We start from the raw sequence: 575,357 nt of genomic DNA, 5'->3' as shown, positions 1-575,357 counted from the left end.
CACTACATAAGAAGTGACCAAATAAAGGCTTTGGGGCAATAAAGTTGATCTGATGAAGTTATTGTGTGCAAAGTGAAGCCAAAAGAAACAAAATGTTTTCTGAAAAAGACTTGATAATTCTAAAAATGTATATTTTTGAATATATTTAGAAATTTCCATCATATCTTGGAATAATGCTTTCTAGGGAAAGCTGTTTCTGTGGTTTCATAGGATTACATTTTACTTTAGTCAGAGGATTAGATGTTTTAAAGTGGCACTTTCATTAATTCCCTGAAACTGTTTCTTAAGAAGATTATCAAATCTTATAGAAAACTACAAACAGGTGCTTTTTAACCATCCTTTGGGCATGTCCTCTCCTGAAATACTGTAAACGGTTTTGATTTTTCTAAAGTCTGAGAATGACTTTGTGAGACAATGAGCTGCAGGTATCCGAGAGGTGGGAGACTCGGCAAAGAATTAACTTCCAAGGATAAACTAAATTCAGCCTTGTGGCTGTATAAGTTCAACCCTTCTGGGTCTTTCTAAAAGGAATAACCCTTATGCCAGTTCTAAAGCTCCTAAGCGCTATTCTATTTCCCATGGGCTCTTTATTAGAAACGAGAATTAGTCGTGAAACTCTCTTTTTCACGCCTACTAGTCAGGTTCAAGTTTTGTGGGCAAACAACAGCCAAAATAAATTCGCTGGAGCCAACTTAAAATAAATTCGAGCCTCCGCCCCACTTAGGGGCTAAATTATGTGTAGACTTGTTAGTTAAACAAGTCTGATAGTGGGTGGAGGAGGGAAAGGGAGGAGCGCGGAACAGCCCGCCCCTTCGGAATGGGATTGGTTCCCTCTCTCCCTCAGCGGTTCATTTTGCATCTCGGTTGGATACGCTGAGAGAAATATGTCATTAAGGTGTCATCAAAATTAGTCCTGTAGGTGTGGGCTGCTTCCTAGGTTTGTGGTTTTAGATTTTCAAAGGGACGAGCTTCATTGGCTCTGGAATCAAGTACCTGAAACTGGTCTTCTGTAGCTTGAGAAATGTCATTGTAACAGGAGGCGCCAAGGAGCTTAAGGGTAATGCACACACAGTCTAGAAAATGACGAAAGTTCCTCAGGGGTTTGATTGCAGTTTCCTAAATGATGAAGAAGCCAGGAAGATCCTTCAGGTGCTGGAAAGAAATGAGAAGCTCCAGAGAGCGGAGAAGGAGAGGATCAGGTACCGAGCTAACTCTTTGTTCCACCGGGACTGCTGCACGGTTGAGGGGGGCGTCCGCGGCGTCCACCGAGCCCGGCGGGCGCGGAGCTTTCGCGGGGCACCTGTCTGAGGCTCGGGGACGCGCAGCCTCCGCCCGGGGCGCACGGCGCGGCACGGGGAAATCTGAAAAGCCTGGGAGGCCTGGCGGGTGCTCTTTCCAGACACCGCCTCCCGGGCAGGCTGGTCCGCGAGCTCCGCTCCAGCCGCGCGGGGCGCGCCCCTCGACCGCGACACGTGGGCGGCAGTCGCGGCTTGGGGTCCGTCCGGGCGGGGTGGCGGGTCGCTCAGGTGTCCTCCCAGCTGCCGCGTGGCGTGGGCCGGGCGGACCGGTGAGACGGGGCGGGGAGCGCGGTCTTGGCCGGCGCGGACACGCTTGCGGAGCCCTCCGGGTCGTCCGCTCTCGCCGCACACGCTCTTGGAGAAACCTCCCTTCTCCACCCACGGGGGCAGTCAGCGAGGCCCAGGAGAGCTGGCACCTCACTGAAGGCCAAGTGTTTCCCTCCTCAAGGGCTGGAGTTCGAGGAACTAGCCAAACGGTGTGGAGTGAACTTAACTGGGACTGGGGACGCTTGGGGTGGCTAGAATAGTTTGATCCCCTCGTGTGTGGTGCTTGGGAAGATGAGTTGCTGCAGACCCTCACCCTTGAACTTACTGTGCGGTGTTATAGTTGAGGGATTAGTTACCAGGGAATGAAATCCAGAGATAATTGCCTGAGATGTAAAGTAACCATTTCTTTTTTCTGCTGGGGAAGTGTGGGATAACTCCTGGAATGAATTAAAGACTTTCTCATCTGTCCTGGATTAAACCCACCCAAGGCCTTCTCCAGTGGACTATGGAAGAAAATTCAAAGTATCAGTCTCGGACCAGAAAGTGTGACATTGATTGGAATTTAGAAAGCCGTTTTTTTTGTGAACAATTTGGTGATTTAAGTTCTGTGTTGCCACTTTCTTCCAGGCATCACATTTACCCACCTACCAATACTCCAACAAAAAACCTCCAAAGATATCTTCACATAGGGAAACCCTTGCTGGTTTTGCAGAAGCAATTAGAATACACTGGGCTCAAAGCCCTGTCTTCACCAGATATGGCTAAGCCCACCCCCAGCCCCCAGAAATGACTCCTGTGGGGAGAAATGAATATTTGAAGTTTGAGAATGTGAATTTCATACCATCATAATCTGCCATTAGAAAAACAGGCTCTATCATTTCCTCAGATTGCAGAAATGTGCCCTCCTGAGCCCAGTATACACACACACACACAGATGCTTGTACCCACATGTGGGCACATGCAGTGTACACAGGCACACCCAATCTTGGAAAGGAGAGTTTCAGAACTGCATGCAGTTTGTTTTCAACACATACTCCAAAAGGACTAAGATACTGGTTGTGCTTAGTGTGTGTTCTTGGAAGTGTTTGTTGTTTCTGGAGAGGATTGGACTTCTTAAGTGGACCTGGTATATTTGGGGGGAAAGTGAGGGGAGAATTAGGAAATAATGTGGAGGGTAGCTTCCATTTAAGATGTTATTGACATCCTGCTAACTGTTCATGCTGTATAGTTTTTAGAAATAGTAAGGAGATCCAACCAGTCCATTCTAGAGGAGATCAATCCTGAGTGTTCATTGGAAGGACCGATGCTAAAACTGAAACTCCAATACTTTGGCCACCTCGTGCGACGAGTTGACTCACTGGAAAAGACTCTGATGCTGGGAAAGGTTGGGGGCGTGAGGAGAAGGGGACGACAGAGAATGAGATGGCTGGATGGCATCACCGACTCGATGAACATGAGTTTGAGTGAACTCCGGGAGTTGGTGATGGACAGGGAGGCCTGGCGTGCTGTGATTCATGGGGTCGCAAAGAGTCGGACACAACTGAGCGACTGAACTGAACTGAACTGAATGTCATTTATTTTAAAATTGAAGGAAATTTTGACTTTTTGTATTTGACCTGATGCTTGCCTTGTTGTATTTTCTCTATAATAGCTCATGGTGCCCATGGCAGCTGACTTTAGAGGGAAGTAGAATTACACTTGGGTGGCCAAGGCCCTTAGGCTAGGCCTTAAAAGGAAGCCTAAAACACATTTCATGGCACTCATATCCTAACTGGAGCATCAGCAGAAAAAGCCATAATGCAAAGACAAAATCAGTACTGTTAACTACTAAACAAACTTTGAAAAATAATAATAATAAATAATTAAATGACACCACTAAAACAGAAAAATAAGGAAAGCAGATACTTGAGCCCAATGCCCAAGACAGTTATTTCCAGTATTTTATTTTCCTCTGGTTGATTCCTGGGTCCATTGTCAAATACTTATCACTGGATAGCGGTCTCCATGGGATTGCTCTACTAATGAGCTCGCATGCATCAGTTTTAATAGCAGATACTGGCATGCAGAAAAGGCCTGCGATGACATATCAACTTGGTTCTTCTGCTCAATTTTTTATCATCATATTTTCCTAATCGAAAGTCAAGACACGTGGCGTATAAATCAAGGGTATTATTTGGGAGAAAGTATAACAGTCCCAAGGGATGCTCAGAGGCCTTTTTAACTATACTGAGAAACAGTCTCCAGATCTCTTGACCAGGACAAAAAGAGAAGGGGTTAAATGCGGAAGCTTGGAATGCTTGCTGTTTGAGGCCTATCTATCATAGCATTGAGCTGTCTACAAGACAATTAAGAAGTATCCTACAGTTAGAAATATAGGACTACAGTATCATGCAAGGCCAGAGGTATCCAGGGGTGGATGTTAATGGCATAGAACTAGCTGAGTTCACTGCACAGGAGATTGTAGCCCCACCTATAGAAGTGAGCTTCCCCTGATCTTCCTTCACTGGTACCAGAACTCTCTGACTCCACCTTACTGGGGAAGTATTTGCATTAAATATTATAATGTTTCAAATATATAAAGAGTTTATTCAAATTTTTAAGAAAACACAAAGATTCAAATTGTTAAATAGGCAAAACATAGATATAAGTCATTTATACTTCCAAACAGTAAACAAAACATGGGAAAATGCTCACCCTAACAGTAATTTTTAAAAAAGAAAATTGAAGTAATCTCATCATGATACCATGTTGCACTTTTAAAAATAACAGAAAAGACTTGGTGAAGTGAAATGGATACATTCTGCATGTTGTTAGTGGCATTCTAAGTTGAATACTATCTTTTTGGTGAACAATATACCAGTACCTATGAAGACATACTTGCTGTTGACCTAGTCATCCAATTCTTGGATGTTTCTCATTAGTAGGAGATTGAGGCAGAGAAGATGATCACACCAACATTTATTAAGTGCTGCCTTTTAGGTAATAATAGTTATTATTGTGATAATAATAATAATAGCTAACATTTATTGGTCTCTTACTATATACTAGGCACTGTATTAAACATGTTATATATATTTAGTTAATCCTCTCAATAACCTTAGATACACTTTAATTCCATTTCACAAAGCTGGAAACAACTTAAAAACAAAACATAGCATATGTTATGTTATGTTATGTTATGTTATGTTATGTTAGAGGAAAAACAACACATATACTCTCAGATATTGCAGTTTTACCTGTAAGCAAAAGAGTGGGAATTTTCAAATCTAAGTGCAGTCATTACAAAGGACATCATTATGAAGACATCATTATGTCCCATCCAGTGTGATATTTTAGTTCCATATTTCTGACTACCTTGGTTGTTTTGTATGCACCGCAAGCTTTTCATGAATGCAGTGGTGGAATAATATGTATGAGGCATTGTTCTGTGAAAAAGTTGAACATAAAATACTGCTTATGTTATTATTTCAGTTTCTTCCGGGCATCTGGGCACGTGCTTAGCAACTAGAAGAAAATAAGTAAAAATCCTTCATCTCCGTTCTGTGACTCTCTAGGGCCTGCCATAGCTCCTGGCCTATGGGGAACATTCAGTAAATGTTTGCTGAAAGGTGTGGGCTTGCCCTGACAGCTGGGGGCTGGGCTCTGCTGCCCTCAAGCCCAACACTGCCAAAATGGGAAGGCAGACCTGGGGGTAAGGATGCAGGAATCCTGGGCACATGCCACCTGGCTCTGGGAAGGCAGATGAGGAGGAGGGTGTAGGATTTCATGGCTTAAAGGAGAGGGAGGCCCGAGTCACAGGGTTCCTGTCTGTATGCTGCTGCTACTGCTGCTGCTGCTAAGTCGCTTCAGTCATGTCTGACTCCATGCGACCCCATAGACGGCAGCCCACCAGGCTCCTCCGTCCCTGGGATTCTCCAGGCAAGAACACTGGAGTGGGGTGCCATTGCCTTCTCCAATTCCTGTCTGTATGCTGCTGCTAAGTCACTTCAGTCCTGTCCGACTCCGTGCAACCCCATAGACGGCAGCCCACCAGGCTCCCCCGTCCCTGGGATTCTCCAGGCAAGAACACTGGAGTGGGGTGCCATTGCCTTCTCCAGTTCCTGTAATTTGCCCCTTGTGAATGCTTGATGCAGGAATTAATGGTCTGCACTGGCTGGAGTCAGAGGTTTCTGCAGTCCCTTGCTTTTCTTCCCAGTTCTCAGTCTCTGTTTCTTGCCCGGCACCCTCTGCGGGATGGGGTTTCTCACTCCTGGACCCTGTCATGGACTACAATCACTCTGTTACATGTGTCCTCTTCAATCCTGAGTTTGGGATCTGAGCTACAGAAATCCCCTGAGATCCAGTGATAGAAGTGAAAATTACCACTTGGATTCCAGTCTGTCAGTTATACTTCGTTTCGGATTGTGGAAAGGTTTTTTCCCTGGAAGTATTAACTTGGGTATGACTTTTGGGGCCCGGTGCAGTCTGTGGTTCTAGCTGCAGAAATGAGCTAAGAGAAATGGCTGAGAGTTTAAATCATGATCGGCAAGTGAAAATTTTCCCCTGACTGCTCTCATACCTTGGAGAAAATATACATCTGTGTGTATGTATACATATATATATATATATACACACACACATATATATATACACATAAATATGATAAATAGAATAAAATGTGAAAAGCATCTTAATTTTACATGTCTTTGGAAAACACAACTACCTATTACCCTCACCACGCCCATCTCATAAGTGTGACTGAAAGTACTAAGAGATTATATCAAGTAGTCAGCTCACTGAAGAGATAACAATAAACCAAAATGTGTGTTTTTTTCTATTGCAGAAAACTTATAAAGTATAAGATGTTATAGCACCTGATGTAATTAAGTTAAAAAAATGGCATGTCTAGATTTAGACTATCTTTGCTCAGTGGCAAGATTGCAGCCCAGGAGGGTTTTCTCACACTTAGCTGTTTCAGTTGATTTACACTAGTGTACCTGAGCTGTGGCTCAGTCTTGAGGAGGTCTGTATATATCAAAATGATGAAATAATTGATAGCTGGTTACAATTGCAGCATCCTGCAGAGATTAAAAGCCAGATACACAGGTCTCCTGTCTCTCTTAGGCTTTCTGCCTGCTTTCTCCTCTCCCAGCAGGTAAAATCTGCCTCTGGCAAGGACAGACTCAAGAAACATTGGATACCTATTTATGGGGCATCTGTTATGTGCCAGATACTGTGCTGACCTTAAGGATACAGCAAAGAAATTCTGCTGCAAATGGCTTCAATCTATGAAAGCTTTTGGTTGGTGGTAGACCCTGTAAGATGAAGAGTTCATATATATATGTATAGCTTGCTCTCATGGCTTGCCTGCATGGCTGAGGAAGGGACCGTGAGGACTGCCTGGAGGTCATAGGGATGGCCTATAGGCCAGAGTGCTCTGATAATGTAACAAAGAATGGGGTCAACATCATGGATCTCTGAGGTGTCTGCACTTTTCAATAACATCCAGTTTAGTTAATTCCTTTAAACTGAGGGGAAAGCTTTCTTTCTGACAAATTATCCTGTCTAATTGCTCCTTAGGTTGGTCTCTGTGGGCAATACATGTGGAACTACTATACTATTATAGTTCCACACCTAATCTGTAAAATTAATTAAAAGAGTTAATGCTCAGAATAACCAAATAAGGTGAGTTTACAGCTTATTGTACAAGTGAGTTTGTTTTAGTGACCTTAGGAATTATTGACCTTTCATAATTTTTACTTTTTGAATTTTTTTAAAATATAGTCAAACTGAAAATATATTCAGTCAGTTCAGCTCAGTTCAGTCGCTCAGTCGTGTTCGACTCTCCGCGACCCCATGAATCACAGCAAGCCAGGCAAGTAGATCAGAAGTGAGATGTGGCTTTTCAACTGAGAATGGAAAAAAAGTTGAGACACTTAAAAGAGATGAAAAAATATGCTTGGCTGCATTTTGTTCTTACAATGAAGAGGGGTGAAATGCAGCCATGTGGGAAGCCTGCTTCAGAGAGTGCTTTTGGCAGATAATGACAGGAGCCTGGTAAATAAGGGCTTTCCTGGTCGCTCAGCAGTAAAGAATCTGCCTGCCAATGCAGGAGACATGGTTTCAATCCCTGGATTAGGAAGATCCCCTGGAGAAGGAAATGGTAACCCACTCCAGTATTCTTGCCTGGAAAATCCCATTGGCAGAGGAGCCTGATGGGCTACAGTCCATGGGGTCGCAAAAGAGTCAGACATGACTTGGCAACTAAACAACAACAAATCCCAAGGTTGACGATTAGTGCCCTGGTTAGATTTTGTGACATTATAACTCTTAAAGTTAGTTTTTATCCTCATCCTAATCTAATAAAGCAGGTATTTTTTTTCAAAAGCTAACAACAATGGCAACAGTAATAATAGCTCTTATTTATTGAGTACTTGCTCTGTGCTAAACTCTTCATATGCATTATCTCCTTTAATTATTTTTACAACAATCTGATGAATTAAGGGATATTTTTAGTCTCCATTCAGAAGAAGTTTAGGGAGGATAAGTAACTTGATTGAGAGAATATTGCTAAGAAGCACTGGATTTGTGGACTCCATCAGCACTTAAATAACTGTGCAGTACTTCTTTCTACAATGAAGTTGAAGTGATTATCTTCACATTGTCATGTAGCTTGTAACAGAACCAGAACTGAGATCTTTGCACTTACAGATCTTGCTACTCACTGACCATGAAAATAGAGAACATACAATTCTAGATAATCATGTGTCCTTACTAAAAATTGGGAATATTATTACTAAGGAAAAGAACATAATGGATATTGGAGGACCAGCAATGGTATTTGCCATATATGCAGGAAAATTGCCAGCAACTGTTGTCAAGGGAAATAATCAAGAAACAATATAATAGGAATAGAAAGGAGTTTTATTTGAGCCAAACTAAGGACTTATAGCCCCCCCAAACAGCCTCTCAGATAACTCTGAAAAACTTCTCTGGAGAAGCATGGTTTTCAACACAGTTTTGTATATTTTCAGAGAAAGGAACATCAAACAAGTCAAAGATATATTCCTTCAAATAAAAAAAAAAAGAAAACAGATCAGCATGTATGTAGCAGGTCAGTACAGCCTTAGCACCTGGGAAAGGAGTCTTATCGTTTAAATAGTACTAGCAGCAGCAGCAGCAGTATTGGTATCCCAGGAAGGGAAGCATTTAATCTTTATTTTTAAATGCACATTCTTTACTTTTGCACATTCTGCCCTTTTCTTTAATAATTAAAGCAGATATACAATGTCTGTACACACAGACTGTTTTAGTTAGCACAAAGTTCAAGTTTACTCGTGCATAAGCCAGAATGACTTCCCTGTACCTCAATATGTGAAATTTTCTATCACTGTTTGTTTTTTTAAAAAGTATATATGCATTTTGGAAGGATATACTGTAAACTACTAAGATGGTTATCTCTTGGGTGTGATGTTTATAGGAACTCTAACCATTTTATTATTATTTTATTCCTTAAAATTATTATAGATTTTTAAATTATTTATTTTGATAATAAATGCAAGAGATACAAAATAACTATATTTTCCTTCATAAATATGACTTTAAATATCTGAATGTTTTTCTGCCCTTTTCCTGACAATGTTTTATACATTTTGTAGTGTTAATGTATTCATGAGTAGGTTCATTTCTGTACATCAGTCTCGAGTTCCTGTGGTCAGTTATCGTCTCAGGGATGGAGAGCCTCATACACCTAGTTGGTACTTAATTCCTAGTTAAGTGAACCATAACTTACTTCTGTGAGGGACCACAAAGTAAGGGTAGGATAGATCTGGGGATCTATCCAAAGGACAAAGAAGGTCAAGTTAAGGTTAGTCAGAAAATATTTTTCTTCCTATTAACACATTTGAATTTTAAAACTGAGAACCAGTTGGCTAAGAGCCTTGCTGAAGCAACTCAGGTCTGTTTTTCTGTAGTTAGTTACTGCACAGGCCATAATATTGAGAGCCTTAGGCTCACTTCACTCTCCTCGGGAATGTTTCCTTATTGGCATTGCCAATGGCCCTGTCTAGAGGCTGTACTCAAAACACCAACTTGGCATACCACAGGAGCCAACTTCCTCATTCCTCTGCGTGTTAGGCTTTCTAATGATGAAAGAGGAAATTGGGGGCTACAGCGACACTGAACTCACCACTTTCCAAAGAAAGGTTGTGGTGTTTTATATTTATATCAAGTTTGCCTTGGTTTCAACTTTAAAACAACACACGTAATGGCAGTTAAGGAGGGAGAGGTCTGATCTGAGCTGGGGAGAGGGTAACCTGGCAACCACTGCTCTGTTCTGCAGATCTGTGGTAGAGAGTTGTCCTCCAGGTGTCAGGAAGGGTGCGCCCTCTGAAGGCACTTGAGTAGACTCTGTTCCAGGTCTTTCCTAACCTCCATTAGTTCCTGGGCTGGTAGCAGTGTAACTCCAGTCTTCACATGGCATTTTCCCTGTGTGTGTATCTGCCTCTGCTATCTAAATTTTGCCCTTTTCATAAGTACACCAATCATACTGAATTAGAGCCCACACTAAAGACCTCATTTTAGCTTGATTACCTTTGTAAAGACCCTGTCTCCAAATAAGGTGCTAAAGGTTAAGACTCCAACATATCTTTTTTGGAGGACACAATCTAATACATAACAGTAAGGCTCATTCTCTATTTTAAAATAAATTAATGTAAACCACTATATCAACAATCTAAAGAAGAAACACATGTGATCATATCAACTGATGCAGGAAAGCCCATGGTAAAAACTCTTGGCAAGGAAGAAATAGAACCTGATAAAAGACATCTACAAAAAATCTTTTAGCTAACATAACACCTAATGGTGTAAGACTGCTTTCCCCCTTAATATTGAAAACAAGACAAGATGTACAATCACTCTTACCATTCCTATTTAATGTCATACTTGAGGTCCTAGCCAGGCAAGGAAGTAAAAGATACACATATTAGAAAGGAAGAAATAAAACTATCCATATTTGCTAATGACATAACTGTTTACAAAGAAAAAAATCTAGCAAAAGAAAAAAATCCTAGAACTAATAAGTAACTTTAACAAGGTGGTAGGATACAAGATTAATATATAAAAACCTATTGTTTTACCATATACTAATAATGAACAATGAGAAATCTAATTTTTATGGAAGAACAAAGGAACTGAATAGACAAAGCAATTTTGAAAAAAAGAAAATTGAAAGAATCACACTAATTGATTTTAAGACTTACTATAAAGTCATAGTAATCAAGATATCATAGTATTTTTGAAGGGGAAAATATATGCTTTAATGGAACAGAATATAGTCCAGAAATAGAGCCCCAAAATATAGCCAATTGATTTTTTTCACAAAGGTACGGAAAGCAATTCAATGAAGGATAGTCTTTTCAACAAATGGTGTTGGAATACTTGGACACAAGGCCAAAAAAATTTCATCACCTCAAAATTAAACTAATTAAATAGTTACTCTTTGAAAGATAAATACCATATGCTATCATGTATATGTAGAATCTAAAATATGACACAAGTGCACTTATCTATGAAACAGATTCACAGACATAAAGAACAGACTTGTGATTGTGTTGCCATGGGGGAGAAGGGTGGGGAGGGATGGATTGGGAGTTTCAGATTAGCGTATGCAAATTTATGTATATGGAATGGATAAACAGCAAGGTGCTACTGTATAGCACAGGCAACTATTTTCAATAAACTGTGATAATGGAAAAGAATATGAAAAATAATGAATCACTTTGTATATTAACAGCAGAATTAATACAATATGTATAAAAAGCCATGAGTATTATACTTCGTGGGCTGCTGCTGCTGCTGCTAAGTCACTTCAGTCGTGTCCGACTCTGTGTGACCCCATAGACGGAAGCCCACCAGGCTCCCCTGTCCCTGGGATTCTCCAGGCAAGAACACTGGAGTGGGTTACCATTTCCTTCTCCACTTTGTGGGCTACTTCAGGTATTTTCAAAGATAATCTGAAAACCCAGTTTTCATTTATATGCTGACTTGAGAAGCTAACCCCTCAACAGAATGTTGCATTACTGTGAAGGTAAGGAATCTTACACACCCAGTAGAGAAAACAGTAGCATGATAGTCGGGAGAAGGCAATGGCACCCCACTCAAGTACTCTTGCCTGGAAAACCCCATGGATGGAGGAGCCTGGTGGGCTGCAGTCCATGGGGTCGCTAAGAGTCAGACATGACTGAGCGACTTCACTTTCGCTTTTCACTTTCACACATTGGAGAAGGAAATGGCAACCCACTCCAGTGTTCTTGCCTGGAGAATCCCAGGGACGGGGGAGCCTGGTGGGTGCCGTCTATGGGGTTGCACAGAGTCGGACACTACTGAAGTGACTTAGCAGCAGCAGTAGCAGCAGCATGATAGTCAGAGAAGGCAATGGCAACCCACTCCAGTACTCTTGCCTGGAAAATCCCATGGCCAGAGGAGCCTGGTAGGCTGCAGTTCGCGAAGAGTCAGACATGACTGAGCGACTTCACTTTCGCTTTTCACTTTCATGCATTGGAGAAGGAAATGGCAACCCACTCCAGTGTTCTTGCCTGGAGAATCCCAGGGATGGGGCAGCCTGGTGGGTGCTGTCTATGGGGTCGCACAGAGTCGGACACAACTGAAGTGACCTAGCAGCAGCAGCAGCAACACAACATTGTAAACCAACTATACTTCAACGAAATTAATTTTTTAAAAAGTTATTATTTATTCCTGCTCCCTCCAATTGCTGGCAGCCACTAATCAGCTTTCTGTCTGTATGTGTCTGCCTCTACTGGACATTTCATATGACAGAACCTTCCATGTGATATGTAACCTTTTGTGCTCACTTTACTCAGCATGTTTTCACATCTGTCTACCTTGTAGCATCTATTACAGATAGATGTTTAAGTTGTTCTGAATGATATTTCATTATATGTATCTACCACAATTTGTTTATTCATTCTTCATAAACATTTGGGTTGTTTCCACCTTTTGTCTATTGTGAATAGTGCTGCTATGAACATTTATCTACAGGGATTTTGAGTACCTGTTCTCCTTTCTTTTGGGTGTATACCCAGGAGTGGAATTACTGACATTTCCTAATTCTGGGTTTAACTTTTTAGGAACCATCAAAACTATTTTCATCCACACTCACTTTGATATAATTATAATAGTATTATGTATATTTTTATGTGTAATATCTGACATAAAAATAACCCCTTCAAATTAAAGACTCTTAGTCAACATTTTTTGTGGCTGTATACTATTCTTCTATGTGTATTTTATAATTTAATTAATCATTCCAATATTTTAGGTACTTCAATTTTCTCTTATTCTTTTTTGTTTCTCATTGCTATTGTTAACAAGGTCAAGCTCATACTGCTTCCTATACTAAAGGTCTATAAATTGAGAGACAAGTTGTTGGGGCTACTTTACTTAGAAAGCTAGCAGATCAAGAAGATGATGGACTAGTATCCCAAAGAATCATCTTACCTGAGTTAGAATTTGGGCTTCTTTTATATTAGGAGAGGAGGGGATATAGCTGGTTGTTGCAAACTTCTTGATGCCAGAATTCTTTGTTTTTGCATCTGTACATTTAGGTGTGGTCACAATGTTCTTACAAACCTCCAACAAGACAAATATTATTCTCTGTTCTGCAGCTTTTTATCTCTATATGAGTGGGGAAAGTGTTACGCCTTTAAAGATAAGAGCCTTGAGAATGGGCTATCCTGTATATTTCAAGTTACAGGCAACATTATTTTACAAATGGTTCAGAACCAGCATGACTAAGCACAAGCAACAGAGCACAAAGATTAGAGATAAAGGAATAGATTCAATATGGAGTCAGGTTTGTTATGCTGTGTTACACTATGTTACATAATGTCATTACAAACATTTGTGCTCACATCCTTAATTCAATTGAAAGTGTGTCGTTCAGATAAATTCTGGGCTTCCCTGGTAGCTCAGCTGGTAAAAAATCTGCCTGCAATACAGGAGACCATGGTTCAATCCCTCTAGAAGGGATAGGCTACCTACAGTATTCTTGGGCTTCCCTGGTACCTCAGATGGTAAAGAATCTGCCTGCAATGTGGGAGACCTGGGTCTTGTATTCTTGCCTGGAGAATCTCCATGGGCAGAGGAGAGTGGCGGGCTACTGTCTGTGGGGTCACAAAGAGTCGGACACAACCGAGCTACTAAGCACAGCCAGGTAAATTCCACAGTGTAGAATCATTATTCTATAATATAAACATTTTCTAAATTCTTGTTATATGTTGGGAAATGGTTTCCAAAAAGTTCTACCAAATTGTACTTTGACTAGCAGCAGAAACTGTCCTTCCCAGGACTGAATTGTATTATTATTTTTAATCTTTGCCAATTTTGTAGGCTAAAAATTCTTATACTAGATTTAATTTCTGAAACTGTGGTTATAATGAATTTGAACTTTTTTCATATGTTTACTATTAATTTGTATTTCATAATTTATGAATTATCTATGTATACCTTTGCCTATTTGTATTTCAGAATTTATATTCAGAATGCTTCTTGTCACAAACAACAAATCTAATCATGGCTTGAATCCATTGGGAATAAAATTTTTGGAAATAACAAGGTATCTGGAAATAGGTCTGCTAGCTGGCTTGGTGGTTTAGGATGTCAGGTTAGTTCCTTTGCAAGGAAAGATGGTTACCACTGCTCCAAGCATCACATCCATGTTCAAGGAGGGAAAGAGGGGATAAGGTGTAGCCAACTACATCTGTCCATTTGATTATGAAAGTGAAAGCTTTACTGAATGCTATCCCAGCACACCTCCCCTTAACTCTCATTGACCAAATCCAGGTCATAAAGCCACCCGTTGCTGCAAGGGAATTGAAAATCAAGGAGTTGGATTTAAATGTTAGACTTAAATAATTTGTGATCCATCCTCTGGAACTGCACATTTTGATGCCCACAACAAAATCACAAAGGGGGGAAACTAGGAGAATGGATTCTAGAAAGCAAACACCACTATGACACAGAGTCTTAATGGGGTTTTTTTCTTATTGCTTTATATGTTTCTCTATACATGAAGGAAACTGACTTTTGTCCTATTTATGACAAATATGGAGAAGGAAATGGCAACCCACTCCAGTATTCTTGCCTGGAGAATCCCAGGGACAGAGGAGCCTGGTGGGCTGCCGTCTATGGGGTTGCACAGACTCGAACATGACTGAAGTGACTTAGCAGCGGCAGCAGCAGCATGACAAATATATTTCACAGATTTCATTGCATTTAATTTCTACTTATCTAAGAAAAGGATTTTTTAAATTTTTTATATAATAAAATGTAACCAGTCAGTCCTAGAGGAAATCAACCCTGAATACTCATTTGAAGGACTGGTGCTGAAACTGAAGCTCCAATACTTTGGCCACCTGATGCGAAGAGATGACTCATTGGAAAAGAGCCTGAAGCTGGGAAAGATTGACGGCAGGAGAAGTGGGCAACAGAGGATGAGATGGTTGGATGGCATCATCGACTCAATGGACATGAGTTTGAGCAAACTTTGGCAGATAGTGAAACAAAGATCATGGCATCTGGTCCCATCACTTCATGGGAAATAGATGGGGAAACAGTGGAAACAGTGTCAGACTTTATTTTTTTGGGCTCCAAAATCACTGCGGATGCTGATTGCAGCCATGAAATTAAAAGACGCTTACTCCTTGGAAGGAAAGTTATGACCAACCTAGACAGCATACTAAAAAGCAGAGACATTACTTTGACAACAAAGGTCCGTCTAGTCAAGGCTATGGTTTTTCCCGTGGTCATGTTTGGATGTGAGAGTTGGACTGTGAAGAAAGCTGATCGCCCAAGAATTGATGCTTTTGAACTGTGGTGCTGGAGAAGACTCTTGAGAGTCCCTTGGACTGCAAGGAGATCCAACCAGTCCATCCTAAAGGAGATCGATCCTGCGTGTTCATTGGAAGGACTGATGCTAAAGCTGAAACTTCAATACTTTGGCCACTTCATGCGAAGAGTTGACTCACTGGAAAAGACTCTGATGCTGGGAGGGATTGGGGGCAGGAGGAGAAGGGGACGACAGAGAATGAGATGGCTGGATGGCATCACCAACTCGATGGACATGAGTTTGAGTGTACTCCGGGAGTTGGTGATGGACAGGGAGGCCTGGCATGCTATGATTTATGGGGTTGCAAAGAGTCAGACACGACTCAGCGACTGAAATGAACTGAACTGAACTGAACTGAAAGACAAGGAAGCCTGGCATGCTGAAGTTCATGGGGTTGGACAGGACTGAGTGACTGAAGAACAATTAAGTTTAAATTTTTTTCTTTTTGTTTTTTTAGAAGCAGGCAGTGTTAGCCAAGCCCTACAGATTAGGATCCTTCAAGAGAAACTGGGACCTTGGCAGACCTGTCTGGGGATTTGAAAACCTGGGAGAGACAGTCCCTACCGGAAGTTCTTCATAAGGCAGAGGGAGGAGGAGAAATGTCCTGACTTTTCCCTTCTAGACCTCCAGTTCCTGCCAGTGCCTGGCTGAAGCCAGCTGGAAGCCTCTAACTTCTGGTTGAGCCTGAGAAATGTACTTATAGGGGTCATCTCCCAACAGGCAGAGCAGGGAAAGAAGTTTCTCGTCCTCTTCTTTTCCTTCCATCCCTGTTGCCCTCTTCTATCATCCTGTAAATTCTGCTTTTTCTCACTTCCCAGTCTTATATTGCTAAGGCTCTGTTTCCCTGCCAGAAAATTCTCTTCAGTTTTCTTTCTGATTATCCTGCACTCACTGTTCATGCTCCATCTGCCCTTTCACAATTTCTGTCTCTTGCTTCAGCATCTTTTGGGAGTTGTCCTGTTCTTCTTTTGCTTCTCTGTGCTGTTGCTTCTCCCCATCCTTCTGGGTCATTGTCAGTCTCCATCATGCTTAGGTTAGTCAGGGTCTTTGGATGGAAAGGAGGAATCACTCAGGGCACCTTAGATAGAGAGGGCTTTGTCCAATGGTTACATGTGGGCTGAATCTGGAATTTGAAGGATTTGGGAAACCAAGGCAACTCTAGGGACCAGCTACGCTGCTTCCCTGTCACAGCCTAGCCTGTCCTTCTTCCAGGATGTCTTTGATTCCCTCATTTCATGCTGCTGCATTTTCAACTGGCTGACTCTACACGTTCTCTGGTCCAGATTCTGATGTTCATGGCCATTATGGCAGGTCACCTGATGCACCTCTAGCCTGCCTGTGAATGGGCTGCCCTAGGATCAGGAATCCAACCTGTGGCACCTCCTAGGGAAAACTTATTGCTGCATTTCCCAAGTGGGAGCTGTAGACCATTCCAGTTCAGCTCAAGCTGATGAAATGTTGATTTGGTAGGTACTTAGGTTCACCTGTCTGGAGGGGGTTGCACCTGGGTTGTCTGTGCTCACTCTGTGTCTCCTCTCTGTGTGCCTTCCTGGGCACTAAGATACATTTGATGTGTCTGCTTGGCTTCTGTGATGACAAGTCTTGAACTGTAGGCTCTGCCAAGGCAGAGATTCTCAACCCTGAAATGACATTCTGAAATAACAGCCACCTGGGGAACTCTCAAAACGCCTGATGCCATGTCCCACCCTGCCATTCCAGCCAAATTGGTCTGTGAACAGGGAGGCATAGATGTTTTTCAGAGCTTCCAAATGACTCTAATATGCATAAGAGATCCCATCTTGGTTGCCAGGACATTAGGTTGTGACTTCACCTGTCATCTCTTCCCTACAGGCCACTCCTTTACATAAGTTGAGGGACTGTTGATGTCTCAGGAAATCCTGCGGTTTGGGAAGAGAAAGCTTGGAGTCTTGGAGGGCTATGCCTGACACAAATGTAAAAAGCCTCATTTCTAGTACTTTCCCACTTAAAAATTACTTGGCAGGATCAAAAGGACCTTCTGCCCCTGGAGCTGTTTAGTCTGACAGTTGGAAGAATTTCTTTTTCACTTTCTGCTGTTTTTCTTTTCTTTTACTGCCCACTGTGTGATTACACAAATACAAATGCTGTAATATTCAGGAACTGATTACCTCCTGGCTGTGAACTCCCTTCCCTGAAATGAGCCCTGGTCATACTTCACATTAGCTGTTGAGTGGTTATGTTCAATATGAGAAAATAGGACCTAGTTAAAGAAGGACAACACAGAAGTCCAAAGAGTTTCTGAAAAGGTAAAGCATCCTGCTTTCACTGCAAGTTGGTCAAAAGAAAGAGGAAGGAATTAGATCTCTTTCTTTGCTGATTCTGTGATTATTCAGGAATACATTTTAAATGTATGCAGTACTTTAAAGCTTCCCATACTCACCGGATCCTCTCAAATATCCTTTAAAGTAGAAAGATGGAGAGGGAAATGGCAACTGGAGAATCCCATGAACAGAGGAGCCTGGTGGGCTACAGTCCATGGGGGTCACAAAGAGTCAGACACGACTGAGCGACTGAGCACAAAGTAGAAATATAAGGAATTATTTCCTTATTTTCCCAGGTGAGATATTATTATCCTTATTTTTCTCTTTTCTCAAAATATCTCAAGACCATAGTAACATGAGTGGTGGACATGAGACTGGAACACAAGACTCTGTGCCCTGTGGCAGCTGAGCAACATATCCTGTGGTTTTACGGGTGAATTGACCCAGACACTGAACGGTGGAGATGTGTGGATTCAAAGGGAAGTTAATGCCTTAGCTTTGAGGGAGTTAAATAGCCATTGAGAGAATGTGTGGGTTGTGATCCTAGACTGTGATGATGTGTGGGGGTCAGTGTGGGACCCCTGTGATCTCCCTCACCCCCACTGCTACAGCTGCACCAAATAAACCCACAGTCTAGGTGAGACCCAAGTGCAGTCCACATGACACAGCTTCTTGACAAGACCCCCCCAACCCCTTTTCTGCTGCTGATGGCTTGCTGCTCTTTAGCTCCTCAATAAGCCTCCCAGAGGTGGGGCTCTGAGACAGGCAGGAGTGACCGTGGGGCCAAGGAGTACAGCAGACACAACCCCCAAAGGCTCCAGAGTGGCCTGAGGAACATCCTAGGGGTCCCCATTAAAGCCAGCATTTTGATTTAAACAGTGTCAGAGCCCAAGTAAAACAAAGGTTTTTCTTTTCATTTGTCAGTTTTTAAACTGCAGAACTTTTTGCGATCTGTTATAAAATTTCGGTCATGTATTTTACATGTGGTCCTCTTCCTTTCTTCCCGATGCCATAAGGTAGATTCTCATGACTTTTGGATCATCCACACTTGAATTGCTAAATCACTGCATTTGCCCTTGAGCCCACACTTTGCAGCCCCCTTCAGAATCACTGAAGGCCAAGTGAGAACTCTGTCTGCTAAAAGTTGTCACCTCAGTAGCTGGTGTTGGGTCCTTCACTCCTCAGAGCAGAAGAATCACTGGTGCTTGGCAAGGGGACTGCTGACGATGGGCTTCTCAGAGAGGGAGTAGGTCAGGAGGGTCCGGTCATCCCTGCACTGGGCCTGCTTGCTTGTACTGTTAATGCAGGTTTGTGTGCCTGATGCACAGTAAGGCCAAGCAGACTTTGGAGTTTGGAGCAGAAAAAGGTTTATTGCAAGACCAGGCAAGGAGACGGCTCATGCCCTGAAAACCCTGAACTCCCTGAAGGGCTTAGGCAACGCACTTTTAAAAGCCAGGTGAGGGAGCAGGGTCTGTGATCAGCTTGTGCACAGTTCTCTGGCTGATGGAGAGGTAGCAGGGTAGTGTCACAGGGGTTAATATTGTCAGTCCTTAGGCTCCAGGAGACCTGGGGCTATGTGCTGATGGTTGTCAAGTAGTTATCATCTTCTGTTTGTTGGAGAGGGGTTTTTTTTTTTTATATCTGCAAAACAAATTAGGAAATGTGTGTCAAATGCTATCTAGGTACTTGAGAGAGGAGCTAAAGAATGCCCCATGTCCTGGGAAGGCCCCATGGGGTCCTGCTTGGCTACAGTGCCTCTTCTTCCTCAAGGACATGTTTCTCCTCTAATCTCAGCAACCCCCAACCTTGCACCCCACCAAACACTCTTAGTTGCAGGTTAGGCTATAGCATCAGCTGCACCAAAGACAACAGGAAAGGCCAATAAATTAGGTCATGTCTGTCTGTCCACAGCTGTTTAATTGCTTTGCCGCTGACATCCAGGCAAAACTCTTTAAAAGGTTTATGAGTAACACATTCCCTCCAGGGTAACTGTCTCCACCTTCAAAGCCACACAGTCCCCACCCTTACCTAGCTCTACTTTGCACTTTGTACAGTCAGTTCCCCTGAGCTCTGGCTCCAGCTGCTACCCCCGCTTTTTTCACTTCTATCAACTTGTGACATCTTGTTCTGGGCCTCCCAGATCCTTAAGGAGAGGCAGGGGGAACAAAATGATACATTAAATGTACATTTTTTAAAAATTATAAGCAATTTTAATGTGTCTAAAAGCCAACAAAGTATTGTGTCACAATTTCCAAACAGTGCTGCAAAACAATTACAGTTTTATCATCAAAGTGATTAAACTGCTTTTCTCTCCTTACCTCATCGGAGCTTATCTCTGATAAGCTATAGAGCTTACAGGTAGCAGTCCCTAAAGACGGAAGGTTCTACACCTCCAGGAGCCTAGGTCTCTTGGGGCAGTAAGCCAGATCCTCACTATTCATTTGGATCTGCCTTCCTTCTTAGGAGATTGGTTGCCATCAGGGTTTTCTTTTTATTGTTGTAGAACAGTCAACTGTCAAAGTTAAGTGTTGAGGGTAGCATTGCAATTTCACCTCTTTCTCTTGGACCTGCCAGATATGACAAGTTTCTCCGTTTGCAGCATTACGTCAAGTCTTGGGAATATGCCTCTGCCTCAAGACTCGTCTCATAGCACCTCACAGCATCGGAACTCAGAGTCAGATCCTCTGTGATCCTTTCAAGAGTGAAAGTCCCATCAGTTCAGTTCAGTCGCTCAGTCGTGTCCGACTCTTTGCGACCCCATGAACCACAGCACACCAGGCCTCCCTGTCCATCACCAACTCCCGGAGTTCACTCAAATTCATGTCCATCGAGTCGGTGATGCCATCCAGCCATCTCATTCTTGGTCGTCCCCGTCTCCTCCTACCCCCAATCCCTCCCAGCATCAGAGTCTTTTCCAGTGAGTCAACTCGTCGCATGAGGTGGCCAAAGTATTGCAGTTTCAGCTTTAGCATCAGTCCTTCCAATGAACACCCAGGATTGATCTCCTTTAGAATAGACTGGTTGGATCTCCTTGCAGTCCAAGGGACTCTCAAGAGTCTTCTCCAGCACCACAGTTCAAAAGCATCAATTCTTGGGCGATCAGCTTTCTTCACAGTCCAACTCTCACATCCATATATGACCATGGGAAAAACCATAGCCTTGACTAGACGGACCTTGGTTGGCAAAGTAATGTCTCTGCTTTTTAATATGCTATCTAGGCTGGTCATAACTTTCCTTCCAAGGAGTAAGCGTCTTAATTTCATGGCTGCAATCAGCATCCGCAGTGATTTTGGAGCCCAAAAAAATAAAGTCTGACACTGTTTCCACTGTTTCCCCATCTATTTCCCCATAGAATATAATTTTTTCCCAATGTGTTGACTCAACAACATGTCTGTTAGGTAGCAACACTCATTTATAGATTCAAGGGATTAGATCTGGTAGAAAGAGTGCCTGAGGAACTATGGATGGAGGTTTGTAGCATTGTACAGGAGGCAGTGACCAAAACCATGCCAAAAAAAAAAAAAAAAAAGAAATGCAAGAAGGTAAAGTGGTTGTCTGAGGAGGCCTTACAAATAGCTGAGAAAAGAAGAGAATCAGAATGCAAACGAGAAAGGGAAAGATATACTCAACTGAATGCAGAGCTCCGAAGAATAGTAAGGAGAAATAAGAAAGCCTTCTTCAGTGAACAACGCAGAGAAATAAAGGGAAGCAATAGAATGGGAAAGAATAGAGATCTCTGCAAGAAAATTAAAGATACCAAGGGAACATTTCATGCCAAAATGGGCACAATAAAGGACAGAACAGCAAGGACTTAACAGAGGAGAAAAGAATAAAAAGAGGTGGCAAGAATACACAAAAGGACTATACAAAAAAAGGCCTTAATGACCTGGATAATCACATGGTCACTAACCTAGGCTAGACATCCTGGAGTGTGAAGTCAAATGGGCCTTTAAGAAGCATTCATATGAACAAAGCCAATGGAGGTGTTGGATTTCGAGCTGAGCTATTTCAAATCCTAAAAGAGGATGCTGCTTAAGTTCTGCACTCAATATACCAGTAGATTTGGAAAACTCATCAGTGGCCACCAGATTGGAAAAGGCATTTTCATTCCAATCCCAAAAAAAGGCAATGCCAAAGAATGTTCAAACTACTGTACAAATATGCTCATTTCAAATGCTAGCAAGGTAATGCTCAAAATCCTTCAAGCTAGGCTTCAACAGTATGTGAACCAAGAACTTCTAGATGTGCAAGCTAGATTTAGAAAAGGTAGAGAAACCAGAGATCAAATTGTCAACATCCACTGGATCTTAGAAAAAGCAAGGGAATTCCAGAAAAACATCTACTTCTGCTTCATTGACTACCCTAAAGCCTTTGACTGTGTGGATCACAACAAACTGTGGAAAATTCTTAAAGAGGTAGGAATAACAAACCACCTTGCCTGCCTCCTGAGAAGCCTGTATGCAGGTCAAGAAGCAACAATTAGAACCAAACATGGAACAACAGACTCATTCAAAATTGGAAAAGGAGTAAATCATATGCAGAGTACCTCATGTGAAATGCCAGGCTGGATGAATCACAAGCTGGAATCAAGATGGCCAGGAAAAATATCAACAACCTCAGATATGCAGATGACAGCACTGTAATCACAGAAAGTGAAGAGGAACTAGAATGTCGACGTTCACTCTTGTCATCTCCTATTTGACCACTTCCAATTTGTCTTGATTCATGGACCTAACATTCCAGGTTCCTATGCAATATTGCTCTTTACAGCACCGGACCTTGCTTCTATCACTGGTCACATCCACAACTGGGTATTGGTTTTGCTTTTGCTCCATCCCTTTATTCCTTCTAGAGTTATTTCTCCACTGAGCTCCAGTAGCATACTGGGCACCTACCGACCTGGGGAATTCCTCATTCAGTATCCTATCATTCTGCCCTTTGTTACTGTTCATGGGGTTCTCAAGGCAAGTATACTGAAGTGGTTTGCCATTCCCTTCTCCAGTGGACCACATTCGGCTGTGGTCCATGTGATCAGATCGGCTAGTTTCCTGTGATTATGATTTCAGTGTGTCTGCCCTCTGATGCCCCCTCGCAATACCTACCATCTTATTTGGGTTTCTCTTACCTTGGTCGTGGAAAATCTCTTCACAGCCGCTCCAGCAAAGTGCAGCCGCTGCTTCATTGACTATGCCAAAGCCTTTGACTGTGTGGATCACAATAAACTGTGGAACATTCTGAAAGAGATGGGAATCCCAGACCACCTTACCTGCCTCTTGAGAAACCTGTATGCAGGTCAGGAAGCAACAGTCAGAACTGTACATGGAACAACAGACTGGTTCCAAATAGGAAAAGGTGTACGTCAAGGTTGTATATTGTCACCTTGCTTATTTAACTTACATGCAGAATACATCATGAGGAACGCTGGGCTGGAAGAAGCACAAGCTGAAATCAAGATTGCTGGGAGAAATATCAATAACCTCAGATATGCAGATTACACTACCCTTATGGCAGAAAGTGAAGAGGAACTCAAAAGCCTCTTGATGAAAGTGAAAGAGGAGAGTGAAAAGGTTGGCTTGAAGCTCAACATTCAAAAAACAAAGATCGTGGCATCTGGTCCCATCACTTCATGGGAAATAGAAAAACAGTGCAAACAGTGTCAGACTTTATTTTTTTGGGCTCCAAAATCACTGCAGATGCTGATTACAGCCATGAAATTAAAAGATGCTTGCTCCTTGGAAGGAAAATTATGACCAACCTTGATAGTATATTAAAAAGCAGAGACATTACTTTGCCAACCAAGGTCCTTCTAGTCAAGGCTATGGTTTTTCCCGTGGTCATGTATGGATGTGAGAGTTGGACTGTGAAGAAAGCTGATCGCCGAAGAATCGATGCTTTTGAACTGTGGTGTTGGAGAAGACTCTTGAGAGTCCCTTATACTGCAAGGAGATCCAACCAGTCCATTCTAAAGGAGATCAATCCTGGATGTTCATTGGAGGGACTGATGCTAAAGCTGAAACTCCAATACTTTGGCCACCTCATGCGACGAGCTGACTCACTGGAAAAGACTCTGATGCTGGGAAAGGTTGGGGGCGGGAGGAGAAGGGGACGACGGAGAATGAGATGGCTGGATGGCATCACCGACTCTGTGGACATGAGTTTGAGTGTACTCCGGGAGTTGGTGATGGACAGGGAGGCCTGGCGTGCTGTGATTCATGGGGTCGCGGAGAGTCGGACACGACTGAGCGACTGAACTGAACTGAACTGAACTGAACTGTATCTAAAGCTCTTCTTGATGAGGGTAAAAGAGGTGAGTGAAAAAGCTGGCTTAAAACTCAACATTTGAAAAACTCAGATAAAAAAAAAACTGAGATCATATCATCAGGTCCCATCACTTCATGGCAAATAGATTTGGAAACAGTGGAAATGTGACAGATTTTATTTTCTTTGGCTCCAAAAGTCGCTGCAGACAGTGACCTCAGTCATGAAATTAAAAGACGTTCCTTGGAAGTAAAGCTGTGACAAACCACTGCATATAAAAAAGCAGAGACATCACTTTGCCAACAAAGATCCACGTAGTCAAAGCTATGATTTTTCCAGTAGTCCTGTATGGATGTGAGAGTTGGACCATAAGGAAGGCTGAGCGCCAAAGAATTGATGCTTTTGAACTATGGTGCTGGAGAAGACTCTTGAGAGCCCCTTGGACTGCAAGAAGAACAAATCAGTCAATCCTAAAGGAAATCAAACCTGAGTATTCACTGGAAGGACTTCTGCTGAAGCTCTAATAATTTTTCCCCCTGATGTGAACAGCTAACTCCTTGGAAAAGATCCTGATGCTAGGAAAGATGGGGAACAGGAGGAGAAGGGGGCAACAGAGGATGAGATGATTAGATGGCATCACCGACATAATGGATGTGAGTTTGAGCAAGTTTCAGGAGATAGGGAAGGACAGAGAAGCCTAGTGTGCTGCAGTCCATTGGGTTACAAAGAGTCAGACATGACTTAGCAATTGAACAACAATACTTAAGATCCTACCGTGAGCTTAGTATCAAACATACTGAAGTTCTGTCTACAATCTCTTAATGTAAAGGAGATGGATTTGAAAACAGTATATTCACTATAATGTGGTGGATAAGACACTTTCACACAGGGACAAAGAGATCATTTAACCCTATGTGTGGTCTCAGGGAAGACTTATTTTTAACAGCTGGACATGGGTACCAAATCATTATGCTATTTAGATCCTTGTGGATTTTTAAAATTAATTTATCTTAATTGGAGGACAATTATTTTACAACATTGTGGTGGTTTTTGCCATACAGCGATATGAATCAGCCACAGGTGCACATGTGTCTTCCTATCCTGAAGCCCACTCCCACCTCCCACCCCACTGTACCCTCTGGGTTTTCCCAGAGCACTGGCTTTGAGTGCCCTGCTTCATGCAAGTACTTGCACTAGTCCTCTATTTCACATATGGTAATATACATGTTTCAATGCTATTCTCTCTTATAATCCCACCCTTGCCTTCTCCCACAGAGTCCAAAAGTCTGTTCTTTACATCTGTGTCTCTTTTGCTGTCTTAAATAGAGGATCATCATTACCACCTTTCTAAATTCCATATATATGCATTAATATACTGTATTGGTGTTTCTCTTTCTGACTCACTTCACTCTGTATAATAGGCTCCAGTTTCATCAACCTCATTAGAACTGATTCAAATGTGTTCTTTTTTATAGCTGAGTAATATTCTGTGTGTATATCTACCACAACTCCCTTATCCATTCATCTACTGATGGACATCTGGGTTGCTTCCATGTCCTAGCTATTGCAAACAGAGCTGCAATGAACATTGGGATACATGTGTCTCTTTCAATTCTGGTTTCCTTGGTGTGTATGCCAAGCAGTGGGATTGGGTGTTCATTGAAAGGACTGATGCTAAAGCTGAAGCTGCAATACTTTGGCCACCTCATGCGACGAGTTGACTCACTGGAAAAGACTCTGATGCTGGGAAAGGTTGGGGGCGTGAGGAGAAGGGGATGACAGAGAGTGAGATGGCTGGATGGCATCACCGACTCTGTGGACATGAGTTTGAATGAACTCCGGGAGTTGGTGATGGACAGGGAGGCCTGGCGTGCTGTGATTCATGGGGTCGCGGAGAGTCGGACATGACTGAGTGACTGAACTGAACTGAACTGAACTGATGGCAGTTTTAATTTCCATTTTTAAAGGAATCTCCACACTGTTCTCCATAGTGGCTTTCATTCATTTCAGTTTGCATTCCCACCAACATTGTAAGAGGGTTCCCTTTTCTCCACACCCTCTCCAGCATTTACTGTTTATAGACTTTTTGATGGCAGCCATTCTGACTGGCATGAGATGGTACCTCATTGTGGTTTTGATTTGCATTTCTCTGATAATGAGTGATGTTGAGCATCTTTTCGTGTGTTTGTTATCCATCTGTAAGTCTTCTTTGGAGAAATATCTGTTTAGTTCTTTGGCCCACCTTTTGATTGGGTTGTTTATTTTCCTGGTATTGAGTTACATGAGCTGCTTGTTTGGAGATTAATTCTTTGTCAGTTGCTTTGTTAGTGGGCTTCATTCCAGGGATGCAAGGATTCTTCAATATTCACAAATCAATGTGATACATCATATTAACAAATTGAAAGATTAAAAACCTTATGATTATCTCAATAGATGCAGAGAAAGTCTCGGACAAAATTCAATACCCATTTATGACAAAAAAAATCTCCAGAAAACAGGCATAGAAGGAACATACCTCAATGTAATAAAAGCCATACATGACAAACCCACAGCAAACATTATGCTCAATGGCAAAAAATTGAAAGCATTTCCTCTAAAATATGGAACAAGACAAGGGTGCCCACTCTCACCACTACTATTCAAAATAGTTTTGGAAGTCCTCACCACAGCAATCAGAGAAGAAAAAGAAATAAAAGGAATCCAGATTGAAAAAGAAGTAAAACTCTCCCTATTTGCAGATGATATGATCCTCTACATAGAAAACCCTAAAGACACTACCAGAAAGCTACTAGAGCTAATCAGTGAGTATAGTAAAGTTGCAGGCTATAAAATTAATACACAGAAATCCCTTGTATTCCTATACTCTAACAATGCAAAAACAGAAAGAGAAATTAAGGAAATTAAGAATGGTCCCATTCACCATTGCAATGAAAAGAATAAAATACTTCAGAATAAATTTACCTAAAGAAACAAAAGATACATTATCTCTCGATGAGTATTATCTCCTAACAGTTAAATTCATTTTGGGCCTGTGACCAGGATTGGGGGTGAAGGGAAGAGTAAGCAGATTTCAAAACAGAATTCTGACAAGGGAGGTTGAAACTTATTCCCCTGCTCCAGATGGCCTGTAAAGGAATCTGGGGAGAAGGTGAAAGCAGGAGAGGGGGGAGCTGATTGGCCTACAGGAGCCACACCATGGCCAAGCCAGGGTGAACAGCCTGCCGGACAGCAGGTGCTCAGTCAGCAGAGGAAACTGCAAGGGGTTTCATTTCCTCCCCTTCAGCTCTGGACTTCTGTCAGGAGGTTTATTTCTCTCCAATTGCAAGTAAAAATAATTAAGACTGACTGATCATTAAAATACCTTTTCCTCCTCTTCCAAAAAGAAGCAAGCCATTTTATTTCGAGTGTCTGTTTCCCTCTGAAAAGTGGCAGCAAGCTGCTGTTCAGCAGTACCATTCTCTTCATTCTGGACTCAGCAGAAGTGTATTTCACCTTCAGCAAGTTGGGGGATGATCCCCTGTTTTCCTTGTGCCCTGCCCACCAGCCTAGGGCGTTGGAAATCTTGTCCAGACGCTGTCTAGAGTCACTGAAGAGAGGCAAAGCCATCATTCTGCCTTGTGCTACTCAGCACCCATCAGGTAAGCTGCTTACACCAGGCTGAAGGCCCTGGCAGACCGTTTGGCCCTGGGTCTTTCAGACTTTGCTTTAATATGTTGAACGCACACCTCTCGGTTCAAAGCAGCAAGACTGAGAATGGTGTCTTCAGCAGGAACGATGATAAAGAAAAAGTATACCCCTTTGCAAGTTTATTATAACAGTAGTTTATTTAAATAAATCCCAACATATTTTAGGATCAAGATTAGTGATATTTTTATTAAAATAAGAAATCATTGACAAATATTTTGAAGACCTACTATTTGTATGGGCTATGCAAACTTCTTTGGTAAACTCAAGGTGCAGAACCCGAGAAATTTATAACCTATCATTTGGGTGGACAAGTTGTGAAAATTTAAATAATATTATAAGGTTACACATGACTGAGTACCTGATGGGTGGTACAGACAGTAGGATTTTAGCACTAGAGAAAGATGGATAGTAGCTGAAGTTATTAGGAAAGACTTAATAAAGAAACTGGCCTTGAAGGGTGGTTGGATGTGGATAAATGGAAGGTGTATAAAGGGAAAATAATTTTCAATTATGACTTGTTAATGCTTCCATTGAATCAAATCTACATAACAAACTAATTGAACTTTAATTTCTAGCTGGAATATGTAAATCTTCAATTCAGGAAAGCTATTCATGTCAATATTATAAACAAAAGTCCTAAGGAAAAAGGCTGATGTTTATGTATTGTGGGAAACCGCTGGCTTGCTAGGGCATTCTGTCGTTTGAATTCGTTTCCTCCTCCTCCCCAGAGATCCATTCACCGTTGGTAACTTCTGCTGAATGTTCGCTAATTTTTAGCAATCTTTTGCATGGAAAATTAGATTTAGGTTAACTGTTTATATTTTTTCTGTGTATGAAAAATACACAAAATCACTTCTGATAAAACTTCTGTCTTATCAGAAGATATGGAGAAAGGGTTACACATCACTTTCTCCATATCTCAGGCTTTCAGCTGAATCTGCTACATCAGGGAGCAGTCACTAGCTGTGTAAGTGATAGGCTGGAGGCCACAAAAAGAAATCTTTAGCTTCTCCTCCAAGGCCTGTTCTTTACATGAGAGCATAGGAGTCTCCACAAGACTTGCATGATCTTAGTATTGAAATTTATGTGTATATGTACAAAAGAATTGAGAGAATTTCAGGTAATTCTTCTCTATAATCCAATGACCAGGACAGTATTAAAAATATTAATAGATAGTGGTTGATCTCCATGAGTAAATTTGGATAATCTCTCTTGATGTAAGGCCAGCAAATGTAAACTCCCTATGACCATTTAAAATAGAACAAACAAACAAAAAACAAAGTTCTTTACTTTCCTACTTCACGTCCTTTGCTCAGATTACTTTCTGCCAATGATGGTCTGCGTGCATCCTCCTTCCCTGGCTCTACACACACACACACCCTGTACCTACTGTCCAAACTATTCCGTCATTCACTGGGGAATGAGCTTCACTAGTAAGGAACAACCATGGATTCAGACTCTGCCCTAACAGGACTTATACTCCAATCTGTATTCTACCTGTCTTTTTTTTTTTTTTTTTTAATTCTGTGCTCAGCCTTCTTTATTTTTTATTTTTTTCTCCACTTTTTTTATTTTTTCAAAAACAATTTTAGGAATCTTTACTTAAAAACAACCTTATCTTAAAATGGAGTAACTTTGGTTTTACGAGCAGCAAGCAAATTACAGAAGCAAAAATGCATTACAGGAGCATTAAGTTCTACATTAGGTCACAGCGCCTAATCTGAAATCACACCCGAAATATCATTTTTCAGGATATCTGGGAAATAGTTATTTCTCAGGATGTCTGAACCATAGCTACTCTATTTTGACTTTTAATTGTAAAAAAAAAAAAAAAATTTTTTTTAATAGCCAAAGCAGATTTCACCATTAATGACGTCAGTGTTTTTCTTGGTATAAGAAGATGCAAGAATTGGAACTCATAAAACCTTTTTCTGAAAAGATCTAACTATCTGAAGGCCTGTTCTGCCAGTTTTTTGTTTTTTCAAAGCACAGAGTGTCTCATTCCTGATTTTCACCCTGAACTTCTTTCAGGAGGTGTTGAAGGTCAGCAGCTTGCAATGGTCATGATGTAATCTTTGTAGAGGCAGCTGGCAAGTACCAACTTCCAGTGAGCAGGGTCCCTTCATAGCCACATATCTGACCATGTGACACCATTTCATGGCCATTGTGTCCCGCGGTGCTGGGAAGGCTCATTCCCAGGTCTAGGGAAGTGATGGGCCACTCAGTGTGCTAAAATTGGACCAGGTCTTGCAAGTAGCAAAAGTCTCTGGACCACTGTCTTACTAGCCTCCTGGTCCAGGAAAATATTTCCTCTTGTTGCTTTTTCCCATACCCAGAGTCACATTATTACAATTATTGATCTCATATGGAACTGGCTCAGTGAAACAAGTGACATAGAAAATAATATAGCCATAGCTAGCAGTTATTAGTAAAATAAGAATTATAAGTCAAGAACTTTCATTAGATAAAGCCTGGCACACCCCAAGTCACCTGACTTCATTCGTTAAATGATTATAGTCTGGTGTTAATCTCCTGGTTGTACATTATGGAGCATCCGACCTTTATCTGAAGATTGGTTTCTGAGATAAGCCTTAGAAACTAACCTAGAATGTCCTTTTTAATAACTTAATTAAATCTTTTAGCAGTATCACGTAACAAGGAACTGTCTCAGCAGTGAGTCTTAGTAAACACTAGACATTAACAAAACTAGAAACTTAATTTAACAATTTACAAAACTTAATATTCCGTGATTTTTCATTATGGAGGCCCTATAGCCAGGGAGGCTTTAACCCACCAAATAAAAAATGAGGTTTGTCAGGGAGCTGGGAAAAGCCAAGCAGCCATCTTGGATTTCCCATAGCCCTGACTCTGATTTCCAGCAAGTGTTTTTAATTTTCCAATTTAGAAGCAGACTGTTGCCATGGTTTAAGGACATTAGGATGGCACAAGTCTAACAGAGTTTTTGTATAAGCAGAATGAGCCTTTACATGTCTACAAACCCGACAATTGGATTAATGTCTAAAACTAGCATAGGATCAGGCCTATGGTAGAAAAGCATTTGATTTATATGCAGAGGGCTAAGAAGTCAAGAAAACATTATAAATGATCATACGAATCAGGTCCAGCATCTTGGGCAAGCTGTCTACCTCTGATGTCGTCGTCTTCTCATCCTGGTGTAGTGTAGTTTCTTCTGAAAAAAGTCCTTCCATCCAGGTTGGAGACAGTCCTTTAAATTATGTCTTTTTTTTTTAGTCCTGGTTGCAGGTCACGAGGCATCTGATCTTTATCCAAAGATAGATCACTGAGATAAGCTTCAGAAACAAACTTAGGGTGTTCTTTAAGAATTCAATTAAATTTTACATTAATATCACATAACAGCAAGGAACTATCCAAGAAATGAGTCTTACTACCTCCATTGGTAGACTGCCATTAACAAACTGGGATTTAACATTTATTGAAACATCCTTTTCTCCCTAAAATCACACTCATTTTTACCAAATATAACCAAATTAAGACTTCTTTAAAAAATAGATCTGTTCTCAATAAACTTGACCTAATTATTTATATAACCATAGACCCCCCTTTTTTTTTTTTGCTGAGACTTTTATGGAGTCTCAAACTTAACTTTATTATTTTTTTTTATTGGAGACTAATTATTTTACAATATTATATTGGTTGGTTTTGCCATACATTGACATGAATCCGCCCCAGTGTACATGAGTTCCCCCTCCTGAACCCCCCTCCCACCTCCCTCTTCCCTTTATCCTCCCTCTGGGTCATCCCTGCACACCAGCCCCGAGCATCCTGTAACATGCATCGACCCTGAATTGGCGATTCATTTCACATATGACAACATACATGTTTCAATGCCATTCTCCCAAATCATCCCACCCTCACCCTCTCCCACAGAGTCCCGAAGACTGTTCTATACATCTGTGTCTCTATTGCTGTCTCGTATACAGGGTTATCATTTGCATCTTTCTAAATTCTATATATATGCGTTAGTATACTCTATTGGTGTTTTTCTTTCTGGCTTACTTCACTCTGTATAATAGGCTCCAGTTTCATCCACCTCATTAGAACTGATTCAAATGCATTCTTTTTAATGGCTGAGTAATACTCCATTGTGTATATGTACCAAAACTTTCTTATCCATTCGTCTGCAGATGGACATCTAGGTTGTTTCCATGTCCTGGCTATTATAAACAGTGCTGCAATAAACATTGGAATACATGTGTCTCTTTCAATTCTGGTTTCCTCGGTGTGTATGCCCAGGAGTGCGATTGTTGGATCATATGGCAGGTCTATTTCCAGTTTTTTGAGAAATCTCCACACTGTTCTCCATAGTGGTTGTACTAGTTTGCATTCCCACCAACAGTGTAAGAGGGTTCCCTTTTCTCCACATCCTCTCCAGCATTTATTGCATGTAGACTTTTGGATAGCAGCCATTCTGACTGGTATGAAATGGTATCTCATTGTGGTTTTGATTTGCATTTCTCTGATTATGAGGGATGTTGAGCATTATTCATGTGTTTGTTAGCCATCTTTATGTTTTCTTTGGAGAAATGCCTGCTTAGTTCTTTGGACCATTTTTTGAATGGGTCATTTATTTTTCTGGACTTGAGCTGCAGGAGCTGCTTGTATATTTTGGAGATTAATCCTTTATCAGTTGCTTCATTTGCTATTATTTTCTCCCATTCTGAAGGTTGTCTTTTCACCTTACTTATAGTTTCCTTTGCTGTGCAGAAGCTTTTGATTTTAATTAGGTCCCATTTGTTTATTTTTTCTCTTATTTCCAATATTCTGGGAGGTGGGTCTTGGAGGATCCTGCTGTGATTTATGTCGGAGAGTGTTTTGCCTACGTTCTCCTCTAGGAGTTTTATAGAATCTGGTCTTACATTTAGCTCTCTAATCCATTTTGAGTTTATTTTGGTGTATGGTGTTAGGAAGTGTTCTAGTTTCATTCTTTTACAAGTGGCTGACCAGTTTTCCCAGCACCACTTGTTAAAGAGACTGTCTTTTCTCCATTTTATATTCTTGCCTCCTTTGTCAAAGATAAGGTGTCCATAGATGCGTGGATTTATCTCTGGAATTTCTATTTTGTTCCATTGATCTATATTTCTGTCTTTATGCCAGTACCATACTCACTTGATGACTGTGGCTTTGTAGTAGAGCTTGAAGTCCGGCAGGTTAATTCCCCCAGTTCTGTTCTTCTTCCTTAAGATTGCTTTGGCTATTCGAGGTTTTTTGTATTTCCATACAAATTGTGAGATTATATGTTCTAGTTCTGTGAAAAATATCATTGGTAGCTTGATAGGGATTGCATTGAATGTATAAATTACTTTGGGTAGTATACTCATTTTTACAATGTTTATTCTTCCAACCCACAAACACGGTATATTTCTCCATCTATTAGTGTCCTCTTTGATTACTTTCACTAGTGTTTTATAGATTTCTATGTACAAGTCTTTTGTTTCCTTAGGTAGATATATTCCAAAGTATTTAATTCTTTTCGTTGCAACAGTGAATGGAATAGTTTCTTTAATTTCTCTTTCTATTTTCTCATTATTAGTGTATAGGAATGCAAGGGATTTCTGTGTGCTGATTTTATATCCTGCAACTTTACTGTAATCATTGATTAGCTCTAGTAGTTTTCTGGTAGAGTCTTTAGGGTTTTCTGTGTAGAGGATCATGTCATCATTGAACAGTGAAAGTTTTACTTCTTCTTTTCCAATTTGGATTCCTATGTCTTTTTCTGCTCTATTGCTGTAGCCAAAATTTCCAGAACTATGTTGAATAGTAGTGGTGAGAGTGGGCACCCTTGTCTTGTTCCTGACTTTAGGGTAAATGCTTTCAGTTTTTCACCATTGAGGATAATGTTTGCTGTGGGTTTGTCATATATAGCTTTTATTATGTTGAGATATGTCCCTTCTATTCCCACTTTCTGGAAGGTTTTTATCATAAATGGATGTTGAATTTTGTCGAAGGCTTTCTCTGCATCTATTGAGATAATCATATGATTTTTATTTTTCAGTTTGTTAATGTGGTGTATTACGTTGATTGATTTGCAGATATTGAAGAATCCTTGCATTCCTGGGATAAAGCCCACTTGGTCATGATGTATGATCTTCTTAATGTGTTGTTGGATTCTGATTGCTAGAATTTTGTTAAGGATATTTGCATCTATGTTCATCAGTGATATTGGCCTGTAGTTTTCTTTTTTTGTGGGATCTTTACCAGGTTTTGGAATTAGGGTGATGGTGGCCTCATAGAATGAGTTTGGAAGTTTCCCTTCCTCAGCAATTTTCTGGAAGAGTTTGAGTAGAATAGGTGTTAGCTCTTCTCTAAATTTTTGGTAGAATTCAGCTGTGAAGCCGTCTGGACCTGGGCTTTTGTTTGCTGGAAGATTCCTGATTACAGTCTCCAGTTCCGTGCTTGTGATCGGTCTGTTCAGATTTTCTATTTCTTCCTGGTTCAGTTTTGAAAAGTTGTACTTTTCTAGGAATTTGTCCATTTCTTCCAGGTTATTCATTTTATTGCCATATACTTGCTGATAGTATTCTCTAATAATCCTTTGTATCTCTGTGTTGTCAGTTGTGATCTCTCCATTTTCATTTCTAATTTTATTGATTTGGTTCTTCTCCCTTTGTTTCTTGATGAGTCTGGCTAGTGGTTTGTCAATTTTATTTACCTTCTCAAAGAACCAGCTTTTGGCTTTGTTGATTTTTGCTATGGTCTCTTTTGTTTCTTTTGCATTTATCTCTGCCCTAATTTTTAAGATTTCTTTCCTTCTACTGACCCTGGGGTTCTTCATTTCTTCCTTTTCTAGTTGCTTTAGATGTAGAATTAGGCTATTTAGTTGACTTTTTTCTTGTTTCTTGAGGTGTGCCTGTATTGCTTTGAACTTCCCCCTTAACACTGCTTTGACAGTGTCCCAGAGGTTTTGGGTTGTTGTGTTTTCATTTTCATTCATTTCTATGCATATTTTGATTTCTCTTTTGATTTCTTCTATGATTTGTTCATTATTCAGCAGCATGTTGTTCAGCCTCCATATGTTGGCATTTTTAATAGTTTTTCTCCTGTAATTGAGATCTAATCTTACTGCATTGTGGTCAAAAAAGATGCTTGGAATGATTTCAATTTTTTTGAATTTACCAAGGCTATATTTATGGCCAGGATGTGATCTATCCTGGAAAACATTCCGTGTGCACTTGAGAAAAAGGTGAAATTCATTGTTTTGGGGTGAAATATCCTATAGAGATCTATTAGGTCTAACTGGTCTATTGTATCATTTAAAGTTTGTGTTTCCTTGTTAATTTTCTGTTTAGTTGATCTATCATTTTGAGGTGGGTCTCTTGTAGACAACATATATGGGGTTCTTGTTTTTGTATCCATTCAGCCAGCCTTTGTCTTTTGGTTGGGGCATTCAACCCATTTACGTTTAAGGTAATTATTGATAAGTATGATCCCGTAGCCATTTTCTTTATTGTTTTGGGTTCGAGTTTATACACCTTTTCTGTGTTTCCTGTCTAGAGAAGATCCTTTAGCATTTGTTGGAGAGCTGGTTTGGTGATGCTGAATTCTCTCAGCTTTTGCTTGTCTGTAAAGCTTTTGATTTTTCCTTCATATTTGAATGAGATCCTTGCTGGGTACAGTAATCTGGGCTGTAGGTTATTTTCTTTCATCACTTTAAGTATGTCTTGCCATTCCCTCCTGGCCTGAAGAGTTTCTGTTGAAAGATCGGCTGTTATCCTTATGGGAATACCCTTGTGTGTTATTTGCTGCTTTTCCCTTGCTGCTTTTAATATTTGTTCTTTGTGCTTGATCTTTGTTAATTTGATTAATATGTGTCTTGGCATATTTCGCCTTGGGTTTATCCTGTTGGGGACTCTCTGGGTTTCTTGGACTTGGGTGATTATTTCTTTCCCCATTTTAGGGAAGTTTTCAACTATTATCTCCTCAAGTATTCTCTCATGGTCTTTTTTTTTGTCTTCTTCTTCTGGGACTCCTATGATTAGAATGTTGGAGCGTTTAACATTGTCCCAGAGGTCTCTAATATTGTCCTCATTTCTTTTAATTCGTTTTTCCTTTTTCCTCTCTGTTTCGTTTATTTCTACATTCTATCTTCTGGTTCGCTTATCCTGTCTTCTGCCTCTGTTATTCTACTGTTTGTTCCCTCCAGAGTGTTTCTGATCTCATCTATTGCATTATTCATTGTATATTGACTCTTTTTTATTTCCTCTAAGTCCTTATTAAACCTATCTTCCATCTTCTCAATCCTTTTCTCCAGGTTATTTATCTGTAACTCCATTTTGCTTTCAAGATTTTGAATCATTTTTACCATCAAAATTCGCAATTCTTTATCGGGTATATTCCCTATATCTTCCTCTTTTGTTTGTGTTGGTGGGCATTTATCTTGTTCCTTTACTTGCTGGGTATTTCTCTGCCTCTTCATCTTGCTTATATTGCTTTGCTTGAGGTGGCCTTTCCCTCTTCTGGCAGCTTGTGGAGTTCTCTTTATTATGTAGTTAACTCGCTGTGTGTGGGGTTGGACAGGTGACTTGTCAAGGTTCCCTGGTTAGGGAAGCTTGTGTTGGTGTTCTGGTGGGTGGAGCTGGATTTCTTCTCTCTGGAGTGTAATGAAGTGTCCAGTAATGAGTTATGAGATGTCAGTGGGTTTGGAGTGACTTTAGGCAGCCTGTATATTGAAGCTCAGGGCTATTTTCCTGTGTTGCTGGAGAATTTGCGTGGTATGTCTTGCTCTGGAACTTGTTGACCCTTGGGTGGTGATTGGTTTTAGTGTAGGTATGGAGAAGTTTAATGAGCTCCTATCGATTAATGTTCCCTGGAATCAGGAGTTCTTTGGTGTACTCAGGATTTGGGCTTAAGCCTCTTGCCTCTGGTTTTTGGTCTTATTCTTGGAGTAGCCTCTAGACTACTCTATCTGTCATTTCCAAGGTGGTTCCCTCTGTTTTAGCTTCTGTTTGCTGGTCTCTTCAGTGTCTAATTTCCACCCTGACACTAGGGTGCAGGTGGACACTTTTTAAAGGCTCAGTTGTTCAGTCCTGTTCTGGGAAGGGAGGAACGCTGCAGACAAATATCTCTGGTGTCTGTGGGGAGTGATCGCAGCGTCTCGGCCACACTGGGTTTGCCCCCGCTCACAGCGCGTGTGCTGTCCCAGTCTACACTGCACAGGCTCTAGGTTGCTCTGCCGGGAACTGTCTGAGGCTGGTGCTGGGTTGTATGCACTTCCCAGGTCTGAGCGGCTCAAGATCAGGTTCTCAGGTACTCCACAAAGGCGCAGATTTGGTTGGGCCTGCGTTTTGTGCCTTCCCCGGTCTGAGCAGCTCAGGTGACCAGGTGTTTGGCAAGCATAGTTGCTGCGACTTATCGCCTCCCCAGTCCCTGCCACTCGGTTTTCTGGGTGTACAACCTGTGCACCTTCTCAGGCAGATATTGACCGGCCCGAGCCCAAGAAGTCTTGATTAGCAACAAGCCTGCCTGCAGTATGTATCCGATGCCTTTCTGGGGCCACGGTTGCCCCCTCCGGCTCTGGCTGCCCTCCCTGCCTGTCTCGGCGGGGGATGGGGGATGGGCCAACTGCAGCCAGCTTGCTCTGCTCGGTCCTTTGTTTTGTGAGTGGGGCTGGTGGAGTCAGGTTAGAGCTTTCCGCCTTTTCGCGGGGAAGGTATCCCAGTCTGCTTTGCTATCCCCAGTTCTCTCAGATTGCCCTTGCGGCATTCAAGCCCAGTCCTCTCTCTAAGCAGTTCAGCCAGCTCCTCCCTGCCCAGCCCCCGCTTGCTAATGGCATATGCAGGCGTCTGCACTGCTTCTCCACTGGGAGTTACCGTTTGGTGGGTAATCTGTGGATTTTAAAAAAATCTTAAAAAAAAAAAAGAGGGTTATGTGGCCCTCTGTGTTTCCAAGGCTCGCCACAGATTCACCAGTGAGAGTGTTTCCTGGTGTTTGGAAACTTCTCTCTTTTTAAAGCCTCCCTTCCCGGGATGGAGCTCCGTCCTTACTTCTTTTGTCTCTCTTTTTATCTTTTATGTTTTTTCCTACCTCCTTTCGAAGACAATGGGCCACTTTCAGGAATGTTTTTCCAGCCTGTAGCCAGAATTAATCTTATCTTTCTTTATGATCCCAAACCAAGAGTCTCGGTTTTCTATTACGTGATTGTGCTATAGTAGGAAATATATATATATTTGGTCTTCATCCAAAGTTCCTGGCACTGATTGTCTAAAAACCTTGATATTTCCTGGGTGGGAGGGGTGAGAGGAGTATTTCTTGTTATTAATTATAAGCCCCTTTCAACCACCTGAGCTTACATAATGCGGTAACTCTTGGAGGATGGGAGTTAGTTGTGAGAGGCACCAATCATGTGATGAGAGGGCTGGAAATTTTAGCCATCCCCCTAGTTGCCTCCCCCCGCCCCTTAATCACCATGGCTGGTGATTTAATTAGTCATGCCTACATAATGAAGCCTCCATAAAAACAATAAACAGCAAAGTTCAGAGAGCTTCTGGGTTGGTGAACAAGAATGCCTTTGCATGCCAGGAGGGTGGCATATTCTAAACACCATGGGGACAGAAATTTCTGTGCTCAGGACCCTTCTGGAGCTTGTCATATGTGTCTCTTCATCTGGCTTTTTATTTGTAACCTTTAAAATATCCTTTGTAATAAATTGATGATAGTAAACTATTTACCTGGGTTCTGTAAGCTGTTCTAATAAATTGTCAACCCTAAAGAGGGGATTTGGGGAACCCTCAATTTACAGCCAATCGGTCAGAAGTACTGGAAGTCTGGACATGAGGTTGGTGTCTGAAGTGGAGTTAGTTTTGTTGGACTGAGCCCTTGACTTGTGGGGTCTGCACTGACTCAGTGTTGTTATTATCAGAAGTGCTGTGAATAGAGAATCTATTGGGTCTATATCACAGCTATTTTGTGTGTATCTTTTCCCACTGTTAGATCTTAAATTTCCTAATGTCTTCAAATCATTCTTACAAATTTAGATTCTCATTATAGTTTAATTGAATTCTTTTTTTCTCCACTCAAAGAATGTTTTTCAAACATTTAGCTAACAGTCAATCCTGGTTCTTTCAAACATTTAGCTAAGAGCCAACCTAGTTTTTTGGTCATGCAACCAAAAAAAAAAAAAAATGTGAAAGGAAGGGCATTGCAAACAGAAGAGAAACTTGGAAAATGGCCCACAGAGCATGACAAAGAGTTTGGGGTGGCTGGCACATAGTATTTAAATGAGAGCGTAATGGAAAACTAGTCCAGATATGTGCAATCTGATCATAAAGTTTTACAGATGAGGAGAATGAGACACAGAGATGTTATTTGATCAGCCCCAGCAACAAAGGGATCAGAATGCATCATCTGATTGTCCCCACCATCCAAACCTAGCACTTTTATATAAGCACAGACAATAATGTTAGGCAACCATGCCAGTCTGAGGCGAGTGGCTGGGAAAAGATGAAGATAGCGCTGGAGAGTATCTATGGCAATAATGTCTGGACATCGGGCCACATGATGCTTCTCTTTTTACTTCCACAGAAGCAAGAGCAATAGGAGTCAAACAACCAAGAAGGGTAGGTGCACTGAAGGCAACAGCTTGCACTGCTCTGTGGCATGTCCTTGTGGCCAACTTGACCTCCACTTATGATACACAGACTGTTCTGTGAGCTACACTTTGAAGTAAACACCAAGAATTACCAGCTCTGCCATTCTTTTGGCCTTTGCCTTGAGTTTAAAAGAACTAATATTTTCAATGACACCTGTTAATTACAAATAATAAGCAAAGGTGTTAAGCAGGTAAGTCATTAAAAAATGACACAGAGCCTATAAACATATGAAATTAAGTTCAACCCTCTGCAATAATCAAAGAAAAATTTTTGTGAAAAAATTCTTTTTTCTTATTAGATATCAGATTATCAAGACTAACAACAATAATAACTACTGTTGGCAAGAACATGGGATAATTGATACAGATATAGAATCTGCTAATTGGAGAAAAATTTGGTACAAGCTTTCCACAGAGCAATTTGTCAATATGTTTCACTAGTCATTAAAGGGTGCTTATCCTTTCTGGCAATTCTACTTCAAGGAAATTTATCCTAAGACATTCATCAGAGAGGTGCACAATGCTAGGTTGGAATTCTGTTCATTTCAACATTATGGCTATGAAAACTTAGAAACAACTCACGTATATAATATTAGGGAAGTTGTTACATACCCTGTGGCACAAAGTCACAATGGTAAAAGGATACTGCTGTAGTGCAGCATTCTTAATATAATCCTAAGTGGGACATGCTGGCTGCAAAAAAAAAATATTTGTAGCTTAAAAACATTAAAATAAAAACACATACATGTATAACAGTCATGTTGAGCAATCAAGACTCACAGAATATAATCAGAAAACACCTTTAGTTTTGCCTTGAAATGTCATTGAATAACAACCTGGGCTGTCCCATGACTTTTCTGCCCACTCTCAGGTGATAAGCATCCTTTGGTCACTTGAGGACACAAAACAGCCTCAATTCAATATGATGGCTATATTGTCCAGTCCCTGATGAATTCTAGTGTCTTTCAGAGAGCAGCCATTTCCCCTGGTACAGCCACAGCTTGTGGCAGTGAGAAGCTGGGGACAGTGAGGGAGAGTTTGATCCTACCTTACCCTGTCAGCCTCTCCCCTCCATCCCCTCAGAGATGGCTCTTGACCATTCCAGAGCTGAAATAGAGGGTGGATGGGAGGAGAGGTACATGTTTGGGTGGGGACGGGGTGTCTGTTAGAAAGCTCTTGCTTGCCTGGGATAGTGGTAGCGTGGCTTCACGCTCTCTGAAGCTGGCCTGATGTTTAAATTTTCTTCTTGTGGGATCAGGTGGGGTTTTCACGCTCTGTTCTGCAGCTCTCTTGATGTAGCAATGTGCCCTCCCCTGCTCTCTGCCAACTCCTCCATGTCCCTAGGAATCCAGTGACTCACTCACAGCCTTTCTACTAAAATTTCTTCACCTCCTGAGCCAACTCTCACGGACGTGAATGAAGAGGTTTCTTTCTCCCACCCCAGCCTCTCCTGTGACCCAGGTCTTATCTGTGGGAAACGCATAGAACTGTTTGTGCGTGAGAAACTCTGGAAGTAAGGACTGAGCAATCTCTCTTCCATCTCCCTCTACTTCCCTCATTCTGGGCTGGCTGGCCCCAGTTTCTCAAACTCCTGCTTCTCAGGCACGAGTTGACACCAGTTGTCCTTTCCCCAAAATTCTAAGGGACATACGTTAAGCTCTTTCAGTGGTACTGTTGAAGTCTATCTTTAAAAAAACGACTCTGTGTCTTTGCTCTCCTGAATGTGGGCAAAGGGACTTGTTATGCTACCATGAGATCCACTCTCTTTAACAGATTTTTCGGTACATGGTACAGTATTGTTATCTACAGGCACAGTGTTATACAGCGGACCTCTAGAATTTATCCATTCATGAATCAATGAAGTTTTATACCTTTAATTAGCAACTCCTCATCTCCCCTTCCCCCAGGCCCTGGCAACTGTTATTCTATTCTTTGCTTTTATGAGTTTGACTGTTTTAGAAACCTCATGTAAGTGGAATCATGCATTATCTGTCCTGTGACTGGTTTATTTCATTTGCTTATTTCATAATGTCCTCAAGGTTCATCCATGTTGCATATTGCAGGATTTCTTTCTTTTTTACGGCTGAATAATATTCTATTATATGTATATACCACATTATCTTTTACCAGTTCATTTATGGATGGGCATTTAGATTGTTTCTGCATATTGGCCATTATGAATAATGCTGCAGTGAACATGGGAGTGCTAATATTTTTTTCTAGATTCTGATTTCAATTACTTTGGGTAAATACCCAGAAGTGTGACTGCTAGATCATATGATAATTTTATTTTTTAAATTTTTTGAGGAACCTCCATGCTGTTTTTCATAGTAATGGCACCATTTTGGAGTCCCATCAATAGTGCACAAGGGTTGCCATTTCTCTACATCTTTGCCAACACTTGTCTATTGCTACTACCACCACTATCACTACTACTGCCACTATCTCTACCACCACCACCACCACCACCACCACCACCACTACTACAGTGGCCATCCTAACAGTGTGAGGCGATATCTCAATGTGGTTTTCATTTGCATTTGCTAATGATTGTTGACACTGAGATTCTTTTTATATGCCCATAATTTTACTTGTATGCCTTCTTTGGAGGAATGTCTATTCAAGACATTAGCCCATTTTTAAAATTAGATTATTAGGGGTTTTGCTATTGAGTTTTAGGAGTTCCTTATATATCTTTTCATTCTGTTCATGGGGTTCTCAAGGCAATAATACTGAAGTGGTTTGCTATACCTTTCTCCAGTGGACCATGTTTTGTCAGGATTGGGGGCAGGAGGAGAAGGGGACGACAGAGAATGAGATGGCTGGATGGCATCACCGAATCAATGAACATGAGTTTGAGTGAACTCCGGGAGTTGGGGATGGACAGGGAGACCTGGCATGCTGTGATTCATGGGGTCACAAAGAGTTGGACACGACTGAGCAACTGAACTGAACTGAACTGAACTGAACTACCAGGGACATGACCTTCAGCCAGCAACAATATATCTTAGAAGTTTTAATCCTTTATCAGAAATATAATTTGCACATATTTTCTCCTATTCTGTAGGTTACTTTATCAACCTACTGAGTGTCTCCTTTGCTGTGAAGAAGATTTTTATTTTGATAAAGTCTTTATTGTCTACTTTTGCTTTTTTTGGCTATATTTATATTTTGTTGGCTTTTGGTGCCATACCCATGAAATCATATCACACGTCCTGTTGTCAAAATATATTACAAAGCTACAGTAATTAGAACAGTATGATACTGGTGTAAAGGTATACATATAGACCAGTGGAACAGAACAAAGAGCCCAGAAATAAATGTATGCATATATGTCAAAAAGAGTGTCAAGAATACACAAAGTACAAAGCATAGGTAGTCTGTTCAATAAATGATGTTGGGAAAACTGGATCAGTTCAGTTCAGTCAGTCGCTCAGTCATGTCCAACTCTCCGCGACCCCATGAACCACAGCACGCCAGGCCTCCCTGTCCATCACCAACTCCCAGAGTTCACTCAAACTCATGTCCACAGAGTCGGTGATGCCATCCAGCCATCTCATTCTCGGTCATCCCCTTCTCCTCACGCCCCCAACCTTTCCCAGCATCAGAGTCTTTTCCAGTGGGTCAACTCATCGCATGAGGTGGCCAAAGTATTGCAGTTTCAGCTTTAGCATCAGTCCTTCCAGTGAACACCCAGGATCGATCTCCCTTAGAATGGACTGGTTGGATCTCCTTGTGGTACAAGGGACTCTCAAGAGTCTTCTCCAGCACCACAGTTCAAAAGCATCAATTCTTGGGCGATCAGCTTTCTTCACAGTCTAACTCTCACATCCATACATGACCACGGGGAAAACCATAGCCTTGACTAGAAGGACCTTGGTTGGCAAAGTAATGTCTCTGCTTTTTAATATACTATCAAGGTCGGTCATAACTTTCCTTCCAAGGAGTAAGCGTCTTTTAATTTCCTGGCTGCAGTCAGCATCTGCAGTGATTTTGGAGCCCCAAAAAATAAAGTCTGACACTGTTTCCACTGTTTTCCCATCTATTTCCCATGAAGTGATGGGACCAGATGCCATGATCTTTGTTTTCTGAATGTTGAGCTTCAAGCCAACCTTTTCACTCTCCTCTTTCACTTTCATCAAGAGGCTTTTGTGTTCCTCTTCACTTTCTGCCATAAGGGTAGTGTCATCAGCATATCTGAGATTATTGATATTTCTCCCAGCAATCTTGATTCCAGCTTGTGCTTCTTCCAGCCCAGCATTCCTCATGATGTACTCTGCATATAAGTTAAATAAGCAAGGTGACAATATACAGCCTTACGACGTACTCCTTTTCCTATTTGTAACCAGTCTGTTGTTCCATGTCCAGTTCTGACTGTTGCTTCCTGACCTGCATACAGGTTTCTCAAGAGGCAGGTCAGGTGGTCTGGGATTCCCATCTCTTTCAGAATGTTCCACAGTTTATTGTGATCCACACAGTCAAAGGCTTTGGCATAGTCAATGAAGCAAAAATAGATGCTCTTCTGGAACTCTCTTGCTTTCTCCATGATCCAGCGGATGTTGGCAATTTGATCTCTGGTGCCTCTGCCTTTTCTAAAACCTGCTTGAACATCTGGGAGTTCACGGTTTACATACTGCTGAAGGCTGGCTTGGAGAATTTTGAGCATGACTTTACTAGCGTGTGAGATGAGTGCAATTGTGCGGTAGTTTGAGCATTCTTTGGCATTGCCTTTCTTTGGGATTGGAATGAAGACTGCCCTTTTTCAGTCCTGTGGCCACTGCTGAGTTTTCCAAATTTGCTTGCATATTGAGTGCAGCACTTTCACAGCATCATCTTTCAAGATTTGAAATAGCTCAACTGGAATTCCATCACCACCACTAGCTTTGTTCGTATTGATGCTTTCTAAGGCCCACTTGACTTCACATTCCAAGATGTCTGGCTCTAGGTCAGTGATCATGTTATCGTGACTATCTTGGTCGTGAAGATCTTTTTTGTACAGTTCTTCTGTGTATTCTTGCCACCTCTTTTTAATATCCTCTGCTTCTGTTAGGTCCATACCATTTCTGTCCTTTATCGAGCCCATCTTTGCATGAAATGTTCCCTTGGTATCTCTAATTTTCTTGAAGAGATCTCTTGTTTTTCCTGTTCTGTTGTTTTCCTCTATTTCTTTGCATTGATCACTGAGGAAGGCTTTCTTATCTCTCCTTGCTATTCTTTGGAACTCTGCATTCAGATGCTTATATCTTTCCTTTTCTCCTTTGAAAACTGGATACCCACATACAAAAGAATGAAACTGAACCCTTGCCTTACTGCATACACAAAAATCAACTCAAAATCAACTCAAATGGCTTTCACATAAGACTGGAAACTATAAAAGTAGAAGAAAACATAAGATAAAGTCTTTGGCTTTTTTTTTTTTTTTGCTTTGTTATTATAAATTCTACCAAGCAAATTCTCCTTACTAGTCTTCTCACAATTCACTTGGGTATGTGGAATCTGTAGCTTTCATGGCTCAGCTAAAACTAAGACAGGCCAAGTCCCAGTGTAACATCCTATTACCCCTGTTTTAAAATGCTCAGTGGACATATGCACACACCACAGTATCTCTGGTTGTGGAAACTGAGTGACTTTTCCCCCCGCCCCAAGATTTTGCAATTTTCAATTCTTCTGAACTGAGTGTAATTTCACTTTAGTAATTAGAAAAAAACTGAACTTAAAAATTATATAATAGCAAATCAAATCAGTTTTGTTGACATTTGAAATTTCCTGCCCCCACCCTTGTAAACAGTTTCCTACATGTTGCTATGGCTGGCTGTTTTCATTATACTCTTTCAGATGACAAGGAGCTTGCTCTAATTTATCTTAAGTGATGAGTAACACTCTATTGTAAGTCTGCAGTGGGGAAGTAAGGAAAAAAACTGGCTCACCCTGTACAACCAGTCCTTGGGAATGGACACAGTGATTTCAACATAGCAACATTCTGGTGCCAATCCACCAAGCTGAAAAGCTACCAGAGTTGTGGCTGAGCTCCTTTGCTCTGCTTTTCCCTGATCACATCCGTGGCCACAACTTATTTTCTTCTTGCCACTTTCCTTTCTGCTGCATGCTGCTGCTGCTGCTAAGTCACTTCAGTCGTGTCCGACTCTGTGTGACCCCACAGACGGAAGCCCACCAGGCTCCCCCGTCCCTGGGATTCTCCAGGCAAGAACACTGGAGTGGGTTGCCATTTCCTTCTCCAATGTGTGAAAGTGAAAAGTGAAAGTGAAGTCGCTCAGTCGTGTCCGACCCTTAGCGACCCCATGGACTGCAGCCTACCAGGCTCCTCCATCCATGGGATTTTCTAGGCAAGAGTACTGGAGTGGCTTGCCATTGCCTTCTCCGTTTCTGGCGTCTGCCTATTCCCGATTCTGTTGCCTCATGGCTTCTACTCATGGTATTGCTTAACACCTTCTCACTGTGTATCTCAGTCTTTGTGTCACTTTAGTTCGTTTTACTTGTAATAATGATTTCAAGACATATCAAGAAGAAGGATGTGATTAATCACTTTCCAAAATAGAGCACATCAGTTAGACAGCATTCTTGCTAATGATTAGCTTTGGGGTCAAGCATAAATCCCTGGTTTAGTTGATTAGGGCCAGGAATGTGAAGAATTTTGAATCACATGACCCAAAGCACAGCAACTACCCATGACTATTTTGTTATAAGTGGAACAAGCTCCCAACACATCATGGACTGCCAGTATGCTAGAAGAGCAATCTATGTTTCTCAGACATATCTACCACCATGTTTAATTCATTGCCTCTATGGCTTGAGTCCTATTTTTGGATATCAGTAAAACGTCCATTCCACAATTTACAAAGCAAAACAAGAGGAAGGAAACCAGATATCTAGATTTCTTTTTCTATGCTATACGTTATTTCATCATATCCTACCTAAAAGAAAACAAGCATTTTTGCAAAGTCAAAGTGATTTAAAACCAAACAGAGAATAACTTTTAAAATCTAAAGCAATTGGTAATAAAGAATAGGCCATACCCATCTACAATACCAAGTAAAAAGTTCTTTTCATTTCTACTTTTCTTCTGTAAAATACATCTGGCATTACTGCTTCATTACGACTTATATTTCTGTTCATTTTTGACCACTGATTGTTTACAGGTTGAGAACAATTCTGTACCTCTTCTTGATACATGGAGACATATCCATGTAAATTACATAATAGCTTCTGATGGTGGGTTTCCCTGGTGGCTCAGATGGTAAAGAATCCGCCTGCAATGTGGGAGACCTGGGTTCAATCCCTGGGTTGGGAAGATTCCCCTGGGGAAGGGAATGGCTACCCACTCTGGCCTGGAGAAGTCCATGGACAGAGGAGCCTGGCAGGCTGCAGTCCACAGGTTCACAAAGATTTGGACACGACTGAGCAACTTTCACTTCACTTCACTTCACTTCAGCCTCTGATGTACATGTCATTTTTATTGTGGAACAAAGCTTCATTTAGGTCTTTTCTCCAAAGACCATTGAGATTTTATAATAAAGCATTTAATACATTATAAAGAATGATCACAATTTTTTTTGTTATGAGAAAGAAAAAATTTAGACATTAGAATCTGAGTTAAAATGATAGTAAATAATGCATAATAACAGTATTGCCAATAAAATTCCTTTTACCTAAGTGTAAAGTTTCCAAAAATAAGTTACATAATTTGGAGTAGAGACAAATATTTGTACTGCTGGCATTGCTTCATTTCACCCCAGGTACTGATTTTGTTATGGAATATTTCTAGGAGTGCTTCTTAGGAGTATGTTTGGGTAAATAAGTGAAACTAAATCTAAAGGCAAAATAAGATCTTATGAATAATACCATATGAACGCAGACATAACTGATCATATTAATAATAATAATTATCATTAATAATATTCAGCACAAAGATTCAAGGGGAAATTTTCAAAGATTCAAGGGGAAATTTTCAAAGTAAAGCCCTTTGGGATGTGATTCTTCAGTAATTTCTGATGAAATGGAATATTGGTTAGTCAGGTGAGTAGATGGAGGAAAGCCCTTTAAACCCAAGCTGATCATTGTGAGGCAAGTTTGCTAGGGAGGACTTGGAAAAGCAGCAACCCTTTGAGTAAGGGTTACTTCAAACTGTATTACAAATTGTAATCCAAACCAATGAACTTTAACTGATGTCTGTGTCAAACTTTCTTTGAATCTTCCAGTGGGTAATGGTTTGCAAGTCATGGACTTTCTGAAACTTCATTATACCTGATGAGAACCCAGGGGCCATTCATGGTGGTGGCATTTAGGAAGCCTCAAGCATTTTCTTAAAGTTCTGTGTCCCAAAGCAAAAACTGAATAACCATTTGAGAACTATCTTTCTTTCCCCCTTGGCTTACTTATTTGGTCAGTATGTAGGAAGGGGTCTAGGGGAGAGAGTCTCATATAGTAACATTAAATTCTTTAAAGATAAAGCTACTTCCAAAATACTGGATTTGAGTTGATTTTCTAACATCTTTAACCTTTTATGATACAGAGAATGAATTAGTCAAGTATGATAATTGTGGGTATTAATTACAATGAAGGCAATATAGTCTTGTGACCGTTCTGTCTGGACCCAGAATGAAACTATGGGGGCATCATTTTCTTTCGTAGAAAGAAAAAACTGCCTAGACTCCTGCCTAGGCTCCTCTGAGACCGTTTCTCTTTCTGTATGTTTTTCCTGTCAGGACACATTATAAGAATTAGCATTAAATTGTCTGGATATGAGAAAAAACATGCTCTGCATTCTTACACATGAAAATGGAGGAAGGATGCACCAGATTTGCATGCGTACAGTTGTCTTGCTATGTAACTAGCAGTGTAGAGAGTGTGGTCAGAATTTAGGATTAGTTGTTTTCGGGAAGAAGCCATGGATAATATAAGAAACAAATCTAGATGTTGAGATCATATACTTTATCTATTGATCAGAATTTATTGGCACTAACCTGCCTTGCAGTTGTCCTAGTAGCATAACAGCCTTACAAGAGGCATTCATATCTGATTCTGTAGCTCTGAGCAACTTTCCTATACTTGTAAAACCATAACAGTCAACTTGAATTAATTAACAATTTCCTTACAAGTTCCAGTGGAAGATTTCTGAGCATCTGTGTAAAGAGAATAAGGGAGAAGCAAAGGCTATAAACTCTAGTTTTTAATTCTCTTGTATTCCTTTGTTGGGTTAGTCAACAAATACTTCATCATTGTTTGCTGTGTGTTCAGAATATCTGGCACTTTGCTTAGGGAAATGGCGATTCAGCAATAAGACACCCATTGTGGGAAAAAATTTCAGAGAGAAGTGAGCATTGATAATTCAGACTCTGGAAAACAATCCGGAAATAACTATATTCACTCAACACATGTTATCCTAGGTAGTAGGATCTGAGCCTACGAGGAAGCCTAGCTCTTTCACTTACCACTGTATAACCATGGGCAAGATTTTTCATGCAGCCTTAGCATAATAAAATACTAGAAAGCATCCTTGAAAACATCTAGTTCAAATCCCTTGTATAACAGAAGAATAAATTCTGGTCCATAGATAAGAAACAAATCATATTTGTTTGTTCACCAAGGGCTTGCTGAGCCCCTGCTCTATATCAGACATCATTCCAGAAGACAGGACAGGCAAGGTCTTTCCTTTTATGGACTATATCCTCATCAATAAAAAAGTAAATAAATGAAGATGATGATTTCATATGATGATAAATGAGATTAAGGAAGGTAAGCCAATTAATTTGATAGAAAATGATCTTGGAGGGTCATGGAAGGCCTCTCTAAGGTTGTGACATTTTAGCTAAGGCCTAAATGACACAAAGGAACTGCCATGAGACAAAATAGGGAAGAGTATACCACGTGGAAGAAATGGCAAGTGGCTTGCTGGAGAAACAGAAAGAAGGCCAAGTGCTGAGTGGTGGGAAGAGGAGTATGAGAAAATTGAAGAAAAGGCCAAGGGCCAGATACTGTACAGACTTGAAGACCATGGAGTTTGGAATTCTAAGCATGATTGAAAGGTTCTGGAGAGACTGAAGCAGGGAAGTGGAATGCATGATTTAACTAGCATTTTTAAAACATCACTCTGGCTGCTGTGTGGAAGCTGGATGGAGGGTCAGAGTGGAAGCACACAGAGAAATAGGGGGTACCTATGTTTGTCCTAGTGAGTGGTGGTGTTGGCTTGGGCCAAGGAGATGGCCATGGAAATACTGCTAGAAAGACTACAAATTTCAGAAAGGCTTGGAGCTGTCTCTTTTGTGCACTTATGTATCTCAGGCTTCCTGAACAGTGCCTAGAGCATAATATGCACTTTAAAAATATTAGTTGAATCATTGAATGAATAATCACTTTCTGAAGTCAGACTGGAATCAGGTTTAAGAGAACTAAAAATATAGGTTCTTCTCATTTCGTGTATGTTTGCCTTCAGTTCAGTTCAGTTCAGTTCAGTCGCTCAGTCGTGTCCGACTCTTTGTGACCCCATGAATTACAGCACACCAGGCCTCCCTGTCCATCCCCAACTCCCGGAGTTCACTCAAACTCATGTCCATTGAGTCGGTGATGCTATCCAGCCATCTCATTCTCTGTTGTCCCCTTCTCCTCCTGCCCCCAATCCCTCCCAGCATAAGACTCTTTTCCAGTGAGTCAACTCGTCGCATGAGGTGGCCGAAGTATTGGAGTTTCAGCTTTAGCATCAGACCTTCCAATGAACACCCAGGACTAATCTCCTTTAGAATGGACTGGTTGGATCTCCTTGCAGTACAAGGGACTCTCAAGAGTCTTCTCCAGCACCACAGTTCAAAAGCATCAATTCTTGGGCGATCAGCTTTCTTCACAGTCCAACTCTCACATCCATACATGACCACGGGAAAAACCATAGCCTTGACTAGACGGACCTTGGTTGGCAAAGTGATGTCTCTGCTTTTTAATATACTATCAAGGTTGGTCATAACTTTCCTTCCAAGGAGTAAGTGTCTTTTAATTTCCTGGCTGCAGTCAGCATCTGCAGTGATTTTGGAGCCAAAAAAAATAAAGTCTGACACTGTTTCCACTGTTTCCCCATCTATTTCCCATGAAGTGATGGGACCAGATGCCATGATCTTAGTTTTCTGAATGTTGAGCTTCAAGCCAGCTTTTTCACTCTCCTCTTTCACTTTCATCAAGAGGCTTTTGAGTTCCTCTTCACTTTCTGCCATAAGGGTGGTGTCATCTGCATATCTGAGGTTATTGATATTTCTCCCAGCAATCTTGATTCCAGCCTGTGCTTCTTCCAGTCCAGTGTTCCTCATGATGTACTCTGCATAGAAGTTAAATAAGCAGGGTGACCATATACAACCTTGACGTACTCCTTTTCCTATTTGGAACCAGTCTGTTGTTCCATGTCCAGTTCTAACTGTAGCTTCCTGACCTGCATACAGGTTTCTCAAGAGGCAGGTCAGGTGGTCTGGTATTCCCATCTCTTTCAGAATTTTCCACAGTTTATTGTTTATGTTTGCCTTAATAGAGTTTAAAACAATAAATATTCTTTAGACCTTCTACTAAAATTGATGCAGCGTGCTTAGCAAACCGTGTGCCCAAATCCTGGCATCAGCCAGTGCATTCAGTGCAGTGTGAGGGCCAGTCCAGTGACATCATTGAGTCTTACCCAGCGCCCCTCACACCCTATACCCCCACTGCTGTCTTTAGCATGGCATTTAGGCTTTTTGTGAAATCTGCAATGCAAGGTTTGGTTTTCTTACAATCCTACTATAAATTTAAGTGCAACTTGGAGGTCCAAGAGGGATGTGTGGCCAACAATAAACAACTGATGGTTTTGAGTTTCTCTACAGGAAAAGGAAAAGCCTCAGGGAAATTCTCTTTACTGCCTGCCATCCACCTCTGTTGAGGAAGGAGATAACCCAAGTTCCACTCCCCAGTCTCCATCCATCCACCCCTTCACTGCCTGTTCTGTCATTTTGCAGATCACCCTCACTCAGCATTTCATTTGTGCCAGAACAGGTATATAGGCCTTACATGCATTAACTCTCTTAATCCTCAGGAAAACCCCATGAGGTATTGTTATTGCTTTTATTTTTTCCTTACAGATGGGAAAACAGAGGCAGAGAAAGGTTTAAATCACACATTAAAGATCAGGGACTGCATTCCAACCAGTGAGTCTGACTTTAATTTAGCCTCTCAGTATTTTAATTTCCTCATTTCTAGAATGAAATAAAAGTATCTTCCTCACAGAGTTCTTATAAAGATTAAATTTAGTAATTATGCCTGGCCTAGAATCATATAGTAATATATATTATATATTATAATATAGGTAATATAAGTTAATATAAGTAATGATGCCTAGCCTAGAATCAGTATTGCACAAATCTTACCTGTGACTAAATTTCTAGTGTTATCCCTATGGAAAAATTACTTTTTGCTTACATGACTTTTTGGTTTTTATGTTTGTTTTTTATTTTAATTTTTTTTAACACCAAAAACATTTTGTATTTGGTATAGCTGATTAAGAATGTTGTGATAGTTTCAGGTGAACAGCAAAGGGTTCAGCCATCCGTGTATCCATTCTCCCCCAAACCCTGCTTCCATGCAGGCTGTCTCGTACCATTGTCTCAACATGGATTAAAGACCTAAATGTGAGACAAGACACTATAAAACTCCTAGAGGAAAATATAGTAAGAACACTCTCTGACATAAATCACAGCAACATCTTTTTCAATCCTCTCTCAGAATAATGGAAATAAAAGCAAAAATAAACAAATGGAACCTACTTACACTTAAAAGTTATACAAAGTTATACAATGTGTTATACAATAGGCTTTCATTGGTTATCTGTTTTAAATATAGCAGTGTATACATAACTTTCTGAAAGTCTCTAACTATCCTTCTCCCCAACAACCATAAGTTCGTTTTCTAAGTCTGTGATTCTCTTTCTGTTTGTAAATAAGTTCATTTGTATCATTTATTTTTAGATTCCACTTACAAGAAATATCATATGATAATTTCTCCTTCTCTGTCTGACTTACTTCACTCAGTATGACACTGTCTAGGTCCATCCATGTTGCTGCAAATGGCATTATTTCAATCTTTTTAATGGCTGAGTGATATTCCATTGTGTATATGTACCACATCTTCCTTATCCATTCCTCTGTTGAAGGACATTTTGGCTGTTTCCACATCTTGGCTATTGAAAACAGTGCTGCAAAGAACATTAGGGTGCATATATATTTTGGGGTCATGCTTTTCTCTGGATATATGCCCAGGAGTGTGATCGCAGGGTCATATGGTAGCTCTATGTTTAGTTTTTTAAAGAACCTCCATACTATTCTCCATAGTGGTTGTAACAATTTATATTCCCACCAACAGTACAGGAAGGTTTCCTTCTCTCCACACCCTCTCCAGCATTTGTCATTTGTGGATTTTTTGATGATAGCCATTCTGAGGAGATCCAACCAGTCCATTCTAGAGGAGATCAATCCTAGATGTTCATTGGAGGGACTGATGCTAAAGCTGAAACTGCAATACTTTGGCCACCTCATGCGACGAGTTGACTCACTGGAAAAGACTCTGATGCTGGGAAAGGTTGGGGGCGGGAGGAGAAGGGGACGACAGAGAATGAGATGGCTGGATGGCATCACTGACTCTGTGGACATGAGTTTGAGTGTACTCCGGGAGTTGGTGATGGATAGGGAGGCCTGGCGTGCTGTGATTCATGGGGTCGCGGAGAGTCAGACACGACTGAGCGACTGAACTGAACTGAACTGATTCTGACTGGTGTGAGGTAATATCTCATTGCAGTTTTGGTTTTCATTTCTCTGATAACCAGCGATGTTGAGCATCTTTTCATGAGCCTGTTGTCCATCTGTTTGTCCTCTTTGGATAAATGTCTATTCAGGTCTTTTCCATTTTTTGAGTGTTTTTTTTTTATGCTATTAAACATCATAAGCTGTTTGTAAATTTTGGAGACTGATCCCTTATCAGTCACATCATTTGAAAATATTTTCTACCAATCTGTGGGTTGTCTTTTCTTTTTGTTTATTGTTTCCTTTGGTGTGCAAAAGCTTGCAAGTTTAAGTAAGTTCCATTTGTTTATTTTTGCTTTTATTTCCATTATTCTGAGAGAGGATTGAAAAAGATGTTGCTGTGATTTATGTCAGAGAGTGTTCTTACTATATTTTCCTCTAGGAGTTTTATAGTTTCTTGTCTCACATTTAGGTCTTTAATCCATGTTGAGATTATTTTTGTGTGTGGAGTAAGGAATGATCTAATTTCATTTTTTTATACGTGACTGTCTAGTTTTTCCAGCATTTCCCACCCTTTCTTGAAGAGATTGTCTTTCCAATATTGTATAGTCTTGCCTCCTCTATCATAGATTAATTCATCATAAGTGCATGAGCTTATTTCTGGGTTCTCTATCCTTTTCTATTGATCTATATTTCTATTTTTGTACCAGAAACATACTGATATCATGACTGTAGCTTTGTAATACAGTCTGAAGTCAGGGAGACTGATTGCTCCAGCTCTGTTTTTTCTTTGTTTTGGCTATTCAGGGTCTTTTGTGTTTCCATACAAATTTTGAAACTTTTTGTTTTATTTCTGTGAAAAATGTCACTGGTAATTTGATAGAGCTTCCATTGAATCTGTAGATTGCCTAGGGTAGTATAGTCATTTTGACAATATTGATTCTTCCAATCCACAAACATCTTTCTATCTGTCTATGTCATCTTTGATTTCTTTCATCATCATCATACAGTTTTCAGAGTACAGGTATTTTATCTCCTTCAGTTCAGTTCAGTTCAGTCGCTCAGTCATGTCTGACTCTTTGAGACCCCATGAATCGCAGCATGCCAGGCCTTCCCTGTCCATCACCAACTCCTGGAGTTCAATGGAATTGTTTCATGAATTTCTCTTCCTGATCTTTTGTTGTTAGTGTATAGAAATGCAACAGATTTCTGTGTATTGTTTGTAACCTGCAACTTTACCAAAGTCATTGATGAGTTCTAGTAGTTTTCAGATCTTTACAACCAAGATAGTCACGATAATGTGATCACTGACCTAGAGCCAGACATCTTGGAATGTGAAGTCAAGTGGGCCTTAGAAAGCATCACTATGAACAAAGCTAGTGGAGGTGATGGAATTCCAATTGAGCTATTTCAAATCTTGAAAGATGATGCTGTGAAAGTGCTGCACTCAAAATGCCAGCAAATTTGGAAAACTCAGCAGTGGCCATAGGACTGGAAAAGGACAGTCTTCATTCCAATCCCAAAGAACGGCAATGCCAAAGAATGCTCAAAGTACCACACAATTGCACTCATCTCACATGCTAGTAAAGTCATGCTCAAAATTCTCCAAGCCAGGCTTCAGCAATATGTGAACCATGAATTTCCAGATGTTCAAGCAGGTTTTCAAAAAGGCAGAGGCACCAGAGATCAAATTGCCAACATCCGCTGGATCATGGAGAAAGCAAGAGAGTTCCAGAAAAACATCTATTTCTGCTTCATTGACTATGCCAAAGCCTTTGACTGTGTGGATCACAATAAACTGTGAAAAATTCTGAAAGAGATGGGAATACCAGACCACCTGACCTGCCTCTTGAGAAACCTGTATGCAGGTCAGGAAGCAACAGTCAGAACTGGACATGGAACAACAGACTGGTTCCAAATAGGAAAAGGAGTACGTCAAGGCTGTATACTGTCACCCTGCTTATTTAACTTCTATGCAGAGTACATCATGAGGAACACTGGGCTGGAAGAAGCACAAGCTGGAATCAAGATTGCTGGGAGAAATATCAATAACCTCAGATATGCAGATGACACCACCCTTATGGCAGAAAGTGAAGAGGAACTCAAAAGCCTCTTGATGAAAGTGAAAGAGGAGAGTGAAAAGGTCGGCTTGAAGCGCAACATTCAGAAAACAAAGATCATGGCATCTGGTCCCATCACTTCATGGGAAATAGATGGAAAAACAGTGGAAGCAGTGTCAGACTTTATTTTTTTTGGCTCCAAAATCACTGCAGATGCTGATTGCAGCCATGAAATTAAAAGACGCTTACTCCTTGGAAGGAAAGTTATGACCAACCTAGACAGCATATTAAAAAGCAGAGACGTTACTTTGCCAACAAAGGTCCGTGTAGTCAAGGCTATGGTTTTTCCCGTGGTCATGTATGGATGTGAGAGTTGGACTGTGAAGAAAGCTGATCGCCAAAGAATTGATGCTTTTGAACTGTGGTGTTGGAGAAGACTCTTGAGAGTCCCTTGTACTGCAAGGAGATCCAACCAGTCCATTCTAAAGGAGATCTATCCTGGGTGTTCATTGGAAGGTCTGATGCTAAAGCTGAAGCTCCAATACTTTGGCCACCTCATGCGAAGAGTTGATTCATTGGAAAAGACTCTGATGCTGGGAAAGGTTGGGGGCGGGAGGAGAAGGGGACAACAGAGAATGAGATGGCTGGATGGCATCACCGACTCGATGGACATGGGTTTGAGTGAACTCCGGGAGTTGGTGATGGACAGGGAGGCCTGGTGTGCTGTGATTCATGGGGTTGCAAAGAGTTGGACACGACTGAGTGACTGAGAGGAACTGAACTGAACTGACTGATGTATAGTATCATGTTATCTGCAAACAGTGACAGTTTAACTTCCTTTTCTATTTGGATTCCCTTTATTTCTTTTTCTTCTCCTATTACTGTAGCTAGGATTTCCAAAACAAAGTATGTTGAGTAAAAGTGGTGAGAGTGGACACCCTTGTCTTGTTCCGGTTCTTAGAGGGAATGCTTCCAGCTTTTTACCATTGAGTATGATGCTCGATGTAGGTTTGTCATGTATGGCTTTTATTATGTTGAGGTATGTAGACTCTATGCCCACTTTCTGGAGAGTTTTTTATTATAAATGGGTGCTGGATTTTGTCAAAAGCTTTTTCTGCATCTATTGAGATGATCATATGGTTTTTATTCTTCAGTGTTTTGATGTACTGTATCACACTGATTGATTTGCAGAGGTTGAAAAATCCTTGCATCCCTGGGTTGAATCCCACTTGATCATGGTGTATGATCTTTTTAATGTATTGTTGGATATGGATTGCTAGTATTTTGTTGAGGATTTTTGCATCTATTCATCAGTGATATTGGCCTGTAATTTTCTTTTTTGTGGTATCTTTGGCTTTGGTATCTGGTTGATAGTGGCCTCATAAAATGAATTGGGAAGTTTCTTCCCTCTGTGACTTTTTGGAAAAAGTTTCAGAAGTATAGGCGTTAATTCTTCTCTAATGTTTGATAAAATTCACCTGTGAAGCCATCAGGTCCTGGACTTTTGTTTGCCGGGAGGTTTTCAATCACAGTTTCAATTTCAGTGCTTGTGATCAGTCTGTTCGTATTTTCTATTTCTTCCTAGTTCAGTCTAGGGAGACTGTACCGTCTAAGGATTTGTCCATTTCTTCCAGGCTTTTATATGTCCATTTTATTGGCATATACTTGTTCATAGTAGTCTCTTGTGATCCTTGGAATTTCTGTGGGGTCAGCTGTAAATTCTCCATTTTCATTTCTAATTTTACTGACTTGAGTCCTCTCCCTTTTTTTCTTGATGAATCTGGCTAAAGGTTTATCAATTTTGTTTATCTTTACAAAGAATCAGCTTTTAGTTTCATTGATCATTGCAATTGTTTTATTTGTCTCTGTTTCATTTATTTCTGCTCTGATTTTTATGATTTCCTTCTTTCTACTAACTTTAGGTTTTGTTTGTTCTTCTTTCTCTACTTGTTCCAGGTGTAAGGCTAGGTTGTTTGTTGAGATTTTTCTTGTTTCTTAAGGTAAGATTGTATTACTATAAAGTTTCTTCTTAGAACGACTTTAGCTGCATCCCATAAGTTTTGTACTATTGTGCTTTCTTTTTTCATTTTTCTTTAGATTTTTTAAAATTTCTTCTTTTTTTCAGTGATTCAATGGTTGTTCAGTAGCATATTGTTTAGCTGCCATGAGTGTGTTTCTTAGAGTTTTTTCTTGTAGCTTATTTCTAATCTCACAGCATTGTGATCAGAAAAGTTGATATGATTTCCATTTTCATAATTTACCAAGGCTCACCTTGTGGCCCAGCCTGTGGTCAATCCTGGAGAATATTACTGGTGCACTTGAGAAGAATGTGTAGTCTGCTGCTTTTGCATGGAAGTGAAGTGAAGTGAAAGTTACTCAGTTGTGTCCGACTCTTTGTAACCCCATGGACTATAGCCTGCCTGGCTCCTCTGTCCATGGGTATTCTCCAGGCAAGGATACTGGAGTGGTTTGCCATGCCCTCCTCCAGGGAATCTTCCCAATCCAGGGATCAAACCCAGGTCTCCCACATTTCAGGCAGATTCTTTGTCAACTGAGCCATGAGGGAAGACCAAGAATACTGGAGTGGGTAGACTGTCCCTTCTCCAGGGGATCTTCTTGACCCAGGAATTGAACCAGGGTCTTTTGCTTTGCAGGTGGATTCTTTACCAACTGAACTTCTGGGGAAGCCCAACTTTTGCATGGAATGCTCTATATATATCAGTTAAGTCCAACTCATCTAAACTATCATTTAAGGTCTACGTTTCCCTATTGATTTTATGTATGGATGATCTGTTCATTGATGAAAGTGGGGTATTAAAGTACCCTACTATTATTGTGTTACTGTCGATTTCTACCTTTATGTGTGTTAATATTTGCCTTAAATATTGTGGTGCTCCTCTGTTGGGTGCATATATATTTATAATTGTTATATCTTCTTGAATTGAACCCTTGATCATTATGTAGTGTCATTCTGTCTCTTATAACAGTATTTGTTTTAAAGTCTTTTTGTCTGATAGGAGTGTTGCTACTCCAGCTGTCTTATGGTTTTCATTTGTATGAAATACCTTCTCCCATTCCCTTACTTTCAGTCTGAAAGTGTCCATCGGTCTAAAGTGGGTCTTTTGTAGACAACATATATATAAGTCTGACAGGGAGGCCTGGCGTGCTGTGATTCATGGGGTTGCAAAGGGTTGGTCACGACCGAGTGACTGAACTGAACTGTACTGACTGAGCCAGTCTATTGCACTCATCTCACACTTTAGTAAAGTCATGCTCAAAATTCTCCAAGCCAGGCTTCAGCAATACGTGAACCATGAACTTCCAGATGTTCAGGCTGTTTTTAGAAAAGGCAGAGGCACCAGAGATCAAATTGCCAGCATCCGCTGGATCATGGAAAAAGCAAGCAATTTCCAGAAAAACATCTATTTCTGCTTCATTGACTATGTCAAAGCCTTTGACTGTGTGGATCACAATAAACTGTGGAAAATTCTGAAAGAGATGGGAATACCAGACCACCTGACCTGCCTCTTGAGAAACCTGTATGCAGGTCAGGAAGCAACAGTTAGAACTGGACATGGAACAACAGACTGGTTCCAAATAGGAAAAGGAGTGCGTCAGGGCTGTATATTGTCACCCTGCTTATTTAACTTCTATGCAGAGTACATCATGAGGAACACTGGGCTGGAAGAAGCACAAGCTGGAATCAAGATTGCTGGGAGAAATATCAATAACCTCAGATATGCAGATGACACCACCCTTATGGCAGAAAGTGAAGAGGAACTCAAAAGCCTCTTGATGAAAGTGAAAGAGGAGAGTGAAAAGGTCGGCTTGAAGCGCAACATTCAGAAAACAAAGATCATGGCATCTGGTCCCATCACTTCATGGGAAATAGATGGGGAAATGGTGGAAACAGTGTCAGACTTTATATTTTGGGCTCCAAAATCACTGCAGATGCTGATTGCAGCCATGAAATTAAAAGACGCTTACTCCTTGGAAGGAAAGTTATGACCAACCTAGATAGCATATTAAAGAGCAGTTACTTTGCCAACCAAGGTCTGTCTAGTCAAGGCTATGGTTTTTCCAGTGATCATGTATGGATGTGAGAGTTGGACTGTGAAGAAAGCTGATCACCAAAGAATTGATGCTTTTAAACTGTGGTGTTGGAGAAGACTCTTGAGCGTCCCTTGTACTGCAAGGAGATCCAACCAGTCCATTCTAAAGGAGATCAGTCCTGGGTGTTCATTGGAAGGACTTATGCTAAAGCTGAAACTCCAATACTTTGGCCACCTCATGAGAAGAGTTGACTCATTGGAAAAGACCCTGATGCTGGGAGGGATTGGGGGCAGGAGGAGAAGGGGACTACAGAGAATGAGATGGCTGGATGGCATCACCGACTCAATGGACATGATTTTGAGTGAACTCCGGGAGTTGGTGATGGACAGGGAGGCCTGGCGTGCTGTGATTCATGGGGTTGCAAAGAGTTGGACACGACTGAGTGATTGAACTGAGCCAGTCTATGTTTTGGTTGGTGAATTTAATCCATTTACATTTAAGGTAATTATGATGTATATAATCCTCTTGTGCAGATCATAATGACTTATTATGACTGTGTGGATCATAGTAAACTGTGGAAAGCTCTTAAAGAGTTGGGAATACTCTTTATAATACTCCATTTTATCTGTCTCCTGAGAAACCTGTATGTGGGTCAAGAAGTAACAGTTAAAACCCTGTATGGAACAACTGATTGGTTCGATATTGAGAAGGAGTATGACAGGGCTGTCTGCTGTCACCCTGTTTGTTTAAGCTATACACTGAGCATATCATGAGAAATGTCAGGCTTGATGAGTTACAGGCTGGAATCAAGATAGGTGGGAGAAACATCAACAACCCCAGATATGCATATGAAGTGAAGTGAAGTCACTCTTTGTGTCCGACTGTTTGCGACCCCATGGATTGTAGCCTACCAGGCTCCTCCCATGGGATTTTCCAGGCAAGAGTACTGGAGTGGGTTGCCATTTCCTTCTCCAGAGGATCTTCCCTATCCAGGGATTGAACCGGGGTCTCCTGCATTGTAGGCAGACGCTTTACCATCTAAGCTACCAGGGAAATCAGATAGGCATATTAATACCACTCTAATTGCAGGAAATGAAGAGGAACTGAAGAGCCTCTTGATGAGGGTGAAGGAGGAGAGTGAAAGAGCTGGCTTAAAACTAAATATTAAAAAAACTAAAATCATGGCATCTTGCCCCATTACTTCATGTCAAATAGAGGAGTAAAAGGTAGAAGTAGTGACAGATTTCATTTTCTTGGGCTCTAAAATCACTGCAGATGGTGACTGTAGCCATGAAATCAGAAAATGTTTGCTTCTTGGCAGGAAAGCTATGACAAACCTAGACAGTGTGTTGAGAAGCAGAGACATTACTCTGCCAATAAAGATCCATATAGTCAAGGCTATGGTCTTCCCAGTGGTCACATATGGTTGTGAGAGCTGGACTGTAAAGAAGGCAGATCACCGAAGAATTCATGCCTTCGAACTGCGGAGGTTCTGGAAAAGACTCCTGAGAGTCCCTTTGAATAGCAGAGAGATGAAACCATTCAAACTTAAGGGGAATCAACCCTGAATACTCACTGACAGAAATGTTGCTGAAGCTGAAACTCCAGTATTTAGGTCATTTGATGTGAACAGCTGACTCATTGGAAAAGCCCCTGATGTTGGGAAAGATTGATGGCAGAAGGAGAAGAGGGTGTCAGAGGATGAGATGGCCAGATGGTATCACTGATGCAATGGACATGAACTTAGGCAAACTTTGGGAGATGGTGAGGGCCAGAGTCAGGGCATGCTGCAGTCCATGGGGTCACAAAGAGTTGGACATGACTGGGCAACTGAACCTCATGATCCTCTTACCATTTTGTTAATTGTTTTGGGGTTATTTTTGTAGATCTTTTCCTTCTCTTATGTTTCCTGCCTAGAAAAGTTCATTTAGCATATGTTTTCAGACTGGTTTAGTGGTGCTGAATTCTCTTAACTTTTGCTTGTCTGGAAAGCTTTTGATTTCACCATCAAACCTGAAGGACAGTCTTGCTGGGTAGAGTATTCTTGGTTGTATGTTCTTCCCTTTCATCACGTGGAATATATTGAGCCATTCCCTTCTGTCCTGTAGAGTTTCTGTTGAGAAATTGGCTAATAATCTTATGAGACTTTCATTGTATGTTATTTGTCTTTTTTCCCTTGTTGCTTTTACTATTTTATCTCTGTCTTTAATTTTTTGTCTGAGCATTCTTTGCCATTGCCTGTCTTTGGGATTGGAATGAAGACTGACCTTTTCCAGTCCTGTGGCCACTGCTGAGTTTTCCAAATTTGCTGGCATATTGAGTGCAGCACTTTCACAGCATCATCTTTCAAGATTTGAAATAGCTCAACTGGAATTCCATCACCTCCACTAGCTTTGTTTGTAGTGATGCTTTCTAAGGCACACTTGATTTCACATTCCAAGATGTCTGGCTCTAGGTCAGTGATCACGTTATTGTGACTATCTTGCTCATGAAGATCGTTTTTGTACAGTTCTTCTGGGTATTCCTGCCACCTCTTCTTAATATCTTCTGCTTCTGTTAGGTCCATACCATTTCTGTCCTTTATCGAGCCCATCTTTGCATGAAATGTTCCCTTGGAATCTCTAAGTTTCTTGAAGACATCTCTTGTTTTTCCTATTCTGTTGTTTTCCTCTATTTCTTTGCATTGATCGCTGAGGAAGGCTTTCTTATCTCTCCTTGCTATTCTTTGGAACTCTGCATTCAGATGCTTATATCTTTCCTTTTCTCCTTTGCTTTTCGCTTCTCTTCTTTTCATAGCTATTTGTAAGGCCTCCTCAGACAGCCATTTTGCTTTTTTGCATTTCTTTTCCATGGGGATGGTCTTGGTCCCTGTCTCCTGTACAATGTCACAAACCTCCATCCAGAGTTCATCAGGCACTGTATCTATCAGATCTAGTCCCTTAAATCTATTTCTCACTTCCACTGTATAATCATAAGGGATTTGATTGAGGTCATATCTGAATGGTCTAGTGGTTTTCCCTACTTTCTTCAATTTAAGTCTGAATTTGGCAATAAGGAGTTCATGATATGAGCCACAGTCAGCTCCTGGTCTTGTTTTTGCTAACTGTATACAGCTTCTCCATCTTTGGTTGCAAAGAATATAATCAATCTGATTTCAGTGTTGAACATCTGGTGGTGTCCATGTGTAGAGTCTTCTCTTGTGTTGTTGGAAGTGTGTTTGCTATGAACAGTGCTTTCTCTTGACAAAACTTTATTAGCCTTTGCCCTGCTTCATTCCATGCTCCAAGGCCAAATTTGCCTGTTATTCCAGGTGTTTCTTGACTTCCTACTTTTGCATTCCAGTCCCCTATAATGAAAAAGACATCTTTTTTGGGTGTTAGTTCTAAAAGGTCTTGTAGGTCTTCATAGAACCATTCAACTTTGGCTTCTTCAGCATTACTGGTTGGGGCATAGGCCTGGATTACTGTAATATTGAATGGTTTGCCTTGGAAACGAACAGAAATCATTCTGTCGTTAATAAGATTGCATCCAAGTACTGCATTTCGGACTCTTTTGTTGACCATGATGGCTACTCCATTTCTTCTAAGGGATTCCTGCTCACAGTAGTAGATATAATGGTCATCTGAGTTAAATTCACCCATTCCAGTCCATTTTAATTCTCTGATTCCTAGAATGTCTATGTTCACTCTTGCCATCTCCTGTTTGACCACTTCCAATTTGCCTTGATTCATGGACCTAACGTTCCAGGTTCCTATGCAATATTGCTCTTTACAGCACTGGACCTTGCTTCTATCACTGGTCACATGCTAGTAAAGTCATGCTCAAAATTCTCCAAGCTAGGCTTCAGCAATATGTGAACCGTGAACTCCCAGATGTTCAAGCAGGTTTTAGAAAAGGCAGAGGCACTAGAGATCAAATTGCCAACATCCGCTGGATCATGGAGAAAGCAAGAGAGTTCCAGAAAAACATCTATTTCTGCTTCATTGACTATGCCAAAGCCTTTGACTGTGTGGATCACAATAAACTGTGGAAAATTCTGAAAGAGATGGGAATACCAGACCACCTGACCTGCCTCTTGAGAAACCTGTATGCAGGTCAGGAAGCAACAGTTAGAACTGTACATGGAACAACAGACTGGTTCCAAATAGGAAAAGGAGTACATCAAGGCTGTATACTGTCACCCTGCTTATTTAACTTATATGCAGAGTACATCATGAGGAACGCTGGGCTGGAAGAAGCACAAGCTGGAATCAAGATTGCTGGGAGAAATATCAATAACCTCAGATATGCAGATGACACCACCCTTATGGCAGAAAGTGAAGAGGAACTCAAAAGCCTCTTGAAAGTGAAAGAGGAGAGTGAAAAGGTTGGCTTGAAGCTCAACATTCAGAAAACAAAGATCATGGCATCTGGTCCCATCACTTCATGGGAAATAGATGGAAAAACAGTGGAAGCAGTGTCAGACTTTATTTTTTGGGCTCCAAAATCACTGCGGATGCTGATTGCAGCCATGAAATTAAAAGACGCTTACTCCTTGGAAGGAAAGTTATGACCAACCTAGATAGCATATTAAAGAGCAGTTACTTTGCCAACCAAGGTCTGTCTAGTCAAGGCTATGGTTTTTCCTGTGGTCATGTATGGATGTGAGAGTTGGACTGTGAAGAAAGCTGATCTCCGAAGAATTGATGCTTTTGAACTGTGGTGTTGGAGAAGACTCTTGAGAGTCCCTTGGACTGCAAGGAGATCCAACCAGTCCATTCTAAAGGAGATCAGTCCTGGGTGTTCATTGGAAGGACTGATGCTAAAGCTGAAACTGCAATACTTTGGCCACCTCATGCGACGAGTTGACTCACTAGAAAAGACTCTGATGCTGGGAAAGGTTGGGGGCGGGAGGAGACGGGGACGACAGAGAATGAGATGGCTGGATGGCATCACCGACTCTGCGGACATGAGTTTGAGTGAACTCTGGGAGTTGGTGATGGACAGGGAGGCCTGGCGTGTTGTGATTCATGGCGTCGCGGAGAGTCCGACACAACTGAGCGACTAAACTGAACTGAACTGAACTGAATTTTTTGTCAGTTTGATTACTATTTGTCTCAGAGTGTTCCTCCTTTGGTTTATTCTGCCTGGGACTCTCTGTGCTTCCCGGACTTGGTTGACTATTTCCATTCCCATGTTTGGGAATTTTTCAGCTATTATGTCTTCAAATATTTTCTCATGTCCTTTCTCTCTCTCTTCTCCTTCTGGGACCTCTGTAATGCAAATATTGGTGTGTCGAATGTTTCCCCAGAGGTCTCTTAGGCTGTCCTCATTTCTTTTCATTCTTTTTTCTGTATTCTGTTTTGCAGCATTGATTTCCACCATTTTGTCTTCCAGGTCAATTATCCTTTCTTCTGTCTCAGTTATTCTGCTATTGATTCCTTCTAATGTATCATTCATCTCTATTTGTTTGTTCTTTAGTTGTTCTAGGTCTTTGGAAAACATATTTTGCATCTTAAACTCCATTCTTTTTCTAAGATCCTGGATCATCTTCACTATGATTATTCTGAATTCTTTTTCTGGGAGATTGCCTATCTCCACTTCATTTAGTTGTTTTTCTGGTGATTTGTCTTGTTCCTTCATCTGGGACATACTCCTTTGTTTTCATCTTGGTTAGCTTTCTGTTAGTGTGGTATTAGTTTTAGAGGCTGCTGCCCTTTGGTGGATGAGAATAAGAGGCTTGTGCAAGCTTCCTGCTGGGAGGGACTGGCTGTGTGGAAAACTGGGTCTTACTCTGGTGGGCAGGGACTTGTTCAGTAAAAGTTTAATACAATTGTCAGCTGATGGGTGGGGGCTATCTCCCTCCCTGTTAGTTGTTTGGAGGCTTCAGGCTCTATGGTAGGGGCTATTGGTGACCTACAAGAGGACTTATACCAAGACACTTATACTTATCTCCCAGAACTGCTGTACCAGTGCCCCTGTCCCTGTGTTGGGCCACTGTCAACCTACGCTCTTGTTGGAGACCCTCAAACACTCACAGGTAGGTCTGGCTCAGTCTCCTGTGGAGTCGGTGTTCTTTTCTCCTGGATTCTAGTGCACACAATGCTTTATTAATGTTATGTTAAGAGTGGACTCTTTGTTTTTCCCAGTCTTGTGGAGGTCCTGTAATCAAGTCCTGCTGGTCTTCAAAGTCAGATTCCTTGGGGATTCCCAGTTCCTTGGCCAGATCCCTGGGCTTGGGAGCCTGATGTGAGACCTAGAACCTTCACAACAGTGCAATAACTTCTTTGGTATTATTGTTCTCCAGTTTGTGGGTCACCCACCTGATGGGTACAGGATTTGATTTTGTGGTGATTGTGCCCTCCTACCATTTTGTTGTGGCTTCTCCTTTGTCCTTGGATGTGGGGTATCTTTTTTTGGTGGGTTCCAGTGGTTGATGGTTGTTCAACAGCTAGTTGTGATTTGGGGGCTCTGGTAGAAGATGAGCACACATCCTTCTACTCTGCCATTGTGAACCAGTCTCCTGCATACATGACATTTTGTGTATGCAGGATCATGTCTCTCACTTATGTTAAATAGTGACTGAGTTGCTTCACAATGATAAATGTAGAACTCATTCCTTACTCCAAATATTAAGCAAATATGTATTGAATGATCCCAGCTAAGAGAATGTTAATGGAAGTTTGTGTGTCCAATGCACAGTGAGGCCAAACAAGCTGAAATGTCAGAGTTTGGAGCAGAGAAATGCTTATTGCAAGGCCAGGCAAAGAGACAGGTGGCTCACACCCTAAAACTGCCAAAGTCCCCAAAGGGTTTCCACAACACAGTTTAAAAAGCCAGGTGAGGAAAAAGATGTCTCAGGGTCTGTGATCAGCTTGTGCACAATTCTCTTGATTGGCTGATGGTGAGGTAGCAGGTTGATGTCACAGGGGTTAACATGATCAGTTCTTAGGCTCCAGGAGGTTTGGGGCTATGTGCTGATGGTTTTCAAGTAGTTAACATCTTCCATTTGTTAGATGTTTTTGTTGTTCAGTCGCTAAGTCATGTCCTATCTTACTTGAGTCTCCTGGAGTTTGCTCAAATTTGTGTTCATTGAGTCAGTGATGTTATCTAAGCATCTCATCCTCTGCCACCCCCTGCTCCTTTTGCCTTAAATCTTACCCAGCAAGAGGGTCTTTTCCAATGAGTCAGCTCTTCCCATCAGGTGACCAAAGTAATGGAACTTCAACTTCAGCATCAATCCTTCTAATGAATATTCAGTGCTTATTTCCTTTAGGATTGACTGGTTTATTGGAAAGGGGGAGGTTTTTTTTTTGTGTGTGTGTGTGTGTTTTTTTTTTTTTAATATCTGCAAAACTGCTCAGGAACTGTGCATCAAATACTATTATCTAGGTACTTCAGAGAGGAACTAAAGCAGAGGATATGAGAGAAGGCTTGTCCTTGGAACGTCCCATGGTGTCTTGCCTGGTTATAATTACCCTCCTTTTCTTTGATACTCCTCATTCTTGAGGAGAACAAGTGTTGAATAAGAAAAGGAATAAAGGTTCAAATGAGAAGGTTAATCATAAACTTGACAGAGGTACCCACAGGGTCCTGCTCAGTTACAAGACCATGCTAAGCCCTAAGAGAAATGAGACACAATACTTGTCCTCAAAGAGCTGATAGCTAGTGAAACAAACAGGAGCATGACAAGCGATTCAATATGATTTGGCAATTATAGAGGTGACACTGGATGCTTTCCCAGGTGATTCAGGTAAAAGGTATAAGTGGATTGTGTGTGTGTGCTCTGCCACTCAGTCGTGTCTGACTCTGTGTGACCCCCATGGAATGTAACCCACCAGGGCTCTTCTGTCCATGGAATTTTTCAGGCGAGAATACTGGAGTGGATTGTCATTTCCTACTCCATAAATAGGTTAAGAAAGAGATAAGACAAAACTAGAAAGACAGAAAGCCATGAGGCCAGATGTGGGGATGGCACTTAAACTCTTAGGCCTTGGTGTGGCCAGCTGGTCTTTTCTAGGCACCTTCCTTAGGGTGACTAATCAATAAGAAATGACTTGCTGTGACCTGAACCAGTAAAGGAATTACACATCCTTTGTATTACTTAGATCATTTTTACCTTTTGTTGTGACTTTGTATCACATGAGAATAAGCATTCAAGAAGATTTACACAGGTCAATTTTTAAAATATAGAAAAGGTTGTCTTTTATTCTAGGTTGGATCAATCACAGCCATTCAGGGATATTAAATGGTCTTTATTATCTAGCTTGGCTTGAATGCTGGTGCCATTATTTCCTACCACTCTTAGAGTTCTAAATGTTTATTGTTTTTTGTCGTCTCTTGCTTGCTTTTATCACTTTTCCTTATGTGAGCTTCCTTCCTCAGATTTCCTTCTATGGTTTAACTTTACTAGGATCAAAAGGACACATTTTTCCAATACCCTAACCGTTTTTACCTAATCCTTGTCCCTTTCTGAGTCTTGGCCTTGGGCTGAGCCAAAAAATAGACTCTGATATCAAGGGCAGTGGCTGTTAAAAAAAAATCTTTTCAAAAGAGCAAACAAAGAGAAAAGCGGCCAGGCCCTGAAATGGAAAACTGTAGTTACAGCCACTGAACAAGGGCTTTTGCATTCTTTATTCTGGCTGGCTGAGAACTCAGAGTAGTTGTCCTAAAGCTTTCCCGAGAGCATAAGTGATGAGAAATCTAGACCTGGAAGTATCACTTTTGGCGCAGGAAAACAAAAGGCAACATTTTCCCCAAATGGTGAGTTTCCTTGGGGTTTCAGGGTTGGAAAAGCCCTTGCTTGGACAGACTGATTCTGTCTGCTGTTACACTAATTCAATGTTTAGACTTTGACTCGGACACAGTTCCCACCCCCTGCACTCATGTATGTTGTGGTTTTTCTTTTCTGTGTGTTGTGGTTGCTAGGCAATATAAAACAAAAATGTATTTGAATTCCTCTGTGAGAGGAAAACTTTAATGCTGCTTTGATCTCCTATAATTCAAGTGACAAATACACTTTTACAGGATTCAGTGTAATTGAACAATTTGTTTTAGGGTTTACTGATAACTGAGCCAGTGAGACTATGATAAGGTGGGGGGTTTGGGGAGGATGTCGTAACAGGTCACTGTGAATAAGTTGAGGCTTGATAGAGATCAGGGTGCTTAGCTGCCCAGAAGGCAAAAAGATGTAAGAAGATAGGTCAGCTGTGAAAGGAGACTGATAAGTGTGTAGAAACCAAAGAAATAAGACAGAGGAAAAAGACGTGTGCTGAGGAGATGAAAAGGGAGGTGAAAACAGCCCAAAGAGGAATTGATGCCCTCGGCAAGAGGTAATGATAAGGGAACTATTTTGAGAAATTGGAGATTTTTCTGACAAGAAAATAATAGTTGTAATTCCTGTTTTCTGGCTTGGGGGGACCTGTTTGCTTTCAACATTTATTTAACTGCTCTCTCCTCAATCACATTTGAATACACATTGTCACCTTTTTAATTGGCAAAAGTCCCTTTGAGCTTGTATTGGTTGTCTTGTTTGTTAATGGGGTTCATAGAACCCAGAGATGGAGAGCTAGGTCAGGCTGCCACCAGCTTTCCAGTGAGGCATGAGCTCCCATCCCAGTTCTTCGGCCCCAGTCTGCTGGTCTCTGTAAGTGAGGGCAGCGATACTTGTGCAGCTTTCTGAGGATGACTGCTGAATCCTGAGAGATGGTGAGTATTCAGTACATGGCATCTTCCCTTATTGCTTGTTATTGCTGTTATTTCACCTAAAGACAGGGAGCTTGACCTACTTATGCTTTAAGCCCCTTTTCAGTTCTTATACGATTTCTCAATGATTTAATTAGATGTGAGAATGATGAGATGTTTGACTATACATTTCAGACCAGAAGATATCTTCCAAATAATCTTATCTGTTTCCTTTAAAAAAATTTTTGTGTACAAACCATCCCAAAGCTTAAAGACTTAAAATGACTTCAGTTCATTTATTATTCTAAGGGCTCAGCTAGGTGCTTCTCCTGGTCTGGCCTGGGATCACTCATTTGCCTTTATTCATCTGGCATCTAGGTGGTGTTAAACAAATAGTCACAACCTGAAAGTAGAGAGTTATTTTCTTTGGGGGGAATGTTAAGGACTCTGAGGAAGCATCTCACTAACCCTGAGAATACTGTTCCTAGTAGTCAGGTGAGGGAGCAGGCTTAGTTTGTAACATAGGAGGCAAGGCAGTCTGAACATCAAAGACTATTGTTAAGTAAGGAAAACCAGGAATTTACCATCCTATCTTCTTTGTATGAGAAGATGAAAGCCTCTGAACTCACTGAATTCATTCCTTTTGTATGTACCTCAGCTATCTGGAGCCAAATCCTGTTTCTTGATTGTTTGCATCCTTAATTCCTTGCTCACCATAAGGAGTGGCAGATGTGGTGAATGACTGCTTCTTGCATTCCCCCAATTCCTCAGCAATCACCGTGGGGGGTGATGGCATCTGCTGGATCTCAGGCATTGTGTTCCCTTTTGGGAGCCCTCACTCACATTTGGAGGGCCAGAATCACTGATGGCTGTGACAATTCTTGCCCACCAATACAGCAGGAAATATTTCATTTCACAGTGTCCAGATGGTCTAAGAAAGTTTTGCTCACATCTCTGGCAATTGGTGAGCACTCTGCTGACACATGAATGCATCCTCCAGGAGAGGTTAACCTGGGCCTTCTTCAGACCAGAGAATCAAGATTCCTAGAGGGAGAAGGCAGAAGCTGCAAAGCTTCTTGAGGCCTAGACTCAAAAGTCTCAAATTTCATTTTACCTCATTCAGTTGGTCTAAGCAAGCATAAGGCCAGTCCAGATTCAAGAGGGCAGAAGAGGGACAAAATCACTCCACAAAGGAGTATGCCTTCAGCCATGAAAGGAACTGTGCAGGCCTGCTTTGTAAACAGCCTACAGTGTCATTGAATCTTCTTTCACAGGTGAAAAAAACAAAGCCAAGAAAGTTGAATATTTGGCCAAGATCACCCATTAGGCTAGAACCTAACCCTCATTCCGTGCTCTTTCTACTGTCTGAGGGCCGCTCAAGAACAGGCCAGGGTTTGGTTCTCAGGGAGCAGACAAGTGAGCCCAAAGACCGGAAGATGAAGAACACATTCTCAATGGTTCGTATATAATTGGTCATGAAAATAGAGATGAGGACAGAGATCTGCTCAGAAAAACATGGTCAAAAAACAGTAAGTGGCAAAGGTCAGCAGGGGCATAGTGGGGGACAAGGAAGAGGAAAGGGAAGATGGGTTTATTATTCAAGGATGAAAAAGGGAAAGAAATGTTACGTAGAAGGAGGAACCTCAGAGGACAGACTCATCGCAAGCTCTAGAATGGAATTGAGGCAGCACATGGCAGACTGATTCCTATGAATGAAGGAAGAGCATTTTGACTTGGAATAGAAGGCTGGGACTGCAAGAAAAGACCTGATTTCGTTTAGTCAAGTTAATCAGCCTGGGGGTAGACAAATTACATGTGTAGACAACAGTCCCTTGTGATATGCTGAGTCAAGCTGGGCTAATGAAGCAAAAAAGCTGTATACTGGTGATTTGTCTATATGCATGTCCTTTGTAACCTTGATGTTATTTTCTTGGGCATAAGGTGGACTGTGTGCTTGAAATGACTGGCTGAATATATAACAAACCAAAATAGATGAAGAAGAGCCCTCAATTTCCAGGCTGGCCATGAAATTGGTTGAATTCCACTTGCAAGCAAATATTATCTCTTAGACTGCGGCCAGTGGAAACTTAAAATCGTGTCTTTTTAAGTTTCGCACATCAAGGTACCTCTGCTTTATGTTCATATATATATATATATATATATATATATATAGGCTAGTGTTGAGCTAATTTGATATTTTACTTTTTAAATAAATGAATGAGTTTATAATTGGTATGCTTTTTTTAATATAAGAAGCTCAGTCAACCTCTATAAGTATACAGATTGTATTTATTTTATAGAGCATAGGGCTTGTGGATATATAACATTAAGGAGTTAAATAAATTACTGATACCTTGGAGAAAGAAATGGCAACCCACTCCAGTGTTCTTACCTGGAGAATCCCAGGGATGGAGGAGCCTGGTGGGCTGCTGTCTATGGGGTTGCACAGAGTCAGACACGACTGCAGTGACTTAGCAGCAGCAGCAGCAGCAAAATATTTAGAATTTCTTGAAGTTCAGTTCAGTTCAGTTCAGTCGCTCAGTCATGTTCAACTCTTTGTGACCCCATGAATCACAGCACGCCAGGCCTCCCTGTCCATCACCAACTCCCGGAGTTCACTCAAACTCATGTCCATCGAGTCGGTGATGCCATCCAGCCATCTCATTCTCTGTCGTCCCCGTCTCCTCCCACCCCCAATCCCGCTGGTCCCATCACTTCGTGGCAAATAGATGGGGAAATAGTAGAAACAGTGGCTGATTTTATTTGGGGGGGCTCCAAAATCACTGCAGATGGTGACTGCAGCCATGAAATTAAAAGACGCTTACTCCTTGGAAGGAAAGTCACGACCAGCCTAAAGTGAAAGTGAAGTGACTCAGTCGTGTCCAACTCTTTGCTACCCCATGGACTGTAGCCTACCAGGCTCCTCTGTCCATGGAATTTTCCAGGCAAGAGTACTGGAATGGGTTGCCATTTCCTTCTCCAGAGGATCTTTCCGACACGGGGATCAAACCCAGGTGTCCCACATTGTAGGCCAACGCTTTACCATCTGAGCCACGAGCCTAGACAGCATATTAAAAAGCAGAGGCATTACTTTGCCGACAAAGGTCTATCTAGTCAAGGCTAAGGTTTTTCCAGTGGTCATCTAAGGATGTGAGAGTTGGACTGTGAAGAAAGCTGATCGCCGAAGAATTGATGCTTTTGAACTGTGGTGTTGGAAAGACTGTTGCAAGTCCCTTGGACTACACAGAGATCCAACCAGTCCATCCTAAAGGAGATCAGTCCTGGGTGTTCATTGGAAGGACTGATGCTGAAACAAAAACTCCAATACTCTGGCCACCTGATGCGAAGAGCTGACTCATTGGAAAAGACCCTGATGCTGGGAGGGATTGAGGGCAGGAGGAGAAGGGGACGACAAAGGATGAGATGGTTGGATGGCATCACTGACTCAATGGACATGAGTTTGGGTAAACTCTGGGAGTTGGTGATGGACAGGGAGGCCTGGCGTGCCGTGGTCCATGGAGTCACAGAGTTGGACACGACTGAGCGACTGAACTGAACTGAACTGAACCTTTCCCTTTCTCCCTTGCTTTTCACTTATCTTTCTTCAACTGTTTGTAAAGCCTCCTCAGATAACCACTTTGCCTTCTTGCTTTTCTTTTTCTTTGGGATGGTTTTGTTCATTGCCTCCTGTACAATATTACAGACCTCTGTCCATAGTTCTTCAGGCACACTGTTTTCTAGATCCAATCCCTTGACTCTGTTTATCACCTCCACTGCATATTCATAAGGGATTTGACTTAAGTCATACCTGGCTGGTCTAGTGGTTTCCCCCGCTTTCTTTAGTTTAAGCCTGAATTTGGCCATGAGAAGATAATGATCTGAACCATAGTTAGCTCCAGGTCTTGTTTTTGCTATCTGGATACAGCTTCTCCAAGTACAAAGAATGCAATCGATTTGATTTTGGTATTGACCATTTTGTGATGTCCATGTGTAAAGTTGTCTCTTGTGTTGTTGAAAAGGGTCTTTGTTATGACCAGTGCATTCTCTTGGCAGAATTCAGTTAATTAAGAATTGATTAATTCAGAATAAAATTGCTGTCTTTACCCTTGAATTTTCTCACTCTTGGTTGTACATGTTCACCCACTTTCCTGACAGCCTTGGAATACTTCTGATTTAAAAGCCACTGGATTTCTTCAAAATCTTGCCCTTTAATTTATCTACATGTAACCACTATCCACATTTCATTTCTTATTCTTTTAGAGACAAATATTAGCATAAATTTACAGATTAATTATGTTTTAACCTACTCTAAACCTTGAGAATGAATGAGGTTTATATGGCTCAACATTCAAAATTTAATCAGAATTTTAAAAACCTGGGGGAAATAACTAGTTTCTCACATTACAGTGAAAAACTCTGAGACATTGATTTAAATATTGATGAAATGTACAATTGCCAAAACACAAAATATAATTAGTAAACAGACATGTGGGAAAGTGTTCATACTTCTTATCAAAGAAATGTAGCTTTTTTTATAGCATATTTTTTAAGATGAGGATAAAATTCTTAAAAGAATAAATAGCTGTCCACATTTTATACTTGGTACCTTGAAAGTATGAAAATCAGGAAGTAAAAATAATCAAAATAATAAGATCTAGTCTTCCAAGAATGACCACTAGTAGTCTTACACATTGCTGGCATGAGTAATATTGCTGCAGCCATTTTGAAAAAAGGAAAATAAAGAGTCATACAAACACTTTGACTCTTTTATCCGATAATTCTACTTCAGCACCTGTCAGGGCACTGTGAAAATAGAAAATGTGCAGTGATGTTCATTAAGCAATATTTATAAGGAAACTGACAATGTTCTATACCAGAGGAACAGAAAATAAATTATGGAAATCATAGTAGTTTGAATATTATGCAAATATTTAATGATTGCTCCAAAAATAAGTAATGTCGGAGGTGTTTTATATATAATTTTTGAAGATTATATATGTATTATCTGAAGAATGACTTCTTCTATGCACCTATGGAAATTAGAAATTGAGGAATCTTTCTTGACATGTCTGTGTCCCTAACCTTCCAAGGTCATTTAATCATTTGGTGGACAGTTTCACCCACTTAGTAGCTCTGAGTACTTTCTACTTTTATTCCACTTCACCACCACTATCCTTGTCCAAGTAAATAGGGTCTCTCCTCGATCCTGCAAGTACCCTGACCACTCTCTCCTGTTCCCCACTGGAATCTTTTCTCCACCTGCTACTAGAATGATCTGTTTTTTTAAAAAAATTGTATTGATGTGTAATTGACATTATTCATTAATGTAAAAAGCCTTTAAAATTATTTTACAGCATTAATTTCAGGTGTACAAAATAATGATTCAATATTTGTATAAATTGTGAAATGATCATCAGAATAAATCTAGTTAACAACCATCACTACACATGGTTATAAGCTTTTTTTTCTTTTGATGAGGACTTTTAAGATCTCTACTCTTAGCAACTTTGAAATATTCAGTACAGTATTAGTAACTATTGTCACTATACTGTACATTACATCCCCATGACATAATTATTTTATAACTGGAATTTTGTACCTTTTGACCTCCTTCACCCATTTGTCCCACCCCGGCACCCTCCCCCCACCTCTGACAATTACCAATCTGTTCTCTGTATCTATCAACTTGGTTTTGTTGTTTAAATTTCACATACAAGTGAGGTCATATAGTATGTGTCTTTCTCTGACTTATTTCACTTAGTATAATGCCCTCAAGGTCCATCCATGTCATAGGAAATGGTGAGATTTCATCAAGATTTCATTATTTTTATGGCTGTGTGTATAAAGTCACATCTTCTTTATCCATTCATTCATCGACGGACACTTAGGTTGTTCCCTATCTTAGTTATCGAAAATAATGCTGCAGTGAATACAGGAATGCACATATCTTTCCAAATTAGCGTCCTCACTTTCTTCAGATAAATACCCAGAAGTGGAATTGCTGGATCACATAGTAGTTCTATTTTTAATTTTTTGAGGAACCTCTATATTGTCTCCTGCATTATGACTCAGAGGTTAAAGCATCTACCTCCAATGCGGGAGACTTGGGTTTGATCCCTGGGTTTGGAAGATCCCCTGGAGAAGGAAATGGCAACCCACTCCAGTACTCTTGCCTGGAGAATCCCATGGATGGAGGAGTCTGGTAGGCTACAGTCCACGGGGTCGCAAAGAGTCGGACACGACTGAGCGACTTCACTTCACTGTATTGTCTCCATAGTGGCTGCACCAACTGTGTTCCCACACATAGTGCATTGAGGGTTCCCTTTCTCCAACATCTTCGCCAACATGTCATTTCTTATTTTGATAATAGCCATTCGGACAGGTAAGAAGTGGTTTTATTTGCATTTCCCTGATAATTTGTGGTATTGAGTATCTCTTCATGTGCCTGTTGGCCATCTGTATATCTTTTTTGGAAAAATGTCTGTTGAGATCCTCTGCCCAAATCATATACTTTGCTTTTTTGCTATTGGGTTTTATGCATGATTTGTATATTTTGATAATATGATTTGCAAATATCCCACCCCCGCATCCAGTAGGTTGCCTCTTCATTTTGTTGGATTCCTTTTTAGTCTAGGATGATCTTTTTTTATTTTGGCTGCACTGAGTCTTCATTGTGGTGTGTAGGCTCTTCATTGTGCCACATGAACTTAGTCTAGTTGCAGAGCACAGACTTCTCTTGTTGCAGAGCAGACTAGAGCACACAGACTCAGCAGTGGTGGCCTGAGAGCCCTCTAGCTGCTGCTCACAGGCTTAGTTGCTCCGCGGCTTGTGTGATCTTAGTCCCCCAACCAGGATTGAACCTGTGTCCCCTACACTGGAGGGCAGACTCCCAACCACCGGACCACCAGGTAAATCTTTTTAAAGTACAAATCTGGGGACTTTCCTAGTGGCTCAGTGGTAAAGAATCTGCCTGTCAATGCAGAAGACACAGGTTAGATCCTTGACCCGGGAAGATCCTATGTGCCGCAGAGCAAGTAAGCCCGTGTGCTGCAACTACTGAGCCCATGTGCTGCAACTAGAGAATAGCCCCCACTGTCCACTACTAGAGAAAAAAGCCTGTCCAGCAACAATGACCCAGCACAGACAAAAGTCAATCAATCAATCAATAAAATAAAACTAAAGTACAAATCTGATGTGTCATGCTCCTGCCCTGTCACTGATGCTTTATACACTGCTCCAGGACTAATGGTCAAACTGCTTAACCCAACCCTCAAGTTTGCATGATCTAGTTTTCTGCTCTCCCCTTTAGTTAGTCTTATTTTCCACCTCCACATTCCAGCCAGGCCAGCCTTGTTTCAGTTCCTTGCTTCTTTCCTTGGGGGCATTTACTCTACAATTACTACTCTTTTGCCTGGAAAGCTCTCCCCCAGAATCGTCCACCCACTACCTTTTTGCTTCATCCTTCAGGCTATATGTCATCTTCTTAAGGAAATCTTCGCCTCTGCCTCACATAACCAGGTCCCCTTGTTATATGCTCTCATAACACCTGCTTAATTTTTTATTGTTTGCCTCCACTCCTACCCCAGCAGACTGTAAATTCCATGAGGGCAAGGACTTGACTTATTCCTTGATCTTTGCCCAGAGTTCAGACGTGTGTTGAATGAAGAAATCATACTTACCACTGTTTGTTACCTTATGTTTGTATCATTATTGGACTCATGTCTGTCTTTCCCATTAGACAATAAGCTCTCTAGGATAGTAGCTATATCTGCTCTGCTCACCATTGTATCTCTGTATCTTCTCTCTAGGAGGCTTTCCACAAATGTATATTTAATACATTTTATTACAACCATATGAGAAATGCAGAGTAAAAATATCACATCAAAAGGGCAGTACTGATTGCATTAGGATTGTGAAAATATGATTGATTTTTCTCTATCTACATGAAAAATTAAAGTGGAAAATGATCATATAAATTAAAATTCACAATTAAACAAAAATAAAAATATATTGTACTCATTGAATAAACATAATTTTATAGAATTTAAAAGTGGAATTGATACCTGTAATTATTCTATTCTAAGAAATCAGGTGTTTATTTTTCTTTCTCTAGTGTGTCCAAATAGGTACACTATTTTTCACATAGCTGTAAGTATAGATAAAATGCTGTACTTTGTTTTTTCTGCTTCATGTTATGTCACATGCATTTTCACAGGACACTACGTTGCCTGAGTAATTTTTAGCAACTGCATAATGTTCAGTTAAATTGATGTACTTTGGGGAAGGGCTATTTCTTTAAGATCCATTTCCTGGAGTAAAACTCACACTGAGTATTCACATAGAGATACAGATGTCTGACTTCACTGGCCAGATGTTAAAAAGAAACAGTCAGTGATGTATTTGAGTGCCATTGTGGAATGAATGCTTGAGATGAAATTAAATGAAGTGTGACTATTTTAAAAGAGAGTCAGTGTTATATGGAGGCTTTAGAAAAATTAACAAAGTTATATTTGTTGAGCTCAGTTCAGTTCGGTCACTAAGACATGTCCAGTTCTTTGTGACCCCATGGACAGCAGCACGCCAGTCTTCCCTGTGCTCCACCATCTCCTGGAGTTTGCTCAGATTCACGTCCATCGAGTCAGCAATGCAACCCAAAGTACTGGAGCTTCAGCTTCAGCATCAGTCATTCCAATGAATATTCAGGACCGATTTCCTTTAGGATTGACTGGTTTGATCTCCTTCGGTCCAAGGGACTCTCAAGAGTCTTCTCTAGCACCATATTTCAGAAGCATCAATTCTTCAGCACTCAACCTCCTTTATGGTCCAACTCTCACATCCATACACGACCACTGGAAAAAAGGATAGCTTTGACTATACAGACCTTTGTTGGCAAAGTGATGTCTCTGCTTTTTAATATGCTGTCTAGGTTTGTCATAGCTTTCCTTCCAAGGAGCAAGCGTCTTAATTTCATGGCTGCAGTCACCATCTGCAGTGATTTTGGGGCCTAAGAAAGTAAAGACTAGAAAGTTCCTAAGTCAGGTAGCTTGACTGTCCTCTGAAATGAGAAGGATGTGTTGAGAAGTGGGCAGGGGTGCTGCTGAATGTTGTGGTCTGATAACTTGGGAGGGCTTTGAGACGCAAAAGGTCATGTATAAACATGGAATATTAGGGAATTCCCTGGAAGTTCAGTGGTTAGGGCTCAGCACTTTCACTTTCCTGGATCCAGGGTTCAGTCCCTGCTTGGGAAACTAAGATCCTGCAAGTGGTGTGGCATGGCCAAAAAAAAGTGAGACATTAATAAAAAAGGTATTGATAAGTTGACAGCAATCAGTCCTGGTTAGAAGCAGGTACTTGTGGTCTCTTAGTCTGTAAGAGTGACAGGAGTGTCTATGTGTCAGAGGGGTGGCAATGGCAAAATGGAAGGGACTAATGCAAATTATATGGACTGGATGTGATGACTGCTGCTTAATGCTTTTCAAAATGCAAGTCTGGGCAGGATGGCCTCTGACTTCCCTCTTGATTATTTTATAAGATGACGGTATCATAGCCCTAAGCAGGAACCTGACTTGCAACCATTACAGTTCATTGCCTTTAACCCCAAATTAGCCATTCTGCAGCTGTCTTGCACACCGCTTTCTTAGGAGTACAAAGTCTCTAACATTTGTGCTTCACAGAGGACCCTGGATAAAAGGCAACTGTGGAGTCATAATTCTTTCCAAAGCAGCAGAATTTCCCAAGCTTGGAGCCCAGCAAGAAGCCTGGCTTTTTCATCAGAAGTTTGTCAACCTGACCCTTTGATGAAATTTGTCATTAGGTTCTTCTGACTCCCCTTTCTGCTTTATTTACCTCTGTCCAGGGCAGTCTCCCTCTGGATTAAACATCTCTCATTTCTAAACAGTTCTAGGGTCCTCCTCAAATGGAACAAATGATCTTCTTTAAAAAAAAAGTCACAACTGATGATTTAACAAAGAACTTAGAGCAGCATTTTCATTTGAAAGAAAACTAACTAGATAAGGACAGGGGAAAAGGAAAAAGAAATAGTAGCAGAATTTCAGTTCTGACATTCTGGAAGTATGGGTGAGACACATTTGTGCTTTGGATGACTTTTTCTATTAAACTCAAATCACACTTTCCCTTACTACTGAGCATTAGCCATGTCCTCATCACAGGCTTTTGTGTTTTGTGTTTAAAGAATTCCGTTATCTAAGACTGTTACATTTAGCAATTTCTTTTCTCCCTGTAAGCTTTCCTTCTTGACCACTGGATGGGCAAATAAGGACCCAAATGGCAACCCACTCTAGTAATCTTGCCTGGAAAATTCCAAAGATAGAGGAGCCTGGTGGACTCTAGTCCACGGGCCTGCAAAGAGTTGGACATTACTAATTGACCAAGAACTGCTGCTTACATCTGTTATAGGACCTGTTGCATAAACATTGCTCAATAAACATCTGATTGTTAACAAATAAATGAATGAGTAAACAGAACTAGAATATTCTAGTTTCTCCATGTCATTAAAATATCTATCAATCAGTTGCATTATTAGGTCAGGTTTGCACAATGCTCAACCCACAATGTCCTCAGCAACTTGATTATTTCAACTACTAGGAGAAACTTTTAGATTGTCATCGTGTTTATTTTTTTTCCCAAAATTTTTTATTAGAAAACTGAAATTTACAATGTGTTTATATCACTCACTGAGTACATGACATTTAAAAACAACATCATTACAGAAAGATTAAAAAAAAATACAAAGTCTTAAAACCTATGGGATATGGAAAACATAGCCACTGAGGCCTTAAATGTAGTAGACTTTACATAAAAAGAAAAGCAATGAGTATACAAGTACACAGCCAGTTTAAGAAGTTAGCAAAATAAACAGAATAATCATAAAGAAAAGAAAGAAACTAATAGATGATTAAAGTCAAAATATATACATGGTAGGGTAGTGAAAAGGAAACTCCAACTAGAGCCAATTTTCCCCTGGACTTACAGGTTATGCAACTCCTCCACCAGGTAAAGTTTGACCCATCACATGAGTTTGCACTTTATGTGAAGAAATTTAAAGTGTGTGTATTCTTGTTTTATTTCAGCAAACTCCAGAAGACAAAGAGGGATATCAGATGGCTTCAAGGAGTGACTGGTGAATGGTTTGAAGAAATTCAAAGGAAAAAGTTTTGTAATGAAACAGATGTTAGTCAAATGTTAAAACAACCACTTACACATAGGCTAAGAAAGGGGATGGCAGAAAATGGTGAGACCTTATGGCTCTTCATTGTAGACAAGGGTTCAGTGGGATCACCAATTTAACCAATCAGTGTTTAGGACTATTTTTAAATCATAAGGGACAAAAGTTCACAATAAAAAGAGTGAACTGGAAATGTACTGTAATGTCTTGGGGCGGGGGTGGTGTTTTTGTAGTCATGCAAGACAGCACAGTGGTTAAGAACACAGGCATCAATATCAAAAAGGGCTGGATTCAAATATCCTCTCTCTCTACTCTCTATTCTATCAGAATTCTTGTGACTCTCTGTGAGCCTCAATTTTCATATCTTTGAATGGGTATGATCATCATATGGTGGTTGTTAAGAATTAAATAACATGTTTAAAGTACGAGTCCTAACACAGTAAGCATTTAAATAAATGGAATAATGGAGCAGAAGGAGAGGGAGATAAAGGAGGGGAGAGAAAGAAGAACAGAGAATGAGGAGAACAGATAGTAGAGAAGATGCCACCCTTCTGGTACTTTAGTAACATAAACCCCGTAAATGAGCGCAGACAAATGTCTTCCATAGACATTCTAACTTTGTAACTACCAGCATGTCAGCATGTCTAAAGTACTACAGTATGATGGACTTGATATATGTAGCTCTGGAGAAAAGGAAAGATATATCCATCTGAATGCAGAGTTCCAAAGAATAGCAAGCAGAGAAAAGAAAGCCTTCCTCAGTGATCAATGAAAAGAAATAGAGGAAAAAAATACAATGAGGAAGACTAGAGATCTCTTCCAAAAACTTAGAGATACCAAGGGAAGATTTAATGCAAAGATAGGCACAATAGGACTTCCCTGTGGTCCAGTGGTTAAAAATCTGCCTGTCAATGCAGGGGATACAGGTTCAATCCCTGGTACGGGAAGACTCCGTATGCAGCGGGACATCTAAAACCCATGCAACACAATTCCTGAGCCCACGTTCTGCAGCTACTGAAGCCTGATCACCCTAGAACCCATGCTCTGCAAGAGAAGCCGCCGCAGAGAAACTCGTGCACCACAACAAGAGAGTAGCCCTACTCGCCACAACTAGAGAGAAGTCCAAGCACCAGCAAAGACCCAGCACAGCCAGAAATAAATAAACACTTAAAAGAAAAAGATGGGCAAATAAAGGACAGAAACGGTATGGACCTAACAGAAGCAGAAGATATTAAGAAGAGCTGGCAAGAATACACAGAAGAACTATACAAAAAAGATCTTCATGACCTAGATAACCACGATGGTGTGATCACTCACCTAGAGCCAGCCATCCTGGAATGTGAAGTCAAGTGGGCCTTAGGAAGCATCACTGTGAACAAAGCTAGTGGAGGTGATGGAATTCCAGCTGAGCTATTTCAGTCCTAAAAGATGATGTTATTAAAGTGCTGCACTCAGTATGCCAGCAAATTTGGAAAACTCAACAGTGGCCACAGGGCTGGAAAAGGTCAGTTTTCATTCCAATTCCAAAGAAAGGCAATGCCAAAGAATGTTCAAACTACTGCACAATTGCATTCATTTCACACGCTAACAAAGTAATGCTGAAAATTCTCCAAACTAGGCTTCAACAGTACGTGAACCGAGAAATTCCAGATGTTCAAGCTGGATTTAGAAAAGGTAGAGGAACCAGAGATCAAATTACCAACATCCACTGGATCATAGAAAATGCAAGAGAATTCCAGAAAAACATCTGCTTCATTGATTATGCTAAAGCCTTTGATTGTGTGGATCACAACCAATTATGGAAAATTCTTCAAGAGATGGGAATACTAGACCACCATACTGCCTCTTGAGAAATCTGAATGTAGGTCAAGAAGCAACAGTTAGAACCAGACATGGAACAATGCACTGGTTCCAAATCGGGAAAGGAGTATGTCAAGGCTGTATATTGTCACCTTGCTTATTTAACTTATATGCAAAGTATATCACGTGAAATGCTGGGCAGGATGAATCACAAGCTAGAATCAAGATTTCTAGGAGAAATAACAATAATCTCAGATATGCAGATGACACCACCCTTATGGCAGAAAGTGAAGAGGAACTCAAAAGCCTCTTGATGAAAGTGAAAGAGCAGAGTGAAAAACCTGGCTTAAAACTCAACATTCAAAAAGCAAAGATCATGGCTTGCAGTCTCATCACTTCGTGGCAAATAGGTGGGGAAATAATGGAAACAGTGACAGACTTTATTTTCTTGGGCTCCAAAATCACTGCAGATGGTGACTGCAGCCATGAAATTAAAAGATGCTTACTCCTTGGAAGAAAAGCTATGACCAAACTAGATAGCATATTAAAAAGCAGAGACATTACTTTGCTGACAAAAGTCCATCTAGTCAAAGCTATGGTTTTTCCCATAGTAATGTATGGATGTGAGAGTTGGACCATAAAGAAAGCTGAGCACTGAAGAATTGATGCTTTTAAACTGTGGTGTTGGAGGAGACTCTTGAGAGTCCCTTGGACTGCAAGGAGATCCAACCAGTCCATCCTAAAGGAAGTCAGTCCTGAATATTCATTGCAAGGACTGATGCTGAAGCTGCAGGTCCAATACTTTGGCCACCTGATGCGAAGAACTGACACGTTAGAAAACTCCCTGATGCTGGGAAAGACTGAAGGCAGGAGGAGAATGGGATGACAGAGGATGAGATGGTTGGATGGCATCACTGACTTGATGGATGTGAGTCTGAGCAAGCTCCAGGAGTTGGTGATGGACAGGGAAACCTGGGTGCTGCAGTCCGTGGAGTCGCAAAGAGTTGTACACTACTGAGCGGCTGAAGTGACTGAACTGAGCTCTTGCCTTAGAATTTTTAATACTCATAAATAATACTATGTATTATCTGTACATGTATTATACATATTTATGTTACATGCTTGCCCACATATAAAGCATATATGTAGCAAACACATATACAGCGAGATAGATTTTTGATGGGAATAAGAAATACTCTGAAGGGTTTAACATGCTTTTCCTTTACTTTCTCTGATATGAAAAGTTATGTAGTCTCTCATGATGGTTATTTTAAAGCACCAAAATAAAGATTTCTAAAGGATATGGTAGTTAAGAGTGGCATGAGAATTGAATGAGGTCCCTAACAAAGTTTTGGTTTGGGTTCGCCATGGGGAAGATACATTGAGAAAGCCTGGAAGCTGGAATAGGGGCAGGGGCGTTCTGTAGAACTGCAGTCCACAATACATATTGAAAGACTCCCTACTTTTTGTGAGGTTTTTTTCCCAATGAGCAGAACCGTCCGTGGCACAGGAGTGCCCCTAGTTCCTGAGGTTCATAAAGGGATGAACCTCCGCCCCGCCCACCCTGCCCCAGTTCATATAGGGATGCCTGCATTTTTAGACTGTGTGGGGGGGTGAAGAGAGATTAGTTCTCCAATATATTTACCTGGAAATACTTTAGCCGTGGAAAATTTTTATAATTTTCATTTAGATCCTGTGGAATTACAAACATCAAGATCTAAAAACATACTCAATCAAAGAAACCCAACATCTGTACCTTCTCGGCTGAGCTTCAGATCATCATTTGCTTCCTTGTTCTCATTCAGAAAATCCAGAAAGGAGACTTCAACGCTTCAGTCGCTGGGACAGACAGGGTGAGTGAACTCAGATCATGTGACACCTCATTAGTTACCGGATCCCAGAGGCCTGCAGCCTGTTTTGTGTTCAGAATGTTTAATATTTGTTCTTAGCATTTAATTCCAGATAGTAACAAAGGAAACGGGGCTGAGCTCTGTAAGGGACAAAGTCCTTACAAAACTTTGAAACTGGGCTTATCAGAAATCCAACTTCTAACCAATGGCACAAGTCCCAGGAGGTGGACATGGTGAATAATGGGTTAAATGTTGAGAAATAATTATTGACAATTTTTCCACTGCTCCAAGAGCCTGGTCTATCCCCTGGCCATGAAGATACATTTAAATCAAAACTACTCCTTACTGGAGGAGTATGTGTGTCAGGAGAGTTGGGGCATAAAGAGTAAATGAGCGTAAATCAGATGAACAAAGAGTAAAGAAAATCTGAATTTTGAAGCAGAGAAAAATATATTACCATCATTAAGAATATCGCCATTCTTCTGTAGTTGCCTGGAATTTAAAGTGAAGAAAGGGAAGCTTTGAGAGCAATGGAGGTATTGTTCCAGTTGATTCCCAGTTGAAAACTGTATAAATCAGTTCATCTTGACTCATTATGCTGTTGGATTGTTTTGTGAAAAACAAGCAAGTCTTTGCTTACGTGCAATTGAGCTGACTGCTAAATATTTTCAGCGTGTCTTCCTGGTTGAAAAGCTTCCCACCCTCTTAAGGTGTTGGCTTGGCACGTGATAGGTTCCTGTGTGCCACTGAATGTGCACTGCAGTGCTAAGTAAAAGGTGCTGGAGGTCACTCTTGCTGAAAAACAGTAGGCAGCAAGCAAGCAGCTGGCAAGGTCTGTGATGAGTCTCTGAGACTCACTCAGCTCTGTCCTCCCCTCTTAGGGGAATGGAAGGTTTTTACTTCCAGCTTTCAGCAGAGGCTATTTTTGTCCTTGACGAAATAACGAACAGCTGAACAAAAATGTAGATTTATGTGATTGTTTCTACGAGAGTTGCTTACAAGGAAATACTCTTCAAACCGGTGAGTTGCTTTTCTTTGTAACAAAATGTTTAAAACACTAGTAATTCTCTCATTTGACAATTTAAAATTGAGGAGTATTTCCTTTATAACAAATATTTCTTTTAAAGAGAAAAGAAATATTCTTAATATGAGGGGTGGCTGGGGCTTATGATGTAATTTGTGTTTCAGGTAATTTTCTTTCAGGCAGAGTTTTATTGTAGCTGAACAATGTAACATTAGTAAACTAGGAAAAGTTGAGGTAACCGACAAGTTAATTTCAGGCTCATATTGTAAGTTGCTGCAAAAGTGGATCAAAGAAGGTAAAAAAAACAACAATAGTCTTCATTCTGGGTATCCTGGATTTTGGTTATAGACCAAATTTTTTAAAAATGAAACTCTTGCAAAATCTGTTTAGCAACTGTTCTTCTTAAATACCAAAATGATTTGTAGCTCTGTTTTAACCAGACAAACACAACGTATAAAAAGGAAACAAATTTTATCCTTTAAACATATGTTTATGTTTCACAGTTTTCAGATTTGCCATCTTTAAATACATTTTATTTCAAACTGTAATTGTGCTGGTTTAAAATGTAACGAATACACTGTTTTTTGCTCCTAGTAGGTTTCAGAAGATAAAGCATTAAAATATACCCTTTTTATTTTTAAATATGAGTGTGACCTAAATATTTGGATCTAAATCCTGAATTTGAATGTGCGTATTGGGGGAGAGGTTGTTTTTAAGGGTGTAGGACACCCTATGGTAGGACAATGTGTGTCATACATTCTGAGGGGCTCTTTATTATTAAGTGGAGCTTTCTTCGTTCAGCAGTTCTGATCTTTTTCAAAACACAGAAGCAAGCTTCAGAATCAGACAGGAGCGGCTCCTTGACTATAAGCACAGTGGGAGGAACTGACAAAGGCCCCGGGGGAGCACAGTCATCCTGTGCTGGGAAGCAGTCAGGTTTCTACTTGCTGAAGCCATCAAAACGTGACATTGTCACACTCGGTCCTCTGGAGAACAAGTTAGCCAAGCAGTTTTAGAGGATCTTCTGCAAATCACAGAAAGAAAGGCAACCCCCAGAAAGCTGTGGGAACATAGTTACTCCATTAATTAACAAAAAGGCAAAAACTTTTGCCGTTTCTGATTCAAATATGACTACTGAAGTTTCTCCTCCCAAATTTATGTACTTCCTAATTATCCCATTATTATTTTAATCCTATTTGTAAATAATTGAACTGTACTCTCTGTGACTCTACCACAACCCCAGGAACAAAGAAATAATTTCCACTAGTGCTTTAATCATTTATTGTTAGCCAGTTTTTCCCATGGTCATGTGTGGATGTGAGAGTTGGACTGTGAAGAAAGCTGATCGCCAAAGAACTGATGCTTTTGAACTGTGGTGTTGGAGAAGACTCTTGAGAGTCCCTTGGACTGCAAGGAGATCCAACCAGTCCATTCTAAAGGAGATCAATCCTGGGTGTTCATTGGAAGGACTGATGCTAAAGCTGAAACTCCAATACTTGGGCCACCTCATGCGACGAGTTGACTCACTGGAAGAGTCTGATGCTAGGAGGGATTGGGGGTGGGAGGAGACAGGGACGACAGAGAATGAGATGGCTGGATGGCATCACCGACTTGATGGACATGAGTTTGAGTGAACTCTGGGAGTTGGTGATGGACAGAGAGGCCTGGTGTGCTATGATTCATGGGGTTGCAGAGAGTTGGACACGATTGAGTGACTGAACTGAACTGAACTGAAATTCAAGAAAAGTATACACATACGATTGTAGGTTGGTATCTGTGGGGGATTGGTTCTGGGACCTCCTGCAGATACCAAACCCCACAGATGCTCGAGTGTCTTATTAAAAATGTACAGATAGTGCTCTCTATCCATAGATTCAGCCAACGGGGGCACCATCTATGGCTAGTTGAGTCTGCAGAACACACGGATACCGAGGGCTGACAGGATTGCATATCTTTCTCTTAACATTTCCCTGTAAGTTATGTTTTCTCGTGTCTTGTTTGGGGGTGTTTATTATCTGAGGCATATGGTACTCAGCCCCCACCACAGAATTTCAGTAACTCCGTTGCCTCACAAATGCCTTCCACTTAGTTAAGCAAGTACCTAACAGTGTATGTCATGAACTTATAAAATGCAGCTTCCCTGGCGGCCCAGTAGTATCTCCAGTTAGTTTTTCTTGTTTCAGATCCCCCATTATCTCACTGATTACCCCCTCCATGAATAGGTGGTGTGCCACCCTCTGTTCTATGAGCCAACACACTTCACCATGAAGTCATCCTGCAAGGGGGCCCCTTATCTTTGTGCCTACAAATTCTCGAAGCTGTGAAGCCACATGCCCCCAGTCATTATGGTGATTTTAGGGCAGTGCATTGTTTTCCCCTCTACTCTTCCCTTTGTTGTAGTCCCAAGGACTAGAGCCAAAAGGAAGTACAAGAGAAATAGCTCATAAGGCTCATGAGTAACATGTGCAGTCAAATTCAGGTTGACCTCTTTCCTTTGAGGACCTTCACAGTGTGTCGCATACAGTAAGCACCCAGCACAGTGCTGTGATTAGAGAGCGACAGCTGCTCTCCTGGAGTGAAGGTGTGCATGCTGACTACCCTGTCCCTTTAGGATGGGTTTTTTTACCTGAGGATGCCAGGTGTTTCAGTGGATCCATCCAGGCCCCCTAGCTGCTCTTCAGACATGCCCAAACTTGTCTGATCTATCACAGGATGTACACAGCAGTCCAGTCTAGCTGCAACCTCTGTTTACATAAGCAAAAAGTTCAAATGCAATTTTGGAAAGTTTAAAGAGCAGGTAACTTTTCCTCCCTGAATTCTGTTTTCTGTCTCTGTTTCTCTTTTCCTCCTTCTCTCTTTCCAAATTTCCTACCCTACCATCTTCCTTCTTCCTGCTAAGTACCTAGGTTTGAGTTGGAGGACACAGGAATGTAAGACATCTAGATCAAAGGAGAAATCAGAGGAAGCAAAATCCTTCTTTGGAAATGCTCCTCAGTGATCCCAGGTGTGGCACCCATTGTGGTGACAGGAGGGAGAAGCAAGACAAAGGGAGTGGTTCCCAGTTGGTCTGGTTGATCATTATTAGAATTTCATCAGCACTTAAAACCAATGACAGATTACCAGGCACCAGCCTTATGATTCTGATTCAGGTCTGAAGTGGGGCCCTTGGTTTTTATTTCTCTAGGATATTCGGATGTTTATCCAGGTTTGGGAGCTTTAGCAGCAGAGCTTCCTACCCCCTACCACAGTAAGAGCTGTCAGAATTCCTGGCATGTGATAGTTTCTCTTATTTATCAAAGTTCTACTCTATTGATTAGATATTGCATTTAGTTCTGGAGATAAAATCCTGAAAACAAGGCGAAGTCCTCAGCTGGAGGGGTTTAAAATCTATCAGGGAACACCAGATGACTGCGTACAGTTGGGCAGAACTTTAGGAAGTGACAATCACATCACAATCATCATGGATTCCTATATTCATTATGGTGATTTTCAGGCAAATGACAGTAAGGATTTTGAGGAAGAGATGCCTTCTGGCCTAGCTGCAACCTGAGTGACATCAGTGAATACACTGATGATCATGATGTAATATGGTGAGTGCTGTGGTGGATGCATGGTATTCATGCCATGAGATTTTTATAGGAGAAGCACTTAACTCAGACTGGAGAATCAGAAACGTTCCTGGAAAAAGAGAGCCAGTGTCTGAAGGACATATAGGACTGAGCGAGGCAACTTAGAATTGCGAGGTTGTGCCAGGCAGAAAGAAATGACACAACAAAGATTCAGAAACTGGTAAAAAGCAAGAATCCATCGAGGTCACTGAGGTTCAGTGACCCAGTATAAGGTGAGACTGATAAGAGTCCCAAATACTCAGTGGGAGTATTTGGCAGAGGCCAGAACATCAAAACCTTATACATGCTAAGGAGCTTCGTCTTGATCCTGTAGACAGCAGGGAGGCATTCATCCCTTTCTAAGAATACCATTCTTTTCCTAATTATATATACTGTATATGTATGTATAGTTCCTTATTATATATATATATTTTATACATGTAACAGATAAAATCACCCCTCTCATCCACTGACCTGAACAAGCACTGATATTTTGGTGTATTTCATGCATGTGTGCATGTGCATATTGTATATATGTTTTTCATTAAACAGAAAAGTGACATAATGAGATACTCACTTTAGCTCAGTGGTTTGCAATCAGGGGCAGTTTTACACCCCAAAAGGCATTTGACAACGTCTGAAGACATTTCTGGTTTTCACAGCTGAAGGGTGGGTGCTATTGGCATCTAGTGGGTAGGGGTCAGAGATGTTTCTAAACATCATATAATGCATGTGATAAACCAGAGCACTGAAGAAATGCCAGTAGTGCCAAGGCTGAGAAACTGCTCTGTCTATAGCTGGCAACATGGGAATATACGTGAGAGATCTTTAAGGTATGGCTCAGTAGGACTATGAGCAAATGCGTCTGAGATAGCTTTCTATCTCTTGAAATCACCCAAATCCAGAGGACTTTAACCAGCATTTTTTTTGTGACTGCACTGTTGTTTTAGTCACTCTCCAAGTGGAAGCCCTTCACACCAGAAACATACACTAATTGGAATATGTTACAGTATTATAACATATTTACAGCAGGCCTGGAAGTGACTGTGGAGACTCTGGGCCTCCAAGCCTCCAGAGTCTACACCCTGCCTGCTGCCTCGATCCACAGTGGCTCCCCCGGCCTTGCACACTGTCAGGGAGCGTGCATCCTTGCACTCACAGCACACCCTCACTCTCAGTGACACTCTATCCCAGGTGTGCCACCTGCCATCCTCAGGAATTCCCCTTCACTCCAAGTCAGGCTAGGGCCCTGATTAGCTGATGAGAATGTTGAGCTGCGCAGGGACACCAAGAGGCTGGCCACTCCGCAGGACTTTGGGGAGAATCTTCACAGTCTGGCATGTTCTCTTGGCTGCAGGCAAGTGGAACTACCTGTCAGTTCCCAGCTTCCTGGCTGTCTTATGTCTTCAGGCTTGCACTCCTGGTGTTCTTTGGCTCTCATGCCTGTTCGACCAGCACCTTCTCTCCCTGTTGCTTTCCCGGTTCATCCCGCCAAGTGCTCACCAGCCTCTCTGCATTTTCGTTTTACTTAAGCCTCTGTATTGTCCTTATAACATTGTGGCTTGCTCTTTATGTACCTAATCATTCCTGTCCTAAAGCCTCTTAGGGAACAGTCTCTCTCTCAGTCATATTTATTTCCTTCGAAGCACTCAGAATAGTGCTTAGCATGTAGAAGGCATGCAGGCTCAATAAAGATGTATGAAAAGGAAGAATACAAATAAAAACAGTATTTTAACATAAATATTATTAATATAGAGCTGGTATTTCAGAATAATAGGAAAAAATCCATATTAATTTTAATTTCTGTTTAAATTTTGAGCTAAACTATGAAATATATGTTGTTTGTTCAGTTGCTAAGTAGTGTCCAACTCTTTGCGACAGTAGCATGAACTGCAGCATGAACTCCCCATGAACACCAGGATTCCCTCTCCTTCACTATCTCCCTAAGTTTGCTAAAACTCATGTCTGTTGAGTTGGTGATGCCATCCAACTATCTCATCCTCTGCCGCCTCCTTCTCCTTTTGCTTTCAATCTTTCCCAGCATCAGGGTCTTTTCCATTGTCAGCACTTGGCATCAGGTGACCAAGGTATTGGAACTTCAGCTTCAGAATCAGTACCTCCAATGAATATTCAGAGTTGATTTCTTTTAGGATTGACTGGTTTGATCTCCTTGCAGTCCCAGGGACTCTCAAGAGTCTCCTCTAGCATTATAATTCAAAAGCATCAATTCTTCCATGCTCAGCCTTCTTTATGGTCCAACCCTAACTTTCTTACACAACTACTGGAAAAAACTGTAGCTTTGACTATATGGACCTTTGTTGGCAAAGTGATATCTCTGCTTTTTAATACATTGTCTCAGTTTGTCATAGCTTTTCTTCTGAGGAGCAAGCATCTTTTAATTTCATCTTTAATACATGTTGTTATCTTTTAAATGTAAAATTGTTTGGCCTCCCAGGTTTTATGCTCAGCTTTCAAGAACCATGAAGCAGGTAGGGGTTTGAATGAGGGAAAATGGCATCTTGACAGTTTTAACTGATCTGACCTAGAGTCTGAGTTTATTTAATTCTTGATTCCCTCTTGCTGTGCTCTTAATGAAGGAGAGGACTTCATACAAGAGCTCTGAGTCATACATGACTTAGAGTCTGTTAACTCTTACTCTGCAATTCAGGCAGCACACCCTTACGTAGGATTATAGATTTAAAAAATAAAAATTTATCTCAATTTTGGACCTAGGTCTTTAAAATTTTTCACCTTCTACTGAATTTTAGAGAAGCCATATGAATAGTAAAAGCATAATTGTTCTTCTCTAAGACGATCTCATAATAAATAAGACATACTTATAAAAATAAGCATCCTAAAGTCATCTATGTAAGGTTTGCCTTTTGAAAAAAATCCCCTTATTAATTGTTGTCTGGTTCTGACTTAGTATCTCTTTAAAATAAGAATATACAGAAGCAGAAAATCTGTTTCCCATTTGCAAGAATAGTCTATGTGCCATACTGATCAAGGAGAGTTCTAGATTCAGTCGGCCTGTGTCCAGCTCTGAGTTCAGCTGCTATGTACCTTGTACAGTGTCTTCTAACTTCTCTGCACCTCCATCATCTGATCTGTAAAATGAGAGCTGTCACAGTAGCCACTTGACAAGAGTGATATATTTAAATGAGGTAACATTCCTATAGAGCATAGGAATACTACCTGGCACACAGTACTCAACAAATGTAACTATTTCTGTTACTAAGTCTTCATGCTGTTTTCAAGTAAAAAGCCACTATTATGTATTTTTTCTTGGCTACCTGAGTGACAAAGATGTAAAACACTGATCCTAAGCAAGCATAGGAAAATGTTTCTGAGAGATTTTTCAGCAGTGCACTGAAAGATCTCCCTACTGAGCATCAGAAATATATCTTCTCAAGATATGGAGATATAATAGAAAATGTGCTATTGATTTTGCAAAAGTTAGGCATTTCTTCAAAGAACTTATTTCAGATTCTTTCCACAGATACGATGGCCACACACCTTCTGTGTCTGTGAGGGGAACCACTTTGGTAAGTAACCAAAGAACTAAAGGTTATGCTGAATAATTCAGAATTAATGTAATTCCTGGTTGATTACATATTTAAATAGAATCCCCTTGGTGCAGTCTTAAATTTACCTGAGAAGCTTAGATTTCTCCTGCAGAGCTCCAAGTTTCCCAATTGTGATTGGTTTCCAGTTGGCTGTGGTACCAAAATGCTCAAACAGCAGGCTCTGCCTGAGGCCATTGCCACTGTCTCTGATATTTTACCACCTGTCAGTCCTATACAGCCCTAAAATGTTGGGCAGAGGAAGAGTTTATTTGGAAGTAGCAGAGAAATTGCAATTTGAGACATTCAGACTGTAGCAAACTGCCAGGGAGTCTGCTGAGGGTTTATTGTTCAGTTGCTCAGTCATGTCTGAGTGACTCTGCAACCCCATGGACTGCAGCACGCCAGGCTTCCCTGTCCTTCACCATCTCCCAGAGCTTGCTCAAACTCAATGTCCTTTGAGTCAGTGATACCATCCAACCACCTCATCTTCTGTTGTCCCCTTCTCCTCCAAGGGCAGGCTGTATTTGGGCAGGGAATGTAAAAAGGGGAGAGTTCAGTTTGATTCTGTCAAAATCAAAAGTATATGGAGACCAGCTTTGAAAATTTCCAAATAAACTTGCAAACCAAAGTGGGTCTGCATAAGACCTCTTCTGGGTAAGATCATCATTTGTAGTCAAAGAGGAAGCCACTGATAGGCAAAATACATCTGGACAGAACAAGTTCACATGAGGGGACTGACCAAACAGGACCTCCACAATTTCTCTCTGTGTTCACATGTTTATAAGATTGAGATGCTTTGTTTTCTGTTTCTTACTTTTTTGGCCCTCTTGCATTTTAATCTACACACACCAGTGTCTTCTGTGCAACTCATATATGGTTTGGAGATGAAAGAGTTTTGAAGGTACCTAAGAGTTCAGGTAGAGGCATTTTTCAATTGATTTTGCCCTTAGTACTAACACTTAAACCTTTCTCTCTCTTCTTTTTTCAAAAAGCGTGGGATAGAATTCTGGTGAGGAGTGCACTTTTGTTTGTCATAAAGAATCTCCTGCAGAGCTCCAAGTTTCCCAATTGTGATTAGTTTCACAAACAAAAGATAGCCTCCTTCCTTTCTCAGAGTAATGCTACTTCTTTCTCGATAACATTGAACCTTATCTCTCTCTTTTATATGCTTGAGCCCCAGTCATGACACCAGGACCAACTGCTACACTCTCATGGAGAGCTTGTTATCATCCAGGCACTTGACATAGATCATTTCGTTTAATACCCAGAGACAATCTGTGACATATTTATTATTATTATGCCCACTTAAAGATGAAAAAACTGAGGTTCAGAGAATTTAAAGATCATGCTCAAGGTCACACACATACTTGGTAGAGTCAGGATTAGAAAACCCAGGTCTCTGTAACTATCACCAGAAGTCAAAAATGCCTACAGCTTCAACAGTCCCAAAGCCCTGTGTGTTTATGAGCCCCTCTTGCTCCCTACCTGAAGACTTGCCTGTAACTGAGAAGTGGACTGAACTGGCATGCATACAGCTTTGTTCTCTAAAAGAACAGAACCCTATGCCAGGATGGCTTCCCTGGTGGCTCAGATGGTAAAGAATCTTCCTGCAATGCAAGAGACCCAGGTTCGATCCCTGGGTTGGGTAGAGCCCCAGGAGAAGGGAATGGCTACCCATTCTAGTATTCTTGCCTGGAGAATTCCATGAACAGAGGAGCCTGGCGGGTTATAGTCCACAGGGTCTCAAAGAGTCGGAGGTGACTGAGCGACTAACACTATTCCAGGATGCATCTGTACTCGGCTTTTCCTCAGAGAAGTGGTCAGAACTAACCATCCTTTCCCATTTAAGAGCTGTGGTGTCTGAAACAGGTGAGGAGCATAAAAAGAAATGCAAACACCTAGAAGTTATAAAGTTCAGTTCAGTTCATTTCAGTCGCTCAGTCGTGTCCGACTCTCTGCGACCCCATGAATCACAGCACGCCAGGCCTCCCTGTCCATCACCAACTCCCGGAGTTCACCCAAACTCATGTCCATGGAGTCGGTGATGCCATAGAGACATCTCATTCTCTGTCGTCCCCTTCTCCTCCCGCCCCCAACCTTTCCCAGCATCAGAGTCTTTTCCAGTGAGTCAACTCGTCGCATGAGGTGGCCAAAGTATTGCAGTTTCAGCTTTAGCATCAGTCCCTCCAATGAACATCCAGGATTGATCTCCTCTAGAATGGACGGGTTGGATCTCCTTTCAGTCCAAGGGACTCTCAAGAGTCTTCTCCAGCACCACAGTTCAAAAGCATCAATTCTTCAGCGATCAGCCTTCTTCATAGTCCAACTCTCACATCCATACATGACCACAGGAAAAACCATAGCCTTGACTAGATGGACCTTGGTTGGCAAAGTAATGTCTCTGCTCTTTAATATGCTATCTAGGTTGGTCATAACTTTCCTTCCAACGAGTAAGCGTCTTTTAATTTCATGGCTGCAATCAGCATCCGCAGTGATTTTGGAGCCCAAAAAAATAAAGTCTGACACTGTCTCCACTGTTTTTCCATCTGTTTCCCATGAAGTGATGGGACCAGATGCCAAGATCTTTGTTTTCTGAATGTTGAGCTTCAAGCCGACCTTTTCACTCTCCTCTTTCACTTTCATCAAGAGACTTTTGTGTTCCTCTTCACTTTCTGCCATAAGGGTGAAATTATAAAACAGGAGAGCTAATCTGGAGTTCTTGGGATTTCAAAGTCCAGTCTGAGGATTAGTAGATAACCTCTTTGACACTCGTAATTGCTGTTTGCCTTTAACAATTTCACTGCTGAGAACACATCAATCTAAAAAGATAAGAACTGGGAATATAAGTGAAACTCGAGCCAATGATGTAGCTCCCAGTTAACTATTTAAAAAGTAGGAGAGAAAAAATAATGAAACTTGAAGACAAGTATAACATGTAGATCTCCATTATTTATCCATAAAAGTCCTATCCCCTTAAACAGCAAAGAGCTGGAAGTTGGCCAGTGAAGTCCCAGGGATTCTTGCCAAGACTTAAAATAATGAACTTCCTCTCACTTGGTTGGCAGCCTAGCAGGTATGGTACAAAGGGGATTCCAATATTTTATAGGAGGCTGTACTACATTTTTGGATGATCCTCTGTTCAAAGAGAAGGAAGCTGCTATTTAAACATTTACACCAGCTTAAAAGAAGCCAAGGGTTTCAGAAAAACAGAATTTTTAGTGCTAGAGTATGAAAGAATTTCAATCTAAAATGGAACCAGGAGATATAAAATGGAAAATCTCATGCATGCCCCCATAAATGCCTGATATACAGAAAACTGATAATAATATTAGAATTTTCTTAAATGATAGACACTCGGTCAGGGATTGCCTCATATCAGCCATGGGAAGTTTTGCTTATGGTTTCCAGGGGCATGAACAAGAAATGACCTGGATCAGGTTGGCCTTACAAAATAAGCTGAATTGAGTTTTGTTTGTGTGACTGGACTGGTTTTATCTGCTTAGGAAATTTTTAAAGCTGGTCTTCATTTGTTTTTCGTTTTAAGAGACTCTAACTGGACTCTCCCCTCATTCTAACTGAACTCATTCCCTGTTCAGATACAGCCTGCCCCAAATCCTCAGCACACTTGCTTGTTGCTTACTATGGTTTGCATGTCCCAAATTGCAATTCTTCTGTTGCCAAATAAACTCATCTTTTAATCTTGTCTCAGTTTATGCCTTCATTTAGGTTGACAAGAGAAACTTAGAAATCTTCTATCTCAGAGTTCTCTCCACCTCAGCACTACTGACATTTCAGTTCAGTTCAGTCGCTCAGTCGTGTCCGGTTCTCTGCGACCCCATGAATCACAGGACGCCAGGCCTCCCTGTCCATCACCAACTCCCGGAGTTCACTCAAACTCATGTCCATCGAGTTGGTGATGCCATCCAGCCATCTCATTCTCTGTCGTCCCCTTCTCCTCCTGCCCCCAATCCTTCCCAGCATCAGAGTCTTTTCCAGTGAGTCAACTCGTCACATGAGGTGGCCAAAGTATTGGAGTTTCAGCTTTAGCATCAGTCCTTCCAATGAACACCCAGGATTGATCTTCTTTAGAATGGACTGGTTGGATCTCCTTACAGTCCAAGGGACTCTCAAGAGTCTTCTTCAGCACCATAGTTCAAAGACATCAATTCTTCGGTGATCAGCTTTCTTCACAGTCCAACTCTCACATCCATAGGGTTGAATAATTCTTTGTTGTGGGGGCTCTTGTATGTATTAGAGGATGTTTAGTGGCAATCCCTGACCTCTACCTACTAGATGCCAGTATTTCACCTCCACTCAACTGTGACAATAAAAAATATTTCCAGAATTTTCCAAATGTTCCTTGAGAAGCAAATTGCCCCCAATTGAGAACCATCTCCTTATAGGTGAGGAATCCAAAATCCAAGTAGTCACCATCTCTGAGAACAGACAAACCGTATGGCTCTGGCCACTTGTTCACTCATTTCTGAACACATTCTGGCTGGGTCTGCCGTTAGGTGATATGCCCACTCTGTATCCCTAGAAACATACCTCCAGTGTGGCACTATCCACACTAGGCTGGTGTGAGCTCCCTGAGGCTGGAACTATGCCTGCTCACCTGTGTATCCCCACTTCCTGGCACAATGTGAATACTCTAAAACTGAAAGAAGAAATGAATGTGTGTTTTTTAAGCCACAAGGTGCAAAGCTGGATTTGACCTTGCAGGAAAGCAAATACAGAGAAAATTGAAGAACACCTTGAAAAATTAATTTGTTGACTTTACCAAGGCATTTGGTAACATCCGTGACCTTAAGCTTCAGTTTTAACAGTTGTTCTACAGGTTTGGCTGCCCTAGAAGTAGTCAGATAATCTGAGGTTACTCTGTGACAGAGATTTGTTTGTCTCATGTCAGCATTACCAACGTTAGTAGAGTGAATTGAGGTTGGAAAAACAGCCTCATTTTGCTCAGCATGTTCTATGTACCATGTTTAAGATTGTTAACAAACCCTAAAGCGAGCATTTTGAGTCTCTGGCCTCTAATCTTTTAGGATACTTCTCTAACTCATTAGGCTGAGAGCACCAGCCAAAGTCCACCAGAAAATCCTCTCTAACCACAGAAGACTAGTAATGACTAATGATAAGGAATTATTAATATTAAGTGCTAAGTACCATTCTGGGCTTCCCAGATGGCTCAGTTGTAAAAAATTTGCCTGCCGGTGCAGGAGCTAAGGGAGACACAGATTTGGTCCCTGGGTTGGAATGATCCCCTGGAAAAGGAAATGGTAACCCACTCCAGTATTCTTGCCTGGAAAATTGCATGGAGAGAGGAGCCTGGTGGGCTGCAGTCCATGGGGTCACAAGAGTCGGACACGACTGAATATGCACACATGCACCGTTCTAAAGTGTTTTACAAGTATTAATTCATTTAATTCTCACAGCAACATTATTATATGAGGGGTATTGTTGTTTTTGTATTCTCTTTTTTTCTCATTATTCCAAGAAAGAAAATAAGGTACAGGACAGAAAGGTTAAGCAACTTGCCCAGAGTTGTCCAGCTTTTGAGGTTTGTTTGTCTCATGTCAGGATTTGGACTTGTGTAAAATTCATATGTTTAACCATTATGCTTTCCTACCTCAGACATGCTGTACTGAGCCCTAATATTTTAAATACTCACAATCTCAATTTCTGTAATAATCTTCACTAAAAATCTTATATATATAATTTTATACCTTGGTATAGAAAAAAATCAATCCATAACTGTGCATAGACAGCATGGAATGTTTAAAGCAAGGTTCCTGTCTTCAGAGAGTTTACCACCTAACTTAAGATATCTACATTCGTAAAGTAAGCAATGTAGTAGAGAAAATAGAATTAGCAATCAGACCATATGAGTGTCAGTAGTCAGCATCACCTTCTGTTATTCCTGCAACTTGAGTAAGGTTCTTAACTGAGACTCAGTTTCTTCATCTGCAAAGTGGGAATGATAATCCCTACCTATTTCACAAGTCTGTTCTAAAGATCAAATGAGAGAAAATATTTTTTAAATATATTGAAAACTAAAAACATGGGTAATTTTGTTCAGATAAAAGATAATACAAAATGTATTGGAGGAGTTCAAAAGTAGGAAATATTATTGTGGGAAGCATAGTCTTTGAATTCAGTTCACTAAATATGAATCAATCTCTTATATGCTGATATTATGTTAAGTGCTCAGGATACAAAGGAGAATAGTATGCTTTCCTAGTTATTTTAGAAAGTGGACCACTTCCAGGGTCATTATTTATATGTCTGTGAATCCCTGGTTTCCTAGATCAGAGTAGAAATTAAAAAGTATGATTCAGGGAGGAAGGGTAGAAATCTAGTAATGAAGTAAGTAAACAACTTTGATATGAAATAATATGCATAATATCAGATATGCATTAAGTCAGTGAATATCTGATAATAATTAAATTATCTGATAATTAATTATGCATATTATAATATCATAATATGCATTAAAATACTATGGTAATTAATTCTTCTTGTGAGAATTGGAGAAGGCCTCACAGAGAGGGTGGTATAGGAACTCTAGACTCTGAAGGATATTTTCAGGAGAAAAGAGAGAGCAAAGATCAGGAGCAGAGACATGGAGTCCTCAAAAGTGTACTTTTGTTTTTTTTAAAAGAACAATAAAATCAAGAGAAACTGAAAAGAAAAGTGCTTGACATTTTGTAGAACTGTGTGTAGAGAGTTTGGAACATGGGGGTTAAAGATAATTGGGGAGAAAAAGCTTAAATCAAAATTTGGAAAATGATTTTGACACTGTTTTGCTACTCAGAGATGTTTTGCTACTTGGAGGCCTCTCCTCTAGGCCAGGTATGGGAAATAACTTCATCATTTATGATAACTCTATGGCATGAAATATTCTTTGGAGGAAAATTTGGAGTCCAAGACATCCCTGACTGAAGACCAGTGTGTGCCCCAGAGGATTTACCTTTCTTAGCCATATAATAACTACAATGGTGTGATCACTCACCTAGAACCAGACATCCTGGAATATGAAGTCAAGTGGGCCTTAGGAAGCATCACTATGAACAAAGCTAGTGGTGGTGATGAAATTCCAGCTGAATTATTTCAAATCCTAAAAGATGATGCTATTAAAGCACTGCACTCAATATGCCAGCAAATTTGAAAAACTCAACAGTGGCCACAGGACTTGAAAACGTCAGTTTACATTCCAATCCCAAAGAAAGGAAATGTTCAAACTACCGCACAATTTCACTCATTTCACACGCTAGCAAAGTAATGCTGAAAATTCTCCAAGCTAGGCTTCAACTTCATGTTCAAGTACATGAACCAAGAACTTCCAGATGTTCAAGATGGATTTAGAAAAGGCAGAGGAATCAGAGATCAAATTGCCAACATTCTTTGGATCATAGAAAATACAAGAGAATTCCAGAAAAGCATCTACTTCTGCTTCATTGACTACACTAAAACCTTTGACTGTGTGGATCAAAACAAACTGTGGAAAATTCTGAAACAGATGGGAATACCAGACCACCTTACCTGCCTCTTGAGAAATCTGTATGCAGGTCAAGAAGCAACAATTAAAACCAGACATGGACCAACACACTAGTTCCAAATTGGGAAAGGAGTACGTCAAGGCTGTATATTGTCACCCTCCTTATTTAACTTATATGCAAAGTACATCATGTGAAATGCCGGGTTGGATGAATCACAAGCTGGATTCAAGATTGCCAGGAGAAATATCAATAACTTCAAATATGCAGATGACACCACCCTTATGGAGGAAAGTGAATAGGAACTAAAGAGCCTCCTGATGAAAGTGAAAGAGAAGAGTGAAAAAGCTGGCTTACAACTCAGCATTCAAAAAAACGAAGATCATGGCATCTGGTACTATCACTTCAAGGCAACTAGATGTGGAAACAACGGAAGCAGTGACAGACTATTTTCTTGGGCTCCAGAATCACTGCAGATGATGACTGACTGCAGCCATGAAATTCAAAGATGCTTGCTCCTTGGAAGAATAGCTATGACCAACCTAGACAGCATATTAAAAAGCAGAGACATTACTTTACCAACAAAGGTCCATCTAGTCAAAGCTATGGGTTTTCCAGTGGTCATGCATGGATGTGAGAGTTGGACTATAAAGAACGCTGAGCACTGAAGAATTGATGCTTTTGAACTGTGGTGTTGGAGAAGACTCTTAAGAGTCCCTTGGACTGCCAGGAGATCAAGCCAGTCAATCCTAAAGGAAATCAGTCCTCAGTATTCTTTGGAAGGACTGATGCTGAAGCTGAAACTCCAATACTTTGGCCACCTGATATGAAGAACTGACTCATTGGAGAAGACCCTGATGCTGGGAAAGAGTGAAGGCAGGAGGAGAAGGGGACGACAGAGGATGAGATGGATGGCATCACCAACTTGATGGAATGAGTTTGAGCAAGCTCCAGGAGTTGGTCATGGACAGAATAAGCCTGGTGTGCTGCAGTCCATGGGATCACAAAGTCGAACACGACTGAGTGACTGAACTGAACTGAACTATGTGGGAAACATCTTTAGTATCTTGGGTGAATAGGGTTGACCTTGAAGTAGATCTGGGCAGAAATCTAACCGAAAGAGGTTATATTTACGGTTTATAGGTGGTAGAAATACTTCCCACCTAAAGAAGTTTGTCTTTTCACCTGACTGTTCAGTTCATGTACTTTTCATTTCATTATAAATTCTTTTTTTTTCACTTTTGTTGTTGTTTTTTATTTTTAAATTGAAGTATAGTTGATTTTCAATGTTGTGTTAATTTCTGCTACATGGCAAAGTGATTCAGTTATACGTATATGTACATCCTTTTTAAATATTCTTTTCCATTATGGTTTATCATAGGATATTGCATATAGCTCTCTGTGCTATATAGTAGGACCTTGCTGTTTACCCACTCTCTATATAAGAGCTTACATCTGCTAAGTCTAACCTCCCACTCCATCCCTCCCCCAAAATCCTCTACCTGGGCAACCATAAGTCTGTTTTCAGTCCATGAGTCTGTTTCTGTTTCATAGGTTCATTTGTGTCATGTGATCTACAGATTCAATGCAATCCCTATCAAATTACCAATGACATTTTTCACAGAACTAGAACAAAAAAATTAACAATTCATATGGAAACAGAAAAGGCCCTGAATAGGCAAAGCAGTCTTAAGAAAGAAGAATGGAGCTAGAGGAATCAACCTTCCTGACTTCAGATTATACTACAAAGCTACAGTCATCAAGACAGCATGGTACTGGCACAAAAACAGAAATATAGATCAATGGAACAAGATAGAAAGCCCAGAAATAAACCCATGCACTTATGGGTACCTTATTTTTGACAAAGGAGGCAAGAATATACAATGGGGCAGAGACAGCTTTTTCAATAAATGGTGCTGGGAAAACTGGACAGCTACATGTAAAAGAATGAAATTAGAACATTTCCTAACACCACACACAAAGATAAACTCAAAATGGATTAAAGACCTAAGTGTAAGACCAGAAAGTATAAAACTCTTAGAGGAAAACATAGGCAGAAACTTGATGACATAAATCAAAGCAAGATCCTCTATTCATTATAAATTCATTATTAAAGAATGTTATCCAGGAGGCCAGAAGGAATGTACTCCAGTCTACTTAAGGGAAATCTGACGTTCATTTGAATGTTAAAATGACTGGGAGACAATATTGCTTACTGTCTCTTAATCAAATATATCTACTCTGCAACAAGTATCAAAACTGCAGGTTTGGGAAAGAATGGACTGATAAGTTCATGGCTTAATGTTATTAGCACAAATAAAGATTTGGATGGGACTTCCCTGGTGGTCCAGTGGTTAAGAATCTGCCTTGCAATGCAGGGAACTCAGGTTCAGTCCCTGGCTGCAGAACTAAAACGCTGCATACTGGATACAATCAAGCCCAAGCATTGCAACTATTGACCCAGAGAACTCTGGAGCCCATGAGCCCAACTAGAGAGTCCATGCAGCTCAGTGAAGGGTCCTGTGTGATGCAATGAGGATACCATGTGCTGCAACTAAGACCCAAGGCAGCCAAATAAATAAAATCTTAAAAAAGAAAAAAGACAGTAGGTAGGGCACAGGAGAGCACACCTTGATGCACTGTAGAGAGAAAAGTGTAACTGTAACTGATCTGATTTCTCAGTTGATTAGTTTCTGGTTTTATTATCTCCAATTGCTATATTCCTATAGTTATAATGTGCTTCTAATATTTGTTTACTTCTGCATTTAATATGTGTGTTAAATTATATCCAATAGCCTATAAAATATCATTGGATTATTTCTTTCTTATTAATAAATTTCCTTTGTATGTATTAAATTATGGCTTGCCCATAATTTAATGGGCAAGTCAATGAAATTTAGGCAGGCTTCTTTTGTAAGGAGTAACTGACCTAGATCTTGAGAAAGCAGACAAGTATAAAAATATTATAGTAGATTATAGGAAATGCAAGGATTAAGAGAACCTCGGCTTTAGATTTGGACAGACCTATGATGGAGAAGTTAAAAAGCTGGAGCTTTGGAAAGATTAGAGATTTGGTCTTAAGCATTCAAGATGAGATGAAATGTGATAGTGAATATCAAATAAGATTCACGAGGCAGGGACTGGGTAGAAAGTGAACTGAAATCAAAGATGACATAAACAGATGGCGAGATAGCCAATTTTCCTAGCAGGAAGAATCAATATTGTGAAAATGACTATACTACCAAATGCAGTCTACAGATTCAATGCAATCCCTATCAAATTACCAATGACATTTTTCACAGAACTAGAACAAAAATTTCACAATTCATATGAAAACACAAAAGACTGCAAATAGCCAAAACAGTCTTATGAAAGAAGAATGGAGCTGGAGGAATCAACCTTCCTGACTTCAGACTATATTACAAAGCTACAGTCAAGACAGTATGGTACTGGCACAAAAAGAGAAACATAGACCAATGGAACAAGATAGCCCAGAGATAAACCCGTGCACCTATGGGTACCTTATTTTTGACAAACGAGGCAAGAATATACAATGGGGAAAGACAGCTTCCTCAATAAATGGTGCTGGGAAAACTAGACAGCTACATGCAAAATAATGAAATTAGAACATTTCTTAACACCACAAACAAATATGAACTCAAAATGGATTAAAGACCTAAATGTAAGACCAGAAACTATAAAAACTCTAGAGGAAAACATAGGCAGAACACTCAATGACATAAATCAAAGCTAGATCTTCTAAGACCCATCTCCTATAGTTATGGAAACAAAAACAAAAATAAACAAGTAGGACCTAGTTAAACTTAAAAGCTTTTGCACAGCAAAGGAAACTACCAACAAGGTGCAAAGACAGCCCTCAGAATGGGAGAAAATAATAGCAAAGGAAATAACTGACAAAGAATTAATTTCCAAAATATATAAGCAGCTCATACAACTCAATACCAGAAAAATAAACACCCCAATCAAAAAGTGGGAAATAGACCTAAACAGACATTTCTCCAAAGAAGACATACAGATGGCTAACAAACACATGAAAAGATGCTCAATATCACTCATTATTAGAGAAATGCAAATCAAAATTACAATGAGATACCACCTCACACCAGTCAGAATGGCCATCATCAAAAAATCTACAAACAATAAATGCTGGAGAAGCTGTGGAGAAAAGGGAATGCTCTTGCATTGCTGGTAGGAATGTAAATTGATACAGCCACTATGGAAGACAGTATGGAGATTCCTTATGACCCAGCAATCCCACTACTACGCATATACCCTGGGGAAACCAAAAGTGAAAATGACACATGTACCACAATGTTCATTGCAGCACTATTTACAATAGCTAAAACATGGAAACAACCTAGAAGTCCATCTATTGATGAATGGATAAAGAAGCTGTGGTTCATATCTACAATGGAATACTACTCACCCATAAAAAGGAACACATTTGAGTCAGTTCTAATGAGGTGAATGAATAGAGCCTATTATACAGAGTGAAGTAAGTCAGAAAGAGAAATATAAGTATCGTGTACTGATGCACATATATGGAATCTAGAAAGATGGTACTGATGAATGTATTTTCAGGGCAGCAATGGCAAAACAAATATAAAGAACAGACCTGTGGACACAGGGGGACAGGAGGAGGTAGCGGGTGAGATGTATGGAGAAAATAACATGGAAACTTACAATACCATATGTAAAATAGATAGCCAATGGGAATTTGCTGTATGACTCAGGGAACTCAATCAGGGGCTATTTGACGATCTAGAAGGGTGTGAGGGAAGGGAGGTCCAGGAGGGAGAGGACATAGATATACCTATCTATGGCTGATTCTTATTGATATACAACAGAACACCAAAAAATTCTGTAAAGCAATTATCCTTCAATTAAAAAAATAAAGTGGCCAAAAAAAAAAAAAGAAAAGATTGAACTGAAAATAAACCAATTGGAATGGGAAATGGCCTTGTGTAGGATACCATGCAGGATGAGTTAAAGTGAAGTCAGGAGTGGCAGAGCCAGTTTGACAGAGGAAATGCAAATAGAATTTTGGCAAAAGGAAGTGAAGGGGTGGGAGTGGATAATTCCCCAAGGTTATAAAGACAAATTAAACTTAAAAGAGCAGTGACAGATTTAATGAAATCAAGATAGCTAGTAAAGAAGGTAAACACCTCTCCATCTCTAAATCATTCTCCTAAATCCTATAAAACTAGCAAAGATTTAAAATATATATACAAGGTCATACTTTTCAGCACCTTTTTTTCAGAACTATTAATCAGTTCCTTATGTGTGTCTGGGGGGTTCTACCATTCCTCATGATTTCTGTGGATTGAAAATTAAAAAACTTTTCAGTTCAGTTCAGTTCAGTCGCTCAGTCATGTCCAACTCTTTGCAACCCCATGAATAGCAGCACGCCAGGCCTCCCTGTCCATCACCAACACCCAGAGTTCACCCAAACTCATGTGCATCGAGTCAGTGATGCCATCCAGCCATCTCATTCTCTGTCGTCCCCTTCTCCTCCTGCCCCCAATCCCTCCCAGCATCAGAGTCTTTTCCAGTGAGTCAACTCTTCGCATGAGGTGGCCAAAGTATTGGAGTTTCAGCTTTAACATCAGTCCTTCCAATGAACACCCAGGACTGATCTCCTTTAGAATGGACTGGTTAGATCTCCTTGCAGTCCAAGGGACTCTCAAGAGTCTTCTCCAGCACCACAGTTCAAAAGCATCAATTCTTCAGCGATCAGCTTTCTTCACAGTCCAACTCTCACATCCATACATGACCACTGGAAAAACGATGGCCTTGACTAGACGGACCTTGGTTGGCAAAGTAATGTCTCTGCTTTTTAATATGCTATCTAGATTTGTCATAACTTTCCTTCCAAGGAGTAAGCGTCTTTTAATTTCATGGCTGCAGTTACCATCTGCAGTGATTTTGGAGCCCAAAACAATAAAGTCTGACACTGTTTCCACTATTTCCCCATCTATTTCCCATGAAGTGATGGGACCAGATGCCATGATCTTTTCTGAATGTTGAGCCTTAAGCCAACCTTTTCACTCTCCTCTTTCACTTTCATCAAGAGGCTTTTGAGTTCCTCTTCACTTTCTGCCATAAGGGTGGTGTCATCTGCATATCTGAGGTTACTGATAGTTCTCCCGGCAATCTTGATTCTAGTTTGTGCTTCTTCCAGCCCAGCGTTCCTCATGATGCACTCTGCGTATAAGTTAAATAAGCAGGGTGACAATATACAGCCTTGACGTACTCTGTTTCCTATTTGGAACCATGTTGTTCCATTGTTCCTGTTGTTCCATGTCCATTTCTAACTGTTGCTTCCTGACCTGCATATTGGTTTCTCAAGAGGCAGGTCAGGTGGTCTGGTATTCCCATCTCTAAAAAACAACTTTTAGAATTAAAAAAAAATTTTTTTTCTAATTTCTAAATCCATCAAGTTCACAAATCTTATGATCCACTACAAGTTTCAGCTAACTACCTCTTGACAGAAAATAGGTACAATGTTAAGAAACCTAAAATTACAGCCACTGGGCCAGACAAACAACATTCCCCACTCAAGAGAAGTCGATTTCTTTCCATTTCCCAATAAGCTCTGTAAGATTTCTGTAGTACTGTGTAAATTTGTAGGCATGTTTTGCAGAGACAGCCTAGATTTCTTGTCTGAAAACTTATACAAAATGGAATTAATGTAAGTATGGGGAAGTTTGTGATCACTTGCAAACTGCAAAAACAACAAAACATTACAACTAGATAAATAAATGGTAGGAAAATTGATTTGCTGTCCTTAGATTAGGACTTTTAAGCTTGGGATGTTTTTGTGGGAACATGTTGGCTAAAGAAGGTCCAAAAATATTATTACATTTTCTATTTTAAAATTAGCAGGCGAAAATATACAGTTCACCTCTGGAAAGCCAACCCACTGACAGTGCAACTGTCCCCAAGCCAGCAAGCATGAGGGAGGGAAGTACTGTCCCTCCGTGGGATGGTTCACTGCTAGAGGATGAGTTCTTCCAAGGTAAGTCTCTGCATTGAATTTCCTTTGGAATTTCCGGTACTAAAGGAAAGCAAGGGAGGCCTGGCATGCTGTGACTCATGGGATCGCAAAGAGTCGGACACGACTGAGTGACTGAACTGAACTGAACTGAAAGGAAAGCTAGTAATGATTACAGTTTATAATAAAATGCTCAAGCCCTTGTACTTTATTTTTAAAGTCCTCTTGTTATCCTTACCTGAAGAGGATGTGGTTACATGCTATTAACAGAAATATTAAAAAAATATTATATTTAAATATAATGTAAGTAAATATTCTTGGAGCAAGGCCTGATAAATCTATGGAATGGTAATAATGTTTAAAGATAAAAGGATTTATCTTTAGACATATATTTTTAAAGTTTACTATCCTTAATAGACATTTATTGTTCCTGATTAGGGCCTAAATGCACAGTGATGAAATCTAATTGTTGTTAAACTATTAACCTTGTACATTAGATAACAATAAATGCTAAAACAGATTCCAAAAGTACTATATACCCATGGATCTTATTATGTAAGCATCACTTACCTTGACATAGTTTATTTTGTATTAAAATAAACCTGGCCATATGAAATGTGAAATCTGAAATCATTCACCAGCTTCACCTCGAGGAACTAAATTCAGTTTGCAAAGGCAATGATATCACCTCAGCCCTATAGTTAGGACAAGAGGTGTGGTCACTGAGAGACCTCCAGCTGGATGTTCAATCTAGGCACTCCTTTCAGTAAAATGGTTCCTGGCAGAGAACTTGCTTCAGAGAAAAGAGACCCAGAGGAAAATTTCTGTTCCAAAACAAAGGTTTTGCCCAGTAGAGAAGACCTATTTTTCATGAAGTGAAGGAAAAAAATGACCGCTCTGAAAATAAAAAGGAGAAGAACAGCAGACTTTTTTACTTCAGAGTTGTGAGTCAAATAGCAGTACTGGGATTCAAGTGTTAAGAGTGGTTATCTCTAGTAAGAAGGACTCTAGGTGATTTTATCTCTTTTGTTATACTTTCCTGTATTTTCTATTATAACAACATATTTTTGTAGTCAGCAAAAGACTTTAATGAGGAAAAAATACTATAAACAGGTTGAAAGAGAAAACAGAAATCAGAGATTTCATTATAATTTGTTTAAAAGACAGATTTATAAAGGTTTCTTTTTTTTTTCCTTTTGCCCTGTCTTATATTTTGGCATTGCTTATTTTATCTGTGGATATAGTGAGTAAGCTATTTAGGGACAGGGGAAAAACTAATTTTTTTTTCATTAAAACATTAACAGGATGATTCCCTAAAGAACTCCTTAGTTACAGATATTTAATGCTCAGGGCTAGTTCTTTTGCTGCCTATGCAAACTTAATAGTACCAATTAATAAATAAAATAGGGTAGAGAAAATCCAGAGTGCATATCAAAAACTTCTTCAATACCTGTCCTAAAATAATTGGCATATTATAAGTACATCTCACTTATATTCACTCAGATACTGATACACCTCATTTTCTCTGTCATTGAAGAGTTAAAATTACAATTTTTAATGACAACAAAGAGTGAAACATTTTATGTAAATCAGAAGGAAAGATTCTGTAAGCGAAAAACCAACAATTTAAATAATTTCCATAGTTTATTTCTCACGTCATATTTTATTTTTTAATGAACATTTCTTCAAAATACACATCTACTCATTTATTGTAACATGAATATGATGAAATATATATTATAAGATAGGTCTTAGGGCATCTTAAAACTTTAAAAGATTTTGATTCTGTTTAAATTCTAACAGGTTTTTATTGAGGAAAAGATGTCAAATATGATTCAATAAACGATTCAAGGAAGTACCAACCAAATGAAAATACCCTGTGACTTATCTGAGATCACAGAGACAGTGGTCCTAGTAAACATGAGCCCTGGTTCTTGGGTTGGCCTAGGTCCTCGGAATTATAGGGAGGTCACTGGGGCCTGACTTACATACCAACTCTCTTGACCTTGCTACTGAGAGAAAAGTAAACATTGTTTGACAACAGCAACTTCACATCCTTGTAACATAATGAACTCATAGTGAAATCATCTTCAGTTCATTAAAAGAAAAAATGAAAAGTGAACTTTTGTGGCACAGTGGTTTCATGTATGGACTCAGGACATAGGCTGCCTGTATCCACTTACTAGCTGTATAAGCTGGGCAACTTAATTTCTTCATTCCTCAGTTTTCTCATTTATAAAATGAGAATAGTAACTACTAAACTTGCAAGATTATGTGAGGATTTAATGAGTTAATCTATTTAGTGCTTAGAACTGTACCTGATAGACACATATAAATGTCTACTGGGTCATATTTTTTTCAGAGGAAGCAAGCTACCATTAGTATAGCATTTGATGGTATTTCATAGAACTTTAATTTCTATATATTGCTCAAATTCATCCAAATAAGTATGTTTATAAATTGGGTGCCAAACTTTTGGCAATAAAGTACAGCTAAGTACAACATATTATTTATAGACTTTTATTTCTTTTACAATCCCCTGAGGTAAACACAGTTGGGAACGTTATAGCTACCTAATGACACAAAAGATGCACTAAAAGAAATCATGATTACAATCCTTGTTAGGTGAAAAAAAATGTAGCTTTATGTTTCAAAGGCATTATGGAAGGTTAACTTTGAAAAAGTATGAAAAAGTAACTTCCATTGCAGCCTTGTAAGAGTCAAACTATCTTAAAGACATAATCAGTTAATGTCATAATGTTTACGATGATATGATCTAAAAATTATAAGTGATTATGCTTCTTCAAGAAGGGCCTTTAAGAATTCAAAATAGTATTAGACTATAAAATCTTTTACCAAAAAAATGACATATATTCTCCTTTTAGTTTTAGATGATTTGGATAGCAAACTGGCTCAGGAACAATCTCCAAGCTCAGTTAATACCAGAACACCTCTCAACATTGGATCAAGAACGCAGTTCAGTCGTTTTTACTACAGTGGGAGCAAATACAATAATATCACAGGAAGGCACAAAAATTGCTATAATGAAACTTCTAATATGTCTATCTATGATGTCTTAAGACCAGGAACCCCTAGGGAAGGATTTAAAACCTTTTCTCCTAGAACAAGGACAATCTATGATATGTATAGGACAAGGGAACCCAGTGTCTTAAAAGAAGATTACGTGCAAAAGAATACTTTTGGTAGTACTTCTCTATGTTTTGACAGCAGGCAACGATCAGCCTCATCAGCTACAGGGTATTTCAAAGCAAGAAGCTTATATTTTCCAGCCACAACTCAGAATAAGAGTGGGTTTATATCACCAAGCCACCAACAGAGCCCAAAGAGAACTCCTTTATCATCTATCATATGGAATAGATCAGATCCTTCTAGAGACAGACAGAACCAGGAAGAGTTCCTCGAGGCACCATCACCAATGGAAATTGACCCTGCTGACCAGTATATGTATCCCAGGTGTTTCCAGGCGAATAGGAGATATGAATTTTACCATTCACAGAGTGTTTACCAAAGTGTTGATTTAAATGCTCCCATAGATAATTCAATGAGTCCTGACCCACTTGAGAACTCAGAAAATATGCCATTCTACCATGAAGATAACCCATTTACTAGGTCTTTCTTTAGCAATACCTTTGGACGGAGCAGGGGACAGAGATTTGAACAAAATCCTTTTTGGAGCCAACAGGAAGAACATTCTTCTTCTGACTTTCATCAAAGCAGGAAACCATTTGCTTCTTCTGACAGAGACTTTGAAATGATCTCCACTGAAGTAAACAGTGCACTTGCTGGTCATGGCCATAGTGTTCCTTCTCAACACTGGGGGTCATTTTCTCCTAGTTATAGAACAAATATATCCAGAAACCAACAGATACCACATCCCTGGCAGTTTGATTCTCAGACATCCACACTGGAGAGCATGGAGGTGTCACAAGGAAATGGGAACCAGTCTCCTCATTTCAGCCCAGCAAATGTTTGTTCCATGACTGGTGCAAGCTATCACATGAAATCTGGTGGGTTAGAATGTTCTCCTATGGGAGTACATGTAAACAAAGAACCTTACTCATTTGGAATTGCTCAAACTCTAGCATCCCCATTCAAAAGTACCTTCCCACACATTCCTGATGACAGAGGGAATCCTCAGAGTCCTAACTTTCAGATTCCCACAGTCACTTTGCAGAAAGTTAAGCCAGCCTCTCTTCCAAACAGAAACTATACAGAAGTCACTGCGACCAACAACGTTTCAGTTGATTCTCCACCTCTGACTGAAAGCCAAGCCAATATCTTGGTCACAGAAGTAAATAATGAGAAAGACTTGAAGGCATCTGTTTTGGAAAAAGACAAAAATATAAACAAGATAGGCCAGACAAACATGACAGGTGAAATACCCCAACTTGTTTCACAGACAGTAATTTCTAACCCTTTACCTGATGTTCAAAATCCCCTTTCCCAGGACTCAGACAAGAGCAACAGGTTTGTTTTTAATGCATCTACCACAGTAAGTTCAAAAAGGTTGCCTGGAGTCATTTCCAGGAGAGATACCCCCAAAATTCATAAAGCCAATGAACTAAAAAAAGTTAAGAGTTATACTGGGAACAGAAAACTTGACTCAGCAACTTCCTTTCCTTTCATTCGGGAAAGCAGAACAATATCACTTTTTCTCAGCCCAAATCAAGTTTGTCACCAGGAATTAACAGTAAGTAATGAAGATATTTCAAGCATAATTAAAAATAACCACGGGAGTTCTGAACATACTGATAATCAACACCCACAGTCTCCAGAAAAGCCTGCTCGTTTAGATACCAAGGGTGAAGAATGTATCACGACTTATTCTACAAGCTGTAGCAAGTCAGATGCTGATCACAACCTGCCTCGTAATTCTTCAGATCTGTCTTCAGGGGTACTACCAGATTCCTCACCATCAAATGATTCTTGCCTTGATGCTCCGGTAATTCCTTCTACCACAGTGTTCTGGAAATGTCCTTCAAAGAAAGACCCATCTGTGGGAGAAAGAGAAGACATTGATTACAAGAACCAAAACAGTCCACCTTCGCTACGCCACTTAGAAAACCAAAAGGGTAATGATAATCACACACCTATACATAATGAAGAGGTTAATGTTGTCAAATGCCAGTCACACCCTCTTTTCAGGGGTGGAAAGGGAAAAGGAAAAATAAGACAACGCATATCCTATATCGAAAAATTAAGCAAAACAGAAAATAGATCAGTGCCTACAAGTGATAGCAGCAGTCTCACTGAGGGAACTCAAAGCAATTCCAAGTCTCCTGAGCTTCATACAATTTATTGTACTTTACCAAGAAAATCAGCCGTTTTTCTCATTGATAGCAGGCACCCTGAAAGTACGATAATGCCTTCTTTGTTTAGGAATGAGCCAGTTGCATTACAAATGAAAAATGATGTGGAAGATCCAGTAGGAAAGAACACATCAAAAAAATTCAGTCCCAGTTCTTGTGAATCAGAGAGCGAATGTTCCAAAGTAGTCTCAGACTCAGTCTCAGTAGCACTTGAAGCCACAGAAGGGATGACAAATATGACAAACATTGGGTCTACTTCTGTTAGAAAAGGGCCACTTCCAGTCCTCATCAAGAGGGCTGTATCATGTCCTTCAGAAGTGCTTTATGCCTCAACTGAAAGAGATGAAAGAGATAAGTGCTTGGTTTCCAATACAGATGCTTCTCCTATAACACTGAGGCCTTGGGAGACACTCATTAACCCTCTGGGAAGTGACTCATCTGTTTGTGAGTGTTCTTTAAGCAAGCAACACGACCAGGAGGAATACTTACAAGAATACACTGAAAAGAATGGTGAAATTTCTGCCTCCAGGACAGGCATATTTTCCCATCCAAATGAACACCCTTTACCTTTTTCTTCAGATAAGTCAGGACAAGAAAGTGGGAAAACTTTACATAAATTTAAGACTACGAGTATGTTTTCTGTTTCTGGTGATGAAGATAATGTGAAATGTCTTGAGGTGGTTTCAATATATTATACTCTACCAAGGAAGCACAGCAAAAAATTCTGTGACCTTCTTCAAAAGTATACACAAAACATCGATTCACTTACAGAATCAACTAAAGTGGAGACTAAAACATCTCCTAATGCTTTAGAAAAAGACCAACTGAGTTGTCCTGCACAAGACCAGTCAGGAACACCTTTGTCTAGAGATACCTCTGCTCAGGAGAACAGCCGTCCTTCTCACATCACTGAAAATATGACTGTTTTACAATTACCAAGTGTTGAGTCCTCAGAATCTACATTACAGGAAATGGCTTCTATTGAAGCAGATGTTTCTCTTCATAAACGAGAACCTAAAACTGGAGAAATTTCCCCATACAACTTAGCTAAAACACCTCCATCTGATTCACAAAGCAGGAATGAGAAAGAGAAAAAATTGCAAAGTGAAACTGTGTTTACTTCACCAATGCTTCATGAGAAAAAAGTTACAAGAGAGAAATCTGAAAATTGTCTGCAATCCATTAAATCAGATGACAGTGGTTTTTCTAACCTCCCAGCCCATTCAGAAGAGAATGTTGAAAACTCCCACATCATTAGAAGTTCTGGGGAGTGTACAGTTAGTGATACAGCTGTTACAACTACTGGAAGTCTTCAAAAAGATATCGCAGGCATAGTTAAAGAGGAGAGCTCCAGTGGATTGCAGCCTAGGGAAGTCAGAGGGGAAATTAGAACAGATTTCCCAAAAAACTCTGAGAAACCACTTTCTGACTCAGAAAGCCAAGTCTTTGCTCTTACTCCAGCCTTGAGTAAACTACAGCTTGATGAGGAGACTTGTTCAAGTGAACAAGATTTAGACAGTTCACAGTCTGAACCCAGACTACCTGAGATAAGGCAGGAGGTAAATACGACAGAGAGCAAGGCTAAAGAGGAAATGCAGAAGTTGGCATGGAATCACTGTTCACTTCCTGAAGGGAGTAATCAAAGTAAAAAAAGCTTGGCTGACCTAGAAAAAGGGAAAAGCAGATCTTCAGTTAAACACAGATGGGCAGTTACGTCCAAAGCCAGCAGAAAATTTCCAGCTAAAGATTTATACCCTAGAAGACATGTAGCTACTATCTTTCCCCAAAGTGGGAACAGTTCTGGCTTTAGCAGTTTGTCTCTTGGCATACCAGAGTGCAACCCACTGTCCCTTGAGCCTACTTTAAAGTCCACAGAAACCACGGATGAAAGCAGGTTAAGTAATGATGGAATAAATGTGGAGAAATATGAGAACCCTCTCCAGCTTACTGCAATATCCAATAGAGAAGCTTCTCCACCCTTAAGCAATCAGAAGTCCAACAACATTTCACAACCACATCAAGACAAGTTTAAAAATATCTCAGAATCACAACCAAAGTGTGAGGATTCTGAGGATGTAACAGTAGCTCAGATTTTGGAAAGAGAATTAGGAGCCCTGGCCCAACCCACATTGATCAGCCTCAGGGAAGCAGACTTCCCTGACCATCAGAGGAAGTCAAAACCCCCTTTTCAACTGGAGCCTGTAGAGAAATCTACGGTTTGCAACCCACTGACCAGTTGTCAGCAAGGACAAAGCAGTGCTTCATCTCTGGAGTGTGAACGTCATGTACACCCCTATCGTTCAGAGAGCTTAAAAAGCGTCAGTGTACATGGTGATCTACCACGAATAAGTCATCCTCCAAAGGTCAGAGAGCGCCATTTCTCTGAAAGCACTTCTATTGATAATGTCCTGAGTCGACTGACCCTTGGGAGTGAATTCTCTAACAGCGGGTACAGTCGAAAATTTAAATCTTTTTCTGAACTTCCCTCCTGTGGTGAAAATGAAAGTTGGGCTTTGAACAACAGCAGGACAAAATTGGGTCCTAGGTCTGCAACATCTATATCCAGGCCTATTGACTATGGGATTTTTGGGAAAGAACAACAGCTGGCTTTCTTGGAGAATGTAAAAAGGTCACTCACACAAGGGAGATTATGGAAACCAAGTTTTCTTAAGAACCCTGGCTTCTTGAAAGATGATGTAATTAACCCTGCTAACCCGACAGAGTCATCGACTTCAAATTCTCCTAGTAAACAGAAGCCAGAGGATGGCTTATCTCTAAGTGTGCCACTTAATATCTATGAAGAGGATCCAGTAGACTCAGATTGTGACACAGACACGACCACGGATGATGAATACTACTTGGATGAAAATGACAAAGAGTCAGAACTGTGAGCCTTTTTCAATGAAATGTATAGCCTTTTCACCAAAATTTATATGTAAATAAAGTGTAAATATGTATGTCTATGGAAAGGACAGATACTAAAAAAATCTAGTCTGGGCACTAGCTGCTGTGAAACAATCTAAATTCTCTCCCCTCCACACCCCACCCCTCTCTATGTATCAGTCAGTCAGTAAGTTCATTCACTCAGTCGTGTCCTACTCTTAGCGACCCCATGAACCACAGCACGCCAGGCCTCCCTGTCCATCACCAAATCCCGGAGTTCACTCAAACTCATGTCCATCGAGTCGGTGATGCCATCCAGCCACCTCATTCTCTGTCGTCCCCGTCTCCTCCTAACCCCAATCGCTCCCAGCATCAGAGCCTTTTCTAGTGAGTCGCGTGAGGTGGCCAAAGTATTGGAGTTTCAGCTTTAGCATAAGTCCTTCCAATGAACACTCAGGATTGATCTCCTTTAGAATGGACTGGTTGGATCTCCTTGCAGTCCAAGGGACTCTCAAGAGTCTTCTCCAACACCGCAGTTCAGAAGCATCAATTCCTTGGCGATCAGCCTTCTTCACAGTCCAACTCTCACATCCATACATGACCACTGGAAAAACCATAGCCTTGACTAGACGGACCTTTGTTGGCAAAGTAATGTCTCTGCTTTTTAATATGCTATCTAGGCTGCTCATAACTTTCCTTCCAAGGAGTAAGCGTCTTTTAATTTCATGGCTGCAATCAACATCTGCATTGATTTTGCAGCCCAAAAAAATAAAATCTGACACGGTTTCCACTGTTTCCCCATCTATTTCCCGTGAAGTGATGGGACCAGATGCCATGATCTTCGTTTTCTGAATGTTGAGCTTCAAGCCAAACTTTTCACTCTCCTCTTTCAATTTCATCAAGAGGCCTTTGAGTCCCTCTTCACTTTCTGCCATAAGGGTGGTGTCATCTGCATATCTGAGGTTATTCATATTTCTCTCGGCAATCTTGATTCCAGCTTGTGCTTCTTCCAGCCCAGCATTCCTCATGATGTACTCTGCATATAAGTTAAATAAGCAGGGTGACAATATACAGCCCTGACGCACTCCTTTTCCTATTTGGAACCAGTCTGTTGTTCCATGTCCAGTTCTAACTGTTGCTTCCTGACCTGCATACAGGTTTCTCAAGAGGCAGGTCAGGTGGTCTGGTATTCCCATCTCTTTCAGAATTTTCCACAGTTTATTGTGATCCACACAGTCAAAGGCCTTGGCATAGTCAATGAAGCAGAAATAGATGGTTTTCTCTTGCTTTCTCCATAATCCAGCGGATGTTGGCAATTTGATCTCTGGTGCCTCTGCCTTTTCTAAAACCTGCTTGAACATCTGTCACGATTCACATATTGCTGAAGACTAGCTTGGAGAATTTTGAGCATGACTTTACTAGTGTGTGAGATGAGTGCAATTGTGCGGTAGTTTGAGCATTCTTTGGCATTGCCTTTCTTTGGGATTGGAATGAAGACTGACCTCTTCCAGTCCTGTGGCCACTGCTGAGTTTTCCAAATTTGCTTGCATATTGAGTTCAGCACTTTCACAGCATCATCTTTCAGGATTTGAAATAGCTTAACTGGAATTCCATCACCTCCACTAGCTTTGTTCGTCATGATGCTTTCTAAGGCCCACTTGACTTCACATTCCAAGATGTCTGGTTCCAGGTGAGTGATCACGCCATTGTGATTATCTTCGTCGTGAAGATCTTTTTTGTACAGTTCTTCTGTGTATTCTTGCCACCTCTTCTTAATATCTTCTGCTTCAGTTAGGTCCATACCATTTCTGTCCTTTATCGAGCCCATCTTTGCATGAAATATTCCCTTGATATCTCTAATTTTCTTGAAAAGATCTCTTGTTTTTCCTATTCTGTTGTTTTCCTCTATTTCTTTGCATTGATCGCTGAGGAAGGCTTTCTTATCTCTCCTTGCTATTCTTTGGAACTCTGCATTCACATGCTTATATCTTTCCTTTCCTCCTTTACTTTTTGCTCCTCTTCTTTTCACAGCTATTTGTAAGGCCTCCTCAGACAGCCATTTTGCTTTTTTGCATTTCTTTTCCATGGGGATGGTCTTGGTCCCTGTCTCCTGTACAATGTCACGAACCTCCGTCCAGAGTTCATCAGGCACTCTATCTATCAGATCTAGTCCCTTAAATTTATTTCTCACTTCCACTGTATAATCATAAGGGATTTGATTGAGGTCATATCTGAATGGTCTAGTGGTTTTCCCTACTTTCTTCAATTTAAGTCTGAATTTGGCAATACGGAGTTCATGATCTGAGCCACAGTCAGCTCCTGGTCTTGTTTTTGCTAACTGTATACAGCTTCTCCATCTTTGGCTGCAAAGAATATAATCAATCTGATTTCGGTGTTGAACATCTGGTGGTGTCCATGTGTAGAGTCTTCTCTTGTGTTGTTGGAAGAGGGTGTTTGCTATGACCAGTGCGTTCTCTTGACAAAACTCTATTAGCCTTTGCCCTGCTTCATTCCGTGCTCCAAGGCCAAATTTGCCAGTTACTCCAGGTGTTTCTTGACTTCCTACTTTTGCATTCCAGTCCCCTATAATGAAAAGGACATCTTTTTTGGGTGTTAGTTCTAAAAGGTCTTGTAGGTCTTCATAGAACCGTTCAACTTCGGCTTCTTCAGCATTACTGGTTGGGGCATAGACTTGGATTACTGTGATATTGCATGGTTTGCCTTGGAAACGAACAGAAATCATTCTGTTGTTTTTAAGATTGCATCCAAGTACTGCATTTCGGACTCTTTTGTTGACCATGATGGCTACTCCATTTCTTCTAAGGGATTCCTGCCCACAGTAGTAGATATAATGGTCATCTGAGTTAAATTCACCCATTCCAGTCCATTTTAGTTCACTGATTCCTAGAATGTCGACGTTCACTCTTGCCATCTCCTGTTTGACCACTTCCAATTTGCCTTGATTCATGAACCTAACATTCCAGGTTCCTATGCAATATTGCTCTTTACGGCATCGGACCTTGCTTCTAGCATCAGTCACATCCACAACTGGGTATTTGTTTTGCTTTGGCTCCATCCCTTCATTCTGTCTGGAGTTATTCCTCCACTGATCTCCAGTAGCATACTGGGCACCTACCGACCTAGGGAATTCCTCATTCACTATCCTATCATTTTGCCTTTTGATTCTGTTCATGGGGTTCTCAAGGCAAGTATACTGAAGTGGTTTGCCATTCCCTTCTCCAGTGGACCACATTCTCTCAGACCTCTCCACCATGACCCGTCCGTCTTGGGTTGCCCCACACGGCATGGCTTAGCTTCATTGAGTTAGACAGGGCTGTGGTCCATATGATCAGATCAACTAGTTTTTTATGATTATGATTTCAGTGTGTCTGCCCTCTAATGCCCCCTCCCAATACCTACCCTCCTATTTGGGTTTCACTTACCTCGGTCGTGGAGTATCTCTTCACAGCTGCTCCAGCAAAGTGCAGCCACTGTACCTTACCTTGGACGAGGGGTATCTCCTGAAGGTCGCCTCTCCTGACCTTGAATGTGGAGTAGCTCCTCTCGGCCCTCCTGTGCCCAAGCAGCCACCGCCTCTTGGACGTGGGACAGCTCCTCTCGGCCACCGCCCTATCCTTGGGCGTGGGGTAGCTCCTCTCAGCCATGATTCTGTGAATCCTAAAGCAATGAATTCTTGTTTAGTGTTTTCTTCCTCTGTATATATGCTTGGTCTTCTGCCACTCAGCCCCAAATTAATCTCTTAATTCACGATCCAGTTTTGGCTATCTGCTCTACATTCCCTCTAACTTTCTTTCACCTTTCCTATCCCAGCACAACAGCAAATCTCTGTATCGCATCTTCCAGTCCATACTCCATAGTCATGATTGTTAAATAAAATGTAGGGATGATAACAATGGAGTAAGTATTATTATCCTGTTTGACTCATCAACCTTTAGAAGATTTAGAGTTTGGGCTGTTTTTTTTTTTTGTCTTGAACAAAGATCAGGGGTTTTCTATAAGGATATCCTGTTTTATCCATAGTGGAAAAGGGAGGCACATATTTGAAGTTCTTATTGTGAAGAGGTGAATCTCTAGTAAGCCAAAGAATGTTGTTGAGTCATGTCCAACTCTTTGCAACCACATGGACTGCAGCACACCAGACTTCCCTGTCCTTCACCATCTCCTGGAGTTTGCCCAAACTCATGTCCATTGAATCAGTGATTATATCCAACCATCTCATCCTCTGTCACCCCCTTCTCCTCTTGCCCTCAATCTCTCCTAGCATCAGGATCTTTTCCAATGAGTCAGTTCTTCACATCAGATACTGAAGTATTGGAGCTTCAGCTTCAGCATCAGTCCTTCCATTGAATATTCAGGGTTGATTTCCTTTGGGATTTACTGGTTTGATCTTCTTGCAGTCCAAGGAACTCTCAAGAGTCTTCTGCAGCACCACAATTTGAAAGCATCAGTTCTTTGGTACTCAACCTTCTTTATGGTCCAACTCTCACATCCGTATATGACTACTGGACAAATCATAGCTTTGACTATGCAGACCATTGGCATAGGAATTCATTTGAAATAGTTTCTAGGATGGTACAGAGGGTGGCTTAGCCACAGAACTTCTGCTTAGGAAAGGAACACATCTGCGGGGTGGAGATAAGCAGACATCCCTTCATGAGATTGACATCCTTAATGCAGCTCTTTCAGCAACTGTTTCTTTTGTTTTTGTTTTTCTCATTGTTGCTTTGTTTCTGTTTTTCCCCATTTCTCCAGAACCATCCATGTAAAAATTTTCTTTATTTGCAGGATAGAACACTTTTTTCCATATGAGCCGTTTTAGTCACAAGTGATAGCCGTGGTCAAGTCCCTAAAGTACTATCAGTTTAGATCTGACACCTTGAGGTTCACAGCCTTCTTTGCCAGATTTACCAAACCCTTAGAAGTTAGAAGGCAGAGCTTCTAAAGGCTTGTCACTATGATTCCTTCAATAATTTTATCAAGACTAAATAGCTTGTCATACTCACTGATAACTTGGCTTTCTTAACTCTTTAATTTGCGATGCAGAACTTCTGGAGATTTCTCTTCTCCTCATCAGGAAAGACCAATAAACAGGCAGCAGTGAAGCTAACCTGCTAGAACTACAGAAAACATACCATCCTGGTTCTTAGTATTGTGAGGGTCAACATGAATGGATTTTATCTTGTTTGGTCTATATTTGCTTCCTGGCCTAATTTTGTTTCCATTTTTCTCACCTACTCTGTTTCATCCATTTAAGGATAATGATAGGAGTTGGGGAAATGTACAGAGATCTGGAACTGATAGAAATGGAAAGGACCACATTGTTATTATCCTCTCAAATACTGCCTTTTCAAGAAGCTAAATGCCAGAGCGAGTTCCTATGAAACTCAAAACTGATGAAAACGAGGTAACTACATGAAAGCTATTTCTTAAACCTATAAATTGTCTTAAACTTCAAGTTCTGACCAATTCTCAAAAAGACTGATAGTAGAATTTTAAATGAACTGTTCTAAATATTTCCATTTAAATTTGTATGGTAACACATAGGTAACATTTTATTCTTTGTTCATGTATGTTTGTAAATTCTACCTTCCTTTTTCTATTTAATAGATTATTTAATTAAAATTTCATAAACCATAACCTATGTTTTCTATTTAATTTTAAAATATTCAAAGTTAATATTTTAATATTAAGATTCTTGGTTTTTTAAATGATCAGCTTTCAAATTCTATTTCGGTAAACGCTCTGAGCCTACATGTATGTTACAAAGGTGAAATGAAGTTAGCTTATTTTTCACTGAATTTAGCCTTTATCAGCAGTTAGGTAAGTTAAGATCAGGTTAAACAACTACTTTCAGGCCCTGATTCTCTGTACTAGAATCTACCACCTGAATTTAAAGGTAATTGATGGCCAGTGCTCATTTGCACCATTTGTAGTGTTTGCTTGTTGGTGTGGCTCAAGAATCAAGAAAACAGAAAATTTATGAAAATAGTACCTTCTGTAAAGTTTTATACCTTTATAAAACACTTCATTAAAGAAGTGTAGCAAATACCTATGTATTTTAACATACAAAGTGCTGCTTTTTAATATTCATTTTTGGTATAGCTATAGTAATTTATACTAGTCATTTTTTATATTCATAACTTGCTTTCTAATATATAATCATCATTAAAGTAAATATTCACATAAATGGAATCACTAATAAGGGAATCAATGCGAATAATTACCTGGTAAATTACTAGTTCATTTAAATAATAGACTTATACAACCATAAATTTTATGTGTAAATTCCATTTAAAATAAGGCTCAATAAGATTAATATTCAGAGACTTCCCTCTAAATAATTTACACCCTTACATTGTCAATACATTACTATTAATAAAACGCCAACAGCTGCTAATAAGGTTTTGGCTGATGATAAGCTAATAAAAACTACTTTGTATAGGAAGTACATGGGTGCCTGTGCCGGTCCTAGGGTTGGTGAAAGTCCACTTAAGTTTATGGTGAAGATAGGTATCAAATTGGAAAATCCATACCTATATAAAAGTTATATAGTCCATTGAATGCCAGAAAGTTAAAGAGGCCTAATTGCTAAGAGTTTATTGTCAATAATAGTAATAATGCTTCAGAATATTCAATTTAAATGTATAGTGTAAATATGTAAATATTTTACTTGAGGATCTTTGTGACTGGCATTTCTGTGTTTCTGAAACATATAATAAGTCTTAAGCACTATTGTTTAAAATGTTGTCAAATAATCCTTTTATGTACTTGCTATTAAACTTCTCCAGGTATGAAATATGTTACAAGACAAGGTGCAAATTTAAAACAATGCTGGTGTTGAAATAAATGATTTAAATGGATGCATTGTTTGACTTGACTTTTATTCCCATTCTCAAATGATTGTTTTTAAGTGTGAAAGTTTCCAGAAAAATACAAAAAGGGGAGTGGGATGGACAAAATTATTCAAACAAATTTTTCTGGTGGATATTGAATAAGATCACCCATTTGAGTGGTTTTGGAAAATGACTCTTCTCCTTCCATTTGCATCAAAAAGCAATCAACCAACAAACGGAGGTCAGTGTACCTGGGTACATAAGCTGCATAAGAGAGAAGGAATGAGGATGGTCTGGCATTTTTCTCTGAGAGTTGTCATATTTATAAAGGAAGAGGAAGCCCAGTGGCGTTGGGTCATCTGCTTCCCAGTAGTACTTAAGATAAGTGGAAATATAAGCAGATCTTTCCAGTTGGAATGTTAGACATACATTGATATGTTAATGTTGAAATGTTAATTCCTGCTAAACAAATGAGTAGATTTGTACTAACTAATCTTTACCTTTTCTAGAAAAGGAACCCAAAGCCATCTCTCTACCAAGGACAAGAGAGTGTTGTCAGCTTGAATATGAGCAGTATTTTATTCAAAATAGTTTTACTGTCCTTTATTAAAATTTAAAATCAGCTAGGGTTTTTAGTTGTAGACAATATAATCCTTTTCCTACCTGGAATGGTCTTCTCCCCTTCTTCTTGCAGCAGATTCTTATCTGACCTTCATGATAAAAATAGATCAGCATAGATTACCATCTTCATGATCAGCACAGGTGTCATCTTTTTCAGAAAGCATCTCTCAAGGTTGGGCTAACTGGACCTCATACAGTGTACTTATGTTGGTAGAGGCAATCTGCTAAGGGCCCTGGACATACCTGGACCTTTGTTGCTGGGTATGCCAAGAATGTAAGTTCTCCACCATTGTTTGCTGCTGCTGCTGCTGCTAAGTCACTTCAGTCGTGTCCGACTCTGTGTGACCCCATAGACAGAAGCCCACCAGGCTCCCCCGTCCCTGGGATTCTCCAGGCAAGAACACAGGAGTGGGTTGCCATTTCCTTCTCCAATGTGTGAAAGTAAAAAGTGAAAGTGAAGTCGCTCAGTCGTGTCCGACCCTTAGCGACCCCACGGACTGCAGCCTACCAGGCTCCTCCATCCATGGGATTTTCTAGGCAAGAGTACTGGAGTGGCTTGCCATTGCCTTCTCTGCCACCATTGTTTACTCATGCCATTTTTCAGGGTGTGTATGCAGCCATCAAACACAAGAGGGATGATTTACTCATGCCATTTTTCAGGGTGTGTATGCAGCCATCAAACACAAGAGGGATGAAATAACATCTCCCCACTGACAAAGGGCAGACTTAATTACTGCTACCCTAAAAATGGTAAGCCCTTAAACTTAGAGTGTATCTCTTGTAATGCAACTCACTTCAGGCATCTATGATAGGCATTTTGCATCATCCCTACAGGACCTTTGTGGGTGGCTGGGGGTGGGCGAGGCGGGGTATGAGAAGGTAGGGGGAGAGGTATTTGTTTGCTAGGGCTGTCATAGCAAAATTCCACAAACTGATTGGCTTAGATATCAGAATTTATTTTCTCACAGTTTTGGAGGCTAGAAGTCCAAGATCAATATGTTGACAAATTTGACTTCTCCTGACCCCTCTCTCCTTGGACTGCAGATGGCTACCTTCTCACAGCATCCGCACATGGTCTTTCTTCTGTACCCAGGCATTCATAGTGTCTCTACGTGCCCAAATTTCCTCTTCTTAGAACAGCAGTTAGATTGGTTTAGGGCCCACCCATCTCCAAATACAGTAATATTCTGAGGTACTTTGGTTATCATCTCTATATGAAGTATGCTGTTGTTTAGTTGCTAAGTTGTGTCCAGCTCTTGCAACCCCATGGACTGTAGCCCACCAGGCTCCTCTGTCCATGGGATTCTCCAGGCAAGAATACTGGAGTGGGTTGCCATTTCCTTCTCTGGGAGATCTTTCCAACCAGGGGTCAAACCTGTGTCTCTTGCATTGATAGGCAGATATTTTTTTTACCACTGAGCCACTAGGGAAGCTCACATAGGAACATCCTAGACACTATACAGTCCTTGACACCCGTATTTTAGCACCTATAACACTATTTACATTGCCTCTTTGTCTTTGTCCATTGCCTCTTTGCCCAGTGAACCACAGGAGCTGTGAAGTCAAAGTATAATGTCTGTAACATAGTAGGCATTGAATAAATGTTTGTTGAGTAAATAAAATTTTATTTATTATAAAGAATCTAGTCAAGGCATTGGATGATGTGAAGAAATATACTTTTTAAGATATGAGTTAGGATGAGAAACAAAACAGGTTGGTAGGGATTCAATACAGCTAAACAGGTGTTCCGATACAATTATGTGACTTCTCTGATCTGTTCTCAAAAATACCAGGTGTTATCATGTGTTATATAATTTATTAAGCCATATTTTACTATCATCCAGTACCAGCTAACTCTCAGGTTATTTCTCTGAAAAAAAACTTTAATATTTTGAAAGAATGCAAACAAAATGTGTTCCAAACAACTTTTTAAGTGGTAGCTAGAGCAGAGCAAAGCTTTCCATTTAAAGTATGCAGACACTCCCACAAAATAAAATTTAGCAGTGAAAGTAATGCCAAGTAATGCTATACTTTAGCTCTACAATTTATCAGTGATTTACCACCAGTTCCTAAAAATCTCCCAAAGTATAAAGAACACTGTCTACAAACTCTGCTCAGCATTCCTAAAGCAGATCAAGAGAACTGGGAAAAATACGGTAAGGATTTTGCTCTGGTAAACCTTGGTCATAGCAAGAATGCTGAACAGCCTAATTAAAGCCAAGAGATGAACAGGTGGCTTCTCAGGGCCTGATTCTGGCAACTCTGGTTTAAGAAACTGCTGGCAGAAATCCTGTGTCCATACCAGGACATGAGTTTCTCCAGGCTCACACAGCCTGTGAAGAACTTTCTTTCCTTTGAATAGATTAAAACTATAAGCAGATAAAAGAAGAACAAAGAATTAACTAATATAGATAAAATTGAGGTAGGAGATAGATGGGACCCTGGGCCAGTCAGCTGGGATTTGTAAAGTGAAGTAAAATTAAAGCTTTGTTCTTACCCAGACACTCCAAGGACAAAGCTGATGGCAAAAGCAGAGTGCTGTTAAAATAAATAGATAAGGTGCCTATTCCTGAAGTCAAGGAAAACTTCCCTGTCTGCACATGTGCAGGAAGGCTCCTTGGCGGTCAAAAAGGGAGGCAGAACCACCCCATAGTATGTGGACATGCACCCACAGGCTTCTGAGGTAGGATCCATCTCAGTAAAAAGTTGCACACACATGTTGGGGAGGATCCTAGGACCAGTTAGTTAAGAAACAAGATAATTGACCAAAAGTAAACTAAGACCCTGAGAAACCTGTTTGCATGCAGTTCAAGAAGCAACAGTTAGAACTGGACATGGAACAATGGACTGGTTCCAAATCTGGAAAGGAGTATGTCAAGGCTGTATATTGTCATCCTGCTTGTTTAACTTGTATGTAGAGTACATCATGCAAAATGACAGGTTAGAAGAATCACAAACTGGAATCAAGTTTGCCAGGAGAAATATCAACAACCTCAGATATGCAGATAATAATACCACTGTAATGGCAGAAAGTGAAGAGGAACTAAAGGGCTTCTTGAAGGTGCAAGAGGAGAGTGAAAATCTTGCTTAACACTCAACATTCAAAAGACTAAGATCATGGCATCCGGTCCCATCAGTTCAGTTCAGTCACTCACTGGTGTCCGACTCTTTGCGACCCCATGGACTGCAGCATGCCAGGTCTCCCTGTCACTTCATGGCAAATGGAGAAAAAATAGAAACAGTGACAGACTTTATTTTCTTGGACTACAAAATCACTGGGGATTATGACTGCAGCCATGAAATTAAAAGATTCTTGCTCCTTGGAAGAAAAGCTATGACCAACCCATATCAGCATATTCAAAAGCAGAGATATCACTTCAAAAAAGGTCCATAGCAAAGCTATAATTTTTCCAGTAGTCATGTACAGATGTGAGAATTTGACCATAAAGAAGGTTGAGTGCCGAAGAATTGATGTTTTCAAATTGTGGTGCTGGAGAAGAAACTTGAGAGTCCTTTGGACTGCAAGGAGATCAAATCCTAAAGGAAATCAACCCTGAATATTCATTGGAAGGACTGATGCTGAAGCTGAAGCTACAATACTTTGGCCACCTGATGTGAAGAACCAACTTATTGGAAAAGACCCTGATGATGGGAAAGATTGAGCTCAGGAGAACAGAGTGACAGAGGATGAGATGGTTTGGATGGCATCATTGACTCAATGGACGAGTTTGCGCAAACTCCAGGAGATAGTGAAGACAGGGAAGCCTGATGTGCTGCAGCCCATGGTGTTGCAAAAAGTCAGACTTAGCGACTAAACAACAAAGACCCAGAAGGACTGTCCTATATGTGTGATTTACTTTACCTGTTTACTCATTAGAGAGGAAGCCCATACCTTTTCTCTTCGGGTATATATTTCTGCCTAGTTTCTGACTTAAATAAACCACGTCTCTGTGTGCTCTCCCACTTGTTGTACTGTGTCTTTAATAATAAACTTTGTGATCACTGACCTAGAGCCAGACATCTTGGAATGTGAAGTCAGGTGGGCCTTAGAAAGCATCACTACTAACAAAGCTAGTGGAGGTGATGGAATTCCAGTTGAACTATTTCAAGTCTTGAAAGATGATGCTGTGAAAGTGCTGCACTCAATATGCCAGCAGATTTGGAAAACTCAGCAGTGGCCACAGGACTGGAAGAGGTCAGTCTTCATTCCAATCCCAAAGAAAGGCAATGCCAAAGAATGCTCAAACTACCGGACAATTGCACTCATCTCACACGCTAGCAAAGTCATGCTCAAAATTCTCCAAGCCAGGCTTCAGCAATATGTAAACCATGAACTCCCAGATGTTCAAGCAGGTTTTAGAAAAGGCAGAGGCACCAGAGATCAAATTGCCAACATCCGCTGGATCATGGAGAAAGCAAGAGAGTTTCAGAAAAACATCTATTTCTGCTTCATTGACTATGCCAAAGCCTTTGACTGTGTCGATCACAATAAACTGTGGAACATTCTGAAAGAGATGGGAATCCCAGACCACCTGACCTGCCTCTTGAGAAACCTGTATGCAGGTCAGGAAGCAACAGTTAGAACTGGACATGGAACAACAGACTGGTTCCAAATAGGAAAAGGTGTACGTCAAGGTTGTATATTGTCACCTTGCTTATTTAACGTATATGCAGAGTACATCATGAGGAACGCTGGGCTGGAAGAAGCACAAGCTGGAATCAAGATTGCTGGGAGAAATATCAATAACCTCAGATATGCAGATGACACTACCCTTATGGCAGAGAGTGAGGAGGAACTCAAAAGCCTCTTGATGAAAGTGAAAGAGGAGAGTGAAAAGGTTGGCTTGAAGCTCAACATTCAGAAAACAAAGATCATGGCATCTGGTCCCATCACTTCATGGGAAATAGATGGAAAAACAGTGGAAACAGTGTCAGACTTTGTTTTTTTGGGTTCCAAAATCACTGCAGATGCTGATTGCAGCCATGAAATTAAAAGACGCTTGCTCCTTGGAAGGAAAGTTATGACCAACCTTGATAGTATATTAAAAAGCAGAGACATTACTTTGCCAACCAAGGTCCGTCTAGTCAAGGCAATGGTTTTTCCCGTGGTCATGTATGGATGTGAGAGTTGGACTGTGAAGAAGGCTGATCGCCGAAGAATCGATGCTTTTGAACTGTGGTGTTGGAGAAGACTCTTGAGAGTCCCTTATACTGCAAGGAGATCCAACCAGTCCATTCTAAAGGAGATCAATCCTGGATGTTCATTGGAGGGACTGATGCTAAAGCTGAAACTCCAATACTTTGGCCACCTCATGCGACGAGTTGACTCACTGGAAAAGACCCTGATGCTGGGAAAGGTTGGGGGCGGGAGGAGAAGGGGACGACGGAGAATGAGATGGCTGGATGGCATCACCGCCTCTGTGGACATGAGTTTGAGTGTACTCCGGGAGTTGGTCATGGACAGGGAGGCCTGGCGTGCTGTGATTCATGGGGTCGCGGAGAGTCGGACACGACTGAGCGACTGAACTGAACTGAACTGAACTGAACCGTTTTTAGTTTTTACCTCCTTCAAACTTTCAGGTTAGGGTAAGAGCCACTTTGCTTTTAGCTTCTAACTCCTGGGCTTCCCTGGTGTCTCAGATAGTAAAGAGTCTGCCTGCAGTGCCGGAGACCAGGGTTCGATCCCTGGGTTGGGAAGATTCCCCTGGAGAAGGAAATGGCAACCCACTCCAGTACTCTTGCCTGGAAGATCCCGTGGGCGGAGGAGCCTGGCAGGCTACAGTCCATGGGGTCGCAAAGACTCCCTCACGACTGAGTGACTTCACTAAATTATGTAGGCGGTTTATCATTCTCACCTAACAGGAAGTCCAGAGGGTGTTGGGAGGTGGGGGGATGGGTCCTCTGTCCTTTCTACCTCTATGAGCATGAGCACTTAAGTCTATTTCTACCTGGTGGTCTAGTAGCTAGGATTCCTGGTTTTCATCTAGGTTACCCTGGTTCATTTCCTGTGCAGGGAACTAAGATCTCTCTTCGGGACACTGAAACTTGCTGTTGCCCATCCAAGATCAAAATGGTGGGAAGAGAATGGTAGACAGTGACTTCCCGCTACCAGGGTCCTTGCCAGTCTTTCCCCAGATCCGATTTCCAGCATCTGAGGAGTGAGGAGCATTCAAGATCAATCAACCCCCATCGGTTACAGGGGACAGCAGTTTCTGGCTCTGAGGTGATGCTCACCCACCAGCCTCAACTCTGACTCCTGCTATTGCGCGCAACTCTTGGTTCCTCGCTAGAGGCTTGGCCCCAACTCAGTGAAGGTTGAACAAACACTTGTTGAAAGAAGGGAAGTATCGGGTTTAGGGGATTTGGGAGACTGGAGGGAGTTACAGTCCAGTGAGGGAGACTGCTGAGCAGAAAAGAAGACAGGTAATACAGTGCTTTGATGGGTGCTGTTGTGAACGGAAGGGCTGGGAGAGTTGGCCTTGGACGGGAATCAGGGGAATGACATCTTGCTCTGCGTCTTTAACCTAGTGAAATTCGTTGTTTGATGGCGTTTCCGTAAGCTCTTCGCCACTGGGCCGTTTCTCTACAGCAATCACCCTGTGCGTCCTTTAAAAAAAGACAGTTTCCTCTGAAGAGTTGCCAAACTCCAGCAGCAGAAGTGGCGGCGGGGCACAGCCTCAAGCACGCTTGTCTCAGCAGCGCCCCCTCCGCCCTGATCCTCAGCCCCGCGCCGCCGTCTGCTGGGCCTGGAGCGGGAGAGCCGAGTCCGTGGCGGCCCCGCGGCGGCACCCGGCCCCTCCGCGGCGGGCTCGCCCTCGCCTTCCGGCCGGGTGGGAACCGGGGGCGGAGCCGCGGGCGGCGGAGCGAAGCCCGCCCCGGGGTGGGCCCGCTTCGGCCCTCAGCGCGCCCGGCCCCGCCCCGCCGCCGCCGCCGAGCTGGGGCGCCGTGGCCCGGAGACCATGCGCCGTCTCCCGCGGGCCCGGCTGCTGGCGCTGCAGCTCGCCCTGCTCGTGGCCTCGGGGGCCCCGGAGGCGCAGCTCAGCGCGCCGCGGAGCCTGGTGTGGGGCCCCGGGCTGCAGGCGGGCGTCGTTCTGCCGGTCCGCTATTTCTACCTGCAGGCTGTCAACCCGGAGGGCCAAAACCTCACCCGCTCGCCCCCAGGTAGCGTTCGACCGCGGGCCTGCCCCGCCCTGCGGCCGCTCCCCGCGTCCCCTACGCGCGTCCCGGCCTCGACCGCGCGCTCCTCCCCGGGAACCCGCCCGCCGCCCGCGCGGCGTCCTTCCCTCGGCTCTGGTCACGTCCTCTTCCCCTCCCCTCCCAGACCCAAAGGCGGGAGGGAGTTGCAGCGCAGGTCTGCTGAATGAATAAATGAACTCCGAGCGCCCTTCCGCAGTTAACAGGCGGGGACTGATAATCCGTATGGATGGCGCCCGGCTGTTAATGAAAGCTGTGTGAGTCACAAGTTGGAGGTGGTCTTTCTACGCCTGACGAGTTGTCTGATCTGTTACAGCTTGCAGGGAGTGCCTTCACGCGTTGAGTCATCCAGCCCGAGAATCGATGGATCGGGTTGCGTTGTTTAGGCCTGATCCTACAAAAAAAGGACATGTCAGAGTAGCAGGCAATTTAGGAGGCAGTTTTGCAGGATAAATTTTTGTTTTCTTCGAGTTTCGAGTTCTTGAATGCGGATCGCAGGAATTAGTGAAACTCGGAACTTACTAGGTTTTCCCTCTGGTCCTGTCCTGAATCCCTTCTGCCCGGTTGTCCTCCCAGTTTCTCCTTAGTATCTTAAGTTTGCAACTTCTTAACAGCTTGTCCTGCTAGTTTCGAGTTGTTGCCAGTCAGGATTTGCTGATTTATGTCCTGTCAACTGGCACCCGGTTTTATCAACAAAGAGACGATCAGAATACCCAGTGCCCCTTCCACCGCCAGTGGAAAACTGAGTACTTTGGTTTTTTAAGAAGTCTCCATGGCCCTAAGGATCAGATGAAGATCCTTAAACCCAGATTTAGTCTTTAACCACGGAGTGTATTTTCTTCTTTATAGTTTTCTTTGTTTTCTAAAAATAATTTTGTACAGTTATAAATGGGGGCGGGGGGAGGGCTTTAGAAAAAAGATGGAAAACTAAGGAAAAAATTAATTTATACATGAAAAAGGGAAGTTATATGACCCAAAGTGAAATACTGTTAATCTTACTTTTAATGAAAGAACTATAAATTCAAATAGGCTTCCCAGATGGCACTAGTCGTAAAGAACCCACCTGGCAATGCAGGAGACTTAAGAGACAATGGGTTCCATCCCTGGGTGGGGAAATCCCCTAGAGGAGAGATGGGAACCCACTCCAGTATTCTTGCCTGGAGAATCCCATGGACAGAGGAGCCTGGAAGGCTACGGTCCACAGGATCACAAAGTGTTGGACTTAGCTAGTACACATGCATAAATTCAAATAAAATTCTATTTTTTATTCCATTTTTAATCTAAAAATAATGGCAAAATTTTTTTTAACTGCTAATACTCAAAAGCTGTTAATGAAATACTCTTAGACGATGTCCTTCATCCTATGCTGGTGGGAGCAAATTGGTCAAATGTTTCTGGAAAGTAATTTTCCATGAAGAATCTTAAACATTTACAAACCTAATGTGCAAAATATATGTCTCAACAGTTAGAAAATGTCAAAGTGAAAGGTAATGAAAATGCAATGAAATGAATATGTAAAAATGAAAAAAAAATCATTTATGAAAAATGTCTATGCCTTTTAATCTGATAATCAGACTTCTGAGAAAATGATCAGCATGTAGTCAAAGACTTATGAGCAAGGATATTCTTGCCCCATTATGATTATTTATTACAATAAGTTTAAAGAGCAGCTATCCCAGGGACGGGGGAGCCTGGTGGGCTTCCGTCTATGGGGTCACACAGAGTCGGACACGACTGAAGTGACTTAGCAGCAGCAGCATAAGGAAGTTGTTAAACAAAGCATGGTACATTCATGTGATGGAATATTTAACAGCCATTTAAAGTAGCACTTTCAATTCTACTATGAGGTATCTAAAGTAGTCAAATTCAAAGAAAGAGAAAGTAAAATGGTGGTTGCCAGGGGTCCGTTTAAAAACCTGCACTATATTTCTGAAATCTCACCCAACCAGTCTTTACATTTTCTGCTAACATCATTCACTTGCAAGTCCTGAAAAATTTCTTTCTCCAAGAAGTAAATGAAAAATACGGAAATTTTTCTCAAACTGTAATCTTACATGACTTACCAAGATTCCCTTATTAATTAGCACTCTCATTTAACAGTGTTGCAGTTCAGTTCAGTTGCTCAGTCGTGTCCGACTCTTTGCGACCCCATGAATCACAGCACGCCAGGCCTCCCTGTCCACCACCAACTCCCGGAGTTCACTCAAACTCATGTCCATCGAGTCGGTGATGCCACTGATCTGAGTACTATTATTATGCGGCATATCTTCAGGAACCTAGATAGCAAACATGTGAACTTGAATGGTCTAAAACAGGGGGATTTCAAACAGGAGTTCACAGACAGAAATTTGGGGGTCTGTGATTTTGGATGAGGAAGAAACCAATCTATATCTTTATTTTCAGTAACCTCTGACTTAAATTGAGTATTTCCTTCCATTATGAATGTAGGCAAAACCTGCTGACATTGTTATATTCCCAGCGTCTAACACAATGCCTGGCAGAGTTGCCCAGTAATTATTGTAGAAGGAAAGAAAGAAGAGATGGAGAGAGGGTGTTTGGAGTATGTCTAGACAGCAAGATACCAGGACTCTTTTCTATTCAGTCGTCCTTCATCAGTAATACCTCCATAAAATTATCATACCTCCTAGTTATGTAGCACTTCAGTGTTTTGAATTGTGCCCTATTTCATATGCTCTCCTTAATCTTGAGAGTTAGTAAGAGTGTTAGTCACTCAGTCGTGTCCGACTTTTTGCGACCCCATGGACTGTGGCCCACCAGGCTCCTCTGTCAATGCAATTCTCCAGGCAAGGTTACTGGAGTGGGTAGCCATTCCCTTCTCCAGGGGATTTTCCCAATCGAGGGTTTGAACCCAGGTCTCCTTCATCACAGATTCTTTACTGTCTGAGTCACTAGAATAGGAAGGACTGGTATTATTCTCTTCACTATTCCTGTAAGAAACAAGCTTAGTGAAAATAAATATTTTTCCTGTGGTTCCACAGTGGATAAATGTCAAAGTCATGTCCAGATTCCCAACGCTTTCAATACCTCGTTCAATGGTCTTTCCCTTTTATCAAATCACTGGTATTGTTAATAAGATCACTGTTTTCAATAGGTTCCTATAGAGTATTCACAATTAGCAGGCAGTCATACATTTGCGAGGATTTCCATTTAGCCTCGAGTTGTACCAAGTTGGCCTTCAGGACTGTTCCCTTGGCCAGGTGGAGTCAGCCCTTTTGTTGAAGCTGTAGAGAGCATTAATAAAACTCCTAAACAAAAAGGGAGATGAAGACTCCATTGTAACAGGAATGACAGAGGTTATTTTTCAAACTATGAATTTTGAGAACCTTGTTGTTCTTACTCAGTCACTAAGTCATGTCCAACTCTTTGTGACAACATGAACTGCAGCGTGCCAGGCTCCTCTGTCCTCCACTATCTGCCAGAGTATGCTGAAATTCATATCCACTGAGTCAGTGATGCTATCTAACCATCTCATCCTCTGTTGCCCCCTTCTTTTACCTTCAATATTTCCCAGCATCAAGGTCTTTTCCAATGAGCTAGCCTCTCACATTAGGTGGCCAAAGTATTGGAGCATCGAAACAAAAACAAACTATTGGAGCTTCAGCTTCAGCCTCAGTCCTTCCATTAAATATTCAGGGTTGATTTCCTTTAGGATCGACTGGTTTAATTTCCTTGCAGTCCAAGGGACTCTCAAGAATCTTCTCCAGTACAGTTCAAAAGCATCAATTCTTTGATGCTTAGCATTCTTTATGGTCCAGCTCTCACATGCATACATGACTACTGGAAAAACCATAGCTTTGACTATACGGACCTTGGTTGGCAAAGTGACATCTCCATTTTTTAATGTGCTGTCTAGGTTTGTCATAGCTTTTCTTCCAAGGAGCAAGTATCTTTAAATTTTATGGCTGTAGTCACTGTCCCCAGTGATTTTGGAGCCCAGGAAAGTAAAATCTGTCCCTGCTTCCACTTTTTCCCCTTCTATTTGCCATGAAGTGATGGGGCCTGATCTATGATCTTAGTTTTTTAAATGTTGAGTTTCAAGCCAGCTTTTTCACTCTCCTCTTTCACCCTCACCGAGAAGCTCTTTAGTTCCTTTTCACTTTCTGCCGTTACAGTGGTATCACCTGCATATCTGAGGTTATTGATATTTCTCCAGGCAATCTTGATTCCAGCCTGTGATTCATCCAGCATGACATTTTGCATGATGTACTATGCATATAAGGGGCTTCCCTGGTGGCTCAGAGGTTAACGCATCTGCCTCCAATGCGGGAGACCCGGGTTCGATCCCTGGGTCGGGAAGATCCCCTGGGGAAGGAAATGGTAACCCACTCCAGTATTCTTGCCTGGAGAATACCATGGATGGAGAAGCCTGGTAGGCTACAGTCCACGGGGTCGCAAAGAGTCGGGTACTACTGAGTGACTGAACAGAACAGAACAGAACTATGCATATAAGTTAAATAAGCAGAATGATAGTATACAGCCTTAATGTACTCCTTTCCCAATGTTGAACCAGTCTATTGTTCCGTGTCTGGTTCTAACTGTTGCTTCTTGACCCACATACAGATTTCTCAGGCGACAGGTAAAGTGGTCTGGCATTCCCATCTCTTGAAGAATTTTCCACAGTTTGTTGTGATCCATATAGTCAAAGGCTTTAACATAGTCAGTGAAGCGGAAGTAGTTGTTTTTCTGGAATTCCCTTGCTTTCTCTATGGTAAAATGGATGTTGACAATTTGATCTCTGGTTCCTCTGCCCTTTGTAAATCCAACTTGTACCTCTGGAATTTCTTGCTTCACATATTGCTAAAGCCTAGCTTGAGGGATTTTGAGCATAACCTTGTTAGCATGTGAAAAGAGCACAATTGTATGTTAGTTTGAATATTCTTTGGCATTGCCCTTCTGTGTAATTGGAATGAAAGATGACCTTTTCCAGTCCTGTGACCACTGCTGAGTTTTCCAAATTTGCTGATATATTGAGTGCAGCACTTTAACAGCATCGTCTTTTAATATTTTAAATAGTTCAGCTGGAATTCTGTCACCTCCACTAACTTTGTTTGTAGCATTGCTTTCTAAGGCTCACTTGACTTCACACTCCAGAATGTCTGGCTCTAGGTAAGTGACCACACCACTGGTTATTTGGGTTATTAAGACCTTTCTTGTATAGTTCTTCTGTGTATTTTTGCTACCTCTTCTTAATCTCTTCTACTTCTGTTAGGTCTCCTTGCTGTTTATGTCCTTTCTCATGCCCATCCTTGAATGAATTGTTCCCTTGATATCACCAATTTTCTTGAAGAGATCTCTAGTCTTTCCCATTTTATTGTTTTCCTCTATTTCTTTGCATTGTTCATATAAGAATGCCTTCTTACCTCTCCTTGCTATTCTCTGGAACTCTGTATTCAGTTGGGTATATCTTTCCCTTTCTCCCTTGCCCTTCTTTTCTCTTCTCTCCTCAGCTCTTTGTAAAGCCTCCTCAGACAACCACTTTGCCTTTTTGCATTTCTTTTTCTTTGGGATGGTTTTAGTCAGTGCCTACTATACAAAGTAAGGAACCACCATCCTTAATTCTTCAGGCATTTTGTCTACCGGATCTAAACACTTGACTATATTTGTCATCCACCATATATAATCATAAGGGATTTGATTTAGGTCATACCTGAATGGTCTAGTGGTTTTCCCTATTTTCTTCAGTTTGAGCCTGAATTTTGCTGATCTGAGCCACAGTCAGCAACAAGTCTTGTTTTTGCTGACTGTATAGAGTGTCTCCATCTTTGACTGCAAAGAATATAAACAATCTGATTTCGTTATTGACCATCTGGGTTATGTTCATATGTAGAGTCATCTCTTGAGTTGTTGGAAAAGAGCGTTTGTTATGACCAGTGTATTCTCTTGACAAAAATCTGTTAGCCTTTGCCCTGCTTCATTTTGTACTCCAAGGCCAAACTTGCCTATTACTCCAGGTAAGTCTTAACTTCCTACTTATGGATTCCAATCCCCTAAGATGAAAAGGATATCTTTTTTTATGTTAATTCTAGAAGGTTTTGTAGGTCTTCATAACTGGTCAGCTTCAGCCTCTTCTGTGTCAGTGGTTGGGACATAGACTTGGGTTACTGTGATATTGAATACTTTGCCTTGGAACTGAACTGAGATTATTCTGTCATTTTTGAGATTGCATCCGGGTACCAAGTACTGCCTTTTGGACTTTTTTGTTGACTATGAGGGCTACTCCATTTTTTCTAAAGGATTCTCGCCCACAGTAGTAGATATCATGGTCATCTGACTTAAATTCTCCCATTCTGTAGCCTGCCAGGGTCCTGTGTCCATGGAATTCTCTAGGAAAGAATACTGGAGTGGGTGGGTAGCCATTCCTTTCTCCAGGCGATCTTCCTGACCCAGAGAATGAACCCTGGTCTCCCACATTGCAGCCACCAGGGAAGCCCCTCATCACTTTCTTTCACTTTCATTCCTGTCCATTTTAGTTCACCGATTCCTAAGATGTCGATATTCACTCTTGCCATCTCCTGTTTGACCATGTGCACTTTACCTTGATTCATGAATCTAACATTCCAGGTTTGTATGCAATGTTCTTACAGTATCAGACTTTACTTTCACCACCAGACACATCCACAACTAAGTGTCATTCTTGCTTTGGCCCAGCTATTTCATTCTTACTAGAGCTACTAGTAATTGCCGTCTGCTCTTCCCTAGTAGCATATTGGACAGCTTCTTACCTGGGAGGCTCATCTTCTGGTGTTATATCTTTTAGTCTTTTCATACTGTCTATAGTGTTCTCCAGGCAAGAATACTGGAGTGGGTTGCCATTTCCTTCTCCAGTGGACCACGTTTTATCAGAATTCTTCACTATGACCCATCTGTCTTAGGTGGCCCTGTATGTCTTGGCTTCATATCTTCATTGAGTTATACAAGCCCCTTCACCATGACAATGCTGTGATCCATGAAGGGGAATCTATATGTCAACATTACACAGTGTGACAAATTGGATTCAAAATGGGCTTAGAAGGAAGAAAGATTCAAAATGTGTGCAAATTTTGGTTCTGCTACTCATATATATGAGACCTTAGTGAAAGTACTGAACTTCTTCATGAAAGCCTTTGGCTTCCTGATCTGTAATATGAGATCACAAATACCTTTCTCACAAGTTCTTGGAGGAAATAAATAAGAGATATGAAAATCTCGAGCTCAGGGACGGGCACAGTCCCCCGACTAAGTAAGTGAATTTTTTAAAAAATGCTTTCTTTCCCAATCAAAAGTTTTCAAAATTTCCAAGTCTAATGATATAAAGTTTTGATACTGACAACCTCCTTTTGTCTCCTTTAGTCACTGCATTCTTATTCAACTTGCTATCTTTCATAAAGAAGTGTGAACAGAAAAGCTCAAGCTGACTTCATTTCTGTTCCATTATATTAGCCTCCAGGGCAAATGAAAATTCACATTCCTTCTATTTGAAGCAATTTGAAATGACACTCTTATTTTCTCTTTTATGAGGGTAGGATTGCTTATTTCTAATTTAGTCCTGATCAATTTTAAATTAATGAAGGGTTCTGGAGATTTCTTCCATAAAGTAAGCCTCAAAATGTCACATAGTCATTAATATGCAGGTTATATCTGTGTTTTATTTAAAATCATAAACTTATGGAGGATAGAACTATTCGATAGGAGATAAGAAGCTTTTCTGTCCTGTTTCCAATCTGGGGAAAGAATGATGGAAATGGCTTTTTAGTCCCCAGGCTCTGCCTTCCTGATTTTCAGTCTGCCACACCACATTGCCTTTCTGAAACTAAGTGGGAAATAACATAAAGCAATGATTTATATGTTTCATTAAGCATTTCAGGTAATTGACCAACATTTATAATAATTTCACATTATTACTATTTTTTTTACAACATCCCTTATAGTTATTTCATTTATGTAAGCAGATGTCTTTCATAATTTTATCACACTTTTTCAAAAATCCTAAAATGTATGTGTTTGGTACTTAATTATTTAGTAGAAATGTGTCAGACACTGCATTACTATTACTAAACTGAAGAGAATAAGAAACATTTTTTTCTGACCCACAAGAAAAAAATAAAACCTTGAAGATCAAAAAAATAGAAATATCACTCACTAGATTTAGAAACTAAGAATAGGGAAAACAAACTTTTTTCTTCAGTAATTTCAAATATATGTTAAATATGTTTAATATTTTAATATTATTAAATATGATAGATATGATATGAAAGATTTATTTGATCACAATTAGCTGTTTACCAAGACTGTGTATTTCAGAAGATTCATCACTTTTCTTTAAACATTTTCCTTTGGTATGGTCATAAACTGTGATTAGGATATTGACTGCTCCTTGTTGTCAAAGTGCTTGAGGATCAGATCTGCGCTGAGTGCAGGTATGTCCACTGGACTCTCTGAAGAAAGGAGTCCCAATGTTTATTCCTGAAACAGTATTGTTTCAAAGTCTAAAAAAGTCAGCTAATACACTGCAAAAAGAGAAGGGAAAGTTTACTAAGTAGGTACTGTCTATCCTGGAACAGAAAACCCACAAAATTTTGAAGTTGAAAGGAATGATAGATCATCCTAATGTAACAGTTTCATTTCAATTATAGGAAAGAAGCTTAGAGGGGTACATCTATGCTTTTACAAGGTGTGTGAGTTTGTGTGTAGGTGAGTGTGTTGTATTTGTGTGACTCTACTAACTAACTATAATCTCTCTCTACTTAAGGAAATGGAAGGGAAATTTCATCAGAATTGAGGTTTATTAGATATTAAAATGGATTACAAAGGAGGCTTGTGCATACTTTATAAAGAGAAAGTGGAATTTCCTTAGGGCTATGTCATCCTAAAAGTTTATAGATGCTTTTGAACTGTGGTGTTAGAGAAGACTCTTGAGAGTTCCTCAGACTGCAAGGAGATCAAACTAGTAAATCCTAAAGGAAATCAGTCCTGCTTATTCATTGGAAGGACTGATGCTGAAGCTGAAACTCCAATACTTTGGCTACCTGATGCAAAGAACTGACTCACTGGAAAAGACCCTGATGCTGGGAAAGATTGAGGGCAGGAGGAGAAGGGGATGACAGAGGATGAGATGGTTGGATGGCATCACCGACTTGATGGACCTGAGTTTGAGCAAGCTCCGGGAGATGGTGAAGGAGAGGGAAGGCTCGCTCTCTCTGAGCAACTGAACTGAACTGGGCTTTTAAACCTACCCAAAGGAGAAAATTCAGACTTAAATGGAAGAAAGTAGGGAAAACCACAAGACCATTCAGGTATGACCTAAACAAATCCTTTACAATTATACAGTAGAAGTAACAAATAAATATAAAGGATTAGATGTGATGACAGAATACCTGAAAAACTATGGACAAGTTAGTAACATTGTAAAGGAAGCAGTGATCAAAATCATCCCCAAGAAAAAGAAATGCAAAAGGGCAAAATGGTTGTCTGAGAAGGCCTTACAAATAACTGAGAAAAGAGCAGGCAGAGAAGAAAAAGAAAGATAGGCCCATCTGAATGTAATTCCAAAGAGTAACAAGAAAAGGTAAGAAAGCCTTCTTAACTGAACAATGAAAAGAAATAGAGGGAAAACAATAGAATGGGAAAGACTAGAGATCTCTTCAAGAAAATTGGAGATTCCAAGGGAACATTTCATGCAACGATGTGCACAACAAAGGACAGAAATGGTATGGACTTAGAAGAAGAAGATATTAAGAAGAGGTGGCAAGAATACACGGAAGAACTATACCGAAAATATTTAATGACTCAGGTAATCACAATGGTGTGATCACTCACCTAGAGCTGGCTAGTGAGTGTCCTGGAGTGCGAAGTCAAGTGGGCTTTAGGAAGCATCAACAGAAACAAAGCTAGTGGAGGTGATGCAATTCCAGTTGAGCTATTTCGGATCCTAAAAGATGATGCTGTGAAAGTGCTGCACTCAATAGGCTAGCAAATTTGGAAATCTCAGCAGTGGCCACAGGACTGGAAAAGGTCAGTTTTCGTTCCAATCGCAAAGAAAGGCAATGCCAAAGAATGTTCAAGCTATGCACTATTGCACTTATTTCACATGCTAATAAAGTAATGCTCAAAATTCTCCAAGCTAGGCTTTAACAGTACATGAACCGAGAACTTCCAGATATTCAAGCTGGATTTAGAAAAAGGTTGAGGAACCAGAGATCAAATTGCCAACATCCGCTGGATCATAGAAAAAGCAACATCTACTACTTTTTCATTGACTACGCTAAAGCCTTTGACTGTGTGGATCACAACAAATTGTGGAAAATTCTTCAAGAGATGGGAATATCAGACCACCTTACCTACCTCCTGAGAAATCTGTATGCAGGTCAGGAAGCAACAGAACTGAACATGAAACAATGGACTGATTCCAAATTGGGAAAGGAGTACGGCAAGGCTGTATATTGTCGCCCTGCGTATTTAACATATATTCAGAGTACATCATGTGAAATGCCAGGCTGGATGAAGCACAAGCTGGAATCAAGATTGCCAGGAGAAATATCAGTAACCTCATATATGCAGATGACACTGCCCTTATGGCAGAAGTGAAGAGGAACTAAAGAGCCTCTTGATGACAATGAAAGAGAAAAGTGAAAAAGCTGGCTTAAAACTCAACATTCAAAAAATGAAGGTCATGGCATCCAGTCCCATCACTTCATGGCAAATAGATGGGGAAACAATGGAAATGGTGATAGACTTTATTTTCTTGGGCTCCAAAATCACTGCAGATGGTGACTGCAGCCATGAAATTAAAAGTTGCTTGCCTCTTGGAAGAAAAGCCATGACCAACCTAGACAGCATATTAAAAAGCAGAAACATTACTTTGCAGCAGACTTCTGTATGGTCAAAGCCATGGTTTTTCCAGTAGTCGTGTATGGTAGTGAGAGTGGACCATAAAGAAGGCTGAGCACTGAACAATTGATGCTTTTGAAATGTGGTGTTGGAGAAAACTCTTGAGAGTTCTTTGGACTGCAAAGAGATCAAACCAGTCAATCCTAAAGGAAATCAGTCCTGAATATTCATTGGGTTGACTGATGCTGAAGGCGAACCTCCAGTACTTTGGCCACCTGATTTAAAGAGGTGATTCATTAGAAAAGACCCTGATGCTGGTAAAGATTGAAAGCAGGAGGAGAAGGGGATGACAGAAGACAAGGTGGTTGGATGGCATCACCGGTTCACTGGACATGAGTTTGAGCAAGCTCTAGAAAATGGTGAAGGACAGGGACGCCTGGGGTGCTGCAGTCCATGGAGTCACAAAGAATCTGACATGACTGAGTAACTGAACTGAACTGAACTCACAATTAACTTACAATGTTCCAGGCCCACAGGAAGGTGATTCAGTTATACACATATACATATATTATTTTTCAGATTATTTTCCACTGTAGATTATTATAAGATATTAACTATAGGTCCCTGTGCTATACAGTGAATTTTTGTTGCTTATTACATATCTAATTTTTAAAATTAGAAGTCAAACATTCTATTCATACTAACTCAAACAAGTGAAATCAAAATGTCATACAGTTTTTAGTTAGGTAAAAATTCATGTTTTCTAAAATATATATAATACATACTATTTATATGTTTACAAAAGCTTTTCTACTTTGCTTGATAAAGGCTTGAGAAAGAACTTCAGAAAAAAAAAGAAGAGATGAAGAAATTGGGAAACATAAGTAAATGAAATGGGAGCACTGAATATGAAGTAACAAAAGTAAAACAAACTAGATAGAAGTAAAGGATCATCATATATCCCATTTGTTTTTAAACATGGCTTCTCAATAGAAACATACCTGGAGCTTTGGAGAAAAAAGCAATACCTGAGCATTTGTATTTTTCAAAAAAATACCAAGATAATTCTGATATGCATCTGGATTTCAAAAAGTGATTACAGGTTTTTCTATTAGTTCCTAGTTTTTGGTGATATAGAGTTCTATTATTTTCCTTGTTGACCAATCATGATGCAATGGTATTAAGTGAGTAACAGTTACATAATCACAATAGTAAAAGATGTTTATCGGTTTTCACAATCAATAACCAAACACAAAATAAAAGATAATTACAATTGCAAGCCATATTGGGAACATGATTAGCCTAACAATATAAAATAACTACATACAACTGGTGGAGGGGGGTTGTCAAGCAGAGTGATGTGGTAAGTGGAAGTGCATACCTGAACATGTTTTCATCTGTACAGCCAGTGTGTGTCTTTTGGTTGGTACATTTCATTCATTTATATTATGATAACTATCAATATGTATGAATCTGTTACCATTTTCTTAATTATTTTGTGTTCATTTTGTATAGGTCTTTTCCTTTTCTTGTGTTTCCTGCCTAGAGAAGTTCCTTTAGCATTTGTGGTAAGGCTGGTTTGGTGGTGCTGAATTCTTTTAACTTTTGCTTGTCTGGAAAGGTTTTGATTTCTCCATCAAATCTGAAGGACAGTCTTGCTGGGTAGCATATTCTTGGTTGTAGGTTCTTCCCTTTCATCACTTTAAATATATCATGCCATTCCCTTCTGGCTTGTAGAGTTTCTGTTGAGAAATCAATTGACAACCTGAAAGGAATTCCCTTGTATGTTATGTGTCATGTTTTCCTTGTTGCTTTTAATATTTTAAAATTTTAATACTTTGTCTTTAATTTTTGTCAGTTTGATTACTACTTGTCTTGGTGTGTTCCTCCTTGGAACTCTCTATGCTTCCTGAACTTTGTTGACTGTTTCCTTTCCCATGTTAGTAAAGTTTACAGCCATTATCTCTTCAAATATTTTCTCAGGTCCTTTCTCTCTTTCTGCTCCTCATAGGACCCCTATAATGCGAATGTTGATACATTTAATGTTGTCCCACGTGTCTCTTAGACTGTCTTCCTTTTTTTTTTTCATTCTTTTTTCTATATTCTGTTCCATTCTTTTTTCTATATTCTGTTCCACAGTTGTGCCCTCCAGATCATTTATCTGTTCTTTGCCTCAGTTATTCTGCTCTTGATTCCTTCTAGTGTATTATTCAATCTCTGTTTTTTGTTCTTTAGTTCTTCTAGGTCTTTGGTATGCACGTCTTCCTTTTTCTCCATTGTTTTCCCAAGATCCTGGATCATCTTCACTATCATTCTGAATTCCTTTTCTGGAAGGTTGCTTTTCTCCACTTCATTGAGTTGTTTCTCTAGGGTTTTATCTTGTCCTTTCATCTGGAAGACAGCTTTCTGATTTTTCATCCTGATAACTTTCTGTGATATGTTTTTTTTCTAGCCAGTGTGGGATTGTGGTACTTCTTGCTTCTTCTCTCTGCCGTCTGATGGAGGAGCCTAAGAGGCTTGTGTAAACTTCCTGATGGAGTGACTGGTGGTGGGAGAAATTGGGTCTTGCTCTGGTGGGCAAAGCCTTGCTCAGTAAAACTTTAACCTTATTATCTGCTGATGGGTAGTATTGTGCTCCATCCCTATTAGTTGTCGGACCTGAGGTGACCCAACCCTGGGGTCTATGGTTGGGTTAATGGCAACCTCCAGGAGGGCTTATGCCAAGAGGAACCTTCGGGGACTGCTGCTGCCAGTTCCCCCATCCCTGTGGTGAGCCTCTGCCAGCCCACACCTCTATAGGAGACCCTCAAATGCTAGCAGGTACTTTTGGTTCAGTCTGCTGTGGGGTCAGTGCTCCTTTCCTCAGGGTCTTGGTGTGCACAAGATTTTGTTTGTGCCCTGCAAGACTGGAGTCTGTTTTCCCCAGTCCTGTGGAAGTCCTATAATCAAGTCCTGCTGGCCTTCAAGGTCAGATTCCCTTGGGATTCCAAGTTGCTTTGTCAGATCCCCAGGCTGGGAAGACAGACATGAGATTCAGAACCTTCACCGCGTGGGAGAACTCCTTTGGTATTATTTTTCTCCAGTTTGTCGGTCACCTACCTGGTCAGTATGGGATTTGATTTTTTCGTGATTACGCCTCTCCTACCATCTCACTCCAGCTTCTTCTTTGTCTTTTGGTGTGGGGTATCTTATTTTATTGGGTACCAGCATTCTGTTAACAGCTAGTTGCAATTCTGGTGCTCTCACAGGAGATGAGCACACATCCTTCTATTCTGCTATCTTGAGCTGCAGGCCTCAGTTGCTTGGTTTAGAAGACCTAAACCAAATATAGTTCCTGGTGTCCAAGATGTTCAAAACTAAAATAATTTTGTTTACCATTGATGGTACAGAAAAAATAAACTTCTTGTGAAACATGAAATAGAGTTACTTATACTTTTTTTTTCCCCTCCCTCAGGTCAAACACTATTCAGAGTAGTAATCAAATCTCTGTCACCTAAGGAGTTAGTTCGGATTCATGTCCCTAAACCTTTGGACAGGAATGATGGAACATTTTTGATGCGATATAGGATGTATGAAACTGTCAGTAAAGGGCTGAAGATAGAAGTCCTTTATGGTGATGAACATGTTGCTCAGTCTCCCTATATTTTGAAAGGTAAGTAATTATTACATAAACCAGAGCCAGCCTTATGTGTAGAACCCATGGCTTTCAGATTGCATTATGATGATGTTAAAGACATGTGCAAAAGGATAAATGTGATATATGTACCTCCTGGAGTTTAATTTTTTTGATATCTTCAGTTCAGTTCAGTCGCTCAGTCGTGTCTCACTGTCTGCGACCCCATGAATCGCAGCACGGCAGGCCTCCCTGTCCATCACCAACTCCCGGAGTTCACTCAAACTCATGTCCGTCGATTCGGTGATGCCATCCAGCCATCTCATCCTCTATCGTCCCCTTCTCCTCCTGCCCGCAATCCCTCTCAGCATCAGAGTCTTTTCCAATGAGTCAACTCTTCACATGAGGTGGCCAAAGTATTGGAGTTTCAGCTCTAGCATCAGTCCTTCCAATGAATACCCAGGATTGATCTTTAGAATGAACTGGTTGGATCTCCTTGCAGTCCAAGGGACTCTCAAGAGTCTTCTCCAACACCATAGTTCAAAAACATCTTAGGGGAGAGAAAAACTAAGTAATTTAAAGAGATTTAAATGACAAACAAAAATATTCCTGTGTATTTACCCAGGTAGTTAGCATATTTAGTACTCTTCATTCTTTTGCATAGATACATGTTTTCACTTAGTACTATTTGCCTTCTATCTAAAGAATTCCTATTAAATTTTCATTTAATGTGAGGGTGATGATTAGTTCTTCCAGCTTTTAGATATCTGAAAATATATTTATTTTGCTTTTATTTTTGAGAGATATTTTGCCAGGTAGAATTATCAGTTCAGTTCAGTTGCTCAGTCATGTCTGTCTGTTTGCAGCCCTGTGGACTGCAGCATGCCAGGCTTCACTGTCCATCACCATCTCCCGGAGCTTGCTCAAATTCATGTCCATTGAGCTGGTGATACCATCCAACCATCTCATCCTCTGTCATCCTTTCTCCTCATGCCTTCAATCTTTCCCAGCATCAGGGTCTTTTCTAAAGAGTCAGTTCTTTGCATCAGGTGGTCAAAGTTTGAGAGTTCAACTTCAACATCAGTTCTTCCAATGAATATTCAGGACTGATTTCCTTTAGGATTGACTGGTTGGACTTCTGGCTGTCCAAGGGACTCCCAAGAGTCTTCTCCAACACCATAGTTCAAAAGCATCAATTCTTCAGTGCTCAACTTTCTTCATGGTTCAACTGTCACATCTATACATGATTACTTGAGAAACCGTAGCTTTGACTAGATGGACCTTTGTCGGCAAAGTAATGTTTCTGCTTTTTAATATGCTGTCTAGGTTGGTTGTAACTTTTCTTCCAAGGAGCAAGCAACTTTTAATTTCATTGCTGCAGTTACTATCTGCAGTGATTTTGGAGTCCAAGAAAATAAAATCTGTCACTATTTCCATTGTTTCCCCATCAATCTGCTATGAAGTGATGGGACCGGATGTCATGATCTTTGTTTTTTGAATGTTGAGTTTTAAACCAGCTTTTTCACTATTTTCTTTCACTTTCATCAAGACATTCTTTAGTTCCTCTTCACTTTCTGCTATAAGGGTAGTGTCATCTGCATATCTGAGGTTATTGATATTTCTCCCTGCAATCTTGATTCCAGCTTGTGCTTCATCCAGCCCAACATTTCACATGATGTACTTTGCATATATAAGTTAAATAAGCAGGGGGACAATATACAGCCTTGACATGCTCCTTTCCCAGTAAGGAACCAGTGTGTTGTTCCATGTCTGATTCTAACTGTTTCTTCTTGACCTGCATACAGATTTCTCAGGAGGCAGGTAAAGTAGTCTGTATTTCCGTCTCTTGAATTTTCCTCAGTTTGTTGTGATCCACACAGTCAAAGGCTTTAGTGTAGTCAATGAAGCAAAAGTAGATGTTTTTCTGGAACTCTTGCTTTTTCTATGATCCAGTATATGTTGGCAATTTGATCTCTGATTTCCTCTGCCTTTTGTAAATCCAGCTTGAACATCTAGAAGTTCACGGTTCACGTACTGTTGAAGCCTGGCTTGGAGAATTTTGAGCATTACTTTGCTAGTGTGTGAAATGAGTGCAATTGTGCAATAGTTTGAACATTGTTTGGCACTGCCTTTCTTTGGGATTGGAATGAAAACTGACCTTTTCAAGTCCTGTGGCCACTGCTGAGTTTTCCAGATTTGCTGGCATATTGAGTGCAGCACTTTCACAGCATCATCTTTTAGGATTTGAAATAGCTTAACTGGAATTCCATCACCTCCACTAGCTTTGTTCATAGTGATGCTTCTTCCTAAGGCACACTTGACTTTGCATTCCGGGATGTCTAGCTCTAGGTGAGTGATCACACCATCATGGTTATCTGGGTCATTAAGATCTTTTTTATATAGTCTTCTGTGTTTTCCTGCCACCTCTTCTTAATATCTTCTTGCTCTGTTAGGTCCATACTGTTTCTGTCCTTTATTGTGCCCATCTTGACATGAAATGTTCCCTTGGTATCTCTAATTTTCTTGAAGAGATCTCTAGTCTTTCCCATTCTAGAAAGACTTTTCCTCTGTTTTCTTGCATTGATCACTCCGAGGAAGCTTTCTTATCTCTCCTTGCTAGTCTTTGGAACTCTGCATTCAAATGGGTATATCTTTCCTTTTCTCCTTTGCTTTTGGTTGACAGTTTTTTTTTTTTTTCCCCTTTGAGTATTGTTCTGCTGTCTTCTATATCTGCTCACTTGCATTATTTCCAGTTATAAATCTGCCATTTTCTATATCTTTGATCCCCTGCTAAATATTTTTCTCTTTATCAGTTGTTTTGAACAATTTGATTATTATGTGCTTTGATGTAGGTTTCTTCATATTTCTTATGCTTGAGATTTGTGGATCTTTGGGTTTATAGCTTTCATGAAACCCAGCATAAAAGTGGCCATAAGTTCTTCAAATATTTTTTCTGTTCTATATCAGCTCTCCTCCAAGAATTCTAATTACCCATACATTAGGCTTAAAATTATCCCATGACTCAACTATGCTCTTTTCATTTAAAATTATATTTTTCTCCATTTCATTTTGTATAGTTTCTATATGTTTAAGTTTACAATATTTCTTTCTATTATGTTCAATCTGTCATTAATTCTATCCAGTGTATTTCTCATTGCTCAATGCTTTCTCATCTTCTTGAGCTTTTCTCTAGGATGCAATTAAGTTGTTTGGAAGTAAGTTGATCCTTCAAATTTTCTTTTACAATTTATTAGGCAGGCCCAGAGCCATGTTTAGTCTAGGGCTAATTATTCCTTTACTGAGGCAATACATCTCTGCATATTCTTTCCAACCTCTATGAATTAGGATGCTTTCCAGTTTGGTTTGTATGAATGGGCACTTTTTCCAGCCCTATATGAACCATGGGTATTGTTGCCTCTAATCCCTATGACCTTATGGATAGTTCTTTCTTTGTTTTGGACAGTTTATTCAAACATGTATATTGATCAGTATGCCTTAAATATTTGAGGGAAACCTTGTACAGACCTCTGGAGTTCTATCTCTGTGCAGTATGTTCTACAACTTCTAGCTGCCTTGGACTTTCAGCTCTGTCTCAACTCAGTGAGACTTCTGGGCTCTGCCCAGATTGTTCCTCCCTGTTGCACAACCTAGAAACTCCCTTGGGCAGTAAACTTGAGGAACTATAGAGTTTACCTCATTTGTTTGTCATCTCTCAAACTCTATTCATTGCCTGATGTCCAATGTCTTAAAAAACTATTGTTTCATATATTTTATCCGTATTTTGGTAGTTTTAGGTAGGAAGCTAAATTGATCCCTATTTGTTATGCTTGTCTGAAGTAGAAATCCTCAAGAAAATTAAATAGCTTTTTAAATTATTTTTATATTAAATATGGATATATTGTGAAATAAGATAAATTTTGCACAAATTCTTTTTTAAATGAGTCTTCAGAATAGTTTCATACTTATGTCTGACCACTTTAAGCTTACACTTCAAGGTGTCCCTGAGTTTCATGTTTCCTTTTTGAGATGTGCTGATGGAGGTAATTTTAGGGATTCAGAGGAAGAGACCTCATCTTGTCTTTAAAAATCACCAGCCTTACTATATAATCATGCCTAAAAAGGAATACATTCTCTTTTTCCTTGTTGAAAGGTAAGTTTTATGCTCATCAGCCATTTATAGCTCACTGGAAATAAATTTATCAATGAATTGAATGAGTAGGTTACACTGGGAGAAAATATGCTATATGTTACATTGGGAGAATATATGCTCTACTAGGTTATCTAGGGTGGGGTGAAAAGGGGACAGAAGGTAAGAGCACAAGACTCTGACATTACTTTTTACCACTGATTTGTTTACAGTAGATTATCCCTGTCTGGATAATCTTAGAATTTACCAAGAAGTCATCCTATGTCCACAGCAGTGGCAGAAACAACTCCGTGTGTTGCATTGCTTGTTAATGAAGCTTGGCATTCCACATGTTTTGCTTTCCTTAGGACCAGTGTACCATGAGTACTGTGAGTGTCCAGAAGAGGATCCTCAGGCCTGGCAGAAAACTCTGTCTTGTCCAGACAAGGAACCACAGATTGAAAAAGATTTTGCTTCTTTCCCCAGCATTAATCTCCAGCAGATGCTAACTGAAGTTCCGAAAAGGTTTGGGGATGAGAGGGGTGCTATTGTTCATTACACGGTTCTCAATAACCACATCTACCGAAGATCTTTAGGGAAATACACAGACTTCAAAATGTTCTCAGATGAGATTTTGCTGTCACTGGCAAGAAAGGTATGAGAATGAATTCATTGATTCCAAAACCAAAATAGTTTAAATGTTTATTTGTAACATTTAATTCTTGGAATAATAATGGTAAAGAATGAAAATGGATTCCAGGCTTGAAAATGTACATCTGTCTACCACCTAAGTATGGATCAGTTGGTTTTCTCTTTCCTTTAATATTTAAGTTAAATAGTTTGAGCCCCCATCTCAGGTAGGTAGACCATATAGCACTCTCCCAAGTCTTATGAAACATGATTAGAGCTTCTATCTTCCAAAAGATTTCACATCCCCAGCACCTCCTCCTTCTCTCCCTCTATTCAGCCCCTCTTTCCATATTTACAAAACTTCTGTAAATCCTCTTAAGCAGAGCAATTCAAACTACCTTTTGTTATTCCTTATTCCCAGTCGTGCAGAATAAAGGAGGAAGAATGGGCATTTTTTTACCTCTCTCATCTAGAAAGGCCATGAACGTAGTTTTCTTACCCAAAAGCCACCTTTCCTGATATGAGTTATATATTCCCAAGCACATGAAATATGGGACTGCAATCAATTCTTATTTTAAATAGCAGTTGCCTCCTGCCTCCCCATCAGCCCATCATATGAGCATATTATGGGCATCTGATCCTAAAGGCGGTTCTTTCTTCCTGGACTACCACCAGTCCACTCTGCCCTGTATTTCTGTATCTCTGTGCTTATGTGGTTTTCAACTAGGAATGATATGCCTCTGAGAGGAATTTGGCAATGTTGCAACTGGGGACTTGATACTGCAACTGGTGGGTAGAGGCCAGGGATTCTGCTAATTCTGCAGTGTGCAGGGCAACACCCACAGGGTAGAATTACCCAGATGAAAATGTCGGTGGTGCCAAGATTGAGAAATTCTCCTCTACAGTGAGAACTTCTGATGTGGAGCTTATGGACTATAGCCTACCTGGCTCCTCCGTCCATGGGATTCTCCAGGCAAGAATACTGGAGTGGGTTGCCATTTCCTTCTCCAGGAGATCTTCCCAACCCAGGAATCGAACCCAGGTCCCCTGCATTGCAGGCAGGCCTTTACGGTTTGAGCCACCAGGGAATCCCTTATTAATAAGCTACTAAATGATAGTAAGGGAGCACTAGGGTGAAGAATCATATCCCTTTGCCCTTCCCTTTTGTTCCAGGTTCTTTGCCCAGTGACTAAAAAGGGATTTAAGATAAATGAGACTCACCTCTGGTTTTTGAACAGCTCACTCTAGGAGAACTTGTTTTTGTTATTCAGAAGTGAGGATGGGATATGAATACAAGCAACGTTCTACCACAACATGATAGGCACATAAGAAAAGTAGGTACCCAGAGTTAAAATGTCCGAGGAAGGCGAGTCACAGAGGAAGTAACATTTGCTCTGGGTGTGGAGGATGAGAAAAGAGATTGCCAAGTGAATAAGTAGGAGAAGGGCCTTCCAAGTAAAGAGAATTACATGTTAAGGTGGGTGGCATTTTCAGAGAGTAAAGTTTTTTGGTACTTGGGCAGATGGAAGATGAGATTCAAAGCTAAGCTGGAGCAAGATAGTGAGGGCCTGAATTCCAGCCAGGGGGTTTAGACTGTGTCCTATAGGATTAAGGTACTATGGGGGAGCCTGGTGGGCTTCCGTCTAAGGGGTCACACAGAGTCGGACACGACTGAAGTGACTCAGCAGCAGCAGCAAGCTTAGTAGTAACATTAGTTTGGGTTTTAGAAATTTGAACAACATTGTGGACAGCAGGAGAGGCTAGAATCAGAACATCTAGTAAGGGACAAGTATTGCAACAATCTAGGGAAGAGATGATAAAGGCCTAAACTTAGGCATTGAGCATGAAGGTGGAAATGGATAGCAGATTCCAAAAACAAACACGGTTATTATAAAGAGGTTTGATAACGAAGGAAAAGAAGGGCTTGGGTCTAACTTTATAGATTCTCACTTAGGCTGCTGGCAGAAAGGGTGTTTGAAGCCATTCATTCACGCCTTTCTGAATTTTCCGTACCTATAGTTACCATACCTATAGTTACATATACACAACAGTTTTAAATGCCAGCTCTGAAGAGAGATGGCTAATTCCTGCTTAAGTGAATTGTCATGCATTATCCTCACCCTTGTCTTCTTTCTTAAAAAATTTTATTTATTTATTTATATTTGGCTGTGCTGGGTCTTTGTTGCTGCACAGGCTTTTCTCTAGTTGCAGTGAATAGGGGCCACTCTCTAGCTGTGGTGTGCAAGCTTCTCATGGCTGTCTGTTCTCCTCTTGCCAAACACGGGCTATAGGGCACGCAGGCTTCAGCAGTTGCAGCACGTGGGCTCAGTAGTTGTGGCACATGGGCTTAGTTGCCCTGCAGCATGTGGGATCTTCCCTACCCAGGCATTGAACCCGTGTCTCCTGCATTGGCAGGTGATTCTTACACTGAGCCACCAGGGAAGCCCCTTGATTATCTGATACTACTGATGAATGAGAAGCATCCTTCTCTCTTCTATTTTAAATTTGTTTTATCAGAAATTTTTTAAAAGTCAAAGAAGCAAAGCATTTAGTATCAAAGACTGAGGTCTTCCCAACACTGATAAACATTCTTTTGTTTATTTAGGTCCTCCTCCCAGATTTAGAATTTTATGTTAATCTTGGAGACTGGCCTTTGGAGCATCGAAAAGTCAATGAAACCCCTGGCCCTTTACCTATCATTTCATGGTGTGGCTCTCTGGATTCACAAGATGTTATCCTTCCAACATATGACATCACCCACTCCACACTTGAAGCTTTGAGGGGTGTTACAAATGATCTCCTATCTATTCAGGGAAATACAGGTAAAAGTCATTCTCTAAGAAAAAGCTTAAAAGTAAAAAAGGTGAAAGGAATGTTCACTCAGAGAGAGTATGTCGATATATTTAAATAACCATTGTTCTTCTTTTCTAACCAGGAAAAGAGAAAAACAGCGGTCTGAACTCTAAATAGGTTTTTGTTTAGGATTCTTCTAATTCAAAAATCAAAGGACACATGAGCTGGGCTAGTAATGTCCAAAACCTACTATAACTGAGTCTCCTTTGAGTTGGTCACATGTAAATACCATTTGAAAATATATTTTTAAAAAATTTTTATTCATTTTCTTTTTAAAATTGTTTTATTTATTTGGCTGCATTGGGTCTTAGTTGCAACATGGTAGATCTTCGTTGCATCATACAGGACTTTTTGTTGCCACTCAGGCTCTAGTTGTGGTGTGAAGGCTCAGTGGTTGTCGTGTGTGGCCTAAGTTGCTCCGTGGCACATGAGACCTTAGTTCCCCAACCAGGGATCAAACCTGCCTTCCATGTATCGCAAGGAGGATCCTTAACCACTGGACCACCAGAGAAGTCCCGTAAAAATATGTATTTGGTAAAACTTTCACTTAATGGTGACTCCAGTGCCTTTATATTGCTGGACGAAATGAGGGAAAATTCTGAAAAATATAAAGTTATATTCATATGTAAGACAACTGTGATATAATTTGGATATTACAACCTCCAGTAAGAAATTCTCTTTCCTGTTTCTGTCTCTCTTGATCCTTTACAATCTGAATTCCTTCCCTCCTATTTAATGGCCTTCAGTTCAGTTCAGTCGCTCAGTCGTGTCCGACTCTTTGCGACCCCACGAATCACAGCACGCCAGGCCTCCCTGTCCATCACCAACTCCCGGAGTTCACTCAAATGGCCTTAGGTTTATGGTAATACACACCATTTTATTAAACTGAACTCCCTGAGTAGAAAAAAACACTGCCTGTCTTTATAAGGCTTCATTTCTATTTAGAGCAGTTCAAGTGGACTTATTTTGTAGACAAGACTAGAGGCTCCTTGTAAAGTCTCTAAAGATAATGGGAAATGAAAACTGACCTACTTTTTATTAGATATTGGTAAATTCCTGAAAAGTGTGCTAAAATAGTAAAGAGGTTGATCACCCCTCTAGTTTCTGTGATTTATGATTTATCCCTTAGAACACTGAGAAGTGTTAACTAATGACTTCTTTTTAGAATGATAGAGATATAAATTAATTCTTCCTGATTATTTCCCTCCCAGGAAAGAGAGAATATAAATATATATACATAGTTTAGTTATACATATATATTTTCATTTAACAGCATATTAGAAAAATTCTTCAGTGTATTCAAATTGATGTGCTCAAAATTCTGAGTGACCTAAGAATTAAAGTTGTGTGGGTGTTACTTAATTGTATAGTTTGTTATAGTCACTCTAAGAATGCCAGTCTAGTCTGTGTGTGTGTGAAGCACAAAAGATGGAAGAAACTAATGTGAACCAAGTCATGGGATCTCTTTGTGCTTTGAACTTGATCCAGCATTGTTGGATAATTCCTAAAGGCATACAACAGGAACTCAACCTTTTGAGGGAGCTATCTTTAGTACACAAAAGGATAAAAATTAGAGCATATTTTTCGGAAGTTACACTTACTTTAGAAGATGTGCTGATGATTTTAGCATCTTAAATAACAAAGGTAGATTAAAGATGATTATACTTACCATAATATAAAAATGTCAAATTCATATTAGTATTTTTTTATGGTCTCAAACATCTAGGACCTTCCTGGATCAACAAAACAGAGAAAGCTTTCTTCAGAGGTAGAGATAGCCGAGAGGAGAGGCTCCAGTTGGTGCAGCTGTCCAAGGAAAATCCACAGCTACTAGATGCAGGAATCACAGGATACTTCTTCTTCCAAGAGAAAGAAAAGGAGCTTGGAAAAGCTAAATTGATAGGTTTCTTTGACTTCTTTAAGGTATGCGATTAGGTCTTCCTGGATAGATATGAAGTGATGAACTTGGGTTAAAAGTCACACAAATAGCTGGGGTTGGGCATATTGCTACGATTTTATGACCCAGCACATACTTTCTTTTCAGACACAGGGAATTACAAAATTCATGCAGTTTCTTTTTCGTTTGTTGTTGTTAACTTTGGCTACAAATAGCTCAGAACTGTGTTTAGTACTCAAAATATAGTACAAGGATTAATTTAGGATTTGGGTATATTTCCATGTTTTTCTCTTTTTTGTATTTTTTTTAATAAACTGGGAATATAAATGTCTGTTACATAAAATGATCTGACAAATAGAGTATTAATTTCATGCTAGTAAAATGATGTTCATGTCCCACCTCTAGTCCTGCTTCTGCCACTAACTTTGGGGCTGTCATCTCTGTACCACCTCTCGCCTCTAACATATGTGAACCTGCCCAGCTCCTTCAGAGCTCCGTATATGAGGCCAAACGAGACAGAGATGTGAACAACGTGACAGAAGCTAACTGGCTGTGACAAAATCTAAAGCCCTTGGTACCAGTTATTTCTGAAAAAATTAATTACCAAATCTGTATGTCCTCTTCCTCTCAATGTGGTATAATGAAGAGAGCATGGGATTTGGGCTCATACATTAGAAGTTTATAAAGATCTCTGAAATGAGTTTTATCATTTATAAGAAAGAAGGAGATGATAATATCTGCTGCACATTATTATAATTGAATGAAAAATGACTTTGAAATGTAAATCAAAGTTTATTAATCCAACAAACATGTTGACAGCATATGTACTGTGTTGCCAGCATCACACTAGTCCTTAGTCTTCTCCAGGTTTCTGTTTCCTCAGCTCTAAAACCGAACTTTGAAAAAATGCCTTTGCTTTTCATACTTACATGGGTGTAAGGAACAAATGAAATAATGTATAAATAAAAGTGTAAATTATTATCAGTATTAAGCTTTAATAAATATAGAGCTTTGGAAATAGTTTTCTTACCTGGTTACAGAAATCTGAATTCCCCATTATGTACATAGTTAAAAGAGGCATTCCTACTTCCTAAAATTATTTATCACCTTATCTTTAAATATGTTGTATTTCTTAAAATTGACCTGACAAATGCTGCTTATGATTTTAATACAAAGAGAAGATATGTGTTGCAAAATAAAATGTAAAGCTTATAAATATTAAGTTGGAAAATAATTTCTGTATATTTAATATTACAGTGTTGACCAGACACAGACGTGAAGCAAATGACTGCTGAAACTTTTATGTTTGTTTTAATCTTTTAGTACAAGTATCAAGTGAATGTGGATGGGACTGTGGCTGCTTATAGATATCCATATCTCATGCTTGGTGACAGTTTGGTTCTGAAGCAGGATTCACCATATTATGAACATTTCTATATGGCACTGAAGCCGTGGAAACATTATATTCCAATTAAAAGAAATCTTAGTGATCTACTAGAGAAAGTTGAATGGGCCAAGGTATGCTTTCCATAATTTTAATTTCTTTAGGCAGTAACAAGTTCACCAGTATTATTTAGTTACACAAGTTTCATCATAACACAATTTGACATAATTTAGGCAAATGAAATGTTATTTTGTGAAATTTTTGTTTCCCTGAAATCAACATCAGGAATAATCAACATCAGGACTATTTTGAATGCCCCCTATCAGTATGTTTGAGGATTTTTAGAAGATTTGAAGTAGAGTGTTACATAGAATATAGGTTTTCCTAAAGGATCACTATTCATGAACACACACCAAATACAAATAACACACACCAAATGCAAATTACAGATTAAAAAGACCAGGGTTAAAGTGCTTTATGCACAAGAAAATATTTAAAGCAATTATGGTACCCTTTTGTTTTCCCCAGTTAGAAAAAAGGGCACAAGTTTTTAAATTAATTTTTATTGGAGTAAAGTTGATTTACAGTGTTGTTAGTTTCTGCTGAACAGCAAAGTGAATCAGTTATACATACACATATATCCATTCTTTTTTAGATTCTATTCCCATATAGGTTATTACAGAGGATGGAGTAGAGTCCCCTGTGCTATACAGTAGGTTCTTGTTAGTTATCTATTTTATATATAGTAGTGCATACATGTCAATCCTAATCTCCCAATTTATCCCTCCCCTTTCCCCCTTGGAAACCATAATTTGTTTTCTATATCTGTGACTCTATTTCTGTTTTGCAAATAGATTCATTTGTATCATTTGTTTTTTAGATTCCACACACAAGTGCTATCATTTATTTGTCTTTCTCTGTCTTACTTCACTCAGTATTGACACTTTTCTATGTCCATCCATGTTGCTGCAAATGGCATTATTCCCTACTTTTTATGGCTGAGTAATATTCCATTGTGTATATGTACCACATCTTCTTTATCCATTTATGTCAATGGACACTTAGGTTGCTTCCCTGTCTTGGCTGTTAAAAATAGTGCTGCAGTGAATATTGGGATGCATGTATCTTTTTGTATGGTTTTCTTGGGATAACAAGTTCTTAATGAATGCATGCTATACAACATCCCAAGAATCACAAGCTTTCCATAAAATAAGAATTCTTTCTTTTAAAGGAAGAACACCAAAAAGTTCTTATATTTTATTGTGAAATTATAAAATTTACCTTTCCATTGTAAGTCTTTATTCTGTTTCTGAGAAGCAATGTGGCTATGGAAACAACTGGATACCTGACACAGAATATTTTTGTGACCCTTTGTAAAGAGTTAGAATTGCTTGCAAATGGCTTTTCCTGGGAGCAGCATCATATAAGATATTTTATAAAAGTATAATTAGGAATATTGACTATTCCTGGTATTGAAGGAATAGCTGGTGAGTACTAATAACTGAATTTTTTATTACAACAATAACATAGTCTTTCATGGGTACCCTTTTAGAACAACTTTTTGGTTCAAACTAAATATTTAAATAAGATGTTATAGCATAAAAACTAATTCATTCTATTCTAGTTTGTATTTTAATATCAAGCAGAGAGAGTTAGATTGAGGGAACAGATGATGAGCCCCAGATTCCCTGAGTAGCTTGGAAAGTACTAAGACAGTCACAGTAGGGGCTGTATGTGGATTGTTGCACTAGGGTGATCCAAACCATGTGTGATTATTTCCATATATAGCAGAGATGTCCAGGAAGGTACTTTGTCTGTTTCCATAGCCTCATTCTGAAGGTATGTTTTCATCACGTTTCATCTCTCCCATGATGTTCACATTCAACCCTACATCTGTCCTACCTCCCACTTAGCTTTCTTTGTGGGTTGCAGGAGTAATTTTCATTCATTGTTTCTTTTTAAACTTTTCAGGAAAATGATGAAGAAGCCAAGAAGATTGCAAAAGAAGGACAGTTGACTGCTAGGGATCTGCTACAGCCACACCGGCTTTACTGCTACTATTACGGAGTACTACAGGTCAGTTCAGAGGATCCATCCTGCTTGGTTGAATGTCCTCAGGCCAAAAAATGGCCTGAGTCCTTGCTTCCTGAAAGGGGTCAAGAGTCAGCCTGTGGAATTCTGTCTACACGGAGGCACCAACCTATAGAAAGATAGTGCTAAGTCCCTTTGTGGCCACCATATTTTTATCTCCATTCAGTTTTTAAAAGAACAATGCTTATAGAGACCTTACAAATATAGATTAAAAGCTCTGAACCTCAGAGAACATCTTCCCTCATATGGAAAACAGGAGGGTTGGACTAGACATTGTTAACATCTCTTTCTGCTCAAAATGTCCACCTCTTCATTCTCCTTACTAATTAGGATTCATGCTTTTGCTGTCAGTACAGGGTGGAAAGCAAATATTTAATTTGTTGTATAAAACAAACTTGAAACGTACAGTTGACCCTTGAACAAAATGGGTTTGAACCATGCAGGTCCATTTATATGTGGATTTTTTTTTAGTAGTAAATATTACAGTACTGAGGCTTCCCTTGTATCTCAGTGATAAAGAATCTGTCGGCCAATGTAGGAGATGCAAGAGATGTGGGTTTGATCCCTGGATCAGAAAGATCCCCTGGAGAAGGAAATGGCAAACCTGCTCCAGTAATCTTGCCTGGAGAATCCCATGGACAGAGGAGCTTGGGGGGCTACAGTCCATGGGGTGACAAGAGTCAGACACCACTGAGCATGTACATGCACGCTGAAGTACTGCACAATCTGAGGACATGCAACCATGCATACTGAGGAACCACAGAACTGAAAAATCTGATGTGAAGGAATATTTCAGCCAGTGGCCAAAGTGGAGGGACATTTCACAGTCCCATCACCATTTGCAAAACGTGTATGACTACAGGCCTAAAGGGAAAGATGTATAAAAACCACAGACTTTACTTTGATATCATCTTTGTTCACTGATTTGAACATTCAGTTCAGTCGCTCAGTTGTGTCCGACTCTTCGCGACCCCGTGAATCACAGCACGCCAGGCCTCCCTGTCCATCACCAACTCCCGGAAATGTTAATTATTTTTTAACATGTGGAGGATGAATTCAAGAAGTGCTGTTGTTCAAGTAGGGACACTTTGTTTGATGTCCCTTTCCAAGAGGGTTCTTACCTATGCATAAAATAGTGGATTGGGGTTCCTTGTAAGATTATGAAATAGCACACTAGTGCCTAGCATAACTAAAGTTAAAATGTCATTTTAGGAGTGAAATAAATCAGGCCTTTGGTTTTAGTCTGAAAATACACAGCAACTAGAAACAATAGGATGAGTGGGGATGATTCAGGAGAATGAAGTTTGGACTAATCTTTCCACATTCCAGAAATACGCTGAACGCCAGTTGAGCAAACCTGAAATACGTGATGGAATGGAACTTGTTCCTCAGCCAGATGACAGTGCATCTTTGTGCCAATGCCACAGGAAAAGGCCTTTAAGACAAGAGCTTTAAGTGAGTCCAGATTCACACTCCTATGTGTGCCAGCAACAACTTTCATGGTAGCATACAGATGGAATCTAAGCTGTGAAGACTATGAAGACAGCCTGGAAGGCTAGATGCAGGGGACTGCTGCTCTTGATGGTTTCATGCTATGTGGATGGATAGGGCAATATTAGAGTAAGTATTACCAAATATCTTAGTATATCAATACCTTTTCAGTAAAAATTGCTATTATCATCATCATAGTTTCTCTAAAAAGAAAACTTGGGGATCATAGTAGATAGAGAGGCTTGCCAAAATATAAATAACTTTCTATGAAACTATTTACATTGTATTTATTGGTTTGTTTCTATCCTTGTTCACTTTCCGTCTTCCCCTTCCAGTTATGAAGAAAATGTATTTTTGCAGGGCCCTACAAGCTGCTTTTGGTATTCAGTAGTAGCAAGTTTCCTCGTGGAAGATCTGATATGAATAATTAAGGAAGATAAGAATGACTTATTAAAGGTAGCTTGGATACTGTGGAAGGAAATTATTTTAAAGCTCATTCATATCCTTTTAACTAAGCTTTACTCAAGGTCCAAGACAAAATTAAGCAGAGATAGTGCCTTAAGCTAATAATTCCCAGTCGATCTGAGTTGGACACCCATCAGGGACAACCCAATTTTTTAAAATAGATGAAAGCATCCTATGGGTACCTTCATTATCTATATATTTGAATAGATAAATGATAACTGTAGCCAGGTAGGGATCTTTAATTCTTTTTAATCTTCAAAAGGGATGCTTGAATACCTCTGCAACAAACTCCAGGAAGCCTGATATCTTGGGATTCACTAACAAGCTAATGACAAAAGCAAGTATCTATTCTTCACCATACCCCTTCTGTATTTCACTGTGCTATATTACTAAGATAAAAACTTTGGAAATTTACTTTGCCTTTTAGGACAGGGTGTAGTCTTAAGACTTATAGCCCAGAAATTCATTGCACACTCCTTGTAATATCACCAGTCTGAAACTCAGTTAATTAAAGAACACACTCCCAAAACAGGAAATATCCACACTCCCAATTTAAAAATATTTACTCTTCTAATTGAAATATTTACTTAACCTGGAAAACAGTGTGACCACTTTAAATTAGCCATATGTATTCTTTACTGAACATCAATAGGGACACAGAACGTTTTTTTAAACTAGATGAAAGCAAAAGCACATTTTGTAAGGGTGTAATCAAAACTAAGGCCTCCTTGGTGTTCAGCAGTATAAAGAATCCGCCTGCAAAACAGAAAATGCAAGAGATGTGGGTTCTATCGCTGGGTCAGGAAGATCCCCTGGAGGACGAAATGGTGACCCACTCCAGTATTCTTGCCTGAAAAATCCCATGGACAGGAGCCTGGCGGGCTACAGTCCATGGAGTCACAAAGAGTCAGATACGACTGAGCACCTATATCATTTGTCCATGATATAGGACAAAAATATGCACCAGCTGCTGAAAAGCACAAGTGCACAAGTATAAAATAAAGGGCAAGCTATAAAGTGACCAGATCCTATGGAGGAGATGGGTGTGAGGATATGTGAAAGTGTTAGTTGCTCAGTTGTGTCCAACTCTTTGCGACCCCATGGACTGTATGTACGTTAATATAATAACTACATTTATCAAAAATAAGCTATCAACATTTTGTTACAGGCAAGAATACTGAAGTAGGTAGCCATTCCCTTCTCCAGGGGATCTTCCCAACCCAGGGATCAAGCCCAGGTCTCCTGCATTACAGGTGGATTCTTTACCATTTGAACCACCAGAGAAACCCCAATAAAATGTTGGAAACATGTTAGTCATCATGAGGGAGCTGGCTAAATAGATATCTATACATCAAAGAATACAGTTTAACCATTAAAAGAATGAATTAGCTCTAAATGCACTATCATGAAAGCTTTTCATGACAGTGTTCAGTGAAAAAAGTTATAGAACAATATATACAATGTGACACCATATATGTAAAAAACAAAATGTATCCATATGGTTGAAAGGATATTCACCAATATCTGAGGAGGGAATGGGGAGAAGGGAATTTTTACTTTTGCCTTAAACCTGTCTATGATATTTAAAATGTTTTTACTGTAAGTATGAATCAGATTGGACAATAATGAAAAATACAAACCTAGGAAAAGAAAATAAATGCATAAAAGATATATATAAGAAGATAAAATGAATATTTATATTTCCTTTGTGCTATTTTAAAATTTACAATGTCTAGAATTTTGTATCATGGGATATATTATTTACACTTTTTAAATAAAGTACACTTTCTAAAGAAATTTGAAAAAGATAAATTTTGTTTTTTAAGAAAGAGTATTGAACCACCTATAGTTTTGGTATTTTATAACTGGGTTGGTCTACTTTTAATTCTGTTATGTCTTCATGAATGAATGAATTAAAACTTCTATCAGTTCAGTTCAGTCGCTCAGTCATGTCTGACTCTCCACGACCCCATGAATCACCACAGCACCCCAGGCCTCCCTGTCCATCACCAACGCCCGGAGCTCACTCAGACTCAAGTCCACAGAGTCGGTGATGCCATCCAGCCATCTCATCCTCGGTCGTCCCCTTCTCCTCCCGCCCCCAACCCTTCCCAGCATCAGAGTCTTTTCCATTGAGTCAACTCGTCGCATGAGGTGGCCAAAATATTGCAGTCTCAGCTTTAGCATCAGTCCTTCCAATGAACACCCAGGATCAATCTCCCTTAGAATGGACTGGTTGGATCTCCTTGCGGTACAAGGAACTCTCAAGAGTCTTCTCCAACACCACAGTTCAAAAGCATTAATTCTTCAGCGATCAGCTTTCTTCACAGTCCAACTCTCACATCCATACATGACCACTGGAAAAACCATAGCCTTGACTAGACGGACCTTTGTTGGCAAAGTAATGTCTCTGCTTTTTAATATACTATCAAGGTTGGTCATAACTTTCCTTCCAAGGAGTAAGCGTCTTTTAATTTCATGGCTGCAATCAGCATCTGCAGTGATTTTGGAGCCCAAAAAAATAAAGTCTGACACTGTTTCCACTGTTTTTCCATCTATTTCCCATGAAGTGATGGGACCAGATGCCATGATCTTTGTTTTCTGAATGTTGAGCTTTAAGCCAACCTTTTCACTCTCCTCTTTCACTTTGATCAAGAGGCTTTTGAGTTCCTCTTCACTTTCTGCCATAAGGGTAGTGTCATCAGCATATCTGAGATTATTGATATTTCTCCCAGCAATCTTGATTCCAGCTTGTGCTTCTTCCGGCCCAGCGTTCCTCATGTTGTACTCTGCATATAAGTTAAATAAGCAGGGTGACAATATACAGCCTTGACGCACTCCTTTTCCTATTTGGAACCAGTCTGTTGTTCCATGTACAGTTCTGACTGTTGCTTCCTGACCTGCATACAGGTTTCTCAAGAGGCAGGTCAGGTGGTCTGGTATTCCCATCTCTTTCAGAATTCTCCACAGTTTACTGTGATCCACACAGTCAAAGGCTTTGGCATGGTCAATGAAGCAGAAATAGATGCTCTTCTGGAACTCTCTTGCTTTCTCCATGATCCAGCGGATGTTGGCAATTTGATCTTTGGTTCCTCTGCCTTTTCTAAAACCCGCTTCCTAGTGAGTAGAAATTAATATTGAAGGAAAAGATAGTTGGGCTTGACACCATTATTTTCTGTTATTTCAGGTGAAAATATAGTAAGTGCAGTATCTTAGTTCATGCTACCATTATAAAAAATTTACTGTAGACTGGGTGGCTTTGACAGAAAATATTTATTTCTCACAGTTCTCGAGGCAGTCAGTCCAAAATCAAAGTGCCAGCAGACTGAAGTCTGGTGAGAGCCCATTTCCTGGTTTGCAGACTGATACTTTCTCATTGTATCCTCACATGGCACAAAGCAAAGAGAGAGGAAGCAACTCTCTCCTCTTATAAAAGCACTAATTGCATCACCAGGACTCCACCCTCATGACCTAATTACCTCTCAAAGGCTCTGTCTCCAAATACCATCACATGAGGGATGAGGGTTTCAACATATTAATTTGGGAGGTCGGGTACAGGCAAACTTTCAGTCCATAGCAGGCAGAGAGAGGAAACATTCTCTCCTGACATAAGGCCAAGGTAAGAAGAAATATCAGTTTCTTATTTAGAGGGGTATGAAATCATCCTTCTGGAGGTGAGTTATATTTGACTTCCATTAGTTGAGAAAAAATTAACCAGACAGTAAAAATCCCTCTTCTATGAACAGAACCAGATCTTCTATTCACAGAACCAGAGTTTATCCTATCCCAAACACTGCTGCCCCTAATTATGCCAACCTCTCATGGAACCATTCCAGTTACTGAGATCAAAGGTTTTTTTTAAGCCAAGTTCTCTCTATAGAGCTATGTGGAAGAAGAAGCCACACTCAACTCTGATAAGCAACACTGCAACATTTCTTAAACACAGGGGAAAAAAACAACAACTGGATTTTGTTTATTCTACACTTGATCTTAGCCAAAAGGCCGAGAAGCGATTGATTTTGTTTATTCTATGGAAAGAAATTGCAAATCCTAGAAGTGTGCACAGGAAGGGTAGGGGCAACTTATGTAGAGGGAGTTATGACTGCCAGAAGTGAGGAAAGAGAATTAGAAAAGAAGAAATATTTTCATGAGCTACTTGTTTTGTTTCACCCCAACTGGATGCCCTTACACTTCAATACAGTGTGATGCTAACCACCCAGATTTAGCATCAGATCCTAGAGGTTTAGGGCTCGTTGTTCCACAAGACTGTCTTTATAGACACCAGGCACAAGTTAGGTTCCCAGGCTACCCACAATTCTGACCAACTGGCTGCTAATTCAGAGGTACCCACAATACCCCTCCGGTTCAATAATTCTCTAAAACAACTCATAGAACCCAGGAAAATGCTATATTTAATGACAACCATTTCATTTTAAAGGATATCCATAGGGCAAGGCCTAGATAAATTAATTGAATTTTTAAAAGAAAGAAGAAAGCAACAGGGCAATTCTCAATGAGTCATGGGGATGAGGAAGACAGATTTCTGTCCAAAGAATCAGCTAATAGTGCCCATTCCTATCTGCCAGCCTCTTCAGACAGCTGATGCCCTTACACAATAGACTCCCAGATATTTCTCCAGCAAGGATGGGTTTATTCAGCATCAGGAGAGATCTGCACATGGACCACAGCCTTGTCTAACTCAATGAAACTAAGCCATGAAGTGTGGGACCACCCAAGACAGACGGTTCATGGTGGAGAGGTCTGACAGAATGTGGTCCACCGGAGAAGGGATGGCAAACCACTTCATTATTCTTGCCTTGAGAACCCCATGAACAATATGAAAAGGCTAAATGACAGGATACTGAAAGAGGAACTCCCCAGGTCGGTAGGTGCCCAATATGCTACAGGAGATCAGAGAAATATCTCCAGAAAGAATGAAAGGATGGAGCCAAAGCAAAACAACACCCAGTTGTGGATGGGACTGGTGATGGAAGTAAAGTCCGACGCTGTAAAGAGCAATATTGCATAGGAACCTGGAATGTTAGGTCCATGAATCAAGGCAAATTGAAAGTGGTCAAACAGGAGATGACAAGAGTGAACATTGACATTCTAGGAATCAGCGAACTAAGATGGACTGGAATGGGGGAATTTAACTCAGATGACCATTATATCTACTATTGTGGGCAGGAATCCCTTAGAAGAAATGGAGTAGCCATCATGGTCAACAAAAGAGTCCAATATCAGTTCAGTTCAGTAGCTCAGTCATGTCCGACTCTCTGCTACCCCATGAATCGCAGCACGCCAGGCCTCCCTGACTATCACCAACTCCCGGAGTTCACCCAAACTCATGTGCATCGAGTCAGTGATGTTACCCAGCCATCTCATCCTCTGTCGTCCCCTTCTCCTTCTGCCCCCAATCCCTCCCAGCATCAGGGTCTTTTCCAATGAGTCAACTCTTCCCATGAGGTGGCCAAAGTATTGGAGTTTCAGCTTTAGCATCAGTCCTTCCAATGAACACCCAGGATCGATCTCCCTTAGAATGGACTGGTTGGATCTCCTTGCAGTCCAAGGGACTCTCAAGAGTCTTCTCCAGCACCACAGTTCAAAAGCATCAATTATTCTGCGCTCAGCTTTCTTCACAGTCCAACTCTCACATCCATGCATGACCACTGGGAAAACCATGGCCTTGACTAGATGAACGTTTGTTGGCAAAGTAATGTCTCTGCTTTTAAATATGCTGTCTAGGCTGGTCATAACTTTCCTTCCAAGGAGTAAGCGTCTTTTAATTTCATGGCTGCAGTCACCATCTGCAATGATTTTGGAGCCCCCCAAAAATAAAGTCTGACACTGTTTCCACTGTTTCCCCATCTATTTCCCATGAAGTGATGGGACTAGATGCCATGTTCTTAGTTTTCTGAATGTTGAGCTTTAAGCCAACTTTTTCACTCTCCACTTTCACTTTCATCAAGAGGCTTTTTAGTTCCTCTTCACTTTCTGCCATAAGGGTGGTGTCATCTGCATATCTGAAGTATTTGGATGCAATCTCAAAAACGACAGAATGATCTCTGTTCGTTTCCAAGGCAAACCATTCCATATCATGGTAATCCAAGTCTATGCCCCAATCAGTAACAGTGAAGAAGCTGAAGTTGAACAGTTCTATGAAGACCTACAAGACCTTCTAGAACTAACACCCAAAAAAGATGTCCTTTTCATTATAGGGGACTGGAATGCAAAAGTAGGAAGTCAAGAAACACCTGGAGTAACAGGCAAATTTGGCCTTGGAGTACAGAATGAAGCAGGGCAAAGGCTAATAGAGTTCTGCTGAGAGAACACACTGGTCATAGCAAACACCCTCTTCCAAAAACACAAGAGAAGACTCTACACATAGACATCACGAGATGGTTGACATCAAAGTTATATTGTTTATATTCTTTGCAGCCAAAGATGGAGAAGCTCTATACAGTCAGTAAAAACAAGACCGGGAGCTGACTGTGGCTCAGGTCATGAACTCCTTATGCTAGAATCAGACTGAAATTGAAAAGTGGAGAAAACCACTAGACCATTCAGGTATGACCTAAATCAAATCCTTTATGACTATACAGTGGAAGTGAGAAATAGATTTAAGGGACTAGATCTAATAGACAGAGTGCCTGGTGAATTATGGATGTAGGTTTGTGACATTCTACAGGAGACGGGAATCAAGAACATCCCCAAGAAAAAGAAATGCAAAAATGTAAAATATCTATCTGAGGAGGCCTTACAAATAGCTGTGAAAAGAAAGGAAGCTAAAAGCAAAGGAGAAAAGGAAAGATATATCCATTTGAATGCAGAGTTCCAAAGAATAGCAAGGAGAGATAAGAAAGACTTCCTCAGTGATCAACGCAAAGAAATAGAGGAAAACAATAGAATGGGAAAGACTAGAGATCTCTTCAGGAAAATTAGAGCTACCAAGGGAAAATTTTCTGCAAAGATGGGCTCAATAAAGGACAGAAATGGTAGGGACCTAACAGAAGCAGAAGTTATTAAGAAGAGGTGGCAAGAATACACAGAAGAACTGTACAAAAAAGATCTTCACGACCCAGATAATCACGATGGTGTGATCACTCACCTAGAGAGAGACATCCTGGAATGTGAAGTCAGGCGGGCCTTCAGTTCAGTTGTGTTCAGTCGCTCAGTCGTATCCGACTCTTTGCGACCCCATGAATCACAGCACGCCCGGCCTCCCTGTCCATCACCAACTCCCGGAGTTCACTCAAACTCATGTCCATCGACTCGGTGATGCCATCCAGCCATCTCATTCTCTGTCGTCCCTGTCTCTTCCCGCCCCCCAATCCCTCCCAGCATCAGAGTCTTTTCCAGTGAGTCAACTCATCGCATGAGGTGGCCAAAATATTGGAGCTTCAGTTTTAGTTTTAGTTTCAGTTTCAGTCTGTGACTTTGTGGAATACCCGAGAACCTGAACCTGAGCGGCTTAGACCTGGGGATTGCATGCACCCAGCTCCCGCCTCAGACAGTTCCTGGCAGAGCAACCTAGAGCCTGAACAGTGTAGACTGGGAAAGCACACATGCTGTGAGTGGGGTCAAACCCAGTGTGGCTGAATTACTGTGAGCACACGCCAGTGATATTTGTTTGCAGTGTTCCTCCCTCCCCATAACACGACTGAACAAGTGAACCTAAAAAAGTGACCACCACCGCCCCCTTGTGTTAGGACGGAAATTAGACACTAAAGAGACCAGTAAACAGAAGAAGCTAAAATAAACAGAGGGAACTACTTTGGAAGTGACAGGTGCAATAGATTAAAACCCTGTAGTTAGCACCAACTACATAGGAAGGGGCCTATAGACCTTGAGAAGTACAAGCTGGACCAAGGAACTATCTGAAAATGAACTGACCCCACACTGTCCGCAACAGCTCCAGAGAAAGCCCTAGATATATTTTTACTATTATCATTTCTTAATTAAAAAAATTTTTTTTTACTTTTAAGTCCCCTATTACTCCTTTAATTTTCATTTTTAAAACCTACTATTACCTTGCAAAAAAAAAAGACCCTATTTTTAAAGCAAACTTCATGTATATATTTTTTATAATTTTTGTGACTTTTTTTTTAATATTGTATTTTTGAGAATCTAACCTCTACTCTCGGAGAAGGCAATGGCAAGCCACTCCAGTACTCTTGCCTAGAAAATCCCATGGATGGAGGAGCCTGGTAGGCTGCAGTCTGTGGGGTCGCTAAGGGTCGGACACGACTGAGCGACTTCACTTTCACTTTTCACTTTCACACATTGGAGAAGGAAATGGCAACCGACTCCATTGTTCTTGCTTGGAGAATCCCAGGGATGGGGGAGCCTTGTGGGCTTCCGTCTATGGGGTCACACAGAGTCGGACACGACTGAAGTGACTTAGCAGCAGCAGCAGCAACCTCTACTCTATATTTTTAATCTTTGCTTTTTGGTATTTGTTATCAACTTTAAACCTTTAAGAACCCAATCTTCAGTACCCATTTTAACTTGGGAGCGAGATCACTGGCCTGACTGCTCTCTCCCCCTTTTGACTCTCCTTTTTCTCCACCAGGTCGCCTCTATCTCCCCCCTCCCCCTTCTCTTCTCTACCCAACTCTATTAATCTCTTTGTGTGTTCCAGACTGTGGAGAACACTTAGGGAACTGATTACTGGCTGAATCTGTCTCTCTCCTTTTGATTCCCCCCTCTATCCTCCTGGCCACCTCTGTCTCCCTCCTCCCTCTTCTCTTCTCTGTTTAACTCTGTGAACATCTCTGAGTGGTCCAGATTGTGGAGAGCACATAGGGATTTTATAAGGCTCTCGCCCCTTTTGATTCCCCCTCTTCTCCTCCTGGTCAACTCTGTCACCCTCCTCCCTCTTCTCTTCTCCATGTAACTCTGTGTACCTCTCCAGGTGTCCCTCACTGTGGAGAAACTTTTCATCATTAACCTAGATGTTTTAACATTGGTGCTGCATAGATGGAGAAGTCTTGAGGCTACTGTAAGAATAAGACTGAAAACCAGAGGCAGGAGGCTTAAGTCCAAATCCTGAGAACACCTGAGAACTCCTGAATCCAGGGAACATTAATTGATAGGAGCTCATAAAATGCCTTCATGCTGCTGCTGCTAAGTTGCTTCAGTCGTGTCCGACTCTGTGAGACCCCATAGACGGCAGCCCACCAGGCTCCCCTGTCCCTGGGATTCTCCAGGCAAGAACACTGGAGTGGGTTGCCATTTCCTCCTCCAATGCACGAAAGTGAAAAGTGAAAGTGAAGTCACTCAGTCGTGTCCTACTCGTAGCGACCACATGGACTGCAGCCCACCGGGCTCCTCTGTCCATGGGATTTTCCGGGCAAGAGTACTGGAGTGGAGTGCCATTGCCTTCTCCGAAACAATATCTACACTGAAACCAAGCACCACCCAAGGGCCAACAAGTTCCAGAGCAAGACATACCACGCAAATTCTCCAGCAACACAGGAACATGCCCTGAGCTTCAATATACAGGCTGCTCAAAGTCACACCTAACCCACTGACATCTCAAAACTCATTACTGGACACTTCATTGCACTCCAGAGAGAAGAAATCCAGCTCCACCCAACAGAACACTGACATAATCTTCTCTAAGCAGGAAACCTTGACAAGCCACCTGTCCAACCCATCCACAACGAGGAACCTCCACAATAAAAAGGAACCACAAACTGCCAGAATACGGAAAGGCCACCCCAAACATAGCAATATAAACAAGGTGAAAAGGCAGAGAAATATCCAGCAGGCAAAGGAACAGGATAAATGCCAACCAAACCAAACAAATGAGGAAGCGATAGGGAATCTACCGTATAAAGAATTCCAAATAATGATAGTAAAAATGATCCAAAATTTGAAAACAAATTGGAGTTATGGATAAATAGCCTAGAGACAAGGATTGAGAAGATGCAAGAAAGGTTTAACAAGGACCTAGAAGAAATAAGAAAGAGTCAATATATAATGAATAATGCAAATGAGATCAAAAACATTCTGGAGGGAACAAATAGTAGAATAATGGAGGCAGAAGATAGGATAAGTGAGGTAGAAGATAGAAAGGTAGCAATAAATGAAACAGAGAGGAAAAAAGAAAAAAGAACTAAAAGAAATGAGGACAACCTCAGAGACCTCTGGGACAATGTTAAATGCCCCGACATTTGAATCATAGGAGTCCCAGAAGAAGAAGACAAAAAGAAAGACCATGAGAGAATACTTGAGGAAATAACAGTTGAAAGTGTCCCTAAAATGGGGAAGGAAATAATCACCCAAGTCCAAGAAATCCAGAGAGTCCCCAACAGGATAAACCCATGGTGAAACACCCCAAGACACATATTAATCAAATTAACAAAGATAAAAAACAAAGAACAAATATTAAAAGCAGCAAGGGAAAAACAACAAATAACACACAAGGGGATTCCCATAAGGATAACAGCTGATCTTTCAATAGAAACTCTTCAGGCCAGAAGCAAATGGCAGGACATACTTAAAGTGATGAAAGAAAATAACCTACAGTCCAGATTACTGTACCCAGCAAGGATCTCATTCAAATATGAAGGAGAAATCAAAAGCTTTACAGACAAGCAAAAACTGAGAGAATTCAGCACCACCCAAACCAGCTCTCCAACAAATGTTAAAGAATCTTCTCTAGACAGGAAACACAAAAAGGGTGTATAAACTCGAACCCAAAACAATAAAGTAAATGGCAAAGGGATCATACTTATCAATAATTACCTTAAATATAAATGGGTTGAATGCCCTAACCAAAAGACAAAGACTGGCAGAATGGATACAAAAACAAGACTCCTATATATGTTGTCTACAAGAGACCCACCTCAAAACAAGGGACACATACAGGCTGAAAGTGAAAGGCTGGAGAAAGATATTCCATGCAAATAGAGACCGAAAGAAAGCAGGAGTAGCAATACTCATATCAGATAAAATAGACTTTAAAACAAAGGCTGTGAAAAGAGACAAAGATGGACACTACATAATGATCAAAGGATCAATCCAAGAAGAAGATATAACAATCATAAATATATATGCACCCAACATAGGAGCACCACAATATGTAAGACAAATGCTAACAAGTATGAAAGGGGAAATCAACAATAACACAATAATAGTGGGAGATTTTAATATCCCACTCACACCTATGGATAGATCAACTAAACAGAAAATTGACAAGGAAACACAAACGTTAAAAGATACAATAGACCAGTTAGACATAATAGATCTCTATAGGACATTTCACCCCAAAACAATGAATTTCACCTTTTTCTCAAGGGCACACGGAAACTTCTCCTGGATAGATCACATCCTGGGCCATAAATCTAGCCTTGGTAAATTCAAAAAAATTGAAATCATTCCAAGCATCTTTTATGACCACAAGGCAGTAAAATTAGATTTCAATTACAGGAGAAAAACATTAAAAATGCCAACATATGGATGCTGAACAACACGCTGCTGAATAACCAACGAATCACAGAAGAAATCAAAAAATAAATTAAAATATGGATAGAAATGAATGAAAATGAAAAAACAACAACTCCAAACCTATGGGACACTGTAAAAGCAGTGCTAAGGGGAAGATTCAGAGCAATACAGGCTTACCTCAAGAAACAAGAAAAAAGTCAAATAAATAACCTAACTCTACACCTAAATCAACTAGAAAAAGGAAGTAATGAAGATCCCCAGGGTTAGCAGAAGGAAAGAAGTCTTACAAATTAGGGCAGAAATAAATGCAAAAGAAACCAAAGAGACCATAGCAAAAATCAACAAAACTAAAAGCTGGTTCTTTGAGAAGATAAATAAAATTGACAAACCATTAGCCAGACTCATCAAGAAACAGAGGGAGAAAGATAAGATCAACAAAATTAGAAATGAAAATGGAGAGATCACAACAGACAACACAGAAATACAAAGGATCATAAAAGACTATTATCAGCTGCTGCTGGTGCTAAGTCACTTCAGTCGTGTCCAACTCTGTGTGACCCCATAGATGGCAGCCCACCAGTCTCCCCTGTCCCTGGGATTCTCCAGGCAAGAACACTGGAGTCGGTTGCCATTTCCTTCTCCAATGTGTGAAAGTGAAAAGAGAAAGTGAAGTCGCTCAGTCATGTCTGACTCGTAGCGACCCCATGGACTGCAGCCTACCAGGTTCCTCCGTCTATGGGATTTTCTAGGCAGGAGTACTGGAGTGGCTTGCCATTGCCTTCTCCGATTATCAGCAACTCTATGCAAATAAAATGGACAACTTTGAAGAAATGGACTTATTCTTAGAAAAGTACAACTTTCCAAAACAGAACCAGGAAGAAATAGAAAATCTTAATAGACCCATCACAAGCACAAAAATTGAAACTGTAATCAGAAATCTTCCAACAAGCAAAGGCCCAGGACCAGATGGCTTCACAGCTGAATTCTACCAAAAATTTAGAGAAACGCTAACACCTATCCTACTCAAACTCTTCCAGAAAGTTGTAGAGGAAGATAAACTTCCAAACTCATTCTATGAGGCCACCATCACCCTAATACCAAAACCTGACAAAGATGCCACAAAAAAAGAAAACTACAGGCCAATATCACTGATGAACATAGATGCAAAAATCCTTAACAAAATTCTAGCAAACAGAATCCAACAACATATTAAAAAGATCATACATCATGACCAAGTGGGCTTTATCCCAGGGATGCAAGGATTCTTCAATATCTGTAAATCAATCAATGTAATAAACCATATTAACAAATTGAAAAATAAACACCATATGATTATCTCAATAGATGCAGAGAAAGCCTTTGACAAAATTCAACATCCATTTATGATAAAAACTCTCCAGAAAGCAGGAATAGAAGGAGCATACCTCAACATAATAAAAGCTATATATGACAAACCCACAGCAAACATTATCCTCAATGGTGAAAAGTTGAAAGCATTTCCCCTAAAGTCAGGAACAAAACAAGGCTGCCCACTCTCACCACTACTATTCAACATAGTTTTGGAAGTTTTGGCCACAGCAATCAGAGCAGAAAAAGAAATAAAAGGAATCCAGATTGGAAAAGAAGAAGTAAAACTCTCTCTATTTGCAGATGACATGATCCTCTACATAGAAAACCCTAAAGACTCCACCAGAAAATTACTAGAGCTAATCAATGACTATAGTAAAGTTGCAGGATATAAAATCAACACACAGAAATCCCTTGCATTCCTATACACTAGCAATGAGAAAACAGAAAGAGAAATCAAGGAAACAATTCCATTCAGCATTGCAACTAAAACAATAAAATACTTAGGAATATATCTACCTAAAGAAACAAAAGACCTATATATAGAAAACTATAAAACACTGGTGAAAGAAATCAAAGAGGACACAAATAGATGGAGAACTCTAATGTGTTCATGGATCAGATGAATCAATATAGTGAAAATGAGTATACTACCTAAAGCAATCTATAGATTCAATGCAATCCCTATCAAGCTACCAACGGTATTTTTCAGAGAACTAGAACAAATAATTTCAGAATTTGTGTGGAAATACAAAAAACCTCGCATAGCCAAAGCAATCTTGAGAAAGAAGAATGGAACTGGGGGAATCAACCTGCCTGACTTCAGGCTCTACTACAAAGCCAAAGTCATCAAGAGAGTATGGTACTGGCACAAAGACAGAAACATAGATCAATGGAACAAAACAGAAAGCCCAGAGATAAATCCACACGCCTATAGACACCTTATCTTTGACAAAGGAGGCAAGAATATACAATGGAGAAAAGACAGTCTCTTTAACAAGCAGTGCTGGGAAAACTGGTCAGCCACTTGTAAAAGAATGAAACTAGAACACTTCCTAACACCATACACCAAAACAAACTCAAAATGGATTAGAGGTCTAAACGTAAGGCCAGAAACTATAAAACTCCTAGAGGAAAACATAGGCAAAACACTTTCTGACATAAACCACAGCAGGATCCTCTATGATCCACCTCCCAGAATATTGGAAATAAAAGCAAAAATAAACAAATGGGACCTAATTAAAATCAAAAGCTTCTGCACAGCAAAGGAAACTATAAGCAAGGTGAAAAGACAGCCTTCAGAATGGGAGAAAATAGTAGCAAACGAAGCAATGGACAAAGAATTAATTTCAAAAATATACAAGCAACTCCTGCAGCTCAATTCCAGAAAAATAAATGACCCACTCAAAAAATGGGCCAAAGAACTAAACAGACATTTCTCCAAAGAAGACATAAAGATGGCTAACAAACATGAAAAGATGCTCAACATCCCTCATAATCAGAGAAATGCAAATCAAAACCACAATGAGATACCATTTCACACCAGTCAGAATGGCTGCTATCCAAAAGTCTACAAGCAATAAATGCTGGAGAGGGTGTGGAGAAAAGGGAACCCTCTTACACTGTTGGTGGGAATGCAAACTAGTACAGCCACTATGGAGAACAGTGTGCAGATTTCTTAAAAAACTGGAAATAGAACTGCCATATGACCCAGCAATTCCACTGCTGGGCATACGCACCGAGGAAACCAGAATTGAAAGAGACACATGTACTCCAATGTTCATCGCAGCACTGTTTATAATAGCCAGGACATGGAAGCAACCTAGATGTCCATCTGCAAACGAATGGATAAGAAAGCTTTTTTACATATACACAATGGAGTATTACTCAGCCATTAAAAAGACTACATTTGAACCAGTTCTAATGAGGTGGATAAAACTGAGCCTATATACAGAGTGAAGTAAGCCAGAAAGAAAAACACCAATATGGTATCAGTTCAGTTCAGTTGCTCAGTCATGTCTGACTCTTTGTGCCCCCATGTATCACAGCATGCCAGGCCTCCCTGTCTATCACCAACTCCCGGAATTCAGTCAAACTCACGTGCACTAAAGCATATATATGGAATTTAGAAAGATGGTAATGATAACCCTGTATGAGAGGCAGCAAAAGAGACACAGATGTTTTGAATAGCCTTTTGGACTCTGTGGGAGAGGGCGAGGGCGGGATGATATGGGGAAATGACACTGAAACATGTAAATTAGCACATGTGCGACAAATCGCCAGTCCAGGTTGGATGCATAATACAGGGTGCTTGGGGCTGGTGCACTGGGATGACCCAGAGGGATGGGGTGGGAAGGGAGGTGGGAGGGGGTTCAGATGGGGAACACATGTACACCCATGGCTGATTCATGTCAATGTATGGCAAAACCAATATAATATTGTAAAGTAAAAAAATAAGGGGGGTCCACCGCCCCCCAAAAAAGCAAAGACATTACTTTGCCAACATAGGTCCATCTAGTCAAAGCTATGGTTTTTCCAGTAGTCACGTATGGATGTGAGAGTTGGACTCTAGTGAAAGTTGAGCACAGAAGAAATGCTTCTTTTGAACTGTGGTGTTGGAGAAGACTCTTAAAAGTCCCTTGGACAGCAAGGCAATCCAAACAGTCCATCCCAAAGGAAATCAGTCCTGAATATTCATTGGAAGGACTGATTCTGAAGCTGAAACTCCCAATACTTTGACCACCTGATGGGAGGAACTGACTCATTGGAAAAGACCCTGATGCTGGGAAAGATTGAAGGCAGGAGGAGAAGGGAAAGACAGAGGATGAGATGGTTGGATGGCGTCACCGACTCAATGGACATGAGTTTGAGCAAGCTCTGGGAATTGGTGATGGAAAGGAGGCCTGGCGTTCTGCAGTCCATGGGGTCGCAGAGAGTCGGACACGACTGAACGACTGAACTGAAATTCAGTCAGTAGAAAGGCTTTCACCACATTTCTCCAATATCTTTCAAGTCCTTGGTTGAAGTAACCGGGTGTTATAAAATGTTGAGCCCAACTTCGCCGAATGTCCCTTCAGCTTCCCTGCTGTCCCAAACCCTCTACCTCTGCGCATTTGACAGTCGCCCGAGAGCTTCTAACAGTCCAATCCCTTTCACACTCACGTTGCCCAAACTAAGGCACAACAGCCGGGAGGCGAGGGGCGGGGCCGGGAGGCGGGACTAACAGGGCCAGGCCAAGGCGAACAAAGCGGAACTGGGCTGCGTCATTTCCGTCTGCGGCGTTAGGCAAGGCACCCGCGGAGCTCCACCCGGCGGCGATAGGCAGGTGAAGGGAAAAGGGTGTCCTGTCCGCCTAAGCCGGTACTGCTTCCCTTCGGCCTGAGTGTGTGACGACTGGGTCTGAGGCTTCTCTCCTTCAGTGTGCTGAACGCCCCATGTCCTTGAGGTCCGCGCCCCATCCAGACCCCCTAATGACGTTTCCTTTCCCCGAGACCCATTGGGAGTCCAGTCTTTCGTGTACGATCTTGCCCAGGATTAATCCCTTGCCCTGCGTTCCCTCTCCCCGTCCGTGGTGAACTCGCGTCGCTGTGGTTGACAAGAGCTCACTGCCTATTCCTCGTGCTCTCTGGGCCCCGCTCCTTGTGCAGAGATACTGTCTTGTCCACTTTCGGGCCTGGCGGGAAGTACTTGTTAACCTACCTCACGTTGTTTCCTAGAATTTTTTCCTGTTCGATCTGTGAAATGGTTTTCCGTCTTTAAATAGGTTTTTAACCACGAGGCTATCAGTTGTCTTACCTCTTCTGCTCTTTGTATAAAGGGCCACAGGAAAAAAGGAAAAGCGAAATTACAAAACTGAAATTACAAAACATTTGTTTATTCAATGAAACGGTGGGAAAACAAAACGGGAAGTATAGGTTCTGATCTCAGTAAGTTAATTTGAATACTGTTTTCAAACTTTTAAATGAGTAAATGGAACTTAGACTTCAAAGATTTACCTTGTAAGGGTTTTCTCTTGAGCCTAAATGGATAAGCGGAACCATGATCAACTATAATAGAAATTTGTGATTGGGGTTACATAAAAATCTTATCTCTGAATTTGCAAGTGGAACCTGGATATAGTAAAACCATCATGACCTCAACAATGGCCTGATAGTACTTGTTAGTATATAAGAATTTCTGAGGTATTTTCACATTGATTAATTTATTTGGCACTTCATAATAGACATGAAGAAAGCTGATCGCCAAAGAATCGATGCTCTTGAACTGTGGTGTTGGAGAAGACTCTTGAGAGTCCCTTATACTGCAAGGAGATCCAACCAGTCCATTCTAAAGGAGAACAATCCTGGGTGTTCATTGGAAGGACTGATGCTAAAGCTGAAACTGCAATACTTTGGCCACCTCATGCGACGAGTTGACTCACTGGAAAAGACTCTGATGCTGGGAAAGGTTGGGAGCGGGAGGAGAAGGGGACGACAGAGAATGAGATGGCTGGATGGCATCACCGACTCTGTGGACATGAGTTTGAGTGTACTCCGGGAGTTGGTGATGGACAGGGAGGCCTGGCGTGCTGTGATTCATGGGGTCGCGGAGAGTCAGACACGACTGAGCGACTGAACTGAACTGAACTGAATAAACATGTATATTGTTTTTTATCCGAGGCTAGCATTTGCCCCTACCTCCTTTACTTCTCTGGACCTTGTCCTTTTAAACGTACAAAAGACTTTATTACCTGTCATACAAAACAACATCTTAATTGCCTTAGTATTTCCCATATATTAAAAAAAAAACTCTTGAATCCAGCCTTTCCTGCCTTCCAGCTATATACTCCTGTCTTTGTTCCCTTTCAGCACTCAAAGAATTGTTTGAATATTCACTTTCTCAACTTTCCCACTTACTTAACACATCTCAAGCTTTCTTACTTGCTATTCCAATAAGCAACTTTATTTGACCAAATCTAATTCTTTATTCTCAATTTACTTGACCCTCCCCAGTTGAGCATTTTTTGTTCTTGAAATGTAACTTTATTATCCCTCAATAATGCAACTGATTTCTGAATCAGATAATAATTTTAAATACTGTAAGATATTTCATCACTTTTGTGGTAGTCATAGTGTAATGGTGACATACGGAATTAGTCGGCATTAACATTTTCAAATGAATTAGCTTTACTCTGAACAACCAACAACAAAAGAAAACCTATAAATCAAGCCCTAATTTGTAGTGTTTGTCATTGCCTATAATGGAAATACTCCCACACTGGTCAGTATCAAGCTACCAATATGCCTCAGGAATTGGAAAGATATGTGCTGCAGTGCACCATAATATAGTTTCCACCATGGAGGTGCTAGTAGATAATCTGCAGAGACCTGTAGGTCTCAGCCTTGGATGATTTTGCTTCCCAGGGGAAATTTGGCAATGTCTGGAGATATTTTCAGTTGTTACACCTGTGCTACTGCATCTGTTGAGTAGAAGGCAGGGATTCTGCTAAACAGCCTACATGCACAGAGCAATCCTCACAACAAAAAGCCCAGCCCAGAGCATCTCTGGGTCACTGTTGAACTGTGAAATAAAAATTATAACCACAAGGAAATAAATAGTAAAAGATAGTGTAAGATAGGAAAATTTTTTTTCTGTACTCCCTTAGGTTTTGGTGCTTGGAGACTGCAAATTAAACTGACAAAAGGCAGAATAACAGGAGAAAGTGATACAGATTTTACTTGATGTTAATATTTTAATTTTACATACATGTAAAGGAACGGAAGTGAAACCCAAAAAGGTGCTTAACCCTGGGAGCTTGTATACTATGTTAACAAAAGGTAATAAACTTGTGAAGTGACAAAACAAAGCCAAAGAGATTTGGGCTTCTATAGGTGGTAAATTACCTTATATATGTAAGGTTAGTACATGGGAAAGCTCATGGAGGTTAAGGGTTACTTAAGTAAGATTTGTTTGTGCAGACGCATCTCAGTGCCAGTGATAATGATTATTTTGGCTCCAGGGATAATGGTTATTTTCCTCCAGTGATAATGATATGGGAAAGAAGATGGGGAGCACCTTCACACAGGGAAATACATGTCCTCCTTTTAGGTACATATAGGGAGAATAGAGAGCTTGTCCTTCATCTGCTATTTCTCAGTTGCCATAAGTTTAAAATAATGCCTTATGCCAAAGTAGTGCTGACTAAAAAGCACAACTTGAGATTTGCAAGTTAAGTTTTATTTGGGACAAAATGAGGACTAGGAGACAGCATTTCAGATATCTCTGGGAAGCTGCTCCAAAGAGGTAAGAGGTGAATGAAGGAGGAATTCATGCAGTTAAGCACTTATTTTTGCTGAAGATTTCTGCTAGTCAGGAGGAGTAGAAGTCACCAGGAAGGAATTTAGTGTTTTTCTAGATATGAGATGTAAGAATTGGGCTCACATAATCAACTCCTGAAAATATCTAACTATCTGAATGCCTATTCTGCCAGTTATTTCCAGAGCAGAGTATCTTATTTCTGTTCTTGACCCTGAACTCCCTACAGGGGGTATTGCAGGTCAGCAGCTGCAGCAGCACATGATTTAATCCTTGTCGATGGCAAGTGCCAATTTGCCACTTCAAATTTATGAAGTTGATAGGAGCCTTTCATGGTCATAAATTTAACAATGCTTTGGGAGGCATTTCATAACCATTTCTTCCCAAGGTGCTCATTCCTAGGTCTGGTGAAGACTTTACGAATAGGCCACTCAATGTGCCTTTATTGGATTAGGTCTTATTAACAATAATTAAAGATCTTTGGACCACCTATCTTCTAATCTATTATGGTCCAGGAAAAAATTCCCTGTTACTGCATCTTCCCATATCTAGAGTATACTATTAAAATCATTGATTGGATACAAAATTATGTATTTGACCAACTGCTTCAAGTCACCTAGTCGTCATCATTTTTGTCAGAGGCTCAGTCACATTTGGTAATACAAGAAATTATAATCTTGTAAATTAAGCAAATTACAAACAATATAGCTAATAGCATTAATAGAGTTATAAGTAAATATTTAAGCCAAGAACTTCCCACATGAAACCAGTTTTTGAAGAGGTTATCAAGACTAGGGAGTTGGTCACTTAAGGCAGAAATCTGGTTTTTCATATGGTTCACTAATTATATAGTAAGCATTATAATCATCAGGTATGAAAACACAGCATTCGATCTGAATTGTGGCACAGGTCTCCTCCCTGAGATGCTGTAAGGATCTAAAGGGCAATGTGGTTTTGTAGCACCTCTTTTCTCACCATAGACACCTCAGAATTCAATAGGCTAATAGCCTGGTTACTATCATTTAAAGCCTGTGGAGTGAATCTTAAGGCTTTGATATGGCCCATTACATTCCCCAGCCCTTTTGAAGGCACAAAAATAGCTGCTAAATGGTCATTCTAGTAGAAGACAGATCTCTTGGCCCATCAGACTCATACAAATGATAGATTGACTGGGGTCATCTCTAAATTGTTACATATGACCTGAGTCCATGGGAATCCCAGGATGCATCTTCCTATCCATCCTGGTGGAAGCCAAGATCATAAATTAGTACCACAAATTCACTGAGTTCCATTAAGTGCAGCCCAGTGAACCTCTGGTTATCTGATCCAGTTAGTTCCATACCAATCACTGTCTCTAAGGGTAATAATATATAGGTATTGTTCATAAGGCACCCAGCCTAACTTCCTGATGTCACAAGGTTTATCATCTTTTAAAAAATATATTTATATTTTATTGAAGTATAGTTGACTTACAATGTTTTAGGTGCACAGCATGGTGATTCAGTTATACAAATACACATATATTATTTTTGAAATGATTTCCCATCATAGGTTATTATAAGATATTGACTATAGTTCACTATGCTATATAGTAAACCTTTGTTGCTTGTTGCATATCTATATTTTAATTAGAAATCTAGCATTCTATTCCTACTAAGTCAAACAAGTGGAATCAAAATGTCGTATTTTTTTTTAGTTAGGCAAAAATTAATAAGTTTTATAAAATATATGTATTATACACATGTATACAAAAGCTCTTCTACTGTGCTTGATAAAGTCTTGGGAAAGAACATAAAAAAAATAGAGATGGAGAAGTTGGAGAACATAAACTAAATGAAATGGGAGTACTGAATATGAAATAGAAAAAGTGAAACTAGATAGAAGTAAAAGATCCTATAGTACAGTTCAGTTCAGTCACTAAGTCGTGTCCGACTCTTTGCGACCCCATGAATCACAGCACGCCAGGCCTCCCTGTCCATCACCAACTCCCGGAGTTCACTCAAACTCATGTCCACAGAGGCGGTGATGCCATCCAGCCATTTCATTCTCTGTCGTCCCCGTCTCCTCCCACCCCCAGTCCCTCCCAGCATCAGACTCTTTTCCAGTGAGTCAACTCGTCGCATGAGGTGGCCAAAATATTGCAGTTTCAGCTTTAGCATCAGTCCTTCCAATGAACACCCAGGATTGTTCTCCTTTAGAATAGACTGGTTGGATCTCCTTGCAGTACAAGGGACTCTCAAGAGTCTTCTCCAGCACCACAGTTCAAAAGCATCAATTCTTCGGCGATCAGCTTTCTTCACAGTCCAACTCTCACATCCATACATGACCACGGGTAAAACCATAGCCTTGACTAGACGGACCTTGGTTGGCAAAGTAATGTCTCTGCTTTTTAATATACTATCTAGGTTGGTCATAACTTTCCTTCCAAGGAGTAAGCGTCTTTTAATTTCATGGCTGCAATCAGCATCTGCAGTGATTTTGGAGCCCCCCAAAATAAAGTCTGACACTGTTTCCACTCTTTCCCCATCTATTTCCCATGAAGTGATGGGACCAGATGCCATGATCTTCGTTTTCTGAATGTTGAGCTTCAAGCCAACCTTTTCACTCTCCTCTTTCACTTTCATCAAGAGGCCTTTGAGTTCCTCTTCACTTTCTGCCATAAGGGTTGGTGTCATCTGCATATCTGAGGTTATTGATATTTCTCCCGGCAATCCTGTTTCCAGCTTGTGCTTCTTCCAGCCCAGCGTTCCTCATGATGTACTCTGCATATACGTTAAATAAGCAGGGTGACAATATACAACCTTGATGCACTCCTTTTCCTATTTGGAACCAGTCTGTTGTTCCATGTCCAGTTTTAACTGTAGCTTCCTGACCTGCATACAGGTTTCTCAAGAGGCAGGTCAGGTGGTCTGGTATTCCCATCTCTTTCAGAATGTTCCACAGTTTATTGTGATCCACACAGTCAAAGGCTTTGGCATAGTCAATGAAGCAGAAATAGATGTTTTTCTGAAACTCTCTTGCTTTCTCCATGATCCAGTGGATGTTGGCTATTTGATCTCTGGTGCCTCTGCCTTTTCTAAAACCTGCTTGAACATCTGGAAGTTCACAGTTCACATATTGCTGAAGCCTGGCTTGGAGAATTTGGAGCATGACTTTACTAGCGTGGGAGGTGAGTGCAACTGTGCGGTAGTTTGAGCATTTCTTGAAATCCACATGCATATCAGAAGTGTCTTGAAATTTTTTTTTTTAACATAAATCCTCAGGTATTGCCTTTTTTCTCCAGAGCTCCAGATGTTTTTAATGAGCAGTCATATTTAGAAACAATAGTTGTTTCTAAATAGTTGTTTCTAACAATAGTTGTTTCTAAATATGACTGCTCATTAAAAACATCTGGAGCTCTGGAGAAAAAAGGCAATACCTGAGGATTTATATTTAAAAAAAAAATTTCAAGACACTTCTGATATGCATCTGGATTTCAAGAAGTGATTACACATTTTTCTATTCGACCCTAATTTGGTGATATAGAGTTCCATTATTTTTCCATTGACCAATCATGATACAATGGTATTAAGTAAGTAATAGTTACATAATCACAAGAGTACGAGGTGTTTATCAGTTTTCACAATCAATAGCCAGACAAAAAGTAAAAGATAATTACAATTGCAAGCCATATTGGGAACATGATTAACCTAACAATAGAAAATAATTGCATACAATTTGAGGGGATCAAGCAGAGTGATGTGTTAAGTGGAAGAGCATATATGCATGTTTTCATCTGCCCAGCCAGTCTTTGTCTTTTGGGTGGTACATTGAATTCATTTATATTATGATAATTGTCAATATTTTCTTAATTATCTTGTGTTTATTTTGTGTAGGTCTTTTCCTTCTCTTCTGTTTCATGCCTAGAGAAGTTCGTGTAGCATTTGTTGTAAAGCTAGTATGGTGGTGCTGAATTCTCTTCAACTTTTGCTTGTCTGGAAAGGTTTTGATTTCTCCATCAAATCTGAAGGACAGTCTTTCTGGGTAGCATATTCTTGGTTGTAGGTTCTTCCCTTTCATCACTTTAATTATATCATGCCATTTCCTTCTGGCTTGTAGAGTTTCTGTTGAGAAATCAGCTGATAGCCTGATGGGAGTTCCCTTCTATGTTGTCATTTTTCCCTATTGCTTTTAATATTTTATCTCTTGTCTTTAATTTTTGTCAGTTTGATTACTATCTGTCTCAGTGTGTTCCTCCTTGGTTTATCCTTCCTGGGACTCTGTGCTTCCTGAACTTGGTTGACTATTTCCTTTGCCATGTTCAGGAAGTTTTCGGCTATTATCTCTTCAAATGTTTTCTCAGGTCCTTTCACTCTTCTTCTTCTGTGACCCTTATAATGTGAATGTTAATGTTGTCCCAGAGGTCTGTTAGACTGTCTTCATTTCTTTTTACTCTTTTCTATATTCTGTTCTGTGGCATTGATTTCCACCATTGTGTCCTCCAGGTCATTTTATCCATTCTTCTGTCTCAGTTATTCTGCTGTTGCTTCCTTCTAGTGTATTATTCATTTCTGTTTGTTTGTTCTTTATTTCTTCTATGTCTTTGGTAAACATTTCTTGCATCTTCTCAAACTTTGCCTCCATTCTTTTTCCGAGACCATGGATCATCTTCACTATCATTATTCCAAATTCTTTTTCTGAAAGGTTACCTGTCTCCATTTAGGTGTTTTTCTGGGATTTTATCTTGTTCCTTCATCTGGGACATAACTGTCTGCTTTTTCATCATGATTAACTTTCTGTAATATGATTTTGTTTTAGCCGCTGTAAGATTGTGCTTCTTCTTGTTTCTTCTGTCCACCCTCTGATGGATGAGGCTAAAAGGCTTGTGTAAGCTTCTTGATGGGAGGGAATGGTGATGGGAAAAACTGGGTCTTGTTTTGGTGGGCAGAGCCTTGCCCAGTAAAGCTTTAATTCAATTATCTGCTGAGGGGTGGGGTTGCACTCCTTCCCTTATAGTTGTTTGGCCAAAGGCAACCCAGCCCTGGGGTCTGTGGGCTCTATGATGGGATTAATGGTGAACTCCAAGAGGGTTTACACCAAGGGGGACCTTCCAGTGCTCCTGTCCCTGCACTGAGCCCCTGAAGACCATGCCTCCACAGGAGGCCCTCCAACACTAGCAGGTAGTTTTGGTTCAGTCTCCTGTGGGGTCACTGCTCCTCTCCTCTGGGTCTTGATGCATGCTGGATTTTGTTTGTGACCTCCAAGGCTTGAGTTTCTATTTCCCCTAGACCTCTGGCAGTCCTTTAATCAAATCCTGCTGGCCCTCATGGCCAGATTCCCTGGGGATTCCCAGTCCCTTTGTCGGATTTCCAGGCTGGGAAGCCTGATGTGGGCTTCAGAACCTTCACAATAGTGCAAGAACTTATTTGGCATTATTATTCACCAGTCTATGGGTTATTATTCACCCACCTGGTGGGTGTGGGGTTTGATTTTGTTGTGATTTTGCCCATCCTACTGTCTCACTATCAGTTCAGTTCAGTTCAGTCGCTCAGTCGTGTCTGACTCTCCGCGACCCCATGAATCACAGCACGCCAGGCCTCCCTGTCCATCACCAACTCCCGGAGTACACTCAAACTCATGTCCACAGAGTTGGTGATGCCATCCAGCCATCTCATTCTCTGCCGTCCCCTTCTCCTCCCGCTCCCAACCTTTCCCAGCATCAGAGTCTTTTCCAGTGAATCAACTCGTCGCATGAGGTGGCCAAAGTATTGCAGTTTCAGCTTTAGCATCAGTCCCTCCAATGAACATCCAGGATTGATCTCCTTTAGAATGGACTGGTTGGATCTCCTTGCAGTATAAGGAACTCTCAAGAGTCTTCTCCAACACCACAGTTAAAAAGCATCGATTCTTCGGCGATCAGCTTTCTTCACAGTCCAACTCTCACATCCATACATGACCACGGGAAAAACCATTGCCTTGACTAGACGGACCTTGGTTGGCAAAGTAATGTCTCTGCTTTTTAATATACTATCAAGGTTGGTCATAACTTTCCTTCCAAGGAGCAAGCGTCTTTTAATTTCATGGCTGCAATCAGCATCTGCAGTGATTTTGGAGCCCCCCAAAATAAAGTCTGACACTGTTTCCACTGTCTTTCCATCTATTTCCCATGAAGTGATGGGACCAGATGCCATGATCTTTGTTTTCTGAATGTTGAGCTTCAAGCCAACCTTTTCACTCTCCTCTTTCACTTTCATCAAGAGGCTTTTGAGTTCCTCTTCACTTTCTGCCATAAGGGTAGTGTCATCTGCATATCTGAGGTTATTGATATTTCTCCCAGCAATCTTGATTCCAGCTTGTGCTTCTTCCAGCCCAGCGTTCCTCATGATGTACTCTGCATATAAGTTAAATAAGCAAGGTGACAATATACAACCTTGACGTACACCTTTTCCTATTTGGAACTATAGCTTCTTCTTTATCTTCAGATGTGGGTATCTTTTTTTGGTGGTATGCAGCATCCTCCTGTCAATGGTTTTTCTTCAGCTAGCTGCAGTTTTGGTGCTTTCACAAGAGATAAGTGCACGTCCTTCTATTCTGTCATCTGAACCAGAAGCCTCAAGGCTGATCATCTTTAACATGATACCTAGAGGAGCTTTTTTACTTAAATGACCATAACCTGGTGTTAACCACATAAATCTATCCCATAATTGTGGGAGGTTTCCTTCTAATAAACAAGAGGTTACATTTTTGATTGAGACTTAGCTTATTGTTCTGATTGAGCTTGAGTGACCCTAAAAGAAAATTTGTATGTATGGCCAGGGTCAGAGCAGGTATTATTAATTGGCCAGATGAGAGGATCCCAGAGTAGCCTGAATACAACTGAACTTTCTTTCTTCTAAAATAAATTTCCTGAAAGCCATCCAATCAGAGCCTTAGAGTGGAGAAATCTTCACCAGGGTAATGCAGAAGTACTTAGATACAGGTAAGTAGCCACATACCCAATAACTGGATTGATTTTTAAAACTGCTATAGGATGATGTCAATGATAGAAAAACATTTGATTTTTATACAAAGGTCCAAGAAGTCATGAAAACATTATAAATGAGCATATGCATCATGTCCAGCATCTTAGATAACCTGTCTATCTCTGATGTTGCCTTCTTCTCTTCCTGATAAGAGTGTAGTTTCTCCTCTCTTTGAGCATTATTTTAGGTAAGTTTGAGGTCAGCAGACTCCAGTGCAAGGGTCCTTTTTAAGTGGGAAATATGAATCCAATTCCCTTTAGTTTTGCTGCACATGAGCTAGTTAAGTATACCTGGTGAGGGCCTTTCCATCTGGGTTGTAGAGAGTCCTTTAAATGGTGTTTTTTCCAATATAAATAATTCCCTGGTTGCAGACTGTGGGGCATCTGATTTTCATCCAAAGATAGATTAATGAGATAGCTTCAAAACAAACTTCAGTTCAGCTCAGTCGTGTCCGACTCTTTGCAACCCCATGGACCACAGCACGCCAGGCCTCCCTGTCCGTCACCAACTCCTGGATTTTACCCAAACTCATGTCCATTGAGTCGGTGATGCCATCCAACCATCTCATCTTCTTTTGTCCTCTTCTCCTCTCACCTTCAATCCTTCCCAGTATCAGGGTCTTTTTAGTGAGTCAGCTTTTCATATCAGGTGGCCAAAGTATTGGAGTTTCAGCTTCAACATCAGTCCTTCCAATGAATTTTCAGGATTGATCTCCTTTAGGATTGACTGGTTGGATGTCCTTTCAGTCCAAGGGACTCTCAAGAGTCTTCTCCAACAACGCTGTTCAAAAGCATCAATTCTTCAGCACTCAAGTTTGTTTATAGTCCAATTCTCACATCTATACTTGACTACTGGAAAAACCATAGTCTTGACTAGACGGACCTTTGTTGGCAAAGAAATGTCTCTGCTTTTTAATATGCTGTCTAGGTTGGTCATAACTTTCCTTCCAAGGAGTAACCGTCTTTTAATTTCATGGCCGTAGTCACCATCTGCAGTGATTTTGGAACCCCCCAAAATAGTCTGCTACTATCCCACTGTTTCCCCGTCTATTTGCCATGAAGTGATGGGACCAGATGCCATGAGCTTAGTTTTCTGAATGTTGACCTTTAAGCCAACTTTTTCAGTTTCCTCTTTCTGCCATAAGGATGGTGTCATCTGCATATCTGAGGTTATTGATATTTCTCCTGACAATCTTGATTCCAGCTTGTGCTTCATCCAGCCCAGCATTTCTCATGATGTACTCTGCATATAAGTTATATAAGCAGGGTAACAATATACAGCCTTGATGTACTCCTCTTCCTGTTTGGAACCAGTCTGTTGTTCCATGTTCAGTTCTAACTGTTTCTTCCTGACCTGCATATAGATTTCTCCAGAGGCAGGTCAGGTAGTCTGGTATTCCCATCTCTTAATTCTGCTTATAAAGTTATAATTTACCAAAATTACCATAAGTCATAATTAGTTTGAGGGGAAGGTTTCCTTATACATGGAAAACACAGATTTAAGCTAGTAATTTTTCAGATAAAAAGCCCTAAATATTATAACAATATTCAGTAGTTCATTCAGTCTCATGTAACTAATCCTTTTTGTTAAGAATTTTATGAAGGTATTGGGTTTTCCATTAGAATTCTTTAATTTCTTACCCAGTTCAACATTATAGTCTGAAGGTCAGAAACTTCTATTTATCCAAAATTTCTTTCTATAAATCTTGAAGAGGAAGCATTTTCCAAAGGCATAAGAATAAAACCATAACTGTCTATAATAACAAAAGACTTAAGAAGGCATGTTTGAAATCTGATTACAATGCAATTGACAAAGAAACTTGGTTACTGCTGTGACACACAACAGTTTGGGATAATAACTAGAATTAGTCCTGATAACATTTTATAAGAACATGTCATATCTTTAGGAATTCTATATAATTTCTGGTATATCTATATTACTAATAGTAAGCATTTATAACCTGAGAAGATTTATTATTCATTTGACAAAATTTCTCATTCAATTTACATACCAGTTATATCTAATTAGTTTAATATCTCTCTTTGGGATGCTTCAGGGGCCTTTTGAAGTATCCCAAAGTAAGCTAAAGGTCAAAAGTACCTCATTAGAATTTGATTTAGAAAATTTTGTCAAAAAATACCAAAAGGGCCTACAACACTCATAGGATACAATAGTCACCGTGATACAATAGTTATTCACTTAGCCAAAGTAATAATATTTCAAAGGCAAATACAGAACGGATAATTTAAAAGGTAAAGAACTTAAAATTTATTATCAAAGGAACTTCAACATCTTAAGAAAACTTGTCAGAGAGAAAAGCCTAATTCAAATTTTGCACCAGCCTACTTTTAAATTCATTTACTCAAATTATTTTAAACTTAGTCAATCCTGACCATGCATAAAACTCTTTGTTTGGGGTCAGCTTTCCATAAATCTTTCACCACTTTCTGTACCATCACTTTATTTTATTCCATCCAGAAACAGCCACCTATAAGTCAGACCTACATCCTTTTCCCTTAATAAAATGCAATTCCTTTCCTCGTACCTCCTTTACTAAAATCATGCATGCTACTTTCTTTAAGCATCCATGAAACATGAATCCAAATAATTTCTTGAAAAATGTGCTTTCTTGTATAAAATGTCTCAGTGTAGCACCAAACTTTTATTAATAGTTCTAAACCTTTTATTTCTCTGTAAAAGGAAGCCAGTGTTTGACAATTAATGTTTCAGTATCTTGTTTGTGAATGACCTAGCTATTCAATAAACCTCCATCACTTAATTTAGCACAACTCTAGAATTTGAAATTAGCAGAATCTAGAGAGACTATTTTAGCTAGACATTCCTGAAGCATAATTATTCTTAGTACAGTTTATCTAAAAGCTCTTATTCCCTTTACATTTTCTTTCCTTAAACATTTCTTCACATCAAGTCACTTTCCTTGCTAACAGACTTCTAAAAGATACAACAAGATTTTATTTAGCTTATAGTACTTGGATTTAACCTTAAAAACGACAGAATGATTTCTGTTCGTTTCCAAGGCAAACCATTCAATATTACAGTAATCCAGGCCTATGCCCCAACCAGTAATGCTGAAGAAGCCGAAGTTGAACGGTTCTATGAAGACCTACAAGACCTTTTAGAACTAACACCCCAAAAAGATGTCCTTTTCATTATAGGGGACTGGAATGCAAAAGTAGGAAGTCAAGAAACACCTGGAGTATCAGGCAAATTTGGCCTTGGAGCACGGAATGAAGCAGGGCAAAGGCTAATAGAATTTTGTCAAGAGAATGCACTGGTCATAGCAAACACCCTCTTCCAACAACACAAGAGAAGACTCTACACATGGACATCACCAGATGGTCAACACTGAAGTCAGATTGATTATATTCTTTGCAGCCAAAGATGGAGAAGCTGTATATAGTTAGCAAAAACAAGACCAGGAGCTGACTGTTGTTCAGATCATGAACTCCTTATTGCCAAATTCAGACTTATATTGAAGAAAGTAGGGAAAACCACTAGACCATTCAGATATGACCTAAATCAAATCCCTTATGATTATACAGTAGAAGTGAGAAATAAATTTAAGGGACTAGATCTGATAGATAGAGTGCCTGATGAACTCTGGACGGAGGTTCGTGACATTGTACAGGAGACAGGGACCAAGACTATCCCCATGGAAAAGAAATGTAACAAAGAAAAATGGCTGTCTGAGGAGGCCTTACAAATAGCTGTGAAAAGAAGAGAAGCAAAAAGCAAAGGAGAAAAGGAAAGATATAAGCATCTGAATGCAGAGTTCCAAAGAATAGCAAGGAGAGATAAGAGAGCCTTTCTCAGTGATCAATGCAAAGAAATAGAGGAAAACAACAGAATAGGAAAAACAAGAGATCTCTTCAAGAAGATTAGAGATTCCAAGGGAACATTTCATGCAAAGATGGGCTCGATAAAGGACAGAAATGGTATGGACCTAACAGAAGCAGAAGATATTAAGAAGAGGTGGCAAGAATACACAGAAGAACTGTACAAAAAAGATCTTCACGACCAAGATAGTCACGATAATGTGATCACTGACCTAGAGCCAGACATCTTGGAATGTGAAGTCAAGTGGGCCTTAGAAAGCATCACTACTAACAAAGCTAGTGGAGGTGATGGAATTCCAGTTGAGCTGTTTCAAATCTTGAAAGATGATGCTGTGAAAGTGCTGAACTCAATATGCCAGCAAGTTTGGAAAACTCAGCAGTGGCCACAGGACTGGAAAAGGTCAGTCTTCATTCCAATCCCAAAGAAAGGCAATGCCAAAGAATGCTCAAACTACCACACAATGGCATTCATCTCACACACTGGTAAAGTCATGCTCAAAATTCTCCAAGCCAGGCTTCAGCAATATGTGAACTGTGAACTCCCAGATGTTCAAGCAGGTTTTAGAAAAGGCAGAGGCACCAGAGATCAAATTGCCAACATCCGCTGGATCATGGAGAAAACAAGAGAGTTCCAGAAAAACATCTATTTCTGCTTCATTGACTATGCCAAAGCCTTTGACTGTGTGGATCACAATAAACTGTGGAACATTCTGAAAGAGATGGGAATACCAGACCACCTGACCTGCCTCTTGAGAAACCTGTATGCAGGTCAGGAAGCAACAGTCAGAACTGTACATGGAACAACAGACTGGTTCCAAATAGGAAAAGGAGTGCATCAAGGTTGTATATTGTCACCCTGCTTATTTAACTTATATGCAGAGTACATCATGAGGAACGCTGGGCTGGAAGAAGCATAGGCTGGAATCAAGATTGCCGGGAGAAATATCAATAACCTCAGATATGCAGATGACACCACCCTTATGGCAGAGTGTGAAGAGGAACACAAAAGCCTCTTGATGAAAGTGAAAGAGGAGAGTGAAAAGGTTGGCTTGAAGCTCAACATTCAGAAAACAAAGATCATGGCATCTGGTCCCATCATTTCATGGGAAATGGAAAAACAGTGTAAACAGTGTCAGACTTTATTTTTGGGGGCTCCAAAATCACTGCAGATGCTGATTGCAGCCATGAAATTAAAAGACGCTTACTCCTTGGAAGGAAAGTTATGACCAACCTTGATAGTATATTAAAAAGCAGAGACATTACTTTGCCAACCAAGGTCCGTCTAGTCAAGGCTATGGTTTTACCCGTGGTCATGTATGGATGTGAGAGTTGGACTGTGAAGATAGCTGATCGCCGAAGAATTGATGCTTTTGAACTGTGGTGCTGGAGAAGACTCTTGAGAGTCCCTTGTACTGCAAGGAGATCCAACCAGTCCATTCTAAAGGAGATCAATCCTGAGTGTTCATTGGAAGGACTGATGCTAAAGCTGAAACTGCAATACTTTGGCCACCTCATGCGACGAGTTGACCCACTGGGAAAGACTCTGATGCTGGGAAAGGTTGGGAGCGGGAGGAGAAGGGGATGACCGAGAATGAGATGGCTGGATGGCATCACCGACTCGGTGGACATGAGTTTGAGTGAACTCCGGGAGTTGGTGATGGACAGGGAGGCCTGGCGTGCTGTGATTCATGGGGTCGCGGAGAGTCGGACATGACTGAGCGACTGAACTGAACTGAACTGAAACATAGACACGATGGAAGTATTGTACTTAATGTTGATGACTCTAAACACATGTCTATATTAATTAGATCAACAAACTTAAACATTAATACCAGGTATTAATTTTTTTTTGAATACTTTACAGTTCACATGAGTTTGAGGTTAATTCTAGCCAGTTACCTTATGTATTTTTTTTTTTAAAGAATTTGTATAAGTACTGCTTCCCTGGTGGTGCAGATGGTAAAGAATCTGCCTGATATGTCAGAGACCCAGGTTCAGTCCCTGGGTCAGGAAGACTCTCTGGAGAAGGCAATGGCAACCCATTCCAATATTATTGCCTGGAGAATTCCATGGACACAGGAGCCTGGTAGGCTAGAGTCCATGGAGTCACAAAAAGTTGGACACGACTGAGCAACTAACACTTTCACTCAAGTGTTTAATTTCCTTTAATCCAATTAAGTAGAGCTTACTTACAAGTTGGGCTTCCCTTGTGGCTCAGCTGGTAAAGAATCCGCCTACAATGCAGGAGGCCTGGGTTTGATCCCTGGGTTGGGAAGGTCCCCTGGAGAAGGGAAAGGCTACCCACTCCAGTATTCTGGCCTGGAGAATTCCATGGACTGTATAATCCATGGGGTCACAAAGAGTTGGACACGACTGAGTGACTTTCACTACTTACAAGTTAAAGTTGATAATAACCATGCAAAGTAAGAACAAAAATAGTGCATGCATAAACATACTATCAGAGCGAATGGAAGATCTCATAGCTTCATTTTCTAAACTTAGTCATGAATCATATATCACAATATAAAACTTACTAGTTGTAAAAACAGTTGGAATAAGTTAAATTTTAAAAAGAGTTTTTTCCACTCCTCCTTTTTTCAGTCTTAGGAATTAGAGATGATCTAGATGAGTGATCCTGAGAGCTCTGGTCTCAAGGCACAGGTAGAGAAAATCAGGTTCTCCTCATAATATTTATTCCCTCAGGATCAGAATTCTGAAGAGATCTATTGTTGTTTCCTTCAAGCTAGCCTTCTCTGCTTGTTGGGGATTAAACAGAGATTGTTTAAACTTTGACTGGTGCTGTATGCTTAATTGGCACAGTTGAAGGTTCATAATTGTCTTAGATATCTCCACATGCTAGCAAGGCCACCCTGAGTATCTTTCAACTGAAGGGGTGATAGGGGGCAGGGGGCAGGTACATGCTATACACAGCCACATAAAGCTCAGGAGATCCAATATGGGAGATTCAAGAAGCAGGAGAGACTTAGCTAAATTTACCTGGACTCTCTGAGGAGGCAGATAGGTGAAAGGGTCCTTTCCTGGAAGTAAGGCTCTGGTTTTTTGTAGAGTTCAGGTGAAATAGAGAAGTCCACTCTGGGTACCTTCGTGGTCACCATAACTGCTGACCAAAAAAGTGCACAGTATGAAAGGTGCGAGTTAAGTTTTATTTGGGGCAAAATGAAGACTATAACCCAGGAGACAGCATTTCAGATAGCTCTGAGGAACTGCTCCAAATAGGTAGGGGAAAAAAAGTCAGTATATATATGACTTTTGTGAAGGGGGAGTGTATGCAATCAAGTGCATACTTTTGCAGATTTCTGCTAATCAGGAGGAGCAGAAGTCACCATGAAGGAATTTAGTGCTTTTCTAGATATGAGAAAAATGCAAGAATTGGGCTCATAAAGTCAGCTCCTGAAAATATCTAACTATCTGAAGACCTATTCTGCTAGTATATCCAGAGCAGAGAGTGCCTCATTTCTGCTCTCCACCCTGAACTCCCTTCAGTTGGTGTTGAAGGTCAGCAGCTGCAGCATGTGATTTAATTCCTGTAGAGGTCGATGGCAAGTGCCAATGACAAGTGCCAATTTGTAGTTGACAGTAGTATATTTTGGGGCAGTATATTCTGATCCCCTTCAATAGGAAGGTAAGTAGTTAAGTGATGAGTTTTGAGTGTGTATTATCTTTATTTTATTTGATTGTAAGTTTAAGTAATTTAATTTTAAAATAATGACTGTGTGTAAAAACTAGCTCACAAAATTCTCAAAAATTTAAAATTTGACTCTACTGAAACAAGTCAGCTCTAGTACATTGCCAAACCATGCCAGCCAATTTCCCATATAATGATAGTGTGGCTCCTGCCTATTTCTTCTACCTCCCACTCTTCTGCCTCTTCTCTGAACTCCAAGGGCACTGTTTTCTTCTTTTCTACCACTTGAACACACCAAACTCCTTATCTCAAGACATTTTTATCTTTTGTTCCCTGTTCCTGGAACCCTCTTCTACCATTTTCCCATGGTTCTCTCTTTGCATAATGAAAAGTAGTGTTTCCTAATTAGAGAGGCCGTCCTTGGCTGTTTGTATTAAAATATCTCTTGGTCATTCTTTATCCCTACTCTGTTTTATCATTGTTGCACATGCACTTCTTTTGTTTTTTACCTCCATATTTTAAATAGCATGCTATTCTACTTTTTATATATTACTTTAATGTATATTTATTAAAGTAAACCTTAATTTATTTCCTTTTTTCCATTTTTAAAATGAATTTTTATTAGAATATGGTTGATTTACAATGTTATCTTAGTTTCTGCTGTACAGCAAAGTGAGTCAGTCATATATCCACTGTTTTAGATTCTTTTTCCATATAGGTCACAGAGTACAGAGTAGAGCTCCCTGTGCTGTATTTTAATAGTAGGTTCTTATTAGTCCAGTTCAGTTCAGTCGCTCAGTCGTGTCTGACTCTGCGACCCCATGAATCACAGCATGCCAGGCCTCCCTGTCCATCACCAACTCCCGGGGTTCACTCAAACCCATGTCCATCGAGTCAGTGATGCCATCCAGCCATCTCATTCTCTGTCGTCCTCTTCTCCTCCCGCCCCTAATCCCTCCCAGCATCAGAATCTTCTCCAGTGAGTCAACTCTTCGCATGACGTGGCCAAAGTATTGGAGTTTCAGCTTTAGCATCAGTCCTTCCAGTGAACACCCAGGATTGATCTCCTTTAGAATGGACTGGTTGGATCTCCTTGCAGTTCAAGGGACTCTCAAGAGTCTTCTCCAGCACCACAGTTCAAAAGCATCAATTCTTCGGCGATCAGCTTTCTTCACAGTCCAACTCTCACATCCATACATGACCACGGGAAAAACCATAGCCTTGACTAGACGGACCTTGGTTGGCAAAGTAATGTCTCTGCTTTTTAATATACTATCTAGGTTGGTCATAACTTTCCTTCCAAGGTGTATTTTATATATAGTAGTATGTATATGTCAATCATTTCTTTTAGATGTGGCTGTTTTCTGGTAGCCTCTTACAATATAAAATGAGAGATTAGCTCTCTTATACCAACCATATATACATACACACACTAGTCTTCTATGCTCATCTTCCTAATTAAAAAAAATCATGTCATAACACTGTTATAACATGTCACAACAGTAAGATTTCAAGATTTTAATTGCATTCAATATAAGGAGGAGTTATTACAAAGTACACTTAAACTTGAACAATGTGGAATTAAGGGTGCTGACTCCTCATGCACTTGAACATCCAAATATAACTTCTGACTCTCAAAACTTAACTCTAGCAGCCTTACTGTAACATAAACAGATGATTAACACGTATTTATACATTATATGTATTATATGCTATATTCTTAAAATAAGCTAGAGAAAGGAATGTTGTTAAAATCACAAGAAAGAGAAAATATATTTACAGTACTGTGCTTTATTTTTTGCCTTGGAAACGAACAGAGATCATTCTGTCATTTTTGAGATTGCACCCAAGTATGCATTTCGGACTCTCTTGTTGACTATGAGGGCTACTCTATTTCTTCTAAGGGATTCTTGCCCACAATAGTAGATATACTGGTAATCTGAATTAATTTACTATGGTTTTTCCAGTAGTCATGTATGGATGTGAGTTGGACTGTAAAGAAAACTGAGCACTGAAAGATTGATGCTTTTAAACTGTCATGTTGGAGAAGACTCTTGAGAGTCCCTTGGACTGCAAGGAGATCAAGCCAGTCCATCATAAAGGAAATCAGTCCTGAATATTCATTGGGAGGACTGATGCTAAAGCTGAAGCTCCAATACTTTGGCCACCTGATGGGAAGAACTAACTCATTGGCAAAGACCATGATGCTGGGAAAGGTGGAAGGCATGAGGAGAAAGGGATGACAGAGAATGAGATGGTTGGATGGCATCACCGACTGGATGGAAATGAGTTTGAGCAAGCTCTGGGAGTTGGTGATGGACAGGGAAGCCTGGTGTGCTGCAGTCCATGGGTTCACAAAGAGCCGGACACGACTGAGCGACTGAACTGAACTGAACTGATGGGGATACACTGATATTCAGTTTCTCCAATTACAGGAGAGTGAGGCACACCATTGTGGTTACTAGATTTTCACACAAAGACACCCACACACACAGCAGGTAAGTTTATTAAGTATACAGCATGATCATTTGATATTCTTTAAGTGGAAATCGATCATAAAGACCTTCATCCTCATCATCTTCACATTGAATAGACTGAGGAAGGGGAGGGATTGTTATTTACTTTCTCAGATTGGCAGGGGTGAAAGAGGTATAGGAGGTGAAGGGGGAGGTAGGAGAGGCAGGCATGCCCAGTGTAATTTTATAGAAAGATGTTTTAGTTTCTGCTTGACTTTTTACTTTTTCATTTCTCTCAAAGTTTTTCTACATGGCTCCAATCCTTCTTCCACTGTTTAGTTTCTGTGCCTGTAGCATAGAAGATTCCATATTGTAAAAGAAGTTGAAAGCAGTCTTGACTAGTAAGGACTCTTCTGCTATGATAGATTGTCTGATGTCAGTTTGTTTCCTGGCACTGCTTCTTCTATATTTTCTTTCTTATCATCTGGAACTGGTTCAGAAGCACTCATCTCCATCAAGTTGCCTTCTAATTACTCTGATGTGGTGTCTGTTAGCCCTTGAATGTCTCCAAGTTCCATATCTTGAAACCCTTCACTTCCTACCTTTTTGCCACATCCACAATCCCTTTCATGATCTCCTTGATTGTTTCTGTAATAAGTTCTATGAAGTCATGGACAGCATCTGGAAACTGTTTTCTCCGGCAGGAATTTATTGTTTCAGGCTTGATGGCTTTTTCATTGCTTTTTCTATAACCATGATGGCAACTCTCATGGTGTAATTTTTCCAGACTTCTGTGATGTTCTATTTGATTCTCTGCTAGAATATTGACAGTCCTTTTCATAGAGTACCATGTGCAAAGAGATTTAAAAGTCCTTACTGACACCCTGATCTGGAGACTGAATTAGAGATGTTGTGTTTTCACATCAGATAGACCACTTTGATGCATTCAGTGATGAATTCATAGAGTTCTGAGTAACCAGGGACATTGTCCAATATCAAAAGAATTTTAAAAGACAGTCCTTTACTGGCAAGGTACTTCAGTGACAAAGCATTGATGGAATCAATTCAGTAAAAGTGTCCTGGTTGTCCAAGTCTTCTTCTTGTACAACTAAAAGACTGACAGCTGGTATTTATCTTTTTCCTCTAAGTCTTAGGGGTTAACAGCTTTATAATTAAGGGCAGTCCTGATCATAAACTCAGCTGCATTTGTACAAACAGTAGAGTTAGCCTATTCCTTCTTACCTTATGTCCTGGTGCTTACTTTTCTTCATTACTAATAAATGTCCTTTGTGGCATTTTCCCCCCAGAATAGGGCACTCTTTTCTGCACTGAGAACCAGCTGAGGCAGATAGCCTTTCCATTTTCTTCAGTGGGCATCTGAACCTATCACCTGTTAGTTGGCAGAAGCTGCTGCTTCTATTATCTTTACATTTTTTAAAGCCAACCTTTTTCTAAAATTATCAAACCATCCTTTGCTGGAATTAAAAATTTTTAACTTTAGATTCTTTTGCTTTATGTTTTCATGTAATGACTTCACTTTTCCTTGAATCACATTAGAGTCTGTAGGTATGACTTCTTATAGCAATCCTGCCCCCACAGAAAAGCTGCGTTTTCAATTTATGACAAGAAGGTATTTTACACAAAGTGCAAGGTTTTCACACCTGATGTTAAAGCTGGGGTGAGAGCTTCACGAATTTCTTTCCTTTTTTTTTTTTTTTTTAACAATGGTCCTTGTTGTTGTTAGTAGCTAACTCATGTCCAACTCTGCGACCCCATGGACTGCAGCATACCAGCTTTCCTTGTCCTTCACTATCTTCCGGAATTTGCTCAATCTCATGTCCATTGAATCAGTGATGCCATCCAACTATCTCATCCTCTGTTGCCCTCAATCTTTCCCAGCATCAAGGTCTTTTTCAGTGAGTCAGCTCTTTACATCAGGTGGCCAAAGTATTAGAGCTTCAGCCTCAGTCCTTACAACGAATATTCAGGGTTGATTTCCTTTAGGATTGACTGGTTTGATCTCCTTGCTATTCAAGGGATTCTCAAGAGTCTTTTCCAGCACTACAGTTTGAAAGCATCAATTTTTGGTGCTCAGCCTTCTTTATGGCCCAATTCTCACATCCATACATGACTACTGGAAAAACCATAGTTTTGACCATATGGACTTTTGTCAGCAAAGTAATGTCTCTGCTTTTTAATACACTGTCTAGGTTTGTATGGCTTTCCTCTCAAGGAGCAAGTATATCTTAATGTCATGGCTGTGATCACTGTCCCCGGTGATTTTGGAGCCCAAGAAAGTAAAATCTGCCACTATTTCTATTTTTTCCCATCTATTTGCCTTGAAGTGATGGCATAGATACCGTGATCTTAGTTTTTTGAATGTTGCCTTTCAAGCCAGCTTTTTCACTCTCCTCTTTCACCTTCATCAAGAAGCTCTTTAGTCCCTTTTCACTTTCAGACATTAAGGTGGTATCAGCTGCATATCTGAAGTTGATAATATTTTTCCTGGCAATCCTGATTCCAGTTTGTGATTCATAGAGCTTGGCATTTCACATGGTATACTCTGCATACAAGTTAAATAAGCAGGATGACAATATACATCCTTGACATCTCAATTTGGAACCAATTCGTTGTTCCATTTCTTGTTCTGACTTTGCTTCTAGACCCTGCATACAGGTTTCTCAGGAGGCAGGTAAGGTGGTCTGGTATTATCATCTCTTTAAGAATTCTCCACAATTTGTTGTGATCCATATAGGCAAAGGCTTTTAGCATAGTCAATAAAGCAGAAGTTTTGCTGGAATTCTCTTGCTTTATTTATGATACAATGGATGTTAGCAATTTGATCTCTGGTTCCTTTGCCTTTTCTAAATCCAGCTTGTACATCTGTAATATTTTGGTTTGTGTACTGTTGAGCCTAGCTTGAAGGATTTTGAGCATTACCTTGCTAGCATGAGAAATGAGCAAAATTGTGCAGTAGTTTGAACATTCTTTAGTGTTGCCTTTCTTTGAGATTGGAATGAAAATTGACCTGCTTCCATCCTGTGACCACTGCTGAGTTTTCCAAATTTGCTGGAATGTTTGGAGAGTGCAGCACTTTAACAGCATCATCTTTTAGGATTTCAAATAGGACAGCTGGAATTCCATCATCTCTGCTAGCTTTGTTTGTAGTAATGAATCCTAAGGCCCACTTGACTTCACACTCCAGGATGTCTGGCTCTAGGTGAGTGACGAGACTATTGTGGTTTTCTGGGTCATTAAGACCTTTTTTTGTACAGTTCTTCTGTGTATTCTTGCCACCTCTTCTTAATCTCTTTTGCTTCTGTTAGGTCCTTGCCATTTCTGTCTTTTATTGTGCCAATCTTTGGATGAAATGTTTCCTTAATATCTCCGATTTTCTTGGAGAGATCTCTAGTCTTTCTCATTCTATTGCTTTCTGCTATTTCTTTGCATTGTTCCCATAAGAAGGGCTTCTTATCTCTCCTTGCTATTCTTTGGAACTCTGTAATCAGATGGGTGTATGTTTCCCTTTCTCCTTTGCCATTCACTTCTATTCTTTTCTCAGCTTTTTGTAAGTCCTCCTCAGATAACCATTTTGCCTTCTTGCATTCCTTTTTCTTTGGGATGGTTTTGATCACCACCTCCTGTACAGTGTTATGAATCTCCATCCGTAGTTCTTCAGACACTCTATCATGTCTAATCCCTTGAATCTATTTATCACTTCCACTGTATAATCATACGGGATTTGAGTGGTGCTAGCGGAGAAGGCAATGGCAAGCCACTCCAGTACTCTTGCCTAGAAAATCCCATGGATGGAGGAGCCTGGTAGGCTGCAGTCCGTGGGGTCGCTAAGGGTCGGACACGACTGAGCGACTTCACTTTTCACTTTTTACTTTCACACATTGGAGAAGGAAATGGCAACCCACTCCAGTGTTCTTGCCTGGACAATCCCAGGGATGGGGGAGCCTGGTGGGCTTCCGTCTATGGGGTCACACAGAGTCGGACACGACTGAAGTGACTTAGCAGCAGTAGCAGCAGCAGCAGTGGTAAAGGACCCACCTACAAACGTAGGAGATGTAAGAGATTCAGATTCAGTCTTTGGGTCAGGAAGACCCCCTGGAGAAGGGCATGGCAACCCACTTCAATATTCTTGCCTGGAAAATCCTATGGACAGAGGAGCCTGGCGGCTACAGTCCATAGTGTCACACAGAATCAGACACAGCTGAAGCAACTTGGTATGCGTGCATACCTGAATGACATAGGGTTTTCCCCACTTTCTTCAATTTAAGTCTGAATTTTGCAATAAGGAGCTCATGATCTGAGCCACAGTCACCTCCTGGTCTTGTTTTTGCTGACTGTATAGAGCTTCTCCATCTTCAGCTGCAAATAATGTGATCAATCTGATTTCGGTATTGAGTGTTTGGTGATATCTATGTGTAAAGTCATCTCTTGTGTTGTTGGAAGAGGGTGTTTGTTATGACTAGTGTGTTCTCTTGGCAAAACTCTGTTAGCCTTTGCCCTGCTTCATTTTTTGCTTCAAGGCCAAACTTGCCTGTTACTCCAGGTATCTTCTGACTTCCTACTTTTGCATTTTAATCACCTATGATGAAATGGCTGGAAACTGCAGCTGCAGACCTCACAGCACAGTACATATTAAGCGATTCAACTTTTCTTGTAATGTCATGAATGCTGCTTCTTGGGAACACACACTCTCATTATCACTAGTAACACTTTGTATGGGTGTTATTCAGGGTTTACACTAAGCATGATGAAAAATACATGAGACTCATGAGAGATCACTTTTCACTGTGATATGCAGTTTACTGGAGAGATGAATTACTCACATGGAGATGATTAGCACCACAGCATATTAAGCAGATACTCACACTTGAGCTCACTGCAGTAGCAACAGTAGGTGGCTATAAATCGATTACCATGGTAAAGTATGTTCTACAATTAATTTTATGCAGGTATGTGTAATATTGCATCTTTGCAATTGTTTACAATTCTCTCAGCTGCAAATGGCACCATGTTCAGTCTGTGTGTGCATGCTGCTACTGCTAAGTCACTTCAGTCGTGTCCGACTCTGTGTGACCCCATAGACGGAATCCCACCAGGCTCCCCCATCCCTGGGATTCTCCAGGCAAGAACACTGGAGTGGGTTGCCATTTCCTTCTCCAATGTGTGAAAGTGAAAAGTGAAAGTGTGTGCATAACTTTGATAAATTTAAACATTTTATAATAGATTCATGTGTATTTTATGGTAGCAAATTGATAAGATAAACTGGTATCTACATATATTTAATGCTGTCATGACAATACCTTTTTCTTTGTTTACTTATATTTCTAGGCCATGTAAACTTACCTGTAAGTTTTTTCAAATTGTTGTAAATCTCCAAAACTTTCCCCAATATATTTATTGAATAAAAGTCTGCATATGTATGGACCCACACAGTACAAACCACGTTGTTCAAGGCTCAACTATAATTAAATGTCCAGAATAAGCCTTCTTTGGAGTCAGAAGCCAATAACCAATCATGTTACCTCCAAATTCATATTATTGTGGGTGGTTGGCATTATCATAGGGTATGTAATTATGGAGTATTACTGTTGTATCATACATTTTGGGAGGATTAATATTAATATTCACATAGTAATAGATTTATTCATAATTATTCATGTTGAGCCATAGAGATAGCTTAGTCTTTTTGTTTTCTTTTCAGGGTAACATTCAAAAAATTTAAATCAGAGCATGTTACTCCTCTAGTCTAACACTTCAGTAGCTTCCCATCACAGTTATAATAGAATTCTAACATTTAGCTTGTACTATGTAATCCCATTACCTCTCTGGTTTTATCTCCTACTACTCTTTTTTCTCTCCAATTGGCTACAGTCACAGTGTCATTGTTCCAGCGTCCTGTTTCATTGCCTTCACACCTGCTGTTCTATCTTCCTAAAACACTCTGTGTATATAAATAGCTCACTCCACTTCATTCAAGTTTCTGCTTTAAACAACAATGAATTAATATAGAATTTGGGGGCTTCCCAGTTGGTGCTAGTGGTAAAGAACCTGCCTGCCAATGCAGGAGACATAAGAGATGTAGGTTCAATCCCTGGGTCAGGACGATCCCCTGGAGGAAGGCATGGCAACCCACTCCAGTATTCTTGCCTGGAGAATTTCATAGAGAAGCCTGACTTAAGCAACTTAGCATGCACGCACACATGTAGAGTTTTTAGCCTCCTTTGTCATTTATTATATTATTTCCACCAATAGGTATTTATTTAGAACTATTTTTAACCGGTGCATGATAGTAATGAAAAGTTAAAATCTGCCTCTAATCCCCAACATCCATCCTACTAAGCTCAGTCTAGACAAGAATAGTAAAGCAGCACTAAGAACAAGATTATTCAAAAGATTAAGATTCTTATGAGTGGTGTCTGATATATATACAGAGACATCTGTAGATGCCTCTAGATTGGTAGATTCCAGTTTATATATTCCAGTTTCTAGAATGTTAAGCAAATAATATGGACATTACATGAAATACATGTAACTAAATTAACACCTGAACCTGATTCCAAGACCAAACTCCTGACCCTGATTCCAAGATCAATTTTCACTGGTTAAGAAACTTTTGAAAATTTTATTTCCAATGTGTTGCAAACTATTGCTTTTGAAAATAAAATAAAACTGAATTACTAGAAAAAGAGAAAACATAACAAAGATCTACAAACTTACTGATTGTGTGTGTGTGTCAAATTGTTATAAAAATCTTCAAACTACTCTCGATTTCTGTCTTTGTTTCTTCTGGTAACATATAGCTCAGAGACTGGCATAGGTTTATGGACCACATTCAAAATAGCATAGCTTTTAGGGATCCACCTACAGGAGATTCACTCAAACCCCTCATGCCCTCTCCCTCCCCTATCCTATTTCTGCTAACTTTTCAAGTTAAGCCTGCAATGAATTGTTCTCCTGCTGGTGATGAACTAATTTTCAAAAATTTTTATTGTTCAAGTAGTACATGTTCATTATGGAAGTAAATGAAAATAAATATTTTAAATTCCTCCTTAATTCTATCACCACTATCAACATTCATATTCATATGTACATAGTTGTGCATATACATGTGTTTATGCTCAGTTGCACATTCCTGTCCAACTCTTTGCAACCCCATGGACTATAGCCCACCAGGCTCCTTTGTCCATAGAGTTTGCCAGGCAAGAAAACTGGAGTGGGTTGCCATCTCCTATTCCAGAGAATCTTCCCAAACCAGGAATTGAACCCATGATGCTTGAATCTCCTGCATTGGCAGGTGGATTCTTTACCACTGTACCACCTACAGTTATCTATTTGAATAGGGCAAGGAGAAGCTAACATACATAATTTTTACAGCTGTTTAATAAACTGCTTTTTGAAAATTGACATCATAATATGAAACGTTTTCCAAGTCAATGTGTGCATTTACAGCATCATTTTGAATATTCTCATAGGATTCTACTATTATGACAGCATCATAATTTATTTAACCAACTTCCTATTCTGTTAACCAGCATATTATTTATTGATCAGCTATTCTTTGACTACAGTTGAGAATGTTTTGAAGGAAATTATCCATTTTGCATGAATTAACACAGGAAGCCAGACTTCCCTGTCTTTCACTATCTTCTGGAGTTGCTGAAACTCATGTCCATTGAATCAGTGATGCCATCTAACCAATTCATCCTCAGTTTATCCCCTTCTCCTGCCTTCAGTCTTTCCCAGTGTCAGGGTCTTTTCCAATGAGTCAGCTCTTACCATCAGGTGGCCAAAGTATTGGAGCTTCAGCACCAGTGAATATTCAGGGTTGATTTCCTTTAGGATTGATTGGTTTGATCTCCTTGCTGTCCAAGGGATTTTGAAAAGTCTTCTCCAACACCACAGTTCAAAAGCATCAATTTTTCAGTGCTCAGCATTCTTTATGGTCGAACTCTCACATAACTACTGGAAAAACTATATCTTTGACTATATGGACTTTTGTTGGCAAAGTGACATCTCTGCTTTTTAATATGCTGTCTAGGTTTGTCATAGTTTTTCTTCCAAGGTTTAAGTGTCTTTAATTTCGTAGCTGCAGTCACTGTCCACAGTGATTTTGGAGCCCAAGAAAATAAAATTTGTCAGTTTCCATTTATTTATGTCTTCTTTTATTTCATTCAGCAATTTTTTGTACTTTTCAATGAACAAGTCTTTAACTTCCTTGGTAAAGTTAATTCCTCAGTATAATATTTTATTCTCTTTGATGCTGTTGTAAATAACTATTTTTATAATTTCCAGACTGTTCAATGTTAGTGTACATTAATAGAAATGCAACTGACTTTTGTGTGCTGACTTTGTATTCTACTACTTTGATAAATTTATTTAATAGGACCAGAAGCATTTTTTTGTGGAATCTTTAAGGTTTTATAAATATAAGATGTTTTCTGTGAACACAGATAATTTTACTTCTTCCTTTCCAGTTTGACGCCTGTATTTCTCTGTCTTGCCAAATTACTCTGGCTAGAACTATGAGTATTATGTTGAAAAAAAGTGGCAAAATTGGATATCCTTGCTTTATTCCTGGCTTCAGAGTAGTTGCAGCTTTTCACCACTGAGTATAATGTACACTGTGGGATTTTAATTGTTTAATATGTTGAGCTGGTTTCCTTCTATTCCAAATTTATTGAGTATTATCATGAAAGGGTGTTGAATTTTATCAAATGCTTTTCTTATATCAATTGAGATAATTATGTAGGTTTTTCCCTTCATTCTGTTAATGTTCTATATTGATTGATTCTTAACACAGTCTAATAGGAAAAATAGATAAATAAATGAAATCAATAAAACTTCAGTGGTAGCCTACAAGAAATACAATACTTACCATCTGAGGTGTGGTTAGATCAATACTAGTTGAGATCCTAACACTATGCTTAGAGGTAGACACAGTCCCTGCATCCCTAATGTTAATTCCGATCCAGATTGAGGTATATGTTATAGGACTTCATCTTAAAACTTCCATTACATAACCTTCTGGGCTTTCTGATTTGTATATTTTTCTACTAATTGGCCCCTGGGTTGGGAAGATCCCCTGGAGAAGGGAAAGGCTACCCACTCCAGTATTCTGGCCTGGAGAATTTCATGGACTTTATAGTCCATGCGGTCACAAAGAGTCAGACATAACTAAGTGACACACACACACTCTCTCTCTCTCTCTACTAATTGAGGACTCAGAGATTACATCTTGTCATATGACAACTATCAGATGGGATAATCCATTGTTCTAAGTGAAAATTCATACATTTTTTTTTTACAATTCACTTTATATAAACTAAAGAAAAAAATACAAAAAAGTGATTTAACCTATTTCTCCCACACTCCACTGTCTCTCCACCTCTGGAAGTTACCAGTCTGTTTTCTGTATCTATAAGCTTGGTTTTTTTATTTACTTATTATTATTATTTTAGATTTAATATATAAGAGAGATCATATAGTATTTGTTCTTCTCTGTCTGACTTATTTCACATACCATAATGCTCTTGAGGTCTGTTCATCTTGTCACAAATAGCAAAATTTTCTTGTTGTCTTATGACTGAGTTATATTCCATTGTGCATATATTCCACATCTTCTTTATCCATTCATCCATCCATGGAATACTTAGCTTGTTTCCACATCTTGGCTATTGTAAATAATGCTGCAATGAACATGAGGAGTATATATCTTTTTGAGTTAGTGTTTTCATTTTCTTTAGGCAAATGCTTAGAAGTAGAATTGCTGGATCATATGGTAGTTATATTTTTATTTTTTTGGAGGAAACTTCATATTGTTTTCCATAGTGCCTGTACAAATTTACATTCTGCCAATGGTGCACAAGGGTTCCCTTTTCTCTACATCCTCACCAACACTTACTGTTTCTAGTCTTTTTTATAATAGCCATTCTAACAGGTATAAGGTGATATCTCATTGCTATTTTGATTTACATTTCCCTGATGATTAAGTTTGTAGAGCATCTTTTTATGTACCTGTTGGCCATCTGTATTCTTCTGGGAGAATGTCTATTTAGATCTTCTGCCCACTGGTAAATTGGATTGTTTGTTTGTTAATGAGTTATATGAGTTTTTAAACATATTTTGGATATTAGCCACTTATCAGATATATGGCTTACAAATATTTTCTTCCATTCAGTAGTTTACCTTTTCATTTTGTTGATGGTTCCTTTGTTCAGAAGCTTTTAGTTTAATATAGTCCCACTTCTTTATTTTTGCTTTTTTGTTGCTTCTGGTGTCATATTCAAAAGTTGTTACCAAAACCTATGTCAAGGATCTTACCACCTGTGTTTCCTTGCAGAGTTTTATGGTTTCAGATCTTATGTTCAAACTTTTAATCCATTCTGTTTGGTTTTCTTTCTAATATATATCTTTCATTGAAGTATCATTGACTTGTAATGTTTTAGGTACACAGCAAGGTGATTCAGTTTTACCTATACACATATATTATTTTTATATTACTTTCCATTATAGGTTATTATAAGACATTGACTATAGGTTTCTATACTATACAATAAACCTTTGTTGCTTCTTGCATATATATTTTTAATTAGAAATCTAGCATTCTATCTATCCTAAGTCAAACAAGTAGAATCAAAGTCATGAATGTTTAACAAAAATTCATCAGGTTTCTAAAGTATATATATTATACATATATTTATATACATATGTATATATATGTATGTATACAGATCACAATAAAATGTGGAAAATTCCAAAAGAGATGGGAATACCAGACCACCTGACCTGCCTCTTGAGAAATCTGTATGCAGGTATGCAGAAATCTGTATGCAGGTCAGTTAGAAATGGACATGAAACAACAGACTGGTTCGAAATAGGAAAAGGAGTACGTCAAGTCTATATATGGTCACCCTGCTTATTTAACTTATATGCAGAGTACATCATGAGAAATGCTGGGCTGGAGGAAGCACAAGCTGGAATCAAGATTGCTGGTGGAAATATCAATAACCTCAGATATGAAGATGACACCACCCTTATGGCAGAAAGTGAAGAAGAACTAAAGAGCCTCTTGATGAAAGTGAAAGGAGAGTGAAAAAGTTGGCTTAAAACTCAACATTCAGAAAACTAAGATCATGGCATCCAGTTCCATCACTCGTGGCAAATAGATGGAGAAACAGTGGAAACAATGGCTGACTTTACTTTTTTGGGTTCTAAAATCACTGCAGATGGTGACTGCAGCCATGAAATTAAAAGAGCTTACTCCTTGGAAGGAAAGTTATGACCAACCTAGATAGCATATTAAAAAGCAGAGACATTACTTTGCCAACCAAGGTCCGTCGAGTCAAGGCTATGGTTTTTCCAGTGGTCATATATGGATGTGAGATTTGGACTATAAAGAAAGCTGAGCGCCACAGAATTGATGCTTTTGAACTGTGGTGTTGGAGAAGACTCTTGAGAGTCCCTTGTACTGCAAGAAAATCCAACCAGTCCATTCTAAAGCAGATCAGTCCTGGTGTTCATTGGAAGGACTGATGCTAAAGCTGAAACTCCAATACTTCGGCCACCTCATGCAAAGAGTTGACTCATTGGAAAAGACCCTGATGCTGGGAGGGATTGGGGGCAGGAGGAGAAGGGGACGACAGAGGGTGAGATGGCTGGATGGCATCACCAACTCAATGGACATGAGGTTGAGTGAACTCCAGGAGTTGGTGTTGGACAGGGAGGCCTGGCGTGCTGCGATTCATGGGGTTGCAAAGAGTCGGACACGACTGAGTGACTGAACTGAACTGACTGATGCTCTCTTTGCTAGTATTTTTGCATCAATATTCATAGGGATACTGGTGTATAGTTATCTTTTCCTGTGTTGTCTTTATCTGGCTTTGGTGTCAAGATAAACCTGGCCTCCCAGAAAGAGTTAGGAAGTGTACCCTCCTTTTCAATATTTTGGAAAACCTTGAGAAGAATTGGTTCTTCTTTAAATGTTTTGTAGAATTCACTAGTGAAGCCATCACGTCCAGGGCTATTACTTGTCAGGAGATTTTAAATTACTGATTCAATCTTTTTACTAGATGCAAAAAAAAGCATTTGACGGAATTCACCATCCATTCAGGATAAAAACTCTCAACAAAGTGGGGATAGAGGGAACATATCTCAACATAATAAAGAACATAATATTTGCAGCATACCCACAGCTGGCTTCAGACTCAATGGTAAAAATCTAAAAGACTTCCCACTAAATCCAGGAAACAGAAAAGGATGCCCACTCTTACCATTTATATTTAACATAGTGTTGAAAGTCCTTGGGGATTCTCTTGGGTCTTATTCACAGCAATCAGATAAGAAAATGAAATAAAATGTAGAGAAGAGGTAAAACTGTCACTATTTGCAAATGACCTAGAGAATCCTAAAATCTCCACCCAAAAACTACTAGAATAATAAATGTAGCAAGGTTGCAGAATATAAGAGAAGTATACAGAAATCTGTTACTTCTGAAATATCAGAAAGTGAAAGGGAAAAATCCATTTAAAATCACATCCAAAAAAAATATGTAGGAATAAACTTAAACCGAGGAGACCTATATTCTGACAGTCTCCAAAGACCTATACTCTGAAAACTATAAAACACTGATGAAGGAAACTGAGGATGATTCAAAGAAATAGAAAGATATACCATGGTATTAAATTGGAACAATTATTATTGTTAAAGTGGCCATACTACCCAAAGCAATATACAGATTTAATTCAACCCCTATCAATGTACCCATGAAATTTTTCATAGAACTAGAATAATCCTAGAATTTATATACGAGTGTTGAGAGCTCAAGATGATAGAGTAGGACATGAGCCACTCCCTTCTTATGAAAACACTAAAATCACAACTAACTGCTAAATAACCATTGGGGGGGCGGAAACACTGGAACCTACTAAAAAAGATCTTCTACATAAAAAAAAAAAAGAAGAAGCCACAACATGATCATAGGACAGGCAAATTCATGATAAAATCAAATCCCATACCCATTGGTGGGCTACCCACAAGTTGGAAAACAATGGTACCAGAGAAATTATCCCACAAGAGTGAAAGTGCTGAGCCCACGTCTGTGTTCCCAGCTTGGGGATCCAGCAATGGGAGGAATCCCCAGAGAATCTGGCTCTGAAGGCTGGTGGGGTTAGATAATAGGACTTCCAGAGAACTTCTGGGAAAAGAAATTCCACAGTTAGAGGATACACACAAAGTCTCAACTGCACTAAAATATAGGGGGAAAGAGTGACCCATAAGAATATTGACCTACCTGCTAATATTGACCTAAGAATATTGACCTACCTTCTGCAGAGGTGGGGGTGGGTAGCTATGGCTCACTGCATGGACAAAGGCATTGGCAGTAGCAGTTTTCAGAAGTACCCATTGCCATGAGACCTCCTGGAATGTGCCATTAGCCCCACAAAACAGCCTGTAGGCTCCAGTGCTGGGTCACCTAAAGCCAAACAACCAATAGAGCAGGAACACTGTCCCACCTATCAGCAGACAAGTGACTTAAACTCTTCCTGAGCATGGCCCTGCCAACCAGACAGACAAGACCCAATTGTACCCACCACTGAGCAGGAACCAGCCCATCCCATCAGGAAACCTGCACAAACCTCTTAGACAACCTTATCCAACAGAGGCAGACAGTAGAAGCAAGTACAAACCTACAGACTGTGGAACAGAAACAACAATCACAGAAAGTTAGTCAAAGTAAGATAGCAGAGGAATTTGTCCCAGATGAATGAATAAGATGAAACCCCAGAAGAACAACTAAGTCAAGTGGAGATAGCCAACCTGTCAGAAAAAGAATTCAGAATAATAATAGTGAGGATGATCCAAGATATTAGAAAAAAAATAGAGGCAAGGATCAAGACGATGCAAGAAATGTTTAACAAAGACCTAGAAGAACTAAAAGAAAGGAGCACGACCCCACAAGAGACTGACCCACACTTGCCTGTGAGTGTCCAGGAGTCTCCAGAGGAGGCGTGGGTTGGAGGTGGCCTGCTGTAGGGTCGAGGGCACTGAGTGTGGCAGTGCGTGCTTGGGACCTTTTGAAGGAGGTCACTGTTATCTTCATTACCTCCAGAATAGTTTGGTCTCAGGTCAAACAACAGGGAGAGAACACAGCCCAGTCCATCAACAGAAAATTGCATTAAAGATTTACTGAGCATGGCCCTGCCCATCAGAACCAGACCCGGTTTCCCCCACAGTCAGTCTCTCCCATCAGGAAGTTTCCATAGCCTCTTATCCTTATCCATCAGAGGGCAGACAAAAAGAAAACCACAATCACAGAAAATTAATCAAACTGATCACATGGACCACAGCCTTGTCTAACTCAATGAAGCTATGAGCCATGCCATGGAGGGCCACCCAAGACGGACAAGTTATGGTGGAGAGTTCTGACAAAATGGCCCACTGAAGAAAGGAATGGCAAACCACTTCAGTATTCTTGCCTTGAGATCCCATTAACAGTGTGAAAAGGCAAAAAGATATGACAGTGAAAGATGAAATTCCCTGGTCAGTAGGTGCCCAATATGCTACTGGAGAGGAGTGGAGAAATAACTACAGAAAGAATGAAGAGACAGAGTCAAAGCAAAAACAATGCCTGGTTGTGGATGTGACTGGTGATGGAGGTAAAGTCTGATGCTGTAAGAAGAATATTGCATAGGAACCTGAAATGTTAGGTCCATGAATCAAGGTAAATTGGAAGTAGCGAACAGGAGATGGAAAGAGTGAACATCGACATTTTAGGAATCAGTGAACTGAAATTGACTGGAATGGGTGAATTTAACTCAGATGACCTTTAATCTACTACTGTGAGGAAGAATCCCTTAGAAGAAATGGAGTAGCCCTCAACAGAGTCCAAAATGCAGTATTTGGGTGCAATCTCAAAAACGACAGAATGATCTCTTTTTTCGTTTCCAAGGCAAACCATTCCATATCACAGTAATCCAAGTCTATGCTCCAACCACTAATGCTGAAGAAGCTGAAGTTGAACAATTCTATGAAGACATACAAGACCTTCTAGAACTAACGCCAAAAAAAGATGTCTGTTTCAACATAGGAGATTGGAATGCAAAAGTAGAAAGTCGAAAGATACCTGGAATAACAGGCAAGTTTGGCCTCGGTGTACAAAAGGCTAAGAGAGTTTGGCCAAGAGAACACGCTGGTCATAGCAAACACCCTCTTCCAACAACACAAGAGACGACTTTACACATGGACTTCACCGGATGATCAATACCGAAATCAGATTGATTATATTCTTTGTAGCCAAAGATGGAGAAGCTCTGTACAATCAGCAAAGATGAGACCAGGAGGTGACTGTGGCTCAGATCATGAACTCCTTATTGCCAAATTCAGACTTAAATTGAAGAAAGTAGGGAAAACCACTAGACCATTCAGGTATGACCTAAATCAATAACCTGACAGTTATACAGTAGAAGTGACAAATAGATTCAAGGGATTAGATCTGTTAGAGTGGCTGAGGAACTATGGGCAAAGGCCCGTGACATTGTACAGGAGGCAGTGATCAAGACCATCCCCATGAAAAAGAAATGTAAAATGCAAAATGGTTGTCTCAGGAGGCCTTACAAATAGCTGAAAAAAGAAGAGAAGCTAAAGGCAAAGGAGAAAAGGAAAGATATACCCATTTGAATGCAGAGTTCCAAAGAATAGCAAGGAAAGATAAGAAAGCCTTCCTTAGTGATCAATGTGAAGAAACAGAGGAAAACAAGAGAATGGGAAAGACTAGAGATCTGTTCAAGAAAATTAGAGATACCAAGGGAACATTTCATGTAAAGATGGGCACAATAAAGGACAGAAACAGTATGGACCTAACAGAAGCAGAAGATATTAAGAAGAGGTGGCAAGAATACATAGAAGAACTATACAAAAACGATCTTAATGACCCAGATAACCACGAAGGTGTGATCACCCGCCTAGAGCCAGACATCCTGGAATGCGAAATCAAGTAGACCTTAGGAAGCATCACTACAAACAAAGCTAGTGGAGGTTATGGAATTCCAGTTAAGCTATTTCAAATCCTGAAAGATGATGCTGCACTCAATATGCCAGCAAATTTGGAAAACTCAGCTGTGGCCACAGGACTGGAAAAGGTCAGTTTTCATTCCAATCCCAAAGAAAGGCAATGCCCAAGAATGTTCAAACTATCACACAGTTGCACTCATCTTACACGCTGGCATAGTGATGCTCAAACTTCTCCAAGCCAGGCTTCAACATTACATCAACCATGAACTTCCAGATATTCAGACTCGATTTAGAAAAGGCAGAGGAACCAGAGATCATATTGCCAACAACCATTGGATCATCGAAAAAGCAAGAAAGTTCCAGAAAAACATCTACTTCTGCCTTACTGACTACTCCAAAGCCTTTGACTGTGGATCACAACAAATTGTGGAAAATTCTTCAAGAGACGGGAATACCAGACCACCTTACTTGCCTCCTAAGAAATCTGTAAGAAACAATGTTAGAACTAGACATGGAACAATGGACTGTTTACAAATTGGGAAAACAGTACCTCAAGGCTGTATATTGTCACCCTGCTTATTTAACTTCTATGCAGAGTACATTATATGAAATGCCAGGCTGGATGAAGAACAAGCTGGAATCAAGATTGCCGGGAGAAATATTAATAACCTCAGATATGCAGATGACACCACCTTATGGCAGAAAGTGAAGAAGAACTATAGAGCCTCTGGATGAAAGAAGAGTGAAAACGCTGACTTAAAACTCAACATTCAGAAAACTAAGATCATGGCATCCGATCCCATCACTTCATGGGCAATAGATGGGGAAACAATGGAAACAGTGACAGACTTTATTTTTGGGGATTCCAAATCACTGCAGATGGTGACTGCAGCCATGAAATTAAAAAATGCTTCCTCCTTGGAAGAAAAGCAATGATCAACCTAGACAGTATATTAAAAAGCAGAGACATTACTTTGCCAACTAAGGTCTATCTAGTCAAAGCTATGGTTTTTCCAGTAGTCATGTATAGATGTGAGAGCTGGACTATCAAGAAAGCTGATCACCGAAGAATTGATGCTTTTGAACTTTGGTGTTCGAGTAGACTGTTGAGAGTCATGGACTTATTCAAAATTCTTGAGATATGCAGATGATGCCACCCTTATGGCAGAAAGCCATGAAATTAAAAGACTCTTGCTCCTTGGAAGAAAAGTCATAACCAACCTAGACAGCATATTAAAAATCAGAGACATTACTTTGCTGATGAAGGTCCATATAGTCAAAGCTATGGTTTTTCCCGTTTTGTGTATGGACCATAAAGAAGGCTTAGCATTGAATAATTGATGCTTTTGAACTCAGTGTTGGAGAAGACTCTTGAAATTCCCTTGGACTGCAAGGAGATCAAACCAGTCAATCCTAAAGGAAACCAGTCCTGAATATTCATTGGAAGGACTGATGCTGAAGCTGAAACTCCAATACTTTGGCCACCTGGGGGGATGAACTGACTCATTGGAAAAGACCCTGATGCTGGAAAAGATTGAAGGCAAGAGGAGAAGGTACGACAGATGATGAGATGATTATATGGCATCACCGACTCGATGGGCATGAATTTGAGCAAGCTCTGGAAGTTGGTGATGGACAGGGAAGACTAGTGTGCTGCAATCCATGGTGTCACAAAGAGTTGGACAAGACTGAGTGACTGAACTGAACTGAGAAAGTTGACATGAGGAAACCTACCTCAATACATTGAAGGTCATATACAATAAACCTACAGCTAGCATCATACTTAATGATGAAAAGCTGAATGAGTTTCCTCTAAGGTCAGGAACATTCCACTCCTGCCCCTTTATTCAGCATAGTTTTGGAAGTCCTAGCTATGGCAATCATAGAAGAAAAGGAAGTAAAGGAAATGCAAATTGGAAAATAAAAAGTTAAACTGTCACACTTTGCAGATGACATGATATGATATATAGAAAATCCTAAAAATACTATCAAAAACTATGAGAGCTCATTGGTGAATTTGGTAAATTTATAGGTCACAAAATTAATACAAAAATCTGTTGCATTACTCTACACTACAATGAAAGAGAAATTAAGCAACAATCCCATTTACCATTGCAACAAAAAGAATAAAATGTCTAAGAATAAACCTACCTAAGGAGACAACAGCCCCTTACTCCAAAAACTGTGACACCGAAGAAAGAAATCGAAGATGACAAAATAGATGGAAAGATAAACCATCCTCTTGGATTGGAAGAGTCAATATTGTCCAAATGACTATACTGCCCAAGGAAATTTAATGATTCAGGGAATCTGTATAAAATTATCAACGGCATTTTTCACAGACCTAGAACAAAAAAATCTTAAAATTTGTGTGAAGACACAAAAGACCCCAAATAGTGAAAGCAATATTGAGAAAGAAAAACAGAGGTGGAGGAATAAGACTCCCTGACTTCAGATTCTACAATGCTGTAATCATCCAATCATTATGGTACTGGCCAAAAATAGAAATATAGATTAACGGAACAGGATAGAAAGTCTAGAAATAAGCCCACATAACTATGATCACTTAATCTTCAACAAAGGAGGCAAGACTATGCAATGGCGGAAAGATAGTCTCTGCAATAAATGGCCCTGGGAAAATTGGACCGTTACATGTAAAAAAAATGAAATTAGAACATGCTCTAACACTATACACTAAAGTCAAAATGGATTAAGAATCTAAATGCAAAACCAGACACTATAAAAGTCTTAGAGGAAAACCTAAACAGAACACTCTGAGACAAATTGCAGCAAAATTTTTTTCTGTCTCCCAGTGTAATGGAAATAAAACCAAAAATAAATAGGACTAATTAAACTCAGAAGCTGTTGCTCATCAAAGGAAATGATAAACAAAACAAAAAGGCAACCTATAGAATGGGAAAAAATATTTGCCAATGATGTGACCAACAAGGAATTAGTCTTAAAATTTACAAATAGTTCATGGAGCATACAAACAATCCAATCAAAAAATGGGCAGAAGACCTAAGTAGACATTTCTTCAAAGAATACATACCTATAGCCATGAAGCACATGAAAAGATGTTCAACATTACTAACTTAGAGAAACGCACATCAAAACCACAATGAGATATCACCTCACACCAGTCAGAACTGCTATCATTAAAAAAAAACAAACAGAAACAATAAATGTGGGAGAGGGTGTGGATAGAAGGGAACCCTTTTATACTGTTGGTGGGATGTAAACTGGTGAGCTACTTTTGAGAACAGTATGGAAGTTTCTTCAAAAACTAAAAGTAGAGCTAACATGATCCTGCAATCCCACTCCTAGGCATACATCCAGATAAAAACATGTATCCAAAAGGATTAATGCACCCCAGTGTTTATAGCAGCACTGTTTACAATATCAAAGACATGAAAGCAACAGAACTGTTCCATCAACAGGTGAATGGATAAAGATGTCATACATATATACAATGGACTATTACTCAGCCATTAAAAATAATGAAATAATGCCATTTGCAAGCAACATGGATGGACCTAGAGTAAAGTAGGTCATACTGAGTGAAGTAGGTGAGACAGAGAAAGACTATACTGGATGATTTTGCTTATATGTGGAATCTAAAAAATAATAATACAAATGAACTTATTCACAAAATAGAAACAGATTCATAAACTTAGAGAATGAACTTATGGTTACCAGAGGGGAAGGATGGTGGAGGAGGGATAGTTACGGAGTTTATTGACATGTACACTTTACTATATTTTAAATGGATAACCAACAAGAACCTATTGTATAGCACCAAGAACTGTGCTCAATATTTTATAGCAATCTAAATGGAAAAAGTATTTGAAAAAGAATAGATATATGTATATGTATAATTCAATCACATTGTTGTACACCTAGAACTAAGACAACATCATTAATCAACTATGCTTCAAGATAAAATAAAAAGTTAAATTTTAAATGGAACCACAAAAGATCCTGAATTCTGAAAACAATCCTGAGAAAAAAGAACAAAGCTGAAGGCATAACCTCCAGACCTCAGATAATACCATACAGTCATTGTAACAGTTTGGTATGGGCACAAAAAGACATATGGATCAATGGAAAAGAATAGAGAGCCCAAAATTAAAACTATACATCCACTATCAGTTAATTTACAACAAAGGAGACAAAAATACACCATGAAGAAAAGACAGTCTCTTCAACAAGTTATTTTGGGAAAACTGGACAGTCACATGTAAAACAATGACATTAGGACATTTCCTCACACCATATACAAAAACTCAAAATGGTTTAAAAACTAAATGTAAAACTTAAAATCATGAAGTTCCTAGAAGAGAAGATAGGCAAAACACTCTTAGATATAAATTATAGCAATATTTTCTTGGATCATTCATCTAAGGCAAAAGAAATAAAAGCAAAAAAAAAAAAACCCCACAAAACCCAAATAGGCCATAATTAAACTTAAAAGCTTTTGCACAGCAAAAAACCCATCAACAAAACTAAAAGACAACCTGCAGAATGGGAGAAAATATTTGCCAATGGTATAAACAATAGCAGTAATATTCAAAATAGGTAAATAACTCATACAGCTCAATATAAAAAAGACAAATAATCCTATTTAAAATATGGGCAGAAGACCTGAATAGACATTTAGAAGACAGACAGGTGGCTAACAGGCACATGAAAAGATGATCAACATTGGTAATCATCAGAGAGATGCAAATCAAAACTATGAGATAGTATCTCACATCTGTCAGGATAGCTATCATCAAAAAGTCTACAAGTAACAAATGTTGTGAGGATGTAAAGAAAAGGGAATCCTCGTACACTGTTGGTGGGAATGTAAATTGGTGCAGCTAATGTGGAAAACAGTATGGAGGTTCCTCAAAAAACTAAAAATAGAACTATTATATGATCCAACAATTCCACTGCTGAGTTTCATTTTCAAAAAAAAATGAAAAGAATTGAAAAAGATGTATGCACCCCCCTATTTTTAGAAGCATTATTTATAATTGCCATGATAGTGAATTAACCTACGTGTCCATCAACAGATAAATGCATAAAGAAGATGTGGCATGCATCAGTTCAGTTCAGTTCAGTCGCTCAATCGTGTCCGACTCTCCGCGACCCCATGAATCACAGCACGCCAGGCCTCCCTGTCCATCACCAACTCCCGGAGTACACTCAAACTCATGTCCACAGAGTCGGTGATGCCATCCAGCCATCTCATTCTCTGTCGTCCCCTTCTCCTCCCGCCCCCAACCTTTCCCAGCATCAGAGTCTTTTCCAGTGAGTCAACTCGTCGCATGAGGTGGCCAAAGTATTGCAGTTTCAGCTTTAGCATCAGTCCCTCCAATGAACATCCAGGATTGATCTCCTTTAGAATGGACTGGTTGGATCTCCTTGCAGTATAAGGGACTCTCAAGAGTCTTCTCCAACACCACAGTTCAAAAGCATCGGTTCTTCGGCGATCAGCTTTCTTCACAGTCCAACTCTCACATCCATACATGACCACGGGAAAAACCATAGCCTTGACTAGATGGACCTTTGTTGGCAAAGTAATGTCTCTGCTTTTTAATATACTATCAAGGTTGGTCATAACTTTCCTTCCAAGGAGTAAGCGTCTTATAATTGCATGGCTGCAATCAGCATCTGCAGTGATTTTGGAGCCCAAAAAAACAAAGTCTGACACTGTTTCCACTGTTTTTCCATCTATTTCCCATGAAGTGATGGGACCAGATGCCATGATCTTTGTTTTCTGAATGTTGAGCTTCAAGCCAACCTTTTCACTCTCCTCTTTCACCTTCATCAAGAGGCTTTTGAGTTCCTCTTCACTTTCTGCCATAAGGGTAGTGTCGTCTGCATATCTGAGGTTACTGATATTTCTCCCAGCAATCTTGATTCCAGCTGGTGCTTCTTCCAGCCCAGCATTCCTCATGATGTACTCTGCATAGAAGTTAAATAAGCAAGGTGACAATATACAGCCTTGACGTACACCTTTTCCTATTTGGAACCAGTCTGTTGTTCCATGTACAGTTCTAACTGTTGCTTCCTGACCTGCATACAGGTTTCTCAGGAGGCAGGTCAGGTGGTCTGGTATTCCCATCTCTTTCAGAATGTTCCACAGTTTATTGTGATCCACACAGTCAAAGGCCTTGGCATAGTCAATGAAGCAGAAATAGATGTTTTTCTGAAACTCTCTTGCTTTCTCCATGATCCAGCGGATGTTGGCAATTTGATCTCTGGTGCCTCTGCCTTTTCTAAAACCTGCTTGAACATCTGGGAGTTCACGGTTTACATACTGCTGAAGCCTGGCTTGGAGAATTTTGAGCATGACTTTACTAGCGTGTGAGATGAGTGCAATTGTGCGGTAGTTTGAGCATTCTTTGGCATTGCCTTTCTTTGGGATTGGAATGAAGACTGACCTCTTCCAATCCTGTGGCCACTGCTGAGTTTGCCAAACTTGCTGGCATATTGAGTGCAGCACTTTCACAGCATCATCTTTCAGCATTTGAAATAGCTCAACTGGAATTCCATCACCTCCACTAGCTTTGTTCGTAGTGATGCTTTCTAAGGCCCACTTGACTTCACATTCCAAGATGTCTGGCTCTAGGTCAGTGATCACGTTATCATGACTATCTTGGTCGTGAAGATCTTTTTTGTACAGTTCTTCTGTGTATTCTTGCCACCTCTTCTTAATATCTTCTGCTTCTGTTAGGTCCATACCATTTCTGTCCTTTATCGAGCCCATCTTTGCATGAAATGTTCCCTTGGAATCTCTAATTTTCTTGAAGAGGTCTCTTGTTTTTCCTATTCTGTTGTTTTCCTCTATTTCTTTGCATTGATCACTGAGGAAGGCTTTCTTATCTCTCCTTGCTATTCTTTGGAACTCTGCATTCAGATGCTTATATCTTCCTTTTCTCCTTTGCTTTTCGCCTCTCTTCTTTTCACAGCTGTTTATATAGTGGAATATTACTCGGCTATAAAAAAGGACAAATTCTGCCATTTGCAATGTGAATGGACCTAGAGATTATTATGCTTAATAAAAAAGTCAGACAAAGACAAATACTGTATATTATCACTTATATGCTGAATCTAAAAACTAAAACAAATGATGTATATAACAAAACAAACATACTTACAGATATAGAGAACAAGCTAATGGTTGCCAATGAAAAGTGGGAAAAAGGAAGGAACAAAATAGGGGTAGGGGGTTAAGAGATACAAATTACTATGTATAAAGTAGAAAAGCAACAAGATATATTTTACAGCACAGGGAAATATAGCCATAATTTTGTAACATTAAATGGAGTATAATCTTTAAAAATAATGAAAAAATATAATATTGTAAATCAACTATACTTCAATAAAAAGCAAATTGGAACAGAGGCTATCAGTTAAAGGTGTCAATTTTAATGTTTATTTTAGTTATTTTGATGCCAAATATCATTTTCAGTATTTCCTTTGTACTTTCTATTTGATTTTCATGAAGTTCTAGTGACAGTTTCATGATGGAGTATATAAAGTAATTTAAAATATACTCCTTTGTTTATTTTATTTTAGGACTTTCACATGGCTTTGAAACAGGAATCAGAATTTGAAAGGAAAGATAGAGCTGCCAGAGTTATTCAGAATGCCTGGAAAAGTTTCCTTGTGAGTTTCTTTTTTTGCAACTTTATTGAGATATAATTGATATATAGTTCAACTGTTTATAAAATTCCATGGCTTTTAGGATTACTATATTAAAGAGTCATACACCAGCATTTGCTTGATAAGTAGACTTTTTTAAAGTTTGAAAAAGTTAATGGTAATTATCTTATTAGCCTCACAATTATTTACTGAGTTTCTGATCTAGGTCAGGTACTTTGATAATGGCCACTATAATGAAATCAAGACTTATTTGGTTTCCACCTCTGAAAACTTTCTTTCTAGACTCTGGAATCAGGTTTGCAAGCAAGTGTTAGGGATGCATTCACTGATTAAATATTTATTGAGTACCTACTCTTGAGGACATAATGCATATCTGGATTAATATAGTAGTTTCTTGCTGTGTTACAGTATGCTCTGTGGTCTTCTTATCCAATAAGGAATATTCCAAGTTGATTTACTGGATTAGGTGAGAGTAAAGAGGTAAAATGAATTCTCTTCTCTCTAGGATAGTATCAACACTGTGTGTAAAGTGGTATGTCTGTTTCTAGCACACAAAAATAATTTCATAACAGTTAATGATGTCTTGAAAAATAGTTTCCATTATTTGCCTATACTAGGGCATAATGATTGATTTCCAACACTAAAAAAAATTTTTTTTTCTTGAAAATCTATTATTCCCTTGTTAGTATCTAACATCATGCTTGTCATCTAGGCCTAAGCTTTTCTGTCATTTGTAATTTGTTCTCTTCCACATTCAAATCCAATCAGTCACATACCTTTGAACACTGATTACATTCCTGACACTGCTGGGCTCTTTAAAATACATCCTTGAATTTAAGGAGATTCAGTAGAAAAGCCTTGTATATAAACAAGTATGTGTGTGTGTGTTTTAATAAAATGGTAGACTGAGCACACATTTTCACTTTCTATCCCTCTTTCACTTTTCACTTTCACACATTGGAGAAGGAAATGGCAACCCACTCCAGTGTTCTTGCCTGGAGAATCCCAGGGACGGGGGAGCCTGGTGGGCTTCCGTCTATGGGGTCACACAGAGTCAGACACGACTGAAGTGACTTATTAGCAGCAGAATCCAAATAAAGTGACAATATTTTGAAAGTTCACCGATAACAAAGAGAAGGGAGTTCATGAGCAAATAAGAAATTTTATCTTATGTCTGGAAAACTAAAAATAAATGGTAGTATCTTATGGACATACCTATGTAGAAGATTTACCTAGACATACTTAAAGAGGCACTAATAAGAGCCTGTTTGTTATTGGAACCCTAGGATTTAGTAATTCTAAAGGGCTAAAAGGAAAATGGCTATAGACAATGGGGCTAATTGAAAGTCTATACATGTAACAGTTATGCCAGTTGACTCCAATGTCACTTCAAGACTAAAAGCTGCAGGCAGGTGGATATGTCTTAATTAGTCAAATATCTGCTGGTAGATGGATATTAGCTGTTGGGCATAAGAAGAAACAAACCCTGAGCAGCCTGAAGTGTTGGGAAGATGGTGTAGCAAGAGCCAAGAAAGAAAGATCCCTTTGGTTCCAGAAAATGTCCTGAAAAAGAGGAAGGCTTATCAGGCCCTCAGAGTCACCCAGGCAAAGGAGGAGCTTTTGCAAAGGAAAGAGCAAAGGAAAGAAAAAGAGTGCAAGTATAAGCAACTAGAATGGTTCCTACATAATTCCTGGCATCAACTGCATGACAGAGTGTGGTTCTAATGACTAGAAGTGAAACCTCACTGCTTGGAAGTGCCAGATAAACATTCCTTGGTCTTTGTTGTATGCACCCAAAGGATTAATGGGGTGAATTTACTGGTGCAGAGGACCATTGCAAGACTTCATCTGAAGAATATTTTCAGTGGTATCTTTATGAAAGTAACCCCTTAAACCATGAAAATACTTTGTGGAGTGGAAACTTATATGACCTGTGCTGTATGTTTAGTCACTCAGTTGTGCCCAACTTTGTGACCCCATGGACTGTAGCCCACCAGGCTCCTCTGTCCATGGGGATTCTCCAGGCAAGAATACTGGAGTGGGTTGCCATACCCTCCTCCAGGGTATCTTCCCAACCCAGGGATCGAATCCAGGTCTACCACATTGTAGGTGGACTCTTTACCATCTGAGCCACCGGGGAAGCCCAGGTGACCTAGGGATTTCCAGATTTGAAGCCTTTTCAGGAGCTCATCCTGAAACACAGACAAGCCAAGGTCAAGAATAAAGTTCTCTCTCTGACACAGTGATTGAGGAGCACCTGGGGAAGTTTGGTGTCATTTGCTTGAAAGACCTCATTCATGAAACTGTCTTCCCAGGAAAGGATTTTCAGGTGATATCAGGGTTCCAGTGCCCTTTCCAGCTCTCAGTGGCTTATCACGCTACCAGGTGGGCTCACCTGGCTGTCAAGATGAATGCATCGATCAGTTTATCTGGCAGCTGAACTAAACCCAGAATATCTGAAAGCAAAGGGCATTGGAAGACTATGTTTTTGTTTTATGAATTTGTTACCCTTTATCTTCAAGGAAGATTATTTTCTGCTATATCTTCAGAAACTGGAGGTCACAGGTCAAGGAAAAGGTGATAGTAATCACAGCAGGCACTTTTCACCCCACCTCAGTTCCAGGGAAAAGTTCCTATGTGTTTTCTGTGATGACCACTGTCCACCACTGAAACCAGCAAAAGACTCTGTAGGGGAGGGAGTCTTGTCTTATCACATCTTCTATCCTGGGGTTTAATGTTGGTGAATTAATATCCAAGAATGAATACAAGATAGCAGTGGACCAAGATCAGGGCCTTGTTTTCAAAAGAACTTGAAGTACAGTTAGAAAGAAGTGCAGAAAAACAATGCTTGACTGTCTCTGCTGTGAGTCCATGTTCTAACTTCAGTGACAGCTTGGCAAGCTCTCAGATATGACTGGCTGTAGGTGGTGTATCTGGTGGCTTCCTCATTCTTGTCTGCAACTGGCTTAGTGCTGTTCTCTATCTCAGAATTTTAACCTACTCTTGGCTTTATGAGAAGAGATGGACCCTTTCCCTAGGAAAACATGCATATACTCCAGCTTTTTCTTGGAAGTTGGATACTTGTAGATCCTGCTCAGGGACTCAGGCATCTTATGTGAAAAAGCCTTGCATTCTCAGACTCTGACCTTTCCAGTCTCTTACTTGCCACTTACCCAGACTCTGACCTTGCCAGTTTCCTCTGGCTCCATGCGCTATGGAAGACCAAAGGTTACCAAAGTGGCTGTTTTCCCTTCAAGCCAAATAGGGTGTTTCCTGTTAAGAACATGGTGGTAGTCGTATGCTTTCCCAGTGGCTCAGTGGTAAAGAATTTGCCTGCAACGCAGGAGACCCTGGTTCAATTCCTGGGTCGGGAAGATCTGCTGGAAAAGGGATAGGCTACCCACTCCAGTATTCTTGGGCTTCCCTGGTGGCTCATCTGGTAAAGAATCTGCCTGCAGTGTGGGAGACCTGGGTTTGATCCCTGGGTTAGGAAGATCCCCTGGAGAAGGGAAAGGCTACACACTCCAGTATTATGACTTGGAGAAATCCATGGACTATGTGGCCCATGGGATCACAAAGAGCCATACATGACTGAGCAACTTTCACTTTTCACTATGCCATTTATGACTGGGAAATGCCCAACACTTATCTCTTCTGGGTTTCAAGATGGAATTTTCTGGTTTCCCTGGTGATCAGTCCTCTTCTTAAAACCCAAATCGGAATCTGAAAAAGAATGGATACATATATATGTATAACTGAACCACTTTGTTTTATACCTGAAGCTAACACAACATTGTAAGTCAACTCCCCCCCAATATAAAATAAAATTAAAAAAAAAAAAACAAGGGACTTTCCTGGCAGTCTAGTGGTTAAGACTCCCCACTTCCAGTGCAGAGGGTGTGTGTGATCCCTGGTTGAGGAACTAAGATGCCACATGCCACAAGGCATAGTCAAAAGAAACAAATGCTGAAAGCTTATCTTTAAAAAATTTACATGAACTAGCTGGGAAAGCTAGTTCTAGCATGGATTTGGTACTCTGTTGGGGTCCTTTGTGGACCGGAGACCTGGTGGTTTGGCTTGTTGGGGTCCTTTGTGGACCAGGGACTTGGTGGTCCGGAGACGACGATAAGAGCGAAAGAGAGAAAGAAGCTGATACTCCCTAGTTTACGCAGAAAACCAATAAAGTCCTTGACGCAGGACTTGCTTTTCCCAGGAAGGCACTGGGCGCTCTCTTGAGGGGAAGTGAAGGCACAGGGCACCTTCTCAAGAGAGTTGTAGAAGCCCGGGCAGGAGAGTGGGCAAGACAGGTCTCTACGCTCTAAGGAATCAGCCAAGGAGCGAGAAAGAGAGAAAGAAAGAAAGAAGAAAGAAAGGGACCCAAGCTCTGATGGAGCAAAGGTGCCTTAATGATTTTTCTGTGAGTATATATAGGCTGTGGTACAAGAAGTTTCTTAACGACTATGACAAAGATCAGAAAACCAAACATACAGTGACCGTTACCAAGGAAACAAGGGATTAATAATAGTCACAAGGTCAGGAGACAATCCATATCTCAAGGAAAAAGGGGGAAGAGACTAAGCAGTTTTGTCGTAAAGAGAATGTTTACTAGAGGCGATCCAAGCCTGTCTCTCACAATGGTCCTGGTTTCTTGGAGAAGCTTGCTCACTCCACTTGAAAAGAAACAAAGGACTTGTGAGAAACAGCACATAGGAATCCTCCTGTTAAACACTCCCTGACAGTTCCCCCTTATTTATTTATAATATTTGCAAAAAGAGTTCTGACCATAAGAGTTTGTTTAGTTTTAACGATCTTTGTAAGAAGGCAATGGTAGATGACAAATATAATTGCCAAGACAGTCATTAAAATTACAGTTCCAGACCCGATGCTGTGGGTAATGCTTTGAAACCATCCGCATGGGTCTAACCCCGATAATTGATCAGCCAGTTGTTCAGCTAAAGTTTCCAAATTAGTGTAAGAGGGCAGATTATTAGAAAAGGTTTCAAATATTTCTTTTTGTAATAACTGTACAATGAGAGAAGCATTATCATGTATGTTTTGCAAATGAAATTTGATTTGTTCCCAGTTGTAAGCATTATTATTGAAGTGAAAAGGAGTAACACAAAATTGAGTAGAATTCCAATCACATTTTAGCATCACTTGTTTTTGTACATTTGTTAATTGATCTCCAACCCAATGGCTCTTTTCAGTTTTTGTATTTCTTCTTGAATATCTTTATTTATCTGAGCCTGAGTGGCCCACATAGTATGGGCATCTTTAGTCCAATTTTGAATAAAATTATATGTTTGAACTGAGGTTTGTAAAGCAGTACCAGTGACAGCAGCAGTGGTGCAAATAGCTATTAATCTCAAAATGCCAAATATCAGCCATCCAATGAGTCGTTTAGATCGTCAGAGCAATTTAGTGAGTAATCAGGAAGCAAGTCCAGCCACAGGACCTTCTTCCCAGGGCCGCTGAAGATTTATTGGTAACCACAGATTATGTTGAGATCAAAGAATCAAAAGGGAGTCATTTCTCAAGGAAATAGAGGAGTTAAGACAAGTATATAATTTATAATTTATGCAAGTTACCGAATGTGAAGTCTTATTGAATTGTAAGTTTCCTGTAGCTATAACAAAAGGAAGTGGAATATAACCTTGTATAAAATATGGTTGATTATAGCGAAAGAAATAATTGCTATTGCTATGACTTCCCTGGTGGCTCAGAGGTTAAAGCATCTGCCTCCAATGCGGGAGACCTGGGTTCGATCCCTGGGTCGGGAAGATCCTCTGGAAAAGGAAACGGTAACCCACTCCAGTATTCTTGCCTGGAGAATCCCATGGACGGAGAAGCCTGGTAGGTAGGCTACAGTCCACGAGGTCGCAAAGAGTTGGACACGACTGAGCGACGGAACGGATGATTAGTCTCTGTGAAATGCAATCTAAGTCTCAAGTTCTTTGGTGTTTGCAGCAAGTTTCCGGATGTCCCATTGCTTAGGCCCAATCTGTTTATCAAGAATGATTTGAGGACGAGGGGGCGCCATTCCACTGTCAAGTCATCCAAGAAGTCCTCTGTCTTGGTAATGTTCTATTGTAGTATTAGTAACTTTCCATGTGACTTGAGTAATATAATCACACATAGTCATATTAATATCATCTGAGCAGTTAGATAACCACATACCATGTGGTCCCCAATCAACAATTGTATGATTAGCCACAAATATTAATTTTTCTGATTTAGCTTGACATTTGTCCCAATGAACAGGAAAATATTTAAAGTTTTTATTAGTAAATCCTTTGCATAGTGTTCTTTGTTCTTTCTCTAATTCTTTCCCTAAAGTTTCAGTAGTATAAATATGATTCACGGACAAGGAATGGGCAGTGGTGTCTGAAAGTCTTCTTTTGGAGGCAGGGCAAAAGCCCAAGTTTGTCAACTAATGTTTATGCATAATTCTGCTGGGCCCATACATAAAAGAAGAACTTCATAACCTAGAGAGATATTAATTAGTTTCCCTTCTTCTCCAGGGTGTGAGGGCCCTTTAAGGCTCCAGGGAGAAGGCGTATGTATGAAGTCATTGGTTAATATGATTGGTTTTCTCTCCGTCCATACTACAACCTGAAATAAAGGGGGGTTAGGTATGTAAGCCCAGTAAGTGTGATTAATTGGTTCAGCTCCAGCAGGGGAGGCAAAAACAAGCAAAGCAAGCATAGCGAAGAAAAGTATTTTCAGGATTCTGAGGCATTCCCTGTTGAGAAATCAGATTTTCAGTTTGATTAGTAAGGGTATTTATCTGTCCCCAAGTAGGGAGATCATAAGGTCGATGACTTCGAGTGCGGTGTTTTTCGGAAATTTTTAAAGTCGCCATGGCTTGTATTGTATTGTATTCCTTCTTCCTGAATTTTTTGTTGTATCGTCTCTAGTCTGAATGCTGGGGGCCCCCTTAGGTTGAATCTTCTGAAGCGGAAGTCATATGAGTTTTTTGGATCCATCTGGGGAAATACAAGCATACCCCTTTCCCTGTAAGATTAATTTCCTAGGTTTCCATTGTTTATTCAATACGTCCTGGTACCAAATGCACAGAGGAAGAGAAGAGTCCCTGAATTCCTCGAAATGTTTTTTTGCTCTTGTCAAGATATCTCCTTGCAGTAAGTTTAAAAAATTTAAAACAAATAAAGCTATATTAGCAATAGAAAGAAAGGAAAGTGACAATGATGAAAACATTCTTAAGAAATATTTCAGTCTAAAAGAGAGAAAAAAAATTATCTAGAAATCTGTTCGGGACTGGTATTTGGCTGTGGTTTAGAATTAATGAGTTGATTTTTTCTTCATATAGTATATACATTTTTTTAATATAAAAAGAAATGGGATCTGACTGTGTTTTAAGTGGTTTGGGTTATTTGGGGCAAAGGATTAGGAGCAAACATTTAAATATTTTTTCCTAAGTGAAATTATTGAAAAGTTGATGCAGAACAACTTGATAAATGAAATGTTGTTCATATCCAAATATATTTGACCTTGTCCTTGGAAGAGAAATGTAGCTGTTGAATCTCTCTGTTCAGTGTGTCAAGGAAGATGATTATACTTTTAAGACAGACCCTAAAAGAAGGTGAATATTCTGCACTTTTGATATTCTCAGGATCAAATAACTTATTCAGGAAATGGTGACTTTTTTATGTAATGTGAAACAGGCATTGAAGTTGATGTTATTTTGTTTTAAGAATCTTACAGATTGGAAATAGAAATAAAGCTCCATTAATAATAGTTATAAGTTTAAAGACTATATTACATTAGAATCTAGTAAAGTCTGTTCTGGATAAGGAATAAAAAGTGTTCTTGTGTATATCCTCTTATTTAATTTTTTATTTGCAGTTACATTGTGTAATGTGTTTGTTTAATTGTGTCTTGTGTTTGTGGATTATAAGAAATGTTTGTAATCTGTTTAATAGAGAATGAATGCAAAAATTGTTTGAATTGTTCAGAAATATAGGCAGGACCATTGTCCGTTCCTATAGAATTAAATGTTTTTACCATTGCCAAATCAAACCAATAGATGGGTTATCACATGCTGTGTAGTTTCATTCTGGAGAGGTGTGGCCCATATAAAAGAAGAATTTGTATCTAATAAGACATGAAGAAGGAAGAGGAAGAAAGTTCAGGGCAATGAGTTATATCCATTTGTCATAAAATTTTCTTTTATTTGTCATAAACTCTTTTTATATTTTTGTATTTATCATTTTATTTGCTATTTCTTATATCTTTTTATTAAAAATATATATCTTATTTTTCTTTAGCAACTATGAAGTGTCTTGAATGTTAGTATTTTATATTATCCAAAAACAAAGACATGTATTGAGACGTAGGTAATTTTAGATAGATAGGCATAGTTTTCTGCTTGAAATTTAAAATGTCTTTTTGTTTTGTTTTTGAGTTTCACCAGTTTGTTTATGGCTGAAGTCCTTGATAGAGTGGGTTGTGTATCCCAAGGACATGAGAAGAGTTAACTTTAGGTTTTTTCTTAGGCCTGTTTTTGTTTCCCAGGCAGAATTGGAGCTCCTTAAAAGTATTTTAACAAGTTAACCTTTTCTTAACTGCATGTGTCAGAAGAACCGGTTTTGTAATTACAAAAAAGATTTTATTTTAATTAGTTTACTCTAGAGTCTAAAGAATATTATGGCCATTCAGTGTCAAAAATATCATTTTTCCTTTTTGTAGTTATAGTATATTATTAATGATCTATGCATGAGAGAATTGCTGTTACATAGGAAGTAAAGCCTTGGCTATAAAATTTTGACAAATACTAGGATTGTTAAGCATATTTTGAGGTAAAATAGTCTATTGAAATCTTTTATGAGGCCCGATATGATTAGGATAAGGGAGAAAGTGAATTTATCCCGGTCTAAAGGGTGTAAAGGTGTATTAAAAAAGCAGTCTGGTAAGTCAGTAATAATAATGTGCCGATTTCGAGGAATAGTAGTAGGTGATGGGATTCCTGGTTGTAATGCACCCATAAGTTTAATAGATGCATAAACTTTCCTAAGGTCTGTTAAAAGGCACTATTTGTTAGATTTCTTTTTTATAATAAAAATAGGAGAGTTCCAAGAAGAGCAAGATTCCTCAATATGTTTTAATTCTGATTGTGTGTTTATAAGTTCTTTCAGTTCAGTCACTCAGTCGTGTCTGACTCTTTGCGACCCCATGAATCACAGCGAGCCAGGCCTCCCTGTCCATCACCAACTCCCAGAGTTCACTCAAACTCATGTCCATTGAGTCGGTGATGCCATCCAGCCATCTCATCCTCTGTCATCCCCTTCTCCTCCTGCCCCCAATCCCTCCCAGCATCAGAGTCTTTTCCAGTGAGTCAACTCTTCACATGAGGTGGCCAAAGTATTGGAGCTTCAGCTTTAGCATCAGTCCCTCCAATGAACACCCAGGACTGATCTCCTTTAGAATGGACTGGTTGGATCTCCTTGCAGTCCAAGGGACTCTCAAGAGTCTTCTCCAACACCACAGTTCAAAAGCATCAATTCTTTGGCACTCAGCTTTCTTCACAGTCCAACTCTCACATCCATACATGACCACTGGAAAAACCATAGCCTTGACTAGATGGACCTTTGTTGGCAAAGTAATGTCTCTGCTTTTTATATGCTATCTAGGTTGGTCATAAATTTCCTTCCAAGGAGTAAGCGTCTTTTAATTGCATGGCTGCAATCAGCATCTGCAGTGATTTTGGAGCCCAAAACAATAAAGTCTGACACTGTTTCCACTGTTTGCCCATCTATTTCCCATGAAGTGATGGGACCAGATGCCATGATCTTTGTTTTCTGAATGTTGAGCTTCAAGCCAACTTTTTCACTCTCCTCTTCGACTTTCATCAAGAGGCTTTATAGTTCCTCTTCACTTTCTGCCATAACGGTGGTGTCATCTGCGTATCTGAGGTTATTGATATTTCTCCCGGTTATTGATATTGATTCCAGCCTGTGCTTCTTTCAGCCCAGCGTTCCTCATGATGTACTCTGCATATAAGTTAAATAAGCAGGGTGACCATATACAGCCTTGACATACTCCTCATCCTATTTGGAACCAGTCCGTTGTTCCATGTCCGGTTCTAACTGTTGCTTCCTGACCTGCATACAGGTTTCTCAAGAGGCAGGTCAGGTGGTCTGGTATTCCCATCTCTTTCAGAATTTTCCAAAGTTTGTTGTGATCCACACGGTCAAAGGCTTTGGCATAGTCAATGAAGCAGAAATAGATGTTTTTCTGGAATTCTCTTTCTTTTTCCATGATCCAGCGGATGTTGGCAATTTGATCTCTGGTTCCTCTGCCTTTTCTAAAACCAGCTTGAACATCTGGAATTTCATGGTTCATGTATTGCTGAAGTCTGGCTTGGAGAATTTTGAGCATGACTTTACTAGCATGTGAGATGAGTGCAATTGTGCGGTAGTTTGAGCATTCTTTCAGTTCAGTTCAGTTCAGTTCATTTCAGTCGCTCAGTCGTGTCTGACTCTTTGTGACCTCATGAACCACAGCACACCAGGCCTCCCTGTCCATCATCAACTCCCGGAGTTCACTCAAATTCATGTCCATTGAGTCCGTGATGCCATCCAGCCATCTCATTCTCTATCGGCCCCGTCTCCTCCCGCCCCCAATCCCTCCTAGCATCAGACTCTTTTCCAGTGAGTCAACTCGTTGCATGAGGTGGCCAAAGTATTGGAGTTTCAGCTTTAGCATCAGTCCTTCCAATGAACACCCAGGATTGATCTCCTTTAGAATGGACTGGTTGGATCTCCTTGCAGTCCAAGGGACTCTCAAGAGTCTTCTTCAGCACCACAGTAAAAAAGCATCAATTCTCCGGCGATCCGCCTTCTTCACAGTCCAACTATTAGGTGGCCAAAATACTGGAACTTCAGCTATAGATTTGAAATGACAAAAAAATGCAAGAGGAAATGCATAAGAGAATAAAACTTTTTTTAAAAGGCAAGTTGAAATAATTGGGTTGTCAATCCACAGACCTTGAAAACATCACATCTGATATTTTATCTACCATAGATAGCATATTAAAAAGCAGAGACATTACTTTGCCAACAAAGGTCTGTCTAGTCAAGGCTATGGTTTTTCCTGTGGTCATGTATGGATGTGAGAGTTGGAATGTGAAGAAAGCTGATCACCGAAGAATTGATGCTTTTGAACTGTGGTGTTGGAGAAGACTCTTGAGAGTCCCTTGGACTGCAAGGAGATTCAACCAGTCCATTCTAAAGGAGGTCGATCCTGGGGGGAAGGACTGATGCTAAAGCTGAAACTCCAATACTTTGGCCACCTTTGCGAAGAGTTGACTCACTGGAAAAGACTCTGATGCTGGGAAGGATTGGGGGCAGAAAGAGAAGGGGATGACAGAGAATGAGATGGCTGGATGGCATCACCAACTCTATGGACATGAGTTTGAGTGAACTCCGGGAGTTGGTGATGGACAGAGAGGCCTGGTGTGCTGTGATTCATGGGGTTGCAAAGAGTCGGTCACGACTGAGCGACTGAACTGAACTGAACTGAATATAAGCAAAGGAGTGGATGGGGAATATTTTAAGAGTTATTAAGGGTTTGGGGAGGAATAAGGTATGAGGGGAAAGTTACGAAAGATACGAAAGTTACGAAAGCTTTCCAGGATACAAGAATTGCTTGGAGTAGTCTGACTAAATTTGCACTAACATGAGAAGTAGATAAGGTTGGTAAATCAGTGGAATTAGTACAGGAATAAGGAGGCTTTTGTAATGATAATAATAGATAATATTTGTTGAATGCTCTTCTGTGCCAGAAGCTGTTCTAAATGCTTTACAAATGTTAACTCATTTATTCCTAAATGTAGCTGTATGAAATAGTACTGTCATTCCCATATTTTAGATGAGAAACTGAGCACAGAGGTTCAGCAGCTTGTTCAGGATCGTACTTACACAGCTAGTAAGTACTAACACTTGAGCCCAAACAATATCATGCCATGCTTGGTGTACTTAACCACTAGACTGTGTTTTGTCTTTCTCCTACATTACTCTGGACTATACAAAAGTTATACAACCAAAGTTTTGGACATTTTATTTATACTTCCTAATAATAGAATTACCAGTTTAAGGGTAAACCCCTGTGAGAATAATACCAGTATTACCTGGCTTGTGAAAGCAAACCATGTTTGGATAATATTTCTAAAATCTATTTCACAACAGTAAAATCTGTCTCATGATTTTCACTCATTTTGCCCTAATTAGGCAAAAAGCTAACTAGAGGTAGAAAACCCAGTTTCATCATTAAAATCCTATGTGTTTTAACCTTTAGAATGTCGCTGTATTCCAACACTTTAAACGTCTGATTAACATAAGAAGAAAAGGGGAGCCACGTCAGATAGTGAGATATATTAATCCTAAAGAGGTAAGGACGTTATATTTTTTTATGATGTATAAATACCTTTATTTTTTATTCTTTTCAAGTGAAGTATAATTGCTTTACAATGTTATATTAGTTTCTGTTGTACAACAAAGTGAATAAGCTATATGTATACATATATCCACTCCATCTTAGACCTTCCTCCCACCCCACCCCCCAACCCCACCCATCTAGGTCATCACAGAGCACTGAGCTGAGCTCCTTGTGGTGTCCAGCAGGGTCCCACTATCAGTGTTACACAAAATAGTGTATATACATCAATCCTAATCTCTTAATTCATCCCACCCTCCCATTCCCCCTGTGTCCATATATCTGTTCTCTACATCTGCATCTCTACCCTTGCCCTGGAACTGGGTTAATCTGTATAACATTTCTAGATTCCACATATATGCGTTAATATATTTGTTTTACTCTTTCTGACTTACTTCACTCTTTACGACAGACTCACATCTCTACAGGTGACTCAGTCCTGTTTCTTTTTATGGCCGAGTAGATGCTGGGAGGGATTGGGGGCAGGAGGAGAAGGGGACGACAGAGAATGAGATGGCTGGATGGCATCACCGACTCTGTGGACATGAGTTTGAGTGAACTCCGGGAGTTGGTGATGGACAGGGAGGCCTGGCGTGCTATGATTCATGGGGTCGCAAAGAGTCAGACATGACTGAGCGACTGAACTGAACTGAATATTCCACTGTTTATATGTAGCATATCTTCTTTATCTATTCATCTGTCATTGGACATTTAGGTTTCCATATTCTGGCTATTGTAAATAGTGCTGCAGTGAACATTGGAGTACATGTGTCATTTTGAATTATAGTTTCTCAGGGTATATGCCTGTAGGGGATTATTGGGTCATATAATTGTTCTTTTTTAGCTCTTTAAGGCGGAGAAGGCAATGGCAAGCCACTCCAGTACTCTTGCCTAGAAAATCCCATGGATGGAGGAGCCTGGTAGGCTACAGTCCATGGGGTCACTAAGGGTTGGACACAACTGAACGACTTCACTTTCACTTTTCACTTTCACACACTGGAGAAGGAAATGGCAACCCACTCCAGTGTTCTTGCCTGGAGAATTCCAGGGATGGGGGAGCCTTGTGGGCTTCTGTCTATGGGGTCACACAGAGTTGGACACGACTGAAGTGACTTAGCAGCAGCAACAGCGGCAGCAGCAGCAGCTCTTTAAGGTGGAGCTTTTTAAATTTCCACACTGTTCTCCGCACTGGCTATATCAATTTACATTCCCATCAACAATGCAAAAGGGCTCCCTTTTCTCCACATCCTCTCCAGCATTTATTGTTTGTAGATTTTTTTTATGATGGCCATTCTGACCAGTATAAAATGATACTTCATCGTACTTTTGATTTGCATTTCTCTAATAATTAGCAATGTTGAGCATCTTTTTATGTGCCTTTTGTCATCAGTTTCTCATCTTTGGAGACGTGTCTGTTTAAGTTTTCTACCCATTTTTTTGATTGGGTTATTTGGTTTTTTTATATATATTAGGTTCAATGAGCTGTTTTTATATTTTGGAGATTAATCCTTCATTCATTGCTTTGTTTGCAAATATTTTCTCACATTCTGAGGATTGTCTTTTCATTTCATTTATGGTTTTCTTTGTGTGCAACAGCTTTTAAGTCCCACTAAAAAAAAGTTTTTTCTTAACTCAAGGAGGTGGGTCAAAAAAATCCTGCTTTTGAACTGTTGGGGGGAATGTAATACTTTGGCCTTCTGATGTGAAGAACTGACTCATTGGAAAAGACCCTGTTGCTGGGAAGAATTGAAGGCAGGAGGAGAATGGGACAATAGAGTATGAGATGGTTGGATGGCATCACCAACCTGATGGACATGGGTTTGAGCAGGCTCTGGGAGTTGGTGACGGACAGAAAACCTGGTGTGCTGTAGTCCATGGGGTTGCAAAGAGTTGGACACGACTGAGCAGCTGAACTGAACTGAAATTGATACAGCCACTATGGAGAACAGTATCAGTTCAGTCGCGTAGTCATGTCTGACTTTGCAACCCCATGAACCACAGCACGCCAGGCTTCCCTTTCCATCACCAACTCCTGGAGTTTACCCAAACTCATGTCCATTGAGTCAGTGATGCCATCCAACCATCTCATCCTCTGTCGTCCCCTTCTCCTCCTGCCTTCAATCTTTCGGCATCAGGGTCTTTTCAAATGAATCAGCTCTTTACATCAGGTGACCAAAGTATTGGAGTTTCAGGAGAACAGTATGGAGATTCCTTTAAAAGCTAGGAATAAAACTACTGTGGGTGCTTGAGTGCTCAGTCACTTCAGTCTTGTCCAACTCTTTGTGACCCTGTTGACTGAAGCCCTCTGGCCTCCTCTGTTCATGGGGATTCTCCAGGCAAGAATACTGGAGTGGTTTGCCATTTGGGGGATCTTTCTGACCCAGGGATCAAACCCACATCTCTTATGTCTCCTGCATTGGCAGGCAGGTTGTTTACCACTTGCGCCACCTGGGAAGCCCTTGTAAGTATCATATGACCCAACAATTCCACTACTGGGCATATACCCTGAGAAAACAATAATTGAAAATGATGCATGTACCCCCAGCGTTCATTGCAGCACTATTACAATAGCTAGAACAGGGAAGCAGCCTGGCTATCCATGGACAGATAGATAAAGAAACTGTGGTATATACATACAATGGAATATTACTCAGCCATAAAAAGGAATGCATTTGAGTCATTCTAATGAGGTGGATGAATCTAGAGCCTATTATACAGAGTGAAGTAAGTCAGAAAGAGAAAAACAAATATAGTATATGGACACATATATATGGAATTTAGAAAGATGGTACTGATGAACCTATTTATAGGGCAGCAGTGGCGACACAGACATTGAGAACAGACTTGTCGACACAGGAGAGAGAGGAGAGGGTGGGAAAAATGGAGAGAGTAACATGGAAACATATGCACTACCATATGTAAAATAGATGGCCAGTGGGAATTTGCTGTGTAACACAGGGGCTCAAACCAGGCCTCTGAAAACCTAGAGGGGGGGTCGGATGGGGTGGGAGGTGGAAGGGAATCTCAAGAGGGAGGGGACATAGGTATACATATGGCTGATTCATGTTGATATATGGCAGAAATCAACAAAATATTGCAAAGTAATAATCATTATCCTTCAATTAAAAATAAATAAATTAAAAGGTTAAAAATATATATATATTTAAAAAGTAAAGATCTTGCTGTGGTTTATGTCACAGAGTGGTTTTCCTATTTCCCTCTAAGAGTTTTATACTATCTAGTCTTACATTTCACTTTTCACTTTCACACATTGGAGAAGGAAATGGCAACCCACTCCAGTGTTCTTGCCTGGAGAATCCCAGGGACAGGGGAGCCTGGTGGGCTTCCGTCTATGGGGTCGCACAGAGTCGGACACGACTAAAGTGACTTAGCAGCAGCAGCAGCAGTCTTACATTTAGGTCTTTCACCCATTTTGAGTTTATTTTTGTGTATGGTGTTAGGTAGTGTTCTACTTTCATCCTTTTATATGTTGCTGTCCAGTTTTTCCAGCAACATGTATTGAAGAGGCCGTCTTTTCTCCATTGTATATCGTTGCTTCCTTTGTTGTAGATTACGTGACCATATGTCGGCAGGTTTATCTCTGGGCTTTCTATTTTGAACCACAGATCTATATTTCTGTTTTTGTGCCTATACTATACAGTCTTGATTACTGTAGCTTTGTATACTGTGAAGTCCCTTGACTTCAGGGACTTCAGGAATCAGGGAGCCTGATTCCTCAAGTTCCATATTTCTTTCTTAAGACTGATTTGACTTTCAGGATCTTTTGTGTTTCCATAGAAAATGTAAAGATTTTTCTTCCAACTCTGTGAAGAATGCCATTGGTAATTTGATAGGGAATGCACTGAATCTGTAGCTTGCTTTCGGTAGTACAGTCATTTTCACAATATTGATTTTACCAAACCAAGAACATAGTATGTCTCTTCATCTGTTTGTGCATCTTTCATTTGTTTCATTTGTGTTTTATGGTTTTCTGAGCACAGGTCTTTTGCCTCTTTTGGTAGGTATCAGTTCATTTCAGTTCAGTCACTCAGTTGTGTCCAACTCTTTGTGACCCCATGGACTGCAGCATGCCCAGTTTCCCTGTCCATCACCAACTCCCAGAGCCTGCTCAAACTCATGTCCATCAAGTCAGTGATGCCATTCAACCATCTCATCCTCTGTCGCCCCCTTCTCCTCCTGCCTTTAATCTTTTCTAGCATCAGTGTCTTTTCCAGTGAGTCAGTTCTTCACATCAGATGACCAAAATATTAGAGTTTCAGCTTCAGCATCACTCCTTCCAATGAATACTCAGGACTGATTTCCTTTAGAATTGACTGGTTTGATCTCCTTCCAGTCCAAGGGACTCTCAAGAGTCTTCTCCAACACCACAGTTCAAAGGCATCAATTCTTTGGAGCTCAGCTTTCTTTATGGTCCAACTGATATCCATATATGACTACCAAAAAAACCATAGCTTTGACTAGACAGACCTTTATTGGAAAACCTAGCTATTTTATACTTTTTGTTGCAATGGTAAATGGAATCGTTTCCTTAATATCTCTTTATGATTTTTTTTGTTAGTATATAGGAATGCAAGATTTCTGTGTGTTAATTTTGTAACTTGCAGCTTTACTGAATTCATTGATGAGCTCTAGTAGTTTTCCAGCAGGATGGCAGAATAGACAAAACCTTATGTGCACCAGGACCCAGAGGCCCCACAGAGACTGAGTCAGACCTTTGAGTGTTTGAGTGTCTCCTGTGGAGGTACAGGTCAGCAGTGGCCTGCCACAGGGACAGGGGCACTGGCTGCAGAAGACCTGGGTCACACAGGGTTACCCACCACAGAGCCTCCAAGAAGATGACCCACAATCTGCAGAACTATTATACCAAAGAAATTCTCACACTGTTGAGAAAGTTGTAGGACCCACAACGGATTTCCCAACCTGGGGATCTGGCAAAGAGACTGAGAACCCCCAGGGAATTTGACTTTGGAGGCCAGTGGGATTTGATTACAGAACTTCCACAGGACTGTGGAAACCTACTCTTGGAGGGCACAAAGAAAGCCAAGTGTGCACGAGGAGAAAGGAGCAGTGGCCCCACAAGAGACTGAGGCATACTTGCCTGTGAGTTTCCAGTGGAGGCTGGGTCGACAGTTTGGCCTCAGGCCAAACAACAGGGAGGGAAAATAGCTCCACCCATCAACAGAAAATCAATAGAAAATTAGATTAAAGATTTACTGAGCATGTTCCCATCAGAACAAATCCCAGTTTTACCCACAGTCAGTCTCTCCCATCAGGAAGCTTCCATAAGCCTCTTATCCTTCATTAGCAGAGGGCAGACAGAAAGAAAACCACAATCACAGAAAATTAGCCAAACTGATCACATGGACCAGAGCCTGTCTAACTCAGTGAAACCATGAGCCATGCCGTGTAGGGCCACCCAAGACGGATGAGTCATGATGGAGAGTTTTGACAAAACGTGGTCCACTGGAAGGAGAATGGGAATGTCAAACCACTTCAGTATTCTTGCCTTGAGAATACCATTAACAGTATGAAAAGGCAAAAAGATAGAACACTGAAAGATGAACTCCCCAGGTTAGTAGGTGCCCAATATGCTACTGGAGAAAAGTGGAGAAATAACTCCAGAACGAATGAAGAGACGGAACCAAAGCGAAAACAACACCCAGTTGTGGATGTGACTGGTGATGGAAGTAAAGTCCGATGCTGTAAAGAAGAATATTGCATAGGAACCTGGAATGTTAGGTCCATGAATCAAGGCAAATCGGAAGTGGTCAAACAGGAGATGGCAAGAGTAAATATCGACATTTTAGGAATTAGTGAACTAAAATGGACTGGAATGGGTGAATTTAATTCAGATGACCATTACATCTACTACTGTGGTCAAGAATTCCTCAGAAGAAATGGAATAACCCTCATAGTCAACAAAAGAATCTGAACTGCAGTACTTGGTTGCAATCTCAAAAAAGAATGATCTCTGTTCATTTCCAAGGCAAACCATTCAGTATCACAATAATCCAAGTCTGTGCCACTTGGATTCAGCAACTGCTAATGCTGAAGAAGCTGAAGTTGAATGGTTCTGTAATGACCTACAAGACCTTCTAAAACTAACACCAAAGAATATGTCCTTTTCATTGTAGGGGACTGGAATGCAGAAGTAGGAAGTCAAGAGATACCTAGAATAACAGGCAAGTTTAGCCTTGGAGTAAAAATGAGGCAGGGCAAAGGCTCACAAGAGTTTTGCTAAGAGAACGCACTGGTCATAGCAAACACCTTCTTCCAACAACACAAGAGATGACTCTACACATGGACATCACCAGATGGTCAATACTGAAATCAGATTGATTATATTCTTTACAGTCAGAGATAGAGAAACTCTATACAATCAGCAAAAACAAGACCAGGAGCTGACTGTGGCTCAGATCATGAACACCTTATTGCCAAATCCAGGCTTAAATTGAAGAAAGTAGGGAAAACCAATAGACTATGCACGTATGACCTAAATCAAATCCCTTACAATTATACAGTGGAAATGACAAATAGATTCAAGGGATTAGATATGATAGACAGATGCCTGAAGAACTATGGGCAGAGGTTCATGACATTGTATAGGAGGCAGTGATCAAAACTATCCCCAAGAAATAGAGATGCAAAAAGGCAAAATGGTTTTCTGAGGAGGTCTTACAAATAGCTAAAAAAGAAGAGAAGTTAAAAGCAAAGGATAAAAGGAAAGATATATCCATTTAAATGCAGAGTTCCAAAGAACAGCAAGGAGAGATAAGAAAGCCTTCTTCAGTAATCAATAAAAAGAAATAGAGGGAAACAATAGAAAGGAGAAGACTAGAGATCTTTTCACGAAAATTAAAGATACCAAGGGAATATTTCATGCAAAGATGGGCACAATAAGGACAGAAATGGTATGGACCTAACAGAAGCAGAAGATATTAAGAAGAGGTGGCAAGAATACACAGAAGAACTGTACAAAAAAGATCTTCATGACCCAGATAACCACAATGGTGTGATCACTCACCTAGAGCCAGATGTCCTGGAGTGCGAAGTCAAGTGGACCTTAGGAAGTATCACTACAAACAAAGCTAGTGGAGGTGATGGAATTCCAGCTGAGCTATTCAAATCTAGAAGATGATGCTGTGAAAGTGCTGCACTCAATATGCCAGCAAATTTGGAAAACTCATCCATGGTCACAGGACTGGAAAAGTCAGTTTTCTTTTTTTTTTCAATTTATTTATTTTAATTGGAGGCTAATTACTTTACATTATTGTATTGGTTTTGCCATACTTTCAATCCCAAAGGCAATGCCAAAGAATGTTCAAACTACTGCACAATTGCACTCATCTCACACACTAACAAAATAATGCTCAAAATTCTCCAAGCTAGGCTTCAACAGTATGTGAACTGAGAACTTCCAGATGTTCAAGCTGGATTTAGAAAAGGCAGAGGAACTAGTGATCAAATTGTCAACATCCATTGAATCAGAGAAAAAGCAAGAGAGTTCAAGAAAAACATCTATTTCTGTTTTATTGACTACGCCAAAGACTTTGACTGTATGGATCACAACAATCTGTGGAAAATTCTTCAAGAGATGGGAATACCAGACCACCTTACCTGCCTCCTGAAAAATCTGTATGCAGGTCAAGAAACAACAGTTATAACCAGGACTTGTTCCAAATTGTGAAAAGAGTATGTCAAGACTGTATATTGTCACCCTGCTTATTTAACTTATATGCAGAATACATCATGCAAAATGCCAGGCTGGGTGAAGCACATGCTGTTATCAAGATTGCCAGGAGACATATCAATAACCTCAGATATGCAGATGACACCAAATAGATGGGGAAACAATGTAAGCAGTGACAGACTTTTTCTTGGCTTCAAAATCACTGCAGATGGTGGCTGCAACCATAAAATTAAAAGACACTTGCTCTTGGAAAAGCTGTGGCTAACCTAGACAGCATATTAAAAAGCAGAGACATTGCTTTGCCAAGAAAGGTTAATCTAGTCAAAGCTATGGTTTTTCCAGTAGTCTTGTATGGATGTGAGAGTTGGACCATAAAGAAAGCTGAGCATTGAAGAATTGATGCTTTTGAGCTGTGATGTTGGAGAAAACTCTTGAGAGTTCCTTGGACTGCAAGAGATTCCAACCAGTCAATCCCAAAGGAAATCAGTCCTGAATATTCATTGGAAGAACTGATGCTGAAGCTCCAAATCTTTAGCTACCTGATGCGAAGATTGACTCATTGGAAAAGATCCTGATGCTGGGAAAGATTGAAGGCAGGAGGAGAAGGGGACGACAGAGGATGAGAAGGTTGTATGGCATCACCAACTTAATTGACATGAGTCTGAGCAAGCTCTGGGAGTTGGTGATGGACAGGGAAACCTGGCGTGCTGCAGTCCATGGGGTCGTAAAGATTCGGTCGTGATTGAGCCACTGAACTGAACTGAGCTGGGTAGTTTTCTGGTGGTATCTTTAGGATTTTCCAGGTGTCACATGATGTCATCTGCAACAGTGACAATTTTACTTCTCCAGTTTGGATTACTTTTATTTCTTGTCTCCAGTTGCCATGGCTAGGACTTCTAAAACTATTTTTTTTAAAAGTTCAAGGGCTAGGACTTCTAAAACTATTTCAAAACAAATTTCAAGGGTCTATGTCCTTTTCTTGTTCCTGATCCTAAAGGAAATGCTTTCAGTTTTTCACCAGTTAGAATGTTGTTAGTTGTGGGTTTGTTGTTTATGGCTCCTATTATATTGAGGTAGTTTCCCTCTATGCCCATTTTCTGGAGAATTTTTATGATAAATAGGTGCTAAATTTTGTTAAAAACATTATCTGCATCTCTTGAGATGATCATATTATTTTTAATCTTTACTTTTTAATATGGTATATCACATTGATTGATTTGTATATATTGAAGAATCATTACATCCTTTGGATAAATTCCACTTGAAAATGGTATACTATGCTTTTAATGTGCTGTGTGGGATTCTGTTTACTAGTATTATGTTGGGGATTTTTGCATCTATGTTCATTAATGTTATTGGTCTATAATTTTCCTTTTTTGTGATATGTTCGTCTGCTTTTGGTATGAGGGTGATAGTGATAATGGCCTTGTGGAATGAATTTGGGAGTTTTTCTCCCTCTGTAGTTTTTTGGAAGACTTTTGAAGGATAGGTGTTAGCTTTTCTCTAAATGTTTGATAGAATTTTCCTATGAAGCTATTTGGTCATAGACTTTTGTTTGTTGGAAGAGTTTTAATTATAGTTTTAATTTCATTACTTGTGATTGGTCTGTTAATATTTTCTAATTCTTCCTGGTTCAGTCTGTGAAAATGTGCCTTTCCAAGAATTTGTTCATTTCTTCCAGGCTGTCAGTTTTATTGGCATATAGTTGCTTGTAGTAGTCTCTTATGATCCTTTGTATTTCTGCGAACGATTCACTTACAGTTTCTCCTTTTTCATTCCTAATTTTGTTGATTTGAGCCCTGTCCCTTTTTTTTGAAGAAGAACTACCATTCTGATAGTGTGGGATATCTCATTGTGGATTTGACTTGCATTTCTCTAATGATTAGCAATGTTGAGCACCTTTTCTTTTACATCTAAAAGAGCTAGAAAAAGAAAAAACCCAAAATTAATGGAATGAAATCATGAAGATCAGAGCAGAAATTAATGAAATAGAAACCAAAAAAAAAAAAAAACAAAAACAGGAAAGATTAATGAAACTAAGAGGTGTTACTTTGAGAAAAACTAAACTGATGACACATTATCCAGACACATCAAGAGAAAGAGAGAGCTCTTTTTTTTTTTTTGGTAATTAATTTATTTTTATTGGAGGCAAATTATTTTACAATATTATATTGGTTGGTTTTGCCATACATTGACATGAATTCGCCCCGGGTTTACATAAGTTCCCCCTCCTGAACCGCCCTCCCACCTCCCTCTTCCCTTTATCCTCCCTCTGGGTCATCCCCACATGCCAGCCCCGAGCATCCTATAACATGCATTGACCCTGAACTAGTGATTCGTTTCACACATGACAACATACGTGTTTCAATGCCATTCTCCCAAATCATCCCACCCTCACCCTCTCCCATAGAGTCCCAAAGACTGTTCTATACATCTGTGTCTCTTTTGCTGTCTTGTATACAGGGTTATCATTTGCATCTTTCTAAATTCCATATATATGCGTTAGTATACTGTATTGGTGTTTTTCTTTCTGGCTTACTTCACTCTGTATAATAGGCTCCAGTTTCATCCACCTCATTAGAACTGATACAAATGTATTCTTTTTAATGGCTGAATAATACTCCATTGTGTATATGTACCAAAGCTTTCTTATCCATTTGTCTGCAGATGGACATCTAGGTTGCTTCCATGTCCTGGCTATTATAAACAGTGCTGCAATGAACATTGGAGTACATGTGTCTCTTTCAATTCTGGTTTCCTTGGTGTGTATGCCCAGGAGTGCGATTGCTGGATCATATGGCAGTTCTATTTCCAGTTTTTTGAGGAATCTCCACACTGTTCTCCATAGTGGCTGTACTAGTTTGCATTCCCACCAACAGTGTAAGAGGGTTCCTTTCTCTCCACATCCTCTCCAGCATTTATTGCATGTAGACTTTTGGATAGCAGCCATTCTGACTGGAGTGAAATGGTATCTCATTGTGGTTTTGATTTGCATTTCTCTGATTATGAGGGATGTTGAGACTTTTTTCATGTGTTTGTTAGCCACCTGTATGTCTTCTTTGGAGAAATGTCTGTTTAGTTCTTTGGCCCATTTTTTGATTGGGTCATTTATTTTACTGGAATTGAGCTGCAGGAGCTGCTTGTATATTTTGGAGATTAATCCTTTATCAGTTGCTTCATTTGCTATTATTTTCTCCCATTCTGAAGGCTGTCTTTTCACCTTGCTTATAGTTTCCTTTGCTGTGCAGAAGCTTTTGACTTTAATTAGGTCCCATTTGTTTATTTTTGCGTTTATTTCCAATATTCTGGGAGGTGGGTCATGGAGGATCCTGCTGTGATTTATGTTGGAGAGTGTTTTGCCGACGTTCTCCTCTAGGAGTTTTATAGTTTCTGGTCTTACATTTAGCTCTCTAATCCATTTTGAATTTATTTTTGTGTATGGTGTTAGGAAGTGTTCTAGTTTCATTCTTTTACACGTGGCTGACCAGTTTTCCCAGCACCACTTGTTAAAGAGACTGTCTTTTCTCCATTTTATATTCTTGCCTCCTTTGTCAAAGATGAGGTGTCCATAGGTGAGTGGATTTATCTCTGGGCTTTCTATTTTGTTCCATTGATCTATATTTCTGTCTTCTGCCAGTACCATACTGTCTTGATGACTGTGGCTTTGTAGTAGAGCCTGAAGTCCGGCAGGCTAATTCCCCCAGTTCCATTTTTCTTCCTCAAGATTGCTTTGGCTATTCGAGGTTTTTTGTATTTCCATATAAATTGTGAGATTATTTGTTCTAGTTCTGTGAAAAATATCGTTGGTAGCTTGATAGGGATTGCATTGAATGTATAAATTACTTTGGGTAGTATACTCATTTTTACAATATTTATTCTTCCAATCCATGAACATGGTATATTTCTCCATCTATTAGTGTCCTCTTTGATTGCTTTCAGTAGTGTTTTATAGTTTTCTATGTACAAGTCTTTTGTTTCCTTAGGTAGATATATTCCTAAGTATTTAATTCTTTTTGTTGCAACAGTGAATGGAATAGTTTCCTTCATTTCTCTTTCTATTTTCTCATTATTAGTGTATAGGAATGCAAGGGATTTCTGTGTGTTGATTTTATATCCTGCAACATTACTGTAATCATTGATTAGCTCTACTAGTTTTCTGGTAGACTCTCTAGGGTTTTCTGTGTAGAGGATCATGTCATCAGCGAACAGTGAAAGTTTTACTTCTTCTTTTCCAATTTGGATTCCTTTTATGTCTTTTTCTGCTCTGATTGCTGTGGCCAAAACTTCCAGAACTATGTTGAATAGTAGTGGTGAGAGTGGGCACCCTTGTCTTGTTCCTGACTTTAGGGGAAATGCTTTCAGTTTTTCACCATTGAGGATAATGTTTGCTGTGGGTTTGTCATATATAGCTTTTATTATGTTGAGGTATGTCCCTTCTATTCCCACTTTCTGGAGGGTTTTTATCATAAATGGATGTTGAATTTTGTCAAAGGCTTTCTCTGCATCTATTGAGATAATCATATGATTTTTATTTTTCAGTTTGTTAATGTGGTGTATTACGTTGATTGATTTGCGGATATTGAAGAATCCTTGCATTCCTGGGATAAAGCCCACTTGGTCATGATGTATGATCTTCTTAATATGTTGTTGGATTCTGATTGCTAGAATTTTGTTAAGGATTTTTGCATCTATGTTCATCAGTGATATTGGCCTGTAGTTTTCTTTTTTTGTGGGGTCTTTACCAGGTTTTGGGATTAGGGTGATGGTGGCCTCATAGAATGAGTTTGGAAGTTTCCCTTCCTCAGCAATTTTCTGGAAGAGTTTGAGTAGAATAGGTGTTAGCTCTTCTCTAAATTTTTGGTAGAATTCGGCTGTGAAGCTGTCTGGACCTGGGCTTTTGTTTGCTGGAAGATTCTTGATTACAGCCTCTAGTTCCGTGCTTGTGATGGGTCTGTTCAGATTTTCTGTTTCTTCCTGGTTCAGTTTTGGAAAGTTGTACTTTTCCAGGAATTTTTCCATTTCTTCCAGGTTATTCATTTTATTGCCATATAATTGCTGATAGTATTCTCTAATAATCCTTTGTATTTCTGTGTTGTCAGTTGTGATCTCTCCATTTTCATTTCTAATTTTATTGATTTGGTTCTTCTCCCTTTGTTTCTTGATAAGTCTGGCTAGCGGTTTGTCAATTTTATTTACTTTCTCAAAGAACCAGCTTTTGGCTTTGTTGATTTTTGCTATGGTCTCTTTTGTTTCTTTTGCATTTATCTCTGCCCTAATTTTTACCATTTCTTTCCTTCTACTGACCCTGGGGTTCTTCATTTCTTCCTTTTCTAGTTGCTTTAGATGTAGAGTTAGGTTATTTAGTTGACTTTTTTCTTGTTTCTTGATGTGTGCCTGTATTGCTATGAACTTCCCCCTTAGCACTGCTTTTACAGTGTCCCAGAGGTTTTGGGTTGTTGTGTTTTCATTTTCATTCATTTCTATGCATATTTTGATTTCTCTTTTGATTTCTTCTATGATTTGTTCATTATTCAGCAGCGTGTTGTTCAGCCTCCATATGTTGGCATTTTTAATAGTTTTTCTCCCGTAATTGAGATCTAATCTTACTGCATTGTGGTCAGAAAAGATACATGGAATGATTTCAACTTTTTTGAATTTACCAAGGCTAGATTTATGGCCCAGGATGTGATCTATCCTGGAAAAGGTTCTGTGTGCGCTTGAGAAAAAGGTGAAATTCATTGTTTTGGGGTGAAATATCCTATAGATATCTATTAGGTCTAACTGGTCTATTGTATCATTTAAAGTTTGTGTTTCCTTGTTAATTTTCTGTTTAGTTGATCTATCCATAGATGTAAGTGGGGTGTTAAAATCTCCCACTATTATTGCATTATTGTTAATTTCCCCTTTCATACTTGTTAGTAATTGTCTTACATATTGTGGTGCTCCTATGTTGGGAGCATAAATATTTATAATTGTTATATCTTCATCTTGGATTGATCCTTTGATCATTATGTAGTTTCCTTCTTTGTCTCTTTTCACAGCCTTTGTTTTAAAGTCTATTTTATCTGATATGAGTATTGCTACTCCTGCTTTCTTTTGGTCTCTATTTGCATGGAATATCTTTTTCCAGCCCTTTACTTTCAGTCTGTATGTGTCCCTCGTTTTGAGGTGGGTCTCTTGCAGACAACATATATGGGGGTCTTGTTTTTGTATCCATTCAGCCAGCCTTTGTCTTTTGGTTGGGGCATTCAACCCATTTACGTTTAAGGTAATTATTGATAAGTACGATCCCGTAGCCATTTTCTTTATTGCCTTGGGTTCTAGTTTATACACCCTTTCTGTGTTTCCTGTCTAGAAAAGATCCTTTAGCATTTGTTGGAGAGCTGGTTTGGTAATGCTGAATTCTCTCAGCTTTTGCTTGTCTGTAAAGCTTTTGATTTCTCCTTCATATTTGAATGAGATCCTTGCTGGGTACAGTAGTCTGGGCTTTAGGTTATTTTCTTTCATCACTTTAAGTATGTCTTGCCATTCCCTCCTGGCCTGAAGAGTTTCTGTTGAAAGATCAGCTGTTATCCTTATGGGAATCCCCTTGTGTGTTATTTGCTGTTTTTCCCTTGCTGCTTTTAATATTTGTTCTTTGTGTTTGATCTTTGTTAATTTGATTAATATGTGTCTTGGAGTATTTCGCCTTGGGTTTATCCTGTTGGGGACTCTCTGGGTTTCTTGGACTTGGGTGATTATTTCTTTCCCCATTTTAGGGAAGTTTTCAACTATTATCTCCTCAAGTATTCTCTCATGGTCTTTCTTTTTGTCTTCTTCTTCTGGGACTCCTATGATTCGAATGTTGGAGCGTTTAACATTGTCCCAGAGGTCTCTAATATTGTTCTCATTTCTTTCAATTTGGTTTTCTTTTTTCCTCTCTGTTTCATTTATTTCTACAATTCTATCTTCTAGCTCGCTTATCCTGTCTTCTGCCTCTGTTATTCTACTGTTTGTTCCCTCCAGAGTGTTTCTGATCTCATCTATTGCATTATTCATTGTATATTGACTCTTTTTTATTTCCTCTAAGTCCTTCTTAAACCTTTCTTCCATCTTCTCAATCCTTTTCTCCAGGTTATTTATCTGTAACTCCATTTTGCTTTCAAGATTTTGAATCATTTTCACCAGCAAAATTCGTAATTCTTTATCAGGTATATTCCCTATATCTTCCTCTTTTGTTTGTGTTGGTGGGCATTTATCTTGTTCCTTTACTTGCTTGGTATTTCTCTGCCTCTTCATCTTGCTTATAATGCTTTGCTTGGGGTGGCCTTTCCCTCTTCTGGCCGTTTGTGGAGATCTCTTTATTATGTAGTTTCCTCTCTGTGTGTGGGGTTGGACAGGTGACTTGTCAAAGTTCCCTGGTTATGGAAGCTTGTGTCGGTGTTCTGGTGGGTGGAGCTGGATTTGTTCTCTCTGGAGTGCAATGAAGTGTCCAGTAATAAGTTATGAGATGTCAGTGGGTTTGGAGTGACTTTGGGCAGCCTGTATATTGAAGCTCAGGGCTAGTTTCCTGTGTTACTGGAGAATTTGCATGGTATGTCTTGCTCTGGAACTTGTTGACCCTTGGGTGGTGCTTGGTTTTAGTGTAGGTATGGAGACGTTTGATGAGCTCCTATCGATTAATGTTCCCTGGAGTCAGGAGTTCTCTGGTGTTCTCAGGATTCGGCCTTAAGCCTCTTGCCTCTGGTTTTTGGTCTTATTCTTGGAGTAGCCTCTAGACGTCTCTATCTGTCATTTCCAAGGTGGTTCCCTCTGTTTTAGCTTCTGTTTGCTGGTCTCTTCAGTGTCTGATACTAGGGGGTGGGTGGACACTTTTTAAGGCTCAGTTGTTCAGTCCTGTTCTGGGAAGGGAGGAACGTTGCAGACGAATATCTCTGGCGTCTGTGGGGAGTGCTCGCAGCGTCTCAGCCACACTGGGTTTGCCCCCGCTCACAGCACGTATGCTGTCCCAGTCTACACTGCGCAGGCTCTAGGTTGCTCTGCTGGGAACTGTCCAAGGCCGGCGCTGGGTTGTATGCACTTCCCAGGTCTGAGCTGCTCAAGTTCAGGTTCTCAGGTACTCCACAAAGGCGCAGACTTGGTTGGGCCTGCGTTTTGTGCCTTCCCCAGTCCGAGCAGCTCAGGGGACCAGGTGTTTGGCGAGCGCGGTCTCTGCGACTTATCGCCTCCCCAGTCCCCGCCACTCAGTTTTCTGAGTGTACAACCTGCGCACCTTCTCAGGGGGATATCGACCGGCCCGAGCCCAAGAAGTCCTGATTAGCAACAAGCCTGTGTGCAGTTTGTATCAGATGCCTTTCTGGGGCCGCGGTTGCCCGTTCCGGCTCTGGCTGCGCTCCCTGCCTGTCTCAGCGGGGGATGGGGGATGGGCCAGCCGCAGCCGGCTCGCTCTGCTCAGTCCTTTATTCTGTGAGCAGGGCTGGCCGAGTCTTAGGTTAGAGCTTTCCGCCTTTTCATGGGGAAGCTATCCCACAGTCTGCTTTGCTCTCCCCAGTTCTCTCAAATTGTTCTCGCGGCATTCAAGCCCAGTCCTCTCTCTAAGCAGTTCAGCTGGCTCCTCCCTGCCCAGCCCCCGCTTGCTAATGGCGAATGCAGGCGTCTGCTCTGCTTCTCCGCTGGGAATTACCGTTTGGCGGGTAATCTGTGGGTTTTTAAAAAATCTTAAAAAAAAAAGAGGGTTATGTGGCCCTCTGAGCTTCCAAGGCTCGCCACAGATTCGCCAGTGAGAGTGTTTCCTGGTGTTTGGAAAGTTCTCTCTTTTAAAAGCCTCCCTTCCCGGACGGAGCTCCGTCCTTACTTCTTTTGTCTCGCTTTTTATCTTTTATGTTTTTTCCTACCTCCTTTCAAAGACAATGGGCTGCTTTTCTGGGTGCCTGACGTCCTCTGCCAGCATTCAGAAGTTGTTTTGTGGACTTTACTCCGCGTTCAAATGTCCTTTTGATGAATTTGTCGGGGAGAGAGTGGTCTCGCCGTCCTATTCCTCCGCCATCTTGTTCCTTCTCCCCAAGAGAGAGCTCTTTAAGGTCAGTGTTTTCTAACTGATCTTTTGCCTGAATGATCCGTCCATTCTTGAAAATGGAGTGTTAAAGTCCCCTATTATTAATGTGTTACTGTCCATTTCTCTCTTTATATCCATTAATGTTTGCCTTATATACTTAAGTGTTCCTATATTGAGTGCATCTATATTTAAAATTGTTTTATATTCTTTTTGGCTGGATCCTTTTATCATTATGCATTGTCCTTCTTTGTCTCTTGATGCAGTCTTTGTTTTAAAGTCTATTTAGTCTGATATAAGTATTCCTCCCTGAATTTCTTTTGATTTCCATTGCACAGAATACTTTTTTCTGTCCCCTCTCTTTCAGTCTGGATGTGTCTCTAGATCTTAAGTGGATCTATTGTAGAGTCTTGTTTTGTATCCATTTTGTATCCGCCACCCTATGTCTTTTGATTGGAGCATTTAGTCCATTTTCATTTAAAGTAATCACTCATAAGTATGTTGTTATTACCATTTGTTAATTATTTTCTGATTGTTTTTATAGTTCTTTTTTGTTCCTTTCTTCTTTTGCTCGAATCCCTTGTGATTTAATGGCTATCTTTATGTTATTTTGGGTTCCTTTCTCCTTTATTGTTTGAGTATCATTATTATAAGTTTTTGGCTTGTGATTACCATGAGGTGTGTATGTGTTTCTATACACACACACATTTATGGAGAAGACTCTTGAGCATCCCTTGGACTTCAAGGAGATCCAACCAGTCCATTCTAAAGGAGATCAGTCCTGGGTGTTCATTGGAAGGACTGATGCTAAAGCTGAAACTCCAATACTTTGGCCACCTCATGCGACGAGTTGACTCACTGGAAAAGAGTCTGATGCTAGGAGGGATTGGGGGTGGGAGGAGACGGGGATGACAGAGAATGATATGGCTGGATGGCATCACTGACTCGATGGACATGAGTTTGAGTGAACTCTGGGAGTTGGTGATGGACAGGGAGGCCTGGCGTGCTGTGATTCATGGGTTCGCAAAGAGTCGGACACGACTGAGCGACTGAACTGAACTGATATATATATATATACATATACATATATATATATATATATATAAATTTAAAGATCTTTTAAGTTTGAAAGCATTTTAACAACCCTGAATTTGTACTTGGTACCCCCTTATGTTTAATGTTTTTGGTATATTTTACAGCTTTTTTTTGTTTACATCCCTTAACTCCTTATTGTTAATTTAGCTATTTTGCCACTTTTGTCTTTTATCCTCCCTACTACCTAGTAGTAGTTGATCTACTACCTACTACATTTGTCTTTAAGAATGAAATTTTTCCTTTCATAATTTTTATATTTCTTTCGTAGTTTTTATATTTCTAGTTTTCCCTTAGAGGAGTCCTTCTAACGTTTATTGTAAAGTTGGTTTAATGATGCCAAACCCCTTTAGCTTTTTCTTGCCTGTAAACCTCAGTATCTACTTCAAATTTGAATGATAGCATTGCCAGGTGGAGTAATCTTGGTTATAGATTTTTTTCCTTTTATCACTTTGAATATATTGTGCCACACCCTTCTGGCCTACAGAGTTTCTGCTAAACAGTCAGCTGGTAGTTTTTGGGCAATCCCTTTCATGTAACTAGTTATTTTTCCCTTCCTGCTTTTAAGGTTCCCTTTTATCCTTAATTTTTGCTACTTTAATTAAATGTATCTTGTAGAGGACCTCTTAGAGTTTATCTTATTTTGGACTGTCTATGCTTCCTGAAACTTGATGTCTGTTTCTTTCCTCAGGTTAGGGAAATTTTTTACCTATTACTTCTTTAAATAAATTCTCTGCCAATTTCTCTCCATCTCCTTCTGGGATCCCTATAATGCAAATGTGAGTATGCTTCATGTTGTCCCAGAGGTCTCCTAAGTTATCCTTATTTAAATTATTTTTTCTTTTTCTCTGTTCAGCTTGGGTGATTTCCACTATCCTGTCTTCCTTAAATGTTTGGTAGAATTCACCCATGAACTCATATAGGCATGGTGTTTTAAACTTTGAATGGTTAGTTATTGATTCAATTTCTTTAATAGATATTGATCTATTCAGATTGTCTATTTCTCCTTATGTGAGTTTTGATAGGTTGTGTCTTTCAAGGAATCAATCCATTTAGGTTATCAAATTTGGGGGCATAGAGTTGTTCATAATATTTGTTCATTATCCTTTTAGTGTCCATGGAATCTGTAGTGATGGCCTGTCTTTCATTTCTGATATTAGTATTTGTATCCTCTATCTCTCTCACTGCTGCTGCCCAGCATCACAGGACAGAGTGAATATCATACAGTGTATCACTAACGTGGAAAAAGATCAAAATTCAAAATTAGTAGTATGGTTTCTACTGAATGCGTATCACTTTTGCAACCACCATAAAGATGAAAAATTGTAAGTCAAACCATCATAAATCAGGGAACATATGTGTGTGGATGTATTTAATTTTTTAGTTAGAAAATTATGCAAAACTCATGTTGTCTTTCAGGCTGAACAATTTAAGATAACATCTGTTTTCTTATCTAAATATAATCAGGAGACAGGTTGGGGACCAAGATTTTTTTTCTCTATTTTCCATTTGATGTGGGGCACTAAAATTTAGAAGACCAATTATATACAATTCTTACAAAATTTAAACGTGGATTTTTGATTTAAAATCAAAAGCTAGGAAAGGTCAGCTGGTATTAAACTCAGATTCACTAGTCACATTCTTTTCTCTGAATCTACCTAGAGTGAAAGTGAAAGTCGCTCAGTCAAGTCCGACTCTTTGCGACCCCGTAGACTGTATAGTCCATGGAATTCTCCAGGCCAGAATACTGGAATGGATAGCCTTTTCCTTCTCCAGGGAATCTTCCCAACCTAGAAGATAATATTTAATATGAAAATAATATATTTGAGGTGTTTAAAAAAAAACGACTTCTGTTTTATGACTAGCAAATCACCTGGCACTTAAACTTTTACATTACATAGAAAGGAAATATAGTTTAGTATCATTTTCCCAGTTATCATGTAAATTGTTTTACTTATTGAGAATCTATAAGAAAATAAATTCTGATACTTTCTAATTTAAAATTAACTATTTGAGGTTTATTCACTTCATCTATTTCATAAGTAATCAATATTCAGTAGCTATTTAATATAATAGAGTGAGAAATTATGAACTGATATATATAGAATGTTGAAGACTAATTTTTTTTTATAGGCAGAACTTCTAGATGCTGCTGCTGGTATTAATGTACGATTCAGATTAGGTGGTGTAAGTATGGATAAATTCTTACTTAGTAGTATTAAAGCACATTTATATGAAGTTTAAAAGATGTAATTTTTAAAAACAGACCATTTTCCTAATTGACATGGGTCTTTTAACTTTTTCATATACAGGTTAAATTTCCACCTGAAATATACTATAAAATTTTCACTCACAGACATATTGAAGATCTGTGTGCTAATAGCCCTAGAGATTACACAAAACTTCCAGCAAAACATACATCTCATATCAAAAGTGATGATCTTCAGGAAGAGGATTATAGTGGCTGGTATCGTCGAATAGAGAACAATGGCTGGAGGCCTGTTTGTGAGACAGTAAGAATAGATAAATATTAATAATCGTCTATGTTATATACTTAGAAACCTATCTCTCTTTCTGAAAGTGATTTTCAAATTTTTTAAAAATAATAAATTTTACTAATTTACATAAAATTTTCTTTACTACTCTGGGGCTACTAGTATACTTCAAGATTTAGCAATATATCTTTTTTTTAACATCTACTTCTGCTTTTAATAATCAGCTTTGAGTATAGACTATCTTTAGATACTCTCTGGCACTCAGCAATTACCCATCTTTATAATAAAGCAAATCTGAAGATGCTGCTGCTGCTGCAATGTCACTTCAGTCGTGTCTGACTCTGTGTGACCCCATAGACGGAAGCCCACCAGGCTCCCCTGTCCCTGGGATTCTCCAGGCAAGAACACTGGAGTGGGTTGCTATTTCCTTCTCCAATGTGTGAAAGTGAAAAGTGAAAGTGAAGTCACTCAGTCGTGTCTGACCCTTTGCGACCCCACGGACTGCAGCCTACCAGACTCCTCCATCCATGGGATTTTCTAGGCAAGAGTACTGGAGTGGTTTGCCATTGCCTTCTCCGATTGACTCTAATTAATCTCTGGACAAGAAGTGGGTATTCTTGAGACTAATATCCCATTTTCTCTACAAAGCTTGTAACAGCAGACCCTAGTGGGAAATCACTTGGGTTTTCATGGTTTTGGAAAATATAACATGTATTTATATGAACTGAAGAGAACGATTTTAAATATACATGGTTTCTAATGCTTATATGTGATTTGAGAATTTTTCTATAGACATGTTTGTTTAATCTCCTTTTTGTGGAAATATTTTTTATCCAAGGATATTTATAAACTTATATTTTAAAAGTTAACATTATCTGGTTGTATAGTTCTGGATGTTTGTTTATATGACTCAAGTATCTTCATTCAAATCCCTCAATCTCTGATATACAGATTGTAGAATGTGGTATATTGGATATACTAAGTATGAAAAATGATCAAGTGTGAATTCACTCAGTCAACAAATTTTATTGCATACCAGTCAGATGTATGGCATTTTACTAGATTCTTAAGAAGCAATGGTAAATAAAAATATTCCTCTGTTCAAGTAGTTTGCCTTTTAATTAAGGAGAGAGTCAAGTAAACAGGACATTTCAGTACAGTGCTTTAATAGGGCAAATTCAGAGTGTCATGGGGGATAAACTCTCCTCTTTGTTATTTAATGTGTATGTGGTGAGGAAGGAGGAATGAACTGAAAATAGGAAAACAAGCAAGCAGCTAGTATAAAGCGTCATATAGGGGAAGTCACGAAGTCTTAGGATACAGTGGTGAGACTTCTGTATTCTTGGAGGGTGCCCATATTCCTTGAGGATTTGTTGTTATTTTTCAGTTGCTAAGTTGTGTCCACCTCTTTGTGACCCCATGAACTGCAGCACACCAGGCTTCCCTATCCTTCACTATCTCCCTGAGTTTGCTCAAACTCATGTCCATTGAGTCAGTGATGTCATCTTACCATCTCATCCTCTGTCATTCTCTTCTCTTCTTGCCCTCAATCTTTCCCAGCATCAGGGTCTTTTCTTTTGCAGTGAGTTGGCTCTCCCTATCAGGTGGCCAAAGTACTGAGGATTAGAGTCTTCACAAGTCAGTAGCACCTACTGGTCAACTTTGTTCTTATGAGAAACTAAAACACTCCTAGAATATGTCTATTCACGTATTCATTCAACAAATACTTATTAAATACCACCTCAGTACACTAATTCTCTTAGTTTTTCTATGGCTTATGCCTCTTAAGGTTCAATGTGCTATTCACTTAATTAGAAATATCTTAAAAGGGTCTATCATCTCCTCTATTTCTATCTTGGTATATTCCTACTGAACACACAGAAGTTCTTGTTTATAGTCAGATAACCTCACAATCAGTAATTTAATATTTTGTGTATTCATTTTTCATTTCTCAATAGTTTTGGAGGCCTAATGAAAATGTGATGGTGGGAGACAAAAAGGAAAGTGAATTCCATTTCTCCAAACTGAAGAGAAGGCAAGATATGGAAAAGAAAAGAAAAATTAGAAAAATACAATGGATGCAGCAAATGTAAGTTGATGAAATACTTAGAATCATTAAAGAAGTATATAGTTACTTTCAAAAATTGCTATCACTAGTAAAAATAACTACGTTATTTTAAAAATAAGATGAAAGATTACAATTATTTTTTAAAAATACATAGAAAGCAAATATTTAATAAATGCTTGCTAGAGACTGTTGATATCTAAGATATAAGTGGAAAAAGACAAGTTCTCTTTGACCTCAAGGAAATCACAATCTTTTGCCACATGAGATGAAAATCAGCATTTACTTTTATATATGAGATTAATATGACCTATTCACCAGGCATAGGCATTCCCTGGTGACTCAGATGGTAAAGAGTCTGCCTGCAATGCGGGAGAACCAGGCTCAATCCCTGGGTTAGGAAGATCCCCTGGAGAAACAAATGGCAACCCACTCCAGTATTCTTGCCTAGAAAATCCCATGGACGGAGGAGCCTGGCAGGCTACAGTCCTTGGGGTCATAAATAGTTGGACACAACTGAACGACTTCACTAATACAACCTTCTAGACTTACTCTATACCATTTTCAACCTTTTTTAATCCCCTAAAGAAACTGACATGAAAGGATTACACTAAAAGGCATTCTGGTCCTATCTAACAAATATTAAAAGCAAGTCTCAAAGGAATCAAATCATATCCAAGTTTACTTGACAGTATATAAGAACAGTGGAGAAGGGAATGGCAACCCACTCCAGTATTCTTGCCTGGGACATCCTACGGAGAGAGGAGCTTGGTGGGCTGTAGTCCAGGGAGTTGCAGAGGGTCAAACATGACTGAGCAACTGAGCACACACCACATACATACAAGAACAAAGCCCCCCAGATATTTAAAGGAATACGAAAAAACTTCGGTACTCAAAATCATATAAAATTAACAATGTCTACCATGTAGTAATCAATTGCCATGCATTCAAAGAAGCAGGAAAATAGACCCCTGAGAAGAAAAAATAATATCAGCCAACTCAGTAAATGGCTGATTCATGCCAAATGTATGGAAAAAACCACTACAATATTGTAAAGTAACTAGCCTTTAATTAAAATAAATTAATTAATTTTTAAAAAAGGTAGGAAAACATTTCAGATAGATAAAAGCTGAAGAAGAAAAGTGATTCCAAGTAAAAATCTAGATCCATACAAGAATGAAGAACACCAAAAATGGTAACTGTGTAAATAAATGTACAGAACTTTTCTTGTTACTACTTAAATCTCTTTAAAAAGTAATTAACTAACTACTGAACTATACACTTAAAAATTGTCAAGATAAATAGTTAAGATGATAAATTTTATGTTGGTTTTACCACAGTTTTTTAAATGATAGGTATTACATTTTTATACTGCAAAGTAATGAGCTAATATTAATGATGTTGCCAATCAAGTTATACTTAAGTTCCTGATTCCACAGTTATACTCCATTTCTCTTATATTGAAAAACTTCATCAAACGTGATATAATTATTGGACTTCCCTGGTGGTGCAGTGAATAAGAAATGCCTGCCAATGCAAGAGACACAAGTTCAATCCCTGGTCCAGAAAGATTCCACATGCCGTGGTGCAACTAAGGCCATGTGCCATAATTACTGAGCCTGCATTCTAGAGCATGCAGGTCACAACTGTTGAGCCTGTGAGCTGCAACTACTGAAGCCAGTGCACCCAGGGCCTGTGTTCCACAACGAGAAAAGCCACAGCAGTGAGAAGCCCACACACTGCAACAAAGAGTAGCCCCTGCTGGCCACAACCAGAGAAAGTTTGCCTAAAGCGGACAACAAATTAGTAAAAGCTATAGAAGGTTGGAGTAACACTATCAACCAACTTGACATAACTGGCATTTATAGAGCACTGAACTCAACCAAAGAAAACAAATTCTTTTCAAGTGCACATGAAAAACCTTCACCAAAATACACCATATCCTGGTCCATGAAATAAATATCTTCAAATTTAAAAGGATTAAAATCATACAAAGGAAGTTTTCTAATCATAACGAAATTAAAAATAATTTAAAATAATTGTTAAATAATTTTAAAATAATTTAAAACAATAATTTAAAATTTGTTGGCAATTAGACTAAAATAACAGAAACATTTCTTGATTTCTGGAAAACCCCCAAATACTTGGATATTAAACAGCATATCTTCAAATAATCCATAAGTGAAAGAAGTCACAGAAGGAACTTGAAAATATTTTTGGTTTAATAAAAAATGAAAAGACAACATACTAAAATTGGGGGAATGCAGCTAAAGAAGTACTTACAGGAAATTTTATATCATTTTCTATGAGACTAGTGTTATCAAGAGAAGGCAATGGCAACCCACTCCAGTCCTCTTGCCTGGAAAATCCCATGGACAGAGGAGCCTGGTGGGCTGCAGTCCATGGGGTCGCTAAGAGTTGGACATGACTGAGCAACTTCACTTTCACTTTTCACTTTCATGCATTGGAGAAGGAAATGACAACCCACTCCAGTGTTCTTGCCTGGAGAATCCCAGGGACGGGGTAGCCTGGTGGGCTGCCATCTATGGGGTCGCACAGAGTCGGACACGACTGAAGCGACTTAGCAGCAGCAGCCGTGTTAACAGATAAAAAGCTACTCAAGGTTTATGAGGGAAAAAAACTACAAAAAAATAACAAACCAATATTCTCTCATGAACACGATAATAAGTAACATTATAAACAAATGGAGTTTATCCTTGGAATACAAGATTGGTTTAACATTTGGAAATCTATCAATGCAATTCACCAAATTAGCAGACTTAAAAAAGAAAACTGGATATGATGATCTCAAAAAGATGTAGAAAAAGTATTTACAAAAGTCTAGCTAACATTTGTAATTAAAATTCTTGGCAAATTAAGAATAGATGAGAGCCTCCTCAACTTGATGAACAGCATCTATGAAAAGCCTGCAGCCAATATGATACTTAATGGTGAGTGGCTGAATGCTTTCTCTCTAAGATTAGAAACAAAGATGTCTGCACTCACTACTTCTCAACATTCCACTGGACGTCCTCTTTAACGCAATAAGGGTGGCAGGGTGGAGTGATGGGAGAGACACTGAGATTGGAAAAGAAGAACTAAAATAATCTTTATTCACAGTTGACACGATCATCTGAGGTTAGTGATATTTCTCATGGCAGTCTTGATTCCAGCTTATGCTTCATCCAGCCTGGCATTTCACATAATGTACTTGCATATAACTTAAACAAGCAGAGTGACAATATATGGCCTTGACGTACTCCTTTCCCAATTTGGAACCAGTCCATTGTTCCATGTCCAGTTCTAACTGTTGCTTCTTGACCTGCATACAGATTTCTCAGGAGGCAGGTAAGGTGGTCTGGTATTCCCTTCTCTTTAAGAATTTTCCACAGTTTGACTGTGATCCATACAGCCAAATGCTTTAGCATAGTCAATGAAGCAGAAGTAGATGTTTTTCTGGAATTCTCTTGCTTTCTCTGTGATCCAATGGATGTTGCCAATTTGAAATACTGGGCTGGATGAAGCACTAGCTGGAATCAAGATTGCTGGGAAAATATAAATAACCTCAGATATACAGATGACACCACCCTTGTGGTGAAAAGTTAAGAAAAACTAAAGAGCCTCTTGATGAAAGTGAAAGAGAAGAGTGAAAAAGCTGGCTTGAAACTCAACATTCAAAAAACTAAGATCATGGCATCTGATCTCATCACTTCATGGCAAATAGATGGGGAAACAATGGAAACAGTGACAGACTTTATTTTTCTTGGGCTCCAAAATCACTGCAGATGGTGACTGCAGCCATGAAATTAAATGATGCTTGCTCTTTGGAAGAAAATCTATGACCAACCTAGACAACATATTAAAAAGAAGAAACATTACTTTGCCAGCAAAGGTCCATCTAGTCAAAATTATGGTTTTTCCAGTAGTCGTATATGGATTTGAGAGTTGGAATGTAAAGAAAGCTGAGCACTGAAGAATTGATGCTTTTGAGCTGTGGAGTTGGAGAAGACTCTTGAGAGTCCCTTGGACTGAAAGAAGATCCAACCAGTCCATCCTAAAGAAAATCAGCCCCGAATATTCATTGGTAGGACTGATGCTGAAGCTGAAGCTCCAAATACTGTGGCCACCTGATACAACAAACTGACTCATTGGAAAAGGCCCTGATGCTGGGAAAGATCAAAAGTAGGAAAAGGGGATAACAGAGGATGAGATGGTTGGATGGCATCACTGACTCAATGGACATGAGTCTGAGCTTCTGGAGTTGGTGACGGACAGGGAAGCCTGGTGTGCTGCTGTCTACAGGGTTGCAAAGAGTCAGATATAACTGAGTGACTTAACTAAATTGACATGATCATCTAAATACAGAATTCAAAGGAATCTATTAAAAAGCTACTGGAACTAACAGGTGAATTTATCAAGGTATTGAATTGCAGCTGCTACTGCTAAGTCACTTCAGTCGTGTCCGACTCTGTGTGACCCCAGAGACGGAAGCCCACCAGGCTCCCCTGTCCCTGGGATTCTCCAGGCAAGAACACTGGAGTGGGTTGCCATTTCCTTCTCCAATGTGTGAAAGTGAAAAGTGAAAGTGAAGTCGCTCAGTCGTGTCCGACCCTTAGCGACCCCACTGACTGCAGCCTACCAGGCTCCTCCATCCATGGGATTTTCCAGGCAAGAGTACTGGAGTGGCTTGCCATTGCCTTCTCCGTATTTGTATTGCAGCAAACAATTAGAAATTAAAATTAAAAATTTACAGTGGCATCAGCAAATATGAAATGCCTAGGCATAAATTGAAGGAAAAATCTATATGATCTGTACACTGAAAATTAATAAACACGGCTGATAAAACTTAAAGACTTAAACAAAGAGCTATAAGGTATTCATGGATCAGAAGACTCAATATTGTTAAGATCAGTCTGTCCAAATTGATGTATATAGTCAATGTAAGCATAATCAAAAATTCCAACTGGTTTGTGTGTATGTGTGTGTAACTTGACAAGTTGACTTGAAAACTTGCATGTAAATGCAAAGGAACTAGAATAGTCAAAATAATTTTGGAAAAAAATTGGAGAACTTACATTACCTGATTTTAAGACATAAAACTACTGTAATCAAGATGTTGTGGTATTGGCATTAAGATAGACATGCAGATCAATGGAACAGAATAGAGAGTTGAGAAACAGACCCAAACACACGTTGTTAAGTTTCAATACACATACCAAAGCGATTTTATTGGTAAAGGATATTCTTTTCAACAAATTGGATACTCAAATGCAGAGAAATAAATCTTGATCTTTATCTCACATTGTTGTTGTTGTTTAGTTGCTAAGTTGTGTCCAACTCTTTGTGACCCCATGGACTAAGCGAACTTGCATCTCCTGCCTGGCAGGTGGATTATTTACTACTGTACCACCTGGCGCCCTCTCATCATATGTAACTTTATAACTTAATAGTGCATACAACTCAATATCTAAAAAACAAACAATCCAATCAGAGCAGATATAGAGCTTATATAGAGCAGATCTATATAAGCATTTCTCCAAAGCCATACAGAGGGCCAATGGGCACATGAAAATATGCTCAACGTTGCTAATTATTAGAGAAATGCAAATTGAAACCACAATGAGGTATCACTTCACACATATCAGGATGGCAATCATTAAAAAGTCTACAAATAGTCAATGCTGGAGAGAGTGTGTTGAAAAGGGAATCCTCCTAACACTGTTAGTGGGAATGTAAATTGGTGCTGCTACTATGGTAAACAGTATGGAGGTTCCCTAAAAAACTAAAAATAGAGCTACCATATGATCAGGCAATACCATAATTCCTGGCCATGTATGCAGCAAAGACAGAAATGCTAATTTGAAAGAATACCTGTACCCCAATGATCATAGCACCACTATTTACAATAGCCAAGACATGGAAGCAACCCAAGTCCCCATCAAAAGATGATTGGTCTAAGAAGATGTGGTATATATTTATATGTGTGTGTGTGGGCTCAGTCCCTCAGTTGTGTCCGACACTTTGTGACCCCATGGACTGTAGCCTGCCAGGCTTTTCTGTCCATGGAATTTTTCAGGCAAGAATACTGGAGTGGGTGGCTATTTCCTACTCCAGGGGATCTTCCCAACCCGAGGATTGAATCCATGTCTCTTGCATCTCCTGCACTGACAGGTAGATTCTTTACCACTGTGCCACTGATTTGTATGGTATATGTATATGTATATATACTATATATATGTATATGTATATACATATGCAGTGAAGTGAAGTGAAATCGCTCAGTCGTGTCTGACTCTTTGCAACCCCCTGGACTGTAGCCCACCAAGCTCCTCCATCCCTGGGATTCTCCAGGCAAGAATACTGGAGTGGGTTGCCATTTCCTTCTCCAGGGGACCTTCCCAACCCAGGGATCGAACCCAGGTCTTCCACATTGCAGGCAGACACTTTAACCTCTGAGCCACCAGGGAAGCCCATATATATGTATATGTATATAAAATGGCATATTAGCCATAAGAAAGAACAAAATAATGCTATTTGTAGCAACATGGATAGACCTGAAGAATATCATACTGAGTAAAGTAAGTCAGATAGAGGAAAGATAAATATTACATGATATCACTTATATGTGGAATCTAATAATAATACAAATGAAACTACAGACTCACAGACATAGAAAACAATCTTTCAATTACCAAAGGAGAAAGTGTGGGGAGGGATAACTTAGGATAATGGGATTAACAGATACAAACTATTTATATAGATACAATATTATACATTAAATAGATAAGTGATAAGAATTTACTATATAACAGGGGAGCATATTCAATATCTTATAATAATCTATAATGCAAAATAGTCCAAAAAGTATGTATTTTTCTGAAAAAAAAATAAAAGCACTTTATGAGACCTTAAAAAAGTGAGTGTTAACACCATAAAATATCCAAAAGTAAGCAAACAAGAAAACCTTAGTGTCTGTGGTTCTGGCAAAGAGTTCATAAGTAGACACAGAAGGCATGAATTATAAAAGAAAAGTGTTAAATTGCATTTCATCAATGTTAAAAGCTCTTGCTCTGCTAAAGACATTTTTGCAAAAGTAAAACTGCAAGTCACAGACAGGAAGAGAACATTTGCAAAATATATACATGATAAAAGTCTTGTAACTAAATATGTAAAAAATCTCAAAATTTAGTGATAAGAAGACACCTAATTTTAAAATGGGCAAATGATCTGAACACTCTACCAATGAATATGCAGATAGCAAGTACAAGTGACTAATGACCCAACCCTTAGCGACCCCACGGACTGCAGCCTACCAGGCTCCTCTATCCGTGGGATTTTCTAGGCAAGAGTACTGCAGTGGCTTGCCATTGCCTTCTCCGTCATTAGTCGTTGGGAAGTACAAACCAAAACTGTAGTGAGAAAACATTACACAACCACTGGAAGGGCTAAAATAATCTGTCCTAGCAATTTTTGGCATGGATACAGAACAAATGCAAATTAATACACGTACTTTGGATAACTAAGATCATGGTATCTGGTCCCATCACTTCATGGGAAATAGATGGGGAAACAGTGGAAACAGTGTCAGACTTTATTTTTCTGGGCTCCAAAATCACTGCAGATGCTGATTGCAGCCATGAAATTAAAAGATGCTTACTCCTTGGAAGGAAAGTTAAGACCAACCTAGATAGCATATTAAAAAAGCAGAGATATTACTTAGCCAACAAAGGTCCATCTAGTCAAGGCTATGGTTTTTCCCGTGGTCATGTATGGATGTGAGAGTTGGACTGTGAAGAAAGCTGATCGCTGAAGAATTGATGCTTTTGAGCTGTGGTGCTGGAGAAGACTCTTGAGAGTCCCTTGGACTGCAAGGAGATCCAACTAGTCCATTCTAAAGGAGATCAGTCCTGGGTGTTCATTGGAAGGACTGATGCTAAAGCTGAAACTCCAATACTTTAGCCACCTCATGTGACGAGTTGACTCACTGGAAAAGACTCTGATGCTGGGAGGAATTGGGGGCAGGAGGAGAAGGGGATGACAGAGAATGAGATGGCTGGATGGCATCACCGACTTGATAGACATGAGTTTGAGTGAACTCTGGGAGTTGGTGATGGACAGGGAGGCCTGGTGTGCTGTGATTCATGGGGTCGCAAAGAGTCGGATACAACTGAGTGACTGAACTGAACTGAACTTTGGATAGCAGTTTGACAGTTTTTTTTTAAATTTTACAAGTTAAACACACATCTACCATTTCATCCATCCATTCTACTCAGTTATTTACCCACTAGAAATAAAACGTATGTCCACAGAAAGATGGTAATACAAGTTCATAGAAGCTTTATTTGTAATAGTCCCAAACTAGAAACAGTCAAATGTCAATGGATAAACAAATTGTGATGTATCTACACAAAGGAATACTACTTGGCAGTATAAGGAATGAACTATTCACACATAAAAGCATGGGTGAATCTCAAATAGTGATGGTGAATGAAAGCAATCAATTGAAAAAGAGTACATAAGTGATTTCATTTATATCAAATTCTAGAAAATACAAACAAATCTAGAATGGCACAAAGCAGATCAGTAGTTATCTGGAGATGAGGGTGGGGGAAAGGGGGCAGGGAGGATACCAAGTACCACAAGAAACTTTGGGGGGTGATGCATATGTTCATTTCTTTTATCATAGTGATAGGTTCACAAGTACATACTTTTCAAAACTCTTCAAATTGTACAGCTTAAACACAGTTTATTATTTGTCACGTATGCTCAATAAGCTGTAAAAAATGTGTAAAGAACATGTTCAGGCAATCAGAAGCTCTCCATGGAGTACTCCTTCATCTCCTGTGGTTGCAGGGTGAGCTGGAGGCAATCCAGGTGCAATTGAAAGGGTCACAAAACCACAGTGCTTGCAATGTAACAAAAAAACTAAACAGGTCTTGTGGACTAAGCTAAGGGCATTATTGGAGAAGAAGTGGAACCATGAGACTTAGGTAGGGATATGTGGGCAGACATAGACAAAGCTTGAGAAGATTCAGCCTTCAATCTCTCCTGTTGGTGGAGGAAGCTCTTCCTCCATGTTTTGAGGGAACCAGCCCTTTTCTGCATAGTTTAGTTCAGTTCAGTCACTCAGTCATGTCCGACTCTTTGCGACCCCATGAATCACAGCACACCAGGCCTCCCTGTCCATCACCAACTCTCGGAGTTCACCCAAACTCATGTCCATCGAGTCGGTGATGCCATCCAGCCATCTCATTCTGTCGTCCCCTTCTCCTCTGGCCCCCAATCCGTCCCAGCATCAGAGTCTTTTCCAGTGACCCCACTCTTCGCATGAGGTCGCCAAAGTATTGGAGTTTCAGCTTCAGCATCAGTCCTTCCAATGAACACCCAGGACTGATCTCCTCTAGAATGGACTGGTTGAATCTCCTTGCAGTCCAAGGGACTCTCAAGAGTCTTCTCCAGCACCACAGCTCAAAAGCATCAATTCTTCGGCCCTCAGCTTTCTTCACAGTCCAACTCTCACATCCATACATGACCACTGGAAAAACCATAGCCTTGACTAAACGGACCTTGGTTGGCAAAGTAATGTCTTTGCTTTTTAATATGTTATCTAGGTTGGTCATAACTTTCCTTCTAAGGAATAAGTGTCTTTTAATTTCATGGCTGCAATCAGCATCTGCAGTGATTTTGGAGCCCAAAAAAATAAAGTCTGACACTGTTTCCCCATCTATTTCCCATGAAGTGATGGGACCAGATGCCATGATCTTCGTTTTCTGAATGTTGAGCTTTAAGCCAACTTTTTCACTCTCCTTTTTCACTTTCATCAAGAGGCTCTTTAGTTCCTCTTCACTTTCTGCCATAAGGGTGGTGTCATCTGCATATCTGAGGTTATTGATATTTCTCCCAGCAATCTTGATTCCGATTGTGCTTCTTCCAGCCCAGTGTTCCTCATGATGTACTCTGCATATAAGTTAAATAAGCAGGGTGACAATATACAGCCTTGATGTACTCCTTTTCCAATTTGGAACCAGTCTGTTGTTCCATGTCCAGTTCTAACTGTTGCTTCCTGACCTGCATATAGGTTTCTCAAGAGGCAGGTCAGGTGGTCTGGCATTCCCATCTCTTTCAGAATTTTCCACAGTTTATTGTGATCCATACAGTCAAAGGCTTTGGCATAGTCAATAAAGCAGGAATAGATGTTTTTCTGGAACTCTGTTGCTTTTTCCATGATCCAGCAGATGTTGGCAATTTGATCTCTGGTTCCTCTGCCTTTTCTAAAACTAGTTTGAACATCTGGAAGTTCATGGTTCACGTATTGCTGAAGCCTGGCTTTGAGAATTTTAAGCATGACTTTACTAGCATGTGAGATGAGTGCAATTGTGCGGTAGTTTGAGCATTCTTTGGCATTCCCTTTCTTTGGGATTGGAATGAAGACTGACCTTTTTAAGTCCTGTGACCATTGCTGAGTTTTCCAAATTTGCTGGCATATTGAGTGCAGCTCTTTCACAGCATCATCTTTCAGCATTTGAAATAGCTCAACTGGAATTCCATCACCTCCACTGCTTTGTTCGTAGTGATGCTTTCTAAGGCCCACTTGACTTCACATTTCAAGATATCTGGCTCTAGGTGAGTGATCACAGCATCGTGATTATGCCTTTCAATGACTGTACTTGGCTCAGTTGCCTCACACACTTGTGATGATTCTCCTTAGGATTCCCCCACAAGCATTTCCTCATTGCCTCCAGCCCACAATGACACATATCTCAGTTCAGTACAGAGAGGTTCAAGGTCTACTCCAAGAGGAGCTAACTTATTTATGAACCAAAAGAATTCTGAGAATTTACCTATCTGTGTTGACAGGAGCTCAGAAGGATGTGTGAAAGCGGATTCTACGGTGTTCACGAGTTGATTGGGCTGAATTTATTGATGTGACCACACTCACTTGAGATTAGGGATTTAATGTGTTGGCTTGAGTATCCAGAAATGGTGTTAAGGAAATTCCCTGGCTGTCCAGTGGTTAGGACTCCACAGTTTAACCTCAGTGGGCACAGGTTTGATCCCTGGTTGGGGAAATGAGATCCCACAAACCATGTGGTGCAGCCAAAACAAACAAATTTTTTAAAAATAACCAGAAATAGTGTTTATGTTGGCCTAACAAAGCCTGAACTTAGTCAAAGCTCTACAATTACAAAATGCCTGAACATCTCTAGTACTCTGTAGAAAAGGACTTCTAAAGGCTTGAGGAAAGCATATGTTTGTTCCTTTTATGTGCAATCTGCTCGACCACCCACTAGCTGTAACCCCAGGGGGTCCCAGAGGAAATGCTCTTCATCACATCATTAAGAAATGAGGGGAGCAGCAGAATTCTTGATGCACTTGTGGTGGCCATTTTTTTATAGAGTGTAGGTGACAGTGGGGAAAGTTCCAATGGAATTGGTTCCTTTAGTTCAGGGAGAATAATGGATCTTTGAAGTGGTAGAAGTGACACAAATTGCAGCTAAGCTTCCTCCAGATGTGGTTTCTTTAATGGAACAAATCAACACCGTCCCTGGCATATGTTAGGCTGCTGTTGACTTAGCAAGTTTGTTCTTCCCATCTGGATCAGTAAGCAAAGAGGGAAGAGTTTTCATTTAAATGGAAAGACCAGCGTATCTTTACATCTTACTCTCAGAGCTCTGTCAGCTCTCTTGCTCTTACCCCCAGGAGCATGTTACCTCAGTGCCCAAACATCATGCCTGTCCTTTACACTGATGACCTTATACTAATTGACCATGGTGAGGAGAAACTAACGACTCCCTAGATTAGGGGTCCCCATCCCCAGGGCCATGGATTGCCAGTGGTCCCCGGCCTGTTAGGAACCAGGCCCCACAGCAGGAGGTGAGTGGAGGGCGAGCTCCTGTCAGAGCAGTGGTGGCATTAAATTCCCAGAGGAGCACGAACCCTCCTGTGAACTGCACACGCACGGGATCTAGGTTGCACACTACTTATGAGAATCTAATGTCTGATCATCTGAGGAAGAGCTGAGGTGGTGATGCGATAAGTGTATTGCCTTGAATCATTCTGAAAGCATTCCCCCCTGCCCCACCACATCCTTGGAAAAATTGTCTTCCATGAAACCAGTCCCTGGTGCTAAAAAGTTTGGGGACCGTTGCCCTAGATGACTTAATAGGACAAATACACATTAGAGGGCAGGAGATAAACTTGGTCAAAAGTTAAGGGTCTGCCACATAGCTGAAGCTTACAGACATTTTGGGATATCCTTTCTAAAGTAAGAGACAAGATGCTCTACCTTGCACCATCCACCTTGAAGACAAACACTCTCTGGATATGGGAATAAAATATGCCACATTTGGGCATGCTGCTCCAGCCCATATACTAGATAAGTAATAAGGCTAGCAGGCACCAGTGAGACATGGTGTAAGAAAGAACACAGTAGCAGGTTCATAATGTGGGGCAAGCTGCCCTACCACTTGGGCTTTATAGCCCAGCAGTCCCAACAGTGTTGGAAATATCTCTGACTGTGAAAGACTGTGTGGGGTCTCTAAAGCATCCTAATGGGAGGATCATAGCACAGACTTCTAGGGTTTAGGAGTAAGGTAGTGCCTGGCAACCCACTCCAGTGTTCTTGCCTGGGGAATCCCAGGGATGGGGGAGCCTGGTGGGCTTCTGTCTATGGGGTCACACAGAGTCGGACACGACTGAAGTGACTTAGCAGCAGCAGTAGCAGTGCCTTTCTCTGTCAAAAACTACTTGAAAAATTGTTCTGGGCTAGCTACTAGGCCCTAGTAGAGACTGGAAGCTTGTCAGTAGGATACCAAATGCTGTGTTTAAGAACTGACGTGGATTTTATTTAATCCACTGAACTGTGAAATGGAGTATACAGCATCATTCAGTATAAGGTAGATGCGGTGTATATGAGAATGGGTCTGAAAGGTCCAGAAGCCCAAAGGAAGATATATAAGCAGTTGGCTCAGACTTCAGCACCTACTAATGCTGCATTGGCTTCTCTTCATCACCATACTTTTGGCTTCACCGGGAGTCACTTGTGACGTTGACAGAGGGAGAGTGTACTTGGTCTAATTCGCCATGAATCTGCAAAATCCAAAAATAGACAGCCACTAGATTCAGTTCAGTTCAGTTCAGTTCAGTTCAGTCGCTCAGTCGTGTCCGACTCTCCGCGACCCCATGAATCACAGCACGCCAGGCCTCCCTGTCCATCACCAACTCCCGGAGTATACTCAAACTCATGTCCACAGAGTCGGTGATGCCATCCAGCCATCTCATTCTCCGTCGTCCCCTTCTCCTCCCGCCCCCAACCTTTTCCAGTGAGTCAACTCGTCGCATGAGGTGGCCAAAGTATTGCAGTTTCAGCTTTAGCATCAGTCCCTCCAATGAACATCCAGGATTGATCTCCTTTAGAATGGACTGGTTGGATCACTAGATTACAATCCCTCAATTAGCCCAGAAAGCAGTCAAAGGATATTCACCCAATGAGCACAACTGAAGGAAGCTACACTTCATATATGAGTAGGGGATAGAATCTTACTGACTATGAGCAGTAACTAAAAGTTTCTCAGTTGACTGGGGTCTTGGAAATAATTAAGTTGGAAAACTGGTGATTAGGTCTGCAGAGACAGATGCTAAGAATGGGCACTGAATATATTGATGTCCTTGTGAATGTCCTCCAAAGGGCTTAGATGAGGCAAAACTTTGTTTGTAGTCACGCAGATAAGATGATCCATCCTGTGGATGTCAGCATTTTCCCCCAAAATTCAGTGATTCTTGCCGCCTCTTCTTAGTCTCTTCTGCTTCTGTTAGATTTGCCATTACTTTCTTTTATTGTGGCCATCCTTGAATAAGATGTTCCCTGGATATCTCCAATTTTCTTGAAGAGATCTCTAGTTTTACCTATTCTATTGTTTTCCTCTGGTTCTTTGCATTGTTCATTTAAAAGGCTTTCTTACCTGTCCTTGCTGTTCTCGGGAACTCTGTATTTGGTTGGGTATATCACTCCCTATCTCCTTTGTCTTTTGCTTTTCTTCTTCTTTTCTCAATTATTTGCGAGGCTTCCACAGACAACCGCTTTGCCTTCTTGTATTTCTTTATCTTGGGGATGGTGTTGGTCACCACCTCCTGCACAATGTTACAAACCCCTGCCCATAGTTCTTCAGGCACTCTATCAGATCCAATCCCTTGAATATATTCATCACCTCCATTCTATAATCGTAAGGGATTTAATTTAGGTCATATCTGAATGACCTAGTGGTTTTCCTCGCTTTCTTCAATTTAAGCCTGAATTTTGCAGTAAGGATCTGATGATCTGAGCCACAGTCAGCTCCAGGTCTTGTTTTTGCTGAGTATAGAACTTCTCCATCTTCAGCTGCAAAGAACATAATGTCTGATTTCGATATTGACCATCTGGTGATGTCCATGTGTAGAGTCATCTCTTGTGATGTTGGCAGAGGCCTTTTACCATGACCAGTGCATTCTCTTGGCAAAACTCTGTTAGCCTTTGCCCTGCTTTATTTTGTACTCAAAGGCCAAACTGCCTGTTACTCCAGGGATCTCTTGACTTCCTACTTTTGCATTCCAAACACCTATGATAAAAAGGACATCTTTTTTTCGTGTTAGTTATAGAAGGTCTTGTAGGTCTTCATAGAACTGGTCAACTTCATTCTTTTTTTTGGTACTAGTGGTTGGGGCATAGACTTGGATTGCTATGACATTGAATGATTTGCTTTGGAAATGAACCAAGAGCATTCTGTCATTTTTGAGACTGCACCCAAGTACAGCATTTCGGACTTTTTTGTTGACTATGAGAGCTACTCCATTTCTTCTAAGGGATTCTTGCCCACAGTAGTAGATATAGTGGTTATCTGAGTTAAATTAGCCCATTCCCATCCATTTTAGTTCACTGATTCCTAAAATTTTGATGTTCACTCTTGCCATCTCGTGCTTGACCACTTCCAGTTTACCTTGATCTATGGACCTAACAATCTAGGCTCCCATGCAGTATTGCTCTTTACAGCATCGGACTTTACTTTCACCACCAAACACATCCGCACTGAGCATCATTTCCACTTTGACCCAGCCTCTTCATTCTTTCTGGGGCTGTTTCTACACTCTTCCCCAGTAGCATACTGGACACCTACTGATCTGGGGGGCTCATCTTCCAGTGTCATATCTTTTTGCCTTTTCATACTGTTCATGGAGTTCTTAAGGCAAAAATTCTGAAGTAGCTTGCGACTCTTTTGTCCAGTGGATCATGTTTTATTAGAACTCTCCACCATGACCCATCCACTTAGGTGACCCTGCACAGTGTGACTCATAGCTTCATTGGGTTACACAAAGCTGTGATCCATGTGATCATTTTGGTTAGCTTTCTGTAATTGTGGTTTTCGTTCTGGAGGCTGTGAGATTATAGTTCTTACTTCTTCTGTCTGCCCTCTGATGGATGAGGACAAGAGGCTTATGGAAAGAATACACAGAAGAACTAAACAGAAAAGGTCTTAATGATCCAGATAACCATGATGATGTGGTCACTCACCTAGAGCCAGACATCCTGAGGTGTGAAGTCAAGTGGGCCTTAGAAAGCATCACTACAAACAAAGCTAGTGGAAGTGATGGAATTCCAGCTGAGCTATTTCAAATCCTAAAACATGATGCTGTTAAAGTGCTGCACTCAATATGCCAGCAAATTTGGAAAACTCAACAATGGTCACAGGACTGAAAAAGTTCAGTTTTCATACCATTCCGAAAGAAAGGCAATGCCAAAGAATGTTCAAACTACCATATAATTGTGCTCATTTCACATGCTAGCAAGGTAGTGCTCAAAATCCTTCAAGCTAGGCTTCAGATGTACATGAACCAATAACTTCCAGATGTACTAGCTGGATTTACAAAAGGCAGAGAGATCAGAGATCAAATTGCCAACATCTATTGGATTATAGAAAAAACAAGGGCATTCCAGATAAACATCTACTTCTGCTTCATTGACTACACTAAAGCCTTTTACTGTGTGGATCACAACAAAGCGGAAAATTCTTAAAAGAGCTAGAAATACCAGACCACCTTACCTGTCTCCTGAGAAACCTGTATGCAGGACAAGAAACAGCAGTTAGAACCCGACATGGAACAAGGTACTAACCGATTAAAAATTGAAAAAGCAGTATGTACGTCAAAGTTGTATATTTTTACTCTGCTTATTTAACTTCTATGCAGAGTACATGATGCAAAATGCCAGACTGGATGAATCACAAGTTGTATCAAGATTACCAGGAGAAATATCAGCAGTCTCAGATACGCAGATGATATCACTCTAATGGCAGAAAGCAAAGAGAGACTAAAGGGCCTCATGATGAGAGTGAAAGAGAATGAAAAAGGTGGCTTAAAACTCAACATTCAAAAACTAAGATCATGGCATCTGGTTCCATCATTTCATGGTAAATAGGTGGGGAAAAAGTGGAAACAATGGCAGATTTTATTTTCTTGTGCTCCAAAATCACAGCAGATGGTGACTGCAGACATGAAATTAAAAAATGCTTGCTCTTTGGAAGAAAAGCTATGACCAACCTAGACAGCGTATTAAAAAGCAGAGACATTACTTTGCCAACAAAGTAGTATAGCCAAAACTATGGTTTTTCCAGTAGTCATATATGAATGTGAGAGTTGGACCATAAAGAAGGCTGAGCACTAAAGAACTGATGCTTTCGAATTGTGGTGCTGGAGAAGACTCGAGAGTCCTTTGGACTACAAGGAGATCAAGCCAGTCAATCCTAAAGGAAATCAATCCTGAATATTCATTGGAAGAACTGATGCTGAAGCTCCAATGCCTTGGCCACCTAATGCAGAGAGCCAGCTCATTGGAAAAGACACTTTTGCTGGGAAAGATTGAGGGCAAGAGGAGAAGGGGGCAGAAGAGGATGAGATGGTTGGATGGCATCATTTGCTTAATGGACATGAGTCTAAGCAAACTCCAGGAGATAGTGAAGGACAGGGAAGTCTGGCATGCTGCTGTTCATGGGCTTGCTAAGAGTCAGACATAACTTGGTGACTGAACAACAGCAACCACTCAGTGACTGCTCAGATTGTCCAGGCTCCAGGGATGGAAGCTATACCTAGACTCATAAATATAGTCTTTTCTTTACTAAGGCCATTCTAGCTATATAGTCACCGCTGACTGTACAGCAAAAGTTATAGCTTTGCTCTCCATAATGGGATATGCTGGCTACCCAGTGGCTGGCTAATTATACTGGGCGCTTCCCATAATACAGGAGGGACCCTTCTGTCTTCAGAATGATAAGCATTCTGAATATGTACTATGTTTTATTTCTCTGGTCCATCACTCTGTCAGAAATACCATTTATTACATTATGCCTACCCATCATCATTTTATTCCATACAACACTATCTACAACCAGGCAACTCATGTACAGCAAAGAACTGTGGTCATGGACTCAGAACAACAAAATACACTCATCATTGCCTAGAAACAGCTGACTTTGGCAGAATGGCAGTAAGACTTGCTGACATTCAGCTATAGCACCAGCTAGGAGCCATCTAGTAGTAAGCTAATACACATGAATAATAATTTCCTATTTTATTTATTCTTTTTTGTTTATTTATTCTCAAAACAGTCCTCATCCATAACTGAGCTCTGTATTTCTAATTATATGGTCATTTCCATCTCAAATTCAACAAGTCCAAAGCTGAATTTCTTATGTTTCCCATCATAAAAGGGGTTTCTTTTCAGCATTCCTCCTGGCCTCAGTTTATGACACTTTCATTTACCTAGTCATCCAAGCCAGAAATGCAGATGTTGCCCTAGATTTCTTACCTTTAATAAACTCCTGTACATAACCCATCTTTAGGTCTTATTAATTGTGCTTCCAAAGTATCTCACAAATCTGACACTTCTCCCACTGCCAACTGCAGCATGTCATCATCCTCAAGTCTACTTTACTGGGCAAGTCCTTCTAGTTGGTCTCTGTCTCTAGTAGCTCCTCTGCTTGTTTGTTGTTTAGTTGCTTCAGTCGTGTCCGACTCTTTGCGACCCCATGGACTGTAGCCCGCTGGGCCCCTCTCTATATAAATCGTGAGGTGATATTTTTAAAACTGATTAAATCACTTCCTTACCTGAAACCTATTTGGAGCTTTGCATCACTTACATCCCATGTAATATTCCTTTTCCCTAGGTTGCTCTTTTCTGTCTCAGCAACCTGGCAACAAGTTCTTCATCTTTTGATATTTGGCTCAAATATCTCCTTCTGAAGTTTCACCTGACTTACCTAGACATAGTTCATCACTTTCTTTTGAAGCGCCCCATAGGTCTTTTATATACTCAGTTGTAATGATTTTGTGATTATCTGTCTATTTGTCTGCCATCTCCACTAGATTTTTAGCCCCTAAAGTACAGAAATTCTGTTCTATTAACTTAGCAAGAGAGTTCCAGAAAAACATCTATTTCTGCTTCATTGACTATGCCAAAGCCTTTGACTGTGTGGATCACAGTAAACTGTGGAAAATTCTGAAAGAGATGAGAATACCAGACCACCTGACCTGCCTCTTGAGAAACCTGTATGCAGGTCAGGAAGCAATAGTCAGAACTGGACATGGAACAACAGACTGGTTCCAAATAGGAAAAGGAGTGCGTCAGGGCTGTATATTGTCACCTTGCTTATTTAACTTATATGCAGAGTACATCATGAGGAACGCTGGGCTGGAAGAAGCACAGGCTGGAATCAAGATTGCTGGGAGAAATATCAATAATCTCAGATATGCAGATGACACTACCCTTATGGCAGAAAGTGAAGAGGAACTCAAAAGCCTCTTGATGAAAGTGAAAGAGGAGAGTGAAAAGGTTGGCTTGAAGCTCAACATTCAGAAAACAAAGATCATGGCATCTGGTCCCATCACTTCATGGGAAATAGATGGAAAAACAGTGGAAACAGTGTCAGACTTTGTTTTATTGGGCTCCAAAATCACTGCAGATGCTGATTGCAGCCAGGAAATTAAAAGACGCTTACTCCTTGGAAGGAAAGTTATGATCAACCTTGATAATATATTAAAAAGCAGAGACATTACTTTGCCAACCAAGGTCCGTCTAGTCAAGGCAATGGTTTTTCCCGTGGTCATGTATGGATGTGAGAGTTGGACTGTGAAGAAAGCTGATCGCCGAAGAATTGATGCTTTTGAACTGTGGTGTTGGAGAAGACTCTTGAGAGTCCCTTGTACTGCAAGGAGATCCAACCAGTCCATTCTAAGGGAGATCGATCCTGGGTGTTCATTGGAAGGACTGATGCTAAAGCTGAAACTGCAATACTTTGGCCACCTCATGCGACGAGTTGACTCACTGGAAAAGACTCTGATGCTGGGAAGGGTTGGGGGCGGGAGGAGAAGGGGACGACCGAGAATGAGATGGCTGGATGGCATCACCAACTCTGTGGACATGAGTTTGAGTGAACTCCGGGAGTTGGTGATGGACAGGGAGGCCTGGCCTGCTGTGATTCATGGGGTCGCGGAGAGTCGGACATGACTGAGCGACTGAAGTGAGTGAAGTGTGAACTTAGTTCCTAGTTACTGGACCTCAGACCCACTAGATGCTTAATGAATATATGTTCTTTCTCGCTGAGTGAATGAATGCATTAATCCTTATATCTGAGTGTTGTTTCATTTTTATAGGGTTGCAAGGGATGAATGAGAAATTCTGCTTTGTGTGCTTTGGTCACTTATGGCATTTAAATACTTCCATTTGACTGCTGCTGATAATCAATAGTTGGCAAAATCTTGATTTTTTTTTTTTAACCTCTGTCTTATTAAAAGAACTTTGATCTTCACATCAGGTAGATCTACACATCTTTCCTGTGTACCTACAGATCTTAGCTCTCCTCGACCTCATTTCCAGTTTCAACATTGGTTGTTACTAGGTCTTTGCATTTAAATTTCTCTCCCTGTCATAATATTTAGACAAAGTTTAATTAAAAAATTTAAACATGAAATATTTTAGTTTAGAAAGAATATGAGGACATTTTAAGGGAATATATTGCAATATCACTTATAAAGTCAAATTTTATATTTTTTGTTTTCTTTTAAAACACCACCTTATAAAACAAGTTATGATTATTATAAAGCAGTCTTTATTTCTGATCACTGTTATATTTGAAATTCTGTTTGTACTGGCTAGCTTGTTTTTGTTTTATGATTGTTATAGCCCACTAATAGTGACTAACATTTAAAGAGTTCAAAACAGAATTATATTATTGGAATAAATCTCTTAATTCTCTGTAAAACAAAGTATGAGAGCAAAAATAGATATCTGAATTGTCTACTATATTTAAAAAAAGGAATATCATTCAGGTTTTCAGATCTGATCTTAAGTGTTTGTGTATTTGGAAAGGTAAAACATGGAGTAATTGATTAAAAATGCATTCACCCCCAGTCTTCCAGTATTTTTTAATTTCTAAATGTATTTTTGTTATGGCATGAGAATTAGTTAATAAATCTGGGCCAGTGGATACCATCATTCTTTCATTCATTTAAAATAGGTGCCTATTTGTTCAGGGCATAGAGGATAGAGTAGAAGATCGCAAGTTTTATGAAGGAATTTCACCTCTGTACACGATGCTTTGCAAACAGTTGGCACTCAATATTTATTAAATGAATAACTGAACAAAGACCTATAGAAAAATTGTGAAATCATAGTTTATTATAACTTGTACTCTTACTAAACAATATAAATCAAGAGGTATGTTCCTGCTTCTATAAAATACATTAGTTCTCATGGATTATTGGGGCTTCCCTGGTGGCTCAGAATGTAAAACATCTGCCTGCAGTGTGGGAGACCCGGGTTTGATTCCTGGGTCGGGAAGATCCCCTAGAGAAGGAAATGGCAATCCACTCCAGTACTCTTGCCTGGAAAATCCCATGGACAGAGGAGCCTGCTAGCCTACGTCCACAGGGTCCACAAAGAGTTGGGCATGACTGAGCAACTTCACTTTCTTTCTTTCTTTCTCATGAATTATTATCCATTTAAAGGCTAACAAAGTGGAAACTTCCTGAATGCAGGGCCATATCTTGTCACTGTCGTATCTCTTGTCACAGGATTGTATAAGCTTTCTTTTATTGAATGCTTACTATGTGCTAGTCATTGTCCTAAATGTTTTACAGGGATTTACACTTCTAAACCTCTCAAGAAAGATAGGAGGAAGTAGTGGGGTTTTTTTTGAAGTATAGTTGATTTACAATACTGTCTTAGTTTCAAGTGTACAACATAGTGATTGAATATTTTTAAAGATTGTACTCCACTTAATATTATTATAAAACACTGGCTGTATTTTCCTGTGCTGTACAATATATCAATCCTTGTTGCTTATCTATTTTATACATGGTCGTATGAACTCCCTCCCCCTTCTCTCTCACCGTTGGTAACCTGCTAGTTTGTTCTCTACATCTGTGGGTCTGTTTTTGTTTTATTACATATATTTAATTTGTTTTAGTTTTTAGGTGAGCCATATGACTTTCTAAGTTACTCTTTCGGGGTTTATTGCATTGCCTATGAAACAAATGGGATAGTTATTTGGTCTCTTAAGATCCTTTGACTCTGTAATTCTATACTTAGGTTTTCCATGTATCACAACAGTGCAGCTTACTGAGAGGTGATTTTGAAATGAGGCTTCTCTAGTTAGTGTGGTTGATTAAGCTGCTTTGTTTTTTTCCAGATGATCCCATCACATACAACTTGACTTCAGTTCAATCGCTCAAATTAAAAAAGATGAAAACTTTGTTTACTATGTAAATAGTTTGCAATAATGTATATTAACTGCGTCCACTCGCAGTCACCTAATTCAAAGGATTTACATCACTCTTCTTTTCCTATATGTAGGTACTACGCAGGAAACCTGGAGGCTAAGTCAACAAACTACGAAACTCTAGGTTTAATTCAAACAGCAACAAAAGGCCTATTAAGAACTATTGAAGATGGTGGAATAGATTCTGTGATGGAATGGGAAGTGGATGAAGTGCTGAACTGGACAAATACACTCAACTTTGATGAGTAAATATATGTTGCTATTATTCTTGGGGAGCAAGGGCATGCATCAGGCATCAGGGCAGTCAATATTTTTCTAGTATTTCTCACTCCCACGTTGGATCTTGGGGGGCACTAACATACTCTTAAAAACTCCTTGCATATGTATTATCTGTATAGGAAGAAAAGAAGAGGAAATGAGAGAGAAATATAAAAAAGGATGATCTGAAAGTAGAAAAAAGAAAAATAGATTTAGGTGTTCTTTATTGCCAGACTTTATTCTTATGCCTTAGTTTAACTCTGTTTTACTCTTACTTTGGGATACAGAAACCAAGCTAAGAACATGAAATTAATAATATAAAGAATTTCCTTAATCTGTATTCCCTAATCTTCCTGTGTGGGACATTAAAAAGTTATTTTTTTAGTGACATATTTTGGCCCTTGAAAAACATTTTTAGGATTTTTTTTTGTGTGATGGAAATTAAAAAATACTTCATGTAGCCATTGAGTTCAGTTGCTCAGTCGTGACCGACTCTTTGTGACCCCATGAATCACAGCACGCCAGGCCTCCCTGTCCATCACCAACTCCCAGAGTTCACTCAAACCCATGTCCATCGAGTCGGTGATGCCATCCAGCCATCTCATTCACTGTCGTCCCCTTATCCTCCCGCCCCCAATCCTTCCCAGCATCAGAGTCTTTTCCAGTGAGTCAACTCGTCGCATGAGTTGGCCAAAGTATTGGAGTTTCAGCTTTAGCATCAGTCTTTCCAATGAACACCCAGGATTGATCTCCTTTAGAATGGACTGGTTGGATCTCCTTGCAGTCCAAGGAACTCTCAAGAGTCTTCTCCAGCACCACAGTTCAAAAGCATCAATTCTTTGGCGATCAGCCTTCTTCACAGTCCAACATGTAGCCATTAGGGCAATTCAAATCAAAATGATAATAAGATCCTGTTAGATAGCTATCTCTACAAAGATAGCTATAATTAAAAAGACATGGTGATCAGTGTTGGCAAGAATTTGGAGAAATTGAAGTCCTTATATACTCTTTGTAGGAACGTACAATGGTGTAGCCATTTTGGAAAACAATCAGGAAATGGTTCCTCAAATGGTTCAAACTTGAGTTGCCATATAATACAGCATTTCTACTCCTCAGTATATACCCAGTTCAGTTCAAGAAAAATGAAAACAGATGCCCATAAAAACTTTACATGAATGTTCATAACATTGTTATTCATAATATCCAAGAATTAGAAACAGTCTATTCATGAACTGATGATTAAAATGTGACATATCCAAATAACGAAATATTATTTGGCAATAAAAAGAAATGCTCCAACTTTGATGAACCTACTAAATGAAAGAAGTCAGTTACAAAGGAACATATATTGTATGGCTCCACTTGTATTGAAATGTTAAGAATAGGCAAATTTATGGAGATAGAAAGTAGATTAGTGGTTGCCTAGGGCTGAGATTTGTGGGGATTGGGAAGTGGTGGCTAAAGGGTGTGAAGTTTCTTTTTGGAATAATGAAATGTTCTAAAATCAGTCATGGTGATGGATGCACAACTCTCTGAATACAATGAAAAGCCATTGAATTGTACACTTTAAATGGGCACATTTTATGGTATGTGAATTATTCTCAGTAAAGCTTTAAAAATATTCAATATTTACTCAGCTACAATAATGATGTGAATACTGCGTGGATAAAGAATTGGAAAAAATAAAGATAGTAAAGAAATGTAAGACAAAGGAAGAAATTCAGAAGAAGGAGATAAAAACATGAAATAGGAATAATTAGGTTGACTGACATTGAACAGGGAATTCCCAGGTGGCTCAGTGGTAAAGAACCCACCTGCCAATGCAGAAGATGCAGGAGACACCAGTTCTATCCCCGGGTCTGAAGGGAGGAGGAGATGGCTACCCAATCCAGTATTCTTGCCTGGAGAATCAATCCCATGGACAAAGGAGCCTGGCAGACTACAGTCCATGGGGTTGCAAAGAGTCAGGCATGATTGAGCAACTGAGCATGCACTCACACTATTGAACAATAAACCAGAGAAAAAGAGGCCAGAGGAAGCAGAAAAGAAAACAATGAGAAAAGCAAAGAGGAAAGAAGAAAAAGGGAAGAATGACTAACAAAAAAAGAAAATAAGAATATACGAGAAGGAACTGGCAACCCACTACAATATTCTTGCCCAGAGAATCCTATGGATTCTCTGGTAGACTACAGTCCATGGAGTCCCAAAGAGTCGGACACAACTGAGCAACTAACACACATGCAAACACAGAAAAAAATGATAATCATGGGAAAGATACTTTGAAATAAAAAGAAAACACAAGGAATAAAGAGCTAATTATCCATAATAGATGTGCTAAAGTACTTTTTAATAAATACTGCAAAGGTTTTATGACTCAGTAACCCCATTATCTCATCCAGACATAGTACTGAGATTCCTTACAGATAGCACATTTATGGTTTCTGGAGCACTGAATAAATACAAGTGGTAATAATGATGTAAGAAATGACATCCAAAGAATGAGATGTGATGCTGTACTTTTGCTTTCCTAAGAAGGTAGAGAAAGAGAGAGGTAGGGGAGGTCCATCTTGATTGAGTTTATAAGGGCAGGATAGAGAATTCTCTCAAGTAAACTTTTGAAATCCTGTTCTGCTTTTCCCTTATACAGTTGACTAATTCAACAAAGAGCCAGCAAGCTTCAGTAAAAGATTACAAATAATCCATAGCCACTATCCTATATTGAAAAGAATGGATACATGTATATGTATGGCTGAGTCCCTACACTGTTCACCTGAAACTGCCACAACATTGTTAATCAGCTATATCCCAATATAAAATAAAAAGTTTGAAGTTTTAAAAAAAAGAATAAAACAATTGAGTTCAAAGGAAAGAGATAAACAGACATCTCAGGCTACACAAGACTTTCCCCACTATCATCCCTTAACACCCTTCACTGGTAGATGAAGAAGTTTCCTAATGGCTTCTCATTGTGGAGAAAAGAATAAAAACAGACCAAAATAGGAAGATCTGAAGTGGTTTTCTGGTATCATGTACTGTATATGGAGTAGGATAATTACATCTAGTTTTGATATGGTGACACTACTCAGATTTTCCATTTAGAAAAATGTAGACTATTCATGTTTCCAAATTATATACTTCTATCAGTTCATTCTATGACTTGAGCATAATTTGGGACCAACTTGGAACTGTTAGCACGTTTTTCTAATGAGCTCCAGACAACAGAAATTTCAAATGGAATCCAGCATGATTATTTGGGAATATTTCAGTAGTATTACAGACCACAGGGGCTTCCCTGGTGGCTCAGATGGTAAAGAAACTGCCTGCAATGCAGAGACCTGGGTTTGATCCCTGGGTCGGGAAGACCCCTGGAGGAGGAAATGGCTACCCACTCCACTATTCTTGCCTAGAGAATTCCATGGACAAAGGAGCCTGTTGAGCTATAGTCCATGGGGTTGCAAAGAGTTAGACATGACAGTGTTTTACACTTTCACAGACCACAACTTACTGATTATCTCAAGTAAGATCAAAATTTGCAAACACTTTCCCATAGCCAAGAGCAGACATTAGGTATAAATATCTTCTTCCCAGTGTATGTATGGTCTCCACAGTCCATTTTCCTCTTACATCTTTGTAGTTCTCTAGATATTTGTAACTGGCTTGATAATACCTTATTTGAAGAGAATTTCAAAGACTGATATTTTCTCTGAATTGGTAGCCACTAATTCCTTGGACTGGTTGGATCTCCTTGCAGTCCAAGGGACTCTCAAGAGTCTTCTCCAACACCACAGTTCAAAAGCATCAATTCTTCGGCGATCAGCTTTCTTCACAGTCCATGGGGGTGGGAGGAGAAGGGGACGACGGAGAATGAGATGGCTGGATGGCATCACCGACTCTGTGGACATGAGTTTGAGTGAACTCCGGGAGTTGGTGCTGGACAGGGAGGCCTGGCGTGCTGTGATTCATGGGGTTGTGGAGAGTCGGACATGACTGAGCGACTGAGAGGAACTGAACTGAACTGAATTCCTTGGAGAGAATCTTTCAAAATCTATAGACAGTTTTTGATAGTTGGACCATTAGAATGACATAAATGTGTTGAACACTGATACTGAGTGATACAAACCAGTTTCTTCCCAAAGGCTTTTGTGCTAGCCCCTTGTTACGGCAGATGGATCTCTCCTGGAAAGAAACTGTGTACATCTCCAGATGAGCAGGGCAACAAGAGTGATCGAGTGAAATATTATTATAATTTTGAAGAATGGAAAGGCCAACTTCACTCTTGGACTCAAGGACACTGATGAGTACCCTCATAAATTCTGTAGTATCCAGAGACACATTGCTGCAGGCACTTAGAATAAAAAGCGATGCCTGCACTGCCGTTATTGAGTCACCTATAATACCACACAGTGGCCACTCTGCCTTTGATGGCATTCATCCTGCTGGATTTTCATGGGCATATTTTCTATTGAGACAGATGTTTCTCTTCCAGAATCTTCATAGTTTTCAAACTGCAAGTGAAGTTTAACATAACATATTAAGTCATCAGCAGCTAGGCTATCTAAAATAATTTTCTGATGTTCTATTTGGCAAGAACTCTCAATGGGTAATATCTATGTCTGAACCTGCCCCTTTGACTTCTAAGACAAGTGGTTATATTACCTCTCTGACTAGGGACTTTCCCCAGGCCATTAAGATGTTAAATTCTGTGATAGATTCCACATACACTTTACTTTGCTAATATCTTTAAAAAATTCCAAAAATTTCTTAGAAAGACAGATCAGCTTTATGATATAAACAGCATGAAAATGATACAATCAAGTTGTTGCTTCTATTTGTAAAAATTTTATTTCTTATTGGTTACTACTATCATGTTCCCTATGAGAAGTTCTTTTTAAACAATTGAATAAATTCATATCTTGATCTCAGGTAAAGCAGGGAGAAATATCAATAACCTCAGATATGCAGATGATACCACCCTTATGGCAGAAAGTGAAGAGGAACTCAAAAGCCTCTTGATGAAAGTGAAAGAGGAGAGTGAAAAAGTTGGCTTAAAGCTCAACATTCAGAAAACTAAGATCATGGCATCTGGTCCCATCACTTCATGGGAAATAGATGGGGAAACAGTGGAAACAGTGTCAGACTTTATTTTTTGGGGGCTCCAAAATCATTGTAGATGCTAATTGCAGCCATTAAATTAAAAGATGCTTACTCCTTGGAAGGAAAGTTATGACCAACCTAGATAGCATATTAAAAAGCAGAGACATTACTTTGCCAACAAAGGTCCATCTAGTCAAGGCTATGGTTTTTCCAGTGGTCATGTATGGATGTGAGAGTTGGACTGTGAAGAAAGCTGAGGGCCGAAGAATTGATGCTTCTGAACTGTGGTGTTGGAGAAGACTCTTGAGAGTCCCTTGGACTGCAAGGAGATCCAACCAGTCCATTCTAAAGGAGATCAGTCCTGGGTGTTCATTGGAAGGACTGATGCTAAAGCTGAAACTCCAATACTTTGGCCAACTCGTGTGAAGAGCTGACTCACTGGAAGAGACTCTGATGCTGGGAGGGATTGGGGGCAGGAGGAAACGGGGACAACAGAGAATGAGATGGCTGGATGGCATCACCGATTCAATGGACATGAGTTTGAGTGTACTCCGGGAGTTGGTGATGGACAGGGAGGCCTGGCGTGCTGTGATTCATGGGGTCGCAAAGAGTCGGACACGACTGAGCGACTGAGAGGAACTGAACTGAACTGAAAGCAGGGTCAGTAATCACCCTCAAATATAGCATATGTTTGTGCCCCACACTGCCAGGGTTTAGCATGCAATTAATCAAAGGTCCTTTATCTTGGCTCCTTGAAAGTGAAATAAAGATCTTTCAGTATATAAATCTAAGGAAGCATGGTGATGGATACCCACTTTTCATAGTGCTTCTGAGCTGCCACTGAAAACACAAAGTCTGCCTAAATTTAAGGTTAAGCCAGATTGACCCATCAACTAAGAGACCCTGTGTTTCTGTTCAGTCACTAAGTCATGTCTGACTCTCTGACCCTATGGACTGCAGCATACCAGGCTTTCCTGTCCTTCACCATCTCCCAGAGTCTACTCAGACTCACTTCAGTTGATTTGGTGATTCCATCCAACCATCTCGTCCTCTGTCACCCTCTTCTCCTGCCTTCAGTCTTTCCCAGCATCAGGGTCTTTTCCAATGAGTTGGCTGTTCGCTTCAGGTGGCCAGAGTATTGGAGCTTCAGCTTCAGGGTCGGTCCTTCCAATGAGTATTTAGGATTGATTTCCTTTAGGATTGACTGACTTGATCTCCTTGTAGTCCAAATGACTCTCAAGAGTCTTCACAGTTTGAAAGCATCAATTCTTTGGCGCTCAGCATTCTTTACGGTCCAACTCTCATGTTGGTACATGACTACCGGAAAAAACCATAGCTTTGACAATATGGACTTTTATTAGCAAAGTGATGCCTCTGTTTTTTAATATGCGTTATAGGTTTGTCATGGCCTTTCTTCCAAGGAGCAAGCATCTTTTAATTTCATGGCTGCAGTCACCATCTGCAGTGATTTTGGAGCCCGAGAAAATAGTCTGTCACTGTTTCCACTTTTCCCCATCTATTTGCCATGAAGGATGCCATGATTTTAGTTTTTGAATCTTGAGTTTTAAGGCAACTTTTCACTCTCCTTTTTCTCCTTCATCAAGAGGCTCTTTAGTTTCTCATCACTTTCTATCATTAGGGTTGTATCATCTACATATCTGAGGTTTCTTATATTTTCCTGGCAGTCTTGATCCCAGCCTGTGAGTCATCCAGCCTGGCATTTTGCATGATGTACACTACATAAGCAGAGTGATAATATACAATATGCAGCCTTGATACATGTACTCCTTTCCCAATTTTGAACCAGTCTGTTGTTCTGTCAGGTTCTAACTATTGCTTCTTGACCCGCATAGAGGTTTCTCAGCAGACAGGTAAAGTGGTCTAGTATTCCCATCTCTTTAAGAATTTTCCACAGTTTGCTCTGATCCACACAGTCAAAGGCTTTAGCGTAGTCAATGAAACAGTTGTTTTTCTGGAATTCCCTTGCTTTTTCTATGATCCAGTGAATATTTGCAATTTGATCTCTGGTTCCTCTGCCTTTTCTAAATCCAGCTTGTATATCTGGAAGTTCTCAGTTCACGTACTGCTGAAGATCCTGGAAGGGGTTTATACCACCTGCTATTATCTTGCATCTTTTCATTTAACAGTGACCCAGAAGTATTCCACTTACCATCATAGAATTCTTGGAGCAAAAAGAGGCAACAGTAACAAGAAGAGGTTGACATTAGACACACTGCATGTGTGCTGAGTCGCTTTAGTCATGTCTGACTCTTGTGACCCCGTGGACTGTAGCCCACCAGGCTCCTCTGTCCCTGGGATACTCCAGGCAAGAAAGCTGGAGTGGGTTGCCATGCCCTCCTCCAGGGGATCTTCCCAACCCAGAGATGGAACCTGAGTCTCTTTCATCTCCTGCATTGGCAGGTGGGTTCTTTACCACTAGTACCAACTGGAAGCCCTTAGACACAGTACTTAATTACAATTAAACACTGTTGCATAATTTATACCTTCACATAACAAAAAATTCAGGAATACAAAGTTAACAAGAGTAAAAGTAATTCAAGTGAAAATCAGCCTTTTCTGAATTACATAACAATTTTAATCCTCCTCCTCCTTTCTCAATCAACTTCTTTTTAGCACCTGCTGTGATCAACTTCTTACCTGATTTCTTGGGTACAGTTGTAAGAAAGGAAGTTTGGGAAAGGGGATACAGAACCTAAAATGAGATAGAATAAGTCACAGGAAACCTGGCCCTTGGAGCTTTCCCTCAGGTCACCATATTTATCCTTCCCTATCCACCTCTTCTCAGGCTACTCTTGTCTCCATATGTCAGTCTCTGTTTAAGGAGCTCAAGTGGCAGCTGCATGTTCCTTGTTTGAACATGACCTTGTGTTCACTGGACACAGCAAAGACAGCACCATTGCTCTAATAAGATCATAAACCAAGTGATTGAGATTTACATGTCAGAGACTGTAGGTCTGGCAATCCAGAACCAAGGATAAAGTTTTGTTGTTGAAGTTTTCTCATGACTTTCAAATTTTTTCCCTTCATACTTTTAATTTAGAATTTAACTAACATCTTAGCTGTCACTCAGTTGAGGACATGATCCAGCAGGAATGGAACAGTATGAAATGAGGAGATGTGTGCTGTGTGCTGGAGAGAGGCCAAAAGGCACCAATATGGTAGATGGTGGGCACCATTTTCATACCTCTTACAACTCCTTGTCCTAGGGGTTGCCTCAGGTGCATGAGAGCTACTTTGAGGTGGGAAGTCAAGAAATTAAGCATTTGGACTAGTGAATTTATCATCATTAATGTATGATTTCATAGAGAAAGTAGAATTTTAGAAGTAGTCCATGTACTAATGAATCACTTTATTATTTACTAATAAGTTGACTTAATTTAATGAATGCCTATATAATGTGCTTAGGTACATTGCCAACTGGAAGGAAATTGCTACAAGCAACTCTTCAGCTAACTTCAAAAGTAAGTGGTTTTTTAGCAATAATGGGAAATTGTGTGTGTGTGTGTGTGCTTTGTTGCTCTGTCAAATATGAATCTTTGTGACCCCATGCCCACCAGGCTTCTCTGTCCATGGGATTTCTCAGGCAAGACTATTGGAGTGGCTTGCCATTTCCTTCTCCTGTGGGAAATTCTCATAAGCCAAAACAATACATTCCACACATGTACACATTTTGAAGTACCTAACAAACACTTCTTCATTCCACACACTATACAGATAAATAAATTTACCAAGTCATTTTTGCCTTTATATATATAATTGTTATTTGGAAATAGAAGGAATTTTATATTTTATTTAGAGTTGGATAAAATGTTTCTTTTTCTAAAAAAATTAATCCTCTTTTAAAAATGTTGCATATCTTATGTTTCACTGATAATTTTTAATGAGCAAACTTGATTTGGCAAAATAAATGCTATTCTGGAAGTATCAATAATTCTAACATAGCCAAAGCCTAGTTATAGTTTTTATATAATTTGAGTGCATGAGTTCTGTCCATCTGTCACCTGTGATTGGCAGTAAAACAAAGAGGCTTTAATTGTGGAATGTTGATTCATGACTTCCTGGTTTTGATTTTTTGCTCTATTGTTTACAGGCTGTATAATCTTGGGCAAGTTACTAGCTTAGTTTCCTCATCTATAAAATGAAAATAACAATAGTACTTAACTCATGGACTCTTGTGGGGTAATGAGATAATACATGTAAAGAGCTTATAATAGTGCCTGGTGCATAGTACATACTCTAGTGGTGGTGATTTAGTTGCTAGGTCATGTCCAACTCTTATGATCCCATGGACTGTAGCTTGCCAGGTTCCTCTGTCCTTGGGATTTCCCAGGCAAGAATACTGGAGTGGGTTGCCATTGCCTTCTCCAGGGGATCTTCCTGATCCCAAGTCTCCTGGATTGCAGGCAGATTCTTTACCACTGAGCCACTAGGGAAGCCCTTAACCTATCTACTTATTTCCAACTCACTGGCACCACTACAGTCCAAGTTGCCATCATTTTCTGTGGGCTTCTGCAACATCTCCAAACTTATTCTCCTCCAGTCCATTCCCCATGCAACAGATAGTGATCTACAAATTTAAACCAGCATAATTAAAACAAAACACTTATTTAACGAACTTTTCTTTAGCAACTACCATGTTGAAGTGCTGTCTTGAAGTGCTTTATAAAATTGGTTCATTTGATCTTCAGAACGACCCAATGATACAGGTTCTATTACCCACATTTTATTTTATTATTATTTTTTTAAGGCCACTGGCTTTATTGATTTAAAAAACTTTACAAGGACAGTGACTGTTCTGCCCAAAAGATTGCCAAATGCATAAAAGAGACCACAGGTGGGGGTGGGGGGTGAGGGACAGGGCCAGGAATCCACTCAGAAAAGCTGTTAATTATTGTCACGAAACTGGCAGGGAAAGGAGAAGGAAGATGCATGCAAAGGTGAGAATTCCAAAAAAGTTGAAATGGTGAGGGGAGAGAACTCCCCAAAGGCCCTGGAGTCCATGGGAGGTGTGCACAACAACAGTAATCTCTTCCTTTGTAGAGGACGGAAGGGGAGTCCTCACTAGGCTACAAACTCTGGAGACTCAACGCTAGGGCTCGGGATCGGGGGCTCCCCAGACAGCATCACAAGAAGGCGTCACACCACTCTCGCAGGCAGCCAAAGCAGCCCCGGGACTGCTTGGCGTTGGCGCCACACGTGTCCTTCAGCCATTCCCGGAAGAGGTCTTCATCTTTCTTTTGGACCAGAAACTGGCCGAGGAGCACATAGGCCTTATCAAAGCCCCTTTCCTCCAGTTTCTTGCCCAGGACTTCGCCAATTCCGGCCAGGCTTCCCACTGGCTTCTCCCCCATGGGCTCTGCCACGAAGTCTCGGTGCTTTTGGGAGGTTGTCATCTCGATCAAGCTTAATCCGCAGCTCCCGTTCCTGTAACGGCTTCTCCCGCCACCCGGCTGCTCCCGCCACTACCTCAGCCCACTAGAACTTTCTTCCACTTCCTATTACCCATATTTTAAAGAGATGCCAAGTTACTTGTTCAAGGTCACACAGTCCCTGTGAGGGCCAGGATTTGAACTGAGACTGGGTAGCTCTGGAAACCATACTCTCTAGACACCATACTCTTAGTGATGACTACCCCTGCTGCCATTTAGTTTTCCACTGCACTTGGAAGAAAACCCTAACTTTATCATGGCACTCCGGCTCTGGTTTAACTTTTCATCTTTATCACGTCCCACTCTCTCCCCCTCACTCACAATAACTCAACATCACTGCAATCTTGCCTGGTCCTCAAGCACGCTTTGTGGCTTCCACTTAAGGGGTTTCATGCGGTTGATGGCCTTCTGGAGAACAGGTGTAGGCAACTATCTTTACTTGAAGGCAGATAACTATCTGTTTTGTTTACTACTGAATTCCCAGTGTGAAGAACACAGTATAGTCTCAATGGCAAATAAAAGAATATAAAGGAATGACAAGTACAAAATGGAAGCAGAGAATATTATTTACTGGGCTAAAAGATTATTGTGGGAAAAAAAGAAAAGATATAACACTAATTGAAAGGAGCATAAGAGCATGTGAAAGCTGTTTTAAGTAATGGAGATCTGCAGCATAACGGAAGGCAGGTAATACATTGCAGGTGCTGGCAGTAAAAAGGGGAGAGAACATGTGCCACTTCTGCAAGAAGCAAGAGGAAATCAAAATTCAGAATTTGAAAACTTTAGCTCTAGGGACAGAAAAGGTTTTTTTTGTGAATAAAGAATTGTTAGCTAATGGTTGATTGTGGAATATTATCTAAATGCCTTACATTCACCATCACACTTAGTTCTCACAAAGATAAGCCGAGGCATGTGCTATTATTATTCCTGTCTTATAGATGAGGACATTGAGACAGGTTAAGTAACTTGCTTCAAGTTACAGAGCTAGCAAAAAAAAATTATAGAGCTATCTAGTAGTAGATCAAACCTCAAACACAGATCCTACAGAGACTTTTAAAGATGGACAATGAAACAAGGTCATAAAATGTAGAATGATCTCAGAAATATGGGACATTTATGGTTAAACAGGATACAAAGATATCTGCTCTAAGAGTGGTGAGAAGGAATGTGGAATAGACCTTACCTGGCACACAGTAGCATATTGAATGAGCTATATCCTGTCACATCTGGCATCTTTCTAAATGTTTGTCATTCCTCTCTAGGTTTCAGGTTTGAGCAAGCAAAAGAAAAAAAATATGAAGATATATTGGAAGAGGAAAAGGAAACAGAAAAAGAGCCTTCATTTGAAACTATTTATGAAGAGCCCCATTTTACTAGACTAAAGCCTGATTCCACTTATAGAATATAATTAGATAAAAATATATAATTATAAACTATAATTTTCTTTCTGAGCTATAACTCTTCAGCTCTGATTCCATCAGTTCCAGTCAAGAGGTAGTTTATTCTGGCTGGAATGACTTCTATATTCTTGACACAGAATCTAACCCAATTAAGTAAGGAAGATTAAACAGAAATAGAACACCAGACTAAATACAGTAGTCATGGAAAATGTAGAAATTAATCATTTTATTCTGAGAAACTGTAGTCTAACAATTACACTTAAATAAAAATATTATATTTAGGTGCAAGAAAAAAAACCTCAGTCAGACTGTTTTTCTTATTTAAAGCATTCATTATTTGTGCATTTCTGTCAAGCAGAGCCCTTTTTTCATTAAAAAAGAAAAAAGGGCAGTGTAGCCAGTTCTCCTTTTATTAGAATGCAAAAGTCAGCTTCCCTGGTGGCTCAGATGGTAAAGAATCCGCCTGCAATGCAGGAGGCCCAGGTTCAATGCCTGGGTCAGGAAGATCCCCTGGAGAAGGGAATGGCTATGCTTAGTCACTCAGATGTGTCCGACTCTTTGCAACCTCATGGACTGCAGCCCGCCAGGCTCCTCTGTCCATGGGGATTCTCCAGGCAAGAATACTAGAGTGGGTTGCCATGCCCTCCTCCAGAGGATCTTTCCAACCCAGGGAGCGAGCCCAGGTCTCCCGCATTGCAGGCAGATCCTTTACTGTCTGAGCCACCAAGGAAGCCCAAGAATAGTAGAGTGGGTAGCCTATCCCCTCTCCAGGGTAACTTCCTGTCCTAGGAATCAAACTTCCATGTCCTGCATTGCAGGCCGATTCTTTATCAGCTGAGCTACCCAGGAAGCCCCAATGTATATTTAAGAAAAAAATTTATTCATATAATTTACATATACATTCACCCATTCTGAGTATTCAGTTTTGACAGATGTATAAAGTTATGTAATTTTCACCACAGTCAAGATATAATCCATTTTCATTGCCCATAAAATGGACATCTTTGCAGTCAATCCACCACCCCATGCCACGGAAAATGACTGATCTTTCAATCACTACCATTCTGCCTTCTCTAAACTGTCACATAAATGGAATCATACTATATGTAGTCATTGTTGATCTTGTTTCTTTAGGATTATGCTTTTGAAATTCAATCTTGTTGCTGTGCATTTCAGTAGTTTATTTCTTGTTTGACGACCGTTCCATTACATGGCTATATTACAATTTTTTTATCTGTTCAGAAGATTTATGGACATTTGATTGTTTCCAGTTTTGGATCATTACTGAAATAATGGGGAGTGGAATTGCTAGGGCAAATAATAACTATAAGTTTAGTTATCTATTTATTTATTGATGTATACTTGCTTTACAATGTTTCAGGTGTATATCAAAGTGATTCAGATATATATCAATATGTGTGTATTTGTTCAGATTCTTTTCCATTATACTTTATTACAAGATATTGAATATTGTTCTACTGTGCTATACAGTAGGTCATTGTGTATTTTATACATAGTAGTGTGTATCTGTTAATCCTAAATTCCTAATTTATCCCTCCTCCCTTCCCCTTTGATAAACAAAGGTAAACTTTTTGTTTCTCTAAATGAGCCTATTTGTTTTGTGAATAATTTCATTCACGTCATTTTAAATTCTACATGTAAGTGATATATAGTATTTGTCTTTCTCTGTCTGACTTATAACACTCAGTATGACAGTCTCTAGGTCCATCCATATTGCTGCAAATGACATTATTTCATTCTTTTCTATGGCTTGTATTCCATTGTACATATGTACCACATCTTCTTCTATTGATGGACACTCAGGTTGCTTCCATGTCCTGGCTATTGTAAACAGTGCTGCAGTGAACACTGGGGTGCATGCATCTTTTGGGGCCATGTTTTTCTCCAGATATATGCCCATGAGTGGCATTGGTAGATCATATTGTAGTTCTGTTTTTTAAGGAAACTCCATACTGTTCTCCATAGTGCCTGTACCAACTTACATTCCTATCAACAGTGTACAAGGATTCCCTCTTCTCCACACCCTCTCCAACATTTATTATTTGTAGATTTTTGATGGTGGCCATTCTGAGCAGTGTGAAGTGATACCTCATTGCAGTTTTGATTTGCATTTCTCTAATAATTAGTGATGTTGAGCATCTTTTCATGTGCCTATTGGCCATTTTTATGTCTTCTTTGGAGAAATGTTTATGTAGGTCTTACCTATTTTTTGATTTTTTTTTATATTGAACAGTATAAATTGTATATTTTATCATTTGCATTTGTTTGCAAACATTTTCTTCAGTTTTGTAGGCTGTCTTTTCATTTTGATTATAATTTCCTTTGCTGTGCAAAAACTCTTAACTTTAACTAGGTCTCATTTTTGTGCTTGTTTCCATTACTCTAGGAGACAGATCCAAAAAAATGTTGCCACAATTTATAGCAAAGTGTGTCTTCCTTATATTTTCCTCTAGGAGTTTTATATTATCTGGGCTTACATTTAGGTCTTTAATCTAGTTTATTTTTGCATGTGGTGTTAAGAGACTGTTCTAATTTCACTCCTTTACATGTAGCTGTCTAGGCTTTCCAGCAGCACTTATAGAAGAGACTGTTCACTGTTGTATAGTCTTGTTTCCTTTGTCATAGATTAATTGACCATAATTGCTTGTCTTTACTTCTGGGCTTTCTATCTTGTTCCATTGATCTACATGTCTGTTTCTGTGCCAGTACTATACTGTTTTCATTACTGTGGCTTTGTGGCTTCATCCTATAGTATGAAATTGGGGAATGTAATTCCTCCAGCTCCATTTTTTTTCCCCCCCAAGGCTATTTTGGCTATTGAGTCTTTTGCGTTTTCATATAAATTAAAAAAAATTTTGGCCCAGTTCTGTGAAAAACACCATTGGTAATTTGAAAGGGACTGCACTGAATCTGTATATTGCCTTAAATAGTATGGTCATTTTGTGTGTGTGCACATTCTCTAAGTTGGGTCTGACTCTTTGTAATCCCATGGACTGTAGCTTGCTAGGCTTGTCTATCCATGGAATTTTTCAGGCAGGAATACTGGAGTGGGTTGTCATTTACTCCTCCAGCGTCATTTTAGCAAATGTTTAACTATCCTAGGGGATGTAGAGTGAATAGCCTCTCATTGTGATTTTAGTTTGCATTTTCTAAATGATTTATGATAGTGACGATCTTTAAAATACTTATCCACCATTTGGTATCTTCTTTGGTGAAATGTCTCTTCAAATCTTTAGCCAATTCTAAATTATTTCATTATTGTGTTAAAGACTCTAAAATATTTTCTAAAAACAAATTATTTCATTATTGTGTTAAAGACTCTAAAATATTTTCTAAAAACAAACCCTTTATCAGATACTGTTTTGCCAACATGTGAGTGGTGTTTTCATTTTATGATGTCTTTTGAGGATAAAAAGTATTTAACAGGGTTCAAAGTGAAGTTGCTCAGTCGTGTCCGACTCTTTGTGACCCTGTGAACCCTGCCAGGCTCCTCTGTCCATGGGATTCTCCAGGCAAGAATATTGGAATGAGTTGGCATTTCCTTCTCCAGGGGATCTTCCCCACCCAGGGATCAAATGTGGGTCTCCTGCATTGCAGGGAGACGCATTACCCTCTGAGACACCAAGTTAATATTTTTGTCTTTTTTTAATTTCATTTTTATTTTATGCTGGGGTATAGTTAATTTACAGTGTTTGTTTCAGATAGACATCAAAGTGGTTCATTTATACATACATTTATCCATAATTTTTTCTTAATATATACATTTTATTTAAGTATAGCTGATTTACAATGTTTCAGGTGTACAGCAAAATAGTATTCATATACACATATTATATTTGAAATTATTTTCCGTTATAAGTTATTACAAGATATTGACTATAGTACCCTGTGTGATACAGTAAATCTTTGTTGCTTGTTGCAAATCCATTTTTTAAAATTAGAAATCAGCATGCTATTTATACTAAGTCAAATAAGTGGAATCAAAATGTCATACAGTTTTTAGTTAGGAAAAAATTCATAATTTTTCTTATATATTACATATATCATTTGTATCAGTTCAGTTCAGTCACTCAGTCGTGTCCGACTCTGTGTGACCCCACGGACTGTAGCATGCCAGGCCTCCCTGTCTATCACCAACTCCCAGGGCTTACTCAAACTCGTGTCCATCGCATCAGTGATGCCATCCAACCATCTCATCTTCTGTTGTCCCCTTCTCCTCCCACCTTCAATCTTTCCCAGCATCAGGGTCTGTTCCAGTGAGTCAGTTCGTTGCATCAGGTGGCCAAAGTATTGGAGTTTCAGCTTCAGCATCAGCCCTTTCAATGAATATTCAGGACAGATTTCCTTTAGGATTGCCTGGTTTGATCTCCTTGCAGTCCAAGGGACTCTCAAGAGTCTTCTCCAACACCACAGTTCAAAAGCATCAATTCTTCGGCGCTCAGCTTTCTTTTTCCAACTCTCACATCCATATATGACTACTGGAAAAACTATAGCTTTGACTAGATGGACCTTTGTTGGCAAAGTAATGTCTCTGCTTTTTAATACACTGTCTAGCTTGGTCATACATATATGTATATAAAAGCTTTTCTACTATGCTTAATAAAGGTTTGAGAAAGAACATCAAAAAACAAAAAGAGATGGAGAAATTGGAAAACATAAACAAAATGAAATGAGAACACTGAATATGAAATAGAAAATGTGAAACAAACTAGATAAAAGTAAAAGATCACTGTATAGCTCATTTGTTTTTAACCATGGCTGCTCACAGAAATATATCTGGAGCTCTAAAGAAAAAAAGGCAATAACTAAGCTTTTGTATTTTTTAAAAACTTCCAAGATAATTCTGATATGCATCTGGATTTTAAAAAGTGACTACAAGTTTTTCTATTTTGGTGTTATAAATTTTTGGTGATAAAGAGTACTATTACTTTTCTCTTACCAATCGTGATGCAATGGTATCAAGTGAGTAATACTTACATAACCACAATAGTAAAAGATGTTTATCAGTTTTCACAATCAATAGCCAGACAAAAAAATAAAAGATAATTATAATTGCAAGCCATAATGGGAACATGATTAACCTAAGAATAGAAAACAATTACATATAATTTGGGGGTCAAGCAGACTAATGTGGTAATATGTGGAAGTGAATACATGCATAAGTTTTCATCTATCCAACCAGTCTATGTCTTTTGGTTGGTACATTAATCCATTTACATTTTAAGGTAATTATCAATATATATGATACTATTGTTTTTTATTTTTTAAAATTGTTTTAGGTTTATTTTGTGTAGGTCTTTCCCTTCACTTGTGTTTCCTGCCTAGAGAAGTTCCTTTAGCATTTGCAGTAAAGGTGGTTTGGTGGTGCTGAATTCACTTAACTTTTGCTTGTCTGGAAAGCTTTTGATTTCTCCATCAAATCTGAAGGACAGTCTTGCTGGGTAGAGCATTCTTGGTTGTAGGTTCTTCCCTTTCAAAACTTTAAATATATCACGCCATTCCACTCTGGCTTGTAGAGTTTCTATTGAAATTAGCTGATAGTCTGATGGGAGTTCCCTTGTATGTTGTCTTTTTTCCCATATTGCTTTTAATATTTTATCTCTGCCTTTAATGTATGTCAATTTGATTACTCTGTGTCTCGGTGTGTTCCTCCTTGGGATTATCCTTCCTGGGACTCTGTGCTTCCTGTACTTGGTTGACTATTTCCTTTGCCGTGTTCAGGAAGTTTTTGGCTATTTTGTCTTCAAATATTTTCTCAGGTCCTTTCTCTCTTCTCCTGGGATCTCTATAATGTGAATGTTGGTGTGTTTAATGTCATCCCAGAGGTCTCTTAGGCTGTCTTCATTTTTTTCATTCTTTTCTCGATATACGGTTCAGTGGCAGTGATTTCCACCATTCTGTCCTCCAGGTCATTTATCCATTCTTCTGCCTCAGTTACTCTGCTACTGATTCCTTCTAGTGTACTGTTCCTTGGAAGAAAAGCTATGGAAAACTTAGAAAGTATATTAAAAAGCAGACACATTACTTTGCTGAAAAAGGTCCATCTAGTCAAAGCCATGGTTTTTACAGTAGTCACATATGGATGTGAGAATTGGACCATAAAGAAGGCTGAGCACTGAAGAATTGATGTTTTTCAACTGTGGTGTTGGAAAAGACTCTTGAAGAGTCCCTTGGACTGCAAGGAGATCCAACCAGTCCATCCTAAAGGAAATCAGTCCTGAATATTCATCGGAAGGACTGATGCTGAAGCTGAAACTCCAATACTTTGGCCACCTGATGCGACAAACTGACTCATTGGAAAAGGCCCTGATGCTGAGAAAGATTGAAGGAGGGAAGAGAGAGGATGACAGAGGATGAGATGGTTGGATCACTGAATCAACGGACATGAGTTTGAATAAACTCTGGGAGTTGGTGACGGACAGGGAGGCCTGGCATGCTGCGGTTCATGGGGTCGTACAGAGTCGGATACGACTGAGCAACTGAACTGAACTGAACCAGAGAAAGTGTGCTGCTAGGCGCCCTAGGAAGTTTTCTAAATAAGGCCACTTCACCAAGATTGGAAAAGCTAACCAACCTACCTAGTACACAGAAATAAACACAGAGAATTAGGCAAAATGAGGAGGTAGAAATTTATGTTCCAAATAGTAGAATAAGATAAAACATCAGGAAAAGAACAAAACAAAATATCTATCTATCTAAAAAGAAAATATTTATCTATCAGATAAAGAGTTCAAGGAAGACTGTTAACGTGCTCACTGAACTCTGGTGAAAACTGGAGAACACCATGACAATTTAAAGAAACAATTAGAAAATATAAAGAAAAATCAAAAGCAGTTGACGAATAAAAGAACGGAAATAAAAAATACACTAGAAGGAATTAACAGTAGATTAGATAATACAAAGGAATGGATCATCAGCTTAGGAGACAGTAGTAGAAATCCCCAGGCTGAACAGAGAAATGAAAAAAGAATTTTAGAAAATGAGGGTAGTTAAAAGACCTCTCAGTTCAGTTCAGTCGCTCAGTCGTGTCCGACTCTTTGTGACCCCATGAATCACAGCACGCCAGGCCTCCCTGTCCATCAACAACCCCCGAAGTTCACTCAAACTCATGTCCACAGAGTCGGTGATGCCATCCAGCCATCTCATTCTCTGTCATCCCCGTCTCCTCCTGCCCCCAACCCCTCCCAGCATCAGAGTCTTTTCCAGTGAGTCAACTCGTCGTATGAGGTGGCCAAAGTATTGCAGTTTCAGCTTCAGCATCAGTCCTTCCAATGAACACCCAGGATTGATCTCCTTTCGAATGGACTGGTTGGATCTCCTTGCAGTCCAAGGGACTCTCAAGAGTCTTCTCCAGCACCACAGTTCAAAAGCATCAATTCTTCGGCGATCAGCTTTCTTCATAGTCCAACTCTCACATCCATACATGATCACGGGAAAAACCATAGCCTTGACTAGACGGACCTTTGTTGGCAAAATACGACAACATAAAACATTTTATTAATAGCATTCACATTATAGGGGTCCTAGAAGAGGAGAGAAAAGGGAAGATAATTTATCTAAGAAATAATCACTGAAAAATTTCCTAACAAGGCCAAAGAAAAAGACGTCAAAGTTCACGAAGCACAGAGAATCCCAAACGATGATTCAAAGAGGTCCACATAAAGACACATCATAATTAAAATTGCAAAGGGAGTTCTCTGGTGGTTAGGATTCTGGCTTAGCCTAGTGGTTAGGATCCTAGCCTAGTGGTTAGGATCCTAGCCTAGTGGTTAGGATTCTGGGCTTTCACTGCTGTGGCCTGGGGTTCAATCTCTGGTCAGGAAACTGAGATCCCACAAGCTGCCCAGTGCAGCCAAAAAAAAAAAAAAAAAAGTTTTTAATTAAAATCACAAAAATGAAAGATAAAGAGAATTTCAGGAGCAGCATGAGAAAACCAGTTAGTAAAATAAAAAGAAACCTCCATAAGGGACTCAGCTGAATTTTCAGCAACAATTTTGTAGGCCAAAAGGGAGTGTCATGATATAGTCCAAGTGATAAATGGCAAAAACTTACAACCAAGAATACGCTACCTGGCAGGCTGTCCCTCAGACCTAAAGGAGAAATAAAGAGTTTCAAAGACAAACAAAAGTTAAAATGGTTCAACACCACAAAACTGGCTATAGTTATATGTAATAGGGAATTCTCTGGTAGCTCAGTGGTCAGGGATCCTTGCTTCCACTGCATGGGGCATGGGTTAGTCCCTGATGAGGGAACTAATATCCCACATGGTGAAACCAGAAGAAAGAAAAAATGTTACAGGGACTTCTCTAAGTAGAAAGGGAAAGGTCACAACTACAAATAGGAAAATTCTATTTGAATTTTCTATTTGAATAAAATGAAAAGAAAAATCTCCATGGTAAAGGCAAACACATAGTAAAGGCTGTCGATAAACCACTTATAAAACTAGTGTAAAGGTTAAAAGACAAAAGTACTAAAACACCTATATAGAAAACAAGTGAAGAAATATACAAAATGAAGCAAAAAAGTAAAATACCATGTTAAAAACATTAAATGCTGGGATGGGGAGTAAGAATATAGAGTAAAAATGCAGACTGGTTGGAATGCGTTTAAATTTAAGAGATCATCAACTAAAGTAATCACATAACATATACCGTATTATACGGTAGCTTTGTGGTAACCAGAAACCAAAACCAATAATAGACACACAAGAAGCATAAAGGATAAAGCAGTCCAGGTTCGACGCATAAATTTTCCTCTGTTCATTTCTTTGCATTTGTGCTTTTTTAATAAAATTCTTTTTTAGATATAAAAAAAATAAAAAGAAGCATAAAGGAATCTAAACATACAACTAAAGAAAACCATCAATTCACAAGGGAAGAAGGCAAAAGAAAAAAGAAACAAAAAGTAACTACAAAATCAACCAGAAAACAATTAACAAAATGACAATAAAAATATGTATATCACTAATTACTTTAAATGGACTAAATGTTCCAACCAAAAGACATAGAAGAGTTGAATGTTGACTGTTGAAAGACACAGAACAGAAAAACAAGACCCATATATGCTGCCAACCAGAGACTCATTTCAGATCTGCAGACACAATGAGTCATAAGGTGAAAAAAGGTATTCCATGCAAAAGGAAATCAAATGGAAACCAGGATACCAATACTTATATCAGACAAAATAGATTTTAAAACACATACTGTAACAAGAGACAAAGGACATTACATAATGATGACAGGATCCATCCCAAAGGGTAAAACTATGTTAGGGTGTACCAAACACAGGAACACTTAAATACATAAAGCAAACATTAGCAGACATAAAGGAAGAAATTGATAATAACACAGTATTAGTAGGGGACTTTTAATACCTCATTTGCATCGATGGATGGATCATCTGACAAAACCAGTAAGGAAAAACACTGGCCTTAAATGACACATAGACCAGATGAACTTGATAGACATATACAATACATTCCATCAAAAGTAGCTGAATATACATTCTTTTCAGTGCATGTGGAACATCTTCCAGGAAAGATCACATGCTAGGCCAGAAAACAAGTCTCAATAAACCTAAGAAGATTGAAATTGTATCAAGTATCTTTTCTGATCACAGGGCATGACACTGGAAATCAATCTACAAGAAAAAAACTACAAAAAACACAAAAATGGGGAGGCTAAACAACATGCTACTAAACCAATGAGTCATTAAATAAATCAATAAGGAAATTAAAAACTGCCTGAAGACAAATGAAAATAGAAACACAATGATACAAAATCTATGGAAAAAGAAGCAAAACAGCTCAAAGAGGGAAGTTTATAGTAATACAATCCTACCTCAGGAAACAAGAATTATCTCAAATAAAACAATCCAGAGGGATGGGATGGGGAGGGAGGTGGGAGGGGGGTTCAAGATGGGGAACACATGTACAACCAGGGCAGGTTCATTTCAATGTATGGCAAAAGCAATAATATAAAGTAATTAGCCTCCAATTAAAATAAATTTTAAAAAAAAGATTAAAAAAAATCCAACCTTTGGCATTGTATTTCACAATTTGGTATTATATATTCAGAGTCACAAAAATGTTAAAAAAAAAATCTAAAGTTAGATCTAAAAGAACTAGAAAAAGAACAAACAAAACCCAGAGTTATTAGGAAGGAAATCATAGAACTCAGAGCAGAGATAAATGAAATGAGATTAAAAAAAAAAAAGATTAATAAAATGAAGAGGTAGTTCTTTGAAAGATAAACAAAATTGACAAAATTGATTTTTATCAGAATCATCACAAAAAAGAAAGGCCCAAATAAATGAAATCAGAAATTAAGGAAGAGAAATTACAAACAAACAAAAAGTCCAGGACCAGATAGATAACTTCAACTAAATTCTGTTCAACATTTAAATAAAAATTTATACCTGTTATCAAACTATTTCAAAACATTGAAGAGGACGGATGCTTCTAAAGTTACTCTATAAGACCAGCATCACTCTGATATTAAAACCAGATAGACATCACAATAGGTGAAAATTACAGGACCAAATCACTGACAAATACAGATGCAAAAGTCCTCAACAAAATATTAGTAAGTGGAATTCAACCATATATTAAAAGGATCATATACCATGAAGTGGGCTTTATAAAGGGATGAAAGGACAATTCCAAACCCACAAATCAATGAAATATACCACATAACAAATTGAAGAATAAAAATCCCATGATTATCTCAATAAACACAGAACTTGTGACAAAATTCAACACCCATTTATGACAAAAAAATCTCAAAGACAGTGGGATAGAGGGAACATAGTTCAACATAATAAAACCCACATATGACAAACCTATAACCAATATAATACTCAATGGTGACAAGCTGAAACAATTTTCTTTAAGATCAGGAATAGGACAAGGATGCTCATTCTTGCCACTTTTATTCAACACAGTATTGGAAGTCATAGCTGTAACAGTCAGATGAGAAAAAGAAATAAAAGGAATCCAAACTGAAAAGGAAGAAATGAACTGTCACTGTTTGCAGATGACTTGATACTATATATAGAAAATCCTAAAGATGCCACTAAAAACCTATAAGAATTAATAAAGGAATTCAGTGAAGTTGCAGGACACAAATTAATATACAGAAATCTGTTTTGTTTCTATACACTAAAAACAAAATATGAAAAACAAAAGTTAAGGGAATAATTCCATCGATCATCAAGGAAATGCAAAACAAAACCACAATGAGATTATCACCTCATACTTCTCAAAAAAGCCATCATCATAAAAGTAACAAATTATAAGTGTTGATGACAAGGAAAAGGAAACCATGGTGCACTGTTTAATGAGAAATAGTTCTGGAGGGTTCTCAAAAAATTAAGAGTAGAACTGACATATGACCCAGAAATTTCACTTCTGGATGTCTACCCCCCACAAAAAACAAAATTCAAAAAGATACATGAATTGCAATTTTCATAGCATCATTACAATAGCTAAGAAATAAGTGCAACATGCTGCTGCTAAGTCGCTTCAGTCGTGTCCGACTCTGTGCGACCCCATAGACGGCAGCCCACCAGGCTCCCCCGTCCCTGGGATTCTCCAGGCAAGAACACTGGAGTGGGTTGTCATTTCCTTCTCCAATGCATGAAAGTGAAAAGTGAAAGTGAAGTCGCTCAGTTGTGTCCGACTCTTAGCGACCCCATGGACTGCAGCCTACCAGGCTTCTCCGTCCATGGTAGTTTCCAGACAAGGTACTGGAGTGGGGTGCCACTGCCTTCTCCAAGCGCAACATGAGTGTCAAGCAATAGATGAATGGATAAAGAAGATGTGGCATATATATATAATGGCATATTACTCAGACATTAAGAAAAGAATGAAATATCACCATTTGCAGCAACACAGATGAATCTAGTGGGTAGAGTAAGTATAGTAAGTAAGTCAGAGACAGACAAAAAGATCATTGTGTCATTCACATTTGGATTGAAAAAACAAAGCAAAATGAAAGAAGACACAGATGCAGAGGATAGGCTGTTGTCAGAGGGGAGATGGTGTAGCGGGCAAAATGGGTGAAGTGAAATTAAGAGGTACAAATCTCCAGTTATAAAATAAATAAGCCTGGGGGATATAATATACAGCATAAAGAATATGGTCAATAATACTGTAATAACTTCATATAGGGACAGATGGTTACCAGACTTATGGAAGTGATTTAATAAGGTACACAAATGTCAAATGACCATCGAGTACACCTGAAGCTAACATAATACTGTACATAAACAATATTTCAATTGAAAAAAATAAAGTAAAAACAAAACAAATAAACAAAAAAACCAAATCTGCAACCAGCTGAATGATTACCATATTCTCTCTTAAAATTCTTCCAACTCTTCACAGTCATGGATAAAACTTTTAAATACTGCTTAAGCAGTAAAAAATATTAAGTATTTACAAAGAATTATAAATCTACAGTGAATATTCTAATACTAGGCAACATTTTGGGGATGGTTTTCATACAACTTAACATTAAGCAAAGCAGAACCAGGTTTTCAGAACTGTCAACAGACAATTGTTTTCCTCCTAAAACTGGTTGTTCCTTGCAGTAACACTCATTGGATCTGTAAAAAGTATACAATGTTTTTTTCCTGCAAGAATGACTTCTACATGCATTAAGATGGCTACAATTGAAACAAAAAAATCAGAAAATAATGATGTGTTTGCGAGGATGTGGAGAAATCAAAATCCCTGGGCACTGTTTGTAGGAAAGTGCAAAACACTTTGACCACTATGGAAAACAGCATGGTGTTTCCATCAAAAAATTCAAAATAGAAGTACCATCAGTTCAGTTCAGTCGCTTAGTCGTGTCCGACTCTCCGCGACCCCATGAATCAATGATTCAGTAATTTCAATTCTAGGTACATATCCAAAAGGATTAAAAACAGAGTCTTAAAGAGGTATCTGTACACCCCTGTTCAACAGCAGCATTATTCACAATAGCAAAAAGAGGAAAGTAACTCAAATGTTTATAAACAGATAAATGGATAGACAAAAATGTGATCTATATGTACCATGGAATATTTTTCAGTCTTTAAAAATGGAAGTTATTATATACAGCAACAGGAATGAACCTTATTAATAATAAGGTAAAATAATAAACCAGTGAAATAATTCAGTCACAAAGACATGCTTATAGGAGGCAGCATGGGCAGTGAAATTCAGACAGACAGAATATAGAATGGTGGTTGCCAAGGGCTGGGTGGAGGGGAGCATGGGGAGCTGTAGATGTGTACAGAACTTCAGTTTTGCAAGGTGAAAAGTGTGTTGTAGATTGGCTGGGCTACAGTATAAATGTACTAATACCACTACTGAATTGTAAACTTAAAAATGGTCAAGATGGTAAATTTTATGTTACATCTATTTTACAATTTAAAAAAACAGCAAATCACATTAACAGGTGACCAGGTTTGAACACACACAAGCAAGGCAAGATCTATAAGTGACAACAAAAAATGTCTTCAGATGTTGCTAAATGTGGGGCAGTGGGGAAGTAAAATAACGCCCTAAGAACTACTGCTTTAGAATTACACATTGTACATTAGTGTAAAAGTATGTACTTTTACATATTGCTGTATGTTAAAAAAAATTATACACGCTGTACCTCATGGGAAAAGTAAGTGATTTTCAGGGAATAATTTTCATTAGGTTTTTGCCTTATTCATCAAATTTGGAGTCTAATCTCTGTGAAAACTTTGTCCTATATTTATGCAAAATTCACTTTTTCAGAAACTGGACAAAGGAGCTTGAAACTCTAAGAGAAGACCAAAGCTATTGGTTTTTTTAAAATGATAAATATGCAGAATGCAAACTTCACATTTAGAGTATCAGGATCTTTGTGTCTGTCATATTCCAGTATATTTCTTATAGACTCTAGAAATGTCAACTAGATTGCTCTCTGGCCTCTGCTCCTAAAAAAGAGCATTCATTTGGCTTTCTGTCACAAGGTAATCAAGAAAAACTACTAGATTATTTAGAATGAGATACACCATACTGGTCTGTTCCCATGTAGCAGACTTCCCAGTTCACACTACACTGTAAATTGCCTATATACCCCAGACTATGAGTTCTACAGGGATGGTTATGTCCTTCTGGCTTACTGTTGCGGAGGAGGCAATGGCAACCCACTCCAGTACTCTTGCCTGGAAAGTCCCAGGGATGGGGGAACCTGGTGGGCTGCCATCTGTGGAGTCACACAGAGTTGGACACAACTGAAGGGACTTAGCAGCAGCAGCAGCAGCTTACTGTTGTCCCCCTATGAACCAGCACCATGCTTGGCACACAAAACACTCAAAATATCTGAATACAATGAATGAGTCAGCATATTTTTAAAAAAGATTTATTTTAAAACAGGTAACAGAATAACTGCAGCCATGAAATTAAAAGACGCTTGCTCCTTGGAAGAAAAGTTATGACCAACCTAGACAGCATATTAAAAAGCAGAGACACTACTTTGTCAACAAAGGTCCGTCTAGTCAAAGCTTTGGTTGTTCTAGTAGTCATGTATGGATGTGAGAGTTGGACTATAAAGAAAGCTGAATGCTGAAAATTGATGCTTTTGAACTGTGGTGTTGGAGAAGACTCTTGAGAGTTCCTTGGACAGCAAGAAGATCCAACCGGTCCATCCTAAAGGAAATGAGTCCTGAATATTCATTGGAAGGACTGATGCTAAAGCTGAGACTCCAATACTTTGGCCATCTGATGCAAAGAACTGACTCATTGGAAAAGACCCTGATGCTGGGAATGATTGAAGGCAGGAGGAGAAGGGGACAACAGAGGATGAGATGATTGGATGGCATCACCGATGCAATGGACATATGAGTAAGCTCTGGGAGTTGGTGATGGACAGGGAAGTCTGGTGCACTGCAGTCCATGGGGTTGCAAAGAGTTTGACATGGCTGAGTGACTGAACTGAACTGAACAGAATAATAAATATATACATTCAACAGTACTGAAATAAATCTACATAAAATATATAATTTCATTAAGATGCAATCAAGATATTTAGAGTGGCACATATGTCCATATTTCAAGCCAGTATATTAGCTTCTAGGTATTTAAAGACTACCCTACTTTAATATTTAAAAAGATTTTCCTCTTTGTGTTTATTTGCTTTAGGCCATATTTAAATTTTTAGCCATTTCTAAGTGTATATATTTTAAGTAATACTATAATGACCACAGATTTATTTTACCTACTAATTAGGAAGATACTTTGGGGTGGTATGATCATCACAGAGAATAATGGAAGGGATATTATCTCCCGTAATCTGAACACAACTGTCAAGTCTATAATTTATTTGCTTTTCTAGTAGCTTCTCTCCTTGGTTTCCACTGACCTTATGAGCAACTGACTGGCGAAGCCTAAATTCTTTTCACCTGAAAGATTTCCATGTTAAAGACTGTCCATATTAAACCTGTACCTTCTTCAGTTTATTATATTTGGGTCTTGGACAAGATACTTAATTTTCCCAGCTGTAAGCTGAGATAATATCACTAATATTGCAAAAGATGTTGCTATAAGGTATGTCAGGTACTCAGCATAAATATTTAAGAAATTCAACCACTCATTTGTTCCCAGTAAATTTCTATCTTATGCATTTCCAAATAGTGTTTCAGATGTCATAATCTTTAGAATCTTAACTCTATCACCTATGAATTAGCTCTTCCCTTTGGTTGTTATCTGGCAAACTTTTCATAGCCTGAATAAGACAGGAGTTTTACAGTATATCATTCAAGGTTGAAGAGTAGATTAATAATGTTACTCAAAACTATCTGGATACGTCAATTAGTAAGAATTAGCAATGAATTCACTTACCTATACTATCATCTAGCTGATCATTCCTTATTCCACCCATCAATATTTCAAGGTGGTTTTTTTTTTTAATTTTTTAAAAATCTTTTTACTTTTCAAGGTTTTCTTAAAGACATTCTAAGTTTACTGTATTCCCTTGATTCACTATGGTAATAAAACTACCAATATATAGTAAATATTCATTTAGGAAATTTATAAGAAAAAATATATATCACAATAAGCTTCTAATTTGAAATGCAAAATAGAAAATTTAAAAACAGTTTTCCAGAAACCAAACTAAGAAATTTATAGTACAAAAAGTTCTGGAGATTGTTTTTGGAGAGAAGAGAAGGTAGAGAGATCAGATGAGTGAGAACCTGACACTGGCAACAGAAACAAATACCAACCTGTCATTAGAAAAAACTGTTTACATAACCACCTAAGCTACAGATAGATAAAAAGAAAGCTCAACCACCCATTTCTTAATCTCTGCAGACACGGACAGTTTCCTAAGGATGGAGGATTATATTCACCAACAGACAAGTCAGTAGGTTTGTTTGTCTAATGACAGCATGTGGACAGAAGGGTTCTGTTTCTAGTTATATATCAAATTTGATACCTAAACCCCTCCCCTTCACAAAATACACAGAAATGCTAGATGAGATACAAGAAGTGTTTTTTAAATACATAACAGAAGTTATAAGAAAGAGTAATTCTTATGGCCAAAAATTTTCAGTTGGAAACTAAAACCAGGGGAAACTTGCCAGTTTCACTAATCTAAGAATTTAGCTGTAACATCTCTAAGAGGACTTTGGAAGGGCAATGGGCAATAACTAAATGCACCTCCCCTGTGTCCACAGTAAACCTGGGACACACACTGGTTTACATCAGTCAACTAGCACAGGGAAATAATGAGGGAAATCTCTGTTCTGGCCTGGTAGTCTTCTCTCAGGTCAGGAAACCCTGAAGCCAAGAAATTAAAGTAAGAGCAGTCCTCTCTCTGTCAGTGATAGCCCTGGAACTATAACATAACCAGACATAAAACTTTTATGGAAGGAATTATTCTTAACCCAGATCACTCAAGATTCTCATGAGAAGGTCCTACTAAAAATAAGCTCACCTTATAAAATCACAAAATACATGGATTATCAGGCCACCAAAGATTAAGACCCAATAGATACAAACAGAACCTAAAGTTAAAAAAACAAAAACTGGACATCATGAAACAAATAATAGGCAAATCTGAAGAATGGTACATACCTACAAACGAATAACAGCGTTTAAAAGGAGAAATCCAATGAATAGTTTAAAAAGGAGATTATATAGCGACAGGAGAATTCATGAACTAGAAGACAGATAGGAGGCATTATAGAAAGATAAAGTACTGGAAACACAGAGGTCTTAAAAGATAAAGAGAATAGAATGAGAAAGTCTAGTAAATATTCTAAAAAAAAGTTACCATACTGTATCTGTGAAATTTGTTCTTCATATCATAACACCTTCATTATTGAGCAGCAGAGTGATCTTACTATTGAGAATCCAACTATAGATGGTTACAATTTTAAAGTTTTTCCCTCCTTTTATAGACTAATATTAAATATTTTATCATTCATATGTAATATATAGAAACAAGTTTTAATTAAAAACTACATCAAAGTTAGCAGTATATTTATTTGTTCTGACTATAAGAATGATTGTACTGATTCAGTGATTCTACTGAAACTGATACAAGTATGTACTTGAGAAGAAAAAACAAATATTTAGCCTAGAATTAGAGCATGATTGACAGTTATGCCTAAAGTGAGAAAACTGTTGCTTGAGACTAGTAAAGCAACTTTAGGGAATTGAAGCAAGTGTTAAACATTTTTTTAAAAACACAGTAATTCACTTAGTTCAATATTAATACTTATTCAAAGTATGTGGGTGGGTTAACAGTGAAGGCCAAAATACAGTTTATAAAGGCTGAATCCAAGGCAATCACATGCTTAACATCACACCCAAGCTTTCCATCCTGGGAAAAGTCGGCTGAGATTTTTCGGGTCCATGGCCTGCTGAATGAGCAAATTCACCTGTCCACCAACACTGAGCACAGTTCCTTCCTCCACTCCTTTCAGTTTCTCTTGCAGTCTCATCAAGACACGTTCAGCTACTTTATTGAAACTCTGGTCAATATCACTAATGACAAAAACAAAGGTTTTAATGAGGTGGAACAGTTTAAAGGGTCTTGGGAACAGGAGAATCGGAACAACTGCCAACAGATCCTGCTCACCTGAGATTTCGTTTGCATTCCTGGTCATCTGCATTTGGAGTGGAGTGGAGTTCACTTTCATCGTCTGGCCTCTGTTGTAAATATAAAGCTTTTAAAGGATTCATGGTCCAGTCAAAGAGAGGATCATATAGGAGGACCTAGATAGAGAACATATGCGTTAGAAGAACAATGTGCACTTTGACCAGTATTATAACAGAGACCAATCACACGGCACTTGACTGGGATGGAAGGACAAACTTATCACATGTGCTTCATGCTTCCTTGTGGAGAAAACTGCACTAACAGGATACTCTGGGCTTCTCCTTCCATCTGAATCCATTCTTCCTCCCAACTGGGGGCTGTGACATTGTCTGACCCATGGTTCCTGATGGAAACTAATCAATTAAAAGGTCATAAGCACTGGTCACGTTCTTTCCCTCTTTCTCACCTCTTGATGAGTACGGTCCTGGGTAAGAACATTTGCTTGCAAGCCCCAATTCTCCAGGTGAGCTGGACCAAGGGATAGATTAGGTTGTGGGCGGTGGACAGCAGAAGCAAGTCTATTTGGACCAAACTCCTAAGCCATATTCTCCAACAGTTGTGTCAGTGATAAACCTGACATTCTGATCTCTTATTTTTTTAGTATTATTTAATCTAATTAATTTATTATATTTCTACACTATAAAGCCATTCTTTACTCTAAGTTCAGACTATACTCTTTAAAAAAATTATTTAATTGGAGGATAATTACAATATTGTGATGGTTTCTGCCATATATCAACATGAATCAGCCACAGGTCTACATGTGTCCCCCTATCATGAACCTTTTTCCCACCTCCCTGCACACCCTAGCCCTCTGGGTTGGCCCAGAGAGAGCACTGACTTTGGTTGTCCTGCTTCATGCATCGAACTTGCGCTGGTCATCTGTTTTACATATGGTAATACACATGTTTCAATGCTATTCTCTCAAATCATTCCACCCTTGTCTGCTCCCAGAAAGTCCAAAAGTCTGTTCTTTACATTTGGTCTCTTTTGCTGTCCTGCATATAGGATTATCATTGCTGTGTTTCCAAATTCCATATATATATATGCATTAATATACAGTATTTGTGTTTCTCTTTCTGATTTAACTTCACTCATATAATAGGCTCCAGTTTCATCCATCTCATTAGAACTGACTCAACTGCATTCCTTTTTATAGCTGAGTAACATTCCATTGTGGATATGTGCCACAACTTCCTTATCCATTAGTCTGCCAATGGACATCAAGGCTGCTTCCATGCCCTACCTATTGTAAAACAGCACTCCAATGAAGAGTGGGGTACACGTGTCTCTTTCAATTCCATTTCCCTTAGGGTTTCTGCCCAGCAGTGGGATTGCTGGGTCATATGGCAGTTCTAGTCCCAGTTTTTTAAGGAATCTCCACACTGTTCTCCATAGTGGTGGTACAAGTTTACATTCCCACCAACAGTGTAACAGGATTCCCTTTTCCCACATCCTATGTGGCATTTATTTGTAAACTTTTTGGTGATGGCCATTTTGATCAGCATGAGATAATACATAATTGTGGTTTTGATTTAATTTCCATAATAATGAGTGATCTTCAGCATCTCTTCATGTGTTTATTAGCCATCTGAATGTCTTCTTTCGAGAAATGTCTGTTTAGTTTTCTTACCTATTTTTTGATTGGGTTGCTTGTTTTTCTGGAATTAAGCTTCAGGAACTGCTTGTGTATATTTTGGAGATAAATTCTTTATCAGTTGCTTCATTTGCTATTATTTTCTCCCATTCTGAAGGTTGTTTTTTCACCATGCTTATCGTTTCCATCGTTGTGCAGAAGCTTAAGCTTAATTAGGTCCCAATTGTTTATTTTTGTTTTTATTTCCATTATTCTGGGAGGTGGATCAGAGAGGATCTTGAGGTGATTTATGTCAGAGAGTGACATTCTGCCTGTTTTCCTCCAAGAGTTTTTTATACTTTCTGGTGTTACATTTAAGTCTCCTGAAGATGGTGGCATCTTTAGGTTTTTCTATGTAGAGGATCATGTCATCTGCAAACATTCTAAGGGTTTTACCTCTTTTCCAATCTGGATTCCTTTTATTTCTTTTTCTTCTCTGATTGCTGTGGCTAGGACTTCCAAAACTATGTTCAATACTGGTGGTGAGCATGGGCACTTAAGTATGTCCTTCTGTACTGAAGAGTTTCTATTGAAAGACCAGCAGTTATACTAACGGGGATCCCCTTGTATTTTATTTGTTGCTTTTCCCTTGCTGTTTTTAATATTTGCTCTTTAATTTTTTTTAGTTTGATTAACATGTGTCTTGAGGTTTTTTGCTTTGTGTTTATCCTGTTTGGGACTCTCTGGGTTTCTTGGACTTGGGTGGCTATTTCCGTCCCCATTTTAGAGAAGTTTTTTACTATTATCTCAAGTATCTTCTCATGCCCTTTCTTTCTGTCTTCTTCCTCTAGGACACCTGTGATTTGAATGTTGGGGTGTTTAACATTGTCCCAAAGGTCTCTGAGGTTGTCCTTATTTCCTTTTATTTTTTTTTCCACTCAGCTTCATTTATTTCCTCCATTCTATCTTACACCTCCCTTATCCTTTCCTTCTGTCTCAGTTACCGTACTGTTGGTTCCCTCCATAGTGTTTTTAATCTCAGTTACTGCACTGTTCATTATTGATTGACTCTTTTATTTCTTCTAGATTCCTGTTAAACATTCCTTGCATCTTCTCAATCCATGTCTCCAGTCTATTTATCTATAACTCCATTTTGTTTCCAAGATTTTGGATCATCTTTGCAATCATTATTCTGAATTCTTTTCGAGGCAGACTCCGTATCTCCTCCTCTTTTGTTTGGTTTGGTAGGTTTTTATCATGTTCCTCCACCTGCTGGGTATTTCTCTGCCTTTTTATTTTGTTTAGATTGCTGACTGGGGTCCCCCTTCTGAAGTCCGGAGGTCGTGGCTGTCTGCTCCCTGTGGGTGGGGTTGGACCAGTGGTTTGTCAGGGTTTCCTGATTGGGGGAACTTGTGTCTGTGTCCTGGTGGATGGAGGTGGATCTCTTCTCTCTGAAATGCAATTAAGTGGCCAGTAGTGAGTTTTGTGATGTCTACGGGTTTGGTATGGCTTTGGGCAGCCTGACTCCTAATATTCAGGGTTGTGTTCCTGTTTTGCTAGAGAATTAGCGCCAGGTGTCTCACACTGGAACTTGCCAGCTCTTGGGTGGAGCTTGGTTTCAGTGTAGGTATGGAGATTTTGGGTGGGCTTTTGTCTATTAACATTCCCTGGCGTCAGGAGTTCTATGATGGTCTAAAGTTCTGGAGTTGAGCCTCCTGCCTCTGGATTTTGGTTTCCCTCTTAGTAGCCTCGAGATTTCTCCACCCACAGAGCTTCTTTGCTTATCTTGGCTTCCTCTGTCTGCAAGTCTCTTCAGTGTCTAATCTCTGCCCTGACATGAGAAGGTGAAGATGGCCACTTATTCACACTCATTTGCTCAGTCATGCTGTGGAGAGGAAGGGACACTGCAAACAAAATTGGCTGGTATGTGGGTATGTGTGGGGAGTGCTCGGAGTGGATGGACCACACTGCGTTTGCAGCAGCCCAAAGCAGCATGTACTTCCCGGGTCCACACTGCTCAGGCTCCCAGGTGCTCTTCGAAGGCACTGTCCCAAGTGGACCCTGCGTTTTGTGCACTTCCCAGGTCCAAGCTGCTCAGGTGACCGGGTGCTCAATGAGCACACTGTCCCAGGTAGGCCATGAGTCTTATGCACCCGCCCAGTCCTGGCCGCTTGGTTTCCCAGGTGCACCACAAGGGCACAGTCCCAGGTGTGCTATGTGTCTCTTGTGGAAAGCTCGTCTCAGGTTGTGACACTCCTGGCAGATGTGATCCATCCAGGATCCTAGCAAGATGTGGTTAGTGACTGGTAGCCTGCTCACAGCTTGGTGGGAGATGTGATCTTGGGGCCAAGACTGCAGTGGCCCCTTGCCTTCTGCCTCTGGCTGCCGCACTCCTGCCTCTCTGCCTCCAGGAAGGGAGGGTCATAAACAGCAGCAGGCCTGCTCTCCTTTGGTATTCTCTAGGGCACAACCCTTTGTTCTGTGAGCACATCAGGTATCAATGTGCCAGTTAGAGCCTTCCTGCAGGAAAGGTCCATTTTTTTTTTTTGTCTATCTGGCATTCCTATGGTTAGGGTTGCTATGTCCCTTTAGCCCCCTCAGATTGTCCTCAGGCCATTCAAGCCAAGTCCTTATCCTAGGGACCAACGATGCAGCCCACACCTCCACGCCCAGCCCCTAATTGCTGCAGGCAGCACCTGAGCTGTTTCTCTGTGGTAACTGCGGTTAGGTGCGTATTCTTGGTGTTTTATTTTCTGGTTATGTTGCCCTCTGAGATTCCAAAGCTCCCCGCTGATCCCTCTTGTGAGAGGGTTTCTTATTGTGTGGAATCTTCTCCTTCACGGCTCCCTCCCCAGGACAGGTCTCTGTCCCTAAATCCTCCGTCTCTCTTTTCATCTTTTATCTTTTGTTCTATCTCCTTTTGGGTTGCCTTTCTGGGTGTTCGGTGTCCTCCACCAGTGTTCAAAAGTTGTTTTGTGGAAGTTGCTCCACATTCAAATGATCTTTTGATGTATTTGTGGGGGTAAAAGTGATCTATCTCCCTGTCCTATTCCTCTGCCATCTTCTAGATATTATTCTTAAGGCTCTTTTTTTCACTCAGTTCCAAATTTGGTTAGGAGAAAAATGGTATAATTTATTGAAAACTTCTCAGAACCTAAAGTCTAGTGCTATGGTTGACATTCTGAAATCTATATATGGAGTAGTATTTGTTTTGTTTTTTTTTAATTTATTTTTTATTGGAGGCTAATTATTTTACAATATTATATTGGTAGGTTTTGCCATACATTGCTATGGAGTAGTATTTGAATACCAAAATAATTTGCAAACATAATGACAGGAGATTAGACTAAAATAAAATTCCAGAGGACTGGCATCCAGCAAAACTCTTAAGAAGTACCCTGATAAAGCTGAAGATACAAAGTCCATAGTGAGGTCAATTGGGAAACTACTCTTGAAGATTGGGACAACCACACCAAATAATTTGAGGAAATTCAGACAGATTTATAGAGGAAAGAGGGAGATCAGTGTAAAATACACAAAGCTTATAAAGCTTATGTTGCACAGTTATTACAGGTAGACAGGCAGATCACTTCTCAAGTCTGAAACTCCCCAACAGTTTCCATCTTACTCACTAAACTCTAAAGTACTACACTCATGTAGGAACCCCTAGATAATCTGTCCACTCTTACCTATCTAATTTTATATTCTACTACTCTTTAAACAGTGAGGCTCCTGAGCAATTTGGCATTCAACAAGTAAAACTTCTGAGGCATTGAGGGAATTACCCTCTTCCACCAAGTGGTAACTCAAGATTCAAATATGAAAGTGAAAGTAAAAGGAACCCTTAAATCTATCAAGGCACAAAAAACCTTTTGACTGAGATTGAGCAGAGTAAAATACTGGGGAATATATTAAATTTCTTTGGATCTAAATCAATTTGAAAATTTTAGATTTTTTTGGCCTAAATGCAAAAAAGCAAGATAATTTAATTTTAGATCTTGACTTCTATATTCTTGAGGCATCCATATTATCATTTATTCCTGTTGTAGAACCAATGGCAAACTGTAATAAATGATATCATGTATAAACATAATATGGGAAAAAGGAAAGCTTTTCCAGCCTTGAGAATAGTACATCCTTGGAATTAATTTTATCAACATAGTATTGGGACCTATTTTAACCCTCTTTGTACCAAAAATCTATATTGCCACCAGCAGTTGAAAGATCTATAAAGACGACTTTGGTTTATAAAGGTTGCAGACATAGGACCACATAAAAGACTATTAATTTAACCCTCCTTGGCATACAGTTCCACTCATTGTTGATCACAGGTTTAATGGTTAATGCCAGTGAATTAACACAGATTCTCAACCTTAGCTGCCAGTAGGAAAGCTTTTATAAAATACAAGTGTTCTTGCCTCATCCCAAGAAGTTCAAATTTGGTCAACAAGTGTTGTTTAAAACAACTTTACTTCCATGCTTCTCTGCGGAGATACTCTCCTGGTCTCTTGCCCCCCATAGCCTGTACTAGGAGAGAAAAGGACTGCCTCAGTTCTCACTTGGGTAGAATTAATGTCATAAGCACTGGAAATTCGCTGGACTTCCTTCCCATTTTGCCCTGATCAACATGAAGCAGTGATCCTGATGGAGTGTTTAGGCCCTGTAGGCCCAAACCCCACTCGGTGGGCTGTCTCCTCGTTAAGAAAGTAGAGAGGCACTGAGGTGGCACCAGAAGCAAGCCAGCTTGGCCCTCACTCCTCAGTCGTGCTCCTGCAGTAACAGTGCTGACACTCTGATCTCCATCTGTCTCACTACACGGTTATGAACCTGGGCTGGGGAAAGGAAAAATTCACTGATTTCTCTTAAAACTCCAAAGGAAACCATTCTGGAAATAATACCATACAAGATAACGAAAACGTCAGTGCCGATGTACATATTGAAGACTAGAGGTTACTTACAGTGCTGTACATTCCAAGAAACCCGAGGGGACTGAAGGCATTTCTAAACCACTACTAACTCTCCTGCTCCCAGTATCATCCAACATCTTTAAAACATAGTACTGAACCTCAAATCAGTGTCCTCCTAACAAGACAACAGTCTATTAGGTAGAGAAATAAAAATTCCCTTATAATATACTTTACCTCTACAATGGTTAACAGGGCTTCCTTAGAATTTCTCATTACCTCCATGGTTTTCTCACAGCATCTACAAACACATTGTAAATATGAATTTTACACCAACATTTTCAACGTTATCTTTATCTCCTATATATTCCTGTCTAGTGTGTTGAAATTATTTTTGTTAATAATTCCCAAACTAACATCTCAAAGAGCACAGTACTTGGCAGAGTGAGTTTTCAGTAGATGTTTCTGAAAAGAAATAGGTATGTGAATATAAGCTTAGCATTTATAAGAATAACATAGTACTATGAAACATTTCTTTCGGTGGATTATTATGGCAATCAATAGTTTACTTTCACTAGAATCTGCCAAGTTAAAAGTTGAGTGTGTAGACTAAAGAAAGAATATTGAATATGTAGACCTATGCTGGGAAAACTACAGGGAACTGTAAAGTTGGCAGGAATTGGTATCAGACCATATACTTCTTTAGGATAAATTATGCACCCAAGAATGAGCACCCAATAGAAGTTCTAATCAATAAACAAAGATTTAGCTAGGCCAGAGGTGTGAAAAGTAAAGGCAGGGGAGAACAGTATGTATATTATATTGAGTGACATCCTAGGTGGTCTGAAGGAAGGGGAAATTACTGTTTTTACACATAGTCTTTTCCTTAGTACTAGTAAAGCACTAGAATGTAATTCTAGCTATGAATTCTACAATCTTTAGAAATCAAATAATCTGAAAATTTTTGACACCAAAAATCATCTACCCTACCTTACCTTATTTGGCTTACCTTCTGAAGACACCTTCAACACCAGTAATGCCCATCCCATCCACAATATCTCTGGTAAGTCTAAAAGGAACTGTTTCAGGAGTAGGAAGGATTTTGCCCTGTTCAAAAGCAACTCCTAAAGTAAAAAATATAGTGAGGTTAGGAGGTCACATAGCTAATTTACTTTCCTCTCAGCTGGCCTGTGAACTTTGCAGAGGCACCAAATAATTTGTCACCAATATTCAATCAGTACTAGAACACACAGTCATTTATTCTATGCTCTGCCTGCCTTCTTTATCTTCAACATGCTCCAGAAAAATCAACCTCCAATTTTAAAAAACAAGTTTAAAAATTATTTGTTAACATATAATCAGAGAAACCTATATTAAAGGGTGACTTTAAAGAATGAGGTAGTGAAAGGTAGAACTTAAAATGCAGAAGATATGCATATATATCTTTTACCCATTTTTTCCCAGTGGTAACATCTTGCAAAAAACTATAGTACAATATTACAACCAGGATGTTGACACTGATACAATTAAGAAACAGAATATTTCCATCACTATAAGGATCTCTCATGCTATATTATTGTTGTTCAGTCGCCAAGCTGTGTTGTTCAGTCGCCAAGCTGTCTGACTCTTCATGACCCCATGGACTGCAGCACACTAGGCTTCCCTGTCCCTCACCATCTCCCAGAGTTTGCCCAAGTTCATGTCCATTGAATTGAGGATGATATGACATCCAACCATTTCATCCCCTGTCGCCCCCTTCTCCTTCTGCCTTCAATGTTTCCCAACATCAGGGTCTTTTCCAATGAGTCAGTTCTTTATATCAGGAGGTCAAAGTATCAGAACTTCAGCTTTAGCATCTGTCCTTCCAATGAATATTTAGGGTTAACTTTCTTTAAGACTGACTGGTTTGATCTCCTTGCTGTAAAGGGAATCACTCTCAACAGTATTCTCCAGCACCACAGTTTGAAAGCATCAACTCTTTGGGCTCTGCTATATTCAGTTCAGTTCAGTTCAGTCGCTCAGTCGTGTCCGACTCTCCGCGACCCCATGAATCACAGCACGCCAGGCCTCCCTGTCCATCACCAACTCCCGGAGTACACTCAAACTCATGTCCACAGAGTCGGTGATGCCATCCAGCCATCTCATTCTCCGTCGTCCCCTTCTCCTCCTGCCCCCAACCTTTCCCAGCATCAGAGTCTTTTCCAGTGAGTCAACTCGTCTGCTATATTAGCTTATGCTATATTAGGCACATCTATTTACCTCCCAAGGCCTACCCCTATTCTCTCTTCTTCCAGTAATTGCTAATCTGTTTTCCATTTTTATAATTTTGTAATTTCAAGCATGTTATATAAATGGAGTCAAAAAGTATGTAACCTTTGGGGATTAGTTTTTCACTCAACATAATTCTTGACAGAATCATCCAAACCGTCACCTATACTGAGTTGTATTCCACGGTATAGATGTACCATTTTGCTTAAGCATTTGCCCATTTAAAGGACATCTGGACTGCTTCCAATTTGGGGCTATAATCAAGAAATCTGCTAAAATTTGTAGTACAGGTAAGTATCCTTTTGTGTGCTGAATTTACTGTTTATCTTCTTTGATGAAATGTCTATTCATGCCTTTTACCCATGTAATAACTGTTTTTGCTTTGTTTATACTGGTGAAGTTTGAGAGTTCTTAGGGACTGTGCTTTAGGTGTCAAGTCTAAGAACTCTTTGTCTTGCCCAAGTTGCTAAAGATTTTCTCCTTTTCTTTCTCTGTTGTCATACTGGATGATTTCTACTCTTCTGTCTTCATGTTCAGTGATCCTTTCTTCTGTTTCTTGAGCTTAACCACTGAGTTTTAAAATTTTAATTATTGCATTTTACTGTTCTAAAATTTTCACCTGGTTCTTTCATATGTCCTATTTTTATGCTGAGACTGCTTCCATGTTGAGACTTATTACCTTTTCATTTGTTTTAAAAATGTTTGCAATTGCTCCTTGAAGCATTTTTATGATGGCTGCTTTAAAATCTTTTTCAGATAACCCTTTGTCATCTTAGTGCTGATATTTATTGTTTTTCATTCAAATTATGATTTTCCTGACAAATGATATTCAATTGAAATGGACCTTTTTGTATATTACGAGACTCTGGATTTATACTTCTGCTTTTGCTGACTTTTGAAGTAACCACACAGAAGTAACTGCTAAGCAATGATAGAAGGCCAGATTCCTCACTTGGCCTCCTCTGACATCCAAGAGAAGAGGGGGTTCCTTGCTATAGATGGGTGAGACTGGAAATCCAGGCTTCCTGCATGGTCTCAACTGACACCATGGGTGAGTTGGAGGAAAAACAAGGTTTGAAAATTATAGACAAGGAGGTAAACAGAATACATGTTACAGTGAGATGGTCTAATATATTGTTATTGGAGTCCCAGAAAGAGAGGGGAGAATCTGGATGTGACATTACTATGACTTAGAATATAGCAGAAGTGACACTGTGCCAGTTGCATGCTAGCCCTTAACTTCCACTCCTTCCTCCTGGAGCCCTGAGATGTGTTATAAGAAATTCATGAATTATAAGAAATTCAAGAAATTATATGGCTGATTCATGTTGATGTTTGGTAGAAACAAACATAACACTGTAAGGTAATTATCCTTCAATTGAAAAAAATAAAAGACCCCAGGCAAAGATGAACAAATCTTAGGGAGAACTACTTAAAAAAAAATAAACTAATGTACTTTTAATCACACACACACAAAAAGTTCAGGTTACTTTGCTATACAGAGAGGCCACATGGAGGAGCAATGAAGCATCAAATGTGTAAGAAGCCATCCTACACACTGGCCCAGTTTAACCCTAAGGCAAATTCAGCCCCAGGTTCTGACTACAATAGTATCAAAGATCCTAAGTGAGAACTGTCCAGCTGAGTCCAGTCAACCCATAGACTATGAGAGATAATAACAGTAGTTTTAAGCTGCCTTCATGGGGTCGCAAAGAGTCAGACACGACTGAGTGAGTGAACTGAACTGAACTGAAGCTACTAAGTATAGGGTGGTTTCTTAAGCAGCAATGGATAGTCAAAGAGATACACACAGAAAAGTGAATCAATTAACAGTCATTCAAGTGTATGGATATTGAGATTTTACAAAACAAACCTATGTAACCAGCATTCCAGAAGCCCCACCCCATCTCTCTAACAATCAGGAACCACCTCTTCAAAGGGTTACCACTACTCTGACTTCTAACACTGTAGATTAATTTTATCAGTATTATACAGTATATATTCTTTCATATCTAGATTCACTTAATATTGTATTTGTGAGTTTTCCATGTTGTGTGTGGCTATAGTTCATTCAATCTCATTGTTATATAGTATTTCATTTTATGAATACAATACAATTCATTCATCCATTTTCCTATCCAAGTACTAACCAGGACCAATCCTGCTTAGCTTCCAAGATCAGACAAGACTGGATGCATTCAGGGTGGTATGGTTATAAACTATTCATTCATTCTATTTGTGATGGGGATTGGGGCTATTTCCAGTTTGGGGTATTATGAATAGTACTACTATGAACATTCTTATACACACGGTGTGTATTTCTACTGCAGTGGAATTGCTGGGTCACAACTCCCAGCTTTAGCAGATAATGCCAAACAGTATCATCTAGTAGCTATACCAATTTACCTTTCTCATTTACAGATGCATTTAGCATGGCCTGAACATCGGCTGGAATACTACTATCTCTACTTTGTCCGTTCCAGACCACTGTCCTTTCATTCTCATGCAAAATTTCATTCCTCTATTGAGCTCCCACATTCAGGCTCTAACAATTCCACTCATTCTCATATTTACTATACCCAGCTTCTAAGAATTACTCTCAAATGCATTAATGTTGACATGGATCTAGCTCACAATCTTCCTCTCTGTCCTAACTCTGGAATTCGTTTTGGGTAAAATCATATATCCTCGATCTTATCTGTTCTAATGAAATTCAGTCTTACTCTCTCTTAGCAAACCGCTAACTGAAAACTTACACTATAAAACTTCAGTTCATTTCACTTAGTCGTGTCCAACTCTCTGCGATGCCATGGATTTGCAGCATGCCAGGCTTCCCTGTACATCTCCAACTCCCAGAGCTTGCTCAGACTCATGTCCATCGAGTCAGTGATGCCATCCAACCATCTCATCCTCTGTTGTCCCGTTCTCTTTCTGCCTTCAATCTTTCCCAGCATCAGGGTATTTTCAAATGAGTCAGCTCTTCGCAGCAGGTGGCCGAAGTATTGGAGTTTCAGCATCAGTCCTTCCAATGAATATTCAGAGTTGATTTCCTTTAGGATTGACTGGTTTGATCTCCTTGCAGTCTAAGGGACTTTCAAGAGTCTTCTCCAACAAAACAGTTCAAAAACATCAATTCTTCAGCACTCAGCTTTCTTTATGGGCCAACTCTCACATCCTGGAGATGTGAGAACTCCTGGAAAAACCATAGCCTTGACTAGATGGATCTCTGCTGGCAAAGTAATGTCTCTGTTTTTTAATATGCTGTTGCTAGGTTGGTCATAGCTTTTCTTCCAAGGAGCAAGCATCTTTTAATTTCATGGTTGCAGTCACCATCTGCAGTGATTTTGGAGCCCAAGGAAATACTGTCACTTTTTCCATTGTTTCCCCATCTATTTACTATGAAGGGATGGGACTGGATGCTGTCATCTTCATTTTTTGAATGCTTAGTTTTAAGCCAGTTTTTTCACTCTTCTCTTTCACTTTCAAGAGGCTCTTTAGTTCCTCTTCACTTTCTGTCATAAGGGTGGTGTCATCTGGATATCTGAGGTTACTGATATTTCTCCCAGCAATCTGGATTCCAGCTTGTGCTTCATCCACCCTGGCATTTTGCATGATGTACTCTGCCTATAATTTAAATAACCAGGGTGACAATATACAGCCTCGACATACTCCTTTCCCAACTTGGAACCAGTCCATTGTTCTATGTCTGGTTCTAACTGTTGCTTTTTGACCTGCATACAGATTTCTCAGGAGGTAGGTAAGGTGGTCTGGTATTCCCATCTCTTTAAAAATTTTCCAGTTTGTTGTGATCCACACAGTAAAAGGTTTTATCATAGTCAATGAAGCAGAAGTAGATTTTTTCTGGAATTACCTTGCTTTTTCTACAATCCAATGGATGCTGGCAATTTGATTTCTTGTTCCTCTGCCTTTTCTAAATCCAGCTGGAACATCTGGACTATAAAACTTATCATCTCCTAAAACAGTACTTCCTAAGTAATCTTAAATTCTACATTCTAAGCAAAACCTCTTCTCCTTCTACCCCTTTATTCTTATTAAATAATCTTCAAACTCATCGAGATTTCTAGTCTGTTAGTCTCTCTTCTTTCCCTACTCAGCTCAGGGTACAGCCTGCAAAGTTGATTACTCTTGCTAGTACTTTAAATCTTCCTGGCCCCTTGTTCCTCTATGCTTACCATTTCAAAGTAGATCTTAACTCTAAGGATATTGAGGACTGCTGGAGGAAATCATATGATGACACTAGAGATTTAGGATTATTCTAGAAAAGCATCCCTTAAAATACTTGGCAAGTCTTATATATCTCTTTCTAGTCAACTCGTGGTCTCATTTCCATGGTACCCATTTTAAAATTTTTATTGTTCTTTTAGGGTCAATTACCATCCCGCCAATTCTCAGCAAATAAACATGTTTTTCAGTTCTCAGAGAAGATGGAATAGCAGATATAATTTCTCAAATTCTTTCCCCCTGGCCAAAGACTTTCCTAATGATAACATGTTCATCCTTTCTTCTACATGCTTCCAGTATAAAGCCAACTCTACACACTCATACTTTATGATTTCCCTTGCTATTTTAATTATCTTTTTCTTTCTCCTGTAAGTACCTTCCATCTTAAGAAAGCAAATGAGCGAGTTCTCTGGCAGTCCAGTAGTTAGGACTCCACACACTCACTGCTGAGGGCCCAGGTTTGGTCTCTGGTCAGAGAATTAAGGTCCTACAAGCCATGCAGTGTGGCCAAAAAAAGAAAGAGACCAAATGAATAAGAACAAAAACACCTCAAAATCCCCAAAATGGGTGGGGGAGGGGACCAAACATGTACCTCCCATCTCTGTAACAAATTTCTCTTCATTCTTCTCTTACTTCTAAACTTCTTGCCGAACAGTTCCACGTTATTAGCCTGCTGCTGCTGCTGCTAAGTCGCTTCAGTCATGTCCGACTCTGTGCGACCCCATAGACGGCAGCCCACCAGGCACCCCTATCCCTGGGATTCTCCAGGCAAGAACACTGGAGTGGGTTGCCATTTCCTTCTCCAATGCATGCAAGTGAAAAATGAAAGTGAAGTCACTCAGTCGTATTCGACTCTCAGCGACCCCATGGACTGCAGCCTACCAGGCTCCTCCGTCCATGGGATTTTCCAGGCAAGAGTACTGGAGTGGGGTGCCATTGCCTTCTCCAACGTTATTAGCCTACATGTCCTTAACTTCCAAACTTCCATTCAATCCTTGCCTTTTCACAATCAACTTCCTCCATTCTAGCCAAAGTTTACTAAGATTGATTAATTAAGTTCAAAGGCCTATTTTCAGCATTCATCTGATTTGACCTTTCTGCATCAGATACTACTGGGCACAGCACTTCTTCCTCCATGAAAATTTATTCTGTCTTGGCTTCCAAGATAGCCCTACTTCTAGTTTCTGTGATTCTATTACTTGCTGGTTATTCCTCATTTTTTTTTTTTTTTCCTGACTCAGACTTTTTCTTCTCTTTCTTTCTTTTGGGCCTTGCTGTGCAGCTTGTGGGATCTTTGTTCCCCAACCAGGAAATGAACCTGGGCCCTGGGCAGTGAGAGCGCTGAGTCCTAACCACTGGATCACTGGGGAATATCCAAGACTCAGACTTTTGAATGTTGGTATTCCTTACAATTCTATCCTTAGTCCTCTTTATCAAGAATGATATATAAGATTAGAACCTCCTCTAGTCCAATGACTAACTGTAACCTATTTGCTTAAAGTTCTACATCTCTTACTATTTTCAACATCTTTACTTTCCTAAATATTAAACTGCCTACTTTCCCTGGAAATGCAATTAATACCTCAAAACTACGCACAAAACTAAGCTCACCAGTTTCTTATTTTCTACAAAAACTTCTGCTTTCCTTAGTTATAAGCTTGGGCTTCCCTGGTGGCTCAGACGGAAAAGCGTCTGTGTGCAATGCTGGAGACCCGAGTTCAATCCCTGGGTCAGGAAGATCCCCTGGAGAAGGAAATGGCAACCCACTCCAGTACTCTTGCCTGGAAAATCCCATGGACAGAGGAGCCTGGTAGGCTACAGTCCATGGGGTTGCAAAGAGTCGGATACGACTGAGCGACTTCACTTTACTTTTTTTCAATTATCTTGGAGTCCCCTCTCCCATTATTTCCACATCTTATATCACTGGTGCAAAATTACTACAAAAATGTCCCTAAATCCAATCTCTTGGTCCATACAACTTTAGTCCAAATCATCTCTTGTCTAAACTATTATAATCTCCTCTAACTTGTATTCCTACTGCTAATACTGTTCTCCAAATTATCTTTCCAATAATCAGGATTATGTCCTGATCAAATATATCTTCATTCACTTTCCATTGTTTAAAAGATTAAAGTTGAAATCTTGGCCTGGTTTTTTATAATCTCATACCAGTCTGTATCTTAAGCTACTCAACTACATACAAACTTCACTCAAGCATACTTAATTTCTCACCATTCCTACAACATGCTATATCTTCAATATCCTTCCCTTCATTATCTGCTCTATCTTCTCTCTAGATTATCCTTTCTCTTTGACCTGGCTTAAATGTCATTCATTATCTGAGGCAGAATTAGCTATTCCCTCCAGTATCACTGTGTTTAAGCTTTTTTCTTTTTTAAAAATAAACAATATTTATTATTTTGATATATCTGTCTCTCTTTCATACTTGCAATATCCTGGTAGGCAAACAACAACAAAAATTTCTTGATGACCAAATATTTACTGAATAAACAAATACATCTTTGGTTACTTACCTAAATCTATATGTACAAGTTCTGCTGACTGCTCATTTATCAAGATATTCTGTACATGTCTATCACCAAGTCCAAGTATGTAACCAACTAGAAAAAAAAAAACACCTGAAATCATTGATAGCATCTATTTTTATAACACAATTAGCCATAATTTGAACTAATACTATCGACTATTAGGCTTTTTTGCCTACTAAAGGAAATTTTGTACATTTTGTACATTACATTTCCTTTTGGCCATGTTCAGTTTAAGTCAAATCTTGCCAGCTATTTTAATTTATACTGCATTTTACAAATCCTAGATGATTTGTTTAAAAAAAATTTCCCTTTACTAATACGTACATATATTAAAATATTTGTACTTCAAATAAGTGTGGTTAAAATTGAGACCCATTATTTACCAAAGCAGTGCATTATATATACTCAAATATTTACTAAGTATACTTTTAAATTGAGATGCCTATGGGTAAGTTCTTCATTCTTCAGTGAAACTTTCTTCTGCTTGATGAATTATATTTTACACAAATTAATCATTAATTCATTTAATCAGGTATATATCCAGGAAAAACTACATTTCTATTTTTAAGAGAGATGATAGCATGCTTCGAAATGTTTTTAACTTAATGAAAAACACCATGAGATGCTACAGAAAAAATAGTGTACATAGTGTCAGGATGCCTGGGAGGCATGGCTAGCTCTGTCATTAACTGGGCCTACTTTCCTATTCATAAACTAAATTAGTTGAATCAGATTAATGATTCTCAATGTAAAAAAGAAGAGGGTTTCATTATTACCCAGACTTTTGAAAACATACATGTCCTGCCTTCCTTGTATACTGTACCAAAGTGATGAAAAGAGTGTTCTTTTATTGAAAACAATAAATCACTGATATTCCTGTCAGTTTCCATACTCTAAGATGTTAACTGCTAATTAACTGTTAATTCCAAACTCTTAGAAATTAAAAAGTCAAAATATATATTGTATACAGAATATTTAAATATATATCGTTATTCCTATTCCTATTAAACAGAATCAATCACTGGGTGTTAATGTCATAGTGTTATAAAGGTTGTATGCAAAAGACAAGTAACAATTAAAGGAAATACCTTAAATGGAATTATCATGAGTTTTACTATTTTCCAAAGAAAATCCCAGAACATAATATATTGAGGGAAGAGAAAATAAGACATATTCATTATTAAGTAAAGAAGAAAAATAATCAGTCTTATTTTTCTTCCTGGAAAAAAGAAATACTTTCCTGCCAAAATAAGAAGGGTTATATTTAGAAGCTAAGAATCAGGATCAACAAGAAACACAATTCTCTAATGATGGTGGCTTGGTAAAAACCATGATCACCATCATCATCTCCCTGTAACACAGAATGAGCGCTAAATCTACTAAAATGTAGAAGATTACCAATAGAAGAAGTAGCCACACTCCGAGTATAAGCCAATCGTTTCTCAAACCACACTGCTGGATCCAAGAATTTTTCCATGCAGAAGTAACGGAAAACTGGTTGAAAATTTTGGCAAACCTCCATGAAAGCTTCATATTTCTCTTCAAAAGACTTTTTCTGCACATCCTTTAATAGACAAAATATAAAATTATTTTCTCAGTATCGTGTTCAACTAATATGTACTAGGAGTTTCAATAAGAAAATGGTACAGTTGATATAAAGGCAATAAAAAGAAGAACTAGACATTATCTTTACCTACAAGAAACTTGTCTGTCTGGAAAATTCCACAGACAGAGAACACTAGCAGACTACATCCATGGGGTCACAAAGAGTCAGACATGACTGAGTGACTAAGCACACACACACGTGAAGCTACAAGTCTGGTCAGGGAAGCAGTTAATGACAAACTAATCAGTAGCAATCTCTTTGGGGTTTTCACGTTAATTTTAGGGGAAAGAGGCACACCAACAGTGACCGTTATTTGTTTTAATTCAATTGTAATTTGAATGATTCTGTAACCTATGTGGAAATAAACACAAAAATGCCAAAGGTAGTTCCATATATTACTAGGTATATCACAGATCTAGGGGTATGATAAGAAGAAGGAAGAATCAGTCACGGGTTGATTTGATTCTTGGCTGTGGCAGCAAAGCAGCCGAAACATCTCAGATCTGTCCTTCAACACTTCCTTCCTATATAATAACTTCCTGAAGCAAAGCTTATCGACATCAAAGGGCTCAATTCTCATCTATGGACTGATAACTTCCAAATCTTATCTTTTTTAAAAAAAATTACTTTATTTTTAATTTGAGGATAATTACTTAATATTGTGATGATTTCTGCCATACATCAACACGAATCAGCCATAGGGATACATATGTCCCCTCCTTTTAAAAAATTTTTTATTGGAGGATAATTGCTTTACAATATTGTGCTGGTTTCTGCCATACATCAACATGAATCAGTCATAGGTACACATATGTCCCCTCCCTCTTGAACTTCCCTTCTGCCTCACCCCATTCCATAGCTCTAAGTTGGCAGGGAGCACTGGATTGAGCTCCCTGTCACACAGCAAATCCCCAATGGCTATCTATTTTTCATGCTATTCTCTCAATTCGTCCTACCCTCTCCTTCCCCTACTATGTCCACAAGTCTGTTCTCTAAGCCTGTGATACCACTGCTGCCCTGTAATAATACCTACACAGACATACAGATGGCCAACAAACACATGAAAAGATGCCTAACATTCTTCATTATTAGAGAAACGCAAATCACATCTGTGTCTTTGGCTCAGTTATTTTTATTAAGCTCCAGCCTGATGTGCCTCTCCAGCTTTCTTTTCACTCAATATCTTCACTTGGATCACTTCCAAATCCAAACTAATTCACTTTCTCAGATTTGGCAAACCTTAGCCACTCCCTTTATTCATCAACATGGTAAATAGCCTCTCCATCTACTCCATTATCCCAACCAGGAAACTGGGCACCACTGATACTCTTTTTCACCAACCCCACTTATAAACAGCAACCAAATCATATCAGTTTTGCCTCTTTAATTTTTCTTATGTGAACTGCCTATTCTCCATTCCTACTGTTATTACTCTCAGACTCAATCTCATGCTTCTAGTCAGCTTTCTCAAAAATATAAGTTGTCGTCAGAGTTAGTTTTCTAAAATGCCAATCTGATATTACTATACTTCTCAAGGGTTCTCTATTGCTTACAGGATAAAGTGCAAATTTCTTAACATTTCATGAAGCAACCCTCCACTTTCTGACTAATGACTACTGCTTCAGTCTCATCTATTCCTCTTCAAAAACTAAGCCTAAGCCATCTTTACCTTCCTGTTCGTGCCTCCTTCCCTTTTGCATCTATGTTCCTTCTTCCTGGAAAATCAATTCATTTATAAAACTCACCTCAAACACATGGCACATGGGCTTAGTTGCCCATCAGCATGTAGGACTTAAGATCCCAGACCAGGGATCAAATCCACGTCCCCTGCTTCAGAAGACGGGTTTAACCACTGGACCACCAAGTCTTGAATCTGATTCTCTCCATTCTTTCCTGTCCCAGGTAGAACTGATCACTTCCTCCTCTGTCCCTACACAAACCCTTCCTTCATAATCCCTGCAGTGCTTTACCATGCATTTTTAAAATGTATAACAGAAAGCACAAGAAAAGAAAAAGTAAATAGATTTTAGAGCTGGACAGACAAAGTTTAAATCCTAGTTCCATTATTTATTAGTTCACTGACCTGGGGGAAGCCAAATTCTCAGAACTTCTTTTCATCTTAAAATGGGGTAAGTATGATAGTGATTACTCATATTTGTGAAGTCCTACCATAGAACCTGATAAAGAGGAGACATTCAATAAATGTCACTGATTGGGTCATTGAATGTCAGACCAGATGGCCAGTGTGATGTGATGTGGCAAAAGTCTTAGAAGGTCTCTCTCTCTTTCCTAACTTTTTCTTTTTTGGTTTTAGTTAGTATACTGTTTGTTAAGAATTACCTTACCCCAGAATGGAAGCAAACTGGCAAACACTGAATAATGTTACATTTCTCATCTGACAAGGGTTGACACAACATAGTTTAAAAACTTTTCTTTTTCATTCACATAAACTTTCATTCTAGTGAGCATACTGTCTTATATAATTACCTGATGAAATTAAAACTTGTTACATTCCAAAATATTTGATAACTGTCAATTTTAATAAGCTACCAGATAATCTTGTAATAACATATATATTTGAATGTTACTCACCATCATTTTCTTTTGGCAGTGATTGGCACTGAAATCCTTTGGCCTGTATCTTTTATGAGCACCATTCTCATTGTTAACAAGAAATTCACCAATAGGGACAGTTCCTGTGCACCATTCAAGAACACCGCTTCGCTGAGAAAGGGGAACCACCTGAAGTTACAGATTAAATACCTTTTGATTATGGATAGGCATTAAACAGCATGTGAAGATTATTTAATTATCAGAGTCAGTGTGAAGCATTTTTTCAAGTTGTATTACTGCTTTTCTGTCCATAGGAAGAAAGCAACTAAAAATAAACAAGCTCACACAGTAAGATTTTCTAGCCTGATGCTTAGACTTCTAAGAACCTGCTCTTCTTTCAATTTTCATGATTCTCTGAGGGGTCAATCCTGTTAATTGTACTCATCATCTGTGACTCTCCAAGCCATACTTAGGTTACTCCATCTAGCAGAGGAATTAACTTTGCTTTCCTTATAACTTTAATATCAAATCCAAAGAATTTCACTTTGGAAGACATCAAATGTAGTCTTAATTTGGGTATACTTTAATAATTGAAAGTGTATGTATTCTTGCTCTGTAGTCTCGTTAGCTACACCAAGAGGAAATGTATTCCTAAGCATACTGTAAAATGAGCACTTTTACTAGAAAGATTAAAATGATTAAAAATCATGACATCATAAATAAACATAAAAGTAGAAAATAAAACACCCTTTTACCTACTAAACAGCTTTATGAAAGCTAAGATTTTTCATATTTGCTGGGAAAGAGACAAAACTCCCTTTGTACTCCTCACTGACCCTGTGCCCCTCCATACCAAGATGACTGCTACCTTGCTTATCATGTTCACATATTTTGGGGTATACAGTACTTTTATTTCAAAGCTTTATATATATATACATATATATGTGTGTGTGTGTGTGTGTGTGTATGTGTATATATATATATATATATGTAGGGCTTCCCTGGTGGTTCAGCAGTAAAGCATCTGCCTGCAATGCAGGAGACACATGAGCTGTGGGTTCAATCCCTGGCTAGGGAAGACCCCCTGGAGGAGGGCATGGCAACCCCCTCCAGTATTCTTGCCTGGAGAATTCCATGGACAGAGGAGCCTGGAAGGTTGCAGTCCATAGGGTTGCACAGAGTCGGAAACGACTGAAGCAACTTAGCACAGCACAGTACGTATATATATATATATATATATATATATATGTAACTTTAAAGAAAGATATTTATACTATATGTATGTTTTACAATTGCTTTTTTCTCAATCAACAGTATTTTATTAATAACGTTAACTATGTTAATACATTTATATGTAACTTTAAAGATATTTATACTATATGCATGTTTTGCAATTGCTTTTTTCTCAATCAATAGTATTTTATTAATACCTTTAACTATGTTAGTACATTTAACCCTAAGTTATTCGTTTTAACGGGACTTCCCTGGTGGCTCAGAGGTTAACCCGTCTGCCTCCAATGCGGGAGACCCGGGTTCGATCCCTGGGTTGGGAAGATCCCCTGGAGAAGGAAATGGTAACCCACTTCAGTTTTCTTGCCTGGAGAATCCCATGGATGGAGAAGCCTGGTAGGCTACAGTCCATGGGGTCGCAAAGAGTCGGACACGACTGAGCGACTGAACAGAACAGACAGATTCGTTTTAACAACTCTGCATTGCATAAATATACCATAATTATCCAATTTATACAACTGGAATATTGATTAACATTTACATTGTTTCCAGATTTCCTCAATGCTGCTATGAATTAGTCTAATAATGAATATATTTCAGTTTTTCCAGGGTGTACATGTACCTGGAAATTGAAGAACTGGGTCATTCAGGATATGCATCTTCAACTTAGTTAACATATACTGGCAAATAACTATCCAAAGTAGTTGTACCAATTTATATATCCATTGCTGCTGCTGCTGCTGCTGCGTCACTTCAGTCGTGTCCGACTCTGTGTGACCCCATAGACAGAAGCCCACCAGGGTCCCCCGTCCCCGGGATTCTCCAGGCAAGAACACTGGAGTGGGTTGCCATTTCCTTCTCCAATGTGTGAAAGTGAAAAGAGAAAGTGAAGTCGCTCAGTCGTGTCCGACCCCTAGCGACCCCACGGACTGCAGCCAACGAGGCTCCTCCATCCATGGGATTTTCTAGGCAAGAGTACTGGAGTGGCTCGCCATTGCCTTCTCCCATATATCCATTAGCAGAGTCTATTCTATAACCTCCCAACATGTAGTATTTATCAAGACTTCCACATTTTGTCAATCCAAGAGGTGTGTAACAGTATCTTACTGTGGTTTTCATTTGTATTTTCCAGATTCCCAGGAAAGCTGAGTACAACTTGATAGGCTCATTGGCTATTCAAATGTTCTCTTCTTGTAAACTGCCTGTTTGTATTCTTCACCCTTTTTCTCACTGACTTATCTTTTTATTACTGGTCTGTAATAGTTATATCCATATTCTGAACATAAATCCCTTGCTGTTATTAATAACAATCCTTTTTGTTATCAACATTTTAAAATTTGTTTTCTCAGCCACCTGTCTTTATAGTATCTTTAATTCTATACATTTTTAATTTTAATATACTCAAATGTTCTATTATTTTATGTTCTGTGTCTTAACATGGAGATTTCATTAATTTATTAACTATGTTTTTTGAGAGTCTATTATGTCTTACACATGATGCTAGGGCACTGAGAATAGAGTGGCAATGAGGCAGACAAAGAACATGTCCTTATAAAGCTTCATTCTGGTGTAGGAACACATACACTAATAGACATTTAATGATGTCAGATAACAAGTATAATAGAACAAAACAAACATGTAAAAAAGTAAGAGACTTTTCTACATGGTCAGAGAAGGCATCTCGGAAGAGGTGACATTGGAGAAAAGCCTGAAAGAATAATAACCTAAGGGAAAAGTTCACGCAGAGATCTGAAGAAAGAGTATTACAGGCAGAGGGACGTGAAAAGCCCTTCCCCACTCCCCCACCCCTTGCCTGTGCATACTCCTACTGTCTTCTGCCCCCCTCTGCCCTTCCCCTGAAGTGGTCGCCAGCAGCTGTGATCCCACAGCAGGGTGCATGCCCCTCCCATGTGGGCTCCCCCTCAGTTTTTACACTGTCTGGGCCTTGAACCCTTTCTGATTGTCCTCTCTGGAAGAGTAGGCTCAGGGCCAGCACCCTGTCTCAAAGATACCAAAATGAGGCTAATTCTGGATGAGCTAGTTGGTGGGGCTCAGCCTTAGGAAAACACTGCTGCCCAGATCTTAAGTCCCTAAGCCCCCAGATGTTCACAGGCCTAACCTCTGGAGTCTGGCAGAACAGGAGCCATGCCCTGAGGTTCCTAAGAAGAAGCTCTGCGAAAGATTTGTGTTTTAAAGCCTTTTTCAGGGCTTCAGGCTTCCTTTTGTCCTGTGCCCGCCCACCCTGGTTAAAGGGGTGAGTGGAAGGATTTGCCAAGGATCATGGGCACAGAGTAGGCCCTGGGACGATGGGTCTCAGGCTACTCAGCACTTTTCTTGTAGGAGCATCAGTTCAGTTCAGTTGCTCAGTCGTGTCCGACTCTCCGCGACCCCATGAATCACAGCACGCCAGGGCTCCCTGTCCATCACCAACTCCCGGAGTTCACTCAAACTCATGTCCACAGAGTCGGTGATGCCATCCAGCCATCTCATTCTCTGTCGTCCCCTTCTCCTCCCGCCCCCAACCTTTCCCAGCATCAGAGTCTTTTCCAGTGAGTCAACTCGTCGCATGAGGTGGCCACTGGGAGCAAATGAGGCACGGCAGAGAAGGCTGGCCTCTCCTTTCTTCCCATCCTAAAAGGTATCCAGCGGTAGGAGGAGGCCAGTGATTGTGAGTCCCATGCTGTATATCCTTCCTGAACCTGGGCTCACTCTCAGTGCTGAGAAGCTCCCAAAACAAGGCCCTCTCTGTAGGGGCAGGGCCATAATCTCGGGAGCAGTGCTAGATCACAGGCATTTTGGAAGGCAACAATTAAACAGGTTCTGGCTGCCTGTTAGTGTGGGAAGGTCTCCTAATTGGGTACAAGAAAAAGGAGCTAGAAGAACCCTGGCTCAGAAGACTCCACTTCCTCTGGTAAGTCACAGTGACCCTGGGGGTGATGGCCTTGTATTGAGGGTCCACTGGGAGTTGGTGGCCAGGCCTCTCCCTTTTCTCTTTCTAGGCAGCACTGGAGCCTCTTCCTGCCCTCAGCCTGGGTCTTTCCCAGTGGTGTTAAAGATAAGTATGATTTCTCCATTTTCAGCTCTTTTCATTCTCCAAAAATGCACTTAACGCTCCGCATTGTAATTGTCTGTTTCCCCTGGTAGACTATGAGCTTCTTAAGAACTATGTTTTATTACTTCTATATCCCCAACACCTGGTAGAGTATCTAACACACCACTAGGTGTGTAAATAAACAACTACTGAACAAATGAACAAACAGATCTCATAGTCTTTCCAACTTATTTTCCATCCTACTTCAGTTCAGTTCAGTCGCTCAGTCGTGTCCGATTCCTTGCGACCCCATGAATCACCACACGCCAGGCCTCCCTGTCCATCACCAACTCCTGGAGTTCACTCAAACTCATGTCCATCGAGTCGGTGATGCCATCCAGCCATCTCATTCTCTGTCGTCCCCTTCTCCTCCCACCCCCAATCCCTCCCAGCATCAGTCTTTTCCAGCGAGTCAACTCATCGCATGAGGTGGCCAAAGTATTGGAGTTTCAGCTTTAGCATCAGTCCTTCCAATGAACACCCAGGATTGATCTCCTTTAGAATGGACTGGTTAAGTACCTCTAAATATCTTCCTCCCAGAAAATCCAGCTTTATCTTTGACTTTGAGCTAGCTGTAGCCCTAATGCTTGATCACATTAACATCCTTACCTCCTAATATATTCCATCAAAGATCTCTTTTCTAAAATTACTATTACTATATAGTTATGAGGGGGCAAAAAAATCAAACCCTTCTTTTGTTAAGAGACTGATGGAGAAAGGAGTAGGCTGGCTTCTTTCTGTCTCATTTCAGAGATGTTGGTTGACGTAAAAACATTGAACTCAAGTTTCAAAAGGCAAATGGCAATGTTTTTCATAAGGTATAATAAAGAATTAAGTACAAAGCTTCTTTCAGCATTTAAATATTTTTTATAAGACACTGATTTTAAAAAATGAATCCTCTCATATCTAAGACTTTAGGATAGCTGTTCAACATACTTTCTAAAAATGTAGTTTTGGTAGAGAGAAATTAGCCCAGGCACACGAATTCTGGTTATCAGAGGGCCGTGTCTCGGTGCCGGCAAATGCAATACGAACTTTGTCTTCCTCCATCTCCATGTGATTCTCGCGGATATCGTGTGTTCCTCAATACGCAAGTCTCTCCTCTGAGGCTGCATTTTGACCTCTGGGTTGTTGTGTTTGTTGTTGTTGTTCAGTCACTAAGTCGTGTCTGACTCTTTTGCCACCCTGTGGACTACAGCCTGCCAGGCTCCTCTGTCCATGGGATTTCCCAGGCAGGAATACTGGAGTGGGTTGCCATTTCTTTCTCCAGGGGATCTTCCTGACTCAAGAATTGAACCCATATCTGCATTGGCAGGCAGATTCTTTACCACTGAGCCACATTTGCATACCAAGAGTTAATTCCAGGCAGTCAATGACCCGGCTTGTTGTCACAATGGTCACAAGAAGCCTGAATGACAAACTGGGAATGACTCCACAGAAGACTAGGCAGACTGCTTCATTATATACAGTACAGTACTTTCAGGAACCTTAACTGAAATCGAGAACAACTAGCAACAAAGCTACAACACAGCTTTCACATTTTTGGAGTAATCTCAAAATAATATGGATCTATTGGCGCAATAATACAATTCTAAACAATAAAGTGCCAGATGTTCAAGCAGGTTTTAGAAAAGGCAGAGGCACCAGAGATCAAATTGCAAACATCCGCTGGATCATGGAGAAAGCAAGAGAGTTCCAGAAGAGCATCTATTTCTGCTTCATTGACTATGCCAAAGCCTTTGACTGTGTGGATCACAGTAAACTGTGGAAAATTCTGAAAGAGATGGGAATACCAGACCACCTGACCTGCCTCTTGAGAAACCTGTATGCAGGTCAGGAAGCAACAGGTAGAACTGGACATGGAACAACAGACTGGTTCCAAATAGGAAAAGGAGTGCGTCAGGGCTGTATATTGTCACCTTGCTTATTTAACTTATATGCAGAGTACATCATGAGGAACGCTGGGCTGGAAGAAGCACAAGCTGTAATCAAGAATGCTGGGAGAAATATCAATAACTCAGATATGCAGATGACACTACCCTTATGGCAGAAAGTGAAGAGGAACTCAAAAGCCTCTTGATGAAAGTGAAAGAGGAGAGTGAAAAGGTTGGCTTGAAGCTCAACATTCAGAAAACAAAGATCATGGCATCTGGTCCCATCACTTCATGGGAAATAGATGGAAAAACAGTGGAAACAGCGTCAGATTTTATTTTTGGGGCTCCAAAATCACTGCGGATGCTGATTGCAGCCATGAAATTAAAAGACGCTTACTCCTTGGAAGGAAAGTTATGACCAACCTTGATAATATATTAAAAAGCAGAGACATTACTTTGCCAACAAAGGTCCGTCTAGTCAAGGCTATGGTTTTTCCCGTGGTCATGTATGGATATGAGAGTTGGACTGTGAAGAAAGCTGATCGCCGAAGAATTGATGCTTTTGAACTGTGGTGTTGGAGAAGACTCTTCAGAGTCCCTTGTACAGCAAGGAGATCCAACCAGTCCATTCTAAGGGAGATCGATCCTGGGTGTTCATTGGAAGGACTGATGCTAAAGCGGAAACTCCAATACTTTGGCCACCTCATGCGACGAGTTGACTCACTGGAAAAGACTCTGATGCTGGGAAAGGTTGGGGGCGGGAGGAGAAGGGGACGACGGAGAATGAGATGGCTGGATGGCATCACCGACTCTGTAGACATGAGTTTGAGTGAACTCCGGGAGTTGGTGATGGACAGGGAGGCCTGGCGTGCTGTGATTCATGGGGTCACGGAGAGTCGGACACGACTGAGCAACTGAACTGAACCGAACTGAACTGAAACAATAAAGTCAAACCCAAACTCTCATATTTAGGGGTCATTTAAAATTTTTATTATTATTATTTTTTAGTTTACTTAGCTGTGCCAGGTCTTAGTTGTAGCACATGGGATCTTTGATCTTCATTATGGCAAGTAGGATCTTTAGTTGCAACTTGTTAAAACTCTTAGCTGTGACATATGGACACTTTCTTAGTTGCAGTTTGTGGGATCCAGTTCCCTGAGAGAGCTTAAACCTGTGCCTCCTGCCTTGGGAGCATGCAGTCTTCCAAGAGGACATTTTAAAATATTCAAATATATAACATTAAATAATTCCACTATTTAACTGGTAAAATAGTTCTCTGTGAAAATCAGATATTTAAAAAGATACCAGGTAGAGATGGAGTTTGGTCATTTTTGCCTTCAAAATATTTTAGGTCAAGGTCTTCTCTCATGCTTTATAGCAATGAACTCTGGAAGCTAAATTGTGTTATTTACTTGGAAGCCTGAGCTCCTTTCTGAGAAAACAAGGTGATCCTACAGCCCAAGGTCTTTCCAGGTGGCTCGATGGTAAAGAATCCACCTGCAATGCAGGAGATGTAGGTTCGATCCCTGGGTCAGGAAGATCCTATGGAGGACAACATGACACCCCACTTCAGTATTCTTGCCAGGAAAATGCCATGGACAGAGGAGCTTGGCGGGCTACAGTCCACGGGGTTGCAAAGAGTCGGACATGACTGAAGTGAGTGAGCAGTTAGAGCCCAAACATGCTGCAACATATTGGATCCCAGCTCTCTAGTCATCGCCTTTGCCATCTAAAAGTCTAGCATTTAGAGCATAAAACTTACCTTTAATTCATGTTATTGAATATCTGCCCTCTAAAAATGTCTTGAGCAATCAGAGGAGACAGTTAACAGCTCATCAACTTTGTCCTACAATGAAGCTAAATCAATAGATAGCAAATTAACTAGACTGTTGGGTCTCAAAGTGTGGTTCCTAAACTGCAGATGCATCAGCATCACTTGGTACCTGGCTAGAAATGCATATTCTCAGGCTCCATCCCAGAGTCAGAAATTTTAGGGGCTCAGCAATCTGGGTTTTCAACAGACCCTTCCAAGGACTAGAATGCCTGCTAAATTTGAGTAGCACTGATCTAAACCACATCAAAGAACAGATTTCACAGATCTTTAATTTTAACTTTTGCTCTTAGCATTCCATGAAAACTCGCTTTTTGTTAACTGGTACTAGAAAGCATCAAGTTAACAATAAAGTTTAATGTGACAAATTTCTCACAAATTTGAAAGTAAGAAAAAAGTGTGCTTTTTTAAAATGCTTTCCCACTCTTCAACTTCATCCAAAGAACAAGTGAGTTTTATATTTCTATTTCTGTAGGCAGTTAAGAAGCTCTAAAAAAATCTCAGTTTTCAGTTACAATAGCCTGACTCAATCAGAATTTTGGTGGGTAGATCTAATTTCTTTTTCCCTGCTCCCCTAACTATTTGCTGTTTTTAATTTAACAATTATTTTTATAGTTAAAAAAATGTTCATTGAGGACAATTCAAAATATATTTAAAAAACAGGTACTACCCATAATCCCATCATACCCAGAGTTAATAGCATTTAAGGAACTTTATGTCAAAGCTATATACTGATTTCTTACACATGTATATATAAACATCTGTCAAGGCTACTTTGGTTTCATATGACTGGACAGAGTCCACTTTCATGTATTGCTTTTATCAAAGACACTTTAGTCATTCTCACCAATGTATTTTTCAAGATAAACTTTTACATCATGTTTCCACATTACAAAATGTTTACTGGGATTTCATTGTCTATGCTAATTTGAAATCAGCTGACATTTTTCTTTCCATTTACGATGTGGTACTTTTCCCAGACCACCTGACCTGCCTCTTGAGAAACCTGTATGCAGGTCAGGAAGCAACAGGTAGAACTGGACATGGAACAACAGACTGGTTCCAAATAGGAAAAGGTGTACGTCAAGGCTGTATATTGTCACCTTGCTTATTTAACTTACATGCAGAGTACATCATGAGGAACGCTGGGCTGGAAGAAGCACAAGCTGGAATCAAGATTGCTGGGAGAAATATCAATAACCTCAGATATGCAGATGACACTACCCTTATGGCAGAAAGTGAAGAGGAACTCAAAAGCCTCTTGATGAAAGTGAAAGAGGAGAGTGAAAAGGTTGGCTTGAAGCTCAACATTCAGAAAACAAAGATCATGGCATCTGGTCCCATCACTTCATGGGAACTAGATGGAAAAACAGTGGAAACAGTGTCAGACTTTATTTTTTGGGGCTCCAAAATCACTGCAGATGCTGATTGCAGCCATGAAATTAAAAGACGCTTACTCCTTGGAAGGAAAGTTATGACCAACCTTGATAGTATATTAAAAAGCAGAGACATTACTTTGCCAACCAAGGTCCGTCTAGTCAAGGCAATGGTTTTTCCCGTGGTCATGTATGGATGTGAGAGTTGGACTGTGAAGAAAGATGATCGCCGAAGAATCGATGCTTTTGAACTGTGGTATTGGAGAAGACTCTTGAGAGTCCCTTATACTGCAAGGAGATCCAACCAGTCCATTCTAAAGGAGATCAATCCTGGATATTCATTGGAGGGACTGATGCTAAAGCTGAAACTGCAATACTGTAGCCACCTCATGCGACGAGTTGACTCACTGGAAAAGACTCTGATGCTGGGAAAGGTTGGGGGCTGGAGGAGAAGGGGACGACGGAGAATGAGATGGCTGGATGGCATCACCGACTCTGTGGACATGAGTTTGAGTGTACTCCGGGAGTTGGTGATGGACAGGGAGGCCTGGCGTGCTGTGATTCATGGGGTCGCGGAGAGTCGGACACGACTGAGCGACTGAACTGAACTGAACTGAACTTTTACCTTATGTTAATTTTCCTTTTTTCTTTCTTGTTACATTTGTATAATTTTTTTTCATACAGTCTTGAATCTTTCTTATTATCATTAGTCCTAAGCAGCTTATTCACATTATAAACATTATTATATTTTTAATTATATTTTTAAATAATTTTAGTTGATGGTTGGGATACCTCGAGTTTAAGTAGGGTTAACTTGCTGGAGAAAATGAACACTTGTTTATATACCATTTTGCAGGTTTAAGAAACAGATATGGGGCTATCCTAAGTGTTTCTGAAAGACTGCTTCTCTACTAATACACAGTAATTATCTTACTTTGTTTATATCTTCACAGAAATAGAAACAACGAATAAATAAATAAGCCTTGCTACAGCAGTGACAGAAAAATAAAGGGCAAATAGGACATAGGAATGAAACCAGAAAGGAACACCTATAGAAAACACGTCTTTCAAAATGAAAGTTTATTGCAATTTTTAAAAATGCAAATGTCCTAGATGAGCATTCATGTAAGGGTGAAAGATGATTAAATTAATAGAATAATGTGACTTCAGAATTATATTCTCAGGCAAAATGCTGGAGGAAATGCAATTGGGACTTCCCTCTATTAAAGATAATCTGATAATACCTACCAAATTATAGGTGCATTTACTGTTACCCATCAATCCAACTTTAGGAAATCTATCCCACAGATTCACCAGTGCATATATGAAATATGTTCAATGTTATTTATTGCAGCACAGCACTGCTTGCTACAGTAAAAGACTATGCTGCTGCTACTGCTGCTAAGTCAGTTCAGTTGTGTCCGACTCTGTGCGACCCCATAGATGGCAGCCCACCGGGCTCCCCCATCCCTGGGATTCTCCAGGCAAGAACACTGGAGTGGGTTGCCATTTCCTTCTCCAATGCATGAAAGTGAAAAGTGAAAGTGAAGTTACTCAGTCGTGTCCGAACCTCAGCGACGCCATGGACTGCAGCCAGGCTCCTCTGTCCATGGGATTTTCCAGGCAAGAGTATTGGAGTGGGGTGCCATTGCCTTCTCTGGTAAAGGACTATAAATGATGCAAATGCCTATTTTATATGATAAGGACTTGCATGATAATTATGTACTAATACACAAAGCAGTTGTTAAAAAAGCAAACAATTTCTATAATATATTGCTGAGTTAAAAAAATATTGTTGTCTCTACTCTATGAAAGGGGGGGAAATAAGGAATTATATTCATATATTCTATTTGTATAACACTGGAAACGAAATGGTACTTATAAAGAGATGGTGGGGCATGAGGTTTACAGGGAAACGGAAAAGGGTGAGAGAAGGCTTCCCTTTTTATACCTTTTTCTATTATTGGATTTTTGAACCATGCAAATGCATTACCTAGTCAAAAACTAGCATATTTAAAATTTTAAAACTCTACATTATATAATGTATTCTTCACTGAATCAGTATTTTCTTTTTAACATCACTTCTCTGGTCAAACATAAAGGGAAAATACTTTAGCTGATTACAAGATTTCGTGAAATAAAAAAATTGCTGCAATTAAGATTAATGTATACTTACAAAAGAAAAATACTGTTTAAATCAGAGCTTAGCAATATATGGCCTTTGGACCACACCCAGTCCCAAACTATTTTTGTATAGCCTGTGAGCTAAGAATGGTCTTTCAGGTTTAAAAGGCTACCAAGGAAAAAAATAAAGAATATGCAACAGAGACCTATGTGGCCCACAAGTCTAAAATGTTATCCTTCAGGAAAGTATTTGCTGACCCCTACCTCAATAATGACGTCTTTTATATGTCCTTTATGAAGCAGCAGAAATAAAAGTTACCTTATAAGTGCAAATAGTCAATTTCCTCTTCCTGGTTTCAGTATTTCTCTGCAATAATGTATTACACATCTGGAAAACCTGCTGCATGACGGCATCTTGTCTCAGGTCATCACGGCCCTTCAGAATAATCAAAACACAAATAACTAAGCACAGTTCACTTTCTTTACTATAAAATCACACAAAATCATCTGAGGACAGCCAAAGGGCACTTGGAAATCACTCTGAGGATCTGTGCTCCCCTTAATAGTCTCTTAAATAATTAAGACCTAACACTATTCTCTTGTTTGTGTGTGTAACACACAAACACAAACACACAAACAAAAGAATAGTACTAGAATAAACAACATCACTGTAGACCAATTTAGAAAAAAGAAGTACCCTTCCCCACTCCCTATCACAGCTGCTTTTGTAACTAATTGGAATGCCTACACTTAAGGGCACACTGCAAAACACCAAGGTGGAGGAGCACTGTTGTCTCTCTGCTACTTCCCAGCAAGACCCAAAGCTTAAAAGCAGAGTAAGGGAGGAGTGCTATCCCTTTTGGATACGTTTAAAGCAGTAGCACAATGTCAGACCCAGGACACTGAAGCACGGGCCTTCAACTTGAACTATTCAAGAAAATAAGCAACACTCAAAAAATTTTTTTCATAACAAGTAGGCTGACGGTTAAACCTCACCATGTCGATACATGTAAAAAGTATTCTTTCACTTCAACTGTTAAAATAAGGTTGGTCTTTCCAACACACACACAAAACCATGCGGAAAAGCATTCTGCTTCTAGAAAACAATTTATTTCTACTTTGTTTTCCTCACCTGTAATTATTGAGAACAAAACCAAAGAGCCAAAATAAGAAGAAAATATCTGTTAGTTTTTCTTTGATGTTTTTCATTAATCCACTAGGAACTACATCACAAAAGCAAAGTCTCACCTTGACGAGCTGTCTCCTTTCCTTTCCATCAGAGCCCACACAATCTATTATTTTTGGTAAATTTAAACCTCCTGCTAAACGAAATTGTTCTTTAAATGACTTTACAGTCACCAGATTTTCATATTCTCCTGTGGGGTCCACCTAATAAAGTACATGACAATACTTTAGTACTCAATTTGCATTTAAAGAAAAATGAATTTTAAATGACAATTTTAATACTAAGCAAAGGAATAAATGACAATGTGCTGTTGGTTAAGAACAGAAGTGGTAACTTTTTAAATGAAAGAAAGGAGATTTGACATTGGAAAGGCTTCAAAAAGCAATACAGATAACACAATTTACCTCCTTAAATATCTCCTAATAAAAGAAGTTAGATGAGTGTTGCTGAAAAAACTATTCAATAACCCTGGTTCAGGTGTTACCATTGACCTGTATATGTTAAGTCATCTCCTCACAAAAACAATAAGGTAAATTTTAGAAAAGTATGGAGAGGAGTTTTCTAGGTTTAAATTGCTAAATTTGGCAGTTTCACAAGATATTTAAATAAGTAACTTTGCTGATAGGTTAATCCACACGATGAAGCTACATTTCAAATCAAATAATCATACATATTAAACATTAAACTGCAAACTCAAAGAAGAGATTTTACAATGTAGTTAAAATGATCATTTTCTAAACTGTAATCTTTATTTATTATGGGCTTCCCTGGTGGCTTGGTGGTAAAGAATCCACCTGCCAATGCAGGAGACATGGGTTAGACCCTAGGTCAGCAAGATTCCCTAGAGAAGGAAATGGCAACCCACTCCAATATTCTTGCCTGGAAAATTTCAAGGACAGAGGAGCCTGGAGCGCTGCAATCCATGGGGTCACAAAAGAGATGGACATGACTTAGTGACCAAACAACAACCTTTATTATTATATTTATCCCTGCCCACATCATACTTCCAGCAATAAAAAACCATTAAGACACAGCTGAAAGTGTCATGTATATTACAGTCAATACTGTAATACATATTTTATTACTTTATATTGTAATACATCACAGTCAATACATTCTAACATGTACAGAATTTTAAAAATCAATATAAAACAATTAGGGACTTTCTTGCTCAGTTAAAAATTAATATTGACATAAACACACAAAATATTTCCTTCTTCTGGCCAATGAAAATATCAAAAACAGTCTACAGACTTCTTCATAAGAAAGATGACAACTGTAAAACTGAAGGCAATAGAAAAGAAAGCAGGAGAGATCGTTAAGTATTTTAAGTCTTGGGCAAAGGGAATCCAATAAAGAAAAAACTATTGGTTGAAACAAATGAAATTGCCAATAATTAACCAATTTTGACCTATGAAAAAAGGCTATTTCAAATGGTTTAACTTGCTAAAAAGTAGTTTAACTAAAAAATCAAAACAGTTAATAGTAAATTACCTTAATTTCCATAGTAGGGACAACAACATCTTCTAAATTTTTAAGTTTGATAATGGGCTGGTCTGCTGGAATATTTATGCCTTCTGTATTTAAAATAAAGAAGTTTCAGTGACAACTGCAAATTGAGCAACAGTGCAAAGAGTTGGACACGAATGAGTGACTGAACTGAACTGAAGTAGGAGAATAAGTGGGTAAAGCAGGAAACTTCAGCAGATACCATAAACCCAAACTATGGCTAATCTGTGGTTCTGATTTAGAAGTGAAGACCAAAGACTTGGGACACAATGCCACTCAGGGTCAGGGTATAGCAATGAGTAACATGGCTTACAAATGAATTTGCAGGTTACCTGGCACTGGTAATTAGACCAGACTCCACCTGAGGTGCCAAGTTGGACAACTTAAGATAATTACATAATAGTATGAATAACACATAGATAATGCTATACACATTACTATTAAATGTGACTAAACAACATGACAGTATTCTTTGTTTGTTTAGAGGAACACTATGAGCAGCCTCATTTTTATTTTAAAATAGTAAGAATTTAAATATGAAGATATGATTCTGAACAGAAAAAAAGAACATAATTATTAAAGTATGGGGAGGCAGATATACACAACTAAATATTATAGCAGCTTATAATTATTTAAAGAGACACAGCAAGAAGAGTGATGGAGAAAATGATAAGGTCTTTTCATTTTTAAGTCCTAGAGTGCAGTTATCTATTATAAGTTCCACAACAAGATATTAAGTGAAAAAGTAACTGGAGGGCTATTGAAGTTTTTTAGATAAAAATTAAGTTTTGAATCATGTGTGAGTTGTAATCAAAACTTTCATATCTATAATTAATGTGTGTGAGTTGAGCAGATTTACATTCTGTTCTGTAATTAAGATATCCCTACAGAGAATAAGTGGGCTTCTCTGGTGGCTCAGTAGTAAAGAATCTGCCTGCAATGCAGGAGACACAGATTCAGTCCCTGGGTTGCAAAGATCTCCTGGAGAAGGAAATGGCAACCCACTCCAGTATTCTTGCCTGGGAAAACAGGAAATCTCATGGACAGAAGAGCTTGGCGGGCTATAGGCTATGGGGCCACAAAAGAGTCAGACATGACTTAGCACCTAGAAACAACAACAGAGATTAACACAGCAAGAATGCAACATTCATTCTTTCAAATTGCATACTTCTCTGAGTCCTCCACTGAGTGGCATCTAAATTTGCTAGTATGATATAAGCATCACAAAGTGCCTCAACACTTCTGACCATCTGAGGTCTCCTACTTCGGATAGTACGTATTATTTTGTTAGCGGCCTCGGTTCGATCCTATTAATAAAATACAAACGAAAAAATATTACAAAAGCAAACATGCAACATTAAAACTTTTTAGAGTTATAAAAACAAAAAACGGATTTATGCACATATCTAGACAATGGAAGGACTATAATCCCTCAGAGACAAAGCAGTCACTGTACTATGAATGAAACATATCAAAGGTATAATAATCTCAAGAGTAAATGACTTGGGTGCCTTGTAAAATCTATTTTTTCTTTGCTCATTACTCTGAGGAAAAACAGTAAAATACCTTTGGTATCTCTTATGCTTTAAGAAATATTCAGGAATTTTGAACCAATTTTAGGTAGCATCATAATAACAAAGGATTTACAAATTGAATATTGTCAACAATACATACTCTTTGAATTCCTGAGACTTAAGAAAGGAATATTTTGGGAAAAAATGAATATCGCAATTCAAAAAGGTATACATGTTCAATCCAAATACCTCATCAAGCTGAGAGCTTTGTTTAGGTGCATTTTTTGTAATTCTACTCCTTCTAGCTGCTTCTGGTTTGGTCAAAAATTCATCTTTGTTTGCATTTGCTAAGGCCAATATAATAAACAAAGTGTGATGAGGATGATCCATTGAAATTCTAGAGATGAGCTGTCAAAAAATTAAGAACTGTTAATTTTATGGAAAGAAAAAAATTGAAAATCCATAACCTTTTAAATTTTGCTTAACATTAAGATATGTTTTACTGTGATAGATGCTGCAGTGGGTGGACTGTGTGTATGGGGCGGGACTGTTGGTTTGGGTACGTATGGGAGAAAGAAGTATATGAGGAAAAAGAGAAAGTGAGTAACAAGTAGAATATGAAAGGAGATAAAAGAGAATATTCTTGCCCTTATATAACATAATATGACCGACTAAACTTTTTTGTGTTGCCACTTTCTAGAGGGGAACAGTAATATACAATAATATAAAAGAAAAGCAAATGTGGTTTGATTTTCACGTTTACTTACATTATTGAGGACTTCATGAAATCCTAGGCCTCCCATCATCTTGGTCCCCATTCTAGCAGCCAGTTGGTACATAAGAGGCAAAAATTTGTATGATGGAATTTTCATTCCATCTCTCTGCCATTAAAAAAATACAAAATTAAAAAGCAATGCATTTCAACTAGCCCTCACATCTAAAAAAATACAAAATGCTCCTCTATTAGTGCAAACATCAAGCAGACATATTTTTTCCTTATCATTTATCTTAAAGTCTAGATTGACTCACTGGTAAATCATGTTTGAACTTGTATCAGATTGCATTCAGAAGTGGAATACTTGGTGCTGCTTATATTCCAGTGAATCCAAGGAGTACAAATGTTGATCTAAGGACAACTGTAATCATGACTCCTGAGAAGTCAGTGTGAATAAAATGGAATAACTATTTTTCCCTACATTCTAAAAGTAACAGGATTTAATGTACACTAGTGGCAGAAATTTGTTGTATCTATTATGAGTATTAATATTCTCTTCAGCCAGAAGAACTATTTTACTTTTAAGCTTCAAACTGATTGACAACATAACTTTAGGTGTCATTTAAGTATCATTAATAAATGACAGGGGATGACAGGGTGTTTATTTAGGTGTCATTAATAAAACCCAGGATTTTTAAATAAAAATTTATAAAATTCTACTGCCTTAATGTTTTCTTAAAAAAATTTTTTTTCCATTTACAAAAATAATTTATTGTAAAAAAAAAAAACCAAAAAAACAGAAAATAATAAAGCAGGGGGGAAAAAAACCCAGCACCTGTGATCACATCATCTTTAATTGCTTTCCAAATCTCCCAATCTATCATTCTGGGTACTTTTCGATGCTTATTGCAATGCTATGGGAAAAGACTGACCTAAATTATCTCACAGCCACATAAACCTACATCATTAGAGTTAGTTAAGTACCTATGTGTAGAGTCCTAAACCAACTACCAAGGATACAAAGTATACAAAATGCATGACATTTGAGGGGCTAATGGCTTAACTTTTAAAGCACAGGCCAGAATACTGGGTTGAAAAAGATAACTTGCCTTCATCATGCCATTGACTTCAGAAACTCCAGAATTTTCAAGCCAGAGAGAACAAAGACGAAATATCCACATATCATGCCCTTCACCACTTAATAAACAATTGATGTAATTTTCAACTGCTTTACATAAGAAACGTTTACGATCCTCTTTCAATGCACGGAGTGCACATTCATCCAACTCCAGCTCTCGCTGAACCTTTACTGTGTATCTTACATTGGATAATTAAAATAAAACACAAAAGCCGTTAAATTTTATAGACTACAAAATCAAATAAGACATACAATATAAATGAAAAATCAGGTGTCCATCTCAGGAGAAAAAGCAAAATTCTAAGAATTATAAAGAGAATAAACTTACTTTTGTCTTTAAGTTTCTGCAATTCAAAAGCTATTTTAGGCAACCAAAGTGGACTCTATCCAAGGTATTTCATTAACTTCATTTTCTACTTACACTAAAATATATATACCAAAAGCAGATTTGAATAAAGGATTTAATTACATCAAACTAAGTAACTCCTCTCTAATTTCAACACGTATCTCTTTTTCAACTATGATACCAACAAACAAACTAAAAAAGCAAAACAAAAAGTTAACAAGTTAACACCAGTATATTCCACAATTAGTATAGAGCCACAGCATGAATTCCTATCTGGTTCTGTCCACCTGTATAAATACTGTATATCTTGTTATTTGAAGACCCTCAGTTACCTGTTGGTTTGGATTTTATGTTCCCTAAGTAGGCCAACTTCCTCTTTGGCTCTTTTCAGGAGAGCCTGCTTGTTTTCAAATTCTGATGATTTCATGTAGTTTTCAATTCTTTGGTACTGAGTATCTGAGAACCGTGCTAAAGAGAGAAATGCCTTCATTTTTCCATTTCTGAGCCCATCATTGCTTTCTCCATCATAATTTCCAGCAACTTCCACAGCCTTCAAGAAAAAAACAATCCATTTATATTTACAGATACTAAATGCATCTAAAGAATTACTCAGATCAAAGAAATATCCACAGTAAAGTTTAACATACATATATGTATATAAGCTAAATTATACAAAATACAGTATTTCTTTGAGTTTTCAAAACAATTTTGACAGCGCAGAAACAACTGAAATAGCTAATATGTGTAAAGAATGGTACAAAAACAAAAAGCTCTATAAAACTAAAAAAAATTAGGTTTCTCATGTTCATTTATTAGTGAAGTAGCTATTCTCAAAATTAAACTATGAATAAGAGGGAGAAACAGGAAGCTCAAAGGTGGCAGAAGCACTGGGTTGGGAAGAACCCCTGGAGGAGGGCATGGCAAGCCACTCCAGTATTCTTGCCTGGAGAATTCCAGGGACAGAGGAGCCTGGCGGGCTACAATCCATGCAGTTGTAAAGACCTGGACACCACTGAGCAACTTTCACTTCACTTCACTTCACTGAAAAGATCCAAAGTATGCATGCTAAGCAACTCCATTAGGGTTCCTCAAAAACCTTACCTTTTCTAGATAGGTCTGCATGATGACTGCAGGATTTTCTAAGCAAGTTTCTGCTAACCAGGTACCACAAACCCTTAGACATTCTGTGTATATAAGTTTTAAGTTGGGATCATTCTGTAAAGGAAAGCAAAGTCTTAAAATGTAATTCATTATTATGACTGTACAAAAATATCTTCCATGTAGGAAAAAAACAGGTTAAAAATGTCTTTCCTCATTTGCTTTCACCTTACAACTATTTTAATAATTCCAAATATTTACCTTTATAAAATAATCATTCTCTACTACTATTACTATTTTTACTATTATTGAAACAACTCACATTTATTAAGTACTTTTATATGCTTGGCATTATTACTGTATATAATAATATATAATAATTCATTTAATCCTCACAAGAATCCTACGAAATAAGAACAATTATTATCCTTAATTAGAAAACCACAACTGAAGTACAAAGAGGATATGTAACTTCAGGGTCCATCAGTTCAGTTCAGTTGTTTAGTCATGTCTGACTCTTTGCAACCCCATGGACCGCAGCACGCCAGGCTTCCCTGTCCATCACCAACTCCTGGAGTTTACTCAATGGCCTGTCCATTAAGTTGGTGATGCCATCCACCCATCTCATCCTCTGTCATTCCCTTCTCCTCCTGCCTTCAATCTTTCTCAGCATCAGGGTCTTTTCCAATAAGTCAGTTCTTCATATCAGGTGGCCAGAGTATTGGAGTTTCATCTTCAACATCAGTCCTTCCAATGAACACTCAGGACTGATCTCCTTTAGGATGGACTGGTTGGATCTCCTTGCAGTCCAAGGGACTCTCAAGAGTCTTCTCCAACACCACAGTTCAAAAGCATCAATTCTTCGGCGCTCAGCTTTCTTTACAGTCCAACTCTCACATTCATACATGACTACTAAAAATCCATGGACCTTTGTTAGCAAAGTAATGTCTCTGCTTTTTAATATGCTGTTTAAGTTTGTCATAGCTTTTATTCCAAGGAGCAAGGGTCTTTTAATTTCATAGTTGCAGTCACCATCTGCAGTGATTTTGGAGCTCCAAAAAACAAAGTCAGACACTGTTTCCCCTATTTCCCCATCTATTTGCCATGAAGTGATGGGACTGGATGCCATGATCTAAGTTTTCAGGGTCCATACTGTTAAGCATTATTTAAACAATCATACCACGTGAGCTCCCAGGGCTCGGTATAATGATAAATCCTCTAATAACGGAGGCTGTTATACAAGTTTCCATTATCCAAAAGTACAAAATGTTGATATTCACCTAGTAGGTGTATATCAGAGGGACATCATTGAGTCCAAACATTTAAAATACTTCATGATTCCTACAAATGCTGCTAAATTTGTCCATCATATGCTGGAGACAGAGTTGAAAAAGCAATCAAGTTTATAAAATACATATGTACACTATAGGTTCAGTTCAGTTCAGTTCAGTAGCTCAGTCGTGTCCGACTCTTTGCGACCCCATGAATCACAGCACGCCAGGCCTCCCTGTCCATCACCAACTCCCGGAGTTCACTCAAACTCATGTCCATCGAGTCAGTGATGCCATCCAGCCATCTCATTCTCTGTCGTCCCCGTCTCCTCCCACCCCCAATCCTTCCTAGCATCAGACTCTTTACCAGTGAGTCAACTCGTCGCATGAGGTGGCCAAAGTATTGGAGTTTCCGCTTTAGCATCAGTCCTTCCAATGAACAACCAGGATTGATCCCCTTTAGAATGGACTGGTTGGATCTCCTTGCAGTCCAAGGGACTCTCAAGAGTCTTCTCCAGCACCACAGTTCAAAAGCATCGATTCTTCGGCGATCAGCTTTCTTCACAGTCCAACTCTCACATCCATATGTGACTACAGGAAAAACCATAGCCTTGACTAGACGGACCTTTGTTGGCAAAGTAATGTCTCTGCTTTTTAATATGCTATCTATGGTAGATAAAATATCAGATGTGATGTTTTCAAGGTCTTTGGATTGACAACCCAATTATTTCAACTTGCCTTTTAAAAAAAGGCATTTTTTACGCATTTCCTCTTGCATTTTTTCATTTCAAATCTGTAGTAGCTATTTCATCTTTGTTTCCCACACACCCTCCTTGAATACTGTAGAAAGTTTTAAAAAAATAAGGCTTATCATTGGGATAAATTAATCTATGACGAGATGGAGTGATAAAAATGTTGTAAATAGAAAAAATGAATACTGTCTAAACTTTTACAAATACTAATTTTCAAGACTCCTTTTTACAATTTCTTGTTCATGGATCAGTAATTTCAAATCTTTAATAAAATTAGTAATTATATTTAAATTTATTTAAAATATTATAAAGTACAGTAATCTTATTACAGGAAATACTAATTCAACCAATAGAAAAAAAGTGAACCTCTGTACAACTGGCATCCAGCTTCTTGATCATTTGCTTGAGAATACTCAGGGCAAGACTCTGTTCCTTTTTTGCCCAGAATACTTGTGCTTCCTCCAGCTGCCACTCAGAGACTCCACTACTAGCTGAATTATACTGTTTAATTTGAAATATTGCCCTTTCAGGGAGCTGAAATGAAAATAACAAATGGAAATAAATATTTTTACTATTACTACTACTACTTCTACTACTACTAATAAAAGCAGTCACCACCATTCACTAAGGACTTGACAATTTTTAAGACTGTCTTAAGTGCATCTCTGACTACCTTCCCCAGTCCCCATATCTGCCTGTTTTTCTCTTTACATAAAGACATATAGAATTATGTGTGTGCTTATACACAGTATATACAATCACTGAAATGTTATACATATAGTAAGTTAGGTAGTTTCTCTTTATTTAACCAGGAAATTGAGGATTAGAGAAAGACTTGTGCAAGACTCAAATTCAGGTCTAATTCTAAAAGGGGAAATCTTAAACAACTATGCTATACAATGTTATAATAGCAATCTGTCTCTCAATGACATTTCTTTTTACTTATGCTTTTTATTTTCTAGGTAATAAAACGGCAATGTCAACGAGTGAGATGACATAGTTTTACCTGAGTGTTCTTGAAGGTTCGGGCTAATACAGAGAGTTCTACAAGATGCTTGGTGAGAATGTCCTTAAAACACTCTCTTTGGGAGATTTCCATTTCCTTTTCCATCAAGATCTCCAAAATGACTGTGCGTAGGGCCATTATAGGCTCCTGAAAACTAAAATCACTGTCTTTGAGAAGCTGGGAATGTTTCCACCACTTCATGTACACTTCAGACGGCTGCCTATCTGTTACTGATCTGAAAGCCAAAACACAAGGGTTTACATGAGCAACAGAAATTTAAAAAAAGGTGTTATTATGCAGGTTCTAAAACTTAAGATTTAATAAACGCTAAAGAAATTTTTGCAGCAACATGACTGGAACTTCTAAAATAAACCAAAATAAGAATCAAAGTTTAGAAAACTACAATATGGTCAGACCTCTGAGGGTCAGTCAGCAGAGAACCCAACAGATGATGAACATTTTAAAATTTTCTTTTTTAAAACTGAAGCATAGTTGATTTATAATATTATAGTAGTTTCAGGTATACAGGAGAGCGATTCAGTATTTTCATAGATGCTACTTTCAAGATATTCTTAAAAATACTCTTCAACCTCACAAAAAGCAGCACTTCTAAATTAACTTTCTTCTGAAATGAGAACACATTTATCAGGTTTCTCATTCAGAACATCTATACATCTAGTCCAATTTCAATGATCCTTCAAAGAGGACAGTCAGCAAGGAAATGAAATAAACTCATTAATTATCTACCATACCTATCAGGCACAGGGCATGACTCTGCAAAACTGTAGCTGTTAAAGAAAGCACAATCCAATGAAGGAAATGCTGGCATCTGGCAAAGGTTTCATGTAACAATATTATTTATTAAAGGAAGAGAAAATACATCTTGTACAATTAGTTCATATGAGCAGAGTGCTTCCCGAATGTTCAAAATAAGCAATACTGTCCAATCCTTCAGGAGTACTATATGGGGAGAAATCAAGACAAATGAAGCAGGGAAACTAAGAAGATGACCTTAAGGTGATGTAGGAAATGAAAGTTCTTTTAGTTGCTTGATAAAGAAGGAAACAGTAACACAAATTCATAGGAACCAAAACTTTCATTTCTCCCAAAATGATCTTAAGAGCAGGTCTCAAATTTTCTAATCTCAGGAAATCCTTTATACCAGTGTTCCCCAACCTTTCTGGTACCAGGGATGGGTTTTGTGGAAGACAATTTTTCCACAAACTAGGGAGCTGGTGGCGTGGATGATTTTGGGTTGATTCTCATAAAAGCGCACAACCCAAATATCTTGCATGTGCAATTCAGTAGGGTTCGTGCTCCTATGAGAATCTAAGGCTGCTGCATGTGAACCTTGGGGAAGGGTTGTAAATACAGATGAAGCTTCACTTGCTTGCCTGCCGGCTCACCTCCTGCTGTGTGGCCTGGTTCCTAACATGCCATAGCCCAGGGTTTGGGGACCCCTGCTTTATACTCTTACAAATTATGGAACACTCCTAAAGAGCTTTCATTTACAGGATTATACTTATTAATACTTGGGCTTCCCTAGTGGCTCAGACAGTAAAGACCTGGGTTCAATCCCTGCATTAGGAAGATCCCCTGGGGAAGGGAATGGATACCCGCTCCAGTACTCTTGCCTGGAGAATTCCATGGATGGAGGAGCCTGGCAGGCTACAGTCCAAGAGGTCACAAAGAATCAGACACGACTGACACATTTTCACTATTAATATTTACCTTATTAGAAACTAAAACTGAGAAAAATCTAACATGTATTAAAATTTATTTTAAAATAAAAATAATAAATCAACTATATATCACACAAAATTTAGTGAGAAGAGCACTATTTCACATTTCTATGAATCTCTGATGTCTGGCTTAAAGGAGACACTTGAATTCTCATCTCAGATTCTGCATTTAGTTTGCTGTGCTATGATGTTTGGTTAGAGAATGTGAAGAAAATCTAGCCTCATACAGATACAGAAAAGGCAGGAATATGGTAAGAGTCTTTTCAAATAATTGTAGCTATTCTCTGATACTTCACCAAAATGTCACTATACCCCATGAAAGAATGAAAGCAAAAAAAAAAATAAAATTTTCTATAATTTTAACAATAGTTTTAATTTCATGAACCCTTGAATGGATCTTAGGGCCTGCAGGATCTCTACACTGCATTTTGTGAACTGCTATCCTAGAACATAGGTATTTGTTACCAATTCGTCAAACCTTTCTTCCTTAAAATTCCCTAGCAGAGAAAGATCCAGAAACACTGCAAAGTGAGATGACTTCCTTTCCACCATTATAAGGGGCAATCTCCCTTAAACACTCCATATTCATTAACATCGACAGTTTACTAAGAATTAGTCACCATGAAATAGCACTAGGGATACAAGAAGAAATAAGTCCCACTTTTAGGGATCTTCTAGTATAGCATGACAGAGTATACATAAAGTAACAGTAATGAAATGCAGTACTAAAACAGTGGAGTATATATAATATGCTCTGATAAAAAAACATGAGGAAACAATTTCATTTAGGGTGGAAGAGGGGAAAAGCTATAAAGAGAAAAATAAAAAGTTAAATTTAAAAACTTGAATTTTTACAATGAGTATGTTTGAAAATGTTTAACAAGATCACAGTTCATTAGGTCAACTTACTTATACTGTGATAAAAAGAAAGGAATCTATGGCTGGTCTCTATATAGATTTTATTTTTTAAAGTCACTTTGGTAACAGGTTGTGCTTTGGGATACATAGTCACTTGAATCACATACCTTGAGAAAAGTTCTCCAATGTTTTCAAGCTCTCCAATAGCCTGCAATCTGCTAAGTGTAGGGTAGAGGGAATACACAGACTCAAGACTGCCCTTACACAACTCTTCCACTTCTTTAACTCTAGTAGCAGAAAAGATAAGACACTTGAAAACTAAGATAAAATATTTTTATAGAAGATAAAAGTTGAGTTCTCATTATAGACCTTTGTGTTGATTTAATAGCAATATTCAGAAGCACCAGCATAAGTTAGTGGAACAAAGTAAGCCTTGGAATTGTACGGACTGAGATCTAAACCCCAGTTTTTCCAGTAATGACAATGGGCACATTACTAGATTCCTCTGAAACAAAGTTTTTTCACTTCCAGAATTATTTTGAAGGTTAGAGAATACATACAGAAAAAGTCTAACAAAGTAGCCACTACATGATAAGCACTTAAATGGCAGTATTACTTCTGTAAAAAAATACAGGATTTATTAGGTCACAACTACTGTTAACCAAAAAACGTGTTACATTTGTTTAGCCTGTTATAGTTAAGCTCTTTTTTGTGTATTATCTCACTTGTGCCTCAGACCAAGCCTCTAAGTATTAACCATTAATCACCATTTTACAAAAAGAACATTAAATGCTAAGAGAGGTAAATGACACACAACCACTAGAGACAAGATTAAATTTCTCAGTACATTTGTCCAGGAAGAGAACCAAGGGATAGGAAATAATAAGACTTTTCAGGGTTCAGCATAAATAATTGATCATGGTTCCAAAAGGAAATTTTATTTTTAAAGATAGCATATATTTGAACCACATAAGCAGAGAAAAATGTATTTATTATATAAGAAAAAAAAAAGCTTATATAAGTACCTAACATGAGAATGCTCTTACATTTAAAACAAAAAATTTAAAGGTAACAATGGTTATATACACATAAACATTTGTGTGTACACACACATGTGTATATATATGTATATATATTTTGACAAGTGTATTTTAAAGAATTCTTTCATACAAAGCATTCAAAATATGAAGATACAGAAAACAACTGTTAAGACAGGAACACTTGTAATTCTTATGCAAACATGTTTGCAAAAGATAAAATTCATCTGAGCACTCATTTCTCAGATGTGGAAAAGCTATGAAATTGTCAGCTGTTGAATATTTCCTCCCACTTTGGAAATTCTGAGTTTTAGCACTAACTGGTATGAATTATGAATTACACAAGAAATTTTTTTTAAGGGAGAAAAGGGAATGACAAAAAACAACCTGACCACAGCTGTCAGGTCCTTATCCTTTCATCAGTGCAAATCTTTGTACTGAAATTATTCTTCAGGTTTTCAGAAAAGAAGCAATGTTAAAATACAATAACTCTTTCTTTTTACAATACCTGGCATGTTTGAGACTTTCATAAAAAGTGGAGAATTCTCTGTCTCTTAGAGACTGCAGAGCATTGTACAACAACTCGTGGTAACTGGTTCTTTCCATTCCTTTGCTGTGAAGTAATTAAAAAATTAGAGAAAAAATATATTTAAAAACAGAGAATCCTGTTGTGTGTGTATAAACAGCTTCACCAAGAGGAAAAATTTTAAACTACAATAGAATTATCTCCATTTAAAAAAATGCATTTCTAGAAAATTTGGTAAGAATCATGAAGAACTCTGTGGATCTTTTAATTTTTCAAGCAGGAAGAAAAAGCAAATTTCTCAGATTTTTTTTTGGGGGGGGGCTCTAAACATGTTATTTATTTATTTATTAGATGAACACCTACTATGTGCCAGGTACTGGTCACCAAGTTCTAGATGCAGTGAGTTCATTTGTAGATGAGTCAGATCAGGCCCCCAATTCTCATGGAGTTTACGTTCCGGTTTGGAGATGGACAATAAATAAGAAAAATACCAGGACAAAGGACATGTAGAAAAAGTAAAACGGTAACAAAACAAATGACTGAGTGGGTACTTTAGAATGGAAAGTCAGAAAAGATCTCTCTGAATATGTCATATTATTAAATTACAGTCTGACAAGTAGACCACCTTCATGGTAAGAGGAGAAAAAAGAAGATGTATATTTAAGGCTTTTAGGTACAAACAGTCTGGCCTAATGGATTAAAAAAAAACAAGGAGCACTATGTGGCTGAAATATAGTATGCAAAGAGAAAAACAGCATACGGAGATTCAGAGGCAAGCAGCAATCAGCTCACAGAGTAAAATACACTGTTTCTAAAATATGAATGCATACCTCTGATTTTACAGCAATCTAAAAGTCTGAAATCTGAAAGACATTCTAATTAATGAAATTTTTTTCTATGAAAGTGATTAAATGTACAATTAATGTGATTTAATTATTCTTTGGTTTATATTATCAAAAGACTTTTACATAAATACACAATCTTTTATTAGATTAGGTGCTTGGCTTTTAATTCATTGAGAACACATGGGGACCTTACATGCAGGCTAAAGTCATTGTCTTCCTATGCTATTGATTTAGAAGTTTTTTATATAAATTATTTCACAAATAAACAGTCTTTTGTGTACCATCCAGCCAATAAAAGTGCCAGCTGAATAAAGAAAATGTTAGCAGCAGGTAGTGGGAAGGGAAATGCCTGAATTTCTCTTTGGATTTGTAAACAATACATAAGAAGATTCTCTTGAGAAATAACTTTTATATTTCTCTTTCCAAAAAATATCATGAGGGTAGAGGTGGAGAGAGAAGAGAATGAAATTCAAGCCTATGTACACTAACTGCTTACTGGTATGTTATTTAAGCATTTAGCTTAACAGCATCTACAAAACATAAAAATACAACTTACACTATAAAAACAGCTCACTGTTCGCAACTAAAGAAATGGCAATTTTAAATGTCTAAATTCTTCTTACTTGACAGAAATGCATTGGTCCCACTGCATATTCCTCCATGCTACTTGGTAATGAAGTTCCTGTAGTTCAGCACACCACTCTTTATTTTCATGATCTAATCCCCTTAAATAGATGGAAAGAATATGGCAGAGTCCCAAATTCTGCAAGGCCTGAGCAGGAGATTTAAAACAAAAAATAGCAATCAAACATAAAAAGTAACTTTCAAAATTTTAGAAGTTTGCAATATCACTCAAAATCCCAAAATACTGTGTGTGTTCCCCCTAAAACATGAAGACAGAGTTCAAAGGGCTCTAATATTTGATAAAAGAATGGTTAAGGAACATTAGTAACAGAAATGATAGCTTCTGAGACAAACTCTAGTACAAACTATGAGAAATAGTTTACATGAGATTTTCCATACAAAGGACTTAATTAACTACCAGGCACACTGTACACAGTTCAAGAAATGTCTTCTATTGTTAGCTAAGAAGATTATGACCAACAAATCTATATGATCTTTCAGGTCAATCATCTGTCCAATTTACCTGTGTATCCTTCTGAGTTTTAATCCCAGTGCTTAAAAAATAACCTTCAGTCTTAGCCCTAGAGTTTATCTGGTTGTGTAAATAGTCCATCGATATACTGAAATAATCGGAGCACTACATAAGTAGTGCTTTAATAAAGCAGAAAAAAAAAAGTACCTGAATTATTCCTGCCTGACGAGTTGATGAGGAGATTGCTGTCTCGAGGTCATATGTTACTAGGGCTTTCCCCCACATTGCTTCATGTTCATATGTTCGCAGTCTATAAGAAAAGAGTTTTTAAATGCCTTTTGAGATCTATATGCATGTAATTTCTTTCATAACAGAATTACTATAGCATTATCTATGAAAAAGCAATTTACCTAGTAAGGGGTTGTAACATTTTCCCTCCACCACAGCCATAAAGACTATCTGGCTCTCCTATACTCCTGTAGATTTCTAAAAGCAGATCCTAAAAACAGAAAAAAAAATTTTTTAAAGGGAAAAATATCAGTTTATGACTTCAGCAAATTTAAATTATATAACATGTTATAAAGGTAAAATATGATGATACTGAAATATACACTAATGATATGGACTACCAACACAACAAACTGATCCGAGACAACAATGACTATGGACGACTTGAAAAGAAAATTTAATGAATTAGATAAGATATAAATCCCAACCTATGATGCTTCTAACATATGAAAAAAACCCATAAAAACAAAAGCAAACAATCCTGTCAACAGTTAAAACTGTACATGGGAAAATGAAGTTCTGCAAAGTCTTACTCTTCAAAAGTGAACTTGGTAAAAAAAAGTTGTAAGGTTTTCTTTGAAAGAAAATTCAAAGTTGCACTATGTAATAACTGGTAAAATGTGATATAAAGAATTGGTTTGATGATTCAAACTTTGCAATAAAATTTACTCAGGAAAGAAATGATTCTGTTTAAAATAATCTCAGTAAAATAAAAATGAAAACAGAAAACAAAACAGAAAGAAGCAAAGGAAAAAGAAAACAAAGAGAAATAGCATTGTATAGAAAATTGATCAAGCACTTTAATTATCTTAATGGTAGTTGCTCCAGGAAATATTTTCTAAACACAAACTGATATTGGCATAAGTTTATCATTCTAATCAAATTGTTTCTATTCATAAGAATGAAATCAAGCCCTCAAGTGTTGAAACATTTAGTCCTAAAGCTAGCACAGTACCTGGAGCACAGGAGATACTCCAAAAACTCAGAAAAAGAGGATAAAACTATAAACTAGCAAAATAGGGAAGGAGAAAAATCAGGAAAATAGTATCAAAAAGGCAGACAGAATGTATTTCAAGTAAGGCATAGTTGATGGTGTTAAGTATTGACGAAACATTAAGGAAGAGGCTGAATGAAAGGTGAGGGCTAGACTTAGTAACATCAAGTTTATGAGTGACATTAGCAGGTGTTATTCAGTGGAAATTCTTTCACAAGGTTTGGCTGTGATGGAAAAGGAGAAAAAAGGGTGTCACCTTAAAGAGAACATAAGGAAAAGGGAAATGATTTTGTGTTCATTTGAAGGAGAATATTTTTAATAAGAAGAGTCTGAAATGTTTGAATATATTGAGAAGAAGCTTGGCACAATAAAAAAATAAAGTTCTTGACAGTTGAAAAACAAAGCACAGAAAAAAGGACAGCAGGAGAAACTGTTCCTCTGCTTTAACAAAAGCAAAGATTACAATGGGAGCAGATGCAGGAAGATTCCTATGTTTGACAGTGTCATATGGTGGCACTTCCTATCTATGTCCCCTATTTTGTCTAAGAAATAGGAGACACACTGAAAGCAAAGAAGAGAACATCAGAGGTGTAAGCAAACTGAAGAAGATCAAACTCATTTTAAAGGAAGAATGGGTCAAATTAAGAGTCAAATTTAATGGGTCAAATTTAAATTTTTTAATTTAAAAATTCACAGAAGAAGCAATCTGCCCTGAGATATGATATACAATAAACAAGTAAACAAATACAAATATAAATGTTAAGTGCTATGAAGAAAATAGAGTACTGTAGTAGAAAAATATATGGTATAATTCACCCTATGAGATAGGTGGTTGTACTTTCATCTTTCTGATAAAGGAATTCAAAGTTGAAAAGATTAAGTAATTTCTGGAAGATTATACAACTAAGTGATTGCATAAAGATAGAACTTATTTGCCTAATCCAAGGCCTAAGCTTCAAACCAGGAATTTAACGTATATGACAGTCCAAAAAGTAACTTCAGTTTGAAAATCAAATGACAATTCAAATCTATATAGTCTTTATAACAAAACAATAGTCCAAAGTGTGAAACAAACATTTATAATAAAGTCTATAATATATACCTGTAAACTTATCCCAGTTTCTTCCTTACTTTTTTCACTCAAACTGGAAATAGTTGTACTTTGGCTTTCTTCTTCAAATGTAAGACTTCTGTTTGTCACAAGAGCATCTCTTTTAATGGCAATATACAATTTTGAGGCTTGCTAATATGTATACCATAAACTTTGAAAGAAAAAACTAACAAAGGTTATAAATAAAATATAATGAACCATTTATACTTAAAAACAATAACAAGCCTAGAATAGAAAAGGAATTTGTGAGTATTAGGTTTTGAATGAGAATTACATTTTAACCACAGTCTTATTTATGGAAAAGCTATATGCCAAAATATGCTTATTTTTTACAGAGCTTAAAAATAGAGCAGAAGACCTTGAGTTCAATTCCTAAATGGTCTGTCAGCGATTTTACCTGAAGTTTAACCTCATTGGGGATTCCCTAGTGTCACAGAGGGTAGAATCTGCCTGCAATGTGAGAGACCTGGATTTTGATCCCTGGGTCGGGAAGATCTCCCAGAGAAGGGAATGACTACCCACACCAGTATTCTTTCCTGGAGAATTCCAGACTGAAGAGCCTGGCAAGCTATAGTCCATGGGGTTCAAAAGAGTTGGAAACGAATTAGCGACTTAACACTTACTTACTTAACCTCATTAATAAACACAGGCATGCAAATTAAGACCACACCTGAGATACCACTTTACACTTGATAATTTGGCAAAACTTAAGAAATCTGATAATATTAAGTGTCGAAAAGGAAGTGGACCAGGAGAACCACAGGTAATAAGTAACAGAATTAGAACTCAGATTTGTCTACATTTTGCTATTAACTAACTTGACTAGGAAACCTAAGAGAGCAATTCATTTTTTGACCTGATAGTGTCTATAAACTGTCGATTTGTATTTTGCTTTTATACTTTTTCTGATCACTTTAGATTTACCAAAGTCTCAGTTCACCTGAGTCACTGAAGAAAATCAGCATTCTTTACCCTTTCTATGGCAACCCACTCCAGTATTCTTGCCTGGAGAATCCCATGGACAGAGGAGCCTGGCAGGCTACAGTCCATGGGGTTGCAAGAGTTGGACATGACTTGGTGACTAAACCACCACCGTCCTTTCTATACACCTCATGTCTGTTTGCCCTCCCCTGTCCATTAGGCATTTGAAAAAAAAAAAAAAAAATCAGATTGTCAAAGCAAACAGCAAGTCCCATTTATGAAGCACTTCTCCCCTAAAACTAACCAAAACAAAATTCAGGCACTTTTGCTGGTAAAACAAGCAATTTTGCAAAAATTTGCCACATTCTATATAATCACTTATTCTCAAATTAAAACTTTTTACTTATACTCAGATAAGAACTGTTATTCACCCCTGATTAGTAAACAATATTATTCTATGGAACCAAGATACTGAGGTGTACTCAGATTAAAATTACTACAAAGTATGCAGGGTTTCTGCCAAATTTTTAAGACCTAAAGTAGTCAAAAATAAATTTCTTAGTCATTTTACTTGCCTTTGTACAAAGTAAAGTCTTAAGTGTTCACAAACATGTCAATTACACATTATACACATGATCTACCCATTGTCGATTTTGGGGGATATTTTAATAAAATCTAGAAATTACATTCCAATTCTATTAAGCTACAGTTGCTAAGTATACTGATATATAAGAGTATATTGATCACACTGTAGATTTTTAACAGTTTTTAAATGAAAAGGAGAAATTAAAACAAATGAGAGCATTAAGCGAACCAGTCCGAGTCTACTAAATTAATCATATCTGAACTAGGATCTGAACTCTGGTGCCTGGTTTTCCACAATCCAAAAACCATACTGCTTTCAGCTTAATGACAATCCAAAGTAGAAATTATAGGTAGCAAGCATAAGAAATGCATCAATTTAACACTTCTTTGCTATTTCAATTTTGTAATATGAGTGATTTCATGGTGGGAAAGTGAGGCTAACTATAAAAATAAATATTTAAATAAATATCAAATAACTGCTGTAAAGCAATTATTCTCCAATTAAAAATTAATTAATTAATTAAAAAATAAACACTAAGCTATTTCAAATGAACAAAGATTTGAGGAAGGACACTGGGACAGTAAACTGTATTTTTTACTCTTCAACTTTCTTGGCTATTTTTTGCTTTTCTCTATTATCTAAGATTATACCTGTTAAACTCTTATGAGAGTTCTCACTCAGTGGAAAAGCAAAGTAAAGAAGTAGGAATCCAGGTAGACACCAAAACAATGAAAGCAATTTAGTCACAGAAAGCAATCAGGTTACATTACTTCTAGTCAATAAGTAAAATGGATCTTGAATAAATTGAGGGAACAGTGGTAAACTTAATTTAAAATTAGGGAATCATTCAACTATGTGAAAAATAATTATTGATCACTTATATAAAGTTCCCAATGCTAGTTACTATGGGGAATACAGAGAAAAATAAGAATGATCTCTGTCCTCCAGAAGTTTGTTATCTGTGTAATTTTTATAATTATTGAGTAATAAACATCTCTAGTTCAGGGCAGAACTGCTTATTTCTTTAACATACCTTTATTATCTTTTCTCCTTAAAAGGTAGAAAGCATTTATTTAAAATATCTTTTAAATGGGAGAGTGAAAGTAAAACACATCTTTAAAATATACCTTTAATGAAACAACGTCAACACCAATTTTACAAACCAAAACTTCCAAATCCCATTACCTTTTCTCTTGATCATCCAAGTTCTTCTTATCTGCGTAGATTTCTGCATAGAGCAATGCTGTAAAATGAGCAGCACAAGACTGAGCTACTTTGGCAACTTCTAGATAATTCAACTCCAGCCAGAAAGCATCATCAAAAACTGTTCCTGAAGAAGGTCTAAAGAAAAAATTTAAATCTAATCATGTCCATTTCTTTAACTTACATACAAAAAGTATGTTGATACAGAATACAATGGTAGCCAGTGCTAGTTAAAAAGAAAATTACATTCAAATAACCAAAAACCACATATTCCCAATATATAACACTTAAGATAACATAGCTAGAGTTCCATCACTCTTTTTGGATCACATACCTCTTAGAAAATCTGATAAAAGCTATGGACCATCATCCCATGAAAATGGGAGGTTCATACTTGCCCCCTACCGAGGGATTCATGGACCACAGGCTAAGAATAGGCTATATAGAATAACTAATAATATATACACAAGTGTTTTTAAATGATCAATTTAATGAAAATATTGTTTAAGACACATTTACATGTCTTTCCTATTGCAGCTTTCTTCTGAGCTAATTGCCTAGGTTGAGGTTATTTAACAAAAATCTTCCACTGTGATAACAGTAGGCCGTAACTGGAAGGGACAACATTATCTTTCTCAAAACAATTTTACAGAGATGTGACAAGGCACTGGTTAAGACAATTAGTATTAAAGCAGGAAACTCTAGCTAATTTCAAATCCAGCTGGATTACCTATTACAAGCTGTATGAATTTTGGCAACTTAACTTCTTAAGCCTCAGTTTCTTCATTTGCAAAACCAGGAAATAATATATACCTCAGAGAATAGCTGTAATGAGCAAACAGTGCTTACAAAGGTGATGAATAAAGTGCCAATCATGTAGCCAAGACTTAACTATAGCTATTCTGAGAATGAACCTGAACTCAAGTCCTTACTCTTTATTCTATGTCCCTGCCATATTTTCTCAAGGAATCTTCTTTAAGGCCTTATTTAGAATAAAAAATACTGAGAAATTTTATCTTCTTGAAGGCTAACCCAAGTAAATACTACTTTACTCAATGGTAAATATAAAATGAATAATTCAGAGGTGAACTGCCTCCCAAAACTGACAAAAGAGATGCTGCCAGTTAAAGTTCTGTATGGGGTCTCTCACAAGAGGATTCAATATAAAACAATATAGTTAATCAACTTTCTAACCGGAAACGCAGACACCGAAAGGCCTAACACTTCTTTTTCTAAGCATGAGATGGAAAGGTATGAGGAGGATACAGAGGAGCTAATTTTTAAGATGTAAATGCATTTAGGTTAAAAATTTTTTCCAAATCTCACTACCAATTTTTTATTTTTCCCCCACCATTCCCTCCCATTCTTTATCAGCCACTGCCACTACTACCGTACAAACCAATGAGACATCAATGCCTACCTATTCAAGTTATAAGCCTACTACATTATTTCTTTAAAGTTCTGGTCAATTCTGGAGCAGTACAAATCAGCCGAGCATCCTTTCTATCAATTCCTGCACTCACTGTTAAACGTCTCAAAAGAAACAACAGGAACAAAATACTGAATTATAAAATAATTTATCAGAATCAAGGAAATAAACACTGCTATAGCACAGTATCACCATATAGAATCACAGATTTTGAGGACCATGTTACACAGTAAAGAAACTTGTGTTTCATAATAAAGATAAACAAAGGAGCTTTTTACATAACTCTAGCTACTTCTGAGACAAAAGTAAAAAAGTTAAAAGAGGAGCAATGAACCTAAATGCAACCTGGAAAATCACTATTCCTTTTCCATTAGTATAAATGAAATAAACTAAAGCCCCCAAAGACTGAATGATTTAGCAAAGGTAACACTGTTACTGTTATAGTTGGGGCTAGAATTCAGTGCTCAGTCACTCAGTCCTGTCTGACTTTGCGACCCCAAGGACAGCAGTCCGCCAGGCTCCTCTGTCCATGGGATTCTCCAGGCAAGAATGCTGGAGTGGGTTGCCATTTCCTTCTCCAAGAATTCAGAGTTCCTACAGTATTCAAAGTCTTGTAATTTATCTTACAATAACCTAAACTGGAAAATAATCTGAAAAAAATACATATACATAACTGAATCACTTTGCTGAACACCAGAAACTAACACAATATTATAAATCAACTATACTTCACTTAAAAAAAAGTATTGAGAGTTCCTGACATTGATTTCACCAAAGTTCCACCCTGAATATGGATTATTTCAAGGAGATATAAGCATCACACATATTAAATACAGCACCCTGCAACAGCATTACCTTAAATAATCATGTTAAAATTCAGTCAACAATAACAAGTTACACTTCTAAATTCCCAAATTCAAGAACCAATAGTCACATTACCTCTTTTGTCTCCTCATGTAGTCCACAACAGCAAGCATAGTTCTTTGTGACTTTTTATCCACAGGGCATCGGATAAAGTGCTCTGACTCTGACAAGGAAAGAGATGCCCCATCAGTCTCAGACAGGTGTGCTTATGTGTCCTCTTCCTTTTGTCTGGGACTGTCTTCCTCTACACTATAAGGTTCTAGCACAAAAGAGGCTCTTAATAAATATGAATCAATAAATGGAATTTAATGGCATTTCTTTTTCTTTTAAAGGAAACTATTATGCTTAGTAAAATTAGGAATTTAACTGTAATTTATATTTTATTTCTGAAGAGGACTAATTCACTGATTAAGCAACTATTTACATAGGACTTTTTAATGTACTAGGTAAGTGCTCAGTATACAACGGTATAAGACAGACTATTTCTGACCAAATGGAACTCAATGACTAGCCTAAGAGACTTAACACAGTGTGATGTGTGCTATGATAGAGAAAGTTTAGAACATCAGAGAGGCAGATAAAGAACTCTGAACAATAAGAGTTTTACAGAAAAGAATGGTATCTGAAAAACTAATGTTTCATTTGGAGAGGAAGAAAGAATAGTGTTCCAGACAACACTAAGATGGGTGAATCAAGAACGAACATGGAGAATTTACTGAAAGATTTCACTGTATTGAACCACAGAGCTGGAAAACAGCTGTGTACAAAGAAAAATAGATGGACTAATGTTATTTATAACACAGAACTCCCAGGATCTGGTAATCAGATGAGACATGTGAGAAAGGTTTCAGGCTTAAACCACTGCATGTTCTTTATTGAAAGGAGGAGGCTGGGGGACGAAGGTGAAGATGATAAATTTACCTCTGGACAGTTGAATTTGAGATGTACATAGGACATTCAAATGAAGGCAGTGAGACTTATAGACATCAGAAAAGAAACCATTTGATAGACATCTATATACTTTCCTTTTCAACAGTAGATTTTACATGTGAAATTTAAACTTCTATTTACAACAGTAAAAATATTGGAACAAAATAAAACTGGCTGATTTTATGTTTGAAAAGCTATAGCACAAACATGCATAAACAACTGATAAAGATGAAAAAGTCTCAGTCAACTGTACTGGTCTTGAAGTACAGTATGTGAATTTGTACCTAGTTTTATGTTTGTACATAAAATACGTTAATAATACATATTCAGGACGTATTAATCTGTAAGTTAACGTCACATATCTATAAATATTTTCCTTTTCTCAAATTTAGGTTTGAAAAACTGACCAAGAGTGAGCCCTCAACAATGTATTGATGTTATTGTTTAGTTGCTAAGTCATGTCTGACTCTTTTGAGACACCGTGAACTATAGTCCACCAGGCTCCTCTCTCCAAAAAATTTACCAGGCAAGAATACTGGAGTGGGTTGCCATTTGCTTTTCCAGGGAATCTTCCCAACCCAGGGATTGAATTCACATCTCCTGCATTGGCAGGGAGATTCTTTACCACTGAGCCACCAAGGAAGCCCATGTGCATTCAATTCTTGGTTTAACTTCTCCTGCAATAAGCTCTCGGCATGGGAAATACTTCTTATACAACAGCATGGAAGGAGGGTAAGTTATAAAAGTTTAAGTAAAACATAGTCCAATTTTTCTTTTAAAAAACTAATGTATATGCCAAATGTTAATTGTAGTAATCCTAGATCACAGAATTATGAGTAATTCTGCCAGCAACAGGCACAGTGTTTAATATGTACTAAATACTCAATCAGTTGCTCCATTAATATTAGTCTATATTTAATGAGAGGGTACTATGCATTAAGTATTTTCTTAGGTGTTTTACACACAATATTTCATCAATAACTTGTTACAACTTTTATCTCCATTTTACAGATGGCAGAATAGATGTTTAGAGGTTATGAGATTAAGCCTACAAAGTGCCTTGATGGGACTCAAACAATATTTTTCTCTAGAACTGAGACTTTAACAGTATAAAGGTGAGAAATTTAACAGAATACCTGAATCCAAATTTGCAGGGGTTGTGGACCGGCTTGTTTGTGAAGAGTGTTTGAAACAGCTAGTAAAAAATCCCTGAATGTGTGTAGAAAGGAGATTTCTCCATGATTCATCTGTATCTTGTAGTAAAATATCATGAATCAAGTATGGAAGCACAGTCTGACAAAAGTCAGTTTTCACCTAAAATACACAAACACATCCAGTCAATAGTTTTGAGTAAAAACATTTTACTTCAAGTATTCATTCCCTGTTAATGACATAAGTCACGAACTCTATATACTACTAAAAAATATACAAAAAAACATATGTACCAGGTAGTGTTGTTTTTTTAATCAAACTAACCTAGAATATCTATATAGAACATATATATTACACTGAAATAGTTCATTTCCAGTCAAAGCTATTTGCATATAATGAAATAGGATATTGCTTACAAATAAAATTACTATGTGACTATTGTAAAAATATTTGATATGCAAAAAGTGTCACTAATAATAGACTTGACAAAGGGGAAAATGAGGATCAACATTTAAGAAAAAAAGCTGAAAATAGGGTTTTAGCATTTTTTCTACATAGAATGAAGAGCTCTAACAGTCATGTTTAAAAGTTTACATTTTTAATAAACCCTAATTTCAGAGCCCGGAGAAGGCAATGGCAAGCCACTCCAGTACTCTTGCCTAGAAAATCCCATGGATGGAGGAGCCTGGTAGGCTGCAGTCCGTGGGGTCGCTAAGGGTCGGACACGACTGAGCGACTTCACTTTCACACATTGGAGAAGGAAATGGCAACCCACTCCAGTGTTCTTGCCTGGAGAATCCCAGGGACGGGGGAGCCTGGTGGGCTTCCGTCTATGGGGTCACACAGAGTCGGACACGACTGAAGTGACTTAGAAGAAGAAGAAGAATTTCAGAGCTGACTGTGGCTCAGATCATGAACTCCTTATTGCAAAACTCAGACTTAAATTGAAAAAGGTAGGGAAAAAAAACTAGGCCATTCAGGTATGCCCTAAATCAAATGCATTATAATTACACAGTGGAAGTGACAAATAGATTCAAGAGATTAGATCTGATAGACACTGTGCCTGAAGAACTATGGACAGAGGTTCGTGACATTGTACAGAGGGCAGTGATCGACCATCCCCAAGGAAAAGAAATGCAAATAGGCAAAATGGTTATCTGAGGAGGTCTTACAAATAGCTGAGAAAAGAAGACAAGCAAAAGGCAAAGGAGAAAAGGAAAGATAAACCCATCTGAATGGAGAATTTCAAAAATAGCAAGAAGAGATAAGAAAGCCTTCCTCAGTGATCGATGCAGAGAAACAGAGGAAAACAATAGAATGGGAAAAAATCATGGCATCCAGTCCCATCACTTCATGGCAAACAGATGGGGAAAAAATGGAAACTGTGACAGACTTTGTTTTCTTCGGCTCCCAAATCACTGTGCACGGTGACTGCAGTCATGAAATTAAAAGACACCTGCTCCTTGGAAGAAAAGCTATAAAAAACCTAGACAGCATATTAAAAAGCAGAGACATCACTTTGCTGACAAAGGTCCATATAATCAAAGCAAGAGCTGGACCATAAGGAAGTCTGAACACCAAAAAATTGATGCTTTTGAATTGTGACGCTGGAGTAGTCTCTGGAGAGACCCTTAGACAGCAAGGAGATTAAAACAGTCAACCCTAAAGGAAAACAACGCTGAATATCCATTTGAAATACTGACGCTAAAGCTGAAGCACCAATACTTTGGCCATCTGATGTGAAGAGCCAACTCATTAGAAAAGACCTTGTTACTGGGAAAGACTGAGGGCAGGAGGAGAAGGAGGGACAGAGGATGAGACAGTTGGATGGCATCATCAACTCAATGGACATGAGTTTGAACAAACTGCAGGAGACAGTGAAGAACAGGGAAGACTGGTGTGTTGCAGTTCATGGGGTTTCAAAGAACTGACTCAGTGACTGAACAACAATAACAAAGAAAGCATGTCACAGATATGATGCAGAAAAAGCTTTTGATACCCATTTATGATTTAAAAAAAAAAACAAACACAAAAAAACCTCTCCAGAAAGCAGGAAGAGGGAACCTACCTCAACCTAATAAAGGCCATGTACGACAAAACCAAAACTAACATCACACTCAACAGTGAAAAACTGAAAACATTTTCTCTAAGATTGGAAATAAGATGAGGATGTCCACTCTCGCCATTTTTATTCAGCCTAGTTTTGGAAGTCCTAGCCATGGCAATCAGAGAAAAAAAAGAAATCCAAATTGGAAAAAAAGAGGTGAAACAGTCACTGTTTGCAGATGACATGATACTATACATAGAAAACCCTAAATACGTTACCAGAAACTTCTAGAGTTATTCAATGAATTTGGTAAAGTTTCGAGATACAAAATTAATACACACAAATCTCTTGCATTCCTATACAATAACAATGAAAGACCAGAAAGAAAATCAAAGAAAAAGTCCCATTTACCACTGCATTAAAAAAATAAAATAGGATTTCCCTATTTGTGGTCCAATGCCTTGCAACGCAGGGGTCATGGGTTCAATCCCCAGTTGGGGAACTCACAAGCCTCATAGAGTGGCCAAGGGAAAAAAATAAAATAAAATACCTAGGAATATACCTACCTAGGAGGCAAAAGACCTGTACTCAGTAAACTGTAAAACACTGATGAAAGAAATCAAAGATGAAACAAATAGATGGAAAGATATACCACATTCCTGGATTGGAAGAATGAATGTTGTGAAAATCACTATATCTACCCAATGCAATCTACAAATTCAATGTAACCCTGTTAAACTACCAATGGCATTTAACCAGATCTAAAAGAAAGAATTTTACAATTTCTATGGAGAGACAAAAGACCCTGAATAGCCAAAGCAATCTTGAGAAAGAAAAATGGAAAGAAACAGGCTTCCTGACTTCAGAATATACTACAAAGCTATAGTAATCAAGACAATATGATACAGAAAAACAGAAATATACATCATTGGTACAGGGTAGAAAGCCCAGAGACAATGCCATGCACATATGGTCCCCTAATCTATGACAAAGGAGGCAAGAGTATACAATGGAGAAAAGACAGTCTCTTCAATAAGTGGTACTGGGGAAAATGGACAACTACATGTAAAAGAATGAAACTGGAACACTTCTTAACACCATCCACAAAAATAAACTCAAAATGGATTAAACTTAAATGTAAGGCCAGATACTATAAAACTGTAGAGGAAAACATAGGCAGAAGACTCTGACATAAATCACAGAAAAATCTTTTTTGATTCACCTCCTAAAGCAATGAAAATAAAAATAAACAAAGGGGACCTAATTAGACGCTTTTGCACAGCAAAGGAAACCATAAACAAAATGAAAAGACAAACCCACATAATGGGAGAAAATCTTTGCAAATCAAGTAAGAGACAAGGGGCTACTCTCCAAAATATACAAACAGCTCATGCAACTCAGTATCAAAAAAAAAAAAAAAAACAATAAAAAAGCTGGGTGGAAGATCTAAACAGATATTTCTCCAAAGACATACCAAAGACATGCCAAAAAGCAGAAGAAAAGATGCTCACCATCACTAATCATTAGCATTAGAGAAATGCAAATCAAAACTACAATGAGGTATCGCCTCAACTAGTCAGAAAGGCCATCATCAAAAAATGTACAAACAATAAGTGCAGCCTCCTACACTATTGGGGGGAATATAAGTTGGTATAGTCAATATGGAGAATAGCATGGAGGTTCCTTAAAAAACTAAAAATAGAGCTACCGTATGATCCTGCAAGCCCACTCCTGTACATATATATCCAAAGAAAACCATAATTAGAAACAACACATGAACCCCAACATTCACTGCAGCATTATTTACAACAGCCAGGACATGGAAGCAACCTAAATGTCTATCAACAAAGGAACGGATAAAGAAGATGTGGTACATATATATACAATAGAATTTTACTTGGCCATAATGATATTTGCAGCAACCTGGATGGACCCAAAGATTGTCAGACTGAGTGATTTAAGTCAGAGAAAGGTAAATATCATACAATATAGCTTTTATGTAGAGTCTAAAAAAATGGCCCACATGGACTTATTTACGAAATAGAAACAGAGTCACAGAGTCACAGATGTAGAATATAAAATATGGTTCCAGGACAGGGGGTGGGTATAAACTGGGACTGACATACACACACTACTATACATAAAACTGATAACTAATAAGGACCTATTGCATAGCACAGGGAACTCGTCTTAATACTCTTTAAAGATCGATATGGGAAAAGAACCTAAAAAACAGTGGGTACCTGTATAACTGGTTCACTCTGCTGTACAACAGAAATCAACACAACATTGTGAACCAATTATATTTCAATAAAAATTAGAAAAAAAAAAAACCATCACAGAAAGTTAATGGCAATGACCTCAATAGAAGTAAATTTTAAAAGTTAGAACAGACTTTTGGTTAGCACAAATAATTTCTAATCATCTGTATTTTAACTATCATTGGTAACATGTTATTTATGACACCCCCTTAGAACTCACCTAAAATGTAGCTACCTAACAGCTGAAAAGTGCTATATAAAAAGATGCTCTGCTGAATTGGTTCACAACAGCTGAGTGTAAGTTATTTTGCATGAAGGTGATGTGCAGTACACAGAACTCTTTTTTTTATACATAGACCATGAACATGAACAAAAAAGCAAAATGGAACGGGACAAGCAATGAAAATTATGATGAGAAAGCTCAAATTAAAAAAACAGAAGTAGAAAGGGTATGAGTCAGACTAATCTTCTTACCTCACACATTGGCTTTAATAACTGAAGAACTTCACTTTTGGTGCCACCACTATTCAAAAAAGCACAAGTCAGTGCTTTTAACCAAATGTCATGATTTTCACTTTGAGGAATCCACAGGCTTGTATCATCCAAGCCTTCTAAAGGACTTTCTTTGTCAAGTCTTGGCACTTCTAAAAACTAGAAAAAAGTGATCAGAAAACGTAAATACGGTAACCAGAAACACATTTTATCTTTCCTATGCCAAACAAACATCTAGGCATAAACAAACATGTTTCCAAATAAAACTAAATATAGTTAAAACTAAATCTAGAGGCATCAGTTACTTTTGAAAATTAAAATACAATTATGCTTATGAAAGGTAGAATCTGGTGAAAATTTACTGATCTAAATAGGAGGAAACTTCTACTCTCAGTTTATAAGTGGTATGTTAAATCACAGACTCTCTGCCTTATGTATATAACCAGTCCAAATTTACCATACAGAACTGATTTCAGGATGAAATGAAATTTTAAAATCTTAAAACTGCAATGTTTTACAGGTTACAATATTCAGTTCAGTTCAGTTCCTCAGTCGTGTCTGATTCTTTGCAACCCCATGAACTGCAGCATGCCAGACCTCCCTGTCCATCACCAACTCCAGGAGCTTGCCCAAACTCATGTCCATTGAGCTGGTGATGCCATCCAACCATCTCAATCTCTGTCGTCCCCCTCTCCTCCTGCCTTCAATCTTTTCCAGCATCAGGGTCTTTTCCAATGAGTCAGTTCTTCACATCAAAGTACTGGAGCTTCAGCTTCAGCATCAGTCCTTTCAATGAATATTCAGGACTGATTTCCTTTATAATAGTATATAATTTATAATATTACTTATAATTTTATAATTTATAATATTCAGGACTGATTCATAAGTTTATACTGCCAATAATTTCATTAAGACCAAAATTATATTTATGATACATTATGTTACTGAAGTTAAACTGGTGAAAACTCAATAGCATATTTCTCAGTTGCTTTATGAAAAGAAAATATTAAAGAAAAATGCTTAGATTAAAAAAGAAGTAAGAGTTCTTAAGTATCTTTCATAGAGTCCTTTCAGTGGAACCTTGTTAGGTCTGACATCAACATGAAAAAGGGAGAAATCTAGGTCACCTTAAATTTCACATTAATTTATTATCACAATATCTATAAACCACACCAGGAGCAATGGCTTGTATCTGGTCAAAGAAAGGGGTTTTCCAATCCTTAAAAAAAAAAGCCTGTCATTAAGAACTCCTTCTTTGCACCCCCAAATCAACCATAATTTCTCTAGGCTACCTCTCTCAGCTTTTCCACACTGCCGTAACTAAAAATACAAATCCCTTGGATTCAAATTATAGCTGAAATTATTTCCAAAAAACATTAAGTGTTAGCATAATTAAGCAATATGACATTCATAGCCCACAGCAAATAGAACTGTTCTGGATATAGTCGGTATTCAATAAATATTCATTATTTGAGAGACCTTTTTTCTTGATGTTCTAAAAGGTTGTAGATAGACCAGCATGGGATCAGTTGTTGCCTTATAAATATCCCAGAAACTATGTCCAGTTTTTGTGGTTAAAATGCTTTTCAAACAGGTAACAGCTGCTGCTCGCACTTTGACACTGAAAAACACATATAATTCAAATGCCACAAAGCATATCAATATTAATCTTAATGAATGTGAATCAACTCCTTATGAAAAAATTAAATTATATTAGGAAACCTTTGTATTATTTAGGAAGTTTTATACCTATAAAACTGTGTAACACCAAACAACAATTACCAAAGCACTTTTTAATATTCCTTTAGTAAACCTGAGTTACTAATCACTGTAACAGCTATTCCTTTCATTCACTATAAGAAAGTTAATGACTTACTATAAATAAAAGTCTCATAAAAAGAAATACTTGAAAATAACATTGACTAATGAGGAATGAGAATGACAGAATACTAATCACCCACAAAAAATATTTTGATAACATTTTCTCTATGAGGAACATAATTTGGGGTAACAGAGAATGTAATTTCCCTACAAATGATAATATTAATGTCTAGAACAATTTTAAACAAACAGTAAGTGAAAAGATAGTTGGAATTATTAGGTAAGACATCTATAATCTCTAATAAAAAATTAAAGGTCCTTCTCTTTTTCAAAAAATTAAGAAAAAGAGGACTGCAATACAACAGTACTGAAAATATGATAGCTGACATAAAATGTCATAAAGCCTGATACTATATATGATAATGAGTTATCAAGTAAAGCCTTAAGTTCTTTTAGGAGTCTCAATTTAAGACACAGAAGCATAAACCCTAAACTTGAATTCATCCTTCATTCTGCTCTTTCCCTGTCTCCTCCAAATTCAATTCATCAGCAGGTACTGCTGCCTCTGTGATAAAAATATCCCCAGGTTCCATTTCATCTTCACTCAAAGTGAAGTGAAAGTCTCATCTAACTCTTTGCGACCCCATAGACCGTAGCCCACCAGGCTCCTCTGTCCATGGAATTCTCCTGGCAAAGATACTGGAGTGGGTTGCCATTTCCTTCTCCAGGGGATCTTCCTGACCCAGGGATCGAACCTGGGTCTCTCACATTGCAGGCAAATTCTTTACTGTTTGAGCCAGCAGGGAAGACTGCCTTCTGCCACCCTTCCTCTGGACTACTGCAACAGTTTCATGATCAGGCTTCCTATTTCCATTTTTGCCCTATCACAAGCCATTTGCCATATAAAAGTCACAGTAAAAGGATTAGTTACATCATGACTACTCTGCTTAAAACTCCACAGCTTCCTTATGTATTTCAAATAAAATCCAAATTTATTAATCAGAATTAGTCGGACCTTTCTAATCTCCTTTCACATCATCTTCTTCCACAATAGGCTTTTTCTGATCCTCAAACACATGAAGCTTCTTTCTACTCTAGCTATTCCCTGCCTGGAATGTTTTATTCCTAATCATCTTCCAGTTAATTCCTGAACACTCAGATCCACTAAATGACATTTCCTCATAGAAGCCTTCCATGATTCTGTGAATTCCTTAGTCAACATCCCTTTGTATACCTGAGGTCCCTCAAACATGTAATGATTTTTTCCCTCTTACAAAAGAGACAGGAAAAACAAACTGTACCTATTCCCTGCGGTTCTCAAGTTTAAGTCACACTAGTATTTTTGTGCACCTTTTTCTGAAAAATCAATTGCAAATTACTGTGTAACATGTGAAACACTAAGCTTGCAAATTTTCTGTGGAAAATCTCTTCAAAATCTGCATCAGATACACTTTGAAATACATTTTTTAGAATGAGATGAATTAAAAAATGAATAGAAGAATGGCTAAATGTGATAAAATAAGAATAATGGTAGAATATAGTAAAAATCTAGGTGGTAATTATATGGGTAATTGAAAGAATTTTGCAGTATGCTTGAAAATTTTTCTAACAAAATGTTGGGAAGGAAACCATGCCAGCCCTTTCACTGTAACAACAATAAAAGAGAGAAAGATACATATCCTTAAAATCAACAATGAAAACATAGCAAGTAGACACTATTGCCAATCATTTATTCCCCAAGAGAAGGAGAGGGTGTTACAGAGAAACAGATGCAAAATACCTTTTTACCACAGTGTGGGAGTACATGCCTGCTCAGTCATGTCCAACTCTTTGCAACTCCATGGTCTGTAGCCCACCAGGCTCCTCTGTCCACAGGATTTCCCAAGCAGGAAGACTCGAGTGGGTTGTCATTTCCTTCTCCAGGGGATCTTCCTGACCCAGGAATCAAACCTGCTTCTGCATTTGCAGGCGGATTCTTTACCACTAGGCCACCTGGGAAGCCCTATTCACCTTAGAAACATGCCCAACTGTGGGCAAAAATCATTTGAACCCAGTCCCCAAAACTGGTGGTGATGAAATGCTCAAATATATAAAAAATAAAACCATTTGACCTTTGAACAAGGGTTTGCACTGTACAGATCCACTTATACACAGAGGTTTTTCAATAGTAAATACTACACCAATAGTAAATACTATACCATCTGCAGTGGGTTGATTCTCAGATACAGAACCATGGATAGAGAGCCCCAACTGTAAGTATACATGAATTTACCACTAAGCAAAGCATCCTTACCCTCACATTGTTCAAGGGTCTGTAAATAATAAATAGATAACTGCAAATAGATAAATGGGGAGGGGACGAGAAAGCAAAAGTAATCTCATAATCAGCAAGCTGAAATTATACTAACTGCTGCCATTTTGTTTCGTATTGAGCATTAATGGGGAAAAGAAAGCCCTGTCTGATTAGCTTAAAACTTTCTGAGTTGTAATTCCCACTCTATGACTTATTTTAAAAAGGATACAAATGAACTTATTTATAAAACAGAAACAGACTCACAGCCTTGGAGAAGGAATTTATGGTTGTCAAGGGGGAAGGATGAAGGAGAGAGAGAGGGAGTCTGGGGTTGACACATACACACTACTATATTTAAAGTGGATAACCAACAAGGACCTACTGTATATAAAGCACAGGAACTCTGCTCAGTGTTATACAGAAGCCTGGACGGAAGGTGAGTTTGGGAGAGAATGGATATAGTATAGCCGAGTCCCTTTGCTGTCCACCTGAAACTATCACATTGTTAATCTATCATACTTCAATAAAAAATAAATCTTAAAAAAAAAAGGATCAAAACGTCTAGCTGAGAGGAGAGTGGTACCTTTGATTTTGACAAGTACCCAAAATATCTCCATTTATATTCCCCTATCTGAATGCTTTCTGTGGAACCACTTGGTAGTTCTGCACTATTTATTTGTCTAGTCTACCCTTCCCTGGTGGCTCAACTGGTAAAGAATCTGCCTGCAATGCGAGAGACCTGGGTTCGATCCCTCAGTTGGGTAGATCCCCTGGAGAAGCGGACAGCTACACACTCCAGTATTCTGGACTGGAGAATTCCATGGATTATTCCATGTGACTGCAAAGAGTCAGACAGGACTGAGCAACTTTCAATTTCTCTCACTAAAATTTAACACTCACCTTGTCTAGTATGTTCATCATGATAACAAACACCTGGCACATAAGGTTTTAGTAATTATGTGAATTAATAAAAATATAATGATTTTGACTAAATATTTAAGACCAAAAGTATGATAACTTAAAGGAGAAAGCTTTAGTTATTGGAAATGTTAATTTATATGAGGTATCAATCTTGAATGTCAAATTGAGGAAGTGCTATCAGACACAAGGTATCATTAAATACTCACCAATCTTCTACCAGTGTATTATTCAGGTAGGTCAGCACTATGAAGGTCCACTGGAGTTCTTTATCTTCAAATAACTCAAGAGCCTTGGTATAAGATGTATCTTGACTATGTTGTATAGCTATTGTAGAGAAATCTACAGGACCCACTTCTCCCAAGCAGCTTCCAACAGCCTCTACATATAGAAATTCCAATTTAGTAAAGTTATAGCTAAGAGATCATATATAAAACAGAAATTTTCTAATTTTAAAAATATGTTTTTGTCATCCTTTAACATTTAAGTGTTTCCTCATAGATGTTGAATAGATTAAAGAAGCTTCAAAATACTGTATCATTTCCTTTACATATCATCCATGTGGGTAATATTTTCCCGTATAAAATCAAATCCAAGAGATGCTAAGTCGTTTCAGTCGTGTCTGACTCTGTGTGACCCCATGGACAGCAGCCCACCAGGCTCCTCCATCCAAGTGATTCTCCAGGCAAGAATACTGGAGTGGGTTGCCATTTCCTTCTCCAGTAGCCACTGTATGTATCCAATTTTTTATGAGGTATTACATAAAGTCCATAATCTTACACACGCAGTTCAGTGAAAATTCACATATACATGCAGGCACATATATTTTCTTTCCGCCTATATTATCACTACCCAAATGAAGATAAATTTTTCAGGATGCCAGAGGACTACCTCATGCTCTTCCCCTGTCATTATGGTATTTAATAAAATATGTTAAAAAATTATTGATAGTTCTCCTTTCAAAAGGTGGAGCCTATTCCTCTCGTGAGTGTTGGCTGTACTTAGTGACTTACTTCTAAAAAACAGAATGTGTATAAGTCTTTCACCTCCTTAACTAAAATTACAGTAGGTATGTAATTCTCTCAAGTGCTATTATAAATGGAATTGTAAATGGAATGGAATTTCCATTTTAGATTGTTCACTGCTGGTATATGGAAACACAAATGAATTCTGCATGGTGATCTTGTATAATGCAATTTTGCTGAATCCACTTATCTTTCTGATAGTAGGTTCCTATATATTTTCAATTTAAGTCTGAATTTTGCAATAAGGAGTTTATGATCTGAGCCAGTCAGCTCCTGGTCTTTTTGCTGACTGTATAGAACTTCTCCATCTTCTGCTGCAAAGAATATAATCAATCTGATTTCAGTATTGACCATCTGGTAATGTCCATGTATAGAGTCATCTCTCATGTTGTCGCAAGACAGTACTTGCTATGATCAGGGCATTCTCTTCACAAAACTCTGTTAGCCTTTGTCCTGCTTCATTTTGTACTCCAAGGCCAAACTTGCCTGTTACTCCAGGTATCTCCTGACTTCCTACTTTTGCATTCCAGTCCCCTACGATGAAAAGGACATCTTTTTTGGGTGTTAGTTCTAGAAAGTCTTCTAGGTCTTCATAGAACCATTCAATCTCAGCTTCTTTGGCATCAGTGGTTGGGACATAGACTTGGATTGCTGTGATATGGAATGGTTTGCCTTGGAAATGAACAGAGGTCATTCTGTCACTTTTGAGACTGCACTCAAGTACAGCTTTTCAGACTCTTTGTTGACACGAGTGAAAGTGAAAGTCGCTCAGTCGTGTCCGATTCTTTGCAACCCCACGGACTGTATAGTGCATGCAATTCTCCAGGGCAGAATACTGCAGTGGGTAGCCTCTCCCTTCTCCAGGGGATCTTCCCAACCCAGAGATTGAACCCAGGTCTCCTGCATTGCAGGTGGATTCTTTACCAGCTGAGCCACAAGGGAAGCCCTGTTGACTATGAGGGCTACTCCATTTCTTCTAAGGGATTCTTTCCCACAGTAGTAGATATAACGGTCATCCAAATTAAATTCACCCATTCCAGTCCATTCTAGTTTACTGATTCTTAAAATGCCGATGTTCACTGTTGCCATCTCTTGTTTGACCACTTCCAATTGACCTTGATTCATGGACCTAACATTCCAGGTTCTGATGTAATACTGTTCTTTATAGCATCAGACTTTACTTCCATCACCAGTCACATCCATAAGTGGGTCTTGTTTTCGCTTTGGCTCAGCCTCTTCATTCTTTCTGGAGCTATTTCTCCACTCTTGTCTAGTAGCATACTGGGCACCTACTGACCTGGGAAGTTCATCTCTCAGTGTCATACCTTTTTGCTTTTTCATACTGTTCATTAGGTTCTCAAGTCAAGAATAAAAAGTGTCTGCCATTCCCCTTTCCAGTAAATATGTACAAGCCATGTTCAAATTAATAGCTATGCACACGTATTAATTACTAGCTTTTTACTTTATATGAATGTCTAAGGAAGGAAAATGTGAAAGGAGAGCTGCTTAAGGATACTTAAACTAAACAGAAATATAACTAGCACCTCACATTTCCCCAGTATTTCAGACAACAAATTTTACTGATTTTTAAAATGCTATGAAGATGACCACTCAAACAAAAAAACTCATATTCACTAAGCCAAATAGTTTACCTAAAACTTCTCTTTCACCAGTGTGGTTTACTGCCATCTTGGATAACTGCAACAAGCTGACAACTAGCTTCACCATTATGCCATCCTGAGGGTTACCTAGAAGCAGTTTTGAAAAAATTAGTTTAAGCTATGGTGGAGAAAATACTTTCCTATATAATATGCTCATATTTTGTGTGACTAGAAAACTTTAATAAAGATTTTAAATTGTGGGTGCTTCAAAAATACAAAGTAAATGAAAGTATTCGAACTTCCTTCTGCAATAGAATCATATAGAAACATTTGGCAGCAATATTTGGCAGACAGAGAGAGAAAAATGTCTTAACAAGTTGTTCAGAGAAATCAATACCTTTAGCAAAATCACACTTAGAAACACAAAAATTATTCAGCATTAAACTAGAAGGAATCTTGGGAGAATGCCTGGTTTTTCAGCCTCTTGCATTTAGAATAGACCAGCCCTGTCCAACAGAATTTTCTGCAATGATGATAATGGTCTATAATCCATGCTGTCCAATGACAGCCACAAGCCACACGTTACTACTGAGAACTTGACATGTGCCAGTACAACAAAAAAGTTGAACTTTAAATTTTACTGAATTTTAAGTTGTTTAAATTTAAATAGCTACAAACATCTATTGGCTACATTGGTATGAATCAATAAAACACCCAAATACACAAGACTTAGATATACAAAGAGAAAGTTCATGTTTCATATATATGTACATGTATATATATATATATCTCAAGAACAAATATTCTAGAAACTCAGAATTCAGATGGTCAAAACAAAATTAATTTTTAAAAGTACTGAGAATAAAAATCACAGAATAGAAATATGAAGTTAACGAGCACAGGATGATGAAAATCGAAACAAGTAGAAAATGTTTCCACCAAGTGGAGTACTATAGCGACCTAAAAACTAAAATCAAATCAACTTAAAAATGGAAGTTTTCTTAAGTTAAAAAAAAAAGCTAGAAACACATATCTACACATGTGTGTAGATACAAAACAGACACATACATGGCTAAGATGCTTAAAATGAAATGCTTCTTTTATTTAAATAAACTGGGGTAGTAGGCAGATAGAGATTACCTTGCATGCCTCCCTTTAAAGAACTCAAAGTTTTCTTTTGGTCAGCAGCAAATTGCTAGCATTTTTTTAAGTGGCAGAATAAATTTGGATATTCTGGCACAGGTCCAAAGGATGGATAAAATGGGAGTAATTCAAAGTGAGGATACAACCTAGAAAGTCTTTCATAACTAAATGAGAAATGATTAGGGTCTGAACTAAATCTGTGGCAATTAAACCAAGAGCAAGAATTTTAAGAGATTCTTTCAAAAACAAATGGATACAAATAACCCAAGTCATTAAAATGAGTACCCTGAGATGCTCTCATAAGATCCATCATCTGATCTTTATGTTGCTCTAGTTGTCTTCGAAGATCCTTCAATCCTTCAAGCCTTGTCAATGGAAGTGCATCATAAGCACTTACTGAGAGAAAATGGTTAATTTCCTAAAAGAGAAAATCAGCTAAAAATGTAACTTGCTTTTGACATATATTGGTTGAGTCTGTAAAATAAAATTTCTAAAAATCAGTTAATGCCTTCCACAGACACTGATTCCTATCACTGATACTACCAAACAAGGTGGAAATAAGTTACTTATTTCACTTCAAATCTTACAGTGTTTTAATAATTTAAATTCTAATAGACTGTCTCATGATAAAATATTTAGAGTTTAAGATTGTTATAGCATACTTAGAGGGAAAAACTTAAGCTTGTATTTATTTATCATTACAATTCTAGTTTTACGTCTCAATATATTTAACTATATTTTCATATTGATTATAGCCAAACATAGAGTAAAATTATAGTAAGATTTATAAGGAAAACATATGAACATAGTTTTGAAATTTATAAGGGTTAAACAAGATTAAAACCTGAAAAACTCTACAAAAAGTTACATACCATCTCTAATTCAAGCATTATATTTTCCTTCAGAGGATCAGATGGTAATTTTGAGATATTAATGAATCTTATGTGTATATTTCAACAAGCATATTTTATATTATACTTCTTTAATATTTAAATTCAGATCTTTACCAAGAAACTTTGATATTTACACTTTTACTGCAAAGCAAGAGTATATTTAAAAATTCAGTTTTTTATCTGTTAAGAGGACAGATTTCAGGTTATGCTTTTCTAATCACAATTTTAAAAAAAAGACCACTTTTTCCTCTGAGAGGATTAGAGGCTTCCAAAAAGTACTACTGTCCTTTCTAATGCAAAATAGCAAGATGACAGAATAATTATTACCTCCAAAAGTGAAAAGGGTCCTCTACTGTATTTGATTTTCTGCTGAGTAATACGCAAATCCTTAAAGACAACGTGGTCAGGAAAAGGATCTAAAAGTTTAATTGTGATATACAGATTTTCATTATCCTTGTTATCAATCACTAAGAATTTCAACAAGTCCAATACCTAAACATAATTAAAAAAGAAAAAAATCAAGAGAAATGGATTAATTCTATTTTAAAGTAAAACAAATAAACCCACTGTAATAAATGATAAATACTCTATTAACCTAGTTTAGATAAAATGTTCTAATCACTACTAAGGCACCTAGCTACTACTGTTTCTGGGCTTTCAAATAATTCAACAAACATGTAGGGCCTCTATTATAGGATGAACACAGAGGAACACGGTTGTCAACATTACTGAAGCATTTCATATAATATCTCATACACCATCAGAGTAGTGTGAACTGGATCTCTAGTTTTGACTACCTCTACATTTCAGTATAAGTAAGAAAGAAATCAGGTTATTTATTAGATCAAAATTACTAGGTGCTCTAAAACAAAAAGAAATTCATTGAGAATGTTTTCCCCGTCATTTTTCAAAGACTATTTTCACTAAAATTACTGATTACACCAAGTAAACATAAAACAACCAGTTTTCTTTCCAAGAATACTTTATCAATATATTTCAAATATCATTTTGAACACGATTTGGGAAATTACCTGTTCCTGAACTTCCATCTGATCATCCACAAGGGGTATAAGTGTACCAACAATAACATGAAGATGACTTTCTAAAGCATCCTTACAGTAAGTTACTGCTGTGTGGCAAACCCGGCTTAATAGGTCACAACAAAGGGAGAAGCTACGTAATGACACATCCATGAAACGAGAAGGCCTAATGTGGGGGAAAAAACAACAAGTTACAGGACACTACTTTGATATCAACTTGTTCAAAAGTCATTATTATTCAACAGCTCTAATTCTGATGTGGCATGACATAAAAGTTACTTCCACAACTAATTTTTTAGAATTCTTTAAATTAGATGTTTAAAAGGCAAAAACAGAAGGGACATCAAGAAAATGACAGAGTAGGCAGCTTCAAGCTCCCCTGACAGAAATACTGAAAAACGAGCAAACTGTATGAACTTTTTTTTTTTGTTAGAACTCTGTAAAACAGCAACGATCAAGCAATCACTGAATCAAGAAAAAGGAAACTTAAAACCTAGGAAAGCTTTGTGGTGATTTTACTTGTCCTTGCCCCACATCGTCCCCAGCCTGGCAGTATTCATGAAAACTTCAGACCCCGTTTCTAACTAAGGATCCTGGTCCTTAGTTTTGGATGGAGCAGAAGCGAAGTGGACAGTCACTCAGTTGTGTTCAACTCTTTGTGACCCCATGGACTGTAGCCCACCAGGCTCCTCTGTCTATGGGATTCTCCAGGCAAGAATACTGGAGTGGGTTGCCATTTGCAATAGCACCTAAAAGAATTAAACATCTAGGAATAAATTTAACCAAGGATGTGAATCGCCTGTACAGTGAAAATTATATAGCATCGATGAAAGAAATTAAACCCAACTAAATGGAAAAAATTCTGTATTCATGGACTGGAAGACAAATTGTCGAGATATTAACACTATCTAAAAAAAGTCACATATTGAATGCAATATCCATCTAAATTCCAGCACTTTTTTGTGCATAAATGGACAAATTGGTCAACAAATTCATATGGAATTGCAAGGTATCCAAACAGTCAAAACAATTTGAAAAATAAGAAGAAAATTGGAGGACTCACACTTCCTGATTTGCTACAGTAAGCAACAAAGTCATTCCTAAAGGAAATCAACCCTGAATATTCATTAGAAGGACTGATGCTGAAGCTGAAGCTCCATTACTTTGGCCACCCTATGTGAAGAGCCAACTCACCGGAAAAGACCCTGAAGCCAGGAAAGATTGAAGGCAGGAGGAGAAGAGGGTGATAGAGGATGAGATATTTGGATAGCATCACTGACTCAATGGACATGAGTCTGAGCAAACTCTGGGAGACAGAGAAGGACAGAGAAGCCTGGCAAGCTGTAGTCCCTAAGGTTGAAAACAACTGGACATGACTTAGCGACTGAACAACAACAAGCAACACAGCATGGTACTGGCATAAGGAAAGACCAACGGAATAGAACTGAGAACCCAGAAATAAACCCATACATTAATGGCTAACTGATTTTTGACAAGGGTGAAAGAACAGTCTTTAATAAATTAGTGCTGGGACAACTAGATTTCTATATGCAAAAGAATGAAGCTGAACCCTTAACTCACACTATTTATAAAAATTAAAATGAATCAACAACCTAAATCTAAAAGTTAAAATCATAAAACTCTTAGAATAAAATCTAAAGGTAAATCTCCATGCCCTTAGATTTGCCAATGCATTCTTACCTACAATACCAAAACCACATGAAACAAAAGAAAAATAAGATAAATCAGACCTTACCAAAATTAAAAACATTTGCTCATCGAAAGATATTATCAGGAAAGTGAAAATTTTATAGGATGGGAAAAACTATTTGCAAATTACAGATGAATTCAATATCCAGAATATATTTGCAAATCACATACTGAGTTCAATCCCCAGAATATATAAAGAACTACAGCTCAACAACAACAACAAAAATCCCATTTTTTTTTCCTCTATTTTTATTGTATTGTCCCTCATCCCAAACCCGTCTCCCACTTCCCTTCCCATCCCATCCCTCTGGGTTGTCCCGGTACACTGGCTTTGATTGCCTGTTCAATGCACTGAACTTGGACTGGTGATCTATTTCACATATGGTAATATACATGTTTCAATGCTATTCTCTCAAATCAGTTTTTGATTTGAGAGACAATCCAATTTTTTAAATGGGCAAAGGATTTAAAGAGACATTTCTCCAAAGAAGACATACAAATCATCAACAAGCTCATGAAAAGATATTCATGAGTAGTTAGCAGGAAAATGCAAAATCAAAACCCCAGTGAGATACCACTTCACGCCTATGAAACAACCCAAGTGTTCATCATGAGATGAATGGATTAAAAAAAAAAGTGTTATATATCCAATGTTGTTGTACTTAGTCGCTCAGTTGTGTCCGACTCTTTGCAATCCCATGGACTATAGCCCGCCAGGCTCCTCAGTCTATGGGGATTCTCCAGGTAAGAATACCAGAGTGGGTTGCCATGCCCTCCTCCAGGGGATCTTCCCAACCCAGGGATCAAACCCAGGTCTCCCGCACACAAGGAGGATTCTTTACCATCTGAGACACCAGAGAAGCCCAATGGAATGTTGCTGCTGCTGCTGCTAAGTCACTTCAGTCATGTCCGACTCTGCGTGACCTCATAGACGGAAGCCCACCAGGCTCCCCCATCCCTGGGATTCTCCAGGCAAGAATAGCGGAGTAGGTTGCCATTTCCTTCCCCAATGTGTGAAAGTGAAAAGTGAAAGTGAAGTCGCTCAGTCGTGTCCGACCCCTAGTGACCACAGACTGCAGCCCACCAGGCTCCTCCACCCATGGGATTCTCCAGGCAAGAGTACTGGAGTGGCTTGCCATTGCCTTCTCCAAATGGAATGTTACTTAGCCACAAAAAAGCATAATGCTGGATAAACACTGAAGACATGCAAAGTGAAACAAGCCAACAGGAAAGGGCAAAGAAATTATGATTCTGCTTATATGAAATACCTAAAACAAGGAAATTAAAAAAGACAGGAAGTAGATTAGAAGCTATAAGGGCTATAGGGAAGAGGAACTGTGTGGTTATTGCTTAATGAGTAGAGAGGTTCTATTTGAGGTAATAAAAAGTTGGATTTGGAAACTTCAATGACAGAAATAACAATAAATAGCATACCATGAACATAATTAATGGCACTAAATTGGATACTTAAAATATAGTTAAAAATGAGAAATTTTATGTTATATATTTTTACACCATAATAAAACCTAAAGTGAAGGAAAAAGATTGAATGACTTAAAGTACACACATATACATATGATTTAAAATTAAAATTATATTTTTAAAAAGCAAAAAAGAATATGAGAAAACAAAATGGAAACAGATATCTTCATATGCTTTGAGGGCTTACATTTATCTGATTACAATGTTATCTACTAATAAGAAAACAATAGAATCATTATTAAAACCAATGGAAAGGATAGAGATGCTAAAAAGAACATATATCCCAAATCTATAGTAACTGTGATACTGTGATTTATAATAAGAAATATGTATTTGGTCTTTTATTTTTAAAAATTTATTTATTTTAATTGGAGGCTAATTACTTGACATTATTGTATTGGTTTTGCCATACATTGACATGAATCTGCCCCGGGCTGTACATGTGTTATATTTGGTCTTTGTCCCCATTTCTGGCAGAGTCCCTAAAACTTTTGGAATTTCTTGTGATGAGAGCAATAAAGGAATCTTTTGTTATGTTGATGAAGTATCTTTGGGGAAGCCTCTAAGGATGTGGGCTGGCTGACAAGAGAACCAACCCTATAATTAGAAAGTTGGAACTTTCTGTCCCACCTCTCGGATCAAGAAGGGCTTTCTCTTCAATCAGTCACCAATGGCTGATGACTCCTCTGTTAACACCCAGAAGGATGGGGTTTAAGGAGCTTCTGGGTTGGTGAACATTTGCAGGTATGAGGAGAGTGAAGTGACTGGAGAGACCACTTAAGCTCCATGCCCTTTCTCTGTACTTTGACCTATGTATCTCTTCCATTTGGCTATTCCTGAGTTATTTCTTTTTCTAATAAACCAGCAATCTAGTGAGAAAATAGGTTTCTTAAGTTCTGTAAGCAACTCTAGCAAAATAATCAAACCCAAGGAAGGGGGTTATTGAAACCGCCAATCTACAGTTTTCAACTTAAGTCTGATGAGGTTGGAGAGAGGGTAGTCTTGTAGGACTGAGCTCTTAACTTGTGGGATCTGACACTATCTACAGGCAGGTACCAGCTGATGTCTGAAGAATATCCTGAGTGTGTGTTGGGAATCCCCCTTCCCCTTACCACACACTGGAAGTGGTGAGCAGAACTGCTACAGTAACATGTATTTATGGCCATGTAAAATAAGGATATTTAAAATGTTGAAGAGAAGACCTTTAATATTTAAAAACTTCTAGAGTTGGAGAAGTAGTGATTCACTTTGTAAAATATAACAAATATATATATATTAAAAAAGCAAAATTCAGAAAATAATACTCTGGCTTCTACCCTGTAGAAGCATATAAGTTTTCAATTAAGATGAGGGTAGAAAAACTTCTTATATATTGGTCTAAATATATTATTTACCTTTGGTTGATATAGTGAATCAAAGTATAAATAACATCTCGAAGAACAAAGGCCCAAGCTCCTCCTAAGCCACTCTTTATATCATTCATTAATAAACTAACAAACAGGTGATATATTTTAATAATTCTGTGCCTTTTGTAAACATTATTTGTCTCAGCTGCTTGCTCACATATGGCTAGAAGAATTTTCTGATAGGAATCCTAGAAAATAAAGATACATTTAGTAAAACCTTGCCTAACCACATATACTCAGACATAATACATACATTTTTATATTCAAATTACAGAATTCTAAATTTCAAAATTTTGCTTGGGGTTTTGATATCAAACACAAAATATCACATTAAGAAAATTACTTAAATTTTTAAAAACTTGTCAATTTATTTACTTTTCAGATAGTAAACAATATTTAGTAGTATATCCTTAAAAAAATACATATATACACACTTCCTGAGCCAACCTGACTAAAATGTCACAAAATTCAGCCCTCAAATGTGACATATTTCAATTAATACTGACAAGTAAAATACCAAGATATAAACTTGTAAATGAGTGTTTTTCTTAATTTATTCAGGTAAATTTTCCATTTGTCTACTTTTTTCTTTTTAAAATGTACCTATACTTACAAAAAAATAAAATGAACTTAAACAGATTTTCTAGCTAAAAAAGATGGAATTCTCTCTTCAGTTATTATACTAGGAAAGTATACTTACAGGGCTTTTGGAAAGAATTTCTAAAATGCTTTTAAGCTTGGTTTTATGGCAATTGCTGATATAGGCAAATGTGGCTTTAATCACATGTGATGGAAAATGAGGTGGATTAGGAGCAGGATCCAAATCCCTAAGAGTTATAGAAAAAATTAGTCATCGTTTTCAGAATAAAACTATCAAGAAAAAATATTTTCTTGATAGATCAGTGAAAATTCAAAAGAAAAATTTAGATTATAATAACCCCAAAGTTTAGTTATTTTCTAGGTGCAAATTAGACTTTTAATAAAATCACAAAGACATATTACAGTCTATATACATCAATCAGAACACCTAAATAACTTTCTAGGACTTAGTCAATAATTTGCTTAAAAAATCATTTATAAAGTTAACAGCAGTTATAAAAAAGAGACCTAGTATCACTTCACTTAAGGTATGAATTAAAGCTCTATTCTAGTACTTTAAACTCAATAGTATCTTTTAAGATTAACTTATTTTAACTGGAGGATAATTACTTTACAATATTGTGATGGTTTTAGCCATGCATTGACACGAATCAGCCACGGGTACACACGTAAACACTATAACATTCAAGACAGAAATCAAATACTACACCAAATGAAATTATACATGCAAAAGTATTTTAATAGATATTATCACTGTTTTACATGCTTAGTACTTGTATAGCATATAAAAAAAATTAAGGATGTTTTCAAGTACCTTACAATCAAGGTAAATGAATAACAATGTATATGAATAACTCTACCATTCATATACAACAAGTAGGTTTTACATGCAAATGAAATTGCAATATAGTAAGATTCCACTAGCAAAGGAGAATGCTTTTTTTAAAAAAGGTGATACAGAAAGCCAAGTCACAGATAAGGAGAAGAGAACAAAGAATAATGGGTCATGAAGAAGAAAATTTCATGAGCTAGGAGATGACACAATGCTCAAATATTACAAAAAGACTGAGAAGAAAAAGGTTACTGAATTTGCAAAGTGGTAATAAAAAGAGCAGTTACTATGAAGTGGCTACAGTACAGCAGATACTTCAATTCAAAGGTAACTATTTTAAAAGAAATAGAATTTAAAAGCACAGTACATGTTTAACAACTGAAATAGACATTTGAAGGTGTCAACCAGTAAACTTCCCAAGGACCTTCTGAAATTGCAGCTAATCCTCTAAATTAAAAATATCCATACCCTGAGAAGTCACAGGGGTCAGTGCTTTGGCTGGCACCAGAAGTTGCTGGTTCATGTAACGTCATCAATAACTCCACTACAATCTCAGGTAAATTACTAATGAATAAATGATCAATCTGCAAGGATACAAAATAAAATATATTTAAGTTTTCCTGTCTGTGATCTTTAAGTCAGCTAGTTTAAGGGGCTCATGTTATTGCCTCATTTCCAAAATTATTCAGTGATTACAGAAGGAAATAGTTATCAAAGAGCTAAGATCTGCAAGACATGTAACTAGCACCACTTTTTTCTGCTATGCAGCCGACCTACAGGCTCAAAGGAAAATAGGGAAATCATATCAAACAAGACTCTCTTAATCCAACTTTTTCATTTAATTTTAAAGAATCACTTTAATGAGTAAGGCTGCAGGTCTAGCTTGAAATTCCTCAACCTAATCACGTTCCTGCCAACCAAATACCCCACTGATCTACACTGCTCGTCAATCTGCATTTTACCTTTATTTGAGAACACTATCTTAGAGCACTTTACTAGTAAGGATTCCCAGTGACTTGCAATTATCAACCCTTTGTTCCCTGCATACATTTCCCCCAGATTCCAACTTGGTTGATATCCCAAATTCTGAAGCTAGCTGCTACCCACATGTCATTAATACTAGGTAAAACTCTTCATCACCCACTTCTTGCTACAGGCAGCCTTACAAAAGGCATAAGTTCTCTAAATAAAAAGAGTGGGTATACGACATTACACCTCAGCCAAATGAACGAGAACTAAAAAATCTTAAAAGGCGTTTTTGTTAGCTCTCCAAGTAATGAATTACAGTGCTTTAAACCAAAAGGCAAATGGGCTCATTTACTATCTTTACCTCTTCCACACAGAGATTTGGAAACCCTTCCTAACAGCAAAAATATTCTGGAATGTGGCACAACAGAAATCTAATGTAAAGATCTCAGCCTTTCCCTGTAATGCAACATTAGTTACATCATATCATCAATTCCAAGGTTTCAGCCCTTTTAAAAATCCAGCCCTATTTCCAGTATATCTGGAATTAGTAAGACAAACTTGGCCAAGTCTGATTAATATCAGAGGAAAAATTAGTGAGTTTCCCTGCACATAGATGACAACTGACTTCCTTAATTTTATATAATTTTCTTACAAGCAAATCTTTAATGTTTAGCTAAAGGTACATAAAAATAATTCAAAAAAAATTCAGATATCTAGGTATACCTAAACAATCTAATAACTATATATTTTAGGCATTCAACAATTGACAATTATAGAAGACTGAAAGATTGATAATAGTGGTACCATCACTTATCCATAGAAAAAAGAATCTGGATTGATTTAGATAAACTGCATATTAGAGAAACAGAGAAAAAAATTAACTTAAAATGATGATGCTAAATGAAACTGAGACAAATAAAAATTTATGTCTTTAACAAAGAAGCTAAGAAATTATTTTTAATTTTTAGCTCTCTTTGTTCTTGAGATTAGTGTTTTAATCAGGGTTTAATGTAATCACATTTCCCATGTAGACTTATTCTGACTCAAAATTGCTTTCTTTTGATTTGAATACATAAAGAGGAATACTAAAGAGTAGACTTGCTCAGAAGTCTAAGCTGGAAGATTGGGTGAAAGGGTCTGGAAGCAGACTGCCTCTCATAAATTCCATACCCTTTGGCAAGCCAACATTCTGTTCCAACTGCCTTTTAGGGAGGGAACACCACTGTTCACCATCTTCCTCCAGACTACAAACTTACAACCAGCTCTGAATAGGAATAGCCCACCTAAGCAACTAAAAGACTTGCTGTTTACAGATAACTAGGCAATGAAAAAAGAGTCTGCTGAAGTTTATCCAATTGTAATAGTAACGTTGACCAAGCTTTGTTAGTCACCCTTTGCTTACGTTAAAAAGTGAAGTGACCAATTCTCTTTCACTTTAAAAAGTTTATATATGTATCTGAATATACGTTGTCTCAAGTAATTTTAGATATGTATAAATTACTGTAAAAGAAACAAGTTGTTAGGTCCTTTTTAACTTGACTCCATCTTTCCTCAAATAATGAGTACTTGATATATACTAGATAGTTGGGATACATCAGAAAAAAGAAGAAAGAAAAATCCAACATTTACAAGAACTTATAGTGGAGAAAGTTGATAAAAATCAATGAACATAATTCATAAGTAAGCTACATCATGTATTAGAAGGTAGTAAATGCCATGGAAAAAGCAGAGAATGGGAACATGGGATTGTACTTTCCCTTGAAAAATAAAGGGCTTAATGACAGTCAAGAGAAAGTGAAGATTTTCTATACCTTGTTCAGCATTGCTTGAATTTAATAACCAGTTTGTATTCACGTATTACTGCCAATTAAAACAATATTTTACAAGGAAAAGGTGGTAAAATTTTTCCAAAGTTAAAAAGAAAATTCCTGACTAAAAACATTTAAAAACCAATCAAGAGGAAAGACCACTGTATAATAACAAAAAAATTAATGGATTGCCTATGTTAGTGATTATCATAAAATATTAAATTTAATTGCATAAGTGACAAATAGCCTAAAATTACACCTCAGATAAATTATGGGATAAAAGGTATTGTAAATATTGAAGTCATACCTGTTTTCCTAATAAGTTTTCATCTTTAAGCATATCATAGACTTTGGTAGCAGTCTCTCTTTGCTGTGCCATCCCACTGTCTTCTGTACCCTCATAAGCAAAGTATGGAAGAATATTTACAAGAATCTTTGGAAAGCAGTCTGTCAGTAGACTTTTCCAATCCTCTTGAATTTGATTAGCAATTAACTTTACTTCATCAAAATGACTTCTAATCACTAGAGGTGGAATCAAAATTTTATAACAAGACCTAAAAATATAAAAATTAAAAACATACATTAAAAATATAACTTTTCAAAGTAAAACTTTATAATATGGTCCTTAAAATAACAGAAAGGTTTTGGAAATTCATGGTGTTCCAGTGAACTCCAATGCTTCCACCATGGGTTCAATCCCTGGTCAGGAAAGTAAAGATTTCTTGAGTTATGTGGTGTGGGCAAAAAAATAAATTAAATAAATAAAATGGTTTAATAAGCTTGCTGCTGCTTATTTAATGTAGATCATTATTTAATTATTAATTAATAATTAATTAATTAATTAATTAAAAACTATTTAATGTAGATCATTAAACATTTTTAGTCTATAAATGAAGACATGAAATTAAGTAAATTTTAAATAGTCACACTAAAAAAAACAGAGATCTTAAGAGTATTATCACCCTAAAGGCATGATGAAAAACAAGTGAAAATGAATTTATATTTATTTCTTCTGTATAATCTTTATGCAAAAATATTATATAATAAAAAGTGAAAGCAATTTATAAATTCAAAAAATAAATGTAGATATTGGCAAAATGAACAAACAATAAGGACTATTGCTGCTGCTGTTGCTGAGTTGCTTCAGTTGTGTCTGACTCTGTGCGACCCCATAGACGGCAGCCCACCAGGCTCCCCTGTCCCTGGGATTCTCCAGGCAAGAACACTGGAGTGGATTGCCATTTCCTTCTCCAATGCATGAAAGTGAAAGGTGAAAGTGAAGTCGCTCAGTCATGTCCGAGTCTTCACAACCCCATGGACTACAGCCTACCAGGCTCCTCCATCCATGGGATTTTCCAGGCAAGAGTACTGGAGTGGGTTGCCATTGCTTTCTCCAAATAAGGACTATTAAACAATTACAAATTGCCTTCCCATATCCTGATATTTAAACATTATTATTTAGTTGTTTCAAATCTCTCCGTTTTCAAAATTCTCTTCTCCAGACTTGGGAGTTAGCAAAATAAATACCTGTATATTAAACTTTAAATCATACAGAAATAACTAAATGGCCCACATTCAAACAGGAAAAGAGAAAAACAGGGCAAAAATAATCAGCCACCAATAATTTATCTTTGATTTTTCACAGGGAAAATTATGAAATATTAAAGCTGAGGTGGACCTTAAAGATCTCTATGCATCCTTGAATGTGCATGCAGTCACGTCCAACTCTTTGAGACCCCACAGACTGTAGCCCGTCAGGCTCCTCTGTCCATGGGCTTTTCTAGGCAAGAGTACTGGAGTGAGTTGACAGTTCCTACTCCAATAACTCCAGTAAGAAACTTTACAGTAAGAAACCAAGACCCAGTGGGTGTTCTTATGGCTTGCCTAAAGTCATGTAGCTGGCTTACTGGCACAGCGAGGACCAGATCCTAAGTTAACTGATAACCTTCAATATGCTTTCATTCATAAAAGCTGTCTTGATTCTCATAATATCATTAACCCTAATTTTAAATATCTTTCATATGTGCCATATGCAAACCTACCTATAGAAATCTTCAATGTTTGTGTAATTTAATAAAATAAAAGGAAAAGAAGATACACTGTATTCAGGATCTTGAAGATTTAGCCATTCCAATACCAAATAATCCAAATGAGAAGCCATGAAATCTTCTAAACATCTATATCCAAAAGTTTCAGAAACTTTCTTTAAAACCTGTACAAATCAAAAAAGAAGTCAATGTTTTAATAATGAAATAATAAATCACTTACATCCTTAATATTATTTACAGTAAGGCTTTGAGCATTCATGTAACTTTTCTATCCCTTGATTAATTTATCTATGCTGTTGTTGTTTGTTGTTATTTAGTCACAAAGTCATGTCTGACTCTTGTAACCCCATGGACTGTAGCTCACCAGGCTCCTCTGTCCATGGGATTTCCCACGCAAGAAAACTGGGTGGGAAAGATTCTTCTCCAGGGGAATTTCCCCACCCAAGGATCAAACCTGGGGAAAAAGTTCCACTGGAAACCATGATAGTCACATCAAGCCATGATCAATCATTGGTTTATCATGTAAAAATACAGGATGGAAAGGCCTGGAACTTCTCAAACCATGAGTGCTGAGGTGCTGGACCAGGGGAGGGAGTAAATGTTCTACAACATTGGACCCTGGTCTTTCTAATCATGCAACTTAAAAGTTTTCCATATCTAAAACTGACTTCTCGCCCTGCTAGATTCAAAGGTCATGCTCCAGAATCCACCAGGCAAAATACATACTACTTTTTTTTTCTCCATGTATTTCCCCCAAAAAATACTATTCAAGAGGGTCTGGTCTGAATGATGACAGGTCACTCACTCTTATCAGTTCAAGGACAGTCTTGTGAAATGCTCTTAAACTGAATGTAAAAAATGACACTGTATACAAATAAATATATTCTCTTACAAGTTACTTCTTTCCAGTATTCCAAAACTAAAAAATAAAACCATCCCCAACTCTTTAATAAATGCCATATTTAAAATCCAGCTTTAATTGTTTAAAAGTTATTCAAGGATGATTATAATAAAAATATTCATACATACATACCTTTTTAACGAGGTGAGGCTCTAGTCCATTCTCTTTCACAGACTTGCATAAGGCGAATAAAGCCTGCTTTTCACAGACAGGGCTACAGTATAACACCACAGCTATCATCATCAGTAAAGTGGCTTTTCTATTACAGATCTCATCCAAAGTTTCAGAGTTTTCAGTTCTGTGGGACTTTAGAATTTTTAAAATAATAATATTCCAAATAAACCAACCAGGCTAACACCAAAGAATACCACAACAACATCTAAACAGCCAGTGAACAGTTTTAAATCCTATAGTGATGGAGTTAAAAAGAGATTATGAGAAAGGAACAAAGTTGCTACAGTGGGAAAGTCTGTTGTTGATTAACACCTCATAGAATAAGAATCGTCAAACATTTCAATGAGGTATAAAGCACTTTGAAAAAAAAAAGAAGAGAAAAAAAATAACTGCAGGAATGTGAGAAAGACTAAAATCTCATCAACTACCAAGTATTACCTTCTAAGATGTATTACCATCTTATTACCTTTATAACAATATATATAGCCCTTTATCCTTTAAAAATATCATAGATATCACCAAAAAACCTAATAAAGTCATACTACTAGATAAAAAGATACATGCTTCTAGCTTAACAATCAATCATTAAACTCTTCCAACAGAAATAAACATTTTTTGCCTTACTATAATTAATAGAAGTTTATCTTCACTTTTAGAAAAAACTGCCAATCACTGATCCTATTTCTATTTTTGGTACAAGAAAAATTAAGGACCTAATTCCTTTACTAAATGGCAATCATTGACATGTTTAAAAATAGTTATGATGTTCCAAGGAAGTCAACTCCTTTACCTATGGGAGATAGGTCTAGAGACTCTCTAACATTTTAGTTAAAAATTTACTTTTACTGGGAACAAAACCAGCTGCCCTAAAATGAATAGAAGATTCAAGTTTGTTTTATAAACTAACTCATTACAGTCTGCTTCTATTAATGACGTCTAAGATGGAATTTGATGTTTTTGATAACCAGTACAATGTTGATTCATATTATGCTCTCAAGATGTAAAATTTCTTAGGTCTTTCTCCAAATAAACTGCTGTCAGGTCAGTGTTTTCTCTTTTTGTACATGACATGCTGATTTTAAAATATATAATATATGTTATCTCTAGTAAATTTTATATGATTTACACTCATTTTTGTAATCTCAAAATCTTTTTCAAAATTCACATTTTTTTCATGCGATTTTCCTTTTCAGTTTTGTGCTGTTATAGAACATATAATCATTTGAGTAACTGCTTCACATACTTTTAACGAACCAATCAAGCCATATATGAATGAATAAATTCTACCACTAAGACAACTTCTGCCATTTTAAGAAAAGATATTATGCTACAGAAAAATATGAAAATAACCAGGTTCATTAAAGAGCACAAAGATAATTTGATCTTCCCAATTAGAATATTTTTTTTCTCAATCCATTTCTTTGTATTGTCACCTGTTGTGAATTAGCTTTTAATCTTATGAAATAAAATTTTAATTTAAAAAATAAGCCATTATACTCTTACCAATTCTCTCATTCCTTCCTGAGCTTTAAAGTATGCATTTTCAAAAGCTGTTTGCTGAAGCTTCAAAGGAAGTGCTTTCAATGTGGAAGAACCTCGTTTTATATGCTGAAACAATCTTAAAAAGAAAAAAGCAAAAAGTGAAATAATTTTTAATCTTAAACTCTACTTTCCAAAGCATATTTACAGGGCAAAAATAAATCACTCTGTGAGACATACTAACATATTAGGTCTTCTTTCAAAAGACCAAGGAAATGTAAGGCTAGTAGGTTCAAAGCTACTAATATTAGGATCTTTACCAAACATCCTATTTTCTTCTAGAACTGAAAAGTGTCTCAAAAGATCTCTTAGCTTATTGCCCAAACTTGAATATCCCTGAATGCAAACTAATTAGAAAAAAAATTTGTCCTCTGGTAAAATACCAACAAGTAGAAGCCACAGGCTCTTACATCAACCTGCCCTAACATTTAATCACAACTTAAAAGTTATTGATTCCCGGATAGCTCAGTTGGTAAAGAATCTGCCTGCAATGCAGGAGACCTTGGTTGAATTCCTGGGTTGGGAAGATCTTCTGGAGAAGGGATAGGCTACCCAGTATTCTTGGGCTTCTCAGTTGGCTCAGTTGCTAAAGAATCTGTCTGCAATGCAGGAGTCCTGGGTTCAATCCCTGGGTAGAGAAGATCCCCTAGATAAGGGAAAGGCTACCCACTCTAGTATTCTGGCCTGCATAGTTCATGGGGTCACAAAGAGTTTGACATGACTGAGTGACTTTCACTTTCTAAAAGGTACGAGCTTTAATGTCTTGATGTTCCATTAAAATTATTTTTATGTGGTAGAGGAGAGCTGATTAGTGTTTTTTTGTATAATGTACCATCATATTTAAGGACAACTCTTTAGCCAATTTTGTCTTTTACCCTTTTATACTAATCAAAACTTATGAAAGTATCAACTTTTTGGTATTTCTCTGATTCCTCAGTTTCTCCAATCTCTCTTCAGCAGCTTAATATTAAATATCTAACAAGTAGACAACCAATAAATAAATAAATATGTTCATGCCATTCATGAACTTATGCATTTTTGAATCCTAAGAGATTTTTTAAATGTCAGCACTACACTGCTTTATTATATTCAGCTTGTTATCCTCTGTAACCCCAGATCTTTAATTTCTGTATATATTTTCTTTGTTAAGTATTTGAAATAAAGCACACATCAGCAAATGTTACAATGCACAGTGGTTTTACTAAAAATAGTCCTAAACCTGAGGAGTTAGACATGTTTCTGACCTATGAAAACATTATTTTCAGAATATCAAAATTTTGGACACATCATGTTTTCTAACACATGTATTTACGTGACCGCGTGGCAATTTCTTCAGTGTTCTTTAATTACTGGTAATCTACATTCGAACAGAAAAACCGCTCAAATGATTTTTAGCTTTGATGTTTTAAGCATAATGTAATTTTTTTCAAATATTCATTGATTTTACAAATTATTAAACACCTGACACATTCCAAGTGTTATTTTAGGTGCTAAATACACAGGAAAAGAGACAAAGACAAACATTCTCTGGAGCTCATATCCTAGATAAATGTATTAAAATATCATATTTCAACTGGTGATAAATGCTATAGAGAAAAATAAAGCAGAGATATTTTGTTTATAGAAGAGTGAGGTGGGAAAGGCAGAGGTAGGTTACAATCTACAGTTTTAAAATCAACATAATAACCCATTGAACATGCAGTTGCTAAAATTTAATATTTGCTTCTTCAGGTTGCTATTGTTGTTTAGTCGCTAAATCATGTGCGAATCTTTGTGAACCCATGAAATGCGGCTCGTCAGGCTTCCCTGTCCTTAGCTATCTCCTTAAGTTTGCTCAAACTGTTGTCCACTGAGTCAGTGATACCATCCAAACATCTCATCCTCTGTTGCTCCTTTCTCCTCTTTCCCTCAATCTTTCCCAACATCAGGCTCTTTTCCAGTGAGTCAGCTCTTGGCATGAGGTGGCCAAAGCAGCTTCAGCATCAGTCCTTCCAATGAATATTCAGGGTTGATTTCCTTTAGGAATCTCCTTGCTGTCCAAGGTACTCCCAAGAGTCTTCTCCAACACCACAGTTTGAAAGCATCAATTTTTTGGCACTCAGCCTTCTTTTATGGTCCAACTCTCACATGTATACATGACTAATGGAAAAACCATTGCTTTGACTAGATGGACCTTTGTTGGCAAAGTGATGTCTCTGCTTTTTAATATGCTGTTTAGGTTTGTCGTAGCTTTTCTTCTAAGGAGCAAGCATCTTTTAATTTCATGGCTGCAGTCACTGTCCGCAATGATTCTGGAGCCCAAGAAAATGTAATCTGTCACTGTTTCCACTTCCTCCCCATCTATTTGCTGTAAGTGATGGGACCAGATTCCATGATCTTAGTTTTTTGAATGCTGAGTTCTAAGCCAGATTTTTCACTCTCCTCTTTCACCTTCATCAAGAGACTCTTTAGTTCCTCTTCACTTTCTGCCATTAGAGTGGTGCGATCTGCACATCTGAGGCTGTTGATATTTCTCCTGGCAATCTTGATTCCAGCTTGTGCTTCATCCAGCCCAGAATTTCTCATGATGTACTCTGCACATAAGTTAAGTAAGAAGGGTGACAATAATCAGCCTTGATGTACACCTTTCCCAATTTTGAACCAGTCCGTTGTTCCATGTCTCATTCTAACTGCTGTTTCTTGACTTGCAGACATGTTTCTCAGGAGGCAAGTGAGGTGGTCTGGTATTCCCATCCCTTCAGAATTTTCTACAGCTTGTTGTAATCCACACAGTCAAAGGCTTCTTTAGGTACTCAAACATAACACATTCTTGTGGAAGAATCACTCCAATGCCTAACTTTATGTTCACTTGAATAAATATGACTGTAATTAGCAAAATGTAAAATGTGCTAATTGTCATTTAATAAACTCATGTAAAATCTCTCTAATACCTAAAAGCCCTGTATCTCTAATTGGGAGTAGACACACCTCATTCATCTCAACCACTTACTAGATGTATGGCACTTAGCACCTTACTTTATCTGTCTAAGCGACAGAGTTTTTGTTACTAAATTAGATAAAATAATCATATTTAAGTGAAAGAGTTGTCAGAATTAAGAGAAAACAAAAATGAGGCATACAGTCTGTGCTTAGTAATCATTATTTTTAACATCACCCCTAGTGAGCTATGACTGTGCTAGACATTGAACTGCTATCTGCAGCACTCCAGATATTTCATGAATACTTGACCCATTACCTATTGATCGACTCCGCAGCCAACATGCGAACTTGGTGATGATTATCAGCAAGAAACTGTGGAAATACTTCATTTACAGGAAGATCTTTTCCCTTTACATTCAGAATAGACCATTTTGAATAAGGATCAGCCTATAAGAAAAGATCAATTGAGGTTAAATGTGAAATACCAAGAGAAAAACTACCCATTAACAAATACAAATAAAGACTGCTTTCAAAACATCACTGGAGACCTTACTAATAATTAAAGTGGAATAACTCACCTCAAGCAAAGTTTTAAGGCATTTTACTAGTGCCATTCTTACAGAGAATGTACTTTTTCCCTCCTTTGTTAAGTGCCTGAAATAAAGTACATGTCTTAATATCAAGAAATTATTCCAATAAAAGCATAGTCAAAAAAAAAATCACTGGACATTAAGATTATTCTAGGCTGCTTCCAAAATTACTTTCCATGATAAATTTAATTCTCACTATGCAGTATATGCCAATATTCTCACCTTTCAAAATTCCAGCTAAAATAAACTGGTTTGAAAAGCAGCTCATTTTAATATATTTGTGTCATATGATTATGCCTCATTTGGGGGCTATCATACTTCAGCTAACCATGTTATTGAAAACTTGCTTGAAAAGGAAAACATTTTTAGTGTCGTATATCAAAGATTTATAAAACCATATTCTGTACTGATTCAGAAATCCTTATCCACCAAATGGTATGAGGGTGAATTACATATATATGCTCCTCTATAATACCTTAGTATTATCTCACACTGTGACTCTGTGCATGAAACAACCAGATAGTGGCAAGGACAACTTGTTCACTTTAGGAATATAAACTATTCAACTGATTTATTAGACTTGTTGCACTTTGCTTTAATTCATCATACTTGTCAAACTATCAAGTGATTCAGAATTCAAAGAGAAATACACTAAACTCACTTCAGGAAGCCAAGCCTTAAGCAGAAACAATGTAGTTCTTCAAGCAATTAAGAAGGGAAATAGAAGTTACATTTCACTATTGTTAACGTATATAGCTACATTCAAGGATTAGAAGAAATCACTAAAGTAGAAATGCAAAGTTTGCATTTGTATGCAAAAGTGGCAAAAGAAAAACAAGAAGTCTATAAAATAATCTATACCCACCAAAATGCTCCAATCACTGTTAGAAACTGTCCTTGAGCATCCCTTGTGTTCTCATCATCCATATTTCTGTGACATAGGTTCATCACTATGTGAAGGACATGGTTTAAAATAGTTTTACAAACATCTTGGTCACGGTGATAAGATGAACACACATTGCTGTGGTGGAAAAAATTTAACTTTATCAGCATAACAGAACACACCAGTTTGGTTTATAAATTTAGAGTGAATATTCTATATGGTTTTAATGTCTTACGGTAGTGGTTTTAGAAGTTTTGCAACATCTTCCATTGGCAAGGGATATTCTTCTCCAGGAAGCGACTTTAAAAGCACTAGATACTAAGATGGGGAGATGGAGGGGGGGAGAATTAGGTTTTTTTAAAATGATATTTATCATTCACTTAAATAAATATATATATGTAAACCATAAATTCATATATATAAACACATGTGCCTACACATACACACTTGAGCAGTGAATTTTTTTACCAGGCAATAGCAAGAGAGTTTGAAGTCAAAGAGAGTGGGATACAAATACCAGCACCACAATATATTACTACTTGCGTGGTTTTAAAACTTGCCTTGGCATTTGCGTCTTTGTACTCTCAGCTGTAAAATAAGGATATAGCACTTACCTGGCCAGATTACTGTGAAGATGAAAGAAATGCATGTAAAGGTCTAAATTTTTTTGATAGCATTCAGTAAGTGGCAGTTGTTACCACTGTTGGGATTAAGTGCCTGAGCAAGAGACTGAAACTATGTCACTACCCTCTGAAAACAATACTTGAGGTTTAAAACTTCAATGATTAAAAACTATTCTATTAATGAATTTTAGAAAGCAGAGATAATTATGCACAGAGAATAATCCAAATACCCTGACTTATCTTCCTGTAGGCTCTCTATGGTACAATAAAAAGGGTTACTCAGCAACTACTAGTATAATGGTAAGTTATAACTAGGCAGCCAGTTTCTGACATGTCAAATAATTTTCTGGCTGTATTAAGAATCAGAAGCCTTTCCCCCCCATCATCTATATGTAGAAAAATGTTTCCTACTCCTTCTGATATTACAAAAAGAACATTAAGTTGGACCATTTTAAATATTTGCCATGAGAGTCACGTGTGATATTAGTGAGTGTCTTGAAATGACTTTCAACATCAAAGCCCCAGAAAGGCATACAGCCCTCCCAGCTGGCTGGGGCTAGAGACATTACTAGAGTGTTGCCAGGTTTGAAACCAAGGGATCAAACAGGACTCAACTAAGCATATTTGCAAGAGCTAGGCGATCAGCCAGGATATTCACCAAAGCTAGAATATGACAAGAAATTCTATCAGGGACTCAACCTCAAAATTTCCAAGGGATTCTAATCGGCATGTTTCCCATGGCTGGGGAAATCATCTGACATGTTTGCCAACTTGCTGCCTGTGACTAGGGATATGACCACAGACTCATCCAGCATACTCACTGAGACAGGAGCTCCCCCTACATGTTCACCAGCACTGGGGCTAAGCACCCATGGTCAGGAGATAAGTTATATGTAATAATATTAAGTAAACAAATAAATGCATCGAGGTTAAATGGAAAGCCAGATTTCTTACTGTTGGAAAGGGAGCTACACATATGGACAGAGAAAAATAAATTCTACAGTGCTGGACTGGAATTGGAGATATCTATCAGTAAATGAGTAGACTGATGAAGGAAGCAAAGGAAAGAGATTACTTTGGTTAAGTCTAAATCTAATGAGGAAACATGAGACAAATTCAAACAGTAGGATTCTATACAGCAAGTGGCTATACTATTCAAAACTAGTCATGAGAGATAAGGAAAGAGTAAAGAACTCTTCCACACTGAAAGAAACTGAACAGACCTGAGAACTAATAAACTATCATATTTATTAGTTAACATGATACAATGTCAATTTCTTGATGATTATGCATCAATGCTAATTGATGTATAATTAACTGTACAATGTTAATTTTTTGATGATGATATTGTAGTTATATAGGAGAGCATCACTGTTTTTAGGACATACACACTGAAGTAAATGGGCATCATATTTGAATATTTAATCTCAAAATGGTACAGAAAAAAAGTGTGTGTGTGTGTGTGTGTGTGTGTATGGGTATAGCATACAGAGAAGGATAAGTCAAATGTAGCAAAATGTTAACTACAGAGGCTTAGGAATGAAATATAGGACATTATGTAGTATTTTAACTTTATTGCCACTTTGAAATTACAGTAAAACATTTTAAAGCATATAAACCAAGGTCAAGGCAAGATTCAGACTTCAATAACAATGTTATGTATTATTTTTACATTCAGAGTCTGTACTTCTTGGCCTGGTTTAAAATAATTTATAAAAATTATACCCATGGAGAAGGAAATGGCAACCCACTCCAGTGTTCTTGCCTGGAGAATCCCAGGGATGGGGCAGCCTGGTGGGCTGCCGTCTATGGGGTCACACAGAGTCGGACACGACTGAAGTCACTTAGCAAAAGCAGTGTTTACTAAGACTCACTGCTGAGACAGTTCCTTGTTACGTGATACTGCTAAAAGATTTAATTAAGTTATTAAAAAGGACACTCTGGGTTAGTTTCTAAGGTTTATCTCAGTAACCAATCTTCAGATAAAGGTCAGATGCTCCATAATGTACAACCAGGAGATTAACACCAGACTATAATCATTTAACGAATGAAGTCAGGTGACTTGGGGTATACCAGGCTTTATCTAATGAAAGTTCTTGACTTATAATTCTTATTTTATTAATAACTGCTGCTGCTGCTGCTGCTAAGTCACTTCAGTCGTGTCCAACTCTGTGTGACCCCACAGACGGAAGCCCACCAGGTTCCCCCATCCCTGGGATTCTCCAGGCAAGAACACTGGAGTGGGTTGCCATTTCCTTCTCCAATGTGTGAAAGTGAAAAGTGAAAGTGAAGTCGCTCAGTCGTGTCCGACCCTTAGCGACCCCAATAACTGCTAGCTATGGCTATATTATTTTCTGTGTCACTTGTTTCACTGAGCCTATGATATAATGCTGAACTGACAGTTCCATATGAGATCAATAATTGTAATAATGTGACTCTGGGTATGGGAAAAAGCAACAAGAGGAAATATTTTCCTGGACCAGGAGGCTAGTAAGAGAGTGGTCCAGAGACTTTTGCTACCTGCAAGGCCTGGTCCAATTTTAGCACACTGAGTGGCCCATCACTTCCCTAGACCTGGGAATGAGCCTTCCCAGCACCATGGGACACAATGGCCATGAAATGGTGTCACATGGTCAGATATGTGGCTATGAAGGGACCCTGCTGACTGGAAGTTGGTACTTGCCAGCTGCCTCTACAAAGATTACATCATGACCACTGCAAGCTGCTGACCTTCAACACCCCCTGAAAGAAGTTCAGGGTGAAAATCAGGAATGAGGCACTCTGTGCTCTGAAAAAAAAAAAAAAAAACTGGCAGAACAGGCCTTCAGCTAGTTAGATCTTTTCAGAAAAAGGTTTTATGAGTTCCAATTCTTGCATCTTCTCATACCTAGAAAAACACTGACGTCATTAATGGTGAAATCTGCTTTGGCTATTTAAAAAAAAATTTTTTTTTTTACAATTAAAAGTCAAAATAGAGTAGCTATGGTTCAGACATCCTGGGAAATAACTATTCCCCAGATATCCTGAAAAGTGATATTATGTTTGTGATTTAAGATTAGACGCTGTGACCTAATGTAGAACTTAATGCTCCTGTAATGCATTTTTGCTTCTGTACTTTGCTTGCTGCTCGTAAAACCAAAGTTACTCCATTTTAAGATAAGGTTGTTTTTAAGTAAAGATTCCTAAAACTGTTTTTGAAAAAATAAAAAAAAAAAATAAATGAATAAAACTAAAAAAAAAAAAAAAATTATACCCAAAGAAAAGAAATCTATCCAAAGCCCATTCAAGTCTTAATGTTAAAGTATCCACTTAAATGTTTTCACAGTACATTAAAAGTGTATTTTGTAACAGTCTCAGATTCATTTCTCAAGGAAGCAATTTCAATTCTTCAAAGGTACAATGTAATTCTTATATGTCAGTCCATTACATTTAGCTAGCAAGATCAAGTACACTCAAAGCACTTCTTTCACTGAACTCACCATGTGTAAATGAAGAGATCTGATAGGGTCTAGCATGCTAGAATCAATTAACATTAATAATTCCCTCCGAATATCAGCTGCCCTAAATGACACAGTGTTAGTCTGAGCAGTGGTTACACACATACACAAGAACTTGAGCATGTCTAAAGAAAGTAGGTCTTGCTTTGATAGATGTTCTTCAGCTAAAGGATTCATGGCACCTAAAAATAAAAAGTACTTATTAAGACTAACAGAGATAGGGAAAAAAAAGACTAACAGAGCTGTAAAACAACCACATACATTGAACATTAACACAAGTATCTTCCCTGAACAACAGAAAAAGAAATAAAAATATATGGAAAACAAAACTATAATAAATTTGATTACACATTAAAGCTTCAAAATTCTTTATGAAAAGTTACTCTAGGATTCTGTCATCAAAAAATAATGTATGGAAAAATCTACATGGGCAAATATTCACTACCGTTAGAAAGGGATCTTAATTTCTGAAAATAAAAAAAATGGAGTAGTAAATTATGGTATGTACGTTAAATATGCTATTATAGAGTCATTAAAAAGTATAATTATCAATAGCACAAGTACAACAAATGAAACAACTGTTTCTAGTTAATGTTAAAAGAAAACAGACAAAGATATAAAAAAGCATGTGAGTGTTGATGCTGATTATAATTTTGAATTATATGGGTCTATGAAGAAATAACAGAAAAAAGGTAAACAACTACTGCATTATGGGTGCTTTTGCACTATCTTGCTTATTATTTCCAAATAACCAATATGTTTAGTTATCCAAAAATGTTTTTATTTCTTTAGCAATTATTTTAAATTCGCCCATGAAGAATAAAATAGGAAACTGATAAAAAATTCAATTAAAAATGAGAGAATTCTAAACTATATGGAAGAGAACAATCCTAAATGCCTACACAAAAAGGAAATAAAATGAGCACAAAATAGTACATATGAAGTCTTTTATAATATCAAATAATACTAAAAGGTTAAAAAAAAATCTCATGCAATAAAATGTATTTACCAATAGTAATTTGGCTCTTTCCAGATTCATTTGCATCAGTAACACTACTAGCAGGGTAATCATTAAATAGACTTGTGGATGACTGATCCTCCATCCTCATTAGATTTTCATCAGTATCTTCTTCCAGTGATTCTACTACTCCAAAGTCAAAAGGCTTTTTGATAATGAATGCCTTCAAACAAGAGAAAGAACGATGTTTCAAGTTGGCTTCTTTCAGAAGCACTCTGCAGTTAAAATTGACCTAATCGAACAATTCAAGGATCAGGTGTATAAAATGGATATGTAATCTGTACTGTCTATATAGCAGAATAATGCACAATCTCTACAAATGACTTCTTACATGAAGAAACTTCATACTACTGCAAACTGATGAGGGTGTAGGCAAGATTATAACTTGACTATACGGAGGACAGTATGACTATTTTGGAGGACAATGACAATATCTATCAAAAAGTATCAATAAACTTCATATTCCATTAGAACAAACAATTCCATTTCTAGAATTTTCCTACATACTTCAGAGGCACAAAAAGAAGTAGACAAAACTGTAAGAAATTTACTACAGAACTCTTTGCAGAAAAAACAAATGTACAATTTTAATTAAGATCAGCTGGGTTAAAATACATAAACGCGAATCTCAAATAGAATGAAACACCACATTGCTGCAAAACAAAAAAACAAGTAAGGCAGTAAGGTATAGCCCTATAAAGCGGCATGGAAAGATCACTGAGATTTATTATTAAATGAAAACAATCAAGTTATAGAATATTCTTTCATTCATTAAATATTTGAGTATCTACTATGTGCCACGCACTGTTCCAGACCAATACGTATGCAAGCCATTGATATGAACTAGTAAGGTTTTTGATTTTATGAATAGAGAATTATTTTGAATTTTGGTACGTTATTCACTAGTAAAGTAATGCTGGAAATTCTCAGAGCCAGGTTTCAGCAATACGTGAACCATGAACTTCCAGGTGTTCAAGCTGGTTTTAGAAAAGGCAGAGCAACCAGAGATCAAATTGCCAATATCCGCTAGATCATCAAAAAAGAGAGTTCCAGAAAAACATCTATTTCTGCTTTATTGACTATGCCAAAGCTTTTGACTGTGTGGATCACAATAAACTGTGGAAAATTCTGAAAGAGATGGGAATATCACATCACCTGACCTGCCTCTTGAGAAACCTGTATGCAGGTCAGGAAGCAACAGTTAGAACTGGACATGGAACAACAGACTGGTTCCAAATTGGAAAAGGAGTACGTCAAGGCTGTATACTGTCACCCTGCTTATTTAACTTATATGCAGAGTACATCATGAGAAACACTGGGCTGGAAGAAGCACAAGCTGGAATTAAGATTGCTGGGAGAAATATCAATAACCTCAGATATGCAGATGACACCACCCTTATGGCAAAAAGTGAAGAGGAACTAAAAGGCCTCTTGATGAAAGTGAAAGAGGAGAGTGAAAAAGTTGGCTTAAAGCTCAACATTCAGAAAACTAAGATCATGGCATCTGGTCCCATCACTTCATGGGAAGTAGATGGGGAAACAGTGGAAACAGTGGCTGACTATTTTTCTGGGCTCCAAAATCACTGCAGATGGTGACTACAGCCATGAAATTAAAAGACACTTACTCCTTGGAAGGAAAGTTAAGATCAACCTAGACATCATATTAAAAAGCAGAGACATTACTTTGCCAACAAAGGTCCGTCTAGTCAAGGCTATGGTTTTTCCAGTGGTCATGTATGGATGTGAAAGCTGGACTGTGAAGAAAGCTAAGCACCGAAGAATGGATGCTTTTGAACTGTGGTGTTAGAGAAGACTCTTGAGAGTCCCTTGGACTCCAAGTTGATCCAACCAGTCCATCCTAAAGGAGATTAGTTCTGGGTGTTCATTGGAAGGGCTGATGCTAAAGCTGAAACTCCAATTCTTTGGCCACTTCATGCGAAGAGCTGACTCATTGGAAAAGACCCTGATGCTGGGAAAGATTGATTGCAGGAGGAGAAGGGGACGACAGAGGATGAGATGGTTGGATGGCATCACCGACTCGATGGACATGGGTTTGGGTGGACTCCGCAAGTTGATGATGGACAGGGAGGCCTGGCATGCTGCGGTTCATGGGGTCACAAAGAGTCGGACACGACTGAGCGGCTGAACTGACGTTATACAGTAAAAAGCACTGAATGAATGATTAATTTCCAACCACTTGGTCTATTATTATTCATTGAGAAATTAATAGATAAGCACTATGGTACTGATATTAAGAAGCAAATACATTCTCCCCTGCAAACCAAATAACTTTATTAAATTTCCACATTTTTAAAGCATAAGATGCCATATACTGTGAGATACATCCCTTTTCAAAGAAATTTCAAAGTTATAAAAAGTATGTTAGAGTCAATGAAATATGATAGTAAAACAGGAAGCATACTTACTAAACTTTTACAAATATCTGCAATGTCATTCATTAACTTTGATGTTAATAATCGTAAGAAGAAGCCTGATGCAATCTTATTTGGACTGTGCTGTAATTAAGATAAAACAGCAAGCAAAGATACAAAAACAGTTATTCTTCGCAGATAATATTTTTCTCTGTAGTAAATAAAATGTAGATTTTCTTTTATACTGGAAATTCTCTATCAGAATAAGCATCGATAAACAGTTTACTATTAGGAACAAGATATAAATTGCTTCAAAAATACTAATCTCTTTTCTTAAAGTAATAATAACTATAGCAAATATCTTTTATTGGACATAAACAGCATTAAAGTAAATGCTACTGCCCTTAAACATACACAGGCAATATTCACAGCTTACAGTATATTCTTCCACTCTCTCCTTCCCCTCTTATCCCCCACAAAAAACACTTCTAAAAATACATGCTGATAATATTGATATATGGCCATGTACTTAACATTAACTTTAAAAGATGTTTTCAGTTATTATCAATACTCGGGCTTGACTACCCCTCAGGCCTCCTTCAAATCAAAACAAAGAGTACACATAGTAGCAATCTTTCCACCAAATTTTATGTATGTCTATCTGGTCAGAAAAGAGTAACATATATGCCTGAATAATTTATCTTTGCAGTGTCCACAAGCCCTTGGGTAGTGGTATGCATACCACATGCCTGGTAGTCAAAAAGTTTTCATTAAATGAACGAAAGTACACTGGCAATAAGTTATCAATTAGCTGTTATATAAAAGGAGTAAGACAATCTCAGAAACTTTCCTGAGAATATAAGTTTTGTGAAGTTAGTTTCATGAGAAACTCAGATTACCTGTTGCTTTATTCATCTGAATATAACCTTAATTTATCAATTTAATTTAAAATCAGTATATCAACTTATGAATGGACCTCCAAAACAGTAGCGACATCAAACAGTTACAGTAAAGACATCAACCAGTTATCAACCTCCTGGAGAGGCTTCACTGTCAAGAAGGAAGAACATCTTACCTTGGAACAGTTATGTAAGCAACTTGTACATAGATGTATCATATTTCTCAATGAAACAATTCTAGATTCTTCACTTGTCTTATTTTTAAACAAAGTGATACTTTCTCCAGCACACTGCATTAGAGACTATTAAAAAAAAAAAGGAAAAATCCAAACTTCAGGTAAAATCATAGCTTATTGAAGACCTTTTTTGTTTTACTTAACAGGTAAAATTAATACTTTCAAGAAGTTATGTTGGTTACATAATTAAAAATGAACAATTTTTTAAAAACAACAAACTTTATACCATGTTATCTTTACAAATCACTCAACTGACAGAAATAGAATTTCATGCTTAGAAAGACTATTTTATTCATGCTTAATTAAGAATTCTTTAGGATAACTGCTCCAGGAAAAACTTTTTAAAAGGATAGATAAAAACCCTTATTTTTGTTAATGAGATTAATTTTCAACATGATATTATTTCAATTGCTGCATTTATACTGGCTTAAAATAATTTCAAATCTTAAGAAAAGAGACACAGTATTATCTCCTCTCAGACTACATAAATCAAACAGTTAACCTATATAATAGTTTGTTTTCCAAACAAATATACCAATTTTCCCAGGAATATATTTCATTCAAATTAATCCAAAACACTATTGACATAAATCTTCCTACCTTGGCTTTCTGGAACAATTCTGATTTGTATGCTTCTTCTTCAGCTATGACACCCAGGTAACAATAGCAGCCGAGAACACCCACCAGAAGACTTGAACACCGGACAAACATCTCTGAATTTGAAGTCTCAAAATATAAAAAGTTTAAGTAAACAAAATAAAAAGTTTTTATACATTTCATAAATCACTTGGAGTACTATTGTTTTTTGCAACAGCAAATTTTGTCTTCACATTAAAAAACTATAGTTAATTAAATTAATAGTGCCATAATTCTGACCATTTCTAAAAACCATCTAAGGTATCCCTGCAAAGCTGTAATAACCAGGGTTCTCTGGAAATACAGGAGAAGTATGTCCTGATGGCCAAGTAACACATCTTTTTCAAAAGTGGGTCAGTGTATTACACACATAAGTCCTTAAATATCTGCGGTAAGGAGGAAAGAAAGAAAAAACTGATAGGCAAGTAACTGTCTATAATTCTTAGAACACGAGCAGAAATCAGATTTTTTCATAAAAAGAGACATTAAAATGACATTGTGAGTTCCGAAGAGATAAGGACCTTGATTTACTGAGCTTTTTAAACTCCACAGACAAGTAAATGATATTTTTACCAAGAGCTACTGTCAACCAATTTTATAGAATTATGTAAGAAATATGCAAACATTACAAACAAGGAAAAAGATTTTCAGATTTTTCTGTTCCTATATTATATGAAGTGGCATTTTAGGAAAAAACACAGGAGATCTCTTTACTCTGTAATGAAAGTAGTTATAACTATAATCCAGAAGGAAGATAGTAATTAAGAGCAAGATAGATGAAATAGGCACACTGTCCTCTCTCTGGTTCTTTGGATCATAAGTTATGGCTACTGAATCTAGCCATAGTAGCTTGTAGGTTTTATTTCAGTCAACAAATACTTTAACATTTATCATATAATAAGGTACTGAAGAAGATACAAAGATCAAGAGAAATTATATATGCCCTTTAATGAGCTTCATGGCAAGCCACTCCAGTATTCTTGCCTAGAAAATCCCATGGATGGAGGAGCCTGGTAGGCTGCAGTCCATGGGGTCGCTAAGGGTCGGACACGACTGAGTGACTTCACTTTCACTTTTCACTTTCACACATTGGAGAAGGAAATGGCAACCCACTCCAGTGTTCTTGCCTGGAGAATCCCAGGGACCCGGGAGCCTGGTGGGCTTCCGTCTATGGGGTCACACAGAGTCGGACATGACTGAAGTGACGCAGCAGCAGCAGCATAGTTTAGGAGATATTACTGGAGATATCAAGAGAAAAGTTCATGCAAGTATGGGCATGACAAATTATAGAAACTGTCAGAACCTAACAGAAGCAGAAGAGATTAAGAGGCGACAAGACTACAGAGTGAGTGAATGAAAGTTGCTCAGTCATGTCGGACACTTTGTGATGCTATGGACTGCCAGGCTCCTTTGTCCATTAATTCTCCCAGCAAGAATACTGGAATGGGTTGCCATTTTCTTGTCCAAGTATAAACAGAATAACTATACAAGAACACACAGAACCATACAAAAAGGTCTTAATGACTTGGATAACCATGATGGTGTGTTCCCTCACCTAGAGTCAGATATCATCAGGAAGCATTCTACAAAACAAAGCTAGTAGAGGTGATGCAACTCCAGCTAAGCTACTTCAAATCCTAAAAGATGATGCTGTTAAAATGCTGCACTCAGTGTTGGTAAATTCAGAAATTCCACCAGTGGCCATAGGACTGGAAAAGGTCAGTCTTCATTCCAATCCCAAAGAAGGGCAATGCCAAACTGTTCGAACTACCATACAACTGCACTCATTTCACATGCTAGCAAGGTTATGCTCAAAATCCTTCAAGTTAGGCTTTAACATCATGTGAACTGGAAACTTCCAGGTGTAAAACCTGAACTTTGAAGAGGCAGGAGGATCAGAGATTCAACTGCCAACATTTGTTGGTTCATGGAGAAAGCAAGGGATTTCCAGAAAAACATCTACTTCTGCTTCATTAACTATGCTAAAGCCTGTGACAGTATTTGGTTCAGTTAAGGTCAGTTGTTCAGCTGGGTCCAACACTTTGCGACCCCATAAACTACAGCACACCAGGCTTCCCAGTCTTTCACCATTTCCCAGAGCTTGCTCAAATTCATGTCTACTGAGCTGGTGATGCCACCCAACTAACTCATCCGGTGTCACCACCTTATCCTCCTGCCTTCAATCTTTCCCAGCATCAGTATCTTTTCCAATGAGTCAGGGCTTCTAATCAGGTGGCGAAAGTACTGGAAGCTTCAGCTTCAGCATCAGTCTTTTCCAATGAATATTCAGGTGTATAGCAAAGTTGATACAGTCATATATATATATATATATATATATATATATGAATTAACAAAAGCAGTTCCCATCTTTTGATGGGGGGCTCGTGGTTTATAAAAAAAAAAAAAAAAGACTGACTGGTTTGATCTCCATGCAGTCCAAGGGGCTGTCAAGAGCCTTCACCAACACCACAGTTCAAAAGCATCAATTCTTCATGCTCAGCCTTCTTTATGGTCCAACTCTCATTAAAGCAGAAGTAGTCAATAAAGCAGAAGTAGGTGCTTTTCTGGAACTCTCTTGCTTTTTTCTATGATCCAACGAATGTTGGCAATTTGATCTCTGGTTCCTCTGTCTTTTCTAAATCCAGCTTGAGTATCTGGAAGTTCTCAGTTACACAGTGTTGAAGCCTAGGTTGGAGGATAATGACCATTACTTTCCTAGGATGTGAAATGAGTATAACTGTATGGTAGTTTGAACATTCTTTGGCATTGCCCTTCTTTGGGATTGTAATGAAAACTGACCTTTTCCAGTTCTGTGGCCACTGTTGAGTTTTCCAAATTTGCTGTCATATTCAGTGCAGCACTTTCACAGAATCTTTTAGGCTATGAAGTAGCTCAACTGGAATTCCATCACCTCCACTAGCTTTGTTCACAGTGATGCTTCTTAAGGACCACTTGACTTCGCACTCCAGGATGTACGGATTAGGTGAGTAATCACATCATCGTGGCTATCCAGGTCATTAAGATCTTTTTTGTGTAGTTCTTCTGTGTATTCTTGTCACCTCTTCTTAATATCTTCTGCTTCTGTTAGGCCCATACCATTTCCATCCATTATTGTGCCCATCTTTACATGAAATTCTCCCTTGGTATCTCCAATTTTCTTGAAGAGATCTCTAGTCTTTCCTGTTCTATTGCTTTCCATTTTTGCATTGTTCACTTAGGAAGGTTTTCTTATCTCTCCTGCTATTTTTTGGAACTCTGCATTGAGATGGGTATATCTGTCCTTTTCTTTGCCTTTCACCTTCTCTTCTTTTCTCAGCTATTTGATAGTATGGATTATCAAAAGATGTAAATACAAGACCACCTTATCTATCTCCAGAGGAAACTATATGCAGATCAAGAAGCAACAGTTAGAACCAGACATGGAACAACTGACTGGTTCAAAATTGAGAAAAGAGTATGACAAGGCTACATACTGTCACTCTGCTTATTTAACTTATAAGAAGAGTCCATCATACAAAATGCTGGTCCAGATGAATCACAAGCTGGAATCAAGAAACTGGAATCACTGCTGGGAGAAATACCAGCAGTCTCAGATATGCAGATGATACCACTCCAATGGCAAATAAAGTGAAGAAGAACTAAAGAGCCTCTTGATAAAAGTGAAAGAGAAGAGTGAAAATGCTGGCTTGAAACTCAGCCTTCAAAAATTGAAGATCATGGCATCCGGTCCATCACTTCATGGCAAATAGAAGGGAAAAAAGTAGAAGCAGTGACAGATTTTGTTTTCTTGGGTTCCAAAATCACTGCAGATGGTGACTGCAACCATGAAATTAAAAGATGTTTGCTCCTGTGACAAACCTAGACAGCATATTAAAAGCAGACATATCACTGCCAACAAAAGCCTGTATAGTCAACGCTACAGCCTTTCCAGTAGTCATGTGCAGAGTAAGGGCTGAACCATAAAGAGTGCCAAAGAATTGATGCTTTTGAATTGCGGTGCTGGAGAAGACCCTTGAGAGTCCACTGGACAACAAGGAGATCAACCAGTCACACCTAAAGGAAATCAACCCTGAATATTCATTAGAAGAACTGATGCTAAAGCTGAAGCTCCAATCCTTTGGCCACCTGATGTGAAGAGCTGATTCACTGGAAAAGACCCTCATGCTGGGAAAAACAGAAGGCAAAAGGAGAAGGGGGTGGCAGACGATGAGATAGTTAGACAGCATCACTGACTCACTGAACATGAATCTGAGCAAATTCTGGGATACAGTGGAGGACAGCAAAGCCTGGCATGCAACTCCATGGGGTTGCAAAGAGTCAGACACGACTTAGTGACTGAACAACAACAACATGAAAATTAAAAGATATATGGCTAATATTATCAAAAAAGGCTTTAGTGAGGATTTTGACATGTAGATTATTTGAACACACAGAAATGGGTAGAAAGACATAGGAGTTTTAGAAAGAGAATAGCACACACAATGAGAATTTTTTGATTTTAAGAGGACAAAGGAAATGATAGACATCACTAAATGAGTGCTTAACTATGGGTGTCTGTTAGTTCATTTATCAATGACTTCTCTCCCTTTTCAAGTGCAACCAAAATCTATTAGTTTATATCATTTTCTGTTATCGTAAAATTTCCCTCCTCTGAATTAAGGTTCTTTTTCATCAAATAATCCGTATGCTCAAAACCATTATTACTGCCCATTAACCTACCCAAAGAAATCTACTTCTTTAATGTCTGTAAAAATTCCAGGTTAAAAAAAGTAATTATTCTTCTTCAGTTTTACTTTTTTCATTCTTTTTCCAAATTTGTAGACATGTGCTATTACTTTGCTTTTAAAATTAAGCTTCTCATCATCCTTAGGGCCTTTCCTGATGCTATTTCTCCTTCCTAACAGTCTACCAAAGTAGAATCAAATACAGGGTTTAGCTCTTCTTGAAAATCTCACCTCAGATGAGTAGTTATTTAGAAGCTGTTCTGACAGTCTCAAAAGATAGCGATCCAGTGACTCCTTGAGGTTTTGGTGGACAGAAAAGCCTACACTGGATTGGTGTTTTTCTATCATATGTTCTTTCAAAATGGTTAAAAAATCCATCTTGTCAAAAGTTGTCTGAAGAAACAGATCTTCAGCTTCTGAGAATGAAGGTTCTTCTGTATCTTTTTGGTGTTGCTCACTTCAAAGAAGTAAGATTTTCAGTTTATAAGATCACATTGTCTACTATTTTACCTTCATATAGCATCAATCTATCACAAAACATTAACTTAGCATTAACACTGAATCTATGTTATTCAAAGATTGCTCATGTAATTAGTGAATTATTCTTTTAAATGCTTTTCTTCTTTGGATTTTGATAACTACTTACATTGAATTTCATTATTCAGTAGCACTTAACAAATGGACAAGAGAAATAAAAGATTCAATCTAAAAGGTAAATTCAGGAAGTATTAAAAAAAACACTAATTAACAACAGATATAAACATTAAGAATAGCATTATCTGAGGGACTTCTCTGGTGGGCCAGTGGTTAAGAATCTGCCTTGCAGTGCATGGGATACAGGTCTGATTCCTGGTCAGATCCACATGCAGTGGAGCAACTAAGCTTTCACGCTGCAAGCACTAAGCCTGTGCACTCCAGAGCCTGCTTGCCACAAATAGAGAGCTCAACTACTGGGCCCACGTGCCAAACTGAGTCTGCATGCTACAATGAAATCCCACATGCCGCAACTCAGACTCGAGGCACCCAAATAAATAAGGAAAAGAAAATGAAAAACAAATTGTCAGAAAATTTTTCCCTTTTTTTTACATTTCTCCAAAATGTAGATTTTTTTCGTATTATGCCCTCTTGAGAAAGACTAGAAAACTTCACGCCAGTGAATCATTTTCAGTCACAGTGATAAACATAAGCCTCTGGAGTCAATCGACTAAAATGAGGCTTTTAGATTTTTGTTTTCCCTATACTAAATTATCATTAGTTTTTAAAGTAGTCATTCAGATTTTATTTGACATATAAAAAAACTTTTTCACATGATGTTTATGTTCTTAATATCCCATCATAAACACATGATTACAGAACATAAATTATAATTATTGAATGAAAAGAAACTTTTCCCTTGCTAACAGTTATAATTTTTTTAATTGACCAATTTGGTTCACAATTTTTAAGATGTAGCTACCACTCTGCTAAAATTATTATCTTTGTTAATTAAAACAACACAGAACTCCATTAGGAAACATACCATTCTGGCACACCTTGGAAAAAATTCATTGCTGCTTTACAGTTTTTCATAGTGAGACTCACAAGAATTTTCTCCAGGGTAAGATGAGGAAAGTTACTATGAAGTAAAAATAGAGAAAGATCAAAAGCCATTTAAAGCATTCTTTAAACACCCACACTTAACTAAAAATATTGATCTCTAAAATTTAGATCCAAAATTAAAACTGTTTCCATCTGTACTAAATTTCTTAACAACTGAAAAAGTACTTAAGGAACATAAATTTTATGTTACTATCATTTTCAGCACTTCTAGATGTAGGACCATATTCAATTTAAAGAGCATAAACAACTATTAAATTCAAGTCAAATCACTAGGATCCAGAGGAGCCCCTTCAATCACTCAGTTCCAATGACTGACTGAGGAAAGGGTAAGTGGCAAGCTGCTCCCCATTTTAGTGCCGAAGTCCCAGTTTGCCTTGTTCATTCTTTCTCTCATTAATTTAACATATTCAGCCCAGAAAGCATTCTACTCATGACTCCACAATATACCTGAGTGGATTTATGTTCAGATGGACTTATTTAGGGATAATCACAAACATGTAACTCTCACTGTCTAGGCAGTGAGGAAAAACAAAGTAGAAGAACTTGGGCAGAGATTCAGGTACAAAGATACAGAACACTATAAAAACAAAGGGACTGTTTAATAGTTAGGACTAATTCTGGAAAATCCTGGAAGATCACTGCAAAATAAAGCCATCTAGTATCAAATAAGAAATGGAGAGCACCTTACAAAATAAATTTAAAAAGCAGCAGCATGCTAATGAACTCAAATTACCTGCAAAGAATTGGAGGTAGATCTGTACTGTCTTCAAAGTCATCCTCTAACTGACAGAATAAGAGCCATTTCATTATCAATTCCTTTAAAGAATTTCTGCTTACATCACATATATTTTTCTCAATTCCTATTTTTACTGTTTCTGGAACTACACAGACTGTCAGTGCCAAAGTCAAACAACATACTGCAGGACTGTCGCAGAACAAAAGACAATTAATATTAAAAGTAAACTTTTTGCATAGAATACAAACTTATGGTTACCAAAGGGGAAAGGAGGAGGGAGAGGGATAAATTAAGAATTTGGGATTATCAGACATAAATTACTATGTGTAAAATAGATATACAACAAGGTCCTACTGTATACACAAGGAACTATATTCAAAATTCTGTAATAATGGAAAAGAATATGGAACAAAATATATATATATATACATACACATACACACACACATATATAGAAAAAACTGAATCACTTTGCTTATATACCAGAAACTAAGACAATACTGAAAATCAACTATACTTCAACTTTAAAACAATTAGGCTCTTAGAGGGACAGAGACCATGTGTATCTTTTTACTCCTCTGTGGTCAAATTTTAGCACATGTCCTGGCACACGGTAGATATATAAACTTCTATGGACTAAATGAGCACAAAAAATCTGACTACATTTGAGAAAAATCTTGACTAAGTACTATCTTATTGTAACAGTACGCAGTACTAAGAGAAATAAAGTTTATTCTATTTATGAGCAAACAAATAATTGCTAATTACAAATAGAAGAAATTTACTTAATCTTTAAAACTGGGTTTAGTAATCTCTTCATATTTCAAACTTATTTATTAAGACTTCCTTTACAAACAAAAGAATCTGAAACAGAATTTAATGTATTTTTAACTGAAGTTAGAAATTACAAAAATCAGGAAATATATATGCTGTAAAATATAATTAATAGTCAACTTACCATGAAGGTCTACAGGCTGACCCAGTAAATAACTTCCAGAATTCTCTGTCAACCTCAACTAAATTGCCTTGAATTATGGCTCCAAGTAAGCCAAAGTTTTCAGTTTGTATTTGTTCAGAACTTATACCACGAAAAGTAATAGACCAAATCTTAATCCAGATTTTCAGTAAATCTGACTTTTGTGAGCTTCCTAGGTTTGACCTCTTGCCTTGACACAATGCAACTTCCATAAGACATCGTAACACATATGGGGTGCGTTCCCCACGTCGCTGTTGAGGTAGAAGCTGGTACAGTATCATTAGTAATGGTGACAACTCACAGTTAGGTAAACTTGCAGGATATTTTGATATTAATTGAGTTGCGATTTGTAACCTAAAAAAAAAAGTAAAAATAATTTGAAAATTATTCTACTCCATTAAGAGGCTAAAAGAAAATAAATATATAGACATAGTACTTATACAATATCTTAATTAGAACATTGTCATCATCATTTTCCAGACTACCCTCAAAATAAACTGGTTCTTAGTAATTATTTGGTCTTACTTCCTGAAGTGGAAAGAAGATTGACAGCATTTTGGCTAGCTGGGTAAGCTATCGTATTTTGCTTACATATAACTAAATTTGCTCATAAATAACTAAATTACCAATATTCTACTTCTTACTTACTGCACACTTCCCTGCCCTTCAGCCACCAACAACATACCTTTAGAACAAAAACAAAATGTTTCCTCCAATATTAATTCAGTTAATTCACCAAGTATTTGCTGCGAGTTCCCTAGAATGTGTGCAACTCAACAATAGGAACTACAACATATTCACTCTCTACCCCTTATGCCTGGCACATAGTAGGTGTTCAATAAATGACTTCACTAAATGGACAAATTAAAGAATATGAAATAGGTACCATCAACTACAGGAAATAAGTAAGAATTTAGCAGTAAGCATCAAAATCAATATATATGCTCCCCCCAACAACTCAACTATATTTAAACATTACATTGACATGGGAAAAATCAAAGAACATTAGTCACAAAAGTATGACTAATCTATGAATTTGTAACTGTTCTTAGGCAAGCTGCTCAACCTTTCTCAGTTGCAGTTTTCTTTTTGGTAAAGCAAAAAGGCTGAACAGTAAGAATTCTACAGATTACTACTAGATCTAATACTTTGTGATTTCACAGAATTCCACAGTTTATGTAATTACTTAAATAACTGTGAATGCTATATAAGACTAAAGAACAGAGCAAATAATTAAAAATGCCTTTATCATGGCATAAGGTTCAAATTATTTTCCAAATTCTGAATGCTATCTTTAATTTCTTCCTCATTTAATCATATTAGAAGGTGCTATGCATGGTAAAATCTTTGTGCTGAGGTATATAACTCAGTGAATTCCAAGAGGCACACTGTACAGATTGCCTACCAATCAGCCATTTCTCCCTTCCTCCTTGCTATGGGAATATGCATAGGAAAGGCCCAATTTTTGGCCCCAGGAGATGAGTCATGAGGGTGGTTATCTCAGCGCGTCCTGGTTATCTCAGCATGACATTACCCTTTAGTCAGTAACCACTTTGGGAGTAGACAAGTGTGACCTAGTTCTGGCTAGGCCAATGAGGTAAAGGAATCTACTGGAGGTCTTGTGAGAAAAATTAATGAGACTAAAATGATACTGAAAGAGAAAAAAAGAACACTGACCAAGGTACAATATCAAAATCATTCTGTGACTTCTGAAGATGATCTTTTATTACTTCCCAGCCTAATTCTATCTTCCTCTTTTTGCAAGGGACACTGTAATCAGCAAGTTCTTTTTGTGTGGTTGTGTAAGACTGAGAAATCTCCAAAGATCTGGAATCTTCATTAAAAACCTGAAAAATAACAAAGGAAAATATATTTAATATTGCTATTATTTCTAATAATTCAATAGGAAAAAAATGTCCCTCCTCAGCTGATGATAAGGTTAGTCATAAAGAGTAACACAATTACTGAAATATATGGATATGACAACAGAAATAAACATTTTGCAGATAATAATGGCTCTCTAGAAAGCAGACATTACCAAGTAAAATACTAGCTATACTGTCTGGGAAAATTTACTAAAAGCACCAAAACATGTAAAAGTATAGAAAAAAATTCCAATTTTCAAAGGGATTAAATCCTAAATGTAGTGTTAAGAAAATATTTGACAAGTGAAATCATCCTTGCATGGTACCCAAATCTCTTCTTTACTTAAGAAACATTAAGTCTCTATTCCATTTATTTCTGCTCTAATTTTGATGAATTCTTTCTTTCTGCTAACTTCGGGTTTTGTTTGTTCTTTCTCTACCTCCTTTAGGTGTAAGGTTAGGCTATTTATTTGAGATTTTTCTTATTTTCTGAGGTAAGTTGCTATAAACTTAGATGTGTCTCATAGGTTTTATTTGTTTTTATTATTTTTTTTAATATATACATTTTATTGAAGTATAGTTGACTTAACAATGTTTCAAGTGCACAGCAAAGTGATTCAGTTATACAAATACACATATATTATTTTTGAAATTACTTTCCATCATAGGTTATTACAAGATATTGACTATAGTTCCCTATGCTACACAGTGAACCTTTCTTACTTGCTACATATCTACTTTTTAATTATAAATCTACCATTCTATTAAGTCAAACAAATGGAATCAAAATTTCACAATTTTTTTAGTCAGGCAAAGATGCATGTTTTCTAAAATTTTTATAAATATTTAAAAGTATATATATATAATATAAATATTATAAATATTCATATATATGTACACAAAAGCTTTTCTACTACACTGATAAAGGCTTCAGAAAGAATATAAAAAAAGAGGAGTTGGAGAACATAAACTAAATGAAATGGGAACACTGATTATGAAATAGAAAAAGTGAAACAAACTAGATAAAAGTAAAAGATCATTGAATAGTCCAGTTGCTTTTAAACATGACTGCTCTTATAAACTTATTTGGAGCGCTGGAGGAAAACAAGCTATATCTGAGCATTTGTATTTTTCAAAACATTTGAGGATAATTCTGATATGCAACTGGATTTTAAAAAGGAATAACAGGTTTTTCTACTAGATCCCAGTTTTGATAATACAGAATTCTATTACTTTTCTGTGGACCAATCATGATACAATGGTATTGACTGAGTAACAGTTACATAATAACAATAGTAAAAGAGGTTTATCAGTTTTCACAATTAATAGCCAGACATAATATAAAAGATAATTACAATTGCAAGCCATAATGGGAACATGATTAACTTAACTATAAAATAATTACATACAATTTGCAAGGGGTCAAGCAGAGGTAAGTGGAAGGGCATACATGCACATGCTTTCATCCACTCAGTCTATATCTTTTGGTTGGTGCATTTAATCCATTTACATTTAAGGTAATTATCAACAGAGGAACCTGGCAGGTTACAGTCCATGGGGTCCAAGAGTCGGACATGACTTAGCAACTAAACCACCACCACCACCACCACCATTAATATGTATGATCCTATTACTGTTTTCTTAATTGTCTGGGGTTTATTTTCATGGGGTCTTTTCCTTCTCTTGGTTTCCTGCGTAGAGAAATTCCTTTAGCATTTGTTGTAAAGCTAGTTTGGAGGTGCTGAGTTCTCTTGACTTATGCTTGCCTGGAAAGCTTTTGATATCGCCATAAAATGTGAAGGAGTCATGCTGCGTAGAGTATTCTTATTTGTAGGCTCTTCCCTTTCATCATCATGCCATTCCCTTCAGGCTTGTAGCAAGTTTTTATTGAGAAATCAGTTGATAGCCTGATGGGAGTTCCTAGTAAGTTATTTGCTGTTTTCCCTTGTTGCTTTTAGTATTTTATCTCTGCCTTTAATTTTTGTCAGTTTGATTATTGTCTAGGTGTGTTCCTCCTTGGGTTTATCCTTTCTGGGACTCTCTGTGCTTCCTGGACTTGGTTGACTATTTTCTTTCCCATGTTCAGGAAATGTTCAGCTACTGTCTCTTCAAATATTTTCTCAGGTCCTTTCTCTCTCTGTTCTCCTTCTGGGACCCCTATAATACAAATGTTGGTGCATTTAATGTTGTCCAAGAGGTCTCTTAGGCTGTCTTCAGTTCTTTTGATTTTTTTCCCCGCTATTTTCTGTTCTGTGGCATTGATTTCCACCATTATGTCCTCCAGTGCCGGGAGCCAGCGAGGGAAATCCTACCCGTGGCAAAGGTCAATTGGGGAAGAGGCCTGACGGGCAAAGGCTAATCAGGACTCGAGGAACCCCCTGGACTTACCTGAGCATCTACCCCAAAGAAAACCAGAGTCTGACTGCCTTACTATCTTACGCCTCTTATCAAGTCCTCTAATACTTACGGGGGCTTCCCCCCAACCACCTTTCTCTGAAAACATTAATTCAGAGCTGTGGTTTAAAATTTCTCCTCGGCTTAATAGGAGTGTTCCAATCCAAGCCCCTCTGATAGCTTTCTAACTTGCATGACAAGTTTGTCCGGGCTCTTACAACTATGAGTGTGACTGTTTATAGCCTCCCAGCCATGCAAGGACAGAAAGCCTAATATTCTAAAATACAGGAATCTGTTGAAGAAGTTAAAATCATTAGAATAGTACTAAAAAAGATTTCATTGTTGAATCAATGCTTGCTGCAGTTTCCTCTATCTATTGTATCCTTGGAAATACATTAATCACATATAAAGAATATAAGTAGTAGCCTTTGATTTAACCACATCAGATCTTAAGTTAATAAATTCCTTTCTTGCAGCTCACTACACCGGTGCCTTATAGGAATGTAACTTTGTTATGTGTCTAGCACCTAACTTTAGGAAAGTCACCTTAAAAGAAAAGTCTTTTACTTGCTAACTAACCTATTGTCAGGAGAGAGGGCCATGAAACTGTTAGCAGGCCCCCTGGCCAGAAGATGATGTAAACCACCTAAAACTTTTATCACGAGACACACAAAAATAAGCCCTGATCCTGATAAGGGTCAAGACTGCTGACCCCACGTGATTTTGGCGTGAATCTATACCTCCCTTTCTCTGTTTCTTATGCGCATAACTTAGGGTATAAAAGCAGCACTGGAAAATAAAGTTTTGGGCCGTGCTCACTGAAGCTTGGTCTCCCCGTGTCGTTCTTTCTCTTTTTCCATCCTTTTCTCTATTCTCCTTTTTCTGGTTGAGATCCTTGGAGCGCTGGGCCCTCTGCGTTTACTTATCTGCCTGGGCTTCTAAGACCCACTCGAGGGGGTGCCCTGGTGGGGTGCCTCCAGTGATTCGAGAGGGCGCCTGCGGCCTACGTAAACAGAGCAAACCCCGTGCTGGGGTTTTATTGGTTTCCAGCGTAAACCAAGGAATCATAAGCCCCTGTCTCTCTCTTTCTCTCTCTCTCTCTCAGACGCCGACGCCGTTCATCCCGAGGATACCCTGGGCCATATCGAGGCTGGTCCCCGATACTCCAGGTCATTTATCCATTCTTCTGCCTCAGTTATTCTGTTCTTGATTCCTTCTAGTATATTATTCATTTCTGTTTGTTTGTTCTTTAGCTCTTCTAGGTCTTTGGTAAACATTTCGCACATCTTCTAAATCTTTTCTTCCATTCTTTTCCCAAGATTCTAGATCATCTTCACTATCATTATTCCAAATTCTTTTTCTAGAAGGTTGCCTATCTGCGATTTGTTGTTTTTCAGGGATTTTATCTTGTCCCTAATCTCAGACATAACTTTCTGCTTTTCATCATGATTAACTTTCTGTAAAATGGTTTTTGTTTTAGCTGCTGTGAGACTGTGCTTCTTGCTTCTGTCTGCCCTCTGATGGATGAAGCTAAGAGGCTTGTGTAAGCTTCCTGATGAGAGGGACTGATGATGGGAAAAACTGGGTCTTGCTCTTGTGGGCAGGGCCTTGCTCAGTAAAGCTTTAATCCAATTATCTGCCAATAGGTGGGGCTGCATTCCCTACTGGTAGTTGTTCGGCCTGAGGCAAGCTAGTCCTAAGGTCTATGGGCCCTCAGTTCAGTTCAGTTCAGTTCAGTTGCTCAGTCATGTCCGACTCTTTGCGACCCCATTAATCACAGCACGCCAGGCCTCCCTGTCCATCACCAACTCCTGGAATTCACTCAAACTCATGTCCATCGAGTCGGTGATGCCATCCAGTCATCTCATTCTCTGTCGTCCCCTTCTCCTCCTGCCTATGGGCCCTATGGTAGGGTTAATGGTGAACTCCAAGAGAGTTGATGCCACGGGGGAAACTTCCAGTGCCCCTGTCCCTGTAATGAGTCCCTGCCAACCCGTAAGGCCCTCCAACACCATCAGGTAGTTTTGGTTCTGTCTCCTATGGGTCACTGCTCCACTCCTACGGGTCTTCGGGAGCACAAAATTTTGTTTGTGCCCTCCAAGACTGGAGTCTCTGTTTCCCTCATTCATATGGAAGGCCTATAATCAAATCCTGCTGGCCCTCAAGGCCAGATTCACTGGGAATTCCCAGTCCCTTTGTTGGAGCCCCACGCTGGGAAGTCTGAGTTGTGGTTCAGAACCTTCACAACAGTGCAAGAACAACTTTGGTTTTACTGTGGGTGACCCACCCAGCAGGTGTGGGATTTGATTTTATCATGATTGCACCCCACCTACCATCTCACTGGGACTTCTTTGTCTTTAGACATGGGATATCTTTTCTTAGAGCGTTTCAGCATACTCCTATCAATGGTTGTTCAATACATAGTTGTAATTTTGGTGCTCTCATAGGAGGAGTTGAGCGTATGTACTTCTACTCTGCCATCTTGAACTGGAAGCCCAGTTTTATTTGTTTTTTAAATTTTATTTATTTTTGGGTGTGCTGGGTCTTTGTTACTATGCCCAGGCTTCTCTAGTGATGGCAACCAGGGGCTACTCTCTAGTTGAGGGGTGAGAGCTTTTTATGATGGTGACTTTTCTTATTGAAAAGCATGGGCTCTAGAGTGTGTGGGCTTCAGTAGTTGCAATGTGTGGGCTCAGTTGTTTTAGCCAATGGGCTTAGTTGCCCCATGGCATGTGAAATCTTCCTGGACCAGAGATCAAACCTGTGCCCCCGTACTGGCAGGTGGATTCATAAACACCTTCACTGGACCACCAGGAAAGTCCTCCAATAAGTTTTAGATAAACGAAATAGAGACTAAAAACAATAGAAAACATCACTGAAACCAAAAGATGGTTCTTGAAAAAATAAAACTGATAAAACTTTAGCCAGACTCATCAAGAAAAAAAAGGGAGAGGGCCCAAATCAATATAATCAGAAATTAAAAAGAAGTTACAGCTAATGCCACAGAAATGCAAAGGATCATTAGAGACTACTATAGGAAACTATATGCCAATAAAACGGACAACTGAGAAAAAACAAATTCTTAGAAAGGTACAATCTCCCAAGACAGAACTGGGAAGAAACAGAAAATGTGAACAAACCAATAAACAGTAATGAAATTGAATCAGTAATTTTAAAACTCCCAACAAGCAAAAGTCCAGCAACAGATGGCCTTAACAAGTGAATTCTATAAACATTTAGAGACTTAACACCTATCCTGAAACTATTTCAAAAAACTGTGGAGCCAGGAACAATTCTGAACACATTCTGTGAGACCAGCATCACCCTGATACCAAAACCAGCCAAATATACCATAAAAAAGAAAACTACAGGCCAATATTACTGATGAACAGATGCAAAAATCCACAACTAAATACTAGCAAAAAAATCCATCAATAGGTTAAAAAGATCATACCGTATGATCAAGTGGGATTTATCCCAGAAATGCAAGAATTTCTCAATATTTGAAAATCAGTAATATGTTATACCACATTAACAAGGTGAAAAATAAAAACCATATGATCATCTCAATAGGTAGAATATAAAAATATTTTTGACAAAACTCAACATCCATTTATAATGAAAACTTCCTAGAAAGCAGACATAGAGGAAACATGGTGAAAAGCTGAAAGCATTCCTCTGCGATCAGGAAAAGAATGTCCACTCTCACCACTTTTATATAACATGACTTTGAAAGTCCTAGCCATGGCAATCAGAAAAAAAAAAAAGAAAGGAATCTAAATTGGAAAGGAAGAAGTAAAACTGTCACTGTTTTTGTGGATGACAGGATGCTATATATAGAAAATCCTAAAGATGTCACGAAAAAACTATAAGAGTTCATCAATGAACTGGGCAAAGATGTAGGATATAAAATTAATATACAGAAATCTGTTACAATTTTATACACTAACAACAAACTACTAGAAAGTGAAATTAAGGAACAATCCCATTTACCACTGCCTTAGAAAGAATAAAATACCTAGGAATAAACCTTTTGCCTATAGGAGGTAAAAAGTTTGTCCTCAGAAAACTGTATGACTGATAAAAGAAACTAAACACAACACAAACAGAAAGATATGTTGTATTCTTGGATTGGAGAAATCAGTATTATTAAAATGACCATATTACCCAAGGCCATCTATAGATTCAACATAATCTTTATCAAAATGCCAATGAGGAACTTCCCTGGTAGTCCAGAGATTAGAACTCCATGTTTCCACTGCAGGGGTGGGGGATGGGAGTAGGGAATGGGTTCAATCCCTCGTTGGGGAACTAAGACCTGGCATGCTGTCTGCGGCCAAAACAAAATGACACTAATGATATTTTTCCCAGAACCAGAACAAATAACTTTGAAATTTGTATGGAAACACAAAAGACCTCAAATAGCCAAAACAGTCTTGAGAAAAAAGAACAGAGCTGGAGGAATCACACTCCCTGCCCTCAGACTATAGAGACTACAAAGGTTATGATAATCAAGAGTATGGAACTGGCACAAAAACAGACACATAGATCAATGGAACAGTGTATAGTCCAGAAATAAACTCTTGCACTTATGTCAGTTAATCTATGATAAAGGAGACAAGAATATACAATGGAGAAAAGACAGTCTCTTCAATAAGTGGTGCTGGGGAAACTGGACAGCTACATGTAAAAGAATCAAATTAGAACATTGTCTAACACCATATTAAAAAAAAAAATTGGATTAAAGACCTAAAGACTGAATACTAAAAAACTCCTAGAGGAAAAGATACGCAGAACACCCTTTGATATAAACCATAGCAATACATTTTTTTTGATCTGTCTCTTAAAGAAAAGGAAATAAAAACAAAATAAACAAATGAGACCTAATTAAACACACAAGTTTTGAACACCAAAGAAAAGTACCCACAAAAACAAAAATACAACCTACTGAATGGGAGAAAATGTTAGCAAATGGGAGAAAATGTTAGCAAAATGTTAGCAAATGTTAGTAATAGGTTAATACCCAACATATATGAACAATGCATGCAACTTATCAAACAAACAACCTGATTAAAAAATGGGCAGAAGGGGAAATTCCCTGGTGGTACAGTGGATAGTAATCTGCCTGCCAATGCAGGAGACATGGGTTCAATCAATCCCTAGTCTGGGAAGATTCCACACGCCACAGAGCAACTCATTGAGCTTGTGTGCTGCAACTACTGAAACCCACGCACCTAGAGTCCAGACTCTGTAACAAGAGAAGCCACCACAGTGAGAAGCCAGCGTACTGTAATGAAGAGTAGCCCCTGCTCACCACAACTAGAGAAAGCCCATGTGCAGCAACAAAGACCCAGTGTAACCAAAAATTAAATAAATAAATAAGTTTTCAAAAATGGGCAGAAGACCTGAACAGACATTTTTTTAAAGAGGAAATGCAGATGACAAACAGGCAGAAGAAAAGATGCTCAACATCACTGATTATCAGGGAAATGCAAATCAAAACTGTATCACCTCACCGCTGTCACAATGTTCATCATGGTTATCATCAAAAAGAACACAAATAACAAATGTTGGCAAGGACATGGGGAAAAGAGGTCCCTATACACTGTTGGTGGGATGTACATTGGGGCAGCTAATGTGGAAAACAGTTTGATGGTTACTCAAAACACTAAAATCAGAATTACCCTACAACCCAGTAAAATTCTCCTGGGTATATAGCTGTAAAAAACAAAAGTACTAATTTGAAAAGATACATGCAACCAATGTTTATAGCAGCATTACTTACAACTGCCAAGATGTGCAAGAAACTTCAGTGCTCATCAAGAAATGAATGGATACACACCCACAAACACAAAAGAATACTACTCAGTCATAAAAAAGAAAGGTCTGCCATTTGCAGCAACACGGATAGACTTGGAAGGCATTTAAATGAAATAAGTCAGAGAAAGACAAATATTGCATGATAAGAAGCACATGTGGAATCTCAAAACACAACAAACTAATGAATATAACAAAAGAGTTGCAGATGCAACACACTAGTGGTTACCAGTAGGGTGTCTTAGTTCCTTAGTCGTGTCTAACTCCTTGTAACCTCGTGGACTGTAGCCCACCAGGCTCCTCTGTCCACGGAATTCTCCAGGCAAGAATAATGGAGTGGGTAGCCATTCCCTTCTCCAGGGGATCTTTCCAACTCAGGGACTGAACCCAGGTTTCCTGCATTGTGGGAAGATTCTTCACCATCTGAGCCACCAGGGAAGGGATGTACAAACTACTGAGTGGGAGTTTATTGTAAGGACATATTGTACAACACTGGAAATACAGCTAATATTGTGTATTAACTGTCAATGGAATATAACCTTTAAAAATTGTATTGAAAATAAAAAAATTTTAAATTTCTTCTATAGAGAAAAAAGAAAACAACACTAAGCCATCACCTGATGAGCTGGTAAACAAAATATAATATATCCTTACAACTGAATATTATTCGGCGATAAAGAATGAAATACTGATTCATGGCACAACATGGAAGAAACTTGAATACATTATGCTTAGTTAAAGAAGCCAGACACAAAAGACTGCACATTTATATGATTCCAGCTAAACGAAATGACCAAAACAGGCAAATCAACAAAGGCAGAAAGTAGATTAGTGGCTGGCTAGCTGCTAGGAACTAGAAGAAGCAGGGAATTGAAACTGACTGCTAATAGGTACAAAGTTTATTTTGGCAGTGATGGAAAGGCTCTGGAATTAGTGGTGATGGATGCACAACACAGTGAAAATGCTAAAAACCACTGAATTATATATACTGTTTAAAATAATGAATTTTATGCCATATGATTTTTAAATCAGTAGGGAAAAAAAAGAAACACACAGGGTTCAGTTCAGTCCAGTCGCTCAGTCGTGTCCGACTCTCCGCGACCCCATGAATCACAGCACGCCAGGCCTCCCGGTCCATCACCAACTCCCGGAGTTCACTCAAACTCATGTCCACAGAGTCGGTGATGCCATCCAGCCATCTCCTTCTCCATCGTCCCCTTCTCCTCCCGCCCCCAACCCTTCCTAGCATCAGAGTCTTTTCCAGTGAGGATAACGTTATTTCCTGTAGATAACTTTTTTAAGAATGGAAAAGACTTGGGTGATTATTTCTTTCCCTATTTTAGGGAAGTTTTCAACTATTATCTCCTCAAGTATTCTCTCATGGTCTTTCTTTTTGTCTTCTTCTTCTGGGATTCCTATGATTCGAATGTTGGAGCGTTTAACATTGTCCCAGAGGTCTCTAATATTGTTCTCATTTCTTTTAATTTGTTTTTCTTTTTTCCTCTCTGTTTCATTTATTTCTACAATTCTATCTTCTAGCTCGCTTATCCTGTCTTCTGCCTCTGTTATTCTACTGTTTGTTCCCTCCAGAGTGCTTCTGATCTCATCTATTGTATTATTCATTGTATATTGACGCTTTTTTATTTCCTCTAAGTCCTTATTAAACTTTCTTCCATCTTCTCAATCCTTTTCTCCAGGTTATTTATCTGTAACTCCATTTTGCTTTCAAGATTTTGAATCATTTTCACCACCAAAATTCGAAATTCTTTTTCATGTAGATTCCCTATATCTTCCTCTTTTGTTTGTGTTGGTGGGCATTTATCTTGTTCCTTTACTTGCTGGGTATTTCTCTGCTTCTTCATCTTGCTTATAATGCTTTGCTTGGGGTGGCCTTTCCCTCTTCTGGCCGTTTGTGGAGTTCTCTTTATTATGTAGTTTCCTTGCTGTGTGTGGGGTTGGACAGGTGACTTGTCAAGGTTCCCTGGTTATGGAAGCCTGTGTCGGTGTTCTGGTGGGTGGAGCTGGATTTCTTCTCTCTGGAGTGCAATGAAGTGTCCAGTAATGAGTTATGAGATGTCAGTGGGTTTGGAGTGACTTTGGGCAGCCTGTATATTGAAGCTCAGGGCTAGTTTCCTGTGTTACTGGAGAATTTGCGTGGTATGTCTTGCTCTGGAACTTGTTGACCCTTGGGTTTAGCATAGGTATGGAGACGTTTGATGAGCTCCTATCGATTAATGTTCCCTGGAGTCAGGACTTTTCTGGTGTTCTCAGGATTCGGGCTTAAGCCTCTTGCCTCTGGTTTTTGGTCTTATTCTTAGAGTAGTCTCTAGACGTCTCTATCTGTCATTTCCAAGGTGGTTCCCTCTGTTTTAGCTTCTGTCTGCTGGTCTCTTCAGTGTCTAATTTCCGCCCTGATACTAGGGGGTGGGTGGACACTTTTTAAGGCTCAGTTGTTCAGTCCTGTTCTGGGAAGGGAGGAACGCTGCAGTCGATTATCTCTGGCGTCTGTGGGGAGTGCTCGCAGCGTCTCGGCCACACTGGGTTTGCCCCCGCTCACAGCACGTATGCTGTCCCAGTCTACACTGCACAGGCTCTAGGTTGCTCTGCCGGGAACTGTCCGAGGCTGGCACCGGGTTGTATGCACTTCCCAGGTCTGAGCGGCTCAAGTTCAGGTTCTCAGGTACTCCACAAAGGCGCAGACTTGGTTGGGCCTGTGTTTTGTGCCTTCCCCAGTCCGAGCAGCTCAGGGGACCAGGTGTTTGGCGAGCGCTGTCTCTGCGACTTATCGCACTTCAGGCTCTACTACAAAGCCACAGTCATCAAGACAGTATGGTACTGGCATAAAGACAGAAATATAGATCAGTGGAACAAAATAGAAAGCCCAGAGATAAATCCACGCATCCATGGACACCTCATCTTTGACAAAGGAGGCAAGAATATAAAATGGAGAAAAGACAGTCTCTTTAACAAGTGGTGCTGGGAAAACTGGTCAGCCACTTGTAAAAGAATGAAACTAGAACACTTCCTAACACCATACACCAAAATAAACTCAAAATGGATTAGAGAGCTAAATGTAAGACCAGAAACTATAAAACTCCTAGAGGAGAACGTAGGCAAAACACTCTCCGACATAAATCACAGCAGGATCCTCCATGACCCACCTCCCAGAATATTGGAAATAAAAGCAAAAATAAACAAATGGGACCTAATTAAAATCAAAAGCTTCTGCACAGCATAGGAAACTATAAGTAAGGTGAAAAGACAGCCTTCAGAATGGGAGAAAATAATAGCAAATGAAGCAACTGATAAAGGATTAATCTCCAAACTATACAAGCAGCTCCTGCAGCTCAATTCCAGAAAAATAAATGACCCAATCAAAAAATGGGCCAAAGAACTAAACAGAAATTTCTCCAAAGAAGACATAAAGATGGCTAACAAACACATGAAAAAATGCTCAACATCCCTCATAATCAGAGAAATGCAAATCAAAACCACAATGAGATACCATTTCACACCAGTCAGAATGGCTGCTATCCAAAAGTCTACATGCAATAAATGCTGGAGAGGATGTGGAGAGAAAGGAACCCTCTCACACTGTTGGTGGGAATGCAAACTAGTACAGCCACTATGGAGAACAGTGTGGAGATTCCTCAAAAAATTGGAAATAGAACTGCCATATGATCCAGCAATCGCACTCCTGGGCATACACACCGAGGAAACCAGAATTGAAAGAGACACGTGTACTCCAATGTTCATTGCAGCACTGTTTATAATAGCCAGGACATGGAAGCAACCTAGATGTCCATCTGCAGACGAATGGATAAGAAAGCTTTGGTACATATACACAATGGAGTATTATTCAGCCATTAAAAAGAATACATTTGAATCAGTTCTAATGAGGTGGATGAAACTGGAGCCTATTATACAGAGTGAAGTAAGCCAGAAAGAAAAACACCAATACAGTATACTAACACATATATATGGAATTTAGAAAGATGCAAATGATAACCCTGTATACGAGACAGCAAAAGAGACACAGATGTATAGATCAGTCTTTGGGACTCTATGGGAGAGGGTGAGGGTGGGATGATTTGGGAGAATGGCATTGAAACACGTATGTTGTCATATGTGAAACGAATCACTAGTTCAGGGTCAATGCATGTTATAGGATGCTCGGGGCTGGCATGCGGGGATGACCCAGAGGGAGGATAAAGGGAGGAGGGAGGTGGGAGGGGGGTTCAGGAGGGGGAACTTATGTAAACCCGGGGCAAATTCATATCAATGTATGGCAAAACCAACCAATATAATATTGTAAAATAATTTGCCTCCAATAAAAAATAAATTAATTACAAAAATAAAAATTAAAAAAAAAAAAAAGAAATTGAATAAGAAAGAAAAAAAAAAAAAAAGAATGGAAAAGTTCATCATCAGTTTTTACTAAGTTATATTTGCAGGATAGTTATCCTGTAAGTTAGAAGGGCAATTCTAAATATTTATGGTGTTTTGAAAGGAATCAACATGTACAGAGTAATTTTATAGGCTTTTTACAGACCTAATAAAAAGGAAAATGAATGGGAAATTTCAAAATGTGACAAGATCTACTATACCTGGTGACAAATATCTGCCATCAATTCAATCAAGTTTTCCTTAACAGCAATATTACGAGATCCTGAAGTATATTTCCCTCTGCTTCCTATATGACTTATTTCATTAACTAGCAAATCATACAGGTTGTATAAAATACTTCTCCACTTTCTTGATTCATAAGCACCTGTAATGTTAAAAAATAATTAAATTAAAATATAATCTATATATACAATCCATTTGTACCGCCAACTCCCACAAAACCATTCAGATGTTAAGGTGAAAACATTAGAAGAAATCTGGTGCAGTCTATTTACTACTAATGGCTCCCCTGACTATATCCTTGACAAGCTCTACTTCCTAATGATGTCCATCTCACACTCAGTTAACTGTATATGCTTTGGGGAGAGAAGAAATAAAAGAAAGTTTGATTGAGATTTTGATTAAATTGCTTAGATAAAGTTTGATAAGAATATGAAAGAATTTAAAAAAAACAATACAATACGTCCCCTCTTTTATATGAGAACCAATTTCTCTGCATGCCTTTAACAGAAAAACATTACCAATTTCTTCAACAAGTGTACAAATAACATGTTATCCAGACACCACATAGTCATCTCTCCTTTCCCTAGACACACTCCAGTCAACTGATGTCTCTTAAAAATGCTTATTCTACAAAATCTCATGAGCGTACCAGAATACTCACAATTCTGACCTAAGAAGTATGAGAAACAAACAGTGGGGCTATTCCTTTCCACAAACAAAGAATGTATTTAAAATCTATTAATGCATTTAATTTAATCTATTTAAGAACTTAATACAATCTATTAATGTAGCCTAAAACTCTATTAGCATTTCTGACAGCCTTATCACCTGCCAGTTTTCAATTCACCCTAAACATGCATTTAACTAAAACCCTAAACATATCACACCATGCCCTAATAAGCCTAATTTTCATTCTGGTGAGAGCTATATGAAAGATGAAAAACAGAGAAGAGTCACTATTCTTTGACCTAGATTCATTTCATGGGCTATAAATACATCTAACTATGTATACTAGAAGAACAAAACACACACCGCTGATTGTGATAAAGTAAGGTCATTATACTAACCATGATGAATTGGCTTAAAAACTAGCACAAGCCAGAGTCAAAACATAGCCTAAGCATGAGAGAACTCATTCAATTTCGGTTCTACCCACTAAAATTCTTGTCTACTGAATGGAACTACACCATCCAAGCAATACTCTCTTGCTGAAAGATTAACCTAAAGGAATGAAGGGAGGGTAAGTCATTTATTTTCAGATTTCCTAGCAAACAGAAGCCTGGAATAACTATGAGGTTTGAGGCAATATGTATTTATCTTCATTGGGAACTGACATCTAGCTAGTTCAGTCCATATTTATCTATTTTATTTTTCTAATAAAAGCAATACATATGTAGATAAACAAGATCTTGCCTTCTCCGTGTCACACCCCTTAGCACCTAATTATTACTACATCATCAGTTCCTAGAGGAAACACTGTCTCATCTTTGTTTGTACTCCTCATAAAATGCAGAACTCTACTAAACAAATGGCAACGTATGACATGATTTGCTACCATAGTTTCAATTTTTTTAAGAAAGTGAAAAATATCCTCATGACTAATTCTATTACCATGAATAACAATCCAGAGCAAGGTCATAACCTCCTGATTATACAGATTACATACTTAACCCTTTGTATATCAATGAAGAAACTAATTCAAAATAGCAAAAACTTTCTTTATACCTTTATCTTGAGTTTTGGCTCCCTTTGGATGATGGATATAAATTTGTAGCTGAAATAATTCAATAATTACTTCTTTTAAGGAATTATTAAGTCTCTGTTGAGTCCAAATATAAAGTAGAGTAGGAAGAATTTCATCTCCTAATTCACACACTCGAATTCGAAAGTTCACAGACAAAGTCTTGAGGAAGATAATAAATGCTGCTAAGATATGATTTAGACCTGCAGGGCTCTTTTCTTGTCTGTAACATAAAATAAAAAGACTTAAGACAGTTATGAAGTTGCACACTGAAAGAAAAAATTTGATATCCAAATAATAACCTTACTTTCAGACTTGTTCAGAAAAAAAAAGTCATAGCAGCATTGCATAGCAACAGCAAAAAACAGTTCTTAATTGGCACTAAAGAGATCTGTTCTCTCTCCCTGCTGTTAAAACATTGTCTAAAAATAAACTAATTCATAATACCTACCACTTACAAAATAGTTCACATTATAAACTGGGTAATGCCACACAATAAGATATTGATATTTCCAAAACACAACCCCATCTCATTTTATTCTTAGCACATTATACCTATCTTCAAAAATGGGGAAAATAAAAACACTTAGAGGCCATAAAGCTTTCCCTGTTATTAAAAAAGCAAGACATCTCCCCACTCAAGAACATTATTTCACATTCTGCAAATTGAATATTCAGGAAGTAATGGACCTAACACTTTCTTTGGGGAATCCACTAGTTCTACTATAACAGGTCCAACGCTTTCTTAAGACTGGTAAAAAAATTGTAGCTACTGAATATAAAACACAGTCTTGTAAAAGGATCAGATGGATTTCCAATACAAAACAAAAATAGATTAGATTACCGTGCCTGCTGAATAGCCTTAGAAAAAAAATCCAAAAATTTGGGATTTAATCCATCGGTCTGCGAACAGCATCCTTTGGTCACAACTTGAATTATTCTTGCCACCAAAACTCTATTAATGTCTTGCGAAGGTTTAAGATATAGACTGCAATACACAGAGAACAATTCTTAAAAAAAAAAAAAAAATTAGTTAGGTTTTCAAAAAGAAAACTATCAAAACATTTAAATTAATTAAATGCCACAATTCAAATTTCAGTAATCCCATAAACAAAACATTAAAAATTATACTAATTTATATTTAATACAGTTAAAGAATCCCATCAATATTTAACTTTATAAATTAAACTGTCTTCAATACGGAACAGGGCTTCCCTGGTGATCAGTGGTAAAGACTCCGCCTGCCAGTGCAGGAGACACAGATTTGAACCCTGGACCAGGAAGATCCCAGGTGCTGCAGAGCAGCTAAGCCTATGTGCCACAACTAATGAGGCCCACATGCCCTAGAACCTGTGCTCTGAAGCAAGAGAAGTCACCATGAAGAGAAGCCCAGGCACCTCAACTAAAAAGTAGCCCCTGCTCGCCACAACTACAGAAAAGTCCCCCAGCGACAAGGAATCAGCACAACCAAAAATAAATAAATAAATAAAAATCATAAAAAAAAAAAGACAGGAACAACTATAGGCAGCAAAGTATGTGAACACCAGTTTAAGAGCCAGACCTCAGACTTAATTTCTCTATTCCTAAATTCCTTTGGCTAGGCCCAACAAAGCACTTGAGACAGTGTGTTCTCCAGTTTTATATTGTTCTATGCAATATATGTGTGTAAAGTGTGTCAGGAAGTATGAAAAGACTGAGACTTTATGCTATTTGCAATCTAACAAAGTAAAATACCAGGGGACTTCCCCAGTGGTCCAGTGGCTAAGACTCCACACTCCAAATGCAAGGGGCCCAGGTTCGATCTCTGGTCAGGGAACTAGATCCCATATGCTGCAACTAAAAAGATATTACATGCTCCAACTAAAAAGATCCCACATGCCACAACTAAAAGATCCCACATGCCGCAATGAAGACAGAAGATCCCATGTGCCACAACTGAGACCTGGTGCTATCAGATAAATGTGAAAGAAAAAAAAAAAATTAAAATACCAGTTTTATGGATACTGACAGAAGACATGAGATTCCTAATCAGAGAAAACAGACAATTTCTCACAGCAATGATGGGTATCCAGAGTAGCCAGAATGAGCAGAGTAGCCGATGAGTAGCCAGAATATCTTTTTTTTTTTTTTAATTTATTTTTGGCTGTGCTGCATCTTCACTGATGCGAGCAGGGGACACCCTCTTGTTCCAGTGAGTGGGCTTCCCACTGAAGTAGCTTCTCTTGTTGCAAAGCACGGGCTGTAGGGCATGTGGGTTTCAGGAGTTGCAATTCCCAGGCTCTAGAGCACCCACTCAACAGCTGTGGTGCATGAGCTTAGCTGCTCTGTGGCATGTGGGATCCTTCCAGCTCAGGGATCGAATCCATGTCTCCTGCATTGGCAGGTTAATTCTTTACCACTGACCCACCAGGGAAGTCCAAGAGTCAGCTTTTTGTTTCTATAATTTTTCTTTATTGTTTTCTGTGTTCACTGATTTCTGTTATTCCATTTGAAGTCTTTGGATTTTTCTTTTCTAGTTCTTGAGATGGAATCTAAGGTATATATTGATATATTTTATTTAGAATCTAAGGTATATATTGATATATTTATATATATATACTGATAAATTTCTTCTTTTCTAATGTAGGCATTTAATGCTATAAATTGCTCTCTCAACATTGTCAACATTTTTGAGATGTGACTAAAGTAGTGCTTAGAGAAAAATTTATTATATTAAATGCATGTACTGGGAAAGAAGCTCTCAAATTAATGATCTAAGTTTAAGAAACTAGAGAAGAAATGAAACCCAAAACAAACAGAAGGAACTAAAAATGATAAGATCAGAATCAGTAATGAAAGAGGCAATATCACAACAGAGCCTAAGCATATTAGAATGATAATAAGACAATATTTAAAAACTTTACACTCATACTTTCAACAAATTATATGAAATGAACAAATTCTTAAAGAAATAATCAAGTATCACTGAAATATATAACCTAAATATATTGCATCTATATTGCATAACCTAAATCTTGCATCTATTAAAGAAACTGAGTTCATAGTTAAAAACCTTACAACCACCACGACCTTCAAGTTCAACCCAATAATATATAAAATAGATAATACATCATGCCCTAGTAGGGTATATAGAAGGAACATAAGATTGAGTCAACCTATGAAGAACTAATCAACATAACTCACCATTATCAATAAACTAAGACAAGAAGCTCTATGATTATCTCAATATATGCAGGAAGAAATTTAACCTAACTCAATAAGCACTCATGATAAAAAACCATGAGCAACGAGAATAGAAGGAAATGTCCTCAGCCTGTTATCAATAGCTAACATGCTAATGAGGAAACACATTGTTCCACCCAAAACCAGGAACAACACAAGAAAGGATGTCTGTTTTCACCACTGCTAATCAAAATCATATCGGAGGAAAAACTATTAAAACTCTTAGAAGAAAACAGGGGGGGAAAGTTTCATGACATTGGATTTCCAATGATTTCTTGGAAATGACCCCCAAAGCACAGGCAACAAAAGAAAAAGTAAACTGTATTCATCAAATCTAAACCTTTCATGCATCAGAGGACACTATCATCAGAATGAAAGGCAATCCACAAAAGTCTGTATAGTCTAAGCTATGGTTTTTCCAGTGGTCATGTACAGATGTGAGAGGTGAACCATAAAGGCTGAGTGCCGAAAAATTAATGCTTTCGAATTCTGGTGATGGAGAAGCCTCTTGAGCATCCCTTCTTCAGCAAGAAGATCAAACCAGTCAATCCTAAAGAAAATCAAACCTGAATATTCATTGAAAACACTGAAGCTGAAGCTTCAATAGTCTGGCCACCTGATGTGAAGAACTGACTCATCGGAAAAGACCCTGATGTTGGGAAAAACTGAAGGTGGGAGGAGAAGGGGATGACAGAGGATGAGATGGTTGGATGGCATCACCGACTCAACAGACATGAGTTTGAACAAACTTCACTCTAGGAGTGAAGGCCCGAGAAGCCTGGTATGCTTTGTAGTCCGTAGGGTTGCAAAGAGTCAGACGTGACTTAGCAACTAAACAACAAGGAATTGTTAGGGGAAGCACACTGACTGAAACCACCCACCCTGGCCAGACACCATAGCAACCATTTGCATGTGTTGTTTTATGAAGGAGAACCTGGTAAGGAACACAGAGCTATTAAGCCACCACCAAATGGAACAGTACGTTGGAGAAGGGGACGACAGAGGATGAGATGGCTGGATGGCATCACCAACTTGATGGACATGAGTTTGAGCAAGCTCCAAGAGTTGGTGACGGACAGGGAAGCCCGGTGTTCATGGGGTCGCAAAGAGTTGGACATGACTGAGTGACTGAACTGAACTGAACTGGAAGAATTTGGGAAAGGTCAAAAGGTGACACCACATATTTAACCACCTCCCAGAATCCTTCTCGCTGACATCCATCTTGGATGAGCAATGCTTGTGCTACCAGGAAGGACTGAATCAGAATGACTGGCCAAAGACAACCCAGAAACTAACCCCATCACCATAAACCCCAAGACTGAGAGCCACATGGCAGAGCAGTTCTCCAGGGTTCCCTTACCCTACTGCTCTCTGCCTGGGTGCCTCGTCCCAATAAAATATCTTGCATTTTCAGCCCATGTGTCTCCTTGGACAATTTATTTCCAAGTGTTAACACAAGAGCCCACTTTCGGGCCCTAGAAGGGGTTCCCCTTCCTGCAACAGAATGGGAGAAAATATTTCCAAACCATATATCTAATAAGGGACTAATATTCAAAGTATATAAAGAACTCCTACAATCCAAGAACAACCAATCTTACAAAAACTGGGCAAAATATTTGAATAGACTTTTGTCTAGAGATGATATACAAATGGCCAAATAACCATATGAAAAGTTTGACATCACAAGTCATTAAAGAAATGTAAACCAAAATTACAATGAGATACCACTTTCTATATATTTACCTTACATTAGGATGGCTATTATCAAAAAAAAGAAAGAAAATGAAGTGCTGGTGAGGGTATGGAGAAACTGGAACACTTGTCCATTGCTGGTGAATATATAAAATGGTGTAGCCCTTATGGAAAACAGTATGGTGAGTAGTTAAAAAATTAAACATAGAATCACATGATGCAGCAATTTCACTTCTGAATATATACCCAAAATAACTGAAAGGAAGGACTCAAAGAGCTATATGTGCACCCATGTTTATAGTAGCATTATTCACAGCAGCCTAACATACAAACAACCCAAGTGTCCAATGACAGATGAATGGGTAAAGAAAATGTAGTATACATAAACGATGGAATATCATTAAGACTTTAAAAGGAAGAAAACTCTGATGAATGCTACAACATGTGAATATTATGCTAACTGAAATAAGTCATTCAGAAAAGGACAAATATTGTAGAATTTCATTTATAGGAGGTAGCTAGAGTAGTCAAATTCAGAGACAGAAAGTAGAATAGTTGCCAAGAGCTGGAGGAGGAAGTAGAGCAGGTTCTTATTTAGTGAATACAGTTTCAGTTTAGGAAGAAGAAAAAAGTTCTAGAAATGAGTGGTGACGGTTGCACAACAATGAATATTCTTAATACCACTGAACTGTGTACATTAAAATGGTTAAAAAAGTAAATTTTATGTTATGCATTTTATGTTAAATTTTATGTTATATCAGTAAAAAAGACTTATACTGAGGTCCAGCCAATATAAGGTGAAAAAAGAAATCAGGCTACATGAATCAGTAAAACTCTATTACTTGCAGATGACATGACTGTCTAAACAGAAAATTCCCCAGAATGAACAAAAGAGGTGTTAGACCTAATAAGCGAGTGATTCCAGATCAATATGGTATTTCTGAACAATATGGAAAAGAAAATGTTTTTAAAAGACACTAAAAGTTACCAACTACAACAGTATAAATCTAACAAAACTACACAAATTCTGCACATGGTGAAAATCAAAAATGACCTAAATAAATAGAGATATATCATGCTCATAGACTGGAAAAGTCTATGTTGTTAAGATGTCTATCTCTCTTAAATTGTTCAACAAGGTCAAAACAATCCAAATAAAACTGCTGCAGGACTTTTTGTAGAAATTAACATGCTGATTCCAAAAATATATAGAAATGTTGGTTTAGTCTTAGGCCATCTTCTCATCTTATTTTAAACTCCCTACCTAGACAATTTCATCCATAACAATGGCTTCAACAGTCACTTCTACCAAATATATTTTGAATGTAAACACCTCTTGAGCAGAGTTTCATTAGAGAAGTAAATTTCACAGAAGGTATTTAACTAGAAAAATTCAACAAAAAGACTGATTATTACAAGTGGAAGTAGTTTCCTTAAAAATACAGAGAATTTCAGAGGACATGCCAGATGATGGAATCATTATACAGAGACTAGAGGAATGACTGCCTAAAGTAATAATCTAAAATGTAATAATAATCTAATCTAAAATGTACAAATATCCCCAATATTTAGGCTGAACTATTTTGGTGACAGATGTGTTGGCATATCCTAGACATCACTGGCCTATTCTCCAAAGGCTGCTACTAGGCTTTCCAAGGCCCTGTTTGAGACACAATTTCCTTTGTGTTCAGAAAAATAGCAAAGGCCCCAGATAGATAAGAAATTAAGCAATAGCTGAGAAGACCTTTATTCATGTAGGAACAGTAGAATACAGTGCAGGGCACTGATTAGGTTATGGTTTTACAGTCCACAAACATCTTATTTTTTTTTTATTGGAGGCTAATTATTTTACAATAATATATTGGTTGGTTTTGCCATACATTGACATGAATCCGCCCCAGGTGTACATGTGTTCCCCTTCTTGAACCCCCCCTCCCACCTCCCCATATCCTCCCTCCAGGTCATTCCCGTGCACCAACCCCGAGCATCCTGTATCATGCATCAAACCTGGACTGGTGATTCGCTTCACACATGATAATATACATGCTTCAATGCCATTCTCCCAAACCATCCCACCCTCACCCTCTACCACAGAGTCCCAAAGACTGTTCTATACACCTATGTCTCTTTTGCTGTCTCGTATACAGGGTTAAGATTACCATCTTTCTAAATTCCATATATATGCATTAGTATATTGCATTGATGTTTTTCTTTCTGGCTGACTTCACTCTGTATATGTAATAGGCTCCAATTTCATCCACCTCATTAGAACTGATTCAAATACATTCTTTTTGATGGCTGAAAAATACTCCATTGTGTATATGTACCAAAGCTTTCTTATCCATTCATCTGCAGATGGACATCTAGGTTGCTTCCATGTCCTGGCTATTATAAACAGTGCTGCAATGAACTTTGGAGTACATGTGTTTCTTTCAATTCTGGTTTCCTCGGAGTGTATGCCCAGGAGTGCGATTGCTGGATCATATGGCAGTTCTATTTCCAGTTTTTTGAGGAATCTCCACACTGTTCTCCATAGTGACTGTACTAGTTTGCATTCCCACCAACAGTGTAAGAGGGTTCCCTTTTCTCCACACCCTCTCCAGCATTTATTGCATGTGGACTTTTGGATAGCAGCCATTCTGACTGGTGTGAAATGGTTATCTCATTGTGGTTTTGATTTGAATTTCTCTGATTATGAGGGATGTTGGGCATTTTTTCATGTGTTTGTTAGCCATCTTTATGTCTTCTTTGGAGAAATGTCTGTTTAGTTCTTTGGCCCATTTTTTGATTGGGTCATTTATTTTTCTGGAATTGAGCTGAAGGAGCTGCTTGTATATTTTGGAGATTAATTCTTTTGTCAGTTGTTTAATTTGCTATTATTTTCTCCCATTCTGAAGGCTGTCTTTTCACCTTGCCTATAGTTTCCTTTGCTCTGCAGAAGCTTTTGATTTTCATTAGGTCCCATTTGTTTATTTTTGCTTTTATTTCCAATATTCTGGGAGGTGGGTCTTGGAGGATCCTGCTGTGATTTATGTCGGAGAGTGTTTTGTCTATGTTCTCCTCTAGGAGTTTTATAGTTTCTGGTCTTACATTTAGCTCTCTAATCCATTTTGAGTTTATTTTTGTGTATGGTGTTAGGAAGTATTCTAGTTTCATTCTTTTGCAAGTGGCTGACCAGTTTTCCCAGCACCACTTGTTAAAGAGACTGTCTTTTCTCCATTTTATATTCTTGCCTCCTTTGTCAAAGATAAGGTGTCCATAGGTGTGTGGATTTACCTCTGGGCTTTCTATTTTGTTCCATTGATCTGTATTTCTGTCTTTATGCCAGTACCATACTGTCGTGATGACTGTGGCTTTGTAGTAGAGCCTGAAGTCCGGCAGGTTAATTAGCCCAGTTCCATTCTTCTTCCTCAAGACTGCTTTGGCTATTCGAGGTTTTTTGTATTTCCACACAAATTGTGAGATTATCTGTTCTAGTTCTGTGAAAAATATCGTTGGTAGCTTGATAGGGATTGCATTGAATGTATAAATTACTTTGGGTAGTATACTCATTTTCACAATATTTAATCTTCCAATCCACAAACACGGTATATTTCTCCATCTATCAGTGTCCTCTTTGATTACTTTCACTAGTGTTATATAGTTTTCTATGTACAAGTCTTTCATTTCTTTAGGTAGATATATTCCTAAGTATTTAATTCTTCTCGTTGCAACAGTGAATGGAATAGTTTCCTTAATTTCTCTTTCTCACAAACATCTTATTTTGAAATGATAAATTGACAATAAAAATATACAGATAAATATCTATTAAGTTATCACAACTTATCTTGAATACTTCTCAATGAAAAATCCTGAGTTTCTAAATTTTCAGAGGCAGCTGTATTTGAAGACTTTGACACCTGGCTTAAAGTCACCTCGTTAAAGCCAAATACCATTTCCACCCACTAAGCCCACCCAGAGCCAGAAATACTCTACCTCTGAAATCAATAAACTCAAAAATTTCAGTCTCTGACCCAATTTCCTTTGTGGTCACTTAGTACTTCTCACCTAGAAACTGTCAACAATACCTCGCGGGCATCCATCCCACTCTACTTACCTTATAAGTCACTGAGTCCTATATATTCTATTACAGTATTTTTTGGTAAAGAACCCACCTGCAATGCAGGAGACCTGGGTTCAGGCCCTCAGTTGAGAAGATCCCCTAGAGGAGGGCATGGAAACCCACTCCAGTATTCTTGCCTGGAGAATCCCCATGGACAGGGGAGCATGGTGGGCTACAGTCCATGGGGTCGCAAAGAGTCGGACACAACTGAGTGACTAAGCACAGCACAGCACTTACCAGTGACCTGCTAACTGCCTAATTCAATTGATACTTCTGTGTCTTACTACCATTACAACACTTGAAATGCCACACCTCTTCCAACTTGAAACTCTCTTGCTTTCCCTTTTATGACACCTCTCTCTCGGTTTTCTTCTTTCTACTCTAATCATTGTTGAGTTTAGGTGTCACTGATCTGTGAACTCACTTTCTCCTAACTTTTGGTTTACTTTGTTTTTTTCTGTCATTGGACTGCCAAGTCTTTGAGGAGAGGTATGGCATCTTTCTTCAATTTAAGTTCTGAGAGCAGGCACCAAATACATTATTAGTTACAACAATTTAGGAAGTACATAATACATAAAATCTGTTAAAATCTATAACCATTTAATTTCAACAAGGTACTGTTAAACTGTGAGGTCACTTGGGAGATATATATAGTCTCTCAAAGCTCTTTGGGCAAAATTTCATTTCACAAGGAAAAAATCACAAACAACAAACTTCAAAACATACCGAGCCACTGTTGCTGAGATATTTCACACCAGTATTTCCTCACTGAAAGAATGTCCTTCAGCAATATATTGCTACAATCAGCTCCATAAATAGTACCACTGGATGAATCTTTCACTGTATCCATGATATAATTCAACAGTTCTTGACATTTCAGCCTGGGTGCTCCTGTTTAAAAATAAACAAGCAGAACCATAAAGCTGAAGAAAAATGTGTTAAGGACGCTTGGAACAGCAATTGTATGAACCTCCTTCTCATAAGAGAGTGATTAGAAAACTACAGCCCTTGGGGCAAAATTCAGCCAATCATCTGTTTCTGAAAAAAAAGTTTTATTAGACGACAGAAACATCTATTAATTTACATATTGTTTATGGCTACTTTCATGCTAAAACGGCAAAGCTGAGTAGTTGAGACAGAGACTACATAGCCTGCAAAAGTCAAAAACATTTATATCTGGTCCCTTTACCAATCAGCTACTCTGCCAAATCTGCAGGATTATATAACAAGAACAATCATTCACTCTATCCTTAATAATTCACAATTTCTCACATTAGACCTAAAATGATTCAAAGTTTCTTGGTATTTTTAATAAAAATCTGAATTTGTTAGAATAAGATATTAAGGAGACTATTTACTTTGAAAAGCAGTTACTTTCAAGTCCTATAAAAGCATTTATTGCATACAAATATCTAAGGCTATAATTTTTAGTTTTGTTTATTAGAGGTCCTGAAAGTTTTGTGTATATATATACATATATACATTATATATATACACATACCACATACATATATAAAATGGATATATTCTTAAAGATAACAAAGTACATTTAAAAATTACTTACTTAGTTACTTTTGTCACAGTAAATCATGCTGGTGTCAAAGATGAAATTTTTCATATTTTACTATTAACAACCTTAAAATTGCATATATATTTTTTGTTGTAAGCTATCATTTCATGGGAAATAGATGGGGAAACAGTGGAAACAGTGTCAGACTTTATTTTTTTGGGCTCCAAAATCACAGCAGATGCTGCCTGCAGTCATGAAATTAAAAGACGCTTACTCCTTGGAAGGAAAGTTATGACCAACCTTGATAGCATATTGAAAAGCAGAGACATTACTTTGCCAACAAAGGTCCGTCTAGTCAAGGCTATGGTTTTTCCAGTGGTCATGTATGGATGTGAGAGTTGGACTGTGAAGAAAGCTGATCGCCAAAGAATTGATGCTTTTGAACTGTGGTGTTGGAGAAGACTCTTGAGAGTCCCTTGGACTGCAAGGAGACCCAACCAGTCCATTCTAAAGGGGATCAATCCTGGGTGTTCATTGGAAGGACTGATGCTAAAGCTGAAACTCCAATACTCTGGCCACCTCATGCGACGAGTTGACTCTGATGCTGGGAGAGACTGGGGGCAGGAGGAGAAGGGGACGACAGAGAATGAGATGGCCGGATGGCATCACCGACTCGACAGACATGAGTTTGAGTGAACTCTGGGAGTTGGTGATGGACAGGGAGGCCTGGCGTGCTGTGATTCATGGGGTCGCAAAGAGTCGGACACGACTGAGCGACTGAACTGAACTGATGAGCAAGTCATTATGTATATCTGAATATATACTAGTTTAGGGTTTTTTATGATAAAACTAGTTGTATTCAGTATATAAGTACGGTAAATGAAAATACACTGATACAACTAAAAACATCATTGCTCCTTGGCCTTTTGGCTAAAATATTATTTTTACTAATGACTTGTATTATAATTTTAGAAATTTGGCTAGTAATGAAATGCACAATCATAATATCCTCTGCTGTAACACCCTGTGCATTTCTCTCTTATAGTTTTTGCAATATTTCTTAACTACAACTTTTGTCATAGTTGTACAATATTTGCTTACTGGTTCCTTTCCAGACACCTCTTTTTTTCTCAACTCTGTTTCTTTCATCAACCCTTAGATGTTAAGCAAGTCTGGCAAAATTTAGACATTTAAATTCCTATCAACCCTCAAACTGTTTGAAAAAAAAATTTAAGAAGTGAGATAACACGATAGTAGCAGCCTTGTCTTGCTCTGAGATGAACAATGTTTAAGTCACAAAGTAAAACTCGAAAGAAAAAAAAAGCCTTCAATAAAACACACTTTAAAATGTGATCTTGAAAATGGCATTGAAACATGTATATTATCATATGTGAAACGAATCACCAATTCAGGGTCGATGCATGTTACAGGATGCTTGGGGCTGGTATGCGGGGATGACCCAGAGGGAGGATAAGGGGAGGAGGGAGGTGGGAGAGGGATTTGGGAGGGGGAACTCATGTACACCTGGGGCGGATTCATGTCAATGTATGGCAAAACCAACTAATATAATATTGTAAAATAATTAGCCTCCAATAAAAATAAAAACTAAAATAAATAAATAAAATGTGATCTCCGTTATTAATTTTGCAATAGAAGGGTTTTTTTCACTTTAAAGCAAAATTCTAAGTTACATACTTTTCTGATGGGCTATGCATGAGCTACAAGTATCTTTCATTGAATCATAAACTCTGTAAGACCATATTAAGATCTATTAAGAGCCCAGCAGTAGTAGCTAAGAATACAAATTTTAATAGATGCAGAGCAAAAGCAGGTGCAAAAACATTTCAGTGTGGTTTTCTTTTGTCTATGCTGAAATCTCTTCTCAGGACTTAGAGCTATCCACATGAAATGCCATCTCAGAGGAGATAGAAAACTAAATTTTTGCTAAAGCCATTGTCTTTAGACTTAACTTTCATCCTATCATTCTGAAGTATCATTTACTAACAAAATTCTATATCCTTCTACTTAATAACGATGACCCATATTTGGCTTTTCTGATTCTTAAATTAAACTTGGCATCACAAAGCCACTTTCTTATTTCTGAATAGTAAACAGTTTGAGTCCAAGTTCCTACACAAATATCTCTGCTTCTGGCTTTTCAGCACTGTATGACAACCATTTCCTTACAGAAAGCAATTTCTGCATTCTGGTTCAAAAATATTAGCTTTTCAAAACATCAACCCTGTACGTATAAAATGGGAGTCATGTGGCTCATCAGGAGCAAAAGTGAACTTGTCTTTTATTTATTTATAATAAGCATGGTGCTGGTTGAGTATGGGTTCTGACTGCCAAGAAAGCTAATTGATCTTAGAATGAATTAGTTCAAGTATAGAATGAAAGATATCCAAGCCCTGTTCCATTCCATACCCATCAGAATATGCCTATAAGACTGAGTCCCACACGTTTTAAGAGAGAGAATTAAACTGAAGAATATTTAGAGAAGTGACACAAAAGTAGACCATATGAGCTAAAGGAAGTAGGTCTGTTTAGATTATAGAAGAGGACTCAGGAAATACCATGTCTAACTTCAAATATCTCAAAGGACATCATATTAAAAAGATTAGTATTTTTCTGTATTATCTCCGAAAATAGAAGCAGTAACAAACAGACAAGTTTTCCCTACTATGAGAACTACTCAAAGATAGAAAAGAAAGTCTCAAAAGGTATGTTTAATCACTGAGACTATCTAAGTGCCAGGGATATATAGATGGGATTTAAGAAAAATGAGTAGATGAAATAATTTATTTTTCCAAGCTATAACAAGTAGATTCCTGCCACACAAAGTCCATAACTGAGGACCTGTTACAGCAACCTCTGGAAACTCATTTCTTTCTAAACTGCAGCTGATACAGAAAAAAAGAAGGATGTAATGGAGGAGGCAATGGAGATCGCATTCCAGACCCAGCAGCCACTGGCAGCCTAGACATCTGCATGTGAGGAAGGGATGGGGATCCAGGAGCTGAGAGGTGCATTAAGTATTCAGATTTGAAAGGCATCAAACCATCCCTACAGCTACAAAAGCACCCTTGAAAACATTGACATTATCTTTTAGAGTAAAAAAAAAAATTTGTTGTTTAGTCACTCAGTCACATCCAGTTTCTTTATAACCCCATGGACTTTGACGGCCAGGCTCCTCTGTCCATGGGATTTCCCAAGGAAGAATACTGGAGTGGGTTGCCATTTCCTTCTCCAGAAATAATATCTTTTAATTCTTTCAACCCTGAGATTCTATCATTCTATGCTTGTATAATAGGCTTCCCTTGTGGCTCAGCTGGTAAAGAACCCACCTGCAATGAGAGAGTCCTGGGTTCACTCCCTGGCTTGGGAAGATCCCCTGGAGAAGGGAAAGGCTATCAACTCCAGTATTCTGGCCTGCAGAATATTGTAAAGTCCATGGGGTTGCAAAGAGTCAGACATGACGAGCAACTTTTTCACTTTTTCACTATGCTTGTATAAATTCCTCCAAATATTTGAAGCTATAATATTAAAAATCATTATATGTACTAGAAATCAGAGTTAGTACTCAACTTTCATCTCACCATATTTAGACCAAACTCATGAAATAATAACCCATTAAGCCAAGTAACAGAACTTACTTTTATTTGCACATTTGATGAAGTATTTGACCAAGCTACTGATTTCTTGCATCTTTTTCTGCCTGGTGGCTTGAGTCGAGGCTGATACATTTTGTCTTGCTGTTCTCAGACATTCTGTTTCTTTCTGAATATATTTCTGTAAAAACCTTCAAAAAAATGAAATGGAATTCCAGAAACTTGTTAAATACTAACACTATTTTAATAGTTTCAAAATGTTCTTCATGCCATCATAAAGAGCATTTTTAAACCACACTTCTACAAACAATGTATACTAACCAAAACAATTACAGTTCCAAGGCCAAGCCCTTAATACCAATTTAAAGTCTGGTCTACAAAGTTCTTAATCTGTTAACTTCCATGATTTTCTACTGCTTTCCTGCTTCTTTTCTCATTTATCATTAAAAGCTTGCAATACAATTGCTGCTGCTGCTACTGCTAAGTCGCTTCAGTCGTGTCCAACTCTGTGCGACCCCATAGACAGCAGCCCACCAGGCTCTCCCGTCCCTGGGATTCTCCAGGCAAGAGCACTGGAGTGAGTTGCCATTTCCTTCTCCATGCAATACAATTAAGGGCTCTCAATTCTTTCTCACCTCTTTCTGCTATTTAGTACATGACCTGTGTGTGGGGGGTGGGCGTGGGAGTGTATTACATGATCTACTATTGGGGAAATTAAAATGGAGGAAGTGTTGTCCAAGCTTCAGAAACAAGAGAGTAGGCCTGTTACCTGCTTCTGATCTACCTGGACACTGCCTGGATTTCATACCTGCCTGCAAGCACAGCAAATCAGGGGGCACTTTAGATAAGAAAGAAGTAGGTCTTGGAATCTCTTATGCCCCTGAGGACCTGGCCAGTCCCCCAGGGTCTAAAAAGTCTTATGACTCACAAGGTGAAACCACATTGTAAAAATTAAATCAGAGTTTCATTTGTGCACGCAAACTGAAGATGATATCAGTTTGTGGCCTGCGATTATAAGCAGGAGCCCCTAAAATAGCAATTTGAAGTCTCACCCTTGGGGTGGATGTACAACCCAGGACCTTTTCCCAATTGGGACTCCAGACTGCTGTTAACAAGGGACTTCCCAGTACTCTTTAAGTCTGAATGTTGGTTGGCCCCATTTGGTGATGTATGTGCTGTTACTCTTCTCTATTGTTTCTATTTCTGTTCTTTTAATAACTGCAAGGAGATCCAACCAGGCCATCCTAAAGGAAAACAGTCCTGGGTGTTCACTGGAAGGACTGATGTTGAAGCTAAAACTCCAATACTTTGGCCACCGGATGCAAAGAGCTGACTCATTTGAAAAGACCCTGATGCTGGGTAAGACTGAGGGCAGGAGAAGGGGATGACAGAGAATCAGATGGTTGGATGGCATCACCGACACAATGGACATCGGTTTGGGTGGACTAACTGAAGGGAGTTGGTGATGGACAGGGAGGCCAGGCATGTTGCGGTTCATGGGGTCACAAAGAGTTGGACACTACTGAGTGACTGAACTGAACTGAAATTAAGTTAAATAATCATCTATTAAAAGTTGAACTTACTTATTTTTAACAAGTGATTTCTTTTGTTAACAAATCCTTTGAACCTAAAACAAAAGTAAAACTTTCAGCAAAATAGGAACCTCCTTCCTAAAGAGTTGGTAAGGTTTCTAGCCTTAATTTAAAAGAAGTCTGCCTATAAGATATTCATGATTAGCTGGGAGTATTAGGTACACAGATGGCCTACATGATCAGCTTATGTAAAATATTCATCTTTAGATAATAACTATACTTGTAGTAGGCTTTTCTGGGGACTCAGTGGAAAAAAATCTGCCTGCCAATGCAGGAGATATGGATTCAAAACCTGGGTCAGGAAGATCCCCTGCAGAGGAAATGGCAACCCACCCAAGTATTCTTGCCTGGGAAATCCCATAGACAGAGGAGCCTGGTGGGCTAGAGTCCATGGGGTCACAAAAGAGACAGGAATAAGTGACTAAAACAACAAAAATTATTTGCGGTATCTGAAATAAAGTAAGGAACCACAGGAAAAGAAGTATGTATTTTTCATGTTATCCACAATGAAATCCTCAATGGTCTGTCTAGTGCCAAATAAGAACTAAAAAATAAAATAGATTATCTATTCTAAACACTCAAGAATGAATATATACTAATACTTCCCTAGACTGAAAATGTTCTTTCAAGTTTATCAGTATTCTATGTTACTTTAAAATACTTTATCTTTCCTAAGTCTTACCACCTATTTCTAGTTATGAATGGATTTCATAATTGAAAATTATGCCTTTATATAAAAGCATCAATTCTGTTTGCCACTCCAGTCAAGTAATGAATTGTGTCTTTCCAAAGCATGAGTTTTGTGTTTGTTAACAGCACTCATACGAAATTTTTCTAAAATTCCTTTTTACTTTTTATTATATTTATACATGGCAGTTACTTAGAGCAATATTTAAAGATGTCAAAGTTATAAAAGACTTAATAAAACTTAATTTTATTCTCTAATTTGAAATAAAGTCTTATGAATGAAGTGATATGAAAGAAATTCTCTCTCATCATGAGTGAGATGTCAAAGATATTTTATTGAACAAAAAATTCAAAAATCTTAACTTTTTTATATGAACATCCTTTAAAAATCGTGTTTCAGACAAATACTGAGCATCAATTTCCTATGCAAGGCACAACGATATACAAAGAGCAAAGATAAGTTGACCTATATACACACAAAAATATTACGACAGAAATAAAAATGAAAGAGAAAAATAAAGACAGGAAAAAAAATTAGAATCGAATACCTAAAAACAGCATCCCAATTCAAATATTTTCCTTGTTTCGAATCTGAATGCTGATCTAAATGTCGAACAGTTTCAGGATCCTGAATCAGGCGCTTAAATTTCTCAATCTCTCTCTGAAAAAGAACAAAATACTGAGTTACCAATCACACATTTGTTTCAAGGAAAGATTAAATTTAAGTAACTTACTACCCTTCGCTCTGTAGCTCTATCAAGTTCTAGTTGACGGCAGCAAATAAGCAGATCATTAAGTGCTAGACTCATGACTGAGAATTTCAGAAAACATATCTGTAAAAAAATACATATATATGTAAAATTATTTCAGATTTTGGTATTAAATAGTTATATCTAACTGTATAACTAGAGGCATATTACAAAGCATAACAATTTTTCTCATATTTCCATATTTAAATGATTTTCTTAGACTATATCAAAACAAAGCCTTAACATGCAAATGTGTTGAAGGTGCAGCAGGATAAAAATAAGAAACGTATATTTTACTTTATTGTTGAGACCTCTTCTAAGAAACATGACATTTATATTAAAATATAAAAGATGAATAAAAAAGACTGTCAGGCAAAGAATAAGGAAAAGAGCACTTAAGGATTTAACACTAACTGGACTATTCAAAAGCACCCTTTCTTATAGATAGTGACTTAGATCATTCTTATATCTTTTTTAGATATATATTTTAGATATTGATATATATATATATCTTAGATATAGATAGTGAACCAAAAGCTTAAATTGTTTGTGTTTTCGAATTGATATGTTAAGAGGTTCTCAGAGCTAGTAAGCCCTGCCAAGCACTTACATCTCAACTGGATTTATGGTTCTCATTTAACACATAAAAATAGACGAACATGATACTATTGTTAAAGGAAATGAAGGAAATGACATGCTATAGTGACAACCTTGTAAATGTCAAAGGTCAAATATAGTTTACTATGCCTTAATGCCACTGCAGTAGATCTGCTTTCAGGTTTTTTTATATAATCAAACCTTTATTTGATAAATGTAAAAAATAATCTTTCAAGAAAAGCATTGTTTTAGTATTTCTGAGCCTTTTTACAACGAAGCTTCATTATTGTTCCTAGAAATGTTTACAAACAAAAAAAAATAATGTCCCTATGTCTGTCTGTTATATCTACATTACACGTACATCTCAAGAGAAAAAAAGGAGGTCTGAGTCCTTTCCCCATCTTTTCACATTAAGTTCTACTCAATCTTTCAAGATCAAGCATGTTTTTCTCCCCCTGCTTAATCTCACAGAATCTTAAAATTGGGAGGAACTGAGAGACCATGTCCAATCTTCCCTACAAAGGAAGAAATTTCTCCAACAAAATTACTGCCCTCTCTTCAGACACTCAGAACAAACTGCCTTTATTGGCAGACAGCTCTAGTTGTCTTTTCCATCTATATTCAACAGTTGTTTTGATTCCTTTATCCCCATTACAACCTACTTTCAGTTCAGTTCAGTTCACTCAGTCAGGTCCAACACTCTGCGACCCCACAGACTGCTGCACACCAGGCCTCCCTGATCATCACCAACTCCCGGAGCTTGCTCAAATTCATGTCCATCAAATTGGTGATGCCATCTACCCATCTCATCCTCCTTTACTTTTACAACCTCCTTTACTGTGTTGTATAATATAGGCCATTGACTACTTGATAGCCTTTTTCATTTAACTGAAAGACAAGAACTTCCTGAAGACAAGAACTGTTGTTTTCATTTTCCCTTATACTTTTATCAAGAACTCTCCCTTCTAGTTCAATCTTAGTTTAAGCCCTCTTGAGTCGATAAGGAAAATAAAATTGGTATTCTAACCAATGAAAACACCTTTCAGTTCAGTTCAGTCACTAACTCGTGTCCAACTCTTTGCGACCCCATGAATCACAGCACGCCAGGCCTCCCGGTCTATCACCAACTCCCGGAGTTCACTCAAACTCATGTCCATCGAGTCGGTGATGCCATTCAGCCATCTCATTTTCTGTCGTCCCTGTCTCCTCCTGCCCCCAATCCCTCCCAGCATCAGTCTTTTCCAGTGAGTCAACTCATTGCATGAAGTGGCCAAAGTATTGGAGTTTCAGCTTCAGCATCAGTTCTTCCTTCCAATGAACACCCAGGACTGATCTTTAGAATGGACTGGTTGGATCTCCTTGCAGTCCAAGGGACTCCTTCAGTTCAGTTCAGTCGCTCAGTCGTGTCCGACTCTCTGCGACCCCATGAATCACAGCACGCCAGGCCTCCCTGTCCATCACCAACCCCCAGAGTTCACTCAAACTCATGTCCACAGAGTCGGTGATGCCATCCAGCCATCTCATTCTCTGTCGTCCCCTTCTCCTCCCGCCCCCAACCTTTCCCAGCATCAGAGTCTTTTCCAGTGAGTCAACTCGTCGCATGAGGTGGCCAAGGGACTCCTTAGCAACATCCAAAGAACCATAAAGGTAGGCACCTATATTCCTAATATGTTATTTGTAATATGAAAAAAATGCATGCTTACTGAACATGTGACACTTTCAAGAAATGGTAGCTCTAAACTTTTTTTAAGCTGTGTTGACTTTGCTTTTCTCCCTATCCATCTCTCAGAGATTATTTTCAAGAAAACAAAACAGTTCAGTATTATCTATATAAATAGGAAATGTTCCTTCACTGATACAAGCAACAATATTTACTTGGCAACTACTGTGTTCAAGGCACTACACTAGGGTAGAAACTTAAAGAACAAAGCCTATCTTCATGGAGTCGTAACTAGTTGGGGAGAGTAACAATAAACTAGTACACCAATGCTGCCGCTGCCAAGTCACTTCAGTCGTGTCCGACTCTGCGTGACCCCATAGATGGAAGCCCACCAGGCTCCCCCGTCCCCGGGATTCTCCAGGCAAGAACACTGGAGTGGGTTGCCATTTCCTTCTCCAATGTGTGAAAGTGAAAGGTGAAAGTGAAGTCGCTCAGTCGTGTCAGACCCTTAGCGACCCCACGGACTGCAGCCTACCAGGCTCCTCCATCCATGGGATTTTCTAGGCAAGAGTACTGGAGTGGCTTGCCATTGCCTTCTCCGAGTACACCAATAAGTCAATGCATAATTCCAAATTGTGACATATGCCTTAAGGGAAGCAAATACTATTTATGGCCACCTGATGAGAAGATCCAACTCACTGAAAAAGACCCTGATGCTGGGAAAGATTGAGGGCAAGAGGAGAAGGCGACAACAAGGATGAGATAATTGGATGGCACACACTCAACAGACATGAGTTTGAGCAAACTCTGGAGATAGTGAAGGATAGGGAAGCCTGGCGTGCTGCGGTTCATGGGGTCACAAAGAGTCAGACATGACGTAATGACTGAAAACAACAAAAAAATAAATAAAATTTATTTTTTATAAACTACCACGGAAAATATATCAGACGAGTTTAAGATAAAGCCAAGATCTGAACAAACCGGTGCCAATCACAGAAAGAGTTAAGAGAACCAACATCTTAGAGAAGGAGACTAGCCTAGACAAAGGTTCCTAAGACGGAAAAGGCAAAGAATGTTGAAGGAACTTAAGATGACTACAGGAACTAGAGTAGTTAGCTAGAGTAAGAGTGTCACTCAGTTCAGTTCAGTCGCTCAGTCATGTCCAACTCTTTGCAGACCCATGAATCACAGCACGCCAGGCCTCGCTGTCCATCACCAACTCCCAGAGTTCACTCAAACCCACCTCCAACGAGTCGGTGATGCCATCCAGCCATCTCATTCTGTCGGCCCCTTCTCCTCCTGCCCACAATCCCTCCCAGCATCAGAGTCTTTTCCAGTGAGTCAACTCTTCACATGAGGTGGCCAAAGTATTGGAGTTTCAGCTTTAGCATCAGTCCTTCCAATGAACACCCAGGATTGATCTCCTTTAGAATGGACTGGATGGATCTCCTTGCAGTCCAAGGGACTCTCAAGAGTCTTCTCCAACACCACAGTTCAAAAGCATCAATTCTTTGGCGATCAGCTTTCTTCACAGTCCAGCTCTCATTGGAAAAACCACAGCCTTGACTAGACGGACCTTTGTTGGCAAAGTAATGTCTCTGCTTTTTAATATACTATCTAGGTTGGTCATAACTTTCCTTCGAAGGAGCAAGCGTCTCTTAATTTCATGGCTTCAATCAGCATCCACAGTGATTTTGGAGCCCCAAAAAATAAAGTCTGACACTGTTTCCACTGTTTCCCCATCTATTTCCCATGAAGTGATGGGACCAAATGCCATGATCTTAAGTTCTGAATGTTGAGCTTTAAGCCAACTTCTTCACTCTCCTCTTTCATCAAGAGGCTTTTGAGTTCCTCTTCACTTTCTGCCATAAGGGTGGTGTCATCTGCATATCTGAGGTTATTGATATTTCTCCCGGCAATCTTGATTCCAGCTTGTGCTTCTTCCAGCCCAGCGTTCCTCACAATGTACTCTGCATATAAGTTAAATAGCAGGGTGACAATATACAGCCTTGTCGTACTCCTTTTCCTATTTGGAACCAGTCTGTTGTTCCATGTCCAGTTCTAACTGTTGCTTCCTGACCTGCAGTTTAATTCAATTAATACATTGCTGCTAAGTCACTTCAGTCGTGTCCGACTCTGCGTGACCCCACAGACGGAAGCCCACCAGGTTCCCCCGTCCCTGGGATTCTCCAGGCAAGAACACTGGAGTGGGTTGCCATTTCCTTCTCCAAATTAATACATTAATCCACAACAATTTAGGTTCCCCTGCCAACATGCAAATGGTATGATACATAATTCTTCAGAAATAGCTTCTGAATTGGCAAATCCATTGTCCTTTTCTGATCTCAACCAAGTTGATCCCTTTGCATAATTTGACAATGATGTTTATATCTGATCTTCCTGGATCTAATCTGCCCTTGGCATGCCATTCTCATCTTAACGGTACAAGTGTGGACTCTGTGGTCAGAGTGTACTAGTTCATATCCTGGTCCTGCCACTTAAAAGCTGCATAACCCTGTTGTTCTTGCTGTTGTTCAGTTGCTCAGTTGTGTCTCTTTGCGACCCCAGGGACTGCAGCACAACAGGCTTCCCTGTCCTTCACCATCTCCCACAGCTTGCTCAAACTCATGTCCATTGAGTCGGTGATGCCATCCAACCATCTTGTGCTCTGTCATCCCTTCTCCTGTCTTCAATCTTTCCCAGCATCATAGTCTTTGCTAATGAATCAGCTCTTCACATCAGGTAGCCAAACTATTGGAGCTTCAGCTTCAGCATCCATCCTTCCAATGAATATTGAGGGTTGATTTCCTTTAGGATGGACTGGTTGGATCTCCTTGCAGTGAAAGGGACTCTCAAGAGTCTTCTCCAACATCACAGATCAATAACATCAATTCTTCGGTGCTCAGCTTTCTTTATAGTCCAACTCTCACATCCATACATGACTACTGGAAAAACCATAGCTTTGACCATACAAACATTTGTCAGTCAAGTAACGTCTCTTTTTAATACACTGTCTAGGTTGGTCATAGCTTTTCTTCCAAGGAGCACGTGTCTTTTTAATTTCATGGCTGTAGTCACCATCTGTAATGATTCTGGAGCCCAAGAAAATAAAGTGTCCCTATTTCCACTGTTTCCCCATCTATTTGCCTTTACATGCACTTTCCCTTCTGTGGTTCAAGGTCTCACCACAAATGGAACTGATTCTCCCAGGTTCAGTTTCTACAGAACCTCATCTACTCCTCTACCATCACAATACTCTTCTATCACATTTTCACTCTGCACTGTAATAGTCTTTTTACTTATCTATACCTGAAAAAAACAGCAGCCAACACTCGAGTGCTTACTGTGGAGCCCTAAACCGAGGTCTTAGGTGTGAAGCCCTGTACCAAGGTCACAGGACAGAAATTTCTGGAACTGACGAAGCCCCATAGCAACTGTTGCCATGAGCCTCTGTATGTAAACCGGCCAGCACCCTGACCCCGTTCCTGTAAAATACCCACTGTATAGCATCCTAACCAATCACCTAATGCCACCATTCCAGTAGGAATTTTCTGTCTTGAGGCTATAACAACTGGCTACAAGCCTCCAAGTGTTCGGCTCTCCCTTGAGCCAGCCCACTATTCTAATGGCCTCTCCCACTCTAATTTTATTCTCCTCTCATTCTTCATGTCTGGAAATTCTTTTCCAACCTGTGCATAGACCACGACATTTTTGGTTGCCCGTGTGGGGACCTGGGGTCTCTTCCCCCACCTCCTGGCCGCTCGATTCTCATAGGGATCTCTGCAAACAGGCAAGTGGCTGTGGAAGCAACTGAGGTCGTTTAGCCAGGGTTACCCCATGATGTATTCCAAAGGCCCCACTGCTCACTGCACCCCATAGCTGCTGCCCAGATTGGTGAAGGTCTCTCCTTTTTGACTCCTTTCTGAGGATTAGGCCAACCAATATTGTATGGGCATAGGCCAGGCACTTAAAAGCCACTATGGTGCCTGCTACATAAAGACAGCTGTGTGAGGATAAGCGAGTCATGGAATGAATCACACAAGGGCATCGACCCCCTATCAAGGCAACTTCCATGCTTCATGTCAGGCACATAGTGGTTGAATCAAAACACAGAGCCCATCGTCCCCCGGCCACCGCCTCCCCAATAGGATTGTAAGGTGGATTCCTCAGCCTATCTTCCCTGTCACTTTCACTTCTTTCCTTTTTAGTCTGGATTGATTTACAGGAGCCTAGGTGTTGCCTCTGAGCCATTCCAAGAGTGCCCTCCACATTTCAGGGAAATGCCAAATGGTGAGTCACCCGGTTGCTCCCAAGAATCTCTTTCTCTGCCCGGGTCACATGGTACCTTAGCTGAACAGTTCTCAGGGGTCACCTCTCACTGTCGGATGCACCTGTTGGGATGGTCAGCCATTTTGTGCCATCAGTCGCACGGAGAGATCACTGGAACAAAAGGAACACCTTTCTGTCAGCTGGTGACTCTCAATAGCCCCATTCTAAGGCATGTAGGCTAACAGTGGGTTCTGGTACGTCCTGGGAGCCTCTGTCTCAGACTCACCCCTTGGCTACATTCTCTGAAACTGGAAAAATTTGACCCTGCAAAAGGCCTGGACCCAATACAAACTGGGGGACCAAAGAAAATGTCCTCTGAATGACACACTAGATTGTAGCATGATCCTTCAACTTGATCTCTTTTGCCAAAATCAGGGAAAGGACTCAGTTTTCCTTATGTTCAGTCCTTCATGGCCCTTAGTCAGAATGTGGATTTGAGGGACTCACGCTGCATGTGTCTTTCTGTTGCCTCCCTATCCCATCCCCCTCTGCCTCCTTCTCCATCAGATTTCCTGGACAACCCCTACTCGACCTTTCCTATCCCCATTTGATATCTATTGTTGGAGACTAGGAAAGGATTCTGAGATTCCCTTTGGTCCAGGTCTTTCTCCTATATCCAAAAGCCTGAGGGATCAAAAACTCTCCTGAACATTCTAGAGAATTCCCTTCTAACTACTCCTGGCTCTCAGGGTGGGGAGGGACCAAGCTTCCTTCCCTACCCTTGCAAATTCCCTTACTTCTTCAGATTCTTCTGATCAAACAAGACTCCACTTCTCCCAGACAGGCAATCCAAGATTTTTATCAGCTGATCTGCCCCTGACACGAGAGTCAATTTGAGCACTATTTGGTCTATATAGTTGACTATAGGAAAGTTGACTTTTTGACATAGGATGGCCATATATTGTTTAGACTCTGGAGAAAACTGGTTAAAATGTAATTTTTTTTCCTGGAAACTTGCAAAAACAGTTCTTTTTGCATATGCAATTAAAAACAACTAGCTTGTTAAAAATGCCTGCCTAGGGAAAAGCTTGATGTTATCCCTTGCTATGTCCCTGAAATACACAGCCCATTTTGCCTGAGATAGCAGCCTTGGTCAAATTAGAACTTCAAGCCAAGAAAAAAAAGCATCAAAGAGACATTTTAAATCTTAACTGGAAAAGTATGAGGTCTCTATCTGTCCATCTGGATTTATGTATTTCTCAGTGTGTCTCTTTATTTTTTGATAATACTGAAGTTAAGATATAAATGAGCTCTAATTTAATTGGCCTAAAGAAAAGTAATTGCTTACAAATCAAACAATTCTAAATACAAGAGAAACTTAACTGAATGAACCTGAGGTTCACACGAACTGGGAAATATTCAATATTAAGTATCTAGTATTAATGTTTGCTTGCTAATCTAATATACTCATGTCAAGTCATTAACATTAAGCATAATATTTTCATTATGCCTAGGTTTAACATAAGTTAAATAGTTATATTTTATATCTGTTACATGTTTGTCAACGAGGAAAGTATCTCAAGTGAAGAAACTTCTAAAAAATAATATGCAAATGATATAAGCTTTTAGATGAACTCGATGAGGAATAAATATACTTTAGAAAAGTCTGTCTAAAATAGTCTCTCCAGAGTTTGGTAACCTCAGTGTCCACAGTTGTGCTAAACCCAGTGACAGAAGTTTATTGAATACTCAGATCATTTCCAAATAAAATGAGATTCTGAAATAGTCATCACTGAACACTAACTTCCTTTTTCAGAGAAACTAAAGAGATTTGGGACTATTCATAAATATGTTTGGTGATACTCTGAGATGTTTTCTATAAGAAAGCAAAGGATTTTTTTTAGAAATTATCACTGATATTTATGCTCACCAATCTACAGAAAGCTAATATAAAGGTCAGTTCTTGGTTGCTTAAGAAAAGTAGGCTGTATGTTTTTAATAAAGAAGGTATGAGGAATGAAATTGCATTTTATGAAGGGAAAAGGAAGTAAGTCTGACTTACAGGTGGTTGTTTCAGAATGTGAGAACAAAGTAATGGGTACAGAAAGTGATAAGAAGTTTTGTGCAGTATGGTACCGGCATAAAGACAGAAATACAGATCAATGGAACAAAATAGAAAGCCCAGAGACAAATCCATGCACCTATGGACACCTTATCTTTGACAAGGGAGGCAAGAATATTCAATGGAGAAAAGACAATCTCTTTCACAAGTGGTGCTGGGAAAACTGGTCAACCACTTGTAAAAGAACGAAACTAGAACACTTCCTAACACAAAAATAAACTCAAAATGGATTAAAGTTCTAAATGTAAGACCAGAAACTATAAAACTCCTAGAGGAGAACATAGGTAAAACATTCTCTGACATAAATCACAGCAGGATCCTTCATGACCCACCTCCAAGAATATTGGAAATAAAAGCAAAAGCAAACAAATGGGACCTAATCAAAATTAAAAGCTTCTGCACAGCAAAGGAAACTATAAACAAGGTGAAAAGACAGCCTTTAGAATGGGAGAAAATAATAGCAAATGAAGAAACTGACAAAAAATTAATCTCAAAAATATACAAGCAACTCCTATAGCTCAATTCCAGAAAAATAAACGACCCTATCAAAAAATGGGCCAAAGAGCAAAACCAATACAATAATGTAATTAGCCTCCAATTAAAATAAATAAATTTTTTAAAAGTTTAAAAAAAAATGGGCCAAAGAACTAAACAGACATTTCTCCAAAGACATACAGATGGCTAACAAACACATGAAAAGATGCTCAATATCACTCATAATCAGAGAAATGCAAATCAAAACCACAATGAGATACCATTTCATGCCAGTCAGAAAGGCTGCTATCCAAAAGTCTACAAGCATATAAATGCTGGAGAGGGTGTGGAGAAAAGGGAACCCTCTTACACTCTTGGTGGGAATGCAAACTAGTACAACCACAATGGAGAACAGTGTGGAGATTCCTTAAAAAACTGGAAATAGAACTGCCATACAACCCAGCAATTGCACTCCTGGGCATACACACCAAGGAAACCAGAATTGAAAGACACATGTACTCCAATGTTCATCACAGCACTGTGTATAACAGCCCGGACATGGAAGCAACCTAGATGTCCATCTGCAGAGGAATGGATAAGAAAGCTGTGGTACCTATACACAATGGAGTATTCAGTTCAGTTCAGTTCAGTCGCTCAGTCGTGTCCGACTCTCCGCTCAGCAATTAAAAAGAATACATTTGAATCAGTTCTAATGATGTGGTTGGAACTGGAGCCTATTATACACAGTGAAGTAAGCCAGAAAGAAAAACACCAATACAGTGTACTAATGCATATATAAGGAATTTAGAAAGATGGGTAACGATAACCCTGTATACGAGACAGCAAAAGAGACACAAATGTATAGACCAGTCTTTTGGACTTGTGGGAGAGGGCGAGGGTAGGATGATTTGGGAGAATAGCATTGAAACATGTATATTATCATATGTGAAACGAATCGCCAGTCCAGGTTCGATGCACGATACAGGATGCTCGGGGCTAGTGTACTGGGATGACCCAGAGGGATGGGATGGGGAGGGAGGGGGAGGGGTGTTCAAGATGGGGAACACATGTACACCCGGGGCAGATTCATGTCAATGTATGGCAAAACCAATACAATAATGTAAAGTAATTAGCCTCTAATTAAAATAAATAAATTTTAAAAATTAAAAAAAAAAACAAGTTTTGTGGAAAGAGGACCCTAAGTAAAGTTTTGTGCATGGTTAGGACTAAGTTTAAAATAAATTTAAATAAATTTTCTTTTAAATGAATTTAAATGCTGGTGCAAAAACTTAAATTTTGCCTTTCTCTCTGTTAAGAGGACATACTTTCTTCAGATGTTGAACTGCTTCTAATGATAGATTTAAGTTTCTTTACCTATTAATTGATCTGTTCTGTATTTGCTTTTGAAATTCTTTTTGCTACATTGGCTAAGTGAATAACTATTGTTTCACAGTGACAATATGATCCTATCTGACTGTTGTAAACCCTTTTGATATTTATTGACGAAACTTCCCAAATAATTTGACTTTTAGCTAACTTTAGGATGCTTCAGAGGGCCCCTGAGACATTACAAAAAGAGATATTAAATTACTTGGGTTCATTTGACATGTTAAATTATATGGGAACTACTGCTGGAGGAATGATGAATCTTCTCAAGTTTTATTGTATGGTTGATGCTTCTACTGTAGATATCCTAAAAATTATGTGGAATATTGAAAATCTGATATGTCCTGGTAAAATGTCAGTTATAATTCTAATTACCTACAATGTTAAAGTGTTACATGTCACAGCAATGACCAGGTTTCTTTGTCAATGGCAATTTAATCAGATTTTAAACTTGTTTTCTGTAGTTTCACTCTAATGTCTTTGCAAGAATACTGCTACTTCAAGATTTATGGAAAAAACTTTTCTAAGGTTAACCAAATAAACAAATTTTATTATTAACAGTAAGCTGGCACCAGAATGGAATTTGGTCTTCTCTGTTAAGAGAAAAAGTTTTCTTTGAATACAGATTTTGATCACAGATTGTTAATTTCTTTTGCCTTTAAGTGATTTATATTTGTTTCTAAAATCTTTTGTTACTTTGTTAAATATGCATTATTTCACCATGATCTATAAAAATTATGGTAGATGTAGACAAAGCTCATTCTGCTTCCAAAAAAATTAACCTGTCAATTTAAAACATGGCAATAGTCCACTCGAAGAACGGTCCACTCAAATCCACCCTTCGAGTGTACCACTCCACTCAGAGTCTATACAAAGAGCCAGACACAACTGAGTGACTGAATTGAACTGTGTCTACTCCTAAACTGGGGAATTATAAATGGGTGAATAGCTGCTAATCAGAGTCAGGGCTAAGGTAAATCCAAGATGGCCACTTGGATTTTCCCAGATCCCTGACAAACCTCATTTTTATTTGATGGGTTAAAGCCTTCTCTGGCTACAGGGTTAATGTCTTCAAATTGGAAAAAAAAAAAATTATGCTTCACTGAATATTAAATTCTAGCTTTGTTAATTAAGGTCTGTTTACTAAGACTCACTTCTGAGACAGTTGTTATAAAAGACTTAATTAGATTGACACCAAGTTATAGTCTGTCTAGTCAAGGCTCTGGTTTTTCCAGTAGTCATGTATGGCTGTGAGAGTTGGACTGTAAAGAAAACTGAGCGCTGAAGAATTGATACTTTTGAACTGTGGAGTTGGAGAAGACTCTTGAGAGTCCCTTATTCTGCAAGGGGATCCAACCAGTCCATTCTAAAGGAGATCAGTCTTGGGTGTTCATTGGAGGGACTGATGTTAAAGCTGAAACTCCAATACTTTGGCCACCTGATGCGAAGAGCTGACTCATTGGAAAAGACCCTGATGCTGGGAAAGATTGAGGGCAGGAGGAGAAGTGGACGACAAAGGATCAGATGGTTGGATGGCATCACTGACACAATGGACATGGGTTTGGGTGGACTCCGGGAGTTGGTGATGGACAGGGAGGAGTGGCGTGCTGCGGTGCATGGGGTTGCAAAGAGTCGGACATGACTGAGCGACTGAACTGGATTGAACTGAACTGAACTGAACTGAAGCTATAGTCATTTAACAACTAAGTCAGATGACCTGGGCACATACCATGCTATACCTAATGGAAGTTCTTGACCTAAATTCTTACTTATGATCTTACTAACAACTGCTACCTATATTATATTGTATGTCACCTGTTTCAGAAACTTGCTTCTTATGTTACCAGATGAATGACTAACCCTATGATAAAATGCTGATATGCAGTTCCATATGAGATCAACTATTTTAATAACATAACTCTAGACACAGGAAGTGGAGAAGGAAATGGCAACCCACTCCAGTGTTCTTGCCTGGAGAATCCCAGGACGGGGGAGCCTGGTGGGCTTCCGTCTATGGGGTCACACAGAGTCGGACACGACTGAAGTGACTTAGCAGCAGCAGCAGCAGCAGCAGACACAGGAAGAAGTAATAGGAGGGAATATTTTCCTGGACCAAGAGGCCAGTAAAACATGGATGGTCCAGAGACTTTTGCTACCCACAGGCCTGGTCTAGTAATAGCACACTCAGTGACCTATCAATGGACTCTTCACTAGACTTGGGAATGAGCCTTCCCAGCATTGTGGGACACAGTGGCCATGAAATGCCTCCAAAGCATGGTCAAAAATGTGGCTACAAAGGGGCCCTGCTGACTAGACGTTGGTAATTTCCAGCTACCTCTACAAAAATTAAATCATGACCACTTCAAACTGCTGAGCTCCAACAGCCCCTAAAAGAAGTTCAGGGTAGAGATCAGAAATAAGGCACTCTGTGTTCTGGGAAAAACTGGAAAAACAGGCCTTCAGCTAGTCAGATGTTTTCAGGTCAAGAATTTTGTGAGCCCAAATGCTTGCATCCTCTCATACCTAGAGAAACACTAACGTTACGGACCAATGTCTGGTCCTGGTTCTCCTGATGAGCCCCTCAGCAGTTTTTCTACTTCTATTAATCTTTGGACCATGTTTCTTTAACTTTCTTATTAAGTCTGTTTCTTCTAGAAAATAACAAATAAATCTCCAAATAGTAATACGACTAGAATATCCCCCAGCCAACACCCAGACAATGCCAGAACAAGCTGCCTTATCGTTTTGTGGACTCTCATCTCCCTCTGTAAATGCACCCTGGCAAAAAGTGTGCACTATGACTCTGGACCCCACAATGTCCCTGTCCAGCTTGAAGAAGCCAGAGCGGTCATTGCCCCATTCCCCAGGGACTTGTGTCCCCATGGCCCGAGACAAGGATAAGGTAGGTAAACAGGTAGTCATGAGCAGGGTGTTAAGTGGCCAAAGTTTGGCCCATAAATAAAAAGAGTGGGGAATGTGGAGCCCTATACCAAGGTCACAGGATAAAAATCTCTGAAACTGACCAAGCCCCATAGCAACTGTTGCCATGACCCTCCAGATCTAAACCGGCCAGTATCCTAACCCCATAATATGTAAGATACCCACCCTACTATCCAACCTATAGCATCCTAGTGAAGTCGCTCAGTCGTGTCCAACTCTTTGCGACCCCGTGGACTGTAGCCCACCAGGCTCCTCCGTCCATGGGATTCTCCAGGCAAGAATACTGGAGTGGGTTGCCATTTCCTTCTCCGGGGGATCTTCCCGACCCAGGGATCGAACCCAGGTCTCCTGCATTGCAGGCAGACGCTTTAACCTCTGAGCCACAACCAATCACCTAATGCCACCATTCCAGTTCAAGTTTCTCTGTCTTAAGGCTATGGAAATTGGCTGCAAGCCTGTAAAAGCGTTTGGCTCTCCCCTGAAATGGCCAGTTGTTTTAACAGCAGCTCCCACTCCAATAAATTTTATTCTCCTCTCATTCTGCCTCATGCCTGGAAATTCCTTTCCAACCCCCACACAGACCACCACACTTACCACAGGATAAAATTACCACAGAGAAGATAGTACACAGTCAGCCGACAGTCAGAATTTTGAACTGGAGAGTGATTCCAAAGCCCAAGAATCAGGAGACTGCAGTTTAAGCCGCTACAAATTGCTCACTCATTAAAACTGCTAATTATGAGAGGGGAGAAAAAGATGATTAGTCAAGCCTGCTTCTTCAGCGGCCCTACCGTTGGATTCGGCCGAAGCGGAATCTCCGTAAGCGGTGATGTCCTCAGGCTGGAAACCCGCTCAACCCGCCTCCCCCAAGGCCCGAGCCGGCTGTCCACGCACTATTCCGGCTTCCGGATCAAACCTGGAGTGATCGCGCAGCTTACGTTTCCAAAGGAAGCACTAAGGCTGACTGGCGCCGGGGCACGCTCTGCCCACGCTGGCCAAACACGCACGCTCTCCACTCCCAAGACCCGCTTCCCCAAACACAGCGCTCATCTGAGGGAAACGCGCGTGCGCTCCGTCAGCCAATGGCGTGCGGCCCTGCGTCCGCCGCTCGCCCTCTAGCGCCGGCTCCGCCTCTCCGCTCCCGCCTTCCCGCCCCGCACCCATCCAGACGTGAGGGCGGATGTGACGACAGCTCCAAGTAGAACGGAGGCGGGCTTCTTTTCGGCGCCTTTCTTTCTCCGGCGGAAGCGATTGGCTGGAGAGGAGCGAAAGAGGCGGGACCAGTTGCCGCGGGTTCAGTGCCGCCACTGGAACCGGGAGATGCGGCGCAGGGGCTGTTGCTGTGTTGGTTTTTACCCGAGTCTCGTCTCTCACTACGGTTCTTTCTGCGGCTTCGATCATGCTGTTACCTTCGGACGTAGCCCGGCTGGTATTGGGTAAGCGCCGGCGCGGGAGGGAGGGGTACTGGCTCAGGCTAAGCCGGACGGAAGGACCTTTGGAGCCAGAGGTTTTTCCCAGGGTGGGGAAGCTTTGGGGCTTTGCCTCCCCACCTACAAGTTCAGACTGGCGGTGAATCTTCTTCAGTGGGAGGCTCGGGCGGTTTAAGTTTCTTTATGTGTGAATGCGCCTCTCTTCCGAGACTCTGTGGCGAGGGGCGGCTGAAGAGAAACTCCGGGTGGAACACCTGAGGCCCAGATTTGGAGGGAAAGTCAGGCCTGCACTCTTAATTAGAATCCTGCAGGGGAGTTGCCTACGTGATGGATGGACTGCGTGTTCTTCAACCTTGGGCTCACTTTCCCGTGTCAGAGCTGGGGCCGAGTAAGGAAAAATAAAAGACTTCCCCAGCCACCCAGCTTTAGCGAAGGACCTTCCTGACGGCCTTCCCATAACTTGCCTTTAGAGCGACGAATTTGGAAAGAATGAAGTGATCCTGCCTCTCTGTCCCCCAACCTCCTGAAAGAAGTCATAGAATGTAAAGGTTTGAAACGCCAATTGCATACTTTTAAGACAGCAGCAGTTCCTTTTTTTTTTTAATTAGCAAGACTTTTCACTGGAAACGCCTTCCAGTTGAACGTTTTCTAGCCCTAGTTTTTCCTCAGTTTGAAGAGTGACACTGCCAGTTGTCAGGGTGTATTGTCTGTGCAGGAAACGGGTTTTGTTGTTTGTCCCCTGAAAGAATAGAGTATTGTATTGCTGGGAATGAGAGCCACATAAAACTCAAAACCGGAGCCAGATTTACAGGCATCATATGTGAATGGTTAAATGGTAAACATTTGTTCTAAAACTTCCCTTGGTATCCAAAGGCCATTACTAACATTATTTTACTGTCAGAAAAATCCGTTTCTTATTCCCTTTTTAAAGTACTCGGCCCTGTCCAAAAAAAGAAAAAAGTTTTTATGCACAGACTCTTGACAAGCACATTTTGCAGGAAACTTTAGAGGGTAATGGTTCTAGCATCTGTTTTTGGAGAAAATAATCACTTAAATTTAAACAAATATTTTGTTAATGTTTGGTTAATCTTTTGCCCACTTTATCAGAACCGAATATCAACAGTTAACCTGCATCTAAGAAGAAAGCTGTCTATCTTGTAATTGTTATATTAATTAGGCTTATTTGTAAACAGATCCAAAGTAGACTTTCACAAAATTCACAATAATATGACATACTTTATTATGGTAGCTGTCCTGTTTGCTTTGTAGAATGTTTAGCAGCATCCCCGGCTTTTATCTGTTAGATGCCAGCAGGGACCCAGTTCCCGCCTTCACCCAGTTGTGAGAATAAAGTAAGTGTACAAATATTGCCAGTGTATTTCCTGGAGGGCAAGGACCACTGGTCTTAAAAAAGCAGTACGATTTTCTAACTGGAATAATTTCAACAAACTTGTGAGTATTCTCCTAGACTTCTTCCTTCTTTAAAAATGGATAAAAATTACAGTCGTTGTTTCTTATCCTAAAATCCTTATTTGTCATTCACATTCCATTTTTATTGCTACCACACCTAACAGTATGTGTCCCATTTCTCCTTTGGACTGTTTTCATAGTTTCTCATATAGTCTTGCAATTCATCTTATTTATGGTTACAAAAATCTGCCTAAAGCATTCACACTACACCTCCAGTTCTAATAATTGAAAGAGTTGTGCACTTACCAGAAATTTCAAGTTGTGCAAAAGAATATATGCTACCAAAAAAAGCAAATCTCACCACTCTTGCTTTTTTCATTTTGCATTATCATGTCACCACAGAGATCTGTGAATCACGAACCTAGTGGCTTAAAAATTAACAGTCTTATTCTTTGCCCATGATTCTTCTGTCAGTACTCCCTCCCTCTCAGTACTCCTTCAGTTCTTCTCATTGTTGCCCCTTTTGTTCATCATGTTCTTACAGCAAGTCTTTGGTTGCTTAGTGTGTTCCAGGCACTGTGCCAATTGCTAAATATAGAGCTCTCCCCTTAGAATTTACATGATTAGGTTTTTCACCCTTACCCACACATACCAAAACACTTTCCTAGACCCCCACCTCTTATTTTATCTAATGCTCTATGTTACCCTTTCACTAGTCAACTTTATTCAAAGAACGACTCTGCTTAGTTATGTACTTCCTTACTTAACTCATTCTTCAACATACTGCACTGACTTTTGTATCTCACTGCTCCATTTAAATAGCCTTGCTACTTGGCTATATGCAGCTATTGCCTTGCTAGAATTTCTTTAAATATTGCACAGGTCAAAATATATACGTCAAAGTGCCATTTGTTGTTTCTGGACCACTAGTTTTGGTTTTATTAATATGTCAGACAAGGTATTCTGCAGACTTGATCCTAGTGGTCTCTTTTGCTTGATCTCAAATTCTCAACATATGTCCTATGCCCCAGGCATTCCAAACTACTTGCAGTATCTCCAGATACTCTTGTTAATGTATTTTGTTCCCTCTGCTTGCAATGTTTTTCTCCCTCTCTTCCTAGTACACTTGTATTTAAGGTTCAGGTCAATTGTAATCTCATACTGTTTAAAGCAGGTACAGGTAGTACTTTCTCCATACACGCTCTGGTGGCACTGTAGATTACTTGTATCATACTCTTACTTTGTTTTATTGTAGCTGTGTGTTTACTTACTTTTTTTTTAATGTGAAATTTAACCATTGTAGCCATTTTTATAATTCTGTGGCATTAAGTACAATCATATTTTTCTGTAAGCATCACCATCATTCATTTGTAGAACTTTGCCTTCCCAAACCAAAACTTACTTTTTGACCTATTTAGTTTTCTAAATACTAAATATTTTTGTGCATGCTCAGTCATGTCCGACTCTTTGCAACCCCATGGACTATAGCCTGCCAGGTTCCTCTGCCCATGGAATTTTCCAGGCAAGAATGATGGAGTGGGTTGCCATTTGCTACTCCATTCAGTATTCTTATTCTAGAATTAATGTACAGATTTCAAGAGTTGTGGGAGGCTCCAAACTATCTGTAAAGTTTTATGTACAGGTGGGGCATTTTTTATAGGTAAAATATCCAGAACTTTCTTTAGATTCCTAAATAAATTTGTTCCTTTCTGTATGAGTCAGCATCCATTCAGGAAAACTGAAACTAATCTGAGTAGCATGGAGGAATTTGATGAGGGAATTGGTTACACTGGTGAAAAGCTAAGAAAACAAGCAGCTTACTTGAACCAAACTGGAGGGTAGTAAACAGCAGGAAACCACTCTGATATCAGGAGGACAAGTAGAGATGAACCCCAGAGGCTGGTTTCACTATGTGAAAACTAGAAGGTAGACTTGTCTGATATGGGAACAGTAGTAGAGGAAATTCTACGAGGGCAAAGAGGAAATAGGGGGGAAAAACCATGGCTCCTAATAACTGCCCTCCAATCTCCCACTGGTGCTTCCCGTTGATTTAACCCAGTCAGAAGCTAGCTGCCATGGAACCCAGGAAATTGTCTGCAGAGGGGTCAGGTTTCCTGTCCTACAGTACAGAGCGGGGGAAGCAGGAAGAGTAGATTTGAAGGCAAACAACCAGGACCAGCATAAGCTGCAAAAGTTGAAGAGCCACTGGTTCTAGTCACCTTTACATCACTGTATCACTAAAACATAGATACTTAATAAATATTTACAAAGGTGTAGCTGTGATCATGACTTTCCCCTTTGTCGACTGAATAATATCTGTCACTTATTCAGGTTCTATTATTTATTCATAATCATGTGTCATTGCTGACATTTACAGCATTTTATGATCCTCAACCCTTCTGTGTTTTCAGTTGTATTTCCAACTATTCTCCATCATAGATTCTGTGCTTGATTCAAACCAGACATGTGCTTCAAACATGCTCCATATATGCTTTCCATCAGCTTTTTTGACTCATCTCTTCCTTGAAACGTGCGTAATATTCCCCAAGTCAGTCGATACTTTCTCTAGCCCCTATAAAATAAGTCTAATTGTCTTACCACCTTTGCTTTTTATTACAGTTATTTGCATATATATCTTCTGGGTCCTTGTAGATTATAGCTTCTTTTAGAGAGATTTTCTTTGTTATTTGTGGATCTAGTGATATAAGGCACTGGAAGTTAAGTCTTAAGATCTTAAGGACTTTCCTGGCAGTCCAGCAGTTTAGACTGCACCCTTCCATTGCAGGGAGCACAGTTCCATTCTTGGGCAGGGAACTAAAATCCCACAAGCACAGAGTTTAACCACTGGACCACCAGGGAATTCCCACCGTATCTTCTAGAAAAGTTAACTGTATATCATTACATTCAGTCTTGGGCCATGTTTCTCAAACCTTATTTTGCTATTTTCCCTAATTACTCCTTGCGTGAAATTTTAATGTTACAAATGTCAGTATCAGTTCAGTTGCTCAGTTGGGTCCAACTCTTTGCGACCCCATGGACTGCAGCACACCAGGCTTCCCTGTCCGTCACCAACTCCCAGAGCTTGCTCAAACTCATGTCCATTAAGTTGGTGATTCCATTCAACCATCTCATCCTCTGTCACCCCCTTCTCCTGCCAATCTTTCCCAGCATCAGGGTCTTTTCAGATGAGTCAGCTCTTTGCATCAGGTGGCCAAAGAATTGGAGTTTCAGCTTCAGCATCAGTCCTTCCAATGATTATTCAGGATTGATTTCCTTTAGGATGGACTGGTTTGATCTCCTTGAAGTCCAAGGGGCTCTTGAGTCTTCTCCAACACCACAGTTCAAAAGAATCAATTCAGCGCTCAGCTTTCTTTATGGTCTGACTCTCCCATCCATACGTGACTACTGGAGAAACCATAGCTTTGACTAGGGGCACCTTTGTCAGCAAAGAAATGTCTCTGCTTTTTAATACGCTATCTAGGTTGGTCATAACTTTCCTTCCAAGGAGTAAGCATCTTTTAATTTCATGGCTGCAGTCACCATCTGCAGTGATTTTGGAGCTCAAGAAAATAAAGTCTGTCACTGTTTCCATCGTTTCCCCATTTTTTGCCATGAAGTGTTGGGCCAGGATGCCATGATATTAGTTTTTTTAATGTTGTGTTTTAAGCCAAGTTACAAATAAATTGTTTATATATTGTATGTATACCTGTGATTTATGCATAAAAGACATATTTTATTCATTCTCTTTCCTCCCCAGTACCAGTTGTCACTCCCTTGGAGCTGTGTCACTGTTTTTGAGAATACTTGGTCTAGAGAAAAGCAAATCTACTTAAAGGAATTAGATTTCATGCCATTACCTATTTCAAGCCCCAAGTGATTACCAGTGTATTTGGGGTGATTAGTACTTTCAAAACTTTCTACCATAAAAAGAAACAGTTTGGGGTCTTCGATTTAAATTTTGAAGCATATAAAGAAAAAGCGCCGACTGCCCTGTTTCCACAATGACTCTAGTGGTCTATCGGCTGTAGTGGTCTAAATATCTAAATTCATGAAATCCTAGTGGTGGCTGACTTAACTTATTCCAAATAATGTGACTGTCAGAAAGCCAATCATAAAAACTGATTTCAGCTGGCTATAGTTTTATAAGGGTTTATATTGGATTGTTTATTTGTGAAAAATGAAAAAAAAAAAAAGGGAAATAGCCGTCTTTGATCCTCATGATTTCGCATCAAAGGTGATTTTATATTTTCAGTGATGGGGGTATTGAAATAGTAGTATCTCAAATAAAAAGTTTCTTCTGATTTCTAAGTGTTTTCTCACACTCCAAACGACAGTGTCTTTGGTATGTTTATTTCTTCTATAGCATTAATAAAAGGTTGGAAAACTGATTCATCAGCAGTGAGTACAAACTGGTGCATGCATGCATGCATGGTCACTTCAGTCGTGTCCAGCTATTTGTGACCCTGTGGGCTGAGTCCACCAGTCTCCTCTGTCCATGGGATTTTCCAGGCAACAGTACTGGAGTGGGTTGCCATTTCCTCCAGGAAATCTTCCCGACCCAGGGATCAAACCCTGGTCTCCTGTGTCTCCTGCATTGCAGGTGGATTCTTTACTGCTGAGCCACTGGTGAATGGGTACCAACATCCCAGCCAGTGCATATGTGTGTGTGCTTAGTAGTGTCTGACTCTTTTCAACCCCATGGACTGTAGGGCCCCAGGCTCTTCTGTCCATGGAATTTTCCAGGCAAAAATACTAGAGTGGCTTGCCATTTCCTTCTGCCTAAAATGGGGCGATTTCCTTGCCCTTTTCTTTTTTTAATGCTCATATATAATAACTTTGCAGGCCTTCTCAAGTTCTTGACTTGTAGGGCCTGCTTAAAGATACTATTCCAGGTAAATTTTATAATTTTAAAGTTGGGAAAGACCTTAGTAATAATTGCCTTGCATGCATGCATGCTAAGTCACTTTAGTTGATCCGACTGTGTGACCATGGACTGTAGCCTGATAGTCTCCTGTGTCCATGAGAGTCTCCAGGCAACAATACTGGAGTTGGTTCCCATGCCCTCCTCCAGGGCATCTTCCCAACCCAGGGATTGAATTTGTGTCTCTTAAGTCTCCTGGGTTGGCAGACAGGTTCTTTACCATTACCGCCACCTGTGAAGCCCAAAAATTGGCTTACTAGTTATTAACTATTATACTAACACTGAGGTAAATATATCATAAAGGGAATCTAGTATCTTATAATAGGAGTATGGTATATAGAGAATTCAAAGAAAAAATTCTCTGAGGAAGTGATAATTACTTCAGTAGACCTGAAGGATAAGTTGGAATTAGCTAAGCTAAGAAAGAACATCCCCAGTGGCTCAGCTGTAAAGGACTGGCCTGCTCTGCAGGAGATGTAGCAGGAGCTGTGGGTTCAATTCCTGAGTCAGAAAGATCCCCTGGAGAAGAAAATGGCAACACACTCCAGTATTCTTGCCTGGTAAATCCTATGCACAGTTCACGGGGTTGCAAAAGAGTCGACACAACGTAGCAACTAAAAAGACCAATGACACCAACCTGTCCCTTTGGAGCTTCCATGGTGGCTCAGGTGTTAAAGAATCTGCCTACAAAGAAGGAAACCTGGGTTCAATCCCTGGGTCAAAAAGATCTCTTGGAGGAGAAAATGGCCACCCACTCTAGTACTCTTCGGCTTCCCTGGTGGCTCAGATGGTAAAAAACTTGCCTGCGATGCGGGAGACCTGGGTTTGATCCCTGGGTCGGGAAGATTCCCTGGAGAAAGGAACAAATACCCACTCCAGTACTCTTGACTGGAGAATTCCATGGACAGAGGAGCGTAATGGGCTACAGCCCATGGGGCTGCAAAGAGTCAGACACAACTGAGTGAAAACTATTCACACACAAGCTAAGAAAAGCTAAGCTGCCCAAGCAAAGGCAATAGCACATACAGTGTTCGTGAAATAAGAGCATTCGTATACTGAAAAGACGTTCAGCATTGCTACACTAATTATTAAGAAATAACAAATTAAAACTATAATCAAGTACCTTCTCACACACTGGTCAGAATGACCATTATTAATAAGTTTCACAAACAACAAATGCTGGAGAAGGTGTGGAGAAAAGGGAACCCTCCTATATGGTTGGTGGAAATGTAGGTCAGTGCAGCCACTATGGAAAACAGTGGAGTTTTCTCAAAAAACTAAAAATAGCATTGCCATATGATCTAGAAACCCTCAGTTTAGTTTAGTTCAGTCGCTCAGTTATGTCCGACTCTCCGTGACCCCATGAATCACAGCATGCCAGACCTCCCTGTCCATCACCAACTCCCGGAGTTCATTCAAACTCATGTCCATCGAGGCGGTGATGCCATCCAGCCATCTCATTCTCTGTCATCCCCATCTCCTCCTGCCCCCAATCCTTCCCAGCATCAGACTCTTTTCCAATGAGTCAACTCGTTGCATGAGGTGGCCAAAGTATTGGAGTTTCAGCCTTAGCATCAGTCCTTCCAATGAACACCCAGGACCAATCTCCTTTAGAATGAACTGGTTGAATCTCCTTGCAGTCCAAGGGACTCTCAAGAGTCTTCTCCAGCACCACCGTTCAAAAGCAGCCATTCTTCGGCGATCAGCTTTCTTCACAGTCCAGCTCTCACATCCATACATGACCATGGGAAAAACCATAGCCTTACACCTGGGCATATATCCAGACAAAATGGTAATTCAAAAAGATAACACATACGCTTATGTTTATAGCAGCACTATTCACAACAGCCAAGACATGGAAACAACCTAAATGTCCACTGACAAATGACTGGTGGTACATATATACAAAGGAATATTACTCGGTCATAAAAAAGGATGAAGTAATGCTATTTGCAGCAGCATGAATGGACTTGGAGATTATCATATTAAGTGAGTTTATTTTGGTGATGGTCATTATAAAAGGCATGAAATGCTATCTCATCGTGGTTTTTATTTGTATTTACTAACAACAGAAAAGGAGTACATCAAGGCTGTATATTGTCACCCTGCTTATTTAACTTATATGGAGAGTACATCATGAGGAATACTGGGCTGGAAGAAGCACAAGGTGGAATCAAGATTGCCGGGAGAAATATCAATAACCTCAGATATGCAGATGACACCACCGTTATGGCAGAAAGTGAAGAGGAACTAAAAAACCTCTTGATGAAAGTGAAAGAGGAGAGTGAAAAAGTTGGCTTAAAGCTCAACATTCAGAAAACTAAGATCATGGCATCTGGTCCCATCACTTCATGGGAAAGAGATGGGGAAACAGTGTCAGACTTTATTTTTCTGGGCTCCAAAATCACTGCGGATGCTGATTGCAGCCATGAAATTAAAAGATGCTTACTCCTTAGAAGGAAAGTTATGAGCAACCTAGATAGTATATTAAAAAGCAGAGACATTACTTTGCCAACCAAGGTCCGTCTAGTCAAGGCTATGGTTTTTCCCGTGGTCATGTATGGATGTGAGAGTTGGACTGTGAAGAAAGCTGATCGCCGAAGAATGGCTGCTTTTGAACTTTTGGTGTTGGAGAAGACTCTTGAGAGTCCCTTGAACTGCAAGGAGATCCAACCAGTCCATCCTAAAGGAGATCAGTCCTGGGTGTTCATTGGAAGGACTGATGCTGAAGCTGAAATTCCAATACTTTGGCCACCTCATGAGAAGAGTTGACTCACTGGAAAAGACTCTGAAATTGGGAAGGATTGGGGGTGGGAGGAGAAGGGGACGACAGAGAATGAGATGGCTGGATGGCATCACCGCCTCGATGGACATGAGTTTGAATGAACTCCGGGAGTTGGTGATGGACAGGGAGGCCAGGTGTGCTGTGATTCATGGGGTCGCGGAGAGTCAGAGACGACTGAGTGACTGAACTGAATGACTAGTGATGTTTATTTAGCATCATTGCACATATCAGTTGACCTTTCACTTTTCTTCTTCAGAGATATGTCTGTTCAGTTCTCTCACCCACTTCTTAACTGGATAATTTGGTTTTTTTCTCTTGAATTGTATTGAGTTCTTTATTTTGGTTATGAATCCCTTATCAGATATATGCAAATATTTTTTCCGTTCCATAGGTTGTTTTTTCGTTTTGTTGATGGTTTCTTTTGCTGTGCAGAAGCTTTTTAATTTGATATATTCCATCTTGTTCATTTTATGTTTTCTTGTGCATTAGGTGTTAAATCCAGAAAATCATTGCCAAGACCCATGTCAGGGAACTTTTTCCTATATTCTTCTAGGAGTTTCAAGCTTTGTCTTAGTTTTTCGTAAGTGTTGTAAGACAGGGGTCTAGTTTCACTCCTTTACATGTGAATATACAGTTTTCCTGGCACCATTCATTGAAGAGATGGTCTTTTCTGCATTAAGTATCCTTGGCTCCCTTGTCAAATTTAGTTGACCATATATGTTGGGGATTATTTTACACTCAATTCTGTTCCTTTGCCTATTTTTATGCCAGTACCATACTAAATACTCTGTTTATTATGACTTTAGCCTATTAACTAGAGTTTTTGTTTTAAACAGCTATTTTATAAACGCTGCTTTGTATTTCAGCACAAATTGGTGTTTCTGTCAAGGCTTCTGAATTCCATAATGTTCACCTGAAGTTGCACCTCTGATGTGAAATTGCTATAGTGTTTAAAACAGCAGTTTTAATCAAAAGTTCAGAATTTACTGACATTACTGAATTACATTTTATTTTTCATTTAGGATACTTACAACAAGAGAACCTTACTTCTACCTGCCAGGCTTTTATTTTGGAAAGTTCAGACTTAAAAGAATATGCAGAACATTGTACAGATGAAGGTTTTATCCCAGCCTGCTTACTGGTGAGTGATTTGTTCCTTAAGGAAATATTTCATCATTGACCAACATAAGACACTATAAACACCATCTTAACAAACATTATTGACCGTAGGATTTTGGCAGAAACTAACGCCTTTGTCCCGCGATTTGTTATGTAAGTCAGTATTGAAACCCTCCTGTCAATAGTGTTCAGGTAACAAAATACATATTAATATGAGTCTGACTGATGTTGTATTAAAAATCAGCTCATTAGCAAAAATCAAAATGGGCAGAAATTTGATAGTTTATATTCATGGGTAAGTGGAAAGACCCAAAGAAGGCTAGCTCTTCTTTTCACACATTTATGTCAAAACTGGAAAGTGAATTACAGCTTTGATTTTGAAAATCAGTTTTAAAGTGACACCCTTATTTCTAATTAGTTTCACAACTGCTTGTCCTGGGGCTTACTTCTTTATTGCCTATTATGGGCTAAATATTTGTATCCTTCCAAAATTCATATATTAAAATCCCATCCCTCAGTGTGATGGTATTTAGAAGTAAGACCTTTAGAAAGTATTAAGGTTTAGATTAGGTCATGAAGTTGGGACCCTCATGATATGGTTTAAAAAGTGAAAGAGAAATCTTTGTATGCACACACCAAAGAAAGGCTGTGTGAACACACATCAAGAAGGGGGATGTCTGCAGGCCAGGAATTTGGTCCTCACCAGGAACCAGATCATCTGGAAACTTGATCTTGGATTTTCCAGCCTTCAGAACAATGAGAAATAAACGTCTGTTATTTAAGCCACCTGATCTATGACATTATATAGCAGTCCAGTCTTTCCTGTATCTGGCTTTCATATAGTTGCTTACTTCAGAAAAGTATAAAACAGATATTTTGATATCTTGTCACCTGTTTTTTAAACATCACTAGACCAATAGAGCATTGTTTGGTGGATAATGGTGGATATATGCAAGAACTACATTATTTGAAGTGGTATTTTGTCAGTTTATTTTAAACATGGATCCTTAGATTCATTTCAGCTGTCACAGACAACATGATCATCTAAGGAAGAAACCTGAAAAAAAAAAACCTATAAAATTGCCAGAGTTTTAGCAGGGTCACAGGATACAAAGTGTACAAAAGTGTATTATATATTTTTTATACCTACAATGAACAATTTTTAAAATATGTATATATCATTTACAGTAGCACTCAACAAACAAAAATAAACTACTTATGTAATAAGGCTAAAAAAGTATCCATAGCAGCGCCGCGGGAGCCTCGGTTGGCCTCGGATAGCCGGTCCCCCGCCGTCCCCGCCGGCGGGCCGTCGCCCGTGTCCCTAGGGGCACGGCGCGGTGCGCCCCGCCGCGCGTCGGGACCGGGGTCTGGTGCGGAGATCCCTTCGTCCCGGGACACGGGGCGCGGCCGGAAAGGCGGCCGCCCCCTCGCCCGTCACGCACCGCACGTTCGTGGGGAATCTGGTGCTAAACCATTCGTAGACGACCTGCTTCTGGGTCGGGGTTTCGTACGTAGCAGAGCAGCTCCCTCGCTGCAATCTATTGAAAGTCAGCCCTCGACACAAAAAAGAAAAAATAAATAAAAAAAATAAAAAAGTATCCATAGACTGTATGCTAAAATTTGTATGAAAGAAATCAAAGACTTGAATAGAAGGAAAAATACACTGTGTTCATGGAATGAGCAACTCAGTACTATTAAGATGTCCATTCTCTACATTTTGATCTATACATTCATTACAGTTAAAATCCCAACTAGTAATTTTTTTTTGTTTTCAAATGGCCATTTATTGAATATATCTGATCTGCAAGGTACCATGTACATCCTTTTGCGATTCACACAGTTTTTTCAAGAATAAACAGACAAACTAACACATTCGCTTAAGAGGAGTGGCTTACAATGTGACACACAAGTCCTTGTGTCTGCCTAAAGGAAATATAATAAGTCCTCTACATATAAACCTTGAAATTGCAAACTTTCAAAGATGCAAGCATGCCACTTACTACCAGCATATCACTGGACCATTTTTTTCAAGAGAGCAAATAAAATTGAATCCATCAAGGAACCAGAACCTGTGCCTTCAAAGTCAGGTGTGAGTGAAATTGCAGCTTTCCCTCCATCTATTGCTGATGGCCCTTCAGCTCTACCATCTCCCACCTCCACTTCCTCCTCCAGTCAGTAACTTTCTTCTTGCCTTTTGACTACTGTTCTTTTCAAGGTACTCTACTGTAAGGTGGAAAATGTGTTCTTTTTTTTTTTTTTAAGTAAACTCAAAATTGTTTTCTTTGTTTTTTATGTATTACTTATGTGAAAAGTATTATAAACTTATCACAGTGCAGTACTATATAGCCAATTGTGTTAATTGGGTACCTAGGCTAACTTTGTTGGACTTACAAACAAATTGGACTTATGAACATGCTTTTGGAATGGAATTCATTCATACGTAGGAGACTTAATGTAATCAGCTTTCATTTTGATACCAATTAGGATGTGATTCTCCTAATTTACGAAATATCTGCCAGGAACATACTCGACATTGTTAAACTGATGATAACATCTTATAAATCATACAGATCGACAACTCTTGACAGCAGGACCTCATTTGAGCTGATATTCATAGCCCTTTTTAAAAATCTAAGTCTGTATAACTGTTTATCCATTTAGTTGTAGAAATGTTTATATTGTGGGATACTATCCCAGTCCCAACAGAGTTATTATATAATATGCAGTTTATGTCCATAATCTGAAATTTAAAACACATTTAAGAATGATGCTGATAAATGGGGGAGGCATTGCATATGTGGAAGCAGGGGTTTATGGAGAATCTCTATACCTTCCTCTCAATTTTCTTGTGAACAATAGATGCTTTTAAAAATTAAATAACACATATAATCACAACAGTTTCATGGATTTTGGGTCTTCACTGTTGATCACTTGATACTCTTGGGTTCTTCATTTATTTAATGACAGTACTTTTAAAGAATGAGAGTATTCAGAGAAAACTACTCAGTAAACTTTTTAGAATTCACGTGATAAAATAAGGTTTATTCCAGAAATAATTTATCCTTCCTGCCAAATACTTTATAATTGTCAAACTACAAAAAATATTGTTCAAAAAAACCAAACAAGTCCTAATCACATTTTTAACATTTGTTTATATTCCAGTATCAGATTGGCTTATATTGAATTGGTTAATTGCCAGTAGTTGATGTTTTTTTTTAAGTAGCACCCAAATAAAAGATAATTTTTCCCTTCATTATTTGTGATGCCTTTCTTTGTCTTTGTTTTACGGTCTCTTTTATCAAAGTACTGCTACCCCAGCTTTCTTTTCATTTCCATTTGCCTGGAATATCTTTTTCCATCTCTTCATTTTCAGTATGTGTGTGTCTTTCAATTTGAACTGCGTGTCTTGTAGACAGCATGTAACCTTCATGCTAGCTTTATAGTAGATGAGCCACTACTTTTACTGTGTGTTTTTCTTTACCAGTGAGGTTTTTATTTTTATAATTTTTATAGTTTGTTTAAATAATTTTCTCATTTCTAGCTATGGCCTTTACTTTTCTATTTAAGGAAGTCCTTTTAAACATTACTTATAAGGCCAGTTTAGTGGTGATGAACTCCTTTGGTTTTTGAACATCTGGGAAACTGTCTCTCCTTTACCAGGCATGTGAATTTTCTGCTGAAATATCCTCTGATCATCTTTGTATGTCATGAGTTGTTTTTGTCTTGATCTTTTAAGATTCTCTGTTTAACTTTTGACAGTTATACTGCGTCTTGGCGTGGGTCTCTTTCATTTCATTTTGTATGAGAGTATATGTTTTCTGTATTTGTATGTCTTTTCCTTTGACAAGTTAGACAAGTATTCAGCCATTTTGTCTTTAAAGAGGTTTTCTTTTCTTTCTCTCTTCTGCTTCTGGAAACCCTGTTACGAGAATATTAGTGTGCTTGATGTTATCCCAGAGATCCTTTAAACTGTCCTCATTTTTTTTGGTCTTTTCATTTTTAATTGGGTGATTTTCACTACTTTGTCTTCCAGGTAGCTGATCCATTCTTTGGCATTGTCTAGTCTGTCGATTCTGTAGTATTCTTTTCACTCCAGTTATTGTGATCTTCAGTCCTTATTGGTTCTTATATTTTCTCTTTGTTGAAGTTCTCCCTTGAGTTCATCCATTCTTTTCCAGAGTTCAGTGAGCATCTTTTTGACTCTTACATTAAACTCTTTATCTGATGAATTATTAATCTCTGTTTTGTTAATTAGTTCATTTTCTGAGGTTTTGTCTCTTTGAAAGGTACTTCTTTGTCTCTTCATTTTGCCTAACTTTCTGTATTTGTTTCTATCATTAGGTATATAAACTGTGTTTCCTGGTCTTGAGAGAGTGGCCTAACGTAGAAGGTGTCCTGTGGGCTCAGTAGTACAATTCCCCTGTCACCAAAACCAGGTGCTCTAAGGGTATCCACTCTGTGGGCTGTGTGCACCTTGCTGTTGTGGTTGAGTTGCAGCTGGTATGGGTGTGGTAGTGGGCAGAGCTGTCCTCCAGCCCAGGGGCCTGAGGCCCAGCCACTGCTGTCACTGGCTTGCTGATGAGCAATGCTGGTCCCTCGGAGTATTGTGGAAAAATAACCCAGATAGTTCTAAAAAAGGGTATGTTCAAGGCCTCACATTATTTGATCTTAAGACTTAACTAACCAGCAGTAGTAATCAGCACTGAATGGCATTAGGAAATGGTTAAGCGTTAGATCGGTGAAACAAAATACAAACTTCAAATGTGATTTTTGACAAAAGTTCAGAGATAATTCACTGGAAAAAAGATAATAACAGCAAATGGTGATAGGACAATTAGACAACCAGATTTAAAAAAGAAAAAGAACCTTTACGCATACCTCATAAAAAATTAACCAGTCTGGATAATAGATCAAAAATGTAAAACATAAAACTATGAGACTTCCAGAAAAAAACATAGAACAAAATTTGTGCAGTCTTGGTTTTGGTAATGAATTTTTAGACTTGATACCAAAAGTACTGACTGTAAAATAAAAATTTGATAAACTCAACTTTATAAAAATTTAAAATTTTTGCTCTATAAAAACGTGTTAAAAGAATGACAGCTATAGGGTAAGAAAAAGTTTTTGCAGCTCTGAAAAGGGGATTGTGTGTAAAATAACTTTTTTTAACTGAATTTTTTCTTTAATGGGCAAGAGATCTGAAGATCCTTCCCTAGAAAACTATAGGACTGACAATAAAATGTAAAAAAAATACTCCACATTATTAGCTGTTAGGAAAATGACCGTTACTATCCCAAGCAGATACTGATACATACATGTTATAATGGCTAGTAAAGTTAAACAACTGAGTCCCATATGACCTAGCATTCATACACCAAGATATTTATCCAAGTGAACTGGAAAACTTATTTTCACACAAAAACATCTACTATTTATCTGTGGTGTCAAAACCTGAAAATAACCAAGTTGTCTTTCAACAAGTGAGTAAATAAACTGGTATGTTCTTATTACTAGGCAGTAAAAAGCACCACTGATGACTCATATAATAACATAAATGAATCTTAAATTTTTCTCAATTCTTCTAAGTAGACAATGTTAACCAGTAAGTTAATACAAATAGTGGGAGTCAGGCTTCTCTGTGAGAAGGAAAACAGAAATAAGCATGAGACCTGTGGTGTTAAATTTTACAGTCAGAGATAGCAGTACAAATTAATGTCTATTTTAATATATGTACAGATGTATTCAGAAATTATGTGGAGTAGCTTATCTGTGTGTTTGTGTAGCACTGTGTGCTGTAGGGTCCTAGCTGCAGTAATACCCTAGTAACTACAAGCAAATCTACCACCCAGATCTTTACTTCTCATGGTTCTGGCGTCTGAAAAGACCAAGATCAAGTGCTCCTGTTTAAGTTCCTGATGAAGACTGTCTTCCTGGCTTATAGACGACCACCTTGCTGTGACCTCACATGAGTTTGTGTGTGTTAGTTGCTCAGTCATGTCCGACTCTTTGCAATCCCATGGTCTGTAGCCCACCAAGCTCCTCTGTCAATGGAATTTTCCTGGCAAGAATACTGGAGTGGGTTGCCATGCCCTTCTCCAGGGGATCTTTCCAACCTGGGGATCAAACCAGGGTCTCCTACATGGCAGGCAGATCCTTTACCCTCTGAGTCACCAGGGAAGCCCTGTATGAGTTTATGAGGACATAATTCATTGTATAGCATTCATTCAGTTATTTTTTGGCTACTAAAAGCAAGTTATAATGACTAGGTTAGTATTAGGAAAATCCCTTAACTCCTTAGACTTTAAATAACATGGAAGCTACTGTACTGCAACTAACTATATGCCAATAAAATGGACAACCTAAAAGAAATGGGGAAATCCTCAGAAAGGTGCTGATCCAGGAGGAAATGGAAAATACAAACAGACCAGTCATAAGAACTGAAATTGAAACTGACTGAAACACAAAGGTGGCTTCACAGACGAATTCTGTCAAGCGCTCAGAGGAGAGTTAACGCCCATCCTTCTGAAATTATTCCAAGAAAATTGCAGAGGAAGGAACAGTCTCATCCTCATTCTGTAAGGCTTCCATGACCCAGATACCACAACCAGATAAAGATACCACAAAAAGGAAAAATTACACACCAATATCACTGATGAACACAGATGCAAATATTCTCAACAAAATACTAGCAAACCAAATCCAGCAATACAGTAAAAGGATCATACACCATGGTCAAGTGGGAATTATCCCAGGAATGTAAAGATTTTTCAATATCCACAAATGAGTCAGTGTGATAGACCACGTCAGCAAAATTGAAGAATTAAAAAACTATATGATCATCTCAATAGAAATAAAAAAAGCTTTTGACGAAATTCAGCACCCATTTATTAATATGACAAAAACTCTCCAAAAAGCAGGCATAGAGAGAACCTATCTCAACCTAATAAAGGCACAGCTTTTACAACAAACCCACAGCTAACATACTCAGTGGTGAAAAACTGAAAGCATTTTCTCTAAGATCAAGAAAAAGACAAGGATGTCCACTCACCACTTATATTATTGAACATAGTTTTGGAAGACCTATGCACAGCAGTCAGAGAAGAAATGAATCTAAATTGAAAAAGAAATAAAACTATCACTGTTTGCAGATGGCATGATCCTGTACATAGAAAATCTTAAAGATGCTACCAGAAAACTACTAGAGTTCATAAATGAATTTGGTAAAGGTGCAGGGTACCAAATTAATACACAGAAATCTGTTGCATTTCTATACACTAATAATGAAAGATCAGAGAAAAAGAAACAATCCCGTTTACCATTGCATCAAAAAGAATAAAATACCTGGGAATAAACCTACCTACAAAGGCAAAAGACCTGTATTCTGAAAACAATAAGATGCTTCTGAACGAAAGAAAAGACACAAACAGATGGAAAGATATACCATGTTCTTGGATTGGAGGAACGAGTATTGTCAAAATGACTATACTACCCAATATAATGTATAGATTTTATGCAATCCCTATCAAATTACCAATGGCTCTATTTTTTTCCCCCCTGGGACATATGGGATCTTACTTCTGCAATTTAGGGATCAAACCCATATCCCCTGTATTGTGAGTTTGGAGTCTTAACCACCGAACCACCAGGGAAGTCCCACCAATAGCATTTTCACAGAACTGGAACACAAATTTTTTTAATTTTATGGAGCCACAAAAGACCCTGAATAGCTTAAAGCAGTCTGAGAAAGAAAAACAGAGCTGGAGAAATCAGGCTTCCTGACTATTAGACATCTAGAGTCATCAAAAGAGTATGGTACTGGCACAGAAACAGAAATATGGCTCCATGGAACAGGATTGAAAGCCCAAAAATAAACTCTTTGGTCAATTAATCTACAACATAGGAGGTAAGACCATGAAATGGAGAAAAGAGAATCTCTTCAATAAATGGTGCTGGGAAAACTGAACAGCTACACGTAAAGGGTTGAAATTAGTGTCTAACACCATATACAAAAATAAACTGGATTAAAGACCTAAATGTAAGAGCAGATACTATAAAACTCCCATAGGATAACATTGGCAAAACACTCTTTGGCATAAATTGCAGCAATATTGTTTTGGATCCATCTCCTAGAGTAATGGAAATAAAAACAATTTAAAAAATGAGACCTACTTAAAAGCTTTTTGGATAGCAAAGGAAACCATAAGCAAAATGGAAAGGCAACCCCCAGAATGGAAGAAAATATTTGAAAACAATGCACCTGATAACAGATTAACCTCCAGAATTTACAAACAGTTCATGCAGTCAATAAATAATATAGCTAAATCTAAAAATGGGCAGAAGATCTAAACAGACATTAGTCCAAAGAAGACATGCAGATGGCTAAGAGGCACATGAAAACATGTTCAACATTGCTAATTATTATAAAATACAGGTCAGTACTACAATGAGATATCACCTCAAACTAGCCATCATCAAAAAATCTACAAGCAAATGCTGGAAAAGGTATGAAGAAAAGGGAACCCACCTATAATGTTGACGGGAATATAAATTGGTATAGCAACTATGGAGAAAAACTAAAAATAGAGCTTAAAAAAGGTAAAAATAGAGCTACCATCCAACAAACTCACTCCTGAACATATATCTGGAGAAAAACATGGTTCAAAAGGGTACGTGCACCACATGTTTTATAAAGCACTGTTTACAATGGTCAAGACATAGGAGCAACTTAAATGTCCATCAACACATGAATGGGTAAAGATGTACTGTGAAAGAAATACTATGGAATATTATTCAGCCTTTAAAATGAATGAAATAATGCCATTAGCAGCAATGTGGATGGACCTGAAGATTACCATGCTAAGTGAAGTAAGTTAGAAAGACAAATACATGACATCAGTTGTGTGTGGAAGCTAAAGAAAATGATACAAATGAACTTACTTATAAAACAGAAACAGACTCACAGTCTTAGAGAACAAACTTATGGTTACCAAGGGGGAAGGTGGGGAGGAGGGATAGATTGGGAGTTTGGGGTTGACTGGGAGTTTGGGGTTGACGTGCACATTGCTGTAATTAAAATAGATTATTAACAAGGAACTATATAGCACAAGAAACTCTGCTCAGTATTCTTTAATAACCTAACTGGGAAAAGAATTTGTAAAAGAATAGTTACATGTATATGTATAACTGAATCATTTTACATCTGAAACTAGCACAACATTGTTAATCAATTATACTCCAATATAAAATAATTTTTTTAGTAATACAGAAGAATAAAATAGGAATATGCAGTGAAAGTTCAGGAAAGGAAAGAAAAATAATTAGCTACTATGTGTTAGACAGTTCTTAGATGTGTTATATGTATCCTTAATCTTCACCACAAAAAATAAGTTGTAAAAATTGTAAAAAAATTTTTGTTTTACATTTTTTTTCAATGTAAAAAGTCATGTGTTTGTTTTTATATATGAAAGGAAGCCTTAGAAAATCTGGGTAATTTTTCACACATATGGTAAATGTAGAACTATTCTAAAAAATCCTTGCTCTTCCCTATTCTGTGACCTCAAACTTGAGGCAGTTAAAGCCTGCCCCTTATTGATATAAAAGTGGTGGCGACGGGGTGACTTTATGAGATAAAGAAGTGAAAATAGAGAAGGTACTGATCTTTGAAAGGATATCTCTTACACTCAGTTGTTTTTGCTTTGTTCTTTGGCAGATGGCATTTGGCATTAAAAGGACAGGAAGGAGTGGGTCCTTATTTGTGTGACTGGATCCTTACCTCCCAAACTGAAAACTACATTCCTGCTATTGTACTATCTTAGCTAAAGAAACATAGTCACAGTATCTTATTCAAATAGACAAGGTTCTTTACCCACAGAAGAATTCACTCCCTGAGGAGTGACTATTTTCATTTTTGATGACCTGTGCTGTGCTTAGTCACTCAGTTGTGTCCGACCCTTTGCAACCCGGTGGACTGTAGTCCACCAGGCTCCTCTGTCCATGGGGAGTCTCCAGGTAACAATACTGGAGTGGGTTGCCATTTCTTTCTCCATGGGTTCTTCCCAACCCAGGAATCGAACCCAGGTCCCCCACATTGCAGGCAGGTTCTTTACTATCTAAGCCACCAAGGAAGCCCTTTGATGACCTACTCTTTACCATTTCTTTATCGACTAATTTTTAATCCATATCTTTTAGTAACTTTTATAGTGAAATATTTCATAGTGGGAAATTATTGGTAGTATTATATGGTTTTGGTAATGCTTGATCTTTTTCTTTTCAGTCTTTATTTGGAAAAAATTTGACAACAATTTTGAATGAATATGTAGCTATGAAAGCAAAAGGTAAGAATTCAGGTTCAGGGATTTTTTTTTTTTTGTCAGTTTTATACAGCATTTATCTAATTGTTTTAATTAGAAGTGATTTTTTAAATTTAAAAATAATTTTAAAAATTCACTGGGAGATATCTAATTAAAGTCTTTATATTTATTGACTGATAAATATAACACTTTCCTAAATTAGTGTCTTGAAGAGGAAAGTTCAATTCTCTCATATTCGTTATTTCCATAGTTTGCAACATATTAAGAAAAGATTCAGCAGTAAAGAATTAATTAGAACAAATGATAACATTTTAAAATGTAAGCTTCACATTTATTGAGTACTGTTTATTGCAGCATTGTGCTAGGTGCTTTCAGAGGTTTTATTTCAGTCCTTGAAATAATCCAATGAGAGGTATTGATTGTGTAGATCCATTAATTTATTCATTATTTGACTGCATCAAGCCTTAGTTGCAGCAAGAGGGATCTTTGTTGCATCACATGGGATCTTTCATTGCAGCTCATAGAACTCTCCAGTTGTGGCGCATGGACTCTAGAGTTCTCTAGTTGTGGCACAGGGACTCCAGAGCATTCAGGCTCAGTAGTTGCTGTGCATAGACTTAGTTGCTCCACAGCATGTGGGATCTTAGTTCCCCTAGCAGGGAGCCTCCCCAAGTTCCCTGCATTGCAAGGTAGATTCTTAACCACTGGACCACCAGGGGAGTTCATTAGACGTTAAGTATCAGAAAATTAAAGTTTAGAGAAGCCAGATAACTTTTCTACAATCACAAAACTAGAAACTATAGAAAGTAATAAGCCTAGAATTTCAAAGTGTGAATTTCGTTTCTTTCTCTTCAATAGGTATTTGATCATTCTACCAAGGTTTTCTTTTCCCAGACTATCTTAAGTATCTTGCAGGAACATTTAGAGTGTAAATGGCCTCAGAAACAATATGTTATTGCAGTACAAAGGTTTATATCCCACTTTTATGTTGGTAACTTTCTCTTGTTTGAGCTTTTTAGAAGTATATAGTAAAGAATATAAATACCTGGAATTTCCTATCAGTGTGGCTTTAGAACACATCCTGAAAAAGACTAATTAGTCCTCCAGAATTTTATCTGTAATTTTAAGTAGAGTAACTAAGGAGTTGCTGAGAAATCACAGTGATTTGGACCTGAAAACACTGGATATAGAAAATAATTTCCATATTTATATGAGTTTGTATAATTTTATAAATTTATAAATCAAATTATTTGACTTTCAGATATCACATAAATAGAACAAAGATTTAAAATAGTTTGTCTTTTAATTCAAAGAAAATACAAAAATTCAGAAGAAATTCAAAAGATTATTGATCTAAAAAACTTCATAGTTTTCACGAGTTTCCTTTTCCCTCATATTGTATATGATTCTCAGTGACTTGAGCAAAGAAAAGCAACATCATTATAGCTTTGCAGCTTTACAAAATAGGCTTATTTCTCAGTTCTCAACATAATGTCAGCAGCTGAGAGAAAAGTTTTCCTTATTGATTTTCTGTGTCTGTTCAAATTAAATGATGGATTTTTTATGAAACATTTCCTCTTATGATTTAGAAACATCAAATGATGTCCCAGCAATTATGTCATCTCTGTGGAAGAAGTTAGACCATACACTTTCTCAGATCAGGTAATAAAAGGCTTATACAATTAGCTTATCAGAATGTGCATAATAATTTTGGAATGCAAGCACAATTAAGAATCACTTCACATTTAAATCTTATGACCCACACTGTGTACTTATATAACACTGATCTAATTTTGAAATTATGCTAGAGGTTATTGATATTTGTTTTTGATTAGATAATTTTAAATAAATTGTTTATTTTAATAAAATATTTCGAAATGAAGAAATTAATGATATTCCCAGGTTCCTGTAAACAATTTAGAGGCAGATCTCTGGCTGAATACAAATCTAGTCACAGTCTTGGTGGATACAAATCTACTACCTCAAGCCCCGTGTGACTTCCCTTATACAGTTGCATCTTCATTACACATGCAGAAACTTGATATGTGGAATCCATGCCTCCTTTGTTCTTCCCTTATAAAGGAACAAACCTAAAGAGTAGCACTTCTGGAATCTTCTGCTTTTAGAATTTTACTATGTCAGGGCCTTGGAATGCTAGTCTCACTATCATTAGAATAGGTATCAATTTTATAACATATCTTATTCAACTTGAGTCTAGTATGAAAACCGTCCTTTCTTACACGTTCTCCCAGAGCTACAAGTGACTACCCCAGTTCAGCAGGGGCCTCGTTTTCCTTCCTCAGCTTAAACTGCTAGAACGGCTCCAAATGCTTTTTGTGTGACTCTACTACATTTTATTTGGTAGTTTTAATTTTATTCCCCTTTCCTGACTTCCCTTTCCTCTTTCATTCCCTTGCAAACAATCTTCAAAGACATTCCCAACTTAATTAACACCTATCAATATTTATAAGTTATTGCAACATTTTATTGACAAGGCATTACATAAAAAAAGAAACATCCTAGTTAGATGTTCTCCAAGGTTGGTTTGTGTGCTGTTAAAAATGCTTATTTGATTCAGTAAGTTTTGTGGCTCTTGTTGACAGAGACTTACTTAACAGATTTCTGAGGAAAATGGCACAGTATCTGATTGTTTACAAAATACATGGGTAATCAGTTCATAGCAAAAGGAGAATCAGTTTATGTTGTGAATTTTCTTACCTGTTTGCTTTGTTCCTTCTTTAGAAGTTCAGTGAAACAATGTCATAGTCATAAATTTGATGAAAGCAGGATCTCTTTTGAAATCAACTTGGATTCTGAAATATTTATGTACGGAGTCATATGTAAAATCAGAATTTCTCTGGGAAGGCATCTCTAGTTATAAAAGATAATTGCAAAATATTATATATAGCTTTCTTAAATATATTGAGTTCCTAAATTCAAGGCAAATTGTATTCTTAATGGGATTTCAAAGCTCTTGCTTATTGCATTGGATAGAAACTTGATTATTAAAATTAGACATGTTGCATTTTTATATGCCACTGTTTTTTTTCCTAAAGCAGATAAGATTTGGTTACCCAGAAAAAAAAGTGCTTATCTTTTTTATCTGAGAGAAATTTCTTGCCTTTTAACTCATAATTGACTTCAGGTCTGACTGTAACTAAATCAGAATGTATCTTGGCAACAGAAATTTTTTAATGTCTAACTACTTTTGTTTATTAGGAGCATGCAAAGTTCCCCAGGGTTTGCTGCCAATCAGAGAGGTTGGTATTCAACTTTAAACTATAAATAATGTTCAGAATTACTTTAACTCAAATTTAACGTCAGATGACCGTTTTTGTTAAGAATACATGTGTGCTGCGTTTACATTTTGTTTAAACTACTGCTTTTCTAAATACCATTATCATATTAGGAAATATTTTCATTTATTGTAAAAATATGCATTTTAAATATATCTTATTTTTCTCATTGGCTCTCATGTATTCACATCTTTTAATTCTCATTCCATAAGTTTGTTTCCTGATTGTGGAGATGTTATCAGTTTTAATTACTACAGAAGAAATGTATTCTTGGATTTTTAAAATTTCATTGTACCCAATTTTAGTTTGTTTCATGTGAAATTATAACGTAAACAGGTGATAATTCTAAGGGATGTTTTTTAAGTTCACTGTTAAATATGTCGTAGAACACATATTGTATAGACATCTTAAAATTCCCAAACTACTCTGACATTGAGTTAATTTTTTAAATGCTCGTGTGTTTCAGCCCGAACAAGAAATGGGATTGCAGAAATCAAACGGCAAAGAAGGCTTGCATCTCAAGCAGCTCCTGTCAGTTCAGAGCCTTTACCGTATCTTTTAGGACAATTTGCCAGTTCTCCTTTGACAGCTACACAAGTTATTAGGCCAGCTGGCCAAATTTCAGCTCCTTTGAGGTCAGATTTTGTAGTGGTCAACCATTCACAGTCACAAGACACTATGACCAGTAAGTTTACATTTTGTTTTAATCAAATTGTGTGAATGAGATGATGCAGTAATATCTCTATATTCATGGTATAAAATATAGCAAAAAGTAGATAAGAGGCTAGAAGTGGATAAATTTAGGTAATGTGTTTATGCTCACTCATTCAGTTTGCCATTAAATAAGCATATTATTAAATCTGTGAGACATGTTAACCTAGGATTCTTTTATCTGTTCTAACTGAGATCCAACCTTGAAGTCTCTTCTAGTTCTCACTTATCTGCATTAATTGGGGGGGAAAAAACTCCTTTTTTTTTTTTTTAAAGGAATGCACATTATATTTGAACACTTTGTTCAACTCTTTGGTCATAGTAGTCTATCCTACTGAAATGAGGAATGTTTTTCTGGTTAACCTCCATCTCTACATGTTGAAAATCCTGCATATTCCTGGCTGAGTCTTAGAGCAAAGCATAAACTTAGAGGTCATCTAGTACTTCTTGTTTGTTATATACTTGATAGTATTAAAAGCACATGATATTTAGGAGCAAAAGGCTAGTTAATAACAGCTGGGATTAGACCTGAGGTGTCACCTCTGTTGGTTATTAGACCAGTCTTTTTTCTCTTTGTGCAGGTAAAATGTATTGACAACCATTACATTCTCCCTTATTTCCATCTTTTCTCCAACCTCTTTAACACCTCTGGGTAAAAACACTTACCCAGTATATTTAGTTTATACTTCTTACAGTTCCTTTGTTTTGCCATGATATTTTTTTGTTGAAACTATTCTGTATACTCTACTTTGTATTTTATCGTAAAACCTTAAGTCATGGGGACTATATTTTATGTATCTTAATATCTTCTGTTGGCGAAGGTAATGGCTCCCACTCCAGAATTCTTGCCTGGAGAATTCCATGGACAGAGGAGCCTGGCGGGCTACAGTCCATGGGTTGCAAAGAGTTGGACACAACTGAGCAACTGACACACACAGTATCTTCTGTAGTGCCTTGCATATAGTAGGCACTCAATATATACGAACTGAATTTAAAATAATCACTGCTGCTGCTGCTTAGTCGCTTCAGTTGTGTCCGACTCTGTGCGACCCCACAGATGGCAGCCCACCAGGCTCCCCCATCCCTGGGATTCTCCAGGCAAGAATACTGGAGTGGGTTGCCATTTACTATGTAGTGCTATTTTTATCTGTTAATTCAAGTTTTAAAAAACTATTCCGTTTCCTTGACTTACTGTTTTGTTCTCTTGAAATACAGCTGGAGAGGCTTTAAATAACAATACTGGTCCTCAGGAAAGGAAAAATCATGCCAGTTTAATGTCTCCTGGTAGACGCAAAAGGTAAATGCTTTCTAAAAGGACATGTTTCCAGTAACCATTACCAAGAAATTACACAAGGATACTTACATTATGAATAAAGTAACAAAAATGCATTAAGTACTTCAGACTCTACTATTATAGCTGTTTGAAAGCACTTTTTTTTTACATTATAACCTCCCTGAAATCAGATTGTTTCAAATCAATGATCTAGAAATGTGTTTCATTAGAAGTGATTTTTCTGTAGTAGTATAGAAGAGCATATATTAAAGTTGTTGTTAACTCAGATTTTTGGAAATAATCATTTTTTATCAGCACCCTGTTTTTCAGGGTCTACACACACACATTTAAACTCCTAAACTGTTAATTAAAAATCTTCTCAGACATTCTCTGAGAAGTACTCTTTCTGTCCTATTTAGCCCATGTGTCTTTGAAGAATATTTCAGAAAGGAGAGATAATAGTTTAAAATGTTTTTACTGTTTGCTCAATTGCCACACCTTGGGTAATTTTGTTGGAATTTTTACTGTTAGTTGTCTCTCATTCAAGGCTGACCTCAGTCTCTTTAAGACTTCTCACTTAACCACATGAAATAATAAAAGTACTGTAACAGTATCTAACATTTATAAGAACTTTGACCTTTTTATAAAGACTTTACATATACCTTATGTGTATTGAATTCTTTCATTAACCCAATAAAGCTTTAGTTTTATCCCATTATAAAGTGGGTCAGAGGATACCTGGTAGAGACCATATAGTTAATAAGTAATAAAGCTTGACCTCAAATTCATTTCTCAATTCAAGACAATTAATGCTTTTCAACTCTACTGCCCTTTGTTCCCACCACAAATAGAGAAAATATCTTTTCCACCATGACGAAGATTTGTCTTTATATGTAATGATCATTGGATTATTCATACTAGTTAAAAGATAAGCTTTTAAAATGTGTTTCAGTGAATCTCAGAGGAAGTCTGGGCCTCATTCAACAATACGAAATTTGCAGGATCCAAATGCATTTGTAGTAGAAAAAGTAAGTGACCTTCCCAAACTTTGCAACTTAAGATATTCCTGAGTTTATAACTATTCATATATATACAGTTTTTATATATATATATAGTGTGTGTGTGTGTGTCTGTGTAAAATGTAGTATTTCTATAAGACTACAGTAGAGGGATTTCCCTAACAGCCCAGTGTTTAGGACTCCACACTACCACTGCAGGGGTCCAATCCCTGGTCAGAAAACAGATCCAACAAGCCATATGATGTGACACACATAAAACTGCCGTAGAATTGCTTTGGGATAGACTGTAAATACAAAACTGTGGACTGTGGTCCACTAGGCGGGGGCGAGGGGCGGGCAGAGATGGCAAACCTCTCAGTGTTATTAACTCAAGAACCACATGAACAGTATAAAATGGCAAAAAGATATGATACTGGAAGATGAACTCCCCAGGTCAGAAGGTGTCCAGTATCCTACTAGGGAAGAATAGAGGGCAATTACTAATAGCTACAGAAAGAGTGAAGAGGCTGGGCCAAAGCAGAAACAGCGCTTGTTTATGGATGTGCCTGATGGTGAATGTAAAGTCCAATGCTGTAAAAAACAATATTGCATAGGAACCTGGAATGTTACATCCATAAATCAAGGAAAATTGGATGTGGTCAAGTGGGAAATGACAAAAGTGAGCATTGACATCATCAGAATCAGTGAACTGAAATGGATGGGAATGGGTTAATGTAATTCAAATGACCATTTTATCTATAACTGTGGGCAAGAATCCCTTGGAGAAAGGGATTAGCCATCATAATCAACAAAAAAGTCCAAAGTACAGTGCTTGGGTGCACGTTCAAAAATAACAGAATGATCTTGGTGCGTTTCCAAGGCAAGCCATTCAATATCACAGTTATCCAAGTCTATACCCCAGCCAATGATGCCAAAGAAGTTGAAGTTGACTGGTTCTATGAAGACTTATAAAGACCTCCTAGAACTAACACTAAAAAAAGATGTCATTTTCATCATAGTGGATTGGAGTGAAAAAGTAGGAAGTTAAGAGATTACCTAGAGTAACAACAAGTTTGGCCTTGAAGTACAAAATGAAACAAGGCAAAGGATAACAGTTTTGTCAAGAGAACACACTGGTCTTAGCAAATACTCTCTCCCAAGACCACAAGAGAAAATGCTACATCTGGACATCACCAGATGGTCAATACCAAAATCAGATTGATTATATCCTTTGCAGCCAGAAATGGAGAAGATCTATACAGTCAGCAAAACAAGACTAGGAGCTGACTGTGGCTGAGATCATCAGCTCCTTATAGCAAAATTCAGGCTTAAATTGAAGAAAGTGGGGGAAACCACTAGGCCATTCAGGTATGACCTAAATCAAATTCCTTATTAATATACAGTGGAGGTGACAAATACATTAAGGGATTAGATCTGGGAGACAGAGTGCCTAAAGAACTACAGACAGAGGTTTGTAACATTATGCAGGAGGTAGTGACCAAAACCATCCCAAAGAAAAAGAAACACAAGAAGGCAGAGTGGTTCTTTTTCTTTGAGGAGGCTTTACAAACAGCTGAGAAAGAGAAGTGAAGGACGATGAAGAAAGGGAAAGATACACCCAACTGCATGCAGAATTCCAGAGAATAACAAGAAGAGAAAGGAAAGCTTTCAGTGTACAAGGCAAAGAAACAGAGGAAAACAATAGAATGGGAAAGACTAGAAATCCAATCAATAAAATTGGAGACATTACAGGAACATTTCATGCAAGGATGGGCATGATAAAGGACAGAAATGGTAAGGACCTAACAGAAGCAGTAGAAATTAAGCAAGCTGGCAGGAATACACAGAAGAGCTATATAGAAAAAGTCTTAATGACTCAGACAACCACAATGGTTTGGTCACTCACCTAGAGCCAGACATCCTGGGGTATGCCTTAGGAAGCATTACTAAGAGCATGGCTAGGGGAGGTGATGGAATTCCAGCTAAGCTATTTCAAATCCTAAAAGGTGATGCTGTAAAAGTGCTGCACACAATATGTCAGCAAACTTGGAAAAGTCAACAGTGGCCATAGGACTGGAAAAGATCAGCTTTCATTCCAATCCCAAAGAAAGGCAATGCCAAAGAATGTTCAAACTACCATACAGTTGTGCTCATTTCACATGCTAGCAAGGTTATGCTTAAAATCCTTCACGCTAGACTTGAGCAGTATGTGAACTGAGAACTTGCTGATGTAAAAACTGGATTTAGAAAAGGCAGCAGAACCAGAGATCAAATTGCCAGCATTCGTTGGATCATAGAGAAAGCAAGGGAATTTCAAAAAAACATCTACTACTGTTTCATTGACTATGTGAAAGCCTTTGACTGTAAAGGTCACAAACAGACTGGGGGAAGTTCTTAAGAAATAGGAATACCAGATCACCTTACCTGCTTCCTGAGAAATCTCTGTGCCCATCCAGAAGCAACAGTTAGAACTGGACATGGAACAACAGACTGGTTCAAAATTGGGAATTGAGTACAATAAGGCTGTATATTGTCACCCTGCTTATTTAACTTGTGTGCAGAGTACATCATGTGAAATGCCAGACTGGATGAATCATAAGCTGGAGTCAAGATTGCTGGGAGAAATATCAACAACCACAGATATGCAGATGATATCACTTTTAATGGCAGACAATGAAGAGAAACCAAAGTGCCTCTTGATGAAGGTGAAAGAGGAGAGTGAAAAAGCTGGCTTAAAGCTCAACATTCAAAAATTAAGATCATGGCATACAGCCCATGACTTCATGGCAAAATGAAGGTGGAAAAGTGGAAACTGACAGGTTTTATTTTCTTGGGCTCCAAAATCACCGTAGATGGTGACTGCAGCCATGAAATTAAAAGACACTTGCTCCTTGGAAGGAAAGCTATCATACACCTACACAGCATGTTAAAAAACAGACACAAAGGTCTGTATATTCAGAGCCATGGTTTTTCCAGTAGTCATGTACAAATGAATGTGAGTGTTGGACCATATAGAAGGCTGAGCACCAAAGAACTGATGCTTTCGAATTGTCATGCTGAAGATTCTTGAGAGTCCCTTGGACTTCAGGGAGATGAAACTAGTCAATCCTAAAGGAAATCAACCCTGAATATTTATTGAAAGAACTGATGCTGAAGCTGAAACTCCAATACTTTGGCCATCTGATGTGAAGAGGCAACTTGTTAGAAAAGACCCTGATGCTGGGAAAGATGGAAGGCAAAAAGAGAAGAGGCGGTAGAGGATGAGATGATTAGATGGCATCACCAACTTGATGGACATGAATCTGAGCAAAATCTGGGAGATAGTGAAGGCCGGGGAATCCTGGCATGCTGTAGTCCTTGGTGGTGCAAAGAGTTGTACACAACTTAAGGGACTGAAGAACAGCAACAAGACTGTTTATTTACCAGTAAGAAACAGTCCAGTCAGAATAACTAACACGTGCAAATGCACCAAATAAGAAACAGAAGTATGTTTAAGAAACTATAAATACATTGTTATTGCTGGATTATGCAATATAATAGGACATTTTTCCAGAATAGAGTCAGCTTATTTAAAACCTTGCATGAAAATCTAAAGAGTTTGCAACTCTGTGGTTCCACAGTGAAAAAGAAGTTGGTGAAGGATCTGTGAGAATACTTGTAAGCAGTTAATGTAGTAATCTGGTGTTAATATGGAAGGCACCACCATAACCTTTTGAGTTTCTACCTAGATTTATTAAAACTATCCAGCTTCCATTGATTCTTTTTAAACAAATAACATGATACTCTATCCTGTGCTTTTGCTAATACTGATTTCTTTTTCAGCAAATGGTAATTGAAAATGCACGAGAAAAAATACTAAGCAACAAGTCTCTTCAAGAAAAGCTTGCAGAAAACATTAATAAATTTTTGACTAGGTAAAATATTTGTGTTTTAAATACCTAATTGTTTTTGCCTAGTTGAGAACTACGATAAAAGTTTTCCCTTGTGTATTACAGTGACAACAGTATTGCTCAAGTACCTAAGCAAACAGATAGCAACCCTAGTGAACCAGAGACTTCAATTGATGAACTCCTGGGACTTCAGGTATGGTTAAGTGTGTGTGTGTGTCTGTATGTGTGTGTGTGTAGTAGATATACTCATCATTAAAACTGATAATATTCTGGTTTCATATGTATAAGATGCTTTAAAATAATAATTAAAATACAGATTTCCTTCATTATCCAAATGTAATCTGTTCCTGAAAATGTGTTACTGAATTTTCAACATCAAAATTTTTTCCTGTTTTATTAAAAAATAGTTGGTGTACATCACTGTATTAGTTTCAGGCATGTGGTACAATGATTTGATTTAAGTATGTTAAAATTGCTTTATTGAGATGGTAGAATAAGACATTCCTAACCCATCTAGTCAGAGAAGGCAATGGCATCCCACTGCAGTACTCTTTCCTGGAAAATCCCATGGACAGAGGAGCATGGTAGGCTGCAGTCCATGGAGTTGCTAAGAGTCGGATACGACCGAGCGACTTTACTTTCACTTTTCACTTTCATGCACTGGAGAAGGAAATGGCAACCTACTCCAGTGTTCTTGCCTGGAGAATCCCAGGGACGGCGGAGCCTGGTGGGCTGCCGTCTATGGGGTCGCACAGAGTCCGACACGACTGAAGCGACTTAGCAGCAGCAACCCATCTAGTAACTCTGTCGAGTTCTGCCAGCTATCAATAAAATTTTCCTGCATCCATACAACAACCAATCATGTATTTCTTAGTGTTTAATAATTAAAGATTCATTAGTGGATGTGTTTTTGTTCAGTAAGCAGTACTGTACAGTATATATAAAATACATTTCTTCTGCACCTGCACAAACTATATAAAAAGTAAAGAATGAAACTGTATGTTAAACTTATGTGAAGAATCCAAGTAATATTTAACAAAATAAAGTGAGCAAGAAACTAAAAAGAAGTTACTAACTAAATAAATACTTGTCTGAGATTTACTGCTGAGAGAATATAAATAGGGGCTATAGTCACTTGTTGTCCAGTGACAGTGAAGATGAAAGAGGATGAGCTGGTAAAGGAAGAATTTAACAATATGTGTTTTAAGATTTGTAAATATCTTTTTGAAGAGCAGCTGAGATTGTGGTTGTTGCACATGCTTTTACTTAGACTCTGAGATAATGTAGTCATTTTGTTACTGTACCACAAAGTGAATTCATAATAATGAACTCACGATAGCAGTTTATTTTCAGATGATGAATTCTGAGTAAAACCACTGAGTTTTGTTTTGTTTTCTTTGTCACTTCCTTCAGAATACTTAAAAAAAAACTTTTAATACATTTTCCTATAGTGAAATTCAGTAAATTTTAACAAAATATGAACAAACTTTTTGAAAGCAACCTGGCTTCCCTGATAGCTCAGTTGGTAAAAGAATTCACCTGCAATGCAGGAGACCCCGGTTCGATTCCTGGATTGGGAAGATCTGCTTGAGAAGGGCGGAGAACGCAATGGCAAGCCACTCTAGTACTGTTGCCTAGAAAATCCCATGGATGGAGGAGCCTGGTAGGCTGTAGTCCATGGGGTCGCTAAGGGTCGGACACGACTGAGCGACTTCACTTTCACTTTTTACTTTCACACATTGGAGAAGGAAATGGCAACCCACTCCAGTGTTCTTGCCTGGAGAATCCCAGGGACGGGGGAGCCTGGTGGGCTTCCGTCTATGGGGTCGCACAGAGTCGGACACAACTGAAGTGACTTAGCAGCAGCAGCAGCAGCTTGAGAAGGGATAGGCTACCCACTCCAGTGTTCTTGGGCTTCCTTGTGACTCAGCTGGTAAATAATCCGCCTGTAATGCAGGAGACCTGGGTTTGATCCACAGATTGGGAAGATTCCCTGGAGAAGGGAAAGGTTACCCACTCCAGTATTGTGGCCTGGAGAATTCCATGGACAGTCCATGGGGTCACAAAGTCAGACACAGCTGAGCAACTTTCACTTTTTAAATTATTTAGCAGTCTTCCACTGTTTTAAAGCTTAAAATATCCCCTATTCTAAATTTTTATAATCTTCAACTCCTTGCTTGTATTTTCTCCACAAAAACATCAGGTGCTTACTGTAATCAAGACACTCTATTAGATACTGTGAGAGGTTATAAGAAAATGAAGACACAGCCCTGTTCATGGTATTTATAATATTGTATACTGGGGAAAAGTTAAAAATTCAGATTTCAATAACTGAAAGGACAGTGATGGAGTAGTACATGCATCAGCTTCAGTAAGTGAACAGAACCGCTTGTACAAATAGGTAAATTTTTAAATAGTTTTATACATCTTTGTGACCTTGGGATAGGCAAGATATCTTGGGTTATACAAATCACTGACTGTGCATTTTTTTAAGACTTCCTTAAATTCACAATATGTTCTTGTTAAAAGCAACATTAAAGGGGCTTCCCTGGTGGCTCAGTGGTAAAGAATCCACCAGCCAGTACAAGAGACGCCAGTTGGATAACTGATCTGGGAAGATCCCATATACCCGTGCTATAGCCCAGAAACTGCGACTGCTGAGCCCACGAGTCACAAGTACCGAAGCCTAGAGCCATGCGTCACCACAAGAGAGGCCACCGCAGTGAGAAGCCTGTGTATCACAGCTAGAGAGTAGCCCCCACTTGGCTGCAACTAGAGAAGATCCTGTGCAGCAACAGCTCAACACGGCTAAAAATAAAAACAAGTAATTTTTTTTTAAGTTTTAAAAATTATTTTTAAAAAGCATCATTCAGTTCAGTTCAGTCGCTCAGTCGTGTCCAACTCTGCGACCCCATGAATCACAGCACGCCAGGCCTCCCTGTCCATCACCAACTCCAAAGCATTATTAAAGAAAATTAAAAGGCAGACCAACAAGTTTCGAACATGTATTTCAGGATTCTTTCAATTATGATTTTTAAAGTTTGAATGTAATGAGAAATTTACTAGAAAAATGTTTTTCCTCACCAGTAACTTTTGTAAGAGGGTATGCACCACTTCATAGTTTGATGAACATTGGATTGTTGACTCTTGACATTATTTACATTATGATAGATTTTTCAAGTTCATAGATAAATATTTATTCTAGCTCCTGACTTTCTTCTAAATCACATTTCATCAAGAATTATTGATGTTCTCTGTACTTCTTCGTTGTCAAAGGTTAACTGGTTCTTTAGTTTTTCTTTTCATTTTATGGCTGTTTTTATTTTTAAAATGCAAGCTTTTAATCATTTCATGAGAGTTCCATCTTATCTCTTGCTCCACATGAATTTCCTCTCCCTTGGGATCCAAATGTATGCTTCACCAAAATTGAAGAATTTAAACAGAATTTAAAGATAGCTTTTGGCATGCTGCTTTTAAGGATGAGCACATAAGCAAGGATTGTCCAACATTTAGAGGAAGTATTTAAAATATGGATACAGGGACTTCCCTGTCAGTCAGGAGTTAAGACACCTTGCTTCCACTGTAGGGGGCATAGGTTCCACCCCTAATGAAGGAACTAAGATCCCACATGCTTCGTGGCACAGACAAAAAAAATCAAAAATTTTTAAAAATAAAATGAAGAGACAAAAACAAGCAGATTAAAAGAGTAAGATTTATATTGGAGGATCTAGAAAGCAGTATACAACAAACTAATGTGAAGAAAGCTGATTAAAGAACATTATTGAACCAAACTCATAGAAAAAGAGATACGAGGTGGAAGAACTGGATGAAGGTGGTCAAAAGGTACAAGTTTTCAGTTATAAGTGCAGGGGATGCAAAGTACAACACAGTGACTACAGTTAACACTGCTGTAACAGCTTGAGGTTAGGGGAGCTGACCCCACATGCAATCAAAAGCCCACTTCAAACCTTATAGTCAGCCCTTCATGTTCCACAAGTACAGATTCAGCCAAAATTGGATTTTGTAGGACTATAGTACCTATTTATTGAAAAAATTCTGCAAATAAGTGGACCTGCACAGTTCAAACCTATGTTCAAGGGTCAACAGTATTTGAAAGTTAAGAGGGTATATCCTAAGAGTTCTCACAAGGAAAAAAATTTATTTTTTCTTTTTAAAATATATATATGAGATGATGAATATTAAGTAAGCTTCTTTTGGTAATCATTTCACAGTGTATGTACATCAGGTCGTTACATGGTATAACTTAAACTTACATAGTGGTGTATGTCAAGTAATAAAGAACATTGCAGCTTGATTTTACTTTGTATACATAAATATTCCTAGGTTTATTTTATTTTAATGTTTGGGAATATATTCGCCAAAGTGATTAAATAGTAGAATTAGGGAACATTCACTTTCTATTTGCTAGTCGTCTTGTTTTAATTTAAGTGAATAGTGTTATAATCAGAAGAAATTTTCTTGGAAGGGAATAGATGTCCTGTAATTACTTTGCTGGTATTAAACCATATCAATTCAGTTGGAATCACTTGTTTCTTTTTGTTTTTGCAGAGTGAGATCCACATGTCTGAAGAAGCTATACAGGATATATTGGAACAGACAGAATCAGATCCAGCGTTTCAGGCACTCTTTGATCTATTTGACTATGGTAGGTAGACCATTGTTTTCAAGATAGTTCGGAAAAAATGTTTCTCCAATTTCTTTGGAGAAGTCGCTTAAATGGTGAAATAACATTTCCCAGAGCATCTGGAGAAGGTTCCTGTTTTTTCATATGAAAGAGTTTTTTCTTTCTTTTTAATTTTGTCTGCACTGGGTCGTCCTTGTGGTGTGTGGGGCTCTCTCTAGTTGTGGCATGTGAGCTTAGTTGCTCTGAGGCATGTGGAATCTTAGTTCCCCAACCAAGGATCGAACACACGTGCCCTGCATTGGAACGCTGATTCTTAACCACTGGACCACCAAGAAAGTCTTGTTTTTCTTAAAGATGCTTTAGCTGTAAAAATAGAGAGCAGTCTTGTGGGTGAGAGGGATAGCTGTGGGCAATATTTCCAGTCATCAAAAATGTGTTGTGGTCTACTACTATGCACACATCATAATAAACACAGTTGGATAATACAAAAGAAATAAAAATATTTGGCCATTGCTTTCCATCTTACGGCCTAATGCAGTAGTGCTAAAAGTGTAGTCTCTGAACTAGTAGATCAGAATTACCTGAGAACATGTTAAAAATGCAAATTCTTGCACCTGTATAATATGATATAGAGTATAAGAACTACTGGTCTAGAGGAAAATCATACTTGTCAATGATATATAAGGCAACATGTTGAAAACTATAATCAGAGGACTGTAATTAAAACCAAACTTTAATGTTTGCTGACCACTGTCAAGATGTATTAATTGATGCTTATTTTTATATTGGTCATTTATTTAACCAATTGTTTCCCTATTCCCGTTTTAACAGGTAAAACAAAGAATAATAAAAATATATCACAAGGCATTTGCAGTCAGCATATGGAAACCAATCCCAGTGTAGTCTTAGCAGGTGAAACTAATCTAGCAGTTAAAGGTACTTTTGAAACAGAAGAATCTGGTAAGAATTCGATTTTGTTAATATCAATCTAAATCCTAATATCAATCTCTCTAAGACAGAAAATGTTTAATTTGAAAATTGTTTGTGTTATTCCCACGCCCACTCGTTCCTTCATGATGCAATAGACTTGACATGCACAATTTGGTGTGACTAGTATTGACCAATTCAACCGAAGTCTGTAACTTCAAACATAATTTTTTGAGGCACATATTCAGAATTAATCCCTAATATGTAAGGTTGATTTGTGGTATTAATCATCTAGCCTAGTAAGTAAATACAGCTGAGTGCTCAGTATCTCTACCTCTTATTTAGAGGAAATTGTTTACTCTGCTGATGGTCTTAAATTAATAGATTTTATGATGTTTTAGGTCATATTCCTGTATGTTTACTAAGTTACTTCTTACGTTTCTGCCTCTTATGGAATACCAGTATGGCACATAATTGTCCTGCAGTAACTGAGGACAGGCAGTGAATATGTCTATCTTAGATCTTTTAAAATTTTGCCAAGTTTTTTAAAATTTCATTTTTGTGATGCATGCTAAGTCACTTTTCAGTTATGTCCAACTTTTTGTGACCCATGGACTATAACCCACCAAACTCTTCTGTCCATGGGATTTTCCAGGCAAGAATACTGGAGTGGGTTGTCATTCCCTTCTCCAGGGGATCTTCCTGATCCAGGGATCAAACCCATGTCTCTTAAATCTCCTGCACTGGCAAGCAGGTTCTTTACCGCTCACACCACCTGGGAATCCCATAACACTTGCAGAAGTGTACAATAAAAATATACTTTGCTCATTGAATTATCAGCAAGCAAACACCCACATAACAATCTCTCAGGTCAAAAAATAGAATACTGCCAGCACCACAAAAACATCTGTTCGTATCCCTTTCCAACCACTATTCCTTTCATAACCATTATCCTGGCTTCTCTCATGTTATCCTGGCATCTCACACTTGTTAAACTTTATGCCTGTTTGGTACCACTCTGTCCATTTCTGTCTACACCAAGGTATGGCAACGTAATCTTTTCTGTTCATCTGCTCTTAAATGCCATTACTCCTTCCAACTCCGTCAAAAAGCCTCATGACTTCCAAGTTTCACATTATGTCTTCCAAAACCTAGTTTTGGAATATGTCAGACTGTATTCCTACTGAGAGTCCTTTGCCTGTACCCAAGCCCAATCCTCCATTTCTTCTTAGGTTGAATTGTAGTAGGATGTCTTTCTCATATATATTATGTGTGGAAGATTGTACCCTGCCTTGCACACAATGAAACTTGAAATCCTATTTTCTAAGAAAGTCTCTTCCCACTTGATTGAAACTGACTGCTGCTGCTGCTAAGTCACTTCAGTCATGTCCGACTCTGTGTGACCCCATAGATGGAAGCCCACCAGGCTCCCCCATCCCTGGGATTCTCCAGGCAAGAACACTGGAGTGGATTGCCATTTCCTTCTCCAGTGTGTGAAAGTGAAGTAGCTCAGTCGTGTCCGACCCTTAGCGACCCCACGGACTGCAGCCTACCAGGCTCCTCCATCCATGGAATTTTCTAGGCAAGAGTACTGGAGTGCCTTGCCATTGCCTTCTCCGAGCTGAAACTGACTACCTGGATATAATTTCTACTGATTTCCCCTCAATAAGGATTTTGATGTGCTCCATACCCACTATTATGTTACCAATGTCCCGTTAACAGAATTTGATTAATGGTTGCTATACATTTTTCTAGATTTTTCCCATTATATATTTCATATTGTTAATATTTTCTAAACTGTGAATGATGTATGACAGTTTATCAGTATTTTCTCAAATGCCCTTTTTTCTAACTATTGCACTTCGTCAAGGTGGTCTCATGACATACCTCTTTTATAACACTTTCTCACATTCCATAGGCTCAAAAAGGTGCCTTTTGTTCCTATACTGTTAGAGTTATTAGCATGTTTTATTGTGATTTTCTGTTCTGTATCTGCCTCCCTTTCTGGATCACCAAGGGCAAACTGGGTCGTTCATCTTTATATCCCAGTACTGATCATATGATTGATATTCGGTGTGTAATAAATCTTAAACAGTACACAGTAACATCAAATGTTAGTTATGCAAAATGTACTTGGCTCCATTTCACCTTCTTAATGAATGTATCAAATAGTATGGTAGAAATTGAAAAGTCAGCTGTTTTGAAAAAACTTTGTAGCCAGTTTTTATATATTGGTACACATTAAATGTTCTTAAAAATATATATATATTTTTACTCTTGTGTCATCCGTTTTCTAAAAAGCTTGAAAAACAATTTGACACATGTATAAATAGGCATCAGTGATAAGAGAAGTATCTGTAAATTTTTTGATACTCAAAAAATGAGAGAATTTATCATATTTCCATTTGCTGGTATGTCAAAGATTAGTTATCTCCTTGGCAAAATAGGTTTAACACTAAAGATGACTACCTCAGGCTGTTATATACACTCACCATATGTTTCTGCCATCCTAATATTTTGCAGATGATCCATCTGGTCAACCCTCATTTTGTACTTCCTATCAAAATGAAGACACATCAAATGTTTTGAAGAATGGCAGCAACCATGACGAGCTTAGACAGGAAGCCCAAGAACATTTTTCCCACATAGATGCTAGCATCCAGAAAAAGGCATTTAAAACAGTTGTATCTACTGAACAGAAGTGTAACCTTGATATTACCTTTGAGTCTGTGCCCAGTTTGAGTGACTTTAACGAAAGAGTACACTCTGATGCTGAATGTAATCAGCATTGTGCTGAATTATACACCAGTCAGATGTCCACTGAGACTGAAATGGCTCTGGAAATTGAAAAGAATTCTTTGCCTCCAAGTGTACATAATGAGTCTCAGTTACAGCCCGATCAGTCTCCTATACCAATAAATTCAGTTGTTTCCCTTGGTTGTGAAACTAACAGTGAGAACCTAATTCTTTCTGGAAAAACTTCTCAACTTTTACCCCAAAATATTCCATTAGCTGGAAAGGCATCTAAAAAAGGTCAGTTTTGTGAAAGTTCTGATGATACAAGAAGACTTAAAGCTGATTTCCATGATTCCAAGTCACCAGATTCTAGAGAAATTCATCAGAATAAAATTGAAATTAATAATGTGTTACCAGTTGCATCACAGCAACTTGCAGATTGCCAAAATAATTCTTCACTTCAGATATTACCTGCGTCTATTGAAAATTCAGGTTTAACTGTATCTGAACAAAAAGTAGAAATTCACCTTGAAGATTCAGTGTCTTCAATTAAACAGCCATCTAATGAATCATCATCTGTTGAGTTAAATCATACAATACATGAAACTCAGTCCTCCAGGTCTGAGAAAGCTGCTTTGGATTCGCAAGAGCCTTCATCATCTGTAAAAGAAGATGGAAATAGTATTTTTCTCTCTTTAGGTGAAAATAACTGTGAAGAAGTTACATTGATGCCTTCAGAAAGTAATCATATAGAAGATAGACATTCTCTTCCTTCAGAATCTGTGTGTGCTTCAGTGAGGGAGTCTCATCCTGACTCCCAGAATACTAATAATAAACCTGCTAACGACAAATCTACAGAAATAGATGCATCAAATATAGTCTCTCTCAAAATTATCATCAGTGATGATCCATTTGTTTCCTCAGATACCGAACTTAACAGTGCAGTTTCTAGTATCAGCGGAGAAAACTTGCCAACTATAATTTTGTCTTCTCCTGCTAAATCACCTGCCAGAAATGCAGAATTAGTTAAATGCCTGTCTTCAGAAGAAACCACAGGTGCTATCTCATCTGCTGAAGGAACTGGGGATTCAGCGTCAATGGAACAGAGCCTTTTAGCACTCAAACCTGAAGACTCTACAGTAAACAACATGCAGAATGAAGACAGCATTGCTCTTTCAACCAATGTGACACCATGTGTTTCCAAGGATGGAGGATACATACAGTTAATGCCAGCTACGAGCACAACTTTTGGCAATTCAAGTAATATTTTGATAGCTACTTGTGTAACTGATCCAACAGCCTTAGGGACAACTGTCAGTCAGTCAAATGTTGTGGTGTTGCCTGGAAATTCTGCACCTATGACTGCTCAACCTCCACTGTCTCAATTACAGACACCCCCAAGGTCAAATAGTGTATTTGCTGTCAATCAAGCTGTATCACCCAACTTTTCACAAGGTAACTAAGAATATCATAGTGAAGTTCATTTCTCTGGAATGGGATCAACTTTCGTTTGTGTGTGTAGTGATTGACTAGAAGGTAATAAATATGGATGATAGTATAAGATTCAGAAATTTGTGATTATGCCTTCTCTACTTTAGAGAATTCAGTCACACTTCTTTTTTAATCTACTGCTCAGCTATGGAATTCAGTGGTTTAATTTTTCACTTCTTTTTCTTTCCACACTTCTCAATCTGTGTCTAAGCTACAAGAAAAAGAGAGCAGTGGGGAGACTAATTCATCAAAAAGCTGTATACCTACTAAAACCCAATGTTGTGGGAGATTTTTCTTAAATAACTGTTAGAGTCTTGGTTTTCCAGAAATTTATTCTCTGGACAAATTTCCAAGACAAAACTTGAATTTCTCCCTCTGTAATACCCTTTGTAATTTGTCACTGTTTTCACCTTTGAGAATTGATCCCTGTCTTTTGAATTCTTTGTTCATAGGAGGACTCAGTGGCATTTGTTAATTGCCATTTTATTTGTAGTTCGTGACTGAATGCTGGTCATAGTGATCCTTCTTGACTGTATGTTCCTTGTAGGTGGAGTTTGTGGCACAGTCATCTACACTTCTTATTTATTGATTCCCAAGCTCTTTTCCCCTCTTTTTTTCTTTCTTTTACATTTAGGCATAGAGTTAAAGCAGATTAAATATCAGCAGTTAAGTATAAAGCCTGATGGGTCTAAAGTTAAAGAAAGGGTCAGAATTAGTAGGCTGTGTGGGTCTTCAACTGAAGTTTAGAAAAATAAGTAGTATTTGGAGTAAAAGGAAGGGAATCTTAAGCAGCACAAGGATAGGTAGATATTTAAGAGACAGAAAAGTGTTCATGAAGGTGAGGAGATCAAACTTACAGGAGCAGTTAATGAATTTATTAGGAAGAGATTCATTTACAGGACAGGGTTAAATGGATTATGATAGCCGTAGACTATATTGTTGACGTTTCCATGTGAACATTGTACGTTCCCCCACAGTTTTGACTGGTTGCTCACTTATCTGGACCTTTTTGGACAAATAACCACTGAGATAATAGTTTGGGTTTATGAGTTTAGATTTATCAGTCTTCAGTTAGGACCTAATTTTTTGATAAAAGATTCAGACTTGAAACCTGTACTACCAACTTTTCAATCAATTTCACTGTTTTTTCTAGGGGAATTAAGGTTACAACTATAATATGATCTCCTGGCTATAGAGTCTTATGCTTACTCATGATGTTTAGCTTGACTAATTGCCATAGTTCACTTTACTTCAGATCGACTTTTTCTCAATTTGTTAGCCTTGCTGTTGTCCCTAAATTTTTTATGGAGAGTAGGTTTATATAAAAAGGAATTTATAATTGTATAGAATTTATTTCAAATTAATAATTACTTTGGTGCGTTGTATTTATGAGAGAAAAAATCTCATTTTATTGAGAATTGTTTTTGTTGTCATCGTTGTTTTTGAAGGATCTGCCATTATAATCGCTTCTCCAGTCCAACCTGTACTTCAAGGAATGGTGGGAATGATTCCTGTATCTGTGGTTGGACAGAATGGAAGTACCTTTTCTGCTCCTCCTCGGCAGGTAAGATTTATGAACTGAAAATGGTTCGGTGCCACTTTTTCAAACAAAATATAATTAATGGCTTCTTCTCTTCTAGGTCCTTCATATGCCTTTAGCAGCACCTGTATGCAATAGAAGTATCCCTCAATTCCCTATCCCTCAAAAATCTTTGAAGAGTCAGGGACTAAAAAACAAACCTTGTACAGGTATGTTTTTGAGTTGATTCATGTCAACTTTATGTAATCTTTTCTTTTTGTTTCCTTTAATACTAATAGCTTTCCTAACAGTGATTGTCCAACCTTTGTGTAAAGTTTTTTGCAGTAGTTAGAAAAAAAGACAAATGGAACAGAACAGAATTTAGAAAGAGATCATGTATTTATAGGAACTTGTATGTAGTAGGGATAACATCAGAAGTCAGAAGAAATAGAATGGTTTGTTTAATAAATGAAATCTGCCAGCTATTATGTATTACAGGGAAAAAATAATCTCTTCCTCACACTATATATAAAATTAGGAATTCCAAGAAGATTAACAAATAAAAGTGAACAGCAAAATAAATAATAAAATATAGGAGAAGAATCCTAATGAGGGCTGAAATAAAGGATTGCTTTTGAAAAATGAAAAAAGAATAATTTATAAATGGAAAAAATTTGATAATGCTGACTACTCTAAAGTTACTGATATTTAGTACAAAAAAAGACAGCATATGCAAAGTAACATGAGATTTTCATTCAAGACCTTTATGAATATTCTGCTGAGTTCTCAAACTTCTCTAGCTCAGACTTTTTAATCTTCATGGGTGACAAAATGCCTAACTCTCAGAACTTTTGACTCGTTTCATTTCTAAGTCTTTAATATTCTTTTCAGCCAGTCCCTCCCACACCTTTACATTTAATTTTTTATTCGACCCATGTAATTTTTAACAATAACCTCTCTCAAAATACTCTCATTTTCATGGATATACCATTGAATCTGTCTTCAACCAGTGAGAGCTCTTACTACCTGAATCCTCACCTTTACCTGAATTTTCACTTGGGTTCATTTCCTTCCCTCTCCAGGCTAAACCCCACAGTCTACCACATCAGCCACTTTTCCCACTATTCCTAAACACTTACATATTCACATTCTTCTAACATGTCCGCTTGATACTCTAGCCATGGATCTATGCAGCCAACGATTTCTCTGAATTTACACCTAGGCTTCTTAGCATTGCTTTAAAACATCACTTTGCTGACAAAGGTCCGTATAGTCAAAGTAAAGGTTTTTCCAGTAGTCATGTACAGATGTGAGAGTTGGACCATAAGGAAGGCCGAGCACCAAAGAACTGATGTTTTCAAATTGTGGTGGGGAAGACTCTTGAGAGTCTCTTGGACTGCAAGGAGATCAAACCAGTCAATCCTAAAGGAGATCAACCCCTGAATATTCATTGGAAGGACTGACGCTGAAGCTGAAGCTCCAGTACTTTGGCCACCTGATGCAAAGATCTGACTCATTGGAGAAGACCCTGATGCTGGGAAAGATTGAAGGCAATGGAAGAGGGCGGCAGAAGATGAGATGGTTAGATAGCATCACTGACTCAATGGATATGAATTTTCACAAACTCCAGGAGATAGTGAAGGCCAGGGAAGCCTGATGTGCTGTAGTCCCATGGGGTCACAAAAGGTCAGACACAACTTAATGACTGCAGAAGTGATGCCATTCAGTAACACTTAAAATTTTTTCACCCTCACTGCCATTTAGTGATCATTTTAAATGTTTACTTATCTTCTTTTTCTCCCATTTCTCCTTCATACTGTTTCATCCTCCCACAGGTTTCTCACATCTATTCAGTCACTACTGTCCTCACTCCAAGCCAGTGATTTTTATTTTTATCAATAGGAAAGTCCATTTTTTCACATCAGTCCCACTTAATATGTACCCATTCATCTAAAATCATTCTTCCCTTTTCCCTTCTTTCTTAGAGAAATATTTCATTCTTTCTAACGTTAATGCAGTCTACTTTCTGTCTAGTGTGTATCTTCATCTTTTCTTTCTTTGGCTGCTTCCCTCTGTGGCTGTTCAACTATGGATACAAGGATCATTCCCATCATTCCTCTAGGTTTTTTCCATCTGCCAGCCCTTTATCCCCAACCCTCTTTATCTCCCAGTCGTTCTTCATCCATATTATGTCCTTTCTCATGTTTCTACTAAAACTGTTTAAAGTCACCAGTGACCTCCTAATACTGCCATATGCATTGGATGTTTTCCATTCTTATCTTACTTTACTTCCCTCTAATAGTTGATACTGTTGGTAGCTTCTAGAATGAATGCATTCCTCCCTTTCTAATTTTATGTAACTGAAGATCTACCTACTCTACATATCTAAGTCTCACTTCTTCCTCAAAAACCTCCTCTGCCTACCTTTTCCCTCTTGGTTAGTGTCAACATGCATTCTTCATTTATTCTTCATATCTGTGCGAGTGCACATCTCTAAGACCTTCATCATCTCCTACCTGTAATATTTTTAGCCATCTGACTAGAATTCCTATTTCTAAATCATCTTCTGTGCTGTTGCCAGAGAGACTTAATACAAATCTATTCATGCATCATCCCTAGTTAAAACTCTTAAAAGATTTTCTATAAAACCTTTTGAATAATATACTAAGTTCTCCACAATATCATCTTTGCTTTCCTTTCCAGCCTCATCTTGGTGCCCTTCCACATAAACTCAGAAGTCCTTGAAAATTAAAATACGTGTATTAAAACTCCAGAGCATGTCCTCTTGAGTGACATAGGCTTGCAAACATGACACCTTAAATAGGCAGAATTTTTAAATAGGAATAATATAGTGTTTTCTTTAAGTAATTTTTTGAATATAAGTACTGCCCTTAACTGCTACATTGATCATTGTAATTTGTAGATTGAAGATTGGATTCATATTTGCCTGAAGTTGAAGCAGGTCATTTGTTACATATTTACATTTCTTCAGTAAAATGGATGAGTGATCATCTTTCTGTACTACCAAGCTCTTTTTTTAGATCCAATATGTAAAAGTATTTCATTTGTACGTTAGCTATAGCTTAAATTTTTCTCATGATGTCAGATTCTGTGATCTGTTCTATTTTCTTTCAGAAAAATGTACTTTCAGAAATGTTTTTCTTTCCTAATTAACTTATTTATAATTCCAGGGAAACAGGTAAATAATTTGATGGATTCATCAAGTCACTCAGTTGGATGTCATGCACAGCGGTGAGCATAAAAGTAGTTTCTGTCATAGAGTATTTGAATGCTCAAGTTAAAAACAAAACAATTTATGTGGCTAAGAAAAAAATTTTTTTTTCTTTTAGAACTGAAGTTTCTGACAAGATTATGGCCACAGATCTTGGGAAAAAATTGGAAGAAACCACAGTTCCCTTCTCAGTAGAAAGTACAGTTCCAGTAAGCAAGCCATTTGAAAGCCACAGACGTGTGCTTTGTTTTGATAGCACTGCTTCTCCTGTGGCAAATACACAGGGCACAAATCAAAAGTTGGTGTCCCAAAGCAAAGAAAGAAATGACATTTCATTTTCTAACCTTGACTCAACCACTGTGTCCTCCACCTTAAAACCCCCTTCTAATAATGCTGTCAAAAGAGAGCGGGAGAAACCGTCTATGTCTAAAATTTTATCTAAATCAGAAACTGCCACTGGCCGACATGCCACCATAAAAGAAACTCAGTCGGAAAAGAAAGTTTCACCAACAGAAACTATACTTGAATCTTTCCATAAAGCAACAGCTAATAAGGAGAATGAACTGTGCAGCGATGTGGAAAGGCAGAAAAATCCAGAAACTTCAAAACTGTCTAATGGGCAGCAAAATGGGGGTGTACGGAATGAGAAAACTGTAACTTCACTTCAAGAGCTAACCAGAAAACAAGGCACATCCTCAAACAGTAAAAATATCTTTTCAGTAGGTGTACCTGTGAAGGATTTAAAACAAGAGCAAACCAAGTCTGCCAGTTCTTTGATTAACCCACTCACCAAACATACCACAGAAATGTTACAAGATATTCAGTGGCATAGCCCAGTAAATAGACTCACAGATAGTACTGATTTATCTGTACCCCGAACATCTGGCTCAGGAGCAGGGGAAAAACTTAAAGAAGAACCTACAGATGGGATCAAGGTCCCTTCTAGTAGGCGTTTTGGTGAAGACAGCACACCCAAAGTCATGGTCCCTCCTGTCACGCCGGACTTGCCTGCCTGCAGCCCTGCCAGTGAGACAGGGAGTGAAAACAGTGTGAACATGGCTGCCCATACGTTAATGATTCTCTCCAGAGCAGCCATCTCTAGGACTACTTCATCTACTCCTCTAAAAGACAATACCCAACAATTTAGAGCATCTTCAAGGAGCACCACAAAAAAGCGGAAAATTGAGGAATTAGATGAGCATGAGCGAAACTCCCGCATTTCTAATAAAAGTCTTGCAAATTCGTCAATGCCAATGAAAAAGAAGAAAATTAAGGTAAGTTTGAAAATCTTTAATTTCAAAACCACATGTTACCCTTCCTTCAGTGCTTAGGTTAAAGGTCTCATCATTTTTTGCCATAGCTACTTAACATTTAATCAAGATAGCTTTGGGTTTTGATTGACAAAATACATTCTCTAGCAGTATCTCTCAGCCATTGTGGTACTCAGAAGTTAACTAGGTGAAACATTTTCCAAACAATTGCTAAGGCATTTATTTATAAACATCTTCCTTGGGAAAAGGTGTTTTTCGTTTCTGTCATGGTAGGACCCAAGGTTTGATGGAAAGAATGACAAAACATGAAAAATTGGGAATCCACTATTTGTAATTATCAGGTGAAAACTGCTGTGCAGCTCCTCCATCTTAGGTTTCTTTCCCATGTCTTGCCATCTCTTCCATAGATTCTTATACATGTTAATATGTTGGAGCAATGTAAAAACTAAATTTACCTGTTTTTAACCATGCTTACCTGAGGAAAGTAATACAGGGTTATCACTGATAAAGTCATTTTTCTCAATCTGTTTAGCCGTTTAGTAAGTGAAATATGAATAGAAAGGTTTAAAATGTCATAAAGGAAGTATGATATCAAGGAAAGAATCCTGGTTTCTAAGCCTGGGCTGAATCCTGCATCTCTTGCTTATTGGTTCTATTACCATTATTAAATAGCCTGTCACATCTCTTGAGTCTTAACTGCGTCATTTGACATGAGGTTACACACATCTTACCAATGGCTGTGAGACAAAATGTAGTGTTTGTAAAGTGCCTGCTGCTGCCACTGCTGCTAAATCACTTCAGTCGTGTCTAACTCTATGTGACCCCATGGACGGCAGCCTACCAGGCCCCTCCATCCATGGGATTTTCCAGGCAAGAGTACTGGAGTTGGGTGCCATTGCCTTCTCCGTGTAAAGTGCCTAGAGTATATTAAATATTTGGAACTTGAAAAGTACTTGCTACTCTTAAAATCTTAGTAAAGCTTTCTGAGGTTTATGGTTTAGCAATAATGAGTACCTTATATACAAAGCATGTTCTATCTTGTCTCTTTCAACATTCATATACTCTGAATTTGTATAATGTTTTGTGGTCTAAAATAATGTTGAGGTGCCATTGAAGTATAGTTTATTAAACTTGGATTTATAAAAAATTGTGTCTACCTTTCTGTATAATTAAAATTCTAACGAACTAAACTGTTTTGACAAAAATTGTGGTAGTGTATGAAGTTCTACATGACTTAATAAGAAAGCTAGCTTTTTGGCCTTGTTTAAGTTTGATATGTCAACTTAGTTCATTTTTTCTTTCTTTTTTTTTTTTTTGACAGAAAAAGAAGCTACCCAGTTCATTTCCAGCTGGAATGGATGTGGACAAATTTTTGTTATCATTGCATTATGATGAGTAAATATTCTGAACATATAAAAACAGTAGCTATTTAAAACTACTGTTCCTTAAACTGTGAGTGTAGGGAATGAGATACTGACAGAATCTGAGAGCATGACCTGCACTTTCTTTCATTGTACTGAAATTTCACTTTATTTCTAAATCATGCTGTTTTAAAGCAGCTTCCTAATTTGTAAATAGATGTACCTGGTATTGTGGAAAAAACATTTGCAGAAATGTAAGTAAAGCCAATCTGCAAAACTGTATAGCTTTAACAATTGCATCTTGTTAATACTGTGTAAATCTTGTTGAAATAGAGGTTAAATCAGCCTGATGTTCTTTTAGTTTTTGATTTCTTATGATCTCTAATTTCGAAATTTATTCATTTGGAATAGTTTCTCACTTTGAGTGGGAAAATTACACTTTTCCTTATAAATTGCCTTCAGTAATTGTCCTACAAGATATCTGAAGACAGCCAGTAATTAGTACAGAGGTCATAAGGAATTCAAATGGTAATAAAGTAACCAGAAATTAACAATTTGGGTTTTCTAGAATGAATACTTTGCCACTCCTTACAATTGCAGTAAAGATTGTATTCCTAAAATTTTACACTTTGTCTCTTCTGGTTGTTCCGGTCTCTTTGTTCTAAGGAGAGAATATGAATACCATTTGAGTGTTCTGATCTTTCATTTATAACTTGTAAGATCTTTTACAAAACTTTAAGCATTTAGACTATTGAGCCATGAAAAGTTTGGTTATGTCGTAGTTGAAATTTCTTGGTATGTATATACTTCTCCCCTAAATACTGGGGATTTAAAGAATTGCACTAATTCATGAACTTTTTACATAGTAGTAACCAATGCACATTTAATTTAAATTTTGTGTTCTATGTTAAAGCTTGTATGGAGGATTATCTTCTGTTGTCCTTTTAGAAAGCCATGTCCATCATAAGATGTAAAAAGAGAAATCATAGTTTTCTATTTTAATTTAGTTTCTCCTAAAATGGGCTGTGTTACACTTGGATAGAGGATGCTTCTCTGTACCCCTTATTATACAATTACTCTCAAAAGGTCCTTAAGGAGAATGAAAGAGGTGCCTTCTGTATGTTAGACTCACATGCATCAGTCAAGTTGAAGAATTGGTTTAAACCTTTAAATGAGTACAGAAATTATAATTCATACTTGACCAATTGTGCCTAGATATTAAAGTATGTTCTCTTAAGTGCTGTTTTGTTTAATATCAGTATATGCAAGGTTTTTTCTGAAAATGTCTACATTTATGAGTCATTTTCCTCAACCATTTATTTTTAATACTGCGCCTTTAACATCCTACTTTAACGCAACAGTTCTCAATGTGGAAATCACGTCTTACTTGCTGAACTTTACTCCAGAAATTTGTGTTGTAATAAATTTTTATGATGTGGAAGTGGTCTGTTTCTAAAGAACCAGGGATAGTTAATACAGTTAATGTTTATTTAACTCAGCTTGATACTGTACAGTTAGGTTTGAATAAATATTTTCATTAACTTCAAAAGTTTGAATTCTTCCATATTGGCAGTCATTCTAGTTTAGATACTTTTAATAAATCCCTTTGCAAGTCACTTCTTGTTTTCAGAAGTTTACATAATGCTGAAGATTATAAATTTTCTTCTCATTCAGTTAATTTGTATATGCTAAGTACTAAGAATTCATATACTAGTAAAATAAACTCACTTTCTTCAGAATTCTTTGTTCATTTGGCTAGGATCCACTAGATATAGTACGAAGACAATCTGTATTCAGAGCTTTCATTTATGTTCAAGAACAAAACCATAATTACCATTTTACCTTAAAAGTCAAAATGTGCTAGACTTAATTGCTGTACCTGATACTCTGTTTTTGCAACTACATGTAAGGATCCACTGTTTCTTTGGACATTACTTAATGTACTCGGTTGTATGCCAAATCTCAGAAGTCTTATAATTAAAATACTTGATTGTTTTAGCCCTGTATATTGTTAGAACCATTTAGTATGTTGAAACTGTATGTAAGTTAACATCCATCAGCATTCAGCCAAAGGCTAGATGTCATGACTAGTAGGAAGACCAAGGTTAAGCTTTGATAAAAGAAGTCATTTTAAAAGCATGTTGCTATATATTCTACGTTCATCAGTTTTCAAGCCACCATCTTTCAGTCTCAGACTTAACTTACTGAAATTATGTATCAAATTTTGACTTCAGTATTATGCTTTCTCTTTTAATAGAATTTCTTCTTTTTGTAAATATTGGGTAACATTTTTGCATACTTTCTGGCCTTTTTGTCCTGAATTATTTTTTCTACATAATTGAACTTAAAACTGTAAATATAACTGCCTAGTTTATTTTTTTTAATTCAAATAATATTAAGCATTATCCAGTTTTTAGCTCTTATTAAAAAATAACTAGTAGTGAACATATTTGTAAATAAATATTTATGTTTTCGATTATTTTCTTAGGCAGTATTTTAGAGGATGGAATTACCAAGTCAAAAAGTTAGTGGACATCTTTTCAAGGATCTCAATACATTTTGCCAAATTCTTTAGAAAACTTATTTCAGTTTATATTCCTGCCAGGAAATTGTCATTTCTTCCATAGCATATGCTTATCCCTTACCACAGATAATATTCAACTGTATCATTATTGGTTTCTACTGACTTCTTATTTCTTGATTTGTTAAAATTAGGATAAGCTCTTCATCTATATGTAATTTGTTTGGATACCTGATACGAAGAAAGAATCATTACGTTTTTCCCTAAATATTTAACATTTGACTCATATTACTGCTTAAAATAAGGTTTCTCTCTTCACACACATGTATAATGTCTCTTATCCTACATGGATTTCTTTTTATTCACAATTCTAAAACCCAAAATGTTCTGAAAACTAATTTTTTTCCCCTAGGTTTAGCATCAAAATTCATTTCAAGGCAAAAACCTGACCTGGTTTGACCTGAGGCTACATGAATCTTTATATCTTTTGATACAAATATTCGTATTTTTCTGGAAAAATAGTAATCTGCTTCATTAGTACACTGTTTCAGACTCAGCTGGAGGTGTTTGATACATACTTTATGTTACTTCTAAAAAATCCTAAATATTCTGAATGCTGACACCCGTTAACCAGAGAGTTATAGAACCAAAGGTTTTGTACTATATTATTAATAAATTTGTACACATAAATACAGTATATAGTATAGTGTATGGATTATTTTGTGCCATTGATGAAAGCATTATAGCTTTGTGTCTATTGTAACTATTTTTTCAAGAATTCATCTCTTTTGTGCTTCCAGACTATAGAATCACTTGTATTTTTTCCAAGTTAAAATGATACTTGAATATTCATTTGAAATACATTAACCCTATGAGTTAACTGATACTGAAAGAAGCTAACAGTAATATGGTATATATCCATAATTTTGTAGTTATCCCTGTTCTCTTAAATTTCTTGTTAAACTGGATATTATGGTATTTTTTGCTATTTTTAGGGAACTCTGCATTCCAGTATTTTAAGTAAGTAAAATTTTTATGGAAACTTAAAAGGGAAAAAGTACATAAAATATTGTTATATAGTTCAGTGAATTTTCTAAAAGTACACAAATCCACACAAATCACCAAGATCAAGACTGGAACATTATCAGTACCCTAGAATCCCCTCATATTCCTTCTAGTAACTAACTGCTAACCCCACAGGTAATTATTCTGACCTGTAAAACTATAGTTTTAGCTCTTCTTAACTTTGCATAAATAGATTTATCAGGATATAGTGAGTTTTACTTCTCTTGCACAAAGTCGAGGGCCATTCACGTTGTATCTAATTCAGTTGTCATCATTGTAGTGATTTTCATTGTATTTATCCACATTGTATTATACCACAGTTAATCTCTTGTGTATTTGAACATTTAGATTATTTCCATTTTGGAGCTGTTATGAACAGAACTGCTGTGACTATCCCTGTGCATGTTTTTTGATGAATGTATTACACTTTTCACTTGTGTGTATATATATATTTAGGAGGGGAGTGTTGGGTCACACGGTTGCATATATCTAACCTTACTCAGATTTTTCAGTTTGCAGAGTAGCTGTACTAAATTATATGACTGTCAACAGTGTAAGGAGAGTTCCAGTTGTCAATCGCTGTCGATATAAGTTCTTTATCAGATGGACATCTAAAGTCTGAATATTTTACCATTTTTTCTTCTAAGTTTTATTCAACCTTTTATATTTTGATAAATTATCCATCTTTAATAGATTTCCCATTTGTTTATGCAGTTAACACACTACCATTTGTTGAGAGGGATTCCCAGGAGGAGCAGTGGCAAAGAATCCACCTACTGATGCAGGAGACGTGGGTTCAATCCCTGGGTCAGGAAGATTCCCTGGAGGAGGAAATGGCAACCCATACTAGTATTCTTGCCTGGGAAATCCCAAGTACAGAGAAGCCTGGTGGGATACAGTTCATGGGGTGGCAAAGAGACAAGACTTAGCACAGCATATACAGCACATTTATTGAGAAAGATTATCCTTTCCCAAATACGCTGTCATAAGCTGGTAAACTGAGTATCTGTGGATTTGCTTCTGGACTCCCAGTCTGTTTCACTGGTCTGTTTTTGTAAAGATATACCAGTAGCACAACACCTTAAGTACTATAGGAAGTCTATTTTGTGCCTTTTTTTTCTGTTTGGACCCCTTATGGAATGGACTTTATCGAGCTAATGACTTTGCTGATGCTTATTTTTTCATTTGCTAAACATACATTGTTTCAGTATAATTATTTTCTAATCTCTTCTTTGTTGTTGTTCAGTCACCAAGTTGTGTCCAACTCTTTGCAGCCCCACGGACTGCAGCATGCCAGGCTTCCCTGTCCCTCACCTTCTCCTGAAGTTTGCCCAAGTTCATGTCCATTGTATCAGTGATGCCATCCAACCTTCCTCTGTTGCCCTCTTCTCCTGCCCTCAGTCTTTCCTAGCATCAGGGTCTTTTCCAGTGACTCAGCTGTTCACATCAGGTGACCCAAGTACTGGAGCTTCAGCATCAGCATCAGTCTTTCCAATGAGTATTCAGGGTTGATTTCCTTTTAGATTGACTAGTTGGATCTCCTTGCAGTCCAAGGGACTCTCAAAAGTCTTCTCCAGCACCACAGTTCAAAAGCATCAATTCTTTGGTGCTCTGCCTTCTTTATGGTCCAGGTCTCACATCCATACGTGACAACTGGAAAGACTATAGCCTTGACTGTATGGACCTTTGTCTGCAAAGTGATGTCCCTGCTTTTTAATATACTGTCTAGTTTTGCTGTAGCTTTCCTGCTGAGAAGTAATTTCACGGCTGCAGTCACCATCCGCAGTAACGTTAGCAGGAAATCTGTCAGTGCCTCCACCTTGTCCCCTTCCATTTGCCATGAAGTCATGGACAGGATGCCATGACCTTAGTTTTTATTTGAATGTTGAGTTTTAAGCCAGCTTTTTCACACTTCTCTTTCACTTTCATCAAGAGGCCCTTTAGTTCCTCTTCATTTTCTGTTATTAAAGTGGTATCATCTGCATATCTGAGGTTCTTATTTCTCCCAGAAATCTTGATCCAGCCCGTAACTCATCCAGCCCAACATTTCACATGATGTGCTATGTGTATAAGTTAAATAGACAGGGTGACAATAAAAAGCCTTGTATGCCTCTCTCAGTTCTGAGCTAGTCAGTTCCATATAAGTTCTAACTGTTGCTTCTTGACCCACATAGATGTTTCTCAGGTGACATGTAAGAAGGTCTGGTATCCCATCTCTAAAAATTTTCCAGTTTATTATGATCCATAGAGTCAAAACCTTTACCATAGTCAATGAAACAGTAGTACATGTTTTTCTGGAACTCCCTTGCTTTCTGTATGACCCAATTGCTGCTGCTGCTAAGTCACTTCAGTCGTGTCCGACTCTGTGTGACCCCACAGATGTTGGCAATTTGACCTCTGGTTCCTCTGCCTTTTCTAAACCCAGCTTGAACATCTGGAAGTTCTTGGTTCACATACTGCTGAAGCCAGCCTAGCTTGAAGGATTTTGAACATAACCTTACTAGCATGGGAGATGAGTGCAATCGTAGGAATTGGGATGAAGACCTTTCCAGTCTTGTGGTCCCTGCTGGGTTTTCCAAATTTGCTGACATATTGAGTGCAGCACTTTAATAGCATCTTCTTTTAGGATTTTAAACAGCTCTGCTGGAACTCCATCACCTCCACTAGCTTTATTGGCAGCAGTGCTTCCTAAGGCCCATTTGACTTCATACTGCAGAACGTCTGGCTCTGGGTGGATGACCCCACGTGGTTATCTGGGTCATTAAAATCTTTTTTGTACATTTCTATATATTCTTGCTGTCTCTTCTTGATCTCTTCTGTTTCTGTTAGGTCTATACCGTTTCTCTCCTTTATTGTGTCCATCTTTGGATGACATTTTCCTTTGATGTTTCCAGTTTTCTTGGAGATCTCTAGTCTTTCCCCTTCTGTTATTTTCCTCTTATTTCCTTCCATTATTCATTGTCTCTCCTTGCTATTCTCTGGAACTCTGCATTTAGTTGAGTGTACCTTTCCCTTTCTCCCTTGCTTTTTGCTTCTCCTTTCCTCAGCTCTTCGTAAAGCCTCCTCAGACAACCACTTTGCCTGCTTGCATTTCTTTTTCTTTGGGATGGTTTTGTTTGCTGCCTCCTGTACAATATTATGAACCTCTGTGCGTAGTTCTTCAGGCATTCTGTTTACTAGATCTAATCCCTTGAATCTATCTGTCACCTCTACATTATATTCATAGGGGATTTAAGTCGTACCTGACTGCCTTAGTGGTTTTCCCCACTTTCTTTAGGTTAAACCTTAATTTTGCTATAAGGAGCTGATGATCTGAGCCACAGTCAGCTCCAGGTCTTGATTTTGCTGATTGTATAGAGCTGCTCCATCTTTCTCTACAAAGAATGAATGTAATCAATCTGATTTCGGTATTGACTATTTTTTATGTCCATGTATAAAGTCATCTTTTTTGTTGCTGGAAGAGGGTGTTTGCTGTGACCAGTGTGTTCTCTTGGCAAAACTCCGTTAATCTTTGCCCTTCTTCATTTTGTACTCCAAGGCCAAACTTTTTGCCTGTTACTGCAGGTGTCTCTTGACTTCCTCCTTTGCCTTCCAGTCCCCTATGATGAATAGGACATTTTTTGGTGTTCTAGGCGGCTTGTAGGTCTTCATAGAACTGATCAACTTCAGCTTCTTTTCTTTCCAGCTTCAATTTCTTCTTAAAACACTGATAGTTATTTCTGTTATAACTAATAATGATTAAAGTAGGCTTTCTTGTCTTATTCTTTAATAGGAATGCTGAGTATAATTTGGGTTTTGTTTGTACTGTTTTAAGAATTTATATCAGGGGAGTTCCCTAATGGCCCAGTGGTTAGGATTTTGGGCTTTCATTGCCATGGCCTAGTTTAAATTCCTGGTCAGAGAACTGAGATCCTATGAGCCACCAGCCAAGAAAAAAGTAAAAAATTTATATCAGGATTATCTGTTCAACCTAGTTGGATGCTCTTCTAATATCAATTATTTTTATTAAATAAAAATTAAATCCAGAATTTCTTTTTATATTTCTAACCCTAATATTGTATGCTTTGCAATCTTGGTGTTTGTTTAAACAGAACAAAATTTGATTTGTCCAACTTCTATTTAAATATTTAGTGATGTTGGTTTCAAGCTTAAATTCCAGTATTTTACATGAACTTGAAACTTTCTAGTGTATCTGAATATTGGAATAATAAAGGGTACCTATTTTTAATGTGATACTTAAAAGACAATATATGTAAAGCATTTAGGTCACTGGAACGTAATAAGCATTTTAACATCTAGCTGCTACTCTAGCTGATGCTGATTTTCATTTTCTGCAACCGTTTTTTTTTTTTTTAATGGATAGTTTGTTTACAACGTTACATTAGTTTCAGGTGTACAGCAAAATATTCAGTCATATATATATTATATATATGTGTGTGTGTGTGAATATATATTTTTTTCAGATTCTTTTCCCTTACAGGTTATTACAAAATACTGGGTATAGGTCCCTGGGCTATATAGAAGATCCTTGTTTGTTATCTCTTTTATTAGTAGTTGTGTATATATGTTAATCCTATACTCCTAATTTATCTCTTCCCCACCATCTCCCCTATGGTAACCATAAGTTTGTTTTGTATGTCTGTGGGTCTGTTTCTGTTCTGTAGTTCATTAGTGGTATTTATTTTTTAGATTTCACATATAAACAATATCATATATTTGTCTTTCTCTTTCTCAGCTTAGTTCGCTTAGTATAATAATTTCTAGGTCCATCCATGTTGCTGCAAACAACATGATTTCATTCTTTTTAATAACTAATGTATATATATGTCATATTTTATTTATCCATCTGTAGGACATTTAGGTTGCTTCCATGTCTTGGTGTAACAGTTTATTTAGAATGGAATACAAAATTGAAACTAAATCACCAATAAATCATCTAAGATTGAAGGCTTTTGCAGAAGCAGTTCAGTTTATTTTCCCCCAGTTTTCTTTCAATCTGATTGTTCTTGTCATACTTATGAGTTTTTTACTAAATCAAATTATATTTTCTCTCTAATTTTTGCTTTTGTTCTCTTTAAATTACATGTAATTTTTTTCTAACAAAATCACCTCTTGACATTTAAAAATAATATATTTCTCTGATTCACTAATTGCTTATTGTTTCCTATTTTTCCTAAGCATTTAGTCGACAAACACTAAGAATTTAGTTCTGATTTCAACATTATATATAAAAATTGGAAAATAAGTTACTTTCATTGTATTTTCATTTTTTTTCTATCTACTTAGAATAAGGTAGCATGCTTTTTTATTTAAACATTATAGTATTTTTATTGTTGTGGCTAAAAGGTTAAAATTTCTGTGTTTTACAAGTATTATGTTTATAAAGGCACAAAGTTTGATATTTAATTGTTTACTATCAAATCCCATTTAACTTTGCTTTTAACACTTGATATAAACATTTAATTTCTGATTATAATTATCTTGGATATAGTTTTTACTTAAGTTGTTTGATATTAGTGCTTAGTCTGTAAGTAGCATAACTTCATTTTTTTTTACCTTTATTAAGATATAATTGGGAAAGTTGTAAGATATTTAAAGTGTACTGTATATCATGATTTGATCTACATATGCATTGTGAAAGGCCCATCTAGTTATTTGTCAAATCCATCACCTCACATATTCATCTTTAATTTTGGGAGGGGGATAATATTTGAGTTCTATGAATACAGTATTATCATCTATGAAAGTGAAAGTCACTCAGTCGTGTCTCACTCTGGAATTCTCCAGGCCAGAATACTGGAGTGGGTAGCCTTTCGCTTCTCCAGGGGATCTTCCCAACCCAGGGATCGAACCCAGGTCTCCTGCATTGTAGACAGATTCTTTACCAACTGAGCCACAAGGGAAGCCCAAGGATACTGGCATGGGTAGTCTATCCCTTCTCCAGAGGATCTTCATGACTCAGGAATTGAACCGGAGTCTCCTGCATTGCAGGCGGATTCTTTACCAACTGAGCTATCAGGGAAGCCTATTATCATATACAGTCACCATGATATACATTAGATCCTCAGACTTTATTCATGTTATAACTGAAATTTTGTACACTTTGACCTCTTCCTATTTTTCTTCTATACCTTCATCCCCTAGTATTCCTACTGATTTGGTTTTGGGGCTTATTTTTGGTGTTTTTTATATTTTTTTCCCAGGTTCCATGTGTAAATGATTACCATGCAGTATGTGTCTTTCTGTCTGGCCTATTTCACTTAGCATCATTCGCTCAAGATCCATATATGTTGTCACAAATGGCAAGATTTCCTTCTTTCTCATTGGTGAAATAATATTCTGTTGTATATATTTACCATATCTTTTACTGATTCATCTGTTGACTACCACTTAAGTGTTCTCATATCTTGGCTGTGGCAAATAATGCTGGAATGAACACGGAGATGTAGATTTATATATATGTAAATTTATATATAAGTATAAATCAAATTTCCTTTGATGTATACCCAGAGCTGGGATTGCTGAATCATATTTTTTCAATTTTTTAAAAAAGTTTTTTATGTGGACCATTTTTTTTAAAAGTCTTTATTGAATTTGTTACAACATTGCTTCTGTTTTATGTTTTGGTTTTTTGGACTCAAAGCATGGGGGATCTTAGCTCCCCGACCAAGGATCAAACCCACCCCCTGCAATGGAAGGCAAAGTCTTTTTTTTTTTTTTTTTCCAATTTTATTTTTTTTTTTTCAAGTTGAACAGACTAAATTTCTTTAAACAAACTTACTTATACTCCAGAGTCCTTTAAAAACTTAATAGCATTTATACATTGAAGGTATTTGATTTTCTTGTAACTAGCACTTCAAATGCAACAAGCATTTGAAGCAACAGGCATTTGACCCAACAAGTAAAACTTTCTACAGTTCATAACTTTTATAAATAAAATAAATTAAATGTACAGTGAATAAGTTCTCTGAAATATTTCAATATTTCTGCAGGTTTAGTAACATCGTAAAATACATTTCAACTAAAATTCACAAATCTAAAAACCTGTTAGGCATTTTTAGGTATTTTAAGATGGAAATGAAGACCAATGTTACATTGTAATATGCCAATTACAAATAGTACTTCAAATAGCAAATACTACAGTTTGTCCCAAACTTTAAAAACTATTCATGAACTCAACACTGAACTATTGATGGCTATGAGAATTGTTTCCTAGCCTTTTTGAAAATTTCAACCCATTTACGTTTAAGGTAATTATTGATAAGTACGATCCCGTAACCATTTTCTTTATTGCTTTGGGTTCAAGTTTATACACTCTTTCTGTGTATCCTGTCTATAGAAGATCCTTTAGCATTTGTTGGAGAGCTGGTTTGGTGATGCTGAATTCCCTCAGCTTTTGCTTGTCTGTAAAGCTTTTGATTTCTCCTTCATATTTGAATGAGATCCTTGCTGGGTATAGTAATCTGGGCTGTAGGGTATTTTCTTTCATCACTTTAAGTATGTCTTGCCACTCCCTTCTGGCCTGAAGAGTTTCTGTTGAAAGATCAGCTGTTATCCTTATGGGAATCCCCTTATGTGTTATTTGCTGCTTTTCCCTTGCTGCTTTTAATATTTGTTCTTTGTGTTTGATCTTTGTTAATTTGATTAATATGTGTCTTGGAGTATTTCGCCTTGGGTTTATCCTGTTGGGGACTCTCTGGGTTTCTTGGACTTGGGTGATTATTTCTTTCCCCATTTCAGGGAAGTTTTCAACTATTATCTCCTCAAGTATTCTCTCATGGTCTTTCTTTTTGTCTTCTTCTTCTGGGACTCCTATGATTCGAATGTTGGAGCGTTTAACATTGTCCCAGAGGTCTCTAATATTGTTCTCATTTCTTTTAATTCGTTTTTCTTTTTTCCTCTCTGTTTCATTTATTTCTACAATTCTATCTTCTAGTTCGCTTATCCTGTCTTCTGCCTCTGTTATTCTACTGTTTGTTCTCTCCAGAGTGTTTCTGATCTCATCTATTGCATTATTCATTGTATATTGACTCTTTTTTATTTCTTCTAAGTCCTTATTAAATCTTTCTTCCATCTTCTCAATCCTTTTCTCCAGGTTATTTATCTGTAACTCCATTTTGCTTTCAAGATTTTGAATCATTTTCACCATCAAAATTTGAAATTCTTTATCAGGTAAATTCCCTATATCTTCTTCTTTTGTTTGTGTTGGTGGGCAATTATCTTGTTCCTTTACTTGCTGGGTATTTCTCTGCCTCTTCATCTTGCTTATATTGCTTTGCTTGGGGTGGCCTTTCCCTCTTCTTGCAGTTTGTGGAGTTCTCTTTATTACGTAGTTTCTTCGCTGTGTGTGGGGTTGGACAGGTGACTTGTCCGGGTTCCCTGGTTAGGGAAGCATGTGTCGGTGTTCTGGTGGGTGGAGCTGGATTTCTTCTCTCTCCTTTAGAAGACAATGGGCTGCTTTTCTGGGAGCCAGATGTCCTCTGCCAGTATTCAGAAGTTGTTTTGTGGACTTTACTCCACATTCAAATGTTCTTTTGATGAATTTTTTGGGGGAGAAAGTGGTCTTGCCATCTTATCCCTCCGCCATCTTGTTTCTTCCTCCCCAGAACACTGGATTCTTATATTCCACTTGGTCGTGGAGTATCTCTTCCCAGCTGTTCCAGCAAGGCGCAGCCACTGTACCTTACCTTGGACGAGGGGTATCTCCTCAAGGCCGCGCCTCCTGCTTTGAATGTAGATCAGCTCCTCTCGGCCCTCTGGTGCCCAAGCAGCCACCGCCTCCTGAAGGTGGTACAGCTCTCGGCCACCGCCCTAACCCTGGGCACGGGGTAGCTCATCTCAGCCACGATTCTGCACGTGGTTGGTTGCGCCAGTCTCCCGCGCCTGCGCCGCCGGAGCCGGGCGTCTCCCGCGTCTGCGCCTGCGCCGCCGGAGCCGGGCGTCTGAAGGCAAAGTCTTAACCAGTGACCACCAGGGAGAGCCCTCAATTTTTCATTTTTTGAGGAATTTCCGTACTGTTTTCCATACTTTATGCACCAATTTACATTTCCACCAACAACGCATAAGGATTCTCTTCACATCTTCAACAATTACCTTTTGTCGTTTTGATGATAGCCATTCTAGCATGTATGAGGTGATATCTTATTCTGGTTTAGGTTTGCATTTCTCCGATGACTACTGATGTTGAATACCTTTTCATGTTATTGTTCAGTTACTCAGTCATGTCAGAGTCTTTGAGACCCCCTGAACAGCAGCACTCTAGGCTTCCCCATCCTTCACTATCTCCCGGAGTTTGCTCAAACTCATGTCCATTGAGTCAGTGATGCCATCCAACCATTTCATCCACTGTCGCCTCCTTTTCCTCTTGCCCTCAGTCTTTCTCAGCATCAGGGTCTTTTCCAATGAGTGACTTAGCATCAGGTGGCCAACATATTGGAGTTTCACACTTCAGCATCAGTCCTTCCAATAAATATTCAGGGTTGATTTCCTTAAGGATTGTCTGATTTGATCTCCTTGCTGTCCAAGGGACTCTCAAAAGTCTTCTCCAGCCCCACAGTACAAAAGCATCGATTCTTCAGTGCTCAGCTTTCTTTATGGTCCATCTCTCACATCCATACATGACTATTGGAAAAACCATAGCTTTGACTATACAGACCTTTGTCAGCAAAGTGATGTCTCTGCTCTTTAATAACGCTGTTCAGGTTTGTCTTATCTTTTTTCCCAAGGAACAAGAGTCTGAATTTCGTGGTGGCAGTCACCATCCACAGTGATTCTGGAGCCCAGGAAAATAAAATCTGTCACTGTTTCCTCTTTTTCCCCATCTATTTACCATGAAGTGATGGGACCACATTCTGAGATCTTCATTTTTTGAATGTTGAGTTTTTAAGCCAGCTTTCTCACTCTCCTCTTTCACTTTCATCAAGAGGCTTAGTTCTTTGCTTTCTGCCATTAAAGTGGTATCGTCTGCATATCTTCGGTTTTTTATATTTCTCCCAGCAATCTTGATTCCAGCTTGTGAGTCATCCAGCATGGCATTCGGCATGATGCATGTAAGTTAAATAAGCAGGCTGACAATATACAGACTTGACATACTGCTTTCCCAATTTTGAACCAGTCCGTTCCATGTCCAGTTCTAACTGTTGCTTCTTGGCCTGCATACAAGTTTCTCAGGAGACAGGTAAGGTGGTCTGGTATTTCCATTTCTTTAAGAATTTTCCACAGTTTGTTGTGACCATACTGTCAAAGGCCTTAGCGTGGTCAATGAAGCAAATTTTTTTTTAATTCCCTTGCTTTTTCTATGATCCAGGAGATGTTGGCAATTTGATCTCTGGTTCTTCTGCCTTTTCTAAGCCCAGCTTGTACATCTGGAAGTTCTTGGGTCACGCACCACTGAAGCCTAGCTCAAAGGATTTTTATGTACTTGCTTGTTCATGTACCTGCTGGTCATTTGTATGTCTTCCTTGGGAAGATGTTCTCATCTTCTGATCATTTTCTCATCAGTTTGCTTTTTTGCTATTGAATTATATCAGTTCTAATAATGGCAACCCACTCCAGTAATCTTGCCTAGAGAATCCTGTGGACGGAGGAGCTGTGGGCTGCTGTCTGTAGGGTTGCACAGAGTAGGACACGACTGAAGCTACTTAGCATGCATTCATGCAATACATATTTTGGACATTAACCTCCTGTCTATGGATAGTTTACAAATATTTTTCCCCATTCCAGAGGTTGCCGTTTCATTATGTTATGATTACCTTGGTTGTGTAGAAGTTTTTTAGTTTGATCTAGTTGTACTTATTTTTGCTTTTGGTGTAAAATATATTAAAAAAAATGAAGATGCATCTCAAGGACATTACCTCCTATGTATTCTTTTGAAGTTTCACGATTTCAGGTCTCAAACTTCAGTGTTTAATCTATTTTGAATTGGCTTTGTGGTCTACGGCCATACCACCCTGAACGCACCTGATCTCGTCTGAAGTGGTTTTGTGAATCATGTAAGATAGTAGTCCAATCTCATTATTTTGCAAATGGCTGCCCGGTTTTTCCAGCACCACTTGTTGAAGAGCATGTCCTTTCCCCCACTGTATATTTTAGGCTCCTTTGATGTAAATTAATTGGTTATATATGCATAGATTTATTTCTGGGCTTCCTATTCTGTTCCACTGATCTGTGTTTTATGCCAATACCATACTGTTTTAATTACTATAGCTTTATAACATAATTTGAAATCAACAAGCATGATTTCTCCAGCTTTGTTCTTTCTCAGGATTGCTTTATCAATTCAGGATCTTTTGTGTTTCCATACAAATTTTAGAATTAGTCTTCTATTTGTTTGAGAAAATGTTGGTAGGAATTGCATTGACTCTGTAGGTGGGTTTGAATAGTATGGACATTTTAACAATAATCTTCCTGTCCATGAGCACAAAATATCTGTATTTATGTTGTCAATTTATTTTATCAGTGTCATACATTTCAGTGTCCAGATCTGTCATCTCCCTGGTTAAATTTATTCCTTGGGTGTATTATTTTTGATGCAGTGGCAATTGGGATTGTTTTCTTAATTTCTCTTTCTGATAGTTCATTGTTAGTGTATATAAATGCAAAAGGTTTTTGTACCAGGCATACCTTGGAATATTACAGGTTCAGTTACAGATGACCATAGTTAAGCAAATATCACAATAACACAAGTCACACGAATTTTTTGGTTTCCCAGTCATATGAAAGTTATCTTCAGACTATACTGTAGCCTATAAGATAATATCATGTCTTAAAAAAGAAATGTACATCCCTTAATTTAAAAATACTTGAAATTCCTTGGTGGTCCAATGGTTAAGAATCCACCTGCCAGTGCAGGGGACATGGGTTTGATCCCTGGTCTGGGAAGATTCCACATGCCCCAGGGCAGCTAAGCCCTTGTGTCACAACTACTGAGCCTGTGCTCTAGAGCCTCTGAGCAGCAACTTAAAGAGTAGCCCCTGCTCACTGCAACTAGAGAAAGCCCACATGCAGCAATAAAGACTAAATGTAAATAAAGTATTTCTTAAAAAATAAAAATACTTTTTTGCTGGGAGTCCCTGGTGGCCAGGGCTTCTCAGGTAGAGCTAGTGGTAAAGAACCTGCCTGCTAATGCAGGAGACATAAGAGATGAGGGTTCGATCCCTGGGTTGGGAAGGTCCCCTGGCAACCCACTCCAGTATTCTTGCCTTGAGAATCCCATGGACAGAGGAGCCTGGCAGACTATAGTCCATAGGGTCACAAAGAGTCAGACATGACTGAAGTGATTTAGCATGCACACACACCCAAGTGGCCTAGTAGTTAGGATTCCAGGCTTTCACTACCATAGCCCAGGTTCAATCCCTAATTGAGGAACTCCATGCTACTTAGCCAAAAAAAAGGAAAAAGGTAGATCCAATAATCTAAAATAAATTTTAAAAACTGATCCTTCAGCAAGTTGTAATTTTTTTGCTGGTGGAGGGTCTTTCCTCTATAATGATGGCTGCTAACTGATCAGGATGATGGTTGCTGAAGGTTGGGATGGCTGTGACAGTTTCTAAGGCAACAGTGAAGTTTGCTACATCACTTGACTCTTGCTTTTATAAACAATTTCTCTGTGGCATTTTACTCACAGTAGGACTTCTTTCAAAACTGAAGTCAATCCTGTCAAACCCTGGCACTCCTTTACCTACTAAGTTTGTGTTATAGTCTAAATCTTTAATTGTATTTCAACAGTCTTTACAGCATCTTGACCAGAAGTAGATTCCATCTCAAGAAACCACTTCCTTTTCTCATCCATAACAAGCAACTCATCATTTGCCCAAGTCTCGTCTTGAGATTGCAGCAATTCAGTCACATCTTAAGGCCTCACTTTAGGTTGTCTTGCTATTTCTACCATGTCTGCAGTTACTTCCTCCACTGACATCTTGAACTCTTCAAGTCATCCATGAGAGTTAAAATCAACTTCTTCCTAATTTCTGTTAATGTTGGCATGAATCAAGAATGCTCTTAATGGTATCTAGACTAGAGAATGCTTTTCAAAATATTTTCAACTGACTTTGCCCTGATTCATTAGAGGAATCACAATGACAGCTATAGCTTTACAAAATATACTTTTTAATTGTGTGGTACTGTTCATAGTTGTGATATCTCGTTTATGGCTTCTCTTTTTCATTGTAAGTCTAGCTAGTAATTTGTCTTTTTTTAAAAACAGCTCTTCACTTTTCTATTATCTTTTTAATCTGTGTTTCATTTCTTTCTGATCTGATCTTTATCATTCCCTTCCTTCTCCTAACTTTGAACTTAGTTTGTTCTTTTACTAGTTCCCTGAGGTGTGAATTTAGGTTGTTTGTGTGAGATCTTTCTTGATTCTTAATGCAGTATGAATTTCCCTATTAGAACTGCTTTTGCTGCATTGTATATTTTTGTGTGTTGCATTTCTGTTTTCATTTGTGTCAGAATATTTTTTTTATTTCTGTTTGGTTTTCTTTGACCTATTGGTTGTTCAGTGGCATGGTTTTTAATTTCCACATATTTGTGGATTTTCCACTTTTCTTATAATTTATTTCCAGCTTCATACCTTTGTGGTCAGAAGAGATGCCTGATGCAATTTCAGTCTCCTTAAATTTATTAAGACCTCTTTTGTGGCCTAACATATGCTTTATCCTGGAGAATGATCCATATGCACTTGAGAATACACATGTATTCTGTTGCCTTAGATAGAATGTTCTAATGTATCTAAGTCCGTCTGGTCTAACATATTTAAATCCAATTTTTCCTTATTGATTTTCAATCTGGATGAAATATCCATTATTGAAAGTGGGATGTTGAAGTTCCCTATTATTGGATTACTATCTATTCCTTCCTTAGGTCTGTTTTTTTTGCTTTAGTTTTTCTCCTGCCAGCACCACACAGCTTGTAGGATCTCAGTTCTTCAACCATAGATTGAACTCAGGCCCCATCAGTGAAGCACCAAGCCTTGGGATTTCCCTGATGGTCCAGTGGTTAAGAATCTGCCTTGCAATGCAGGGGATGAAAGTTCGACCCCTGGCCAGGGAAGTGAGTCCCACATGCCACAGAGCAACTAAGCCTGTGTACCACAGCTAGAGAGCCCATGCACCCAACAGAACATCCTGTATGCCACAACTAAGAGCCCGGGCAGCCAAATAACTAAATTTTTTTTTAAAGCACCAAGTTTATTTTTAAAAAAGCACTGAGTGTTTCTAACCACTAGACCACCATGGAATTCCCTTTGGTTTTTTTTATAGATTTAGGTACTCCTATGTTAGATGAATAAATATTTACAATTGTTTATTCTCCTGTTGGACTGACCCCTTAATGATAATGACCTTTATAGATTATTACATTCTGTGTCTATTTTGTCCAATATAAATATAGCTACCTTGCTTTCTTTTGGTTTCCATTCATGAGATATCTTTTTCCATTCCTTCAACTTTCATTCTGTATATGTCCTTAAAGCCTAAGTGAGCCTCATGTAGGCAGCATATAATTAGTGGGTCTTTTATTTTCGGCTGTGCTCAGTCTTAGTTGCTTTGTGCAGGCTTTCTCTAGTTATGGCAAGCAGGACTACTCTTTGTTGCAGTGCATGGGCTCCTCACTGGGGTTGTCTCTTGTGGAGCATGGGCTCGAGGCGTGTGGGCTTCAGTAGTTGCAGCATGTGGACCCTAGGCTCAGTCGTTGTGGCACATGGGCACACTTGCATGTGGAATCTTCCCAGACCAAGGATCAAACTCATGTCCTCTGCATTGACAGGCAGATTCCTATCCACTGCACTGCCAAGTCAGTCCAGTTCTTTTTTTTTTTCCCAGTCTCTCTTTTGAGAATTTAGTTCATTTAAAGTTCCTATGGATAGATACGGAGTTATTATTGCCATTTTGTTCATTATTCTCTGGCTGCATTGTAATTTCTTTATTCCTTCATGTCTTGCTCTCTTCCTTTGTGATTTGATGGGTTTTGGTTTTGTTTTGTTTTTTTTGGTAGGGGTGTGCTTCAGTTTCAGTTCAGTTCAGTCGCTTAGTCGTGTCCGACTCTTTGCGACCCCATGGACCAACAGGCCAGGCCTCCCTATCACAGCATCACCAACTCCCGGAGTTCACTCAGACTCATGTCCATCGAGTTGGTGATGCCATCCAGCCATCTCATTCTCTGTCATCCCCTTCTCCTCCTACCACCAATCCCTCCTAGCATCAGACTCTTTTCCAGTGAGTCAACTCCTCGCATGAGGTGGCCAAAGTACTGCAGTTTCAGCTTCAGCATCAGTCCTTCCAATGAACACCCAGGACTGATCTCCTTTAGGATGGACTGGTTGGATCTCCTTGCAGTCCAAAGGACTCTCAAGAGTCTTCTCCAACACCACAGTTCAAAAGCAGCCATTCTTCAGCGATCAGCTTTCTTCACAGTCCAACTCTCACATCCATACATGACCACGGGAAAAACCATAGCCTTGACTAGACGGACCTTTGTTGGCAAAGTAATGTCTCTGCTTTTTAATATACTATCAAGGTTGGTCATAACTTTCCTTCCAAGGAGTAAGCGTCTTTTAATTTCATGGCTGCAATCAGCATCCGCAGTGATTTTGGAGCCCAAAAAAATAAAATCTGACACTGTTTCCACTGTTTCCCCATCTATTTCCCATGAAGTGATGGGACCAGATGACATGATCTTTGTTTTCTAAATGTTGAGTTTCAAGCCAACCTTTTCACTCTCCTCCTTCACTTGCATCAAGAGGCCTTTGAGTTCCTCTTCACTTTCTGCCATAAGGGTGGTGTCATCTGCGTATCTGAGGTTATTGATATTTCTCCCAGCAATCTTGATTCCAGCTTGTGCTTCTTCCAGCCCAGCGTTCCTCATGATGTACTCTGCATATAGGTTAAATAAGCAGGGTGACAATATACAACCTTGACGTATTCCTTTTCCTATTTGGAACCAGTCTGTTGTTCCATGTACAGTTCTAACTGTTGCTTCCTGACCTGCATACAGGTTTCTCAAGAGGCAGGTCAAGTGGTCTGGGATTCCCTTCTCTTTCAGAATTTTCCACAGTTTATTGTGATCCACACAGTCAAAGGCTTTGGCATAGTCAATGAAGCAGAAATAGATGTCTTTCTGGAACTCTCTTTCTTTCTCCATGATCCAGCGGATGTTGGCAATTTGATCTTTGTCTTTTAGCCTTCATACTAGAGTTATAAGGACTTAGCTGCCACCATTACAACAGTAGTGTATTCAGAATTTAACTATATATTTATCAGTGAGACATACTTTCAAAGGTTTCTTTCTTACTAATTAGCTTCCTTTGATTCAGGTGGATGAAGTCCCTTTTAACATTTTTGTAAAGCTACTCCAGTGGTAATGAACTCCAGCTGTTGCTTGTCTGGGAAATTATCTCCTTCAATTCTGGACAGCTTTGCTAGGTAAAGGATTCTTAATTGCCAGGTTTTTTTTTTTTTTTTTTTAATCTTTTGGTCCTTTTGAATGTATCAAGTCACACCCCTCTGGCCTACAAAATTTCTGCTGATAGTCTTATGGGGGCTGCTTTGTATATAACAAGTTTTTCCCTGCTGCTTTTAAGGTTCTCTCCTTTAACATCTCACAATTATAATGTGTCTCAATGTGGGGCTGTTTAGATTTATCTTTTGGGGATTTCTCTGTGCTTCCTAAATTTTGGTGTCTGTTTCTTTCATCAGGTTAGGAAAATTGTCAGTGATATTTCTTTGACTAAGCTTTCTGTTCCCTTCTTTTTCTTTTCCTTCTGGAACCCCCTATAACACACGTATTTGTTCACTTGATGGTGTCACATTAAGTCCTTTAAGGAGTTTTTACTCATTATTTTTTCCCTTTGTTCTTCTGATTGGATAATTTTCACTGCCGTGTGAGTTCACTGATCCTTTCTTCTATTTGTCTGCTGCTGAAGTTTTGTCAAAAGAACGCACTGGTCATAGCAAACACCCTCTTCCAACAACACAAGAGAAGACTCTACACATGGACGTCACCAGATGGTCAACACCGAAATCAGACTGATTATATTCTTTGCAGCCAAAGATGGAGAAGCTGTATACAGTTAGCAAAAACAAGACCAGGAGCTGACTGTGGCTCAGATCATGAACTCCTTAATGCCAAATTCAGACTTAAATTGAAGAAAGTAGGGAAAACCACTAGACCATTCAGATACGACCTAAATCAAATCCCTTATGATTTTACAGTGGAAGTGAGAAATAGATTTAAGGGACTAGATCTGATAGAGTGCCTGATGAACTCTGGATGGAGGTTCGTGACATTGTACAGGAGACAGGGACCAAGACCATCCCCATGGAAAAGAAATGCATAAAAGCAAAAATGCATAAAAGGTCTGGAGAGGCCTTACAAATAGCTGTGAAAAGAGGAGAAGCGAAAAGGAAAGATATAATCATCTGAATGCAGAGTTCCAAAGAATAGCAAGGAGAGAAAAGAAAGACTTCCTCAGTGATCAATGCAAAGAAATAGAGGAAAACAACAGAATAGGAAAAACGAGATCTCTTCAAGAAAATTAGAGATACCAAGGGAACATTTCATGCAAAGATGGGCTCGATAAAGGACAGAAATGGTATGGACCTAACAGAAGCAGAAGATATTAAGAAGAGGTGGCAAGAATACACAGAAGAACTGTACAAAAAAGATCTTCACGACTAAGATAGTCACGATAACGTGATCACTGACCTAGAGCCAGACATCTTGGAATGTGAAGTCAAGTGGGCCTTAGAAAGCATCACTAGGAACAAAGCTAGTGGAGGTGATGGAATTCCAGTTGAGCTATTTCAAATCTTGAAAGATGATGCTGTGAAAGTGGTGCACTCAATATGCCAGCAAATTTGGAAAACGCAGCAGTGGCCACAGGACTGGAAAAGGTCAGTCTTCATTCCAATCCCAAAGAAAGGCAATGACAAAGAATGCTCAAACTACCGCACATTTGCACTCATCTCACACGCTAGTAAAGTCATGCTCAAAATTCTCCAAGCCAGGCTTCAGCAATATGTGAACCGTGAACTTCCAGATGTTCAAGCAGGTTTTAGAAAAGGCAGAGGCACCAGAGATCAAATTGCCAATATCCACTGGATCATGGAGAAAGCAAGAGAGTTCCAGAAAGACATCTATTTCTGCTTCATTGACTATGCCAAAGCCTTTGACTGTGTGGATCACAATAAACTGTGGAAAATTCTGAAAGAGATGGGAATCGCAGACCACCTGACCTGCCTCTTGAGAAACCTGTATGCAGGTCAGGAAGCAACAGTCAGAACTTTACATGGAACTACAGACTGGTTCCAAATAGGAAAAGGAGTATGTCAAGGCTGTATATTGTCACCTTGCTTATTTAACTTATATGCAGAGTACATCATGAGGAACGCTGGGCTGGAAGAAGCACAAGCTGGAATCAAGATTGCTGGGAGAAATATCAATAACCTCAGATATGCAGATGACACTACCCTTATGGCAGAAATTGAAGAGGAACTCAAAAGCCTCTTGATGCAAGTGAAAGAGGAGAGTGAAAAAGTTGGCTTGAAGCTCAACATTCAGAAAACTAAGATCATGGCATCTGGTCCCATCACTTCGTGGGAAATAGATGGAAAAACAGTGGAAACTGTGTCAGACTTTATTTTGGGGGGCTCCAAAATCACTGGGAATGCTGATTGCAGCCATGAAATTAAAAGACGCTTACTCCTTGGAAGGAAAGTTATGACCAAACTTGATAGTATATTAAAAAGCAGAGACATTACTTTGCCAACCAAGGTCCGTCTAGTCAAGGCTATGGTTTTTCCCATGGTCATGTATGGATGTGAGAGTTGGACTGTGAAAAAACCTGATCACTGAAGAATTGATGCCTTTGAACTGTGGTGTTGGAGAAGACTCTTGAGAGTCCCTTGTACTGCAAGGAGATCCAACCAGTCCATTCTAAGGGAGATCAATCCTGGATGTTCATTGGAAGGACTGATGCTAAAACTGAAACTGCAATACTTTGGCCACCTCATGCGAAGAGTTGACTCACTGGAAAAGACTCTGATGCTGGGAAAGGTTGGGGGCGGGAGAAGAAGGGGACGACAGAAAATGAGATGGCTGGATGGCATCACCGACTCTGTGGACATGAGTTTGAGTGAACTCCGGGAGTTGGTGATGGACAGGGAGGCCTGGCGTGCTGTGATTCATGGGGTCGCAGAGAGTCGGACACGACTGAGTGACTGAACTGAACTCCTCTCCTGAGTTTTCCATTTCAGTTATTGTATTCTTCAGTTCTGTGATTCCTGTTTCGTACTTTCTTATAGATTCTACCTTTTTAAAAAAATTCTCACTTTGTTTAAACATTGTTCTCCTGATCTCATTGAGCATCTATATGACCATTATTTTTAAATCTTTATTAAATAAATCACTTATCTCTGTTTCATTAAGGTCTGTTTCTGGAGTTTTCTCTCATTCTTTTGTTAGAAACATATCCTCACTTTTCATTTTCACTGACTCTTTATTTTGGCTTCTGTATCTTAAATAAAAGAGCTACTCTCAGTCTTGACAGAGTGATCTTGTATAAGGGACTCATACATCATCTTGGCCAGATCTCCTTCACGTCTTAAACTTTTGTGATTTTCCATGCTGCCCTCTTTGTTCTTAGTGGCTCGCAGTAGTTCAGAGTGTGTAAGACCTGTCAGCATCCTAAAGAGGAAGACTGCAGTTAGTACTTGGATGCAAGCTGATTGAAAGCTGTACTGGTAGGCAGCAACAGGGAAAGTAGTAAGGGCTCTCCCAAGGAGAAATCAGGGTGATGGGCTGTTATGCATGTTCCCTCTACACTGAGCCCAGGTATCCTTGTGAGGTGTGGGCAGTGCTGCTATACCCATCAATAACTGATTCCTTGCTACAGTCCCATGGCACCTGTAAGCATAAAACCTGCTGGCTATTAGAGCCAGGTGATCCAGGGGCCTCTCCCTTCCATGGCAGCTACAGAAGTTGAGGCAGCAGACATGCGTATAAGCTCCTTTTAGTGAGATATTAGCAGTGTGCAGCGGGCAGACAACTCATTGGAAACGTCCTTGACACTGGGAAAGACAGGACAGGAGAAGAGGGCATCAGAGGATGAGCTGGCTGGACGGCATCACCAATGCAAAGAACATGAACTTGGGTAAGCTCCAGGAGATGGTGAGGGACAGGGAGGCCTGGCGTGCTGCAGACCATGGGGTCATGAAGAGTCGGGCACGACTGGGCGACTGAACAACAAGTGGGCTAAAGGGCTTTCCTGATGGCTCCGATGGTAAAGACTCTGCCTGCAGCTGGAGACTCAGGTTCAATCCCTGGATCAGGGAATGGCTACCCACTCCTGTATTACTGCCTGGAGAATTCCATTAACAGAAGAACCTGGTAGCCTGCAGTCCATGGGGGTCACAAAGAGTTGGACACAACTGAGTGAGTACTGAGTAGGCTTGAGTGAGAAGGTAGAGATGGTATCTGCTGGCTTCCCCAGTCTCCAGGGAGGTTCCCAATCAGCTCCTAGATGCATGAGAAATTCTCGTGTCATCCTCCATAAAAGCCAGTTCTTCTGTGACCATCTTCAGCTTCTCCATAACTTCATTTTGAGTAATTGTCCTTGTACAGCCTAGCTCTTGCCCTATTTTAACACTTCCTGCATTGATGTCTAATAATTTATGATATATGCCAGTCTTCTCTTACTTACTTACTGGGTTTTTCAGCTTTTCTCTTCCACAGTAATTTAAAATGTGCAACTCCTTTTTTCATTCCACTGACATTTGAATTTAGCATATTTACGTTTTTTACCCCTACTTTCACTTGCTCACTAGTCAGTCCTTAATCATGTTTTAAAAATTTAACTTTCATATTCCAAAATTCATGATTACCCTTTCCACGTGCTGGTATAAATTTTTGAAGGCAACAGCAGAGTACTATATTTTCTAAGCTGCTACATGCCTTGATACTCCTTCTGGCATCTTCATCACTCTTATTCCATTAAAAATATGTAAACATTGTTCATTTGTCTTCTGACAGTTAATATAATAGAAACAAGGAGTAAGCCTTCCAATTTTTCTACCTAGATGTCTGAAGAATTGTTTCCCCAGAACATTAATTAACATTTCTGTTAATTTTGTTAATGAAGTTTTCTTGTTGTTCAGTCACTAAGTCATGTGCAAAAGGGAGCTAGCTGTAACTACTACACAGAAATTTGTGAAAGCAGCCTTTGTCATAGTCCCAGGAACAATTTTTTCCATATGTTTTCTTTTGTTCCTTCAAAGATAAGGATTCACTGTGAATTACCTGCCATGAGAGATCTGTAATACCACATTTCTGTCCCCTCAATCCCCCACTATTGTCAGCATGAACTTGGACAGAAGCTTTCCCTTCTCTGAACTACAGCTGAGGTTGGTGTGCATAGACCCTGGCTACAATGTGTTGTTTTTTTTTTCTAGATAAGATGCAACTCAGGATACTTACACTGCATTTTTTTTCTGCTTAAGAACAGGCATTGTAGCATACTGAATATAACAATCTCTTCTCTTCATAAATCCATTCAGTTGAGCAGTTTAGTTTCCACCTTCTTTCCCACTCTCTGTGCTGCTGTAGTAATGAAAACAAAAGCCCTAACCTCAACCCCAACAAATTCTGAATGATAAGTTTATGAGAAACTGCACCCACTTCAGACCTGAGCACATGGGTTCCTCTTATTTTTAGCAACACTACACACAATGTCTTTGGCTTCTTGACCAATAATAGAAGGCAGTCCTAGTTTGCACAGAATAACTACTCTCACTTTGAAGAGTCTATTAAATCTAAATTAGTGACAGGTAATATACACTTTGAAGAAGGCAATGGCAACCCACTCCAGTACTCTTGCTTGGAAAATGCCACGGGCGAAGGAGCCTGGTAGGCTGCAGTCCATGGGGTCACTAAGAGTGGACAGGACTGAGCGACTTCACTTTCACTTTTCACTTTCATGCACTGGAGAAGGAAACGGCAACCCACTCCAGTGTTCTTGCCTGCAGAATCCCAGGGATGGGATCCTGGTGGGCTGCCGTCTATGGGGTCGCACAGAGTCGGACACGACTGAAGAGACTTAGTAGTAGTAGTAGTAATATACACTTCATCATTAACAATCCTCAGAAATGTAAATTAAGATTTATTCTCGAACATGGAAGCTTCTACTTGTAAGTCACTAACATAATCATGCACAATGGTATTTCAAACAGTATAGCTTTATAACAAAAATCTGTTCAACATTATAAAAAATGTAAAGAAGAAGAAAAAACTTCTATAATCTCAAAAGGTTTTGGGATTTGATCTTTTTACCTTATTTTTAAAAAAGAATTGAAAATAATCAAAATTTAAATAAACTGTTCCGATACAGGCAGATCCGATTATTTTGACAGAAGTCACCCTGATGACAGCAGGCCTTTCTAGCTACATAGGGTTGTTGACTTCTAAACAGAAGTCGTCTACAGTTTTTGGATCACCATGGCAGAAGCACCTCCTCCTCCGTTGCAAATACTGGCAAGACCATATTCTCCTTGCTTCAACGCATGAGCCAAATGGACGACAATTCTGGCTCCAGACATCCTAGGATTAAGAAAGCATTTTGGTACTTTAATGGTTTATGGACTGTGTGAAAACCCAAATTAGCCATGACTTACAGCTGAATTTAACTACTTGGGACATTTGTTTCAAGAATGGTTACAGCTTTTTTTTTTTTGGCCACTCTGAGCAGCACGTGGGACCTTGGTTTCCCAATCAGGGATTGAGCCCTACCCACAGCAGTGGAAGTGCAGAATCTTGAACAATGGACAGCCAGGAAGCCCCACAAAAGCCCAAACATAGACTTGAATCTTAAATTATCTTCTTCAGCATAAAACAACATTAGTTTAGGAGCAACAGGTGTGACAAAGCTCTGTGTTCAGAGGGGATCCTATCAGAAATGGTATTTACCTTATGAAGGATGGGTAGGAAGAAAAAATGGTAAACCAAGAGTAACAGGAGTTATCATGAAGTAGTTTAAATTTAGAGAGAAATACAAAGATAGCCATTAACCTAACTTTCTTTTTCTTTATGATTTTACTTACCCAATTGGATGTCCAAGAGAAACAGCTCCTCCGTTGATATTCACTTTTTGGGGATCAATCTCCAGCATTTTAATGTTTGCTAGTACGACCAGACTAAAGGCTTCATTTACTTCCCACATAGTAATATCTTCTTTTTTCAAACCTGCATCTTTAAGAACCTAAATTAAAAAAAAATAAACATTACGTTCAGATAATTAAGTCAAAACTCACTTTTAGTTCAGTTCACTTCAGTTCAGTTCAGTCGCTCAGTCGTGTCCGACTCTCTGCGACCCCATGAATCACAGCACGCCAGGCCTCCCTGTCCATCACCAACTCCTGGAGTTCACTCAAACTCATGTCCATAGAGTTGGTGATGCCATCCAGCCATCTCATTCTCGGTCGTCCCCTTCTCCTCCCGCCCCCAACCCTTCCCAGCATCAGAGTCTTTTCCAGTGAGTCAACTCGTCGCATGAGGTGGCCAAAGTATTGGAGTTTCAGCTTTAGCATCAGTCCTTCCAATGAACACCCAGGATTGATCTCCCTTAGAATGGACTGGTTGGATCTCCTTGCTGTACAAGGGACTCTCAAGAGTCTTCTCCAACACCACAGTTCAAAAGCATCAATTCTTCAGCGATCAGCTTTCTTCACAGTCTAACTCTCACATCCATACATGACCACGGGAAAAACCATAGCCTTGACTAGATGGACCTTGGTTGGCAAAGTAATGTCTCTGTTTTTTAATATATTATCAAGGTTGGTCATAACTTTCCTTCCAAGGAGTAAGCGTCTTTTAATTTCATGGCTGCAATCAGCATCTGCAGTGATTTTGGAGGCCAAAAAAATAAAGTCTGACACTATTTCCACTGTTTCTCCATCTATTTCCCATGAAGTGATGGGACCAGATGCCATGATCTTTGTTTTCTGAATGTTGAGCTTCAAGCCAACCTTTTCACTCTCCTCTTTCACTTTCATCAAGAGGCTTTTGAGTTCCTCTTCACTTTCTGCCATAAGGGTAGTGTCATCTGCATATCTGAGGTTATTGATATTTCTCCTGGCAATCTTGATTCCAGCTTGTGCTTCTTCCAGCCCAGTGTTCCTCATGATGTACTCTGCATATAAGTTAAATAAGCAAGGTGACAATATAAAGCCTTGACGCACTCCTTTATTTTCTCAAAATTCTGCACTTTTTGTTTTGTGTCTCCCCGGCTCCCAGCAGTAGAAGTGTGGAATCCTAACCACTGGATCACCATGAAATTCCCTAATTTCTCATCTTTGTTTGCATTATCATATTTCTATTTTGAAGAGAGAAAACTTGATTTTCTTGAACATTCCATGGAAAAGAACACATACTCTTTATTTGGGGGTACATACTTGGTATATACTCTTAAGATCTACTTTACTGATTACGTGTTCCTTAGTTCTGGACTCTTTATCTGTCAAAGAAAGAGGTGTGTTTTGTGTGTGTGCATGCTCAGTCACTCAGTCGTGTCCAACTCTGCGACCCCATGAACTGTAGCCCACCAGGCTCTTCTGTCCATGGGATTCTCCAGGCAGGAATACTGGAGTGTATTGCCATTTCCTATTCCAGGGGATCTTCCCACCCCAGGGATCAAACCTATGACTCTTATGTCTCCTGAACTGGCAGGAGGATTCTTTACCACTGCACCACCTGTGAAGCCCTAATCTGTCAAAGAGTGACCTTAATCTCTAATAATTTTTCATTGCATCCCCTCAAGTTTCTGCTTTATAAAAGGTGCCATGGGGTTACTTGGGGCACAGTTATTCAGAGCTATCGTGTCTTCATTGTGAATGGTTTATTTAAAATCTTATGATTTCTTGTTCTGATAGTTCCTCAGCTATTGGAGATGTTATCTTTATGCTTTTATCTTTATAAAGTATTGCTAGAGCCCTTTATCTTTAGAACTTTTTTGTTCTGAGCAACAAAAAAATTAACATGAAACTTTCCCTCCTCCTTGCTTTCTTCTAACAGCAGGCTCAGGTAGTTTTCTAAGCTGCAGCTCAAACACCTTCCCCTAGTTCCAACATCACGAGATAAAACACGTACCTAAGTGTAGCCACTTTTCTCATTCTCAGAATCTAGCTGAGAAATCTTTATTACCCCTCCTTTCCAGTGTGATGCGTTCACTTTCAGAAGCTGTATAATGTTGTTTTCTGAGATCTGCCACCTCTGCACAGAGCATCATCACTCCCTGTTCTGTCTCAGGGTGTGGCCTTCTACTTCTGAAAAGGAATATTGCTGCAGTCTTCTGAAATCCCTTAACCCCTAAACCAATACAACACTCTGTCTTTTCATGTGACCCCTTAGTAACTTTCCACAAAAACTCAAACTGACAATTTGGAGTAGAGTTTTTGACATCTTTAGTTTTACTCTAACACCAGCTACCAGCAGTTCCCCTCTTAGAAGACTGCTCCTTCTAAATAATGAATATCTGCTTTGAATTCTAGAACCCTGGACTCTCAGCATTCCCCTTTCTCTGCCATACCAACTTCCCACTTTGTGGTTACCATTCTTGGTGTGTGCATTCAGTACAAGGAATTCAATTATACAGTTTTTATCTGCTCCACTGAAGATACAGTTTGTGGGTTGCTGTTTTACTTTTGTTGTTGCTTTCATTGTTTTCAGGAGATGTGAGATTTGAAACTAAGCTATTGCTATGCTTTGGCAGATGAATGACATTTAAAATCTAAAACATGCAACCTTGGTATAAGCAAAACCAGAAACTGGCAGAATGAGATATGATCTGTTATTTTGTTCTCACCTTAGGAACAGCATATGCAGGTGCAATTGGAAAATCAATAGGTTCTACAGCAGCATCAGCAAATGCTTTACATAAAAAAAAAAAATAGGTCATTAAAATCTTTTTTACAAGTACCCAAAGCTATATCTAACAACTTATATAATATGCAAATATTCAAGTTTCCTAACCTTTGTAATATTTAAATGTGTTTGTGCCTTTTCTAAGATTCTGTGCTTTATAAAATTATACTGATCATCTAAGCCTTTGATTTTCACACATAGGGAGTTAAGAGGAAATTGCCTCCCGGGACACTGGCATTATCTAGAGATATTTTTGGTTCTGGCAATAGATAGAATGCCACTTATTATGGTATCTAGTGGGCAGAAGATGCTGCCACTAGATGCTGTTAAAAATCCTATAATGAATAGAACAAGCCCTACAACACATTTATTTGTTTTGCTGAGGTTAAAATACCACGATCTAAACAAAACAGTATCTGTTTAACTCCTTATGAAGAAGGCAAGGCAGACTTTACTGCTACAAATATGCTTAAAGAGACTGAGGAAATGCTGAGACCACACAGTTAATAATAAATGCCAGTACTATTACATTTTTCATACTCCTAAGTTCATATTCTTTTCATTCTACCTGACAATGCCAGAGGAAAACATGTACCTGTACTCTCCCACACATCATCCAGAAGCAAAAGATTTTTGAAAACTTTCTCTTATATAAATCAAATCATAACAAAAATATTAAAGGAGATTCTATCTCAATTAAAATGTGTACTAAATTATGTCACAAAGTAAGACTTACAGATAAAAATCGCCAATTTCTATGTATTACTGAGAAAGAATCTCAATATCAAGAAGAGTTTACAGGGGTTTAGGAATAAACAAGTTCAGAACATTTTCTACCTGCTATTCTTGCCAGTGGTTTAACATTAAGTCTCTTAGCTGCATCTGCAGTCATCAGAACCACAGCCGCTGCTCCATCATTGAGTGTGCTGGCATTGGCAGCTGTTACTGTACCTGAAAGTATCAATAAGCGTGACATCCACACTGAGTTCACTTGGGTCAATTTAACAAATTCCTGCAGAATACTGCCTGGGTTGCTAGATGCATGAAGATATGGATGGAGAAAAGTCCTGCCCTCAGGAAACACATACATAACTAAACGTGTAAGTGTATTATACAGTGAAGGTACGTATGTCTTTTTATGTTAGTCTTTTGTGTTTATTCAAAGTTAGCTCGAAATGCATGCATAATGGCACTGGTTAGATTCTGGTTTATAATTCATCAAAGATAAGAACCACTTCATGTTTTTCCTAACTCTGCATCTTCCCTTATCCACAACAGAGCAGACACTCATACATTTTGCAAATCAGTGTCAAAATCAGATATTTCTTCTTCTCTACAATCACTTGAAGTTAAATGAAAACTAAAAATCACTAAGCTATACATTTTAAACAGGGGAATTTTATGGTAACAAATTATATGTCAATTAACCTGCCTCCTTATAAATACCAATGAAGATACTACTATAGACTGCTGCCAAAATTATAAAAATACACTTTGGCAATATAATTTTTTTTTTTTGCCAAGCCGTGAGACTTGTGGGATCTTAGTTCCTGACCAGCGATTGAACCCATGTCCCTAGCAGTGGAAGCACAGAGTCCTAACTACTGTACTGCCAGAAAATTCCTTATAATATACACTTGTAAGAAAATTCCTTACAATATTAAAAAAAAAAAAAAGACGGATCCACTCCTATAGCTCGCATTGAGAAATTCAGTCAGAAAAGGGGAAAAAAGTTATTTCAGATTATTATCACAGCTATATACAGCCAATTTTAAAAGCAGAAGTGACCTTTTCTCCTCAAAGGATTTAGAACTCTGGGACCCCATTTAGATAAACATTCAACATTTATTTATTAAGGAATAGAGATACAACAGTAAAAAAGAGCTATCAGCTTACTCCTCCAGAGGCTTACAGATATTTAACATAACATGTAAGCTTGACTTTCATATCACAAAAAACTTTCAAGATGAAATGCACATGAAAAACTGAATTATATAGTCATTCTACAATCTGTTCCAGAGGCTACATATATTCAACATTAAAAGTATTAACTGTATATAAAATAGATAATAAGAACCTGCTGTATAGCACAGGAAACTCTACTTAATACTCTGTAATGACTTAAATGGGAATAGAATCTAAAAATGAATATATATATATTTAAACTGATTCACTTTGTTGTACAGCAGAAACTACTATGACATTGTAAGTCAACTATACTCCTATAAAAAATAACTTTAAAAAACTTCAAACACACATACACAAAAACAAAGTATTAATTATTAAATACTTTTAAATATACTTTGGATAAATATATGTTTTGTTAATTTCATTTGAGCCTGATACACTGAAAATGTTAAATAACATCGAGATGTTTTCTAGAATTACTTTTTAAAAATCCTTAGGCAGTTCTACAACTAGATACGGTATACTGACTCTTTTTTTTTCATATGCTTCATTTCTTAATACTAACCATTTTCTCTTTGGAAAACTGTCTTCAGCTTTGGAATTTTGCTAAAATCAACACGTTTATATTCTTCATCTTCCTTCACCACTACATCTGGTTTACCTAAAACAAAAATCTTTTAAGTAATCTTTGCAGTAAAGACAATAATTACTTGATCAGTAAGAAATGGTGCAAAAGGTGCCTGATAGTCTCTGCTTCCCTTTGTGTGCCCACATACCTTATGCCATCCCAAGTAAATTCCACTCAAGAATCTACCATCTGAGATTTGTTAGTGTCTTAAAGAAGAGTTTATTAAGTAGCTTGATGCAATTTAAATCTATTCAGCCACATCCCACTGTCTTCTCTCTTGAGCTCATTCTATATCACAGACATTCTTCTAACCCCATGGGTAGATGTCCAATGTAGACACAGGCTGGGTAAGTTCGGTTAAGTTTGGGTATTCCATCATTCTCATCATAGTAATTATTTCTAGAATGGAAATGTAACCTAAACCAAGTTAATGAGTCTTTACTGTGGATTTATTCTGCTGCAGCTGGTGAGAAGGTATCTTTCCTCTGTGCCTGAGAGCCCTACAGATGGACTCTGGAGATGGAGGCAGCAGTGGAGGAAGCTGAGAGCACAAAAGCAGCACTGAGAAGCCAAGGCAGCATCTCCTGACGGTGCTGCCCATTCTCTTAATCCCTGAAGTTCCCGGCGCTGACTGGTTGCTGCCATACATCTTTCAGTTCTGGGACAAACCCCAAACTAGCCTTCTAGTAAATACCCCCTTTTTACTTAATGTGTTCAACAGTCTATCGGTTATATTAGAAAGAGTTCTAATAAATAAATTTCTCAAAAAAAAATATGCATAGTGGAATTTGCAATTGGGTTGGAATCAGATATTAAATTGGGTTTACTTATTTCTGAACTAGCAACATTTCCCTTTACTAACCATTAGCAGCAGTGTCAGGGTCTTCAGTTGAAATTTAAAAAGTACCAATTTAAAACTTGAACATAAAAAGTTTAGCAACATGTAAAGTCTAATAAAAATTAAAATCTATTTTGGAACATAATCCTTCAACCTTTCACTGTAATTGTGACAGGAACAACTTCATTTCCAAATCTTCCAGCTTCCCATGCTGCTTTACTTCTGGTATAGGAATTAAGAGCATAAGCATCCTGTTCCTCTCGTGCAATGTTCAGCTTCTTTGCAGTATTTTCAGCACAGTTCCCCTGATAAAAGTTAGAATTTTAAAAAAATCTAAGTAACTCTGCAAAACTTATAAAATATTAGCTTTTTATGACATAAACAGTGGTTAGCAGTTAAATTTAGTTCTTAAAATAGACTTCTTTCTGTACTCAGTAACTCTCACACTCACATCTCAGCTACTTGAATTAGCCCAGAAGTTGCTATTTTGAGGACAAATAATTAAACAGTTATGGTATCCATTATTAGAAGTCAGAAAATGCACTATGTCAGTGTGGGGCAATTTATTCAAAAATTGAGCCAAGCTGATACAATGAGCACTGAAAAACATTTTCCTAAAATGAATGGCTAAATCAACATTTATATCCTTCAGTTGCTGAAAAAAAAAATACATATTTTTAATCAAGCAGTATTATGTATAGATGGCATTTCTCCATTAAAAAGCAATAATTACCATATGAATTTTATTGTAGACATCAGTTAGTCCATCTTTCACAATCAAATCTTCAAGCTTGACCCCACCATACGGTGTTGTTCCTCTCTCCATTACATAGGGGACATTGGACATGCTCTCCATCCCACCTGCCACCATCACATCCTGCTCAGCAACACATAGAAACCCAGTGTCAATTCAAATGGTGCCAACGACTTTTGAACACCATAGTTAGGAACATCAACCCCCCACACTTGATAATCTGGGTGCAAATTCACAGATGGCCCTTCCTATCCATGGTTCTAGATCCACAGACTCAATTGTAGTACGTATTTATTGGAAAAAAAAATTGTGCATTAAGTGGACTTCAAATCTACATTCACGGGTCAACTGTAGTTGTAAATCCATTATACCCTTTACACAGCAACAAGGATTCTACACGAGTGTTATGAAACATCGCTATACAGTCAATATAAGAAGCACCCTCTTGAAGCTGGTAAAAGGAAATGGTCTGAAATGTGTAATGATAATTAAGATCAGAATCAGACAGCAATAGGAATCTTTAATGTAAAACCATCTTCTGAAATTCTTCTAAATCCTTCATTTCACTGACACTGCCAAAAATATAATCTCAGTTCTCAGAAATAATCCTACTTCCTTGATTGTGATCCTCCTTCTCAACTCTTTCCAAATAGCTATAATAACTTATTAACTTCGTCATCTGACAGAAAGCCTTTCCTTCCATCCAAGTGTCATCTACACTCATCTGAGTCATCCTGGCTAGTCTAAGTCTGGTCATTCCACTCCGTAAAGGACTCCCCAGCATAGTATATAAGACTCTTTACAATCTGACTTTTCACTCCCTTTCCAGTCTCATGCCTGGACCTACACGAGTGGAGGGCATTCAGAATTGTTTAAAAGTCTTCAAACAGACTTCCCTGGTGGTCCAGCAGTTAAGACTCTGCACTTCCACGGTAGGGAGAATGGGCTTAATCCCTGGTTGTGGAACTAAGATCTCACATGCCATAAGGCCAAGAAGGGGAAAAAAAAAAATCAAGGTCTTCAAAGATACCATGCTAATTCACATCCCTCTGCACTTCTGACCTATTCACCAACAAGTAAAACACTGTCATTTCCTTTAAAACTAATCAAGACACAGCCCCTTCAACCCAACAAATCAGTTGTCAGCCACTTTCCCTGACTACCTACTTCAATCCCATTTTTTCCCTCCTATCCATTTTTGAAACAGTCTCCCTTCCTTCTTTTGTGTTCCCCAATTACTGTGTATTCCTTTTGTTAATAATATTACACAGTATTGTAGCTATGTTTATATGTCAAACCTTTTCACTAAACTAGTGAGGCTTTCTGGCTCCTCTGAGGCCAGAAACTTTGTCATATCTATTTTTATGTAATTACTGCCTGGCATATATAGTAGAAGTTTCTGTTCAGTTCAGTTCAGTTCAGTCGCTCAGTCGTGTCCGACTCTCCACGACCCCATGAATCACAGCACGCCAGGCCTCCCTGTCCATCACCAACTCCCGGAGTAGACTCAAACTCATAGTAAATATTAATCAACTAACCTGTAATTACAGATCAACAAGAGAAAATTCATTTGCATTATAAAGGCTAATTTGAAACAAAGCTTAATATAAAAGATTAATGTAAACATAAAATTAGAACTAACGTTATATTCTCACAATCTTTAATCAGGAATAAAGACAAACAGAAATTCCGTACCAAAGAAACTTAAATATTCTGCCTATTTTGAAATACGGAGAGTCTCAAATAGTTCTCATATAAGTTTTATTCTGTTATGAAATACTGAGTATTTCCTGGGGATGATGAAAATAAGTGACAGAAATAATTATCAGTTCTACAGTATTAAATAAAATTGATCATTAGATAATATTCAAGATAAGGCAATTCCTAATATTCCTCTAAGTCAGATAATTTTAAAAATACAGATATGAATCAAAGAATATTAACTAAAAGCATTTGCTGCTGCCACTGCTAAGTTGCTTCAGTCGTGTCCGACTCTGTGCGACACCATAGATGGCAGCCCAGCAAGCTCCCCCATCCCTGGGATTCCCCAGGCAAGAACACTGGAGTGGGTTGCCATTTCCTTCTCCAATATATGAAAGTGAAAAGTGAAAGTGAAGTCGCTCAGTCGTGTCCGACCCTCAGTGACCCCATGGACTGCAGCCTTCCAGGCTCCTCGGTCCATGGGATTTTCCAGGCAAGAGTACTGCAGAACCACAAAAGAATCAACTGAGACAAAATTATCCTTGTCATTCAGTTTTCAAACACCTAACAATCTCATGACCATTTTCACCCACTGGTCTGACTAGGGTTTGGTTTGGTAATACCTGATGTTAGTGTTACCTCATGTATAAGCAAACAAGCTCTCACAACCTTTGGAAAATATATAACTGGTATAATTTTTTTATGGAAAGTATTTGAAAATATACAAATTTTTAAATCTGTGACTCTGAAATTCTCCTGTTAGGACTTTTTCCAAAAGAAAGACCTACACATGATAAGATTTTTTTAACATTTTATTCATTTAACGTTTTTTCTGTCTCCAGTGAATGTCCATACGTAGTTCCTCAGTTAATGACAGGCAACGCTAGGATCTCAAATTAGTCTGACTCCAGACTTTCTGTTCTTAACCACTACATTATAATGCTCAGTATAGTGAATTAAGAGTTGATTTAAGTATTTATAAGGACACAAAGATGCATGCATGGGGTACTCTCTGGAGCATTATTTAAAATAGAGAAGAACTGGAGACAACCTAGATATCCATTCAGTAAGGACCCCCAGAATACATTACACTTGTTCAGTTCAGTAGAATACTATCTCAGGTGCGGATACAGAAAGATCTCCAAGACATACATGAGGCACAGAATTTAAGCAACTTGCCCCAAGTTTCTCTGCTCTTAGGTGGCAGAATATACAAGAAAGTGATGAATAAATTAGACACTTAAAGCAGGGTAAGAAGAAAGATATTTCTTTTTAAAAAAAATTTATTTATTTTAATTGGAGGCTAACTACTTTACATTATTGTATTGGTTTTGCCATATATTGACATGAAATTTCTATACCGCTTCAGGTTTTAGCATATGTATCAGGTATCACTCTTTTTTTTCCCCCTCTTTGCCCTGCCTTACAACTGGAAACAAAGCAAGGAACAAGTAACAGCAAGGGTGCAAAACTGTGATTCTTATATATATATAAGAAATAATATGCAAACACCTCACAACTGGTTTTTATATTGGTGTATTATGCCTGGTAGGCCAGAATGCACTACACAGGGATAGGGACACCTGTTTTCTAATTTAAGCCCTGTAACGGAGGTTCGTGACATTGTACAGGAGACAGGGACCAAGAGTATCCCCATGGAAAAGAAATGCATAAAAGCAAAATGCATAAAAGCAAAAATGCATAAAAGGTCTGGGGAGGCCTTACAAATAGCTGTGAAAAGAAGAGAAGTGAAAAGCAAAGGAAAAAGGAAAGATATAAGCATCTGAATGGAAAGTTCCAAAGAACAGCAAGAAGAGATAAGAAAGCCTTCCTCAGCGATCAGTGCAAAGAAATAGAGGAAAACAACAGAATAGGAAAAACAAGAGATCTCTTCAAGAAAATCAGAGATACCAAGGGAATATTTCATGCAAAGATGGGCTCAATAAAGGACAGAAATGGAATGGACCTAACAGAAGCAGAAGATATTAAGGAGAGGTGGCAAGAATACACAGAAGAACTGTACAAAAAAGATCTTCATGACCAGGATACTCACGATGGTGTGATCACTCACCTAGAGCCAGACATCTTGGAAGGTGAAGTCAAGTGGGCCTTAGAAAGCATCACTACAAACAACACTAGTGGAGGTGATGGAATTCCAGTTGAGCTATTTCAAATCTTGAAAGATGATGCTGTGAAAGTGGTGCACTCAATATGCCAGCAAATTTGGAAAACGCAGCAGTGACCACAGGACTGGAAAAGATCAGTCTTCATTCCAATCCCAAAGAAAGGCAATGCCAAAGAATGCTCAAACTACCGCAAAATTGCACTCATCTCACACACTAGTAAAGTCATGCTCAAAATTCTCCAAGCCAGGCTTCAGCAATACGTGAACCGTGAACTTTCAGATGTTCAAGCTGGTTTTAGAAAAGGCAGGGGAACCAGAGATCAAACTGCCAACATCTGCTGGATCATCAAAAAAGCAAGAGAGTTCCAGAAAAACATCTATTTCTGCTTTGACTATGCCAAAGCCTTTGATTGTGTGGATCACAATAAACTGTGGAACATTCTGAAAGAGATGGGAATACCAGACCACCTGACCTGCCTCTTAAGAAACCTATATGCAGGTCAGGAAGCAACAGTTAGAAAGGGACATGGAACAACAGACTGGTTCCAAATACGAAAAGGAGTATGTCAAGGCTGTATATTGTCACCCTGCTTATTTAACCTACATGCAGAGTACATCATGAGAAACGCTGGGCTGGAGGATGCACCAGCTGGAATCAAGATTGCCGGGAGAAATATCAATAACCTCAGATATGCAGATGACACCACCTTTATGGCAGAAAGTGAAGAGCAACTAAAAAGTCTCTTGATGGAAGTGAAAGAGGAGAGTGAAAAAGTTGGCTTGAAGCTCAACATTCAGAAAACTAAGATCATGGCATCTGGTCCCATCACTTCATGGGAAATAGATGGAGAAACAATGGAAACAGTGTCAGACTTTATTTTTTTGCGCTCCAAAATCACTGTGGATGCTGACTGCAGCCATGAAATTAAAAGATGCTTACTCCTTGGAAAGAAAGTTATGACCAACCTGGAGAGCATATTAAAAAGCAGAGACATTACTTTGCCAATAAAGGTCCATCTAGTCAAAGCTATGGTTTTTTCCAGTGGTCATGTATGGATGAGAGAGTTGGACTGTGAAGAAAGCTGAGCGCCAAAGAATTGATGCTTTTGAACTGTGGTGTTGGAGAAGACTCTTGAGAGTCCCTTGGACTGCAAGGAGATCCAACCAGTCCATTCTAAAGGAGATCAGTCCTGGGTGCTCATTGGAAGGACTGAAGCTAAAGCTGAAACTGCAATACTTTGGCCACCTCATGCGAAAAGTTGACTCACTGGAAAAGACTCTGATGCTGGGAGGGATTGGGGGCAGGAGGAGAAGGGGACGACAGAGAATGAGATGGCTGGATGGCATCACCGACTCGATGGACATGAGTCTGAGTGAACTCTGGGAGTTGGTGATGGACAGGGAGGCCTGGAGTGCTGTGATTCACGGGGTCACAAAGAGTCGGACACAACTGAGTGACTGAACTGAACTATGTTTGCAATCATCTCAACCTCTTTCTTCAACAGAAAAAGGGCTTGGATCTGATCAATTCTTAGTTCTACAAGTCCAGGTCTAGTCTCCTAATGCAACACATTTTTTGCTGAGCAGCCTGTCTCTTGCCCAGTCTCAAACAAAATCAGAATCATCAAGTCCAATAGAAAGCCGCGTAATTTTACAGCCAAACCTGGACGTGAGGCACTACAAATCAGTCATCAATTCTGGGCTCAATCAATGATTTGATCCCCAGGGTCAGCACCTTATTCTCATTTATAATGAAAGTCCTTCTCAATCTAACAAATACAACATTTATGATGTCTTAAATCCCCCAGAACCTCTAAGTAAAAGGGGCACTAGAACATCCTAGCTGGAAACTACTTTTAATACAAGACACTTCAGCTACCATTCTAACCTCTACTTCAAATGGAATCGGCAAATCCAAATACTCCTCAGTGTCCGAAACAACACAGCAACTGTACTTACGAGAAAGAACTTCATTTCCAAAGTATGAATTTGTTTAGGTTTTTAGTGTTTTCTTAGCACTGCATATTATTTTAATTGTAAAGTGGAAAAGAAGGTATTTCTTACCTGATGTCCACACATAAGATTCTGAGAGGCCATCATGATGGCTTTCATTCCTGAGGCACAAACTTTGTTTACAGTGGTACATGGAGTAGAAATAGGTAAGCCTAAAACCAATATAAATCATACTTTTGAAAAACAGATTCTTTTCAAATACAACTGTAACAAAACAGAGCATGTTAAACTGTAATCCGAAACATTTCTTTGGTGAATATAAGTCTATTATGCGTTTATAGTCTTTTTAAGCTGAAATGACCTGCATTTCACCATGTCAAACATTCAAGTATAAAAGCAAAAAAGTATTCCTAGTACCTGCACCCAGTACTGCTTGCCTAGTCGGGGCCTGTCCTTCACCTCCTTGTAGAACATTGCCCATGTATGCTTCTTTCACTTCTTCTTTTGGAATCCCTTTTTTTAAAAAAAATCAAGAAATATTTCCATATTTTATTCAACTCAATAATTAGTAATTACCTAGTAAAGTACATGACATTATACAGCAGGAATGGGTTGTCGGTTTTGAGTTTTATTACTAATACTATAGTCCCAGGACTTCTTTTCAAGAGAATTCAAAAATGCATTCATTAATCCATTTCTAAGTGCTACGTATAAAGTAAGTGCAAAACAAACATTTGCTCCAATGAATCACTATCTCCTCAACACAAAAAGTAAAGCAACTACTGACCTGCCTTTTCAATGGCTCCCTGAATTGCAATGGAACCAAGTTTAGTGGCTGGCAGAGAGGAAAGACTGCCTAGAAAGGATCCAATTGGTGTTCTTGTAGCACTTACTATGACCACTTCCTGGCAAGACAGAAGAGGGTAAAAATTATTACATCTAAATATTTTATCAAAATCATCTTTCATAAATAAACATGATTCATAGATGTATTATTCAAGAAACAGACTTTTTATGAGTGGCTAATTACTCATCAAAGATGAGCATAATCTCAGTATTTGAACAGCACTAAAACCAGTATAATGCTAGTACTTTATGACTTAAAACATAACAGAAGACTAAGACAAACCAGTACTAAAACAGGCATAGACCATAAGTTTAAGTTTCAATTCTATTCCTTAGTCAAAATTTAAGAAATGAATACTTTACCCTTGTTAACTGCGTAATAAACAATCCTAATTAATGGGCTTCCTTACTGAAAGGAAATTCTAGGCTAGGAATTAAGAACCTATATGATAGTGGGGGCAATACTGCTTAACTGGGACACAGTCAGAGCCATAATTTCTTTTTATTTTATTTGTTATTTGGCTGCACTGGGTCTCTGCTGCTGCACACAGGCTTTCTCTAATTGTGGTGAATGGAGGATACCCTCGAGTTGCTGTGCTGGGTTTCCCACTGTGGTGGCTTCTCTCGTTGCAGAACATGCACTTTAGTGCATGCGAGCTTCAGTAGTTCTGGCACGTGGGCTTAGTTGCCCCATGGCATGTGGAATCTTCCCAGACCAGGGATCGAACCCTTGTCCCCTGCATTGGCAGGTGGATTCTTAACCATGGAACCACCAGGAAAGTCTCACAGCCATAATTTCTTAAACTATTAATAAACAACATAAAATTGAAGAAACAATAGATAAAAGCTCTCTTAAACACTGCAAAATACTATTTTTACAATTCTCTCCTTACACCTGCTTTCTACTTTCTCTTAAAAACATACATACATACTTAATTTCTCATAGATAATAAGAGGACCATTTCCTACATTCTGGTTGGAGGCTATTGCTAAGTCTTTTTAGGAACCCTTATGAAACAAAGAGAGGACCCCTCAGAAAGCATTAGGTGAACAAGTAATGGTTCTTCTTGTCTAATCTCCAGCTCATTCAGCATCTTTCTTCTAGTATGTTCCACGTGGCCTCTGCAATGTACCAGGACAATCTACTAGGGGTCCCAAGAGTAAAGGAAGAACACTGCCTAATTTTAGAGAAGGCTGTTTACAGTAGACAGTGATTGGGGAAGAAGCAGAAATTATGCAGGGCACTAGATCTAAAAAATTTTATGGTAATAAGGGAGTTTGACTTAATGTTTCAGTAATTAACTATCAAGTTGACATTCACCTATACACGCAGTAAGAATATGCAGTTTTTAAACTGACTACATTTCCTTTAAAGCACATTTAAATTTATACTTACATTCAAAGTGGGTTTTGATACATAACTTCGCTCCGCATACCTTATTTCCTGTAATATAAATATGTTATGATGTAAAAAATATTAATCTATATCACTTTATATTTCTCAGCAATGGGATTATGGTTATTTCTTTTTTATGCATTATACCTTTATTTCTAAATTTTCCAGTTAGCATATATTACTCTTGAAATTTAAATATTACTACTTTTGCAATAGTCTTACCTGATTAACTATTCATTGGAAATGTACGCTTTAATTTCTGATAAGTTTATCATCTTAAAGTTTCTAATCCTTTTTAAGTATAAACTTTATAAAATTTAATTTTAAATTAAATCTGAGTTCTAAATTAAGTAAGCCCAAACTGCGCTGCTGCTTATACAACCTACTTATACTAAAAGATCTGAGCATATTACCTGTGACCAAACTTTGAATTAAAAGTTTCTACTTGTAGTAAACATGCCAGGCATTGTCCTTCCAACTACACCCCTTACTCAGAGAGTCTGGGAGGGACAGCCCTATGTACCTACAAGGTGACTTCCATCCTCCTCCCACTGGCCAGAGCTGATGGGCCAAAAACGGAGTGAACTATGCCCCATTTAAAAATTGGAATGAACTAAGCTAGCACTCTGAGAAACCTGATCAACTGGATGATAGGCACTGGAAGTGAAAGGACCAAGGGGCTAGAGTTAGTCAGCAATGCCACATAAGAGCAGAGGTTATAGCAAAGAGAAAAGCCATGAGTAAGCAGAGAAGCAAGGGAATGTACCATATATACTCAGAAAGGAAGGAAAGACCATGGCATACTACAAGAGACAAAACAAGGTAACCTAGTTAATGATTTTCTAGATAGGCTTCCACACCAAGGCCAGCTTCACTTTATTTCCTAACTTTGGATGTCCAAGAGCTTACCTAGCGTATATCTTCAAATAAGCCACTTTCTACTTAGCTAGTGTGTATATTTTTCCTTGAAATCAAAGAGCCTTTTCTAAACCACTTTAAAGTTTCTGGTTCTGTTTAACTGAAGGTTCCCTGGGCCTCTCCACTTTGCCCTGGATCCCATTTCAGTTACTTTTTCAAAGGTGCCACATCTTCAGTTAACCATTCCTTCTTCCATCATTCATCCCCTTTCAGTTCAGTTCAGTCGCTCAGTCGTGTCCGACTCTCTGCGACCCCATGAATCACAGCACGCCAGGCCTCCCTGTCCATCACCAACTCCCAGAGTTCACTCAAACTCATGTCCATAGAGTCGGTGATGCCATCCAGCCATCTCATTCTCTGTTGTCCCCTTCTCCTCCCGCCTCCAACCTTTCCCAGCATCAGAGTCTTTTCCAGTGAGTCAACTCATCGCATGAGGTGGCCAAAGTATTGGAGTATCAGCTTTAGCATCAGTCCTTCCAATGAACACCCAGGATTGATCTCCTTTAGAATGGACTGGTTGGATCTCCTTGCAGTCCAAGGGACTCTCAAGAGTCTTCACCAGCACCACAGTTCAAAAGCATCAATTCTTCAGCGATCATCCCCTTTACTCCTCGACTATTCTGCAAGCACACTAATAGGCTCTGGCTCCTCCCAACTAAAAGAATTAAAGACAAACAAACTTCTCTTAACCCAGAGTCCCACTGAGCTTTCACCCCATTTCATAGCTCCTCCATACAAGAGAAGTTCTCCAAGTTACCTAGAATTTGTCTCCTGTCATCACCTCCTATTTATTATTCAACCCACTCAATCTGGCTTTTATCTATCCTACTGTTGGCTCTGAGCAAGATTAACAATATCTGGATAGCAAAATCCAATAAAGATCTCACTGTGTTCATCTCATCTTCTTGGCAACCTGGGACTAACTTTTCTGTTTTGGGAAACACCAACAGTGGTTAAGAGCCTGGGTTTACCAGCTGAGTTTTCCTTTTTTTTCTTTTTAATTGGTAGAAAATTACTTAAAGATATGTGTTGGTTACTGTCATATAACAATGCAAATCAGTCACAATTACACATATATGAGTGAGTCTGTTGAGTCTACCCCACTTCAGTCACTCAGTTATGTCTGACTCTGCGATCCCACGGACTATAGCACACAAGGCTTCCCTGTCCATCACCAACTCCTGGAGCTTGCTCAAACTCGTGTCCACCGAGTTGGTAATGCCATCCAACCATCTCATCCTCTGTTGTCCCCTTCTCCTCCTGCCTTCAATCTTTTCCAGCGTCAAGGTCTTTTCCAATGAGTCAGTACTTCCCATCACGTGAGAAAATGTAATGAAGTTTTAGCTTCAGGATCAGTCCTTCCAATGAATATTCAGGACTGATTTCCTTTAGAATGGACTGGTTGGCTCTCCTTGCAGTCCAAGGGACTCTCAAGAGTCTTCTCCAACACCACAGCTCAAAAGCATCAATTCTTTAACGTTCAGCTTTCTTTATACTCCAACTCTCACATCCATACATGACTACTGGAAAAACCATAGCTTTGACTAGACAGATCTTTGTCGGTAAAGTAATGTCTCTGCTTTTTAATATGCTGGCTAGATCTGTCATAGCTTTTTTTCCAAGGAGCAAGAGTGTTTTAGTTTCATGGCTGCAGTCACCATCTGTAGTGATTGTGGAGCCCCCCAAAATAAAGTCTGTCACTGTTTCCATTGTTTCCCCATGTATTTGCCATGAAGTGATGGACAGGATCACATGATCTTATTTTTTTGAATGCTGAGTTTTAAGCCAACTTTTTCACTCTCCTCTTTCACTTTCATCAAAAGGCTCTTTAGTTCTCTTCACTTTCTGCCATAAGGGTGGTGCCATCTGCGTATCTCAGGTTATTGATATTTCTCCCGGCAATCTTGATTCTGGCTTGTGCTTCCTCCAGCCTGGCATTTCGCATGATGTACTCTGCATATAAGTTAAAAGAGCAAGGTGACAATATACAGCCTTGAAGTACTCCTTTCCCAATTTGGAACCAGTCCATTGTTCTATGTCCAGTTCTAATTTTGCTTCTTGACCTGCATACAGATTTCTCAGGAGGCAGGTAAGGTGGTCTGGTATTTCCATCTCTTGAAGAATTTTCCACAGTAAAGGCTTTGGCATAATCAATAAAGCAGAAGTAGATGTTTTTCTGGAATTCTCTTGCTTTCTCTATGATCCAGTGGATGTTGGCAATTTGATCTCTGGTTCATCTGCCTTTTTTAAATCTAGCTTGAACATCTGGCATTTTTCAGTTCACGTACTGTTAAAGTCTATCTTGGATAATTTTGAGCATGACTTTGCTATCGTGTGAGATGAGTGCAACTGTGCTGTAGTTTGAACATTCTTTAGCATTCCCCTTCTTTGGGCCTGGAATGAAAACTGACTTTTTCCAGTCCTGTGGCCACTGCTGAGTTTTCCAAATTTGCTGGCACATTGAGTGCAGCACTTTAACAGCATCATCTTTTAGGATTTGAAATAGCCCAGGGCAATTCCATCACCTCCATTCGCTTTGTTAGTAGTGATGCTCCCTCTCTTGAGTCTCCCTCCCCTCCCTTATCCCATCCTTCAACAGACTGAGAAACTGAGTTTTCTTGAGTGTTAACCTTGGTTTTCGAAAATACTCTGCACAAGTTGCTGTGAGAACTAAATGAGGTAATATGTATAAACCATTATCCAAACCCTTTTTCTTGGCTTCCATCTTAACACAATCTTGTGGTCCACCTCTTATTTCTCTAGTTATTTTTCTCAGCCTCCCTATCATTCCCTTCCCAACCTCTAACTGCTGGAACATCCCAGGGCTTTGTTCCAGGCCCCTTTTAATTTTCAAACTTCACTGTCTCCATAATCATATCAAGCCCCACGGCTTCAAACAGCAATTATGCCCTGATGATTTCCAAATTTCTATCTCTAGCCTTGACCACTCAATTGACCTCCAAACTCATATATCCAAGTGCCAACTTGATTAGCCTGATTTTACTGACCAACACATGGCTCTCAATTGCCACGCTAGAACACTAGTTTCTTTCCAGTATTTCCCACCTTAGGCCATCACATCACAATCTTCCCAGGAGCTAAGTCAAAACTCCAAGGACTCGCCCTCCATCTTTGCCTAATACCAAGAGATATTTTATCACAGGTACTGTCAATACTGAGTCTAAAATATACCTAAATTCTTCCACTTTACTTCATCTACACAGCTACCATTTCTTGCCACTGTAACAGCCTCTACTTCATTTCCTGCATCCCCAACTTCCCTTCTTCAGTGCATCTAGTTTTTAAAACATAAATCAGGGAGTTTCCTAGAGGTCCAAAGGTTAGAATTTGGTATTTTCACTGCTGTGGCTCAGGTTCAATCCCTGATCAGGGAATTGAGATCCCAGGGGAACTAAGATCCCATAAGCTGCATGGTACGGACCAAAACACAAAATCAAAACACACACACACACACACACATACACATGCACTCAAAACATAAATCAGATTGTATCACTCCCCTGGTTAAAATCCTGTGATGGGTTTCCACTGCTCTTGGACGGATATCCAACGTTTATCCCTTACCCTACAAACTCCTGGCTCTTGGAACTGGAGCTCCTGATGACCTGTATGGTATGATCTGGCCCCTGCTTCTCTTTCCGTTCTTACCGCTCTTATTCTGTGCCAGCCACACCAGCCTCCTCTTTGTTCTGAACCGATTTCCACCTCAAGCTCTTTACAGTGTGCCTCCACCAGTTAACAGTCCTTCTCCAGCTTGCCTTGCCTGGTTCATTTTTGTTCTTCAGGATTCGGCTCAAAAAACACAACCGCACAGTACCTCTCCCTGACTACTTGTAAGTCAGCTTCTATTTCAACATGATTATTTCCTTGAAAGCACCTCTCACACTGTGTAATACAAGGTATACATATTTATTCTCCCTCCACATAATACAAGCTTCCTGAGAGCAAGCCTCTCCTCCACCTTCCTCCTTCTTGGTTCACTGCTATATCCCTGTCACTTGGCATAATGCCTAGAGCTCATTAAATATCCCAGGAATGGCAAAATTATAGTAGGATCAAGACACACGATGAATGAACATGGCCACTTAAATTTTATTTGCATGTCACAATCATCTTTCAAGGGCTGCTCACCTGGTCCAAGCACTCTAGAGACCACCCCTGACAATGCAGGCAGGCACTTCAATGTTAGCTTCTGCAGCACGCCTATGCATGCTATATTTTTCCGAAACATATACTTCCCTCACTAGCCTGACTGTCTCCCTATCAGACTGTGAGTTTCAAGAAGAGACTAATTTTGTTTTTTTATCCCAACGATGGCAAGAAACACTTAACAAGTAAACAAAGTCTCGTCTTACTAGCACCTCTGAAAAACATTTCAGGTAGGGTAAGTACTTTTTGAAGTCAACAAAATGGGTTAATTAGTTACAGAATGAGGGCCTGTTTCACACAGGATGTTCAGAAAAGGACTCTCTGGAGATGTCACTGGAGCTGAGAAACTGAATATTAAGAGAGTCAGCCCGGGAAAAGTCGAGGGAAAGAGCATCTGAGGCATTAGGAAGACCTAGGAGAATTAGGAATTCTAGTTAGAATTAGGAACAAACTTGACACATGCTAAGTAGCAAAAGTGGACTAGTGTTGCGGGAGCCACATACTCAAGAGAACACACAGTCTGGCTGAGACTAAAGAAGCAAGCAGTGACCAAATAGGGCCTGAGAAGGAGTCTGGATTCTAGCCTGGATAACGAGAAGTCACTAAAGGCTTTACTATTATAAAAAGACCACTCTGGCTGAAGTGTACAGAATGAATGTGGGAGCAGGAGTAAAAAGGGGAAGGAGACTGGGCAAGAGCTCATGTGGCAAATTCTAGGGAGGTCACAAGTGGGGTGGATACAAACAGATGGATATGGAGCATGTTTTATATGTAGAACAAGCTAATGGGTGGGTATCACTATTCTTATTTTATAGATAAAGAAACTTAAGCACTGGCAGATCAAGTAACCTGCCCAGAGCCAACAAGGTGCAGACATGGGATTTCAAACCCAAGTAGTATCACCCTATTATGGATATATATAGTTTACATATATATATTATATATATAGATAGATAGATAGATACACACACATGATAAAACTGGAGCCACTGGAGAAGGGAATGGCAAACCACTACAGCATTCTTGCCTTGAGAACCCCATGAACAGTATGAAAAGGCAAAAAGATAGGTCACTGAAAGATGAATTCCCCAGGTCAGTAGGTGCCCAATATACTACTGGAAAAGAGCAGACAAACAGCCCCAGAAAGAATGAAGAGGCTGAGCCAAAGCAGAAACAACACCCAGTTGTGGATGTGTCTGATGGTGAAAGTAAAGTGTGATGCTATAAAGAACAATATTGCATAGGAACCTGGAATGCTGGGTCCATGAATCAGTGTAAATTGGAAGTGGTCAAACAGGAGATGACAACAGTGAACATCGACATTTTAGGTATCAGTGAACTAAAATGGACCAGAATGGGAGAATCTAATTCAGATGACCATTATACCTACTACTGTGGGCAAGAATCCATTAGAAGAAATGGAGTAGCCCTCATATTCAACAAGAGTCCTAAATGCAGTACTTTGGTGCAGTCTCAAAAATGACAGAGAACGATCTCTGTTCATTTCCAAGGCAAACCATTCAATATCACAGTAATCCAGGTCTATGCCCCAACCACTAATGCTGAAGAAGCTGAAGGTCTTCCAGAACCCCTACATGATTTTCTAGAAATTACAACAACAAAAAAAGATGTCCTTTTCATCATAGGGGACTGGATACAAAAGTACAAAGTCAAGAGATACCTAAGGTAACAGGCAAATTTGGCCTTGGAGTACAAAATGAAGTAGGGCAAAGGCTAACAGAGTTTTGCCAAGAAAATGTGCTGGTCATAGCAAACACCCTCTTCCAACAACACAAGAGATGACTCTATACATGGACATCACCAGATGGTCAGTACCAAATTCAGATTGATTATATTCTTTGTAGTCGAAGATGGAGAAGCTCTATACAGTCAGCAAAAACAAGACTGGGAGCTGACTGTGGCTCAGATCATGAACTCCTTATTGCAAAATTCAGATTTAAATTGAAGAAAGTAGGGAAAACCACTATGCCATTAAGGTCTGACCTAAATCAAATCCCTTTCGATTATACAGCGGAAGTGACAAATAGATTCAAGGGATTAGATCTGATAGACAGAGTGCCTAGAACTATGGACGAGGTTCCTGACGCTGTACAACAGGCAATGATCAAAACCCACCCCAAAAAAAAAGAAATGCAAAAAGGAAAATGGTTGTCTGAGGAGGCTTTACAAACAGCTGAGAAAAAAAGTGAAAGGAAAAGGAAAAAAGTAAAGATATATCCATCTGATTGCAGAGTTCCAAAGAATAGCAAGGAGAGACAAGTAAGCATTCCTAAGTGAACAATGCAAAGAAATAGAGGAAAAACAATAGAATGGGAAAGACCAGAGATCTCGTCAAGAAAATTAGAGATACCGAGGGAACATTTCATGCAAAGATGGGCACAATAAAGGACAGAAATGGTATACAGACCTAACAGAAGCAGAAGATAATTTAAAAAAGGTGGCAACAATATACAGAAGAACTATACAAGAAAAATCTTAATGACCCAGATAGCCACAACTGTGTGATCACTCACCAAGAGTGAGTCAAGCTAGAGTGTGAAGTCAAGTGGGCCTTAGGAAACATCACTATGCACAAAGCTAGTGGAAGTCATGGAATTCCACCTGAGCTATTTCAAATCCTAAAAGATGATGCTGTAAAGTGCTGCACTCAATGTGCCAGCAAATTTGGAAAACTCAGATGGCCACAGGACTGGAAAAAGTCAGTTTTCATTCCAGTCCCAAAGAAAAGGAATGCCAAAGAATGTTCAAACTACAACACATATGCACTCATCTCACATTATAGCAAAGTCATGCTCAAAATTATCCAAGATAGACTTCAACAGTACATGATCCAAAACATGCCAGATGTTCAAGCTAGATTTAGAAAAGGCAGATGAACCAGAGATCAAATTGCCAACATCCACTGAATCATAGAAAAAGCAAGGGAGTTCCAGAAAAACATCTATGTCTCCTTTACTGACTAGGCTAAAGCCTTTGACTTTGTGGATCACATTAAATTGTAGAAAATTCAAGAGATGGGAATAACAGACCACCTTACTTGCCTCCTGAGAAATTTGTATGCAGGTCAAGAAGCAAAATTAGAACTGGACATAGAAAGATGGACTGGTTCCAAATTGGGAAAGGTTTATGTCAAAGTTGTATATTGTCACCCTGCTTTTTTGCCGTATATGCAGAGTTCATCGTGTGAAATGCCAGGCTGGATGAAGCACAAGCTGGAATCAAGATTGCCAGGAGAAATATCAATAACCTCAGATATGCAAATGAAAACACTTTAATGGCAGAAAGTGAAGAAGAATTAAAGAGCCTCTTGATGAAAGTGAAAGAAGAGAGTGAAAAAGTTGGCTTAAAACTCAACATTCAAAAAACTAAGATCATGGCATTCTGTCCTATCACATCATGGCAAATAAATGGAGAAACAATGGAAACAGTGACACACTTTATTTTCTTGAGCTCCAAAATCACTGCACATGGTGACTATAGCCATGAAATTAAGACAAATGCTCCTTGGAAGAAAAGCTATGACCAACCTAGACAGCATATTAAAAAGCAGAGACATTACTTTGCCAACCAAGGTCAATATAGTCAAAGCTATGGTTTTTCCAGTAATCATGTATGGATGTGAGAGTTGGACCATAAAGAAAGCTGAGCGCCAAAGAATTGATGCTTTTGAACTGCAGTGTTTGAAAAGACTTTTGAGAGTCCCTTGAACTGTAAGGCTGCAAAAAATATTGATTATATTCTTTATAGCCAAAGATGGAGAAGCTGTATACAGTTAGCAAAAACAAGACCAGGAGCTGACTGTGGCTCAGATCATGAACTCCATATTGCCAAATTCAGACTTAAATTGAAGAAAATAGGGAAAACCACTAGATCATTCAGATATGACCTATATCAAATCCCTTATGATTATACAGTGGAAGTGAGAAATAGATTTAAGGGATTAGATCTGATAGATAGAGTGCCTGATGAACTCTGGACGGAGGTTCGTGACATTGTACAGGAGACAGGGAACAAGACCATCCCCATGGAAAAGAAATGCAAAAAAGCAAAATGGCTGTCTGAGGAGGCCTTACAAATAGCTGTGAAAAGAAGAGAAGCGAAAAGCAAAGGAGAAAAGGAAAGATATAAGCATCTGAAGGCAGAGTTCCAAAGAATAGCAAGGAGAGATAAGAAAGCCTTCCTCAGCGATCAATGCAAAGAAATAGAGGAAAACAACAGAATAGGAAAGACTAGAGATCTCTTCAAGAAAATTAGAGATTCCAAGGGAATATTTCATTCAAAGATGGGCTCCATAAAGGACAGAAATGGTATGGACCTAACAGAAGCAGAAGATATTAAGAAGAGGTGGCAAGAATACACAGAAGAACTGTACAAAAAAGATCTTCACAACCAAGATAGTCACGATGACGTGATCACTGACCTAGAGCCAGGCATCTTGGAAGGTGAAGTCAAGTGGGCCTTAGAAAGCATCACTACGAACAAAGCTTGGAAGGTGAAGTCAAGTGGGCCTTAGAAAGCATCACTACGAACAAAGCTAGTGGAGGTGATGGAACTCCAGTGGAGCTATTTCAAATCCTGAAAGATGATGCTGTGAAAGTGCTGCACTCAATATGTCAGCAAATTTGGAAAACTCAGCAGTGGCCACAGGACTGGAAAAGGTCAGTCTTCATTCCAATCCCAAAGAAAGGCAATGCCAAAGAATGCTCAAACTACCGCACAATTGCACTCATCTCACACGCTAGTAAAGTCATGCTCAAAATTCTCCAAGCCAGGCTTCAGCAATATGTGAACTGTGAACTCCCAGATGTTCAAGCAGTTTTTAGAAAAGGCAGAGGCACCAGAGATCAAATTGCCAACATCCGCTGGATCATGGAGAAAGCAAGAGAGTTCCAGAAAAACATCTATTTCTGCTTCATTGACTATGCCAAAGCCTTTGACTGTGTGGATCACCATAAACTGTGGAAAATTCTGAAAGAGATGGGAATACTATACATAGAAGATCCTAAAGATGCTACCAGAAAACTACTAGAACTCATCAATGAATCTGGTAATTGCAGGTTACAAAATTAAAACACAGAAAACTGCTGCATTTCTATACACTGACAACAAAAGATCAGAAAGAGAAATTCAAGAAGCAATTCCATTTACCATTGCATCAAAAAGAATAAAATACCTAGGAAGAAAGCTACCTAAGTAGACAAAAGACCTGTACTCTGAAAACTATATGATGCTAATGAAAGAAATTAAAGAAGATATACACAGATGGAAATATATACCCTTTTAGTGGATTGGAAAAATCAATACTGTCAAAATGACTAATGCCCAAGGCCATCTACAGATTCAATGAAATCCCTAACAAATTACCAATGAATTTTTCACAGAACTAGAAAAAAAAAATCTCAAAATTTGTATGGAGACATAAAAGACCCCAAATAGTCAAAGCAATGTTGAAAAGGAAAAGGGAGCCGGAGGACTCAGACTCCTAACTTCAGACTATACTAAAAGCTACAGTCATCAAAATAGTATGGCACTGGCATAAAAATAGAAATATAGATCAATGGAACAGGATAGAAAAACCATAAATAAGCCCATGAACCTATGGTCAATTTATCTATGACAAAGACAATTCTACACAATGTTGGAGAGAATCTTCAACAAATGGTGCTAGGAAAACTGGACAGTCACATGTAAAAAAATGGAATTAGATCATTCCTTAACTTCATACACAAAAATAAGTTCAAAGTGGATTGAAGACCTAAATGTGAGACTGGACACTATAAAACCCCTAGAGGAAAACATAGGCAGAACGCTGTCTGACATAACTCACAAAAACATCTTTTTTGATCCGTCTCCCATAATAATGGGGAAAAAAAGCAAAAATAAACAAATGGGACCTACTTAAACTCAAAAGCTTTTGCACAGCAAAGAAAACAATAAACAAAATGAAAATACAACCTATAGACTGGGTGAAAACATGTGAAAGTGATGTGACCTTTAAGGGATTAGTTTCCAAAATTTACAAACAGCCTAGGACGCTTAAAAATAGCATCAAAAAAACAACCCACTCAAAAAATGGGAGACAACCTGAATGAACAGTTCTCCAAAGAAGACATAAGGATGGCCAACAGGCACATGAAAAGATGTTTAATGTCGCTAGTTATTAGAGAAATGCAAATACTACAATGAGATATCAATTCACACCAGTCAAAATGGCTATCATCAAAAAATCCACAAAAAACAAATGTTGGAAAGGTTATGGAGAGAAGGGACCCCTCCTTCCACTGTTGGTGGGAATGTAAATTGGTATAGCCATTATGGAGAACAGTATGGAGGTTCCTTAAACAACTAAAGATAGAACTACCATATGCCCCTCAAATTCCACTCCTGGAATTGATGATCCAAAAGGATACAATGTTCATTGAAGCACTGTTTACAATAGCCAAGACATGGAAGAAACCTAAATGTCTGTCAACAAAGGAATGGATAAAGAAGATGTGGTATATATATACAATGGAATATTACTCAGCCATTAAAAAGAATGAAATAATGCCATTTGCAGCAACATGCTGCTGCTGCTGCTGCTAAGTCACTTCAGTCGTGTCCGACTCTGTGTGACCCCACAGACGGAAGCCCACCAGGCTCCCCTGTCCCTGGGATTCTCCAGGCAAGAACACTGGAGTGGGTATGGATAGACCTAAAAGTAAGTCAGACAGAGAAGGAGAAATATATGGCATCCCTTATACATGGAATCTAAAAATAAACTATACAAATGAAGTTACTTACAAAACAGAAAGACTCAGAGACTTAGAAAATGAACTTATAGTTGTGGGGGGAGGGCGGGAGAAGATAGATAGGGACTTTGGGTTAAAATGGATAACCAACAAAGACCTATTGTGTAGTACGTGGAACTCTGCTCAACGTTATGTGCCAGCCTAGAGGGAGTGGGCTCTGGGGGAGAATGGATACACCTATATGCAATGCTGAGTTCCTTCGCTCTTCACCTGAAACTACCACAACATTGTTAACTGGCTATACCTCAATACAAAATAAAATGCTTAAAGTTACAACAACAACAAAAAAAGAAAATTAACTTGGTTCAAAACAGCAAGACAGGAGTTTCAAGGAGGGAATAATCAACAGTGTCAAGAATACTGGAGTGGGTTGCCATTTCCTTCTCCAGGGGATCTTCCAGGGATTGAACACTACGTCTCCTGCACTGCAGGCAGATTCTTTAGGGACTGAACTACCAGGGATGTCCCACAGAGTTACCAGGGAAGCCCCATCAACATTGTCAAATATAGTATAAAGAAAGGTCAAGAAGAAGAAACACAGGAAATGAAAAGCACTGGTATCCCTCAGTTGAGTAGTATAGAAATCTAACTGCAGAGGTTTAAAGGGAAATGGATGTTCACAAGGGTGACAAGGAGGACTACTCTTTTGACCATAAGAAAAAAGCAATTGCAGTTGGAAAGCAAAAAGCTCTAAGTCTATAAAAGTTTGTTGCTGATTAAGGGAAACCTGTGTGTTTTCAAAGGCAAACGAGAAAAAGCTAGTTTAATGGGTTAGAGATTACGTTTCATTCCACAAAATGGCACGGAATACTGAAAATCCTGTTAAACTGTATCTCCATGCTTCAGTAAATGACCACTTAATTTAAGTAACAAATGAACACCACAAATCACAGGCTACATAATGTACAGCTTCATTTTTCTCATCAGCAACATTTGTGTTTGATTTTGAGCGGTTAATTAAAGTAAATGAAGGAGGTTCTGCACTTCGTTTATGTTTTGTTTTTTACAAACTTACGTACCTAGTTTTCACCTAATTCACCTAGTAAACTCTGGTTTGAAACTCAGGATGTCCTAGTCACATTTTTGTGATTTACCACAAACTAACAAATATACTAAGAACTCACGAGTCCTGGAAACCCACTCCTCCTGACTTCTCTCAGTCACCCAGGATTAATTTTAGACTTTTCCTTTCCCCTTGGTTCTCCATTCTCACTCTGAATTTGACAAGTTCTACATTCATTCTTTCACAATCTCTTGCGATTTTCCCCTTCAATCGTCCCAGACGTCTAATTACGACAATAACAAAAATACACACGGTCCTCATTGACTTCAAATTCAGACTCTTAACAATAGAACTATACATTTCAAACTTTATTGCTCCAACCAAACTACAAAAGTCACGCCTCACAACCACACCCTGAAATTCTCGACCTACTTCTTGGCTTTTGCCAGACACTAAACCTGTGGCGCAAGCTAGCTTGCGCTGATGGATGGAAAATAGTAGATTCTTCCAAGGCTGTCGCTCCTGTTTTCCGTAAGCACAACAAGCCAGAACTCAAACAAGGCTCTGGACGCCCTTGGTACGTAGGCGCCACGCATCAAGAAACCGAGGAGCCATTTATTTTCCCTAATAGGTCTGAAGTTGCTCTGAGTTGACACATCGATTTACTATCACTCTGAAAGCCTAAAATGATTACCCACGGCATGAAATTAAAACCTCTTGACATTAACGTTCACAAATATGTCTCGAAGAAGAGCTGGGAAGCAGTTTTACCGGACTTCGCTCCCCGTCAGGCAAGGTCGAGACCGAGCCCCGGACTTTTCTGCGCGTCAAAACATCTGCCCGCTTTGACACTAGAAAGCGACGGCCACACTCCCACAGGCCCGCGGCGAATGGCAACGCTGCGTGGGAGCCCGCGCGTCCGGGCGCGAGCTCAGGGCTCGCGGCGGGGGCCCGGGGTCTCCCCGAGCCCCGCAATGAGGGCTCCTTCCGGCCGCGCGGCCGCGGCCAAGGCCTCGCGAGACCAGTCCCAGCCCCTCTCACCTGCACCAGCCTCGGAAGCAGGGGGCCGCGCCCGCGCGCGCCGCGCCGCAGCAGGGCCGCTAACACAGGCATGTTCTCCGACCTCTCTCTCTACGGTTTAGAAGTGCAGGCAGGCGCGGCGCGGCGCGACCCCGACTCAGCTCCTCCCACCGCGCCGCCTCTTCCAGTAGCAGCCTCCGATCGCGTCGGCCCGCGGCCATTGGCCGGCAGCGGAGGCGGGGTCGGGCGGAGCCTGGCGCTGGAGTCACGGAGCGGCCCTCGGCCGGAGGCGCCAGCAGGCGCCAGTGCAGAAGCCCCCTGACCTGGCGCTGGGTCGCTTTCCCGCCACTTCTGACTTTCTGAGGCCCCTGGTTTATGTGTAACCTGAGCCTGTTTTTCTCACTTATACACGCAAAGCACAAATGAAATTTATGAAAATGTTTTAAAGCAATTACTAGCTTAATATTAGTTTAGTTTTTCACTTATGATAATTTTTCAATTGCTTCTTAAGTAGGAGGACGAAGAGGAATAGAAAGTATTAATGCCCATCTTTGAACAATTAGCAAGATTATATTAACCTTCATCAAAACTTCATAAATTCCATGTTATTATCTACTCTCTAACCAATGAGATAACTGAGATACAAAGAAGTTAATGTTTTTTTGTCCATGATTGCGTGGAAAGTGGTAGAGGTGGGGTCTGGACTAAAGGCTCAAGGTGGAAGGAACACAGAGTTAGCAAGAGAGACATCAGTGGTTTATTGGATAGGGAATCTTACTTACACCAGAAGCAAGAGGGTTCTACAGAGACACACTCTTATGGGTGGCAGGTGGCAGGTTGGCCGTGACAAGTCTTCCCTGTCAGAAGAGGGAATTGTTACAGAGAAAATTGATATCAGGATGGCTCATTGGTTACCAGGGAAACCAGCAGAAGAGCACAACCCTCACTGCCCCTTTGATAAACCATCTTTGTGAAGTTGTTCTGATTTAAAGATTACAACAGTCAGTAGCTGGAGTGGGGGCAACTATGTAGGCATTTACTGATCAGGTTCTGATTAAGAGCAAGATCAGTCAGGTGAGTAGGATGTAGCTGAAGCAGGGTCTGATTGTGAAGGGGATGTACAGCCAGCAAGAGAACACCCACCTTGGGTGGCCTAATCATACAATTAGCTCACCCTACAATTTCTTCTTTCAATATGACTTATGCTCACTCCTCCAAGTAGAGGTGGGGTCTGTGTTCTCTCCTCCCAGGCTAGGTCTAGACAGAAATATGGATAAAGAAGTTTGTCTAATGATTTCAGTCCTCAGAATCCAACCTTCCAAGCTGAGACTCTAGACATCTTGGAGCAGAGACCAGCCATCCCTTCCTGTACCCTGTCTGAATTCATGATCCACAGGAACAAAGATAGAAAATAAATGGCTATTGTTTTAACCCAGTACATTGCGGGGTCATTTTTACATCAGTTCAGTTCAGTCGCTCAGTCGTGTCCGACTCTCCGCGACCCCATGAATCACAGCACGCCAGGCCTCCCTGTCCATCACCAACTCCCGGAGTTCACACAAACTCATGTCCACAGTCGGTGATGCCAGCACTCCTAACTTTCCCAGTCACCCAAGGTTGGTCCCTGAGAGTGAGGTGTGATGCCTCTGTATATCAGTGGGCTATCAAATCCTGCTTTCTTCCTTTGAATGTCACACTCAAGTCTCCTCTCTTGCTGACCCTACTCTAGGCCAAGCACAAACATTTTCATACCTACTGCTTTAATAGCTGTTGAAAGGAAATCATTACAATGTGTACCAGTTCTTTAATTGTGTTTGTGTGTGTGTGTGAAATGTACAAGATATATCCTATCTTTATCTGAAAAAGTTGAATTTTTAAAGAACTCAGAAAATTAAACAGCTAGTCTGGTCTAATAAACAAAGGCCAAAGCTGATAACTAGACATGGAAAAAATAGCAAAAGATAACTGGTCATAATAATAGCTCCTTACATATTTCTAAGTATGGGGCATTTCTTTCACTGGTTAATTCACTTAATTCTCACAAAAATTCCATGAATTAGGGAGTTTTATTGGTCACATTTCTATAAAGAAACAGATAAAGTTATATAAATTGTCCAAGGTCACAGAGCAAGTAATTAGGGACAGAGCTGCAGTCTGAACCCAGACTGTCTGGTTGAGAGGACTAGGCCCTTAATCTCAACATTAGCTGTGCTTAGGAGAATTCCCTTAGAAGCACAGGGGGTCAGCTTTGACTTGGCAATTCTTTTATCAAAAACACTATCAGGAAATATTGCCTCTGTGTTGGACAGGATGACTTCTAGAGCAGGTCAAAGAGATTTAGGGGCAGTTGGGAGAGAAGAATAGCAAATATACTCCTGAACTACAGCAGATAACTCCTTCAAACTTCGAAATATGAGCAGATTCAACACAAATATAAGCAGAAGTCCAAAATGTAATTAACAATTTAAGAGTCTAGGATTTTGAAGTCAATTTTTTGGTAAGAAAATAGGGAAAATCACTGCAATGCAAATGTAAACACTTGAGTGCTTTACACTTAGAACTTAAGTAAATAAAAACTAATTCTGATCTTTATTGACATTAATTTTAAAAAATTAACTGGGAACCAATTCAGGATTAAAGCATAAAATTGGGACTTAAGAGCAGAGAGGTAATTACTGAAGGTATTAGGTAGATGAAATTATCCAAAGAGTCTACAGAGAAAAAACCTGGGGAACACCTACTTTTAGGTGGAGGAAGAGGACTTACCAGAGTAGATGGAGCAAGAATTATAAAAAGAAAGGTGCCAGAGAACCAGATTACTCTGTGAGCTAAGCCATGCTGCACTCTCCACCTTCACTTCTTTACACATCTGTCATATTTCCTCATTCACACCTTGGATGTGAAGCAATAACCACCCTGAGGGGAAGCGGAACCAAAGAAAACAGACAACAGGACGCTAAACTTTTTATTCCAAAATTCTGAAGTCATAGTTCAGGTAGAAGACAAGAAATATTTGAAAATCCATTTTTCCTACCCCTACCCAATACTAGTTAAGTAGAATTCAGGAGAGAAAGGCTAGAGCTGGAGAGGAAGCCAGAGGGAGGATAAGCCACTGATGAGTATCCCAGTATGAGAAAAGGCCGTGATCCCTGTCTCCTTCTAAAGTCCAGTCATAGGGGAATGCGACAGAACCATCCCCTCTACACACACATACACACACTCACACACACAGGGTACATTCAGGATTATGAGAGAAGATCTGTTCCCTGATTCAAACTAGCTTATCTGAAAAAGTAGCCCACATGAGCACTCAAGGTTAAATGGAAGATTGAGGTGGTTGCTTAGGGTGTTTGGAAATGAGCAACCTAAGGTAGCCTTACAGAAAGTCCTCATAACACCAAAAGCCCCCCAAACAGTTAAATGGATGATTTTTCTGTTATAGCTGTGAAGAGTACAGAAGTTAGCAGAACTGGAGCTGGTGATCCTCAAGATGCTCCACTACTGGGAAACTGGGCCTCACCCTACAAGTCTGGAGCCATTACAATGCTGGATATGAGACAGACTGGGATGGTACGACGCCCAGGATAAAACAGGTGAAGCAAACAACCTTCAAAGCAACCTTTAACCTAGAATTTATTAAAAGACAACTGAATTTGAGTTTAAGTGAAAATTAAAAGACGCTTACTCATTGGAAGGAAAGTTATGACCAACCTAGATAGCATATTTAAAAGCAGAGACATTACTTTGCCAACAAAGTCCGTCTAGTAAAGGCTATGTTTTTCCAGTGGTCATGTATGGATGTGAGAGTTGGACTGTGAAGAAAGCTGAACGCCGAAGAATTGATGCTTTTGAACTGTGGTGTTGGAGAAGACTCTTGAGAGTCCCTTGGACTGCAAGGAGATCCAACCAGTCCATTCTAAAGGAGATCAATCCTGGGTGTTCATTGGAAGGACTGATGCTAAAGCTGAAACTCCAATACTTTGGCCACCTCATGTGAAGAGTTGACTCACTGCAAAAGACTCTGATGCTGGGAGGGATTGGGGGCAGGAGGAGAAGGGGATGACAGAGGATGAGATGGCTGGATGGCATCATCGACTCGATGGACATGAGTTTGAATGATGAGTTTGAATGAACTCCGGGAGTTGGTGATGGGCAGGGAGGCCTGGTGTGCTGTGATTCATGGGGTCGCAAAGAGTTCGACAAGACTGAGCGACTGAACTGAACTGAAGTGAAAATAACTAGATTAACATTTCTTCCATGAGATAGAAATGAAATGCTTAAATAAAAACAATTAAGTCAATGGAGAAGGAAATGGCAACCCAGTCCAGTGTTCTTGCCTGGGAAATCCCATAGACAGAGGAGCCTCATGGGCACGACTTGGCAACTAAATAACAACAAAGAAACCAAAATAAAATCTGGAAAGGCAAGTGACAAGAATTTTCAAGACTGGAGCTTTGGTTTTCTTTGTGTCTTGATCCATAACCTTTGGACAGGTTACTATTCATGCGATGCTGCCTTTGGCACAGTAAGAACCTCTGAATCACAGACTGATCTACAGCTTGCACAATGTGAATCCGTTCCATTCTGCAGTTTTAAGATTTGAGTCAAGGCCCTGGCTTGTTTTTATTGGGCATTACCCCTTAACTGCACAAATAAAGCTTTTTTTAAAAAATTATTTTTTTATTGAAGGATAATTGCTTTACAACAAATAAAGCTTTTGATAATTAAAAAAGAAAACAATGAAGTTCAGTTTAGAGAGAATTAAAGCTTGTTTTTTCATATATGAATTTATAACTTTGAGTTATTCCTGTCACAGTAGATAACATAGTTTTTGGACACAGAGTCACTAATAAAGAGCAACATCTTTTGAAATGTACCTCATCTTAGATTCTAAGTTAACTACAGTTGTTAACCTAGCCAAAAGTTAAGTGGAGACTTATGTCTTGGAAAGTATACTATCAGTATTGATAAAATAAACTTTTTGGCCTCTTCCTCTTTGCAAACATCCATAATGATAGTCATAAGACCCAGGGTGCTTTTGCAGATGTATAATTTAGTTTTAGAAACATTAGAATAATAGTTCCATAACAGGGGACAAAGTGGAAAATAACAAAAATTTAAGAGTTTAGAAAAATGTGAGTGTTCGATTCACAATGCAAGGATGTTTGCTGACTTTCCTAGTTGCCCAGTGGCTAAGACTTTGCGCTCCCAGTGCAGATCCCTAGTCAGGGAACTAAGATCCCACATATGGCAACTAAGCCCAGGCATGACCACTACTGAGCCCACACGCTCTAGAGCCCCCAGGCGCCACAACCAGTGAGTCTGCATGCCCAAGGAAGACCCAGCAGTCAAACAAGTAACTTCTATTATAGTTAGTCTGTTGGAATGACTCATTGTCTTAGTTTGGCTAGTGTCCCCCACAAATCCTGCCTGTGAATGACTTTATTCAGAAATACGGCTTTTGCAGATGTAATAACGATGAGGTCATAGTCCTAAATACAATGACTGATGTCCTTCTAACAAGAGAGGGCACACAAAAATGAGAGGGCCATGTGGAGGAGGCAGATTGGAGTGATTCACCTACAAAAAATGAAACACCAAGGAAGTCCAACCACCACCAGAAGCTAGGAGAGAAGCAAGGAATATAGATTCTCCATTAGCACCTACAGAAAGAGCTAACTCTGCCAACACCTGGATTTAAGACTTCCAGGCTCCAGAACTCTGAAAAAACACATTTCTGTTGTTTTAAGTCACTCTGTTTGTGGTACTTAGTTATGGCTGCCATAGGAAACCAATCCTTATCTTTTCTATTTATATAACCCATAACCCACATTTTGTGAAATCCTGGGAAGGACAGAGTCAAAAGCTTCTTTATCAGACCTTTGGAAATGTTTGTACCCCACTGTTGTTGAAACAATTTTCTAAGCCCAGTGCGAAGCTACTCCTGCCTCGGGTGCCAAATCAGCAAACTGAATCTTAGATCTAATATTCATATCCCTGTAAATGCTCTACTTGCCCAGAAATAAGAATATATCAAGCCAGCAAATTCCCAATTGCCAAGAATTTTTAATAACTTTTTTCTTCTAAGTAAGAACAGATATGCAACCTCACACAATTAACTTAAGCCAAATACTCTTTCCTTATTCCCTGATTGACCTAATAGCCTTATAAAGAACTCTCTGACCACCAAGCCAATCATGTGGTTTCCACGTTGCCACTTCTAAAGCTCTATAAAACTTGCTCTTGCCCCAAATCCCTCAGCAAGAGTGGGTCACTTCTTGTGAGGCATTCTACTCCCCCAATCCATGGCAACTGCATGTTTTCTCTTGAATAAAGGATATCAAACTCGTTATTAAGTTTATCTTTGTCATTTGACATGTATTTGAGTAAGAAAATGATTACAAAGGAAGATGCAGAATAGTAACGAGTTCCTAGAAGTAACTTTAATATGATTTATCATGGAATTTGGAAAAAAAGATACAAAATAAGATATTTTAGGAAATTTTTGGTGATTTAAAGACAGAAATCCTACTTGTGCCAAGAATGACTTTTGAGCTTGTTCCATGTTCCTCCACCTTTGAGGATGGTTTGGTCTGCTCAACAGTGGCTCCCAAGCCTTTTGATTTTACAAGCAGTGGGTCCCCATTGAACAAGGAACTGCACAAAAAATGTGGGAAATTGTTTAAATGATGAAAATCTTTTATGGTTTAGATTGGGGTGGCTCCTCAGCCATAGGCTAAAAGGAATAACTCAATTCATATCTGCTGGTGTCTTAGGCCTCAGCCATTGAGATATGAACTCAAGAGAAAAATTTGACCTAGGCCAGTGGTCCAGAAATGCCACGGATTTAAAGCAAACAATCACTGACCACTCTGTACATTTAGTCTACTTCCAAACCTAGGCCAAGAAGCAACCCAACAGCTGGTCCCCACTTACTTCGCCTGGTATATGCATACTATGAAATGTTTCTATTCATTCAGTGAATACAGTAGAAGTGAACACAAACAAAGGTCAGGTCCTAGAGATACTACATAAGTAGAATCAATAATATGGTATAGGGAGGGAAGCAATAATCAGTTTTACATGATGGTTGCTAACCTGGGAGACGGAGAGTTATTAAATGGAGCAAGTCTATGACAAATGATGAGATGTTTAAGAAATAGCTGGAAATACGTGTTGATCGGTTGGGAGCGATTGGAGACACTCTGGCGCATCAACATTCAGAGACTGAAGCACAGAGGTAGATAAATCACACAGGAAGAGCATGTGGCTCAGTAAGAGTAGAAATGGATATGAAATTCTGGGGTGTGCAGGTAGAGGAAGAGCCAGAGAATGAGAAAGCTAAGCGAGATAAATGTGGGACCAGGAGAGAATGGAATCTTTGAAGTCAAGAGATGAAACAAATTGAACAACCAGGAGTGTTCAAGGTGCAAATGCTGTAAGGAGATCAAGTCAAAGAAGATTGAAAATGAACTTCTGATTAAGCAATAAGAGGTCACTGATGACCTCAGTGGGACATAAGCCAATGAGAAATAAGTAGAAGAAATAGAGACAGACTGGACTATTCTTTCAAGACGTTTAGCAGAAAATGGAGGAAGGAGGAAAACAAGGTCATAACATGACCAAGGTAGTGGGAGAATTTTTTTTAAGGATAGTGGATACTTGAATATGTTTGTAAGCCAGTGATTCACAAACTTTAGTGCATCAGCCTCACCTGGAAGGCTTATTAAAATTCAGATTGCTCCCTGGCCCCCCATACGCTGAATGGTTGGTCTGGGGTGGAGCTCAAGAACTTCGCTTTTCCAACAAGTTCTTAAGTGATGATAACGCTGTTGGTCTGTGGACTAAAACTTTTGAGAACCCCTGCTGTAAGCTAAGGATGAAATAATCAATAGAAGGATGTTTGGAAGATATGCGAAATGTTAAGTATTTTGTAGCAAAACACAGAAGCACTTCAGTGAAAGCATAAAAACAGTTGGTCTTGAGTAGGAAGTGAAGCAGCCCTTCCTCTGAGATAGGTAGGTCAATGAAGATATGCATTACCAGAGGTAAAGTTTAGAGGCAGAGAAGCAGGTTATGAAAGTGCATGTTCGAAAGTCTTATTTTCTTTGCTTATTTTCTCAAAGTAAAGTCATCTGCTGAGATCGGAGGAGGTAAGGTAGACTGCGTGTGCGTGCTCAGTCGCGTCCCACTCTTAGTGACTCCAAGGACTGCAGTCCGCCAAGCTCCTCCGTCTATGTAATTCTCCAGGTAAGAATATTGGAGTGGGATGCCATTTCCTTCTCCAGGTGATCTTCCCGATGCAGGGATCAAACCTGTGTCTCCTGCATTGCAGACGGATTCTTTACCACTGAGCCAAGGTAGAGTAGGCGGAAGGTTAATTACTTAGCAGCCATAGAAAAAGCGCCTGTAAAAATAGTCCCATGCCCCACCTTTTCTTAGAGGTACGATAATTACAGTCTCTTAACCAGAAGTGTTAATTTTCAAATCACTGAAAGTTGGCTGTTTATTCTCTGCCTTCCTAGTTCCCACTGCTACCCTTCAAACATCAAACACTGTTTAAGAAACTTGTAAGTAGTATCAGTGTTTCAGCAACAATAATAATAAAACAAAACCCCTCATTTATCATTAAGTGAAAATAGCAAACCTCAGTACACCCAGGGAAGTTTCCCGTCATTCTTTTACATTGTTGTTGTTGTGTCTCTAAGTTGTGTCTTGACTCTTTGCAACCCCGTGAACTGCAGTATGCCAGACTTGCCTGTCCTTCACTGTCTCCCAGAGTTTGCTCAAATTCATGTCCATTCAGTCAGTGATGCCATCCAACCACTCATCCTCCCTTCTTCTCTTGCCCTCAGTCTTTCTCAGCGTCAGTCTTTTCCAAGGAGTCGGCACTTTGCATCAGGTGGCCAAAGTATTGGAACTTCAGCATCAGTCCTTCCAATGAATATTCAGGGTTGATTTCCTTAAAGATTGACTGGTCTGATTTCCTTGCTGTCCAAGGGACTCTCAAGAATTTTCCCCAGCACCACAGTTCAAAAGCATCAATTCTTCAGCATTCAGCCTTCTTTATGGCCCAACTCTCACATCTATATATGACTACTGGAAAAATCATAGCCTTGACAATATGGACATTTGCCAACATACCCTGGCTAGGTTTGTCATAGCTTTTCTTCCAAGGAGCAAGCACCCTTTAATTTCATGGTTGCAGTCACTGTCCAGAGTTTTGGAGCACAAGAAAATGTCTGTTACAGTTTCCATTTTTTCCCCATCTATTTGCCATGAAGTGATGGGACTGGATGCTATGATCTTAGTTGTTTGAATGTTGAGTTTGAAGCCAGCTTTTACACTCTTTTCTTTCACCTCCATCCGGAGGCTCTTTAGTGTCTCTTTGCTTTCTGCCATTAAAATGGTATCATCTGCATATCAGAGATTGTTATTTCTCTAGGCAATCTTGATTCCAGCTTGTGAGTCAATCAGTCCCACATTCTGCATAATGTACTCTTCATATAAGTTAAATAAGCAGGGTGAAAATATACGGTCTTGACATACTCTTTTCCCAATTTTGAACCTGTCCATTATTCCGTGTCAGGTTCTAACTGTTGCTTCTTGACTTGCAAACAGGTTTCTCAGGAGACAGGTAAGGTGGTCTGGTATTCCCAACTCTTGAAGAATTTTCCAGTTTGTTGTGATCCACACAGTCAAAGGCTTTAGTGTAGTCAATGAAGCAGATATTTTTTGGAATTCCCTTGCTTTATCTATGATCCAGTGGACGTTGGCAATTTGATCTCTGGTTCCTCTGCCTTTTCTGAATCTAGCTTGTACATCTGAAAGTTCTTGGTTCACATACTGCTGAAGCCTAGCTTGAAGGATTTTGAGAATAATCTTGCTAGCAAGTGAAATGAGAGCAATTGTACCGTAATTTGAACATACTTTGGCATTTTCTTTCTTTGGAAATGGAAT

General features: G+C 38.8%; 6 protein-coding genes, 1 long non-coding RNA gene and 3 pseudogenes across 21 annotated transcripts; 5 read left to right on the top strand and 5 right to left on the bottom strand.

Moving 5' to 3' along the window:
- The first annotated feature begins 868 nt into the window (after nucleotides 1-868).
- On the top strand, nucleotides 869-115,120 carry EXPH5 (exophilin 5). 5 transcript variants are annotated; one of them, XM_055422972.2, is made up of 6 exons: nucleotides 869-1,199; nucleotides 79,948-80,108; nucleotides 83,533-83,695; nucleotides 91,824-91,869; nucleotides 106,290-106,425; nucleotides 109,287-115,120. In XM_055422972.2, the coding sequence occupies exons 1-6, from the start codon at nucleotides 1,081-1,083 to the stop codon at nucleotides 114,620-114,622; spliced, it is 5,961 nt and encodes a 1,986-aa protein (XP_055278947.2). In that variant the 5' UTR covers nucleotides 869-1,080; the 3' UTR covers nucleotides 114,623-115,120. The 5 variants fall into 5 exon arrangements, with proteins under 5 accessions (XP_055278947.2, XP_055278948.2, XP_088699041.1 ...); XM_055422973.2 differs by having other exon boundaries at nucleotides 1,066-1,199; nucleotides 106,293-106,425; XM_088842915.1 differs by lacking the exon at nucleotides 869-1,199 and adding an exon at nucleotides 36,851-37,204.
- On the bottom strand, nucleotides 76,726-84,420 carry LOC129554305 (uncharacterized). Its single transcript, XR_008685585.2, has 3 exons — nucleotides 84,150-84,420; nucleotides 83,599-83,754; nucleotides 76,726-77,706 (listed from the first exon to the last, which is right to left on the bottom strand). It is a non-coding gene; the product is annotated as an uncharacterized LOC129554305 (long non-coding RNA).
- A 13,857-nt stretch (nucleotides 115,121-128,977) lies between the features above and the next one.
- Nucleotides 128,978-160,540, top strand: POGLUT3 (protein O-glucosyltransferase 3). Its single transcript, XM_055422978.2, has 8 exons — nucleotides 128,978-129,250; nucleotides 143,565-143,762; nucleotides 148,218-148,504; nucleotides 151,085-151,301; nucleotides 153,059-153,255; nucleotides 154,553-154,747; nucleotides 156,585-156,689; nucleotides 158,034-160,540. The coding sequence occupies exons 1-8, from the start codon at nucleotides 129,049-129,051 to the stop codon at nucleotides 158,157-158,159; spliced, it is 1,527 nt and encodes a 508-aa protein (XP_055278953.2). The 5' UTR covers nucleotides 128,978-129,048; the 3' UTR covers nucleotides 158,160-160,540.
- Nucleotides 160,541-162,531: 1,991 nt separating this feature from the next.
- LOC129554942 (U2 spliceosomal RNA) lies at nucleotides 162,532-162,674 on the bottom strand (annotated as a pseudogene).
- Nucleotides 162,675-218,313: 55,639 nt separating this feature from the next.
- C14H11orf65 (chromosome 14 C11orf65 homolog) lies at nucleotides 218,314-288,700 on the top strand. Of its 2 annotated transcripts, XM_055422981.2 has the most exons (8): nucleotides 218,314-218,400; nucleotides 230,713-230,805; nucleotides 250,818-250,871; nucleotides 250,997-251,197; nucleotides 253,138-253,268; nucleotides 275,122-275,292; nucleotides 283,826-283,881; nucleotides 287,112-288,700. In XM_055422981.2, exons 1-8 carry the CDS (start codon nucleotides 218,320-218,322, stop codon nucleotides 287,255-287,257), a joined length of 933 nt encoding a protein of 310 aa, XP_055278956.2. In that variant the 5' UTR covers nucleotides 218,314-218,319; the 3' UTR covers nucleotides 287,258-288,700. The 2 variants fall into 2 exon arrangements, with proteins under 2 accessions (XP_055278956.2, XP_055278957.2); XM_055422982.2 differs by lacking the exon at nucleotides 250,818-250,871.
- LOC148775548 (large ribosomal subunit protein uL30 pseudogene) lies at nucleotides 218,763-220,837 on the top strand (annotated as a pseudogene).
- LOC129554303 (barrier-to-autointegration factor pseudogene) lies at nucleotides 285,521-285,900 on the bottom strand (annotated as a pseudogene).
- Nucleotides 288,701-298,182: 9,482 nt separating the features above from the next.
- On the bottom strand, nucleotides 298,183-461,571 carry ATM (ATM serine/threonine kinase). Of its 7 annotated transcripts, XM_055422971.2 has the most exons (64): nucleotides 461,101-461,555; nucleotides 453,661-453,755; nucleotides 447,047-447,142; nucleotides 446,858-446,970; nucleotides 444,076-444,221; nucleotides 439,636-439,800; nucleotides 430,738-430,903; nucleotides 429,878-430,116; nucleotides 428,131-428,294; nucleotides 415,125-415,294; nucleotides 413,430-413,801; nucleotides 412,469-412,660; nucleotides 411,656-411,751; nucleotides 410,368-410,593; nucleotides 405,377-405,502; nucleotides 404,717-404,842; nucleotides 403,696-403,785; nucleotides 401,261-401,432; nucleotides 400,234-400,433; nucleotides 396,367-396,449; nucleotides 396,114-396,269; nucleotides 395,237-395,312; nucleotides 394,975-395,105; nucleotides 391,704-391,818; nucleotides 390,159-390,332; nucleotides 389,120-389,289; nucleotides 387,385-387,631; nucleotides 384,769-384,884; nucleotides 383,569-383,695; nucleotides 382,857-383,056; nucleotides 378,262-378,436; nucleotides 377,558-377,722; nucleotides 376,623-376,755; nucleotides 375,246-375,341; nucleotides 372,778-372,949; nucleotides 369,016-369,157; nucleotides 367,519-367,695; nucleotides 362,721-362,898; nucleotides 360,730-360,817; nucleotides 358,344-358,499; nucleotides 355,643-355,730; nucleotides 353,669-353,757; nucleotides 353,466-353,568; nucleotides 352,786-352,934; nucleotides 351,300-351,404; nucleotides 349,922-350,041; nucleotides 347,155-347,389; nucleotides 346,515-346,682; nucleotides 344,129-344,242; nucleotides 343,360-343,577; nucleotides 342,653-342,860; nucleotides 341,596-341,709; nucleotides 341,078-341,236; nucleotides 340,483-340,621; nucleotides 339,300-339,382; nucleotides 337,868-338,008; nucleotides 336,939-337,055; nucleotides 325,133-325,282; nucleotides 322,333-322,498; nucleotides 320,920-321,006; nucleotides 312,885-312,999; nucleotides 312,113-312,176; nucleotides 305,375-305,511; nucleotides 298,183-305,280 (listed from the first exon to the last, which is right to left on the bottom strand). In XM_055422971.2, the coding sequence occupies exons 3-64, from the start codon at nucleotides 447,116-447,118 to the stop codon at nucleotides 305,097-305,099; spliced, it is 9,165 nt and encodes a 3,054-aa protein (XP_055278946.2). In that variant the 5' UTR covers nucleotides 447,119-447,142; nucleotides 453,661-453,755; nucleotides 461,101-461,555; the 3' UTR covers nucleotides 298,183-305,096. The 7 variants fall into 7 exon arrangements, with proteins under 7 accessions (XP_055278946.2, XP_055278941.2, XP_055278944.2 ...); XM_055422966.2 differs by lacking the exons at nucleotides 298,183-305,280; nucleotides 305,375-305,511; nucleotides 312,113-312,176; ... (8 more) ...; nucleotides 341,078-341,236; nucleotides 341,596-341,709 and having other exon boundaries at nucleotides 342,411-342,860; nucleotides 355,643-355,751; nucleotides 461,101-461,238; nucleotides 461,445-461,571; XM_055422969.2 differs by lacking the exons at nucleotides 298,183-305,280; nucleotides 305,375-305,511; nucleotides 312,113-312,176; ... (8 more) ...; nucleotides 341,078-341,236; nucleotides 341,596-341,709 and having other exon boundaries at nucleotides 342,411-342,860; nucleotides 355,643-355,751; nucleotides 461,101-461,235; nucleotides 461,445-461,522.
- Nucleotides 461,572-461,784: 213 nt separating this feature from the next.
- Nucleotides 461,785-512,910, top strand: NPAT (nuclear protein, coactivator of histone transcription). Of its 3 annotated transcripts, XM_055422963.2 has the most exons (18): nucleotides 461,785-461,942; nucleotides 472,075-472,193; nucleotides 482,448-482,508; nucleotides 484,074-484,146; nucleotides 485,704-485,744; nucleotides 486,247-486,465; nucleotides 487,707-487,788; nucleotides 488,717-488,792; nucleotides 492,585-492,676; nucleotides 492,758-492,845; nucleotides 497,222-497,318; nucleotides 498,129-498,257; nucleotides 500,748-502,415; nucleotides 503,900-504,015; nucleotides 504,092-504,200; nucleotides 507,162-507,222; nucleotides 507,321-508,476; nucleotides 509,795-512,910. In XM_055422963.2, exons 1-18 carry the CDS (start codon nucleotides 461,906-461,908, stop codon nucleotides 509,870-509,872), a joined length of 4,302 nt encoding a protein of 1,433 aa, XP_055278938.2. In that variant the 5' UTR covers nucleotides 461,785-461,905; the 3' UTR covers nucleotides 509,873-512,910. The 3 variants fall into 3 exon arrangements, with proteins under 3 accessions (XP_055278938.2, XP_055278939.2, XP_088699039.1); XM_055422964.2 differs by lacking the exons at nucleotides 461,785-461,942; nucleotides 482,448-482,508; nucleotides 484,074-484,146; XM_088842913.1 differs by lacking the exons at nucleotides 461,785-461,942; nucleotides 482,448-482,508; nucleotides 484,074-484,146; nucleotides 485,704-485,744 and having other exon boundaries at nucleotides 472,083-472,193.
- A 22,647-nt stretch (nucleotides 512,911-535,557) lies between these two features.
- Nucleotides 535,558-565,568, bottom strand: ACAT1 (acetyl-CoA acetyltransferase 1). 2 transcript variants are annotated; one of them, XM_055422962.2, is made up of 12 exons: nucleotides 565,419-565,568; nucleotides 551,475-551,522; nucleotides 550,020-550,137; nucleotides 549,650-549,745; nucleotides 549,344-549,444; nucleotides 543,433-543,576; nucleotides 542,854-543,004; nucleotides 541,799-541,894; nucleotides 540,163-540,276; nucleotides 539,267-539,331; nucleotides 536,508-536,665; nucleotides 535,558-536,007 (listed from the first exon to the last, which is right to left on the bottom strand). In XM_055422962.2, the coding sequence occupies exons 1-12, from the start codon at nucleotides 565,488-565,490 to the stop codon at nucleotides 535,887-535,889; spliced, it is 1,284 nt and encodes a 427-aa protein (XP_055278937.1). In that variant the 5' UTR covers nucleotides 565,491-565,568; the 3' UTR covers nucleotides 535,558-535,886. The 2 variants fall into 2 exon arrangements, with proteins under 2 accessions (XP_055278937.1, XP_088699038.1); XM_088842912.1 differs by lacking the exon at nucleotides 565,419-565,568 and adding an exon at nucleotides 565,149-565,306.
- Nucleotides 565,569-575,357: the final 9,789 nt, after the last annotated feature.

This window comes from Moschus berezovskii, chromosome 14, assembly GCF_049115385.1.
Source record: "Moschus berezovskii isolate FMDL1 chromosome 14, NW_MosBer_1.0, whole genome shotgun sequence".
In the NCBI taxonomy this organism is placed as follows: domain Eukaryota; kingdom Metazoa; phylum Chordata; class Mammalia; order Artiodactyla; family Moschidae; genus Moschus; species Moschus berezovskii.
The sequence above is the reverse complement of the archived record's forward strand: the minus strand, read 5'-3'. Positions and strand labels throughout refer to the sequence as shown.

Excerpts from the sequence above, each read along its gene's own strand:
- NPAT (XM_055422963.2), top strand. The coding sequence starts at position 461,906 with ATGCTGTTACCTTCGGACGTAGCCCGGCTGGTATTGG. Across the intron at positions 498,258-500,747 it reads TTTTGAAACAGAAGAATCTG|ATGATCCATCTGGTCAACCC; the intron begins GTAAGAATTCGA and ends AATATTTTGCAG. Across the intron at positions 507,223-507,320 it reads GTTGGATGTCATGCACAGCG|AACTGAAGTTTCTGACAAGA; the intron begins GTGAGCATAAAA and ends TTTTTCTTTTAG.
- C14H11orf65 (XM_055422981.2), top strand. The coding sequence starts at position 218,320 with ATGGCTTTGAAACAGGAATCAGAATTTGAAAGGAAAGATAGAGCTGCC. Across the intron at positions 230,806-250,817 it reads GATATATTAATCCTAAAGAG|GCAGAACTTCTAGATGCTGC; the intron begins GTAAGGACGTTA and ends TTTTTTTTATAG. Across the intron at positions 253,269-275,121 it reads ATACAATGGATGCAGCAAAT|GTACTACGCAGGAAACCTGG; the intron begins GTAAGTTGATGA and ends TCCTATATGTAG.
- ATM (XM_055422971.2), bottom strand. The coding sequence starts at position 447,118 with ATGAGTCTAGCACTTAATGATCTGCTTATTTGCTGCCGTCAACTAGAA. Across the intron at positions 352,935-353,465 it reads GTCAGGCAGGAATAATTCAG|GCCTTGCAGAATTTGGGACT; the intron begins GTACTTTTTTTT and ends TCTCCTGCTCAG. Across the intron at positions 343,578-344,128 it reads TGCAGACCTATCTAGAAAAG|GCTGTGGAAGTTGCTGGAAA; the intron begins GTAAGGTTTTTG and ends TTTTTCTTGAAG.
- POGLUT3 (XM_055422978.2), top strand. The coding sequence starts at position 129,049 with ATGCGCCGTCTCCCGCGGGCCCGGCTGCTGGCGCTGCAGCTCGCCCTG. Across the intron at positions 151,302-153,058 it reads ATCTATTCAGGGAAATACAG|GACCTTCCTGGATCAACAAA; the intron begins GTAAAAGTCATT and ends TCAAACATCTAG. Across the intron at positions 153,256-154,552 it reads GTTTCTTTGACTTCTTTAAG|TACAAGTATCAAGTGAATGT; the intron begins GTATGCGATTAG and ends TTAATCTTTTAG.
- ACAT1 (XM_055422962.2), bottom strand. The coding sequence starts at position 565,490 with ATGCCTGTGTTAGCGGCCCTGCTGCGGCGCGGCGCGCGCGGGCGCGGC. Across the intron at positions 549,445-549,649 it reads GCAAGCAGTACTGGGTGCAG|GCTTACCTATTTCTACTCCA; the intron begins GTACTAGGAATA and ends TATTGGTTTTAG. Across the intron at positions 539,332-540,162 it reads ACCACTGGCAAGAATAGCAG|CATTTGCTGATGCTGCTGTA; the intron begins GTAGAAAATGTT and ends TTTTATGTAAAG.
- EXPH5 (XM_055422972.2), top strand. The coding sequence starts at position 1,081 with ATGACGAAAGTTCCTCAGGGGTTTGATTGCAGTTTCCTAAATGATGAA. Across the intron at positions 80,109-83,532 it reads AAAGGGGATGGCAGAAAATG|ATCCTGTGGAATTACAAACA; the intron begins GTGAGACCTTAT and ends ATTTTCATTTAG. Across the intron at positions 91,870-106,289 it reads CTGTGAGGGGAACCACTTTG|CAGGCGAAAATATACAGTTC; the intron begins GTAAGTAACCAA and ends TTTTAAAATTAG.